Source organism: Lutra lutra, chromosome 5, assembly GCF_902655055.1.
Source record: "Lutra lutra chromosome 5, mLutLut1.2, whole genome shotgun sequence".
Classification (NCBI taxonomy): Eukaryota; Metazoa; Chordata; class Mammalia; order Carnivora; family Mustelidae; genus Lutra; species Lutra lutra.
In genome coordinates, this window is record NC_062282.1 from 152,244,881 (window position 1) to 152,807,920 (window position 563,040).

General features: G+C 39.6%; 7 protein-coding genes, 1 long non-coding RNA gene and 4 pseudogenes across 26 annotated transcripts; 7 read left to right on the forward strand and 5 right to left on the reverse strand.

Moving 5' to 3' along the window:
* Positions 1-30,164: 30,164 nt before the first annotated feature.
* On the forward strand, positions 30,165-297,686 carry LOC125100150 (T-cell-specific guanine nucleotide triphosphate-binding protein 2-like). Of its 5 annotated transcripts, none has more exons than XM_047730088.1 (3): positions 30,165-30,389; positions 38,171-38,264; positions 40,797-42,098. In XM_047730088.1, the coding sequence occupies exons 2-3, from the start codon at positions 38,240-38,242 to the stop codon at positions 42,074-42,076; spliced, it is 1,305 nt and encodes a 434-aa protein (XP_047586044.1). In that variant the 5' UTR covers positions 30,165-30,389; positions 38,171-38,239; the 3' UTR covers positions 42,077-42,098. The 5 variants fall into 5 exon arrangements, with proteins under 5 accessions (XP_047586044.1, XP_047586046.1, XP_047586045.1 ...); XM_047730089.1 differs by lacking the exons at positions 38,171-38,264; positions 40,797-42,098 and adding exons at positions 293,767-293,856; positions 296,385-297,686 and having other exon boundaries at positions 30,167-30,389; XM_047730087.1 differs by lacking the exons at positions 30,165-30,389; positions 38,171-38,264; positions 40,797-42,098 and adding exons at positions 287,987-288,250; positions 293,767-293,856; positions 296,385-297,686.
* LOC125100148 (T-cell-specific guanine nucleotide triphosphate-binding protein 2-like) lies at positions 70,480-78,535 on the reverse strand. Of its 2 annotated transcripts, XM_047730083.1 has the most exons (3): positions 78,255-78,535; positions 74,601-74,655; positions 70,480-72,261 (listed from the first exon to the last, which is right to left on the reverse strand). In XM_047730083.1, the coding sequence occupies exon 3, from the start codon at positions 72,239-72,241 to the stop codon at positions 70,925-70,927; it is 1,317 nt and encodes a 438-aa protein (XP_047586039.1). In that variant the 5' UTR covers positions 72,242-72,261; positions 74,601-74,655; positions 78,255-78,535; the 3' UTR covers positions 70,480-70,924. The 2 variants fall into 2 exon arrangements, with proteins under 2 accessions (XP_047586039.1, XP_047586040.1); XM_047730084.1 differs by lacking the exon at positions 74,601-74,655.
* On the forward strand, positions 134,646-142,678 carry LOC125100143 (immunity-related GTPase family M protein 1-like; annotated as a pseudogene).
* On the forward strand, positions 160,401-464,276 carry LOC125100147 (T-cell-specific guanine nucleotide triphosphate-binding protein 2-like). Of its 10 annotated transcripts, none has more exons than XM_047730079.1 (6): positions 160,403-160,582; positions 181,122-181,309; positions 183,768-183,912; positions 184,720-184,788; positions 406,108-406,362; positions 416,473-418,177. In XM_047730079.1, the coding sequence occupies exons 5-6, from the start codon at positions 406,336-406,338 to the stop codon at positions 417,682-417,684; spliced, it is 1,239 nt and encodes a 412-aa protein (XP_047586035.1). In that variant the 5' UTR covers positions 160,403-160,582; positions 181,122-181,309; positions 183,768-183,912; positions 184,720-184,788; positions 406,108-406,335; the 3' UTR covers positions 417,685-418,177. The 10 variants fall into 10 exon arrangements, with proteins under 10 accessions (XP_047586033.1, XP_047586029.1, XP_047586035.1 ...); XM_047730080.1 differs by having other exon boundaries at positions 406,134-406,362; XM_047730082.1 differs by having other exon boundaries at positions 183,827-183,912.
* Positions 167,394-171,155, forward strand: LOC125100149 (T-cell-specific guanine nucleotide triphosphate-binding protein 2-like). Its single transcript, XM_047730085.1, has 2 exons — positions 167,394-167,455; positions 169,451-171,155. The coding sequence occupies exon 2, from the start codon at positions 169,471-169,473 to the stop codon at positions 170,785-170,787; it is 1,317 nt and encodes a 438-aa protein (XP_047586041.1). The 5' UTR covers positions 167,394-167,455; positions 169,451-169,470; the 3' UTR covers positions 170,788-171,155.
* Positions 187,962-195,989, forward strand: LOC125100154 (immunity-related GTPase family M protein 1-like; annotated as a pseudogene).
* Positions 223,631-238,732, forward strand: LOC125100152 (immunity-related GTPase family M protein 1-like). Its single transcript, XM_047730093.1, is given in 3 exon segments — positions 223,631-223,881; positions 237,419-237,755; positions 237,758-238,732. Coding segments are annotated over 2 exon segments (1,191 nt in total). The 5' UTR covers positions 223,631-223,881; positions 237,419-237,439; the 3' UTR covers positions 238,633-238,732.
* Positions 249,542-265,832, reverse strand: LOC125100146 (T-cell-specific guanine nucleotide triphosphate-binding protein 2-like). 4 transcript variants are annotated; one of them, XM_047730071.1, is made up of 3 exons: positions 265,597-265,832; positions 253,465-253,488; positions 249,542-251,461 (listed from the first exon to the last, which is right to left on the reverse strand). In XM_047730071.1, the coding sequence occupies exon 3, from the start codon at positions 251,439-251,441 to the stop codon at positions 250,116-250,118; it is 1,326 nt and encodes a 441-aa protein (XP_047586027.1). In that variant the 5' UTR covers positions 251,442-251,461; positions 253,465-253,488; positions 265,597-265,832; the 3' UTR covers positions 249,542-250,115. The 4 variants fall into 4 exon arrangements, with proteins under 4 accessions (XP_047586027.1, XP_047586024.1, XP_047586025.1 ...); XM_047730068.1 differs by lacking the exon at positions 253,465-253,488 and having other exon boundaries at positions 249,542-251,462; positions 265,650-265,832; XM_047730069.1 differs by lacking the exon at positions 253,465-253,488.
* On the reverse strand, positions 346,054-360,918 carry LOC125100144 (T-cell-specific guanine nucleotide triphosphate-binding protein 2-like). 2 transcript variants are annotated; one of them, XM_047730062.1, is made up of 3 exons: positions 360,704-360,917; positions 350,091-350,145; positions 346,054-347,760 (listed from the first exon to the last, which is right to left on the reverse strand). In XM_047730062.1, exon 3 carries the CDS (start codon positions 347,738-347,740, stop codon positions 346,424-346,426), a length of 1,317 nt encoding a protein of 438 aa, XP_047586018.1. In that variant the 5' UTR covers positions 347,741-347,760; positions 350,091-350,145; positions 360,704-360,917; the 3' UTR covers positions 346,054-346,423. The 2 variants fall into 2 exon arrangements, with proteins under 2 accessions (XP_047586018.1, XP_047586017.1); XM_047730061.1 differs by lacking the exon at positions 350,091-350,145 and having other exon boundaries at positions 360,704-360,918.
* Positions 464,277-493,076: 28,800 nt separating the features above from the next.
* Positions 493,077-499,707, forward strand: LOC125100155 (uncharacterized). The gene is made up of 3 exons (XR_007127464.1): positions 493,077-493,106; positions 498,430-498,432; positions 499,546-499,707. It is a non-coding gene; the product is annotated as an uncharacterized LOC125100155 (long non-coding RNA).
* A 14,660-nt stretch (positions 499,708-514,367) lies between these two features.
* Positions 514,368-516,394, reverse strand: LOC125101229 (T-cell-specific guanine nucleotide triphosphate-binding protein 2-like; annotated as a pseudogene).
* A 19,015-nt stretch (positions 516,395-535,409) lies between these two features.
* On the reverse strand, positions 535,410-539,225 carry LOC125101230 (interferon-inducible GTPase 1-like; annotated as a pseudogene).
* Between the last annotated feature and the right edge of the window lie 23,815 nt (positions 539,226-563,040).

Below are 563,040 nucleotides of genomic sequence, written 5' to 3' on the forward strand. Positions count from 1 at the left end.
TGGGAATCCTATGCACCTTCTGCTCAATTTTGCTGTGACACTAAAGCTGCTTTAAAATAGAGTCTAGTAGGGGCGCCTGGGTGGCTCAGTGGGTTAAGCCGCTGCCTTCGGCTCAGGTCATGGTCTCGGAGTCCTGGGATCGAGCCCCGCTTTGGGCTCTCTGCTCTCTCGGGGAGCCTGCTTCCTCCTCTCTCTCTGCCTGCTTGTGATCTCTCTGTCAAAAAAAAAAAAAAAAAGTAAAATAGAGTCTAGTGAAAAAGATAATGGCTGCTGACATCATTCTTCCCCTTTGGCACTGTTCCTTATGTGTTCTAAGCGCAATAATGTTCAGCAGCTAGCTACAGTAGGATATATATGATACTATACAGATATATACACAGAATGAAGTGAGATATAAAGATGAAGACCTGTTAACTCAACTCCCAAATTAAGAACTGCAGTGTTACTTAAATCATTGGATAGTCCCACAAGCATCACCCCATATCGTGTCTCTCTGCATCTATTCTCAGATGTACAGATCCTTTGAATTTGGAGTTTAATGTTTGTGTGTGTGTGTGTGTGTGTTTACTTTCTTTAGTTATTTCCACAGATGTGTGTTTCCTCAGACATTATATCATTTAGTTTTGCTTGTTTGGATGCTTTAGAAAAATTGAATTAGTTTGTGTTCCAGCCTCTGTAAGCGGCTTCTCACTTACATTGTTTCTCTGGCATGTGTTCTCCATTTTGCCAAGATAGCACATAATCTATTCACTGTCAGTGGAAATTTGAGTTTGGGGTTCTTTACAGTTGTTTCTATCTCTTCAACACCGTTCTTCTAAAAACATCCTACACATGTTTCTGGTACACCTGTGGCAAACTTTCTCTAGAACTAGCTGTGGGATTGCTGGGTCATAATATACAGATACACATTGCGTGAAAGGAATACTATGCATTGCTTACAAAACACCCTCAAATCTCCCATCTCTCAGATATTTTCTGTATTTCTAACTCTACTGGCCAGTTGAGAAGGCTCCTAACCTTAGAACTCAGATGTAGACTATACCTGTAACTTGGTGCCTGTGACCACCCCCTTGTCTCTAGGAGATTAATGGTGTCTAACCACATTTGCATCTGAAGCAGTTTTCCTGAATCATGTCCTTTAAGCTCTGCATGATTTGCTGGCTCACTCTCATGGGTCCTCCTCTGATGGACTTCCCCAGGGATGCTGGGGTTCTCAGATATGCACACAACATTCTATAATCCAACTGTAACACTACACAAAGACTACTGTTACTAAACATATTTTTAGACTTAGGGCTCATTTTTGAGTGAAGTGTATACCCACAAGTTCCTGTGTTGAAGCTGTAAAACCCTTTGTAACTATATTGTAGGAGGCTCATTAAGGAGACAATGAAGGTTAACTGAGCTCAGCTGGGTGGGGCTGTGACTCATGGGGCTGATTTTAGAAGGAGGAGAAGAGACACCAAGGATGCACACACAGAGAAAAGCCATATAAGGACACAGAGAATGGGGCCATCTGCAAGCCAAGGACAGAAGCTTCAGAAGAAGCAAAACGAAAGGCACCTTGATCTAAGACATACAGCCTTCAGAATAGTGAGAGAATAAATTTCTGTTATTTAAGCCTCCCAGCCCATGGTATTTTGTTATGGCAACTCTAGCAAACCAACTTCCTGAAACTAGAAGCAATTTCCAGAATACAGTCTGATCCCCAATGGATTTTTATTCTAATTCATGCCTCGGTTGCTCTCTATTGGATTGGAAGTATGTTTTTAGTTAGGGTTGATGAAGACTCCAGCGATTTAACTCCCCATTTTTTTTGGTCACTGAAGCCTTGAAAACTAGCCTTCTCTTCCAGCTAGCACCATGATAAGCTCTGGGGAGCTGCTCACCTAGATGCATGAGCCCAAGAGGCACCTGGTTGGCCTCCACCCAGCCTCCCACAGAGGCTCTACCATCATTCCTTCACCATCACTATGCAACACTGCTTAGGTTCCAGTGTGTGACAGCCAGAGTGGCCCACTGAGATCCTGAGTATGCTCTGAGCACTGAGGTCACAGGGCTGGGTTCAGGTCCCAGACCTTTCTCTGGGAGTATAGTGAATGAAGACAATCCTGACAATGGTTCCTCTCACTGGATGTGACCAGAGATATTTTGTGGTTCAAGAACTATGAAAGATGCTTTCTGACTTTTACTTTCTACCAACTTGAGAAATCAAAAAGGAAATTAACAAAAAAACATGACATCACTTCATATTGAGTGCCATTTTTAAATTTAAACATATAGTGGATTGTCCCATGAACTCAGTGACAGGAAAATGAGTGTGCTGAGAAGGAACATAAATGACTCAGAAAGTGCACAAAAGCAAATATTGGTGTTGTGCTTCTTCTATCAATATTGGAGACCAAGAAACTCAGGTTGTCTGGTTATAAGATGGGTGTTCCTGGCTGATGAAATAGAAATGTTTCCTATTCTCTAAGGTCTGGGTAGAACTTCCTTTGAGGTCACCACATTCACCTTCATTTCATAAACCAGCATGTGACTGTGACTCTCAGCACCCCCATATTAGGGAAGGTGGTAGCTGTGGAAAGCTTTCCTGCCTTCAGTATTTTCAGAGGCTCGTGGGAAGAAGCAGATAATGGAATGTAGGAAAAACTTTTAGAAAGAGACCACTCTTGTTGCTCAGGTAAAGACTGTCCTGGGGCAAATAGGAGGTGCAGTGTAGGGAATATGGCCAATGAGATTGTAGTAGTAGTGTATGGTGACAGCTGGTAGCTACAATTGTGATGAGCACAGCAGAGCCTACAGAATTGTGGATTTATTTGTTGTATACCTGAAACTAATGCAACATTCTGTTTCAACAATACTTCAAGGAAAGAAATAAGGAGTTTCCCAGGAGTTCTAATTAAAGAAATCCTTCATTAAGATAATGGGGGTTAGGCTGGCTGTGGAGGAGAGATGGGAGTTCAGAAGTAACTTATCTCCTTTCATGTTGAGATGTTGTCCCAAAGAGCAATCTACCAATCAATGCAGGACCTAGAGAACACATGGAAATCCCACAGCAGCTGCCTCTTACTCTCTTCCCTCTAGCCTCAGACTCTGGGTCACCTCCTCCATGGACCATGCCAGTCACAACATCACCCCAGACCTCATTCCTCATGCATAAAATACGGAATTGGAGGATAGTAGTATTCAAGGACTCCTTCTGCATCAGTGTGCTTTGGTTCTGTGACTCCCGGAAGCAAAGAGGACAGTTTCCCTGCCACCTAGCTATAGACTTGCACACCTGCTGACAGCAAGTTGGACTCAGTCAAGGGCTTTAGCTGCCCTTAGGGGCCTGAGACTTCATGGTTGCTCCATACAGATCCCCAAGAACTGATGTGGGATCAGGCACAGGCAGAGCAGCCTCCTTCTTGAGGTCAGGTCTAAGGGGGAAGGGAGTGATGACAACTGCCCTCCTTCTGTTATAAGCCACACCAACTCTCGCAGTTCCTTTCCTCCTTCCTCAGTTGGCTTCAGAAATGCTCGTATGCCTGTATAGATGGGGTGCTAGGTAGTTTCACACTTGCAAAAGGGTTCACCTTGGCCTGATCACCAGCCAGCAGCACTAGTGTTTTAGTCAGAATTATTTCTGCTGCAAGAGCTTTGTCTGCTCAGGCTGCCATAGCAATGTCCCACAGTCTGGGTGGCTTAAACAACAGAAGTTGGTTTTCTCATAGCTCTGGGGCTAGAAATCCTAGATCAAGGTGTTTTAGGGTTGGTTTCTTCTGAGGCATCTCTCCTTGGTTTGCAGAGTGCCAGCTTCTCCTTCTCCCTGTGTCCACATGGTCTTTCCTATGTGCCTGCTTGACTGCATCCAACTTTCCTCTGCTTACAAGAAGTCATATTGGATTCAGGACCATCCTGAATATCTCATTTTAACTTCACTGCCTCTTTGAAGACCTTGTCTCCACATACATTTACTTCAAAGGTATTGGGGGTTTGGACTTCATCACAGAATGGGGTGGAAGTGGGGGGACACAATTCAGCCCAGTACTGGCTTCAAGCACCTCCACCAGCCTGGGGCACAGAGGAACAAATGTGGCTGCTTTGTTGTCACATCAGGGTTTTGTTTTCTCAGGTCACCTAAATCCCTTTCCACTCACTCACCTGTTTCCTGGCTTCCCTCATTTGTCTTTTTGTTGTCTTGTCCCCTGGAATGTGTGTGTGTGTGTGTTGTGTCATGTGTGTGTGTGTGTGTTTGTGTGTGTGTGACTATTTACATGGGATAGGTTTCTATGTATATATAGGAAAGGACAGTCAAGGATCACAGCCTCTGGCATGAGCCCCTAAAAGTGATGGCAGCACTTAGATGGGAAGGCTATGGCAACTCAAAGGTATCAGAGGCAAATGAGGGAGCAGGAGGAAAATCAACCTTTCATTAGTGTCAGAGAGATAAGAAACTACTACACTATACCTACACCTAAATGATTTTCTGGCACATAGTAGCCAGTAAATGCTAGCTGGTTGAAAACTGAATGCACAAAGATCAGAGGCCATACATAAGGAACACTCAGAGAACAACAACAACAAAATCTGTTGGAAATAAGAAGTTTGAGAACTAGGTAGAAATGAAGTATACAAGGCTTAGAAAATCAGGGAATCTTCCAGAAGTAAAAAATAAATTTTTTAAATGACAGCATTTGAGCCTTGAAAGATGGCAGAAGTGTAGGAAGACCCTGGGCTTGTCTGTTCCCAGGAATACAAGTAGATAACTATCAACTCTTCCTAAATACTCCAGAAATCAGTCAGAAGACTGACAGAATAAACTTCATAACATAGAGAGGAGACTACCTCAAACATGCAGGGGAGGAGAGTCTACAGACAACTGGCCTGAAGGATTATACAGCCACAGCACAACAGCAGAGTGCACTTAATGCAAACCAGTCATTCTTGGGAGCACAAAGCCCCAGACATTACATAACCTGTTCTTCATAAAGCCATTACTTTCAGGAACAAGAAACATAACTGGCTTTTCTAACACAAAAAAAGAAGGTAGAGGGTTAGAAAAGATGTCAAGAGAGAGGAATTTATCCTAAATGAAAGAACAAGATAAGACCATAGCAGACATCTAAGCAAAACAGATAGAAATAACATGATGGTTAGAGAATTTAAACTGATAAGCAGGGGGTGCCTGTGTGTCTCAGTGGGTTAAAGCCTCTGCCTTTGGCTCAGGTCATGATCTTGGGGTCCTGGGATCGAGCCCCACATCAGGTTATTTGCTCAGCGGGGAGCCTGTTTCCCCCTCACCCTCTACCTGCCTGTCTACTTGTGATCTCTCTGTCAAATAAACGAATAAAATCTTAGAAAAAAAACCCTGATACCATTAGCATACTTACTGGGCTTGAGAAGATAATTGAAGACATCATCCTTATCACAGATATAAAATATTTTTAAAAGATCCAATCAGAATTGAAGAATGCTATAAATGAGATTGTAAACAGGCATTAATGCAATGAAGAAAAGGCTGGAAGAAACAGAGGAATGAATAAGTAATACAGAAAACAAAATAGTAAAAAATAATAAAGCTGAACAAGGGAAAAAGAAGAATTATGAAACACAAGAATAGACTTAGGGAACTCTGTGACTCCTTCAATTATAATAACATTCATAATATAGGAGTCCCAGAAGTAGAAGAGAGAAAAGGGGACAGAAAATTTATATGAGGAAATAATGGCTGAAAATGTCCCTAATCTGGGGAAGGAAACGGACATCTAGATCCAGGAGGCACAGAGAACTCCCATCAAAATCAACAGAAGCAGGCCAATGCCAAGATAGAGTAAAATAACATTTGTAAAATATAGAGATAAAGAAAAAAAAATCCTAAAAGCAGCAAGACAAAAAAAAGAAGTCCTTACTTACAATGGAAGATAGACAAGGCCAGTTGCAGATCTCTCAAGAGAAACTCATCAAGCCAGATGGGAGTGGCAGGCTATATTGAATGTGCTGAGTGGGAAAAATTTGCCGCCAAGAATATTCCATCCAGCAAGGCTATCATTCAGGATAGAAGGAGAAATAAAGCATTTCCCAGAGAAACGAAACTTAAAGGAGTTTGTGACCAGTGAACCAGCCCTGCAAGAAATATTAAAGGGTATCCTTTGAATGGGAAAGAAGGACCAAAAGTGACAAAGACCATAAAGGATCAGAGGAAATCTCCAGAAGCAATGACAAAATAAGTAATAATAGAGCATAAAATACGTATAAATATAATTACTTTGAATGTAAATGGACTACATGTTCCAATTTAAAGCAACAGGGTTTCAGAATGGATTAACATAAAACTATATGATGCCTACAAGAGACTCATTTTAGACCTGCACACCTCCATATTGAAAATGGAAGGGATGGACAAGGGACATACAAATCAAAACTACAATGAGTTATCACCTCAGTCCTGTCAGAATGGCTAGAATCAAGAACAGAAGAAACGACAGGTGTTGGTGGGGCCGTGGAAAAAAGGGAACCCTCTTACACCTTGATGAGAATGCAAACTGGTGCAGCTACTCTGGACAGTAGTATGGAGTTTCCTCAAAAAATTAGAAATAGAACTACCCTACAACCTAGTAATTGCACTACTAGGTATTTACCCAAAGGATACAAAAATACTGATTAAAAGGGGCACATGCACCCCAATGTTTATAGCAACATTATCAACAATAGCCACATTATGGCAAAAGCCCACATGTCCACATGAATGGATAAAGAAGAGGTAGTATATATATTCAATGGAATATTACTCAACCATGGAAAGAATGAAATCCTTCCATTTGCAATAATGTGGATGGAGCTAGAGAGTATTATGCTAATGAACTAAATCAGTCAAAGGAAGACAAATACCATATGATTTCACTCATATATGGAACTTAAGAAATAAAACAAATGATCATAGGGGGAAAAAAGAGAAGCAGAAGGAGAAAAAGACTCTTAACTATGGAGAACAAATGGGTGGTCACTGGAGGGGAAGAGGTGAGGACAGTGGGTGAAAAAGATGGGGATTAAAGAGTACTTATTCATTCACTTATTGTGGTGAGCATAGAGAAATGGTCAGAAGTATTGAATCACCATTGTATACCAAAACTAATATAACACTGTATGTAAATTACAGTGGAGTTTTAAAAATAGTAAATAACTAAATAAATAAAATCTTGAAATAAATTTTTTTTATTTATATAAGCAAATAAAGGAAGAACCTTGTCAAAAAGAACCCCAAGTGTAAGATTTATATACTATCAGGACAAACACAAAAACACAGAAACACTGGTGGAAGAAAAAGATGGGAGAGTGGTTATAAATTCTCAGTGTGGGCGAGGAAGTTTGTTTTGATTCTTCCTGGATGTATCTTGATATCTTTGTTAAAGGACTCAACTTTCCTAAGATAAAGGGGGATTAAAATTTGGTTTACTTATAGGGGTAGTATTGATTGGGAAAAGAGGATTACTTTGAAGTTTAACTCTACATGAATATTAGAAAATAAAAATAAAAAAGGAATAAACTAGACTAAACTAAACTAAAATTTAAAAAAATTTAAAAAATAGAAATGAAAAAGGAAAACACAGGTGTATGTATCAAAAACTTCAGGTTAGAAGGTTATTATGGAATTTTATGTACTGGACAGCTCACTGTGATGGTAAATAGGTTAAAAAATTATCTATATAAAAAAAATGAGCCAAAATAGTGGGAACAAATTAAAAATAAAAGTTGTCCTATGAAGTAGTGGTGGTTGTTCTCTTGTAGTCTTTTTTTTTTTCTTTCCTGGTTGGTTTTCTGGGGGAGGGGCCTGCCACTGGGGTTTTCAGTCAATGATGTTCCCTGAGTTAAGTCCTCCTGCCCCCTTCAAGGGGGTGGGCTCTGAGGAAACTGTTTTTTTCAGGCTTTTGTTCTCTGGAGGTTTTTATGTTTGTTCACTTTTTTTTTTTTCCTCTCACCTTGACCGCTTTTGATGGTTTTTGTAGGTTTAGAGGAAAGCAAACTGCACTCTGACCTCCCTCTCAAAGAGAAGCCTCAGTCTGGCTGCAGAGCCCTTATAAATTCCCCCTTGGCCACTGACAGAGCAGGTTCTGAGTCGTGGTCCCTGGGGATGAAGGATCTTCTGCTTGTACCCAAAACCATGGCAGCAGCGGCCATCTGGGCAGCTCCAGACTGCCAGAAAGGTTCCAAGCAGCGATTGCACACTGAGATTTTCCCACTGGCCCGGGCTGGGAGTGCCTGGTCTTTCTGGGTCTAAGAGCGCTGGACTTGCGCGCACCTCTCTCAGGGGAGGCCGTGGGTCCCGCGCGCGAGTCTCAGGCTCTGAGAGCGGGGCGCAGGTCCGAAAACACCAGGCTGGGTCTTCGCACACCTCTCTCAGGGGAGAGTTTGGGACGCATGTCTCAGGCTCTGAAACAATGGCGCGGGTCTAAGAGTGCGGGGTGGGGGGCACCTTTGTACACCTCTCTCAGGCGAGGGTGAGGGGCGTGCGTGTCTCAGGCTCTGTAGCAGGGCTCGGCGTTCTGCTGTCTGGCGTGGCTCCCAGCCCCTCACAGGAGCCAGACCCCACACAATTTCGGGCGCACAGGTGGCTCAGGGACCAAGACTTGGTTTCTCTGCCGCACACTCTCTGGCTCAGCACCAGGGGAGGCTGTCCTGGGTCCGGGGACTTAAGCTTCTGTCCCTAGCCACCCCAATTCCCACAATTCCCACCCCCCCATGATCCTTTGCTCTTTTAGAGTGCTTACAACCAGTCTCCAAGTTAATGCTGGTCCCCAGATGCAGGGCACTCTGGTATTAGCGGTATTACTTTCCAATTGGTTGCCTCTGGTGGCTTCCTCCCCCCTTTGTTTATCTTCCGATATCAGTCCACCTTTCCCACTCCGCTTTACCTGCCCACTGGCATCTTCTGCCCCTGTTGAGATCCAGACGTGTATAATTCTGATCTCAGGCTGATTTCATGGGTGATCAGAGTTCTTTGGTAGGTAATCAGCTCACTTTAGGGTACAGGTTGAAAAGGTGCCCCTTCCTACTTCCCCACCATCTTGTCTGAAATAAATTGTTTTAAGGAAGGGAAAAATGAAGCGGGGAGAATCAGAAGGGGAGACAAATCATGAGAGATGGTGAATTCTGAGAAACAAACTGAGGGTTTTAGAGGGTAGGGGGTGGGGGATGTGTTGGCCTGGTGATGGGTATTAAGGAGGGCACATATTCACGGAGCACTGGGTGTTATATGTAAACAATGAATCTTGGAACACTACATCAAAAACCAATGATGTACTGTATGGTGACTAATATAACATAATAAATGGAGGAGGAGGAGAAGGAGGGGGAGGGGGAAGGAGAGGGAGAAGGGGAGGAGAGAAGAAGAAGAAGGGGAGGGGGAGAAGAGATAAATTGTTTTCTTATACCAACAAAGTTTAGATTTGCTTTGTATTTTATTAAATGTTAGATCATCTTGTTTAATTACACAGTTACCAAGCTTTGTAAAACATTTCCATGCATTTCCAATGTAAAATAAGTTGCATTAAGGAAAATCTAGCCTTTACACTGCCTCTCCACCCATCACTTCCCCAATACACAATTGAATTTTATTACTGAAGTTGTTTCATATTTAATTGAAGAATATGTGCAAATATATAATTCATATTTTACACTGTCTTAGATTGTCACTAACATACTGTACATATAATTCTCCATCTTACTTTTTGCATCGAGCAATATATCTTGGAGATGAGAACACAGCAATATAGAGGATATTACTTACTCCTTTGTATAATTGTCAAATCATCTGTCTATTTTGTAGCTATAATGTCTCCTATTGAAGAACATTTAAATTTTGCATTTTGCCATTTCAAATAGTGCTGTAACTAATAATTTTTAACATATGTCTTTTTGTAATTTTTCCAGATTTATTATTCCTTTCCCCCTCATCTTCATTTAGGTAAATTGGCAAGCAAAATCATATATATTTTAAGTGTACAATGTGATGATTTGATATATATGTACATGTAGTGAAATGATTACATAATCAAGTTAATTAATATAATTAATACATCCATCACCTCACATATATACTGTGTGTGTGTGTGGAAAAAGGCTTAGGATCTATTTTCTTAGCAAATTTCAAGTATTATTATTATTGTTGTAGAATATAAAAGACTGTTACAAACCATAGTCACCATGCTATACATTCAACTTATAACTAGAGTATCAAAAGCAGTACACATTTCTCCCCCACTTTCCATCCCCTGTTAACCACCAATCTACTCCCAGTTTTTATGGCCCAGATTCTTCAAAGTGGGATCACTGGGGCAAGTGTAAAGGTGTGTTTTCCTACGGATGGCCTAATCTGTACACACTGTGTACGAATGAACATTGTATGACAGACTATTTTTTTAGTTTCATCCACATAATGTCAAACTTGCAATCCACCCAATCTAATAGTGGATAAATGATATCTTATTGTAGGTGCCATTTATAATTTGTAGTTCCCTCCTTAGACAAGAGATTGGATATGTTTAAGGACCTTTTGTATTTTTTTTTAATTTCCACTTAGATTAATGACAATCCTCTTGTCTCTTATTCCCTAACCTCCATTCTCAGGCACAAAATATACTGCCAGGCACCAAGAGATGTCTATACCTACAGTTTGCAAACAATTGGAATATTTTTTTAATTTTTAAATTTTTTTCAGCATAACAGTATTCCTTGTTTTTGCACCACACCCAGTGCTCCATGCAATCCATGCCCTCTCTAATACCCACCACCTGGTTCCCCCAACCTCCCACCCCCTGCCCCTTCAAAACTCTCAGATTGTTTTTTAGGGTCCATAGTCTCTCATGGTTCACCTCCCCTTCCAATTTCCCCCAACTCCCTTCTCCTCTCTAACTCCCCTTGTCCTCCATGCTATTTGTTATGCTCCACAAATAAGTGAAACCACTTATTGTCTCTGGTCCACTTACAAGGGGAAGTGAACTACTCCCAGGAAAGACACCTAAGAATCAGGGCAGCAGCCCCCACCCCCAGAAAGCCAACTGGAAGAACAGGTAAACAGCAAGCTTGCGGCCCACATGGGTTTGTAAAACTCTAGCTCTAGGGGAAAATAATGTATACAACTTGGTTTTTGTTTTTTTGTTTTGTTTTGTTTTGTTTTTCTCATGATTCACTTACCTTTCAGTGTAAAATTTTCTATTTTTTTCTTTTTTCCTCTTTCAACTAGTTTCTTATTTTATGAACTCCTTGTTTTTTGTTGTTTTGTTGTTGTTGTTGTAGTTGTTGTTTGACAGAGAGAGATCACAAGTAGGCAGAGAGGCAGGCAGAGAGTGAGAGGGAGAAGCAGGCTCCCAATGGAGTGAAGAGCCCGATGCTGGGCTCAATCCCAGGACCCTGAGATCATGACCTGAGCCAAAGGCAGAGGCTTAACCCACTGAGCCACCCAGGAGCCCCTCAACTCTTTGTTTTTTAGTCTTTTTTAACTTTCATTTTTTACATTTTCACACACACACACACACACACACACACACACACTCACACACACACACACATATATAATATATATACATACACTTCATTTTGGCTTCCTTTCTCTATTCAATTTTATTGTGTGTGTGTGTGTGTGTGTGTGTGTGTGTGTGTGTATGTGTATTTTTTTGTTGCTGTTGTTTGGTTTTGCTTTCCTTACAATTTGGGATTTAGCATTTTCTAACAGACCACAATACACTCAAGACCAAGTGGCTCACCCCGTTCTGTCCACTCTATAACATTATATACCATTTTCCACCATCTTTTTTTTTCTTTCCCTTTTTTTTTCTTTTACTTTCTCATTTTTTTCTAGTTTCTGACCTCCCCAGACTTACCTAGTGTGTATTTTGCTTGGCTGAGTGTTCATATTTTCCATAGTGCTCACTTATTTATCCATTCTTCTCTGTTAAAATGACTAGAAGGAGGGGTTCACAGCAAAAGAAAGAACCAGAGGTAATACTCTCTGCCACAAATTGAATTGATATGGATATAAGTAAAATGTTGGAGATGGAAATCAGCATAACAGCTATAAAGTTACTTGCTGGGCTGAGTAACATCTTTGTGCAAAAATGAGATTTAGTCAGGTCAAAAATAAAAAAAGCCCTAACTGACATGCAGTCTAAATCGGATACTCTAAAAGGTAGGGTAAATGAGGCAGAAGAGAGAGTCAGTGACAGAGAAGACAAGTTGATGGAAAGAAGGAAGCTGAGGAAAAGAGAGATAGATAAACAACTAATGGACCATAAGGGAAGGCATTGAGAAATCAGTGACATCATAATGCAAATCAATACTAGTATTACTGGGGTCTCTGAAGAAGAAGAAGAAAGAGAGAGAGGACCAGAAAATATATTTGAGCAAATCAAAGCTGAGAAATTCTCTAATCTGGGGAAGGAAACAGGCATTCAAGTCCAATAGCTAAAGAGAACGCCTCTCAAAATAAATAAAAATAGATCAACACCCCAACATATAATAATGAAGCTTGCATATTTTGAGGTAAAGAGAAAAAATCCTGAAAGCAGCTTGAGATAAAAGGTTCTTAAGCTACACTGGTAGAAACATTAGGCTGTCATTAGACTTATCCACAGAGACCTGGCAGGCCAGAAAGGGCTGGCATGATATATTCAGAGTACTAAGTGAGAAAAACACACAACCAGGAATATTTTATCCAGCAAAGCTGTCATTCAGAATGAAAGGAGAGAGAAAGAGCTTCCAGGACAAACAGAAACTGAAAGAATTTATGACCACTAGTCCAGCCCTGTAAGAAATACTAAAGGGGATCCTGTAAGTGAAGAGAGAGAATATTCTTGGGAGTAACATAGACCAGAAGAAACAGAGACAATCTGCAGAAACATGAACTCTAAAGATAATACAATGGTATTAAATTCATATCTTTCAATAATTACTCTGAATCTAAATGGGCTAAATGCTCCAATCAAAAGACACAGGTGATCAGATTGGATGAAAAAGTGAGACCCATCCATATGCTGTGTACTAGAGACTCATTTTGGACACCAAGTCACCTCCAGATTGAAAGTAGGGGGGCAGACAACCATTTATCATGCTAATGGACCTCAAAAGATAGCTAGGGTAGCAATCCTCATATCAGATAAATTAGATTTTAAACCAAAGTCTGTAGTAAGGCGTGAAGAGGGATACTATATAATACAACAAGAAGATCTAACAATTATAAATGTTTACATCACTAACTTGGGACCAGCCAAATATATCAACCAATTAATAATCAAATTAAAGAAACATATTGATAATAATACAAAAATAGTAGGGGACTTCAACACCCCACTCACAGTGGTATACAGATCATCTAAGCAGAAATTCAACAAGAAAACAAGGGCTTTGAGTGACAGACTAGACCAGATGCACTTCACAGATATACACAGAGCATGCTATCCTAAAGCAACAGAATACACATTCTCCTCTAGTGCACATGGAACATTCTCTAGAATAGATCACACACACTGGGTCACAAATCAAGTCTCAACCAAAGGATAAGATTGGGATTATTCCTTTCATGTTTTCAGACCACAATGCTTTGAAACTTGAACTCCATCAGAAAAGGAAGTTTGGAAGGAACTTAAACACTTGGAGGATAAAGGAATCCTACTAAAGAATGAATGGGTCACTGCAATTGCACTACTGGGTATTTACCCCAAAGATACAGATGTAGTGAAAAGAAGGGCCATCTGTACCCCAATGTTTATAGTAGCAATGGCCACGGTTGCCAAACTGTGGAAAGAACCAAGATGCCCTTCAATGGACGAATGGATAAGGAAGATGTGGTCCATACACACTATGGAGTATTATGTCTCCATCAGAAAGGATGAATACCCAACTTTTGTAGCAACATGGATGTGACTGGAAGAGATTATGCAGAGAGAATTAAGTCAAGCAGAGAGAGTCAATTATCATATGGTTTCACTTATTTGTGGAGCATAACAAATAGCATGGAGGACAAGGGGAGATGGAGAGAAGGGAGTTGAGGGAAATTGGAAGGGGAGGTGAACCATGAGAGACTATGGACTCTGAAAAACAATCTGAGGGTTTTGAAGGGGCAAGGGGTGGGAGGTTGAGGGAACCAGGTGGTGGGTATTGGAAAGGCACGGATTGCATGGAGCACTGGGTGTGGTGCAAAAACAATGAATACTGTTACACTGAAAAAAAATTTAAAAAAATATCTGCCAAAAAAAAAAAAATCAGGTAATCTTAATTTTCAATTAAAAAAAAAACTTTTCTGTTTTGGAAAAATAAGAATGAATGGGTCAAACAGGAAATTAAATGAGAACTTAAAAAATTATGGAAACTAATGAAAATGAAAGCACAGCTGTTCAAAATCTTTTGGCTATGGCAAAGGAGGTCCTAAGAGGGGTGAATATAGCAATGCAAGCCTTTCTCAAAAAATTAGAAAATTCAGATACACAAGCTAAACTTGCACCTCAAGGAGCAAATACTGCCTAAACCAAGCAGGAGAAGAGAAACAATAAAGATCAAAGCAGAAATCAGTGAACTAGAAACTAGAAGAACAGTAAAACAAATTAACAATACTAGAAACTGCTTCTTTGAAAGAATTAATAAGATTGATAAATCCCTCAGCAAACTTATCAAAAAGAAAAGAGCAAGGACCCAAATTAATAAAATCATGAATGAAAGAAGAGAGATCATGACCAAGAGCAAGGAAATACAATAATTTTAAGAACACATTATGAGCAACTATATGCCAACAAGTTAGGCAATCTGGAAGAAATGGACGCATTCCTGGCAATTTATAATCTACCAAAACTGAAAACAGGAAGAAAGAGAAAACATGAACAGACCCATAACTGGCAAGGAAATTGAAGCAGTAATAAAACTCCCCCAAAACACTGGAGTCCAGGGCCAGATGACTTCCCAGGGGAATTCTATCAAACATTTAAAGAGGAACTAATACCTATTCTTCTGAAGTTATTTCAAAAATAGAAATCAAAAGAAAACATTCTATGAGGCTAGCATTACCTTCATCCCAAAACCGTACAAAGAACCCACCAAAAAGGAGAATTACAGAAAAATATCCATTAAAAACATGGATGCCAAAATTCTCACTAAGAAACTAGCCAAAGGATCCAGCAGTAATTAGAAGGATTATTCACCAGGATCAAGTCGGTTTTATTTCTGGGCTGTAAGGGTGGTCCAATGTTCACAAAACAATCAAGATGATACATCACATTAATAAAAAAAAAAAGTCAAGAAACATGATACTCTCAATTGATGAAGAAAAAGCATTTGACAAAGTACAATATCCTTTCTTGATGAAAACTCTTCAAAGTGTAGGAATAGAGGGAACATGCCTTAATATCATAAAAGCCATCTACAAAAAGCCCACAGAGAATATCATTCTCAATGGAGAAAAACTGAGAGCTTTTCCTTTAAGATGAGGATCATTTCAGGGATATCACCATCACTACTGTTGTTCAACATAGTGCTAGAAGTACTAGACTCAGTAGTCAGACCACAAAAGGAAATAAAAGGTATCCAAATTAGTAAAGAAGTTAAACTCTCACTCTTCACAGATCACATGATACTTTAGGTCAAAAACCCAAAAGAGTCCACCCCAAAATTGCTAGCACTCATACAGTAATTCAGGAAAGTGGCCAGATATAAAATCAATGCACAGAAATCAGTTGCATTTCTTTTTTTTTTAATAATTACTGGATGAACGGAATACACTCTTCTTTTTTAAAAAATTTTTAAAAGATTTTATTTATTTATTTGACAGGCAGAGATCACAAGTAGGCAGAGAGGCAGGCAGATAGAGAGAGAGGTGGAAGCAGGCTTGCTGCTGAGCAGAGAGCCCATTGTGGGACTTGATCCCAGGACCCTGAGATCATGACCTGAGCCCAAGGCAGAGGCTTTAACCCACTGAGCCATCCAGGTGCCCCATCAGTTGCATTTCTATACACTACCAATGTAACTGAAGAAAAAGAAATTAAGAAATTGATCCCATTTACAATTGTACCAAAAACCATAAGATACCTAGGAAGAAACCTAAGCAAAGAGGTGAAGGATCTGTACTCTAGAAACTGTAGAACACTTATAAGAGAAATTAAAGAAGACACAAAGAGATGAAAAAACATTCCAAGTTCATGGATTGGAAGAATAAACATTGCAAAAATGTCAATGCTGTCCAGAGCAATCTACATATTCAATGCAATCCCTATCAAAAAACCATCAACATTTTTCACAGAGCTGGAATAAATAATTCTAAAATTTGTGTGAAAGCAGAAAAGACCCTGAGTAGCTGAAATAGTGTTGAAAAAGAAAACAAAGATTGGTGGTATAACAATGCCAGACTTCTACTTCAAGACAGTATGGTACTAGCTCAAGAACAGACACATGCACTGATGGAACAGAATAGAGAGCCCAGAAATGGACCTTCAACTCTATGGTTAACTAACCTCCAACAAAGCAGAAAAGAATATCCAATGGAAAAAGGACAGTCTCTTCAGTAAATGATGCTGGGAAAATTAGAGAGCCACATGCAAAAGAATGAAATTGGACCATTCTCTTACATAATATGCAAAGATAAACTCAAATGGATGAAAAACCTCAATGTGAGACAAGAATCCATCACAATCCTAGAGGAGAACACAGGCAGCAACCTCTTCTACCTTGGCTACAGCACCTTCTTGTTAGACACCTCTCCAAAGGCGAGGGAAACAGTGAAAATAAACCATTGGAACTTCATCAAGATAAAAAGCTTCTGTTTGTTCAGCAAAAGAAACATCAACAAAACTAAAAGGCAACTTACAGAATGGGAGAAGATATTTGCAAGTGACATATGAGATAAAGAAATAGTATCCAAGATCTATAAAGAACTTCTCAAACTCAACACCCAAAAAACAAATAATCCACTCAGGAAATGGGCAGAAGACATGAACAGACATTTCTAAAAAAGATATACAAATGGCCAACAGATACATGAAAAAGTGCTCAAGATCACTTGGCATCAGGAAAATACAAATCAAAACCACAATGAGTACAGCAGTCAGAATGGTTAAATTAACAAGACAGGAAACAACAAAGAAACTGAGTAATTATAGAGAACAATAGAGAACAATGCCCATACTCTTGTCCATACTCTCTGATGGCTACCAGAGAGGATATAGAAAGGGGAATGGTAGAATAGGTGATGGAGATTAAGGAGTGTACTTGTGATGTGCACCCAGCATTATATGTAAATGTTATTGAACACCTGAAGCTAATATAACACTGTACATTAACTATCCTGGAATTAAACTAAAAAATATATAAAATTAACAAAATAAAAATAGCTCAGGAGAGTAAATGATATTGATGTCTCATGATGTCTGAGTACTCATTTTATGGGTAACCTAAGGCTTGTTGTTAAGAATAACTATATTGAATAGATGTTTACTATATTTTTCATCATTTTATATAAATTTTAAATAGTTTCATATATTTTTGAGTAACTAAAATCTTAGAGTTTTGCTGAATTAGATTAAGTAATGATTTAAGTTAAATTCATTAAATATCTATCTACATCATTTCAAGGTAAGATAAAATAATGAAACATTAATTACTAAACATTGGTTTCTCCAATTTTGGCTTCTTTATTACAGGAAGACTAAAGAAAAATGTTGATCTATCACATGAAAAAATGTTCATCACCATTAGCCATCAGGGAAATTCAAATCAAAACCACATTGAGATACCACACCTTACACCAGTTAGAATGGTCAAAATTAAAAGGACAAGAAACAACAAGCATTGGACAGGATGTGGAGAAAGGGAGCCCTTTTACACTGTTGGTGAAAATGCAGGTTGGTACAGCCACTTTGGAAAACAGTGTGGAGACTCCTTAAGAAATTAAAAATAGAGCTATCCTATGACCCTGCAATTGCATTACTGGGTATTTACCCCAAAGACACAGGTGTAGTGAAAAGAAGGGCCATATGGACCCCAATGTTCATAGCAGCAATGGCCACAATAGCCAAAATGTGGAAAGAGCCAAGATGCCCTTCAACAGATGAATGGGTAAAGAAGATATGGTCCATATATACAATGGAATATTATGCCTCCCTCAGAAAGGATGAATACCCAACTTTTGTATCTCATAAACTCCCCGCTGATACCTTGTTGTCTCATGCTAGTATGACTAACTACAGCAAAATATTTAATGTTTCGCCATTAAGCCTATCGTCAACGGGTTAAGGATGTCTTCCCAGATACCAGTTCAAAGGATCCTGCTGGTCATAGTCTAGAGTCTGGTGATTGGGTAGTCTGTAATTGTCATCAGAAGAATACATTATACATTTTGAACCCCACTGAAAGGAATCTTACCAAGTGCTCCCAAGTACTGACATTATTACAAAACTAGAAGGTGTTGAGTCTTGGGTATACATATCACAGCTAAAGAAGGCTTTACTTGACATCTGGTCCTGCACAGACACTAGAGACAACAAAATCAATTGAATAGGAAACTAAGTAACTGACATCGAAGTACATTGCCTTCATCCAAGACAATAGATCAAGTCTTCATACTTTAGCTAAAGGTGAAACTCTTTGTCCTTCTTTTCCTTTCCTTTATTCTGGCATAATATTGGAAAAATAAGGACCTCAGGTGTATGTTTGAGCCCATGCTCAGAAGGGGGAGTAAACTCCAGAATATAAAACAACCTTTTATTTCAGGCTAAGAGAAAAATCTAATCATGTCCCTAAATTTTCTCAAGCGAAATATGACATCACATTGGTTGGCTCCCTTGGATTTACATCACTGAGTTAAAAAAGACTAACAAGGACACATTCGTGACCCAGGATTTGCTTCCTTTGACAGGGAAATGATTCTCTGGTTAACAGCTAGATTTACAGGACAATTTGATTAGGAACCTGTCCTTAACTCCTAAATATAATGCAGAATCCATTGGTAAGAGCATAGCTACCCAACAAAGATCCTTAGACTCTGTAGCCAAAGATTTTCTTGACAATAAGACAGAATCTGATTATATTTTAGCTGAGCAAGAGCTGTCTATACTGTGACCAATACCACCAGCTGCATCCAGATTAACACTTTTGGGGAAATTGAAACACAACTACATATGAACACTGAACAAGCCACTTAACTTAAAAAGATGATTCCTCAGTGAGGTCTTTTTTTGACTTATTCAGTTTTGAGTGTTTGGGTCCTGGATACCATGGCTTCAAAGTGTACTCCAACTTTTGAAAACTATCTGTTTATAAAAATCCGAATAATTTGCCAGGTACCTTGTGTGTTCTTAAAAATTTTTAAATGCATGTTCACACATGCTAACCACTAAGCAAGTAATCTCTCTGAGACTGGAGCTTCAGAAAAAATGTAGAGGATGGCTGATACCAAAACTGTGAACCTGAAGTCAGCACTGGTGAATATTGCAGAGATTAAGCAAAAACATCATGATATGTGAATACAATGGATAGGATCAACCACAGGATCACAGGGCCATAGAAGCCACTGACATTAAGGCCTGTACTCATTAAGCCAAGACCAAATACCTAACCTAACTACAGTTTCACTCCCCTTAGCATGTATAATTGAACCAGTCAATGTAGGAATTTCCTGATCAACCATGGGAAATTTACTGATAGACCCTTTCTCTTCCCCATAGGAGAGCAATCCTGACTAAAGTAATGGAATCTTGAGATCCTGGGTTGGCTCAGTTGGTGGAACATCCTACTCTTATTCTCAGCTCTTGTCTTGATCCCAGGGTTGTGAGTTCAAGTCCCACAAAGAGCTCCATGCTTGTTGTAAAGCGTACTTAAAAAAAATGCAACAGATTCTTTGTAATATTTTTTTTCTTTTTACCTTTCATTCTTCTTTTAAAAACATTTGTTTTCCAACAGTTCAATTTTATTCATGACTCACTTAATAAAACTAATCATTCTTTCCTTTCTATTCAGTTGAATTGTCTTTTAACAGATAATATGCATTGTCTCCCCAGGTGAAGGTATCTAGGCCTGACATGGGGAGTGTCTGATCCAGAAGCTCTTGGGGAAAAGCCCCTATCAACTAAAACCCCTGACATTCACTTGTTCCTTCTGCATTTCACAGGAATAAAGTTTGTTCTCCAACCGCCCTTTGAAAATGTCCCAAATAGGTAAATGCTCTAACTGGCTTAAAGCATCCACCAGACATCTTGCCCCTCAACCCTCCACATCCACAGCACCCAAAATGGAACATCCAGACATTCACCCTTAGATGTGCAAACCTGTAATTCTATTTTTAGACCTGTACTCAATCCAACGTGATTCCTTGCTTACAAGTTCCTGAAGGAAAAGAGACTTCTGGTGTCCCAGCTGAGTTCTGAATGTGTCCCCTGGCAGTGAAGGAAATTCTGAGCCTGGTTGAAGTGCTCCCTGAAGCCCACAGCAGGAACACTCCTCTGCACAGACTGGCCTTGCACTGCAGAGTTTAAAGAGCTGACTGTCAACCAAATGTCTGCACTGCCTGTGAGAAGCTGGCAGGACTTAAATAATCTTTGGTTTCTGCTCCACACTCACAGGAATCTGGCCAAAAGTAAAAAAAGAAGCCATCACATTGCCGAGCTCTGCATTTCCAAGAACACAGAGTAATACCAAAGTTCAGTTCCAAGAATCACAGCCATTGCCAGGAAAAGAAAGTGAAAGCCACCATGGCACTGATTCTGTGTGGTTTTGGCATCATGAGTAAGTCTTCTAGTCTCATCTGAGAGGCCACACTAACCAGGGTATAGGCTCTAGGCCTGGCAGAATCTGAATTCAGAATAAGAGACCACAGACCTGAATCCTGGAAAAATGACACTCATGGTCCCTGTGTTAACCCTGGACAACCCAAACTCTATGGAGAGTGATGTCTAATATAGAATCTATCTATTCCTTGTCACTGGTGTCTGGCACAGAGCTTCAAAAACCCTGATTTCCCTAAGTGTTAGAAGTTGGCTTCGTTATGCTAATGAAGTGATTCCAGGTAGGATCCTAGATCGCTTCATGTCAGTGGCTGGTCACTAGAAAGACCAAACATGTGAATGGAGGTTGGGACTCTCAGCCAGCTGGACCTCTGGGGAAGAAAAGGGGGACTTGGAGATTGAGTACTATCAAATGGCCAATGATTTGATCAATCATGTCCACATAATGAAACCTTAATCAAAACCCTGGACACCAATACTCAAATGGGCTTCTTAGTTGGCATTTGCATTGATATTCTGGGAGGATGATATAGGCACGGAAGCTGTGTACTCTCTCCCAGACCTCACCATATGTGTATTCTTTTAAATAAAACTGTACAGGTAAAGCTTTCCTTACTTCTGTGTATCATTCTAATTTGCAAGCCTGAGGGGGTTATAGGACCCCTCTAATCTGTGGACAGTTAGAGGTCCAGGTGACCTAAGGAAACTTCTCAAATGCAGCTGGTATCTGAAGTGAGGGTAGTTTTCTGAGGTACTGAGCCCTGATATCTGGGAACTATTTGCTAACTTTGGGTGGTTAATGTTGGAATTAAAAGGCAATATGCCAGTTTGGGGTGGAAACTGAGTAGAGAGTAACCCTGTGTCCTTAGCAACCATATTCTGGCTTTAATTTTTTTAAATTTATTTGTTGAAAAGAAATCTGCTATGTAATTTATATTTAAGAGTTATAAGACCTATACATCAATATGTCCCTCAACAAACAATGGCCATTCACTAAGTTTCCATACCAGAGGGACTGTGCATTCCTTAAATGTCCCTTTTATGAATGTATGAACAAATATGCAAAATGTGTATTCTACTTTTCACAAAAATGGCAGCATTCCCTACACAATGTCCTGTACCCTGGCTTCTTCATTTGCTTTCATATTTGTTCTGGATGAAAACACTCAAAGCTCCTCCTGTTAAAAAGATTCTGAGAAACAAACTGATGGTTTTGGAGGGGAGGAAGGTGGGAGGATGGGTAAGCCTGGTGCTGGGTATTATGGAGGGCATGTATTGCATGGAGTACTGGGTGTAGTGCATAAACAATGAATCCTGGAACACTGAAAAAAATTAAATTAAAAAAATAAAATTAAAGATTAAAGAAATGCAAAAAAATAAAAAATTAAAGTGATTATTGATAGATTAAAAATTTATTAATGTCTTCTCAAACAAACATCTCTTTTACTGACAAGTAGGTCAAGAAATAAAACCTACATGAACTATAGCTCAATAAAGGTGTCACTTTAAAAATGAAGAAAAAGAAATCAGACCTGCCCAGCCCAATAAACTCTGGTGATCCCCTGCAAATAGTAACTACCTCTTCCAATTTGGAGGTTACTCCTTCACACATACACCACATTTTGATTAAAGAATAATTAACATAAAATATTATCTTAGTTTTAGATGCACAATATACTGATAAAACAACTCTATACATTACTCAAAGATCTCCATAATAAATGCAGTCACCATATGACATTGTTACAATATCAGTGACTGCATTCCTTATGTTCTACTATTCATCCCTGTGACTTAAACCCTTTATAACTGGAAGTTTATGACTCTAATCTCCTTTATTTATTTTACCTTTGCTGCACCCACCTCCCCTCTGGCAACTACCAGTTTGTTTTCTGTATTTAACAGTCAGTTCTGTTGTTTGTTTGTTCAGATGTCATATATAGGTAAAATTATATAATATTTGTCTTTCTCTTTCTCACTTATCTCAGTGTAATACCTTCTAAGCTATCCATGTTGTGGCAAATGGCAAGCTCTCATTATTTTATGGCTGAGTAATATTCCATTGTGTGTGTATATGTGTGTCTATTCATCTATCAATGCACACTTGGCTAAGTTTATTCCTATGTAATTTGACCTATGTAATTTGGACCAGATGAATTTAAGTGATATATCCAGAACATTCCATCCTAGAACAGCAGAATGCACATTGTTTTCAAGTTCATGTGGAACATTCTCCAGATTAGACTGCATATTAGACCACAAAACATGTTTCAACAAGTTTCAAAAGATCAAAGTCATGCCATGCACCTTTTCAGAACATAATGCTATGAAACTAGAAATCAACCACAAGAAAAAATATGGAAAGAGCACAAGTACATGGAGGTTAAATTACATGCTACTACACAGTGAATGGATCAACCAAGAAATGAAAGAGGAAAACAAAAAATTCATGGAACCAAGTAAAAATAAATATATAACATTCCAAATTCTTTGGAATACAGCAACGCAATTCTAAGCCTTAAGTTTATGCCAATACAGGTCTACCTCAAGATAAGAAAAATCTCAAATAAACAATCTAATCTTATACCTGGAGGAGCCAGAAAAGGAAGAACAAACAAAACCCAAATATAGTGGAAGGAAGGAAATAATACCAGCTATAGCAGGAGTAAATGAAATGAACCTATAAAACCAATAGAAGAGATCAATGAAATGAGGAGCAGGTACTTTGAAAACGTAAACAAAATGGATAAACCTGTAGCCAGATTCTTTAAAAGAGAGAAAGAAGGAAAGAGCAAGAGCTCACAAAAAATCAGAAATTAAAGAGGAGAAATACAAAGTGCACAATAGAAATACAAAGAATTGTAAGAGACTATGAGACTGACTCACGAATTGTAAGAGAATATTAAGAAAAATCTTATAGCAAGAAGTTGAATGACATAAAAGAATTGGATAATTTTTTTGAAACATGTAAATTTCCAAAACTGAATCAGGAAGAAATAGACAATCTGAACAGACTGATTACCACCAATGAAATTGAATCAGTAATAAAAATACTGCAACAACAAATGTCAGGACCAGACAACCTCACAAGTGAATTCTAGAAAACATGTAAAGAAGAGTAAATACCTGTTCATCTCAAACAACTAACAAAGCATTAAAAAATCTCTCACCTGTGCATGTGCCCCTTCGTAGAAAGAGTCTGGAAGTTTTCCGTCTGCTTCAATTTTTTGAAACAGCTTCAGGAGAATAGGTGTTATTTCTTCTTTGAAAGTTTGGTAGAATTCTCCAGGGAATCCGTCAGGTCCTGGGCTCTTGTTTTTTGGGAGGTTTTTGATCACTGCTTCAATCTCGTTACTAGATATCAGTCTATTTAGGTTGTCGATTTCTTCCTGGTTCAATTTTGGGAGTTTATAGTTTTCCAGGAATGCATCCATTTCATCTAGGTTGAATAGCTTATTGGCATATAACTGTTGATAATAACTTCTGATGATTGTTTCTACTTCCTTGATGTTAGTTGTGATCTCTCCCTTTTCATTCACAATTTTATCAATTTCGGCTTTTTCTCTTTTCGTTTGGATTAGTGTGGCCAATGGTTTATCGATCTTATTGATTCTTTCAAAAAAAAACCAGTTTCTTGTTTCATTGATACGTTCTACTATATCTCTGGTTTCTACCTCATTGATCTCAGCTCTAATCTTGATTATTTCCCTTCTTATGTGTGGAGTTGGTTTGAATTGTTGTTGACTCTCCAGTTCTTTAAGGTGTAGAGACAGCTGGTGCATTCTGGATTTTTCAATTTCTTTGAGGGAGGCTTGGATGGCTATGTATTTCCCCCTTAGGACCGCCTTTGCTGTATCTCATAGGTTTTGGACCAAAGTGTCTTCGTTCTCATTGGTTTCCATGAATTGTTTCAGTTCTTGTTTGATCTCCTGGTTGATCCAAGCATTCTTAAGCAAGGTGGTCTTTAGCTTCCAGGTGTTTGAGTTCCTTCCAAACTTTTCCTTGTGATTGAGCTCAAGTTTCAAAGCATTGTGATCTGAGAATGTGCAGGGAATGATCTCAGTCTTTTGGTATCGCTTGAGTCCTGATTTATGACCCAATATGTGGTCTATTCTGGAGAAGGTTCCATGTGCACTTGAGAAGAATGAATATTCTGTTGTTTTAGGGTGGAATGTTCTGATATATCTATGAGGTCCATCTGGTCCAATGTGTCATTCAATGCTCTTGTTTCTTTATTGATTTTCTGCTTTGATGATCTATTTCTGAGAGAGGCGTGTTAAGATCTCCTACTATTAATGTATTCATATCAATATGACTCTTTTTCTTGATTAAAATTTTTCTTATATAATTGGCTGCTCCCATATTGGGGGCATAGATATTTACAATTGTTAGATCATCTTGGTGGATAGTCCTTTTAAGAATGATGTAGTGTCCTTCTGTATCTCTGACTACAGTCTTTAGTTTAAAATCTAATTTGTCTGATATGAGAATTGCTACTCTGGCCTTCTTTTCAGGCCCATTGGCATGAAAGATGCTTCTCCATCCCTTCACTTTCAGTCTGGGTGTATCTTTACATTTAAAATGGGTCTCTTATAGACAACATATGGATGGGTCTTGTCATTTTATCCAATCTGCAACCCTTTGCCATTTTATGGGTGCATTTAGGCCATTCATATTGAGAGTGATTATTGATAGATATGTTTTTATTGACATCATGTTACCTTTGAAGTCTTTCTTTCTGTAGATTGTCTCTATATTTCTGTTCAATGCTATTCTTAGGAATTTTCCTCTTTTAGAACCCCCCTTTATATTTCCTGCAGTGTCGGCTTGGTGGTTGCATAGTTTTTTAAGCCTTTCCGGTCCTGGAAACTCTTTATCTCTCCATCCATTTTGAATGTCAGTCATGCTGGATAAAGTATTCTTGGTTGCATGTTCTTCTCATTTATTGCCCTGAATAGATCTTGCCAGCCTTTTCTGGCTTGCCAGGTCTCTGTGGACAGGTCTGACATTATTCTGATGGGCTTTCCTCTGTAAGTAAGGAGCCTCTTTGTTCTAGCGGCTTCAAGAGATTATATCTACAATTATGATTCCTCAATTTGACTTTCAGGTGCCTGGATGTTTTTCTGGAATCTATAATCTTGGGGGGAGACCGTTCGGCCTCTAGTACATGAACGCTGGTTCCATTCACGAGATTGGGAAAATTTTCATGAAGAACTTGTTCCACTCTATCTTCTAGACTTCTTTCTTTCTCCTCCCCTTCAGGGATTCCAATAATTCTGACGTTGGAACATTTCATGGCATCCTTTATTTCCCTGATTCTGTTTTTGTGGCTTCAAGCTGTTTGTTCCAGGCTTCCTCTTGATCCTTTCTCTCTATCTGTTTGTCCTCCAGATCACTAATTCTATCTTCTGTCTCAGTTACCCTGGCTTTGAGAGAATTTAGATTAGATTGGAACTCATTGAGAGCATTGTGAACATCATCCCTGGTAGCTTTCAGCTCAGCCCTAACATTGTGAACATCAATTCTGGTCTCTTTCAGTTCAGCCCTAATCAATTCCATTTGGTCATCCATGGCTTTCTCCAACTTAGCTATTGCCTGGATAATTGTTAGCCTGAATTCTCTTTCCAACATATTGTCTATGTTGATAGTCATTAGCTCTGTTGCAGAAGGCCCATCCTCTGTATTTTTCTTCTGTTGGGCATTCCTCCTTCTAGTCTTTTTGGTGAGAGATGGCTGAACGGATGTAGCTGGATGTATTGACCATGATGCAGTCAAGGTGCACCTGGAACGCTTCTGAGCAATCAGGATTCCCCACCCAAATGAGAGAAAAATGAACAGAAGAAGAACAAAAGAGAGAGAGACAGGAAAGAAAGGGAAGATAAAAGAGAAGGTTCAGGCCAAATCGGTCCCAAGGTAAGGTTTATGAAGTATACAAACAAAATCAGACAAACAAAAAGACTGATAAAAGTATATGACAAGAGAAAATATATATATATATATATATATGTATATATATATATATATATATGCAAATAAAGAAGAACCTCGTCAAAAAGAACCCCAAGTGTAAGATTTATATACTTTCAGGACAAACACAAAAACACAGAAACACTGGCAGAAGAAAAAGATGGGAGAGTGGTTATAAATTATCAGTGTGGGCGAGCAAGGTTGTTTTGATTCTTCCTGGATGTATCTTGATATCTTTTTTTTTTTTTAAGATTTTATTTATTCATTTAACAGAGAGAGATCACAAGCAGGCAGAGAGGCAGGCAGAGAGAGAGGAGGAAGCAGGCTCCCCGCTGAGCAGAGAGCCCAATGCGGGGCTCGATCCCAGGACCCTGAGATCACGACCTGAGCCGAAGGCAGCAGCTTAACCCACTGAGCCACCCAGGCGCCCCTATCTTGATATCTTTGTTAAAGGACTCAACTTTCCTAAGATAAAGGGGGATTAAAAATTGGTTTACCTATAGGGGTAGCATTGATTGGGGAAAGGGAATTACCTTGAAGTTTAACTCTATATGAATATTAGAAAACAAAAGTAAAAAAGGAATAAACTAGATTAAACGAAACTAAATTAAAAAAAAAAGAAATTAAAAAAAATAGAAATGCAAAAGAAAAACAAAGGTGTATGTATCAAAAAGTTCAGGTTAGAAGGTTATTATGGAATTTGATATACTGGACATCTCACTGTGATGGTAAATAGGTTAAAAAATTAACTATATTAAAAAAATGAGTCAGAAAAAAAAAATGAGTCAGAATAGTGGGAACGAATTAAAAATAAAAGTTGTCCTACGAAGTAGTGGTGGTTGTTCTCTTGTAGTCTCTCTCTCTTTTTTTTTTTTTTCTTTCCTGGTTGGTTTTCTGGGAGAGGGGCCTGCCACGTGGGTTTTCAGTCAATGATGTTCCCTTAGTTAAGTCTTCCCACCCCCCTTAAGGGGGTGGGCTCTGAGGAAACTGTTTTTTTCAGGCTTTTGTTCTCTGGAGGTTTTTATGTTTGTTCACTTTTTTTTTCCTCTCTTTCTCGCCTTGACTGCTTTTGATGGTTTTTGTAGGTTTAGAGGAAAGCAAACTGCACCCTGACCTCTGTCTCAGAGAGAAGACTGGCTGCAGAGCCCAAATAAATTCCCCCTTGGCCGCTGGCAGAGAAGGTTCTGATTCGCGGTCCCTGAGGATGCAGGATTTTTTGCTTGTACCCAAAACCAGGGCAGCGGCGGCTGTCTGGGCAGCTCCAGACTGCCAGAGAGGTTCCAAGCAGCGATCGCATGCACACTGAGATTTTCCCGCTGGCCGGGGCTGGGAGTGCCTGGTCTTTCTGGGTCTAAGAGCTCTGGACTTGTGTGTACCTCTCTCAGGGTAGGGCCCTGGCTGCGACTCAGACTCTGATAGCAGGGCACGGCACTCGAGTGGGGACTGCGAAAGGGCTCTGCTTCTGCCTGCTGGTGAGGCTCCCAGCCCTTCACGGGAGCCAGACCCCACGCGCTCTCAGGGAGAGCGGACCCCACGCGCTGATGGCTCAGGGACCAAGACCTGGTTTCTCTGCCGCACTCTTTCTGGCTCTGCGCCAGGGGTGGCTGTCCTGGTTCTGGGGACTTAAGCCCCTGTCCCTAGCTGCCCCGATTCCCACAATCCGCCCCCACCCCTGCGATCCTTTGCTCTTTTTTTTTAAAATTTTTTTAAATTTATTTTCAGCATAACAGTATTCATTGTTTTTGTACCATACCCAGTGCTCCATGCGGTCCGTGCCCTCTCTAATACCCACCACCTGGTTCCCCCAACCTCCCACCTGGTTGGTTCCCCCAACCTCCCACCTCTTCAAACCCTTCAGATTGTTTTTCTGATTGCTTTCTACCAGACTTCAAGTTAATTCTGGTCCCCAGATGCAGGGCACTCTCGTATTGGGATATTAATTTCCAATGGGTCGTTTCTGGTGGCTCCCTCCCCCTTTTGTTTATCTTCCAATATCAGTCCGATGTTCCCACTCTGCTTTACCTGCCCACTGGCATCTTTTGCTCCTGTAGAGATCCAGATGTGTATAATTCTGATCTCAGGCTGATTTCCTGGGTGATCAGAGTTCTTTGGAAGGTAATCAGCTCACTTTAGGGTACAGGTTGAAAAGGCACCCCCTCCTACTTCCTCGCCATCTTGTCCCCCCCTTAGCAATCTGTTTCATTTTTTAAACTATTTACCATCACAGTGAGATGTCCAGTACATCAAATTCCATAATAACCTTTTAATCTGAACTTTTTTTTCCAGCATAACAGTATTCCTTGTTTTTGCACCACACCCAGTGCTCCATGCAATCTGTGCCCTCTCCAATACCCACCACCTGGTTCCCCCAACCTCCCCCCCCCCGCTGCCGCTTCAAACCCCTCAGATTGTTTTTCAGAGTCCATAGTCTCTCATGGTTCACCTCCCCTTCCAATTTCCCCCAACTCCCTTCTCCTCTCTAACTCCCCTTGTCCTCCAAGCTATTTGCTATGCTCCACAAATAAGTGAAACCATATGATAATTGACTCTCTCTGCTTGACTTATTTCACTCAGCATAATCTCTTCCAGTTCCGTCCATGTTGCTATAAAAGTTGGGTATTCATCCAATCTGAACTTTTTGATACAGAAGTGTATAATCCTACATCTCAGGCTGATTTCATGTATGTTCAGAGTGATCTGGTAGATAATCAGCTCACTTTAGGGGACCAGTTGAAACAGGGTCTCATACTTCTCCACCATCTTGTCCCCCTCCTGGATGTAGCTTTAGGTTCAAAATGATTCTCTTGTAAACAGCTTATGGGTAGATCCTGTCTTTTTATCCCATCTGCAACCTTGTGCCATTTCATTGGAGCATTTAGGCCATTCTCATTGAGGGTGATTATTGAAAGATATGATTTTATTGCCATCATGTTGCTTGTGAAGTCCTTCTTTCTATAGACTGTCGCTGTAAATTTCTGGTCTATATTACTCCTGGAGTTTTTCTTTTTTTATAGAACCCCCTTAAGTATTTTTTGCAGGGCTGACTTGGTGGTCACATATTCTTTTAGTTTCTGCCAGTCTTGGAAGTTCCTTATCTCTCTAGCCATTTTGAATGACAACCTTGCTAGATAAAGTATCCTTGACTGCATGTTCTTCTCATTTAGTATCCTGAATGTGTCTTTCCAGCTGTTTCTGGCTTGCCAGGTCTCTGTGGACAGGTGTGACATTATTCTTATATTCCTCCCTCTGTGTATAAGCCAGGGATCTTTTGCCCTCTTCTCACGCACAATGCCAAAAATACACAATAACAATGACCATGGTGGCTTTCACTTTCCCGTCTTAGAAATGGCTCTGTTTCTTGGAAAAGGAGCCCTCAGAACTTAAGTTTCATTTTCTGTTCTTGGAAATGCAGAGCTCTACACTGATAGCTGCTTCTCAACTACTGGCCAGATTCCGTTAAAGGTGGAGCAGTGGACAGAGATGATTTAAATCCTTCCTGTTCCTCACAGGCATTGCACATATTTAATCACTGCAGTGACCACAGCAGCACACAGGACCTGTTCCAGTGCAGGGAGTGTTTCTGTTGTGGGCTACAGGGAGCACTTCAACCAGGCTCAGCATTTCCTGTGCTGTCAGGGGACATATTCGGAGCTCAACTCTGACACCAGAAGTCTCCTCCAGGACCTGGTAAGCAAGAAACCACTGTGGATTGAGTACAGATTAAAAAATAGAATTACAGATCTATAGGTCTGAGGTTGGGAGAGTCTGCATACTTGATTTAGGGTTCTGTGGACGTGGAAGCCTGAGGGGCAGGATGTTTGGTAGATGGCTGTAAGTCAGAGTTTTTAACTATTTGGGATATTTTCAGAGGGTGATTGGAGAACAAATCTTATTCCTGTGAACTGCAGAAGGAGCATGTGAATGTCTGGGGTGTCAATGGAAAGGGCTTTTCCCTCAAGAACTCCTGGATCAGACATCCCCCATCTCATCCCTAAATGCTTTCCCTGGAGAGACAATGCATGCATTATCAGTTAAAACAAAATTCAAGTGAATAAATTTTAAAGAGCTTTTGGATTTATTAAATGATGCATGAATCTAACAAATAAGAAGGCGTTTCACTGAGCTGTAGGAATGGAAATGTTTTTAAAGGAAAAGAAGAAGGGAAAAAGAAAGAAATTATTAACTAAGAATCACTTTTTTTTAGTCAAGATTGCTCTCCTAAGGGGAAGGGAAAGGGCCTATCAGCAAATTTCCCATGGTTAATCAGGAAATTCGTACACTGACTGGTTAAATTATACATGCCCAGGGGAGTGAAACTGTAGTTAGGTTAGGTATTTGGCCTTGGTTTAATGAGTCCAGGCCTTAAGTGGCTTCAATGGCCCTGTGACTATGTGGCCCCTCTGGAACTTCTTTTTCACAATTTCCCTACTGTGATCAGATGCTCAGCTTAACTTAGAGATTGGTGCCAACTTGAGCTACTGTTCATTTGTTCTCACAGCTGTTGATTCTCTCCATGGTATTCACATGTCATGATGTTTTCCCTTAATCTCCACAATATTCACTGGTGATGACTTTCAGGTTCAGTTTTGGTGTCAGCCATCCCCTACATTTATTTTCTGAAGTTCCAGTCTCAGGGAGATTATTTGCTTGGTGGTTAGCATGTCTGAACATGCATTTTAAAATTTTGAAGAACACAAAGGATACCTGGCAGATTATTATTATTTTTATAAACAGATAGTTTTCAAAGGTTGGAGTGCAATTTGAAGCCATGGTACCCAGGACCCAAACACTCAAAACTGAATAAGTCAAAGAAAAACCCCACTGAAGAATCATCTTTTTAGGCTAAGTGGCTTGTTCAGTGCTCATATGTAGTTGTGTTTCAATTTCCCCAAAAGTGTTAATCTGGATGTAGCTGGTGGTGTTGGTCACAGTATAGACAACTCTTGCTCAGCTAAAAGATAATCAGAGTCTGTCTTATTGTCAAGAAAATCTTTGGCTAGAGAGTCTAAGGATCTTTGTTGGGTAGCTATGCTCTTAGTAATGGCTTCTGTATTATATTTAGGAGTTAAGGACAGGTTCCTAACCAAATTGTCCTGTAAATTTAATTGTTAACCAGGAAGCTTAACTCTGTCAAGGGAAACAATTCCTGGATCATGAATGTGTCCTGGTTAGTCTTTTTTAACTCAGTGATGTAAATCCAAGGGAGCCAACCAATGTGATGTCATATTTCACTTGAGAAAATTTAGGGACATGATTAGATTTTCTCTTAGCCTGAAATAAAAGGCTGTTTTACATTCTTGAGTTTATTCCCCCTTCTGAGCAACTGGCTCAGACATATAGCTGAGGGAATTATTTTTCCAAGACTATGCCAGAATAAAGGAAAGGAGAAAAAGGAGAAAGGGCTACACATTTAGTTAAAATATGAGGACTTGATCTGTTGTCTCAGATGAAGGCAGTCTACTTCAATATTGGCTACTATCTTCCTCATCAGTTTGATTTAGAGGTCCCTAGCATCTGTGAAGGACTAGATGTCAGGTAAGGCCTTCTTTAGCTGTGAAATGCATACCCATGATTCAACACCTTCTAGTTTTGTAGTAATTTCAGTGGTTGGGAGCACTTGGTAAGATCCCTTTTGATCAAGTTCAAAAGCTGTATTTTTCTGATGACAATTCCAGAATACCCAGTCACCAGGCTCTAGACAATGACCAACAGTATCCTTTGAATTGAGATCTTGGAAGACATCTTTAACCTATTGATGACAGGCTAGATGGTAAAACACTAAGTATTTTGCCATAGTTGGTCATACTAGCACGAGACAACAAGGGATCTCCAGAAAATTGTGTACCAGTAGACATTGGTCTGCCAGTGACTATGTTGTGTGAGGTGAGTTTACATTGTCCAAAGAGGGTACTTCAAACAGTCAGCAAGTCCAAAGGCAATACCTTAGGGCAGGGATGTCTGGTATCTTTTGCTAGTTTAAGTTTGAGGATCCCATTAGCTCTCTCACAACCTTGCCTGATGATTGAGGGTGATAGGGCCAGTGATGATTCCAAGAAGTGTGCAAGGTTTTTGTTAAAGGTGGTAAAATTTGTCCAATGAAATGGCTGCCTCAATCACTAGAGATTATTGAAGATATACCCATCTGGGAAATACGTTCTCTATCAGTTTCTGTGCCACTGTGCCATCAGCTTTGTAGCACGGGAAATTTTCAACCTAACTGAAAAATACACATGTGATAACAAGAACGTATTGATAACCTGAACTAGGTGACAATTGGATAAAGAAGAGCTTCAGGTGTTCAAAAATACCAAGAGAGGAGGTATGAGCCTTCTGGGTTTTCAGTGAAACTGATAGGCAGCAATAAATACTGATGGAAATGTGTTTACTTTACACCCAATAAAACACAATTCCTGACTTGGGATTATATTATAAAGCTGCAATGATCAAGATAACTCAATATTTATGGCACTCTCCTTAGATAAATTGTTCAAGCCATATTGTACTGCACAGTACAATGTGTGTAGTGAAGGATGTAGATAATGGGGGCTGAAGGGACAGGGCCGGCTTTGTTATGTTGTCGAGTGATTGACTGACCTTATAAGAGCAAGGGAGTTAGAAGGACTGGGGAACAGGGTGTCAGGGGCATTATCAGATTTGTTAACTCAAACCTGGATGTCAGATCCACACCCAACTCCCTGCAAAGGCATTTAGATGACAAACAGCAAGCCTCTGCAAAAATGTTTGATACTTTGTCAAAAATTTAAATAGGAAATGAGGAAATCCTACCATCTATAACATGGGTGTACCATGAAAGCATTATGCTAAGTAAAATAAATCAGACAGACAAATACTGCATGATCTAACTGATGTGTGGAATCTAAAAATAATAAAATAAAATAAGTTCATAGAAAAAAAGACCAGACTTGTGGAGAGGTGGAAGCACAAGGTAAGAAGGAGGAAATTGGAAGAAGTGATCAAAGATACAAGATTTCAGTTATAAGAGAAGTACTAGGGAGGTAATATATAACCTGATGACTATTGATAATGTCTCCATATGATTTATCAGAACATTTTTAAGGCAATATATCTTAAGAGCTCTCATCACAAGACGAACTGTTCTCTTTTTTCTTCTTCTTTTCCTCTTATTGAGATGATGGGTGTTAGCTGAACCTATTGTTGTAATTGCACAGTATACTTCACAGTATATGTAAATCAAATCATCATGCTATATGCCTTAAACTCATACAGTGATGTATACCCATTGTTCTTCAATAAAACTAATAAAACAATTTAAACAGAGTTACCCAATGAGCCAGCAATTCCATTGCTAGTTATATACCTAAGAGTGGTGAAAACATACATCTAGGTAAAACCTGCATGCAAATGTTCATAACAGCATTATTACAATAACCCCTCAGATGGAACTAACGCAGTTGTCCACCCACTGTTCAATAGATAAAGAAAAGTGTTCTATCCATACAAGAGATCATTATTGGGCAAGGTAAAAAGATAAAGTACTGATACCTGCCACAACATGGATGAACCCCAAAACATTATGCTCAGTGAAAGTAGACAGCCCATTGGACTCTGCATTCTGTGATTCCATTCATATGAAATGTCCAGAAAAGGCAAATCCTTGGGCACGGAAAATATATTGCGGGTTTCCTAGATCTGAGGAGCAAATGGTATGAGGGAAAGAGAGATGGAAGTCAAGAGGTACAACATATCTTTTGAAGCACTCGGTGTTATACACAAACAATGAGTCATGGAACACCATATCAAAAACTAATGATGTACTGTATGGTGACTAACATAACACAGTTTTTAAAAGGATATCTTTTGCATAAGGAAAATATTCTAAATTTGATTATGATGGGTGTACAACTTTGTGAATATATTCAAAGCTACTGAAAACTTTAAAGGCATGAATCATAGGATGTGTAAATTATATTTCAATAGTCATTGAAAAGAAAACCAGTAGAGGTGCTCATTTAGGAGATGTGCACATGCTAGGGGCTCAGAGGAGACCACTGAGGAATGCTCTGCAGCTGTTTTGCCAGTAGTCAGCTCCTAAGAAGGTTATAGACAGAGGGGACTTGAACTAAAGAACATCATGAGGGTCATTCAGTCAGGAGCCAGGGAGGTATAGATACTCCTCCGCCCAGACTGCGTGAGCAGGATGTCGCATTGGGGAACTCTGTAGGGTAAAAGTAAGCATTTGCCAACTTTCCATACCCCTCAATCCTGAGGACCCACATATCCTCACTGCATATGTCTTCAAACACAAGAATAATTTAGTTATTTTTAACAACAGTGAAAATTGCATGTTCTAATGCATGAAGGCTTCCTTCCAGATCTATCAGTGGGGTCTCCTGATGCTGCTGGAGATGGTCCTCACATCCAACTCCTCAGATTTCTGCCTCAGAAGGACCACAGTCCAGTGGTGCAGCTTCTTGATCATCTCCACCTACCCCTGCCTGCTTGTCTTTCCACACAGCTGGGTCCTGATTGTGTCACTGTCTCCCAGACTCTGATGCTTTCATCCAACATGAGCCCTGAATTCACACACAATGAGGAAACTGCCAAGACTCCCAACTGAGTTTGCAGACAACTCAGCCCCAGGGCACTGTGAACATTTTCACATTGGAAATTGAGTCCCAGTGTTTTATCCTGTGAAGCAGGGAAGCTATGCTACCACTTCACAGGACTCTACTGAAAGGTTTATGGTATGATCCAGGGGAAGCTCTGGGCAGGCCCACCAGCAAACTCTTGGTGAATTCTCTCTGGTCTTCTTAGGACCTCTGAGGAAGACTTTCCTCTGGTTCTTCTTACTCCCTCCAACTCTTACCACAGTGTATGAAGATTCTGATCTGTGAGTCTGTCTGGGCTGGATCTTCTGCATGCCTTTTCTTGATTAATCTTCCCCAAGCTCTATTAGTTAAACATTATTATTTCTGGTTACAAATGAGGAAATAGTCTCACAGACAAGAAACAAGCTTTGAATTACAAAGCAATGATGGGGGATCCAAGACTTAAACCCACAGTTTGATTCTCTGTTTCTATCTAGACCGGAGGGGACAAGGATCCTAGTTAATGCTGAATCTCCAGCCCCAGTGATGACTGGATGCTGATGCTTCTTCTGGGGACCTGTGTCTACTTATTGTTATCAATTACCATTTACCCCTCCCTATATGCACCCCAAATTAGTAAATTTTAGCAAAGAATGGAAGTCACAGTACTGTCTCTGTTCCCACCCTTACTCCACATTAAAGAAAATGCACTGATAGGCAAGTGTGAAGGAAAATCCCACAATGTGTCCCCACTTCTCAGGACTTTTTCAGGGAACTTGACTACCCCCTTGGGAGATAGAAAGGCCTAAAGAAATGATCACAGGATGCAGGGATTTCAGAGGGAAAGAAGCTTGTGAAATATGATGTAATCACCATCTCATCTGCTTTGAGACCAGAATCCACTGAGGCCTTTACCCACAAAGACTGCAATGGTCTCCACCAGGAGCCCCTGTGACAAACTTGAAGTGCAATAGGTCAGCAAGGATGGTGTCTCCTCCTGCATGGAGTGGAGGTGCCCTGAGCCCAGTGAGGGAGTGAATGACATGGTGGTGAGGAAGAACATGCATGGATAATGCTGAATAAAAGATAAAAAGATGGAGCCCTAGCCTTGGTTAGGCTGGAGGAACATTCTGAAATAAGAATACTTAAGAGTAGCCCTCCCTTACCCTTGTGCTCAAAGCTTTCTTTAAGAACTCTCTTGACCATTCTTAGCAATAGCCTGGGTTCTTGTTTATGGGGTACATAGAGTTTCTAGGAGAACTGAACTGCCATCATGACTCTAGGGAGACAATCTCCTGGATGAGTTCCAGGCTCACTGATTTGGTTGTATGAAGGGGTTTCTTCTGTCCCTGAGCATACTGTGTATTCTGCTTGCCTATAAGTTTGCCCCTAGTATGGGATGGGGAAGGCTGGATGACCTTATTCATGGTCCTGTGGGGCCCAGGCCAGCCAGAACATAACACCTGGCCTAGAGCCCTTGAATTATTTTCCTGGTTTGTATAAATCCCATCACAACATCTCACCTTGATTTCTCATGTGCTAGATCAATTGAAAACAACCCTGTCTCTTCAAAAAATTAAAGTCCAAGACAGTAATGTTTCATCCCGTATTAGAGACTTGATATCATGAAAATACAGAGGCAGATCTTGCACTTACAATAAATAATTCCCTAGACTCTACCTGGTGCCCTCAGTGCCCAGCAGGTATAGGACTCATTTCTGCTAGACGAATGGAGCATGATATACCATTGTACACCTTTCACTTGGTTGTTGATAGGTAAATTAATCTTCCTTCCTAAATCTGTCACCTGAAATGCTGAATCCAGCTCATTCACACCCCTTTGGCAAGCAAGTAGAGGCTGGGGCAGGGTACAACCCCTTCTATCCAGAATGGGAATGGCAGCTTAGCAAGTACCTACACTTTTTCAGACCATTTCTGTGACTATGTCTGACCCAAACATGGATTTGGCACATGTCCACTCACCTGAACCCAGGCTGGAACCTGATCCTCTCCCCTGATACCTGTTCATTTTGTCCCTCCCCTGCACCTAGTACTAGACAACCCTACTCATGAGACTTTTTAAGGCAGTACTGTGCCCATGTGACATTGCCAGGTCAGGGTGGGAGATAGGTAACTCTGGGAGAGTTTGCAGAGTCTTCCAGGAGTGGTCCATGTGTAGATATTGTTGTGTGTGAGCCTCCAAGACACGGACCCAGAGGTTGAGGAGAGGCCGTCAAAGATCAGCCCAGGGAGCAAGTGGCCCCCAAGCTCCCAACTTGCAGATCCTTCTCATGTTTTACCTATGATCTCCTCTATCTGAACAGGCTTTGAGAGTCCCTGAGTAAAGAAACATAGGCCTTTAGAGAGGGAGTTCAGAGAGCAGATTCAACTCGGGAGGGAAGTTTTGCTTGCAAGAGAACCAGACCCTGTGAGCAGAGCTTTCAAAGTCTTCGAAGGAGACCAGTCATAAAAGATGCATTTCACATAGGAATTAAGTACACACTCAACACACAGGCATGCATACACATGCATACACCTGAGTAATGATTGACCAACAGTTTGCCTACCCTTCATTTTGATCTACTGCATCTATTCCAATGGGTAACTTTTTAAAACTCTTGTTATAATGCACCAAATAGATTTCATGACCTAAGGAGCTCAAGTCAGAGGTGGTCATCTCCCCTGTTGTTTTCACACTTTACGCAGGCAGAACAGAATCACTCCAGCCCCTTGCTCAGGGTGGTAACCTCAGGAGGCCTGTGTCTGCATTTCCCAGGGAGTATAGGTCTCTGGATTTTCCTGTGCCAGGGGCTCCAGGGACACTACACCAGACTCAGCACTTTTTGTTGTTTTAGTAGAAACATAATCTCTGACATCAGAAATCTCCTTTCTCTCCAGGCCTGGTGAGTGAGCAAATTGCGTACTTGCAATGATGAGATAGATACTGACTTAAAGCTTGGAGGATTGATGTGCAAGTCTGACTCATTGAAGGGCAAGACTTCATCCAGCTGTCCATGCCCTCGTCTTTGGAGAAAAGAGCACCATAGTCTGAAGATGCTTCTTTTTCTTCTTTTTTTATCAGAAAGTTTTAAGAAAATTTGGAATAAGCAGGATGTTTAATGGGTGTCTCCATTGGAAACTATCCCATCTTTAAAGGCAATCTAGTCTTTCATACCATAGAGCTATTTCAAAACTCAATAAGTTTTAATAATCAGTAGCAATGTAGAATAATTCTTTTGTTGGGAATTTCTTCCCATCCATTCAGGCTATAACAAAACACCAAGACTGGGTTGCTTATGAACAGAAATATACTTCTCATACTTCTAGAGGATAGGAATACCCAGATCAAGGCATCTTTGTTTCAGCATTTGGTAAGAGCTAACTTCCAAGGTGGACATGGCAGAGTGGGCAGCTAGGTCACCGAAGTCTCTAAATCTTGAATCTCTGAAGCACTAATCCAGTCACAATCATTCTGCCCTCATGTCTGAGGTACCATCCACAAATCTGCCGATTAATACAGAGCTTTGAGCTTATGAAATTAAGTGGAGGACATAAACATTCAGCTCACAGCAGTCATATAGATAAAAATCTGTCTGAGGAGATTCAGAGTCAAGAATGCTAATCATTACAGTATGGAGCTGCCATTGTCTGTGGAGGTTTAATTGACTTCCCACTCTCACCTGAGAATATAGCACCTTTGTCCTGTTTCAGTATTTTTGAAATATAATTTTCTCTTTGGGGGATTTCTCATTTAACAAGTAATATCATCGGGGCACCTGGGTGGCTCAGTGGGTTGAGGCCTCTACCTTCGGCTCAGGTCATGATCCCGGGGTCTTGAGATTTAGCCCCATATCAGGCTCTCTGCTCAGCAGGGAGCCTCCTCCCCTGCCCTGCCTGCCTCTCTGCCTGCTTGTGATCTCTCTCTGTCAAATAAATAAAAATTAAAAAAAAGTAATATCATCTTCATAAGTAAGCTGATAAATAAAGTCTTTAACACACATTTATTTTATATATTTTTGGGCAATCATGATTCTCCCTCTTCTGAAAATTTTCCTTGCAGGACTTGCAAGATGAGGATGAGCATTGAACACATCCTTCCTCTTAAAAGCATACTGGTAGTCCCATAAGACACAACTGTGTAGGTATAAATATTTTTAAAATCACAGTTTCCTCTCTCATAACGAATGATAAAAGTCCCCATTACTAGTAACCTAGTAATGATTTCCTTGAATTGCCATGATTTAATCAGATATCTAGATTTAAAGTCTGTGCAGAATTGAATAGGGAAAATTAGAGCTCTTATCTATTTCCTCTGCCACTTCCTGTTACATGATCTAAATCCCACCCAAATTCTCTCATGAGGTGAGGCAAATGGACATTAGCTGCCATGAGGCAATTTTTACCACAAGGACTAAGTGCTTGGCTATCCCCCTTATGTAACATACGTCCTGATGGGCTTTTCTCTGGACCCTGCCTCTCCCAAAAGATAAGTCCTGACCCTATTTGTTGCAAGAGATGGAAGGTGAATTATGTCTACAACTCTTCTGTGCTCCCCAATGTGTTGGCCTGACTGATTCTTTCTGCAGAATGCAAGTGTGTTAAGCTCTATATTGAAATTTTAGGAAAAGCAGAATGTCTGTAATAGTTTCTCATTGTTGTGTAATAAATTAACACAAATTTAACAGCTTAAGACAAAACCCCAGATTTATTGGCTTATAGTTCCAGAGAGAGTTATCCAAAATGAAATCTTAAAGGAGCTAAAATCAAGATGTCACTAGGTGATGGGTATTAAGGAGAGTACTTGTTGTGATGAGAATGGAGTATTATATGTAATGATGAATCACTAAATTCTGCTCCTGAAACTAATATTACACTATATGTTCACTAACTCTAATTTAAATAAAAAACTTGAAAGTAAAGATAAAATAATAAAATAAATCAAATCAGCTGTCAGCAAGGTTGCTTCCTTCTGTAGGCTCCAAGAGACAATCTATTTCTTTGTCTTCTCCAGCTTTTGGAACCTGCCTGAATTCCCTATCTTGTGACCCTTCTTACATCTTTCTGGATCTTCATTTCTATCTCTGCCTCCATCATACCATCTCCTTTTCTTCATTTGGCCTTGCTTCCTTCTTAAAAGGTTCCCTGTGATTATATTGAGCCCATTTGGATTATCCAAGAAAATCTTTTCATCTGAAGATCCTGAACTTCTTCATACCAGCAAAGTGCCTTTTGCTATGCAAGGTCACACATTCACAGGCTCCGAGGTTCAGGATGTGAAAACTTTGAGTACTGTTACTCTCTATTCCACAGGTCCTGACTCTTGTGAAATAGGAAACATAAGAGTAGACAAGTAGTTTCTACTGAAGCATGAAAACAAAACTCATCAGGAAAAGTAAATCAGAGTAACATTAATAAATGTGAGAGAATGGGAATGGGCAGTTGAGACCTGTGTGTTTGCTCACCTGATATTGCATCTGTTCTGCTGTTCCATTTGTCTTCCTAATTCACTTTCCTTTTCCCACAGACATTCCACAATCAGCCAGCATGGATCAGTTCCTACATGACTTCCTGGTAGGAAAGAATTTTCAGCAGTTGGCCACCAACTTTGTCCCTCACTATACCACATTAATCAGTAAGGTAGGGGGAATCCTCTCTCAAGAAAATCTTGGTAGAATTCAAGCAACCCTTAAAGAGGGCAAGCTAAAAGATATGGCTGACATAATTGAGGAATCACTTGTGGCAGCAGAGAATGCTCCACTGGATGTGGCTGTGATTGGGGAATCTGGCACTGGGAAGTCCAGTTTCATCAATGCCCTGCGAGGACTTAGTTATGAAGAGGAGGGTTCTGCAAGTGTTGGCGTTGTGGAGACTACCAAGAAGAGAACACCCTATCAACATCCCAAATATCCTAACGTGACCTTCTGGGACCTGCCTGGAACGGGAACCCCCAATTTCCAACCACATGAATATCTAGAAAGGGTGGAATTTGCTACCTATGACTTCTTTATCATTATTTCCTCCTCTCGGTTTAGCCTCAATGATGCTTCGCTGGTCAAAAGTATCAAAGAGATAGGCAAGAAGTTCTACTTTGTTAGAACCAAGGTGGACAATGATTTATATAATGAAGAGAAACGCAAACCCACTTCTTACAAAAGGGAGAGAGTGCTTCAGCAGATACGAGACAACTGCCTGGCTAACCTCAGCCACATTGGAGTGCCTGAGCCATGCGTCTTCTTGGTCTCCAACTTTGATCTGGATGACTTTGATTTCCCAACACTGGAAGAGACCCTGCTGATGGAGCTCCCTGTTCATAAGCGCTACACCTTTGCACTTCTGTTGCCCAATTTGTCTGAAGCTTCCATTGAGATGAAGAGAGCTTTGCTCAAGGAGAAGATCTGGCTGGATGCCCTGAAATCTTCTGCTTTGAGCTTCATCCCCTTCATGGCCTGCTTTAACTGCTTTGATTTTCCCCAGCAGGAAAAGTGCTTGAAACATTACCAGAGCCATTTTGGTTTGGATAAGAAGTCACTCAAAGGGATTGCAGAGAAGCTCAACATGTCTTTGGAGGATATCAAGAGTTTCACCAAATCCTTGAATTTCCAGTTCCTTGTGCAGGATGACAACATACCAAATAAGGCCATGAAATGTGCCGAATGTTATTGCTCAGTAAATGGAGGCCTGCCATCCACCATCTTCCAGTTTTTTAAAATCTACTTTCTACATTTGAAATTCATCAATACAGTGGCTGATGATGCTAAAATTCTCTTGAATAAGACTTTAGAGAGCTTAAGCCTCAGAAGATGACACAGATGGCTCAGAATGCCAATCAGCCAGCATGGATCAGTTCCTACATGACTTCCTGGTAGGAAACAAACAAAAAAAATGGGCCTCAGGCTTTGCGTTCTGTAGGTGGGGTCCTCTTCCACCCACCAACAAGGCCAGATCTTTCCTAAAGTGAAGAGAATGTCTCTCCATTGGACAAAAACATTGCTCCATATTGATACTCTGCTGCCATGAAAAGGGAATTTAACCATGGCCTCTTTCTTCTTTCTTTTGGCTATTTTGCTGAAATTGTGATATAAGGTACATTGCATGGTTTTCATTAATTTCCATGTGTTATGAAGTAGTTTACATTTGCTCCATTTACTCAGATAATAAACATGTGGTAACAATCAAGATAACTGTTGTTCACTGGCTTTTCATGAATGATTTTCTCCAGTCATCAGATCAATACTCTCCTCACCAGAGTAAGGGCAATCCACAACTATGGGCACATATCTAAGTGAATAATTTAGTGTGTACTGAAACACTACAGCAGGAAGGAAGGAAGTTGAAAGAGGACTGGGAAATGTTCCAGGATGTCATATTTTCAGATACTACAGGGGAACAGAGGGAAGGGAACAACGTCAGGATTTATCTTTCTAAGACTTTACAAACATTTGATGGGATGAGAGACCTGTGAACAGGAAACAGTGAGGGACAGGAGGTATGAGAGAGTGAAGCTGAGTTAGGAATGAGACTGGAAAGCAAATATGAATTCAATTAGACAAGCTGGAGGTATAACATGCTTCGCTTTCACCCAAATTTCCACATCAGACTTGTGAAATGGGGCCAGAAAAATCAAAATACCTGCTTCAAGGCTCAAAGATAAGAATCCTGCTCTTATTATAAATGAGATTTTCCCACTTCTTCCCCATCACTGGTGTAGGATAGATATTTTATGGTGTAACAGGTATACATGGAAGAGGTTGCCCTCAGATTCCTTATTACTCTGAAGGCTCACTCTAGAGAGCTGAGAGCACAGATGTAAAGAGGAGAGCACTACTAGCCCACAATTTCCCAACTACTGCTTGCTACCCCACTGCTCAGCAGAGGTGTGCAGGAGGGCAGAAATGAGTCAGAAAGGGAGAAAGTGAATGATTGTGTTACTTCATGCATAATACATATGTGAAATATTTAAAGGGAAGGCACTCTTGACCCTCTTGTATGGCCACATTGCATTTAACAATTTTTGTTCCTTAGATTTTCATACATGTTCCCAGTGCAGAATTAACACTAGCAAGATCTAGGCTGCTTACTTTCTTGCCACCAAATCCCATGTATTCTTATAAAGAGCATGGGCAGTAAGCAAATACTTCATCTTTCTCATCTCATCAACGAGATGTGACTGATACTGGTCTTACACAACTTTCCCTTCCTCAAGAAGTCATGACCTTTTCAGGATACCTGGGCCTTTTACTTCCAATTTAGTAGTCTTTTTTTTAAAGATTTTATTTATTTATTTGATAGACAGAGATCACAAGTAGGCAGAGAGACAGGCAGAGAGTGGAAGGGAGGCAGACTCCCTGCTTTGCAGAAAGCCCGACACAGGGTTCAATCCCAGGACCCTGGGACCACAACCTGAGTCAAAGGCAGAAGCTTTAACCCACTGAGCCACCCAGGCACCCCCAATTTAGTTGTGTTGAATTAAGACAGAAAAAGACAAATCCAAAGGGTCCATATGGGTCCTTTGGGGAAGACAGTTGTGATGAGATGAGAGTTACCAAATACATACATCTGTGGGATTTATTATAAAGTTCATTTTTTTTTTCAGATGAGACAAGAAAATGAATCACTGTAGGAAAGAACTCAGAACAAGTTGGAAGTCAGAGAATGAGTTTTAGTGCTTTGGTTTTATCAGACTCATCCTTAGGTTAATAAGAGTGTTCATGTGCCTGGCTGGCATATATAAAAGGCCTAAAGATTTCCCTAGCAGTACAAAGTGTGAAAGAGGGAACTATTGAGAGGGTAGAGGGGTGTTAGGGTCTGGGAGGAAGAGGAGATAGAGCTGTGAGGTGTCTGCAATCCAACACGTATGAGCCTAGACAATCAATGGTAGCATTCAATTTTGGGTCTTTCTCATGTCACCCTGAAACACTCAGTCAGTCTCTGTCTGAGGGCACTTCTGAAGCTTCTCTAGAAGGCACCATGATGACTGGCCATTCCTTTAGCATCTGGGTTGAGCCCTGTCATTCAGAATCCCTTAATAAGCTCTCACTGTGACAACTTTTTTGTTCCCCCATGACTTCCCCTTGAAGACAAAACTTGCTCTCCTGACCTAAACTTGGAGGTAGTAATTCAGATCACTAGAGAGTTGGTGTTCTTAAGGGGAAACCCCTCACTTTAATCTTCCATTCTTCTGTCTGAAGACATCTTGTAGTCTTCTTACCAGCTGGGTTAGTGGTAATACAGTCTGTGTCCTAACTTCTGTCTAGCTCAAAGTCTGTGAGACGACATACTGTTTCTCTGAAGTAGGACATTTTTGGAGCAGGTGATGTGAAATTCCAGCTCCCAGGTCAGCTGCACTTCTCTCTCCTATTGCAGCAGCCCTAAGTCAACACAGCAAGGGACAAATGAAATCACATTCTGGGGAACATCATCAAGAAAAAGGGAGGTAAACTTTAATGATATTTGTTGAGATGCCTTTTCTTCTGCAAAATTGTAATCACAGAACTTTTATTGAAAGCTAATTGTGGACCAAGTTACTTCTATCATGATTGACACCCATAGCAAGATGAGATTTGAAACGTTCATCACTCACTTTTTTCAAATGCAGCCCAGATTTTTTAGTCATTTGCCAAAAGTCACAAAGGTGGGTAATGAAGAAAGTTGGATTGGTCAGGACTCTCTTTTTATCACTTGCTCTTTGTGTCTTTTTCTTTTGGTGTCCAAACCAAAGCCTCAGTTGCACCTCTATCCACATTTGAAGCTTCCCATCTGGATCACAATGTACCTGATACATTCACTTCAGCTCAGATGCTGCACAGGTTAGATGCTTCCCCCAGAACAGTAAGACTTTATAAATGAAAACAATGACAACAAAACCAACTGTGTGTTAATCTGAGAAACTGTAAGAAGAAAGGTTGCTACTCTACACAATGAATACTAGAAAGCTTAAATAAAAAAAAAGAAAAAAGAAAAAACAAACAAACAAACAAAAAAGAATAGAAAGCTTACCAACAGGCAGTAAGGTGAGATGTTATGGTCAAGGGCTTTGGCACACAATCCAGTTGCCTTCATTCATTACTTTCTCAATTGTTTATTCAGCATTAATTAAACAGTCACAGCATGTGAAGATCTAGAGCTCCTTGAGCAGCCCTCAGCTCATTTCCAAATGAGTACTACAGATATTGCAGGGATTAAAAAGGACCAAGTCCCTGTTGAGGGGACTTCATAGGGGAGCATTGAGCTTTATTTCATAGAGGAGAAATAGAAGAAACAGTGGAGAAAGTGAAAGGTGACATAGAGTCAGGTTGTGCTGGTGCTAAGAAGAATAAAGAAGTATATGTCGAAAAGGAGGATATTTCAAATTGGTCCTTAGAGAAGGCCTCTCTGAAGACCTGGAATTTGAGCAGAGACACAAAATATGCATATATGTAGGAAGAGCGTCCCAGATGGAGGGAAAAATATGTGCTAAGGTCATGAAAATGCAAGGAGCTTGCCATGTCCATTGACTACCTGTTGGGCCCTTGGGGTGCAGTAGTGTGAACAATGGATGAGTGGTAGGAAAGGAAGTCTTTCAAGTAATCAGGGACCAAGTGATGTAGGACACTGGAGTGCATGGTATTTGCTTCAGAATGTATTCTAACTATGATAGAAACCACCACAGGAAGGGCATGCTAATTTAATCTTTGGAAGGAGTTTGGCAAGAAGATTAGTGTGGTGGTCAATGGGCCAGATCTAATGCACCTAAAGGTGCTTATTTAGTTGTTCATGTGAGACATGGTGGTGGATTGGTCAAGAATGAGAAAAGTTGTGAGAAGAGACTGCATTCCTGATGTATTTTGAAGACAGACTTTGTGGTTTTGTTGACTTGCTGGAAGAAGATATCTGAGGAAGGATAAAGAATCACTTGCTGGGTTTGTCCTGAGGAAGAGCATGAAGAAAAGTGCCATGCAAGGAGATGCGGAAGCCTCTAGTAGAATAGCCCTGGGAGTAAGGATTAAGCAGAACAGTCAAGAATCAAGAGCTCAGAAGTAGAATTGTGAGACTTGAGGGGTCTGATTAAACTCAGAGTGGAGTGTGGGTACAGCTGGATATTTGTCTGAGGGTGAGCAAAGAGTGTGGTTGTGCAGCTTTCTAGCTTTCTGACCTATGGCAAATCATTCCAAAACATTTCCCTTTACCATCAGAATGGGGATTGACTCACTCACTCAAGGAACTTGTGAGGTTACAAGTCCTAAATGAAGGCAATTAACATTTACACAAAAGAAGTATGGTACACTGAAAGTGCTCCATGGAGGCACTGGAATTATTAGGAGTTTCAATGTAGATAAATTAACTTGGGAGAGAGAGAGTGTCATTACAAACCTTCTCTCCAGGGAACATATGAGTTAATTTGTTCATCTCCACCACCCCCCACACACACCATATTGGTATACACTTTTTTCAGCAACATTCTTGAAAGAAATTTCTTTCTCCATTGAATTGCCTTAGCAAGTTGTCAAAAATTGTTTAATCATATTCAGGTGAATTTCTGTCCTCTCTATTCTGTTCCGTTGTTGTGCATATCTATCCTTTCTTCAATACCACATTGTCCAAATTATGGCAATTTTCTGGTAAGTCTTAGAATAGGGTGAGAATAGAGTGTGAGCCTTAAAACTGTATCCTTTTTTTTTCATAATTGATTTGTCTCTTTTTTCCATTGTCTTTCCTACGTAAGTTTAGATTTAGCCTGTCTATATCTATGAACAAATGTTGGTGGGATTTTTATTTAGATTGTTTTGAATCTATAGGCTAATTAGAAGAAATTGGCATCATCACATTATTGAGTTCTCAATCTATGAACACACTTTGTATTTCCATGTATTTGAATCTTCTCTTACATCTTTCATCAGTGTTTTGTAGTTTTCAGCATATAACTCCTGCTCATATTTTGTTGTTTATACCTAAGTATTTTATTTATTTAGTGTCATTTATAATTTTGAGTTCCAATTTTTCATTGCTGGAACACAGGAGTACTTTTGTAATGTGGCCTTGTATTTTGTGACTTTTCCACTCACTTATTAGTTTAGGAGGTTTTATGGAATTTGGGGGATTTTTTTGATGCAAAATAAAAGTATCCTGTGAACAGCGGCAGTTCTATTTCTTCCTTTCTAGTAAGTATACGTTAAAAAAATTATTGTCTTATTGCACAAGCTAGGACTTTGAGTAGCAAATATTATAGATTGGTGAGAGAGGACACATTTTTTAATAAGATTTTATTTATTTACTTATTTGAGAGAGAGCACAAGGAAGGGGAGCAGCAGGCAGAGGAGAGGGAGAAGTAAGTTCACTGAGCAGAGAGCCCAACCTGGGGCTTGATTCCAGGGCTGTGGGACCATGACCTGAGCCAACTGCAGATGCCCAACCAACTGAGCCACCCAAGTGCCCTGAAAGAGGATATTTTTGTCTTGTTCTTGATGATAGGAGAAAGCATTTTGTCTTTTATGATTAAGAATGATATTGATTTTTATTTTTTGTTTTGTTTTGTTTGTTAATATGAATAGTGTCCATTAGGTTAAAGGAGTTCTATTATTTGTTTGATGAAATATTATTTAGTAGAAAATGGATGGTAAATAATACTGAAATGTTTTTCTGCATCTATTGAAATTCATAGTATTTTTCTTACTATATCTGCTAATGCCAGGAATTAGAGTGACTGATTATTTCCAGTATTTGAAGAACTTTGCATTCCTGGAGGGAATCTCACTTGGTGGTGAGGTATAATTCTTTTCATATATTGCTGTAATTGCATTGTTAACATTATTGACTATTATTGTACTTATATCCATAGGGATTGCTTCTTTAGTCTTCTGTTGTAATTGTGTTTTGTTTTCTTTTGTGTGGTATGAGAGTGTAATGGCCTCAAGGAATGATCTAAAGATTTTTAATTAGTAGACATAGGACTATTTACTTTGTCTCTTTTGTTTGTGAGGTTTGGCAGCTCATGTCTTTTAAGTAATTCATCCATTTTTTCTCACTTGTTGAATTTGTGAGCATAAAGTTCTTAGTATTCCTTGTTATCCTTTTAATGTCCATGAGAACAGTATTGATGTTCCTTGTTTTATTTTTTATATTGATAATTTTTGTCTTCTTTGTTTTGTTCAGTCTGATTAAAAGTTTATCATATTTATTGATCATTTCAAGCTGCTGACTTTTTGTTTCATTGCTTTTCTCCAATTGTTTTACTTCATTAACATCTGATATAATCTTTACTGTTTCCTTCCTTCTTGTTTTCAGTTTCACTTACTCTTTTCTCTTTAGATGTGAAGTGGAAATATAGATTTCTGATTTTATGTCTTTATTCTTTTCTAATATTGACATTTAGTGCTATAAATTTCCTTCTAAAGACTGCTCAAGCTTCATGATAAACTTTGATATGTGACATTTATTTTCAATTAGTCAATATATGTTTTAATTTCCTGTGACTTTCCCTTTGATCCTTGCATACTTAGAACTCTTTGATTTCCAAATATTTGGGGACATCTTTGTTTCATGTTTTTATTTTATTTTATTTTATTTTATTTTTTTAAAGATTTTATTTATTTATTTGACAGAGATCACAAGTAGGCAGAGAGGCAGGCAGAGAGAGAGAGAGAGGAGGAAGCAGGCTCCCCGCGGAGCAGAGAGCCCGATGTGGGGCTCGATCCCAGGACCCTGGGATCATGACCTGAGCCGAAGGCAGAGGCTTTAACCCACTGAGCCACCCAGGCGCCCCTGTTTCATGTTTTTAATTGAGATATAATTGACATACAAATTTATATTAGTTCCAGGTGTACCACAAAATGATGCAATATTTATATATATTGCAAAATGATGACAAGTATACTTGTCATCCCTTCCCTTACATAATTATAAATTTTTTCTTCTAATGAAGTATTTAAAATCTATTCTGTTAGCAACTTTCAAATATTCAATACACTGTAAACTATACTGTATTCACTGTACTGCAATTACATCCTCACAACTTACTTATTTTATGATGTTTTTTGTACCATTTAACTCCCTAACCAATTTTACCTCCCACTCAGCAGCAGCCACCGATCTGTTTTCTATAACAAGGAACTTCAATTTATTAATATTTTGGTTTTTTAGATTCCATATATAGTGAGATCATATGGTATTTGTTTTTCTCTGTCATGAAGCTAATACCAAGTTTCCCATGACAAAGAACTGTAAACACCAGCACTAGGGGAAAATAGCTTATTGAATTAATGTTTTTTCTCATGATTCATTAGTATTTCAATTTTAATTTTTTTCTCTTTCCTTTACAACTATTTTCTTATTTTATCAATTCTTTTTTAAAAGTCTTTTTTAAATTTTCATGTTTACAGTTACATGCTATCATTGTATTTAATTTGTTTATATGTATATATTATATATTTTATATATATAATTATAAATTATAAAGAAAGAAAACCTTTATATATATAATTATATATAATTATAAATTATAGAGAAAGAAAACCTATATATATTATATATATTATATAAATAAATTTATATTTATATAAATTTTATTTATATTATATAAATATATATATATATAATTATATAATATATATAATATATATAGATTTTCTTTCTCTATAATTTATAATTATAATTATAGTATAATTATAAATTTATATAATTATATAATATATAATATAATTTTACTATAATTATAATATATAATATAATTTATGTAATTATATAATATATATTACACAATTTTATATATATAAAGGTTTTTTTTTCTTTATAATTTTAGGATGTAGTTTCTTCTAACAATATACCAAAATACACCCAGGATCTAGTGTATTGCTCTGTTCCATACACCTATCTAATTATATTCTCTCTCTCTCTTTCCTTTTTAGTTTTGGACCTTTTCTAATTTGTTTAGTGTATATTGCTTTGGGGTCGTTGTTGACATTTTAGTGTTTCTTCTCTCATTCATCTATTCTTCTCTGGACAGAATGACAAAATGGTAAAATTTCAAAAAAGAGAACAAGAGGCAGTACTGACTGCCATGCTAGGGATCCAATCAGTATGAATATAAGTAAGATGTCAGAACTAGAGTTCAGAATAACAGTTATAGGGAATAACAGTTATAAAGATTCTAGCTGGGTGTGGAAAAAGCACAGAAGATACTAGAGAATCCCTTTCTGGAGAAATAAAAGAAATTACAGTCTAATCAGTTGAAATTTTAATAAAATTTAATTTTAATAAAATTTAATAAAAAGGTATTAATAAGATGCAATAAAAATGGAGGTTCTTACTGCTAATATAAATGAGGTAAAAGAGAATATGTGTGATATAGAAGAAAAATGATGGAAAATAAAGAAGCTGAGAAAAGGAGATAAACAACTACTGGATTATGAGGAGATAATTTGATACATATGTGATAAAATAAAGCAAAACAATATTAGAATAATAGGAATCCCAGAAGGAGAGGAAAGAAAGAGGGGGAAGAAGGTGTCTTTGAGCAAATTATAGCTGAGAATTTCCCTAATTTGGGAAGGAAACAGACGTTCATCTCCAGGAGGCACAGAAAACCCCTTCTCAAAATCAATAAAAGTAGGTCCACACCTCAACATATAATAATCACTTGCAAAGATCAGAGACAAAGAGAAAATCATGAAAACACTTGGGACAAGAGGTCCTTAACCTAAAAGGGTAGAAACATTAGAGTGGCAGAAGACCTATCTCCAGAGATCTGGCAGGCTAGAAAGGACTGACATGATATATTCAATGTGCTAAATGAGAAAAATATGCAGCTAAGAATAGTTTATCCATCAAAGCTATCATTCAAAATAGAAGGAGAAACAAAGAGCTTTTGGAAAAAGAAAAGGAAAAAAAATGATCATTAAACCCACCCTGCAGAAAATATAGGGGTGCCTGGGTGGCTCATTGGGTTAAAGCCTCTGCCTTTGGCTCAGGTCATGATCACAGGGTCCCAGGATTGAGCCCCGTATTGAGCTCTCTGCTCGGCAGGGAGTCTGCTTCCTCCTCTTTCTCTCTCTCTCTGCTTGTCTCTCTGCCTACTTGTGATCTCTGTCTGTCAAATAAATAAAGAAAATCTTAAAAAAAAAACAGCCTTACAGGAAATATTAAGGGGATCCTTATAGTGAAGAGAGAGCCCCAAAGTAACAAAGACCAGAAAGGAACAGAGGCAATATGCAGAAAAAAGTGACTTTGTTGGTAATAAAATGGCACTAAATTCTTTTCTTTCAATAGTTACTCTGACTATAAATGGGCTAAATGTCCCAATCAAAAGGCACAGTGTATCATATTGGATAAAAAATATGACCCATAAGTATGCTGTCCATGAGAGAATCATTTTAGACCCAAGTCCCCTCAATATTGAAAATGAGGGGTAGAGAACCATTTATCATGCTAATGGACACCAAAAGAAAGCTGGGGTAGCAATCATTATATCAGTCAAGCCAGATCTTATTTTTATTTTATTTTTATTATATTCAGCTAACCAGCATATAGTACATCATTAGTTTTTGATGTAGTTGTGTATAACACCAGTGCTCATCACCACATATGCCTTCCTTAATACTCATCACCTGGTTAACCAACCTCCCCACCCCCAGCCCTCTGTAACCCTCAGTTTGCTTCCAGGAGTCCAGAAAAACTATATTTTAAATGAAAGACCATAATAATAGATGATGAAGGACACAATATCATAATTAAAGGGTCTATCCAATAAGAAGATCTAACAACTGTAAATATTCATGCCCCTATCACAGGAACTGCCAATTATATAAACTAATTAATAACAAAATTAAAGAAATACATTAATGATAATACAATCACAATAAGGGGCTTTAAGACCCCACTGACATCAATGGGTAGATCATCCAAAAAGACAATCAACAAGGAAACTGTGGCTTTGAATGACACACTGGACCAGATGGACTTAACAGATATATTCAGAAGACTGCATCCAAAAACGAGAATGCACATTATTTTCAAATTTACATGGAACACTCTCCAAGCATAGATCACATTTTAGGCCACAAACAAGTCTCACCAAATTCAAAAAGGTAGAAGTCATGCTATGCATCTGTTCTGACAACACTATGAAACACTACAAGACAACAATCCAGAAAGAATACAAATACACGGAGGCTAAATAACAAGCTGCTAAACAATGGCTGGGAGAACCAAAAAATCAAAGATGAAATTAAAAAATGCATGAAGGAAAATGAAAAAAAAAAAAAAACCACACAACAGTCCAAAATCTTTTGGATAAAACAAAACCTAGTCAAAGAGGGAAGATTATAGCAATACAGGCCTAGGTAAAGAACCAAAAAAAATCTCAAATAAACAACCCAATGTTACACTTAAACGAGCTAGAAAAAGAAAAGCAAACAAACCCAACACTAATACAAAGAAGGAAATAACAAAGATCAGAGTAGAGATAAACAATAGAAACTACAAAACCAACAGAACAGAACTATGAAACCAGGAGCTGTTGCTTTGAAAAGATTAATAAAATTGATAAACGTTTAGCCAGACTCATAAAAAAAAAATACAGAGAGAGATAGAGAGAAAGAGAAGATAAAGAGAAGAGAGGACTCAAATAGACAAAATCAGAAATTAAAGAGGAGAAATAACAACTGACACCATCAAAATACAAAGGAATATAAGATGAAAAAGCATATGTCAATAAATTGGACAACTTAGAAGAAACAGATAAATTTCTAGAAACATATAACCTTGCAAAATTGATTCAGAAAGAAAAAAAATTGAACAAACCAATTCCTGGTAATGAAATTGAATTAGTAATAAAAAATTCCCAACAAAGTGCAGGACCAGATGGCTTCACAGGTGAATTCTGTTAAACATTTAATGAGGAGTTAATACCTATTTTTCTGAAAGGATTCCAAAAAAACAGAAGTGGAAAGAAAACTTCCAAATTCATTCCAAGAAGCCAGCATTACCTTGACCAAAACCAAAGAAAGAGAGAAAGAAAGAAAGAGGAAAGAAAGGGAAAAAATACAGGCCAATATCTCTGATGAATATAGATGCAAATAACCTAAAAAAAATAGCAAACTGAATCTAAACAGGCATTGAAAAATCATTTACCACAATCAAGGGAGATCTATTCTGGGGATGCAGACATGGTTCAATATTTGCAAATCAATCAATGTGATATATCACATACACAGGAGAAAGGATAAAAACTATAGGGTCATTTCAATAGGTGCAGAAAAAGCACTTCACAAAATACATCTATTCATGATAAAAACCTTCAACAAAGTAGATTTATAGGGAACATACTTCAACATAATGAAGGCCATCTATGAAAAACCATACCTAAAATCATACTCATTGTTGACAAATGGAGAGTTTCCCCCTAAGAACAGAAACAAAACAAGGATGCCCACTCCCATCACTTTTATCCAACTTAGTACTGGAGTCCTACCATAGCAATCAGATCAGGAAGAGGAATAAAAGGTATCCAAACTCACAAAGAAGAAGTAAAACTTGGGGCGTCTGGGTGGCTCAGTGGGTTAAGCTGCTGCCTTCGACTCAGGTCATGATCTCGGAGTCCTGGGATCGAGTCCCGCATCGGGCTCTCTGCTCAGCAGGGAGCCTGCTTCCTCCTGTCTCTCTGCCTGCCTCTCTGCCTGCTTGTGATCTCTCTCTGTCAAATAAATAAATAAAATCTTTAAAAAAAAAAAGAAGTAAAACTTTTGCTGTGTGTGGATGATGTGATACTATATACAGAAAACCCAAAATGAGTCCACAAAAAAAGTAGTAGAACTGGTCATGAATTCAATAAAGGCACAAGATACAAAATTAATATACAGAAATCTGTCACATTTCTGTATACTGATAATGAAACAGCAGAAAGAGAAATTAAGAAAATGATCCTATTTACAATTGCACCAAACAGAATAAAATAACTAGAAATAAACCTAACCAAAGATGTAAAAGTCTGTACTCTGAAAACTATAAAAAACTGATGAAAGATATTGAAGATGGCACCAAAAAGTGGAAAGGTATACCCCACTCATTGGTAGGAAAATTTAATATCAGTAAAACCCACAGAGCAATTTACAGATCCAGTGCAAACCCTATCAAAATCCCAATGAACCGTCCTAAAATTAAAATCCTAAAATAATCTTAAAATCCTGAAATTGGAACCACAAAAAACCTTGAATACCAAAGCAATTGAGAGAAGAGCAAAGCTAAAGCTATCACAATTCCAGACTTCAAGAAATACTAGAAAGTGCAGCAATCAAAACACTATGGTACTGGAACAAAAATAGACACATAGATAAACAGAACAGAATGGAAATCCCAGAAGTAAACCCAGGATTATATAGCCAATCTTTGAGAAAACAGTAAGAATATACAACGGGAAAAAGACAATCCTTTCAACAAATAGTCCTGGGAAAACTTGACAGCTACAAGCAAAAGAAAGAAACTGGACCCCTCACATCAAAATAACCTCAAAATGGATTACAGACCTAAATGTGAAACCTGAAACCCATAAAAAACCTAGAAGAGAGCACAGGCAGTAAAGTTTCTGATATTAGCTGTAGCAACGTTTTTCTAGATATGTCTCCTGAGGGAGGGGAAACAAAAGCAAAAATAAACAACTGGGACCACATCAAAGTAGAAATTTTGCAGTGAAAGAAACCATCAACAAAACAGAAAGACGACTGACAAAATAAAAGATATTTGCTAATGATAGATCTGATGAGGGTTTAGTATCCAAATATATAATGAACTCATCTCAACTCAACTTCCAAAAACAAACCCAAATAATTCAATTTAAAAATGAGCAGAAGAGATGAACAGACATTTCTTCAGAGACATATAGATGTCCAAAAGCACATAAAAAATGCTCAATATCATTAATCATCAGAGAATAAAAATCCAAGCTAGAATGAGATATCACCTTACAACATTCAGAACAAAACGGACTAATGGATAAGGAAGATGTGGTCCATATACACTATGGAGTATTATGCCTCCATCAGAAAGGATGAATACCCAACTTTTGTAGCAACATGGATGGGACTGGAAGAGATTATGCTGAGTGAAATAAGTCAAGCAGAGAGAGTCAATTATCATATAGTTTCACGTATTTGTGGAGCATAACAAATAGCATGGAGGACAAGGGGAATTAGGAGAAGGCATTTGGGGGAAATTGGAAGGGGAGGGGAACAATGAGAGAATATGGACTCTGAAAAACAATCTGAAGGGTTTGAAGAGGTGGGGGTGGGTGGGAGGTTGGGGGAACCAGGTGGTGGGTATTAGAGAGGGCACGGACTGCATGGAGCACTGGGTGTGGTACAAAAACAATGAATACTGTTATGCTGAAAATAAATTAAAAAAATGATCAAAAAAACAAACAAACAAACAAAAGAAAGTTAAGTAACTTCTGTGCATTGATTTGTAGTCCTGCAACTTTGCTGAATTCCTATATCAGTTCTAGCAAATGTTTGATGGAATCTTTTGGGTTTTCTGCATGATGTTGTCTGCAAAGAGTGAATGTTTGACTTCCTCTTTGCCAATTTAGGTGTCTTTTATTTTTTGTTGTCTAATTGCTGAGGGCAGGACTTCCAGATCTAATTTGAACAACAGTGGTAATAGTTTACATCCTTGTCATGTTCCTGACTTTAGGGGAAAAGCTGAATTTTTCCCCAATTAGGACAATATTCACTGTGAACCTTTCATATATGGCCTTTATGATGTTGAGATTTGTTCACTCTATCACCACATAGAGGAAGGTTTTTAGCAAGAAAGGATGGTCTGTTTTGTGAAATGCTTTTACTGCATCTACTGAGAGGATCACATCATTATTGTTCTTTCTGTTATTAATGTGGGGTAGCACATTGATTTAATCGGAATGTTGAAATACTTTGTTGCCCATGAATAAATCCTGCTTGGTCATCATGAATAATCCTTTTAATGTACACTTGGATCCTATGGGCCAGTATCTTGGTGATAATTTATACATTATTGTTCCTCAGGGATATTGGTCTGGAATTCTCCTTTGTGTTGGGGTCTTTGTCTGATTTTGGGATCAAAGTAATGCTGGCATCGTAGAATGGGTTTGGAAATTTTCCTTCCATTTCTATTTTTTGAAACATCTTCTGTAAATTATGTATTAGTTCTTCTTTAAATGTTTGGTAAAATTCTCCTGGCAGTCATCTAGCCCCAGACTCTCATTTGTTAGAAGATTTTTTTAAAAGATTTTTATTTATTTATTTGTTAGAGAGAGAGAAAAAGAGAGAGAGAGAGAGAGCACACAAGCAGAGGAAGCAGCTAGCAGAGGGAGAATCAGGCTCCCCACTGAACAAGGAGCCCTATGTGGGACTCAATCCCAAGACCCTGGGATCATGAACTGAGCCAAAGGCAAACTCTTAAACGACTGAGCCACCCAGTGTTCCTTGTTGGGAGATTTTAGATTACTGCTTCAATTTTTTGCTGGTTATGTGTCTCTTCAATTTTCCTATTTATTCCTGTTTCAGTTTTAGCAATTTATGTGTTTCTAGGAATGTGTCCATTTCCTCCATCTTGCCTAATTTGTTGGCATATAATTGCTCATAATCTTTTCAACATTCTTTGTATTTCTTCAGTCTTGGTTGTGATCTCTCGTCTTTCATTCATGATTTTATTTATTTGGGTCTTTTGTCTTTTCTTTTAAAGATTAAGTCTGGCCAGGAGCTTATCAATCTATTAATTCTTGCAAAGAACCAACTCCTAGTACTGTTGATCTGTTCTACTGTTCTTTTGGTTTCTATTTCATTGATTTCTGCTCTAATCTTTATTAATTTTGTTCTCCTGCTGGGTTTAGGCTTTATTTGCTATTCTTTCTCTCACTCCTTTAGGTCTACGTTTAGCTTATAAGTATTAGAGACCTTTCTTGTATCTTGAGAAAGGCTTGTATTGCTGTATTTCTTCTTAAGACCACTTTTGCTGCATTATAAAGGTACTGAATAGTTGTCTTTTCATTTTCATTCATTTACATGAATTTTTAAAAATTCATCTTTAATATCCTGGTTGACTCATTCATTCTTTGGTAGGATCCTCTTTAGCCTCCATATATTTGAGTTCTTTCCAAATTTCCTCTTGTGATTGAGTTCCATTTTCAAAGCACTGTGGTCTGAAAATGTGTAGGGAATGATCCCAATCTTTGGTATGGATTGAGACCAGATTTGTGAACCAGTATGTGATCTATTCTGGAAACTGTTCCATGTGCACTCAAGAAGAATGTGTAATCTGTTGCTTTAGGATGGAATGCTCTGAATGTATCTGTGAAGTCCATTGGGTGCCCTTCTTATTCAAAGCCCTTGTTAACTTGTTGATCTTCTGCCTGGATCATCTGTCTATTGCTGTCAGTGGGGTGTTAATGTCCCCTACTATTATTGTATTATTATCAATGAATGACTTAATTTAGTAGTAATTAAGTTGGTTTACATATTGGCCACTTTCTTGTTAGGGTCACAAATATTTACCTTTCTTAGATCTTCTTCTTGAATAGAGCACTTTATTATGATATTGTGTCACTCTTCATCCCTCGCTACAGTCTTTGGTTTAAAATCTAGTTTGTCTGGGGGAGGAGTCAAGATGGCAGAGGAGTAGCAGGCTGAGATGACATCAGGTAGCAGGAGAACATCTACATAGTTTATCAAACCATTCTGAACACCTACAAATCCAACAGGAGATTGAAGAGAAGAAGAGCAACAATTCTAGAAACAGAAAATCAGCCACTTTCTGAAAGGTAGGGCCTGTGGAGAAATGAATCCAAAACAACAGGATGATAGACTGTGGCGGGGGAGGGGGTGGCTAGCTCCTGGCAAGCAGTGGAGCAATGGAGCACAAAATATGAACTTTTAAAAGTCTGCTCAACTAAGCGACATTACTCCAGAGGCTAAGCTGGGGTGAAGCCCACATGGGGACAGTGTGGTCTCAGGTCCTGTGGGGTCACAGCAGGATCAGGGGTGTCTGAGTGTCACAGAGCTCACAGGCATTAGAGCAGGGGAGCTGGCTATGGAGATGTAGCCATGGAGGGAGCTCCCAACTCAGGATTACCTTAAACTATGATCCGGGGCACAGTCAGGCCACTGCTCTTTGAGCAAGGACCCCACAACATCCAGGGAGACCACCCTGGAAGAGCGCAGGGATCTGCTGGGTTTGGAGACTCCAGGCAGGGCTGTGTGCCAGAGACAGAGATGCTTGTCACAGGCTGGGTGAGCTTGGAGTGCAGCCAGAGACCAGGAAGATGGGAGTGACTGAGAGCTTTACTCCAAGGGCACACTGAGGAGTGGGGTCCCAAGCCCTCAGCTCCTCCGGCCAGAAATTGGGAGGCTGCCATTTTCATTCCCGTCCTCCAGAACTCTATGGAAAGCATTCAGGGAAGAAAGACTCCCGAAAGTGAACGTGAGCAGATTACCTAGCCTGGCCCCTGGTAAGGGCAGTGCAATTCTGCCTTTGGGCAAAGACACTTGAGGATTACTACAACAGGCCCCTCCCCCAGAAGAACAGCAAGAAATCCAGCTAAGGTCAAGTTCACTTATCAAGGAGAATAGCAGAATTCCAGAGAATTCCAAGCATAGAATTCATGGCTATCTCCCGTGATTCTTTAGTCTTGCAAAGTTAATTAATTGTTTTTAATTTTATTTTTTTTTTCTTTTTTTTTAAAGATTTTATTTATTTATTTGACAGAGAGAAATCACAAGTAGGCAGAGAGGCAGGCAGAGAGAGAGGAGGAAGCAGGCTCCCTGCTGAGCAGAAAGTCCGATGCGGGGCTCGAACCCAGGACCTGGGATCATGACCCGAGCCGAAGGCAGCAGCTTAACCCACTGAGCCACTCAGGCGCCCCTAATTTTATTTTTTTCTTATGCTAAATTTTTTTTAACTTTTACTCTTTCCTCTTTTAACGTTTTTTAACTAGTTTATCTTAACAATACCTTTCATTAAAAAGTTTAAAAAGTTCATTTATCAACTCCTTCTTTAGAAATTAAAAAAAAATTCATCTTATAGTCATATTCCATCCCTTCATCGTGTTTACCCTTATAGTGTATGTGTGTGTGTGTGTGTGTGTGTGTGTGTGTGTGTGTGTGTGTGTGTATTTTAATTCTCTAAAATGTTGGGAGGTAGTTTCTCTTAAGGGACTAAATACTCCCAAAATTAAGTGGGTGACTCTGATCTATTCACCAGTCTAATATATATAATTTCTTTTTCATATTTTTCTTTATTTTTATATATTTTCTTTTCTGAACCTCTTTTTACCCCCTTTCTTCCCCCCACAATTTGGGGTCTCTTCTGATTTGGTTAAAGTACATTTTCCTGGGGTCTTTGCCACCTTTTTCGTATTTTATTCTTTCCTTCATATATTCCTATCTGGATAAAATGACAAGGCAGAAAAACTCACCACACACACACACACACACACACACAAAAGAACAAGTGGCAGTACTGAAGGGACCTAATCAATATGGACATCTCTAACATGTCAGATCTAGAGTTCAGAATGACAATGCTCAATGTGCTAGCTGGGCTCAAAAAGGTCATGGAAGATATTGGAGAGACCCTGTCTATAGAAATAAAAGCCCTTTCTGAAGAAATAAAATAACTAAAATCTAACCAAGTTGATGTAAAAAAAGCTATTAATGAGGTACAATAAAAAAATGGAAGCTTTTACTGCTAGGATAAATGAGGCAGAAGAGAGAATTAGTGATACAGAAGACCAAATAATGGAGAATAGAGAAGCTGAGCAAAAGAGGGACAAACAACTACTTGACCATTAGGGAAGAATTTGAGAGATAAATGATACCATAAGATGAAACAACATTAGAATAGTTGGGATTCCAGAAGAAGAAGAAAAAGAGAGGGGAGCAGAAGGTATGTTGGAGAGCATTATTGAAGAGCATTATTTCCAGAATATGGCAAAGGGAACAAGCATAAAAATCCAGGAGGTGCAGAGAACCCCCCTCTAAATCAATGAGAATAGGTCCACACCCCATCATCTAATAGTAAAACTTATGAGTCTTAGCGACAAAGAGAAAATCCTGAAAGCAGCCCGGGAAAAGAAGTCTGTAACATACAATGGTAAAAATATTAGATTGGCAGCAGACTTATCCACAGAGACCTGGCAGGCCAGAAAGAGCTGGCATGATATATTCAGAGCACTAAACAAGAAAAACATGCAGCCAAGAATACTATAGCCAGCTAGGCACTCAATGAAAATAGAAGGAGAGATAAAAAGTTTCCAGGACAAACAAAAACTGAAAGAATTTGCAAACACCAATCCAGCTCTACAGGAAATATTGAAAGGGGTCCTCTAAGCAAAAGAGACCCTAAAAGTAGTAGATCAGAAAGGAACAGAGACAATATACAATAACAGTCACCTTACAGGCAATACAATGGCACTAATTTCATATCTCTCAATAGTTACCCTGAATGTAAATGGGCTAAATGGCCCAATCAAAAGACACAGGGTATCAGATGATTAAAAAAAAAAAACAAAACCCATCAATATGCTGCCTACAAGAAACTCATTTGAGACCCAAAGACACTTCCAGATTTAAAGTGAGGGGGTGGAAAACAATTACGATGCTAATGGACATCAAAAGAAAGTTGGGGAGGCAATCCTTATATCAGATCAATTACATTATAAGCCAAAGACTATAATAAGAGATGATAAATGACACTATATCATACTCAAAGGGTCTGTCCAACAAGAAGATCTTACAATTTTAAATATCTATGCCCCTAATATGGGAGCAGCCAACTATATAAACCAATTAATACAAAATTGAAGAAACACATCCACAATAATACAATAATAGTAGGGGGCTTAAACACTCTCCTCACTGAAATGGACAAACCATCCAAGTAAAATATCAACAAGGAAATAAAGGCCTTCAATGACACACTGGACCAGATGGACATCACAGATATATTCAGAACATTCCATCCCAAAACAACAGAATACACATTCTTCTCTAGTGCACATGGAACATTCTCCAGAATAGATCACATCCTGGGTCTCAAGTCAGATCCCAAGTGGTACCAAAAGATTGGGATCATTCCCTGCATATTTTCAGTCCACAATGCTCTGAAGCTAGACCTCAATCACAAGAGGAAATTGGGAAAGAACCCAAATACATGGAGACTAAACAGCATCCTTCTAAAGAATGAATGGGTCAACCAGGAAATTAAAGAAGAATTGAAAAAATTCATGGAAACAAGTGATAATGAAAACACAAAGTTCAAAATCTGTGGGACACAGCAAAGGCAGTCCTGAGAGGAAAATGTATAGCAATACAAGCCTTTCTCAAGAAACAAGAAAGTTCTCAAATACACAACCTAACCCTACACCTAAAGGAGCTAGAGAAAGAACAAAAAAGAAAGCCGAAACCCAGCAGAAGAAGAGAAATAATAGATCAGAGCAGAAACCAATGTAATAGAAACAAAACAAAAACAAAAACAAAACAATAGAACAAATCAATGAAACTAGGAGCTGGTTCTTTGAAAGAATTAATAAGACTGATAAAGCCCTGGCCAGACTCATCAAAAAGAGAAGAGAAAGGACCCAAATAAATAAAATCACAAATGAAAGAGGAGAGATCACAACCAACACCAAAGAAATACAAACAATTATAAGAACATATCTTGAGCAACTCTACTCCAACAAATTTGACAATCTGGAAGAAATGGCTGCATTCCTAGAGACGTATAAACTACCACAACTGAACCAGGAAGAAATAGAAAACCTGACAGACCCATAACCAGTATGGAGATTGAAGCAGTCATCAAAAATCTCCCAACAAACCAGAGCCCAGGGCCAGGCAGCTTCCCAGGGGAATTGTACCAAACTTTTAAAGAATTAATTCCTATTCTCCTGAAACTGTTCCAAAAAATAGAAATGGAAGGAAAATTTCCAAACTCATTTTATGAGGCCAGCATCACCTGATCCCAAAACCAGACAAGGTTCCCATCAAAAAAGAGAATTACAGACCAATATCTTTGATGAACACAGATGCAAAAGTCCTCAACAAAATACTAGCCAATAGGATCCAGCATTACATTAAAAGAATTATTCACCACTACCAAGTAAGATTTATTCCAAGGCTTCAAGGTTGTTTCAACATCCACAAATCAATCAATGTGATACAATACATTAATAAAAGAAAGAACAAGAACCATATGATACTCTCAATAGATGCAGAAAAAGCATTTGACAAAGTACAGCATCCTTTCCCGATCAAAACTCTGCAAAGTGTAGGGATAGAGGATACATACCTCAATATCATCAAAGCCATCTATGAAAAAACCACCACGAATATCATTCTCAGTGGAGAAAAATGAAGAGCTTTTCCAGTAAGATCAGGAACACAGGCAAGGATGTCCATTATCACCACTGCTATTCAACATAGTACTAGAAGTCCTAGCCTCACCCATCAGACAACAAAAAGAAACTAAAGGCATCCAAATCTGCCAAGAAGAAGTCAAACTATCACTCTTTGCAGATGATATGATACTATATGTGGAAAACCCAAAAGACTCCACTCTAAATCTGCTAGAACGTGTACAGGAATTCAGTAAAGTGTCAGGATTTAAAGTCAATGCACAGAAATCAGTTGCATTTCTTTACACCAACAACAAGACAGAAGAAAGAGAAATTAAGGAGCCAATCTCACGTACAATTGCAACCAAAACCATAAGATACCTAGGAATAAACCTAACCAAAGAGGCAAAGAATGTATATTCATAGAACTATAAAGTACACATGAAGAAATTGAAGAAGACACAAAGAAATGGAAAAATGTTCCATGCTCAGGGATTGGAAGAACAAATATTGTGAACATGTCTATGCTACCCAAAGCAATCTACACGTTTAATGCAATCCCTATCAAAATCCCATCCATTTTTTTTTCACAGAAATGGAACAAATAATCCTAAAATTTATATGGAACCAGAAAAGACCTTGAACAGCCACAGGAATATTGAAAAAGAAAGCCAGAGTTGGTGGCATCACAATTCCAGACATCAAGCTCTATTACAAAGCTGTCATCATCAAGACAGTATGGTACTGGCACAAAAACAGACACATAGATCAATGGAACAGAGTAGAGAGCCCAGAAATGGACCCTCAACTCTATGGTCAACTAATCTTCAACAAAGCAGGAAAGAATGTCCAATGTAGAAAGGACAGTCTCTTGAACAAATGGTTTTGGGAAAATTGTGTAGCCACATGCAGAAGAATGAAACTGAACCATTTCCTTACACGACACTTGAGAATAGACTCAAAATGGATGAAGGACCTCAATGTGAGAAAGGAATCCATCAAAATCCTTAAGAACACAGGCAGCAACCTCTTTGACCTCAGCCACAGCAACTTCTTCCTAGGAACATCACCAAAGGCAAGGGAAGCAAGAGCAAAAATGAGCTATTGGGACTTCATCAAGATCAGAAGCTTTTGCACAGCAATGGAAACAGTCAACAAAACCAAAGACAACCAACAGAATGGGAGAAGATCTTTGCAAATGACATATCAGATAAAGGGCTAGTATCCCAAATCTATAAAGAACTTATCAAACTCAACACTGAAAGAACAAATAATCCAATCAAGAAATGGGCAGAGGACATGATCAGACATTTCTGCAAAGAAGACATCCAGAGGGCCAACAGACACATGAAAAAGTGCTCCATATCACTTGGCATCAGGGAAATACAAATCAAAACCACAGTGAGATACCACCTCACACCAGTCAGAATGGCTAAAATTAACAAGTCAGGAAATGACAGATGCTGGTGAGGAAAGCACAGAAAGGGGAACACTCCTACACGGTTGGTGGGAATGCAAGCCGGTGCAACCATTCTTGAAAACAGCATGGAGCTTCCTCGAAAAGTGGAAATTAGAGCTACCCTATGCCCCAGCAATTGCACTACTGGGTATTTACCCTAAAGATACAAATGTAGTGATCCAAAGGGGCACATGCACCCGATTGTTTATAGCAGCAATGTCCACAATAGCCAAACTATGGAAAGAACCTAGATGTCCATCAACAGATGAATGGATAAAGAAGAAGTGGTATATATATACAATGGAATACTATGCAGCCATCTAAGGAAATGAAATCTTGCCATTTGGGATGACTTGGATAGAACTAGAGGGTATTATGCTTAGCAAAATAAGTCAATCAGAGAAAGACAACTATCATATGATTTCCCTGATATGAGGAAGTGGAGATGCAACGTGGGGGGTCTGGGGGGTAGGAAAAGAATAAATAAAGCAAGATGGGATCGGGAGGGAGACAAACCATAAGAGACTCTTAATCTCAAAAACAAACTGAGAGTTGCCTGGGGGAGGGGGAGAAGGAGATGGTAGTTGGGTTATGGACATTGGGGAAGGTGTGTGCTGTGGTGAGTGCTGTGCAGTGTGGAAACCTGGCTAGTCACTGACCTGTACCCCTTGGGGCTAATAATACATTATATGTTAAAAAAATTATTTTAAAAAATCTAGTTTGTCTGACAGAAGTTGGCTACTCCCGCTTTATTTTGATGTCTATTAGCATGATAAATAGTTCTCCACCTCCTCACTTTCATTCTGGAGGTGTCTTTGGATCTAAAATGAGTATCCTGTAAGCAACATATTGATGGGTTTTCTTTTTTTTTAATCCATTGTTATACCCTGAGTGTTTTGATTGGAGCATTGAGTCCATTTTCATTCAGAGTAATTATTGAAGGACTTGTATTTACTGCCATCATATTACCTGTAATGTCATTATTACTGTTGATCATCTCTTTTCCTTTATGGTCTTTGTTACTTTGGGGATCTCTCTCCACTCCAGTGATTCCCTTTAATATTGTCTGCAGGGCTGGTTTAGTCATCACAAATTCCTTTAGCTTTTGTTTGTCCTGGAAATTCTTTCTTTATTTTTAATATTTTATTTTATTTATTTATTTGGCAGCAGAGATCATAAGTTGGTTGGGGGGCGGGGCTGGCTCCCTGCTGAGCAGAGAACTTGATGCAGGGCTCCATCCCAGAACCCTGGGATCATGACCTAAGCTGAAGGCAGAGGCTTTAATGCACTGAGCCACCCAGGTGCCCAATGTCCTGGAAATTCTTTCTCTCTCCTTTTATTCAGAATGACAGCTTTGATGGATAAAGTAATCTTAGTGCATATTTTTTCTCATTTTGTGCATTGACTATATCATGCCAGTCCTGTCTGGCTTTCCAGGTGTCAATGGACAGGTCATCTGCCAGACATGTGTTTCTATCATTGTCATCTATGAATTGCTTTCAGGATTTTCTCTTTATCTTTGAAATTTGCAAGCTTTGCTATTATATGTCAAGGTTTGTCCTAATTTTATTGATTTTGAGGGGGCTTATAGTGCCTCCTAGACTTTGAATGTCTGTTTCCTTCCTCAGTTTAGGGAAGTGCTGAGCTATAATTTGTTCAAATAAAACTTTGGCTCCTTTCTCCCACTTTTCATCTTCTGGAACCCCTGTGATGTGGATATTATTTCACTTATGGGATCACTGATTTCTCTAAGTCTGACTCTGTGATCTAATAGTTCTCTTTCTCTTTTCTTTTCAGCTTCCTTATTTTCCATTATCTTATTTTCTATATCACTGATTCACTCTTCTACTGCATTCATCCTTGTTTTTTTATGACTCTACTTGGGATTGAATATAGGCAACAGCATTTTTAAATTTGGCCTGAATTAATTGTAGGTTTTTTTTTATTTCTACACTAAACATTTCTCCATGGTCTTCTATGCTTTTTTCAAACCCAGCTAGTATCTTTATAATCACCCTTTTAAATTGTAGTTCTGACATCTTTACTTATATCCATATTGATTAAATATCTTGCGAAGAGTACTACGTCTTGTTCTTTATTTTGGGATGAATTTCTCTATATGCTCATTTTGTCCACAAATGAAATTCAGAAAAAAAAAAAGGAAAAAAAAAAAAAACAAGAATAACAACAATGACAACAGAAAACAAAACAAAACAAAAAAGAACAAAACCAAGTAAACACTAGATCCTGAGTGTGTTTTGGTCTCCTTCTTCAAAGAAACTAGATCCCAAAATAAGAAAGAAAGAAAAACATTACAGATAGATGATAGATAGATAGATAAACATATAGATAGATTGATATTTTAAAAATAAAATACAATGAAAGGAAACAAATTTTAAAAATATATAATGTATATATATAAATAAAATTAAGAAAGATTAAAAGAAGAGTTGAAAAAATAAGACAATAACTGAAAAAAAATTACTAAAAGACTAAAGAATAAAAAAAACAAAAATACTATATACTGTTTTCCCCAAGAGCTGAAGCTTTGCAGCTGTCTATGATTGGTAAACTTGGTGGGAGCCAATTAAGACTCCCCATTCCTCTGCCATCTTAACTCTAATTATACTGAAACTTTAAAAATTATGAATAAATAAAGAAATTTTTAAAAAATCTTCTGCTTTGTTAGACCACCGATTAGGTTAGACAATTTGTTTTGACTTGCTTTTGTTTCTACAAGCATTCGGTCTTTTATTAACTATACAGTTGTATGCCTATGTAAATACCTATGCATATTTCTAGTGTAAATAATTTGCACTAAGTGAAATCTAGTTGTTACCATTGCCTCTCCACACAGTATCATCACTTCCCCTGTAGGTAATTAAATTTTATTCCTAAAGTTTTCTCATGTTTAATTGAAGAATATATGGAAATATACATTTATATTTTGAACTGCCTTAGATCATCAGTAACATACTACACACATAATTCCCCATCTTACTTTTTGCACTGAACAATAATATATCCTAGAGATGAGTGCATAACAATATATAGGGAATTACTCACTCTTTTGTATAGTTGTCAAATCATCTATTTTGTAACTAACATCTCTATTGAAGAATATTTCAACTTAGTGTTTTCCCATTTCAAATACTGCTCCAAATATGTGTTTTTTGTAATTTTTCCAGTTTTTGTCCTCCCCCAGTTGATTTAGATAAAAATGACAGATAAAATCATATATATTTAAAGTACACAAGGTGATGATGTGATATAATTGTACATTTTGTGAAATGATTACTACAATCAAGTTAATTAATACATTAATCACCTCACATATTTACCTTTTGTGCTTGTGTGGTAGAAACACTTAAGACCTACACTGTTAACAAATTTCAAATGTACACAACAGTATTATTAACTATAGTAACATTCACCTTATAACTGAAAGCTTGTCCTCTTTCAGTAGCATTACACATTTTCCCCACTTTCCAACCCCTGCCAACCACTAATCTACTTTCAATTTTTATGGCCCAGATTCTTCAAAGAGGGATCACTGTGGCAAAGTGTAAATGTGTGTGTAATTCCCCTAGAGATGGTGTAATTCACATTATAGGCTATATCATATGTGCAACCACCAGCATTGTATGACAACCATTATTTGACAGTTTCATCAAACTTTGCAATTTCCCCTAATCTAATAGGGGATAAATGATATCTTAGTGTAGATGCCACTTCTAATTTGCATTTCCCTTATTAGATGAGGGACTGGATATGTTTAAGGAACTTTTGATTTTTTTTTTTTATTTCCAAGTAGTAATCATAAGCCTCTTGTCTCTTATTCCCTAACCTCTGAAGCTTGGGCACAAAATATACTGTTACCAAGCAAGGAGTGTCTAGACCCACAATATGCAAACCCTTTGACTATTTTCCCATCTTATGCACTTGTCTGCCTCATAAATACACCAGATAAAGACTTTTTCTTAGCTAATGTTTCTCTTTCATCTCCTGTGACACATGTTCAACTATCTTTTATGTTTATTAAATACAATGGTAACCCTAAAAAGGAGAAGAAGGTTATCAGTGAACATTAACTGGTGATCTATCAAAAATCAGAACGTTATTGCATTCATGAAGGAAGGCAAATGTTTTAGAGAGGAAAATGGTGGCAAAGTAGGAGGACCCTAGGTTCACCTTGTCCCACAAACACAACTAGAGAACTATCAAATCATCTTAAATACCCCAGAAATAGACCATAAGAACTACAGAACAAACTCCATGACTGAAGGAGTGAAGGGGCCACATCGAAGAAGGTAGGAACTGCAGAGCCATGGTGTAGGGAAGAAAAGAAACATGCAAGCTGTGGAGGGGAGAGAGGCATGGTCACAGAAAAGGACAAGAGAAAATGGAGCACATAAGTAACACAAAAGGAAAACATTTCCCAAAGCAATTGGCATGGGAAACAAGAGGGTCTAAATGTCAATGAGTTCTTGAAAGTGGTAGGTCTTAAAGCCTGGAATTGTAAAGGTCAGTGAGCTCATCTGGGTAAGAGCCCAGAGGGCCCGGCACCGCTCCTGGTGAAAACACAGGCAAACAACCCCAGGACAGACAGCCTGGAAACAGTGACCCAAATAGTGCCTGTGGCACATAGTGGGGAGTTGTTTCGATCTTCTCAGACTAGTCCCTCAGAGGCAGCATCATGGAGGAACAAAGGAACAAAGGAAGTGGCCAGTACCATTTCCTCCCCACCCCTCGGCATAAACACAGAGCTACCTGCAGGAAACAGCAGGGTGCCAACACTGGCTGCATAATTTGCATACACCAAAATCCACCCTTCTGGAAATGCCAGAAGGCAGTGGAAATGCCCTTCTTAGGCTTCCATCAGTCCCAGGGTGACAGACTCCTCCCCCAGAAGACCAGCCCGAACCCCTGTCCACACCACATCTCCCACCAACCACAGGGTTCTTCAGGTCTTCATAGGTTCTCATAAGGGCAGTGTCAGGTCTTGTTTCACAAGAAAGCATGATCCCACTTGGTTAAAACTCAGGATTCAGGAAAAGGACCAAACACTGCCTACTGCAGACAAATAGAGCCTTTACAGACAACTGGCCTGAAGGATAGAGCAGCCAAAACACAACAGCAGGGTACATGCAGCATACACCAAAGACACTCTCTAAAACTGCACCACTTCCTTACACCATATACAAAAATAAAGTGAAAAATGGATTGAAGAATTCAATGTGAGACCTGAAACCATAAAAATCCTAGAAGAGAACACAGGCAGTAACTTCTTTGATAATGGCTTTAGCAACTTCTTTCTAGAAGAATCTCCTGAGACAAGGGAAACAAAAGCAAAAATAAACTATTGGGACTACATCAAAAGAAAAAGCTTCTGCAGAGTGAAGGAAACAGGCAACAAACTAAAAGGCAACCTCTGGAATGGGACAAGATATTTGCAAATGACATACCTGGTAAAGCATTAGTATCCAAAATATATAAAGAACTTAAACAATTCAACATACAAATAATAAATAACATTAAAACTGGGCAGAATACATGAATAGACATTTTTCTAAAGAAGACATCTAGCTGGCCAAAAGACACATAAAAAGATGCTCCACATCGGTCATTATCAAGGAAATGCAAATCAGAACTACAATGATATATCAACTTGCTCTCGTCAGAATGGCTAAAATCAACAATACAAGAAACAGCAGGCATTGGTGAGGATGTGGAGAAAGGGAACCCTCTTGCGCCATTGGTAGAAATGTAAAATGGTACAGCCACTCTGGAAAACAGTATGGACATTCCTCAAAAAGTTAAAAATAGAGGTACCCAATGATACAGCACTACTAGTTATGTGCACAAAGATTAGAAAAATACTTATTAAAAGGGATACATGCTTCGCAGTGCTTACCTGCAATAGTCAAATAATAGAAACAACCCACATGTCCATTGACTGATCAATGGATTAAGATGATGTGATATATAGGTACAGATAAAGATATAGATATAGATAAAATGATGAAATCATTGATGAAATGATGAAATGATGAATGATGAAAATAGATGAAAAGGATGAAATCTTGCCATTTGCAATGACATAGATGAGGATAGAGTTATGTTAAGTGAAACTGGGTATTACTTGGAGGTGTTGAATCACTATACTGTACATTTGAAACTAATATTACTCGTATGTTCCATAATTGGAATTTAAATAAAAATTTTAGAAGAGAATTTATGGATTCATAACAGAATGTCAGGAACACCAAAAATGCACTATGCATGCGTTTATTTCAAAATTCATTTTCAGAACCCACTCTGTGCATAGCCATTTTTTTTTAAAGATTTTATTTATTTATCTGTCAGAGAGAGAGAGGGAGAGAAAGCAAGCACAGGCAGACAGAATGGCAGGCAGAGGCAGAGGGAGAAGCAGGCTCCCCGATGAGCAAGGAGCCCGATGTGGGACTCGATCCCAGGACGCTGGGATCATGACCTGAGCCGAAGGCAGCCGCTCAACCAACTGAGCCACCCAGGCGTCCCAGCATAGCCATTTTTTACTAGTATGTCAGTAGAAAGACCGGTGCTGTGTATGAAGTAACCATCATATAAAGAATTATTCTCTCCACTAATCAGAAAATTCCAGATCACTGTCTTTCACTTTTCCCAAAATAATCATACAAAGGAAGGATTCTTCAGAGGTTATTGCTCTCACTGTCAAATAATAGTCATTATGTTAATGGTTTGTTCAAGAGTGTATTATGGAAATGTCTGTGATACCCTTGAGGGCAGTGGGTCAGAATGCTTAAAGGAAGCCCTAAGTCATCTTTCCAGGCACCACTGCCATAGCAGCACTGAGAATAATTCAGGAGCTGGCTCTCTTACTTTTCCCATTTTCATTCCCAACATCCTGAGGTAAACAGGCTTGCCCAGAGTCCTCAAAGTCCTTAGAAATCTGTTTTTTAAGAAGAACTTTTGCATCATCCGCTACAGTCTCAAGCACAATATTTTGAAGGTAGAAAATCTTGTTAAAGCAAATACCAGAGGAAATGGGTCCTCCACTAACAGAGCAGAATTTTTTGATGTATCTCTGCAGTTTTTCTCCTAAGGATTCCTCATGCTTCTCAACTGATAGCAAATGGGGAAACTTAAGGTTTTCCTTGAGTTTCTCCACCGATACATCCAAGTCCTTGGCCATGATTTTCAGGGATGAGTCATCCAGCCCAAAGTAAACCCTGTAAAGGGTTAAAGTGTCCTTTAAAGTCTCCATATCGTTACCACTGATGTAACCCATCATAGGGACAAAGGCCGATGCCCCAGCCTTCATGGCCTCCAGCCAGACCTTCTGTCTCAGGGAATCCTTCTTTCGGTCAATGGTGGCCTCAGTAATATTTGGCAGGTGTTGCATAAAGATGTGGCGCTTATGCTCTGGGAGGTCCCTCAGAAGGGTACTCTCCAGCCTTGGGAAATCATAGTCAGCCAAGTCAAAGCTGGAGATTAAGAAGACCTGAGGATCACTCACATTGGCCTTTTTAAGGTGATTCACACAGTCATTGCGGATCTGTTCCAGGGTTTCTTGTTCATTAAATTTTTTGGGTTGACTCCTTTTTACGTTACTTAAATCACTGTCTATTTTAGTTCGAACAAAATAGAAATTCTTCTTCATTTTTTCAATTGCTGAAGACAGTTGTGCATCAGTGATTTTAAAGCGGGTAGCAGAGACGATGATAAAGAAATCATACTCCCTAAATTTCATTTTCTCCAGATACTCATGAGGCTGAAATGTAGTGGTCCCTATGCCAGGCAGGTCCCATAATGTCACACTGGGAAGCTTTGGGTGTTTATATTTCATTCTCTCCATGGTTGTCTCTACTGGCCCAATAGCGGCAGCCCCTTCTTCCTCAGCCCCCAAACCCCGTATGGCATTGATGAAGCTGGACTTCCCTGTCCCAGACTCCCCAGTCACAGCAATGCTCAGTGGGGCATTATTGATATCTCTCAATGCATTATTGATGACACAACCTGCACTCTGAAGGTCCCCCGCTTTCAGGCTTGATTGAATTGAATTGATGGCTTCCTGAGAGATGATTTTGCTTTCCATCTTGAAGTCCTTAAAAAACTTCTCAAAGCTGGAGGCCAAATCACCACCATGAGAGGGTTGGGAAGAGGAGGACTGACCCATGGCTAGAAGAGGAGAAGGCACTATGGGGAGAAGAGAAGAGGGAAGGAAAAATAGTTATTATAACAAGGGGTGGCTTGCGCTGTGCTCTTAGGGACAGTATAACATCAGTCCTGGCCACAATATTATATCCAGCAGTCCTTCTCTTTCTATCCAGACATTGTGTAGACTTCTGACCTGGATGTAAAATTTGCCCTTGCTCAGTCTCTTTCCTTATCTTGGAAAGTCCTTCTTCTTTAAGATACTCTTCATTCTTACAACTAATTTCAAAGCCTGATTCTTTTATCCAAACTTTCCTGTCCACATTATTCTTTGTTTATCTTGCTTTAGTTTTCTCTATTTGTAATGTTATGAAAATAATACTTCTTCATGGTGGCAAATCTAAGAAGACAGCACCAGCACATACCCTCACACCCCTTCCCACCTGTTCTGTGGGACCCTCCAGAAAATCCACTTCTGATAACCTTAAACATCACCATGAGACCTTCGTTCTCACATGAGGTAGCTAAATAAGGATGAGTGGGTCCTTCCCTTCTCAGAAAAGATACCGTATATTTTTCATTAGGAGATAGAAATTTTTAATGATTGGAAATGTGTTAAAGGACTCCTTTTTGTTTTTCTGGGAGTAGATACAGCAGGGGGCATGGATCCCCATGCTCTAAAAAGTCATGCTGGACTATCCACCTGGGACTTGCTACGAACCACCGCAACTGTCCTGAGACCCCATCCATCCACTGCTCCATGCTTGGATGTAAAAGGGGACAGAAACCCTATGGGAGAGATAAGTCACCCGGAAGACTGACTAGTCTTTAAAGTGGCATTGATGGGAAAGGTGGCATGAGCAAAAACTGAAGCAGGAGTTGAGTGGAATGTTGTAAGAAGTCAGCCATGATGAGGAGGTCCCTCTGTCAGCTTGCCTGCTGGCAATCAAACTGAGCTGGATCTGCAGTCCTGGACCTATCTGATCATGAAGGATTAGAATACCTTGAGCTGTGGGAACCAAGGAAATCATATACACAGGACTAAACAGAATGTGAAATATCTGTATACTCTCTCCTATGAAGACTGGCAACTATAGGAATTCATATTTTCTGGCTGAGAAGACAATAAACACATGCCTCCCTGGATGAGACTGGTTGAAAAATGAAGAAGGGGTGTCCAGAAAAAGGGGCCCTTTTAAGGTTTCTGGGCTGAAAACAGCCAGATTCTCATTGTGGTTCAATGCACTCATTGAGGGAGTAAATGCTTGATTTAGTAGAAATATTTATCTTTGGATGTCACGCATTCCATACACTCCCTGTCTGCATGCCCATTACAAGCACACTTTGTTCTAGTCACATGATATTCCTATGCCACTGTCTCGATTATTACAGTGTCACATTCCTTTTTGTTTTTCTTATTCCCTTGTTGTATTGATAACATTCACAATGAAGGTGGAGGCAGAGTCAGGCTTGGGAATGCATTAGAGTGTCTGGTCCCCAGGCCCTCTCCTTTTTCCTACTAAGGCGTCTGAAGTAGTCTTTTCATCTGTTGCCTCAGGGTTTGCCTCAGTTTTTAGACCAGGAAGCAAGTCGCTTCAAGTCACCACTGATGTCATGCCAGCATGCAGGCTGGAGAGGTGAGCTTGGGCTAAAACTGAGGGATCAGACACATCTTCCAGGGGCTTCCTGGAAGACATTAGCTTCAGCCTAGGATGGAGGATGGCAAAAACAAATTAGGGATGACATTTTTTAGAGCAAGTGTACAAGGTCTGGACTGACACACATATGACTAGGGCATGGAAACATTCTCCTTAGAAGAAAAAAACTGGGAATCTAGCTTGCAAGGGGTAGCTATTAAGCAACTTAAGGAATCACTTGTGACTTCTCAGCAGGAATATTCTTCACATGCAGAAGAGTAGAAATCTTGAGCAAGTGGCATGTGCAGGGTCAAGCCCTTGCTGTGTGAAGAACAAACACTATCACCCCTTTGGACAGCAGGCAGGACACAAAGCAGAATGGGAAACAGTGAGTGTGAAAGAAGTGTATACAATTAGGGCCTCAGGGAGGAGCCAACGAGATGAGACTTCAGCCCTATCAGGTGTGGTCTCATGCCTGTGCATTCTCAGGGGATGTAGGAGAAAATACACAGGAGAGTGAGGAAATCTCTGACTGAGACAAGTCCTCAGGAATAGAACAAATACAGCAAAAGGAAATCAAACGACGGGGTAGGAAATGCAAACAGATGTGGACAGCAAGATCCTATGTGCTGAGCAAATTTCAGCCTCACAAAAGCCATGCCCTCAGCTGATGTTGTATGTGATGTCCTGTTATTTATTATTTTCTGCTGCGACAACAATGCAGGGAGAGCAGGGTCAGAGTACCTTATGGTATCCCTGAGAGCTTGTATTCTGACCGCTGGCAGTGGGTCCTCTGTGGCTGTGGTAGAAATGGGAGGGAATTTGAGAAATCCATGCCAGTAAACCTTAGGTGAACGTCTAGACATACATTTCTTATCTCATCCTCTCAACAACATGACTCACAGACTTTATAGTTCTACGGAGCCATGTGTTAAGAAGAAAGTCACAGGGTCATAATGGAGCCACTTGAGTTAGTGCCCCAAGTCAGTTAACCAAGGCTTAATACATAAAGCCGTTTCAACCTCCAGGGATGTAATCTTTCAGTAGTCAACAAGGCTATTTCTTGGTCAGCACTAAAAACTGTACTGACAGATCCCCATCTCTCCCTTAGGAGGGCAAACTTGGCTAAAACAATGGATTTTTTCCTGCTTTCTCTCTGTGCTTAAAAACTTTTCCCTTTCTGTAGCTTAATGGAGCTCCTTTCTATTAGCTAGGTGGGATACTGGCTGGTTTAAAAGTCTTTTTTTGTTTGTTTGTTTGTTTGTTTTTTTAAAGATTTTTATTTATTTATTTGACAGACAGAGATCACAAGTAGGCAGAGGGAGAGAGGAGGAAGCAGGCTCCCTGCGGAGCAGAGAGCCTGATGGGTGGCTCCATCCCAAGACCCTGGGATCATGACCTGAGCCGAAGGCAGAGGTTTTAACCCACTGAGCCACCCAGGTGCCCCGATTTATAAGTCTTTTAATAAATCCAATTAGGTTGGGAGCCTGGGTGGTGCCCTCAGTGGGTTAAGCCTCTGTCTTAGGCTGAGGTCATTATCTCAGGGTCCTGGGATCCAGTTCCGCATTGGGATCTCTGCTTGGCAAGGAGCCTGCTCCTTCCTTTCTCTCTCTCTCTGCCTGCCTCTCTGCCTACTTGTGATCCCTCTCTGTCAAATAAATAAATAACATCTTAAATAAATAAATAAGTAAATCCAATTAGGTCTTTAGAATATACTTGGTTGAATTTTGTTTTTTAACAGATTTGGCGGCAGTGTCTAGATCCAAAGTGAACTTTTGACTCTATCTGGGGACAAAAAGAAACACAAGGGTGGCACCCCATGAATCCTTTTGAGTTGAGAGTCTTTCTCAATATTTCCAGGGGCCACCAGTAAGTCCATCTTGGTTTGAGCTCTTTTATGCATTGCCATTCCTGATTGGATTGCCTTTCAAGTCCAGGTTAATGGATCACTCTGTCACAGACACAGAAGGCAGTGACAGAGCACCAGCCCTTAGCCCTTGGCTCAGACAGAAGTCCACCCTGGAATCCCTTCCCCAGTTCCAGGCCACAGTCTGTATTTACTGCTCTTTCCTGGTTTAGTTTCTTCCCCACTTCCTGTCTGCAGTCTTTATTAATGGAACCTGCTGGTTTAGTCTATGATGGACTTTGGTGGTAATGTATAGGGGGCACTCTATTGAACAGTTACTCATAACTTCTAAACCTAACCCCTGGATCTGAACTCAGATTCCAAGTTGGGAACTGTTGGTGGCAGTGACAGTTCTCCATGTGCGTGGAATCAGGCTGCAGTCCCCATTCTTGGAGATGTGCTGGTTCAATCCTTGTCCCAGTCCCTAGCTATTTGGGTACTGATGGTGTGCATAGTTCCATTACCTCAGTATCCTTGGTTTATGTTAATGTGTACATGAGATTAAGCCTTGGCTTAAAGAAAAATAATAAATAAGTAAAATGAGTACATAAATAAATAAACATATGGGATCTTAAAATCCAGTGTTAAGCGCTCTACCCTCCAGCACATTATTTTATATCTAAGAACTATGATTCTACAAGCTATAAGCATCTACAAGCCTGTTTTGTGTCCTAACAACTTGGCTTGATAACGTTCAGGTTGGTACCCACAGAGTAAGGCCAGACACTAGTGTGAACCGCTCCCTATTTCTCAGGGTCATGAGATCAAGTCCTGCACTGGGTTCCATCACAGCACAGAGTCAACTTGAGAATCTCTCCTCCCTCTGTCCCTCCCCCTGCTCCCACACATGCTCTCTCTCTTTATCTCTAAAAAATTTAAAAAAATAATCTTTTTATAAAATCCTTTTAAAAAAGGAATTAGTATACAAAATATATGAGGAACTGATAGAACTCAACACCCAAAAAATAAATAACCCAATTTAAAAATGGGCAAAAGACGTGAGCAGACATTTTGCCAAAAAAGACATCCAGATGGAAAACACACATATGAAAAGATAAACATCATCACTCATCATTAGGGAAATGCAAGTCAAAATTTAAATGAGATACCACACACATGTCAGAATGGCTAAAATGAACAACCAGGAAACAAGGAGTGTTGCTGAGGATGTGCAGATAAAGGAATGCTGGTACATAGGTGGTAGGAATGACTGGAGCGGCCACTGTAGATAAGAGTATGGAGGGCCCTCAAAAAGTTCAAAATAGAACTACCCTACCATCCAATGATTGGACTACAGGGTATTTACCCCCAAAATAGAAAAACACTACTTCAAAGGGCTGCAAGCACCCCTCTGTTTACTGCAGCATTATTTACAATAGTCAGATTAAGGAAGCTGCCCAAGTGTCCACTGATAGATGAGTGGATAAAGAAGATGTGATATATATAATTTAGTCATAGAAGGAATGAAATCTGTCCATTCGTAATGACATGGATGGAGTTTGAGAATATCATTCTAAGTGAAATAAGTCAGTCAGACAGACAAATACCATAGGATTTCACTCATATGTGGAATGTAAGAAAAAAAGCTAATGAGCAAAAGGGAAAAAAGTGACTGAGAGAGACAAACCAAGAAATAGATTGTTAACTATAGAAACAAACTGTTGGTTACCAGAGGGGAAGTGAGTGGGGATGGATGAAACAGGTGATGGATATTAAAGGGTACACTTACTATGGTGAGCATTGAGTCATGTACAGAACTGTCAAATCACTAAATTGTGCACTTGAGCTAATGTAAGACTGTATGTTAACTATACTGGCATTAAAATTAAAAACAATAAATGGGGGAATAATTGACTCTGATGTCTCATGATGTGTGATTACTCCTTTTATGGGTAATCTAAGCATAATTATTAAGAACAAGCATCGGGGCCCCTGGGTGGCTCAGTGGCTTAAAGCCTCTGCCTTCAGCTCAGGTCATGTTCCCAGGGTCTTGGGATCGAGCCCCGCATCGGGCTTTTGGCTCAGTGAGGAGCCTGCTTCCTCCTCTCTCTTTGCCTGCCTCTCTGCCTACTTGTGATCTCTGTCAAATACATAAATAAATACATACATACATACATACATACATAAATAAAATCTTTTAAAAATTTATTTATTTGAATTGTGTCATTAATAGATAATACATGCATTGTCTCCCCCACAGAAAGGTAGTTGGGCATGAGAGGGGGAGTAGGGGGTGTCTGATCAGGAAGCTATAGGGGAAAAGCCCCATCCACTGACACCCCAGACATTCACATGATCCTTCTGCAGTTCACAGGAATAAAGTTTGTCCTCCAACCTCCCTCTGAATATGTCCCAAATAGTTAAATGCTCTAACTGGCTCACAGCCATCCACCAGACATCCTGCCCCTCAGCCTTTCAAGCCCACAGCACCCGAGATCAAGCATCTAGGTTCTCCCAAGCTTAGACATACAAATCTGTGATTTCTTGCTTACCAGCTCCTGGAGGGAAAGAGACTCCTGGTGTCAGCGTTGAGCTCTGAACGTGTCCCCGAGCCGCTCAGGAGATGCTGAGCCTGGTGGACGTGCTCCCTGCAGCCCACAGCATGAGCGCTACTCTGCTCCAGACTGGCCTTGCACAGGAACAGGTACTGTGTGCTGCTGGTGTGGTCACTGCAGAGAGAAAGAGCTGACGGTCACCCCAAATGTCTATACTGCCTGTGAGGAGCAGGCAGGACTTAAATCATCTCTGGCCTCTGCTCCACCCTCAGAGGAATCTGACCAATACTAAAAAGAAGCAGCCATCACATTGCAGAGCCCTGCATTTCCCGGAATAGAAAGTGAAATTGAAGTTCTGAGGGCTCCTTTTCCGAGAAACACGGCCATTGCCAGGAAGGGAAACTGAAAGGCATCAGGACCATTGATATGGTGTGTTTTTGGCTTCATGAGTGAGAGGAGGACACAGGATCCCAGGCAGCAGGCTTCTCAGTGACCCCAAAGGACACCTAACTGAGCCCCAGACTCCAGGCCAGGCCGAATCTGAATGAACATTCAAAGAACACAGTCTTGGGAAAATGACAGTCATGCCTCACCTGTTAACCTTGGACAGCCCATACTCTATGGGAAGTGAAGTCTAGTAAAGAGGGTACCTAGTCCTAGTCCCTGGTTCCTGGCAAGAGCTTCAGAATCCCTGGGGATTTCCTGACTGTTGGAAGCTGACTTTGTTTTGCTAATGAAGTGATTCCAGGCAGGATCCTAAATTGCTTCAGGTCAGTGGCTGGCCACCAGGAAACCAACCCTGTCAATATAGGGTGGAGGCTCTGGGCCTGCTGAACCTCTGGGAGGAGAAGAGGGTAGACACTGAGCTCAATTAAGTAGTCACTGATTTAAGCAATCTTGTCTTTGTAATGAAACATCAACCAAAACCCTAGACACCAAGGCTCAGTGGGCTTCTTAGCTGTGTTTGCATTGATGTTCTGGAAGGTTGCATACTCTGGCTCCAAGGACAGAGGCATGGAAGCTGTGTACGCCCCACCAGAACCCACCCTATGTGTACCCTTTTAAATAAAACTGGACTTGTAAGTATAACACTTGCCTGACTCAGGTGAATCATTCTGATCAATTAGCAAGCCTGAGGGTGTTATAGGACCTCTCTAATTTGTAGACAGTTGGAGATCCAGGTGTCCTGGGGAACCCCCCACCCCCCAGTGCAGCTGGTGTCTGAGTGAGAGTAGTCTTCTGAAGGATTGAGCCCTGAAACCTGGGGACTCTTTGCTAACTCTGCATGGTTAGTGCATGAATTAAAAGACAGTATACCCAATTGCCATGGAAACTGAATAGGGAGTAACACTGTGTCCTGGGGGACCATATCCTGGCTTTAATTTTTCTTTTCATATTTTTAAAATATAAATCTTCTATATAGTTTACAATTCAAGGGGTAAAAAATGTATGCAATAATATGTCCCTCCACTTGACAATGGGCTTTGTCAAGTGTCTGTGCTAGAGAGACCATGTCATCCTTATTTTATGAATGTCCATTCATTTATGTCCTTCATTTATGAAGGTCCATTTTATGAATGTATGAGCAAATATGCAAAATCCATTTTCTCCTATTTATAAAAATGGCAGCCTTCTTTACACAATGTCCCGCACCTTGAATTTTTCATTTGATATTTGGTAATAGTTGCGGACATGCACACTCAACCCTCCTCCTGTTAAATAGTGTACACCTGAAATTAATGGAAAAGTGTATGTTAACTAACCAGAATTAAAAACCAAAAGTAAAAAAAAAATTATGTAAAATAACAAAAGAATAAAAAAAATTTTCTTAATGTGTTTTCAAATAAACATCTGTTTTACTGACGAGTAGGTTAAGAAATAAGACCTAGGTGAACTATGGCTCAATAAAACTGTTGTTTTAAAAAAGGAAGAAAAGAAATGGGACTTGCCATCAACCCAGTAAAGTCTGGTGATGCCCTGCAAATAGCAAGTCCCTCCTCCAATCTAGAGTTTCTTCCCCTCTTTTTTTTTTAATTGAAGCACAATTAACATAAAATGTTATATTAGCTTTAAGTGCACATAATATGAGTACAACAGCTCTAGACATTACTCAAAGCTTCCCTTGGTAAATGTGTCACCCTCTGTCACCACAGAACATTGTTACAATATTATTTATATTCCCTATGTTGTACCACTCGTCTCTGTGATTTATATTCTTCATAGATGGAAGTTTGTACCTCTTAATATCGTTCACTTATTTTACCTTCCCCCCCTCCCCTTACCTTACCTCCCCTGAGGCAGCTACTAATTTGTTCTCTGTATTTCATAGTGTTTTTTTTGTTGTCTGTTTAGACGCCACATATAAGTAAAATTATATCGTATTTATCTTTATTTTTCTGAATTATTTCAATTAGTATAAGACCTTGTAAGACCATCCATGTCATTGCAAATGGCAAGCTCTCATTCTTTGTGGCTGAGTAATATTCTATTGTATATAGTGTATGGTCTATTTCTATTGGTCTATCAGTGCACACTTGCATTGCTTCCATATCTTGAGTATTGTAACTAACGCTGCAATGAACATAGAGGTACAGATACCTTTTTGAGTTAGTGCTATTGTTTGCTTTAGGTAAATTCCCAGGAATGAAATTACTGGGTTAGGTGATACTTTAATTTTCAATTTTTTTTTTGAGGCTTAGTCTTTTTATTTATTTATTTATTTTAAAGGAAAGTTATTAGTATGTATTTCTTGAGGCAGATTTGCAACACTACAGGTCATGATTAAGAAGGAAAGAAAGGAAAAAAACACAAAACCAATAACAACATTTAAAAAAAAAGATCATAGTCTTAGGAGTTAATTTAACTTAGAGGAACTTTTCAATTACCTCTTGTTTGCTGTACCAGTAGTGATAATATGTCTGATTCAAATTCAATTATTTTTCCAAAAATCTCTTGGTTCAGACAAATTCTCATATTTGCAGGTTCATTTGCTTTCATTTCTTTACTACATATTTTGCCAGAGATAATTATTATTACTTTAAAGTGATCCCATTTACATGAATATAGTATCAGTTAGTGTAAACCTTAGTTTAATTTACCATAAATTGAGAAAAGAAGTACATTGATGCTTGTAGATATCACCCATTGATTAAAATACCACTTCGGCCACTTTTACTACAATTTCATAATAGATTAGAAGGTACAACACACATTCTTTCAAGAATTCTATCATGCTTTTTTTTGAATTTGAAGAGAGCTTCATGTTTTTTAAAGCACGCAATAATGCAAGTAACTGACTTACTTTATAACATTTAATCATATATCTATTTGAAAGTATGAAATATATAACATATTTATCTTTAAATCAACTTTGACAAATAAGATTTTCCTTTGAATTTCCATAGTTAATTAAATGCTTGAATGTAACAATGGTTAATTCTAATACTTTAAAAAATTTTTTTTAATTTTTTATTTTTTTTCACTGTAACAGTATTCATTGTTTTTGCACCACACCCAGTGCTCCATGCAATCCGTGCCCTCTCCAATACCCACCACCTGGTTCCCCCAAGCTCCCACCCCCCGCCCCTTCAAAACCCTCAGATTGTTTTTCAGAGTCCATAGTCTCTCATGGTTCACCTCCCCTTCCAATTCCCCTCAACTCCCTTCTCCTCTCCATTTCCCCTTGTCCTCCATGCTAGTTGTTATGCTCCACAAATAAATGAAACCATATGATAATTGACTCTCTCTGCTTGACTTATTTCACTCAGCATAATCAAATTCCATAATAACCTTCTAACCTGAACTTTTTGATACCTGCACCTGTTTTTCTTTTGCATTTCTATTTTTTAAATTTTTAAAAAATTTTAGTTTAGTTTAGTCTAGTTTATTCCTTTTTTATTTTTATTTTCTAATATTCATATAGAGTTAAACTTCAAGGTAATCCCCTTTCCCCAGTCAATGCTACACCTATAGGTAAACCAATTTTTAATACCCCTTTATCTTAGGAAAGTTGAGTCCTTTAACAAAGATATCAAGATACATCCAGGAAGAATAAAAAAACCTTCCTCACCCACACTGAGAATTTATAACCACTCTCCCATCTTTTTCTTCCACCAGTGTTTCTGTATTTTTGTGTTTGTCCTGATAGTATATAAGTCTTACACTTGGGGTTCTTTTTGACGAGGTTCTTCCTTTATTTGCTTATATATATATATTTTTTTCTCTTGTCATATACTTTTTTTTTTCTCTTGTCATATACTTTTATCAGTCTTTTTGTTGGTCTGTTTTTGCTTGTATACTTCATCAATCTTACCTTGGGGCCCATTTGGGCTGAACCTTCTCTTTTATCTTCCCTTTTTTTTCCTGTCTTTCTCTTTCTCTCTCTTTTTTTCTTTTTCTTTTCCTTTTTCTCTCATTTGGGTGGGGAATCCTGATTGCTCAGAAGCATTCCAGGGTGCACCTTGACTGCACCACGGTCGATACATCCAGCTACATCCATTCAGTCATCTCTCACCAAAATGACTAGGAGGAGGAATGCCCAACAGAAGAAAAATACAGAGGATGGACCTTCTGCAACAGAGCTAACGGCTATCAACATAGACAATATGTCGGAAAGAGAATTCAGGCTAACAATTATCCAGGCAATAGCTAAGTTGGAGAAAGCCATGGATGACCAAACGGAATTGATTAGGGCAGAGTTGAAAACAACCAGGGATGATGTTCACAATGCTCTCAATGAGTTCCAATATAAACTAAATTCTCTAAAAGCTACGGTAACTGACACAGAAGATAGAATTAGTGATTTGGAGGACAACCAGGTAGAGAGAAAGGATCAGGAGTAAGCCTGGAACAAACAGCTTAGACGCCACGAAAACAATCAGGGAAATAAATGATGCCATGAAATGTTCCAATGTCAGAATTATTGGAATCTCTGAAGGGGAGGAGAAAGAAAGAAGTCTAGAAGATAGATTGGAACAAGTTCTTCATGAAAATTCTCCCAATCTTGTGAATGGAACCAGCGTTCATGTACTAGAGGCTGAACGGTCCCCCCCGCCAAGATTATAGATTCCAAAAAAACATCAAGGCACCTGATAGTCAAATTGAGGAATCATAATTGTAGATACAATCTCTTGAAAGCTGCTAGGACAAAGAGCCTCCTTACTTACAGAGGAAAGCCCATAAGAATAACATCAGAATTGTCCACAGAAACCTGGCAAGCCAGAAAGGGCTGGCAAGATCTATTCGGGGCACTAAATGAGAAGAACACGCAGCCAGGAATACTTTATCCAGCAAGACTGACATTCAAAATGGATGGAGAGATAAAGAGCTTCCAAGACCGGCAAGGCTTAAAAGACTATGCGACCACCAAGCCGACACTGCAGGAAATATTAAGGGGGGGGGGGTTCTATAAAAGAGGAAAAATCCTAAGAATAGCATTGAACAGAAATATAGAGACAATCTACAGAAAGAAAGACTTCAAAGGTAACATGATGTCAATAAAAATGTATCTATAAATAATCACTCTCAATATTTTTAATTTTTTGAGGAAATTGCATTCAGCTTTCCACAGTGGTTGCACCAATTTATATTCCTGCAACAATACATGATATTTCCTTTTTTTTCCCACATCCTCACCAATTCTTCTTACTTTTTATCTTTTTAATACTAGCCATTCTGACTGGTTGAGATGATGTCTCATTGTTGATATGATTTGTATTCCCTTGATGATTATTGATGTTGAACATCTTTTCATATCTATTGGCATATGTTTTTGGTTTTGTTATATCTACTCGGGTCCTCTGCCTATTTTTAAATTGGATATCTTTTTCCGTGTTGAGTTGTAGAAGTTCTTTATACATTATCTATATTAATACCTTATCAGATGTATCATTTGCAAATATCTTCTTCATTTGCTAGGCTGCCTTTTGTTTTGTTTATTGTTTCCTTCACTTTAAAAAAAGCTTTTGTTTTGTCATGGTCATAATGGCTTATTATTGTTTTGTTTATCCTGCCTAGAGACATATCCATAAATATGTTCCTGAGAGAGATGTCCAAGTGATTACTGCATATATTTTTTTAAATTTTTATTCATTTTTAAATTTCTTTTCTGTGTTCCAGAATTCATTGTTTTGTGGACCACACCCAGTGCTCCATGCAGTACGTGCCCTCCAAAATATCCACCACCAGGCTCACCCAACCTCCCACCCTCTCCCCTCCCAAACCCTCAGTTTGTTTTTCACAGTCCACAGTCTCTCAGGGTTCATCTTCCCCTCCAATTTCCCCCAACTCTCTTCTCTTTTCCATCTCCCAGTGTCCCCTGTGTTATTCCTTATGCTCCACAAGTAAGTGAAACCATGTGATAGTTGACTTTCTCTGCTTGGCTTATTTCACTCAGCATAATCTCTCCCAGTCCCGTCCATGTTGCTACAAAAGTTGGGTATTCATCCTTTCTGATGGAGGCATAATACTCCATAGTACATATGGACCACATCATCCTTATCCATTTGTCTGTTGAATGGCATTTTGGTTCTTTCCACAGTTTGGCGGCTGTGGCCATTTCTGCTAAGAACATTGGGGTACATATGGCCCTTCTTTTCACTACTTCTGTGTCTTTGGGGTAAATACCCCAGCAGTGCAGTTATATTTTTTAGGAGTATTATGGTCTCGTGTCTCACATTTAGGTATTTAATCCATTTTGAGTTTATTTTGCCATATGGTATAAAAAGTAGTCCAGTTTCATTCTTTTGCATGTAGCTGTCCAGTTTTCCCAAAAGCCATTTGTGGAAAAAATTGTCTCTTCCCTTTGTGTGTTCTTCCCTATTTTGTTGTACATTAATTGACCATATATGTACTGTTTTATTTCTAGATGAAAATTCTGTCCCATTGATCTCGTGTTGATTGTGTACCAACACCATACTGTTTTGATCTCTACAGCTTTGTAATATAACCTGAAGTCTGGAATTGGGATGTTTCCAGCTTTGTTTTTATTTTTCCAGATTACTTTGGCTGTTTGGGGTCTTGTGTAGTTCCATATGAATTTTAGCATTGCTTGCTCTAGTTCTGTGAAAATTGCTGTTGGTATTTGGACGAATTGCATTAAATCTCTACACTATTATGCATTACATGGACATTTTAACCATATTTGTTTTTCAAATCCATGAGCATGGGGTGTCTTTCCATGTGTTTCTGTTGTCTTCAGTTTCTCTCATCACTGTTTTATAGTTTTCAGGGTGCAGGTCTTTCACCTCTTCAGTTATTTATGCCCAGATATTTCATTACTTTTGGTGCAATTGTAAATGGGATTGTTTTCATAATTTCTCTCTGCTGCTTCATTATTACTTTATATAAATGCAGTGGATTTCTGTATACTGATTCTGTATCTTGTGACCTTACCTAATTCACTGATGAGTTCTAGTAGGCTTTTGGTGGAGTATTTAGGGTTTCTTTTTTTTTTTTTAATGTATCATGAATCATGTCATCTGTAATAGTGTAAATTTTACTTTTTCCTTACCAAATGTTTTAAATATTTTGTTTATTTAATTAAGAGAGAGAGAGAATAAGAGGGAACATGAGTGGATGGAGGGAAGGGCAAAAGGAGAGGAGGAAGCAGGTTTCCCACTGAGCAGGGAGCCCAATGGGAGGCTCAGTCCCAGAACCCTAAGATCATGACCTGAGCTGAAGGCAGACACTTAGCCAACTGAACCATCCAGGTGCCCCAAGACCCAAGGATCTTGAAAAGGTCATGGCTTTGGGGGGAGAGTAAGGTTGTGTAAGTCCCAGGGCTGGCCACTTCGGGTGCTGAGATGAAAAAGGACTTCCTCCATGTTTATGCTCTTTATAACAGATGGGGTGTAGTGGCAAGATGGCAAGCAGCATAGACTTTGAGGGTGTAAATTCAGCACTTGGGATGCATATCAAAACCTAAGGAACAGAATATTTAAGATCAATGTCCCTTATAAGAGGGAATATCTTATAAGATATTATAAGAGAGAATATCCCTTTGAATACTTTAAACATCTATTATACATGAGGCAACACAAGCAGTCATCCACTGTCTCCCTTACTGACAACCTTCTGCCCTACAGGAGACCTCTTTTGAGCAGTGGATGAGCAAAGAATGCTCAGAGTGTTGTGGGCCAGTGGTGTCTTCCTCTACACCTCTGTGCCATCCACTCTCTGGGGAGAGCTTTCAGAGTAGTGGAGCATCTAAGGGACAGCCTCCCCCATATATACCTGTTACACCATAAAGCACCCACCCTATACCATTGATGGAGAAAGTAGTGGGAAAATCTTAATTACAGTAACAGCAAGTACAACTATTCTGGAGCTTGGAGGCAGATATTGTTCACGGCACTCAGGTCCCTTTTTGTAAAGTTGACATAGAAATTTCTGTGGAAGGAAAAACACTATTCTTCCAATTTGCCCAATGAATTCATCTTTGTTTCCCAGTCCCATTCTTAATTCACCTTCACTCTCTCCTATCTCCTGTTCCTCATTGCGCCCTGTTCACAAGTCCCTGGGCCCATCTAGTGTTGGTAAAGTCTTAGAAATACAAACCCTGACTTTGTTCCCTTCACTCTGTTCCCCTGAAGTATCAGGAAATATGACATTGTAGAATATTTCCCTTTTCCCTTTTCAACTTCCTCCTCCCTGCTATAGTGCCCTCCTACATGATAAATTATTTATTTGGACATGTTCCCATATTAGTGGATTTCACATGTGATGAAGGTATTGATATGATGACTGGGGGAAATCCTTCATAAAAAGCCAATGGACAATTATTACCTTGATTGTTACTGAATGTTTATTACCTGACTAAATCAAACACATGTAAACTACCTCATAACATGTGAGAAGAATGAAAAACATGGGGTGCATTTCTGTCATGATTTAAGCAATACAGACCAGAGTACAGGGAGAGACCATAGTCAAATTCCCTTTGCATAACAGTGGAGTATCAGTGTAGAACAGGACCCCGCCACTGACAGAACATAACACCATTTGTTGTTCTATTAGGCAATTTGACCCATCTCTGTGGCATCTTCATCTCCCCCCACCCCCTACGTGGCATCTTCTTAAACCTAAGCTCTCTGAAATCTTATGCAAGAAAATTTTAACATCACTGGCCTGTGTACTGATAAATTTCAAATGTGGAAAAGTAGATTTTCAAAAATTGAAAGAAAATGCTCAACAGGGGCGCCTGGGTGGCTCAGTGGGTTAAAGCCTCTGCCTTCGGCTCAGGTCATAATCCCAGGGTCCTGGGATCGAGCCCCACATCGGGCTCTCTGCTCAGCAGGGAGCCTTCCTCCCCTGCTCTCTGCCTGTCTGTCTACTTGTGATCTCTGTGTGTCAAATAAATAAATAAAATCTTTAAAAAAATAAAAGAAAATGCTCAACAAAGCAATTACTTTGCATTGCTACCAATTATGAAAACTCACCATATTTTTAAATAGCTCTATGGCAATGAGGTCTAGATTGCATTAATACACGGCATAGTTTCCAACTGGAGACACCCAGTAAACATTCACTAAATTACAAATTTTCTTCCATTTTAGAAAAAGCTTCACACACAATGCTTCTCTCTTCTTCAAAGAGGATGGCATGAGCAGTGGGATGAAATATTACCTCTCCACCAGCTGCCACTGTCATTCAAACCTCCAAAGCACAAGCCAGTATCTCATCAGTGCAAGAACACCACTGGCTCACTCAACAGCTCCAGAGAAATAAGAGATTTCTGATATCAAAGGTCATCAATGTTTCCACTCACACAGCAGAAAATGCTAATGCAAATTAGCTCTCTGGTTTCTTAAATGGCACTAATCCATTCATGAGGGCTGAAAATGCCAAGATTAACAAAGAGCTCCCTGGAGTCCCAGGCACAGGAGCACCCCTACATAACTGACCTCCCTGGGAAATGCAGGCACTGGGGCCTCCTGTGATCACTGCCCTGAGCAAGGGGCTGGAGAGTCTCTGTCATGTCTGGGTAAAGTGTGAAAACAACAGGAAGGATGATAGCCTCTGACTTGAGCCCCTCCTTCAGGAAGACTTAGGTGAACTTTGCAGCCCACATTTACAGAAAGTGAAACCACCATTTCTCCACAGAACAAGCAATTCCAGGAAGAAACATAAAAGTGTTTTGACTTCGGCTGGCTCAGGGAGTGAGGGGAGGGCAGAGAGTCACCAGGGGCAATGGGAGGCAACTCTTCAATGACCTCTGATATCACCTAGCCAAGACTCCCATGGGAGTCCTGGAGGCAATGAGGAAGGCTGTGAGCAAGTTTCTAAAGCTTCTAGAGAATGAGAGAATTATTTCCCTTCAGAAAGGAGACAGACTATATCATTTCTCTGTGTTTTTTTCTCTTTCATTTTTAGTTTCCCTGTTGCTGACTGTGATGTTTTCACTCTTGGGAATGTATGACAAGGGCAGGTCATAGGGTCACATCTCATGAACAACTTAAATTTTGAAGAGGAACACTGGGGAAATATGGCAAGACAACAGGGTGGGAGTTCAGAGAAGGAGGAAGGAGCATGGAGTCTTGGATTATGTGGAAGATCAGGAGGAAATTACCAAAGTTTCTTTAGAAGAAGCAGAACATAGGAGGATCTGCTATTTCAGATAATGTTTCTTTATTTTTAAAGATTTTATTTTTTACTTGGAGAGGGAGGGAGCAAGCACAAGCAGGGAGAGCAGCAGAGGAAGGAGCATGTTCCCCACTGAGCAGAGAGCTCAACAAGTGGCCTGATCCCAGTATCCTGGGATGATGATCTGAACTGAAGGCAGATGTTTAACCAACTGAGCCATCCAGGCACCCCTATATAATATTTATTTCTATGTATAGTATCTAAGGCAGTTGGATGCTGCCACAGGGACAGACCAACTGATCCACAGAAAGGGACACAGAGACATGTATAAGATTCAGGCATATTTGGAGTTCTATGACATGGGAGAAGTGCATGGGATGTCATGAGGTACAGAAGGCACCACCTAGTAAATGGAACTGACAAACTGGCTCTCCATATGGACATAAGTTACTGAATCTCTCCTTACATTACTTATGGTAATTTCAAAGGGATTTAAGACCTAAATCTCAAATGAAAATGGCAGAAAATAATATAACTGTTCTTAGAGAAGGATTTCTTTATTTTTTTGGTAAGTTTCAGAGGTAGAGTTTAGTGATTCATCAGCTGCGTGTAACACCCAGACTCATTTCAAGGGCCCTCCTTAATATCCACCACTCAGTTACACCATCGTCCCACCAACCTCCCCTCCAGCAACCCTCAGTTTGTTTCTTTGGTTATGAGTCTCTTATGTCCTCCTTAAGGACCACTGGATGGTATATGCAAACAATGAATCTTGGACCAATACATCAAAAACTAATGATGTATTGTATGGTGACTAATATTACACAATAAAATTTAAAAGCAAAACCAAAAACAAAGAGTCTCTTATGGATTGTCTCCCTCTCTGATCTCATCCTATTTTATTTTTCCCTACCTTGCCCTATGATTCTCTATTTTGTTTCTTAAATTGAACATGAGTTAAATTATGTGATGATTATCTTTCACTGATTGTCATATATTGCATAGCATAATACTCTCTAGTTCCCTCCATGTTGATGCAAATGGTAAGATTTCATTTTTTGTTAGCTGAGTAATATACCTCCTCTTCCTTTTTTAAAAAAAAATTTCTTTTCAGCATAACAGAATTCATTGTTTTTGCACCACCCCCAGTGCTCCATGCAATCCATGCTCTCCTTAATACCCACCACCACCAGGCTTGCCAAACCTCCCACCCCCGGCCCCTTCAAAACCCTCAGATTGTTTATCAGAGTCCATAATCTCTCAAAGTTCACCTCCCCTTCCAATTTCCCTCAACTCCCTTCTCCTTTCCATCGCCCTATGTGCTCCATGTTATTTGTTATGCTCGACAAATAAGTGAAACCATGGGATACTTAACTCGCTGCTTGACTTATTTCACTCAGGATAATCTCTTCCAGTCCAGTCCATGTTGCTACAAAAGTTGGGTATTCATCCTTTCTGATGGAGGCATAATACTCCATCGTGCATATGGACCACATCTTCCTTATCCATTCGTCCGTTGAAGGGCATCTTGGTTCTTTCCACAGTTTGGCGACCGTGGCCATTGCTACTATAAACATTGGGGTACAGATGGCCCTTCTTTCCACTACATCTGTATCTTTGGGGTAAATACCCAGTAGTGCAATGGCAGGGCCATAGGGAAGCTCTATTTTTACTTTCTTGAGGAATCTCCACACTGTTCTCCAAAGTGGCTGCACCAACTTGCATTCCCACCAACAGTGTAAGAGGGTTCCCCTTTCTCCACATCCTCTCCAATACATGTTGTTTCATGTCTTGCTAATTTTGGCCATTCTAACTGGTGTAAGGTTGTATCTCAATGTGTTTTTTTTTTTTAAATTTTTAAATTTATTTTCAGTGTAACAGTATTCATTGTTTTTTGCACCATACCCAGTGCTCCATGCAATCCATGCCCTCTCCAATACCCACCACCTGGTTCCCTCAACCTCCCACCCCTTCAAACCCTTCAGATTGCAGCTTCAAACCCCTCAGATTGTTTTTCAGAGTCCATAGTCTCTCATGGTTCACCTCCCCTTCCAATTTCCCCCAACTCCCTTCTCCTCTCTAACTCCCCTTGTCCTCCATGCTATTTGTTATGCTCCACAAATAAGTGAAACCATATGATAATTGACTCTCTCTGCTTGACTTACTTCACTCAGCATAATCTCTTCCAGTCCCGTCCATGTTGCTACAAAAGTTGGGTATTCATCCTTTCTGATGGAGGCATAATACTCCATAGTGTATATGGACCACATCTTCCTTATCCATTTGTCCGTTGAAGGACGAATATAGTATAGTATAGTATAGTATAGTATAGTATAGTATAGTATACTATAGTATACTATAGTATACTATAGTATAGTATATACGAAGGACGAATATAGTATAGTATAGTAAATGGAATCGATTCTCTAATTTCCCTTTCTGTATTTTCATTGTTAGTGTATAAGAAAGCCACTGATTTTTGTACATTGACCTTGACCTTGTACATTTTGTACAATGACCTTGTACATTGACTACCATTCTAAGTGGTGTAAGGTGGTATCTCAATGTAGTTTTAATTTGAATCTCCCTCATGGCTAGTGATGGTGAACATTTTTTCATGTGTCTGATAGCCATTTCTATGTCTTCATTGGAGAAATATCTGTTCATATCTTCTGCCCATTTTTTTATATGATTGTCTGTTTTGTGTGTGTTGAGTTTGAGGAGTTCTTTATAGATCCTGGATATCAACCTTTTGTCTGTACTGTCATTTGCAAATATCTTCTTCCATTCCGAAGGTTGCCTCTTTGTTTTGTTGACTGTTTCCTTTGCTGTGCAGAAGATTTTGATCTTGATGAGGGCCCAATAGTTCATCTTCGCTTTTGTTTCCTTTCCCTTTGGAGACATATCTTGAAAGAAGGTGCTGTGGCTGGTATCAAAGAGGTTACTGCCTATGTTCTCCTCTAGGATTCTGATGGATTCCTGTCTCACATAGAGGTCTTTATTCATTTTGAGTTTATCTTTGTGTATGGTGTAAGAGAATGGTCGAGTTTCATTCTTCTACATATAGCTGTCCAGCTTTCCCAGCACCATTTATTGAAGAGACTGTCTTTTTTCCACTGTATATTTTTTCCTGTTTTGTTGAAGATTTTGACCATAGAGTTGAGGGTCCATATCTGGGCTCTCTACTCTGTTCCACTGGTCTAATATGTGTCTGTTTTTATGCCAGTACCATACTGTCTTGGTGATCACAGCTTTGTAATAAAGCTTGAAATCAGGTATCGTGATGCCCCCAGTTTGATTTTTGTTTTCAACATTTCCTTAGCGATTCGGGGTCTCTTCTGATTCCATAAAAATTTTTGGATTATTTGATCCAGCTCTTTGAAACATACCAGTGGAATTTTGATCAGAATGGCATTAAAAGTATAGATTGCTCTAGGCAGTAGAGACATTTTAACAATGTTTATTCTTCAGATCCAAGTGCATGGAATGGTCTTCCATCTTTTTGTGTCTTCTTCAATTTCTTTCATGAGTGTTCTGTAGTTCCTTGAGTACAGAACCTTTACCTCTTTGGTTAGGTTTATTACCAGGTATCTTATAGTTCTTGGTGCTATAGTAAATGGAATCGATTCTCTAATTTCCCTTTCTGTATTTTCATTGTTAGTGTATAAGAAAGCCACTAATTTTTGTACATTGACCTTGTATCCTGCCACGTTGCTGAGTTGTTGTATGAGTTCTAGTAGTTTGGGGGTGGAGTCTTTTGGGTTTTCCATAAAAAGTATCATGTCATCTGCAAAGAGAGAGTTTTTTACTTATTCATTGCCAATTTGGATATGTTTTATTTCTCTTTGTTGTCTGATTGCTAGGACTTCAAATACTATGTTGAACAAGAGTGGTGAGAGTAGGCATCCTTGTGTTCCTGACCTCAACGGGAAGGCTGCAAGCTTTGTCCCATTGAGGATGATATTTGCTGTGGGTCTTTCATAGATAGATTTTATGAAGTTCAAGAATGTTCCCTCTATCCCTTTACTTTGAAGCATTTAAATCAGGAACGGATGCTGGATTTTGTCATATGCTTTTTCTACATCTATTGAGAGGACCACGTGGTTCTTCTCTCTTCTCTTATTGATTTGTTCTGTCACATTGATTGATTTGTGAGTGTTGAAGCATCCTTGTAGCCCAGGGATGAATCCCACCTGGGCATGGTGGATAATCTTTTTAATGTGCTGTTGGATCCTGTTTGCTAGGACCTTGATGAGAATCTTAGCATCCATATTCATCAGTGATATTGGTCTGAAATTCTCCTTTTTGGTAGGGTCTTTGCCTGATTTGGGGATCAGTGTAGTGCTGGCTTCATAGAAAGAGTCTGGAAGTTTTCCTTCTGTTTCAATTTTTTGAAACAGTTTCAGGAGAATAGGTGTTATTTCTTCTGTGAAAGTTTGTTAGAATTCCCCAGGGAATTCGTTGGGTCCTGGGCTGTTGATTTTTGGGAGGTTTTTGATCATTGCTTCAATCTCATTACTAGATATCAGTCTATTCGGATTGTCAATTTCTTCCTGGTTCAACTGGGGGAATTTATGGTTTCCAGGAATGCATCCATTTCATCTAGGTTGCTTAGCTTATTGGCATATAACTGTTGATAATAACTTATGATGATTGTTTCTATTTCCTTGGTGTTAGTTGTGATCTCTCCCTTTTCATTCATAATTTTATGAATTTGGGTTTTCTATCTTTTCTTTTGGATTAGTGTGGCCAATGGTTTATCGATCTTATTGATTCTTTCATAAAAACAGCTTGTAGTTTCATTGATACATACTACTGTATCTCTAGTTTCTACCTCATTGATCTCTGCTCTGATCTTGATTTTTTCCCTTCTTATGTGTGTAGTTCGTTTCATTTGTTGTTGATTCTCCAGTTCTTTCAGGTGTAAGACAGCTGGTGTATTCTGGATTTTTCAATTTTTTTGAGGGATGCTTGGATGGCTATGTATTTCCCCCTTAGGACCAACTTTGCTCTATCCCATAGGTTTTGGACCGAAGTGTCTTCATTCTCGTTGGTTTCCATGAATTGTTTCAGTTCTTGTTTGATCTCCTGGTTGATCCAAGCATTCTTAAGCAAGGTGCTCTTTAGCTACCTGGTGTTTGAGGTCCTTCCGAACTTTTCCTTGTGATTGAGCTCCAGTTTCAAAGCACTGTGATCTGAGAATATGCAGGGAATAATCTCAAGTCTTTTGGTATCGGTTGAGTCCTGATTTGTGACCCAGTATGTGGTCTATTCTGGAGAAGGTTCCATACGCAGTTGAGAAGAATAAGTATTCTGTTGTTTTATGGTGGAATGTTCTGTATATATCTTTGAGGTCCATATGGTCCAAGGTGTCATTCAATGCTCTTGTTTCTTTATTGATTTTCTGCTTCGATGATCTGTCTATTTCTGAGAGAAGTGTGTTAAGATCTCCTACTCTTAATGTATTCATATCAATATGACTCTTTATCTTGATTAACAGTTTTCTTATGTAATTGGCTGCTCCCATATTGGGGGCATAGATATTTACAATTGTTAGATCATCTTGGTGGATAGTCCTTTTAAGAATGATGTAGTGTCCTTCTGTATCTCTGACTACAGTCTTTAGTTTAAAATCTAACTCATCTGATACGAGAATTGCTACCCCGGCCTTCTTTTGAGGCCCATTGGCATGAAAGATTCTTCTCCATCCCTTCAGTTTCAGTCTGGGTGTATCTTTAGATTCAAAATGGGTCTCTTGTAGACAACATATGGATGGGTCCTGTCGTTTTATCCAATCTGCAACCCTGTGTCGTTTGATGGTCACATTTAGGCCATTCACATTGAGAGTGATTTTTGATAGATATGTTTTTATTGACATCATGTTACCTTTGAAGTCTTTCTTTCTGTAGATTGTCTCTATATTTCTGTTCAATGCTATTCTTAGGATTTTTCCTCTTTTATAGAATCCCCCTTAATATTTCCTGCAGTGTCGGCTTGGTGGTGCATAGTCTTTTAAGCCTTGCTGGTCTTGGAATCTCTTTATCTCTCCATCCATTTTGAATGTCAGTCTTGCTGGATAAAGTATTCTTGGCTGCATGTTCTTCTCATTTAGTGCCCTGAATAGATCTTGCCAGTCCTTTCTGGCTTGCCAGGTTTCTGTGGACAGGTCTACCATTATTCTGATGGGCTTTCCTCTGTAAGTAAGGAGCCTCTTTGTCCTAGCAGCTTTCAAGAGATTGTATCTACATTTATGATTCCTCAATTTGACTATCAGGTGCCTTGATATTTTTATGGAATCTATAATCTTGGGTGACACCTTTCAGCCTCTAGTACATTAATGCTGGTTCCATATGCAAGATTGGGAAAATTTTCATGAAGAACTTGTTCCACTATATCTTCTAGACTTCTTTCTTTCTCCTCCCCTTCAGGGATTCCAATAATTCTGACATTGGAACGTTTCATGGCATCATTTATTTCCCTGATTCTGTTTTCGTGGCTTCTAAGCTGTTTGTTCCAGGCTTCCTCCTGTTCCTTTCTCTCTCTGTTTGTCCTCCAGATCACTAAATCTATCGTCTGTCTCACTTACCCTAGCTTTGAGAGAATTTAGATTAGATTGGAACTCATTGAGAGCATTGTGAACCTCATCCCTGGTCACTTTCAGTTCTGCCCTAACCAATTCTATTTGGTCATCCATGGCTTTCTCCAACCTAGCTATGCCTGGATAATTGTTAGACTGAATTCTCTTTCTGACATATTGTCTATGTTGATAGCCGTTAGCTCTGTTGCAGAAGGCCCATCCTCTGTATTTGTCTTCCTTTAGGCCTTCCTCCTCCTAGTCATGTTGGTCAGCGATGGCTGAACCGATGTAGCTGGATGTATCGACTGTGGTGCCTTCAAGGTGCACCCTGGAAATCTTCTGAGCAATCAGAAGTCCCGACCCAAATGAAAGAAAAAAAGAAACAGAGAAAAAAGAAAAGAAAAAGAAAGGGAGAGAGACAGACAGGAAAATAAAAGAAAGATAAAAAAGAAGGTTCAGCCCAAATGGGCCCCAAGTTAAGATTTATGATGTATACAAACAAAAACAGACAAACAAAAAGACTGATAAAAGCATATGACAAGAGAAAAAAATATATATATAAGCAAATAAAGGAAGAACCTCGTCAAAGAGAACCCCAAGTATAAGATTTGTATACTATCAGGAGAAACACAAATACACAGAAACACTGGTGGAAGAAAAAGTTCGGAGAGTGGTTATAAATTCTCAGTGTGGGCGAAGAAGGTTATTTTGATTCTTCCTGGATGTATCTTGATATCTTTGTTAAAGGACTCAACTTTCCTAGATAAAGGGGGATTAATTGGTTTACCCTTAAGGGGTAGTATTGATTGGGGAAAGTTTAACTCTATATGAATATTAAAAAATAAAAATAAAAAAAGAATAATCTAAACTAAACTAAAATTTAAAAAAAATTTAAAAATAGAAAAGCAAAAGAAAAACATGGGTATATGTATCAAAAAGTTTTTGTTAAAAGGTTATTATGGAATTTGATGTGCTGGACATCTCACTGTGATGGTAAATAGATTTAAAAATTATCTATATATAGAAAAAATGAACCAGAATAGTGGTAATGAATTAAAGATAAAATTTGTATCTATGAAGTAGTGGTGGTTGTTCTCTTGTCGTCTTTTTTTTTTTTTTTTTCCTGGTTGGCTTTCTGGGGAAGTGGACTGCACATGGGTTTTTAGGCACTGTTCCCTGAGTTAAGTCCTCCCACCTCCTTCAAGGGGTGGTCTCTGAGGAAACCGGTTTTTCAGGATTTTGTTCTCTGGAGGTTTTTATGTTTGTTTGTTCGGTTTTTTTTTTTCCCTTTCGCCTTGACAGCTTTTGATGGTTTTTGGAGGTTTAGAGGAAAGCAAACCACACCCAGACCTCCCTCTCAGAGAGAAGCCTCAATCTGTTGCCCTCTGGGTGCTGCAGAGCATATAAGTTCCCCCGGGGACGCTGGCAGAGCGTGGTCTGAGTCACAGTCCCTGGGGACACAGGAACTCCTGCTTGTACCCAAAACCACCACCGCAGTGGTTCTCTGGGCATCTCTGGACACCAGAGAGGTTCCAAGCAGTGATGGCACACTGAGGTTTTCCCACTGGCCCAGGCTGGGAGTGCCTGGTCTTTCCGGGTGTTGGAGCCCTGGGCTGGCGCCTCCACGCACTTCTCTAAGGGAAGGGTGTGGGGCACGAATCAGGCTCTGATAGCACGGCACAGCACTTGTGTGGAGAGTGCAAAAAGGCTGTGCTTCTGCGGGCTGGCGAGTCTCCCAGCCCCTCACAGAGCCGCACAACATGCACTCTCTGGGGCGCTAGCGGCTCAGGGACCAAGACCTGGTTTCTCCGCTGCACTCTCTCAGCCCAAAAGGGCCAGGGGTGGCTGTCCTGGGTCCGGGGACTTAAGCCCCTGTCCCTAACCACCCTGATTCCTAAAATTTCCCCCCACAATCCTTTGCTCTTTTTGAGTGCTTTCAACCAGACTCCAAGTTAATGCTCGTCCCCAGATGCAGGGCACTCTCATATTGGGTTATTACTTTCCAACTGGTCGCCTCTGGTGGTTCCCTCCCCCTTTTGTTTATATTTCAATATCAGTCTGACAATCCCACTCCACTTTACCTGCTCACTGGCGTCTTCTGCCCCTGTAGAGATCCAGACATGTATAATTCTGATCTCAGACTGATTTCAGGGGTGATCAGAGTTCTTTGGTAGGTAATCAGCTCACTTTAGGGTACAGATTAAAACAGTGTCTCCTCCTACTTCCCTGTCATCTTGTTTCAGTCTCTCCTTGACTGATTTTTATAGATAAAATTGATTTTACTGTTTTTGTACTTTAATATCCAGATTGGTTTTATAGGCAGTCAGTCTGCTACATTTATTATCTTTGTATTTACCTGTGAAATTTTTTCCAATCCTAATATTCTTAACCCTGATTAAGGCCTTTTTTTTCCACTCTAAGATTGCCTTCTAACATTTCTTGTAAGGCTGTTAGAGGTGAGGAACTCCTTTAATTTTATTTTGTTAGGAAAATGTTTCTCTCTCCTATTTTGACTGGCAGCCTTGCTGGAGAGTATTGTTGGCTGCAGACTTTTTTCTTTCAGCACTTTGAATAGCTCATTCACATTTTTTCTGGTTTACAAAGTTTCTGCTGAAAAATCTACTTATGTCCTTATGGGGATTCCCTTGTACGCAATTGTTTTCTTTTCTCCTGCTTATTTTAAAATTCACTCTTTATCACTACATTTTGTCATTTTAATGATTAGGGGTCTTGGTATACCTCCTTGGGTTGATTTTATTGGGTGCTCTCTCTGCCTCTTGGGTCTAGATGCCTGTTTTCTCCCCCAGGGTTAGGAAATTTTCAGTGATTCTTTCTTAAAATATTTTTTTCTGTCCAATTTTGTCTCTCTTCTCCCTCTGGGATCCCAAGATGTGACTATAAATCTTGATGATGTCATCATGCTTCCTTACCTTATTCTTATTTCTTATTTATTTTTTGCTTGTTTATTATTTATTTATATTTATTTTTTCTGTTCAGTTTTATGTTTTTCATTATTCTGGTTTCTGAATCACTGATCTCTTCTTCCAATCCTTCTAGTCTACAATTTTCCCTCTCGTGAATTTTAATTTAAATTATTGTGTTCTTCATGTCTGATTCTTTTCTTTTTGTTGAAGTTGTCACAGATCCTCCACTCTTTTATCAAGTTTGGCAAGAATGTTTATGATCACTATTTTGAATTCTCTATGAAGCATATTGCTTATCTGCATTTCATTAACTCCTTAGTCTGATTGTGTCCTTCTTTCTGGTGGTACATATTTCTCCTTTTCCTTATTTTGTCTACCCTTCTGTGTATGTTTCTATGCATTAGGAAATTCATCTAGGTTTCCTGACATTGAAAGCAGCAGCCTTCTGAAGAAGAGATCCAATAGTGCCCTATAGTGTAGTGTCTCCTGCTTACCAGGACCAGTGCATCAGTGGTGTCTCTTCTGTGTCCTACTTGTGACTGAGATGCATTTGCCTTGTTTCCCATTGACTACAATGACACATTTGCCTTCTGTATGGTCCTGTGCTATTAAGGGGCTAATCTGGGGGTGCCTTGGGCTTGTATCTGGGTCAGAGCAGCTACTTGCTCTCAGGTCATTTTCCAGGCCTGCTGTTCATCAAAATACATACTACTCTCCCTATGTTGTCCCCTGAGACTTTAGTTATTGTGTATGGCCTGCAGTAAAACCAGATATTTACCCCCAGTTTGTCTTAAATTTGCAGTGTCCCCCCCCCACAAAAAAAAAACACAGTGTTTTCTCCTTTTGTTGCTACCAGGGAGGTTTTGTTAGAGGACTGGACTCATGGTCATCTCAGATGTCTGTCCTCAACCCACTATTGAGGCTGTATTTGTACTGGTATGTGTGGTTATTTTCCCCTGTCCACAGTATAAGTCACTCTGGAGTGGAGTTGGGTACTGTTGGGGCTGCTTGTTAGAATGAAATTCATCAAGAACTGCTCTAGGTAGTTCTTGTTGGATGGGTTGGATAGGTTGAGGCAAGTTCACTAGAGTACATGTGGGTGGGGTGCATGGTGTTAGTAATGTAGGTGATGGTCCTGGGTTCCTACTGGGGCTACATGAAGGATGAGATCAGTCTGGAGATGCTTTGCAGGGACTCCTGCATGTTTGGTGTGTGTAGAATAGGGTGAATCCACAGGAGAACATGGGGGTGGGGCATGCAGTGTTAGCAAGCTGTATGGCAAGTGTTCATGCTGTTTCCCTCAGGTATCCCACTATCTAGTGTAGGGGTGGGGAGAGAAGTGACACCCATCAGCTCTTGTGTTCTTGGAAAGTCTAAAGATGCCTACCCCTACCAGCACACATTCTGAGATTTGTAGATAAATCTCCTTTTATACCCCAGGCACTTTAGAAACTGTTGCTTTTATGCTGTATCTCAACAGAGTTGTCTGTTATGTTGTCTCAGCAAGTTCTGAGATTCAGTTTCCTATTGCCCTCCTACTCTCCCAGAGCTGAGCCAATTGATTTCTAAAGTACCTGGTGTTAAGCAAAAGCACCACTGATTGTAAATACTCATGACTTTAATCCCCATTGGTTTTCAAAGTAGAATGTTCTGGGGACTCATCCTCCTAGTGCAGTGTGGGATCTATTCCTCTTCCTTCTCTGCTTGTGGTGTCCCTCCAGGATGTGATTAGTCTCACTGGGATTTTGTTCTTTACTTCCACTCTGCCCTTCTCACCATTTTGAGGGGGCCTCCCCTCCACAATTAACTGTGGAGAGTCTGTTCTGCCTGTCTTTGGGTCATTTTCTGAGTTACCTGCAATGAGGTGATTGGGATCTAGCAATATCCACGGGATGAAGTGCACTTAGGATTTTCCACTATGTCATGTTCTCAGCCTCCTTAAGATGTTTTAAAATAATAACAACAGCAGCAAAAAGCAAATAGTGTAGAAATATGAAACTATGTAGGGAATGAAGGAAGAAAAATATAGAGGAGAGGAACAAAAATTGATGGATGCTAAAGGACAAAACAAGACATGGCCAGCTATTCATGTAAGGCATTTGGCCTATGGAATCACACTGATCGGGAGACCTGGAGCTCACAGTTAATATTCCAGAACCTTCACTATTTGTCTTATCTCAGGCAGTGCCTTATCTCTTATGTCTCAGTTCAGTTTTATCTGTAAGCTTGGTCATATTAATGAGCATAGACTAGAATTAGATTATAGGGAAATCTCAGTAAAAGTAAGATATTATTTTGTTTCCTTTTGGAGTTAGATTCAATAAGGAAGATGAAGGGAGAAATATGAAAAAATCAGATGGGTTACATTAGGCCATCCTCATATGTCAGGAACTTGTGAATTCTGATGGCTAGTGTTGCCAATGGCGGCGATGAAGGTATGAGGAAGGGGGAAAGAAAGTAAATAGTGGTGGAAGCAGTGGGGAATGTGTGGTCATCAGTCAGGGCTCCCTCCAATGTCCATTCAGTAGATGCCTTCCTATGGTTTTCTGGAAAGTGAGGGAAAAGAGGCCATTGTCATTTGTAGAGCTGCAATTGTTTATTGTTGTGATGCTGAGATGTTTTCCATGGGACAGAGGCAATAAATTACTGTCCTTGGAAATAATCCCTCATGATTATACCTTCAGTGAGAAGAAGAAAATCCTCTCTGCTCATTATGTGAATTCACCAAGGCATTTGGGTTCAAGTTACATCTCATGAATGAAATAAAAAATGTGAAAGTACAAGTCGTCCCCTTGCATGTGTGGCCTTGACCTCGACTTCAGTTTAACTTTATTTAATCCCTTAACAAATATTTAGTGAGTGCCTATGTGGCAGATGCTAAATGTGTGGATGACAGTTTAACAAGAGAATGTGTTTGTCCTCAGGAGGCTTCCATTCTGGTGAGAGGGGTTAACAGGAAATAAGTAACAAAAAGTGAATACTTACAGGGTATCTGGGTGGCTCAGTTGGTTAAGCAACTGTCTTCCACTCAGGTCATGATCCTGGAGTCCCAGAATTGAGTTCCATAGCAGACCCCTTGCGAAGCAGGGAGTCTGCTTCTCCCTATGACCCTACCCCTTAATGTTCTCTGTCTCTCATTCCCTCTCTCTCAAATACAGAAATAACGTTTGAATACACAGGAAGAAAGAAAACTTGAACAGACGAAGAACTAGCAAATAAACTGAATCTGTAGTAAAAAATTTCCCAAGAAAGAGAAGTACAGGGCCAGAGGGATTCACAGGTGAATTCTACCACTTATTTTAAAAGAGTTAATACTAATTCTTCTCAAACCATTTCAAAAAATATAAAGGGAAGGGGAACTCCCAAACTCATTCTATGAGGCCAACATTATCCTGATACCAAAACTAGATAAAGACTCCACTAACAAAAGAGAAGTACAGGCCAGTACTTGTATTCAAACGTGTATTCAAACACGTTTTTTTCCTGTCTTTCTCTTTCTCTCTCTTTTTTTCTTTTTCTTTTCTATTTTCTCTCATTTGGGTGGGGAATCTTGATTGCTCAGAAGCGTTCCAGGGTGCACCTTGACTGCTCCACGGTCGATACATCCAGCTACATCTGTTCAGCCATCTCTCACCAAAATGACTAGGAGGAGGAATACCCAACAGAAGACAAATACAGAGGATGGGCCTTCTGCAACAGAGCTAACGGCTATCAACATAGACAATATGTCAGAAAGAGAATTCAGTCTAACAATTATCCAGGCATAGCTAGGTTGGAGAGAGCCATGGATGACCAAATAGAATTGATTAGGGCAGAACTGAAAGCGACCAGGGATGAGGTTCACAATGCTCTCAATGAGTTCCAATCTAATCTAAATTCTCTCAAAGCTAGGGTAAGTGAGACAGACGATAGATTTAGTGATCTGGGTGACAAACAGAGAGAGAAAGGAACAGGAGGAAGCCTGGAACAAACAGCTTAGAAGCCACGAAAACAGAATCAAGATAAAGAGTCATATTGATATGAATACATTAAGAGTAGGAGATCTTAACACACTTCTCTCAGAAATAGATCATCGAAGCAGAAAATCAATAAAGAAACAAGAGCATTGAATGACACCTTGGACCATATGGACCTCAAAGATATATACAGAACATTCCACCATAAAACAACAGAATACTTATTCTTCTCAACTGCGTATGGAACCTTCTCCAGAATAGACCACATACTGGGTCACAAATCAGGACTCAACCGATACCAAAAGACTTGAGATTATTCCCTGCATATTCTCAGATCACAGTGCTTTGAAACTGGAGCTCAATCACAAGGAAAAGTTCGGAAGGACCTCAAACACCAGGTAGCTAAAGAGCACCTTGCTTAAGAATGCTTGGATCAACCAGGAGATCAAACAAGAACTGAAACAATTCATGGAAACCAACGAGAATGAAGACACTTCGGTCCAAAACCTATGGGATAGAGCAAAGTTGGTCCTAAGGGGGAAATACATAGCCATCCAAGCATCCCTCAAAAAAATTGAAAAATCCAGAATACACCAGCTGTCTTACACCTGAAAGAACTGGAGAATCAACAACAAATGAAACGAACTACACACATAAGAAGGGAAAAAATCAAGATCAGAGCAGAGATCAATGAGGTAGAAACTAGAGATACAGTAGTATGTATCAATGAAACTACAAGCTGTTTTTATGAAAGAATCAATAAGATCGATAAACCATTGGCCACACTAATCCAAAAGAAAAGATAGAAAACCCAAATTCATAAAATTATGAATGAAAAGGGAGAGATCACAACTAACACCAAGGAAATAGAAACAATCATCATAAGTTATTATCAACAGTTATATGCCAATAAGCTAAGCAACCTAGATGAAATGGATGCATTCCTGGAAACCATAAATTCCCCCAGTTGAACCAGGAAGAAATTGACAATCCGAATAGACTGATATCTAGTAATGAGATTGAAGCAATGATCAAAAACCTCCCAAAAATCAACAGCCCAGGACCCAACGAATTCCCTGGGGAATTCTAACAAACTTTCACAGAAGAAATAACACCTATTCTCCTGAAACTGTTTCAAAAAATTGAAGCAGAAGTGAAACTTTCAGACTCTTTCTATGAAGCCAGCATTACCCTGATCCCCAAACCAGGCAAAGACCCTACCAAAAAGGAGAATTTCAGACCAATATCACACTGATGAATATGGATGCTAAGATTCTCAACAAGATCCAAGCAAACAAGATCCAACAGCACATTAAAAAGATGATCCACCATGACCAGGTGGGATTCATTCCTGGGCTATAAGGATGGTTCAACATTCGCAAATCAATCAATATGATAGAACAAATCAGTAAGAGAAGAGAGAAGAACCACATGGTCCTCTCAATTGATGCAGAAAAAGCATTTGACAAAATCCAGCATCCGTTCCTGATTAAAACACTTCAGAGTATAGGGATAGAGGGAACATTCCTGAACTTCGTAAAATCTATCTATGAAAGACCCACAGCAAATATCATCCTCAATGGGAAAAAGTTTGCCGCCTTCCCGTTGAGTTCAGGAACACGACAAGGATGTCCACGCTCACCACTCTTGTTCAACATAGTATTAGAAGTCCTAGCAACAGCAAGCAGACAACAAAGAGAAATAAAAAGTATCCAAATTGGCAATGAAGATGTCAAACTCTCTCTCTTCACAGATGACATGATTCTTTATATGAAAAACCCAAAAGACTCCATCCCCAAACTACTAGAACTCATACAACTCAGCACCGTGGCAGGATACAAGGTCAATGTATCAAAATTAGTGGCTTTCTTATACACTAACAATGAAAATACAGAAAGGGAAATTAGAGAATCGATTCCATTTACTATAGCACCAAGAACCATAAGGTACCTGGGAATAAACCTAACCAAAGAGGTAAAGGAACTGTACTCAAGGAACTACAGAACACTCATGAAAGAAATTGAAGACACAAAAAATGGAAGACCATTCCATGCTCTTGGATCTGAAGAATAAACATTGTTAAAATGTCTATACTGCCTAGAGCAATCTATACTTTTAATGCCATTCCGATCAAAATTCCACCGGTATTTTTCAAAGACCTGGAGCAAATAATCCAAAAATTTTTATGGAATCAGAAGAGACCCCAAATCGCTAAGTGCCACGGCCAGCGTGACAAATCGGCCAGGAAAATGTGAGGGTTAAGAGGATGGTGAAAAGAAATTAAGAGACAAAGAGATGGGGGCAGGAGGGACACTGAGGAGGATGTCCAACAGTGCCGAATTTATTCCACATCTTACAATCATTTATAAGGCAGACCAGAATAGGAGGAGTAATACATCAGTATCTAGTCAGATGACCGCAAGTTTCTATAACAAGTTTACGTTAACTACAAGCAAACCTCATGATGCCAGGTAGTCTTGGCTAAAGCCATTAGCAAGACAATCAACCAGGGAGTGGGTTATGGGAGGTACAGGAACAACAAGGACCAACTAAGAATTCATGACCCTGACCACATTGTTCCCTTCTGTAGGGAGAGTGTGTGGGAAGTCACGTAGGCGAGCGCACGACACACAGCACAGACCCTTTTCTCAGTGTTACTCAACTTTCCCGTCCTTAACCTTGTCAAGGTGTGTGGACTTTGAAGGAGACACAAGTCAGGGCCTGGTTTGATCCTTGACTCCAACCATGCCGTAGCCTCCAACATCTCCCCCTTCTTTTTTAAATAAATCAAGCATATGAATTTGTGCCTGAGCATGCAGTTTTTGTTGTCCTCTATGAAACAAGGAAACTCCCCATCCTATAATCAATATAGCCAAGACAATGAATATAATGATAAAAATCCAAAAGGAATATTTCATCGTATTTCCAGGATTAAGCCTGTGCAACCCATCCAAAATGTGAGATACTATAGTAGCAGGATTTTGTACATCTAGTTGTCAATGTCCTATATTAGCAATTTCCTTTTGCAACTCTGCAAGATCTAGACTTACATTACTATGAAACCATATTCCTTGCAAATGATGTTTTAACAGCATTCCAAGAATAGTTCAAGGCTTTCAAGGGAGTGACACAAATATGTTGAAATCCTCCATGACATACTAAAGACATTTGAGTTCTTAACACCGATAATTGCCCCCCCCCAAAAAAAAAAATTCTACTGCTTCTTCCAATCCTTCCGACTGGCTTAAAATTTTTTGGTCTATATGCTCCTGAGTGGCCAAGGTGTGAGAGATATTTTGGGCTAGAGAATTCACATGTGTGGCAGGTTGTACAGATTGAGAAAGCGCTATAATAGAAACAGTGGTTGTAGCAATTAGAGAGATTAATACAATTATCCCAACGATAAGTAACCCTATGAAGCACTTAAATCTTTTCATCTGTGCTTGCAGTTCTAATGCTAATTGATACCCATAATTGGCATACCAGGGATCCTCCACTTCCACTGGGAGGAGCACATATGGAGGTTGCATAGTTACAAACACTATCATGGGACCTGTGCCTGACAAAGGCAGGGACACAGATAGACAATTTGTTAACACATAATGGTCACAATGGATATTATACAATAGATGTCCCCCTTGGAAAGAGGTGAGAACTTTTGATCCCGAGCCCACTATCAGTAAAAAAGGTCTAGGGATACAGGCCCGCAAAGTCAGATTGAAGTCTTTTGTGGCAGCATAACCACTCCTGGCTATTTGCACTCCGATTGGTCCCAGGGCTGGAACCAGTTTCCAGAGTTCTGCATGAAACATCCCTCGGGCTGTAAGGGGGAAGACATCTTCTTCTCCATCTGTTCTGGCCGTTCAACATGAGGTGAACCATCCTTTGTTGGAGATGTGAGGATTCGGCACCACCTCTCTGGCATCCAGCATGGGGTGTCCTCATCCTGTGGAAAAACACAAACAAAACCTCCCTCTGTGGAGGACAGGATCAGGACCCTTCCAAGTGTCTTTCAGGGGGGTCTTTACACCTAGTGTAAGGAAGAGGAAAAAAGTCTGGATGCCAAAAGCGTTCAGCTGCTGTACGACCTATATTGTCGACATTCAAAAAATTTTAAAATATTAAGGGTTAAAATTAAATGCATATGAGGAGAGTATATCACTGTTCCCTGTAGTATCTCCCCCTCTTTTAATTTTTTAAGATAGGATTTAAGAGTACTATTTGTGCCTTCAACAATGGCTTGACCCTGAGAATTATATGGGATGACTGTAGAGTGTGCTATGTCGAAAATGGCACAAAAGGTTTGAAAAGCTTGAGATGTATAGGCAGTCCCATTATCCGTCTTTATTGCTTTTGGGGTGCCCAAAGTGGCAAATGCTGAAAGCAAATGATTTTGAACATCAGTAAAGGATTCCCCAGAGTGTGCTGTAGCGTGTAAAAATCCAGAAAATGTATCAATAGAAACATGGAGATACTTAAGTCTTCCAAAAGGGGGAAAAATAGTTACATCCATTTGCCACAAATGATTAGGCATTAAGCCTCAAGGATTCACAGCATAAGTTGGCTGGGGATGATGAATAGGAGAACTGGAGCAGCTCTGAACTATTTGTCCAGCTTCTTCTCTAGTTACCCGAAATTGTTTATGTAAAGCCGCTGCGTTTTGATGAAAACGAGCATGACCTTGAGCGGCTCGCTCAAACTTAGTGATTAACACCAACTGTATGTGAGTTAATGCATCTGCAATAGCATTGCCCTCAGTTAAAGGTCCAGGCAAGTTAGTGTGTGCTCGAATATGAGCGATATAAATAGGGTTAGCTCTTTTTTGCAGTAAACATTGAATACTCGTAAAGAGATTTTTGGAAAAGTTCCTCATCATTAGTAAGAATATAAGCAGTTGGTAACAACGGAACAGCATGTGCTACGTAATGGCTATCACTGTATAAGTTACATGGTTCAGGAAATTTCTCCAGGGCTAAATGTACTGCTTTTAATTTAGCTCTCTGTACAGACTTAGTGGCATAAAATGCTCAAAAAGACTCATGACCCGAATGAGAAGATTTATAAATGCCAATATGTCCTCCTTTATCAGCATCTATAAAAACATTAATAGCAGAAGCAAGAGGATTTCTCTGAATAGGATCATTTATTACAATAGAAACAGTAGAAAAGAAATGTAATAACTTATCCGCCGGTAAATGATATCGAAGTTGTCCAGGGTAATTAGAAAGAGCTATCTGCCAATCAAGGTTAAATTTGAATAATGTCTGTACACGATCAATAGTTAACATTAGTAAAATTAAAAAATCAGGTTCTTTACCTGTGATACGAACAATTCACTGGTGACCCCTAGTAATCAGTTGCGTTAACAATTCTATCTGCCCGGTAATAATATGCAATTGATGGAGTGCTAAGTGGACCCATTCCAGGGGTCCCTGAATTTGCCGTATCACTGCCAAGGGTAATTTTGACGGCATTAACAATATTAGGTATATCGGTGTGGTAGGATCATATTGACAAAGTTGCGCTTGTGACAATTTATCGTTGACTAATTGCAATGCTGCCTTAGCACTTTCAGTTAAGGTTCGAGGGGAGGAAGGAGAACCGTCTCCCTTTATGATATCGAATAAAGGTTTCATATCATCAGCTGTTAAATGTAGAAAGGGCCTAATCCAGTTAATATCTCCCAATAATTTTTGAAAATCATTTAACGTAGGTAAAGATTGCGTTCTTAAAGAAATTTTTTGAGGGCGAATTCTTTTATTCTCAATGATATAACCCAAATATTCAAACAGTTCCATTTTTTGTACCTTTTCAGGAGCTATAATTAAATTATATTGTTGTAGTTGATTAATTAAAAAGACAAAAGCACTTTGTAAAATATCTTCTCTTTCAGCTGCCAATAAAATATCATCCACATAATGTATGCAATAAACCATTGGTTCGAGTAGTACTCGAAACGGGGCAATTGCATGAGACACAAACTCTTGACACAAGGTGGGGCTATTAGCCATACCTTGGGGCAAGACTTGCCACTGATACCACGTAGCAGGCTCCTTATGATTAGTACTAGGAATAGTAAAAGCGAACCGTTCACAATCCTGAGGGGCTAAAGGAACAGTAAAAAAGCAGTCTTTTAGATCTAATATTATCAATTTATATTGAAGAGGAATAGCTGATGGTATAGGCAAACCAGGCTGAAGGGCCCCCATAGGTTTCATGGTAGCATTTACAGCTCTCAGATCCTGTAATAATCTCTAGTTTCCTGATTTTTTCTTTATCACAAATATAGGAGTATTCCAAGGGCTACAGGACTCCTTTAAATGACCCAAAAGCAGCTGCTCTTCTGTCAGAGTAGCCGCTGCTGCCAGCTTTTCTGAAGATAAGGGCCACTGATCCACCCATATAGGGTTGCATTCTCATTTCCATCAGGGTTACAGTTAGCAGAATTTTGTACTCTCAGAAACATCTTAATCTCTAGTGAAGACAAAATTGTGAACTGTTACAACAGAATTCTTTAGATGCCAATTTATGAATCAGCTAAGCACAAACCATGCTTACCAACATATTTAAATATTCTTATTTTCTTTGCTGTAAGAAGTCAAAAGCACAAACCTTGATCCAGTTCCTCTTATTTCTTCCTAAGACAGTGAGTTTTCTGGGTTTCCCTCCCATTGTAAATGATGTTGCAGACAAAGGGAGGGGGATCTTTCAGATGCTGTCCTGCTTGCGTCCCTCGCAGGAACTTGGGAGCATCTTAGCTAAAGTCTGTCTGTATAAACCCTGGACCAGGCTACTCCATGGAGTAGATGACCATTATGCCATATGAAGCCCCTCAAGACTCAGGGTGCAGCCCACTCAGACTCCCTAGCCAAAGCGGTGGACATATTCACATATTCACACAGTCAGGCACTCTTCAGATTCAAACAGGTTGGACACCCTCCCCTTTGGGTATCCCTGGCTAATGGGAGGTGATCAGTCTCCCCTTCCATTCTTTACAAATGGGTCTAGCTCAGATAGTGGCCACGGGGCTGTTACAACAAAATTCAGTTAAGCACAAAAGATGTTTACCAACAGATTTCAAAAGCACAAACTTAGTTCCAGCAACTAGTGCTCAGGCATTTTATCCCATTTGATTTAAAGTTTCAAGTTAGCAAAGACTCTGAAAGCTACTTTAACAATTACCCATTAAAACTTTGAGACAGACAATTAACCATCAGTTTAGTCATCTCTTTGTTAACAGATTTTAACCCAACAGTTTTTAACAGATTTTAACAGATTTAACAAATAACACAAGCTTATTTGAGTTTAAGTAAAAACTCTAAAGTTTCACATTTACTACTGTTAACTCAAAAGACATGTTTACCTTAATTAACCCACCAAACTTAGTTCAAATACTGATTTACGTTCCACCTGTTTCCACTCCCTTTCGAATGTTTACCTGAGACACGGTGGGAAGATCCGGAGTTGGGGGTGTTAGGTCCAGAGGGCACTCTTCTTGTTTCCCCGACAGAGAAGAACAGAACAAAGTGCCACCAGAAGGCAGAGAAAGGGTTCCCAGTTCTAGAACTCATCAGCTCCAAGAGAGGAGCAGACGCTATGCTTTCCCACCAGCAAGGGGGAGGGGTTAAGCAGTCCAAGTAGGGCCAGAGAAGACAGGGAAACTTCCCCGAAACAAAGAGAGTTTAGGCAGCTGCTTGGGAATATTCCATATGGTCTCTGTCTTGAGTTAGACTAACCCCAGTTGACTCTGGTTATAGCCATTGACACGGGAAATGAGTAAAGGAGAAGACCCCACATCTATTAGGAGAAACAAACAGAAATAAAGTCAGAGTACCCTTTGTTAAGGATGGCCTAGCAACTAACTCAGGAGAAATACCTGCACCGAGATGTTCATACTCATTCTCTAATTCATCTATGACCAAATTACAAAGAGAATCATGAGAAGCTATAGAGGTTAATTCTATAGAATGTTGTGGATCTAAAGCCTCTCGGATATCTTTCCAAACTTTCATGATTCCTTCAGGGCAAGTACATGGTCCTCTAATTCTCAACTGATTTTTAATCTCTTGCCCTACTTTCTGCCAAATTTGTAAATTTACTGTTCCCTCTTTAGGGAACCAAGGACAAAGATCAGACACCACACCAAAAAAATTGCTGTAAAGCCTTCTTTGAGTGCTTAGACCCCTTCTGCTTTAAAAGGGCCTGCAATGCCGAAACAAAAAGATCCTGTTGCACAGAATGAGACTGCCCCATATTATTTTACTCCTGCCGTCGCCTGCTGACCTGGGCTCCTCTTACCTGAATCTTGATCACTTACCTGTACCTGCGAGCTCCCTTGAAATGTGCTCACGGTCCCTGGTCGGGCGCCACTTGGCGGCCAGCATGACAAATCGACCAGAAAAACGTGAGGGTTAAGAGGATGGTGAAAAGAAATTAAGAGACAAAGAGATGGGGGCAGGAGGGACACTGAGGAGGATGTCCAACAGTGCCGAATTTATTCCACATCTTACAATCATTTATAAGGCAGACCAGAATAGGAGGAGTAATACATCAGTATCTAGTCAGATGACCGCAAGTTTCTATAACAAGTTTACGTTAACTACAAGCAAACCTCATGATGCCAGGTAGTCTTGGCTAAAGCCATTAGCAAGACAATCAACCAGGGAGTGGGTTATGGGAGGTACAGGAACAACAAGGACCAACTAAGAATTCATGACCCTGACCACATTGTTCCCTTCTGTAGGGAGAGTGTGTGGGAAGTCACGTAGGCGAGCGCACGACACACAGCACAGACCCTTTTCTCAGTGTTACTCAACTTTCCCGTCCTTAACCTTGTCAAGGTGTGTGGACTTTGAAGGAGACACAAGTCAGGGCCTGGTTTGATCCTTGACTCCAACCATGCCGTAGCCTCCAACAGCTAAGGAAATGTTGAAAGACAAAAATAAAACTGGGGGCATCACGTTACCTGATTTCAAGCTTTATTACAAAGATGTGATCACCAAGACAGCATGGTACTGGCATAAAAACAGACACATAGACCAGTGGAACAGAGTAGAGAGCCCAGATATGGACCCTCAACTCTATGGTCAAATAATCTTTGACAAAACAGGAAAAAATACACAGTGGAAAAAAAGACAGTCTCTTCAATAAATGGTGCTGGGATAGCTGGACAGCTATATGTAGGAGAATGAAACTCGATCATTCTCTTACACCATACACAAAGATAAACTCAAAATGGATAAAAGACTTCAATGTGAGAAAGGAATCCATCATAATCCTAGAGGAGAACATAGGCAGTGACCTCTTTGATACCAGCCACAGCAACTTCTTTCAAGATATGTCTCCAAAGGCAAAGGAAACAAAAGTGAAGATGAACTTTTGGGACTTCATCAAGATCAAAATCTTCTGCACAGCAAAGGAAACAGTCAACAAAACAAAGAGGCAACCCACAGAATGGGAGAAGATATTTGCAAATGACAGTACAGACAAAAGGTTGATATCCAGGATCTATAAAGAACTCCTGAAATTCAACACACACAAAACAGACAATCATATAAAAAAATGGGCAGAAGATATGAACAGATATTTCTCCAATGAAGACATAGAAATGGCTATCAGACACATGAAAAAATGTTCATCATCACTAGCCATCAGGGAGATTCAAATTAAAACCACATTGAGATACCACCTTACACCACTTAGAATGGACAAAATTAGCAAGACAGGAAACAACATGTGTTGGAGAGGATGCGAAGAAAGGGGAACCCTCTTCCACTGTTGGTGGGAATGCAAGTTGGTGCAGCCACTTTGGAGAACAGTGTGGAGATTCCTCAAGAAATTTAAAATAGGGGCACCTGGGTGGCTCAGTGGGTTAAAGCCTCTGCCTTCGGCTCAGGTCGTGATCTCAGGGTCCTGGGATAGAGCCCCGCATCGGGCTCTCTGCTCGGTGGAGAGCCTGCTTCCTCCTCTCTCTCTCTCTCTCTCTCTGCTGGCCTCTGCCTACATGTGATCTCTGTCTGTCAAATAAATAAAAAAAAAAAAAGAAATTAAAAATAGAGCTTCCCTATGGCCCTGCAATTGCACTACTAGGTATTTACCCCAAAGATACAGATGTAGTGAAAAGACGGGCCATCTGTATCCCAATGTTTATAGTAGCAATGGCCACAGTCGCCAAACTGTGGAAAGAACCAAGATGCCCTTCAACGGACGAATGAATGGATAATGAAGATGTGGTCCATATACACCATGGAGTATTATGCCTCCATCAGAAAGGATGAATACCCAACTTTTGTAGCAACATGGACGGGACTGGAAGAGATTATGCTGAGTGAAGTAAGTCAAGCAGAGAGAGTCAATTATCATATGGTTTCACTAATTTGTGGAGCATAACAAATAGCATGGAGGACAAGGGGAGTTAGAGAGGAGAAGGGAGTTGGGGAAAATTGGAAGGAGAGGTGAACCATGAGAGACTATGGACTCTGAAAAACAATCTGAGGGGTTTGAAGCTGCAGGCAGTGGGAGGTTGCGGGAACCAGGTGGTGGGTATTGGAGAGGGCACGGATTGCATGGAGCACTGGGTGTGGTGCAAAAACAAGGAATACTGTTATGCTGAAAAAAATAATAATTAAAAAAAACAGAAACGAAAAACACCACCCCACTGATATCTTAGATATTTCACTTTTAGTGTCATCCTTGCATCCAAGATACAAAAATACCATAAAAAAAAAAAACCCTCATCAAAGTAGGGTTAGACAGAATATACCTCAATATAATAAAGTCCATATACAAAACCGCCACAGCTAATGTCATTCTCAATGGGGGAAAACCTGAGAACTTTTCCTGTATGGTCAAGAACAAGACACAGATGTCCATTCTCAACACTATTATTTGACATAGTCCTGGAAGTCCTAGCCACAGCAATCAGACAACACAAAGAAATCAAAGGCATCCAAATGGGCACGGAAGAAGTCAAACTTTCCTTTTCAGACTTGTTTGCATAAAATATTGTACTCTATGTAGAAAACCCAAAAGACTCCACCAAAAACTTGCTAGAAATGATATACAATACAGTAAAGTCACAGGATATAAAATCAACATACAGAAATCTGTTGCATTTCTATACATCAATAATGAAGCAGGAGAAAGAGAAGTCAAGGAATCAATCCCATCTATAATTACATCAAAACGCATAATATACCTACAAACAAACTTGACCAAAGGGGTAGACTACATGTACTCTGAAAAGCATAAAACACTGAGGAAAGAAATTGAAGTTGTCACAAAGAAAAGGAAAGACATTCCATGCTCATGAATTAAAAGAACAAATATTGTTAAAATGTCTATACTACTGGAAGCAATCTACACATTTAATGGAATCTTTATCAAAATACCACTAACATTTTTTACAGAGTCAGAACAAACAATCCTAAAATTTCTGTGGAAACATGGAGAATACTGAATAGTCAAAGGAAGCTTGAAAAAAAAAAAAAATCAAAGCTGGAGGCATTGGAATTCCGGGATCCAAGTTATATTAAAAAGCCAAATTGGAAGGGGAGGTGAACAATGAGAGACTATGGGCTCTGAAAAACAATTTGAAGGGTTTGAAGAGGTGGGGGGGAGGGAGGTTGGGGGAACCAGGTGGTGGGTATTAGAGAGGGCACGGACTGCATGGAGCACTGGGTGTGGTACAAAAACAATGAATACTGTTATGCTGCAAATAAATTTAAAAAAATGATTAAAAAACAATAAAAAATAAATAGAAAAAAAAGCTCTACTGATCAAGACAGTATGGTACTGTCATGGAAACAGACACATTGATTGATGGCACAGAATAAAAAACCCAGAGATGATCCCACAATTAAATGGTCAATAAATCTTGACAAAGCAGGGAAGAATATCCAATTGATATTGACGATGGTCTCTTCAACAAATGGTATTGGGAGAACAAGACAGCAACATGCAAAAGAATGAAACTGGACCACTTTCTTGCACCATACACAAAATTAAAAATGGATGAAATATCTAAATGTGAGACCTCAAACTATTAAAAACCTGGAGGAGAATACAGGCAGTAACCTCTTTGATATTGACCATAGCTACTTCTTACTAGATAGGTCTCCTGAGGCAAGGGAAACAAAAAAACAAAACAAAACCAAAAAAAATATTGGGATTTCATCAAAGTAAGAGGCTTTTGCACAGTGATGGAAATGGTCAACAAAACTAAAAGGCAACCTTCAGAATAGGAGAAGATATCTGCAAATGACATAGCTGATGACAGATTAGTATCCAAAAGGTATAAAGAAGTTATAAGTCAACATCAAAAAAACAAATAATCCAGTAAATAAATGGATAGAAGACCTGAACAGATGTTTTTCTAAAGAAGACATATGGATGGTCAACAGATACATGAAAAGATTCTTAACATGACTCATCATTGGGGAAATACAAATCAAAACTACAATGAGCTATTACCTCACACCAGTTAGAATGGCTAAAATTAACAACACAAGAAAGAAAAGGAGTTGGTAAGGATTTAGAGAGAGGGGAACCCTCTTACTCTTTTGGTGGGAATGCAAACTGATGCAGCCATTCTGGAAAACAGTATGGAGGGTCCTCAAAAACTTAAAAATAGAATTGTACTATTAAGGTATGTATGCACCCAAAGAATTCAAAAATACTAATTCAAAGGGTCATATGTACCCGGATGTTTATAGCAGTATTATCGACATAGCCCAATTATGGAAGAAGCCCCAATGTCTATCAACTGATGAATGGACAAAGAAATTGTGTATGTGTGTATACATATATATGTATATATACACATATATATAATATTCATATCATTTATATAATGTATTAAAATATTATATTTGTATTATTAATGGAATTAATATTGTATAATAAAATAAGTTAATAATATAAAAATATAAAAATAAATATTATATAATATATAATATAATAATAGAAAATATATTATCTCATAAAATATTATATAAAATGTATTAAAATATAAAATAATACTTCATATATAATATTAGTCAATTACACTATATACGAGTATTACTCAGGTAATAAAGTATGATATCTTTTCATTTGTAATGTCATGGATGAAGCTGAAAATTATTTTGCTAAGTGAAGTAAGTCAGAGAAAGACAATTATAATTTTATTCATATGCAGATTTTTTTAAGATTTTATTTATTTATTTGACAGTTCAAGCAGGCAGAGAGGCAGGCAGAGAGAGGGGAAGGGAAGCAGTCTCCCCTCTGAGCAGAGAGCCCGATGCGGGACTCGATCCCAGAACCCTGAGATCATGACCTGAGCCAAAGGCAGTGGCTTAACCCACTGAGCCACCCAGGTGCCCCTCATATGCAGATTTTAAGAAACAAAGCACAGGAACATAAGGGGGAAAGAAAAGAAACGCAAACTAAGAAACAAATTCTTTTTTTTTAAAAAAGATTTTATTTATTTATTTGACAGAGATCACAAGTAGGCAGAGAAGCAGGCAGAGAGAGAGAGAGGAGGAAGCAGGCTCTCCACTGAGCAGAGAGCCTGACGTGGGGCTCGATCCTAGGACTCTAGGATCATGACCTGAGCCGAAAGCAGAGGCTTAACCCACCAAGCCACCCAGGTGCCCCCTAAGAAACAGATTCTTAACTGTAGAGAACAAAATGGTAGTTACCAGTAGAGGGATGTGTTAAATATGTGATTTAGATTAAGGAGTGCCCTTGTGATGAGCACCAGGTCTTGTATATAAGTCTTGCATCACTAAATCCCACATCTGAAAGTAATATTACACTCTTATGTTTACTAATTGGATGTAAGTAACACTTGGAAGAAAGAAAAAGAAACACATGGATATCGCCACATGCTTAACTCATTGAAACTGTAATATATATAAATGGTCTTTATTTTAAGATTTTATCTATTCACCTGACAAACAGAGAGAGATTACAAATAGGCAGAGAACCAGCCAGAGAGAGAGGAGGAAGCAGGCTCCCTGCTGAGCAGAGAATCCCATGTGGGGCTTGATCCTGGAACCCCGGGATCATGACCCTTGCTGAAGGCAGAGGCTTTAACCGCTGAGCCACCCAGGCGCCCCATAAATGGTCTTCAAATAATATCTTCTTTCATTAAAAAAAAAAAAGTGTCTGGAGTGTAATCCCACTTTCCTCATGACCCAGCTCTGTGACCTTCCACAAATGACTCAACAATCTCAGCTGCATTTGAAAGAAGTGAGTGATAAAAGTGCCACACCTCTTACTCTTTAAGAGTGTCAACTATGATAGCAGTAACTTGACCACAGTTAGTTTTCAGTTAGAGTTCTCAGTCATCCCACCTCACAATTATGCAGGAGAAAAGGCATCCCAACAAAGATCACTAAAGTTTACCTCTTTCTTTTTTGACGCTGACTTCCAGGAATTGATTTCATTTGTCCCTTGCTGTGTTGATTTAGGGCTGCTACTGTAGGAGAGAGGCCCAGCTAACCTGGGAGTTGGACTTTTCACATCACCTGTTCCAACAGTGTCCGAATTCTCATAGCCCCTGAGCTGGACGGAAGTTAGGAGAGGGGCTGTTTTACCACTGACCCAGCTGGTGAGAAGATTGTAAGATGCCTTCAGCAGGAGCACCAAGGGATCAGGGCTGGGAGGTTTCCCTCTCACCAACACCAACCCTCTGGTAGTCCAAGTCACTATACCCAAAGTCAGGCCATGAGAGGAGTTTTGTCCTCATGGGGAAAAAACGATTAAGGCACTTAGAGATGGTCAGGCTGCTGAATGACAGGGCTCACCCCAGATGCCCATGATGGCCAACCATCATGGTACCTCCTGGAGAAATTTAAGTCCCCTCAGACAGATTCTAGCTGAGTCTTCAATGCTGAGCTGATAAAGACCCAAAATCTCTCACAATTGTTGACTGGCTGGGCCCACAGGTCTTGGTTTACAGACACCTCACGGCTCCATCTCCTGCTCCCAGACACCTCTCTATTCTCTTAACTGCTACCTCCTTTCACACTTTTCACTGCCAGGGAAATCATGAATACCAGCTAGGTACATGAATGCTCTTATTCACCCTGGGAGAAGGCTGATAAAACCAAAGCACAAAATCTTATTCCCTTATTCCCTTACTCTCAACTTCTTCTGAGTTCTTTCTTCCCACAGTGAAAGACACACATAGGTGGGACAGTTGCAATTCTGCTGATGACTTGGGATGCTGAATGTCCCTCAGGTAGGTGGGGCCATCTGGGGCTCCTTCACACTGTTGGCCACATACCTCCTCAGTGTCAGACAAAGAATGGGAGTCCAGCTTCCCCTGGAGATCATCTGAGGTAGGAAGACCATCCCAGACCTTATTTTTTTTTCCCCAGAGGGAAAACACATCCTCTTGCAACAGGCTTGCCTTCTCATCCTCAACTTGATGGCTGTGCTTCCCCCCTCACCACCTTTTTTTTTCTTAAAGATTTTATCTATTATTTGAGAGAGAGAGAGAGAGAACAGAGGGAGAAAGGGAGAAGCAGACTATCTGCTGAGCAGAGAGCTTGGCTTGGGGTTTGATTCCAGGACTCTGACATCAAGACCTGAGCCAAAGGCGGACACTTAACTAACTGATCTGCCCAGGCATCCCTAGCTGTGCTTTTCTAACACAGAAGAAGGATCAAGAGTTGTGATGCCATGTTGAGAATCTCTTGGCTGTCTAAGAGTTGTATACCTTGTTGTGGATATTTGCAATCTTGGCAGACACTTTGCAAAGCAAACCATTTCTATCACCCTGTCCCCTTAGACTTTCCTTGTGATGATCAGATAAAGAACACATCTGGGGCTTGACCCACATTGAGTTTTGAGCTGACAAAAGTCCTTGATGTTTCAGGCTACTCATCTGGTATAAGGTGGGTTCCACTTCTCCATGAATCTCCCTTGTTGGTGCTCAGGATAAACAGGCATGGTGCAACCTGTATGGGAAATTCCCTAACAAGTGTCCTCATTGTATGTCTTAGGTGGTGAAATCTGTTTTATGAATATGACTAACGTTATATTTTATTTTATTTTTCACTTTCATGTATTCATTTACTAAAACTTGCATAAGCCTGACCTTATTCACCAACACAAAACATACGAGCAGGACAATGCACATGCACAAGGCCTTGGAGGAAGCTGAATATGACCAGCATTTTAAAAAAGGTTAACTGATTAGAATAGATGTGAGTAGAACACCAATTGTGTGGTGAAACATAGTTTTGGATGAATGAGTGTGTGTGTGTGTGTGTATGTGTGCATAAGTGTTGAATGTGTGCTTAGTTCCTATGTGACATGCATCTCTTACTGCTGGTCTCATTCAGAAGACTTTGGAAGACCTGCTCACAGGTCTGGTTCTCCTTCTAAGCACCACTGCCCTCTCCTGTTGAACCTGCCTCATGGGCTCCCACCATAAAGGCCTATGTCCCTTTTTAAAGGGGACATTCAGTTCCTCTTCAGAGAGAGAGAGAGAGACCAGAGGTACGACATGAATAGGGTCTGCAAGGAAGGGAGAATGGAGGGCCACTTGCATCCCAGGTTGATCCTTGATGGGCATTTCTTGACTTCTGGGTCAGTGCTCTGGGCCTCAATGTCCTGAAGGCTCACACACACCAACAATGACCACTCTTGGAGGACCCTCAATTCTCATAAAGTTATGTGTTCTGACCCTGGCCTGGTGGGGTCACAAGGATACAGTACTTCACTGGAAGGGCAATTGGGCTACGGCTTGGGCAGCTCTGTATACAAGGTTGATCAGCATCAGGGTGCAGGGTATGGACAGATGAGCAGGCAATGGGGGCAGGGAGCTGGGACTTTAAGGTCTCAGCACGCTCTTCAGCAGGACCCAACAGAGGTACTCAGGTGAGCAGACAGGTGTAAGTCTGTGAATAGGTCAGATGTGGTCACAGAAATGGTCTATCCTAGTTCCTACTCACTTTCCTCAGGGGTGTGAATGAGCTGGCTTCAACACTTCAGGTCACAGATTTAGGAAGAAAAGTTAATTTATTTGTCACCAATAATTTCAGGATATGAAAAAGGTATATTATGTTTCTTTCATCTAATAGAAATGCCAAGTAGCAGCTGGGAGCTAGGATCACAGGAAAAGGAATCTATTGGACTTATATGATTAAGAGTGCCAAGATCTGAATGTGTATTTTCCTACCAAGTATTTCACATGAGATGTGGCAATATTTTCTGGGACATTAACCCATTCTTTTATGTCAGTTTCAGCCTATTGACATTGGCTATAGTGTCTGGAAGAGACTGGGGCATTAACCTGGGTCCCTTACTTGAGGCTAGCCAGCATAGATATTGCTACGGCCAGAGCCAATTCTGCAGCTGGACTGGCCCTTGTACTTCTTATTATGATTAGAAGATACACCTCAGCAAAACCCATCAGGGAACTTTGAAAAACAAGATGTAATACTCATAGGTGTTGGAGGACACACGGTATGCAAGGGACCACACGGTGAAGTTAAGGGGAGAGAGAGAGAGAGAGGTGGACTTGAGGTCCTGTCTTTGTTGGGGCTAAATGTGGGATGCCTAGGGCTTGGGGGCTCACTCTTTATTAATGAATTTAATACATGAGAGTGGTAATTAAAACTTGGTAGGGGAAAAGCAGAGTGACATGGGTGGTCCGTTATCTAAGACATCCAGAGATTTCTAAAGAGAGCTTCATGGGTAGAGTGACCAGGTTCTTTATCCAGTTGTGTAGTTGGTAACATGTTTATCTGAATGGATATCTTGGAATGGATGCTTTGGCATCAATGTAGGTTATGCACTTTATAAGCTAATAAGCTAATTGTCAAGCACTTACTGAGGAGACAGGGTATTTTCAGTGATCTGATAGAGAAGTCAGGGTGATATGGGTACATGCGGAGGTAATGATGGGATTGAGACAAACGAGAGCAAGGTTTCAAGGACTCCTGCCCAATTCTTGTCCTTTCTGGCTGGCCTGGCCCGGGCACTGCTGACAAGAGCACTGAGCCTTTCCCAGTCCATATTAGGAATAAGCTTAGAAGCAAGCAGAATCCATAGCAAGCTCAGGGTTAGAAGAAAGCTATTCACACGACCTTGTCAGTGAGCCTGAAACTCACCTAGGAGATTGTCTTGCTGGGGCCAGGATGACAGGTGAGGGCTCCTGGAATCTTCATGTCCCCCATAAGCAAGGGACGAAAGAGGTCTTAAAGAAGGTTTTGGTGAAAAGGTAGGGAAAGTGTGCTCTTTGAAAATTGAGATAAAAGAGACTTTATATCCACTACCACGGCTGACCATTCCTTCCTCATCCTCCACTACTGCCTTTGTGAGCAAACCATACTGTGTCCACTTATGTGGCAAACACATTTTCAACTTGGTGGATAAGAGGTTGAGGGGAGGAGAATTGGAATAGGGCCTGAGAATAAGATGGTTATCTTGACACCACAGAGTTTTCGTCCCCTGTCACTTCTCCCAGTCTAGGAGGTTCCCCTATCACCCAACCCAACCCAGAGCTCCATTTTTCTGGCTTCTAGCCAGATTTGCCCATGCATGCTCTGCCTGACCACCATGTTGCTCACCTCTCACCAAGCTCAGGGCAGCTCGGCTACCTGCAGAAGGAGAAACCATCCTTGCTTACCTATTGCATCTCAAGCTTGTCACAGGAGCCCCTGGTGGAGAACACTGAAGACATTGTTGTTACCAGAAGCCGGGGATTCTGGTCTCCAAGAAGATGGAATGGTGATCACATGATATTTTCATCATTTTTTTTTCCTGTGTGTACTCCCATAAACTTCTGATCATTTTTAAAGGAATTTCTATCTCCCCTTGGGTGTGTAAGTCCCAAGAAGAGTTTCTGAGAAGTGGGGACACTTTTTTTGGATTTTCTCTCATACTTGCAAATGTGGGGAGTGCCAAATTTCAGTGAGTTTTCTTTAAGGTGGAATAAGGATGGGAACTTATAGAGAACTATGATTTCCATTCTCTTCCCATATTAGGAAGGGCACATCCAGGAAGGGGGGTAAAAGACAATTGATAGCAGTAAGTGGACCCACATCCCCAAGGGAAGCATCTCAGCATCCAACCACCCTTCAGTTCATAGGGCTACAGAGTCAGCATTAACTAGGATTATCCTCCCTTCCTGTCTAGAAAGAAACAGAATCACACTATGGGTTCAAATCTGGGATTTGAGATTTGTTTCTTTTCTGTAAGACATCATTTCTTCATCTATAACCAGAAATAATAATATCACTTATCTAATAGAACTTGTGAAAGATTAACTAGGAAAAGGCTTTCAAAAGACCTAGCCTCAACAGACTTACAGAGATAGTACCATCATACACTGTAAGAGTTAGAGTGTGTTAGAACCAGAGAAAAGTCTTCGTCAAAGATCCTAATAAGATGAGAGAGGATTTACTGAGAGGTGCTAGGAGCCCTGCTAAAAGAGCTTCACCTGGATGATACCACGTAACCTTCACTGGAGTCCTGAGAGGTAGGTGACATGATGGCCCTGCTGCACAGGGAAGAATATTGGGCAGATTTCACATTGTCTTGGGCAGAGCTTGTCCCTTGGCCCTTTCCTTCAATAGGCAGGGTGAGTCCATGTTTTGGAGCTGGTTGCAGCCAGAGAAGTCTGGGGAGCAATGAAGCAAATAGGTCCCACCCCAGGAGAAGTGAACTTGGCTGACCAGAGGATAAAAGCAAGAAGCTATACCATGCGGCCTCCCAGTGGGTGTGGAACTTGTACCACAGTGGGGACAGTGGGCTCTCTGGGACAGAAACATTGCAGGTGGGTGTGAGCATGGGTTTCTAGCAGCTTCACAGGGCCCCATATATTGGTCTGGTAGGCAGCACTTCATGGACTAGAATTTTCAGGGCTTCTCTACCAAAAAGGCAGACTTGAATTAAAAAAAAAAAAAAAAGTGTTCATGCATACAGAAGTAGTAGATTTTTTTTTAGAAGTAGTAGATTTTTAAAAATATTTTTATTGTGTTATTTAGTCACCATACTATACATGATTAGTTTTTGATGTAGTGCTCCATGATTCATTGTTTACCAATGAATACCCAGTGCTCCATGAATATGTGCCCTTTTTAATACCCACCACCTGGCAATTGCACTACTGGGTATTTCCCCCAAAGATACAGGGTAGTAAAAAGAAGGGCCACCTGTACCCCAATATTCACAGCAGCAATGTCCACAATAGCCAATCTGTGGAAAGAGCTGAGATGCCCTTCAATAGATGAATGGATAAAGAAGATGGGGTCCATATAGACAATGGAATATTAGTCAGCCATCAGAAAGGACAAATACCCAACTTTTACTTCAACTTGGATGGGACTGGAGGAGATTATGCAGAGAAGTAAGAGATTTTTAAGAGAATAGCAAGTAGGCACTCATTACTTGTGGGATTGTGAAAGCACACCAGCCAAAAGCACTATGTGTGCAGGATGTAGGTAATTCCAGTCAATTCCTTTTCCTAATCCTGTTTTACAAAAGGCTTGTAATCTCACTGTAGGTTTCGTCCTACAAGAGAAATCTACACTCATGGAAGAGCTTAAATACTTATGATAACAACCAGACAATGATATACAATCATGTGCAAACATAAGTGCTGACTTAAAATCAGTAAGAAATTATTTGGAAAGTTTGTGATGACTTAGATGTTCAAGTGGCAAAGACACAGGCGTCCCTTAGGCATGCCCTTGGTGTTAAAAGATAACCATTTTTTTGTTTGTTTTTTAATTTAAATTCAATTATCCAAGGTATCATACATCATTAATTTTTTAGACAGTGTTCAGTGATTCTTTGGTTGAGTGTAACAGAAATTTTTTCTGCATAGGTGCAAAAAGGAAACTGCTATATTTAACAGTACTCAGAAAAAATAGATTTTAAAACAAAGATTGTAATAAGAGACAAAGTAGAATATTATATAGTCATAGACAAAAGAATTCAACAACAATATATAACAATTATAAATATTTATTCAACAAACATGACAGCACCCAAACACATAAGGAAACTGAAAAAAAGCATAAAGGAAATAATCAATAACAATACAATAATAATAATAGACTTTTAAAAAAATTAACATATAATGGATTATTTGTTTCAGGGGTACAGGTCTGTGATTCATGAGTCCTACACAGATCCCAGCACTCACCATAGCACACACCCTCCCCAATATCCATCACCCAGCCACCCCATACCTCCCACCCACCTCCACTCCAGCAACCCTCAGTCTGTTTCCTGAGACCAAGAGTATCTTAAGTTTTATCTCCCTCTCTGGTTTCATCTTATTTCATTTTCCCTTCCTTCCCCATGATCCTCTGTCTTTTTTCTCAAATTCCTCAAATCAGTGAGATCATATGATAACTGTCCCTCTCTGATTGAATGATTTCACTCAGCATAATACCTTCTAGCTCCATCCATGTCATTGCAAATGTTAAGATTTTGTTTCTCTTGATGGCTGCATAGTATTCCATTGTGTATATATACCACATCTTTATCCATTCATCTATTGATGGACATCTATGTTCTTTCCATAGTTTGGCTATTGTGGACATTGCTGCTGTAAACATTGTGGTGCATGTGCCAATAAGGGATCCCATTTACATCAACAGACAGATTATCAAAACAGAGTATCAGTAAGGAAACCATAGCTTTGAATGACAAACAGGACCAGGTGGGTGTAAGTGATATATCCAGAACATTCTATCTTAAAACAGCAGAATACACATTCTTTCTCAGTGCATATGGAACATTCTCAGAAAACAAGTCTCAACAATTTTCAAAAGATCTAAGCCATATCATGCATCTTTTCTGATTGCAGTGCTGTGAAACTAGAAATCAACCACAAGATAAAATCTGGAAAGATCACAAGTACATGGGAGCTAAATAACTTGGTTCTACACAATGAGTGGGTTAGCCAAGAAATGAGAGAGAAAATAAAAAAATACAGGGAGGCACTTGAAAATAATACACAGTGGTTCAAAATCTTTGGGATGCAGAAAAAGCAATTTTTTATATTTTTTAAAAGATTTTATTTATTTGTCAGAGAGATAGAGAGAGTACAGGCATGCAGAGTGGCAGGTAGAGACAGAGGGAGAAGCAGGCTCTCTGAGGAGCAAGGAGCCAGATGTGGGACTCGATCCCAGGACCCTGGGATCATGACCTGAGCTGAAGGCATCTGCTTAACCAACTGAGCCACCCAGGCATCCCCAGAAAAAAGCAATTCTAAGACTTAAGTTTGCACCAGTACAGGTCTACCTCAAGAAGCAAGAAAAATCTCAAATAAACTATCTCACCTTACACCTAAAAGAGATAGAAAAAGGAGAACAAACAAAGCTCTAAAACAGTAGAAGAAAGGAAATAATATAAATTACAACTGGAATAAATGAAATGAAAGAACAAAACCAATAGAAAAGAGCAACAAAACCAGGAGCTGATTCTTTGGAAAGATCAAGAGAAGTGATAAACCTCTACCAGACTCATCAAAAAAGAAGGAGAGAGAGAGAGAGAGAGAAATGAGCTCACATAAACAAAATAAGAAATGAAAGAGGATACATAGAAAGTGACACAACAGAAACACAAAAGGTTATCAGAGGATATTATGAAAAATTATTTGCCAAGTTATTGGATATTATAGAAGAAATGGATAAATTCTTAGAAACATGTAACCTCCCAAAACTCAATCAGGAAGAAATAGAAAATCCGAATGACTGATTATCAGCAATGAAATTGAATCAGTAATCAAAATACTCCCAACAAACAAATGTCAGGGTCAGATGGCTTCCCAGGTAAATTTTTGCAAATAATTACAGAAGAGTTAAGCTCCTGTTTTTATCAGACCGTTCCAAAAACTAGAAGAGGAAGGAAAACTTCCAAAATCATTCTATAAAGCTAGCATTACCCTAATATGAAAATCAGATAAAGACCTTAAGAAAGAGAGGGAGAGAGAGAACTGCAGGCCATAATCTCTGATGAACATAGATGCAAAACTCCTCATTAAATATTAGCAAGTCAAATCCAACAACACATTAAAATATCACCCACGACCATCAAGTGGGATTTGTTTCCAAATGCAAATGTGGTTCAATAGATGCAAATCATTAAAAAAAATCAATCAATGTGGTACAACACATGAAAAAGAGAAAGAAGAAAAACTATATGATCCTTTCAATTGATGCAGAAAAAAACAATGGCAAAGTATAACATCCATTCATTAAAAAACCCTCTATAGGTTTAGAGGGAACAAATCTCAACGTAATAGATCCCATGTATGAAAAACCTACAGTGAACATCATACTGAGTGGTGAAAAACTGAGAGCCTTTCCCCTAAGATCAGGAACAACACAAGGATGTTCACTCCCACTACGTTTATTCAAGATAAGTCCTATAAGTCCTAGCCACAGCAATCAGACAAAAAAAAAAAAAAAAGACTAAAATGCATCCAAATTAAATGGAGATGTAAAAGTTTCACTATTTGCAAATGACATGAAACTAGACAGAGAAAAAACCAAAGATTCCAACAAAAACCTCCTAGAACTGATCAATGAAATCAGTAACATCTCAGGATACACAGTAAACTGTGCAGAAATCCATTGCATTTTTATAAACTAATAATAAAGTAGCAGAAAGAGAAATCATTAAAAATACCATTTAACATTACACCAAAAACATGACAGGTCTGGGAATAAATTTAACCAATGCAGTGAAAGATCGGCACCCTGAAAACTGTAAAGCCTTAGCGGAAGACTGAAGATGATGCAAACAAATGGAAAGATATTCCATGTCATGCATTGGAAAAACATATACTGTTAAAATGTCCACGCAAAGCATAGCACTATACAGATTTAATGCAATCCCTCTCAAAATACCAACAGCATTTACCAAGGCTTTGACTGGGATGTCATATTTGAAAAGACTCAGATATGACCAGACAGTTTAAAGGAACTAAGGTTGACTTTATGAAACCTGGAGCCGTAAAGCCCTTTGGAACTGTTGGCCTGATACCTTGCTTACAGAGTTCCCATCAGCCTCACCAGGTGAGTAAAGAATGTCACTCCTTGGTAGGTGCAGAGCCTCAGAAAGAAGAATTCGCCCAAGTCAACAGGTATTACAGGCATGTCTGATGACAAGTATGTGGCTTGGCTTCTGGCCTGGAGAGGCTACTAAAAGTTCAACCTAGAGATTCCTTATAAGAAGTTCCAGCAAAGCAGATTCTAAAAGGTCTATATGATCACACTCACTGTTCTTGCTGAGCTTATGTAAATAATTAGGCCAACTTTGTTAAAACTGGACTTGTTTTTCAAGTAAATTAGTCCTAATTTGGCTATCTCTGGAAATGTGGGTTATTTTAGAGAGAAAAATTATGTTTTAATGACACACCTTTATGGATGTTAAATTCTAGATTTGGTTGTCTTTAAATGTTTGTTTACCTAAGCTAGACAACTTGAGGCAAACTTCAGAGGAAGATTTAAAATATTTATAAAAATGGGTTAAACTAGACTATAAAGGGGACTGGCTAAGACTAGGAAGAAATTAGTAAGCCAAATACATCAGGGCACTCATTTGGGGACACGCAAGCTTAAGGAGCTTATGGGCAAGCAGTTTCAGGTTTCTAAATTATGGCGTATGATTCAGGATATGGTTGATAGATGTGCTCAATGTCAGGCGGTAAATGCGAAAAGAACTAAAATAAAAAGAGGGAAAAGAGATAGAGGTTTGGGTTACCTCTTGCGATCAGGTCAGACGATGACCCTGCATTTATGAGTTCAGTCTCACAGGTATTGGCCAAAGCTATAGGCACTAATTGGAAACTACATTGTGCCTATTGGCCCCAGAGTTCCAGGCAAGTAGAGAGAATGAACTGGACTCTTAAAGAAACCTTGACAAAGCTAATTCTGGAGGCTGGTGGTGGATAGGTGGCTCTCCTTCCTTTCACCCTCCTCACGGCATGATGTATACCCTATTTAAACAAGGTGACCCCATTTGAAATAATGTTTGGGAAACACCCCCACCCGCTCTGCCCTCAGCTACAAGAGGTTGCCCTAGCAAAAATAATTGGTCAGTCTGTACTTCAGTCACTGCAGGCGTTACAGTCTGTCTAGCCCACGCAGGGATCCAAACCGCCCACACTGAGACAGAGACGGAGCTGGAACCACATCCTTACCAACCCAGGGACTTGGTTTGAATATGTCACCACCAAGTGGGAAACTTGGAGCCTCGCTGGAAGGGACCTTTACTGTCATTCTGACCACCCTCCCACAGCAATGAAAGTAGAAAGCATCCGGGCCTGGATTCATGCGGGTCACCTCAAACGAGCCAAGGATGAAGATGCCCCCCAGAGATGGAAGCTGCTGCCAATGGACCCTGCGGATCATGGACTAAAGCTAAGACTCAAAAGACTATGAGTTCATTGTTGTTCCTATTGTTACCTGTTTTTGTAAGAGCTTCCAAGTCACCTCATAAGACAGAAAAGTATAGGTGGGAAATTAAACAAACAGAATTAGGAGAAATAGAAAAGGTTATACAAAGCTGTGAATGGCTAACTCATCAGTTGACTGTGCAATTTAATGTAACCTTATGCCAATTGGCACCCATTAACCCCTGTTTAGATGACTTATAACCCCTTACAACAGAAAAACATAGAACCGGCTAAAAAGTCAAGGATTTGACTAATCTCCAAAGAAAAGGGGGGAATGTAAGGGCCTACTTAGCCAGAGTGAGCCATTTTGTTGTTTATGCAGTAAACTTAGATTGAACCTGCCCCTCCCCCCAAGAGGAAAGCGCTTAGAAACAGAATTGGTGAAATACGGACAAATAGCCCCCGATAATGGAGTCCAGATCCAAGGACGTGTCCGGCCAGATGGAAATGTCCAATCAAGGGAAAGTGTATGTATTACCTCCCTACCTGCCAAGGACATGTTCGGCCAGGTGGAGACATCCAATTAGGAAAGCACCTCCCTAACCACCCAAGAATGTGGGCCCTGCCTTTTGGGCGCCAATTCTGACCAGGGTGATAGGCTAGTTCAAATAACTACTATGGGGTAGAATGTAATTCAATTGGCCACCTGTGTGTAGCCAGGCTCAACCACATGGCCTTTACTCTATAAAAGTTAGTCTGTGAGGCTAGGGGGGTCACCTCTTTGCAAGAGATGGCCCTGGCCTGTCAGTTTGATTCTCGATGCTTGGCATGAAATAAAGCTTTGCTTGACCTTCGCTTTGTATCAGTCTCGTCCTTTTGTCTACAGACCCTTTCAGAGACAAGATGGCAGGGAAGTAGGAGGAGGCGCCTTTTCAACCTGTACCCTAAAGTGAGCTGATTACCTACCAAAGAACTCCGATCACCCATGAAATCAGCCTGAGATCAGAATTATACACGTCTGGATCTCACAGGGGCAGAAGACGCCAGTGGGCAGGTAAAGCGGAGTGGGAATGTCACGTCAGACTGATATCAGAAGATAAACAAAAGGGGGAGGGAGCCACCAGAGGCGACCATTGGAAAGTAATACCCCAATCCGAGAGTGCCCTGCGTCTGGGGACCAGCATTAACTTGGAGACTGGTTGAAAGCACTCAGAAAGAACAAAGGATCATGGGGGGAAATTGTGGGAATCGGGGCAGTTAGGGACGGGGCTTAAGTCCTTGGACCCAGGACAGCCTCCCCTAGCGCTGAGCCAGAGAGAGTGCGACAGAGAAACCAGGTCTTGATCCCTGAGCCACCTGTGCGCCCAAGATTGCTTGGGGTCTGGCTCCTGTGAGGGGCTGGGAGCCACACCAGACAGCAGAACGAAGAGCCCTGCTACAGAGCCTGAGATACGCACGCCCCTCACCCTCCCCTGAGAGAGGTGTACAAAGGTTCCCCCCCCCCCCCCCCCCCCCCCGCGCGCTCTTAGACCCGCGCCATTGTTTCAGAGCCTGAGACACGCGTCCCAAACTCTCCCCTGAGAGAGGTGCGCAAAGGCCCAGCCTGGTGCTTTCGGACCTGTGCCCCGCTCTCAGAGCCTGAGACGCGTGCAAGACCCACAGCCTCCCCTGAGAGAGGTGTGTGCAAGCCCAGTGCTCTTAGACCCAGAAAGACCAGGCACTCCCAGCCCGGGCCAGCGGGAAAATCTCCGTGTGCAATCCCTGCTTGGAACCTCTCTGGCGGTCTGGAGCTGCCCAGACAGCCACCGCTGCCGTGGTTTTGGGTACAAGCAGAAGATCCTGCATCCCCAGGGACCACGACTCAGAACCTGCTCTGCCAGTGGCCAAGGGGGAATTTATATGGGCTCTGCAGCCAGACTGAGGCTTCTCTCTGAGAGGGAGGTCAGGGTGCAGTTTGCTTTCCTCTAAACCTACAAAAACCATCAAAAGCAGTCAAGGCGAGAGAAAAAGAAAAAAGAAAAAAGTGAACAAACATAAAAACCTCCAGAGAACAAAAGCCTGAAAAAACCAGTTTCCTCAGAGCCCACCCCCTTGAGGGGGGCGGGAGGACTTAATTCAGGGAACATCATTGACTGAAAACCCACATGGCAGGCCCCTCCCCCAGAAAACCAACCAGGAAAGGAAAAAAAAAATACTACAAGAGAACAACCACCACTACTTCATAGGACAACTTTTATTTTATTTTGTTCCCACTATTCTGGCTCATTTTTTTTAAATAGATAATTTTTAAAAAAACTTTTTTTATTTTCAGCATAACAGTATTCCTTGTTTTTGCACCACACCCAGTGCTCCATGCAATCCGTGCCCTCTCTAATACCCACCACCTGGTTCCCCCAACCTCCCACCCCCCGCCACTTCAAACCTCTCAGATTGTTTTTCAGAGTCCATAGTCTCTCATGGTTTTTTTTCTTTGTTTCTTTTGTTTCTTAAATTCCATGTATTGTTGCTTCCTGATGGCACACGGGAGAAGGATGAGGCACAAACCAGTCAGCTGTAAGAGAAAGGGAGCAGGGGACAACAGTAGAAAAGACCATTGCCCCGAACAACTTTTCAGTTCCGTTTTTATTAGATATATACAGTAATTAACAGAAGAGCCAAAGAAGGCTAAACATTAGTCATATGTCTTGTAGATAAACAAGAAGGAAGGCAAAATATGTTTGGTCAGGCAGTATAAAGTTTATAGTTGAGCAAACACATGCAAAGGACTTACCAAATTAGCTACAGGTGCTCTTGTTGGGGGAAAAGGGGAGATAAGGGAAAAATGAAGCAGGCGGCGTCCTGCTCGGCTTCAAGGCCATAGTATATCATCCTCTCCCCCAGAGGCCTGTTGCCAGTATGTGTTTTTCTTGAGGCTATATCTAAACATGCTTGGTAACTAGTAGAATTTCCCATGGGTTGTATTTTAAGTAATACATTGTTCTGAGGGACAGTTACAATGTATGAGTCAAGTCATATGGTATAGGTCTTACTCTGACTTATTTCACTTAGCATTTTATTCTCTAGGTCTATTCATGTTGTTGTTGCAAATGGCAAGATCTTACTCTTTTTTAAAATTTTAATTTAATTTAATTTAATTTATTTGTCAGAGAGAGAAAGAGCACAAATGGGGGGGGGGAGGAGAGGGAGAAGCAACTCCTGGCTGATCAAGGAGCCTGATGTAGGATTCGATCCCGGGACCCTGGGATAATGACCTCAGTTGAAGGCAGATGCTTAACCAAGTAAGCTACACAGGTGTCCCCAGCAATATCTCATTCTTTTTTAATGGCTGAGTAGTATTTACTTTATATATACATATTTTATGTTTTCCATATACATATAAACTGTATGTTTTGTATATACATATATATAATCACATCTTCTGTATCCATTCCCCTATGGATGGTATTTTATTTTATTTTTTGATGCTGTTGTAATTCTTTTTTTTCTTTAAGATTTTATTTATTTATTTGCCAGAGAGAGAGTGAGACAAGCAGGGGGAATGGCAGGCAGTGGGAGAAGCAGGCTCCCTGCTGAGCAGAAGCCCAGTGCAGAACTCAATCCCAGGACCCTGTGATCATGGCCTGAGCTGCAGGCAAATGCTTAACTGACTCAACCACTCAGGCATCCCTCATTCTGTGTAATTCTAATTGTTTTCTTAATTGGTCTTTCATCTAGTTGATTTTTAGTATAGAGAAATTAACAGATATTTGTATATTCATTTTGTATCAAGCATATGCCCCACCCGACACTATGTGGCCAGACGAAAATGTTTTTAAAATTTTTTTCCTAAAAAAATTCATTTTATTTTGAAAGAGAGACAGTGTGTGCACTTGCAAGTGGTGCGGAGGAGCAGGGGTGGTGGGGAGAGAAGAAATCTCAAGCAGGCTCAATGTTTAGTGCAGAGACCAGCCAGGGCTCAATCATGACCCTAAGATAATGATCTGAGCTGAAATCAAGAGTGGGACACTTAACCAACTGAGTCACTCAGGTGTCCCCAGACCAAAGAGTTTTGAGTGCAAAGGAGAGACCAAAACTGACAAAAGCAAGAAAGGACAGAAAATCACCAGAATTAATGACAAAACAGGTATAAAATGGTACGAAATACATATCTATCAATAATTACTTTGAATGTCAATGGACTAAACACTCCAATCAAAAGACATTGGGTAACCCCCAAACTACTAAACCTCACACAGCTATTCAATAACGTGGCAGGATACAAAGTCAATGTACAAAAATCAGTGCCTTTCTTATACACTAACAATGAAAATACAGAAAGGGAAATTAGGGAATCGATTCCATTTACTATAGCACCAAGAACCATAAGATACCTGGGAATAAACCTAACCAAAGAGGTAAAGGATCTGTACTCGGAGAACTACAGAACACTCATGAAAGAAATAGAAGAAGACACAAAAAGATGGAAGACCATTCCATGCTCTTGGATCTGAAGAATAAACATTGTTAAAATGTCTATACTGCCTAGAGCTATCTATACTTTTAATGCCATTCCCATCAAAATTCCACCAGTATTTTTCAAAGAGCTGGAGCAAATAATCCAAAAATTTGTATGGAATCAGAAGAGACCCCGAATTGCTAAGGAAATGTTGAAAAACAAACAAACAAAAACTGGCAGTATCACGTTACCGGATTTCAAACTTTACTACAAAACTGTGATAACCAAGACAGCATGGTACTGGCATAAAAACAGACACATAGACCAGTGGAACAGAGTAGAGAGCCCAGATATGGACCCTCAACTCTATGGTCAAATAATCTTCGACAAAGCAGGAAAAAATATACAGTGGAAAAAAGACAGTCTCTTCAATAAATAGTGCTGGGAAAATTGGACAACTATATGTAGAAGAATGAAACTCGAACATTCTCTTACACTGTACACAAAGGTAAACTCGTAATGGATGAAAGACCTCAACATGAGACAGGAATCCATCAGAATCCTAGAGGAGAACATATACAGTAACCTCTTTGATATCAGCCACAGCAACTTCTTTCAAGATATGTCTCCAAATACAAAGGAAATAAAAGCAAAAATGAACTTTTGGGGCTACATCAAAATCAAAAGCTTCTGCACAGCAAAGAGACAAAAAGTTGATATCCAGGATCTATAAAGAACCCCTAAACTCAACACACAAAAAACAGACAATCATATTAAAAAATGGGCAGAAGATATGAACAGACACTACTCCAAAGAAGACATACAAATGGCTATCAGACACATGAAAAAATGTTCATCATCACTAGTCATCAGGGAGATTCAAATTAAAACCACATTGAGATACCACCTTATACCAGTTAGAATAGCCAAAATTAGCAAGACAGGAAACAACATGTGTTGGAGGGGATGTGGAGAAAGGGGAACCCTCTTACACTGTTGATGGGAATGCAAGTTGGTGCAGCCACTTTGGAGAACAGTGTGGAGATTCCTTAATTGAAAATAGAGCTTCCCTATGACCTTGGAATTGCACTACTGGGTATTTACCCGAAAGATACAGATGTAGTGAAAAGAAGGGCCATCTGTACCCCAATGTTCCTAGCAGCAATGGCCACAGTTGCCAAACTGTGGAAAGAACCAAGATGCCCTTCAACAGATGAATGGATAAGGAAGATGTGGTCCATATACACTATGGAGTATTATGCCTCCATCAGAAAGGATGAATACCCAACTTTTGTAGCAACATGGACGAGACTGGAAGAGATTATGCTGAGTGAAATAAGTCAAGCAGAGAGAGTCAATTATCATATGGTTTCACTTATTTGTGGAGCATAACAAATAGCATGGAGGACATAGGGAGATGGAGAGGAGATGGGAGTTGGAGGCAATTGGAAAGGGAGGAGAACCATGAGAGACTATGGACTCTGAAAAACAACCCGAGGGTTTTGAAGGGGCGGGGGTTGGGTGGGTGGTTGGGGGAGTCTGGTGGTGGGTATTATGGAGGGCACGTATTGCATGGAGCACTGGGTGTGGTGGAAAAACAATGAATTCTGTTATGCTGAAAAGAAATTTAAAAAAGACATTGGGTATCAGAATGGATTAAAAAATGTATTTGATACCTATAAGAGTCTCATTTAATTCTATTATTTTTATAAAGATTTTCTTTCTTTCTTTCTTTCTTTCTTTCTTTCTTTCTTTCTTTCTTTCTTTCTTTCTTTCTTTCTTTGAGAGAGAAAGGGAGCACAAGTGAGAGAGCACAAGCAGGGGGAGCAGCAGTGAGAGAGAGAAGCAGAGTCCCCACTGAGCAGAGAGCCCAAATGTGGGGCTCAATCTCAGGAACCTGAGATCATGACCTGAGCCAAAGGCAGCTGGTTAACTGACTGAGCCACTTAGGCACCCCAAGAGACTCATTTTAGACTTAAAGGCACTTGTTGATCTAAAGTGAAGGGATGGAAGGGGAAATCCAAATCAAAACTACAATGAGGTATTACCATCTGTCAGAATGGCTAAAATCTTTTTGTGTCTTCTTTAATTCACACAAAAAGATGGAAAAACATTCCATGCTCATGAATTGGAAGAATAAACATGGTTAAAATGTCGATCCTGCCCAGAGCAATCTACACTTTCAATGCCATCCCTATACCATATAAAAAATGCCATCATTTTTCAAGGAGCTGGATTAATCCTAAAATTTGTATGGAACCAGAAAAGACCCCGAATCACTAAGGAAATGTTAAAAGCTGGGCACATCATGTTGCCTGACTTCAAGCTATATTACAAAGCTGTGATCAAGACAGCTTGGTATTGGCCTCGAAACAGTCACATAGATGAGTGGCACAGAATAGAGAACCCAGAAATGGACCCTTAACTCTATGGTCAACTAATCTTTGATAAATCAGGAAAAAAATATCCAATGGAAAAAAGACAGTCTCTTCAATAAGTGGTGCTGGGAAAATTGAACAGCTTCAAGTAGAAGAATGAAACGTGACCATTCTCTTATACCATACACAAAGATAAATTCAAAATGGATGAAAGACCTCAATGTGAGACAGGAATCCATCAAAATCCTAGAGGAGAACATAGACAGTGTCCTCGTGGGGCTGGTCACAGAGCACCCCTACCCTTCCTTGGGTTTCTCTGCTGAAGGTGCTCAAATAATCCTGACATGCCTCGGGTTAATGCTGTAGGAGTCCTACACTCCAGAATGGAGAAAGTGAAACTGGTTCTCCCCCTTTTTGAGAACTGGTGTGATTTCCAGGAATAGAAACTGAAAGCAGCCATCCCTGATTTCCCTGCACTTGGGCTGGGGTCCTGCCACGACCATTATCCAGAAATTACACAGCTCTGAGCAGGTTAGGCACCAGAACAGAAAACCCTGCAGTTTCACCTTCCTAACTCCTTTTCTTTCCTTTACTGGCTCTTCCTAGGACACCCCAACCCAACACAGTTCTCTTCTTTCCTTACAGAGCATCCTGGGCATTGAACATGTTTTGGATGGTCTCAGAGGGAATGGTCTCTGCTTCAGGGCTGGAGTCTTCCCCCAGGAGGGGTAACTTCCAGGAAGACCACCGATACCTTCTTGATAGTAGTCACACAATGCTTCCTGGAGCAGGTGAGTGAGAGGGCTCCTACAACCGAACTTGGCTAGTAACCCTCCTACTGTGACGTGAAGATAGAGTCTGACACCAGAGAGAAGGGCTTGGGGACTGGATTACCCATTTCAGTGAGTAGTCACCATTGAGACCCTCTCTGATATTCCTCAGGGACAAAACAGCACCCAAACGCTTTGGCTGCTGCAAACCTATCCAGTCCTCCAGTGTGGAGGTAATGGGGTTATCAACTCCATGTTCACAGCACTGGGGTTGGAAAAGGACAGGAAGATTTGTCATTCATTTTCTCTTAGGGTCTAAGTAGTATGTAAGACAATGACAATTTCAGGGGGTAGCCTGGAGTTGGGAGAGTCTATCTGGAACACTGCCTTGACCTCTTGTGGATGAGGGCGTGGGGGTGGGGTTTCAGGGACAAGGTCTAACAGACCTTAGACAATGTATAACAGTGCACATGTGTATCTGCATTGGAGAAACTATCCCCCTTGGTGGACACCAACTCCATCCTTCACCTCAGTGAGGTGGACTCTTGAAATACTCTTCCCAGACCAGGTCTTTTGTGCTTCCTGCCCACTGATGATGTAGATGTTTATTATACTTTCCTAGAATAAATCAATATGTTGATTTTTTCCATCACTCTTTCCCTATGATGATAAAATGGGGGAAATCTGGGCTTGTCCCACGTTGGGTTCAAACTACAAAAGGCCTTGATGCCGTACATTTCTAGTTTGGTGATCATCGGGCATGGTACGAACTATATAGGACCCTGTGTTGGAAGTTCACTAATGAGTGTTTTCCTTTCTGCTTCTAAGGTCATGAAATCTATCTGGTGCATTATAACAAGAGTTCAAAATGAAATTTACCCAGTGCAATAGAATCCAGTAGGTTAAAATAAAGGGTAGACAGACTGTTGGTAAACTCTTTCTTCAGGTCTATGCATATGTGTGCATGAATGTGTGTTGAGTGTGTACTTAGTTCTTACGTGAAATGCATCTCTCACTGCTGACCTCATTCAGAAGGCTGAAAGATCTGTTCCCAGGTCTGGTTCCTTTGCAAGCACAGCTGCCCTCTCTAGTTGAATCTGCTACCTGGGCTCCTTCCAGAAAGGCCTATGTCTCTTTACTCAGAGACCGAGACCCTCAAACTCTCTTTAGAGAGGGAAGATCAGAGGTTTAGCATGAGTAGGATCTACAAGAAGGAAGCGGGGGAGGCACTTGCACCTGGACTTGTCTATGATGGCTTCTGGGTCAGTAATCTGAGCCTCAGTGTTCTGCAGACACATATGCATTGACCACTCCTGGAATAACTTACAGCTTGTCATGGATTTACCCTTGTCCCATCCTGCAATGGTAGTGACACATGGGCACAGTACTGCCTAAAAGGATCCCGAGAGGGTCCTATGTGCGAGGTTGTCTAGCAACAGGTGCAGGGCAGAGACCAGATGAGAAGGTAGTGGGGAACAGGAGAGCTGTGGCTGTGCTTCATAACCTCAATCACCCCCCTTCAATCGGGTCCAGCACAGGGGCTCAGCTGAGAAGACATGTGAAATGTCCATGGTCAGACATAGTCATAGAGATGGTCTGGAAAAATATAGGTTTGTGCTCACCTCCCACACCCACCTTGTGGTGGGGGATGGTCATACTCTGCCCCAGCCCCTACTTGCTTTCCGAAGGGCTGTGGCAGAACTGGCTTCAACATTTCAGATGACAGATTTAGGAGGCAAAGTTAAATTATCCATCAACCAATAAGTAGAAGATATACAATGGTATATTGTGTTTCATTCATCTAACAGAAGTATGTCCCATACCTGCTGGGGACTAAGGGCACTAGAATCTAGGGAATTATTTACTGTAAGTGCAAAGACTTGCATGTGTATTTTTATGATACTAATCATCTAACAGGGGATGAAAGAATGCTTTTTGGGACTTTAAACTTTTGAGGACACAGGATTTTTTTCGATTGATCTACCAGTTGGGAAGTCAAGGTGAGGTGGGTACATGTGGAAGCTGTGATGGGATTTAGACAAACCAGGAAAAGAAATCAAGGGCTGTATCCCAGGTCCTATGTTCTGGCCTGCTTGGGCACCACAGGAACACTGGTAAGGACATCCAGTCTTTTCCATCCCATACTAGGGCAAATTTACAGGCAAGCAGAATATATAGCATGCTGAGGGGCAGCAGAAAGCCCTTCACACAACCAAGTCAGTGAGCCTGGAACTCACCCACGAGATTGTCTCCTGGAACCATGATGACAGTTGAGGCCTCCAGGGACTTCTGTGTACCTCACAAACAAGAATGGAGGCTATTCTGGGTAATAGTCAAGAGAGGTCTTAAAGAAGGCTTTGAGTACAAGGGCAAGGACTACTCTTCTTCTTATTCCAGAATGTTCTTTCAGCCTGAGCCAGCCCAGAGCTCCATCTTTCTGACTTCTAGCCAGCTTTAGCCATGCGTGCCTGCCCACCACCATGTCATTCACCCCCTCACCGAGCTCAGGGCACCTCCACTCCCTGCAGGAAGAGGCACCATTTTTGCTGACCTATTGCAACTCTCCTGATGGAGGACCCTGAAAACTTTTTGGGCACAGACCTCAGGAGATGCTAGTCCCCAAGCAGATGGGATCATGATCACATCATAATCCATCAGCTTCCCTCTCTCTGTACTCCCAGCATCTCCTGATCATTTCACTGGGCATCTCTAACTCCCGATGGGGGTTAGGTTCCCTGCAACATTTTCTGAGAAGTGGGGACACATTTTGGGATTTCTCTTCACACTTGGAAATCAGTGAGTTTAATGTGGAGTGAGGATGGGAGTTGAGAGAGAACTGTGATTTCCATTCTCTCCCCCAAATTAGTAAGGGTGCATCCAGGGAGAGGTAGATGGTAATTGACAGCAATTATTGGACCCACATCCCCGGGGGAAGCATCTCAGAATCCAGCCACCCTTCCACCCCTGGGGCTGGAGATTCAGCATTTACTAGGATGGTCCTCCTCTCCTGTCCAGACAGAAACAGAAAGACACTGTGAATTTATATCTTGGATCCTCGGTCATTGCTATGCAATTTGAGGCTTGTTTCTCATCTGTGAGACACTGTTTCCTGATCTGTGACCTGGAATAATACTAGCACTTGTTTAATAGAGCTCGGAGAAGATTAATCAAGAAGAGGCATGCAGAACATCCTGCCCCCACAGACTCACAGATCAAAATCTTCATACACTGCAGTAAGAGGTGGAGGGAATAGGAAAAACCAGAGAAAAGCCTTCGTCAGAGGTCCTAAGACGAGAGAGAATTCACCAATCAGTTGCTGGCAGGCCTCCCCAGGCCTTCACATGGATCTTAGCATGAAGCCCTCCCTGAAGTCTTGTGAGGTGGGTAGCTTCCCTGCTGCACAAGAAAGAACATTGGGGCTCAGTTTTCAATGTGAAAACATTCACATTACCAGGCCAAGCCTGTCTGAAAATTCAGTCAGGGCTCTTGGCAATTTTTTCATTGCAAGAAAGTACCTAGAAAATTCTGGAGGCAATCATGCAAGGAGGACACACCATTGAGAGGAAAGCCAGTGCGGTGGGTAACAAGCTGCACCATAGCTCCTACAGCTCTACTTGAAATTTGTTCTACAGACAGGACTGCAGTCCTTTTCAGCAGAATCTTGAGTTTTGGATGTGAGGTCTCATCTCCAGGAGCATCATGAGAGCCTTGATGTACAATGATGTACAATGAGGCTGTACAAGAAAACTCCTCAGAAAAGAGTCAGTCTTGAATTAGAAAGTGTTTTAAAATTTGCATTTGTGCACACAGAGAAAGTAGATGTCTTAAGGGAAATTACCACAGCAAGCAGCCATAACTTGTGGGATTGTGGAAGCCCACCAGTGAGCACTGTGTGTGTAGCCCCCAGGAGGATAGTCCAGTGGGTAATCCCAACCAGTTCTCTTTCCCAATTTTGCCATATGAAATGCTTGCAATCATTTTTTTAAGATTTTATTTATTTGACAGACAGAGATCACAAGTATGCAGAGAGGCAGGCAGAGAGAGAGAGGAGGAAGCAGGATCCCTGCTGAGCAGAGAGCCCGATGCGGGGCTTGATCCCAGGACCTTGGGATCATGACCTGAGCCAAAGGCAGAGGCTTTAACCCATTGAGTCACCCAGGCACCCCAAATGCTTGCAATCTTACTGCAGGGTTCAGCTTAAAAGAGAAAGCTCATGGGAGAGCTTAAATACTTATAGCAATTATCACAGCAAACATAAACAATCAAGTACAAACATAAGTACTGACTTAAAAATCAGTAGGATATTATTTGGAAAGCTTGCGTAACTTAAATGTTGCAGTGGATGAGGGACAGGGACTTTTTAGGTATGCAGTTAGTGGTGAAAGATATGGAAAATGGGGTAAAATGCACTTTTCACTGCTATTAAGACAATTAAATTGCTCTTGACTTTGAAGACATATGTATTGAGGATGTGTCGGTCCTCAGGATTGAACAGTATGGAGAGTTAGCACAAGTTTGCTTCTGCCTGGGGACATCCCCGGTGGGACATCCTGCTCACGCAATCTGGGTGGGGGAGTACACATATTTGCCTGGTCCTGACTGAGCAACCCTCATAATATCCTTCTGCTCAAACCCCTCCATCCATAACCTGCCGAGAAGCTGACTACTAGTAGCACAGCTACAGAGCATTCATCAGTGGTCTCCTCTGAGCCTCTAACATGTGCACATCTCCTCAATGAGCACCTTTCCTGCTTTTCTTTTCAACAACTTCATTGGGATATAATTTACACATTCTATGATTCATCCCTTTAAAGTTTTCAGTAGCTTTGAATATATTCACAAAGTTGTACCCCATCATAATCAGATTTAGAACGTGTTCATTATCCAAAAGATATCCTGTACCACTTGACTCTCTTTTCCCTCCTACCATTTGCCCTTCCAATCTAGGAAAGCCTCAATATATTTTCCATGCCTAAGGATTTGCCTTTTCCGGACATTTCATATGAACAGAATCACAGAATACATGGTCTGCTGGGCTGTCAGCATCCACAGAGCATAATGTTTTGGGGTTCATCCATGTTGCGGGTGGTATCGGTACTTCATTTTTTTCTTGCCCAATAGCGATCTATTGTATGGATAGACCACTTTTCTTTATCCATTGAACAGTGGGTGTACAACTGTGTGAATTCCACCTGAGGGGTTATTGTAATAATGTCGCTGTGAATATTTGCATGCAGGTTTTACATAGATGTACGTTTTCATCCCTCTTAGGTATCCACCTAGGAATGGAACTGCTGGGTCATTTGGTGACTCTGTTTAAATTATTTTATTAGTTTTATTGGAAAAGAATTGGCATACATCATTGTATGAATTTATGGCATATAGCACGATTTATATATGTTGTGAAGTAATTACCTCAGTAGCTTCAGCTAACATCCATCACCTCAATAAAAGGAAAAGAAAGAAGAAAAAAGAGAAAAATTTCTCCATGTGATGAGAACTCAGGATACAGTCCCTTGACAACTTTCCTATAAATCATACAGTCGTGTTACCTGTAGTCATCCGGTTGTACACTACATCCTAGTACTTACATATCTTATAACTGAAATCTTGTACCATTTGAACACTTCCTCCAATTCCACCTTCTCACCCTGTGATAAGTAGAATCCACAAGTGTGTTCTCTTTTTCTACTAATTTATTTTATTTGAATTTTAGATTTCACACATCGGTTAGAACATGCAGTATTTGTCTGTCTGATTTATGTTACTTAGCATAATGCTTTCAGTGTCCATACATGTTACAAATGGTAGGATTTGCTCCTTTTCTATGGTTGAATATGTTTAAATTTTTGACTAACAAACATTTTTCCAGAGGCTATTGCTGTTTGTCACCTAAGTACCTTTGCAGGGAGTTGGGTGTGGATCTGATGCCCTCAGTTTGGGTTACCAAATCTGATGATTCCTCTGCCACCCTTGTGCCGGGTTCTCTTAACTCCCCTGTTTTTCCTATTTCTGCAGGTCACTCCATTGCTCAGTGATGTGACACAGCCCACCCACTCTCTTCACACCCCATTACTTGCATCCTCCACCTCTGATATGCCCTACAATATGGCCTGGAGTGTCCTACCTAATGAGGTTGCCATAAACATGGAAAAGGCCTTGGGGGGAGGGAAGTTGCTGGAGGTAGGCTCTAGGGTAAAGGAGACCCCGAAGACAGCATCCAGTGCCCTAGTGAATACTGCATTGACTGGGGACTCTGGCAATGGCATGTCCTCCTTCATCAAAGCACTGTGGGGAATTGGGCAGGAGGAGGAGGACTCAGTTCCCACTGGGGTGGTGAGGACCACCCAGATTCCCACTTGCTACTTTTCCTCCCACTTTCCCAATGTGGTGTTGTGGGACCTACCCGGAATAGGGGCAGATACCCAAAGCCTGGGGAACTATCTGCAGGAGATGCAGTTCAGTCTGTATGACCTCTTCATCATCATTGCATCAGAACGGTTCAGCATGAATCTCGTGAAGCTTGCCAAAATCATCCAGGGCCTGGGAAAGAAGTTCTATATTTCTGGACCAAGCTGGACAGGGACATCAGCACAAGTGCCCACTTGAAGGAATGACTCATGAAGAATATTCAGGAGAATATCCAGGAAAATCTCCAAAAAGAGGGAGTGTGTAACCCAACATATTCCTGGTCTCTAGCTTTGACCCCTAATTGCATGACTTCCCCAAGCTTAGGAGCACCTTGCACAGGGACATTTCTGACACCAGGTACCATGGTCCCCTAGAGAATCTGTCACACACTTATAACGGTCATTAATAACAAAGTGATCACTTGCAGGAAGAAAATAGCTACAATGTCTTTTGAAACGCTTGGCATCTGGAATGCAGATGATCTGGGGCAAAGTCTGATGTCCTACCGCTTGCTCTTAGTATAGATGATGAATCTCTCCAGCAGTTGGCTCAGAGTATGGAGAAACCCATAGAGGAGTACAGGGCCCTTATGAAGTCTCAAGACCTAAAAACTGTCTGCAGAGGGGACTGGCTATTTTCTTGCATGAATTGTAATGTAGTCTCTTGCTTATGTTTAATTCTGAGTTGTATCCCACTGTTAGGTGGCTTTGTTTTCAACTCCCTTAGAAAGTGGAAACACAGACGCCTCCTTGAAATAGTTGCCAGGGACACCAAGGACATCCTGAAGAAAATCCTGACAGACTCCATCATCTGAAGAAGTGATGTATCAGCAGCCTCCTTCTGAAGGGAAGTCAGGACATCTGGGGTCCTGTCTTTACATCCTTTTTGAATTCTCAATCAAGCTCAATAACTTTCCACTTTCATTGGTTGTAAGTTCCTTGAGGTATATGAGATGACTTGCTCATTTTGAACTCATTTCAGGAAATTCCCAAATATGCTGTATTTTGTCATTTATTAAATGAGCCTATATCCAAAGGTGGAAGAAAATATCTGCTCAATGTGACATACAGTCTCATTCTGACATCCATTTCTCACCTAACTTTAACATCATTTCTCTGATGTCCATGTTCTTTCACTTCTCATCTCACACTCTGTGGACTCACACAATGTTGACCTCCCTGTATGTCAGTGGTAGACTTTAAGATGACCTCTAATATTTCCTCCTATTTTCATGGCTGTGTTTAAACCCTTTCCCTGGAGTGATTAATAGAATATGGCAGCAATAAATGAATGTCCAAAAATTCCAGAACTTTGTTATGAAAAGTGCATCTCTGTCTTATAAACACTCTGTTCACTGGCTCAGTCTTGCTCCTGCTCCAGCTCTGTTTTCCTCTCTCTCTCTCTCCATCTCCCTCTCCTCTTTCCTCTCCTGGCCTAGTTACCATAAAAATTTTGGAGAGGTCCTGAGGAATCAGAGGCCATGTGGAGGATAGCAGAGGCAGCCTACATTAACTGCTGGTCATGTAAATGTGTCATCTTGAGAGTGAGTCCTTCAACCCCAGCAAGACTTCAGGAGATGCAGCCCAGCTGATAGCTTGACTGCCATCTCAGGAGAGACCCTTATCCAGAACCACACAATTAAAACTGTTCCTGAATTTCTGGCCCTCAGAAACTATAAGCAAATAAACACTTGTTTTAAGCCACTAAGTTTCAGGATAATTTGATCCACAACAACAGATACCAGATAATACCATCAAGAAGCTCCTTACAAAATGGCCAGGTGTGAGTGACCTCCTCTCTCTGTGAGAGTCACTCCTGCATGTACCCAGCATGAAGGAGCTGTACCCTCTCCAATCACAGCTCTTTCCTCCTTGGCCCCTGGACATGTCCTTCCTTGCTACCTACTGAAGGACCAGCCTCTGCCAACATTTTCAGGTCATTTCATCCAGCCTCAGGCCACACAGAGTTATCCAGTTTGGGGATCTATATTTAACAAGAAAAAAGCAGAAAAAAAAAGAAGAAAAGAAAGAGCTAGATAGCTACATACAGCCTTGCTCAGTAGTTGGAGGGAGAGTTAATGACAGTAGAATGTGAGCACTCTCCTGAGGAAGAGCAGGCTAGGGTTCTCCCTGAAGGTGTTCTGTGAAACACCTCTAATTCCTGCTCTCACTTGGACTACTTGCTCTCCCAACATGGAGCACAGGCCTTGCTCATATCGATCCATTCACTTAGTGGCACTGGTGCTTCTGGATTCCCTGTTACCTGTTCATTTACATTGCATCCATTCTCAAAGTGAGAAAAAATTCTCTGTGCAGTAAACTTTCTAGTCTTTGCATTTGAAATTAATGCCATTGTTTTGTGATCGCTTTCAATAGTTTAACTGAGTAGAGGATTCCGGACACAACATCATATTCTCTTAGAACTATGAAGATCTATCTCCTTCTAGCATGCCACATTGCCAGTAAAAAGGCCAATGCCAATTCCATTCACATTCCTTGGATGACCACCTGGTTGTCTCCAAGGAAAATTGTAGGAACTCTTCATCCCTGGCTTTCAGAAATGTCAGCAGGGACTAGTGACCTGGAGCACTTCCATCAACTGTCAGCATTCAGAAGGTTACATAAATTAATCTGTAATGTCAACATTATACCAAAAGATTAATTACGCTCCATATATCTGTGGTTCAGTCCTTTCCACACTGTGTAGGTAAACTTAATTATCTGTTCTCTGTCAATGCCTATCCTCTCTTTTCCACAATTATGAAGACTGCTGCTAGGAGCACATGTCCATGCCTTCTGTACATATTTGCAGACTGACTCTTAAATATAGTGTTAGGAGTGGAAATGCTGAATCCTGAGGCACATGAATGTGCAATTTTATGATTGAGCCATACTGGAAAAGATTGTATTTATTTACAGTCCCAGCAGCCATGTTTCAGAGAGTCTATCAATGTACATTCTCACCAATACCTGACTTTGTCCAACTTTTCAAATTTTGCAGCATACTAATTAATGATGTCATATCACAGTGCACAGTGATGAATTTGTCTCACTACTTGTGGTAATTTCTCTATTTTTCTCTATACATGTTTATTTTCCTATGAACATTCTGTAGATGTCTTCTGCCCACCTCCATGCTGGATTATTTCAGTTTTTCTTAGTGACTTCTGGAATTTTTAAAATACTTTCCTTCCATTGATCATTAGTTGACTACATTTATACAAAAATCTCCAGATTTGTGGAGATTTTAAACTTTCTTTTTGCATTTGTTTTCATGAAGAGAAGCTTTTCACTTTAATGTAGTCAAAGTATCACATTGGTCAGTCTGTGTTATACAGCTGCCATCTTGATATCTTTACACCAGTATCATCCTATTTAAGAAAACTTTCTCTAGGAGAAAAAGGAGGAGTTAAGATGGGAGAGGAATAGGGGAGTCTAATTTCATCTTGTCCCTGGAATTCAGCTTGATAGTTACCAAATCATTCTGAACACTTGCAAAAGTTCTGGAGATCTTAGAAAAGAATTGCTGAAATTCTACAAATAGGAAACCAACCATTTGCAAGGTAGGAAGTGCAGAGACATGAATCCAGAGATATATATCAGAAGATAAATTGCTGGGGAAGAGTTTGGCTTAAGGAGGCTACTAGAAAGTATTTAAGCAGTGGAAAAACAAGATGAGAACTTTTGAAGTCTGTGTGGGTGGGAGACATCCTCCCTGGAAATCTCAGGTAGTTAAGCAGGGCAGAATATCAGATGGGACGGCATTGTCTCAGGATCCCCAAGGCCTCAAAAAGAATGGGGGGGGGGGCCTGAGTGTGACAGAGTTCCCAAACATCAGAGTAGGGAAGTCTGCTGCAAACAGTTGAGTTTAGAAGCTGGCTTTCTACACAATGTTGCCATAAACCACAACCTGCTGCTTTGTTGGGTGACCACTCTCCAAGCACGGGCCAAGCAAAGGGCAGAAGCACAGAGAGACGCCCCTTCCTCCCCTGAGGAGGGGTGGGCGACGGCACCACAGGATCTGATAAAGTTTGGAGACTTGAAACAAGGTTGCATGCCTGAGATAAACAGTGTTCTGTCACAGGATGGGTGAGCATAGAGTTCAGATGGAAACCAGGGAGACAAGAGTGATTGCTTTTCTGTGAGTGGGGTGTGAACCTTTCAGTTCTGGGCTAGGGATTGGGGTGCTACCATTTTTATCCTCCCCATTGGTGCTGAAAGCCTTCAGGTAGCAATATAGCACCACCTAGTGCAATCCACAGCTGCTTGCATTGAACCCAGCACAATGGCAAGGATGTGTGGTACATTTCACCCAGGAAAAACCCCTGAGAATCAGTGCAACAGGCCCCTGCCCCAGAAGACCAGCAGGAACACGAGGCTAATACCTAGTTTACTGATTATACAGAACTGCAAAACCTAAACTCTAGGTTAAAACAATATATAACATTCATCTTTTTTTTTCTTATTTGATAGTCTTTCACTTTTATATTTTTTTCCATTTTAGCTATTTTTATTTTATCAATTTCCTTTTTAAGTCTTTTAAAATTTGTATATATATATATGTGTGTGTATATATATAAATTTTTGGGTTCCTTTCATTGTATTCAATTTTACTTTTTATATATATAAAAGTTTTTCTTTCTTTCTTGTTTTGGGACATAATTTCCTCAAAAAAAACAGCACAAAATATACCCAGGATCTAGTTCATTTTGTGTTCTGTTCTCCGTTTTTGATTATTTCTTTCTCTCTGCCTCTCTGTCTTTCTCTCTCTATATCTCTCTCTCTTTCTCTCTCTCTCTTTTATAGTTTGTGTTCTCTTCTGATTTCCTTAGTGCATGTATTTCTTGTGTTATTACTAGTTTTACATTTTTCTCTCTCTTTCATCTATTGTTTTCTTGACATAATTATGAGATGGAAAAACTCTTCCCAAAAAAGAACAAGAGGCAGTTCTCACTGACAGAGATTTAATTTGTATGGATATAAGTAAGAGTCAGAAATAGAATTCAAAACAATTATAAAGACGGTAGCTGGGCTTGAAAAAAGTATAGAAGACACTAAAGAATCCCTTACTAGAGAAATAAAAGAACTAAAATCTAATCAGGCCAAAATCAAAATAGCTATTACTGAAATGCAATAAAAAGTGGAGCCTCCAAGTGCTAAGATAAATGAGGCAGAAGAAAGAGTTAGTGATATAGAAGACAAAATGACGGAGAATAAGGAAACTGAGAAAAAGGGAGATAAAAAACTACTAGTCACAAAGGGAAGATTTGAGAGATCAGTGATAACATAAAGCAAAAACCATACAAGAAAGGTCTCAGAGGAAGAGGAAAGAGGGGTGCTGAAGGTTTATTTGAATAGATTATAGCTGAGAACTTCCCTAATCTGGAGAAGGAAACTGGCCTTCAAGTCCTGGAGGTACAGAGAATTCCCTTTAAATCAATAAAAATATGTAAACAACTAGACATGATAATGAAGCTTGCAAATTTCAGAGATAAATTGAAAACCCTGAAAGCAGATCAGGATGAGAGGTCTTTAACTTACAAAGGTAGGAACATAAGGCTGGCAGCAGACATGTCCACAGAGACCTGGCAGACCAAAGGACTGGCATGATATATTCAAGGTGATGAATGAGAAAAATGTGCAACCAAGAATACCTTATCCAGGAGGAGTCAAGATGGCGTAGAAGTAGCAGGCTGACTTAACATCAGGGAGCAGGAGATCAGCTAGATAACTTATCAAACCATTCCAAACACCTATAAATCCAACAGGAGATCAAAGAGAAGAAGAGCAACAATTCTAGAAACAGAAAATTGACTGCTTTCTGAAAGGTAGGACTGGTGAAGAAGTGAATCCAAAGTGATGGGAAGATAGACCTCAGGGAGATGGGCCAGCTCACAGCTCCTGGAAGAGCAACAGAGCACTAAATAAGGACTTTTAAAAGTCTGCTCCACTAAGGGACATCACTCCAGAGGCTAAACTGGTGTGAAGCCCACGTGGGGACAGCGTAATCTCAGGTCCCACAGGGCCAGAGAAGGATCCGGGTTGCCTTAGTGTCACAGAGCTCGCAGGTATTAGAGGGGGGAAGCTGGCTACAGAGACAGAGCTGAGGAGTGAGCACTCAACTTGGGGTTACCTTGAACCATAAACCGTGCCAGAGGCCACTGCTCTGTGAGTGGGGTCCCAACAAGATCTGGAGAGACCCCTCTGAAAAAGCTCAGGGATCTGTGGGGTTCGGAGACCCCAGGCAGAGCTGTGTGCCAGAGACTGAGATGCTTAGTCACAGGCTGGGTGAGCGCAGAGGGCAGCCGGAGGCCAGGGACATGGGAGTGATTGAGTGCTTTTCTCTGAGGGCGCACTGAGAAGTGTGGCCCTGAGCTCTCGGCTCCTCTGAGCCAGAGATCGGGAGGCCGCCATTTTCATTCCTGTCCTCTGGAACAAAAGCTCCCCAAAATGAACCCAAGTGGATTACTTAGCCCGGCCCCTGGTAAGGGCGGTGCAATTCTGCCTCCAGCAAAGACACTTGAGAATCACTACAACAGGCCCCTCCCCCATAAGATCAACAAGAAATCCAGCCAAGACCAAGTTCACTTACCAAGGAGAACTGTGGAATTCCAGAGGAGGAGAAAGCAAAGCATGGAATTCATGGCTTTCTCCCCATGATTCTTTAGTCTTGCAAAGTTAATCAAATTGCTTTTAATTTTATTTTTTTCTTATGCTAAACTTTTTAAAAAAATGTTACTCTTTCCTCTTTTAACGTTTTTAAGTAGTTTATCTTAATAATACCTTTCATTTTAAAAAATCTTTTTGAAACCTCATTATTCTAGTCATATTTTATCCTTCATTGTATCTAACTTTATTTTTGTATACATAGGGTTTTTTCTTCTAAAAAATTTGTGGTACAACTTCTTCTAATAGATCAAAATACACTGTAAATCTAACACTGGGCTTGTTCTAGTCTCCACCCTGAGCAAATTCTCTTCACCTTTTATTTCTTTATTTTCCCAACCAACTTATCTTATCAACTCCTTTTTTAGAATTAAAAAAAATTTTTTTTCATCTTTATAGTCATATTCCATCCCTTCATTGTGTTTATCCTTATAAGTTTTTTATTCTTTAAAATTTTGGGAGGTAGTTTCTTCTAAGAGACAAGAATACTCTCAAAATTAACTGGGTGACTCTGTTCTAGTCACCAGTCTAATATATATATATATATATATATATATATATATATATATATATATATTCTTTTTTCAATTTTTTCATTTTTTGTTTTCTTTAAAAAATTTTTTTTTTCTGAGCTTCCATGGGGTCTCCTCTGCTTTGCTTAAATCACATTTTCCTGGGGTCTTTGCCACCCTTTTACTATTTTATTTGCTCCTACATATATTCTTATCTGGACAAAATGATGAGGCAGAAAAAGTCACCACAAAATAAAGAACAAGAGGCATTACTGAAGGCTAGAGACCTAATCAATACAGACATTGGTAATATGTCAGACCTAGAGTTCAGAATGATGATTCTCAAAGTTCTAGCTGGGCTCAAAAAAGGCATGAAGATATTAGAGAAACCCTGTCTGGAGAAATAAAAGCCCTTTCTAGAGAAATAAAAGAACTAAAATCTAACCAAGTTGAAGTGAAAAAAGCTATTATTGAGGTGCAATAAAAAAGTGGAGGCTCTTAAAATTAGCAAGACAGGAAACAACATGTGTTGGAGAGGATGTGGAGAAAGGGGAATGCTCTTGCACTGTTGGTGGGAATGCAAGCTGGTGCAGCCACTTTGAAAAACAGTGTGGAGATTCCTCAAGAAATTAAAAATAGAACTTCTCTATGAGCCTGCAATTGCACTACTGCGTATTTACCCCAAAGATAGAGATGTAGTGAAAAGAAGGGCCATCTGTACCACAATGTTCATAGCAGCAATGCCCATGGTCACCAAACTGTAGAAAGAACCAAGATGCCCTTCAACAGATGAATGGATAAGTGAGATGTGGTGCATATCACCATGGAGTATTATGCCTCCATCAGAAAGGATGAATACCCAACATGGACGGGACTGGAAGAGATTATGCTGAGTGAAATAAGTCAAGCAGAGAGAGTCAATTATCATATGGTTTCACTTATTTGTGGAGCATAACAAATAACATGGAGGACATAGGTAGATGGAGAGGGGAAGGGAGTTGAGGGAAATTGGAAGGGGAGATGAATCATGAGAGACTATGGACTCTGAAAATCAATCTGATGTTTTTGAAGAGGCAGGGGGTGGGAGGTTGGGGGAACCAGGTGATGGGTAGTATGGAGGGTACATATTGCATGGAGAACTGGGTCTGGTGCACAAACAATGAATTCTGTTATGCTGAAAAGAAATTTTTTAAAAATCGAGGCTCTTACTGCTAGGATAAATGAGGCAGAAGAAAGAATTACTGATAAAGAAGACCTAAATACAGAGAATAAAGAAGTTGAGCCAAAGAGAGACAAACAACTACTGGACCACGATGGGAGAATTTGAGAAATAAGTGATACCATAAGACAAAACAACATTAGAATAATTGAGATTCCAGAAGAAGAAAAAGAGAGGGGAGCAGAAGGTATATTGGAGAGAATTATTGCAAGGAATTTCCCAAATATGACAAAGGGAATGAGCATCAAAATCCAGGAGGTGCAAAGAATCCCCCTCAAAATCAATAAGAATAGGTCCACACCCCATCATCAAATAGCAAAATTTACAAGTCTTAGCCACAAAGAGAAAATCCTGAAAGCAGCCCAGGACAAGAAGTCTGTAACATACAATATTAAAAATATTAGATTGGCAGCAGACTTACCCACAGAGACCTAGCAGGTCGGAAAGAACTGGCATGATATATTCAGAGCACTAAACAAGAAAAGCATGCAGCCAAGAATACTATAATCAGCTAGGCACTCATTGAATATAGAAGGAGAGATAAAAAGCTTCCAGAACAAACAAAAACTGAAAGACTTTGCAAACACCAAACCATATCTACAGGAAATACTGAAAGGGGGCCTCTAAGCAAAGAGAGAGCCTAGAAGTAATAGATTAGAAAGGAACAGAGACAATATATAGTAACAGTCACCTTACAGGCAAGACAATGGCACTAAATTCATATCTCTCAATAGTTACCTTGAATGTAAATGGACTGAATGCCCCAATCAAAAGACACAGGGTATCAGAATGGATAAAAAAAACAAAACCCATCGGGGCGCCTGGGTGGCTCAGTGGGTTAAGCCGCTGCCTTTGGCTCAGGTCATGATCTCAGGGTCCTGGGATCGAGTCCCGCGTCAGGCTCTCTGCTAGGCGGGGAGCCTGCTTCCCCCCCTCTCTCTCTGCCTGCCTCTCCGTCTACTTGTGAGCTCTCTCTGTCAAATAAATAAATAAAATCTTAAAAATAAAAACAAAAACAAAAACCATTAATATGCTGCCTACAAGAAACTCATTTTAAACCCGAAGACATCTCCAGATTTAAAGTGAGGGGGTGGAAAAGAATTTACCATGCTAATGGACATCAGAAGAAAGCAGGAGTGGCAATCCTTATATCAGATCAATTAGATTCTAAGCCAAAGACTATAAGAGATGAGGAAGGACACTATATCATACTCAAAGGATCTGTCCAACAAGAAGATCTAACAATTTTAAATATCTATGCCCCTAACGTGGGAGCAGCCAACTATATAAACCAATTAATAACAAAATCAAAGAAACACATCAACAATAATACAATAATAGTAGGGGACTTTAACACTCCCCTCACTGAAATGGACAGATCATCCAAGCAAAAGATCAACAAGGAAAAAAGGCTTTAAATGACACACTGGACCAGATGGACATCACAGATATATTCAGAACATTTCATCCCAAAGCAACAGAATACACATTCTTCTCTAGTGCACATGGAACATTCTCCAGAATAGATCACATTCTTGGTCCTAAATCAAGTCTCAATCGGTATCAAAAGATTGGGATCATTCCCTGCATATTTTCAGACCACAATGCTCTGAAGCTAGAACTCAATAACAAGAGGAAATTTGGAAAGAACCCAAATACATGGAGACTAAACCCCATCCTTCTAAGGAATGGATGGGTCAACCAGGAAATTAAAGAAGAATTGAAAAAATTCATGGAAACAAATGATAATGAAAACACAACGGTTCAAAATCTGTGGGACACAACAAGGCAGTCCTGAGAGGAAAATATATAGCGGTACAAGCCTTTCTCAAGAAACAAGAAAGGTCTCAGGTACACAACCTAACCCTACACCTAAAGGAGCTGGAGAAAGAACAAGAAAGAACCCTAAACCCAGCAGGAGAAGAGAAATCATAAAGATCAGAGCAGAAATCAATGAAATAGAAACCAAAAAAACAATAGAACAAATCAATGAAACTAGGAGCTGGTTCTTTGAAAGAATTAATAAGATTGATAAACCCCTGGCCAGACCTATCAAAAAGAAAAGAGAAAGGACCCAAAAAAATAAAATCATGAATGAAAGAGGAGAGATCACAACAAACACCAAAGAAATACAGACAATTATAAGAACATACTATGAGCAACTCTACGCCAACAAATTTGACAACCTGGAAGAAATGGATGCATTTCTAGAGACATATAAACTACCACAACTGAACCAGGAAGAAATAGAAAGCCTGAACAGACCCATAACCAGTAAAGAGATTGAAACAGTCATCAAAAATCTCCAAACAAACAAAAGCCCAGGGCCAGACGGCTTCCCGGGGGAATTCTACCAAACATTTAAAGAAGAACTAATTCCTATTCTCCTGAAACTGTTCCAAAAAATAGCAATGGAAGGAAAACTTCCAAACTCATTTTATGAGGCCAGCATCACCTTGATCCCAAAACCAGACAAGGATCCCATCAAAAAAGAGAACTACAGAACAATATCCTTGATGAACACAGATGCGAAATTTCTCACCAAAATACTAGCCAATAGGATTCAACAGTACACTAAAAGGATTATTCACCACGACCAAGTGGGATTTATTCCAGGGCTGCAAGGCTGGTTCAACATCTGCAAATCAATCAATGTGATACAACACATTAATAAAAGAAAGAACAAGAACCATATGATACTCTCCATAGATGCTGAAAAAGCATTTGACAAAGTACAGCATCCCTTCCTATTCAAACTCTTCAAAGTGTAGGGATAGAGGGCACATGCCTCAATATTATCAAAGCCATCTATGACAAACCCACCGCAAATATCATTCTCAATGGAGAAAAACTGAAAGCTTTTCCGCTAAGGTCAGGAACACGGCAGGGATGTCCATTATCACCACTGCTATTCAACATAGTACTAGAAGTCCTAGCCTCAGCAATCAGACAACAAAAGGAAATTAAAGGCATCCAAATCAGCAAAGAAGTCAAACTATCACTCTTTGCAAATGATATGATACTATATGTGGAAAACCCAAAAGACTACATTCCAAAACTGCTAGAAATTGTACAGGAATTCAGCAATGTGTCAGGATATAAAATCAATGCACAGAAATCAGTTGCATTTCTCTACACCAACAACAAGACAGAAGAAAGAGAAATTAAGGAGTCCATCCCATTTACAATTGCACCCAAAACTATAAGATACCTAGGAATAAACCTAACCAAAGAGACTAAGAATCTATACACAGAAAACTATAAAGTACTCATGAAAGAAATTGAGGAAGACACAAATAAATGGAAAAATGTTCCATGCTCCTGGATTGGAAAAATAAATATTATGAAAATGTCTATGCTACCTAAAGCATTCTACACATTTAATGCCATTCCTATCAAAGTACCATCCATTTTTTTTCAAAGAAATGGAACAAATAATCCTTAAATTCATATGGAACCAGAAAAGACCTCGAATAGCCAAAGGAATATTGAAAAAGAAAGCCAAAGTTGGTGGCATCAGAATCCCGGACTTCAAGCTCTATTACAAAGCTGTCATCATCAAGACAGCATGGTACTGGCACAAAAACAGACACATAGATCAATGGAACAGAATAGAGAGCCCAGAAATAGACCCTCAACTCTATGGTCAACTAATCATTGACAAAACAGGAAAGAATATCCAATGGAAAAAAGACAGCCTCTTCAATAAATGGTGTTGGGAAAATTGGACAGCCACATGCAGAAAAATGAAATTGGACCATTTCCTTACACCACACACGAAAATAGATTCAAAATGGATGAAGGACCTCAATGTGAGAAAGGAATCCATCAAAATCCTTGAGGAGAACACAGGCAGCAACCTCTTCGACCTCAGCTGCAGCAAGATCTTCCTAGGAACATCACCAAAGGCAAGGGAAGCAAGGGCAAAAATGAACTATTGGGATTTTATCAAGATCAAAAGCTTTTGCACAGCAAAGGAAACAGTTAACAAAACCAAAAGACAACTGACAGAATGGGAGAAGATATTTGCAAATGACATATCAGATAAATGGCTAGTGTCCAAAATCTATAAAGAACTTAGCAAACTCAACACCCAAAGAACAAATAATCCAATCAAGAAATGGGCAGAAGACATGAACAGACATTTCTGCAAAGAAGATATCCAGATGGCCAACAGACACACAAAAAAAGTGCTCCATATCACTCAGCATCAGGGAAATACAAATCAAAACCACAATGAGATATCACCTCACACCAGTCAGAATGGCTAAAATGAACAAGTCAGGAAATGACAGATGCTGGCGAGGATGCGGAGAAAGGGGAACCCTCCTACACTGTTGGTGGGAATGCAAGCTGGTGCAACCACTCTGAAAAACAGCATGGAAGTTCCTCAAAATGTTGAAAATAGAACTACCCTATGACCCAGCAATTGCACTACTGGGTATTTACCCTAAAGATACAAACGTAGTGACCCAAAGGGGCACATGCACCCGAATGTTTATAGCAGCAATGTCTACAATAGCCAATATATGGAAAGAACCTAGACGTCCATCAACAGATGAATGGATAAAGAAGATGTGGTATATATATACAATGGAATACTATGCAGCCATCAAAAGAAATGAAATCTTGCCATTTGCGACGACATGGATGGAGCTAGAAGGTATCATGCTTAGCGAAATAAGTCAATCGGAGAAAGACAACATATGATCTCCCTGATATGAGGGAGAGGAGATGCAACATGGGGGGTTAAGGGGTAGGAGAAGAGTAAATGAAACAAGATGGGATTGGGAGGGAGACAAACCATAAGTGACTCTTAATCTCACAAAACAAACTGAGGGTTGATGGGGGGAGGAGGTTTGGGGGGGCTGGGGATATGGACATTGGGGAGGGTAAGTGCTATGGTGAGTGCTGTGAAGTGTGTAAACCTGGTGATTCACAGACCTATACCCCTGGGGATAAAAATATATTATATGCTTATAAAAAAATAAAATAAAACAAAATTTAAAAATAAAGAATGAGACTGGAAAACAAAGATGAATTCACTGGGCAAATTGGAAGAATAGTGTTTTTCCTTCCACAGAAATTTCTACGTCAAATTTACAAAAAGGGACCTGAGTGCCATGAACAATATCCACCTCCAAGCTCCAGAATAGTTATACTTGCTGTTACTGTAAGATTTTCCCACTACTTTCTCCATCAATGGTACAGGGTGGGTGCTTTATGGTGTAACAGGTATACATGGGGGAGGCTGACCCTCAAATGCTCCATTATTCTGAAAGCTCCCCGCAGAGTGTGGACGGCACAGATGTATAGAGGAAGACACTACTGTCCCACAATCCCCTGAGCATTCTTTGCTCATCCACTGCTCAGAAGAGGTCTCCTGTAGGGCAGAAGGTTATCAGTAAGGGAGACAGTGGATGGTTGTTTGTGTTGCCTCATGTATAACAGATGTTTAAAATATTCAAAGGGAAGGAGTTATTGACCCTCTTATAAGGGACATTGAACTTAAATATTCTGTTCCTTAGGTTTTGATTTGCATCTCAAGTGCTGAATTTACACTCTCAAAGTCCACGCAGCTTGCCATCTTGTCACTATACCCCATCTGTTCTTAGAAAGAGCATGAACATGGAGGAAGTCCTTTTTTATCTCGTCAACCTGATGTGGCCAGCTGTGGGACTTACACAACCTTACTCTCCTCACAGAGCCATGACCTTTTCAAAGTCCCGGGTCTTGGGGCACCTTGATGGTTCAGTCAGCTAAGTGTCTGCCTTCAGCTCAGGTCATGATCTTAGGGTTTTGGGATTGAGCCTCCCATTGGGCTCCCTGCTCAGTGGGAAACCTGTTTCCTCCTCTCCTTTTGCCCTTCCCTCCATCCACTCATGTTCCCTCTTACTCTCTCTTTCTCTCAAATAAATAAACAGAATATTTAAAACATTTGGTAAGGAAAAAGTAAAACACTATTACAGATGACATGATTCATGATACACTAAAAAAGAAACCCTAAATACTCCACCAAAAGCCTACTAGAACTCATCAGTGAATTAGGTAAGGTCACAAGATACAGAATCAGTATACAGAAATCCACTGCATTTGTATAAAGTAATAATGAAGCAGCAGAGAGAAATTATTAAAACAATCCCATTTACAATTGCACCAAAAGTAATCAAATATCTGGGCATAAATAACTGAAGAGGTGAAAGACCTGCACCCTGAAAACTATAAAACAGTGATGAGAGAAACTGAAGACAACAGAAACACATGGAAAGACACCCCATGCTCATGGATTTGAAGAACAAATATGGTTAAAACATCCATGTAATGCATAATAGTGTAGAGATTTAATGCAATTGGTCCAAATACCAACAGCAATTTTCACAGAACTAGAGCAAGCAATACTAAAATTAGTGTGGAACCACACAAGACCCCAAAGGGCCAAAGTAATCTTGAAAAATAAAAACAAAGCTGGAAACATCCCAATTCCTGACTTCAGGTTATATTACAAAGCTGTAGAGATCAAAACAGTATGGTGTTGGTACACAATCAACACGAGATCAATGGGACAGAATTTTCTTCTAGAAATAAAGCTGTACATATATGGTCAATTAATGTACAACAAAATAGGGATGAACACACAAAGGGAAGAGACAATTTTTTCCACAAATGGTTTTTGGGAAAACTGGACAGCTACATGCAAAAGAATGAAACTGGACTACTTTTTATACCATATGGCAAAATAAACTCAAAATGGATTAAATACCTAAATGTGAGACACGAGACCATAATACTCCTAAAAAATATAACTGCACTGCTGGGTATTTACCCCAAAGACACAAAAGTAGTGAAAAGAAGGGCCATATGTACCCTAATGTTCATAGAACAATGGCCACAGTCACCAAACTGTGGAAAGAATGAAAATGCACTTCAACAGACAAATGGATAAGGAAGACATGGTCCATATGTAGTATGGAGCATTATGCCTCCATCAGAAAGGATGAATACCCAGCTTTGGTATCAACATGGATGGGACTGGAAGAGATTATGCTGAGTGAAATAAGCCAAGCAGAGAAAGTCAACTATCATATGGTTTCACTTACTTGTGGAGCATAAGGAATAACATGGGGGACATAGGGAGATGGAGAAGAGAAGTGAGTTGGGGGAAATCAGAGGGGAAGATGAACCCTGAGAGACTGTGGACTGCGGGAAACAAACTGAGGGTTTTGGAGGGGAGAGGGTGGGAGATTGGGTGAGCCTGGTGCTGGATATTATGGAGGGCATGTACTGCATGGGGCACTGAGTGTGGTGCACAAAACAATGAATTCTGGAACACTGAAAAGAAATTTAAAAAATAAATAAAAATTTTAAAAAATATACGCAGTAATCACTTGGACATCTCTCTCAGGAACATATTATGGATATCCTCCAGGCAGGATAAACAAAACAATAATAAGCCATTATGACCATGACAAAACCAAAGGCTTTTTTAAAGTGAAGGAAACAATAAACAAAACAAAAGGCAGTCTAGCATATGAAGAAGATATTTGCAAATGATACATCTGATAAGGTGTTTATATAGATAATATATAAAGAACTTCTACAACTCAACAGGGAAAAAGATATCCAATTTAAAAATAGGCAGAGGACCTGAGTAGATATAACAAAACCAAAAACTTATGCCAATAGATATGAATAGATGTTCAACATCAATAATCATCAAGGGAATACAAATCATATCAATAATGAGACATCATCTCAACATTTCAACCAGTCAGAATGGCTAGTGATAAAAAGATAAAAAGTAACAAGTATTGGCGAGGATGTAGGAAAAGAGGAAATATCATGTATTGTTGCAGGAATATAAATCGGTGCAACCACTGTGGAAAGCTGAATGCAATATCCTCAAAAAATTAAAAATAAAAGTATCACCTAGCCCAGTAATTTCATTCCTGGGAATTTACCTAAAACAATAGCACTAACACAAAATGGTATCTGCACCTCTATGTTTATTGCAGCATTAGTTACAATAGTGAAGATATGGAAGCAATGCAAGTGTGCACTGATAGACCAATAGAAAAGACCATGCACTATATACAATGGAATATTACTCAGCCATAAAGAACGAGAGCTTGCCATTTGCAATGACATGGATGGGCTTACAAGGTCTTATACTAATTGAAATAATTCAGAAAAATAAAGATAAATACGATATAATTTTATTCATATATGGCGTCTAAGCAGACAACAAAAAAACACTATGAAATACAGAGAACAAATTAGTAGCTGCCTCAGGGGAGGTAAGGCAAGGAGAGGGGGGAAAGGTAAAATAAATGAAGGAGATTAAGAGGTACAAACTTCCATGTATAAAGAATATAAATACAGAGATGAGTGGTACAACATAAGGAATGTAAATAATATTGTAACAATGTTCTATGGTGACAGAGGGTGACACATTTACCAAGGAGAGCTTTGAGTAATGTCTAGAGCTCTTGTATTCATATTATGTGCACTTAGAGCTAATATAATATTTTATGTTAATTGTGCTTCAATTAAAAAAAAAGAAGAGGGGAAGAAACTCCACATAGGAGGAGGGACTTGCTATTTGCAGGGCATCACCAGACTTTACTGGGTTGATGGCAAGTCTCATTTCTTTTTCTCCTTTTTTAAAACGACAGTTTTATTGAGCCATAGTTCACCTAGGTCTTATTTCTTAATCTACTTGTCAGTAAAACAGATGTTTATTTGAAAACACATTAATAAAAATATTTTTATTCTTTTGTTATTTTATTTTACATAATTTTTTTTTACTTTTGTTTTTTAATTCTGGTTAGTTAACATACACTTTTCCATTAATTTCAGGTGTACACTATTTTAACAGGAGGAGGGTTGAGTGTGCATGTCCGCAACTATTACCAAATATCAAATGAAAAATTCAAGGTGCGGGACATTGTGTAAGGACGGCTGCCATTTTTATAAATAGGAGAAAATGGATTTTGCATATTTGCTCATACATTCATAAAATGGACGACATGGTCTCTCTAGCACAGACACTTGACAAGGCCCATTGTCAAGTGGAGGGCCATATTATTGCATACATTTTATACCCCTTGAATTGTAAACTATATAAGGATTTACATTTTAAAAATATGAAAAGAAAAATTAAAGCCAGGATATGGCTCCCCAGGACACAGGGTTACTCCCTATTCAGTTTCCACCCCAATTGGGTATACTGTCTTTTAATTCCTGCACTAACCATGCAGAGTTAGCAAAGACTCACCAGGATTCAGGGCTCAGTCCTTCAGAAGACTACTCTCACTTCAGACACCAGCTGCACTGGGGGGTGGGGGTGGGATCCCCAGGTCACCTGGATCTCCAACTGTCTACAAATTAGAGGGGTCCTGTAACCCCCTCAGGCTTGCTAATTGATCAGAATGATTCACATGAGTCAGGCAAGTATTATACTTACAAGTCCAGTTTTATTTAAAAGGGTACACATAGGGTGGGTTCTGGTGGGGAGTACACAGTTTCCATGCCTCTGTCCATGGAGCCAGAGTATGCAACCTTCCAGAACGTCAATACAAACATCAACTAAGAAGCCCACTGAGTCTTGGTGTCTAGGGTTTTGGTTGATGTTTCATTACAAAGACAAGATTGCTTAAATCACTGGCTACTTAATTGAGCTCAGTGTCTACCCTCTTCTCCCAGAGGTTCAGCAGGCCCAGAGCCTCCACCCTGTATTGACAGGGTTGGTTTCCTGGTGGCCAGCCACTGACCTGAAGCAATTTAGGATCCTGCCTGGAATCACTTCATTAGCAAAACAAAGTCAGCTTCCAACAGTCAGGAAATCCCCAGGGATTCTGAAGCTCTTGCCAGGAACCAGGGACTAGGACTAGGTACCCTCTTTACTAGACTTCACTTCCCATAGAGTATGGGCTGTCCAAGGTTAACAGGTGAGGCATGACTGTCAATTTCCCAAGACTGTGTTCTTTGAATGTGCATGCAGATTCGGCCTGGCCTGGAGTCTGGGGCTCAGTTAGGTGTCCTTTGGGGTCACTGAGAAGCCTGCTGCCTGGGATCCTGTGTCCTCCTCTCACTCATGAAGCCAAAAACACACCATATCAATGGTCCTGATGCCTTTCAGTTTCCCTTCCTGGCAATGGCCGTGTTTCTCAGAAAAGTAGCCCTCAGAACTTCAATTTCACTTTCTATTCCGGGAAATGCAGGGCTCTGCAATGTGATGGCTGCTTCTTTTTAGTATTAGTCAGTTTCCTCTGAGGGTGGAGCAGAGGCCAGAGATGATTTAAGTCCTGTCTGCTCCTCACAGGCAGTATAGACATTTGGGGTGACCGTCAGCTCTTTCTCTCTGCAGTGACCACACCAGCAGCACACAGTACCTGTTCCTGTGCAAGGCCAGTCTGGAGCAGAGTAGCGCTCATGCTATGGGCTGCAGGGAGCACGTCCACCAGGCTCAGCATCTCCTGAGCGGCTCGGGGACACGTTCAGAGCTCAACGCTGACACCAGGAGTCTCTTTCCCTCCAGGAGCTGGTAAGCAAGAAATCACAGATTTGTATGTCTAAGCTTGGGAGAACCTGGATGCTTGATCTCGGGTGCTGTGGACTTGAAAGGCTGTGGGGCAGGATGTCTGGTGCATGGCTGTGAGCCAGTTAGAGCATTTAACTATTTGGGACATATTCAGAGGGAGGTTGGAGGACAAACTTTATTCCTGTGAACTGCAGAAGGATCATGTGAATGTCTGGGGTGTCAGTGGATGTGGCTTTTCCCCTATAGCTTCCTGATCAGATACCCGCTACTCCCCATCTCATGCCCAACTACCTTTCTGTGGGGGAGACAATGCATGTATTATCTATTAATGACACAATTCAAATAAATAATTTTTTTAGAGATTTATTTATTTATTTATTTATTTATTTATTTATTTATTTGACAGAGATCACAAGTAGGCAGAGAAGTAAGCAGAGAGAGGGGGGTATGCAGGCTTCCTGCTGAGCAGAAAACCTGATGTGGGGCTGGATCCCAGGACCCTGAGACCATGACCTGAGCTGAAGGCAGAGGCTTTAACCGACTGAGCCACCCAGATACCCCTTAAATAAATAAATTTTAAAGGATGATTAGCTTTATTATATGATTCATGAATTAGGCAGCATCTTATCTAGCAAACAGAAAGGGGCTCCACTGAGCTGTAGGAAGGGAAATATTTTTAAAGGAAGAGAGGAAGAGAAAAAGAAAGAAATCATTGACAGTTCCTTTGCCACTGTGAGGGCATCTGCTTTGCAGCAGGGCAAACTTCTATCGAAAACACACATACAGTAAGAAGAACACATTGATGACTCCGGCTAGGTGACAGCTGAATAAAGACCAGCTGTGGGTGTTCAAATGTCTCTCAAAAGAGGTGATGTGAGTCCTCTGAAGGCAAAAATAATTTTTCCAGGATAATGTGTCTGACAAGTCAGAAATTGATGGCAAACTGTTCCCATGACTTTACAGAAGTCTTCCCTCCACTGTGTAGTCATAGTTTGAATCATCTTAAATACACGGTGATGGGTGAAGGAATGAAAAAAGCAAATAAACAAATAAAAACCACCGTGGAGTTTGCCAGTGAGCCAAGGAAAACCTAGCAGCTGCCTTGGGTTTCCCAAGGCTTTAAGTGTTCGTTCAACTTAAAGCCATGGTTTATATATCTCATTTTCTCTGATTCAGAAGCAGAGGGATGCCATGTTACCCTGGCATCAGAATTTCAGAAATCTCACAATGAGGGGACATTTTTGCAGAGGCAGAATGGATGTTACCCACATGTGCCGCATTTTTTATAGATACTTTTGCCGGCTGCCTTTGTGTGAGAGTCAGCTGGGGCATTTTCCTGGCACTCTGGTTCAAGTCCTTTCAGTGTGAGCCTCAGTTTTGATGACAGCAAATTCAGAAGATAAGAGAGTAATTATACAGGATAACATTATACTAAGACTAATCAAATTTCCACGAATTTCACATAATTTCTAGAATGCTTATATACCTACACAAATAGAATATAAAACATAGGATCTTTGTTTTCTAGGAAGAGCACTTAAATGGTAAGGTAACTTTCTTTTCTTTTTTTTTATATTATGATATTTATTTATATTTTATTTATTTATTTATTTATTTAATTTTCAGCTTAACAGTATTCCTTGTTTTTGCATCACACCCAGTGCTCCATGCAATCCATGCCCTCTCTAATACCCACCACCTGGTTCCCCCAACCTCCCACCCCCCACCGCTTCAAATCCCTCAGATTGTTTTTCAGAGTCCATAGTCTCTCATGGTTCACCCCCCCTTCCAATTTCCCTCAACTCCCTTCTCCTCTCCATCTCCCCTTGTCCTCCATGCTATTTGTTATGCTCCACAAATAAGTGAAACCATATGATAATTGACTCTCTCTGCTTGACTTATTTCACTCAGCATAATCTCTTCCAGTCCCGTCCATGTTGCTACAAAAGTTGGGTATTCATTATTTCTGATGGAGGCAAATACTCCATAGTGTATATGGACCGCATCTTCCTTATCCATTTGTCCGTTGAAGGGCATCTTGGTTCTTTCTACAGTTTGGCGACCATGGCCATTGCTGCTATAAACATTGGGGTACAGATGGCCCTTCTTTTCACTACATCTGTATATCTGGGGTAAATACCCAGTAGTGCAATTCCAGGGTCATAGGGAAGCTCTATTTTTAATTTCTTGAGGAATATCCACACTGTTCTCCAAAGAGGCTGCACCAACTTGCATTCCCACCAACAGTGTAAGAGGGTTCCCCTTTCTCCACATCCCCTCCAACACCTGTTGTTTCCTGTCTTGCTAATTTTGGCCATTCTAACTGGTGTAAGGTGATATCTCAATGTGGTTTTAATTTGAATCTCCCTGATGGCTAGTGATGATGAACATTTTTTTCATGTGTCTGATAGCCATTTGTATGTCTTCATTGGAGAAGTGTCTGTTCGTATCTTCTGCCAATTTTTTGATATGATTATCTGTTTTGTGTGTGTCGAGTTTGAGAAGTTCTGTATAGATCCTGGATATCAATCTTTTGTCTGTACTGTCATTTGCAAATATCTTCTCCTATTCCGTGGGTTGCCTCTTTGTTTTCTTGACTGTTTCCTTTGCTGTGCAGAAGCTTTTGATCTTGATGAAGTCCCAAAAGTTCATTTTCGCTTTTGTTTCCTTTGCCTTTGGAGACATATCTTGAAAGAAGTTGCTGTGGCTGATATCGAAGAGGTTACTGCCTATGTTCTCCTCTAGGATTCTGATGGATTCTTATCTCACGTTGAGGTCTTTTAACCATTTTGAGTTTATCTTTGTGTATGGTGTAAGAGAATGGTCGAGTTTCACTCTTCTACATATAGCTGTCCAGGTTTCTCAGCATCATTTATTGAAGAGACTGTCTTTTTTCCACTGTATATTTTTCCTGTTTTGTCAACGATTATTTTACCATAGAGTTGAGGGTCGATATCTGGGCTCTCTACTCTGTTCCACTGGCCTATGTGTCTGTTTTTATGCCAGGACCATGCTGTCTTGGTGATCACAGCTTTGTAGTAAAGCTTGAAATCTGGTAATGTGATGCCCCCAGTTTTATTTTTGTTTTTCAAACATTTCCTTAGCGATTCGCGGTCTCTTCTGGTTCCATACATATTTTAGGATTATTTGCTCCAGCTCTTTGAAAAATACTGGTGGAATTTTGATCAGAATGGCATTAAAAGTATAGATTGCTCTAGGCAGTATAGACATTTCAACAATGTTTATCCTTCCGATCCAAGAGCATGGAATGGTCTTCCTTCTTTTTTGTCTTCTTCAATTTCTTTCATGAGTGTTCTGTAGTTCCTTGAGTAGAGATCCTTTATCTCTTTGGTTAGGTTTATTCCCAGGTATCTTCTGGTTCTTGGTGCTATAGTAAATGGGATCGATTCTCTAATTTCCCTTTCTGTATTTTCATTGTTAGTGTATAAGAAAGCCACTGATTTCTGTACATTAACTTTGTATCCTGCCATGTTGCTGAGTTGTTGTATGAGTTCTAGTAGTTTGGGGGTGGAGTCTTTTGGGTTTTTCATATAAAGAATCATGTCATCTGCGAAGAGAGAGAGCTTAACTTCTTCATTGCCAATTTGGATACCATTTTTTTCTCTTTGTTGTCTGATTGCTGTTGCTAGGACTTCTAATACTATGCTGAACAAGAGTGGTGAGAGTGGGCATCCTTTTCGTGTTCCTGATCTCAACGGGAAGGTGGCAAGCTTTTTCCCATTGAGGATGATATTTGCTGTGGGTCTTTCATAGATAGATTTTATGAAGTTCAGGAATGTTCCCTCTATCCCTATACTTTGAAGCATTATAATCAGGAACGGATGCTGGATTTTGTCAAATGCTTTTTCTGCATCAATTGAGAGGACCATGTGGTTCTTCTCTCTTCTCTTATTAATTTGTTCCAGCACATTGATTGATTTGCGAATGTTGAACCATCCTTGAAGCCCAGGGATGAATCCCACCTGGTCATGGTGGATCATTTTTGTAATGTGCTGTTGGATCTTGTTTGCTAGGACCTTGTTGAGAATCTTAGCACCCATATTCATCAGTGAAATTGGTCTGAAATTCTCCGTTTTGGTAGGGTATTTGCCTGGTTTGGGGATCAGTGTAATGCTGGCTTCATAGAAAGAGTCTGGAAGTTTTTCTTCTGCTTCAATTTTTTGAAACAGTTTCAGGAGAATAGGTGTTATTTCTTCTTTGAGCATTTCGTAGAATTCCCCAGGGAATCCATCAGGTCCTGGGCTCCTGTGTTTTGGGAGGTTTTTGATCACTGCTTCAATCTCATTACTAGATATCGGTCTATTCAGGTTGTCCATTTCTTCCTGGTTCAATTTTTGGAGTTTATAGTTTTCCAGGAATGCATCCATTTCATCTAGGTTGCTTAGCTTATTGGCATATAACTGTTGATAGTAACTTCTGATGATGGCTTCTACTTACTTGGTGTTAGTTGTGATCTCTCCCTTTACATTCATAATTTTATGAATTTGGGTTTTCTCTCTTTTCTTTTGGATTAGTGTGGCCAATGGTTTATCAATCTTATTGATTCTTTCCAAAAACCAGCTTCTAGTTTCATTGATACGTTCTACTTTATCTCTGGTTTCTACCTCATTGATCTCAGCTCTAATCTTGATTATTTCCCTTCTTATGTGTGGAGTTGGTTTGATTTGTTGTTGATTCTCCAGTTCTTTAAGGTGTAGAGACAGCTGGTGTGTTCTGGATTTTTCAATTTTTTTTTGAGGGATGCTTGGAGAGCTATGTATTTCCCCCTTAGGACCACCTTTGCTGTATCCCATAGGTTTTGGACTGAAGTGTCTTCATTCTCATTGGTTTCCCTGAATTGTTTAAGTTCTTCTTTGATCTCTTGGTTGATCCAAGCATTCTTAAGCAAGGTGGTTTTTAGCTTCTAGGTGTTTGAGTTCCTTCCGAACTTTTCCTTGTGATTGAGCTCCAGTTTCAAAGCATTGTGATCTGGGAATATGCATGGAATGATCTCAGTCTTTTGGTATCGGTTGAGTCCTGATTTGTGACCCAGTATGTGGTCTATTCTGGAGAAGGTTCCATGTGCACTTGAGAAGAATGAGTAATCTGTTGTGTCAGTGTGGAATGTTCTGTATATATCTTTGAGGTCCATATGGTCCAAGGTGTCATTCAATGCTCTTGATTCTTTATTGATTTTGTGCTTCGATGATCTATTTCTGAGAGAGGTGTGTTAAGATCTCCTACTATTAATGTATTCATATCAATATGACTCTTTATCTTGATTAACAGTTTTCTTATGCAATTGGCTGCTCCCATATTGGGGGCATAGATATTTACAATTGTTAGATCATCTTGGTGGACAGTCCCTTTGAGAATTATGTAGTGTCCTTCTGTATCTCTGACTACAGTCTTTATTTTAAAATCTAATTTGTCTGATATGAGAATCGCTACCCCGGCCTTCTTTTGAGGCCCATTGGCATGAAAGATGCTTCTCCAACCCTTCACTTTCAGTTTGGGTGTATCTTTAGGTTCAAAATGGGTCTCTTGTAGACAACATATGGATGGGTCCTGTCGTTGTGTCCAATCTACAACACTGTGCTGTTTGATGGGTGCATTTAGGCCATTCACATTGACAGTGATTATTGATAGATACGTTTTTATTGACATCGTGTTACCTTTGAAGTCTTCCTTTCTGTAGATTGTCTCTATATTTCTGTTCAATGCTATTCTTAGGATTTTTCCTCTTTTATAGAACCCTCCCTTAATATTTCCTGCAGTGTTGGCTTGATGGTTGCATAGTCTTTTAAGCCTTGCTGTTCTTGGAAACTCTTTATCTCTCCATCCATTTTGAATGTCAGTCTTGCTGGATAAAGTATTCTTGGCTGCATGTTCTTCTCATTTAGTGCCCTAAATAGATCTTGCCAGCCCTTTCTGGCTTGCCAGGTCTCTTTGGACAGGCCTGCCGTTATTCTGATGGGCTTTCCTCTGTAAGTAAGGAGCCTCTTTGTCCTAGTGGCTTTCAAGACATTATATCTACATATATGATTCCTCAATTTGACTATCAGGTGCCTTGATGTTTTTTTGGAATCTATAATCTTCGGTGGAGACCGTTCGGCCTCTAGTACATGAACGCTGGCTCCATCCGCGAGATTGGGAAAATTTTCATGAGGAACTTGTTCCACTATATCTTCTAGATTTCTTTCTTTCTCCTCCCCTTCAGGGATTCCAATAATTCTGATGTTGGAACGTTTCATGGCATCATTTATTTCCGTGATTCTGTTTTCATGGTTTCTAAGCTGTTTGTTCCAGGATTCCTACTGATCCTTTCTCTCTGTTTGTCCTCCAGATCACTAATTCTATCTTCTGGTCAGTTACCCTAGCTTTGAGAGAATTTAGATTAGATTGGAACCCATTGAGAGCATTATGAACCTCATCTCTGGTAGCTTTTAGCTCTGCCCTAACATTGTGAACACCCTTTCTGGTCGCTTTCAGTTCAGCCCTAATCAATTCCATTTGGTCATCCATGGCTTTCTCCAACCTAGCTATTGCCTGGATAATTGTTAGCCTGAATTCTCTTTCCAACATGTTGTCTATGTTGATAGCTGTTTGCTCTGTTGCAGGAGGTCCATCCTCTGTATTTTTCTTCTTTTGGGCATTCTTCCTCTTAGTCATTTTGGTGAGAGATGACTGAACAGATGTAGCTGGATGTATCGACTGTGGTGCTGTCAAGGTGCACCCTGGAATGCTTCTGAGCAATCAGGATTCCCCACCCAAACAAGAGAAAAAGAAAAGAAACAGAAAAAAAAAAGAGAGAGAGAGAGAGACAGGAAAGAAAGGGAAGATAAAAGAGAAGGTTCAGCCCAAATGGGCCCCAAGGTAAGATTTATGAAGTATACAAACAAAAACAGACAAAAACACTGAAAAAAATATACGACAAGAGAAAAAAATATATATATGCAAATAAAGGAAGAAGCTCGTCAAAAAGAACCCCAAGTGTAAGATTTATATACTATCAGGACAAACACAAAAACACAGAAACACTGGTGGAAGAAAAAGATGGGAGAGTGGTTATAAATTCTCAGTGTGGGCGAGGAAGGTTGTTTTGATTCTCCCTGGATGTATCTTGATATCTTTGTTAAAGGACTCAACTTTCCTAAGATAAAGGGGGATTAAAAATTGGTTTACCTATAGGGGTAGTACTGATTGGGGAAAGGGGATTACTTTGAAGTTTAACTCTATGTGAATATTAGAAAATAAAAATAAAAAAGGAATAAACTAGACTAAACTAAACTAAAAAAAAAAGAAATTTAAAAAATGGAAATGCAAAAGAAAAACACAGGTGTCTGTATCAAAAAGTTCAGGTTAGAAGGTTATTACGGAATTTGATGTACTGGACAGCTCACTGTGATGGTAAATAGGTTAAAAAATTATCTATATAAAAAAATGAGCCAAAATAGTGGGAACAAATTAAAAATAAAAGTTGTCCTATGTAGTAGTAGTGGTTGTTCTCTTGTAGTCTTTTTTTCTTTCTTTCTTTCCTGGTTGGTTTTCTGGGGGAGAGTCCTGCCACTGGAAATTTCAGTCAATGATATTCCCTGAGTTAAGTCCTCCTGCCCCCCTCAAGGGGGTGGGCTCTGAGGAAACTGGTTTTTTCAGGCTTTTGTTCTTTTGAGGTTTTTATGTTTGTTCACTTTTTTTTTCCTCTCACCTTGACAGCTTTTGATGGTTTCTGTAGGTTTAGAGGAAAGCAAACTGCACCCTGACCTCCCTCTCAGAGAGAAGCCTCAGTCTGGCTGCAGAGCCCATATAAATTTCCCCTTGGCCACTGGCAGAGAAGGTTCTGAGTCGCGGTCCCTGGGGATGCAGGATCTTCTGCTTGTACCTAAAACCACAGCAGTGGCGGCTGTCTGGGCAGCTCCAGTTCGCCAGAGAGGTTTCAAGCAGTGATCACACACTGAGATTTTCCCACTGGCCCAGGCTGGGAATGCCTGGTCTTTCTGGGTCTAAGAGCACCTGACTTGTGTGCACCTCTCTCAGGCTGTGGGTTGAGTGCACACGTCTCAGGCTCTGAGAGTGGGGCGCAGGTCCAAAAGCACCAGGCTGGGCTCCCATAGGGTTTCTGTCCCCTTTTACACCCAAGCATGAAGCAGGGGATGGTTGGGGTCTCAGGACATTTGGGGTGGTTCATAGCAAGTTCCAGGTGGATAGTCCAGCATGACTTTTTAGAGCATGGGGATCCATGCCCCCTCCTGTATCTACTCCTAGAAAAACAAAAAGGAGTTTAACACATTTTACACATTTAACACATTTCAATCATTAAAAATTTCTATCTCCTAATGAAAAATATACGGTATCTTTTCTGAGAAGGGAAGGACCCACTCATCCTTATTTAGCTACCTCATGTGAGTACCGAGGTCTCATGGGATGCTTAAGTTTATCAGAAGTGGATTTTCTGTAGGGTCCCACAGAACAGGTTGGAAGGAGTGTGAGGATGAGCGCTGGTGCTGTCTTCTTAGATTTGCCACCATGAAGAAGTATTATTTTCATAACATTACAAATAGAGAAAACTAAAGCAAGTTAAACAAGGAATAATATGGACAGGAAAGTTTGGATAAAAGAATCAGGCTTTGAAATTAGTCTGTAAGAATGAAAAGTATCTTAAAGAAGGACTTTCCAAGATAAGGGAAGAGACTGAGCAAGGGCAAATTTTACATCCAGGTCAGAAGTCTACACAATGTCTGGACAGAAGGAGAAGGGCTGTTGGATACAATGTTATGGCCAGGACTGATGTTATACTGTTCCTAAGAGCACAGCCCAAGCCAACCCTTCTGATACTAACTATTTTTCCTTTCCTCTTTTCTTCTCCCATAGTGCCTTCTCCTGCTCCAGCCATGGGTCAGTCTTCCTCCTCCCAACCCTCTCATGGTGGTGATTTGGCCTCCAGCTTTGAGAAGTTTTTTAAGGACTTCAAGATGGAAAGCAAAATCATCTCTCAAGAAACCGTCAATTCAATTCAATCAAGCCTGAAAGCAGGGGACCTTCAGAGTGTGGTTTCTGTCATCAGTAGTGCATTGAGAGATATCAATAATGCCCCACTGAGCATTGCTGTGACTGGGGAATCTGGGGCAGGAAAGTCCAGCTTCATCAATGCCATACGGGGTTTGCGGGATGAGGAGGAAGGGGCTGCCACTACTGGGCCGGTAGAGACAACCATGGAGAGAACGAAATATGAACACCCAAAGCTTCCCAATGTGACGTTATGGGACCTTCCTGGCATAGGGACCACTAAATTTCCGCCTCATGAGTATCTGGAGAAAATGAAATTTAGGGAGTATGACTTCTTTATCATCATCTCTGCTACCCGCTTCAAAAGCAATGATGCACAACTGTCTTCAGCAATTGAAAAAATGAAGAAGAATTTCTACTTTGTTCGAACTAAAGTAGACAAGGATTTATATTATGAGAAAAAGATTCGACCCAACAAATTTAACAAACAAGAAATCCTGGAACAGATACGCAATGACTGTGTGAATCACCTTAAAAAGGCCAATGTGAGTGATCCTCAGGTCTTCTTAATCTCCAACTTTGAGTTGGCTGACTATGATTTCCCAAGGCTGGAGAGTATCCTTCTGAGGGACCTCCCAGAGCTTAAGCGCCACATCTTTATGCAATGCCTGTGGAATATTACTGAGGCCACCATTGATGGAAAGAGGGATTCCCCGAGACAGAAGGTCTGGCTGGAGGCCATGAAGGCTGGAGCATCGGCCTTTGTACCTCTGATGGGTTATATCAGTGATAAAGATATGGAGACTTTAAAGGACTCTTTAACCCTTTACAGGGTTTACTTTGGGCTGGATGACTCATCCCTGAAAACAATAGCCAAGAACTTGGATGTATCAGTGGAGAAACTCAAGGAAAACCTTAAGTTTCCCCATTTGCTATCAATTGAGAAGGATGAGAAATCCTTAGGAGAAAAACTGCAGAGATATGTGGAAAATTTCTGCTCTGTTAGTGGAGGACCCATTGCCTCTGGTATTTACTTTAACAAGATTTTCTACCTTCAAAATTTTGTCCTTGAGATTGTGGCGAGTGATGCAACAGTTCTTCTTAAAAAACAGATTTCTAAGGACTTTGAGGACTCTGGGCAAGCCTGTTTACCTCAGGATGTTGGGAATGAAAAAGGGAAAAGTAAGACAGCCAGCTCCTGAATTATTCTCAGTGCTGCTATGGCACTGGTGCCTGGAAAGATGACTTAGGGCTTCCTTTAAGCATTCTGACCCACTGCCCTCAAGGGTATCACAGACATTTCCATAATACACTCTTGAATAAACCATTAACATAATGACTATTATTTGACAGTGAGAGCAATGACCTCTGAAGAATCCTTCCTTTGTATGATTATTTTGGGAAAAGTGAAGGACAGTGATCTGGAATTTTCTGATTAGTGGAGAGAATAATTCTTTATGTGATGGTTACTTCATACACAGCACCGGTCTTTCTACTGACATACTAGTAAAAAATGGCTATGTACAGAGTGGGTTCTGAAAATGAATTTTGAAATAAACACATGCATAGTACATTTTTGGTGTTCCTGACATTCTGTTATGAATCCGTAAATTCTCTTCTAAAATTTTTATTTAAATTCCAGTTATGGAACATACGAGTAATATTGGTTTCAAATGTACAGTATAGTGATTCAACACCTCCAAGTAATACCCAGTACTCATCACAAAAAGTACACTCCTTAATTCCCATCTCCTATTTAGCCCATCACCTCCCTTCTGGTAACCATTAGTTTGTTCTCTATAGTTAAGTGTCTGTTTCTTGGTTTGCCTTTCTTTTTTTCCCCATTTCTTATTTTTTTTCTTAAGTTTAACATGTGAGTGAATTCATACAATATTTATCTTCTTTGAGCATCTTATTTCACTTAACATAACTCTCTCCTCATCTATGTCATTTCAAATGGCAAGATTTCATTCTGTTTAATGACTGAGAAATATTTCATTTTATCTATATCTATATCTTTATCTGTACCTATATATCATATCTTCTTAATCCATTGATCAGTCAGTGGACATGTGGGTTGTTTCTATTATTTGACTATTGCAGATAAGCACTGAGATGCATGTATACCTTTTAATTAGCATTTATCTAATATTTGTGCACATAACTAGTAGTGCTGTATCATTGGGTACTTCTATTTTTAACTTTTTGAGGAACCTCCATACTGTTTTCCAGAATGACTGTACCATTTTACATTTCTACCAATGGCGCAAGAGGGTTCCCTTTCTCCACATCCTCACCAATGCCTGCTGTTTCTTGTATTGTTGATTTTAGCCATTCTGACGAGAGCAAGTTGATATATCATTGTAGTTCTGATTTGCATTTCCTTGATAATGACCGATGTGGAGCATCTTTTTATGTGTCTTTTGGCCAGCTAGATGTCTTCTTTAGAAAAATGTCTATTCATGTATTCTGCCCAGTTTTAATGTTATTTATTATTTGTATGTTGAATTGTTTAAGTTCTTTATATGTTTTGGATACTAACCCTTTACCAGGTATGTCATTTGCAAATATCTTGTCCCATTCCAGAGGTTGCCTTTTAGTTGTTGGCTGTTTCCTTCACTCTGCAGAAGCCTTTTCTTTTGATGTAGTTCCAGTAGTTTATTTTGCTTTTGTTTCCCTTGTCTCAGGAGATTCTTCTAGAAAGAAGATGCTAAAGCCAATATCAGAGAAGTTACTGCCTGTGTTCTCTTCCAGGATTTTTATGGTTTCAGGTCTCACATTGAATTCTTCAATCCGTTTTTCACTTTATTTTTGTATATGGTGTAAAGAAGGGGTGCAGATTTAGAGAGTGTCTTTGGTGTATGCTGCATGTACCCTGCTGTTGTGTTTTGGCAGCTCTATCCTTCAGGCCAGTTGTCTGTAAAGGCTCTATTTGTCTGCAGTAGGCAGTGTTTGGTCCTTTTCCTGAATCCTGAGTTTTAACCAAGTGGGATCATGCTTTCTTGTGAAACAAGACCTGACACTACCCTTATGAGAACCTATGAAGACCTGAAGAACCCTGTGGTTGGTGGGAGATGTGGTGTGGACAGGGATTTGGGCTGGTCTTCTGGGGGAGGAGTCTGTCACCCTGGGACTGATGGAAGCCTAAGAAGGGCATTTCCACTGCCTTCTGGCATTTCCAGAAGGGTGGATTTTGGTGTATGCAAATTAAGCAGCCAGTGTTGGCACCCTGCTGTTTCCTGCAGGTAGCTCTGTGTTTATGCTGAGGGGTGGGGAGGAAATGGCACTGGCCACTTCCTTTGTTCCTAGGGAGGTATCTCCATGATGCTGCCTCTGAGGGACTACAACTCCCCACTATGTGCCCCAGGCACTATTTAGATCACTGTTTCCAGGCTGTCTGTCCTGGGGTTGTTTGCCTGTGTTTTCACCAGGAGCAGTGCCGTGCCCTCTGGGCTCTTACCCAGCTGAGCCCACTGACCTTTACAATTCCAGGCTTTAAGACCTGCCACTTTCAAGAACTTACTGACATTTAGACCCTCTTGATTCCCATGCCAATTGCTTTGGGAAATGTTTTCCTTTTGTGTTACTTATGTGCTCCATTTTCTCTTGTCCTTTTCTGTGACCATGCCTCTCTCCCCTCCACAGCTTGCATGTTTCTTTTCTTCCCTACACCATGGCTCTGCAGTTCCTACCTTCTTCAATGTGGCTCCTTCACTCCTTCAGTCATGGAGTTTGTTCTATAGTCCTTATGGTCTATTTCTGGGGTATTTAAGACAATTTGATAGTTATCTAGTTCTGTTTGTTGGACAAGGCGAACCTAGGGTCCTCCTACTTTGCCACCATTTTCCTCTCCAAAACATTTGCCTTCCTTCATGAATGCAATAACGTTCTGATTTTTGATAGATCACCAATTAATGTTCACTGATAACCTTCTTCTCCTTTTTAGGGTTACCATTGTATTTAATAAACATAAAAGATAGTGAGATGAACATGTGTCACAGGAGGTGAAAAAGAAACATTAGCTAAGAAAAAGTCTTTATCTGAGGTATTTATGAGAGAGAAAAGTACATAAGATGGGAAAATAGTCAAAGGGTTTGCATATTGTGGGTCTACCTTGCTTGGTAACAGCATATTTTGTGACCAAGTTTCAGAGATTAGGGAATAAGAGAAAAGAGGATTATGATTACTACTTAAAAAAATAAAAATAAATAAAATAAATAAATAAAATAAAAATAAATAAAATAAATTTAAAAATCAAATAAAAAATAAATAAAAATACAAATAAAAAATTAAATAAATAAAAATTAAAATTAAAAAATAATCAAAAGGTCCTTAAACATATCGAATCCCTCATCTAATAAGGGGAATGCAAATTAGAAATGGCATCTACACTAAGTTATCATTTATCCCCTATTAGATTGGGGGAAATTGCAAAGTTTGGTGAAACTGTAGAAAAATGGTTGTCATACAATGCTGGTGGTTGCACATATGATATAGCCTATAATATGGTGAATTACACCATCTCTAGGGCAATTACACACACATTTACACTTTGCCACAATGATCCTACTTTGAAGAATTTGGGCCATAAAAATTGAGAGTAGATTAGTGGTTGGCAGGGGTTGGAAAGTGGGGGGAAATGTTTAATGCTACTGAAAGAGGACAAGCTTTCAGTTATAAGGTAAATGTTACTATGGTTAATAATACTGTTGTGTACATTTGAAATTTGTTAACAGTGTAGGTCCTAAGTGTTTCTCCCACAGAAGCACAAAAGGTAAATATGTGAGGTGATTAATGTATTAATTTACTTGATTGTACTAATCATTTCACAAAATGTACAATTATATCACATCATCACCTTGTGTACTTTAAATATATATGATTTTATCTGTCATTTTTATCTAAATCAGCTGGGGGAGGACAAAAACTGGAAAAATTACAAAAAACACATATTTGGAGTAGTATTTGAAATGGGAAAACACTAAGTTGAAATATTCTTCAATAGAGATGTTAGTTACAAAATAGATGACTTGACAACTATAAAAAAGAGTGAGTAATTCCATTTATATTTTTATGCACTCATCTCCAGGATATATTATTGTTCAGTGCAAAAAGTAAGATGGGGAATTACGTGTGTAGTATGTTACTGATGCTCTAAGGCAGTTCAAAATATAAATGTATATTTCCATATATTCTTCAAATAAACATGAGAAAACTTTAGGAATAAAATATAATTACCTACAGGGGAAGTGATGATACTGTGTGGAGAGGCAATGGTAAGAACTAGATTTCACTTAATGCAAATTATTTGCACTAGAAATATGTATAGGTATTTACATAGGAATATAACTGTATAGTTAAAAAAAGACCCAATGCTTGTAGAAACAAAAAGCAAGTCAAAACAAATTAATCTAAGCAAATGGGTGGTCTAACAAAGCAGAAGATTTTTTTTAAAATTTCTTTATTTATTCATATTTTTAAAAGTTCCAGCATAGTTAGAGTTAAGATTGCGGAGGAATAGAGGGTCTTAAGTTGTCTCATCCCTTGAATAAGCAGATAGTTATCAAATCATTCTGAACACCTGAGAAATCAATCAAAGATCTGAGAAATAAATGCTGTGAGTTTATTTGTAGAAAAGTGACCAGCTTTTGAAAGTTAGGAGGTGTGGAGACTTGAACCTGGAGTGACATAACTAAGGATATGGCAGAGAGGATGGACTCTGCCTAAGGAGGCTTCTGCAAAGTATTAGAAGCAAAAGAGAGCAAAATCAGAATGTTTAAAGTCTGCTACATTGGAGGATGTCCCTGGCTTAAAGGTGCTCAGATGGTAAATCAAGGCAGAATCACAGGTGTGGCAGTATGGTCTCAGGATCTCTGGGGTCACAAGAAGAAGGTGGGGGAATGCCTGAATGGGGCAGAGTTTCTAGGCATAGGGTTGGGAAACTTACTGAAAACAGTGAGTCTAGGGTCTAGCTTTCTGCTCTATGTTGCCACAAACTGCAAACAACTCCATGGTCATGCCACCACTTTCCTACAAGGGGCCCAATGAAAAGCAGAAGTGTGATGAGATCCACTCCCTCCCCTGGGAGGAGCAGCATGGGTCCCAGCCACAGGAGTCCCTAAAATTTAGAGTTTTGAAACTCCGTCATATGCCTGAGATTAAAAACAAAACAAAAACAAAGAATCTTGGTCACAGGCAGGGTGAACACAGAGTTCTGATGGAAACTCAGGAGACAAGAGTTATTGCTTTTCTGTGAGGGCTCACTGAACAATGGGGAGTGTGAACTTTCAGCTTTGGAGCTAGAGAGTGGGGTGTCACCATATTCATCCCATAGATCAATGTTGAAAGACTTTAGGGAGCAAAACAGCCACACATGTTGGAATCCAGAACCACTTACACTGAGCACTGATTCTGCACAAAGGAGACACATTTGCAATAGGACAGGCCCACCTAAGAATCAGAATGACAGGCCCAATCCAAGAAGGCCAGCACAAACAATTGGCTCCCACCAAGTTTACTGATCATAGAGGGCTGCAAAGCTTCAGCTCTTGGGGAAAACAGGCTACAGCATTTTTGTATTTTTTATTCTTTAGTCATTTAGTGTTATGTTTTTTTTTTTGGTTATTGTCTTATTTTTTCAATTCTTATCTTAGTCTTTCTTAATTTTTATTTATATATATATACATTATATATTTTTAAAATTTCTTGTTTCCTTTCATTGTATTTTATTTTATAAATATCAATCTATCTATATGTTTATATCTATCTATCTATCTATCTATCTATCATCTATCTGTAATGTTTTTCTTTCTTTCTTATTTTGGGATCTAGTTTCTTTGAACAAGGAGACCAAAACACACTCAGGACCTAGTGTTTATTTGGTTTTGTTCTTTGTTTTGTTTTGTTTTCTGTTGTCATTGTTGTTATTCTTGTTTTTTAGTTTATTTTTTTCCTTTTCTTTCTGAATTTCTTTTCTGGACAAAATGAGGATATAGAGAAATTCATCCCAAAAGAAAGAACAAGACGTAGTACTCATTGCAAGATATTTAATCAATATGGATATAAGTAAAGATGTTAGAACTAGAATTTAAAACGATGATTATAAAGATACTAGCTGAGTTTAAAAAAAGCATAGAAGACCATGGAGAAACTTTTAGTGTAGAAATAAAAAAAATCCCTACAATTTATTCAGGCCAAATTTAAAAATGCTGTTGCCTATATTCAATTCCAAGTAGAGTTATAAAAAACAAGGATGAATGCAGTGAAGAGTAAATCAGTGATATAGAACATAAGATGATGGAAAATAAGTAACCTGAAAAGAAAAGAGAAAGAGAACTATTAGATCACAAAGACAGAGAAATCAGTGATTCCATAAGTGAAATAATAGCCACATCACAGGGGTTCCAGAAGATGAAAAGTGGGAGAAATGAGCCACAGTTTTATTTGAACAAATTATAGCTCAGCACTTCCCTAAACTGAGGAAGGAAACAGACATTCAAAGTCCAGGAGGCACAATAAGCCCCCTCAAAATCAATAAAATTAGGTCAAACCTTGACATATAATAGTGAATCTTGCAAATTTCAAAGATAAAGAGAAAATCCTGAAAGGAATTCGGGAAAAGAGGTCCTTAGATGACAATGATAGCCACACAAGTCTCGCAGATGACCTGTCCATTGACACCTGGCAAGCCAGACAGGACTGGCATGATATATTCAATGTACAAAAGAGAAAATATATGCACTAATATTACTTTATCCATCAAAGCTGTCATTCTGAATAGAAGGAGAGAGAAAGAATTTCCAGGACATGGGGCACCTGGGTGGCTCAGTGGGTTAAAGCCTCTGCCTTCATTGAGCCCTGAATCGGTTTCTCTGTTCAGGAGGGAGCCAGCTTCCCCCACCCTCCCTCACCAACTTGTGATCTCTGCTGTCAGATAAATAAATAAATAAAATCTTAAAAAAAAAAAAAAAGAATTTCCAGGACAAACAAAAGCTAAAGGAATTTGTGTTGACTAAGCCACCCCTGCAGACAATATTAAAGGGAATCACTGGAGTGGAGCGTGATCCCTAAAGTAACAAAGACAAGAAAGGAAAAGAGATGATCAACAGTAATAATGACTTTACAGGTAATATGATGGCAGTAAATAGAAGTCCTTCAGTAATTACTCTGAATGTAAATGGACTCAATGCTCCAATCAAAAGTCTTAGGGTATAACAATGGATAAAAAAAAGAAGACCCATCAATATGTTGCTTACAGGATACTCATTTTAGATCCAAAGACACCTCCAGAATGAAAGTGAGGAGGTGGAGAACTATTTATCATGCTAATAGACATCAAAATAAAGCGGGAGTAGCCAACTTCTGTCAGACAAACTAGATTTTTTAAAATAATTTTTTTATTTTTTTAACATATAATGTATTATTAGCCCCAAGGGGTACAGGTCAGTGACTAGCCAGGTTTCCACACTGCACAGCACTCACCACAGCTCACACCTTCCCTAATGTCCATAACCCAACTACCATCTCCTTCACCCCCTCCCCCAGGCAACTCTCAGTTTGTTTTTGAGATTAAGAGTCTCTTATGGTTTGTCTCCCTCCCGATCCCATCTTGCTTTATTTATTCTTTTCCTACCCCCCAACCCCCCCATATTGCATCTCCACTTCCTCATATCAGGGAGATCATATGATAATTGTCTTTCTCTGATTGACTTATTTTGCTAAGCATAATACCCTCTAGTTCTATCCAAGTCATCCCAAATGGCAAGATTTCATTTCCTTAGATGGCTGCATAGTATTCCATTGTATATATATACCACTTCTTTATCCATTCATCTGTTGATGGACATCTAGGTTCTTTCCATAGTTTGGCTATTGTGGACATTGCTGCTATAAACATTCAGGTGCACTTGCCCATTCAGATCATGACATTTGTATCTTTAGGGTAAATAAAGTAATGCAATTGCTGGGTCATAGGGTATCTCTATTTTCAACTTTTTGAGGAAACTCCATGCTGTTTTCCAGCATGGTTGCACCGGCTTGCATTCCCACCAACCATGTAGGAGGGTTCCCATTTCTCTGCTTTCCTCGCCAGCATCTGTCATTTCCTGTCTTGTTAATTTTAGCCATTCTGACTGGTGTGAGGTGGTATCTCATTGTGGTTTTGATTTGTATTTCCCTGATGCCGAGTGATGTGGAACACTTTTTCATGTGTCTGTTGGCCATCTGGATGTCTTCTTTGCAGAAATGTCTGATCATGTCCTCTGCCCATTTCTTGATCAGATCATTTGTTCTTTCAGTGTTGACTTTCATAAGTTATTTATAGATTTGGGATACTAGCCCTTTATCTGATATGTCATTTGCAAATATCTTCTCCCATTCTGTTGGTTGCCTTTGGTTTTGTTGACTGTTTCCTTTGCTGTGCAAAAGCTTTTGATCTTGATGAAGCCCCAATAGCTCATTTTTGCACTTGCTTCCCTTGGAGACACACACATACCATGATTAAACCACAAGTTATATATAGATAGATATATTATAGATAGATATATTATATAGATAGATATATTAAACCACAAGTTTATAGATAGATAGATAGATAGATAGACAGATAGATATAGATCAGATATCTGGGATATCTCCTTCCCTCTGGGAACCACCAGTTTGTGTTCTGTGTTTCAGGGTCTCTCCTTCTCTCTCTCTTTTTCTACTTTTCCCTTTGTTTCTTTTGTTTCTTAAATTCCATGTATTGTTGCTTCCCGATGGCACACAGGAGAAGGATGAGGCACAAACCAGTCACCTGTAAGAGAAAGGGAGCAGGGGACAACAGTAGGAAAGACCATTGCCCCAAACAACTTTTTAGTTCCATTTTTATTAGATATAGACAGTAATTAACAGAAGAGCCGAAGAAGGCTAAACATTAGTCATATGTCTTGTAGATAAACAGGAAGGAAGGCAAAATATGTTCGGTCAAGCAGTATAAATTTTATAGTTGAGCAAGCACATTCAAAGGACTTACCTAATTAGCCACAGGTGCTCTCGGTGGGGGGAAAGAGGAGATAAGGGGAAAATGAAGCAGGCGGCATTCTGCTCGGCTTCAAAGCCATATATCTTCCTCTCCCCCAGAGGCCTGTTGCCAGTATGTGTTTTTCTTGAGGCTATATCTAAACATGCTTGGTAACTAGTAGAATTTCCCATGGGTTATATTTTAAGTAATACATTATTCTGAGGGACAGTTACAATGTATGAGTCAAGTCATGTGGTATATGTCTTACTCTGACTTATTTCACTTAGCATTTTATTCTCTAGGTCTATTCATGTTGTTGTTGCAAATGGCATGATCTTATTCTTTTTTAAAATTTAAATTAAATTAAATTTATTTATTTGTCATAGAGAGAGAGAGAGCAAGCACAGGGGAGGGGGTGGGGTGGGAGAGGGAGAAGCAGGCTTCCAGCTGATCAAGGAGCCCGATGCAGAACTCGATCCCAGGACCCTGGGATAATGACCTCAGCTGAAGGCAGATGCTAACCAACTAAGCCACCCAGGTGTCCCCAGCAATATCTCGTTCTTTTTTAATGGCTGAGTAGTATTTACTTTATATATATATATTTTATATTTTCCATATACATATAAACTGTATGTTTTGTATATACATATATATAATCATATCTTCTGTATCCATTCCCCTATGGATGGTATTTTATTTTATTTTTTGATGCTGTTGTAATTCTTTTTTTTCTTTAAGATTTTATTTATTTATTTGCCAGAGAGAGAGTGAGTGCAAGCAGGGGGAATGGCAGGCAGTGGGAGAAGCAGGTTCCCTGCTGAGCAAGAAGCCCAGTGCAGGACTCGATCCCAGGACCATGTGATCATGGCCTGAGCTGCAGGCAAATGCTTAACCGACTCAACCACTCAGAAATCCCTCATTCTGCATAATTGTAATTGTTTTCTTAATTGGTCTTTCAGCTAGTTGATTTTTAGTGTACAGAAATGCAACAGATTTTTATATACTCATTTTATATCTTGAAATATTGTTAACTTTGCTCATTACTTTGAACAAGTGAAATCTTTGGGTTTACCTCTTCCTTTGTGGTGTGGATGACTTTTATATCTTTTTTTTCCTGATTGTCATGACCAGAACTTCCAGGACTATTTTGCATAGAATGGTGTGGCAAGGAATCCTTGTCTTTTTCCTGATCTTAGAGGAAAAGATTTCTACCTTTCATTTTTGAGTATGAAGTTAGCTGGGGGCCTGCCTATATGGCTCTTATTATGCACAATTTGCTGAACATTTATTTATGAAAAGACATTTAATTTTGTCTTTTTTTCCCATGAACTGAGTTGACATCTAATTTTTATCCTTTATCCCATTTATGTGGTATATTATATACATTGATTTGCTCATGTGAAATTAAGCTTCCATCCCCTGGGACACAAATAAAATAAATCCCACTGACCCTGATGTATGTTGATGTATGATGTATGATGTTGGATTTTGTTTGCTAATATTTTGTTGAAAAAATTTGCATCTATTCTTATTAAGGATACTGGCTTGGGGAGAGGAAGCATGCAGTGAGCATGAGGACCCTAGGCGCCCCTAGTCCCATGAACCCAATGAGATAACTGTCAAGCCATCCTGAATATCCCAGGAATTGATCTGAAGACGGACAGAACAAACTCCACAACTAAAGGGAGAGAAGAGAAGTGGGTACCTTCTACCCACTGGAGAAGGTAGGAAGTGTGGAGTCATGGTTTAGGGGAGAAAGGGATGTTGGGTGCTGCAGACAGGAGGGGAGGGCATGGATGTAGAGAACGTGTGAGAGAGAGAGAGAGAAGTAGAGGAGCACATGGGGGAACACAGCAGGAGAATATTATCCCACAGCCATTGACTTGGAAAACAAGAGGGGCTATATATTATGAATTCTTGCAATTCTTGGCTTAAAGCCTGCAGTTTTAAACAGCACAGTAGGCTTGGCTTTAGCACAGCAGGCTTGGCTGTGCAGCTTCTGGGAAGAAGGCAGGCAAACAACCCAGGTCAGACAGCTTGGAAACAGGGATCTGAAGCATGCTTGGGGCACACAGGGAGAGATTGTTTACTTTTCTTGGAGCATGACCTTGAAGTGTTCACACAGATGCCTCTCCTGAAACAATTCACAATTCCCCCTTCCTTGCACCATTTCCTTCCAACCCACCTCAGCTCCAACTGCTGGAAGCACCACAAGGCCAATATTGTCAGCCTAACTTGTTTACACCAAGCCCTACCCCACTGCACTCTGGTGAGACTGACCTTCTCAATCAGCTAGCCTCAGTCCCAGTACAGAGGCCCTACCCCATGAAGACAAGTACACCCTCCTGCCCCGACACTGTCTGGCCAGACCGAAGTGTTTTTAAAATTTTGTTTTGTTTTGTTTTTTAGGTTTTAAAAAATTTATTTTTTAAAAGTTAACATGTGCCTAACTTTTTTTATTTAAAAAAATTCATTTTATTTCAAAAGAGAGATAGTGTGTGCACATGCAAGTGGTGGTGAGAGAAGAAATCTCAAGCAGGCTCAATGTTTAGTGCAGAGCCCAGCCAGGGCTCAATCATGACCCTAAGATAATGATCTGAGCTGAAATCAAGAGTTAGACACTTAACCAACTGAGTCATTCAGGTGTCCCAAGACCAAAGAGTTTTGAGTGCAAAAGGAGAGATCAAGACTGACAAAAGCAAGAAAGGACAGAAAATCACCAGAACTATTGACAAAACAGTTATAAAATGGTACTAAATACATATCTATCAATAATTACTTTGAATGTTAATGGACTAAACACTCCAAACAAAAGACATTGAGTGGCAGAATGGATTAAAAAATGTATTTGATACCTATAAGAGTCTCATTTAATTCTATTATTTTTATAAAGATTTTCTTTCTTTCTTTCTTTCTTTCTTTCTTTCTTTCTTTCTTTCTTTGAGAGAGAAAGGGAGCACAAGTGAGAGAGCACCAGCAGGGGGAGCAGCAGTGAGAGAGAGAAGCAGAGTCCCCACTGAGCAGAGAGCCCAAATGTGGGGCTCAATCTCAGGAACCTGAGATCATGACCTGAGCCAAAGGCAGCTGGTTAACTGACTGAGCCACTTAGGCACCCCAAGAGACTCATTTTAGACTTAAAGGCACTTGTTGATCTAAAGTGAAGGGATGGAAGGGGAAATCCAAATCAAAACTACAATGAGGTATTACCATCTGTCAGAATGGCTAAAATCTTTTTGTGTCTTCTTTAATTCACACAAAAAGATGGAAAAACATTCCATGCTCATGAATTGGAAGAATAAACATGGTTAAAATGTCGATCCTGCCCAGAGCAATCTACACTTTCAATGCCATCCCTATACCATATAAAAAATGCCATCATTTTTCAAGGAGCTGGATTAATCCTAAAATTTGTATGGAACCAGAAAAGACCCCGAATCACTAAGGAAATGTTAAAAGCTGGGCACATCATGTTGCCTGACTTCAAGCTATATTACAAAGCTGTGATCAAGACAGCTTGGTATTGGCCTCGAAACAGTCACATAGATGAGTGGCACAGAATAGAGAACCCAGAAATGGACCCTTAACTCTATGGTCAACTAATCTTTGATAAATCAGGAAAAAAATATCCAATGGAAAAAAGACAGTCTCTTCAATAAGTGGTGCTGGGAAAATTGAACAGCTTCAAGTAGAAGAATGAAACGTGACCATTCTCTTATACCATACACAAAGATAAATTCAAAATGGATGAAAGACCTCAATGTGAGACAGGAATCCATCAAAATCCTAGAGGAGAACATAGACAGTGTCCTCGTGGGGCTGGTCACAGAGCACCCCTACCCTTCCTTGGGTTTCTCTGCTGAAGGTGCTCAAATAATCCTGACATGCCTCGGGTTAATGCTGTAGGAGTCCTACACTCCAGAATGGAGAAAGTGAAACTGGTTCTCCCCCTTTTTGAGAACTGGTGTGATTTCCAGGAATAGAAACTGAAAGCAGCCATCCCTGATTTCCCTGCACTTGGGCTGGGGTCCTGCCACGACCATTATCCAGAAATTACACAGCTCTGAGCAGGTTAGGCACCAGAACAGAAAACCCTGCAGTTTCACCTTCCTAACTCCTTTTCTTTCCTTTACTGGCTCTTCCTAGGACACCCCAACCCAACACAGTTCTCTTCTTTCCTTACAGAGCATCCTGGGCATTGAACATGTTTTGGATGGTCTCAGAGGGAATGGTCTCTGCTTCAGGGCTGGAGTCTTCCCCAGGAGGGGTAACTTCCAGGAAGACCACCGATACCTTCTTGATAGTAGTCACACAATGCTTCCTGGAGCAGGTGAGTGAGAGGGCTCCTACAACCGAACTTGGCTAGTAACCCTCCTACTGTGACGTGAAGATAGAGTCTGACACCAGAGAGAAGGGCTTGGGGACTGGATTACCCATTTCAGTGAGTAGTCACCATTGAGACCCTCTCTGATATTCCTCAGGGACAAAACAGCACCCAAACGCTTTGGCTGCTGCAAACCTATCCAGTCCTCCAGTGTGGAGGTAATGGGGTTATCAACTCCATGTTCACAGCACTGGGGTTGGAAAAGGACAGGAAGATTTGTCATTCATTTTCTCTTAGGGTCTAAGTAGTATGTAAGACAATGACAATTTCAGGGGGTAGCCTGGAGTTGGGAGAGTCTATCTGGAACACTGCCTTGACCTCTTGTGGATGAGGGCGTGGGGGTGGGGTTTCAGGGACAAGGTCTAACAGACCTTAGACAATGTATAACAGTGCACATGTGTATCTGCATTGGAGAAACTATCCCCCTTGGTGGACACCAACTCCATCCTTCACCTCAGTGAGGTGGACTCTTGAAATACTCTTCCCAGACCAGGTCTTTTGTGCTTCCTGCCCACTGATGATGTAGATGTTTATTATACTTTCCTAGAATAAATCAATATGTTGATTTTTTCCATCACTCTTTCCCTATGATGATAAAATGGGGGAAATCTGGGCTTGTCCCACATTGGGTTCAAACTACAAAAGGCCTTGATGCCGTACATTTCTAGTTTGGTGATCATCGGGCATGGTACGAACTATATAGGACCCTGTGTTGGAAGTTCACTAATGAGTGTTTTCCTTTCTGCTTCTAAGGTCATGAAATCTATCTGGTGCATTATAACAAGAGTTCAAAATGAAATTTACCCAGTGCAATAGAATCCAGTAGGTTAAAATAAAGGGTAGACAGACTGTTGGTAAACTCTTTCTTCAGGTCTATGCATATGTGTGCATGAATGTGTGTTGAGTGTGTACTTAGTTCTTACGTGAAATGCATCTCTCACTGCTGACCTCATTCAGAAGGCTGAAAGATCTGTTCCCAGGTCTGGTTCCTTTGCAAGCACAGCTGCCCTCTCTAGTTGAATCTGCTACCTGGGCTCCTTCCAGAAAGGCCTATGTCTCTTTACTCAGAGACCGAGACCCTCAAACTCTCTTTAGAGAGGGAAGATCAGAGGTTTAGCATGAGTAGGATCTACAAGAAGGAAGCGGGGGAGGCACTTGCACCTGGACTTGTCTATGATGGCTTCTGGGTCAGTAATCTGAGCCTCAGTGTTCTGCAGACACATATGCATTGACCACTCCTGGAATAACTTACAGCTTGTCATGGATTTACCCTTGTCCCATCCTGCAATGGTAGTGACACATGGGCACAGTACTGCCTAAAAGGATCCCGAGAGGGTCCTATGTGCGAGGTTGTCTAGCAACAGGTGCAGGGCAGAGACCAGATGAGATGGTAGTGGGGAACAGGAGAGCTGTGGCTGTGCTTCATAACCTCAATCACCCCCCTTCAATCGGGTCCAGCACAGGGGCTCAGCTGAGAAGACATGTGAAATGTCCATGGTCAGACATAGTCATAGAGATGGTCTGGAAAAATATAGGTTTGTGCTCACCTCCCACACCCACCTTGTGGTGGGGGATGGTCATACTCTGCCCCAGCCCCTACTTGCTTTCCGAAGGGCTGTGGCAGAACTGGCTTCAACATTTCAGATGACAGATTTAGGAGGCAAAGTTAAATTATCCATCAACCAATAAGTAGAAGATATACAATGGTATATTGTGTTTCATTCATCTAACAGAAGTATGTCCCATACCTGCTGGGGACTAAGGGCACTAGAATCTAGGGAATTATTTACTGTAAGTGCAAAGACTTGCATGTGTATTTTTATGATACTAATCATCTAACAGGGGATGAAAGAATGCTTTTTGGGACTTTAAACTTTTGAGGACACAGGATTTTTTTCGATTGATCTACCAGTTGGGAAGTCAAGGTGAGGTGGGTACATGTGGAAGCTGTGATGGGATTTAGACAAACCAGGAAAAGAAATCAAGGGCTGTATCCCAGGTCCTATGTTCTGGCCTGCTTGGGCACCACAGGAACACTGGTAAGGACATCCAGTCTTTTCCATCCCATACTAGGGCAAATTTACAGGCAAGCAGAATATATAGCATGCTGAGGGGCAGCAGAAAGCCCTTCACACAACCAAGTCAGTGAGCCTGGAACTCACCCACGAGATTGTCTCCTGGAACCATGATGACAGTTGAGGCCTCCAGGGACTTCTGTGTACCTCACAAACAAGAATGGAGGCTATTCTGGGTAATAGTCAAGAGAGGTCTTAAGGAAGGCTTTGAGTACAAGGGCAAGGACTACTCTTCTTCTTATTCCAGAATGTTCTTTCAGCCTGAGCCAACCCAGAGCTCCATCTTTCTGACTTCTAGCCAGCTTTAGCCATGCGTGCCTGCCCACCACCATGTCATCCACCCCCTCACAGAGCTCAGGGCACCTCCACAAGTTTGCTTCTGCCTGGGGACATCCCCGGTGGGACATCCTGCTCACACAATCTGGGTGGAGGAGTACCCATATTTGCCTGGTCCTGACTGAGCAACCTTCATAATATCCTTCTGCTCAAACCCCTCCATCCATAACCTGCTGAGAAGCTGACTACTAGTAGCACAGCTACAGAGCATTCATCAGTGGTCTCCTCTAAGCCTCTAACATGTGCACATCTTCCCAATGAGCACCTTTACTGCTTTTCTTTTCAACAACTTCATTGGGATATAATTTACACATTCTATGATTCATCCCTTTAAAGTTTTCAGTAGCTTTGAATATATTCACAAAGTTGTACACCCATCATAATCAGATTTAGAACGTGTTCATTATCCAAAAGATATCCTGTACCTCTTGACTAACTCTCTTTTCCCTCCTACCATTTGCCCTTCCAATCTAGGAAAGCCTCAATATATTTTCCATGCCTAAGGATTTGCCTTTTCCGGACATTTCATATGAATAGAATCACAGAATACATGGTCTGTTGGGCTGTCAGCATCCACAGAGCATAATGTTTTGGGGTTCATCCATGTTGTGGGTGGTATCAGTACTTCATTTTTTTCTTGCCCAATAGCGATCTATTGTATGGATAGACCACTTTTCTTTATCCATTGAACAGTGGGTGGACAACTGTGAATTCCACCTGAGGGGTTATTGTAATAATGTCGCTGTGAACATTTGCATGCAGATTTTACCTAGATGTACGTTTTCATCCCTCTTAGGTATCCACCTAGGAATCGAACTGCTGGCTCATTTGGTGACTCTGTTTAGATTATTTTATTAGTTTTATTGGAAAAGAATTGGCATACATCATTGTATGAATTTATGGCATATAGCACGATTTATATATGTTTTGAAGTAATTACCTCAGTAGCTTCAGCTAACATCCATCATCTCAATAAAAGGAAAAGAAAGAAGAAAAAAGAGAAAAAGTTCTCCATATGATGAGAACTCAGGATACAGTCCCTTGACAACTTTCCTATAAATCATACAGTCGTGTTACCTGTAGTCATCCGGTTGTACACTACATCCTAGTACTTACATATCTTATAACTGAAATCTTGTACCATTTGAACACTTCCTCCAATTCCACCTTCTCACCCTGTGATAAGTAGAATCCACAAGTGTGTTCTCTTTTTCTACGAATTTATTTTATTTGAATTTTAGATTTCACACATCAGTTAGAATATGCAGTATTTGTCTGTCTGATTTATGTTACTTAGCATAATGCTTTCAGTGTCCATACATGTTACAAATGGTAGGATTTGCTCCTTTTCTATGGTTGAATATGCTTAAATTTTTGACAAACTAACAAACATTTTTCCAGAGGCTATTGCTGTTTGTCACCTAAGTACCTTTGCAGGGAGTTGGGTGTGGATCTGATGCCCTCAGTTTGGGTTACCAAATCTGATGATTCCTCTGCCACCCTTGTGCTGGGTTCTCTTAACTCCCCTGTTTTTCCTATTTCTGCAGGTCACTCCATTGCTCAGTGATGTGACACAGCCCACCCACTCTCTTCACACCCAATTACTTGCATCCTCCACCTCTGATATGCCCTACAATATGGCCTGGAGTGTCCTACCTAATGAGGTTGCCATAAACATGGAAAAGGCCTTGGGGGGAGGGAAGTTGCTGGAGGTAGGCTCTAGGGTAAAGGAGACCCCGAAGACAGCATCCAGTGCCCTAGTGAATACTGCATTGACTGGGGACTCTGGCAATGGCATGTCCTCCTTCATCAATGCACTGCGGGGAATTGGGCAGGAGGAGGAGGACTCAGCTCCCACTGGGGTGGTGAGGACCACCCAGATTCCCACTCACTACTTTTCCTCCCACTTTCCCACGTGGTGTTGTGGGACCTACCCGGAATAGGGGCAGATACCCAAAGCCTGGGGAACTATCTGCAGGAGATGCAGTTCAGTCTGTATGACCTCTTCATCATCATTGCATCAGAACGGTTAAGCATGAATCTCGTGAAGCTTGCCAAAATCATCCAGGGCCTAGGAAAGAAGTTCTATATCGTCAGGACCAAGCTGGACAGGGACATCAGCACAAGTGCCCACTTGAAGGAACGACTCATGAAGAATATTCAGGAGAATATCCAGGAAAATCTCCAAAAAGAGGGAGTGTGTAAATCCAACATATTCCTGGTCTCTAGCTTTGACCCCTAATTGCATGACTTCCCCAAGCTTAGGAGCACCTTGCACAGGGACATTTCTGACACCAGGTACCATGGTCCCCTAGAGAATCTGTCCCACACTTATAACAAGGCCATTAATGACAAAATGATCACTTGCAGGAAGAAAATAGCTACAACGTCTTTTGAAATGCTTGGTATCTGGAATATAGATGGCCTACCTCTGCTCTTTGGTATAATGATGAATCTCTCCAGCAGTTGGCTCAGAGTATGGAGAAACCCATAGAGGAGTACAGCGCCCTTATGAAGTCTCAAGATCTAAAAACTGTCTGCAGAGGGCACTGGCTATTTTCTTGCATGAATTGTAATGTAGTCTCTTGCTTATGTTTAATTCTGAGTTGTATCCCACTGTTAGGTGGCTTTGTTTTCAACTCCCTTAGAAAGTGGAAACACAGAAGGAGGAGTCAAGATGGCGGAGAAGTAGCAGGCTGAGACTACTTCAGGTAGCGGGAGATCAGCTAAATAGCTTATCTAAAGATTGCAAACACCTATAAATCCAACGGGAGATTGAAGAGAAGAAGAACAGCAATTCCAGAAACAGAAAATCAACCACTTTCTGCAAGGTAGGACTGGCGGAGAAGTGAATCCAAAGCGACGGGAAGATAGACCGCAGGGGGAGGGGCCGGCTCCCGACAAGCGGCGGAGCAACAGATCACAAAATCGGGACTTTTAAAAGTCTGTTCCGCTGAGGGACATCGCTCCAGAGGCTTAACTGGGGTGAAGCCCAGGCGGGGTCAGCGCGGCCTCAGGTCCCACAGGGTCACAGAAGGATCGGGGGTGTCTGAGTTTCGCAGAGCTTACCGGTATTAGAACGGGGAAGCCGGCTATAGAGACAAAGCCGAGGAGTAAGCTCTAAACTTGGGGTTACCTTGAACCGGTCGCAGGCTCGGTCAGCTCGGAGCGCGGCCGGAGGCCAGGGTGGCGGGAGTCATTCGGCGCTGTTCTCTGAAGGCGCACTGAGGAGTGGGGCCCCAGGCTCTCGGCTGCTCCGGGCCGGAGACCGGGAGGCCGCCATCTTCATTCCCATCATACAGAACTCTACGGAAAGTGCTAAGGGAACAAAAGCTCCCGAAAGCAAACCCAGCAAACCCGAGTGGATTACTCAGCCGGGCCCCGGGTAAGGGCGGTGCAACTCCGCCTGGGGCAAAGACGCTTGAGAATCACTACAACAGGCCCCTCCTCCAGAAGATCAACGAGAAACCCAGCCAGGACCAAGTTCACCTACCAAGGAGTGCAGTTTCAATACCAAGGAGAGTGGCGGAATTCCAGAGGAGAAGAAAGCAAAGCATGGAACTCATGGCTTTCTCCCCATAATTTTTTAGCCTTGCAGTTAATTTATTTTTTTCTCTTTTTCAATTTTTTTTCTCTTCTTTGCTAAATTTTTTTAACTTTTACTGTTTTCTTTTTTTAACGTTTTTTAAATAGTTTATCTAATATATATATATATATATATATATATATATATATATATTTTTTCCTTTTTATATTTTTTATCGGCTTTCTTTTTTTAATAGTTTCTTTTTTTTCTTTTTTTTTTCTGAACCCCTATTTATCCCCTTTCTCCCCCCTCACAATTTGGGATCTCTTCTGATTTGGCTAAAGCATATTTTCCTGGGGTTGTTGCCACCCTTTTAGTATTTTACTTGCTCCTTCATATACTCTTATGTGGACAAAATGACAAGGCGGAAAAATTCACAACAAAAAAAAAGAACAAGAAGCAGTACCAAAGGCTAGGGACCTAATCAATACAGACATTGGTAATATGTCAGATATAGAGTTCAGAATGATGATTCTCAAGGTTCTAGCCGGGCTTGAAAAAGGCATGGAAGATATTAAAGCAACCCTCTCGGGAGATATAAAAGCCCTTTCTGGAGAAATAAAAGAACTAAAATCTAACCAAGTTGAAATAAAAAAAGCTATTAATGAGGTGCAATCAAAAATGGAGGCTCTCACTGCTAGGATAAATGAGGCAGAAGAAAGAATTAGCGATATAGAAGACAAATGACAGAGAATAAAGAAGCTGAGCAAAAGAGGGACAAACAGCTACTGGACCACGAGGGGAGAATTCGAGAGATAAGTGACACCATAAGATGAAACAACATTAGAATAATTGGGATTCCAGAAGAAGAGGAAATGGAGAGGTGAGCAGAAGGTATATTGGAGAGAATTATTGGAGAGAATTTCCCCAATATGGCAAAGGGAACAAGCATCAAAATCCAGGAGGTTCAGAGAACCCCCCTCAAAATCAATAAGAATAGGTCCACACCCCGTCACCTAATAGTAAAATTTACAAGTCTTAGTGACAAAGAGAAGATCCTGAAAGCAGCCCGGGAAAAGAAGTCTGTAACGTACAATGGTAAAAATATTAGATTGGCAGCAGACTTATCCACAGAGACCTGGCAGGCCAGAAAGAGCTGGCATGATATATTCAGAGTACTAAATGAGAAAAACATGCAGCCAAGAATACTATATCCAGCTAGGCTATCATTGAAAATAGACAGAGAGATTAAAAGCTTCCAGGACAAACAAAAACTGAAAGAATTTGCAAACACCAAACCAGCTCTACAGGAAATGTTGAAAGGGGTCCTCTAAGCAAAGAGAGACCCTAAAAGTAGTAGATCAGGAAGAAACAGAGACAATATACAATAACATTCACCTTACAGGCAATACAATGGCACTAAATTCATATTTCTCAATACTTACCCTGAATGTTAATGGGCTAAATGCCCCAATCAAGAGACACAGGGTATCAGAATGGATAAAAAAACAAAAACCATCTATATGTTGCCTACAAGAAACTCACTTTAAACCCGAAGACACCTCCAGGTTTAAAGTGAGGGGGTGGAAAAGAATTTACCATGCTAATGGACATCAGAAGAAAGCAGGAGTGGCAATCCTTATATCAGATCAATTAGATTTTAAGCCAAAGACTATAATAAGAGATGAGGAAGGAAACTATATCATACTCAAAGGAACATTCCAACAAGAAGATCTAACAATTTTAAATATCTATGCCCCTAACGTGGGAGCAGCCAACTATATAAACCAATTAATAACAAAATCAAAGAAACACATTGACAATAATACAATAATAGTAGGGGATTTTAACACTCCCCTCACTGAAATGGACAGATCATCCAAGCAAAAGATCAACAAGGAAATCAAGGCCTTAAATGACACACTGGACCAGATGGACATCACAGATATATTCAGAACATTTCATCCCAAAGCAACAGAATACACATTCTTCTCTAGTGCACATGGAACATTCTCCAGAATAGATCACATTCTTGGTCCTAAATCAAGTCTCAATCGGTATCAAAAGATTGGGATCATTCCCTGCATATTTTCAGACCACAATGCTCTAAAGCTAGAACTCAATCACAAGAGGAAATTTGGAAAGAACCCAAATAAATGGAGACTAAACAGCATCCTTCTAATTAATGAATGGGTCAATCAGGAAATTAAAGAGAATTGAAAAAATTTATGGAAACAAATGATAACGAAAACAAACGGTTCAGAATCTGTGGGACACAACAAAGGCAGTCCTGAGAAGAAAATATATAGCGGTACAAGCCTTTCTCAAGAAACAAGAAAGGTCTCAGGTACACAACCTAACCCTACACCTAAAGGAGCTGGAAAAAGAACAAGAAAGAAACCCTAAACCCAGCAGGAGAAGAGAAATCATAAAGATCAGAGCAGAAATCAATGAAATAGAAACCAAAAAAAACAATAGAACAAATCAACGAAACTAGGAGCTGGTTCTTTGAAAGAATTAATACGATCGATAAACCCCTGGCCAGACTTATCAAAAAGAAAAGAGAAAGGACGCAAATAAATAAAATCATGAATGAAAGAGGAGAGATCACAATGAACACCAAAGAAATACAGACAATTATAAGAACATACTATGAGCAACTCTACGCCAACAAATTTGACAATCTGGAAGAAATGGATGCATTCCTAGAGACATATAAACTACCACAACTGAACCAGGAAGAAATAGAAAGCCTGAACAGACCCAGAAGCAGTAAGGAGATTGAAACAGTCATCAAAAATCTCCAAACAAACAAAAGACCAGGGCCAGACGGCTTCCCGGGGGAATTCTACCAAACATTTAAAGAAGAACTAATTCCTATTCTCCTGAAACTGTTCCAAAAAATAGAAACGGAAGGAAAACTTCCAAACTCATTTTATGCGGCCAGCATCACCTTGATCCCAAAACCAGACAAAGATCCCATCAAAAAAGAGAACTACAGACCAATATCCTTGATGAACACAGATGCAAAAATTCTCGCCAAAATACTAGCCAATAGGATTCAACAGTACATTAAAAGGATTATTCACCACGACCAAGTGGGATTTATTCCAGGGCTGCAAGGTTGGTTCAACATCCGCAAATCAATCAATGTGATACAACACATTAATAAAGAAAGAACAAGAATTATATGATACTCTCCATAGATGCTGAAAAAGCATTTGACAAAGTATAGCATCCCTTCCTGATCAAAACTCTTCAAAGTGTAGGGATAGACGGCACATACCTCAATATTATCAAAGCCATCTATGAAAAACCCACCACAAATATCATTCTCAATGGAGAAAAACTGAAAGCTTTTCCGCTAAGGTCAGGAACATGGCAGGGATGTCCATTATCACCACTGCTATTCAACATAGTACTAGAAGTCCTAGCCTCAGCAATCAGACAACAAAAGGAAATTAAAGGCATCCAAATCAGCAAAGAAGTCAAACTATCACTCTTTGCAGATGATATGATACTATATGTGGAAAACCCAAAAGACTACATTCCAAAACTGCTAGAACTTGTACAGGAATTCAGCAAAGTGTCAGGATATAAAATCAATGCACAGAAATCAGTTGCATTTCTCTACACCAACAACAAGACAGAAGAAAGAGAAATTAAGGAGTCCATCCCATTTACAATTGCACCCAAAACTATAAGATACCTAGGAATAAACCTAACCAAAGAGACTAAGAATCTATACACAGAAAACTATAAAGTAGTCATGAAAGAAATTGTGGAAGACACAAAGAAATGGAAAAATGTTCCATGCTCCTGGATTGGAAGAATAAATATTATGAAAATGTCTATGCTACCTAAAGCATTCTACACATTTAATGCCATTCCTATCAATGTACCATCCATTTTTTTCAAAGAAATGAAACAAATAATCCTTAAATTTATATGGAACCAGAAACGACCTCGAATAGCCAAAGGAATATTGAAAAAGAAAGCCAAAGTTGGTGGCATCAGAATCCCGGACTTCAAGCTCTATTACAAAGCTGTCATCATCAAGACAGCATGGTACTGGCACAAAAACAGACACATAGATCAATGGAACAGAATGGAGAGCCCAGAAATAGACCTTCAACTCTATGGTCAACTCATCTTCGACAAAGCAGGAAAGAATGTCCAATGGAAATAGACAGCCTCTTCAATAAATGGTGTTGGGAAAATTGGACAGCCACATGCAGAAAAATGAAATTGGATCATTTCCTTACACCACACACGAAAGTAGACTCAAAATGGATGAAGGTTCTCAATGTGAGAAAGGAATCCATCAAAATCCTCGAGGAGAACACAGGCAGCAACCTCTTCGACCTCAGCCGCAGCAACATCTTCCTAGGAACATCACCAAAGGCAAGGGAAGCAAGGGCAAAAATGAACTATTGGGATTTTATCAAGATCAAAAGCTTTTGCACAGCAAAGGAAACAGTGAACAAAACCAAAAGACAACTGACAGAATGAGAGAAGATATTTGCAAATGACATATCAGATAAATGGCTAGTGTCCAAAATCTATAAAGAACTTAGCAAACTCAACACCCAAAGAACAAATAATCCAATCAAGAAATGGGCAGAGGACATGAACAGACATTTCTGCAAAGAAGACATCCAGATGGCCAACAGACACCTGAAAAAGTGCTCCATATCACTCGGCATTAGGGAAATACAAATCAAAACCACAATGAGATATCACCTCACACCAGTCAGAATGGCTAAAATGAACAAGTCAGGAAATGACAGATGCTGGAGAGGATACGGAGAAAGGGGAACCCTCCTACACTGTTGGTGGGAATGCAAGCCTGTGCAACCACTCTGGAAAACAGCATGGAGGTTCCTCAAAATGTTGAAAATAGAACTACCCTATCACCCTGAAATTGCACTGCTGGGTATTTACCCTAAAGATACAAACGTAGTGATCCGAAGGGGCACGTGCACCCGAATGTTTATAGCAGCAATGTCTACAATAGCCAAACTATGGAAAGAACCTAGATGTCCATCAACAGACGAAAGGATAAAGAAGAAGTGGTATATATACACAATGGAATACTATGCAGCCATCAAAAGAAATGAAATCTTGCCATTTGCGACGACGTGGATGAAACTAGAGGGTATCATGCTTAGCGAAATAAGTCAATCGGAGAAAGACAACTATCATATGATCTCCCTGATATGAGGGAGAGGAGATGCAACATGGGGGGTTAAGGGGGTAGGAGAAGAATAAATGTAACAAGATGCGATTGGGAGGGATACAAACCATAAGTGACCCTTAATCTCACAAAACAAACTGAGGGTTGATGGGGGGAGGGGGGTTGGGAGGGGGGTGGGGTTATGGATATTGGGGAGGGTATGTGCTATGGTGAGTGCTGTGAAGTGTGTAAACCTGGCGATTCACAGACCTGTACCCCTGGGATAAAAATATATGTTTATAAAAAATAAAATTAAAAAAAAAAAAAAGAAAGTGGAAACACAGACGCCTCCTTGAAATAGTTGCCAAGGACACCAAGGACATCCTGAAGAAAATCCTGACAGACTCCGTCATCTGAAGAAGTGATGTATCAGCAGCCTCCTTCTGAAGGGAAGTCAGGACATCTGGTGTCCTGTCTTTACATCCTTTCTGAATTCTCAATCAAGCTCAATAACTTTCCACTTTCATTGGTTGTGAGTTCCTCAAGGTATATGAGATGCCTTGCTCATTTTGAACTCATTTCAGGAAATTCCCAAATATGCTGTATTTTGTCATTTATTAAATGAGCCTACATCCAAAGGTGGAAGAAAATATCTGCTCAATGTGACATACAGTCTCATTCTGACATCCATTTCTCACCTAACTTTAACATCATTTCTCTGATGTCCATGTTCTTTCACTTCTCATCTCACACTCTGTGGACTCACACAATGCTGACCTCCCTGTATGTCAGTGGTAGACACTTTAAGATGACCTCTAACATTTCCTCCTATTTTCATGGCTGTGTTTAAACCCTTTCCCTGGAGTGATTAATAGAATATGGCAGCAATAAATGAATGTCCAAAAATTCCAGAACTTTGTTATGAAAAGTGCATCTCTGTCTTATAAACACTCTGTTCACTGGCTCAGTCTTGCTCCTGCTCCAGCTCTGTTTTCCTCTCTCTCTCTCTCCATCTCCCTCTCCTCTTTCCTCTCCTGGCCTAGTTACCATAAAAATTTTGGAGAGGTCCCGAGGAATCAGAGGCCATGAGGAGGATAGCAGAGGCAGCCTACATTAACTGCTGGTCATGTAAATGTGTCATCTGGAGAGTAAATCCTTCAACCCCAGCAAGACTTCAGGAGATGCAGCCCAGCTGATAGCTTGACTGCCATCTCAGGAGAGACCCTTATCCAGAACCACACAATTAAAACTGTTCCTGAATTTCTGGCCCTCAGAAACTATAAGCAAATAAACACTTGTTTTAAGCCACTAAGTTTCAGCATAATTTGATCCACAACAACAGATACCAGATAATACCATCAAGAAGCTCCTTACAAAATGGCCAGGTGTGAGTGACCTCCTCTCTCTGTGAGAGTCACTCCTGCATGTACCCAGCATGAAGGAGCTGTACCCTCTCCAATCACAGCTCTTTCCTCCTTGGCCCCTGGACATGTCCTTCCTTGCTACCTACTGAAGGACCAGCCTCTGCCAACATTTTCAGGTCATTTCATCCAGCCTCAGGCCATGCAGAGTTATCCAGTTTGGGGAATCTATATTTAACAAGAAAAAGGCAGGAAAAAAAAAGAAGAAGAAAAGAAAGAGCTAGATAGCTACATACAGCCATGCTCAGTAGTTGGAGGGAGAGTAAATGACAGTAGAATGTGAGCACTCCCCTGAGGAAGAGCAGGCTAGGGTTCTCCCTGAAGGTGTTCTGTGAAACACCTCTAATTCCTGCTCTCACTTGGACTACTTGCTCTCCCAACCTGGAGCACAGGCCTTGCTCATATCAGTCCATTCACTAAGTGGCATTGGTGCTTCTGGATTTCCTGTTCCCTGTTCATTTACATTGCATCCATTTTCAGAGTGAGAAAAAAGTTCTCTGTGTGGTAAACTTTCTAGTCTTTGTATTTTCAAATTAATGCCATTGTTTTGTGATCGCTTTCAATAGTTTAACTGAGTAGAGGATTCCGGACACAACATCATATTCTCTTAGAACTATGAAGATCTATCTCCTTCTAGCATGCCACATTGCCAGTAAAAAGGCCAATGCCAATTCCATTCACATTCCTTGGATGACCACCTGGTTGTCTCCAAGGAAAATTGTAGGAACTCTTCATCCCTGGCTTTCAGAAATGTCAGCAGGGACTAGTGACCTGGAGCACTTCCATCAACTGTCAGCATTCAGAAGGTTACATAAATTAATCTGTAATGTCAACATTATACCAAAAGATTAATTACGCTCCATATATCTGTGGTTCAGTCCTTTCCACACTGTGTAGGTAAACTTAATTATCTGTTCTCTGTCAATGCCTATCCTCTCTTTTCCACAATTATGAAGACTGCTGCTAGGAGCACATGTCCATTCCTTCTGCACATATTTGCAGAGTGACTCTTAAGTATAGTGTTAGGAATAGAAATGCTGAATCCTGAGGCACATGAATATGCAATTTTATGATTTAGCCATACTGTTTTTTTTTTTCAAAAAGAATGTATTGATTTACAATCTCAGCAGCCATGTTTCAGAGAGTCTATCAATATACATTCTCACTAATACCTGAATTTGTCCAACTTTTCAAATTTTGCAGCAAACTAATTAACGATGTCAGATCATAGTGCACAGAGATGAATTTGTCTCACTACTTGTGGTAATTTCTCTATTTTCCTCTGTACATTTTTCTTTTTCTTTGAACATTCTTTACATGTCTTTTGCCCACCTCCATGCTGGATTGTTTCAGTTTTTCTTAGTGAGTTCTGGAATTTTTTAAAAATACTTTCCTTCCATTGATCATTAGTTGACTACATTTATACAAAAATCTCCAGTTTTGTGGAGATTTCTAAACTTTCTTTTTGCATTTGTTTTCATGAAGAGAAACTTTTCACTTTAATGTAGTCAAAGTATCACATTGGTCAGTCTGTGTTATACAGCTGCCATCTTGGTATCTTTATACCAGTATCATCTCATTTAAGAAAACTTTCTCTAGGAGAAAAAGGAGGAGTTAAGATGGCAGAGGAATAGGGGAGTCTAATTTCATCTTGTCCCTGGGATTCAGCGTGGTAGTTATCAAATCATTCTGAACACTTGCAAAATTAACTGGAGATCTTAGAAAAGAATTGCTGAAATTCGACAAATAGGAAACCAACCATTTGCAAGGTAGGAGGTGCAGAGATATGAATCTGGAGATATATATGAGAAGATAAAGTACCGGGGAAGAGTCTGGCTTAAGGAGACTACCAGAAAGTAATTAAGCAGTGGAAACACAAGATGAGAACTTTTGAAGTCTGTGTGGGTGGGAGACATCCTTCCTGGAAAGCTCAGTTAGTGAAGCAGGGCAGAATATCAGGTGGGACAGCATTGTCTCAGGATCCCCATGGCCACAAAAAGAATGGGGGGGCCTGAGTGTGACAAAGTTCCCAAACATCAGAGTAGGGAAGTCTGCTGCACACAGTGAGTTTAGAAGCTGGCTTTGTACACAGTGTTGCCATAAACCACAACCTGCTGCTTTGTTGGGTGACCACTCTTCAAGCAGGGGCCAAGCAAAGGGCAGAAGCCCAGCAAACACCCCTTTATTCCCTGAGGAGGGGTGGGGGCCTATGCCACAGGATCTGATAAAGTTTGGAGACTTGAAACAGGGTTGCATGCCTGATATAAACAGTGTTCTGTCACAGGATGGGTGAGCATAGAGTTCAGATGGAAACCAGGGAGACAAGAGTGATTGACTACTTTCTGTGAGTGTGGTGTGACCTTTCAGCTCTGGGGTGAGGGATTGGGGTGCTACCATTTTTATCCTCCCCATTGGTACCGAAAGCCTTCAGGTAGCAATACAGCACCACCTAGTGCAATCCACAGCTGCTTGCATTGAATCCAGCACACTGGCAAGGGTGGCTGGTACATTTAACCCAGGAAAGACCCCTGAGAATCAGTGCAACAGGCCCCTGCCCCAGAAGACCAGTAGGAACATGAGGCTAATACCTAGTTTACTGATTATACAGAATTGCAAAACTTAAACTCTAGGGTAACACAGTATATAATATTCATCTTTTTTTTCTTATTCGATAGTCTTTCAATTTTATATTTTTTCCTTTTCAGCTATTTTTTATTTTATCAATTCCCTTTTTAAGTCTTTTTTAATTTTTATATTTATTATATATATATTAATATATATATGTGTGTGTATATATATAAATTTTTGGTTTCTTTTCATTGTATTCAATTTTATTTTTTATATATATATAAAAGTTTTTCTTTCTTTCTTGTTTTGGGACATAATTTCCTCAAACAAACAGCTCAAAATACACCCAGGATCTAGTTTATTTTGTGTTCTGTTCTCATTCTTGTTTGATTATTTCTTTCTCTGTGCCTCTCTGTCTCTCTCTCTCTCTCTTTTTTTTTTTAGTTTGTGTTCTCTTCTGATTTCCTTAGTGCATATATTTCTTGTGTTATTACTAGTTTTACATTTTTCTCTCTCTTTCATCTATTGTTTTCTTGACATAATTTTGAGATGGAAAAACTCTTCCCAAAAAAGAACAAGAGGCAGTTCTCACTGACAGAGATTTAATTTATATGGATATAAGTAAGATGTCAGAAATAGAATTCAAAACAATTATAAAGACGGTAGCTGGGCTTGAAAAAAGCATAGAAGACACTAAAGAATCCCTTACCAGAGAAATAAAAGAACTAAAATCTAATCAGGCCAAAATCAAAATAGCTATTACTGAAATGCAATAAAAAGTGGAGCCTCCAAGTGCTAAGATAAATGAGGCAGAAGAAAGAGTTAGTGATATAGAAGACAAAATGACAGAGAATAAGGAAACTGAGAAAAAGGGAGATAAAAAACTACTAGTCACAAAGGGAAGATTTGAGAGATCAGTGATAACATAAAGCAAAAACCATACTAGAAAGGTCTCAGAGGAAGAGGAAAGAGGGGTGCTGAAGGCTTATTTGAATAGATTATAGCTGAGAACTTCCCTAATCTGGAGAAGGAAACTGGCCTTCAAGTCCTGGAGGCACAGAGAATTCCCTTTAAATCAATAAAAATATGTAAACAACTAGACATGATAATGAAGCTTGCAAATTTCAGAGATAAATTGAAAACCCTGAAAGCAGATCAGGATGAGAGGTCTTTAACTTACAAAGGTAGGAACATAAGGCTGGCAGCAGACATGTCCACAGAGACCTGGCAGACCAAAGGACTGGCATGATATATTCAAGGTGATGAATGAGAAAAATATGCAGCCAAGAATACTTTATCCAGGAGGAGTCAAGATGGCAGAGAAGTAGCAGGCTGAGATGACATCAGGGAGCAGGAGATCAGCTAGATAACTTATCAAACCATTCCAAACACCTATAAATCCAACAGGAGATCAAAGAGAAGAAGAGCAACAATTCTAGAAACAGAAAATTGACCGCTTTCTGAAAGGTAGGACTGGTGAAGAAGTGAATCCAAAATGATGGGAAGATAGACCTCAGGGAGATGGGCCAGCTCACAGCTCCTGGCAGAGCAACAGAGCACTAAATAAGGACTTTTAAAAGTCTGCTCCACTAAGGGACATCTCTCCAGAGGCTAAACCGTGGTGAAGCCCACGCAGGGACAGTGTAATCTCAGGTCCCGTGGGGTCACAAAAGGATCGGGGGTGTCTTAGTGTCGCAGAGCTCACAGGTATTAGTGTGGGGAAGTTGGCTACAGAGACAGAGCTGAGGAGTAAGCTCTCAACTCGGGGTTACCTTGAACTGTAATCCATGCCACAGGTCACTGCTCTGTGAGTGGGGTCCCCACAGATCCGGGGAGACACCCTTGGAAGAGCTCAGGGATCTGCGGGGTTTGGAGACTCCAGGCAGAGCTGTGTGCCAGAGACAGAGACACTTGTTCACAGGCTGGGTGAGCTTGGATCGCAGCCTGAGGCCAGGGAGATGGGAGTGATTGAGCACTTTTCTCTGAGGGCACACTGATAAGTGGGGCTCCGAGCTCTGGGCTCCTCTGGGCCAGAGATTGTGAGGCCACCATTTTCATTCCCATCCTCCAGTACTCTACGGAAAGCGTTCAGGGCACAAAAGCTCCTGAAAGCGAACCCAAGCGGATTACTTAGCCCGGGTGCAATTCTGCCTCCAGAAAAGACATTTGAGAATCACTGCAACAGGCCCCTCCCCCAGAAGATCAACAAGAAATCCAGCCAAGACCAAGTTCACTTACCAAGGAGAACTGTGGAATTCCAGAGGAGGAGAAAGCAAAGCATGGAATTCATGGCTTTCTCCACGTGATTCCTTAGTCTTGGAAAGTTAATTAAATTTTTCATTTTATGTTTTTTTCTTCTGCTAAATTTTTTTAAACTTTTACCCTTTCTTCTTTTAATATTTTTTAACTAGTTTATCTTAACAATAGCTTTCATAAAAAAAATAATCTTCTCTGTCTCTTCATTATTATAGCCATATTTTATCCTTCATTGTATTTAACTTTATTTTTTCTATACACATAGGGTATTTTCTTCTAAAAAATTTGGGGTAAAAGTTCTTCTATGTTCTAGTCTCCAACCTGAGCAAATTCTCTCCAATTTCTTTTTCTTTATTCTCCCGCCAACTTATCAACTCCTATTTTAGAAATTTAAAAAAATTGTTTTTCATCTTTATAGTCATATTCCATCCCTTCATTGTGTTTACCCACACATATTTTTTTCATTCATTAAAATTTTGGGAGGTAGTTTCTTCTAAGAGACCAAAATACTCCAAAAAATAAGTGGGTGACATGTTCTAGTCACCAGTATAATATATATACATATTTTTTTTTCTTTTTATATTTTTTCTTTATTATTTTTTAATTTTTTTAATTTATTTTCAGCATAACAGTATTCATTGTTTTTGCACCACACCCACTACTCCATGCAGTCCGTGCCCTCTCCAATACTCACCACCTGGTTCCCCCAACCTCCAACCCCTTGCCCCTTCAAAACCCTCAGATTGTTTTTCAGAGTCCATAGTCTCTCATGGTTCACCCCCCCTTCCAATTTCCCTCAACTCCCTTCTCCTCTCTAACTCCCCTTGTCCTCCATGCTATTTGTTATGCTCCACAAATAAGTGAAACCATATGATAATTGACTCTCTCTGCTTGACTTATTTCACTCAGCATAATCTCTTCCAGTCCCTCCATGTTGCTACAAAAGTTGGGTATTCATTATTTCTGATGGAGGCATAATACTCCATAGTGTATATGGACCACATCTTCCTTATCCATTCGTCCGTTGAAGGGCATCTTGGTTCTTTCCACAGTTTGGCGACCGTGGCCATTGCTGCTAGGAACATTGTGGTACAGATGGCCCTTCTTTTCACTACATCTGTATCTTTGGGGTAAATACCCAGTAATGCAATTGCAAGGTCATAGGGAAGCTCTATTTTTAATTTCTTAAGGAATCTCCACACTGTTCTCCAAAGTGGCTGCACCAACTTGCATTCCTACCAACAGTGTAAGAGGGTTTCCCTTTCTCCACATCCCCTCCAACACGTTTTTTCCTGTCTTGCTAATTTTGGCCATTCTAAGTGGTGTAAGGTGATATCTCAATGTGGTTTTTTAATTTGAATCTCCCTGATGGTTATTGATGATGAACATTTTTTCTGTGTCTGATAGCCATTTGTATGTCTTCATTGGAGAAGTGTCTGTTCATATCTTCTGCCCATTTTTTTATATGATTGTCTGTTTTGTCTGTGTTGAGTTTGAGGAGTTATTTATAGGTCCTGGATATCAACCTTTTGTCCGTACTGTCATTTGCAAATATCTTCTCCCATTCCATGGGGTGCCTCTTTGTTTTGTTGACTGTTTCCTTTGCTGTGCAGAAGCTTTTGATTTTGATGATGTTCCAAAAGTTCATTTTAGCTTCTGTTTCCTTTGCCTTTGGAGACGATCTTGAAAGAAGTTGCTCTGGCTGATATCGAAGAGGTTACTGCCTATATTCTTCTCTAGGATTCTGATGGATTCGTGTCTCACATTGAGGTCTTTTAACCATTTTGAGTTTATCTTTGTGTATGGTGTAAGAGAATGGCCGAGTTTCATTCTTCTACATATAGCTGTCCAGTTTTCCCAGCATCATTTATTGAGGGGACTGTCTTTTTTCCACTGTATATTTTTTCCTGTTTTGTCGAAGATTATTTGCCCATAAAGTTGAGGGTCCATATCTGGGCTCTCTACTCTGTTCCACTGGTCTATGTGTCTGTTTTTATGCCAGTACCATGCTGTCTTGGTGATCACCGCTTTGTAGTAAAGCTTGAAATCAGGTAACATGATGCCCTCAGTTTTATTTTTGTTTTTCAACATTTCCTTAGCAATTCGGGGTCTCTTCTGATTCCATACAAATTTTTGGATTATTTGCTCCACCTCTTTGAAATATACCAGTGGAAGTTTGATGGGAATGGCATTAAAAGTATAGATTCCTCTAGGTAGTATAGAAATTTTTACAATGTTTATCCTTCCGATCCAAGAGCATGGAATGGTCTTCCATCTTTTTGTGTCTTCTTCAATTTCTTTCATGAGTGTTCTGTAGTTCCTTGAGTAAAGATCCTTTACTCTTTGGTTAGGTTTATTCCCAGGTATCTTATGGTTCTTGGTGCTATAGTAAATGGAATCGATTCTCTAATTTCCCTTTCTGTATTTTCATTGTTAGTGTATAAGAAAGCCACTGATTTTTCTACATTGACTTTGTATCCTGCCATGTTGCGGAATTGTTGTATGAGTTCTAGTAGTTTGGGAGTGGAGTCTTTTGGGTTTTCCATATAAAGAATCATGTTATCTACGAAAAGAGAGCTTGACTTCTTCATTGCCAATTTGGATACCTTTTAATTCTCTTTGTTGTCTGATTGCTGTTGCCAGGACTTCTAATACTATACACAAAATAGACTCAAAATGGATGAAGGACCTCAATGTGAGAAAGGAATCCATCAAAATCCTTGAGGAGAACACAGGCAGCAACCTCTTCAACCTCAGCAGCAGCAACTTCTTCCTAGGAACATTGCCAAAGGCAAGGGAAGCAAGGGCAAAAATGAACTACTGGAACTTCATCAAGATCAAAAGCTTTTGAACAGCAAAGGAAACAGTTAACAAAACCAGAAGACAACTGATAGAATGGGAGAAGATATTTGCAAATGACATATCAGATAAAGGGCTAGTATCCAAAATCTATAAAGAGCTTATCAAATTCAATACCCAAAGAACAAATAATCTGATCAAGAAATGGGCAGAGGGGCGCCTGGGTGGCTCAGTGGGTTGAGCATCTACCTTCAGCTCAGGTCGTGATCTCAGGGTCCTGGGATCGAGCCCCACATCAGGCTCTCTGCACAGCGGGGAGCCTGCTTCCCCCTCTCTCTCTGCCTGCTTCTCTACCTACTTGTGATCTCTCTCTTTCTAAAAAAAAAAAAAAAAAAAAAAAAAAAAAAAAAAAAAAAAAAAAAAGAAAGAAAGAAAGAAAGAAATGGGCAGGGGACATGAATAGACATTTCTGTAAAGAAGACATCCAGAGGGCCAACAGACACATTAAAAAGTGCTCCACATCACTCAGCATCAGGGACATACAAATCAAAACCACAATGAGATACCACCTCACACCAGTCAGAATGGCTAAAATTAACAGGTCAGGAAATGACAGATGCTGGCGAGGATGTGGAGGAAGGGGAACCTTCCTACAGTCTTGGTGGGAAAGCAAGCTGGTGCAACCATGCTGGAAAACAGCATGGAGGTTCCTCAAAAAGTTGAAAATAAACCTACCCTAGACCGAGCAATTGCTCTACTGGGTATTTACCCTAAAGATACAAACGTAGTGATCCAAAGGGGTACATTCACCTGAATATTTATAGCAGCAATGTCTACAATAGCCAAACTATGGAAAGAACCTAGATGTCCATCAACAGATGAATGGATAAAGAAGAAGTGGTATATATATATATATATATATATATATATATATATATATATACATATATATACATGTATACATATATATATATATAATGGAATACTATTCAACCATCAAAATAAATGGAATCTTGCCATTTGTGATGATGTAGTTGGAGCTAGAGAATATTATGCTTAGAGAAATAAGTCAATTGGAGAAAGACAACTATCATATGATCTCCCTGATATGAGGAAGTAGAGATGCAACTTGGGGGGCTTGGGGGTTTGGAAAAGAATAAATGAAACAAGACAGTGTCAGGAGGGATACAAACCATAAGAGCCTCTTAATCTCACAAAACAAACTGAGGGTGGCCGGGGGAGGGGGTAGGGAGAGGGTGGTGGGGTTATGGACATTGGGTTGGTATGTGCTATGGTGAGTGCTGTGAAGCGTATGAACCTGGAAATTCACAGAACCTTACCCCTGGGGCTAATAATATATTATATGTTTATAAAAAATTATTTAAAAAAGTAAAAAAAATAAAAAAATAAAAAATAAAAAAATAAAAATGGGAGTACTCTGGGTGGTTTGGTCAGTTAAATATCTGACTCTCTGTTTTGACTCAGGTCATGATTTCAATTGGGCTCCCTCCTCCCAAGAACTCTGCTTCTCCCTCTCCTTCCACTCCTCCTTGGCCCCACTCATGCTCTCGCTCCCAAATAATAAAATCTTAAAAAGAAAAAAAAAAAGAGGGGGGAGACAAGATGGTGGGGAAGTAGGAAGAGGTGAGGTTTCAACCTGTACCCTAAAGTGAGCTGATTATCTACCAAAGGACTCTGATCACCCATGAAATCAGCCTGAGATCAGAATTATACACTTCTGGATTTCTACAGGGGCAGAAGATGCCAGTGTGCAGGTAAAGCGGAGTGGGAACGTCGGACTGATATTGGAAGATAAACAAAAGGGGGAGTGAGCCACCACAGGTGACCGATTGGAAAGTAATACCCCTAATACAAGAGTGCCCTGCATCTGGGGACCAGCATTAACTTGGAGACTGGTTGAAAGCACTCAAAGAGAGCAAAGGATTGCAGTGGCAGGGGGTGGGGGATTGTGGGAATTGGGGCAGCTAGGGGCAGGGGCTTAAGTCCCCAGACCCAGGACAGCCTCCCCTGGCACTGAGCCAGAGAGAGTGTGGTGGAGAAACCAGGTCTTGGTCCATGAACCACCAGCGCGCCCAAGAATGCGTGGGGCCCAGCTCCTGTGAGGGGCTGGGAGACTCGCCAGCCAGCAGAATGCTGAGAGCCATGCTACAGAGCCTGAGACGCACGTGCCCCTCACCCTTCCCTGAGAGAGGTGCACGAAGGCCCAGCCTGGTGCTCCCAGACCCGCGCCCTGCTCTAAGAGCCTGAGATGTGTGCATGACCCACAACCTCCCCTGAGAGAGGTGCGTGCAAGCCTGGCGCTCTTAGACCCAGAAAGACCAGGCACTCCCAGCCCGGGCCTGAATCTCAGTGTGTGATTGCTGCTTGGAACCTCTCTCATGGCCTGGAGCTGCCGAGACAGCCACCACTGCCATGGTTTTGGGTATAAGCAGAAGATACTGCGTCTCCACAGACCGCGACTCAGAACCTGCTCTGCCAGTGGCCAAGGGGGAATTTATATGGACTCTGCAATACCTACAGGGGACCAGACTGAGGCTTCTCTCTGAGAGGGGGGTCAGGGTGCAGTTTGCTTTCCTCTAAACCTACAAAAACCATCAAAAGCGGTCAAGGCGAGAGAAAAAAAAAATTGAACAAACATAAAAACCTCCAGAGAACAAAAGTCTGAAAAAAACCGGTTTCCTCAGAGCCCACCCCCTTGAGGGGGGTGGGAGGACTTAACTCAGGGAACATCATTGACTCAAAATCCACGTGGCAGTCCCCTCCCCCAGGAAACCAACAAGGAAATAAAAAGGAAAAGAAAAAGACTACAAGAGAACAGCCACCACTACTTCATAGGACATCTTCTATTTTTTTAACTCGTTCCCAATATTCTGGTTCACTTTTTTTATATAGATAATTTTTTAACCTATTTACCATCACAGTGAGATGTCCAGTACATCAAATTCCATAATAACTTTCTAACCTGAACTTTTTGATACATACACCTGTGTTTTTCTTTTGCATTTCTATTTAAAATTTTTTTTTCCTAAATTTTAGTTTAGTCTAGTTTATTCCTTTTTATTTTTATTTTCTAATATTCATATAGAGTTAAACTTCAAGGTAATCCCCTTTCCCCAATCAATGCTACCCCTATAGGTAAACCAATTTTTAATCCCCCTTTACCTTAGGAAAGTTGAGTTCTTTAACAAAGATATCAAGATACATCCAGGAAGAATCAAAACAACCTTCCTCGCCCACACTGAGATTTTATAACCACTCTCCCATCTTTTCCGTCCGCCAGGGTTTCTGTGTTTTTGTGTTTGTCCTGATAGTATATAAATCTTATAATTGAGGTTCTTTTTGACGAGGTTCTTCCTTTATTTGCATATATATATGTTTTTTTCTCTTGTCATATACTTTTTTTTTAAAAGATTTTATTTATTTACTCGACAGAGAGAAATCACAAGTAAGCAGAGAGGCAGGCAGAGAGAGAGGAGGAAGCAGGCTCCCTGCTGAGCAGAAAGCCTGATGTGGGGCTCGAACCCAGGACCTGGGATCATGACCTGAGCCGAAGGCAGCGGCTCAACCCACTGAGCCACCCAGGCGCCCCTCTTGTCATATACTTTTATCAGTCTTTTTGTTTGTCTGTTTTTGTTTGTATACTTCATCAATCTTACCTTGGGCCCATTTGGGCTGAACCTTCTCTTTTATCTTTCTTTTTTTTTTCCTGTCTGTCTCTTTCTCTCTTTTTTTTTTATTTTTTCTGTTTCTTTTCTTTTTCTCTTTTTTTCTTTCATTTGTGTGGGGACTCCTGATTGCTCAGTAGCATTCCAGGGTGCACCTTTACTGCACCACGGTCTATACATCCAGCTACATACGTTCAGCCATCTCTCACCAAAATGACTAGGAGGAGGAATGCCCAACAGAAGAAAAATACAGAAGATGGACCTTCTGCAACAGAGCTAATGGCTATCGACATAGACAATATGTCGGAAAGGGAATTCAGGCTAACAATTATCCAGGCAATAGCTAAGTTGGAGAAAGCCATGGATGACCAAATGGAAATGATTAGGGCAGAACTGAAAGCCACCAGGGATGATGTACACAATGTTAGGGCAGATCTGAAAGCCAACAAAGATGATGTTCACAATGCTCTCAATGAGTTCCAATCTAATCTAAATTCTCTAAAAGCTAGGGTAACTGAGACAGAAGATAGAATTAGTGATCTGGAGGGCAAACAGATAGAGAGAAAGGAATAGGAGGAAGCCTGGAACAAATAGCTTAGAAGCCACGAAAAAAGAATCAGGGAAATAAATGATGCCATGAAATGTTCCAATGTCAGAATTATTGGAATCCCTGAGGGGAGGAGAAAGAAAGAAGTCTAGAAGACATAGTGGAACAAGTTCTCCATGAAAATTTCCCAATCTTGCAAATGGAACCAGCGTTCATGTACTAGAGGCAAAACTGTCTACCCCCAAGATTATAGATTCTTGAAAGACCTCGAGACACCTAATAGGAAGAATGAAGAATTATAATTGTAGGCAGGCTCTCTTGAAGGCAGCTAGGACAAAGAAGCTCCTTACTTACAGAGGAAAGCCCATCAGAAAAACGACAGACTTGTCCACAGAAACCTGGCAGGCCAGAAAGGACTGGCAAGATATATTCAGGGCACTAAATGAGGAGAACATGCAGCCAAGAAACTTTATCCAGCAAGACTGACATTCAAAATGGATGGAGAGATAAAGAGTTTGCAAGACTGGCAAGGCTTAAAAGAGTATGTGACCACCAAGCTGACACTGCAGGAAATATTAAGTGGGTGTCTGTAAAAGAGGAAAAATCCTCAGAATAGCATTGAACAGAAATATAGAGACAATCTACAGAAAGAAAGTCTTCAAAGGTAACACGATGTCAATAAAAACGTATCTATCAATAATCACTCCCAATGTGAATGGCTTAAATACGCCCATCAAATGACACAGTGTTGCAGATTGGACACAACGACAGGACCCATCCATATGTTGTCTACAAGAGACCCATTTTGAACCCAAAGATACACCCAGACTGAAAGTGAAGGGATGGAGAAGCATCTTTCATGCCAATGGGCCTCAAAAGAAGGCCGGGGTAGTGGTTCTCATATCAGACAAATTAGATTTTAAACTAAAGACTGTAGTCAGAGATACAGAAGTACATTACATAATTCTTAAAGGGACTATCCACCAAGATGATCTAACAATTGTAAATATCTATGCCCCCAATATGGGAGCAGCCAATTTCATAAGAAAACTGTTAATCAAGATTAAGAGTCATATTGATATGAATACATTAATAGTAGGAGATCTTAACATGCCTCTCTCAGAAATAGACAGGTCATCAAAGCAGAAAATCAGTAAAGAAACAAGAGCATTGAATGACATATTGGACTCATGGACCTCATAGATATATACAGAACATTTCACCCTAACACAACAGAATACTCATTCTTCTCAAGTGCACATGGAACCTTCTCCAGAATAGACTACATAATGGGTCACAAATTAGGTCTCAGCTGATACCAAAAGACTGAGATTATTCCATGCATATTCTCAGATCACAATGCTTTGAAACTGGAGCTCAATCACAATGAAAAGTTCGGAAGGAACTCAAACAGCTGGAAGCTAAAGACCACCTTGCTTAAGAATGCTTGGATCAACCAGGAGATCAAAGAAGAACTTAAACAATTCAGGGAAACCAATGAGAATGAAAACCCTTCAATCTAAAACCTATGGGATACAGCAAAGGCGGTCCTAAGGGGGAAATACATAGTCATCCAAGCCTCCCTCAAAAAAATCGAAAAATCCAGAATACACCAGCTGTCTCTACACCTTAATGAACTGGAGAATTAACAACAAATCAAACCAACCTCAAATAATACTATCATGTGGAATACAAAATTAAATTAAAAGAATCATTCACCATGATCAACTGGGATCTATTCCTGGGTTCCAAGTGTGGTTCAGTATTTGCAAATCAATCAATGTGATACACCACATTAATAAGACAAATGATGATAATCCTTTTAATAGTTGAAGAAAAAGTGCTTAAGAAAGTATAACATCCATACATAATAAAAACTCTCAACAAACTAAGGTAGAGGAAACATATCTCTGCAACGTAATGGCCAAATATAAAAAACCCACTGCTAATATCAATCTCAATGGAGAAGAGCTGAGGGCTTCACTTCTACAGTCAGGAACAAAACAGGGATGTCCACTCTAACCAGTTAATTAACATAGTATTGGCAGTCCTAGCCACAACAATCAGACAGCATAAAAGACAAACAAAAGGCACCCATATCAACAAGGAAGAAGTAAAACTTTCACTGTTTGCAGAAGACATAATGCTCTATATAGAAAACCCAAAAGACTCCATCAAAAAGTCATTAGAATTGATACACAAATTCAGTAAAGCTGCAGGATACAAAATCAATGTACAGAAATCTGTTATATTTCTGTCCACCAATAATGAAGCAGTAGAAAGAAAAATCAAAGAATCGATCCCATTCATAATTGCACCCAAAACCACAAGATACCTAGGAATAACCTAATCAAAGTAGTAAGATCTGTGCTCTAAAATCTATAAACAATGATGAAAGAAATTGAAGATGACACAAAGAAATGGAAAGACATTCCATACTAAGGGACCAGAAGAACAAATATTTTTAAAATGTCTATACTACCCAAAGCAATTGACACATTTTATGCAATCCCTATCCAATACCATGAGCATTTTTCACAAAGAGACAACAAACAATTCTAAAATTTGTATGGAACTAGAAGAAATCCCAAATATCCAAAGTAATCTTGAGAAAGAAAAGCAAAGCTGGAAGAGGCATCACAATTCTGGACTTCAAGTTATATTACAAAGCTGTAATGCCCCAAACTGTATGGTACTGGCACAAAAATAGATGTGGAGATCAATGACACAGAATAGAAAACACAAAAGTGAACCCACAACTGTGTAGTCAATTAATCTTTGACAAAGCAGGAGAGAACTGCTAATGGGAAAGATAGTCTCTTCAAAAAATGTGGTTGGGAAAACTGGAATAGCAATATATAGAAGAAAGAAACTGGACCATTTTCAAATATGAACTCAAAATAGATGAAAGACCTAATTGTAAGAGCCATAGAAATTCTATATGATAACACAGGCAATAACCACTTTAACATTGGCCATAACAGCTTCTTACTAAATATGTCTCCTGAAGCAAAGGAAACAAAAGAAAAATCAACATTTGGGATTTCAACAAAATAAAATGAAAAGCAACCTACAGAATGGGAGAAGATATTTGCTAATAGCTTATTTCATTAAGGGTTAATACCCAAAATCTATAAAGAACTTATCAAACTGAACACTCAAAAAACAATAATCTAATTAAAAATGGGCAGAAGTCATGAATAGAAATTTTTTCAAAGAAGAAATACAGATTGCCAATTGACATGTGAAAAGATACTCAATATCATTCATCATCAGGGAAATACAAATCAATTGGAAGTCCTAGCCAAAATGAAGTATCACCTCACTCCTGTCAGAATGGCTAAAATCAACAACACAAGAAACAGTGGGTGTTGGTGAGGATGTCAGGAAAGGGGAACCCTCCTGCACTATTGGTTGGAATTGAAACTGGTACAACCACTGTGGAAAACAGTATGGAGGTTCCTCAAAAAGTTAAAAATAAAGCCACAGTTGTACTTCTAGGCATTTACCCACAGAATACAAAAATACTAAATCAAAGGGTTACATAATCACCTATATTTAAAGCAGTAATATCTACAATAGCCAAACTATGAAATTAACTCACAATGGATATTATCCAGCCATAAAAAGAATGAAATCTTGCCATTTGTAATGACATGGATGGAGCTAGAGAGTATCATGCTAAGAAAAATATGTCAGAGGAAGACAAATACTATGTGATTTCACTCATATGTGGAATTTAATCAACAAAACAAAGCGAAAAAATGAGAGCTAGAGAATTAGACTTCATTAAACCTTTTATGCCTCACAAAGCAGGAACCAACAATCTGTTCCATAATGTTCTCATGAGCTTTTTAAAAAAAATTGTTTTGTTTTGTTGTTTAGATCACTTGAGATCACATGGTTTTGTTTTGTTTTTTCCTCTGTCTGACCTATTTCACTTAGTTGAAGCAACCAAGGTCCAACCATGGTGTTGCAAATAATGACAGTTACTATTTTTTATTGCTGAATAGTATTCTACTATATAGATACATATATGTGTGTATATATGTACACATATTTACATACACACATATAGATATGTATGTACACATATACACATATAAATATATACTGCATTTATATATACCACAAATTATATCTTTATATATCTATATATGTCTACATAGATATATGTCTATATATATATATATATATATATATATATATATATATAGATCTACATAGATCTACATATGTCTATATAGATATATACACAGTTTCTTTATCCATTGAGCCATTGATGAACACTTAGATTGTTTTAATATCTTGGCTATTGTAAAAATGGAGCAATGAACATGGAGGTGTGTAAGTGCCTTTTCAAGTTAATGTTTTTCATTATCTTTGGTTGAATATCCAGAACAGGAGTTCCTCTATCATATGTTAGTTCTATTTTTACTATTTTTGAGGAAATCTCATATGTTTTCCATAGTGGCTGCATCAATTCACATTCCTGCCAACACTGCACAAGAATTCCCTTTTCTCCACATCCTTGCCGATGCTTATTATTTCTAGTCCTTTGGATAGTAGTCATTCTAAAATGTGTGAGACAGTATTTCATCGTGGTTTTGATTTGCATTTTCCTGAACAATGGTGATGTTGGGGATCTTTTTATGGTACCTGTAGACCATCTGTACAAATCTCCTTTGGAAAAATATCTCTTCAGATCCTCTAGGAAGCTTTTAATCAGATTCTTTTTTTTTTTTTTTTTGCTATTGAAATACACAGGTTTTGGGGCCATACTGGGGGCTTAATAAACTGTTTTCCCCCATGTTGGGGTTTTACAGTTTTATGGGGACAATGTGGTGGTTGTCCTCTTGTTCTTTTGGTTTGTCTTCTGAGGGAGGGGCCTACCACATTATTTTTCAGACAATCTCCCTTAGGCTGAGTTGCCCTGCCCCCTATCAAGAGTCTGGGCTCTGTGGAAACCAGTTTTTCAGGCTTTTGTTCTCTGGAGTTTTTGTTCTTTAGTGGCTTTATGTGGTTTTTCAGAGAGTTAGTGCAAAGTAAACTGTCTGCACCTAGTCCTTGGCCTCAGGAAGAAGCCTCAGTCTCCTCCCGTCTGAATGGTCTAGAACACAGAGACTCCCCCTCTGCAAACTCTGCTGAACACCACAGCCTCCCACAGGTGGTGTTCACTCCCAGCCACTGTGTCAGTGGTCACCTGCGACCTCTGCTTGTCTCTGCACCCCTGTGCCACTAAACCTGCAAGCAATATTGGTCTGGGTGAACCCAATGCTGGCAGCTGCCATTGCCAGGACTGCTGTCTGGGGTCCATGCCCACGACCCAGCACTGGTGCAGGTCACAGAAGGTTCCCGGTTCAGGGACCTCTGGCAGGAGCCTGAGCCAGGCTCTCTCAAGTGTAGGCAGGGGTGCATGTAGTCTGAACGATGGTGCAAGCAGTGGAAAGCCATGGACTCAGGGGCTACCAACTGGAGCCCCTGCCAGGCTTTCTCAGATATGGGTGGGCATTGGCTGTGGCCACCCTAGGACTGTGGTTTATATCCATGTCTGTGGCCGCCCGATTCCACCAATTGCCCCTTAAGGCCCATTTGCTCTTTTTGGGTGCTTTTAATTAGACTCCAAGTTAATGCTGGTCCCCAAGCAGAGGGCACTTTCGTATTGGGGTATTACTTTTCAGTGGGTCGCTTCTGGTGTCTCCCTCCCCCTTCTGTTTATCCTCCGATATCAGTCCAAGTGCTCCCACTCCATTGACATCTCCACTGATGATCCTCTGCTCCAGTAGAGATCCAGAAGTATATACTTTTACATCTCAGGCTGATTTGATGGGTGTTCAGAGTGTTCTGGTAGATATTTAGCTCAATTCAGGGAACTGGTTGAAACAGGGTCTCCTACTTCTCCTCCATCTTGCCCTTCCTTCTGATGGCTATCCATCCATGGTATATACATATACCACATCTTCTGCATCCATTTTTCTATGAATGGTATTTTATTCATTTTTCAATGCAGTTGTAACTGGGATTGTTTTCTAAATTTGTATTTCAGCTAGTTGATTTTTAGTGTACAGAAATGCAAAGGGTTTTTGTATAATCATTTTATCTCTTCAAACTTTACTAAATTTATTTATTATTTCTAAAAGTTTTTGGTGGGATCTTTAGGGTTTACTTCTTTCTTTCTGTTTTGGATGCCTTTCCTATCTTTTTGCTTGTAGGTTTATTTCATTGCTATGGCTAGAACTTCCAGTACTATTTTGAGTATAATTGGTATGAGTAGTTATCCTTGTCTCATTCCTAAACTTAGAGGAAAAGATTTCTAATTTTTGCTGTTGCATATTATGCTAACTGTGGGTTTGTCCTATGTGGCTTTTATTATGTTGGGTTACCTTCTTTCTATGCACAACTTGTTGAGAACTTTTATCATGAAAAAGCATTTAATTTTCTTCAATTTTTATTTTTTTTTGCCTCCACAGAGGTACCCATATGATTTGTAACCCTTATTTGACTTATGTGGTGTCTTATATATATTGATTTGTTCATGTGAAATTATGCTTGCATCCCAGGGTTAGGCCCCATTTGTTATTATTATATGATCCTTTTGATTTGCTGTTGAATTAGATTTGTTAGCATTTTGTTTAAAAAATTGATTATCTATGCTCGTTAAGGATTTTGGCTTGTACTTTTTCTTTCTTCTACTGTCTTTGTCTGGCTTTAGTCCCAGGGTAATAATGCTGGTCCTTTAAAATAAGTTTGTATATGTTTCCTGGTATTCAATTCTCTGGAAGAGATTGAAAAGAAATGGTATTAATTTTGGGGCACCTGGGTGGCTCAGTGGGTTAAGCCTCTGCCTTTAGCTCAGGTCGTAATCTCGGGGTCCTGGGATTGAGCCCCACATCGGGCTCTCTGTACAGCAGGGAGCCTGCCTCCCCCTCTCTCTCTACCTGCTTCTCAGCCTACTTGTGATCTCTCTCTTTCTCTGTTGAATAAAAAAATAATATCTTACAAAAGGAAAAAAAAAGAAATGGTATTATTTCTTCTTTCAAAGTTTGGTAGAATTACCAGTGAAGCAATCTATTCCTGGGTTCTTTTTTATTGAGAGACTTGATTACTGACTCAATCTCCATCATTATCTATCTATTTAGACTTTAAAAAAATTTGTCCCTGAAAAAAAAAAAATTGTCCCTGAGTCAGTCTTAGTAGTTCTGTTTCTAGGAATTTATGCATTTCTTCTAGGTAATCCAATCTGTTGACATATAAGATCCTTTGAATTTTCATTTATCAGTTTTTTCCAATTTGATTTTTGTGTGTCTTCTCTTTTTTCTTCTGGCTAGCTAAAGATTTGTGCATTTTGTTTATCACTTTAAAAAACTATCTCTTGGTTTCATCAATATTTTCTATTACCTTTTTGTTTTTCATTCCTTTATTTCTGTTTTGATATTGATCTTTTTCCTTCTGCTTGTTCTTGGCTTAGTTTTCTCTTCTTGTTCTATTTCTTGAGGTGTAAAGTTAGGTTATTTATTTGAGATATTACCTTTTTTTTTTTCTAGGTATAGGGATTTATTACTCTAAACTTCTCTCTCTGAACTGCTTTTGCTGTAACCTATACATTTTGGTATGTTGTGTGCCCTATTTTGTCGAGATACTTTTTTATTTACCTTTTGATTCCTCTTGGCCCATTAGGAGAATGTTGTTTAATTCTTTCAGTTCTTTAAGAGAATGTTGTTTAATCTGCACATATTGTGAATTTTGTGCCTAAAGAACTTGCTTCTGGTTTCATTAACTACTTTGAATATAAATTGACTAAATGCTCCAATCAGTAGACACAAAGGGGGGCAGATGGATAGAGAAACAAAACTCATCTGTATGCTGTCTATGGAAACTCATTTCCTACCTAAAGACACATGCATGATGAAAGTGAAACGATGGAGAAGCACTTATCATAGAAATGGATGTGAAAAGAAAGGTGGGTAACAATACTTATATTATACAAAATAGACTTTAAGATTAAAAAAATGTAATAAGAGAAAAAGAAGGTTGCTATTTTTTTAAAGACTTTATTTATTTGGAAGAGAGAAAGTGAGAGAGAAATATGGGCAGAGGAAGAGGGAGAAGCAAACTCCCTGCTGAGCAGGGAACCCAATGTGGGGCTCAATCCCATGACCCTGGGAACATGACCTGAGCTGAAGGCACATGCTTAACGGACTGAGCCTCCCAAATTTCCCAACAAGGATGCTACATTATCATAAACAAAATAATCCAACGAGAAGTTATAAGAACTGTAAATATTTATGCACCTAACATCTATTTTGGAAAACCTAAATATATAAAGCAGCTAATAACAAACATACAGGAATTAATTGATAGCAATACAATAATAGTAGGTGAATTTAACACCCCATTTACAACAATGGACAGATCATCAAAAATCAAAATCAACAAGAAAATAGTAGCTTTTAAAGACACAGGGAACCAGACAAATCTAACAGATATATTCTCTCATAAAACAGCAGCATACACATTCTTTTCATGTTCTTGGCATGAAAAATTCTCCAGGATAATCACATATTAGGCCACAAGACAAACCTCAACAAGTTGTAATATAAATTTTGTTACACTGAAAAGAAACTAAAAAAATTAAAAATTAAAAAAAAAATAATTGAAGACATACCATGCATCTGTTCTGACCACAATGCAATGAAACTAAAAATCACCTACAAGAAAAAACTCTGGAAAGAGCACAAGTACATGGAGGTTAATTAATATTACTATACAATGAAAGGTTCAACCAAAAGACAAAGAGGAAATTAAAAAAAAAAAAAACAAAACATGGAGACAAATGAAAGTAAATACACAATGATCCGAAATATTTGGTAGGCCACAAAAGCAGTTCCGAGAATTATATCTCAAGAAGCAGGAAAATTCTCAAGTAAACCTAAATTTACACATAAAGGAGCTAGAAATGGAACAACTAATGAAGTCTAAAGCCAACAGGAGGGGAAAAATAGGAAATATTAGAGCAGAAATAAATGAAATAGAAATTGGAAAACCAATAGTACAAATCATTGAAACCAGGAGCTGGTGCCATAAAGCCGCATAAAATTGATGACCCCCTAGCTAGACTCATCAAAAAACAAACAAAACCAAAATAAGGTACCACCTTACAGGGCACCTGGGTGGCTCAGTGGGTTAAAACCTCTGCCTTTGGCTCAGGTCATGATCTCAGGGTCCTGGGATCAAGCCCCACGTCGGGCTCTCTGCTCAGCGGGGAGCCTGCTTCCCTTCCTCTCTCTCACTCTCTCTCTCTCTCTCTGCCTGCCTCTCTGCCTACTTGTGATCTCTGTCAAATAAATGAAATCTTTAAAAAAAAAAAGATACCACCTTACACCAGTTAGAATGACAAAAATGAACAAAACAGGGAACAACACGTGTTGGCGAGGATGTGGAGAAAGCAGAACCCTCTTGCACTTTTGGTGGGAATGCAAGTTGGGACAGCCACTTTGGAAGACAGAAAGGAGGTTCCTCAAGATGTTAAGAATAGAGCTACCCTACAACCCAACAATTGCACTACTGAGTATTTACCCAAAGGATACAGATGTGACGAAGAGAAGTGACACATGTTCGTAGCAGGAATGTCCACAATACCCAAACAGTGGAAGGAGCCAAGATGCCTTTCAACAGATGAATGGATAAAGGTGTGGTACTTATACACAGTGGAATATTACTCAGCCACCAGAAACAATGAATACCCACCATTTACACTGACATGGTTGGAACTGGAGGGGATTATGTTAAGTGAAGTAAGTCAAACAGAGAAAGACAATTATCATATGGTTTCACTCATATATGGAACATAAGCAATAGCATGGAGGACCATAGGGAAAGGGAGGGAAATCCAAAGGGGGAGAAATCAGAGAGGGAGAAGAACCATAAGAAACTATGGACCCCAAGAAAAAAAATCTTGGGGTTTCAGAGGGGAGGAGGGGGGAGCAGGGGGTAACAGGGTGATGGGTATTGAGGAGGGCACACGCTGTGATGAGCACTGGGTATTATACATACCTAATGAATCATTGAACACTACATCAAGAACTAATTATGTACTATACAGCAGCTAACTGAACATAATTTAAAAATTAATTAATTATTTGATTAAGAAATAAAAACAAATACAAACAAACAAAAGGCAGGAGGGGATTCACACAAACAGTATCAAAAATGAAAGAGGAGGAACAACAAGTGACACCACAGGAATACTGAGGATTGTAAGACAGTATTATGAAAAATTATATGCCAAAAAATTGGATAACCTAAAAGAAATGGATGAAGTCCTAGAAACATGTAACCTTCCAAACTGAATCAGGAAAAAATAGAAAATCTGAAGAGAGAGAGATTACCAGCATGGAAATAAAATGAGTAATCAAAATTCCCAAAAAACCAGAAATCCAGGAACAGACAGCTCCATAGGTGAATTCTAGCAAACATTTAAAGCAGAGTTAATACCTGTTTTTTTTTAAATGATTCCACAAAAAATAAGAAAAAAAAGGAAAATTTCCAAATTCATTCTATGAATCCAGAATTACCCTGATGTCAAACTAGACAAAGGTGCTACAGAACAAAAGATCTATAGGCTAATAATTCTGAATAACATAGAATCAAAAATTTTCAACAAAATATTAGCAAGCTGAAACCAACAATACATTACAAAAATCACTCACCATAATCAAGTGGGGTTTATTCTCTCATGCCGAATAAATATGTGCAAATCAATATTTGCAAATATTTAAATTTGCAAATATTGATTTGCAAATATATTTGCTAAACACTCAAAGAAAATCAATGTAATACATCTCATCCATAAGAGAAAGGATAATATGAACATGTCAGTAGATACAGAAAAATCATTTTACAAAGCATGAGAGTTATTCATGATAAAAAAAACGTCAACAGTGTAGGTTGGGGGAAACAAATCTCAATATAATAAAGGCCATTGATGAAGAATCTGCAATGAACATCCTATTCAGTTCCAAAAACCTGAGAGCATTTCCCTTAAGGTCAGGAATACGCTAAGACTGTCTATTCTCACCACTTTTATTCAACATAGTACTGGAAGTCCTAGCTACAACAAACAGAAAAGAAAATGGAATAAAAGACATCCAAATTGGTAAGGAAGAAGTAAAGATTTCCTTATGTGCAGATGACATGATACTATATATAGAAAACCCTAGAGACTCTACCAAAAAACTGTTAGGAAGGATCCATGAATTCAGTAAATTTACAGGATACAAAAACAATGTACAGATACCATTGAAATTACAAAAACAATCCCATTTACAATTGCATGAACTATTGTAAAATATCTGGGAATACACTTAACTAAGGAGGTGAAATCTATTTTCTAAAAACTGTAAAATACTGATGACAGAAATTCAAGATGAAACAACCCATGGAATGATATTCCATGCTCATGAATTGGAAAAACAATTACTGTTAAAATGTCCACAAGATGCATGACAATGTACAGCTTGAATGCAATCCTATCAGAATACAACAGTAAATTTCACAGAAGTGAAATAAGCAAGTCTAAAACTTGTAGAGAACCACAAAAGATCCCCAATAGCAAAACTGTCCCGAAAAAGAAAAACAAAGCTAAAGGTATCGCAAGGTTTCAAGTTGCACTACAAAGCGACAGTAATCAGCACAGTATGGTACTGGAACAAAAATGGACACTAGATCAACAGAACAGATTTGAAAGCTCAGAATAAACCCACACATACACGTTCAATTAATGCACAACAAATGAGCCAAGAATAGCAAAAGGAAAAGAGTCTTTTCAACAAATGATTTTGGGGAAATGGCACAGCTATGTATAAAAGAATGAAACTGGACAACTTTTTATACCATGCCCCAAAATAAACTCAAAGTGGACTAAAGACCTAAATATGAGAAATGAAACCATAAAACATCTAAAAATATATGCAGTAATTTCTTGGACATTTCCCTCAGCAGCATATTTATGAATATGTCTCTCTAGCCAAGGGAAACTAAAGCAAAAAAAGAAAACAAAAAACTATTGGTTCTACACCAAAATAAAAATGTTTTGCACAGTGAAGAAAACCATAAGCTAAACAACAAAGCAGCCCAGTAAATGAGAGAACACATTTGCAAATGTTATATTTAAAAGAGATTAATACAGGAAATATATAAAGAACTTATACACCTCAACACCAATAAACAAAACAAAATTGAAAAATGGGCAGAGGACCTCAATAGACATAACTCAAAAACATAGAGACTAACAAAACATGCAGAAGATGAACAGATATGAATATACCTTCAACATTACTACTCATGGGAGAAATGTATATAAGAAAACACAATGAGATTATCATCTCACATTGGTCAGAAAAGCTAGTATCAAAAAGATAAAAAACAAGTGTTGGTGAGGATGTGGAATGAAGGGAATTATCAGGAAGAAGTAAAGATTTCATTATGTGCAGATGACATGATACTATATATAGACAACCCTAAAGACTCTACAAAAAAACTGGAATTACATTCCTGTTGCAGGAATGAAAATTAGTGCAACCACTGTGGAAAATTTTATGGAGTTTCCTCAAAAGATTAAAAATAGAAATACTTTAAAATCTAGTAATTCCACTATTGGACATTGACCTAAAGAAAACAAAAATACAAATTCAAAAGGTATCTTCACCTCTATGTTTATTGCAGCATTATTTACAATGGTGAAAATTCAAGTGTGCATTACTAGATGAATAGATATATAGGATGAATATATGTGCATGGATATATACACACACACACGTGAAATATTACATATATATATGTGTGTATATATATATATATACACACACACACAAATTCCATATAGATATAGAGGATGTACATATATGTATGGATATATATATACACACACACACACATAGAATATGACTTACCCATAAAAAGATAGCTTTCCCTTTGTGACAAAATGGATAGAAATAGAAGATATTATACAAAGTCAAAAAAGAAAAAGACAAATATATAATTTTACTTATATGTGGAATCTAAACAAACAAATAACAAAACAGATTGTTAAATACAGAGAAGAAACTGGCAGTTGCCAGAGGAGAGGTGGGGGGGGAAGGTAAAATAAGTAGATTAAGAGGTACAAACTTCCAATTATAATAATAAGTCAAAGAGATGAATAGTATAACATGGGGAATGTAGTCAATAATATTGTAACAATGTTGGAAGGTGACAAATGGCGACTGCACTTACTTGTGGAAAGATTTGAGTAATGTACAGAGTTGTTGAATCAATGTTGTGCACCTAAAACTAATATAATGTCTTACGTTAATCATTCTTCAATCAAAAACTTGTGTTTGTGAGGGTGTAACCTCCATATTGGAGGAGGGGTTGCTATTCACAGGGTACCACCAGAGTTTACTGGGTTGATGGCACGTCCAATTTCTTTTTCCACTTTTTAAAAATGACAGCTGTTTTTTTTTAAAATAATTTATTTATTTGAGAGAGAGAGAGAGAGAGACAGCACTAGAGAGCACAAACACAAGTGGGGGGCCAAGGGAGAGGGAGAAGCAGACTCCCCGCCGAGCAGGAAGCCCTACTCGGGGCTCAATCCCAGAACCCTGAGATCATGATCTGAGTTGAAGGCAGATGCTTAACTGACTGAGCCACCTAGGCGCCCCAAAATGACAGCTTTTTTGAGCTATAGTACACATAGGTCTTATTCCTTCAGCTACTTGTCAGTAAAACAGACACTCGTTTCAAAAGACATTAATAAAAATATTTTTAACAGGAGGAGCTTTGAGTGTGCTCATCTAGAACAATTACCAAATAGTAAATGAAGAACTCATGGTGCAGGACGTTGTGTACGGAATGCTGCCATTTTTGTAAAAAGGAGGAAATAGGGGTGCATATTGGTTCATAGGTTCAAAAATGGACCTGTAAGGATGGCATGGTCCCTCTAGTACAGACACTTGATGATTGCCCATTTTGTGTGGAGGGACATATTATTGTATGTATACATTGTATACATTGTATACATCTTACACCTCTTGAATTGTAAACTTATATAGAGGATTTCTACTTGAAAAATAAATAAAACCAAATAAAGGCAGAATATGGCTACTGATGACACAGGGCTGCTCCATTCTGTTTCCACTCCAATGAGGTATAAAGTCTATAAATTCCTATACTAGCCATCAAGAGTTAACAAAGACTCTGGGTTTAAGAGTTTAGTCCTTGGAAAGACTATCATCACTTCAGACACCAGTTGTACTTGGGGAGGTTCCCTAGGTCACCCGGACCTCCCGCTGAATGTCTACAAATGTGAGGGTTCCTATAACCCCCTCAGGCTTGATAGTTGATTAGAATGATTCACAGAAGTCAGGAAAGCTTTTATGTATAAATATAGTTTCATTGTATTTGGGATATAAGGATAAACATAGGGTGAGGTCTGGGAGGGAGGACACAGCTTCCATGCCTTTCCCCATGGAATCAGGGTGCACCATCCTCCCAGAACAACAATGTAAATATCAACTAAAAAGCCCACTTGGGCATTGGTGTCTAGGTTTTTATGGGGATTTTATTACATAGACATGATGGATCAAATCTTTGGCTACTTGATTAAACACAATCTCCAAACTCCTCCACCCACTCTCCCCCCAGGGATCCAACTGAACCAAAGACCCCACCCTCTATTCACATGGTTGGTCTTTCTAGTGACCAGCCACTGACATGAAGCTATCTAGGATCCTGCCTGGAATCACTTCGTTGGCACAACAAAGTCAGCTCCTGTCACTCAAGAAATTCCCAGGATTCTGAAGCTCCGTGCCAGGAACCAGGGACAAGGACTAGATACCCTCTTTACTAGACTCACTCCCCGCAAAGTATGGTCTGTCCAAGGTTAACAGGGGGGGCCCCGAGTGTCATTTTTCCAGGGCTCAGGCCTGTGTTCTTTGATTCTAGATTCAGATTCTGACTGGCCTGGAGCCTGACGCTTGTTTAGTGTGATCTCTCAGATGTCACTGAGAAGCCTCCAACCTGGGATCTTACGTCCTCCTCTCACTCTTATGCCAAAAAAGACACCACATCAATGACCATGGTGGCTTTCACTTTCCCTTCCTGACAATGGCTGTGTTTCTCAGAAAGGAGCTCTCAGAACTTTGTTTCACTCTTTGTTCTTGTGAATGCAGAGCTCTGCAATGTGATGGCTGCTGCTTTACTACTGGCCAGATTCCCATGAGGGTGGAGTAGAGGCCAGAGATGATTTAAGTCCTGCCAGCTCCTCACAGGCAGTGTAGACATTTGGGGTGACCATCAGCTCATTCTCTCTGCAGTGACCACACCAGCACGCGGGACCTATTCCAGTGCAAGGCCAGTCTGAGCAGGGGAGTGTTCCTGTTGTAGGCTGCAGGGAAAACTTCAACCAGGCTCAGCATTTTCTGAGCTGGCTGGGAACACATTTAGACTCAATTCTGACACCAGAAGTTTCTTTTCCTTCAGGAGCTGGTAAGCAAGAAACCACCATGGATTGAGTTGAGATCTAAAAATAGAATTACAGCTTTGTAGGCCTGAGGTTCGGAGAGCCTGGATGCTTGATTTTGGGTGCTGTGGACTTGAAAGGCTGAGGGGAAGGATCTCTGCTGGATGACTGTAAGCCAGTTAGAGAATTTAACTCTTTGGGGCATTTTTCAGAGGGCAGTTGGAGAACAGACTTTATGCCTGTGAACTGCAGAAGGATCATGTGAATGTCATGGCTGTCAGTGGATAGGGTCTTTCCCCAAGAACTTCCTGATCAGACACCCCTGGCCCTTCCATACCTCATGTCTAACTACCTTTCCCTGGGGAGACAATGCATATATTATCTATTAAAAAACAAAATTCAACTGAAAATTTTAGAGCTGATTCTTTTTTTGTTTAATGATTCATGAGTTAGGCAACATCTTATCTAGCAAATAGAAAAGAGCTCCATTGTCCTGTACGGAAAACACACACACACACACACAACCCCCCCCCCCCAAAAAAAAACTTTTTTTAAAGGAAGAGAAGAAGAAAAAAAGAAAAATCATTAGCAAAGAATGCACTGTTTTAGTCAAGATCACTTTCCTAAAGAGAAGGAAAAGGGTCTATTAGAAAATTTCCTAGTGCTGACCTGAAAATTCCTAGGCTGACTCGTTAAATTATACATGCCCAGGGGAGTAAAACTGCAGTTAGGTTAGGTATTTAGTCTTGGTTTAATCAGGTCAGGCCTTAACTTAAGTGGCTTCTAGGGCCCTGTGACCCTGTGGAACTTCTTTTTCACAATTCTGCTACTTTGATCAGACTCTTAGCTTCATGTAGAGATGTGATCAAAACGGAAGGCATTGGTGCCAACTCGAGCTACTCTTCAGTGGTTTTCTCAGCTTTTGCTGTTCCTTTTCCTGGTATTCACATGTCATGATGTTTTTGCTTAATCTCTATGATAGTCACAGGTGATGACTTCAGATGGACAATTTTGGTACATTTTTCTGATGTTCCAGTCTCAGAGAGATTACTTGCTTGATAGTTAGCATCTGTGAACATGCATTTAAAATTTTTGAAAGCATACAATGTACCTGGCAGATTATCAGGATAATTTCAATGGCTGGAGTGCACATTGAAGCCATGGTACCCCAAACCCAAACCCTCCAAATCAAATAAGTCAAAGAAAGACCCCGCTGAAGGAATCATCTTTTTAAGCCACGTGGTTTGCTCAGTGATTTTATGTAGCTGTGTTTCTACTTCCCCAGAAGTGTCCATCTGGATGCACCAGGTGGTGTTGATCACAGTATAGACAGCTCCTGCTAGGCTGAAAGAGAATCAAAGTTTGTCTTATGGTCAAGAGAATCTTTGGCCAGAAACTAAGCACATTTGTTGGGCACCTATTGTTTTAGGAATGGATTCTGAAAGATCTTTCAGAAGTTAAGGAAGTTTCTGGATTAAATTGTCATGTAAATTTACTCTCTCTTTTTTTTAAAGAATTTATTTACTTGACAGAGATCACAAGTAGGCAGAGAAGCAGGCAGAGAGAGAGGAGGAAGGGAGGAAGCAGGCTTCCCGCTGAGCAGAGAGCAAGATGCTGCTTGATCCCAGGACCCTGGGATCATGACCTGAGCTGAAGGCAGAGGCTTTAACCCACTGAGCCACCCAGGTGCCCCTGTAAATTTACTCTTAACTAGGGAAGCTTGGTCCTGAAAAGGAATAAAATCCCAAGTCATGAATGGACCATAATTGGTCCATTTTAATTCATTTATGTAAATCCAAGGGATTCAACAAATGAGATCTCTTATTTTGGTTAGGAAATGTTAGGGACAAGATTAGACTTTTCTCTTAGCCTGAATTCTGGAGTTTATGCCCCCTTTGGGCATTCAGCTGAGGGCATTCAATTTCCAGAATTACCCCAGAGCAAAGGAAAGAAAAAGGAGAAAGGGTTTCACATGTAGTTAATGTGTGAAGACTTGATCTGTTGTCTTGTGTGAAAGCAGTCTGCCTTGATGTCAGTTACTTATCTTCCACATCAATTTCATTTAGAGGTCTCTAGCATCTGCATAGGGCCAGTGTCAGGTAAAGCTTTCTTTAGCTCTGAAATGTGCACCTTCTAGTTTTATAATAATGTCAGTGGTTGGCAGCATTTAGTAAGATTCCTTTCAATGGGGTTCAAAAGCTGTATTCTTCTGATGACGATTACAGAATATCTGGTCACTAGGTTCTAGACTATAAACAACAGGCTCCTTTGAACTGCAATCTGGGAAGATATCTTTAACCTGTTGATGACAGGCTTGATGGTAAAACATTAGATATTTTCCCATAGTTGGTCATACTAGCATGAGACAACAAGAGATCAGCAGAAACTTTATACCAATAGACATTGGTCTGCCATTGACGGTGTTGCATGGGGTGAGTTTACATTACCCAAAGACAATACAGCAAACAGTCAGCAAGTCCAAAGGCAATATCTCAGGGCAGGGAAGTCTGCTATTTTTGGCTAACTTAAAAATTTTAAGTTCGAGGATTCCATTAGATCTTTCAACCTTGCCTGAAGATTGAGGGTGATAGGGCCAGAGATAATTCCAAGAAGTTTGCAAGTTTGTTGTTAAAGCTGGTATGATTTCTCCAATGAAATGGCTGTCAGTTTACCAAAGATCGTGGAAATATACCCTTCATGGGAAACGCATTTCTCCAATGAAATGGCTGTCAGTTTACCAAAGATCGTGGAAATATACCCCTCATGGGAAACGCAAACAAGTCCTTTGCCACCCCGAGGACATCAGCCTTTCAGCACAGGAAAGCTCCAACCTAACTGGAAAACACACATACGTAAATAGAACATATTGATAACACGTACCTTGTGGCAATTGAATAAAGACAAGCTGTGGGTGTTCAAAAGTCTTTTCAAAGGAGGAGTCGTGAGGCCTCTGGGGGCAAAAGTAATTTTTGCGGGATAATGGGTCTGACAAGTCAGACATGGATGGCAGAGCTTTTTCACATTTATATAAATCTCCCCTCAAATGTTTAGTCAAAGCCTGAGTTATCTTAAATGCACTATGATGGGTGAAGGAATGGGGGGGGGGCAGGGGATGGGGTTTGACAGGGAGCCAGGAAGAATCCAGCAGCTGTCTTGTGTTTTGTAAATCCCCGACTGTTCAACTTACAGCCATTCTTTATCCATCTTATTTTCTCTGGTTCAGAATGTTGCCATGTTACCCTGATGTCAGAATGGCAGAAATCTCACAACGAGGGGACATTTTGCAGAGGCAGAATGGATTTTAACCACATGTGCCACATTCTTTATAGATTCTTTTGCCGGCTGCCTTTGCATGAGAGTCATTGGGGGCATTTTCCTGTTACTCAGTTTCAGTCCTTTTAGTGTGAGCCTCAGTTTTGACGACAGCAGTTTCAGAAGGTAAGAGAGTAATTACAAGCAATAACATACTAGGATGTATCAAATTTCCAGGAATTTCACACAATTTCTAGAATACTTACGTACCTATACAAATAGAACATAAACCACAGGATCTTTGTTTTCTAGGAAGATCACTTAAATGGTAAGGGAAGTTTCACAACCTATTACCAAAAGTAGATCAATGTTAGAAAAACAAACAAACAGCACTTTGTCCTTTTAACAGATCGGAAACCAAATTCTATTCTAGAAACCTATTCTATCTAGGAAACCAGTTTATATTTCTATTAAAACATATTCATTCCAAAGTGAGTTGTCCTGACCATGCATAAAGTTCCTTTCCAGAGTTTCCCTTTTCACAATTTTTATACAATTTTCTTTTGCCTGAAGAAATAAAGTGCATCGCTAGTCATATATATATATATATATTTGTTTTTTTAAGTAGGTTCCATATTGAACATGGGGTCTGATCTCACCACCCTGAGACCAAGACACTTACGCTATTTGGACTGAGCTAACCAGGCACCCATATATATATATATATATATTTTACCAAAAATGCATGTCCTATTTTACTTTCATTTAGAGATGCTCCTTTTTTCTATTTTTAGTTCCTTTGACCACATACATTAGAGTTCTTAACCCATGGAAACATTAATTTCAAGCAAACATTAAGTAGTAAGCATGAGTTAACTGTTTGCTAGAGTAGTGTTCTTTAGATTGGCAAATTTACAAATTTATAAATATACAAATATACGTTGTATCTTTATATACGATCTTTCAATATAATATGCCAAAAAATGTTTGCCAACAGCCTACATTTATCTTTAGTTTCTCAGTAATAAAGAAGCCAAAATTAGAGAAACGTGATTAGTAGTTAATGTTTCATTATTTCATCTTATTTGGAAATAATCTAGACACTTAATGAATTTAACTTAAATCACTACTGAATCTATCTCGGTGAAATTTTAAGGTTTTAGTTTATCAAAAGGATTTTGGAAATGATTTAAAAGTTTACCTCAATTTTTTAAAGTTAAATTATTATCTATTTAATTTCCTTGTTCTTAACAATTGTGGCTAGATTACATGACACATCAAAGTCAATTATTCTCCCAAGCTATTTTTATTTTTATTTTATTTTTAATTTATTATGTTTTATCATATTTTTAACTCCAGTACAGTTAACATACAGTGTTATATTAGTTCAGGTGTGCAACATGGTGATCCAACAATTGTATACATTACTCAGGGCTCATCATGATGAATGTACCCTTAATCCCCTTCACGTACTACACCTATCCCTCTACTCACCTCCCCTCGGTATATTCAGCAGTTCATTCTCTCTAGATAAGAGTCTGTTCCTTGTTTTGTGTTTTTTCTCTTTTTCATTCCCTTTGTTTACTTATTTTGTTTCTAAAATTCCACATATGCGTGAAATCATATGGTATTTGTCTATCACTTACTGACTTGTTTCCCATAACATTACAGTCTTCAGCTATATCTGAAGCTATAGAATTATAGTCTTCAGGTCCATCCATCTCATTGAAAATGGCAAGATTTCTTTCTTTTTTCAGGCTGAATACTATTCTAATGTGTATATATGTGTATATATATATACATACACACACATTTTATATATATATATGTATATACATATATATAAATATTAACTAGAATATATATTTATATTCTATATAATAATATATTCTATAAATATATATATATTTCATATATATATATATTGGAAATTGCTCCTAGATTCTGGAGGTTGGTTTGCTATGGTTGCCATAAAAAATATCATGGGCTGGGACGCTTAAACAACAGAGGCTGGACATCTTAGGTCAAGGTGCCTGTAGGTTTTGCTTCTTCTGAAACCTCTTTCCTTGGCTTGCAGATGTCTCCTTTCTCCTGTGTCCTCTCGTGGCCTTTCTCTCTGTGTGCATCCTTGGTGTCTCTTCCCCATCTTCTAAGGAGATCAGTCCTATTAGACAGGGTCCCACAGATCTGAGCTCAGTTAAATTCATTATCTCCTTGAAAAATCTCCTAGAAATGCAATCATAATGAGGATTAGGGCTCAACACAGGAACTTGTGGGTGTAGAGTTTATTCCAGAATGAAGCCTAGGTATAAAAAAGTGTTTATTAGCAGTACTCCTTGTGTAATGTTACAGTTGAATGAGAGAATAGTGTGGGGGAGTCTGAGAACCCCAGTACCCCTGGTGAATTCCATTCAGAGGAAGACCCAAGAGGATGAGCCAGTAGATTCATAAAGCTTAAAGGACATGACTCAGGAAGCTGCTTCAGATGCAGATGTGGTCTGATACCATGTAATCTTCTCGAGAGAGAAATGGGTCATCACAGGCACCAAATTACAACTATAGTCTACATTTGAGATATAAGTGTAAGAGAGACTTCTCGACTGACCAATAGTAATAGAAATACAGAATATATATGAGAGATGGGAGATCTCAGACTTTTTAAGGGGGCAATGCCTTGTCTTCCTTTCATTAATGTGTAAGAATCTGTGTGTTATGACCCAGCAATTCCACACCTATTTCTGGAGAAGGTTCTACATAGGTGTACCAGAAACATGTGTAAGATATTTTTAGCAGAATAGGCAGTAACCTTTTTGATATTGGCCACAGAAACTTCTTTCAAGACACATCTCCAAAGGCAAGGGAAACAAAAGCAAAAATGAACTTTTGGGACTTCATCAAGATAGAAAGCTTTTGTACAGCAAAGGAAAGAGTCAATAAAACTAAGAGGCAACCCATAGAATGGGAGAAGATATTTGCAAATGACACTATAGATAAAGAGCTGGTATCCAAGATCTATAAAGATCTTACCAAACTCAACTCCTAAAAAAAAATATTGTAGTCAATAAATGGGCAAAAGGCATGAACAGACATGTCTCCAAAGAAGACATACAAATAGCTAACAGACACATGAAAAAATGTTCAACATCACTAGCCATCAGGGAAATACAAATCAAAACCACGATACAATCTAACCTTATACCAGTTAAGATGGCAAGGAGATAGATCTTCAGAATTCTAAGATGGAATGATGTAAAAAGCAGGATTCTGTAGTCACACTATTTATTAAAAGTGACCAGAAAATGAAGGCATTAATTGGAACTGCAGAGACTCAGAAAGTTTATCTCCCTACTCCCCTCACTATTACCTCCCGTGGAATGAATTTATTTATTATCTACCTACATTTACTCTTCCTCTCACTACTGAGCATGCCTCTCTTTCTTTCTTTCTTTCTTTCATTCATTCTTTCTTTCTTTCTTTCTTTCATTCTCTTTCTTTCTTTCTTTCTTTCTTTCTTTCCTTCTTTCTTTCCTTTCATTCTTTCTTTCTGCCCCTCCCTATTTTTTCTTCTTAAACATAGAGCCTCCAACTGGGTAAGTCTATGTGGACTGAAGCTGGATGAAATGACCTGAGAATGTTAGCAGAGGCTGATCCTTCACTAGACAGCAGGGAAGGACATGCCGAGGGGCCAGGGAGGGAAAGGCTGTGATTGAAGAGGGTGCAGCTCCTACATGCTGGGTCCATGCAGGAGTGAATGTTATATTGAGGGAAGAGGTCATTCACAATTGCCAGTACTGTGTGGAGCTTCTTGATGGTATTATCTGTTATCTGTTGCTGTGGATCAAATTACCCTGAAACTTAGTGGCTTAAAACAAGCACTTATTTGAAAAAATAAAACAAATAAAATAAAATAAAATAAAATGAAATGAAAAACAAGCATTTATTTGCTTATAGTTTCCAAGGGTCAGAAATATAGGAGCAGTTTTAGTTGTGTGATTCTGAATAAGGGTCTCTCCTGAGGTGGCAGTCAAGTTATCAACTTGGCTCCATCTTTTGATGCCGTGCCTGAGGCTGGAGGGTTTGCTCCCAAGATGACACACTTACACGCCTGGCAGTTAATGATGGCTGCCTCTGTTCTCCTCCACAGGGCCTGTAATTCTTCAGGGCCTCTCCAACAGGTTAGCTTAAATATTCTATTTTTATTAGGCTGAGAGACAGAGAGAGAGAGACAGAGAGAGAGAGAGAGGTGGAAGAGACAGAGAGAAAGAGAGAGAGAGAGCATGAAAGAGAACAAGAATGAGCCAGTGAACAGAGGATTTGTAAGTCAGAAGCTGAGACTTTTCATGACAAAATTTTGGAATCTTGGGCCTTTCTTTCTTTCTTTTTATTTCCTTTTCCTTTCTTTTCTTTTCTTTTCTTTCTTTTTTTTTTTTTTTTTTTTTTTTTTTTTTTTTTTTTTTTTTTTTTAGAGAGAGAGCTAGAGAGAGAGAGTACAAGCAGGGGGAGCAGCAGGCAGAGGGAGAAGCAGCCTTCCCGCTGAGCAAGAAGCCTGATGGGGGACTTGATTCCAGGACCCTGAGACCACAACCCAAGCTGAAGGTGAACACTTAACTGACTGAGCCCCCCAGGTGCTTGGACATTCCATTCTTGATGCCATATTTCATTAGTCATTGCACAGTACAGGAATAAATGAAGCCATGAATATAGGAAATATTGTTAGAAGCCATATTAAATCTACCTTCCACTGAACATTCACCACTGACCTGCAGCTGGTCAAGATTGTATTTTCCATTCCTCTTTGGCTTCACCCCTGCTGGGATTCCCTGTGGCACTGAGGAGGAAGCTTTAATCAGAGGTTCTGATCACCTTGTCTTCTGGTTTGTCTCATTTGTTGATCTGTCTTCTTTTGTCTGAGTGTATTTCTAGCTGACTTCCTGTGTGGTAAACTTGGTGGCCTCAACCCCTCCAGTAGACCCCTGCAGTGGTCAGGCTTCCTGGTGTTCAGTGGGACTTGGTTTTCTCCTTGCCTGTGCTATGGGAGGTTCCAGTGGGTGTGGCCTCTTATTTACCCTCCCTCATCACGATCACCCAGGATAGGCTGTCTAGGGTTGGGTTTACTCCAAGAACTCTGCACCTATAGCCATTCTGACCTTTAAAGCCCTTTAACCACTCATCTCAGTTTTCTCTCTCTTCCCTCATTCTCTGGGGATCTCACAATGCAGAACAGTGCTCTACATGGGACTGTCTTTTGCTTCCTGAACTCTCCAAGAAGGAAACTTAACAAGCTCAGTTGGGAATAAGATAAGATGTAACTATTCTTTGAAGGCTTCCATGTGATTGCAGGACTCTCCAGCAGACTCTTCTCACTCCACTGGATGGAGAATCTGAGTAGGACACTCACCTTTTGGTGAAACTGTCTTTTAATGTGATCTTATGTTGTCCCTTCTTGGCCATGAAGAGAAGGTATGATAATGATAATACCAAACATTTACTGAAGTCCATACGTGACCCTATTCTAAGTGCTTTATGTGCTTTAACTCATTAAATCCTCACATTACCTGGACTTGGATGGACCCCCTAGGATGTAATATTATTTTACCATCACCATTTTAACTATTGGAAAACTAAGATAGTGGAATATGTCCAAGGTCCCATGGCAGGGGCATACTGGAGCCAGGATTTAACCATAGGATTCTTTATCACTTTATTATGCCTCTTTCATTTCACTTTCATTCAATATTAACTTCACTTTCCATCTCAGTTAGTCTTTATGATAACCTCTGAAAAACCCTCCTCTTTGAGCAGAAGCCTGAAGATGGGTCAAAATTATACACATTGGTCCAGTTTAGGTACATCCACCAAATTCAGATTGGATTCCATATTGGAGAATATCTTCCCAGGTAAGTAGATTAAGGTGATGAGGTTGATGGAGAATGATGCAGAGAAGGAGGGATGCTCTTGGTAGGACTGAATGATTCCCACAGTGGTGAGAACCAAGTTAGGATACTTCTGGTGGTGGAGAGTGAGTTTTCAAATTTCATCTGAAAAAAACTCTTAAAAATTTTTTTCATTACATATACACCCACCCAGGAGAAAAATGTAGATTTAGGGTGTGAAATGGTTCAAATTAGGAGAGTTTTCATAGCCACAGCAGACCAGAACCAAACAAACAGGGCACAAGCCCCAGATAGATACTCACACACTGCTGGGGAGCAGCCCATCCCTCAAGAAATACTGAGTGGGAGCTTTCTATCATCCATTACAAACAGCCCCATCACTGCAAGGGTACCTGAGTTTCAGAGGTAGTTCTTACCATACTACCAAGGGCTATTATTGGCTGTCTGTTTGTGTTCATTGGCATCCACAGCTAGTTTTCAAGTTCGTTTGTAAGCTTGCATTTTTTTACTTGCAGTTATTTCTACCCAGAATGCTAATATTTAACTGCATTGAAGAAACTGCTCCTATTGCTGGACACCAAATCCATCCTTTATAGATATATTGGTGAGGTGGGCTTTTCAAACACTATTTCCCCAGACCATGTCCTTTAGAGCTTCATGCCCATTGATGATGCAGATGTTTATTATACTTCCCTAGAATAAATCAATATGTTGATTTTTTATACTCACCTTTTTCTTGTGGTGATAAAATGGGGAGAAATGTAGGGTTTGGTCTACACTGAGTTCATGCTCACAAAAATTCCTGATGCCTCAGAACTCTAGTCTGGTCCAAGGCTGATCCCTGCTACATGACTCAAGATAATTAATTGGGCATGACATGAACTATACAGGATCCTGCATGGGAAATGTACCAATGAGTGTTTTTCATTCTGCTTCTTAGATCATGAAATCTATCTGGTACATTATAACAAGAGTTCAGAAAAGCTACCCATTGGAATAGATGCAGAAATCAAAATGGAGGGTAGGGAAATTATTGGTAAATCTTTCCTCAAGTGTATGCATGTGTGTGAATGCATGTGTGCATTTTACTGCTGCTGTCCATCAGAAGATGAAAGATCTACTCACAGTTTCTTGTTCTCTTGTAAGCTCAACTGCCCTCTCTAGTTGAATCTGCTCCCTGGACTCTTTCCATAAAGGCCTAGGTTTCCTTATTCAAAGACCTCAAAGTCTGTTGGGGAAGAGGGGAGACCAGAAGTAAGATCAGTAAGTTGGGAGCTGATGGGTCACCTGCTTTCTGGGCTGAGGTCCTCTACTCAACTTCTGAGCCAGTAATCTGAGTCACAAGGTCCTACAGGTTCACACATGCCAAAAATTGCACACTGAAGATTCCTGGAAGACCCTGCAACCTCTCATGTAATTACCCTTGTTCCAGCCTGGCCTGGCAGTGTCACATGAGGCGAGTACGGTTTTAAAGGATCCCGAGAGGGTCCCATGTGCAGGGTTGTCTAGCATGAGGCTCAGGGCAGGGACCAGATGAGAAGGTAGTGGAGGATATGGAGCTGTGGCTGGTGCTGCAGGGCCCCAGTTACCCCCTCCAGTAGGGCCCAACATAGATGATCTGATGAGCAGACTTTGCAAAGTCCATGGCTAGGTCAGACATGGTCACAGAAATGTTCTGGAAAGCATAGGTTTGTGCTCACCTCCCACACCCACATTGAGGGGGAGGTGTCATACTCTGTCCTAGCCCCTACTTGCCTTTCAGTGGACTCTGGAGTAACTTCCACATTTCCACATTTCAGATGACAGATTTAGGAAGAAAAGTTAATTAATTTGTCAACCAAGGAGTGAAAGATATGCAATGATGCTTTGTGCTTCATTCCTCTAACAGAAATATGTCCCATATCTGCTGAGCACTAAGGCCAGCACAGAGAGAGTCTAGGGAATTATTTACTCTAGGTACCAAGGCCTGTATATGTGTTTTTATGATACTTTCTGGGACCTTTTCACCTTTTGAAAAGACAGGATTTTTTTTTTCAATTGATCTAGCACATGGGAAGTCAAGGTGAGTTGGTACGCATGGAGGTTGTGATGGGATTTACATAAACCTGGAAAAGGATTCAAGATCCTATGTTCTGACTGGCCTGGGCCCCACAGGACATCCAGCCTTCCCCATCCCATACCAGGGGCAAACGTAAAGGCAACCAGAATACATAACATGCTCAAGGGCAGAAGAAACCCCTTCATACAACCAAGTCAGTAAGCCTGGAACTCACCCAGGAGATTGTCTCCCTGTAGCCAGGGTGGCTGGTAAGACCTTCAGAAACCTCCATGTTCCCCCCTAAACAAGAACTTGGGCTATTGTTGGGAAAGGTCAAGAAAGGTATTAAAGAAGGTTTTGAGTACAAAGGAAAGGGAGGTAGTCTCAATCCAAAAGTAATCTTCATTTTTCAAAATTTTCCCTCCGCCTGAGCCAGCCCAGAGCTCCATCTTTCTGGCTTGTAGCCAGGTTTGCCCTTTTATGCTCTGAGGTTCACTGCACTGGTACTGAGGCAAACTTGGTCAAGAACAGCAATACCAACTTTTGTAGCAGCTGGACGGGACTGGAAGAGATTATGCTGAGTGAAATAAGTCAATTATCATATGGTTTCACTTATTTGTGGAGCATAACAAATAGCATGGAGGACAAGGGGAGTTAGAAAGGAGAAGGGAGTTGGGAGAAATTGGAAGGGGAAGTGAACCATGAGAGACTATGGACTCTGAAAAACAATCTGAGGGTTTTGAAGGGGCGGGGGGGGGGGTGGGAGGTTGGGGGAACCAGGTGGTGGGTATTGGAGAAGGCACGGATTGCATGGAGCACTGGGTGTGGTGCAAAAACAAGGAATACTGTTATGCTGGAAAAAAAAATAATAAAAAAAAGAACAGCAATACCAGCAGAGTACATTAGTGTGAGGCTTGGAGTAAGCAGTTTAGGCAAGCAGTGTTGGTGTGGTGCTGTTTACCCAAGGTTGTTATTGTTGAGGGGTGGGGGAGGGAATGGCCTCAGCCCCCACTTTGTCCACAGGGAGGAGTCTTTTTGCTTGCTGCTTGCAGGGAAACACTGCCAGAAGAGCTAATAATCTCCCTTCTGTGTGTCTCAGGAGTTTTTCAGATTGCTGTTTTCATGATCTCTGTCTCTGGGTTGTTTGCCTTCTCTCCAGGAACTGCACTGTGTACTCTGGACTCTAGCCCAGCCAAGGCTGCTGACCTTTAAAACTCCAAACTTTAGGGACATTTTGCAGCTGGGAGCCTGTGCTGGTCCTCTAGTGGAGGGTTTTGTCTCACTGGGACTGATGCAGGCAGGTTTGACTGAGATGGGCAGTCATACCAGAGTGCAGGGGCTTGGGACTTGGAGCAAGGTGACTAGGCAGCCAGGGTCAGGGGGAATTCCCCCTGAGCAGGTGGCTCTGTGCCTGTCTTGAGGGGTGAGAGAGGGAAATGGGGCCCATTCACACTTTTATTCCCTGAGAGGCATCTCTGTGAACTCACCTCTCACAGAGGATGCACTCCAAGAAGAGTGAACTATCTCTCCCCGTGTGCTTTTCTCCATGACCAGGGCTCCCTCCTCTCTCTGGCACCCATGATCCATTTCCCCTCCAAACCACATCTCCATGCTTCCTATCTTCCTCAATGTGGTCTCTTCTCTCCTTCTAGTTGTGGACTCTGTTCTGTCAGTTTCAGGTCAATTTCTTGGGTGTTCAGAATGATTTGACAGTTATCCAGCTGTGTTTGAGGAGGGGACCAACTTAGGGTCCTTCTACTATACTGCCATCTTAGCTCCTCCTCCTATAGTACTTACCTAACTGATAGCTGAAATCTTGTACTTTTTTGACCACTTCCTCCAATTCACCCTCTTCTCATCATCTGTGTCTGCCTCTCCACAAGCCTGATCTGGTTTTCAGTGAATTATTTCATTTTAGTTTTAGATCCACACATCAGTTAGATCATACAGTATTTGTCTCGCTCTGCCTGATTTATTTTACTGAGCATAATGCTTTCAAGGTACATTCATGTTGTCACAAATGATAGGTTTTCCTCGTTTTCTATGGTTGAATAATATGTTCAAAGTTTTGACAAACTATTGAACAGTTTTTCAGAGGCTTGCTGTTTCTTTTCTTTTTTTTTTTTTTGTAAGATTTTATTATTAAGTAATCTCCACACCCAACATGGGGCTCAAACTCACAACCCCAAGATTAAGAGTCCCACTCTCTGCTAACTGAGCCAGCCAGTTGCCCCAAGGCTTGCTGTTTCTAATCTAAATACCTTTGCAGTGAGTTGGGACTGGATCTGATACCCTCAGTTTGATATAACAAATCTGATGATCCTCAGCCACCTTGTGCACTTGGCCCTCCTAACTCTCCTGCTTTTCTTATTTCGACAGGTCACTCCACTGATCAGAGACATGACACAGCCCAATCAGTCCCTTCACACTCCATTGTCTACATCCTTCACCCCTGCTCTGCAGTACAATACAGGATGGACAGTCTTACCTAAGGCAACTGCCCCAAACATTGAGAAGGCGCTGGTAGAAGCGAAGTTGCTGGGGGTGGTCTCTCTGGCCAGGGAAACCCTGGAGATAGCATCTAGTGCCCTAGTGAGAATTGCTGTCACTGGGGACTCTGGCAATGGCATGTCTTCCTTCATCAATGCACTGAGGGGAATTGGGCATGAACAGGAGGACTCAGCTCCCACTGAGGTTGTGGGGACCACCCAGATTCCCCCTGTTACTTTTCCTCCCACTTTCCCAATGTGGAGTTGTGGGACCTACCTGGAAGAGGGGCAGGTACCCAAACCCTGGGGAACTATCTCACGGAGATGCAGTTTAGTCTGTATGACCTCTTCATCATCTTTGCATCGGAACAGTTCAGCATGAATCTCGTGAAGCTTGCCAAAGCCATCCAGGGACAGGGAAAGAAGTCCTACATTGTCTGGACCAAGCTGGACAGGGACATCAGCACACGTACCCTCTCAGAGGAATGACTCCTGCAGAATATCCAAGAGAATATTTGGAAAACACTCCAAAAGGAGGAAATGCACAAACCCATCATATTCTTGGTCTCCAGCTTTGACCCTTTATTGAATGACTTCCCAGAGCTTAGGGATACCTTGCACAGGGACATCTTTGATATCAGATCTCATTGTCCTCTAGAGAAACTGTCTGACACCTGTGAGAAGGTCATTAATGACAAAGTGACCTCTTTGCGGGGGCAAATAGCTTCAAATTCTTTCCAGGACGTCCTTGGCATCCAGAATGCAGATGATCTGGCAGAGTGTCTGATGGCCTACCACTTGTTTTTTGGTGTGGATGATGAGTCTCTCCAGCTGATGGCCCAGAGTATGGGGAAACCTATGGAGGAGTACAAGGCTATTATGAAGTCTCAGGATCTGCACACTGTCCTCACTGGGGACAGGATATTATCTTTCATGAATTGTAACATGGCTTCTTACTTATATTCAATTCTGAGACACATCCCGTTCTTAGGTGATACAGTTCTCAACTATCTGAGAGTGTGGAAACACAGACACTTCCTTGAAATAGTTGCCAAGGACACCAGGACGATCATGAAGAAAATCCTCACAGACTCCATCATCTGAAGAGCTGTGGTTTCTTCTGGAGGGAAGTCAGGACATCTGGGGTCCTCTTTTCACACTGTACCCTTCCTGAATTCTCAATCAAGCTCAATATTTCCACTTTCATTGGCTCTAAGTTCTTCAAGACAAATGAGCTGAAATTTTCTCATTTTGAATCCCTGTTGGGAAACTCTAAAATTTGTTCTACTTCTGATCACTTATTAAATGAGCCTGGATCCAAAGGTGAATGAAAAGATTTGCTCTGTGACATACGGTCTCATTCTGACATCCCCTTATCACTTAACATTAACATCCATTCTCCAGACCCTCTTGGTTTCTCATGTTCCTTCACTTCTCACCTCTGGACTTACAGAGTCATTCAGATGCAGAGGGGAGAACATCCTTTGGGATGTTCCCTTTGGGGAAATATGATGGAGAATGTATGTTGGCTATTCTTTGGAAGTTTACAAGACCATTCTGGTATTCTGCAAAGTTCTGCCCTTATACCTCCCCTCACTGATTGCACAAAAACATTTATATAGGGGAAAAAAAGGGATACAGGAAATGGACACAAGGGCCATTGTTACCGGGAATAGAAAACTGTTGAATGTATAAGCAAATCTGACTATTGTAAGTAGTAACACTGACTGCCACCCCTCCACGAGTTCATGCTCTTCACATGCACAGCTCATGGTGGGCCTGTCATAGGAAATAGTACCTGTTAGATTGTTTCCTTTAGAGAAGTGTTTGTTTACTTAAAGTTACCTTCTATGTTGTGTTCTTTGCCAAAGTTATCTCCTATGTTGGTCAAAGGAATTTAATCTGATTGTCAACATTGAGGAAACTAAACCACTGCCTATGACCTCACTGTCTATACAGTTAACCCAACATATATAGACTCTATGGAAATTCTCCTAATTGGAAACCATTTTAGACCCTGGTTCTAGATTTTTCCCTTTACCGTGTGTGTGTGTGTGTGTGTGTGTGTGTGTGTGTGTGTGTATAACAAAAATTGTTTTTTATAACAGCTTTTTTTCAATGATGTTTGAAACCTCACTCTCCATACCAGAAGTAACATAATCTGGGTCTCACCACTGTGGGAATAATTCATTCCTCACAAGAGCAACCATCCTTCCTAGCAACATTCTCCATCAACCACATGACCTTACACTATTTACCTGGGAAGATCACATCCAGTATGGAACCCAATCTAAATTTGTTGGACATATCTGAATTGGACCAATGTGTAAAATTTGGGCCACCAAATCTTTGTAACCGAAGGTATAAGATAATTAAACAAATCTGGGGACAAAGTAAGAAGGGGATGAGGAAGTGGCACAGTATAGTTTTATCATAATAATACTATTCCATTCCCTTAACCTCAGATGACTCTGCATAGTAATGATGACATTACTCCAGAAAATCCTTTCTCCCTGAAAGGGTCCCATGCAACTCTTCTATTTCTTACTCTCAGTTGGACTAGTTGCTCTCCCAGCCTGGAGCACAGGCCTTGCTCACATCCATCCATTACCTTGGTGGTGCTGGTGCTTCTTGGATTCCCTGTTCATTCACATTAGGTCCATTCTCTTACAAAATGAGAAAAAAAAGTTCCCTGGTAAGTACTTTCTGAGTCTTTGCTATTCCATTTAAGGACTTTGTTTTGTGGTCACTTTTAATAAATAGTTTGAGCATAGGAAACAACATCATTTTCTCTTAGGACTCTGAAGATCTATCTCCTCCTAGCATGTCATGTTGCCAGTATAAAGCCCAATGCCAATTCCATTCCATTCCTTAAATGGTCACCCTGTTGTCGTCATCCCTGGGGACTATGTCAGAACTGTCACCAGGGGACTAGTGACCTGAAGGACTTCCATCAACACTCAGCATTCAGAAGCCTCCTTAAGTGACAGCTGATGTGAAAAGACATGGATGAAATGGAAACACATATTACCAAGTGAGAGAAATCAATTTGGAAAGGCTAAATACTGTGGAATTCCAAGTATGTAACATTCCAACTAAGGCAAAACTGTAGAAATGAGAAAAAGATCAGTGGTTCTTAAGGGTTCAGGGCAGGGAGGGACAAGCTGGTGGAGCACAGAAGCCATTTAGAGCAGTGAAACCACTCTGTGTGATATGATAATGGTGGATAAATTATATTTTTGTCTAATCTCATAGAATATGCAACACCAAGAGGGAACCCAATGTAAACTATGGACATGGAGGGAGAAAAATGGGTCAGTCTGGTTTCATGAATTGTAGGATGGTGTGAGTTGTTGACCCTGGACAGGCTGTACTTGTGTGAGGGCAGGGGGTTCATGGGAATCCTATGTACCATCTGCTCAATTTTGCTGTGACACTAAAGCTGCTTTAAAATAGAGTCTAGTGAAAAAGATAATGGCTGCTGACATCATTCTTCCCCTTTGGCACTGTTCCTTATTATGTGTTCTAAGCGCAATAATGTTCAGCAGCTAGCTACAGTAGGATATATATGATACTATACAGATATATACACAGAATGAAGTGAGATATAAAGATGAAGACCTGTTAACTCAACTCCCAAATTAAGAACTGCAGTGTTACTTAAATCATTGGATAGTCCCACAAGCATCACCCCATATCGTGTCTCTCTGCATCTATTCTCAGATGTACAGATCCTTTGAATTTGGAGTTTAATGTGTGTGTGTGTGTGTGTGTGTGTGTGTGTGTTTGTTTTTACTTTCTTTGGTTATTTCCATAGATGTGTGTTTCCTCAGACATTATATCATTTAGTTTTGCTTGTTTGAATGCTTTGGAAAAATTGAATTAGTTTGTGTTCCAGCCTCTGTAAGTGGCTTCTCATTTACATTGTTTCTCTGGCATGTGTTCTCCATTTTGCCAAGATAGCACATAATCTATTCACTGTCAGTGGAAATTTGAGTTTGGGGTTCTTTACAGTTGTTTCTATCTCTTCAACACCATTCTTCTAAAATCATCCTACACATGTTTCTGGTACACCTGTGGCAAACTTTCTCTAGAACTAGCTGTGGAATTTCTGGGTCATAATATACAGATACACATTGCATGAAAGGAATATGATGCATTGCTTACAAAACACCCTCAAATCTCCCATCTCTCAGATATTTTCTGTATTTCTAACTCTACTGGCCAGTTGAGAAGGCTCCTAACCTTACAACTCAGATGTAGACTATACCTGTAACTTGGTGCCTGTGACCACCCCCCTTGTCTCTAGGAGATTAATGGTGTCTAACCACATTTGCATCTTAAGCAGATTTCCTGAGTCATGTCCTTTAAGCTCTGCAGGATCTGCTGGCTCACTCTCATGGGTCCTCCTCTGATGGACTTCCCCAGGGATGCCGGGGTTCTCAGACATGTAAACAACATTCTGTAATCCAACTGTAACACTACACATAGACTACTGTTACTAAACATATTTTTAGACTTTGGGCTCATTCTGGAGTGAAGTGTATACCCACAAGTTCCTGTGTTGAAGCTGTAAAGCTGTAGGAGGCTCATTAAGGAGACAGTGAAGGTTAACTGAGCTCAGATGGGTGGGGTTGTGACTCATGGGGCTGATTTTAGAAGGAGAAGAGACATCAAGAATGCACACACAGAGAAAGGTCATAAAGGACACAGAGAATGGGGCCATCTGCAAGCCAAGGACAGAATCTTTAGAAGAAGCAAAACCAAAGTCACCTTGGTCTAAGACATACAGACTTCAGAATAGTGAAAGAATAAATTTCTGTTATTTAAGCCTCCCAGCCCATGGTATTTTGTTATGGCAACTGTAGCAAACCAACTTCCTGAAACTAGGAGCAATTTCCAGAATACGGTCTGAACACCAATGGATTTTTATTCTAATTCATGCCTAAGTTGCTCTCCATTGGATTGGAAGTATGTTTTTAGTTAGGCTTGAGGAAGACTCCAGAGATTTAACTCCCCATTTTTTTTTTGTCACTGAAGCCTTGAAAACTCTCCTTCTCTTCCAGCTAGCACCATGATCAACTCTGGGGTGCTGCTCACGTAGATGCATGAACCCAAGAGGCACCTGGGTGGCTTCCACCCAGCCTTGCACAGAGGCTCCACCATCCTTCCTTGACCATCACTATGCAACACTGGTTAGGTTTCAGTGTGTGACAGCCAGAGTGGCCCACTGAGACCCTGAGTGTGCTCTGAGCACTGAGGTCACATGCCTGAGTTCAGGTCCCAGACATTTCTCTGGGAGAATAGTGAATGAAGACAATCCTGACAATGGTTCCTCTCATTGGATGTGACCAGAGGTATTTTGTGGTTCAAGAACTATGAAAGACGCTTTCTGCCTTTTACTTTATACCAACTTGAGAAATCAAAAAAGAAATTAACCAAAAAACATGACATCACTTCATATTGAGTGCCATTTTTTAATTTAAACATACAGTGAACTCCTATGAAGTCAGTGACAGGAAAATGAGTATGTTGAGAAGGAACATAAATGACTCAAAAAGCCCACAAAAGCAAATATTGGTGTTGTGCTTCTTCTATCAATATTGAGGTCCAAGAAATGCAGGTTGTCTGGTTGTAAGATGGGTGTTCCTGGCTGATGAAATAGAAATGTTTCCTATTCTCACTAAGATCTGGGTGGAACGTCCTTTGAGATCACCACATTCACCTTCATTTCATAAGCTAGCATGTGACTGTGACTCTCAGTAACCCCATATTAGGGAAGGTGGTGGCTGTGGAAAGCTTTCCTGCCCTCAGTATTTTCAGAGGCTTGTGGGAAGAAGCAGATAATGGAATGTAGGAAAAACATTTAGAAAGAGACCACCCAAAGCAAATTCTACTGTGTAGGGGAGGATCTTGTCACTCAGGTAAAGACTGTCCTGGGACAAATAGGAGGTGCAGTGTAGGGAATATGGCCAATGAGATTGTAGTAGTAGTGTATGGTGACAGCTGGTAGCTACACTTGTGATGAGCACAGCAGAGCCTACAGAGTTGTGGATTTATTTGTTGTATACCTGAAACTAATGCAACATTCTCTTTCAACAATACTTCAAGGAAAGAAATAAGGAGTTTCCCAGGAGTTCTAATTAAAGAAATCCCTCATTAAGATAATGGGGGTTAGGCTGGCTGTGGAGGAGAGATGGGAGTTCAGATGTAACTTATCTCCTTCTGTGTTGTCCCAAAGAGCAATCTACCAATCAATGCAGGACCTAGAGATCACTTGGAAATCCCACAGCAGTTGCCTCTTACTCTCTTCCCTCTAGCCTCAGACTCTGGTTCACCTCCTCCATGGACCATGCCAGTCACGATATCACCCTGGACCTCATTCCTCATGCATAAAATATGGAATTGGAGGATAGTAGTATTCAAGGACTCCTCCTGCATCAGTGTGCTTTGGCTCTGTGACTCCTGGAAGCAAAAGAGGACAGTTTCCCTGCCCACCTAGCTATAGACTTGCACACCTGCTGACAGCAAGTTGGACTCAGTCAAGGGCTTCAGCTGCCCTAGGGCCTGAGACTTCATGGTTGTTCCATACAGATCCCCGAGAACTGATGTGAGATCAGTCACAGGCAGAGCAACCTCCTTCTTGAGGTCAGGTCTAAGGGGGAAGGGAGTGATGACAACTGCCCTCCTTCTATTATAAGCCACACCAACACTCGCAGTTCCTTTCCTCCTTCCTCAGTTGGCTTCAGAAATGCTCGTATGCCTGTATAGATGGGGTGCTAGGTAGTTTCACACTTGCAAAAGGGTTCACCTTGGACTGATCACCAGCCAGCAGCACTAGTGTTTTAGTCAGAATTATTTCTGCTGCAACAGCTTTGTTTGCTCAGGCTGCCATAGCAAAGTCCCACAGTCTGGGTGGCTTAAACAACAGAAGTTGGTTTTCTCATAGCTCTGGGGCTAGAAGTCCTAGATGAAGGTGTTTTCAGGGTTGGTTTCTTCTGAGGCATCTCTCCTTGGTTTGCAGAGTGCCAGCTTCTCCTTCTCCCTGTGTCCACATGGTCTTTCCTATGTGCCTGCTTGACTGCATCCAATTTTCCTCTGCTTACAAGAAATCATATTGGATTCGGGACAATCCTGAATATCTCATTTTAACTTCACTGCCTCTTTGAAGACCTTGTCTCCACATACATTTACTTCAAAGGTATTGTTGTTTTGGACTTCATCACAGAATGGGGGGACACAATTCAGCCCAGTACTGGCTTCAAGCACCTCCACCAGCCTGGGGCACAGAGGAAAAAATGCAGCTGCCTTGTTGTCACATCAGGGTTTTGTTTTCTCAGGTCAACTAAATCCCTTTCCACTCACTCACCTGTTTCCTGGCTTCCCTCATTTGTCTTTTTGTTGTCTTGTCCCCTGGAATGTGTATGTGTGTGTTGTGTCGTGTGTGTGTGTGTGTGTGTGTGTTTGTGTGTGTGTGACTATTTACATGGGATAGGTTTCTATGTATATATAGGAAAGGACAGTCAAGGATCACAGCCTCTGGCATGAGCCCCTAAAAGTGATGGCAGCACTTAGATGGGAAGGCTATGGCAACTCAAAGGTATCAGAGGCAAATGAGGGAGCAGGAGGAAAATCAACCTTTCATTAGTGTCAGAGAGATAAGAAACTACTACACTATACCTACACCTAAATGATTTTCTGGCACATAGTAACCTGTCAGTAAATGCTAGCTGGTTGAAAACTGAATGCACAAAAATCAGAGGCCATATACAGGGAACATTCAGAGGACAACAACAAAATCTGTTGGAAATAAGAAGTTTGAGAAATAGGTGGAAATGAAGTTTACAAGACTTGGAAAATCAGGGAATCTTCCAGAAGTAAAAAAATAAATTTTTTAAATGATGGCATTTGAGCCTTGAAAGATGTCAGAAGTGTAGGAACACCTGAAAATTGTCTGTTCCCAGGAACACAAGTAGATAACTATCAACTCTTCCTAAATACTCCAGAAATCAGTCTGAAGACTGACAGGACAAACTTCACAACATAGAGAGGAGACTACCTCAAACATGCAGGGGAGGAGAGTCTGCAGACAACTAGCCTGAAGGATTGTACCGCCACAGCACAACAGCAGAGCGCACTTAATGCAAACCAGTCATTCTTGGGAGCACAAAGCCCCAGTCATTACATAAACCTGTTCTTTACAAAGCCATTACTTTCAGGAACAGGAAACATAACTGGCTTTTCTAACACAAAAAAAAAAGGTAGAGGGTTAGAAAAGATGTCAAGATGGAGGAATTTATCCTAAATGAAAGAACAAGATAAGACCATAGCAGACATCTAAGCAAAACAGATAGAAATAACATGATGGTTAGAGAATTTAAACTGATAAGCAGGGGTGCCTGTGTGTCTCAGTGGGTTAAAGCCTCTGCCTTTGGCTCAGGTCATGATCTTGGGGTCCTGGGATCGAGCCCCACATCAGGTTATTTGCTCAGCGGGGAGCCTGTTTCCCCCTCACCCTCTACCTGCCTGTCTACTTGTGATCTCTCTGTCAAATAAACGAATAAAATCTTTAAAAAAAAACCTGATACCATTAGCATACTTACTGGGCTTGAGAAGATAATTGAAGACATCATCCTTATCACAGATATAAAATATTTTTAAAAGATCCAATCAGAATTGAAGAATGCTATAAATGAGATTGTAAACAGGCATTAATGCAATGAAGAAAAGGCTGGAAGAAACAGAGGAATGAATAAGTAATACAGAAAACAAAATAGTAAAAAATAATGAAGCTGAACAAGGGAAAAAGAAGAATTATGAAACACAAGAATAAACTTAGGGAACTCTGTGACTCCTTCAATTATAATAACATTCATAATATAGGAGTCCCAGAAGTAGAAGAGAGAAAAGGGGACAGAAAATTTATATGAGGAAATAATGGCTGAAAATGTCCCTAATCTGGGGAAGGAAATGGACATCTAGATCCAGGAGGCACAGAGAACTCCCATCAAAATCAACAGAAGCAGGCCAATGCCAAGATAGAGTAAAATAACATTTGTAAAATATAGAGATAAAGAAAAAAAAATCCTAAAAGCAGCAAGACAAAAAAAAAAAAGAAGTCCTTACTTACAATGGAAGATAGACAAGGCCAGTTGCAGATCTCTCAAGAGAAACTCATCAAGCCAGATGGGAGTGGCAGGCTATATTGAATGTGCTGAGTGGGAAAAATTTGCCGCCAAGAATATTCCATCCAGCAAGGCTATCATTCAGGATAGAAGGAGAAATAAAGCATTTCCCAGAGAAACGAAACTTAAAGGAGTTTGTGACCAGTGAACCAGCCCTGCAAGAAATATTAAAGGGTATTCTTTGAATGGGAAAGAAGGACAAAAGTGACAAAGACCATAAAAGATCAGAGGAAATCTCCAGAAGCAATGACAAAACAAGAAATAATAGAACATAAAATATGTATAAAAATAATTACTTTGAATGTAAATGGACTACATGTTCCAATCAAAATCAACAGGGTTTCAGAATGGATTTTTTTTAAAAAAAATATATGATGCATACAAGAGACTCATTTTAGACTTGGACACCTCCATATTGAAAATGGAAGGGATGGACAAGGGACATACAAATCAAAATTACAATGAGTTATCACGTCACTCCTGTCAGAATGGCTAAAATCAAGAACAGAAGAATCAACAGGTGTTGGTGGGGCTGTGGAATAAAGGGAACCCTCTTACACTGTTGATGAGAATGGAAACTGGACACTTGGACATTAGTATGGAGTTTCCTCAAAAAATTAGAAATAGAACTACCCTACAACCTAGTAATTGCACTACTAGGTATTTACCCAAAGGATACAAACATACTGATTCAAAGGGGCACATGCACCCCAATGTTTATAGCAACATTATCAACAATAGCCACATTATAGCTAGAGCCCACATGTCCACATGAATGGATAAAGAAGAGTAGTATATATATACAATGGAATATTACTCAACCATGAAAAGAATGAAATCCTTCCATTCGCAATAATGTGGATGGAGCTAGAGAGTATTATGCTAAAGAACTAAATCAGTCAAAAAAAAGACTCTTAACTATGGAGAACAAATGGGTGGTCACTGGAGGGGAGGAGGAGAGGAGGGGAGGAAAGTGGGTGAAAAAGTTGATGGGGATTAAAGAGTACTTATTTATTCACTTATTGTGGTGAGCATAGAGAAATGGTCAGAAGTGTTGAATCACCATTGTATACCAAAACTAATATAATACTGTATGTTAATTACAGTGGAGTTTTAAAAATAGTAAATAAATAAGTAAATAAATAAATAAATAAAATATTGAAATAAATTGTTTTAAGGAGGGGAAAAATGAAGGGGGGAGAATCAGAAGGGGAGACAAATCATGAGAGACGGTGGATTCTGAGAAACAAACTGAGGGTTTTAGAGGGTAGGGGGTGGGAGATGTGTTGGCCTGGTGATGGGTGTTAAGGAGGGCACATATCTATGGACCACTGGGTGTTATATGTAAACAATGAATCTTGGAACACTACATCAAAAACCAATGATGTACTGTATGGTGACTAATATAACATAATAAATGGAGGAGGAGGAGAAGGAGGGGGAGGGGGAAGGAGAGGGGCAAGAGAGAAGAAGAAGAAGGGGAGGGGAAGAGGATGGGGAGGGGGAGAAGAAGAAGAGATAAATTGTTTTCTTATACCAACAAAGTTTAGATTTGCTTTGTATTTTATTAAATGTTAGATCATCTTGTTTAATTACACAGTTACCAAGCTTTGTAAAACATTTGCATTCATTTCCAATGTAAAATAAGTTGCATTAACGAAAATCTAGCCTTTACACTGCCTCTCCACCCATCACTTCCCCAATACACAATTGAATTTTATTACTGAAGTTGTTTCATATTTAATTGAAGAATATGTGCAAATATATAATTCATATTTTACACTGTCTTAGATTGTCACTAATATACTGTACATATAATTCTCCATCTTACTTTTTGCATCGAACAATATATTTTGGAGATGAGAACACAGAAATATAGAGGATATTACTTACTCCTTTGTATGGTTGTCAAATCATCTATCTATTTTGTAGCTATAATGTTTCCTATTGAAGAACATTTAAATTTTGTGTTTTATGATTTCAAATAGTGCTGTAACTAATAACTTTTAACATATGTCTTTTTGTAATTTTTCCAGATATATTATTCCTTTCCCCCTCATCCTTATTTAGGTAAATTGGCAAACAAAATCATATATATTTTAAGTGTACAATGTGATGATTTGATATATATGTACATGTAATGAAATGATTACCATAATCAAGTTAATTAATATAATTAATACATCCATCACCTCACATATATACTGTGTGTGTGTGTGTGTGTGTGTGTGTGTGTGTGTGTGTAAAAATGCTTAGGATCTATTTTCTTAGCAAATTTCAAGTATTATTATTATTGTTGTAGAATATAAAAGACTGTTACAAACCCTAGTCACCATGCTATACATTCAACTTATAACTAGAGTATCAAAAGCAGTACGCATTTCTCGCCCACTTTCCATCCCCTGTTAACCACCAATCTACTCCCAGTTTTTATGGCCCAGATTCTTCAAAGCGGGATCACTGGGGCAAAGTGTAAAGGCGTGTTTTCCTAGGGATGGCCTAATCTGTACACACTGTGTATGAATGAACATTGTATGACAGACTCTATTTTTCTAGTTTCATCCACACAATGTCAAACTTGCAATCTGCCCAATCTAATAGCGGATAAATGATATCTTATTGTAGGTGCCATTTATAATTTGTAGTTCCCTCCTTAGACAAGAGATTGGATATGTTTAAGGACCTTTTGTATTTTTTTTTAATTCCCACTTAGATTCATGACAATTCTCTTGTCTCTTATTCCCTAATCTCTATTCTCAGGTACAAAATATACTGCCAGCCACCAAGAGGTGTCTAGACCTACAGTTTGCAACCCTTGGACTATTTTCCCATCTTACACATTTCTTCCTCTCACAGTGTACCTTAGATAGATTTTTTTCCTTAAGCTAATGTTTCTCTTTCATTTCCTGTGACACATGTTCAGTTCATTATATTTAATAAACATTAAATCCTAGAAAGGACAAGTAGGATATCAGTCAACATTAACTGATCAGAATTTCTGCATTCACAACAGAATAACAGGAATGCCAAAAATAGACTATGTATGCAATCATTTAAAAAAATAATTTCTGAAGATCTGTGTGAACAGCCTTTTCTCACTACTATGTCAGTAGAAAGACCAGTGCTGGGTATGTAGTAACAATCACACAAAGAGATATTCTCTCAGCTAAGCAGAAAATTCCAGACTCCTGTCCTTCATTTTCCCAGGAAAGATCATGTGAAAAGAATCTTTAGAGCTGATTGTTCTCACTGTCAAATAACAGTCATTAAGTTCATGGTTTGCTCCAGAGTGAATTATGGAAATGTCGGTGAAACACCTTGAAGGGAGTGGGTCAGGATTGCTTCAGGGAAGTCCTAAGTCATCCTTCCAGGTCCCTGTGCCATGCCAATACTGAGAATAATTCAGGATCTGGCTGCCTCATTTTCCCCATTTTCATTCCTGACATCCTGAGGTAGATAGGATTGCCCAGATTCAATAGGGTCCTTAAAAATATCTTGTTTTTTAAGAAGAACTTTCGCATCATTCACCACAGACTCAAGGAGATAATTTTGCAAGTAGAATATCTTCCTAAAGTAAATACCACTGGCAATGGGTCCTCCAGTAACAGCACAGAAGTTTTTCATATATCTCAACAGTTTTTCTCCTAATGAGTCATCACCCTTCTCAGCTGATAGCAAATGGGGAGAGGTGAGGTTTTCCTTGACTTTCTCCACTGACACATGCAAGTCCTTGGCTATAGTTTCCAGGGATGCGTCATCCAGCCCAAAGTAAGACCTGTAGAGGGTTAAAGTCTCCTCCAGCTTCTCCACATCATTATCACTGATAAAACCCAGGAAAGGGATGGTGGCTAATGCTCCAGCCTTCAGGGCCTCCAGCCAGATCTTCTGTTTCAGGGAATCCCTCTTCCGGTCAATGGCAGCCTCGGTAACATTTGGCAGGTATTGCATGAAGATGTGGCGCTTGTGGGCTGGGAGCTCCCTCAGAAAGGTGGTCTCCAGGTGTGGGAAGTCATAATCAGACAATTCAAAGCTGGAGATTAAGAAGACCTGAGTGTCACCCATATTAGCATTCTCCAACTGAGTCACACAGTCACTGCGGATCCTTTGCAGGATTTCATCCTTATTGAATGTGCTGGGTTTACTTATTTTTGCACTATGTAAATCACTGTCCACTTTAGTTCGAACAAAGTAGAAATTCTTCTTCATTTTTCTAATTGCTTCAGCCAGATGAGCATCACTAATTTTGAAGCGTGTAGAAGAGATGATAATAAAGAAGTCATACTCACCAAATTTCATCTTCTTCAGATACTTCTGTGGCTGAAAGGTAGTGGTCATCATACCAGGCAGATCCCAAAATGTCACACTGGGAAGTTTTGGGTGTTTGTATGCTATTCTCTCCAAGGTTGTCTCCACCGCCCCGGTGGGGGCAGCCCCTTCTTCATCGTGCCTCACCCCCCGCAGGGCATTTATGAAACTGGACTTCCCTGTTCCAGGCTCCCCGGTCACAGCAATGTTTAGGGGGGCATTGTCAATGTCTCTCAATGCATCACTAATTACAGAAGTCACTCTGGGAATGTCCCCCGCCTTGAGGTGTGTTTCAATCAATGCGATGGTTTCCTGAGAGAGGATTTTGCTTTCTGGCTTGAAGTTCTTAAAAAACTTGTCAAAGCCGGAGGCCAAATCACTACTCTTTGTATAAGAGGATGTGGAAGAGAGGGACTGACCCATGGCTGGAGCAGTAGAAGGCACTATGGGGAGGAGAAAAAAAGGGAAGGAAAAAGTTAGTACAGCAAGGAATGATGTGGGCTGTGCTGTTAGGGACAGGTATAATGTCAGTCCTGGCCACAACATTGCACCCAGGAGCGGTTCTCTTTCTGTCCAGCCATTGCTTTTGTTCAGGCTCTTCCCTTATCTTGGAAAGCCCTTCTTCTATAAGACATTCTTCATTCTTTCAGACTAATTTTACAGCCTGATTCTTCAATCCAAACTTTTCTAGAAGCCCACATCATTCTTATTTTTCTTGCTTTAGTTTACTTTGTTTGTAATGTTATGAAAATATTACTTTTTCATCACAGCAAATCTAAGACAACACCAGCAGTTATCTCAACACCCCTTCCCACTGTGATGTAAGACCCTCCAGAAAACCCACTTCTGATAACCTCCAACACCATGTCATAGAACTTCTTTCTCACATGAGACACCTAAGTAAGGATGAGTGGCTCCTTTCTTTCTCAGAAAAGATACTGTATATCTTCATTAGGAGAAACTTTCAATGATTGCAAATGTGTTTTTTATCTAGTTTTCTTTTGTGTGTGTGTTTTTTTCTAGTTTTTATCTAGTTTTTTCTTTTATCTAGAAAGTGTGCTGGCTCATGAAAGTTTTGAAAGGACTCTTTGTATTTCATGGAAAAGCAACAGCAGGTGGCATGGGTTCCCATGTTACAAAAAGTATGTTGGACTATCCACTTGCTATGACCCATCCCAACTGTTCTAGGACCCCACCCATCACCTCCTTCATACCTGTGCATAAAAGTGGATAGAAATCATGCAGGGAAGATAATCCTCCTGGAGGACTGACTGATATATAGAGTGCCAATGATGTAAAAGATCATGTGAACAAAGACTGAAGCAGGGGCTTCTGTCACTTTCTCTGATATCAATGAAACTGAGCTTGTTCTTGAATCCTGGAACCTATCTGATCACTGGAAGCTTATATCTTGAGAGGGGGCACCAGAAGAATCATATATCCAGCACTAAAGGTAATGTGAAATATTTGTATACTGTCCCCTACAGAGATTAAGAGCAGAGTTTTTAGACCAGGAAGCAAGTCACTTCAAGTCACCATTGATGTCTGAGCAGCATGCAAGCTGGAGAGGTGTGCTTTGGCTAAAATGAGGGATCAGACATCCTCTGGGGGCTTTCTGCTAGCCATTACTGCAGCCCAGGAGATGATGGCAAAAGATATTTTGGGAAGAAATTATTCAGACCAAGTGTACATTGTCTGGACTTGCACACATATGAATGCAGCCTTCAGACATTCTCCTTAGAAGAGAAAACTGGGGGGAGGGTGTCTAGCTTGTCAAGGGTGAAAGAGGCAACTATTAAACAACCAGGAATCATGGTGCCAGCACATCCGACTACCCAGCAGGAATATTCTTCACATACAGAAGAAAGGAATCCTGAGCATCTGGCATGTGCAGGGACAACCTCTTGCTGTGTGGAGAGAAAACCATCCCAGCACCCCTCTGGGGAGCAAGCCTCACACAAAGCATATTGAAGGAGCCTGAGTGTGGAAGTGGCATATATAAGCTTGGCCTCAAGGGCAAGCCAACAAGGTGAGACTATAACTCCTTCTGGTATAGTGTCCTGCCTGTGCATTCTCAGAGGATGGGGGAGGAAAAAAAAAAGACTCCTTGAAACAACTTGTTTCATGAGCCAGCTCACTTTCTAGATAAAAGAATGCATTGGAGGGTGAGGAAATACGCCTGAGACAGGTCCTAAGGAATGGAACAAATAAAGGGAAATAAAGGGAACCAAATGACAGAGTTAGAGAGAAAGCAGACATGGAAAGCGAAATTCTGTGTGCTGAGCAAATTTCAACTCCACAAAAGCCATGCCCTATTCTTCTTTAGGTTCTATACCTCACCTGCTGTTGTATGTGAAGCTCTGTTATTTAATATTTTCTGCTGCAACAGCAGTGCAGGGGGGTAGGGGCAGAGTACCTTATGATATCCCTGGGAGCTTGTACTCACCTTCTGGCACTGTGTTCTCTGTAGCTAGAATAGAAATGTCAGAGAATGTAAGAAATCCATGCCAGTAAACCTTAGATGTGCATCTCTACATACATTCCTCATCTCATCCTCTTAACAATCCTATATGGACATATAATAATTTCCAACTTCAGATTAAAAAATCAAATAAATGATGAGGTTAAGAGACAGGCAATGAGGGTCTTACTGTTAGCAATGTTCAGACCTAGAATTCAAGGTGAGGGCTCTCTTCCAAGGGCAGAGCTCTGTCTCAGAAAGCAAAAGCAAGAGCACACAATGAGGTGGTGAGAGATAAAAGTAGGACTCAAAATGAAGTCAGTGTGAGACACACAGGATTTATAGTTCTATGGAGAGATGTGTTAAAAAGAAAGCCACAGAGTCATAATGGGTCCATTTAAGTTAAAGCCCAAAGTCAGTAAACCAAGACTTAGTATCTAACAGCAGTTTCAAACCCCAGGGATGTAATCTTATAGCAGCCAACTTGGCAGTTTCCTGGTCAGCACTAAAAACTATACTGACAGATCTTCTTCTCTCTCCTTAGGATGGCAACTGAGCCTAAAACAAGGATTCTTTCCTAATAATTGTTTTCCTAATAATTGATTTTCTGCTTTCTCTCCTCATTTAAAAACCTTTTCTTTTCTATAGCAAAATGGAGCTCCTTTCTACTTCCTAGATGGGATAATACCCAATTCAAAAATCACTTAATAAAGTCAATTAGGTTGTTAGAATTACTTGGTTCAATTCTTTTGTTTAACATATTTAGTGACAGTGTCTAGAGCCTAAGCAAACTTCTGACTCTATTTGGGGACAACAAGAAACAGGTGTGGTGCCCAATGAATCCTTTTGAGTTCACTCTTTCTCAACATTTACAAGGGTCATTGGTAAGTCCATCTTCCTTTGGGCTCTGCTCTGTTTTGCATGAGAACTTGTGAAAGAATTGCCTTTCCAACCCAGGGTTAGTGGATCACTCTGTCACTGACACACAGGCTCTGACAGAGTAACATTCTTGGGCTTTGGTTCAATCCACAAGTCCACACTGGAATCCCTTCCTCAGTTCCAGGCCACAGTCTGTATTTACTGGTCTTTGCTGGCTTAGTCTGTTCCCTATTTCCTCTCTGCAGTCTTTAATAATGGAACCTGCTGGTTTAGTCCATGATGGAAATTTGTGGTTGTGTGTACAGGGCACACTATTGAATAGTTCATAGTAAGTTAAACCTAGCCTTTGGTTCTGAATTCACATTCTGATTTGGGAACTGTTGGTGGCAGTTACAGTTCTCCATGTGTGTGGAATCAGGCTGCAGTCCCCATTCTTGGAGGTCTAATGGTTCAATCCCTGTCCTAATCCCTAGTTATTTGGGTACTGCTGGTGTCCATAGTTCAATTACATCAGTACTGTTGTGTTCTTTTAATATGTCCATGAGGTAAAGGACTAGATTACAAAAAACACTAAATAAACAAATGAATGAATAAACTAACAAAAAATAAATGGGATCTTTAAAACTCCAAATAGTTAAGTGCTCTACCTACTAGCACATTGTGTATGTTGTATCTAAGATCCATGGTACTCCTTCTTACCTTGTTTGTAGGAAAGCAAATTGGGACTCTACTTGAAAACAGTATGGAGGTGACTCAAAAAGTTAAAAATAGAACTACCATATGATCCAATAATTGTAATACTAGATATTTACCCAAAGAATAAAAAAAAATATTGATTCCAAAGGATACATGCACCTTAATATTTATAGCAGCGTTATCTACAATAGCCAAATTATGGAATGAGCCCTAATGTCCATCAACTGATGAATGGATTAAAAAAATGTGGTACATATGTAGAGGATGGGTTATTATTTATCCATAAAAAATAAAGTCTTCCCATTTACAGAGAAGTGGATGGACAATCATATCATTGTGAACACCTATGAATTCAACCTGAGATGTAAGAAAAGAATTGCTGGATCTCTGCAAGTAAAAAAGTAGGTGCAGGGAAGTGAAACTGAGGGAGAGATATTGGAAGATAAAAGGCAGGGAAGGGATCCTCCATAAGTCAGCTATGGGAAAGTGAAATAGCCCCAGAACACAAAATTGGAACCTGTAGAAATGTGTTCCAGTGAAAGACATCCCTGCGTTAGAGGTGCTCACCAGGTGAAGTAGGGCAGAATTCTAGGTGGGACAGTGTGGTCCCAGGATCCCCTGAACCATGGAAAGAATGGGGGTGCCTGAGCTGGTAGAGTTCCCATACATTGGAGCAGAGAAACTAGTTGTCAGCAAGCTCTGGAGGAGGCTCTGAGCTGTTTACCATAAATCACAAGCTGTGTCCTGATGGGGTGACTGCTCTCTGCATGGAGACCCTGCAAAGGACAAGAATATGGGGACCCTCTGCCTTCTCCTGGGAGGGGCAGAGCAGATGTGTGTGGGATCAGGCAACAACTCTCTGTGTGGGAACCTTTTAAAGGATGTTAATGACAACCATCCACCTTCCCCTGGGAGGATCAGTGTGGGCACACACTGCAGGAGTCTGAAGAGTTTGGCACATACAAAGTGAAGACTGCTTATCCCTGAGAGAGGGGACCACCATCTTTCAGCTCTGGGGCTGGAGATCGGGATGGCCATTTTTTTTTTCAAAGATTGTATTTATTTATTTGACAGACAGAGATCACAAGTAGGCAGAGAGGCAGACAGAGAGAGGGGAGAAGCAGGGTCCCCGCTGGGCAGAGAGCCCAATGCGGGGCTCAATCCCAGGACCCTGGGATCATGACCTGAGCTAAAGGCAGAGGCTTAACCCACCTAGCCACCCAGGCGCCCCAGGCATGGCTATTTTTACTTTGATCCTCTAAAGGGGCATGAAAAGCCTTCAGAGATCAAACGCCACTCAGAGCAACTAAAACTGCTTACACTGAGTCTGGTCCACTTACAAGGGGAGGTGAACTACTCCCAGGAAAGACACCTAAGAGTCAGGGCAGCAGCCCCCACCCCCAGAAAGCCAACTGTAAAAACAGGTAAACAGTAAGTTTGCGGTCCACATGGGTTTGTAAAACTCTAGCTCTAGGGGAAAATAATGTATACAACTTGTTTTTTTTTTCTCATGATTCACTTACATTTCAGTGTAAATTTTTCTATTTTTTTCCCTCTTGCAACTAGTTTCTTATTTTTCAACTCCTTGTTTTTTGTTGTTTTGTTGTTGTTGTTGTTGTTGTTGTTGTTTGACAGAGAGAGATCACAAGTAGGCAGAGAGGTAGGCAGAGAGTGCGAGGGAGAAGCAGGCTCCCCATGGAGTGGAGAGCCCGAGGCTGGGCTCAATCCCAGGACCCTGAGATCATGACCTGAGCCAAAGGCAGAGGCTTAACCCACTGAGCCACCCAGGAGCCACTCAACTCTTTGTTTTTTAGTCTTTTTTAACTTTCATTTTTTACATTTTCAAACAAACACACACACACACACTCACACACACACACACATACACATAATATATATACATACACTTCATTTTGGCTTCCTTTCTCTATTCAATATATTGTGTATGTGTGTGTGTGTGTGTGTGTATTTTGTTGTTGTTGTTGTTGTTTGGTTTTGCTTTCCTTACAATTTGGGGATTTAGTGTCTTCTAACAGACCATAATACACTCAGGACCAAGGGGCTCACCCCGTTCTGTCCACTCTATAACATTATATACCATCTTCCACCATCTTTTTTTTCTTTCCCTTTTTTTCTTTTTCTTTCTCATTTTTTTTCTAGCTTCCGACCTCCCCAGACTTGTCTAGTGTGTATTTTGCTTGGCTGAATGTTCATATTTTCCATAGTGCTCACTCATTCATCCATTCTTCTCTGGGCAAAATGATTAGGAGGAGGGGTTCACAACAAAAGAAAGAACGAGAGGTAATACTCTCTGCCACAGATTGAATTGATATGGATATAAGTAAAATGTTGGAGATGGAAATCAGCATAACAGCTATAAAGTTACTTGCTGGGCTGAGTAACATCTTCATGCAAAAATGAGATTTAGTCAGGTCAAAAATAAAAATGCCCTAACTGAGATGCAGTCTAAATTGGATACCCTAAAAGGTAGGGTAAATGAGGCAGAAGAGAGAGTCAGTGACAGAGAAGACAAGTTGATGGAAAGAAAGAAGCTGAGGAAAAGAGAGATAAACAACTAATGGACCATGAGGGAAGGCATTGAGAAATCAGTGATATAATAAAGCAAAGCAATACTAGTATTACTGGGGTCTCTGAAGAAGAAGAAAGAGAGAGAGGACCAGAAAATATATTTGAGCAAATCAAAGCTGAGAAATTCTCTAATCTGGGGAAGGAAACAGGCATTCAAGTCCAATAGCTAAAGAGAACGCCTCTCAAAATAAATAAAAATAGATCAACACCCCAACATATAATAATGAAGCTTGCATATTTTGAGGTAAAGAGAAAAAATCCTAAAAGCAGCTTGAGATAAGAGGTTCTTAAGCTACACTGGTAGAAACATTAGGGTGCCATCAGACTTATCCACAGAGACCTGGCCGGCCAGAAAGGGATGGCATGATATATTCAGAGTACTAAGTGAGAAAAACACACAGCCAGGAATATTTTATCCAGCAAAGCTGTCATTCAGAATGAAAGGAGAGAGAAAGAGCTTTCCGGACAAACAGAAACTGAAAGAATTTATGACCACTAGTCCAGCCCTGTAAGAAATACTAAAGGGGATCCTGTAAGTGAAGAGAGAGAATTTCTTGGGAGTAACATAGACCAGAAGAAACAGAGACAATCTGCAGAAGCATGAACTCTAAAGATAATATAATGGTATTAAATTCATATCTTTTAATAATTACTCTGAATCTAAATGAGCTAAATGCTCCAATCAAAAGACACAGGTGATCAGATTGGATGAAAAAGTGAGACCCATCCATATGCTGTGTACTAGAGACTCATTTTGGACACAAAGTCACCTCCAGATTGAAAGTAGGGGGGCAGACAACCATTTATCATGCTAATGGACCTCAAAAGATAGCTAGGGTAGCAATCCTCATATCAGATAAATTAGATTTTAAACCAAAGACTGTAGTAAGGGGTAAAGAGGGATATTATATAATACAACAAGAAGATCTAATAATTATAAATGTTTACATCACTAACTTGGGACCAGCCAAATATATCAACCAATTAATAACCAAATTAAAGAAACATATTGATAATAATACAAAAATAGTAGGGGACTTCAACACCCCACTCACAGTGGTATACAGACCATCTAAGCAGAAGTTCAACAAGAAAACAAGGGCTTTGAGTGACAGACTAGACCAGATGCACTTCACAGATATACACAGAGCATGCTATCCTAAAGCAACAGAATACACATTCTCCTCTAGTGCACATGGAACATTCTCTAGAATAGATCACACACACTGGGTCACAAATCAAGTCTCAACAAAAGGATAAGATTAGGATTATTCCTTTAATGTTTTCAGACCACAATGCTTTGAAACTTGAACTCCATCAGAAAAGGAAGTTTGGAAGGAACTTAAACACTTGGAAGATAAGGGAATCCTACTAAAGAATGAATGGGTCACTGCAATTGCACTACTGGGTATTTACCCCAAAGATACAGATGTAGTGAAAAGAAGGGCTATCTGTACCCCAATGTTTATAGTAGCAATGGCCACCGTCGCCAAACTGTGGAAAGAACCAAGATGCCCTTCAATGGACGAATGGATAAGGAAGATGCGGTCCATACACACTATGGAGTATTATGCCTCCATCAGAAAGGATGAATACCCAACTTTTGTAGCAACATGGACGGGACTGGAAGAGATTATGCTGAGTGAAATAAGTCAAGCAGAGAGAGTCAATTATCATATGGTTTCACTTATTTGTGGAGCATAACCAATAGCATGGAGGACAAGGGGAGATGGAGAGAAGGGAGTTGAGGGAAATTGGAAGGGGAGGTGAACCATGAGAGACTATGGACTCTGAAAAACAATCTGAGGGTTTTGAAGGGGCAAGGGGTGGGAGGTTGGGGGAACCAGGTGGTGGGTATTGGAGAAGGCACGGATTGCATGGAGCACTGGGTGTGGTGCAAAAACAATGAATACTGTTACACTGAAAAAAAAATTAAAAAAAATATCTGCCAAAAAAAATCAGGTAATATTAATTTTCAATTAAAAAAAAACTTTTCTGTTTTGGAAAAAAAAATGAATGGGTCAAACAGGAAATTAAATGAGAATTTAAAAAATTATGGAAACTAATGAAAATGAAAGCACAGCTGTTCAAAATCTTTTGGCTATGGCAAAGGAGGTTCTAAGAGGGGTGAATATAGCAATGCAAGCCTTTCTCAAAAAATTAGAAAAGTCAGATATGCAAGCTAAACTTGCACCTCAAGGAGCAAATACTGCCTAAACCAAGCAGGAGAAGAGAAACAATAAAGATCAAAGCAGAAATCAGTGAACTAGAAACTAGAAGAACAGTAAAACAAATTAACAATACTAGAAACTGCTTCTTTGAAAGAATTAATAAGATTGATAAATCCCTCAGCAAACTTATCAAAAAGAAAAGAGCAAGGACCCAAATTAATAAAATCATGAATGAAAGAAGAGAGATCATGACCAAGAGCAAGGAAATACAATAATTTTAAGAACACATTATGAGCAACTATATGCCAACAAGTTAGGCAATCTGGAAGAAATGGACGCATTCCTGGCAATTTATAATCTACCAAAACTGAAAACAGAAGAAAGAGAAAACATGAACAGACCCATAACTGGCAAGGAAATTGAAGCAGTAATAAAACTCCCCCAAAACACTGGAGTCCAGGGCCAGATGACTTACCAGGGGAATTCTATCAAACATTTAAAGAGGAACTAATACCTATTCTTCTGAAGTTATTTCAAAAATGGAAATTGAAGGAAAACATTCTATGAGGCTAGCATTACCTTCATCCCAAAACCACACAAAGAACCCACCAAAAAGGAGAATTACAGAAAAATATCCTTTAAAAACATGGATGCCAAAATTCTCACTAAGGAACTAGCCAAAGGATCCAGCAGTCATTAGAAGGATTATTCACCAGGATCAAGTGGGTTTTATTTCTGGGCTGTAAGGGTGGTCCAATGTTCACAAAACAATCAAGATGATACATCACATTAATAAAAAAAAGTCAAGAAACATATGCTATTCTCAATTGATGAAGAAAAAGCATTTGACAAAGTACAATATCCTTTCTTGATGAAAACTCTTCAAAGTGTAGGAATAGAGGGAACATGCCTTAATATCATAAAAGCCATCTACAAAAAGCCCACAGAGAATATTATTCTCAATGGAGAAAAACTGAGAGCTTTTCCGTTAAGATGAGGATCATGGCAGGGATATCACCATTACTACTGTTGTTCAACATAGTGCTAGAAGTACTAGACTCAGTAGTCAGACAACAAAAGGAAATAAAAGGTATCCAAATTAGTAAAGAAGTTAAACTCTCACTCTTCGCAGATCACATGATACTTTAGGTCGAAAACCCAAAAGACTCCACCCCAAAATTGCTAGCACTTGTACAGTAATTCAGGAAAGTGGCTGGATATAAAATCAATGCACAGAAATCAGTTGCATTTCTACACACTACCAATGTGACTGAAGAAAAATAAATTAAGAAATTGATCCCATTTACAATTGTACCAAAACCCACAAGATACCTAGCAAAAACCTAAGCAAAGAGGTGAAGGATCTGAACTCCAGAAACTGTAGAACACTTACAAAAGAAATTGAGGAAGACACAAAGAGATGAAAAAACATTCCTAGTTCATGGATTGGAAGAATAAACATTGCAAAAATGTCAATGTTGTCCAGAGCAATCTACACATTCAATGCAATCCCTATCAAAAAACCATCAACATTTTTCACAGAGCTGGAATAAATAATTCTAAAATTTGTGTGGAACCAGAAAAGACCCTGAGTAGCTGAAAGAGTGTTGAAAAAGAATACTAAGGCTGGTGGTATCACAATGCCAGACTTCTACTTCAAGACAGTATGGTACTAGCTCAAGAACAGACATATGCACCAATGGAACAGAATAGAGAGCCCAGAAATGGATCTTCAACTCTATGGTCAACTAACCTTTAACAAAGCAGAAAAGAATATACAATGGAAAATGGACAGTCTCTTCAGTAAATGGTGCTGAGAAAATTAGAGAGCCATATGCAAAAGAATGAAATTGGACCATTTTCTTACATAATACACAAAGATAAACTCAAAATGGATGAAGACCTCAATGCGAGACAAGAATCCATCACAATCCTAGAGGAGAACATAGGCAGCAACCTCTTCCACCTTGGCTGCAGCACCTTCTTGTTAGACACCTCTCCAAAGGTGAGGGAACCAGTGAAAATAAACCATTGGAACTTCATCAAGATAAAAAGCTTCTGTTTGTTCAGCAAAAGAAACGTCAACAAAACTAAAAGGCAACTTACAGAATGGGAGAAGATATTTGCAAGTGACATATGAGATAAAGAAATAGTATCCAAGATCTATAAAGAACTTCTCAAACTCAACACCCAGAAAACAAATAATCCACTCAGAAAATGGGAAGAAGACATGAACAGACATTTCTTAAAAAGATATACCAATGGCCAACAAATACATGAAAAAGTGAGGAAGTTGGGGGAAATTGGAAGGGGAGGTGAACCATGAGAGACTATGGACTCTGAAAAACAATCTGAGGGGTCTGAAGCAGCGGGGGGTGGGAGGTTGGGGGATCCAGGTGGTGGGTATTGGAGAGGGCACAGATTGCATGGAGCACTGGGTGTGGTGCAAAAACAAGGAATACTGTTATGCTGAAAAAAAAATTAAATTAAAAAAAAGTGCTCAAGATCACTTGGCATCAGGAAAATACAAATCAAAACCACAATGAGTACAGCAGTCAGAATGGCTAAATTAACAAGACAGGAAACAACAAAGAAACTGACTAACTATAGAGAACAATAGAGAACAATGCCCATACTCTGTCCATACACTCTGATGGCTACCAGAGAGGATATAGTAAGGGGAATGGTAGAATAGATGATGAAGATTAAGGAGTGTACTTGTGATGTGCACCCAGCATTATATGTAAATGTTATTGAACACATGAAGCTAATATAACACTGTACATTAACTATCCTGGAATTAAACTAAAAAATATATAAAATTAACAAAATAAAAATAGCTCAGGAGAATAAATGGCATTGATGTCTCAGGATGTCTGAGTACTCATTTTATGGGTAACCTAAGGCTTGTTGTTAAGAATAACTATATTGAATAAATGTTTACATATACTTTTCATCATTTTATGTAAATTTTTAAATAGTTTCATATATTTTTGAGTAACTAAAATCTTAGAGTTTTGCTGAATTAGATTAAGTAATGATTTAAATTAAATTCATTAAATATCTATCTACATCATTTCCAGGTAAGATAAAATAATGAAACATTAATTACTAAACATTGGTTTCTCCAATTTTGGCTTCTTTATTACAGGAAGACTAAAGAAAAATGTTGATCTATCACATGAAAAAATGTTCATCACCATTAGTCATCAGGGAAATTCAAATCAAAACCACATTGAGATACCACACCTTACACCAGTTAGAATGGTCAAAATTAAAAGGATAAGAAACAACAAACATTGGACAGGATGTGGAGAAAGGGAGCCCTCTTACACTGTTGGTGAAAATGCAGGTTGGTACAGCCACTTTGGAAAACAGTGTGGAGACTCCTTAAGAAATTAAAAATAGAGCTACCCTATGACCCTGCAATTGCACTACTGGGTATTTACCCCAAAGATACAGGTGTAGTAAAAAGAAGGGCCATATGGACCCCAATGTTCATAGCAGCAATGGCCACAATAGCCAAAATGTGGAAAGAGCCAAGATGCCCTTCAACAGATGAATGGGTAAAGAAGATATGGTCCATATATACAATAGAATATTACGCCTCCATCAGAAAGGATGAATACCCAACTTTTGTATCTCATGAACTACTCGCTGATACCTTGTTGTCTCATGCTAGTATGACTAACTACAGCAAAATATTTAATGTTTTGCCATTAAGCCTATCGTCAACGGGTTAAGGATGTCTTCCCAGATACCAGTTCAAAGGATCCTGCTGATGGTCATAGTCTAGAGTCTGGTGATTGGGTAGTCTGTAATTGTCATCAGAAGAATACATTATACATTTTGAACCCCACTGAAAGGAATCTTACCAAGTGCTCCCAAGTACTGACATTATTACAAAGCTAGAAGGTGTTGAGTCTTAGGTATACATATCATGGCTAAAGAAGGCTTTACTTGACATCTGGTCCTGCACAGATACTAGAGACAACAAAATCAATTGAATAGGAAGCTAAGTAACTGACATCGAAGTACATTGCCTTCATCCAAGACAATAGATCAAGTCTTCATACTTTAACTAAATGTGAAACCCTTTGTCCTTCTTTTCCTTTCCTTTATTCTGGCATAATATTGGAAAAATAAGGACCTCAGGTGTATGTTTGAGCCCATGCTCAGAAGGGGGAGTAAACTCCAGAATGCAAAACAACATTTTATTTCAGACTAAGAGAAATATCTAATCAAGTCCCTAAATTTTCTCAAGCAAAATATGACATCACATTGGTTGGCTCCCTTGGATTTACATCACTGAGTTAAAAAAGACTAACCAGGACACATTCATGACCCAGGATTTGCTTCCTTTGACAGGGAAATGATTCCCTGGTTAACAGCTAAATTTACAGGACAATTTGATTAGGAACCTATCCTTAACTCCTAAATATAATGCAGAATCCATTGTTAAGAGCATAGCTACCCAACAAAGATCCTTATACTCTCTAGCCAAAGATTTTCTTGACAATAAGACAGACTGACTATCTTTTAGCTGAGCAAGAGCTGTCTATACTGTGACCAACACCACCAGCTGCATCCAGATTAACACTTTTGGGGAAATTGAAACACAACTACATATGAACACTGAACAAACTACTTAGCTTAAAAAGATGATTCCTCAGTGGGGTCTTTTTTTGACTTATTCAATTTCGAGTGTTTGGTTCCTGGGTACCATGGCTTCAAAGTGTACTCCAACCTTTGAAAACTATCTGTTTATAAAAATCCTAATAATTTGCCATGTACCCTGTGTGTTCTTAAAAATTTTTAAATGCATGTTCACACAGGCTAACCACTAAGCAAGTAATCTCTCTGAGACTGGAGCTTCGCAAAAAACATGTAGAGGATGGCTGATACCAAAACTGTGAACCTGAAGTCAGCACTGATGAATATTGCAGAGATTAAGCAAAAACATCATGACATGTGAATACAATGGAAAGGATCAACCACAGGGTCACAGGGCCATAGAAGCCACTTACATTAAGGCCTGTACTCATTAAACCAAGACCAAATACCTAAACTAACTACAGTTTCACTCCCCTTAGCATGTATAATTGAACCAGTCAGTGTAAGAATTTCCTGACCAACCATGGGAAATTTACTGATAGACCCTTTCTCTTCCCCATAGGAGAGCAATCCTGACTAAAGTAATGGAATCTTGAGGTCCTGGGTTGGCTCAGTTGGTGGAATATCCTACTCTTATTCTCAGCTCTTGTCTTGATCCCAGGGTTGTGAGTTCAAGTCCCACATAGAGCTCCATGCTTGGTTAAAAGCATATTTAAAAAAACACAATGCAACAGATTCTTTGTTAATATATTTTTTTCTTTTCTCCTTCCTCTCTTCCTTTAAAAACATTTGTTTTCCTACAGTTCAATTTAATTCATGACTCATTTAATAAAACTAATCATTCTTTCCTATTTATTCAGTTGAATTGTCTTTTAAGAGATAACATGCATTGTCTCCCTATGGGAACGTATCTGGGCCTGAGATGGGGAGTGTCTGATCCAGGAGCTCTTGGGAAAAAGCCCCTGTCAACTAAAACCCCTGACATTCACATGTTCCTTCTGCAGTTCACAGGAATAAAGTTTGTTCTCCATCTGCCCTCTGAAAATGTCCCAAATAGGTGAATGCTCTAACTGGCTTAAGGCATCCACCAGACATCTTGCCCCTCAGCCCTCCACATCCACAGCACCCAAAATGGAGCAACCAGACACTCACCCTTAGATGTACAAACCTGTAATTCTATTTTTAGACCTGTACTCAATCCAAAGTGATTCCTTGCTTATTAGCTCCTGAAGGAAGAGACTTTGTCCCAGCTGAGCTCTGAATGTGTCCCCTGGCTGTGCAGAAAATTCTGAGCCTGGTTGAAGTGCTCCCTGAAGCCCACAGCAGGAACACTCCTCTGCACAGACTGGCCTTGCACTGCAGAGTTTAAAGAGCTGACTGTCACCCAAATGTCTGCTCTGCCTGTGAGAAGCTGGCAGGACTTAAATAATCTTTGGTCTCTGCTCCACCCTCACAGGAATCTGGCCAAAAGTAAAAAAAAAAAAAAAAAAAAAAGCTATCACATTGCAGAACTCTGCATTTCCAAGAACAGAAAGTAATACCAAAGTTTAGTTCCGAGAAACATAGCCATTGCCAGGAAAAGAAAGTGAAAGCCACCATGGCCACTGATTCTGTGTGGTTTTGGCATCATGAGTAAGTCTTCTAGTGACATCTGAGAGGCCATACTAACCAGGGTATAGGCTCCAGCCCTGGCAGAATCTGAATTCAGAATAAGAGACCACAGACCTGAATCCTGGAAAAATGACACTCATGGTCCCTGTGTTAACCCTGGACAGCCCAAACTCTATGGAGAGTGACGTCTAATATAGAGTCTATCTATTCCTTGTCACTGGTGTCTGGCACAAGCTTCAAAAACCCTGATTTCCCTAAATGTTAGAAGTTGGCTTTTTTATGCTAATGAAGTGATTCCAGGTAGGATCCTAGATCGCTTCATGTCAGTGGCTGGTCACTAGAAAGACCAAACATGTGAATGGAGGTTGGGACTCTCAGCCAGCTGGACCTCTGGGGAAGAAAAGGGGGAGTTGGAGATTGAGTACTATCAAATGGCCAATGATTTGATCAATCATGTCCACATAATGAAACCTTAATCAAAATCCTGGACACCAATACTCAAATGGGCTTCTTAGTTGGCGTTTGCATTGTTATTCTGGGAGGATGATATAGGCATGGAAGCCGTGTACTCTCTCCCAGACCTCACCCTATGTGTATTTTTTAAATAAAACTGTAAGGTAAAGCTTTCCTTACTTCTGTGTATCATTCTAATTATCAAGCCTGAGGGGGTTATAGACCTCTTCTAATCTGTGGACAGTTAAAGGTCCAGGTGACCTAAGGAAACTTCTCAAATGCAGCTGGTATCTGAGGTGAGGGTAGTTTTCTGAGGTACTGAGCCTTGATATCTGGGAAATCTTTGCTAACTCTGGGTGGTTAATGTTGGAATTAAGAAAAAAGAAAGGATGAATACCCAAGTTTTGTAGCAACATGGACGGGACTGGAAGAGATTATGCTGAGTGAAATAAGTCAAGCAGAGAGAGTCAATTATCATATGGTTTCACTTATTTGTGGAGCATACCAAATAGCATGGAGGACAAGGGGAGATGGAGAGGAGAAGGGAGTTGAGGGAAATTGGAAGGGGAGGTGAACCATGAGAGACTATGGACTCTGAAAAACGATCTGAGAATTTTGAAGGGGTTGGGGGTGGGAGGTTGGGGGCACCAGGTTGTGGGTATTGTAGAGGGCACGGATTGCATGGAGCACTGGGTGTGGTGCAAAAATAATGAATACTGTTATGCTGAAAAAATAAAAAAATTAAAAAAAAAAAGGCAATATGCCAGTTTGGGGTGGAAACTGAGTAGAGAGTAACCCTGTGTCCTTAGCAACCATATTCTGGCTTTAATTTTTTTTTTTTAATTTATTTGTTGAAAAGAAATCTGCTATGTAATTTATATTTAAGAGTTATAAGACCTATACATCAATATGTCCCTCAACAAACAATGGCCATTCACTAAGTTTCCATACCAGAGGGACTGTGCATTCCTTAAATGTCCCTTTTATGAATGTATGAACAAATAAGCAAAATGTGTATTCTACTTTTCACAAAAATGGCAGCATTCCCTACACAATGTCCTGTACCCTGGCTTCTTCATTTGCTTTCATATTTGTTCTGGATGAAAACACTCAAAGCTCCTCCTGTTAAAAAGATTCTGAGAAACAAACTGAGGGTTTTGGAGGGGAGGAGGGTGGGAGGATGGGTAAGCCTGGTGCTGGGTATTACGGAGGGCATGTATTGCATGGAGTACTGGGTGTGGTGCATAAACAATGAATCCTGGAACACTGAAAAAAATTAAATTAAAAAAATAAAATTAAAGATTAAAGAAATGCAAAAAAATAAAAAAATTAAAGTGATTATTGATAGATAAAAAAATTTATTAATGTCTTCTCAAACAAACATCTCTTTTACTGACAAGTAGGTCAAGAAATAAAACCTACATGAACTATAGCTCAATAAAGGTGTCACTTTAAAAATGTAGAAAAAGAAATCAGACCTGCCCAGCCCAGTAAACTCTGGTGATCCCCTGCAAAGAGTAACTACCTCATCCAACTTGGAGGTTACTCCTTCACACATACACCACATTTTGATTAAAAAATAATTAACATAAAATATTATCTTAGTTTTAGATGCACAATATACTGATAAAACAACTCTATACATTACTCAAAGATCTCCATAATAAATGCAGTCACCATATGACATTGTTACAATATCAGTGACTACATTCCTCATGTTCTACTATTCATCCCTGTGACTTAAACGCTTTATAACTGGAAGTTTATGACTCTTAATCTCCTTTATTTATTTTACCTTTGCTGCACCCACCTCCCCTCTGGCAACTACCAGTTTGTTCTCTGTATTTAACAGTCAGTTCTGTTGTTGTTTGTTCAGATGTCACATATAAGTAAAATTATATAATATTTGTCTTTCTCTTTCTCACTTATCTCGGTGTAATACCTTCTAAGCTATCCATGTTGTGGCAAATGGCAAGCTCTCATTATTTTATGACCGAGTAATATTCCATCGTGTGTGTATATGTGTATCTATTCATCTATCAATGCACACTTGGCTAAGTTTATTCCTATGTGATTTGACATTGGGCCAGATGGATTTAAATGATATATCCAGAACATTCCATCCTAGAACAGCAGAATGTACATTGTTTTCAAGAGCATGTGGAACATTCTCCAGATTAGACTGCATATTAGACCACAAAACATGTTTCAACAAGTTTCAAAAGATCAAAGTCATACCATGCACCTTTTTCAGACCATAATGCTATGAAACTAGAAATCAACCACAAGAAAAAATATGGAAAGAGCACAAGTACATGGAGGTTAAATTACATGCTACTACACAGTGAATGGATCAACCAAGAAATGAAAGAGGAAAATAAAAAATTCATGGAACCAAGTAAAAATAAATATATAGCATTCCAAATTCTTTGGAATACAGCAAAGCAGTTCTAAGCCTTAAGTTTATACCAATATAGGTCTATCTCAAGATAAGAAAAATCTCAAATAAACAACCTAACCTTATACCTGGAGGAGCTAGAAAAGGAAGAACAATCAAAACCCAAATATAGTGGAAGGAAGGAAATAATACCAGCTATAGCAGGAGTAAATGAAATAAACCTATAAAACCAATAGAAGAGTTCAATGAAATGAGGAGCAGGTACTTTGAAAACATAAACAAAATTGATAAACCTGTAGCCAGATTCTTTAAAAGAGAGAAAGAAGGAAAGAGCAAGAGCTCACATAAAATCAGAATTAAAGAGGCAAAATACAAAGTGACACAATAGAAATACAAAGAATTGTAAGAGAATATGAGACTGACTCACGATGAATTGTAAGAGAATATTATGAAAAATTGTATAGCAAGAAGCTGAATAACATAAAGAATTGGATAAATTCATCAGTGATATTGGTCTGAAAATCTCCTTTTTGGTAGGGTCTTTGCCTGGTTTAGGGATCAGGGTAATGCTGGCTTCATAGAAAGAGTCTGGAAGTTTTCCTTCTGCTTCAATTTTTTGAAACAGCTTCAGGAGAATAGGTGTTATTTCTTCTTTGAAAGTTTGGTAGAATTCCCCAGGGAATCCGTCAGGTCCTGGGCTCTTGTTTTTTGGGAGGTTTTTGATCACTGCTTCAATCTTATGACTAGATATCGGTCTATTCAGGTTGTCCATTTCTTCCTGGTTCAATTTTGGGAGTTTACAGTTTTCCAGGAATGCATCATTTCATCTAGGTTGCTTAGCTTATTGGCATATAACTGTTGATAATAACTTCTGATGATTGTTTCTACTTCCTTGGTGTTAGTTGTGATCTCTCCCTTTTCATTCATAATTTTATGAATTTGGGCTTTCTCTCTTTTCTTTTGGATTACTGTGGCCAATGGTTTACTGATCTTATTGATTCTTTCAAAAAACCAGCTTCTAGTTTCATTGATACGTTCTACTTTATCTCTGGTTTCTACCTCATTGATCTCAGCTCTAATCTTGATTATTTCCCTTCTTATGTGTGGAGTTGGTTTGATTTGTTGTTGATTCTCCAGTTCTTTAAGGTGTAGAGACAGCTGGTGTGTTCTGGATTTTTCAATTTTTTTTGAGGGATGCTTGGAGGGCTATGTATGTCCCCCTTAGGACCGCCTTTGCTGTATCCCATAGGTTTTGGACTGAAGTGTCTTCATTCTCATTGGTTTCCCTGAATTGTTTAAGTTCTTCTTTGATCTCCTGGTTGATCCAAGCATTCTTAAGCAAGGTGGTCTTTAGCTTCCAGGTGTTTGAGTTCCTTCTGAACTTTTCCTTGTGATTGAGCTCCAGTTTCAAAGCATTGTGAACTGAGAATATGCAGGGAATAATCTCAGTCTCTTGGTATCGGTTGAGTCCTGATTTGTGACCCATTATGTGGTCTGTTCTTGAGACGGTTCCATGTGCACTTGAGAAGAATGAGTATTCTGTGTTAGGGTGGAATGTTCTGTATATATCTATGAGATCCATCTGGTCCAATGTGTCATTCAAAGATCTTGTTTCTTTATTGATTTTCTGCTTCGATGATCTGTCTATTTCTAAGAGAGGCATGTTAAGATCTCCTACTATTAATGTATTCATATCAATATGACTCTTTATCTTGATTAACAGTTTTCTTATGTAATTGGCTGCTCCCATATTGGGGGCATAGATATTTACAATTGTTAGATCATCTTGGTGGATAGTCCCTTTAAGAATGATGTAGTGTCCTTCTGTATCTCTGACTACAGTCTTTAGATTAAAATCTAATTTATCTGATATGAGAATCGCTATCCCAGCCTTCTTTTGAGGCCCATTGACATGAAAGATGCTTCTCCATCCCTTCACTTTCAGTCTGGGTGTATCTTTAGGTTCAAAATGGGTCTCCTGTAGACAACATATGGATGAGTTCTGTCATTTTATCCAATCTGCAACCCTGTGCCATTTTATGGGCGCATTTAGGCCATTCACATTGAGAGTGATTATTGATAGATACGTTTTATTTGGCATCGTGTTACCTTTGAAGTCTTTCTTTCTGTAGATTGTCTCTATATTTCTGTTCAATGCTATTCTTAGAATTTTTCCTCTTTTATAGAACCCCCCTTAATATTTCCTGCAGTGTTGGCTTGGTGGTTGCATAGTCTTTTAAGCCTTGCCGGTCTTGGAAACTCTTTATCTCTCCATCCATTTTGAATGTCAGTCTTGCTGGATAAAGTATTCTTGGCTGCATGTTCTTCTCATTTAATGCCCTGAATAGATCTTGCCGTCCCTTTCTGGCTTGCCAGGTCTCTGTGGACAGGTCTGACGTTATTCTGATGTGCTTTCCTCTGTAAGTAAGGAGCCTCTTTGTCCTCGTGGCTTTCAAGAGATTATACCTACAATTATGATTCCTCAATTTGACTCTCAGGTGCCTTGATTGTGGAAAGAACCAAGATGCCCTTCAATGGACAAATGGATAAGGAAGATGTGTTCCATATACACCATGCAGTATTATGCCTCCATCAGAAAGGATGAATACCCAACTTTTGTAGCAACATGGACAGGACTGGAAGAGATTATGCTGAGTGAAATAAGTCAAGCAGAGAGAATCAATTATCATGTGGTTTCACTTATTTGTGGAGCATAACAAATAGCATGGAGGACATGGGGAGTTAGGAGAAGGCATTTGGGGGAAATTGGAAGGGGAAGTGAACAATGAGAGACTATGGAATCTAAAAAACAATCTGAAGGGTTTGAAGAGGTGCGGGGGTGGGAGGTTGGGGTAACCAGGTGGTGGGTATTAAATAGGGCACGGACAGCATGGAGCACTGGGTGTGGTACAAAAACAATGAATACTGTTATGCTGAAAATAAATAAAAGAAAAAAATATATATATAAAAGAATTGGATAAATTTTTTGAAACATGTAACCTTCCAAAACTTGAATCAGGAAGACATAGACAATCTGAACAGGCTGATTACCACCAATGAAATTGAATCAGTAATAAAAATACTGCAACAGCAAATGTCAGGACCAGGCAACCTCCCAAGTGAATTCTAGAAAACATGTAAAGAAGAGTAAATACCTGTTCATCTCAAACAACTCCTAAAAATAGAAAAGAAAGAAAAACTTCCAAATGCATTCTATAAAGCCAAAATTACCCTGATACCAACATTGGATAAAGTCATTTAAAAAAAGAAGAACTCCAGGATGATGTCTCTAATAAACATAGATGCAAAAATGCTCACAAAATATTAGCAAGCCAAATCTAACAAAGCTTTAGAAATCACTCACCTGGATCAAGTTGAAGGTATTCCAAATGCAAATTGTGGTTCAATAGATACAAATCACTCAAAACAAACCAATCAACATGATATATTAAATTAATAAGAGAAAGAATAAAAACCATATGATGATTTCAATAGATGTAGAAATAAACACTGACAATGTACAACATTTATTTACATTAAGAAGAAGATTTAGAGGGAACAAACCTCAACATAATAAAGCCAATGTATGTAAAACCCACAGTGAACATCATACTTGATGGTAAAAATCTCAAAGCAGCTTTCCTAAGCTCAGGAACAAGACAAGGGTGTCCACTTGCCTTTATTCAACATTGTACTATAAGTCCTTAGGCACAGCATCAGACAAGAAAAAGGAATAAAAGGTATACAAATTTGTAACGAAGTAAAATGTTCTCTATTTGCGGATGACATGATACCATACAGAGAAAAATCTGAAGGCCCCCAAAAAAACAACTAGAACTGATCAATGAATTCAGTAATGGCACAGGATATAAACTCAAGATACAGAAATCCATTGTATTCCCCAAAACTAATAATAGAGCAGCAGAAAGAGAAATTACAAAAACAGCCCCATACAATTGCACCAAAAATATAAAATACCTAGAAATAAACTTTAAAAAAAATAGTGAAAGACCCATGCCCTGAAAACTAAAAAACATCGGTGAAAGACAAGATGATACACAAAAAAATGAAAAGATAATTCTTGTTCATAGATTGGAAGAACAATTACTATAAAATATACATAAAATGCATAACACTATGCAAATTTAAGGCAACCCTATGGAAATACCAAAAGCATTTTTCACAGAACTGGAACAAGTAATATTAATTTTTTTATTTTTTTAATTGTTTTATGTTAGTCACCATACAAGACAGCATTAGTTTTTCATGTATTCCAAAATTCATTGTTTATATATAATACCCAGAGTTGCATGCAATACATGCCCTTCTTAATACCCACAACCAGGCTCACCTACTGGAGGAAAAATAGATACCAGATCAATGGAACAGAACTGAAAGTCCAGATAAACCCACAAGTATATGGTTAATTAATGTACAACAAAGGAAGCAAGAAGATGCAAAAAGAAAAAGCATTTTTTAAAACAAATTATTTTAGGAAAACTGGACAGCTATATGCAAAAGAATGAAACTGGACCACTTTTTAGACCATATCCAAAAATAAACTCAAAATGCATCAAAGACCTAAATGTGAGATGTGAAGCCATAAAACTTCTAAAAAATATGTACAGTGGGGCACTTGGGTGGCTCAGTGGGTTAAGCCTCTGCCTTCAGCTCAGGTCATGATCTCAGGGTTCTGGAATCGAGCCCCGCATTAGGCTCTCTGCTTAGCAAGGGGCCTGCTTCTCCTCCTGCCCTGCCTCTGCCTGCCTCTCTGTCTACTTGTGATCTCTTTCTTTCTGTCAATTAAATAAATAAAATCTTTAAAAAATGTGTACAGTAATTTTTTGGATGTCTCCCTCAGCAACGTATTTATGAATATGTCTCTCCAGGCAAGGCAAACAAAAGCAAAAATAAATTGTTGTGACTACAAGAAAATAAAAAGCTTCTGCATGGGGAAGCAAACTATACACAAAGCAGAAGGTAACTCAGTAAATGGGAGAAGATATTTGCAAAGTAATATATTTGTGGAGCGTAAACACAGAGGACACAGGGAGATGGAGAGAAGTGAGTTGGGGGAAATTGAAGGTGGAGACAAACCATGAGAGACTGTGGACTCTGAGAAACAAACTGAAGGTTTTGGAGGGGAGAGGAGTGGGAGGTTGGGTGAGCCTGGTGGTGGATATTATGGAGGGTATGTATTGCATGGAACACTGGGTGAGGTGCATAAATGATGAATTCTAGAACACTGAAAAGAAAAAAATAAATATATAAGATAAATATATATATAAATAAATAAACATCTGATATATATAATAAATATATATCTGATAAGGGATGAATATAAAAAACATAGAAAGAACTTACAGAACACCCCCCAAAAAATCCAAGTTAAATTGGGCAGACAACCTGAATAGATATTACCCCCCCTAAAAAAAAACCCAAACAAAAGCATGCAGCTGACCAATACATATGAGAAAATGACCATCACTAATCATCAGGGAAAAGCAAATCAAAACCAGAGTGAAATATCTCACACCAGTGAAAATGGCCAGTGATAACAAGGTAAAAAACAGCAGTTGTTGTTGAGGATATGGAATGAAGGGAACTACCATGCCTGTTGTGAGAATATGAATTGGAACCAGTGCAGAAAACATTATGGAGTTTCCTCAAAAGACTACAAATAGAAATACCATATAATCTACTCATTCTACTATTCTACATATACCCAAAGAAAATAGCACTAATTCAAAAAGATATATGTACCTCCACATTTATTGCAGCATTACAATTACAATTACAATTACAATTATAGCATTACAATTACAACTACAAGTTACAGTAGTCAAGATATGGTAGCAATGCAAGTGTGCATTGGTAGATGAATAGATACACATATACATACACACACAATGAAATATTACTCAGCCATAAAATAATGAGAGCTTGCCACAACATGGATAGCTTAGAAGATATTACACTAAGTGAGATAGGTGAGAAAGAGAAAGACAGATATTATATAATTTTACTTATATGTGACATCTGAACAAACAAACAAACAAACGGAAAACTGTTAAATACAGAGAACAAACTGGTAGTTGCCAGAGGGGAGGTGGGTGCAGCAAAGGTAATATAAATAAAAGAGATTAAGAGTCATAAACTTCCAGTTAGAAGGCATGTAAGTCATTGGGATGAATAGTACAACATACGGAATATACTCAATAATATTATAACAATGTCATGTGGTGACTGCACTCACTGTGGTGAACGCTGAGTAATGTGTAAAATTCCCGAATCAATATGTTGTGCACCTAAACCTAATATAATGTTTTATGTTAATTATATCAACCAAAAAACATAGCATATACTCCATGTTGGAGGAAGAAGTTTCCTTTTGCAGGGAATTACCAGAGTTTATTGGGCTGACAGCCAGTCCTACCTCTTTTTCTTCTTTTTGAAATGATAGTTTTTAAGAGCTGCAGTTCACATAGCTCTTATTTCTTGACCTACTTGTAAGTGAAATGAATATTTTCTTTAAAAGACATTAATAAAAATATTTTTAACAGGAAGAGCTTTGAGTGTGCTCATCTAGGACAATTACCAAGTAGCAAAAGAAGAATCCAGGGTGCAGGATATGATGTAAGGAATGCTGCCATTTGTAAAAGGAGAAAATAGATGTGCATCTTTGCCCATATGTTCATAAAATGGACCTGTAAGGATGAAACGGTTCCTGTGGTACAGAAACTTGATAAATGGCCATTGTGTGTGAAGGGAATTATTATTATTATTATTATTATTATTATTAGTAGTAGTAGTAGTAGTAGTAGTAGTAGTAGTAGTAGTAGTATATAATAATGCTCAAATTATAAATGGTATACTGGATTTCCATTCAAAAAAACAAATGAAAACATAAAAATTAAAGCCAGAATATAAGTGCCAAGGGCACAGAGTTACTCTCTATTCAGTTTCCACCTCAATTTGGTATACTGCCATTTATTTATTTGGTTGTTTGTTTGTTTGGTCACCATACAGCACTTCATTAATTTTTGATATACTGTTCCATAGTTCATTGTTTGCATATATAATACCCAGTGTTTCTTGCAATACATGCCCTCCTTAATACCCATCACCAGGCTAACCCATTCCCCCACATCCCTCCCCTCTGAAACCCTGTTTATTTCCCAGGGTCCATAGTCCCTCATGGTTAATCTCCGCCTCCGATTCTGCCCCCTTCAGTTTTCCCTTCCTTCTTCTAATGTCTTCCATGCTATTCTTTATGTTCCACATATAAGTGAGACCACATGATAATTGTCTTTCTCCACTTGACTTATTTCACTTAGCATAATCTCCACCAGTTCCATCCATGTTGATGCAGATGGTAGGTATTCATCCTTTCTGATGGCTAAATAATATTCCAATGTATGTATGGACCACATCTTCTTTATCCATTCATCTGTTGAAGGGCATCTTGGCTCCTTCCACAGTTCTGCTAGTGTGGACACTGCTGCTATGAATATTGGGGTGCAGGTTTCCCTTCCTTTCACTACATCTGTATCATTAGGGTAAATACCTAGTAGTACAATTGCTGAGTCTTAGAGTAGCTCTATTTTCAACATCTTGAGGAACCTCCATCTTGTTTTCCAAAGTGACTGTATCATCTTGCATTCCCAGTAAGAGTGTAACAGAGTTCCCCTTTCTCCACACCCTTGTCAACATTTGTTGTTTACTGACTTGTTAATTTTTGCCATTCTAACAGGTGTAAGGTGGTTCTGATTTGAATCTGTAAGGTGGTTCTGATTTGAATTTCCATGATGGCTAACGATGTTGAACATTTTTTCATGTGTCTGTTAGCCATTTATACGTCTTCATTGGAGATGTGTCTGTTCATGTCTTCTGGCCATTTTTCTGACTTATTTGTTTTTGGGTGTTGAGTTTCAGAAAATCTTTATAGATCATGGATACTAGCCCTTTATCGCTAGTGTCATTAGCAAATATCTTCCCCCAGTTCCGTGGGTAGCATTTTTGTTTCGTTGACTGTTTCCTTTGATGTGCAGAAGCTTTCTATCTGGATGAAGTCCTAAAAGTTCATTTTCATTTTTGTTTCCCTTGCCTTTGGAGACGTGTCTTGAAAGAACTTGCTGTGGCTGATGTTGAAGAGGTTACTGCCTATGTTCTCCTCTAGGATTTTGATGGATTTCTGTCTCACATTGAGGTCTTTCATCCATTTTGAGTTTCTCTTTGTACATGGTGTAAGAGAGTGGTCGAGTTTCATTTTTCTGTATATAGCTGTCCAATTTCCTCAGCACCACTTGTTGTAGAGACTGGCTTTTTCCCATTGGACATTTGATCCCGCTGTTGAAGATTAGTTGACCATAGAGTTGAAGGTCCATATCTGGGCTCTCTATGCTGTTGCATTAATGTGTTTCTTTTTGTGCCAGTACCATGTTGTCTTGGTGATCACAGTTTTGTATTATAGCTTAAAGTCAGGCAATCTCATGCTCCCAGCTTTGTTTTTCTTTTTCAACATTTCCTGGCAATTCAGGGTCTTTTCTGATTCCATACAAATTTTATTTTTTTTAAGATTTTATTTATTTATTTGACAGAGAGAGATCACAAGTAGACAGAGAGGCAGGCAGAGAGAGAGAGAGAGAGGGAAGCAGGCTCCCTGCCGAGCAGAGAGCCCGATGCGGGACTCGATCCCAGGACCCTGAGATCATGACCTGAGCCGAAGGCAGTGGCTTAACCCACTGAGCCACCCAGGCACCCCTCCATACAAATTTTAGAACTGTTTGTTCTAGCACTTTGAAAAATGCCATTGGTATTTTTATCTGGATGTTGTTGAAAGTATAGATTGGCAGCATAGACATATTATACATTAATGTCTATGAAAAATACATTTTAACAATGTATCTTCTTCCAATCCATGAGCATGGAATGTTTTTTCCATCTTTTTATGTCTTCCTCAATTTCTGTCGGAAATGCTCTGTAGTTTCTAGAGTATAGCTCCTTTACCTCTTTGGTTAGGTTTATTCCAAAGTATTTTACAATTTTTAGTGCTATTGTAAATGGAATTGGTTCTCTAATTTCTCTTTTTACAGTTACATTGTTAGTATATAGAAAAGCAAATGATTTATGTGCATTAATTTTATATCCTGCCACATTACTGAATAGCTGTATGAGTTCTAGTAATTCAGGGGTGGAGTCTTTTTCACATAAAGTTTCATGTCATCTCTGAAGAGAAAGAGTTTGACTTCTTCTTTGCCATTTGAGTGCGTGTTATTTCTTTTTGTTGTCTGATTGCTGATGCTAGGACTTCAAGTACTATGTTGAAAAATAGTGGCAAGAGTGGGCATTCTTGTCATGTTCCTAATCTTCAGGGAAAAACTCTCAGCTTTTCCCCATCGAGAATGATATTCGCTGTGGGCTTTTCATAGATGGTTTTTATGAATTTGAGGAATGTTCCCTCTATTCCTACACTCTGAAGAGTTTTGGTCAGGAAAGGATACTGTGTTTTGTCAAATTCCTTTTCTGCATCAATTGAGAGGACTGTATGGTTCTTATCTCTTCTCTTATTAATGTGTTCTATCACATTGATTGATTTGTGAATGTTGAAACACTTTTGGATCACAGGAATTAATACCAATTGGTTGTGATGGATAATCCTTTTAATGTACTGATGGAACCTATTGACTAGGAACTTGTTGAGAATTTTTGCATCCATATTCATCATGGATATTGGTCTGTAATTATCCTTTTTGATGGTTTTTTTTCCCCCGGTTTGGGAGTCAAGGTAATGCTGACCTCATAGAATGAGTTATGAAGTTCTCCTTCTGTGTCTATTTTTTGAAACAGCTTCAGGTGAATAAGTATTATTTCTTCTCTGAATGTTTGGTAGAATTCCCAAGGGAATCCATCAGGCCCTGGACTCTCGTTTCTTGGGAGGTTTTTGATCACTGCTTCAATTTCATTTCTGGTTATTGATCTATTCAGGTTTCCAATTTCTTCCTGTTTCAATCTTGGTAGATTATAGGTTTCCAGGAAGGCATCCATTTCTTCCAGGTTGTTTTATTGGCATATAGTTGTTGATAATAATTTCTAATAATTGTCTCTATTTCTTTGGTGTTATTCGTGATCTCTCCCCTTCATTCATAATTTTATTAATTTGGTCCTTTCTCTTTTCTTTGGATAAGATCAGCCAGTGGTTTATCTGTCTTATTAATTCTTTCAAAGAAGCAGCTTCTAGTTTCACTGAGGAGCTCTACTGTGTTTCTTGTTTCTAATTCATTGATCTCTATTCTAATCTTTATTATTTTTCTTCTACTGCTTGGCTTAGCCTATATTAGTTGTTCTTTCTCCAGTTCTTGAAGGTGTAAAGTTTGCTTGTGTATTTAGGATTTTTCTGTTTTTCTGAGCAAGTTTTGACTGGTTATGTATTTCCCCCATAGGATGGCCTTTGCAGTATCCCATAGGTTTTGGACTGATGTGTTTTGTTCTCATTGGTTTCCATGAATTGTTTAAGTTCTCTGATTTCCTGGTTGACCTAAACATTCTTAAACAGGATGGTCTTTAGCTTCCTGTTTGAATTTCTTCCAAATTTTTTCTTGTGATTGAGTTCCAGCTTTAAAGCATTATGGTCTGAGAATGTTCAGGGAATACTCTCAATCTTTTGGTAGGTTGAGATCTGATTTGTGACTCAGTATGGCCTATTCAGGAGAAATTTCCATGTGTGTTTGAGAAGAATGATTGTTCTGTTGTTTTAGGGTGGAATGTTTTGTATATATCTATGAAGTCTATCTAATCTAGTGTGTCATTCAAAGCTCTTGTTTCTTTGTTTATCTTCTGCTTAGATGATCTGTGTATTTCTGAGAGTGGATTTTAAGGTCTCCTACTATTAAAGCATTATTATGAATACATTTCTTTATTTTGGTTAACAGTAGGCCTATGTAGTTGGCTGTTCCCATGTTGGGGGCATAGATGTTTAAAATTTTTACATCTTCTTGTTGGATAGACCCTTTTAGAATGATATAGTGCCTTTTGTATCTCTTAATACAGTCCTTAGCTTAAAATTTAATTTGTCTGATATGAGAATTGCTACCCCAAGTTTCATTGGAAGTCCGTTGGCATGAAAAACCGTTCTTCATCCCCTCATTTTCAGTCTGGATCTAAGTTTTTTTTTTTAATTTTATTTATTTTTTTAATTTCTTTTCAATGTCCAGGATTCATTGTGTATGCACCATACCTAGTGCTCAATGCAATATGTGCCCTCCACAATACCCACCATCAAGCTCACCCTACATCCCACCCACTTCCCATCCAAAACCTTCAGTTAGTTCCTCAAAGTCCACAGTCTCTCATGGTTCATCTCCCCCTCCATTTTCTCCCAAATCCCTTCTCCTCTCTATCTCCCCGTGTCTCCCTGTTATTCCTTATGCTCCACAAATAAGCAAAACCATATGATAATTGACTCTCTCTGCTTGACTTACTTCACTCAGCAAAATCTCTTCCAGTCCTCTCCTTGTTGATACAAAAGCTGAGTATTCATCCTTTCTGATGGAGGCATAATACGCCAAAGTATATATGGACCACATCTTTATCCATTCGTCTATTGAAAGGCATCTTTGTTCTTTCCACAGTTTGGTGACTGTGGCCATTGCTGCTATGAACATTGTGGTACATATGGCCCTTCTTTTCACTACATCTGTATTTTTGGTGTAAATACCCAGTAGTGCAATTGTAGGGTCATAGGGCAGCTCTATTTTTAATTTCTTAAGGAATCTCCACATTGTTTTTCAAAGTAGCTGCACCAACTTGCATTCTCACCAACAGTGTAAGAGGGCTCCCCTTTCTCCACATCCTCTCCAACACATGTTTTTAACTCTCTTGTTAATTTTGGCCATTCTAACTGGTGTAAGGTGATATCTCAATGTGGTTTTGATTTGAATCTCCCTGATGGCTTGTGTTGATGAACATTTTTTCTGTTAGCTATTTGTATGTCTTCATTGGAGAAGTGTCTGTTCATGTCTTCTGCCCATTTTTTGACATGATTATCTGTTTTGTGTGTGTTGAATTTGAGGAGTTCTTCATAGATCTTGGATATCAGCCCTTTGTCTCTAGTGTCATTTGCAAATATCTTCTCCCATTCTGTGGGCTGCCTCTTTGTTTTGTTGACTGTTTCCTTTGATGTGCACAAGGTTTTGATCTTGATGAAGTCCCAAAAGTTCATTTTCGCTTTTGTTTCTTTTGCCTTTGGAGACATATCTTGAAAGAAGTTGTTGTGGCCAATGTCAAAGAGGTTACTGCCTATGTTCTCCTCTAGGATTCTGATGGATTCCTGCCTCACATTGAGGTGTTTCATCCATTTCGAGTTTATCTTTGTGTGTGGTGTAAGAGAATGGTCAATTTTCATTCTTCTACCCACAGCTGTCCAATTTTCCCAGCACGATTTATTGAAGAGACTCTCTTTTATCCACTGTATATTTTTTTCCTGCTTTGTCAAAGATTATTTGACCATAGAGATGCGGGTCCATATCTGGGCTCTCTAGTCTGTTCCATTGGTCTAGGTGTCTATATTTGTGTCAGTGCCATGCTGTCTTGGTGATCACAGCTTTGTAGTAAAGCTTGAAATCAGGCAACGTGATGCCCCCAGTTTTGTTTTTCTTTTTCAACATTTCCTTAGCGATTCGGGGTCTCTTCTGATTCCATACAAATTTTAGGATTGTTTGCTCCTGCTCTTGGAAAAATGCCAGTGGAATTTTGATCAGAATGGCATTGAAAGTATAGATTGCTCTATGCAGTATAGACATTTTAACAATGTTTATTCTTCCAATCCATGAGCATGGAATGGTCTTCCATCTTTATGTTGTTTTCTTCAATTTCTTTCATGAGTGTTCTGTAGTTCCTTGAGTACAGACGCTTTACCTCTTTGGTTAAGTTTATTCCCAGGTATCTTATGGTTCCTGGTGCTATATTAAATAGAATCAATTCTCTAATTTCCCTTTCTGTATTTTCATTATTAGTGTATGAGAAAGCAATTGATTTCTGTGCATTGATTTTGTATCCTGCCATGTTACTGAATTGCTGTGTGAGTTCTAGAAGTTTGGGGGTGGAAACTTTTGGGTTGTCCATATAAAGTATCATGTCATCTGTGAAGAGAGAGAGTTTGACTTCTTCATTGTCAATTTGAATACCTTTTATTTCTCTTTGGTGTCTGATTGCTGTTGCTAGGACTTCTAATACTATGTTGAACAAGAGTGGCAAGAGTGGGCATCTTTGTAGTGTTCCTGATCTGAAAGGGAAGGCTGCCAGCTTTTCCCCATTGAGGATGACATTCACTGTGGGTTTTTCATAGATAGATTTTATGAAGTTGAGGAATGTTCCCTCTATCCCTATACTTTGAATTGTTTTAATCAGGAACGGATGCTGTATCTTGTCAAATGCTTTTTTCTGCATCAGTTAAGAGGACCATATGGTTCTTCTCTCTTCTCTTATTGATTTGTTCTAGCACATTGATTGATTTATGAATGTTGAACCACCCTGGCAACCCAGGGTTAAATCCTGCCTCGTCATGGTGGATAATCTTTTTAATGTATTGTTAGATCCTATTAACTGGGGTCTTGTTGCCAATCTTGGCATCCATATTCATCAGGGATATTGGTCAGAAATTCCCCTCTTTGGTGGGGTCTTTACCTGGTTTGGGGATCAGAGTAATGCTGGCTTCATAGAAAGAGTCTGGAAGTTTTGCTTCTGCTTCAATTTTTTGAAACAGCTTCAGGAGAATGGGTATTATTTCTTCTTTGAAAGTTTGGTAGAATTCTCCAGGGAATTTTTCGGGTCCCAGGCTCTTGTTTTTTGGGAGGTTTTTGATCAATGCTTCAATCTCGTTACTAGATATCGGTCTATTCAGGTTGTCAATTTCTTCCGGTTCAATTTTGGGAGTTTATAGTTTTCCCAGAATGCATCCATTTCATCTAGGTTGCTTAACTTATTGGCATATAACTGTTGATAATAACTTCTGATGATTGTTTCTACTTCCTTGATGTTAGTTGTGATCTCTCCCTTTTCATTCATAATTTTATGAATTTGGGCTTTCTCTCTTTTCTTTTGGATTAGTGTGGCCAATGGTTTATCGATCTTATTGATTCTTTCAAAAAAACCAGCTTCCAGTTTCATTGATGCATTCTACTGTATCTCTAGTTTCCATCTCATCGATCTCTGCTCTAATCTTGATTATTTCTCTTCTTGTGTATGGGGTTAGCTTAATTTCTTGTTGATTCTCTAGTTGTTTAAGGTGTAGAGACAGCTGGTGTGTCCTGGATTTTTCAATTTTTTTGAGGGATGCTTGGACGGCTATGTATTTCCTCCCTAGGACCGCCTTTGCTGTATCCCATAGGTTTTGGACTGAAGTGTCTTCATTCTCATTGGTTTCCCTGAATTGTTTAAGTTCTTCTTTGATTTCCTGGTTGATCCAAGCATTCTTAAGCATGGTGATCTTTGGCTTCCAGAAGTTCGAATTCCTTCCAAACTTCACTTGTGGTTGAGTTCCAGTTTCAAAGCAGTGTGATCTGAGAATATGCATGGAATAATCTCAGTCTTTTGGTATCAGTTGAGTCCTGATTTGTCACCCATTATGTGGTCTATTCTGGAGAAGTTTCCATGTGCACTCGAGAAGAATGCGTATTCTCTTGTTTTAGGGTAAAATGTTCTATATATATCTACGAGGTCCATCTGGTCCAATGTGTCATTCAATGCTCTTGTTTCTTTATTGATTTTCTGCTTGGATGATCTATCTATTACTGAGTGGCATATTATGATCCCCTACTATTAATGTATTCATATCAATATGACTCTTAATGTTGATTAACAGTTGTCTTCTGTAGTTGGCTACTCCCATATTGGGGGCATAAATATTTAGAATGTTATATCTTCTTGATGGATAGACCCTTTAAAATGATGTAGTGTCCTTCTGTATCTCTGACTATAGTCTTTAGCTTAAAATCTAATTTATCTGATATGAGAATCACTACCCCAGCTTTTTTTGAGGCTAACTGGCATGAAAGATGCTTTTCCGTCCCTTCACTGTCAGTCTAGATGAATCTTTAGGTTCCCATGGGTCTCTTGTAGACAGCATATGGATGGGTCATGTCATTACACCCACTCTGCAACCCTGTGTCATTTTATGGGAGTGTTTAGACCATTCACATTGAAAGTCATTATTGAAAGATACGTTTTTATAGACATCATGTTGCCTGTTAAGTTGTTTCTATAGATTGTCTCTGTAAATTTCTATTCTATGTCACTTTTGGGTTCTTTCTTCTTTTATAGAACCCCCCTTATTATTTCTTCTAGTGCTGGCTTGGTGGTTACATAATCTTTTAAACCTTGCCAGTCTTGGAAGCTCTCTATCTCACCATCCATTTTGAAATTCAACCTTCCTGGATAAAATATTCTTGGCTGCATGTTCTTCTCATTTAGTGTCCTGAATATGCCTTGCCAGCCCTTTCTGGCTTGCCAGGTTTCTGTGGACAGGTATGACCTTTTTCTGATGGACCTTACTCTGTATGTAATGAATCTCTTCCCCCTACCTGCCCTCAGGAGCTCTTGTCTAAAATTATGATTCATCATTCTCACAATCAAGTGTCTCAAGGTCTTTCTAGATTCATTGATTTGGGGGGGGGGTGATCTTTCTACCTCTAGGACATGAACACTGGTTCCATTCCCCAGGTTGGGAAATTTTTCATTGAGAATATGTTCAATGATATCTTCTAGTCTTCTTTCTTTCTCCTCCCCCTCAGAGATCCCAATAATTCTGACATTGGAATGTTTCATGGTGTCATTTATTTCCCTAATTCTGTTTTCATGGTTTCTAAGCTGATTGTTCCAGGACTCCTCCTGATCCTTTTTCTCTATCAGTTTGTCCTCTAGATCACTAATTCTATCTTCTGTGTCAGTTTCCCTAGATGCTAGAGAATTTAGATTAGATAACACATTGTTAACATCTTCCCTGGTGGCTTTCACTTCTGCCCTAATCAATTCCATTTTGTCATTTATGGTTTTCTCCAACCTAGCCATTGCCTGGATAATTGTTAGCCTGAATTCCCTTTCTGACATACTGTTTATGTCCATATCCAATAGCTCTGATGGAGAGGGCACAGTCTTTGAATTTTTCCCCTATTGGGCTTTCCTCCTCCTAGTCATTTTGGTGAAAGATGGCTGAGGAGATGTGTAGCTGAATGTATCAACCGTGGTCCAGGCAAGGTGCACCCTGGAATGCTTCTGAGCAATCAAGAGTCCCCACCAAAAAGAGAAAAAAAGAAAAAGAGAGAGAGAGACAGAGACAGGAAAAGAAAAAATAAAAAAAAGAAGAGAAGACGCAGCCCAAATGGGTCCCAAAGATAAGATTTATAAAGTATACAAAGAAAAACAGACAAACAAAAAGACTAACAAAAGTAAATGACAAGAAAAAAAAGAACCCAGCCAAAATGAACCCCAAGTATAAGATTTATATACTACCAGAACAGGGGCATCTGAGTGGCTCAGTGGGTTAAATCATCTGCCTTTGGCTCAGGTCATGATCCCAGGGTCCTGGGATCGAGCCCTGCATTGGGCTCTCTGTTCAGCAGGGAGACTGCTTCTTCCCCTCTATCTCTCTCTCTCTGCCTAACTCTCTGCTTACTTGTGATCTCTGCCTGTCAAATAAATAAATAAAATCTTAAAAAAAAAGATTTATGTACTACCAGAACAAAAACAAACACACAGAAACACTGACAGAAGAAAAAGATGGGAGGGTGGTTATAAATTCTCAGTGTGGGCAGGGAAGATTATTTTGATTCTTCCTGGGTGTATTTTGATATCTTTGTTAAAGGACTCAACTTTCCTAAGATAAAGGGGGATTAAAACTGGTTTATATATAGGGGTAGTATATATAGGTAGACTGGGGAAAGAGGATTACCTTGAAGCTTATCTCAATATGAATATTAAAAAAAAATAGAAAAAAAAACTCGTATATGTATCCAAAAAGTTCAAGTTAAAATATTTTTTATGGAATTTGTTGTACTGAACCTCTCATTGTGATGGTAAATAGGCTAAAAATTATAAAAAATATAAAAAGATCAAGATTACTGGGAATGAATTAAAAATAAAAGTTGTCAATGAAGTATACAGGTTCTAGGGCAATACCAGGAGCTTAATATCTTCTTTTCCCCTGATTTTGGGGTTTTACAGTTTTATGGGGATTCTGTGGTGGTTGTCCTCTTTTTTGTTGTTGTTGTTTTTTGTTTTTGTTTTTTGGTCTGGCTTTCTAGGGGAGGGGTGTGCTGCGTGGTTTTTCAGGTAGTCTTGCTAGAGTTGAGTCCTCCTGCCCCCTATCAAGGGGCTGGGCTCTGAGGAAACCGGTTATTTAGGTTTTTGTTTTCTGGAGTTTTTTTTTTTTCTCCCCTTGCCAGCTTTTAGTTGTTCTTCCAAGGTTTAGAGTAAAGAAAACTGCATCCAGACCTCCGTCTCAGAGAGAAGCCTCAGTTCCCCTCTGGGTGCTCCAGAGCACATAAACTTCCCCTTGGCCTCCAGTTGAGCACATCCCCAGTCACAGTCTCAGGGGTTGCAGGAGCCCCTGCTAGTAACTCCATGTTACCAAAACCATGAGAAGTATTAGTCCAGAGAGCTGCTTCCAGCAGCTGCCTCCCTTGAGGCTGTCTGGGCAGGTCCAGACCCCCAGACAGATCCCAACCAGAGATAGTGCACTGAGATTTTCCTGTCAGCAGGGGCTGAGGTGCTCAGACTCTCCCTGGTCCTAGAGAGCACCAGCTAGCACCTGCATGGACCTCTCTCAGGAGAGGGTGTGGAGCATGACTCAGACCTAGGTTGTGCAGTGTGTGTGCACAGTGGAAAAGCCTGTGGTTCTAGAGAGTGCTGGCTGGCATCCACAGCAGGACTCTCTCACATGCGCTGCCTTCCAGACTCTCACACATGCTGGTGGCTCAGGGAGCAAGGCCTCAATGCTTCACTACACTCTCCATGGCAGGGCGCTGGCAGTGGTGGTCCTGGGTCTATGGACCCAGCTTAAGCTCGTGCCCATAACTGCCTGATTCCACCAATTCCCCTTAAGATCTTTTGCTCTTTTTGAGTGCTTTTAACCAGACTCCAAGTTAATGCTGGTTCCCAATCACAGGGCATTCTTGTATTGGGGTATTACTTTACAATGGGCTGCTTCTGGTGGCTCTCTCCCCCTTTTGTTTACCTTCTGATATCAGTACAACATTCCCACTCCACTTTACTTGTCCACTGGTGTCTTCTGCCCCCATAGAGATCCAGAAGTGTATAATCCTACATCTTAGACTGATTTTATGTATGTTCAGAGTGATCTGGTAGGTAATCAGCTCACTTTAGGGGACCAGTTGAAACAGGGTCTCCTACTTCTCCACCATCTTGTCCCCCTCTTGGATGTAACATTAGGTTCAAAATGATTCTCTTATAAACAGCCTATGGGTAAATCCTGTCTTTTTATTCCATCTGGAACCCTGTGACATTTCATTGGAGCATTTAGGCCATTGTCATTGAGAGTGATTATTGAAACATGAGATTTTATTGCCATCATGTTGCCTGTGAAGTCCTTCTTTCTATGGATTGTCGCTATAAATTTCTGGTCTATATTATTCTTGGAGTTTTTCTTTTTTTGTAGAACCCCCTTAATACTTTTTGCAGGGCTGGCTTGGTGTAATTGCTTCTTTCCTTATTTCTTGGTGTAATTGCTAATTCCTTATTTCTCTAGCCATTTTGAATGACAGCCTTGCTAGATAAAGTATCCTTGACTGCATGTTCTTCTCATTTAGTATCCTGAATGTGTCTTTCCAGCTGTTTCTGGTTTGCCAGGTCTCTGTAGACAGGTGTGACATTATTCTTATATTCCTCCCTCTGTGTATAAGCCGGGGATCCTGTGCACTCTACTCACTCACAATGCCAAAAATACACAGTAACAACGACCATGGTGGCTTTCACTTTCCCTTCTTAAAAATGGCTCTGTTTCTCAGAAAAGGAGCCCTCAGAACTTAAGTTTCATTTTCTGTTCTTGGAAATGCAGAGCTCTACACTGATAGCTGCTTCTCAACTACTGGCCAGATTCCTATGAGGGTGGAGCAGTGGGCAGAGATTATTTAAATCCTTCCTGTTCCTCACAGGCATTGTATGTATTTAATCTCTGAAGTGACCACAGCAGCACACAGGACCTGTTCCAGTGCAAGGCCAGTCTGTGCAGGGGAGTGTTTCTGTTGTGGGCTACAGGGAGCACTTCAACCAGGCTCAGCATTTCCTGTGTTATCAGGGAACACATTCAGAGCTCAATTTTGACACCAGAAGTTTCCTCCCGGAGCTGGTAAGCAAGAAACCACTGTGGATTGAGTACAGGTCAAAAAATAGAATTATAGATCTCTAGGTTTGAGGTTGGGAGAGTCTGCATACTTGATTTGGGGTGCTGTGGACGTGGAAGTCTGAGGGCCAGGATGTTTGGTAGATGGCTGTAAGTCAGAGTTTTTCACTATTTGGGATATTTTCAGAGGGTTGTTGGAGAACAAACCTTATTCCTGTGAACTGCAGAAGGAACATGTGAATGTCTGGGGTGTCAATGGGAAGGGCTTTTCCCCCCCAAGAACTTCTGGATCAGACACCCCCCATCTCAGGCCTAAATACTTTCTCTGGGGAGACAATAAAAAAGATAAAGATGAGCTTCAGGTGTTCAAAAATACCAAAAGAGGAGGTATGAGGCCTCTGGGTTTTCAGTGAAACTGATAGACAGCTATAAACACTGATGGAAATGCATTTACTTTACACCCAATAAAACACAATTCCTGACTTGGGATTATATTATAAAGCTGCAGTGATCAAGATAATTCAATATTTATGGCACTCTCCTTAGATAAATTGTTCAAGCCATATTGTACTGCACAGTAACAGTGAGGGATGTAGATAATGGGGGTGAAGGGACAGGGCCAGCTTTGTCATGTTGTCGAGTGATTGACTGACCTTATAAGAGCAAGGGAGTTAGAAGGACTAGGGAACAGGGTGTCAGGGGCATTATCAGATTTGGTAACCCAAACCTGGATGTCAGATGCACACCCAACTCCCTGCAAAGGCATTTAGATGACAAACAACAAGCCTCTGCAGAAATGTTTCATGCTTTGTCAAAAATTTAAATAGAAAATGAGGAAATCCTACCATCTATAACATGGGTGTACCATGAAAGCATTATGCTAAGTAAAATAAATCAGACAGACAAATACTGCATGATCTAACTGATGTGTGGAATCTAAAAATAATAAAATAAAATAAGTTCATAGAAAAAAAGACCAGACTTGTGGAGAGGTGGAAGCACAAGGTAAGAAGGAGGAAATTGGAGGAAGTGATCAAAGATACAAGATTTCAGTTATAAGAGAAGTACTAGGGAGGTAATATATAACCTGATGACTATAGATAATGTCCCCATATGACTTATCAGAACATTGTTAAGGCAATATATCTTAAGAGTTCTCATCACAAGAAGAACTGTTCTCTTTTTTCTTCTTCTTTTCCTCTTATTGAGATGATGGGTGTTAGCTGGACCTATTGTTGTAATTGCACAGTATACTTCACAGTATATGTAAATCAAATCATCATGCTATATGCCTTAAACTCATACAGTGATGTATACCCATTGTTCTTCAATAAAACTAATAAAACAATTTAAACAGAGTTACCCAATGAGCCAGTAATTCCATTGCTAGTTATATACCTAAGAGTGGTGAAAACATACATCTAGGTAAAACCAGCATGCAAATGTTCACAGCAGCATTATTACAATAAACCCTGAGATGGAATTAGTGCAGTTGTCCACCCACTGTTCAATAAAGAAAAGTGGTCTATCCATACAAGAGATCATTATTGGGCAAGATAAAAAAAATGAAGTACTGATACCTGCCACAACATGGATGCACCCCAAAACATTATGCTCAGTGAAAGCAGACAGCCCATTGGACTATGCATTCCGTGATTCCATTCATATGAAATGTCCAGAAAAGGCAAATCCTTGGGCACGAAAAATATAGTGCGGGTTTCCTAGATCTGAAGAGCAAATGGTATGAGGGAAAGAGAGATGGCAGTCGAGAGGTACAACATATCTTTTGAATCACTGGGTGTTATAAACAAACAATGAGTCATGGAACACCATATCAAAAACTAATGATGTACTGTATGGTGACTAACATAACACAATTTTTAAAAGGACATCTTTTGCATAAGGAAAATATTCTAAATTTGATTATGATGGGTGTACAACTTTGTGAATATATTCAAAGCTACTGAAAACTTTAAAGGCATGAATCATAGAATGTGTAAATTATATTTCAATAGTCACTGAAAAGAAAACCAGTAGAGGTGCTCATTTAGGAAATGTGCACATGCTAAGGGCTCAGAGGAGACCACTGAGAAATGCTCTGCCGCTGTTTTGCCAGTAGTCAGCTCCTAAGCAGGTTATAGACAGAGGGGACTTAAACAAAAGAGCATCATGAGGGTCATTCAGTCAGGAGCCAGGCAGGTATAGATACTCCTCCGCCCAGACTGCGTGAGCAGGATGTCCCACTGGGGAAGTCTGTAGGGTAGAAGTAAGCTTTTGTAGACATTCCATACCCTTCAATCCTGAGGACAAACATATCCTCACTGCATATGTCTTCAAACACAAGAGTAATTTAGTTATTTTTAACAACAGTGAAAACTGAATTTTCTACTGCATGAGGGCTTACTTCCAGATCTATCAGTGGGGTCTCCATGCTGCTGGAGATGGTCCTCACATCCAACTCCTCAGATTTCTGCCGCAGAAGGACCACAGTCCAGTGGTGCAGCTTCTTGATCATCTCCACCTACCCCTGCCTGCTTGTCTTTCCACACAGCTGGGTCCTGATTGTGTCACTGTCTCCCAGACTCTGATGCTTTCATCCAACATGAGCCCTGAATTCACACACAATGAGGAAACTGCCAAGACTCCCAACTGAGTTTGCAGACAACTCAGCCCCAGGGCACTGTGAACATTTTCACATTGGAAATTGAGTCCCAGTGTTTTATCCTGTGAAGCAGGGAAGCTATGCTACCACTTCACAGGACTCTACTGAAAGGTTTATGGTATGATCCAGGGGAAGCTCTGGGCAGGCCCACCAGCAAACTCTTGGTGAATTCTCTCTGGTCTTCTTAGGACCTCTGAGGAAGACTTTCTTCTGGTTCTTCTTACTCCCTCCAACTCTTACCACAGTGTATGAAGATTCTGATCTGTGAGTCTGTCTGGGCTGGATCTTCTGCATGCCTTTTCTTGATTAATCTTCCCCAAGCTCTATTAGTTAAACATTATTATTTCTGGTTACAAATGAGGAAATAGTCTCACAGACAAGAAACAAGCTTTGAATTACAAAGCAATGATGGGGGATCCAAGACTTAAACCCACAGTTTGATTCTCTGTTTCTATCTAGACCGGAGGGGACAAGGATCCTAGTTAATGCTGAATCTCCAGCCCCAGTGATGACTGGATGCTGATGCTTCTTCTGGGGACCTGTGTCTACTTATTGTTATCAATTACCATTTACCCCTCCCTATATGCACCCCAAATTAGTAAATTTTAGCAAAGAATGGAAGTCACAGTACTGTCTCTGTTCCCACCCTTACTCCACATTAAAGAAAATGCACTGATAGGCAAGTGTGAAGGAAAATCCCACAATGTGTCCCCACTTCTCAGGACTTTTTCAGGGAACTTGACTACCCCCTTGGGAGATAGAAAGGCCTAAAGAAATGATCACAGGATGCAGGGATTTCAGAGGGAAAGAAGCTTGTGAAATATGATGTAATCACCATCTCATCTGCTTTGAGACCAGAATCCACTGAGGCCTTTACCCACAAAGACTGCAATGGTCTCCACCAGGAGCCCCTGTGACAAACTTGAAGTGCAATAGGTCAGCAAGGATGGTGTCTCCTCCTGCATGGAGTGGAGGTGCCCTGAGCCCAGTGAGGGAGTGAATGACATGGTGGTGAGGAAGAACATGCATGGATAATGCTGAATAAAAGATAAAAAGATGGAGCCCTAGCCTTGGTTAGGCTGGAGGAACATTCTGAAATAAGAATACTTAAGAGTAGCCCTCCCTTACCCTTGTGCTCAAAGCTTTCTTTAAGAACTCTCTTGACCATTCTTAGCAATAGCCTGGGTTCTTGTTTATGGGGTACATAGAGTTTCTAGGAGAACTGAACTGCCATCATGACTCTAGGGAGACAATCTCCTGGATGAGTTCCAGGCTCACTGATTTGGTTGTATGAAGGGGTTTCTTCTGTCCCTGAGCATACTGTGTATTCTGCTTGCCTATAAGTTTGCCCCTAGTATGGGATGGGGAAGGCTGGATGACCTTATTCATGGTCCTGTGGGGCCCAGGCCAGCCAGAACATAACACCTGGCCTAGAGCCCTTGAATTATTTTCCTGGTTTGTATAAATCCCATCACAACATCTCACCTTGATTTCTCATGTGCTAGATCAATTGAAAACAACCCTGTCTCTTCAAAAAATTAAAGTCCAAGACAGTAATGTTTCATCCCATATTAGAGACTTGATATCATGAAAATACAGAGGCAGATCTTGCACTTACAATAAATAATTCCCTAGACTCTACCTGGTGCCCTCAGTGCCCAGCAGGTATAGGACTCATTTCTGCTAGACGAATGGAGCATGATATACCATTGTACACCTTTCACTTGGTTGTTGATAGGTAAATTAATCTTCCTTCCTAAATCTGTCACCTGAAATGCTGAATCCAGCTCATTCACACCCCTTTGGCAAGCAAGTAGAGGCTGGGGCAGGGTACAACCCCTTCTATCCAGAATGGGAATGGCAGCTTAGCAAGTACCTACACTTTTTCAGACCATTTCTGTGACTATGTCTGACCCAAACATGGATTTGGCACATGTCCACTCACCTGAACCCAGGCTGGAACCTGATCCTCTCCCCTGATACCTGTTCATTTTGTCCCTCCCCTGCACCTAGTACTAGACAACCCTACTCATGAGACTTTTTAAGGCAGTACTGTGCCCATGTGACATTGCCAGGTCAGGGTGGGAGATAGGTAACTCTGGGAGAGTTTGCAGAGTCTTCCAGGAGTGGTCCATGTGTAGATATTGTTGTGTGTGAGCCTCCAAGACACGGACCCAGAGGTTGAGGAGAGGCCGTCAAAGATCAGCCCAGGGAGCAAGTGGCCCCCAAGCTCCCAACTTGCAGATCCTTCTCATGTTTTACCTATGATCTCCTCTATCTGAACAGGCTTTGAGGGTCCCTGAGTAAAGAAACATAGGCCTTTAGAGAGGGAGTTCAGAGAGCAGATTCAACTCGGGAGGGAAGTTTTGCTTGCAAGAGAACCAGACCCTGTGAGCAGAGCTTTCAAAGTCTTCGAAGGAGACCAGTCATAAAAGATGCATTTCACATAGGAATTAAGTACACACTCAACACACAGGCATGCATACACATGCATACACCTGAATAATGATTGACCAACAGTTTGCCTACCCTTCATTTTGATCTACTGCATCTATTCCAATGGGTAACTTTTTAAAACTCTTGTTATAATGCACCAAATAAATATCATGAGCTAAGGAGCTCAAGTCAGAGGCTGTCATCTGTCCTGTTGTTTTCACACTTTACCCAGGCAGAACAGAATCACTCCAGCTCCTTGCTCAGGGTGGTAACCTCAGGAGGACTGTGTTTGCATTTCCCAGGGAGTATAGGTCTCTGGATTTTCCTGTGCCAGGGGCTCCAGGGACACTACACCAGACTCAGCACTTTTTGTTGTTTTAGTAGAAACATAATCTCTGACATCAGAAATCTCCTTTCTCTCCAGGCCTGGTGAGTGAGCAAATTGCGTACTTGCAATGATGAGATACTGACTTAAAGCTTGGAGGATTGATGTGCAAGTCTGACTCGTTGAAGAGTAAGACTTCATCCAGCTGTCCATGCCCTCGTCTTTGGAGAAAAGAGCACCATAGTCTGAAGATGCTTCTTTTTCTTCTTTTTTTATCAGAAAGTTTTAAGAAAATTTGGAATAAGCAGGATGTTTAATGGGTGTCTCCATTGGAAACTATCCCATCTTTAAAGGCAATCTAGTCTTTCATACCATAGAGCTATTTCAAAACTCAATAAGTTTTAATAATCAGTAGCAATGTAGAATAATTCTTTTGTTGGGAATTTCTTCCCATCCATTCAGGCTATAACAAAACACCAAGACTGGGTTGCTTATGAACAGAAATATACTTCTCATACTTCTAGAGGATAGGAATACCCAGATCAAGGCATCTTTGTTTCAGCATTTGGTAAGAGCTAACTTCCAAGGTGGACATGGCAGAGTGGGCAGCTAGGTCACCGAAGTCTCTAAATCTTGAATCTCTGAAGCACTAATCCAGTCACAATCATTCTGCCCTCATGTCTGAGGTACCATCCACAAATCTGCCGATTAATACAGAGCTTTGAGCTTATGAAATTAAGTGGAGGACATAAACATTCAGCTCACAGCAGTCATATAGATAAAAATCTGTCTGAGGAGATTCAGAGTCAAGAATGCTAATCATTACAGTATGGAGCTGCCATTGTCTGTGGAGGTTTAATTGACTTCCCACTCTCACCTGAGAATATAGCACCTTTGTCCTGTTTCAGTATTTTTGAAATATAATTTTCTCTTTGGGGGATTTCTCATTTAACAAGTAATATCATCGGGGCACCTGGGTGGCTCAGTGGGTTGAGGCCTCTACCTTCGGCTCAGGTCATGATCCCGGGGTCTTGAGATTTAGCCCCATATCAGGCTCTCTGCTCAGCAGGGAGCCTCCTCCCCTGCCCTGCCTGCCTCTCTGCCTGCTTGTGATCTCTCTCTGTCAAATAAATAAAAATTAAAAAAAGTAATATCATCTTCATAAGTAAGCTGATAAATAAAGTCTTTAACACACATTTATTTTATATATTTTTGGGCAATCATGATTCTCCCTCTTCTGAAAATTTTCCTTGCAGGACTTGCAAGATGGGGATGAGCATTGAACACATCCTTCCTCTTAAAAGCATACTGGTAGTCCCATAAGACACAACTGTGTAGGTATAAATATTTTTAAAATCACAGTTTCCTCTCTCATAGCGAATGATAAAAGTCCCCATTACTAGTAACCTAGTAATGATTTCCTTGAATTGCCATGATTTAATCAGATATCTAGATTTAAAGTCTGTGCAGAATTGAATAGGGAAAATTAGAGCTCTTATCTATTTCCTCTGCCACTTCCTGTTACATGATCTAAATCCCACCCAAATTCTCTCATGAGGTGAGGCAAATGGACATTAGCTGCCATGAGGCAATTTTTACCACAAGGACTAAGTGCTTGGCTATCCCCCTTATGTAACATACGTCCTGATGGGCTTTTCTCTGGACCCTGCCTCTCCCAAAAGATAAGTCCTGACCCTATTTGTTGCAAGAGATGGAAGGTGAATTAGGTCTACAACTCTTCTGTGCTCCCCAATGTGTTGGCCTGACTGATTCTTTCTGCAGAATGCAAGTGTGTTAAGCTCTATATTGAAATTTTAGGAAAAGCAGAATGTCTGTAATAGTTTCTCATTGTTGTGTAATAAATTAACACAAATTTAACAGCTTAAGATAAAACCCCAGATTTATTGGCTTATAGTTCCAGAGAGAGTTATTCAAAATGAAATCTTAAAGGAGCTAAAATCAAGATGTCACTAGGTGATGGGTATTAAGGAGAGTACTTGTTGTGATGAGAATGGAGTATTATATGTAATGATGAATCACTAAATTCTGCTCCTGAAACTAATATTACACTATATGTTCACTAACTCTAATTTAAATAAAAAACTTGAAAGTAAAGATAAAATAATAAAAATCAAATCAGCTGTCAGCAAGGTTGCTTCCTTCTGTAGGCTCCAAGAGACAATCTATTTCTTTGTCTTCTCCAGCTTTTGGAACCTGCCTGAATTCCCTATCTTGTGACCCTTCTTACATCTTTCTGGATCTTCATTTCTATCTCTGCCTCCATCATACCATCTCCTTTTCTTCATTTGGCCTTGCTTCCTTCTTAAAAGGTTCCCTGTGATTATATTGAGCCCATTTGGATTATCCAAGAAAATCTTTTCATCTGAAGATCCTGAACTTCTTCATACCAGCAAAGTGCCTTTTGCTATGCAAGGTCACACATTCACAGGCTCCGAGGTTCAGGATGTGAAAACTTTGAGTACTGTTACTCTCTATTCCACAGGTCCTGACTCTTGTGAAATAGGAAACATAAGAGTAGACAAGTAGTTTCTACTGAAGCATGAAAACAAAACTCATCAGGAAAAGTAAATCAGAGTAACATTAATAAATGTGAGAGAATGGGAATGGGCAGTTGAGACCTGTGTGTTTGCTCACCTGATATTGCATCTGTTCTGCTGTTCCATTTGTCTTCCTAATTCACTTTCCTTTTCCCACAGACATTCCACAATCAGCCAGCATGGATCAGTTCCTACATGACTTCCTGGTAGGAAAGAATTTTCAGCAGTTGGCCACCAACTTTGTCCCTCACTATACCACATTAATCAGTAAGGTAGGGGGAATCCTCTCTCAAGAAAATCTTGGTAGAATTCAAGCAACCCTTAAAGAGGCCAAGCTAAAAGATATGGCTGACATAATTGAGGAATCACTTGTGGCAGCAGAGAATGCTCCACTGGATGTGGCTGTGATTGGGGAATCTGGCACTGGGAAGTCCAGTTTCATCAATGCCCTGCGAGGACTTAGTTATGAAGAGGAGGGTTCTGCAAGTGTTGGCGTTGTGGAGACTACCAAGAAGAGAACACCCTATCAACATCCCAAATATCCTAACGTGACCTTCTGGGACCTGCCTGGAACGGGAACCCCCAATTTCCAACCACATGAATATCTAGAAAGGGTGGAATTTGCTACCTATGACTTCTTTATCATTATTTCCTCCTCTCGGTTTAGCCTCAATGATGCTTCGCTGGTCAAAAGTATCAAAGAGATAGGCAAGAAGTTCTACTTTGTTAGAACCAAGGTGGACAATGATTTATATAATGAAGAGAAACGCAAACCCACTTCTTACAAAAGGGAGAGAGTGCTTCAGCAGATACGAGACAACTGCCTGGCTAACCTCAGCCACATTGGAGTGCCTGAGCCATGCGTCTTCTTGGTCTCCAACTTTGATCTGGATGACTTTGATTTCCCAACACTGGAAGAGACCCTGCTGATGGAGCTCCCTGTTCATAAGCGCTACACCTTTGCACTTCTGTTGCCCAATTTGTCTGAAGCTTCCATTGAGATGAAGAGAGCTTTGCTCAAGGAGAAGATCTGGCTGGATGCCCTGAAATCTTCTGCTTTGAGCTTCATCCCCTTCATGGCCTGCTTTAACTGCTTTGATTTTCCCCAGCAGGAAAAGTGCTTGAAACATTACCAGAGCCATTTTGGTTTGGATAAGAAGTCACTCAAAGGGATTGCAGAGAAGCTCAACATGTCTTTGGAGGATATCAAGAGTTTCACCAAATCCTTGAATTTCCAGTTCCTTGTGCAGGATGACAACATACCAAATAAGGCCATGAAATGTGCCGAATGTTATTGCTCAGTAAATGGAGGCCTGCCATCCACCATCTTCCAGTTTTTTAAAATCTACTTTCTACATTTGAAATTCATCAATACAGTGGCTGATGATGCTAAAATTCTCTTGAATAAGACTTTAGAGAGCTTAAGCCTCAGAAGATGACACAGATGGCTCAGAATGCCAATCAGCCAGCATGGATCAGTTCCTACATGACTTCCTGGTAGGAAACAAACAAAAAAAATGGGCCTCAGGCTTTGCGTTCTGTAGGTGGGGTCCTCTTCCACCCACCAACAAGGCCAGATCTTTCCTAAAGTGAAGAGAATGTCTCTCCATTGGACAAAAACATTGCTCCATATTGATACTCTGCTGCCATGAAAAGGGAATTTAACCATGGCCTCTTTCTTCTTTCTTTTGGCTATTTTGCTGAAATTGTGATATAAGGTACATTGCATGGTTTTCATTAATTTCCATGTGTTATGAAGTAGTTTACATTTGCTCCATTTACTCAGATAATAAACATGTGGTAACAATCAAGATAACTGTTGTTCACTGGCTTTTCATGAATGATTTTCTCCAGTCATCAGATCAATACTCTCCTCACCAGAGTAAGGGCAATCCACAACTATGGGCACATATCTAAGTGAATAATTTAGTGTGTACTGAAACACTACAGCAGGAAGGAAGGAAGTTGAAAGAGGACTGGGAAATGTTCCAGGATGTCATATTTTCAGATACTACAGGGGAACAGAGGGAAGGGAACAACGTCAGGATTTATCTTTCTAAGACTTTACAAACATTTGATGGGATGAGAGACCTGTGAACAGGAAACAGTGAGGGACAGGAGGTATGAGAGAGTGAAGCTGAGTTAGGAATGAGACTGGAAAGCAAATATGAATTCAATTAGACAAGCTGGAGGTATAACATGCTTCGCTTTCACCCAAATTTCCACATCAGACTTGTGAAATGGGGCCAGAAAAATCAAAATACCTGCTTCAAGGCTCAAAGATAAGAATCCTGCTCTTATTATAAATGAGATTTCCCACTTCTTCCCCATCACTGGTGTAGGATAGATATTTTATGGTGTAACAGGTATACATGGAAGAGGTTGCCCTCAGATTCCTTATTACTCTGAAGGCTCACTCTAGAGAGCTGAGAGCACAGATGTAAAGAGGAGAGCACTACTAGCCCACAATTTCCCAACTACTGCTTGCTACCCCACTGCTCAGCAGAGGTGTGCAGGAGGGCAGAAATGAGTCAGAAAGGGAGAAAGTGAATGATTGTGTTACTTCATGCATAATACATATGTGAAATATTTAAAGGGAAGGCACTCTTGACCCTCTTGTATGGCCACATTGCATTTAACAATTTTTGTTCCTTAGATTTTCATACATGCTCCCAGTGCAGAATTAACACTAGCAAGATCTAGGCTGCTTACTTTCTTGCCACCAAATCCCATGTATTCTTATAAAGAGCATGGGCAGTAAGCAAATACTTCATCTTTCTCATCTCATCAACGAGATGTGACTGATACTGGTCTTACACAACTTTCCCTTCCTCAAGAAGTCATGACTTTTTCAGGATACCTGGGCCTTTTACTTCCAATTTAGTAGTCTTTTTTTTAAAAGATTTTATTTATTTATTTGATAGACAGAGATCACAAGTAGGCAGAGAGACAGGCAGAGAGTGGAAGGGAGGCAGACTCCCTGCTTTGCAGAAAGCCCGACACAGGGTTCAATCCCAGGACCCTGGGACCACAACCTGAGTCAAAGGCAGAAGCTTTAACCCACTGAGCCACCCAGGCACCCCCAATTTAGTTGTGTTGAATTAAGACAGAAAAAGACAAATCCAAAGGGTCCATATGGGTCCTTTGGGGAAGACAGTTGTGATGAGATGAGAGTTACCAAATACATACATCTGTGGGATTTATTATAAAGTTCATTTTTTTTCAGATGAGACAAGAAAATGAATCACTGTAGGAAAGAACTCAGAACAAGTTGGAAGTCAGAGAATGAGTTTTAGTGCTTTGGTTTTATCAGACTCATCCTTAGGTTAATAAGAGTGTTCATGTGCCTGGCTGGCATATATAAAAGGCCTAAAGATTTCCCTAGCAGTACAAAGTGTGAAAGAGGGAACTATTGAGAGGGTAGAGGGGTGTTAGGGTCTGGGAGGAAGAGGAGATAGAGCTGTGAGGTGTCTGCAATCCAACACGTATGAGCCTAGACAATCAATGGTAGCATTCAATTTTGGGTCTTTCTCATGTCACCCTGAAACACTCAGTCAGTCTCTGTCTGAGGGCACTTCTGAAGCTTCTCTAGAAGGCACCATGATGACTGGCCATTCCTTTGGCATCTGGGTTGAGCCCTGTCATTCAGAATCCCTTAATAAGCTCTCACTGTGACAACTTTTTTGTTCCCCCATGACTTCCCCTTGAAGACAAAACTTGCTCTCCTGACCTAAACTTGGAGGTAGTAATTCAGATCACTAGAGAGTTGGTGTTCTTAAGGGGAAACCCCTCACTTTAATCTTCCATTCTTCTGTCTGAAGACATCTTGTAGTCTTCTTACCAGCTGGGTTAGTGGTAATACAGTCTGTGTCCTAACTTCTGTCTAGCTCAAAGTCTGTGAGACGACATACTGTTTCTCTGAAGTAGGACATTTTTGGAGCAGGTGATGTGAAATTCCAGCTCCCAGGTCAGCTGCACTTCTCTCTCCTATTGCAGCAGCCCTAAGTCAACACAGCAAGGGACAAATGAAATCACATTCTGGGGAACATCATCAAGAAAAAGGGAGGTAAACTTTAATGATATTTGTTGAGATGCCTTTTCTTCTGCAAAATTGTAATCACAGAACTTTTATTGAAAGCTAATTGTGGACCAAGTTACTTCTATCATGATTGACACCCATAGCAAGATGAGGTTTGAAACGTTCATCACTCACTTTTTTCAAATGCAGCCCAGATTTTTTAGTCATTTGCCAAAAGTCACAAAGGTGGGTAATGAAGAAAGTTGGATTGGTCAGGACTCTCTTTTTATCACTTGCTCTTTGTGTCTTTTTCTTTTGGTGTCCAAACCAAAGCCTCAGTTGCACCTCTATCCACATTTGAAGCTTCCCATCTGGATCACAATGTACCTGATACATTCACTTCAGCTCAGATGCTACACAGGTTAGATGCTTCCCCCAGAACAGTAAGACTTTATAAATGAAAACAATGACAACAAAACCAACTGTGTGTTAATCTGAGAAACTAAGAAGAAAGGTTGCTACTCTACACAATGAATACTAGAAAGCTTAAATAAAAAAAAAGAAAAAAGAAAAAACAAACAAACAAACAAAAAAGAATAGAAAGCTTACCAACAGGCAGTAAGGTGAGATGTTATGGTCAAGGGCTTTGGCACACAATCCAGTTGCCTTCATTCATTACTTTCTCAATTGTTTATTCAGCATTAATTAAACAGTCACAGCATGTGAAGATCTAGAGCTCCTTGAGCAGCCCCCAGCTCATTTCCAAATGAGTACTACAGATATTGCAGGGAATAAAAAGGACCAAGTCCCTGTTGAGGGGACTTCATAGGGGAGCATTGAGCTTTATTTCATAGAGGAGAAATAGAAGAAACAGTGGAGAAAGTGAAAGGTGACATAGAGTCAGGTTGTGCTGGTGCTAAGAAGAATAAAGAAGTATATGTCGAAAAGGAGGATATTTCAAATTGGTCCTTAGAGAAGGCCTCTCTGAAGACCTGGAATTTGAGCAGAGACACAAAATATGCATATATGTAGGAAGAGCGTCCCAGATGGAGGGAAAAATAAGTGCTAAGGTCATGAAAATGCAAGGAGCTTGCCATGTCCATTGACTACCTGTTGGGCCCTTGGGGTGCAGTAGTGTGAACAATGGATGAGTGGTAGGAAAGGAAGTCTTTCAAGTAATCAGGGACCAAGTGATGTAGGACACTGGAGTGCATGGTATTTGCTTCAGAATGTATTCTAACTATGATAGAAACCACCACAGGAAGGGCATGCTAATTTAATCTTTGGAAGGAATTTGGCAAGAAGATTAGTGTGGTGGTCAATGGGCCAGATCTAATGCATCTAAAGGTGCTTATTTAGTTGTTCATGTGAGACATGGTGGTGGATTGGTCAAGAATGAGAAAAGTTGTGAGAAGAGACTGCATTCCTGATGTATTTTGAAGACAGACTTTGTGGTTTTGTTGACTTGCTGGAAGAAGATATCCGAGGAAGGATAAAGAATCACTTGCTGGGTTTGTCCTGAGGAAGAGCATGAAGAGAAGTGCCATGCAAGGAGATGCGGAAGCCTCTAGTAGAATAGCCCTGGGAGTAAGGATTAAGCAGAACAGTCAAGAATCAAGAGCTCAGAAATAGAATTGTGAGACTTGAGGGGTCTGATTAAACTCAGAGTGGAGTGTGGGTACAGCTGGATATTTGTCTGAGGGTGAGCAAAGAGTGTGGTTGTGTAGCTTCCTAGCTTTCTGACCTATGGCAAATCATTCCAAAACATTTCCCTTTACCATCAGAATGGGGATTGACTCACTCACTCAAGGAACTTGTGAGGTTACAAGTCCTAAATGAAGGCAATTAACATTTACACAAAAGAAGTATGGTACACTGAAAGTGCTCCATGGAGGCACTGGAATTATTAGGAGTTTCAATGTAGATAAATTAACTTGGGAGAGAGAGTGTGTCATTACAAACCTTCTCTCCAGGGAACATATGAGTTAATTTGTTCATCTCCACCACCCCCCACACACACCATATTGGTATACACTTTTTTCAGCAACATTCTTGAAAGAAATTTCTTTCTCCATTGAATTGCCTTAGCAAGTTGTCAAAAATTGTTTAATCATATTCAGGTGAATTTCTGTCCTCTCTATTCTGTTCCGTTGTTGTGCATATCTATCCTTTCTTCAATACCACATTGTCCAAATTATGGCAATTTTCTGGTAAGTCTTAGAATAGGGTGAGAATAGAGTGTGAGCCTTAAAACTGTATCCTTTTTTTTCATAATTGATTTGTCTCTTTTTTCCATTGTCTTTCCTACGTAAGTTTAGATTTAGCCTGTCTATATCTATGAACAAATGTTGGTGGGATTTTTATTTAGATTGTTTTGAATCTATAGGCTAATTAGAAGAAATTGGCATCATCACATTATTGAGTTCTCAATCTATGAACACACTTTGTATTTCCATGTATTTGAATCTTCTCTTACATCTTTCATCAGAGTTTTGTAGTTTTCAGCATATAACTCCTGCTCATATTTTGTTGTTTATACCTAAGTATTTTATTTATTTAGTGTCATTTATAATTTTGAGTTCCAATTTTTCATTGCTGGAACACAGGAGTACTTTTGTAATGTGGCCTTGTATTTTGTGACTTTTCCACTCACTTATTAGTTTAGGAGGTTTTATGGAATTTGGGGGATTTTTTTTGATGCAAAATAAAAGTATCCTGTGAACAGCGGCAGTTCTATTTCTTCCTTTCTAGTAAGTATACGTTAAAAAAATTATTGTCTTATTGCACAAGCTAGGACTTTGAGTAGCATATATTATAGATTGGTGAGAGAGGACACATTCTTTAATAAGATTTTATTTATTTACTTATTTGAGAGAGAGCACAAGGAAGGGGAGCAGCAGGCAGAGGAGAGGGAGAAGTAAGTTCACTGAGCAGAGAGCCCAACCTGGGGCTTGATTCCAGGGCTGTGGGACCATGACCTGAGCCAACTGCAGATGCCCAACCAACTGAGCCACCCAAGTGCCCTGAAAGAGGATATTTTTGTCTTGTTCTTGATGATAGGAGAAAGCATTTTGTCTTTTATGATTAAGAATGATTTTGATTTTTATTTTTTGTTTTGTTTTGTTTGTTAATATGAATAGTGTCCATTAGGTTAAAGGAGTTCTATTATTTGTTTGATGAAATATTATTTAGTAGAAAATGGATGGTAAATAATACTGAAATGTTTTTCTGCATCTATTGAAATTCATAGTATTTTTCTTACTATATCTGCTAATGCCAGGAATTAGAGTGACTGATTATTTCCAGTATTTGAAGAACTTTGCATTCCTGGAGGGAATCTCACTTGGTGGTGAGGTATAATTCTTTTCATATATTGCTGTAATTGCATTGTTAACATTATTGACTATTATTGTACTTATATCCATAGGGATTGCTTCTTTAGTCTTCTGTTGTAATTGTGTTTTGTTTTCTTTTGTGTGGTATGAGAGTGTAATGGCCTCAAGGAATGATCTAAAGATTTTTAATTAGTAGACATAGGACTATTTACTTTGTCTCTTTTGTTTGTGAGGTTTGGCAGCTCATGTCTTTTAAGTAATTCATCCATTTTTTCTCACTTGTTGAATTTGTGAGCATAAAGTTCTTAGTATTCCTTGTTATCCTTTTAATGTCCATGAGAACAGTATTGATGTTCCTTGTTTTATTTTTTATATTGATAATTTTTGTCTTCTTTGTTTTGTTCAGTCTGATTAAAAGTTTATCATATTTATTGATCATTTCAAGCTGCTGACTTTTTGTTTCATTGCTTTTCTCCAATTGTTTTACTTCATTAACATCTGATATAATCTTTACTGTTTCCTTCCTTCTTGTTTTCAGTTTCACTTACTCTTTTCTCTTTAGATGTGAAGTGGAAATATAGATTTCTGATTTTATGTCTTTATTCTTTTCTAATATTGACATTTAGTGCTATAAATTTCCTTCTAAAGACTGCTCAAGCTTCATGATAAACTTTGATATGTGACATTTATTTTCAATTAGTCAATATATGTTTTAATTTCCTGTGACTTTCCCTTTGATCCTTGCATACTTAGAACTCTTTGATTTCCAAATATTTGGGGACATCTTTGTTTCATGTTTTTATTTTATTTTATTTTATTTTATTTTATTTTTTTAAAGATTTTATTTATTTATTTGACAGAGATCACAAGTAGGCAGAGAGGCAGGCAGAGAGAGAGAGAGAGGAGGAAGCAGGCTCCCCGCGGAGCAGAGAGCCCGATGTGGGGCTCGATCCCAGGACCCTGGGATCATGACCTGAGCCGAAGGCAGAGGCTTTAACCCACTGAGCCACCCAGGCGCCCCTGTTTCATGTTTTTAATTGAGATATAATTGACATACAAATTTATATTAGTTCCAGGTGTACCACAAAATGATGCAATATTTATATATATTGCAAAATGATGACAAGTATACTTGTCATCCCTTCCCTTACATAATTATAAATTTTTTCTTCTAATGAAGTATTTAAAATCTATTCTGTTAGCAACTTTCAAATATTCAATACACTGTAAACTATACTGTATTCACTGTACTGCAATTACATCCTCACAACTTACTTATTTTATGATGTTTTTTGTACCATTTAACTCCCTAACCAATTTTACCTCCCACTCAGCAGCAGCCACCGATCTGTTTTCTATAACAAGGAACTTCAATTTATTAATATTTTGGTTTTTTAGATTCCATATATAGTGAGATCATATGGTATTTGTTTTTCTCTGTCATGAAGCTAATACCAAGTTTCCCATGACAAAGAACTGTAAACACCAGCACTAGGGGAAAATAGCTTATTGAATTAATGTTTTTTCTCATGATTCATTAGTATTTCAATTTTAATTTTTTTCTCTTTCCTTTACAACTATTTTCTTATTTTATCAATTCTTTTTTAAAAGTCTTTTGTAAATTTTCATGTTTACAGTTACATGCTATCATTGTATTTAATTTGTTTATATGTATATATTATATATTTTATATATATAATTATAAATTATAAAGAAAGAAAACCTTTATATATATAATTATATATAATTATAAATTATAGAGAAAGAAAACCTATATATATTATATATATTATATAAATAAATTTATATTTATATAAATTTTATTTATATTATATAAATATATATATATATAATTATATAATATATAATATATATAGATTTTCTTTCTCTATAATTTATAATTATAATTATAGTATAATTATAAATTTATATAATTATATAATATATAATATAATTTTACTATAATTATAATATATAATATAATTTATGTAATTATATAATATATATTACACAATTTTATATATATAAAGGTTTTTTTTTCTTTATAATTTTAGGATGTAGTTTCTTCTAACAATATACCAAAATACACCCAGGATCTAGTGTATTGCTCTGTTCCATACACCTATCTAATTATATTCTCTCTCTCTCTTTCCTTTTTAGTTTTGGACCTTTTCTAATTTGTTTAGTGTATATTGCTTTGGGGTCGTTGTTGACATTTTAGTGTTTCTTCTCTCATTCATCTATTCTTCTCTGGACAGAATGACAAAATGGTAAAATTTCAAAAAAGAGAACAAGAGGCAGTACTGACTGCCATGCTAGGGATCCAATCAGTATGAATATAAGTAAGATGTCAGAACTAGAGTTCAGAATAACAGTTATAGGGAATAACAGTTATAAAGATTCTAGCTGGGTGTGGAAAAAGCACAGAAGATACTAGAGAATCCCTTTCTGGAGAAATAAAAGAAATTACAGTCTAATCAGTTGAAATTTTAATAAAATTTAATTTTAATAAAATTTAATAAAAAGGTATTAATAAGATGCAATAAAAATGGAGGTTCTTACTGCTAATATAAATGAGGTAAAAGAGAATATGTGTGATATAGAAGAAAAATGATGGAAAATAAAGAAGCTGAGAAAAGGAGATAAACAACTACTGGATTATGAGGAGATAATTTGATACATATGTGATAAAATAAAGCAAAACAATATTAGAATAATAGGAATCCCAGAAGGAGAGGAAAGAAAGAGGGGGAAGAAGGTGTCTTTGAGCAAATTATAGCTGAGAATTTCCCTAATTTGGGAAGGAAACAGACGTTCATCTCCAGGAGGCACAGAAAACCCCTTCTCAAAATCAATAAAAGTAGGTCCACACCTCAACATATAATAATCACTTGCAAAGATCAGAGACAAAGAGAAAATCATGAAAACACTTGGGACAAGAGGTCCTTAACCTAAAAGGGTAGAAACATTAGAGTGGCAGAAGACCTATCTCCAGAGATCTGGCAGGCTAGAAAGGACTGACATGATATATTCAATGTGCTAAATGAGAAAAATATGCAGCTAAGAATAGTTTATCCATCAAAGCTATCATTCAAAATAGAAGGAGAAACAAAGAGCTTTTGGAAAAAGAAAAGGAAAAAAAATGATCATTAAACCCACCCTGCAGAAAATATAGGGGTGCCTGGGTGGCTCATTGGGTTAAAGCCTCTGCCTTTGGCTCAGGTCATGATCACAGGGTCCCAGGATTGAGCCCCGTATTGAGCTCTCTGCTCGGCAGGGAGTCTGCTTCCTCCTCTTTCTCTCTCTCTCTGCTTGTCTCTCTGCCTACTTGTGATCTCTGTCTGTCAAATAAATAAAGAAAATCTTAAAAAAAAAACAGCCTTACAGGAAATATTAAGGGGATCCTTATAGTGAAGAGAGAGCCCCAAAGTAACAAAGACCAGAAAGGAACAGAGGCAATATGCAGAAAAAAGTGACTTTGTTGGTAATAAAATGGCACTAAATTCTTTTCTTTCAATAGTTACTCTGACTATAAATGGGCTAAATGTCCCAATCAAAAGGCACAGTGTATCATATTGGATAAAAAATATGACCCATAAGTATGCTGTCCATGAGAGAATCATTTTAGACCCAAGTCCCCTCAATATTGAAAATGAGGGGTAGAGAACCATTTATCATGCTAATGGACACCAAAAGAAAGCTGGGGTAGCAATCATTATATCAGTCAAGCCAGATCTTATTTTTATTTTATTTTTATTATATTCAGCTAACCAGCATATAGTACATCATTAGTTTTTGATGTAGTTGTGTATAACACCAGTGCTCATCACCACATATGCCTTCCTTAATACTCATCACCTGGTTAACCAACCTCCCCACCCCCAGCCCTCTGTAACCCTCAGTTTGCTTCCAGGAGTCCAGAAAAACTATATTTTAAATGAAAGACCATAATAATAGATGATGAAGGACACAATATCATAATTAAAGGGTCTATCCAATAAGAAGATCTAACAACTGTAAATATTCATGCCCCTATCACGGGAACTGCCAATTATATAAACTAATTAATAACAAAATTAAAGAAATACATTAATGATAATACAATCACAATAAGGGGCTTTAAGACCCCACTGACATCAATGGGTAGATCATCCAAAAAGACAATCAACAAGGAAACTGTGGCTTTGAATGACACACTGGACCAGATGGACTTAACAGATATATTCAGAAGACTGCATCCAAAAACGAGAATGCACATTATTTTCAAATTTACATGGAACACTCTCCAAGCATAGATCACATTTTAGGCCACAAACAAGTCTCACCAAATTCAAAAAGGTAGAAGTCATGCTATGCATCTGTTCTGACAACACTATGAAACACTACAAGACAACAATCCAGAAAGAATACAAATACACGGAGGCTAAATAACAAGCTGCTAAACAATGGCTGGGAGAACCAAAAAATCAAAGATGAAATTAAAAAATGCATGAAGGAAAATGAAAAAAAAAAACAAAACAAAACACACAACAGTCCAAAATCTTTTGGATAAAACAAAACCTAGTCAAAGAGGGAAGATTATAGCAATACAGGCCTAGGTAAAGAACCAAAAAAAATCTCAAATAAACAACCCAATGTTACACTTAAACAAGCTAGAAAAAGAAAAACAAACAAACCCAACACTAATACAAAGAAGGAAATAACAAAGATCAGAGTAGAGATAAACAATAGAAACTACAAAACCAACAGAACAGAACTATGAAACCAGGAGCTGTTGCTTTGAAAAGATTAATAAAATTGATAAACGTTTAGCCAGACTCATAAAAAAAAAATACAGAGAGAGATAGAGAGAAAGAGAAGATAAAGAGAAGAGAGGACTCAAATGGACAAAATCAGAAATTAAAGAGGAGAAATAACAACTGACACCATCAAAATACAAAGGAATATAAGATGAAAAAGCATATGTCAATAAATTGGACAACTTAGAAGAAACAGATAAATTTCTAGAAACATATAACCTTGCAAAATTGATTCAGAAAGAAAAAAAATTGAACAAACCAATTCCTGGTAATGAAATTGAATTAGTAATAAAAAATTCCCAACAAAGTGCAGGACCAGATGGCTTCACAGGTGAATTCTGTTAAACATTTAATGAGGAGTTAATACCTATTTTTCTGAAAGGATTCCAAAAAAACAGAAGTGGAAAGAAAACTTCCAAATTCATTCCAAGAAGCCAGCATTACCTTGACCAAAACCAAAGAAAGAGAGAAAGAAAGAAAGAGGAAAGAAAGGGAAAAAATACAGGCCAATATCTCTGATGAATATAGATGCAAATAACCTAAAAAAAATAGCAAACTGAATCTAAACAGGCATTGAAAAATCATTTACCACAATCAAGGGAGATCTATTCTGGGGATGCAGACATGGTTCAATATTTGCAAATCAATCAATGTGATATATCACATACACAGGAGAAAGGATAAAAACTATAGGGTCATTTCAATAGGTGCAGAAAAAGCACTTCACAAAATACATCTATTCATGATAAAAACCTTCAACAAAGTAGATTTATAGGGAACATACTTCAACATAATGAAGGCCATCTATGAAAAACCATACCTAAAATCATACTCATTGTTGACAAATGGAGAGTTTCCCCCTAAGAACAGAAACAAAACAAGGATGCCCACTCCCATCACTTTTATCCAACTTAGTACTGGAGTCCTACCATAGCAATCAGATCAGGAAGAGGAATAAAAGGTATCCAAACTCATAAAGAAGAAGTAAAACTTGGGGCGCCTGGGTGGCTCAGTGGGTTAAGCCGCTGCCTTCGACTCAGGTCATGATCTCGGAGTCCTGGGATCGAGTCCCGCATCGGGCTCTCTGCTCAGCAGGGAGCCTGCTTCCTCCTGTCTCTCTGCCTGCCTCTCTGCCTGCTTGTGATCTCTCTCTGTCAAATAAATAAATAAAATCTTTAAAAAAAAAAAAGAAGTAAAACTTTTGCTGTGTGTGGATGATGTGATACTATATACAGAAAACCCAAAATGAGTCCACAAAAAAAGTAGTAGAACTGGTCACGAATTCAATAAAGGCACAAGATACAAAATTAATATACAGAAATCTGTCACATTTCTGTATACTGATAATGAAACAGCAGAAAGAGAAATTAAGAAAATGATCCTATTTACAATTGCACCAAACAGAATAAAATAACTAGAAATAAACCTAACCAAAGATGTAAAAGGTCTGTACTCTGAAAACTATAAAAAACTGATGAAAGATATTGAAGATTGCACCAAAAAGTGGAAAGTATACCCCACTCATTGGTAGGAAAATTTAATATCAGTAAAACCCACAAAGCAATTTACAGATCCAGTGCAAACCCTATCAAAATCCCAATGAACCATCCTAAAATTAAAATCCTAAAATAATCTTAAAATCCTGAAATTGGAACCACAAAAAACCTTGAATACCAAAGCAATTGAGAGAAGAGCAAAGCTAAAGCTATCACAATTCCAGACTTCAAGAAATACTAGAAAGTGCAGCAATCAAAACACTATGGTACTGGAACAAAAATAGACACATAGATAAACAGAACAGAATGGAAATCCCAGAAGTAAACCCAGGATTATATAGCCAATCTTTGGCAAAACAGTAAGAATATACAACGGGAAAAAGACAATCCTTTCAACAAATAGTCCTGGGAAAACTTGACAGCTACAAGCAAAAGAAAGAAACTGGACCCCTCACATCAAAATAACCTCAAAATGGATTACAGACCTAAATGTGAAACCTGAAACCCATAAAAAACCTAGAAGAGAGCACAGGCAGTAAAGTTTCTGATATTAGCTGTAGCAACGTTTTTCTAGATATGTCTCCTGAGGGAGGGGAAACAAAAGCAAAAATAAACAACTGGGACCACATCAAAGTAGAAATTTTGCAGTGAAAGAAACCATCAACAAAACAGAAAGACGACTGACAAAATAAAAGATATTTGCTAATGATAGATCTGATGAGGGTTTAGTATCCAAATATATAATGAACTCATCTCAACTCAACTTCCAAAAACAAACCCAAATAATTCAATTTAAAAATGAGCAGAAGAGATGAACAGACATTTCTTCAGAGACATATAGATGTCCAAAAGCACATAAAAAATGCTCAATATCATTAATCATCAGAGAATAAAAATCCAAGCTAGAATGAGATATCACCTTACAACATTCAGAACAAAACGGACTAATGGATAAGGAAGATGTGGTCCATATACACTATGGAGTATTATGCCTCCATCAGAAAGGATGAATACCCAACTTTTGTAGCAACATGGATGGGACTGGAAGAGATTATGCTGAGTGAAATAAGTCAAGCAGAGAGAGTCAATTATCATATAGTTTCACGTATTTGTGGAGCATAACAAATAGCATGGAGGACATGGGGAGTTAGGAGAAGGCATTTGGGGGAAATTGGAAGGGGAGGGGAACAATGAGAGACTATGGACTCTGAAAAACAATCTGAAGGGTTTGAAGAGGTGGGGGGGTGGGAGGTTGGGGGAACCAGGTGGTGAGAGGGCGCGGACTGCATGGAGCACTGGGTGTGGTACAAAAACAATGAATCCTGTTATGCTGAAAATAAATAAAAAATGATTAAAAAACAAACAAACAAAAAAAAACAGTAAGCAACAAGTATTGCTGAGGATATGGAGAAAAGAAACCGACATGCATTGCTGGTGCGAATGCAAACTGGAGTAGGCACTGTCAAAAACAGTATGGCATTTCCTCAAAAAATTAGACATAGAACTACCACATGATCAAATAATTCCACTGATGGGTATTTACACAAAGAAAATGAAACACTAATTCAAAACACCTTAATATTTTTTGCATCATTATTTACATTAGCTAACAATCCAGGTATCCACACAGAGAAGATTTGGTATACATGGGAGAAAAAAAACTGGCAGAGGAATAGGGGACCCTATTTTAACCAGTCCCCCAAATTAAGCTGGATATCGACCGAACCAGAACATTCTGAACACCCACAAAACGATCCTGAGATGTAAGAAGATATATCTGGACCTCTACAAACAAAATATCTCTGGTGGATGGTCTTGAGGTATGAAGCAGGGAACCATGATTATGCGGGCAGATATCAGAAGATAAAGAGAAGGGGGAGGGAGCCTGCATAAACATGCCTTAGATAACACTGAAGCACAAAAGCCTCCCATGCTGGGGTCAAGTTATAGACTCACAGACTGGTAGTGGAAGGGGGAAGGACTTTAGGGCAGCCACCCAAACAGGAAACTGGAACTATAAGTGAACAGGTATAAACAGGGGGCAGCTTATAGTTTTAGGGGCCCAAAGGGTAGAGACATGCCCAAACCTCAGAACAACAGCTAGGGGTGTTGCTGTAGGGCACACAACCCAGGAGACTGAGGGTTTTAGCAACACTGATAGAAATGAATATAGTTTGGCCTGGAGAGGTCATTGAAGAGCAGACTGTGACCTCTCTGTTCTGAGACATGTTTGGATGCAGTCACTTCTGCTCTGACTCTCAGAAAATACACAAAAACTCTCCAGGGAAAGCCGCCAGAGGACCACCCCCCCCAAAACCAGATTTCCCTGAACCCATTTCACCCCTCCTCCACAGGGGGCAGAGCAACTCTGCCCAAACAGGGCTGCCTGAGTAACAGCACAGCGGGTCCCTTCCCCAGAAGACAGGATGAAAGAACAAGAGGACAACAACCCTAAGGTCCCTATAAAAGAGGTGCATCTTGTTTGGATCATGGTTAATACTTTGGACTATGTACATTCCTTCAAACACCCCCCAACAGAATGACTAAGAGGAGGAACTCCAAACAAAGAAAAGAATCATAGACTGTGGCTTCTACCAGACTTAATGGATATGTATATAAGCAAGATGTCAGAAGTAGACTTCAGAGTAACAGTTATGAACTTGATATCTAGGCTTTAGAAAGATATAGCAACAATATGGAATCTCTAGGGGCAGAAATGCGATCTAATCAGGCCAAACATAAAAATGCTATGAATTAAATGCAGTCTTAACTGAATACTCTGACTGCCAGGGTAAATGAGGCAGAAGGATGAATCAGTAGACTAGAAGATGGCAGAAAAGGAGGAAACCAAGGAGGCCTGGGAAAAACACCTAAAAACCCAGGAGATCAGAATGAGAGACATTAATGATGCCAGGAAACATTCCAATCACAGGATTATTCGGATGCCTGAGGGGATGGAGAGAGAGAGAGATAGAGAGAGAGAGAGCTAGAGGGTATATTTGAGAAAATCATAGCTGAGAACATCCCTAATCTGGGGAAAGAAACAAGCATTCATGTCCAAGAGGCAGAGAGGACCCCTTCCAAAATCAATGAAAACAGACAAATGCCACAGTATAAAATAGCACAATTTGCAAATCTTATATCCAAGGAAACAATCTTGAGAGCTGTGAGGGGGGAAGATATTTCTAATGTACAGAGGGGGTAACATCAGAATAATGTCAGACCTGTCCACAGAGACATGGCAAGACAGAAAGGACTGGCTGGACATATTCAGGATACTAAATGAGAAGAACATGCGGCCAAGGATACTTTATCTGGCATGACTGTCATTCAGAACAGATGAAGAGAAAAGGAGTTTCCATGACTGGCAGAAGGTAAAAGAATATGTGACAACAATCCAGCCCTGCAAAAAATATTAAGGGGGGGGGGTTCTATGAAAGAAGAAAGACCCCAAGAGTAATAGACTAGAAATTAATAGAGACAATTTATAGAAAGAAGGACTTCACAGGCAACACTTTGGCAATAAAATCATATCTTTCAAAAATCACTCTCAATGTGAACAGTCTAAATGTTCCCATGAAATGCACAGGGTTGCAGATGGGATCAAAAGATAGGATCCACCCATATGCTGTCTACAAGAGACTCATTTTAAACTTAAAGTTACATCCAGAGTGAAAGTGAGGGGACGGAGAAACATTTTTCATGCCAACAGACCTCCAAAGAAACTTGGAGTAGCAATTCTCATATCAGGAAAAATTCAATTTTAAGCTAAAGACTGTAGTAAGAGATAAAGAAGGACACTATATTATGCTAAAAGGGTCTATCTAACAAGAAGATCTAAAAATTTTAAATAGCTATGCCCCCCAACAGAGGAGCAGTCAACTACATAAGCAACTGTTAACTCAAACAAACATATTGATAATATCTTAAAAGTAGGAGGCCTCAACACTCCACTCTCAGTAATAGATCATCTAAGCAGTTCAACAAAGAAACAAAAGCTTTGAATGACATACCAGACCAGAGGGACTTCATGGATTTATACAGAACATTCCACCCTAAAACAACAGAACAATCATTCTTCTCAAACACACATGGAACTTTATCCAGAATAGACTGCATACTGGGTCACAAATCAGGTCTCAACCAGTACCAAAAGATTGAGATTATCCCTTGCATATTCTCAGACCACAGTTCTTTGAAACTGGAACTCAATCACAAGAAAAAATTGGGAAGAAATTCAAACACTTAGAAGCTAAAGACCATTCTGCTTAAGAATGGTTGGGTCAACCAGGAAATTAAAGAACTTAATTCATGGAAACCAATGAGAAAGAAGATGCATCAGTCCAAAACCTATGGGATATTGCAAAGGTGGTCCTAAGAGGGAAATAAATAGCCACCCGAGACTCACTCAAAAAAGAAAGAAGAAAGAAAAAAAGAAAGAAAGAAAGAAAGAAAGAAAGAAAGAAAGAAAGAAAGAAAGAAAGAAAAAGAAAGGAAGGAAGGAAGAAAAAGAAAGAAAGAAAGAAATCCTGAATACACAAGCTAACTTTACACCTTCAAGAACTGGAGAAAAAATAACAAATATAGTCTAAGCCAAGCAGGAGAAGAGAAATAATGAAGTTTAGAACAGGACTCAATGAATTAGAAACAAGAAATATGGTAGAGCTACTGAATGAATCTAGAAGCTGGTTCTTTGAAAGAATAACACCAATAAGCTACTGGCCAGAGTTATCCAAAAGAAATAAGAAGGGACCCAAATTAATAATATTATGAATTAAGGGGAGAAAACATGACTAACACCAAAGACATAGAAATAATTATTAGAAATTATTATCCACAACTATATGCCAATAAATTAAACAACCTGGAAGAAATGGATGCCTTCCTGGAAACCTATAATATATCAAGACTGAAATAGGAAAAAATTGGAAATCTGAATAGACCAATAACCAGTAATGAAATCGAAGCAGTGATCAAAAAGCACCCAAAAAACAAGAGTCCATGGCCTGATGGATTCCCTTGGGAATTCTACCAAACATTCAAAGAAGAAACCATACCTATTCTCCTAAAGCTGTTTCAAAAATTAGAAAGAGAAGAACTTCAAACTCATTCTATGAGGCCAGCAATATCTTGACCCCAAACCAGGCAAAGACCCCATCTAAAAGAATAATTACAAACCAATATCCATGAAGAATATGGTTGCAAAAATTCTCAACAAGTTCCTAGCCAATAGGATCCATTATTACATTAAAAGCGTTATCCATCGAGGAGAGACAAGATGGCGGGGACGTAGGAGGAGGCGCCGTATCAACCTGTACCCTAAAGTGAGCTGATTACCTTCCAAAGAACTCCGATCACCCATGAAACCAGTATGAGATCAGAATTATACACGTCTGGATCTCTACAGGGGCAGAAGATGCCAGCGGGCAGGTAAAGCAGAGTGGGAACGTTGGACTGATATCTTAAGATAAATAAAAGGGGGAGGGAGACACCAGTGGAGACTGATTGGAAAGTAATACCCCAATACGAGAGTGCCCTGCATCTGGGGACCAGCATTAACTTGGAGACAGGTTGAAAGCACTCAAAGAGAGCAAAGGATGGGGGGGAAATTGTGGGAATCTGGGCAGCTAGGGACAGGGGCTTAAGTCCCGGGACCCAGGTCAGCTCCCCTGGTGCTAAGCCAGAGAGAGTGCGGTGGAGAAACCAGGTCTTGGTCCCTGAGCCGCCAGCGCGCCCGAGAACGCCTGGGGTCTGGCTTCTGTGAGGGGCTGGGAGCCTCGCCAGACGGCAGAATGCAGAGCCCTGGTAACAAGCCTGAGAAGCGCGCGCCCCTCACCCTCCAGAGAGAGGTGCGCAAAGGCCCAGCCAGGCGCTTTTAGACCAGCGCCATTGTTTCAGAGCCTGAGACTCTCTCACGCCCCAAACTGTCCCCTGAGAGAGGTGCATGAAGGCCCAGCTTGGCGCTCTTATACCCGCGCCATTCCACCAGAGCCTGAGACAGGTGCATGCCCCTCACCTTCCCCTGAGAGAGGTGAATGAAGGCTGAGCCTGGCGCTCTTAGACCCTCACCATTCCACCAGAGCCTGAGACGCGTCCGCGACCCTCACCCTCCCCTGAGAGAGGTGTGCACAAGCCTGGCGCTCTTAGACCCTCACCATTCCACCAGAGACTGAGATGCGTGCGTGACTCTCACCCTCCCCTGAGAGAGGTTCGCACAAGCCTGGCACTCTTAGACCCAGAAAGACCAGGCACTCCCAGCCCAGGCCAGTGGGGACAATCTCAGTGTGTGATTGTTGCTTGGAACCTCTCTGGCAGTCAGGAGCTGCCCAGACAGCCGCCACTGCCGTGGTTTTGGGTACAAGCAAAAGATCCTTACTGGTGTGAGGTGATATCTCATGGTGGTTTTGATTTGTATTTCCCTGATGCCGAGTGATATGGAGCACTTTTTCATGTGTCTGTTGGCCATCTGGATGTCTTCTTTGCAGAAATGTCTCAAAATGTTGAAAATAGAACTACCCTATGACCCTGCAATTGCACTGCTGGGTATTTACCCTAAAGATACAAACATAGTGATCCGAAGGGGCACATGCACCCGAATGTTTATAGCAGCAATGTCTACAATAGCCAAACTATGGAAAGAACCTAGATGTCCATCTACAGACGAATGGATGAAGAAGATGTGGTATATATACACAATGGAATACTATGCAGCCATCAAAAGAAATGAAATCTTGCCATTTGCGACGACGTGGATGGAACTAGAGGGTATCATGCTTAGCGAAATAAGTCAATCGGAGAAAGACAACTATCATATGATCTCCCTGATATGAGGGAGAGGAGATGCAACATGGGGGGTCGAGGGGGTAGGAGAAGAGTAAATGAAACAAGATGGGATTGGGAGGGAGACAAACCATAAGTGACTCTTAATCTCACAAAACAAACTGAGGGTTGATGGGGGGAGGGGGTTGAGAGAGGGGGTGGGGTTATGAATATCGGGGAGGGTATGTGCTATGGTGAGTGTTGTGAAGTGTGTAAACCTGGCGATTCGCAGACCTGTACCCCTGGGGATAAAAATATATGTTTATAAAGCTGTAAAAAAAAAAAAAAAAGAAAGAAAGGATGAATCCCCAAGTTTTGTAGCAACATGGACGGGACTGGAAGAGATTATGCTGAGTGAAATAAGTCAAGCAGAGAGAGTCAATTATCATATGGTTTCACTTATTTGTGGAGCATAACAAATAGCATGGAGGACAAGGGGAGATGGAGAGGAGAAGGGAGTTGAGGGAAATTGGAAGGGGAGGTGAACCATGAGAGACTATGGACTCTGAAAAACGATCTGAGAATTTTGAAGGGGTGGGGGGTGGGAGGTTGGGGGCACCAGGTGGTGGGTTTTGTAGAGGGCACGGATTGCATGGAGCACTGGGTGTGGTGCAAAAATAATGAATACTGTTATGCTGAAAAAAATAAAAAAATTAAAAAAAAATATTTTATTCCCCCCCCCCAAAAAAAAAAAAAAAAAAAGATCCTGTGTCCCCAGGGACCTCGACTCAGAACCTGCTCTGCCAGTGGCCAAGGGGAAATTTATTTGGGCTCTGCAGCCAGACTGAGGCTTTTCTTTGAGAGGGAGGTCAGGGTGCAGTTTGCTTTCCTCTAAACCTGCAAAACCATCAAAAGCGGTCAAGGCGAGAGAGAAAAACAAAAGTGAACAAACATAAAATCCTCCAGAGAACAAAAGCCTGAAAAAACCAGTTTCCTCAGAGCCCACCCCCTTGAGGGGGGCGGGAGGACTTAACTCAGGGAACATCATTAACTGAAAACCCATGTGGCAGGCCCCTCCCCCAGAAAACCAACCAGGAAAGAAAAAAAAAAAAGACTACAAGAGAACAACCACCACTACTTCATAGGACAACTTTTATTTTTAATTTGTTCCCACTATTCTGGCTCATTTTTTATATAGATAAATTTTTAACCTATTTACAATCACAGTGAGATGTCCAGTACATCAAATTCCATAATAACCTTCTAACCTGAACTTTTAGATACATACATCTGTGTTTTTCATTTGCATTTCTATTTTTTAAACTTCTTTTTTTTTTAATTTTAGTTTAGTCTAATTTATTCCTTTTTTATTTTTATTTTCTAATATTCATATAGAGTTAAAATTCAAAGTAATTCCCTTCCCCAATCAATGCTACACCTATAGGTAAACCAAATTTTAATCCCCCTTTATCTTAGGAAAGTTGAGTCCTTTAACAAAGATATCAAGATACATCCAGGAAGAATCAAAACAAACGTCCTTGCCCACACTGAGAATTTATAACCACTCTCCCATCTTTTCCTTCCACCAGTGTTTCTGTGTTTTTGTGTTTGTCCTGATAGTATATAAATCATACACTTGTGGTTCTTTTTGACGAGGTTCTACCTTTATTTGCTTATATATATATTTTTTTCTCTTGTCATATATATTTTTTGACTTTTTGTTTGTTTTTGTTTGTATAATTCATAAATCTTACCTTGGGGCCCATTTGGGCTGAACTTTCTCTTTTATCTTCCCTTTCTTTCCTGTCTCTTGCTCTCTCTCTCTCTCTCTCTCTTTTTTCTTTTTCTTTTCTTTTTTCTCTCATTTGGGTGGGGAACCCTAATTGCTCAGAAGCGTTCCAGGGTGCACCTTGACTGCTCCATGGTCGATACATCTAGCTACATCCATTCAGTCATCTCTCACCAAATTGACTAGGAGGAGGAATGCCCAACAGAAGAAAAAAACAGAGGATGGACCTTCTGCAACAGAGCTAACAGCTATCAACATAGACAATATATCGAAAAGAGAATTCAGGCTAACAATTATCCAGGCAATATCTAGGTTGGAGAAAGCCATGGATGACCAAATGGAAATGATAAGGGTTGAACTGAAAGCGACAAGAGATGATGTTCACAATGTTAAGGCATAGCTGAAAGCTACCAGGGATGAGGGTCACAATGCTCTCAATGAGTTGCAATTTATCAAAATTATCTAAAAGCTAGGGTAACTGAGACAGAAGATAAAATTAGTGATCTGGAGGACAAACAGAGAGAAAGGATCAGGAGGAAGTCTAGAACAAACAGCTTAGAACCCACGAAAACAGACTCAGGGAAGTAAATGATGCCATGAAACATTCCAACGTCAGACTTATTGGAATCCCTGAAGGGGAGGAGAAAGAATGAAGTCTAGAAGATATAGTAGAAAAAGTTCTTCATGAAAATATTCCCAATCTCGCAAATGGAACCAGCGTTCATGTACTAGAGGCTGAACAGTCTCCACCCAAGATTATAGATTCCAGAAAAACATCAAGGCCCTGATAGTCAAATAGAGGAATCATAATTGTAGATATAATGTCTTGAAAGCCACTAGGACAAAGAGGCTCCTTATTTACAGAGGAAAGCCCATCAGAATAATGTCAGACCTGTCCACAGAGACCTGGCAAGGCAGAAAGGGCTGGCAAGATATATTCAGGTCACAAATGAGAAGAACATGCAGCCATGAATACTTTATCCAGCAAGAATGACATTCAAAATGGATGGAGAGATAAAGAGTTTCCAAAACCGGCAAGGCTTAAAAGACTATGCAATCACCAAGTCAACACAGCAGGAAATATTAAGGTGGGTTCTATAAAAGAGGAAAAATCCTAAGAATAGAATTGAACAGAAATATAGAGACAATCTACAGAAAGAAAGACTTCAATGGTAACACGATGTCAATAAAAACGTATCTCTCAATAATCACTCTCAATGTGAATGGCCTAAATGTGCCCATAAAACAGCACAGAGTTGCAGATTGGATACAAGGACAGGACCCATCCATACGTTGTCTACAAGAGACCCATTTTGAACCTAAAGATACACCCAGACTGAAAGTGAAGGGATGGAGAAGCATCTTTCATGCCAATGGGCCTCAAAATAAGGCCGGGGTAGCGATTCTCATATCAGACAAATTAGATTTTAAACTAAAGACTGTAGTCAGAGGTACAGAAGGACACTACATCATTCTTAAAGGGACTATCCACCAAGATGATCTAACAATTGTAAATATCTATGCCCCCAATATGGGAGCAGCCAATTGCATAAGAAAACTGTTAATCAAGATAAAGAGTCATATTATATGAATACATTAATAGTAGGAGATCTTAACACACCTCTCTCAGAAATAGATCATCGAAGCACAAAATCAATAAAGAATCAAGAGCATTGAATGATACCTTGGACCATATGGACCTCATAGATATATACAGAACATTCCACACTGACACAACAGATTACTCATTCTTCTCAAGTGCACATGGAACCTTCTCCAGAATAGACCACATACTGGGTCACAAATCAGGACTCAACCGATACCAAAAGACTGAGATCATTCCATGCATATTCTCAGATCACAATGCTTTGAAACTGGAGCTCAATCACAAGGAAAAGTTCAGAAGGAACTCAAACACCTAGAAGCTAAAAACCACCTTGCTTAAGAATGCTTGGATCAACCAGGAGATCAAAGAAGAACTTAAACAATTCAGGGAAACCAATGAGAATGAAGACACTTCAGTCCAAAACCTATGGGATACAGCAAAGGCGGTCCTAAGGGGGACATACATAGCCCTCCAAGCATCCCTCAAAAAAAATTGAAAAATCCAGAACACACCAGCTGTCTCTACACCTTAAAGAACTGGAGAATCAACAACGAATCAAACCAACTCCACACATAAGAAGGGAAATAATCAAGATTAGAGCTGAGATCAATGAGGTAGAAACCAGAGATAAAGTAGAACGTATCAATGAAACTAGAAGCTGGTTTGTTGAAAGAATCAATAAGATCGATAAACCATTGACCACAGTAATCCAAAAGAAAAGAGAGAAAACCCAAATTCATAAAATTATGAATGAAAAGGGAGAGATCACAACTAACACCAAGGAAGTAGAAACAATCATCAGAAGTTATTATCAACAGTTATATGCCAATAAGCTAAGCAACCTAGATGAAATGATGCATTCCTGGAAAACTGTAAACTCCCAAAATTGAACCAGGAAGAAATGGACAACCTGAATAGACCAATATCTAGTCACAAGATTGAAGCAGTGATCAAAAACCTCCCAAAAAACAAGAGCCCAGGACCTGATGGATTCCCTGGGGAATTCTACCAAACGTTCAAAGAAGAAATAACACCTCTTCTCCTGAAGCTGTTTCAAAAAATTGAAGCAGAAGGAAAACTTCCAGACTCTTTCTATGAAGCCAGCATTACCCAGATCCCCAAACCAGGCAAATACCCTACCAAAAAGGAGAATTCCAGACCAATACCACTGATGAATATGGATGCTGAGTCTCAACAAGATCCTATCAAACAAGATCCAACAGCACATTACAAAGATGATCCACCATGACCAGGTGGGATTCATTCCTGGGCTACAAGGATGGTTCAACATTCGCAAATCAATCAATGTGATAGAACAAATTAATAAGAGAAGAGAGAAGAACCACATGGTCCTCTCAATTGATGCAGAAAAAGCATCTGACAAAATCCAGCATCCGTTCCTGATTAAAACGCTTCAAAGTATAGGGATAGAGGGAACATTCCTGAACTTCATAAAATCTATCTATGAAAGACCCACAGCAAATATCATCCTCAATGGGAAAAAGCTTGCAGCCTTCCCGTTGAGATCAGGAGCACGACAAGGATGCCCACTCTCACCACTCTTGTTCAACATAGTATTAGAAGTCCTAGCAACAGCAATCAGACAACAAAGAGAAATAAAAGGTATCCAAATTGGCAATGAAGAAGTCAAACTCTCTCTCTTCACAGATGACATGATTCTTTATATGCAAAACCCAAAAGACTCCACACCCAAACTACTAGAACTCGTACAGCTATTCATCAACGTGGCAGGATAAAAGTCAATGCACAGAAATCAGTGGCTTTCTTATACACTAACAATGAAAATACAGAAAGGGAAATTAGAGAATCAATTCTATTTACAATAGCACCAAGAACCATAAGATACCTGGGAATAAACCTAACCAAAGAGGTAAAGGACCGGTACTCGAGGAACTACAGAACACTCATGAAAGAAATTGAAGAAGACACAGAAAGATGGAAGACCATTCCATGCTCTTGGATCGGAAGAATAAACATTGTTAAAATATCTATACTGCCTAGAGCAATCTATACTTTTAATGCCATTCTGATCTAAATTCCACCGGTATGTTTCCAAGAGCTGGAGCAAATAAATCTAAAATTTGTATGCAATCAGAAGAGATCCCGAATCGCTAAGGAAATGTTGAAAAACAATAACAAAACTAGGGGCATCACGTTACCTGATTTCAAGCTTTACTACAAACCTGTGATCACCAAGACACATGGTACTGGCATAAAAACAAACACACCGACCTGTGGAACAGAGTAGAGAGCCCAAATATGGACCCTCAACTCTACGGTCAAATAATCTTCGACAAAACAGGAAAAAATATACAGTGAAAAAAAGACAGTCTCTTCAATAAATGGTGCTGGGAAAACTGGGTAGCTATATGTAGAAGAATGAAACTCGCCCATTCTCTTACACCGTACACAATGATAAACTCAAAATGGATAAAAGACCTCAACGTGAGACAGGAATCCATCAGAATCCTAGAGGAGAACATAGGCAGTAACCTCTTCAATATCAGCCACAGCAACTTCTTTCAAGATCTGTCTCCAAAGGCAAATGAAACAAAAGTGAAAATGAATTATTGGGACTTTATCAAGATCAAAAGCTTCTGCACAGCAAAGGAAACAGTCAACAAAACAAAGAGGCAAAGCACAGAATGGGATAAGATATTTGCAAATGACAGTACAGACAAAAGGTTGATATCCAGGATCTATAATGAAATCCTCAAACTCAACACACACAAAACAGACAATCATATAAAAAATGGGCAGAAGATATAAACAGACACTTCTCCAATGAAGACATACAAATGGCTATCAGACACATGAAAAAATGTTCATCATCACTAGCCATCAGGGAGATTCAAATTAAAACCACATTGAGGTACTACCTTACACCAGTTAGAATGGCCAAAATTAGCAAGAAAGGAAACAACATGTGTTGGAGGGGATGTGGAGAAATGGGAACCCTCTTATACTGTTGGTGGGAATGCAAGTTGGGGCAGCCACTTTGGAGAACAGTGTGGAGATTCCTCAAGAAATTAAAAATAGAGCTTCCCTATGACCCTGCTATTGCACTACTGGGTATTTACCCCAAAGATACAGATGTAGTGAAAAGAAGGGCCATTTATACCCCAATGTTTATAGCAGCAATGGCCACAGTCGCCAAACTGTGGAAAGAACCAAGATGCCCTTCAACGGACGAATGGATAAGGAAGATGTGGTCCATATACACTATGGAGTATGATGCCTCCATCAGAAAGGATGAATACCCAAGTTTTGTAGCAACATGGACGGGACTGGAAGAGATTCTGCTGAGTGAAATAAGTCAAGCAGAGAGAGTCAATTATCATATGGTTTCACTTATTTGTGGAGCATAACAAATAGCATGGAGGACAAGGGGAGATGGAGAGGAGAAGGGAGTTGATGGAAATTGGAAGGGGAGGTGAACCATGGGAGACTAAGGACTCTGAAAAACAATCTGAGGGTTTTGAAGGTGAGGGGGGTGGGAGGTTGGGGGAACCAGGTCGTTGGTATTAGAGAGGGCACGCATTTCATGGAGCACTGCATGTGGTGCATAAACAATGAATACTGTTACGCTCAAAAGAAATAAAAAATTTAAAAAAATAAAAATAAAATAAAGAAATAAATAAATAAAAGCATTCACATAATATCAGAAAAAAATTATTTTTCCTATTCCAAGTTATAAGATTTTCTCCTACATCTTTTATATTAGGTAATAGAATATGTAATTAAAAAAAAGGGTTATCCATCACAACCATGAGGGATTTATTCCTGGAATCCAAAGGTGTTTCAACATTCACAACTCAATGTGATAGTACACATTAATACGAGGAGATAAGAACCATACTATCCTCTCAATTGATGCAGAAAAAAAGCATTTGACAAAACACAGTATCTTTTCCTGACTAAAACTCTTCAGAGTGTAGGGATAGAGGGAACATTCCTCATATTCATTAAAAACATCTATGAAAAGCTCACGGTGAATATCATTCTCAATGGGAAAAAACTGAGGGCTTTTCCCTTAAGATCAGGGAAACAAGGATGCCCACTCTTGCCACTATTTTTCAACACAGTACTTGATTTCCTAGCATCAGCAATCAGACAACAAAAAGAAATAAAAGGCATTCAAATTGGCAAAGAAAAAGTCAAACCCTCTCTCTTCACAGATGGCAGGATACTTTATGTGGAAAACCTAAAAGACTCCACCCCCAAATGACTAGAACTCATACAGCAATTCAGTAATGTGACAGGATACAAAATCAATGCACAGAAATCATTTGCTTTTCTATACATTAACAATGTAAACATAGATAGTGAAATTAGGGAATGGATTCCATTTACAGTAGCACCAAAAACCACAAGCTACCTTGGAATAAACCTAACTAAAGAGGTAAAAGCTATACTCTAGAAACTACAGAACCCTTTGAAGGAAATTGAAGACACAAAAAGATGGGAAAACATTCCACGCTCATGAACTGGAAGAACAAATACTGTGAAAATGTCTATGCTACCTAAAACAATCTATACATTTAATGCAATCCCTATCAAAACCCCATCAATTTTTTTCAAAGAAATGGAACAAATAATCCTAAATTTATAAGGAACCAGAAAAGACCCCAAATAACCAGAAGAATGTTGAAAAAGAAAACCAAAGTTGGTGGCATCACAATTCCAGAATGCAAGCTCTATTACAGAGCTGTAATCATCAAGACAGTATGGTACTGGCACAAAAACAGACACATAGATCAGTGGAACAGAGTAGAGAGCCCAGAAATGGACCCTCAACTCTATTGTCAACTAATCTTCTACAAAGCAGGAAAGAATGTCCAATGGAACAAAGTCTCTTCAGCAAATGGTGTTGAGAAAATTGGGCAGCCAGATGCAGAATAATGAAACTGGACCATTTCCTTACACCCCACACAGAAATAGACTCAAAATGGATAAAGGACCTCAATGTAAGACAGGAATCCATCAAAATCCTTGAGGAGAACACAGGCAGCAACCTCTTCAACCTCAGCCACAGCAACTTCTTCCTAGAAACATCACCAAAAGCAAGCAATGGAAGGGTAAAAATAAACTTGGTATTTCATCAAGATCAAAAGCTTTTGCACAGCAAAGGAAACCATCAACAAAAACAAAAGACAACCTACAGAATGGGAGAAGATATTCACAAAAGACATATCAGATAAAAGGCTAGTATCCAAAATCGATAAAGAACTTATCAAACTCAACACCCAAAGAACAAATAATCTGATCAAGAAATGGGTTTAGGACATGAACAGACATTTCAGCAAAGAAGACATCCAAATGGCCAACAGACACATGAAATAGTATTCGACATCAATTGGCATCAGGGAAATAGAAATCAAAACCACAATGAGATACCACCTTACACCAGCAAGAATGGCAAAAATTAATAAAACAGGAAACAACAAATGTTGGTGAGGATGTGGGGAAAGCAGAACCCTGTTACACTGCTGGTGGGAATGCAAGCTGGTACAGCCACTTGGGAAAACAGTATGGAGGTTCCTCAAGATGTTAAAAATAGAGCTACAATATGACTCAGCAATTGTACTGCTAGGTATTTGCCCCAAGGATAAAGATGTAGTGAAATGAATGCACACCAATGTTCATAGCAACAATGTCCACAATAGCCACACTGTGGAAGGAGCAAAGATGCCCATCAAGAGATGAATGGATAAAGACGTCATCCATATATACAATGGAGTATTATTCAGCCATCAGCAAGGATGAATACCCATCATTTGCACTGACATGTGGAACTGGAGGGGATTATGCTAAGTGAAATAAGCCAAGCAAGGAAAATCAATATCATATGGTTTCATTCATATGTGGAACATAAACAATAGCATAGAGGACCATAGGGGAAGGGAGGGAGATCTGAAGGTGAAGAAATCTGAGAGGGAGATGAACTGTGAGAGACTATGGACCCCAGGAAACATACTGAGGGTTTTGAAGGGGAGGAGAATGAGGGAGGGTCAACAGGGTGATGGGTATTAAGCAGGGCACATGTCGTAATGAGAACTTGGTGTTATACTTAACTAATGAATCATTAAACACTACATCAAAATTAATGATGTACTATACAGCGGCTAACTGAACATAAAAAATAAATAAAATCTATGAAATAATATTAAAATAAAAAAATAAATAAAATGAGTCTCTTTTATACAGCTTGTGGATGGGTCTTGCTTTTTTATCCAATCTGATATGTGTCTATTGATCAGAGCATTTAGCCCATTTTCATTCATAGTTACTATTGAAAGATATGAATTTAGTTTCGTTGTGTTGCTTGCAGTGTCCCTATTTCTGTAGATCGTCTCTGTTTTTTTCTAGTATATATTATTCTTGGGGTCTCTCTTCACTTACAGTATTCCCTTAATATTTTTTGCAGAGTTGCCTTGGTGGTCACATAATCTTTCAGTTTCTGTCTGCCCTTGAAGCTCTTTATCTTTCCTTCCATTCTGAATGACAGCTTTGCTTGATAAAGTATTCTTAGCTGCATGTTCTTCTCATTTAATACCCAGAATATATCATGCCTGCCCTTCTGGCCTGCCAGATTTCTGTGAATATGTCTGATCTTATTCTGATGTTCCTCCCTCTGTACATAAGGAAACCTCTCTGAGCTGCTCTCAGGATAGTTTCTTTTTCTCTAAAGTTTGCAAGCTTCACTATTATATGTTGGGGTATTGATCTGTTTTTATTGATTTTGGCAGGGGTCCTCTCTACCTCTCTACCTCTTGGACATGAATGCCTGTTTCCTTCCCCAGATTAGGGAACTTCTCAGCTACGATTTGCTCAAATGTACCTTCTAGCCACACCCCTCTCTCTGCCCCCTCAGACACCCCAGTAATTCTGAAATGTTTTTTTCAGGCCATCATTAAATTCTCAAAGGCTTTCTTCATGGGCTCTGAGTTTTTTTCCCTCTTTTCCTTAGCTTCCTTCCTTTCTATCATCCTGTCCTCTAGATCACTTATTCTCTCTGCTGTCTCATCCTCTCTAGCTTTTAGAGCATCCAATTTAGACTGCATCTCTATTAGAGTATTTTTACAATTGGCCTGATTATGTCTCATTTCCACCCTTAGATATTCTCTTCTGTCATTCTGCTTTTTTGAAGCCCAGCTATTAACTTTATAATTGCTACCTGAATTCCATCTCTGACATCTTATTTATATCCATATTGATTTGCACTATGGCAGAACCCCACCCTTGCCAGGGGCTGGTGTCACTGAAAGCTGGTCCTCCATGGAGGACCTCCATTCCCTGGAGGCTTTCTGTGCCTCTTTAAAGGATCAGAGTAAAAATGGCCATATCTGGATCTCTGGCCCAGAACAAAAAGATCAAGGTACCCCTCTTCAATAAGCCCTCTGGGACAAACAGCTTTCACTTTTGTGTGTGCCATATTTTAAAGTCTCTTACAGTGCATGCCCATTGTAATCTTCCTAAGGGAAGTCCAAGGGACCCAGGAGTGTCACTGCCCTTTGTCGTGCTTTGGGACTGTGAGCAGTTGTAGGCTCATGCATATACCCTGCTCCTCTGCTCTGGGGCCATGGTTAGGTGTAGCCCTTCTGTCCTTTCCAGGGCCACTTCTGTCCTGAGAGCTGTTGCCTGGTCATGGGCGCAGCTATTTTGCCCCTCCCAAGGGATAGTAAAGGGCTTATGTGTTCTATTCCTTTAGGGTGCTCAGGCAGAAAACAGTCAACTCATTGGCCCAGCTTGCAGTTTATGACCACCTGAGCTGAGAGTCCCCTCCTGGGCTTGTTGATTGTAATCAGTTTCCCCACTGCAGTGTTTTGGCATTCTACCTTTTTAAGCAACCTGTTCATTCTGTGTCTCCTGGGATCCTGAGACCACAATGACCCACCTAGAATTTTTCTCTTTTCATGTCCTGAACCCCTTTCAGAAAGGGATGTCTCTCCCTGAAGCAAAATTCCAAGGGTTCTGATCTTGCTCTCCAGTGGAATATCACTTTCCAGTAGCCAGCTTACTGAGGATCCCTCTGCCCTCTGTTTATCTTCTGATATCTCCCTGAAGATTCACATCTCTGCACCTCCTACCTTGCAAAAAAAATCACTTTTCTACTTGTAGAGTTCCAGATGTATTTTCTTACATCTCAGGCTGAGTGTTCAGAATAGTTTGATAGATACCCAGTTAAATTCAATGGACCAGATGAAATGAAGTCCCCTACTCTTCTGCAGTCCTGCCTGAGATCTTACCATTTTTAGCATCTGGATGGACATGGGGGTATTATAATAAGTGAATTGAGTCAGTCAGATAAAACTAAATACCATGTGATTTCATTCATGTGAAATTTAAGAATTAAGACAAAACAAAACAAAAGCAAACAAGAGGCAAAACAAAACAAAAAAAACCCTCAAATATAAAGAGCAAGTGCTGGCTAGCTAAGGCAAGGGGGAATGAGTGAAATAGGTGATGGGGATTAAAAAGTATATCTACTGGGATGAGCTCTGAGTTGATTGGAAGTGTTGAATCACTATAATTGTATACCTGAAAATAATATAACATTGTATGTCAAGTATACTGGAATTTTTTTCTCCTTTAATTTTTAATTTAAATTCTTAAACATCTCTTGTTTCCTCAGTTTTTAATTTTAGGCATTCTGACTGGTGTGAGGTGGTATTTCATTGAGGTTTTAGTTTGTATTTCCCTGACACTGGGTGATTTTGAGCACTTTTTCATGTGTCTGTTGGAGAAATGTCTGTTCATATCTTCTGCCCATTTCTTGACTGGATTATTTTGTTTCATTGGGTGTTGAGTTTGATAAGTTCTTTATAGCTTTAGGATACTATCCTTTATCTGGTAAGTCATTAGCAAACATCTTCTCCCATTCTATAGGTTGCCTTATAGATTTGTTGACTGTTTCCTTTGCTGAGCAAAAGCTTTTTATCCTGATGAGGTCCCAATAGTTCATTTTTTTTTAAGATTTTATTTATTTATTTGACAGAGAGATCACAAGCAAGCAGAGAGGCAGGCAGAGAGAGAGGAGGAAGCAGGCTCCCCGCTGAGCAGAGAGCCCGATGCGGTGCTCGATCCCAGGACCCTGAGATCATGACCTGAGCGGCCCAACCCACTGAGCCACCCAGGCACCCCCAATAGTTCATTTTTGCTTCTGTTTTCCTTGTCTTTGGAGAGTGGTCTAGCAACAAGTTGTAGCAACTGAGGTCAAGGAGGTTTCTACCTGTGTTCTGATTCTGATGGATTCTGATGGATTCCTGTCTTTATATATAGGTTTTTCACTCATTTTGAGTTTATTTTTGTGTATGGTATCAGAAAGTCGTCCAGTTTCATTCTTCTGCATGTGGCTATCCAATTTTCTCAACACCCTTTGTTGAAGAAATTGACTTTTTCCCATTGGATATTTGTTCCTGCTTTGTTGAAGATCAGTTGACCATAGAGTTGAGGGCCCTTTTCTGGGTTCTCTGTTCTGTTTCACTGATCTGTGTGTCTCTTTTTGTGCCAGTACTATGCTATCTTGATGATTATAGCTTTGTAATATAGTTTGAAGTCTAGAATTTTGATGCCACCCCTTTGCTTTCTTTCTCAACATTCCTTTGGCTATTCAGAGTCTTTTCTGGTTCCATAAAAATTATCATATTATTTGTTCCAGCTCCTTGAAAAATGCTGATGGTATTTTAATAGGGATTTTATTGAATGTAGATTGCTTTCGGCAGCATAGACATTTTAACAATATTTGTACTTCAATTTCCATGAACATGGAATATTTTTCCATTTCTTCATGTCTTTCTCAATTTTTTTCATGAGTCTTGTATAGTTTTCAGAGTACAGATCCTTTACCTCTTTGGTTAGGTTTATTCCTGTGTATCTTATGGTTTTTAGTGCACTTGTAAAAGGGATTCCTTGATTTCTCTTTCTTCTGTCTCATTGTTAGTGTATAGAAATTTAAGTAACTTCTGTGCATTGATTTGTAATCCTGCAACTTTGCTGAATTCCTGTATCAGTTCTAGCAAGTTTTTGATGGAGTCTTTTGGGTTTTCTGCATGATGTTGTCTGCAAGGAGTGAATATTTGACTTCCTCTTTGCCAATTTATGTGTCTTTTATTTTTTGTTGTCTAATTGCTGAGGGCAGGACTTCCAGTACTAATTTCAACAACAGTGGTAATAGTTTACATCCTTGTCATGTTACTGACTTTAGGGGAAAAGCTGAATTTTTCCCCCTTTAGGACAATATTCACTGTGAGCCTTTCATATATGGCTTTTATGATGCTGAGATATGTTCCTTCTATCACCACATAGAGGAAGGTTTTTAGCAAGAAAGGATGGTCTGTTTTGTCAAATGCTTTTACTGCATCTGTTGAGAGGATCACATCATTATTGTTCTTTCTGTTATTAATGTGGGGTATCACATTGATTTAATCAGAATGTTGAAATACTTTGTTGCCCAGGAATAAATCCTGCTTGGTCATCGTGAATAATTCTTTTAATGTACACTTGGATCCTATGGGCCAGTATTTTGGTATAATTTTTACATTATTGTTCCTCAGGGATATTGGTCTGTAATTCTCCTTTTTGTTGGGGTCTTTGTCTTCTTTTGAGATCAAAGTAATGCTGGCCTCATAGAATGGGTTTGGAAATTTTCCTTCCATTTCTATTTATTGAAACATCTTCTGGAAATTATTTATTAGTTCTTCTTTAAATGTTTGGTAGAATTCTCCTGGCAGTCATCTAGCCCCAGACTCTCATTTGTTAGAAGATTTTTTTTAAAGATTTTTATTTATTTATTTGTCAGAGAGAGAGAGAACACACAAGCAGAGGAAGCAGCTAGCAGAGGGAGAATCAGGCTCCCCACTGAGGAAGGAGCCCTATGTGGGACTCAATCCTAATACCCTGGGATCATGAACTGAGCCAAAGGCAAACTCTTAACCAACTGAGCCACCCAGTGTCCCTTGTTGGAAGATTTAGATTACTGCTTCAATTTCTTTGCTGGTTATGTGTCTCTTCAATTTTCCTATTTATTCCTGTTTCAGTTTTAGCAATTTATATGTTTCTAGGAATGCGTCCATTTCTTCCATCTTGCCTAATTTGTTGTCATATAATTGCTCATAATCTTTTCAACATTCTTTGTATTTCTTCAGTCTTGGTTGTGATCTCTCGTCTTTCATTCATGATTTTATTTATTTGGTTCTTTTATCTTTTCTTTTAAAGATTAAGTCTGGCCAGGAGCTTATCAATCTATTAATTCTTGCAAAGAACCAACTCCTAGTACTGTTGATCTGTTCTACTGTTCTTTTGGTTTCTATTTCATTGATTTCTGCTCTAATCTTTATTAATTTTGTTCTCCTGATGGGTTTAGGCTTTATTTGCTATTCTTTCTCCCACTCCTTTAAGTCTACGTTTAACTTATAAGTATTAGAGACCTTTCTTATATCTTGAGAAAGGCTTGTATTGCTATATACTTTCTTCTTAAGACCACCTTTGCTGCATCCTAAAGGTACTGAATAGTTGTCTTTTCATTTTCATTCATTTACATGAATTTTAAAAAATTCTTCTTTAATATCCTGGTTGACTCATTCATTCTTTAGTAGGATCCTCTTTAGCCTCCATATATTTGAGTTCTTTCCAAATTTCCTCTTGTGATTGAGTTCCATTTTCAAAGCACTGTGGTCTGAAAATGTGTAGGGAATGATCCCAATCTTTGGTATGGATTGAGACCAGATTTGTGAACCAGTATGTGATCTATTCTGGAAACTGTTCCATGTGCACTCAAGAAGAATGTGTAATCTGTTGCTTTAGGATGGAATGCTCTGAATGTATCTGTGAAGTCCATTGGGTGCCCTTCTTATTCAAAGCCCTTGTTAACTTGTTGATCTTCTGCCTGGATCATCTGTCTATTGCTGTCAGTGGGGTGTTAATGTCCCCTACTATTATTGTATTATTATCAATGAATGACTTAATTTAGTAGTAATTAAGTTGGTTTACATATTTGGCCACTTTCTTGTTAGGGTCATAAATATTTACCTTTCTTAGATCTTCTTCTTTTTTTATCAATTTTTTTTAAGATTTTACTTATTTATTTGACAGAGAGAAATCACAAGCAGGCAGAGAGGCAGGCAGAGAGAGAGGAGGAAGCAGGCTCCCCGCTGAGCAGAAAGCCCGACGCGGGGCTTGAACCCAGGACCTGGGATCATGACCTGAGCCGAAGGCAGCGGCTTAACCCACTGAGCCACCCAGGCGCCCCTTAGATCTTCTTCTTGAATAGAACACTTTTTATGACATTGTGTCACTCTTCATTCCTTGCTACAGTCTTTGGTTTAAAATCTAGTTTGTCTGGGGGAGGAGTCAAGATGGCAGAGGAGTAGCAGGTTGAGATGACATAAGGTAGCAGGAGAACATCTACATAGTTTATAAAACCATTCTGAACACCTACAAATCCAACAGGAGATTGAAGAAGAGCAACAATACTAGAAACAGAAAATCAACCACTTTCTGAAAGTTAGGGCCTGTGGAGAAGTGAATCCAAAAAGACAGGAAGATAGACCATGGGGGGAGGGGCTAGCTCCTGGCAAGCAGTGGAGCAACAGGGCACAAAATCTGAACTTTTAAAAGTCTGCTCAACTGAGTGACATCGCTCCAAAGGCTAAGCCAGGGTGAAGCCCACATGGGGACAGTGTGGTCTCAGGTCCTGTGGGGTCACAGAAGGATCAGGGTTGTCTGACTGTCACAGAGCTCACATATTAGAGCAGGGAAACCAGCTACAGAGACGGAGCCATGGAGGGAGCTCCCAACTCAGGATTACCTTAAACTGTGATCCAGGGCACAGTCAGGCTACTGCTCTTTGAGCAAGGACCCCACAAGATCCAGGGAGACCCCTCTGGAAAAGGGCAGGGATCTGCTGGGTTTGGAGACTCCAGGCGGGCTGTGTGCCAGAGACAGAGACGCTTGTCACAGTCTGGGTGAGCTTGGAGTGCAGCCAGAGGCCAGAGAGACGGGAGTGACTGAGAGCTTTTCTCCAAGGGCACACTGAGGAGTGGGGCCCCGAGTCCTCAGCTCCTCCGGCCAGAGATTGGAAGGCTGCCATTTTCATTCCTGTCCTCCAGAACTCTACTGAAAGCGGTCAGGGAACAAAGACTCCCGAAAGTGAACCTGAGCAGATTACTTAGCCTGGCCCCTGGTAAGAGCAGTGCAATTCTGCCTTGGGAAAAGACACTTGAGGATCACTACAATAGGCCCTCCCCCAGAAAAACAGCAAGAAATCCAGCTAAGATAAAGTTCACTTACCAAGGAGAACAGCAGAATTCCAGAGGAGGAGAAACCAAGTATAGAAAACATGGCTTTCTCCCCGTGATTCTTTAGTCTTGCAAAGTTAATTGTTTTTCATTTTATTTTTTTCTTATGCTAAAATTTTTTTTAACTTTTACTCTTTCCTCTTTTAACGTTTTTTAACTAGTTTATCTTAACAATACCTTTCATTAAAAAGTTTAAAAAGTTCATTTATCAACTCCATTTTTAGAAATAAAAAAAATTTATCTTTATAGTCATAATCAATCCCTTCATTGTGTTTACCCTTATTGTGTGTGTGTGTTTGTGTGTGTGTGTGTGTATGTGTGTGTATATATATATATATATATTTTTTTTTTCTCTAAAATGTTGGGAGGTAGTTTCTCCTAAGAGACACAAATACTCCCAAAATTAAGAGGGTGACTCTGATCTATTCACCAGTCTAATATATATATTTTTTCTTTTTTATATTTTTTCTTTATTTTCTCATTTTTTCTTTTCTGAACTTCTTTTTACCCCCTTTCTTCCCCCCATGATTTGGGGTCTCTTCTGATTTGGTTAAAGCACATTTTCCTGGGGTCTTTGCCACCTTTTTAGTATTTTATTCTCTCTTTCATATATTCTTATCTGGATAAAATGACAAGGCAGAAAAACTCACCACAAAAAAAAAAAAAAAGAACAAGAGGCCGTACTGAAGGCTAGGGACCTAATCAATATGGACATCTATAATATATCAGATCTAGAGTTCAGAATGACAATGCTCAATGTACTAGCTGGGCTCAAAAAGGTCATGGAAGATATTAGAGAGACATTGTCTATAGAAATAAAAGCCCTTTCTGGAGAAATAAAAGAACTAAAATCTAACCAAGTTGAAGTAAAAAAAAAGCTATTAATGAGGTGCAATAAAAAATGGAAGGTTTTACTGCTAGGATAAGTGAGGCAGAAGAGAGAATTAGTGATACAGAAGACCAAATGATGGAGAATAGTGAAGCTGAGCCAAAGAGAGACAAACAACTACTCGACAATGAGGGAAGAATTCGAGAGATAAATGATACCATAAGATGAAACAACATTAGAATAATTGGGATTCCAGAAGAAGAAAAAGAGGGGAGCAGAAGGTATATTGGAGAGAATTATTGAAGACAATTTCCCGAATATGGCAAAGGGAATAAGCATAAAAATCCAGGATGTGCAGAGAAGCCCCCTCTAAATCATATTCTTCTATAATGCACATGGAACATTCTCCAGAATAGATCACATCCTGGGTCACAAGTCAGGTCCCAAGTGGTACCTTTTTTTTTTTTAAGATTTTATTTATTTATTTGACAGACAGAGATCACAGGTAGGCAAAGAGGCAGGCAGAGAGAGAGAGGGGGAAGCAGGCTCCCTGCTGAGCAGAGAGCCAATGCGGGGCTCGATCCCAGGACCCTGGGACCACGACCAGAGCCGAAGGCAGAGGCTTTAACCCACTGAGCCACCCAGGCGCCCCCCAAGTGGTACCTAAGATTGGGATCATTCCCTGCATATTTTCCAACCACAATGCTCTGAAGCTAGAACTCGATCACAAGAGGAAATTGGGAAAGAACCCAAATACATGGAGACTAAACAGCATCCTTCTAAAGAATGAATCGGTCAACCAGGAAATTAAAGAAGAATTGAAAAAATTCATGGAAACAAGTGATAATGAAAACACAACTGTTCAAAATCTGTGGGACACAGCAAAGGCAGTCCTGCGAGGAAAATGTATAGTGATACAAGCCTTTCTCAAGAAACAAGAAAAGTCTCAAATACACAACCTAACCCTACACCTAAAGGAGCTGGAGAAAGAACAACAAAGAAAGCCTAAACCCAGCAGAAGAAGAAAAATAATAAAGATCAGAGCAGAATCCAATGCAATAGAAACAAAACAAAACCAAAAACAAAACAATAGAACAAATCAATGAAACTAGGAGCTGGTTCTTTGAAAGAATTAATAAGATTGATGAACCTCTGGCCAGACATATCAAAAAGAAAAGAGAAAGGACCCAAATAAATAAAATCACGAATGAAAGAGGAGAGATCACAACCAACACCAAAGAAATACAAACAATTATAAGAACATATTATGAGCAACTCTACGCCAACATATTTGACAATCTGGAAGAAATGGATGCATTCCTAGAGACTTATAAACTACCACAACTGAACCAGGAAGAAATAGAAAACCTGAACAGACCCATAACCAGTAAGGAGATTGAAGCAATCATCAAAAATCACCCAACAAACCAGAGCCCAGGGCCAGGCAGCTTCCCAGGGGAATTCTTCCAAACTTTTAAAGAAGAACTAATTCCTATTCTCCTGAAACTGTTCCAAAAAATAGAAATGGAAGGAAAATTTCTAAACTCGTTTTATGAGGCCAGCATCACTTGATCCCAAAACCAGACAAGGATCCCATCAAAAAAGAGAATTACAGACCAATATCCTTGATGAACACAGATGCAAAAATCCTCACCAAAATACTAGCCAATGGGATCCAGCAGTACATTAAAAGGATTATTCACCACGAGCAAGTGGGATTTATTCCAAGTCTTCAAGGTTGGTTCAACATCCACAAATCAATCAATGTGATACAATACACTGGAAGAGATTATGCTGAGTGAAATAAATCAAGCAGAGAGAGTCAATTATCATATGGTTTCACTTATTTGTGGAGCAAACAAATAGCATGGAGACAAGGGGAGTTAAAGAGGAGAAGAAGGGAGTTGAGGGAAATTGGAAGGGGAGGTGAACCATGAGAGACTATGGACTCTGAAAAACAATCTGAGGGGCTTGAAGGGGCGGGGGTGGGAGGTTGGGGGAACCAGGTGGTGGGTATTGGAGAGGGCACAGATTGCATGGAGCACTGGGTGTGGTGCAAAAACAATGAATACTGTTACACTGAAAATTAATTAAAATTTTTTTTAAAAAGAAAAGAAAAAAAAGCAAGAACCATATGATACTCTCAGTAGATGCAGAAAAAGCATTTGACAAAGTACAGCATCCTTTCCTGATCAAAACTCTGCGAAGTGTATGGATAGAGGGTACCTACCTCAATATCATCAAAGCCATCTATGAGAAAAACCACTACAAATATCATTCTCAGTGAAGAATAACAAAGAGCTTTTCCACTAAGATCAGGAACACAGGCAAGGATGTCCATTATCACTACTGCTATTCAAGATAGTACTAGAAGTCCTAACCTCAGCCATCAGACAACAAAAAGCAATTAAAGGCATCCAAATCAGCCAAGAAGAAGTCAAACTATCACTCTTTGCAGATGATATGATACTATATGTGGAAAACCCAAAAGACTCCTCTCCAAATCTGCTAGAACTTGTACAGGAATTCAGTATAGTGTCAGGATTTAAAGTCAATGCACAGAAATCAGTTGCATTTCTTTACACCAACAACAAGACAGAAGAAAGAGAAACTAAGGTGTCAATCCCACATACAATTGTAACCAAAACCATAATATACCTAGGAATAAACCTAACCAAAGAGGCAAAGTATCTATATTCAGAAAACTATAAAGTACACATGAAGAAATTGAGGAAGACACAAAGAAATTGATAAATGTTCATGCTCTAGGATAGGAAGAACACATATTGTGAAAATGTCTATGCTACCTAAAGCAATCTACACGTTTAATGCAATCCCTATCAAAATCTCATCCATTTTTTTCAAAGAAATGGAACAAATAATCCTAAAATTTATATGGAACCAGAAAAGACCTTGAACAGCCACAGGAATATTGAAAAAGAAAGCCAGAGTTGGTGGCATCACAATTCCAGACTTCAAGCTCTATTACAAAGCTGTCATCATCAAGACAGTATGGTACTGGCACAAAAACAGACACATAGATCAGTGGAACAGAGTAGAGAGCCCAGAAATGGACCCTCAACTCTATGGTCAACTAATCTTCAACAAAGCAGGAAAGAATGTCCAATGAAAAAAAGACAGTCTCTTGAACAATTGGTTTTGGGAAAATTGGGCAGCCGCATGCAGAAGAATAAAACTGAATCATTTCCTTACACCACACTTGAGAATAGACTCAAAATGGATGAAGGACCTCAATGTGACAAAGGAATCCATCAAAATCCTTGAGAAGAACACAGGCAGCAACCTCTTTGACCTCAGCCACAGCAACTTTTGCCTAGGAACATCACCAAAAGCAAGAGAACAAGGACAAAAATGAGCTATTGGGACTTCATCAAGATCAGAAGCTTTTGCACAGCAATAGAAACAGTCAACAAAACCAAAGACAACCAACAGAATGGGAGAAGATCTTTGCAAATGACATATCAGATAAAGGGCTAGTATCCCAAATCTATAAAGAACTTATCAAACTCAACACTGAAAGAACAAATAATCCAATCAAGAAATGGGCAGAGGACATGATCAGACATTTCTGCAAAGAAGACATCCAGAGGGCCAACAGACACATGAAAAAGTGCTCCGCATCACTTGGCATCAGGGACATACAAATCAAAACCACCATGAGATACCACCTCACACCAGTCAGAATGGCTAACAAGTCAGAAAATGACAGATGCTGGTGAGGAAAGCAGAGAAAGGGGAACACTCCTACACGGTTAGTGGGAATGCAAGCCGGTGCAACCACTCTGGAAAACAGCATGGAGCTTCCTCAAAAAGTTGAAAGTAGAGCTACTCTATGCCCCAGAAATTGCACTACTGGGTATTTACCCTAAAGATACAAATGTAGTGATCCAAAAGGGCACATACACCCGACTGTTTATACTAGCAATGTCCACAATAGCCAAACTATGGAAAAAAACTACATGTCCATCAACAGATGAATGGATAAAGAAGAGTGGTATATATATACAATGGAATGCTATGCAGCCATCAAAAGAAATGAAATCTTGCCATTTGGGATGACTTGGATTGGACTAGAGAGTATTACGCTTAGCAAAATAAGTCAATCAGAGAAAGAAAACTATCATATGATCTTCCTGATATGAGGAAGTGAAGATGCAACGTGGCGGATTTGGGGGGTAGCAAAAGAATAAATGAAGCAAGATGGGATCGGGAGGGAGACAAACTATAAAAGACTCTTAATCTCACAAAACAAACAGAGTTGCCTGGGGGAGGGGGATAGGGAGAGGGTGGTTGGGTTATGGACATTGGGGAAGGTATGTGCTATGGTGAGTGCTGTGCAGTGTGTAAACCTGGCGAGTCACACACCTGTACCCCTGGGGCTAATAATACATTACATGTTAAAAAAAAATAAAAATTATTTTAAAAAATCTAGTTTGTCTGACAGAAGTTGGCTACTCCAGCTTTATTTTGATGTCTATTAGCACGATAAATAGTTCTCCGCCTCCTCACTTTCATTCTGGAGGTGTCTTTGGATCTAAAATGAGTATTCTGTAAGCAACATATTGATGGGTCTTCTTTTTTTTTTAATCCATCGTTATACCCTAAGTGTTTTGATTGGGGCATTGAGTCCATTTACATTCAGAGTAATTATTGAAGGACTTGTGTTTACTGCCATCATATTACCTATAATGTCATTATTACTGTTGATCATCTCTTTTCCTTTCTGGTCTTTGTTACTTTGGGGATCTCTCTCCACTCCAGTGATTCCCTTTAATATTGTCTGCAAGGCTGGCTTAGTCATTACAAATTCCTTTAGCTTTTGTTTGTCCTGGAAATTCCTTCTTTTTTTTTTAAGATTTTATTTACTTATTTATTTGACAGCAGATATCATAAGTTGGTGGGGGGAACGGGGGGAGCTGGCTCCCTGCTGAGCAGAGAACCCGATGCAGGGCTCCATCCCAGCACCCTGGGATCATGACCTGAGCTGAAGGCAGAGGCTTTAACCCACTGAGCCACCCAGGTGCCCCATGTGCTTGAAATTCTTTCTCTCTTCTTCTATTCAGAATGACAGCTTTGATGGATAAAGTAATCTTAGTGCATATTTTTTCTCATTTTGTGCATTGAATATATCATGCCAGTCCTGTCTGGCTTGCCAGGTGTCAATGGACAGGTCATCTGCCAGACATGTGTTTCTATCATTGTCATCTATGAATTGCTTTCAGGATTTTCTCTTTATCTTTGAAATTTGCAAGCTTCGCTATTATATGTCAAGGTTTGACCTAATTTTATTGATTTTGAGGGGGCTTATTGTGCCTCCTGGACTTTGAACGTCTGTTTCCTTCCTCAGTTTAGGGAAGTGCTGAGCTATAATTTGTTCAAATAAAACTTTGGCTCATTTCTCCCACTTTTCATCTTCTGGAACCCCTGTGATGTGGCTATTATTTCACTTATGGAATCACTGATTTCTCTAAGTCTGTCTTTGTGATCTAATGGTTTTCTTTCTCTTTTCTTTTCAGCTTCCTTATTTTCCATTATCTTATTTTCTATATCACTGATTCACTCTTCTACTGCATTCATCCTTGTTTTTTATGACTCTACTTGGGATTGAATATAGGCAACAGTATTTTTAAATTTGGCCTGAATTAATTGTAGGGTTTTTTTTTTTTATTTCTACACTAAATGTTTCTCCATGGTCTTCTATGCTTTTTTCAAACTCAGCTAGTATCTTTATAATCATCCTTTTAAATTCTAGTTCTGACATCTTTACTTATATCCATATTGATTAAATATCTTGCAATGAGTACTACATCCTGTTCTTTCTTTTGGGATGAATTTCTCTATATGCTCATTTTGTCCAGAAAAGAAATTCAGAAGAAAAGGAAAAAAAAAAAAAAAAACAAGAATAACAACAATGACAACAGAAAACAAAACAAAACAAAAAAAGAACAAAACTAAACAAACACTAGATCCTGAGTGGGTTTTGGTCTCCTTGTTCAAAGAAACTAGATCCCAAAATAAGAAAGAAAGAAAAACATTACAGATAGATGATAGATAGATAGATATAAACATATAGATAGACTGGTATTTATAAAATAAAATACAATGAAAGGAAACAAAAATTTTTAAAAATATATAATGTATATATATAAATAAAAATTAAGAAAGACTAAAAGAAGAGTTGAAAAAATAAGACAATAACTGAAAAAATAATACTAAAAGACTAAAGAATAAAAAAAAACAAAAATGCTATATACTGTTTTCCCCAAGAGCTGAAGCTTTGCAGCCATCTATGATCAGTAAACTTGGTGGGAGCCAATTGTTTGTGCTGGCCTTCTTGGGATTGGGCCTGTCATGTTGATTCAGGTGGACCTGGGCTATTGTAAACGTGTCTCCTTTGTGCAGAAGCAGTGCTCAGTGTAAGTGGTTCTGGATTCCAACATGTGTGGTTATTTTGCTCCCTAAAGTCTTTCAACATTGATCTATGGGATGAATATGGTGACACCCCACTCTCTAGCTCCAAAGCTGAAAGTTCACACTCCCCACTGTTCAGTGAGCCCTCACAGAAAAGCAATCACTCTTGTCTCCCGAGTTTCCATCAAAACTCTGTGTTCACCCTGCCTATGACCAAGATTCTTTGTTTTTGTTTCTGTTTTTTCTTTTGTTTTTAATCTCAGGCATATGACTGACTTTCAAAACTCTAAATTTTAGGGACTCCTGTGGCTGGGACCCATGCTGCTCCTCCCAAAGGAGGGAGTGGGTCTCATCACACTTCTGCTTTTCATTGGGCCCTTTGTAGGTGGTGGTGGCATGGTGGTGGCATGACCATGGAGTCGTTTGCAGTTTGTGGCAACATAGAGCAGAAAGCTAGACCCTAGACTCACTGTTTTCAGTCAGTTTCCCAACCCTATGCCTAGAAACTCTGCCCCATTCAGGCATTCCCCCACCTTCTTCTTGTGATCCCAGAGATCCTGAGACCATACTGCCACACCTGTGATTCTGCCTTGATTTACCACCTGAGCGCCTTTAAGCCAGGGACATCCTTCATTGTAGCAGACTTTTAACATTCTGATTTTGCTCTCTTTTGCTTCTAATACTTTGTAGCAGCCTCCTTAGGCAGAGTCCGTCCTCTCTGCCATATCCTCAGTTATGTCACTCCAGGTTCAAGTCTCCACACCTCCTAACTTTCAAAAGCTGGTCACTTTTCTACAAATAAACTCACAGCATTTCTTTTCTCAGATCTTTGATTGATTTCTCAGGTGTTCAGAATGATTTGATAACTATCTGGCTATATTCAAGGGATGAGACAACTTAAGACCCCCCATTCCTCTGCCATCTTCACTCTAATTATACTGGAACTTTTAAAATTATGAATAAATAAAGAAATTTTAAAAAAATCTTCTGCTTTGTTAGATCACCCATTTGCTTAGATTAATTTGTTTTGACTTGCTTTTTGTTTCTACAAGCGATGGGTCATTTTTTAACTATACGGTTATATACCTATGTAAATACCTATGCATATTTCTAGTGTATATAATTTGCATTAAGAGAAGTCTAGTTCTTACCATTGCCTCTCCACACAGTATCATCACTTCCCCTGTAGGTAATTAAATTTTATTCCTAAAGTTTTCTCATGTTTAATTGAAGAATATATGGAAATATACATTTATATTTTGAACTGCCTTAGATCATCAGTAACATACTACACACATAATTCCCCATCTTACTTTTTGCACTGAACAATAATATATCCGGGAGATGAGTGCATAACAAAATATATGGAATTACTCACTCTTTTGTATAGTTGTCAAGTCATCTATTTTGTAACTAACATTGTGGAGGCCGAGAAAATTAAGGCCATCCCACCTCAAGTTTAGCTGATGTGGGAAACAGAGGGAGAAGAAAATCATTAAAATTCCTCACCTATTGACAAGCCCTTGAAACAGACAGAGTGGCTCGCCCCTGGGGACTTAACTGCCTTCACCTTGAGATTTTGCTAAGGACAGTCCTAGCCTGACCGACCCCCTACCCCGACAGGTCCGACCAGAATCCTGTAAGTCTACTTTAACAATTCCTTCAGGAAACTTTATCTCTAAACCTCCAAGATAGTGCCGAGAATCATTCCCAGTATATGACCCACTGATATACATCTAAAGGGTCTCACAAGAAGATTTTCATTATTGGTAATGAATAACCTTTTCCTCAGACAACAGCTAGCACCTCAAGGTCCTGGAGACCTCGCTTCCTGAATTCCTTAGAGACTTACATCATCCATAACCCCCTTTGTCCTCACCCACCGCCGAGTCCACCCCTACTCTGCCTTTAAAAACTCTGACTGTAATTTGGCTCGGGGTCCAAGTCCCTACTCCGCTGTGTCGGGTATACTTGGGCCCAAGCTTAAGCTTGTCAAATAAACCCTCGTGTGACTGCATCGGTGCTTGGCTCCTTGGAGGTCTCTCGGACACGAAAACTCGGGCATAACAACATTTCTATTGAAGAATATTTCAACTTAGTGTTTTCCCATTTCAAATACTGCTACAAATAAAAAATATGTGTTTTTTGTAATTTTTCCAGTTTTTTGTCCTCCCCCCAGCTGATTTAGGTAAAAATGACAGATAAAATCATATATATTTAAAGTACACAAGGTGATGATGTGATATAATTATACATTTTGTGAAATGATTACTACAATCAAGTTAATTAATACATTAATCACCTCACATATTTACCTTTTGTGCTTGTGTGATAGAAACACTTAGGACCTACACTGTTAACAAATTTCAAATGTACACAACGGTATTATTAACTATGGTAACATTCACCTTATAACTGAAAGCTTGTCCTCTTTCAGTAACATTACACATTTTCCCCACTTTCCAACCCCTGCCAACCACTAATCTACTCTCAATTTTTATGGCCCAGATTCTTCAAAGAGGGATCACTGTGGCAAAGTGTAAATGTGTGTGCAATTCCCCTAGAGATGGTGTAATTCACCATATTATAGGCTATATCATATGTGCAACCACCAGCATTGTATGACAACCATTTTTCTACAGTTTCATCAAACTTTGCAATTTACCCTAATCTAATAGGGGATAAATGATATCTTAGTGTAGATGCCATTTCTAATTTGCATTTCCCTTATTAGATGAGGGATTGGATATGTTTAAGGACCTTTTGATTTTTTTTTATTTCCAAGTAGTAATCATAATCCTCTTGTCTCTTATTACCTAACCTCTGAAGCTTGGGCACAAAATATACTGTTACCAAGCAAGGAGTGTCTAGACCCACAATATGCAAACCCTTTGACTCTTGTCCCATCTTATGCACTTGTCTCACTCATAAATACACCAGATAAAGACTTTTTCTTACTAATATTTCTCTTTCATCTCCTGTGACACATGTTCATCTCACTATCTTTTATGTTTATTAAATACAATGGTAACCCTAAAAAGGAGAAGAAGGTTATCAGTGAACATTAATTGGTGATCTATCAAAAATCAGAACATTATTGCATTCATGAAGGAAGGCAAATGTTTTGGAGAGGAAATTGGTGGCAAAGTAGGAGGACCCTAGGTTCACCTTGTCCTACAAACACAACTAGAGAACTATCAAATCATCTTAAATACCCCAGAAATAGACCATAAGGACTACAGAACAAACTCCATGACTGAAGGAGTGAAGGGGCCACATTGAAAAATGTAAGAACTACAGAGCCATGGTATAGGGAAGAAAAGAAACATGCAAGCTGTGGAGGGGAGAGAGGCATGGTCATAGAAAAGGACAAGAGAAAATGGAGCACATAAGTAACACAAAAGGAAAACATTTCTCAAAGGAATTGGCATGGGAAACAAGAGGGTCTAAATGTCATGAGTTCTTGAAGCTGGCAGGTCTTAATCCCTGGAATTGTAAAGGTCAGTGGGCTCAGCTGGGTAAGAGCCCAGAGGGCACGGCACTGCTCCTGGTGAAAACACAGGCAAACAACCCCAGACAGACAGCCTGGAAACAGTGATCTAAATAGTGCCTGGGGCACATAGTGGGGAGATGTTTCGATCTTCTCAGACTAGTCCCTCAGAGGCAGCATCATGGAGACACCTTCCTAGGAACAAAGGTAGTGGCCAGTGCCATTTCCTCCCCACCCCTCAGCATAAACACAGAGCCACCTGCAGGAAACAGCAGGGTGCCAACACTGGCTGCTTAATTTGCATACACCAAAATCCACCCTTCTGGAAATGCCAGAAGGCAGTGGAAATGCCCTTCTTAGGCTTCCATCAGTCCCAGGGTGACAGAGTCCTCCCCCAGAAGACCAGCCCGAACGCCTGTCCACACCACATCTCCCACCAACCACAGGGTTCTTCAGGCCTTCATAGCTTCTCATAAGGGTGGTGTCAGGTCTTGTTTCACAAAAAAGCATGATCCCACTTGGTTAAAACTCAGGATTCAGGAAAAGGAACAAACACTGCCTACTGCAGACAAATAGAGCCTTTACAGACAACTGGCCTGAAGGATAGAGCAGCCAAAACACAACAGCAGGGTACATGCAGCATACACCAAAGACACTCTCTAAATCTGCACCCCTTCTTTACACCATATACAAAAATAAAGTGAAAAACGGATTGAAGAATTCAATGTGAGACCTGAAACCATAAAAATCCTAGAAGAGAACACAGGCAGTAACTTCTATGACATTGGCTTTAGCAAATTCTTTCTAGAAGAATCTCCTGAGACAAGGGAAACAAAAGCAAAAACAAATTATTGGGACTACATCAAAAGAAAAAGCTTCTGCAGAGTGAAGGAAACAGCCAACGAACTAAAAGGCAACCTCTGGAATGGGACAAGATATTTGCAAATGACATACCTGGTAAAGGGTTAATATCCACAATATATAAAGAACTTAAACAGTTCAACATACAAATAATAAATAACATTAAAACTGGGCAGAATACATGAATAGACATTTTTCTAAAGAAGACATCTAGCTGGCCAAAAGACACATGAAAAGATGCTCCACATTGGTCATTATCTAGGAAATGCAAATCAGAACTACAATGATATATAAACTTGCTCTCGTCAGAATGGCTAAAATCAACAATACAAGAAACAGCAGGCATTGGTGAGGATGTGGAGAAAGGGAACCCTCTTGCACCATTGGTAGAAATGTAAAATGGTATAGCCACTCTGGAAAACAGTATGGACGTTCCTCAAGAAGTTAAAAGTAGAAGTACCCAATGATACAGCACTACTAGTTATGTACACAAATATTAGAAAAATACTAATTAAAAGGGATACATGCAACTCAGTGCTTATCTACAATGGTCAAATAATAGGAACAACCCACGTGCCCATTGACTGATCAATGGATTAAGAAGATGTGATTTATAGGTACAGATAAAGATATAGATACAGATAAAATGAAATATTGCTCAGTCATAAAACAGAATGAAATCTTTCCATTTGCAATGACATAAATGAGGATAGAGTTATGTTAAGTGAAATAAGTTACTCAAAGAAGATAAATATCATACAAATTCACTCACATGTAGAACTTAAGAAAAAAAACAAATAAGCAAAGGGGAAAAAAAGAGACAGAGAAAGACAAACCAAGAAACAGACACTTAACTATAGAGAAAAAACTAATGGTTACCAGAAGGCAGGTGACTGGGGGGATGGTTTAAATAGGAGATGGGAATTAAGGAGTGTACTTTTTGTGATGAGCACTGGGTGTTACTTGGAGGCATTGAATCACTATACTGTACCTCTGAAACTAATATTACATTGTATGTTTCCTAATTGGAATTTAAATAAAAATTTTAAGAAGAGAATTTACGGATTCATAACAGAATGTCAGGAACACCAAAAATGCACTATGCATGCGTTTATTTCAAAATTCATTTTCAGAGCCCACTCTGTGCATAGCCATTTTTTACTAGTATGTCAATAGAAAGACCGGTGCTGTGTATGAAGTAACCATCACACAAAGAGTTATTCTCTCCACTAATCAGAAAATTCCAGATTACTGTCCTTCACTTTTCCCAAAACAATCATACAAAGGAAGGATTCTTTAGAGCTCATTGCTCTCACTGTCAAATAATAGTCATTACGTTAGTGGTTTATTAAGAGTGTATTATAGAAATGTCTGTGATACCCTTGAGGGCAGTGGGTCAGAATGCTTAAAGGAAGCCCTAAGTCATCTTTCCAGGCACCAGTGCCATAGCAGCACTGAGAATAATTCAGGAGCTGGCTGTCTTACTTTTCCCATTTTCATTCCCAACATCCTGAGGTAAACAGGCTTGCCCAGAGTCCTCAAAGTCCTTAGAAATCTGTTTTTTAAGAAGAACTTTTGCATCACTCGCCACAGTCTCAAGGACAAAATTTTGAAGGTAGAAAATCTTATTAAAGTAAATACCAGAGGCAATGGGTCCTCCACTAACAGCGCAGAATTTTTCCACATATCTCCGCAGTTTTTCTCCTAAGGATTCCTCATCCTTCTCAACTGATAGCAAATGGGGAAACTTAAGGTTTTCCTTGAGTTTCTCCACCGATACATCCAAGTCCTTGGCCATGATTTTCAGGGATGAGTCATCCAGCCCAAAGAAAACCCTGTAGAGGGTTAAAGAGTCCTTTAAAGTCTCCATATCGTTACCACTGATGTAACCCATCATAGGGACAAAGGCCGATGCTCCAGCCTTCATGGCCTCCAGCCAGACCTTCTGTCTCAGGGAATCCTTCTTACGGTCAATGGTGGCCTCAGTAATATTCGGCAGGTGTTGCATAAAGATGTGGCGCTTATGCTCTGGGAGGTCCCTCAGAAGGATACTCTCCAGCCTTGGGAAATCATAGTCAGCCAACTCAAAGCTGGAGATTAAGAAGACCTGAGGATCACTCACATTGGCCTCTTTAAGTTTATCCACACAGTCATTGCGGATCTGTTCCAGGATTTCTTGTTCATTAAATTTGTTGGGTTGACACCTTTTTACGTTCCTCAAATCACTGTCTATTTTAGTTCGAACAAAGTAGAAATTCTTCTTCATTTTTTCAATTGCTGAAGACAGTTGTGCATCATTGCTTTTGAAGCGGGTAGCAGAGATGATGATAAAGAAGTCATACTCCCTAAAATTCATTTTCTCCAGATACTCATGAGGCGGAAATTTAGTGGTCCCTATGCCAGGAAGGTCCCATAATGTCACATTGGGAAGCTTTGGGTGTTCATATTTTGTTCTCTCCATGGTTGTCTCTACCGGCCCAGTAGTGGCAGCCCCTTCCTCCTCATCCTGCAAACCCCGTATGGCATTGATGAAGCTGGACTTCCCTGTCCCAGACTCCCCAGTCACAGCAATGCTCAGTGGGGCATTATTGATATCTCTCAATGCATTATTGATGACAGAACATGCACTCTGAAGGTCCCCCACTTTCAGGCTTGATTGAATTGACTTGATGGCTTCCTGAGAGATGATTTTGCTTTCCATCTTGAAGTCCTTAAAAAACCTCTCAAAGCTGGAGGCCAAATCACCACCATGAGAGGGTTGGGAAGAGGGGGACTGACCCATGGCTGGAGCAGGAGAAGGCACTATGGGGAGAAGAGAAGAGGGAAGGAAAAATAGTTAGTATAACAAGGGATGGCTTCTACTCTTAGGGACAGTATAACATCAGTCTTGGCCACAGCATTGTATCCAGCAGCCCTTCTCTTTCTGTCCAGACATTGTGTAGACTTCTGACCTGGATGTAAAATTTGCCCTTGCTCAGTCTCTTCCCTTATCTTGGAAAGTCCTTCTTCTTTAAGATACTCTTCATTCTTACAACTAATTTCAAAGCCTGATTCTTTTATCCAAACTTTCCTGTCCACATTATTCTTTGTTTATCTTGCTTTAGTTTTCTCTATTTGTAATGTTATGAAAATAATACTTCTTCATGGTGGCAAATCTAGGAAGACAGCACCAGCACATACCCTCACACCCCTTTCCACCTGTTCTGTGGAACCCTCCAGAAAATCCACTTCTGATAACCTTAAACATCACCATGAGACCTTGGTTCTCACATGAGGTAGCTAAACAAGGATGAGAGGCTCCTTCCCTTCTCAGAAAAGATACCGTATATTTTTCATTAGGAGATAGAAATTTTTAATGATTGGAAATGTGTTAAAGGATTTCTTTTTGTTTTTATGGGAGTAGATACAGCAGGGGGCATGGATCCCTATGCTCTAAAAAGTCATGCTGGACTATCCACCTGGGACTTTCTATGAACCACCCCAACTGTCCTGATACCCCACCCATCCCCTGTTTCATGCTTGGGTGTAAAAGGGGACAGAAACCCTATGGGAGAGATAAGTCACCTGGAGGACTGAGTAGTCTATAAAGTGGCATTGATGGGAAAGGTGGCATGAGCAAAAACTGAAGCAGGAGTTGAGTGGAATGTTGTAAGAAGTCAGCCATGATGAGGAGGTCCCTCTGTCAGCTTGCCTGCTGGCAATCAAACTGAGCTGGATCTGCAGTCCTGGACCTATCTGATCATGAAGGATTAGAATACCTTGAGCTGTGGGAACCAAGGAAATCATATACACAGGACTAAATGGAATGTGAAATATCTGTATACTCTCTCCTATGAAGACTGGCAACTGTAGGAATTAATATTGTCTGGCTAGAGAAGACAATAAACACATGCCTCCCTGGATGAGACTGGATGAAAAATGAAGAAGGGGTGTCCAGAAAACGGGGCCCTTTTAAGGTTTCTGGGCTAAAAACAGCCAGATTCTCATTGTGGTTCAATGCACTCATCGAGGGAGTAAATGCTTGATTTAGTAGAAATATTTATTTTCAGTTGTCACGCATTCCATACACTCCCTGTCTGCATGCCCATTACAAGCATACTTCGTTCTAGTCACATGATATTCCTATGCCACTGTATCGATTATTACAGCGTCACATTCCTTCTTGTTTTTCTTATTCCCTTGTTGTATTGATAACATTCACAATGAAGGTGGAGGCAGAGTCAGGCTTGGGAATGCATTAGAGTGTCTGGTCCCCAAGCCCTCTCCTTTTTCTGACTAAGGTGTCTGAAGTAGTCTTTTCATCTGTTGCCTCAGGGTTTCCCTCAGTTTTTAGACCAGCAAGCAAGTCGCTTCAAGTCACCACTGATGTCCAGCCAGCATGCAGGCCGGAGAGGTGAGCTTGGGCTAAAACTGAGGGATCAGACACATCTTCCAGGGGCTTCCTGGCAGCCATTGGCTGCAGCCTAGGATGGAGGATGGCAAAAACAAATTTGGGAAGAAATTATTTAGAGCAAGTGTACAAGGTCTGGACTGACACACATATGACTAGGGCATGGAAACATTCTCCTTAGAAGAAAATACTGGGAATCTAGCTTGCAAGGGGTAGCTATTAAGCAACTTAAGAAAGCACTTGTGACTTCTCAGCAGGAATATTCTTCACATGCAGAAGAGTAGAAATCTTGAGCAAGTGGCATGTGCAGGGTCAAGCCCTTGCTGTGTGAAGAGCAAACACTATCACCCCTTTGGACAGCAGGCAGGACACAAAGCAGAATGGGAAACAGTGAGTGTGAAAGAAGTGTATACAATTAGGGCCTCAGGGAGGAGCCAACAAGATGAGACTTCAGCCCTATCAGGTGTGGTCTCATGCCTGTGCATTCTCAGGGGATGTAGGAGAAAATACACAGGAGAGTGAGGAAATCTCTGAGACAAGTCCTGAGGAATAGAACAAATACAGCAAAAGGCAATCAAACGACGGGGTAGGAAATGCAAACAGATGTGGACAGCAAGATCCTATATGCTGAGCAAATTTCAGCCTCACAAAAGCCATGCCCTCAGCTGATGTTGTATGTGATGTCCTGTTATTTGTTATTTTCTGCTGCGACAGCAATGCAGGGAGAGCAGGGGCAGAGTACCTTATGGTATCCCTGAGAGCTTGTATTCTGACCGCTGGCAGCGTGTCCTCTGTGGCTGCGGTAGAAATGGGAGGGAATGTGAGAAATCCATGCCAGTAAACCTTAGGTGAACATCTAGACATACATTTCTTATCTCATCCTCTCAACAACATGACTCACAGACTTTATAGTTCTACAGAGCCATGTGTTAAGAAGAAAGGCACAGGGTCATAATGGAGGCACTTGAGTTAGTGCCCCAATTGAGTTAACCAAGGCTTAATACCTAAAAGCGGTTTCAACCTCCAGGGATGTAATCTTTCAGTAGTCAACAAGGCTATTTCCCGGTCAGCGCTAAAAACTGTACTGACAGATCCCAACTCACCCTTAGGAGAAAAAACTTGGCTAAAACAATGGATTCTTTTCTGGTTTCTCTCTGTGCTTAAAAACTTTTCCCTTTCTGTAGCTTAATGGAGCTCCTTTCTATTTGCTAGGTGGGATACTGGCTGATTCATAAGTCTTTTTGTTGTTGTTGTTGTTGTTTTAAGGCATTCTTTTTTTTTTAAAGATATTTATTTCTTTGACAGACAGAGATCACAAGTAGGCAGAGAGAGAGGAGGAAGCAGACTCCCTGCGGAGCAGAAAGCCCGATGTGTGGCTGGATCCCAAGACCCTGGGATCATGACCTGAGCCAAAGGCAGAGGCTTTAACCCACTGAGCCACCCAAGTGCCCCGATTCATAAGTCTTTTAATAAAGCCAATTAGGTTGGTTGCCTGGGTGGCTCAGTGGTTTAAGCCTCTGTCTTAGGCTGAGGTGATGATCTCAGGGTCCTGGGATCGAGTCCCGCATCGAGCTCTCTGCTTGGCAGGGAGCCTGCTTCCTCTTCCCTCTCTCTCTGCCTGCCTCTTTTCCTACTTGTGATCTCTCTCTGTCAAATAAATAAATAACATCTTAAATAAATAAATAAATAAATCCAATTAGGTCTTAGAATATACTTGGTTGAATTTTGTTTTTTAACCGATTTGGTGGCAGTGTCTAGATCCAAAGCACACTTTTGACTCTATCTGGGGAAAGAAAGAAACACAGGAGTGGCACCCCATGAATCCTTTTGAGTTCAGTCTCTCTCAATATTTCCAAGGGCAACCAGTAAGTTCATCTTGGTTTGAGCTCTTTTTTGCATTACAATGCCTGACTGAATTGACTTTCAAGTCCAGATTAATGGATCACTCTGTCACAGACACAGAAGGCAGGGGCAGCGCAACAGCCCTTAGCCCTTGGCTCAGACAGAAGTCCACCCTGGAATCCCTTCCCCAGTTCCCGGCCACAGTCTGTATTTACTGCTCTTTCCTGGTTTAGTCTCCTCCCCACTTCCTGTCTGCAGTCTTTATTAATGGAACCTGCTGGTTTAGTCCATGATGGACATTGGTGCTGATGTATAGGGGGCACTATATTGAATAGTTCCTCGTAACTTCTAAACCTAACCCCTGGATCTGAACTCAGATTCCAAGTTGGGAACTGTTGGTGGCAGTGACAGTTCTCCATGTGCGTGGAATCAGGCTGCAGTCCCCATTCTTGGAGATGTGCTGGTTCAATCCTTGTCCCAGTCCCTAGCTATTTGGGTACTGATGGTGTACATAGTTCCATTACCTCAGTACTCTTGGTTTCTGTTAATGTGTACATGAGATTAAGCCTTGGCTTAAAGAAAAATAATAAATAAGTAAAATGAGTACATAAATAAATAAATATAGGGGATCTTTAAAATCCAGAGTTAAGTGCTCTACCTTCCAGCACATTATTTTATATCTAAGAACTATGATTCTACAAGCTATAATCATCTACAAGCCTGTTTTGTGTCCTAACAACTTGGCTTGATAATGTTCAGGTTGGTAGCCACAGAGTAAGGCCAGACAACAGTGTGAACCACTCCCTATTTCTCAGGGTCATGAGATCAAGTCCTGCATTGGGTTCCATCACAGCACAGAGTCAACTTGAGAATATCTCCTTCCTATGTCCCTCCCCCTGCTTCCACACATGCTCTCTCTTTCTCTCTAAAAAGCTAAAAAGAAAATCTTTTTATAAAATCCTTTTAAAAAAAGAATTAGTATATAAAATATATGCAGAACTGATACAACTCAACACCCAAAAATCAAATAACCCAATTTAAAAATGGGCAAAAGACGTGCACAGACATTTTGCCAAAAAAGATATCCAAATGGACAACATACATATGAAAAGATAAACATCATCACTCATCATCAGGAAAATGCCAGTCAAAATTAAAATGAGATACCTTACACATGTCAGAATGGCTAAAATGAACAACCAGGAAACAAGAAGTGTTGCTGAGGGTGTGCAGATAAAGAAATGCTGGTACATGGGTGGTGGGAATGACTGGTGCAGCCACTGTGAATAAGAGTATGGAGGGTCCTCAAAAAGTTAAAAATAGGAGAGGAGTCAAGATGGCGGTGAAGTAGCAGGCTGAGACTACTTCAGGTAGCGGGAGATCAGCTAAATAGCTTATCTAAAGATTGCAAACACCTACAAATCCAATGAGAGATTGAAGAGAAGAAAATCAGCAATTCTAGAAACAGAAAATCAACCACTATCTGAAAGGTAGGACTGGCGGAGAAGTGAATCCAAAGCGACTGGAAGATAGATCGCGGGGGGAGGGGCCGGCTCCCGGTGAGCGGCAGAGCAACGGAACACAACATCAGGACTTTTAAAAGTCTGTTCCGCTGAGGGACATCGCTCCAGAGGCTTAACTGGGGTGTAGCCCAGAGGGGGTCAGCGCGGCCTCAGGTCCCACAGGGTCACAGAAGGATCAGGGGTGTCTGAGTGTTGCAGAGCTTACCGGTATTAGAACAGGGAAGCCGGCTACAGAGACAGAGTCGAGGAGTAAGCTCTAAACTCAGGGTTACCTTGAACTGGTCGCAGGCTCGGTCAGCTCGGAGCGCGGCCGGAGGCCAGGGTGACGGGAGTAATTGGGCACTGTTCTCTGAGGGCGCACTGAGGAGTGGGGCCCCGGGCTCTTGGCTCCTCCGGGCCGGAGACCGGGAGGCCGCCATCTTCATTCCCATAATACAGAACTCTACGGAAAGTGCTCAGGGAACAAAAGCTCCCGAAAGCAAACCCAGCAAACCCGAGCGGATTACTCAGCCAGGCCCCTGGTAAGGGCGTTGCAAATCCGCCTGGGGCAAAGATGCTTGAGAATCACTACAAAAGGCCCCTCCCCCAGAAGATCAACGAGAAACCCAGCCAGGACCAAGTTCACCTACCAAGGAGTGCAGTTTCAATAACAAGGAGAGCGGCGGAATTCCAGAGGAGAAGAAAGCAAAGCATGGAACTCATGGCTTTCTCCCCATGATTCTTTAGCCTTGCAGTTAATTTAATTTTTTTTCTTTTTCAATTTTTTTTCTCTTCTTCTGCTAAATTTTTTTTAACTTTTACCGTTTTCTTTTTTAACGTTTTTAAATAGTTTATCTAATATATATATATATTTTTTCCTTTTTATATTTTTTATCGGCTTTCTTTTTTTAATAGTTTCTTTTATTTTTTTCTTTCTGAACCCCTTTTTATCCCCTTTCTCCCCCCTCACGATTTGGGATCTCTTCTGATTTGGCTAAAGCATATTTTCCTGGGGTTGTTGCCACCCTTTTAGCAAGTAGCTCCTTCATATACCCTTATCTGGACAAAATGACAAGGCGGAAAAATTCACAACAAAAAAAAAAGAACAAGAAGCAGTACCAAAGGCTAGGGACCTAATCAATACAGACATTGGTAATATGTCAGATATAGAGTTCAGAATGATGATTCTCAAGGTTCTAGCCGGGCTTGAAAAAGGCATGGAAGATATTAAAGCAACCCTCTCGGGAGATATAAAAGCCCTTTCTGGAGAAATAAAAGAACTAAAATCTAACCAAGTTGAAATCAAAAAAGCTGTTAATGAGCTGCAATCAAAAATGGAGGCTCTCACTGCTAGGATAAATGAGGCAGAAGAAAGAATTAGCGATATAGAAACCAAATGACAGAGAATAAAGAAGCTGAGCAAAAGAGGGACAAACAGCTACTGGACTATGAGGGGAGAATTCGAGAGATAAGTGACACCATAAGACGAAACAACATTAGATTAATTGGGATTCCAGAAGAAGAGGAAACAGAGAGGAGAGCAGAAGGTATGTTGGAGAGAATTATTGGAGAGAATTTCCCCAATATGGCAAAGGGAACAAGCATCAAAATCCAGGAGGTTCAGAGAACCCCCTTAAAATCAATAAGAATAGGTCCACACCCCATCACCTAATAGTAAAATTCACAAGTCTTAGTGACAAAGAAAAGATCCTGAAAGCAGCCCGGGAAAAGAAGTCTGTAACGTACAATGGTAAAAATATTAGATTGGCAGCAGACTTATCCACAGAGACCTGGCAGGCCAGAAAGAGTTGGCATGATATATTCAGAGCACTAAACGAGAAAAACATGCAGCCAAGAATACTATATCCAGCTAGGCTATCATTGAAAATAGAAGGAGAGATTAAAAGCTTCCAGGACAAACAAAAACTGAAAGAATTTGCAAATACCAAACCAGCTCTACAGGAAATATTGAAAGGGGTCCTCTAAGCAAAGAGAGACCCTCAAAGAAGTAGATCAGAAAGAAACAGAGACAATATACAATAACAGTCACCTTATAGGCAATACAATGGCACTAAATTCATATCTCTCAATACTTACCCTGAATGTTAATGGGCTAAATGCCCCAATCAAAAGACACAGGGTATCAGAATGGATAAAAAAACAAAACCCATCTATATGTTTCCTACAAGAAACTCATCTTAAACCCGAAGACACCTCCAGGTTTAAAGTGAGGGGGTGGAAAAGAATTTACCATGCTAATGGACATCAGAAGAAAGCAGGAGTGGCAATCCTTATATCAGATCAATTAGATTTTAAGCCAAAGACTATAATAAGAGATGAGGAAGGACACTATATCATACTCAAAGGATCTGTCCAACAAGAAGATCTAACATTTTAAATATCTATGCCCCTAATGTGGGAGCAGCCAACTATATAAACCAATTAATAACAAAATCAAAGAAACACATCAACAAGAATACAATAATAGTAGGGGATTTTAACACTCCCCTCACTGAAATGGACAGATCATCCAAGAAAAGATTAACAAGGAAATAAAGGCCTTAAATGACACACTGGACCAGATGGACATCACAGATATATTCAGAACATTTCATCCCAAAGCAACAGAATACACATTCTTCTCTAGTGCACATGGAATATTCTCCAGAATAGATCACATTCTTGGTCCTAAATCAAGTCTCAACCGTTATCAAAAGATTGGAATCATTCCCTGCAAATTTCAGACCACAATGCTCTAAAGCTAGAACTCAATCACAAGAGGAAATTTGGAAAGAACCCAAATACATGGAGACTAAACAGCATCCTTCTAAAGAATGAATGGGTCAACCAGGAAAATAAAGAAGAATTGAAAAAATTTATGGAAACAAATGATAATGAAAACACAACGGTTCAGAATCTGTGGGACACAACAAAGGCAGTCCTGAGAGGAAAATATATAGCGGTACAAGCCTTTCTCAAAAAACAAGAAAGGTCTCAGGTACACAACCTAACCCTACACCTAAAGGACCTGGAGAAAGAACAAGAAAGAAACCCTAAACCCAGCAGGAGAAGAGAAATCATAAAGATTAGAGCAGAAATCAATGAAATAGAAACCAAAAAAACAATAGAACAAATCAACGAAACTAGGAGCTGGTTCTTTGAAAGAATTAATAATATTGATAAACCCCTGGCCAGACTTATCAAAAAGAAAAGAGAAAGGACCCAAATAAATAAAATCATGAATGAAAGAGGAGAGATCACAACGAACACCAAAGAAATACAGACAATTATAAGAACATACTATGAGCAACTCTACGCCAACAAATTTGATAATCTGGAAGAAATGGATGCATTCCTAGAAACATATAAACTAACACAACTGAACCAGGAAGAAATGGAAAGCCTGAACAGACCCATAACCAGTAATGAGATTGAAACAGTCATCAAAAATCTCCAAACAAACAAAAGCCCAGGGCCAGACGGCTTCCCGGGGGAATTCTACCAAACATTTAAAGAAGAACTAATTCCTATTCTCCTGAAACTGTTCCAAAAAATAGAAATAGAAGGAAAACTTCCAAACTCATTTTATGAGGCAAGCATCACCTTGATCCCAAAACCAGACAAGGATCCCCTCAAAAAAGAGAACTACAGACCAATATCCTTGATGAACACAGATGCAAAATTCTCGCCAAAATACTAGCCAATAGGATTCAACAGTACATTAAAAGGATTATTCACCACGACCAAGTGGGATTTATTCCAGGGCTGCAAGGTTGGTTCAACATCCACAAATCAATCAATGTGATATAACACATTAATAAAAGAAAGAACAAGAATCATATGATACTCTCCATAGATGCTGAAAAAGCATTTGACAAAGTCCAGCATCCCTTCCTGATCAAAACTCTTCAAAGTGTAGGGATAGATGGCACATACCTCAATATTATCAAAGCCATCTATGAAAAACCCAAGGCAAATATCATTCTCAATGGAGAAAAACTGAAAGCTTTTCCGCTAAGGTCAGAAACATGGCAGTGATGTCTGTTATCACCACTGCTATTCAACATAGTAATAGAAGTCCTAGCCTCAGCAATCAGACAACAAAAGGAAATTAAAGGCATCCAAATCGGCAAAGAAGAAATCAAACTATCACTCTTTGCAGATGATATGATACTATATGTGGAAAACCCAAAAGACTCCACTCCAAAACTTCTAGAACTTGTACAGGAATTTAGTTAAGTGTCAGGATATAAAATCAATGCACAGAAATCAGTTGCATTTCTATACACCAACAACAAGACAGAAGAAAGAGAAATTAAGGAGTCCATCCCATTTACAATTGCACCCAAAACTATAAGATACCTAGGAATAAACTTAACCAAAGAGACTAAGAATCTATACACAGAAAACTATAAAGTACTCATGAAAGAAATTGAGGAAGACACAAAGAAATGGAAAAATGTTCCATGCTCCTGGATTGGAAGAATAAATATTATGAAAATGTCTATGCTACCTAAAGCAATCTACACATTTAATGCAATTCCAATCAAAGTACCATCCATTTTTATCAAAGAAATGGAACAAATAACCCTAAAATTTATATGGAACCAGAAAAGACCTCGAATAGCCAAAGGAATATTGAAAAAGAAAGCCAAAGTTGGTGGCATCACAATTCCGGACTTCAAGCTCTATTACAAAGCTGTCATCATCAAGACAGCATGGTACTGGCACAAAAACCGACACATAGATCAATGGAACAGAATGGAGAGCCCAGAAATAGACCTTCAACTCTATGGTCAACTCATCTTCGACAAAGGAGGAGAGAATGTCCAATGGAAAAAAGACAGCCTCTTTAATAAATGGTGTTGGGAAAATTGGGCAGCCACATGCAGAAAAATGAAATTGGATCACACCACACACGAAAATAGACTCAAAATGGATGAAGGATCTCAATGTGAGAAAGGAATCCATCAAAATCCTTGAGGAGAACACAGGCAGCAACCTCTTCGACCTCAGCCACAGCAACATCTTCCTAGGAACATCGCCAAAGGCAAGGGAAGCAAGGGCAAAAATGAACTATTGGGATTTCATCAAGATCAAAAGCTTTTACACAGCAAAGGAAACAGTTAACAAAACCAAAAGACAACTGACAGAATGAGAGAAGATATTGCAAGTGACATATCAGATAAAGGGTTAGTGTCCAAAATCTATAAAGAACTTAGCAAACTCAACACCCAAAGAACAAATAATCCAATCAAGAAATGGGCAGAGGACATGAACAGACATTTCTGCAAAGAAGACATCCAGATGGCCAACAGACACATGAAAAAGTGCTCCATATCACTCGGCATCAGGGAAATACAAATCAAAACCACCATGAGATATCACCTCACACCAGTCAGAATGGCTAAAATGAACAAGTCAGGAAATGACAGATGCTGGCGAGGATGCGGAGAAAGGGGAACCCTCCTACACTGTTGGTGGGAATGCAAGCTGGTGCAACCACTCTGGAAAACAGCATGGAGGTTCCTCAAAATGTTGAAAATAGAAATACCCTATGACCCAGCAATTGCACTGCTGGGTATTTACCCTAAAGATACAAACGTAGTGATCCAAAGGGGCACGTGCACCCAAATGTTTATAGCAGCAATGTCTACAATAGCCAAACTATGGAAAGAACCTAGATGTCCATCATCAGACGAATGGATAAAGAAGATGTGGTATATATACACAATGGAATACTATGCAGCCATCAAAAGAAATGAAATCTTGCCATTTGCGACGATGTGGATGGAACTAGAGGGTATCATGCTTAGTGAAATAAGTCAATCATGAAAGACAACTATCATATGATCTCCCTGATATGAGGGAGAGGAGATGCAACATGGGGGGTTAAGGGGGTAGGAGAAGAATTAATGTAACAAGATGGGATTGGGAGGGAGGCAAACCATAAGTGACTCTTAATCTCACAAAACAAACTGAGGGTTGATGAGGGGAGGGGGGTTGAGAGAGGGGTGGGGTTATGGATATTGGGGAGGGTATGTGCTATGGTGAGTGCTGTGAAGTGTGTAAACCTGGCGATTCGCAGACCTGTACCCCTGGGGATAAAAATATATGTTTATAAAAAATAAAATTAAAAAAAAAGTTAAAAATAGAACTACACAACCACACAGTGATTGGACTACGGGGTATTTACCCCCCAAATAGAAAAACACTACTTCAAAGGGCTGCAAGCACCCCTCTGTTTACTGCAGCATTATTTACAATAGTCAGATTAAGGAAGCTGTCCAAGCGTCCACTGATAGATGAGTGGATAAAGAAGATGTGATATATATTATTTAGTCATAGAAGGAATGAAATCTCACCATTTGTAATGACATGGATGGAGTTTGAGAGTATCATGCTAAGTGAAATAAGTCAGTCAGAAAGACAAATACCATATGATTTCACTCATATGTGGAATGTAAGAAAAAAAGCTAATGAGCAAAAGGAAAAAAAAAGTGACTGAGAGAGACAAACCAAGAAATAGATTGTTAACTATAGAGACAAACTGTTGGTTACCAGAGGGGAATTGAGTGGGGATGGATGAAACAGTTCTGTACATGAACTGTTGAATCACTAAATTGTGCACTTGAGCTAATGTAAGACTGTATTTTAACTATATTGGCATGAAAATTAAAAACAATAAAAGGAAACAACATGTGTTGGAGGGGATGTGGAGAAAGGGGAACCCTCTGACACTGTTGGTGGGAATGCAAGTTGGTGCAACCACTTTGGAGAGCAGTGTGGAGATTCCTCAAAAAATTAAAAATAGAGCTTCCCTATGACCCTGCAACTGCACTACTGGGTTTTTACCCCTAAGATACAGATGTAGTGAAAAGAAGCGCAATCTGTACCCCAATGTATATAGCAGCAATGGCCACGGTCGCCAAACTGTGGAAAGAACCAAGATGCCCTTCGGTGGATGAATGGATAATGAAGATGTGCTCCATATACACTATGGAGTATTATGCCTCCATCATAAAAGATGAATATCCAACTTTTGTACCAGCATGGATGGGACTGGAAGGGATTATGCTGAGTGAAATAAGTCAAGCAGAGAGAGTCAAGTATCATATGGTTTTACTTATTTGTGGAGCATAAATAATAGCATGGAGGACAAGGGGAGTTAGAGAGGAGAAGGGAGTTGAGGGAAATTGGAAGGGGAGGTGAACCATGAGAGACTATGGACTCTGAAAAACAATCTGAGGGGTTTGAAGGGGCAGGGGTGGGAGGTTGGGGGAACCAGGTGGTGGGTATTGGAGAGGGCACGCATTGCATGGAGCACTGGGTGTAGTGCAAAAACAATGAGTACTGTTACGCTGAAAATAAATTAAAAAAAAAAACAATAAATTGGGGAATAATTCACTCTGATGTCTCATGATGTGTGATTACTCCTTTTATGGGTAATCTAAGCATATTTATTAAGAACAAGCATAGGGGCGCCTGGGTGGCTCAGTGGGTTAAAATTCTGCCTTAGGCTCAGGTCATGTTCCCAGGGTCTTGGGATCGAGCCACACATTGGGCTCTCTGCTGTGCAGGGAGCCTGCTTCCTCCTCTCTCTCTGCCTGCCTCTCTGCCTACTTGTGATCTCTGTCAAATAAATAAATAAATCTCTAAAAAAATTATTTATTTGAATTGTGTCATTAATAGATAATACATGCATTGTCTCCCCCACAGAAAGGTAGTTGGACATGAGATGGGGAGTAGCGGGTGTCTGATCAGGAAGCTATAGGGGAAAAGCCACATCCACTGACACCCCAGACATTCACATGATCCTTCTGCAGTTCACAGGAATAAAGTTTGTCCTCCAACCTCCCTCTGAAAATGTCACAAATAGTTAAATGCTCTAACTGGCTCACAGCCATGCACCAGACATCCTGCCCCTCAGCCTTTCAAGTCCACAGCACAGGAGATCAAGCATCCAGGTTCTCCCAAGCTTAGACATACAAATCTGTGATTTCTTGCTTACCAGCTCCTGGAGGGAAAGAGACTCCTGGTGTCAGCATTGAGCTCTGAATGTGTCCCTGGGCAGCTCAGGAAATGCTGAGCCCACAGCATGAGCGCTGCTGCTCAGACTGGCCTTGCACTGGAACAGGTACTGTGTGTTGGTTTAGTCACTGAAGAGAGAAAGAGCTGACAGTCACCCCTAATGTCTATACTGCCTGTGAGGAGCAGACAGGACTTAAATCATCTCTGGCCTCTGCTTCACTCTCAGAGGATTCTGACCAATAGTAAAAAGAAGCAGCCATCACATTGCAGAGCCCTGCATTTCCCGGAATAGAAAGTGACATTGAAGTTCTGAGGGCTCCTTTTCTGAGAAACACGGCCATTGCCAGGAAGGGAAACTGAAAGGCATCAGGACCATTGATATGGTATGTTTTTGGCTTCATGAGTGAGAGGAGGACACAGAATACCAGGCAGCAGGCTTCTCAGTGACCCCAAAGGACACCTAACTGAGCCCCAGACTCCAGGCCAGGCCGAATCTGCATGCACATTCAAAGAACACAGTCTTGGAAAAATGACAGTCATGCCTCACCTGTTAACCTTGGACAGCCCATACTCTATGGGAAGTGAAGTCTAGTAAAGAGGGTACCTAGTCCTAGTCCCTGGTTCCTGGCAAGAGCTTCAGAATCCCTGGGGATTTCCTGACTATTCGAACCTGACCTTGTTTTGCTAATGAAATGATTCCAGGCAAGATCCTAAATTGCTTCAGGTCAGTGACTGGTCACCAGGAAACCAACCCTGTCAACACAGGGTGGAGGCTCTGGGCCAGCTGAACCTCTGGGAGGAGAAGAGTGTAAACACTGAGCTCAATTAAGTAGCTAGTGATTTAAGCAATCATGTTTTTGTAATGAAACATCAATCTAAACCCTAGACACCAAGGCTCAGTGGGCTTCTTATGTTTGCATTGATGTTCTGGAAGGTTGCATACTCTGGCTCCATGGACAGAGGCATGGAAGCTGTGTACTCCCCACCAGAACCCCCTATGTGTACCCTTTTAAATAAAACTGGACTTGTAAGTATAATACTTGCCTGACTCATGTGAATCATTCTGATCAATTAGCAAGCCTGAGGGGGTTACAGGACCCCTCTAATTTGTAGACAGTTGGAGATCCAGGTGACCTGGGGACCCCCCCATCCCCCAGTGCATCTGGTGTCTGAAGTGAGAGTAGTCTTCTGAAGGACTGAGCCCTGAAACCTGGTGAGTCTTTGCTAACTCTGCATGGTTAGTGCAGGAATTAAAAGACAGTATACCCAATTGGGGTGGAAACTGAATAGGGAGTAACCCTGTGTCCTGGGGAGCCATATCCTGGCTTTAATTTTTCTTTTCATATTTTTAAAATATAAATCTTCTATATAGTTTACAATTCAAGGGGTATAAAATGTATGCAATAATATGTCCCTCCACTTGACAATGGGCCTTTGTCAAGTGTCTGTGCTAGAGAGACCATGTCATCCTTATAGTTCCATTTTATGAATGTATGAGCAAATATGCAAAATCCATTTTCTCCTATTTATAAAAATGGCAGCCTTACTTACACAATGTCCCGCACCTTGGATTTTTCATTTGATATTTGGTAATAGTTGTGGACATGTACACTCAACCCTCTTCCTGTTAAAATAGTGTACACCTGAAATTAATGGAAGAGTGTATGTTAACTAACCAGAATTAAAAACCAAAAGTAAAAAAAAATGTAAAATAACAAAAGATTAAAAATATTTTTATTAATGTGTTTTCAAATAAACATCTGTTTTACTGACAAGTAGGTTAAGAAATAAGACCTAGGTGAACTATGGCTCAATAAAACTGTCGTTTTAAAAAAGGAGAAAAAGAAATGGGACTTGCCATCAACCCAGTAACATCTGGTGATGCCCTGCAAATAGCAAGTCCCTCTTCCAATGTGGAGTATCTTCCCCCCCTTTTTTTTTAATTGAAGTGCAATTAACATAAAATGTTATATTAGCTTTAAGTGCACATAATATGAATACAACAGCTCTAGACATTACTCAAAGCTCCCCTTGGTAAATGTGTCACCCTCTGTCACCACAGAACATTGTTACAATATTATTTATATTCCCTATGTTGTACCACTCGTCTCTGTGATTTATATTCTTCATAGATGGAAGTTGTACCTCTTAATCTCGTTCACTTATTTTACCTTTCCCTCCTCCCCTTACCTTACCTCCCCTGAGGCAGCTACTAATTTGTTCTCTGTATTTCATAGTGTTTTTCTGTTGTCTGTTTAGATGCCACATATAAGTAAAATTATATCATATTTGTCTTTATTTTTCTGAATTATTTCAATTAGTATAAGACCTTGTAAGCCCATCCATATCATTGCAAATGGCAAGCTCTCATTCTTTATGGCTGAGTAATATTCCATTGTATATAGTGCATGGTCTATTTCTATTGGTCTATCAGTGCACACTTGCATTGCTTCCATATCTTGAGTATTGTAACTAACGCTGCAATGAACATAGAGGTGCAGATAACTTTTTGAGTTAGTGCTATTGTTTGCTTTAGGTAAATTCCCAGGAATGAAATTACTGAATTAGGTGATAGTTTAATTTTTAATTTTTTTTTTGTAGGCTTAGTCTTTTTATTTTTTTTAAAGGAAAGTTATTAGGATGAATTTTGTGAGGCAGATTTACAACACTATAGGTCATGATTAAGAAGGAAAGAAAGGAAAAAAACACAAAAACCAATAACCATATTTAAAAAAAAAAAAAGATCAGGGCGCCTGGGTGGCTCAGTGGGTTAAGCCGCTGCCTTCGGCTCAGGTCATGATCCCAGGTCCTGGGTTCGAGCCCCACATCGGGCTTTCTGCTCGGCAGGAAGCCTGCTTCCTCCTCTCTCTCTCTGCCTGCCTCTCTGCCTACTTGTGATTTCTCTCTGTCAAATAAATAAATAAAATCTTAAAAAAAAAAATAAAAATAAAAAAAAATAAAAAAAAAAAAGATCATAGTCTTGGGAGTTAATTTAACTTAGAGGAACTTTTCAATTACCTCCTGTTAGCTGTACCAGTAGTGATAATATGTCTGATTCAAATTCAATTATTTTTCCAAAAATCTCTTGGTTCAGACAAATTCTCATATTTGCAGGTTCATTTGCTTTCATTTCTTTACTACATATTTTGCCAGAGATAATTATTATTACTTTAAAGTGATCACATTTACATGATTATAGTATAGTGTAAACCTTAGTTTAATTTACCATAAATTGAGAAAAGAAGTACATTGATGCTTGTAGATATCACCCATTGATTAAAATATCACTTCGGCCACATTTACTACAATTTCATAATAGATTAGAAGGTACAACATGGATTCTTTCAAGAATTCTATCATGCTGGGGCACCTGGGTGGCTCAGTGGGTTAAGCCTCTGCCTTCAGCTCAGGTCATGATCTCAGCGTCCTGGGATTGAGCCCCACATTGGGCTCTCTGCTCAGCAGGGAGCCTGCTTCCCCCCTTCTCTCTGCCTGCCTCTCTGCCTACTTGTGATCTCTCTCTCTCTCTCTGTCAAATAAATAAAATAAAATAAAAAGAATTCTATCATGCTTTTTTTTAATTTGAAGAGAGCTTCATGTTTTTTAAAGCATGCAATAATGTAAGTAACTGACTTACTTTATAACATTTAATCATATATCTATTTGAAAGTATGAAATATATAACATATTTATCTTTAAATCTATTTGACAAATAAGATTTTCCTTTGAATTTCCATAGTTAATTAAATGCTTGAATGTACCAATGGTTAATTCTAATACTTTAGTAAAATTTTTTTTTATTTTTATTTTTTAATTTTTTATTTCTTTTCACCATTAACAGTATTATTGTTTTTGCACCAAACCCAGGGCTCTATGCAAACCATGCCCTCTCCAATACCCACCACCTGGTTCCCCCAACCTACCACCACCCTCCCCTTCAAAGCACTCAGATTGTTTTTCAGAGTCCATAGTCTCTCACGGTTCACCTCTCCTTCCAATTTCCCTCAACTCCATTCTCCTTTCTAACTCCCCTTGTCTTCCATGCTATTTGTTTGTTCCACAAATAAGTGAAACCATATGATAATTGACTCTCTCTGCTTGACTTATTTCACTCAGCATAATCTCTCCCAGGCCCGTCCACGTTGCTACAAAAGTTGGGTATTTATCCTTTCTGATGGAGGCGTAATACTCCATAGTACATATGGACCACATCATCCTTATCCATTCTTCTGTTGAAGGGCATTTTGGTTCTTTCCACAGTTTGGCAACTGTGGCCATTGCTGCTATGAACAATGGGGTACACATGGCCCTTCTTTTCTCTACATCTGTGTCTTTGGGGTAAATACCCAGCAGTGCAATTATATTTTTTGGGAGTATTATGGTCTCGTGTCTCACATTTAGGTATTTAATCCATTTTGAGTTTATTTTGCAGTATGGTATAAAAAGTAGTCCAGTTTCATTCTTTTGCATGTAGCTGTCCAGTTTTCCCAAAAAACATTTGTGGAAAAAATTGTCTCTTCCCTTTGTGTGTTCATCCCTATTTTATTGTACTTTAATTGACCATATATGTACAGTTTTATTTCTAGATGAAAATTCTGACCAAATGATTGTGTGTCTATTTGTGTACCAGCACCATACTGTTTTGATCTCTACAGCTTTGTAATATAACCTGAAGTCTGGAATTGGGATGTTTGCAGCTTTGTTTTTATTTTTCAAGATTACTTTGGCTGTTTGTGGTCTTGTGTGGTTCCACACAAATTTTAGGATTGCTTGCTCTAGTTTTGTGAAAATTGCTGTTGATATTTAGACAAATTGCATTAAATCTCTACACTATTATGCATTACATGGACATTTTAACCATATTTGTTTTTCAAATCCATGAACATAGGGTGTCTTTCCATGCATATGTGTTGTCTTCAGTTTCTCTCATCACTGTTTTATAGTTTTCGGGGTGCAGGTCTTTCACCTCTTCAGTTATTTATGCCCAGATATTTCATTACTTTTGGTGCAATTGTAAATGGGATTGTTTTCATAATATCTCTCTGCTGCTTCATTATTACTTTGTATAAATGCAGTGGATTTCTGTATACTGATTCTGTATCTTATGACCTTACTTAATTGACTGATGAGTTCTAGTAGGCTTTTGATGGAGTATTTAGGGTCTCTTTTTGTGTTTTTTTTTTTATTTATCATGAATCATGTCATCTGTAATAGTGCAAGTTTTACTTTTTCCTTACCAAATGTTTTAAATATTTTGTTTATTTATTTGAGAGAGAGAGAGAGTAAGAGGGAACATGAGTGGATGGAGGGGAGGGCAAAAGTAGAAGAGAAAGCAGGTTTCCCAGTGAGCAGGGAGCCCAATGGGAGACTCAATCCCAGAACCCTAAGATCATGACCTGAGCTGAAGGCAGACACTTAGCCGACTGAACCTCCAGGTGCCCCAAGACCCAAGGATCTTGAAAAGGTCATGGCTTTGGGGCGAGAGTTGGGTTGTGTAAGTCACATGGCTGGCCACTTCAGGTTGATGAGATGAAAAAGGACTTCCTCTGTGTTCATGCTCTTTATAAGAACAGATGGGGTATAGTGGCAAGATGGCAAGCAGTGTAGACTTTAAAGGTGTAAATTCAGCACTTGGGATGCATATCAAAACCTAAGGAACAGATATTTAAGTTCAATGTCCCTTATAAGAGGAAATATCTTATAAGATATTATAAGAGGGAATATCCCTTTGAATATTTTAAACATCTGTTATACATGAGGCAACACAAACAGTCATTCACTATCTCCCTTACTGACAACCTTCTGCCCTACAGGAGACCTCTTCTGAGCAGTGGATGAGCAAAGAATGCTCAGGGGGTAGTGGGCCAGTAGTGTCTTACTCTAAACCTCTGTGCCGTCCACTCTCTGGGGAGAGCTTTCAGAGTAGTGGAGCATCTAAGGGACAGCCTCCCCCATATATACCTGTTACACCATAAAGCACCCACCCTATACCATTGATGGAGAAAGTAGTGGGAAAATCTTAATTACAGTAATAGCAAGTATAACTATTCTGGAGCTTGGAGGTGGATATTGTTCACGGCACTCAGGTCCCTTTTTGTAAATTTGACGTAGAAATTTCTGTGGAAGGGAAAACACTATTCTTCCAATTTGCCCAATGAATTCATCTTTGTTTCCCAGTCCCATTCTTAATTCACCTTCACTCTCTCCTATCTCCTGTTCCTCTTTGTGCCCTGTTAACAAGTCCCTGGGCCCAACTAGTATTGGTAAAATCTCAGATATACAAACCCTGACTTTGTTCCCTTCATGCTGTTCCCCCATAGTATCTGGAAATATGACATCATAGAACATTTCCCTTTTCCTCTTTCAACTTCCTCCTCCCTGCTATAGTGCCCTCCTACATGATAAATTATTTACTTGGACATGTTCCCATATTAGTGGATTTCACATACTTTGGTGATGAAGGTATTGATATGATGACTGGGGGAAATCCTTCATAAAAAGCCAATGGACAATTGTTACCTTGATTGTTACTGAATGTTTATTACCTGACTAAATCAAACACATGTAAACCACCTCATAACATGTGAGAATAATGAAAAACATGGGGTGCATTTCTGTCATGATTTAAGCAATACAGACCGGAGTCCAGGGAGAGACCATAGTCAAATCCCCTTTGCATAAGAGTGGAGTATCAGTGTAGAACAGGACCCCACCACTGACAGAACATAACACCATTTGTTGTTCTGTTAGGCAATTTGACCCATCTCTCTGGCATCTTTTTCGTTTTTTGCCCCCTCCCTGTGGCATCTTCTTAAACCTAAGCTCTCCGAAATCTTATGCAAGAAAATTTTAACATCACTGGCCTGTGTACTGATAAATTTCAAATGTGGAAAAGTAGATTTTCAAAAATTGAAAGAAAATGCTCAACAGGGGTGCCTGGGTGGCTCAGTGGGTTAAAGCCTCTGCCTTCGGCTCAGGTCATGATCCCAGGGTCATGGGATTGAGCCGCACATCGGGATCTCTGCTTAGCAGGGAGCCTTTGCCACCCCCCTCGCCCCCGCCGCCTGTCTCTGTCTACTTGTGATCTCTGTGTGTCAAATAAATAAATAAATAAATAAAATCTTAAAAAAAAAAAAAGAAAATGCTCAACAAAACAATTACTTTGCATTGCTACCAATTATGAAAACTCACCATATTTTTAAATAGCTCTATGGCAATGAGGTCTAGATTGCATTAATACACGGCATAGTTTCCAACTGGAGACACCCAGTAAACATTCACTAAATTACAAATTTTCTTCCATTTTAGAAACAGCTTCACACACAATGCTTCTCTCTTCTTCAAAGAGGATGGCATGAGCAGCGGGATGAAATATTACCTCTCCACCAGCTGCCACTGTCATTCAAACCTCCAAAGCACAAGCCAGTATCTCATCAGTGCAAGAACACCACTGGCTCATCAACAGCTCCAGAGAAATACGAGATTTCTGATATCAGAGGTCATCAATGTTTCCACTTACAAAGCTGAAAATGCTAATGCAAATTAGCTCTCTGGTTTCTTAAATGGCACTAATCCATTCATGAGGGCTGAAAATGCCAAGATTAACAAAGAGCTCCCTGGAGTCCCAGGCACAGGAGCACCCCTACATAACTGACCTCCCTGGGAAATGCAGGCACTGGGGCGTCCTGTGATCACTGCCCTGAGCAAGGGGCTGGAGAGTCTCTGTCATGCCTGGGTAAAGTGTGAAAACAACAGGAAGGATGACAGCCTCTGAGTTGAGCCCCTCCTTCAGGAAGACTTGGCTGAACTTTGCAGCCCACATTTACAGAACATGAAAGTGAAACCACCATTTCCCCACAGTACAAGCAATTCTGGGAAGAAACATAAAAGTGTTTTGAGTTCGGGTGGCTCAAGGGAGTGAGGGGAGGGCTGAGAGTCACCAGGGGCAATGGGAGGCAGGTCTTCATTGACCTCTGAGATCACCTAGCCAAGTCCTGGAGGGAGTGAGGAAGGCTGTGAGCAAGTTTCTAAAGCTTCTAGAGAATGAGAGAAGCATTTCCCTTCAGAAAGGAGAGGGACTATATCATTTCTCTGTGTTGTTTTTTTTTTTCTTTCATTTTTAGGTTCCCTGTTGTTCACTGTGATGTTTTCACTCTTGGCAGGTCATAGGGTCACATCTCATGAACAACTTAAACTACCAAGAGGGACTCTGGGGAAATCTGGCAAGACAGCAGGGTGGGAGTTCAGAGAAGGACGAAGGAACCTGGAGTCTAGGATTATGTGGAAGATCAGGAGGAAATTACCAAAGTTTCTTTAGAAGAAGCAGAACATAGGGGGATCTGCTATTTCAGATAATATTTCTTTTTTTTTTTAAGATTTTATTTATTTACTTGGAGAGGGAGGGAGCAAGCACAAGCAGGGAGAGCAGCAGAGGAAGGAGCATGTTCCCCACTGAGCAGAGAGCTCAACAAGTGGCCTCATCCCAGTACCCTGGAATGATGATCTGAACTGAAGGCAGATGTTTAACCAACTGAGCCATCCAGGCACCCCTATATAATATTTATTTCTATGTATAGTATCTAAGGCAGTTTGATGCTGCCACAGGGACAGACGAACTGATCCACAGAAAGGGACACAGAGACCTGTATAAGATTCAGGCATATTTGGAGTTCTGTGACATGGGAGAAGTGCATGGGATGTCATGGGGTAGAGAAAGCACCACCTAGTAAATGAGCTGACAAACTGGTTCTCCATATGGACATAAGTTACTGAATCTCTCTTTACATTACTTATGATAATCAATTCCAAAGGGATTTAAGACCTAAATCTCAAATGAAAACAGCAGAAAATCATATAACTGTTCTAAGAGAGGGATTTCTTTATTTTTTTGTAAGTTTCAAAGGTCGAGTTTAGTGATTTGTCAGCTGCATATAACACCTAGACTCATTTCAAGTGCCTTCCTTAATGTCCACCACCCAGTTACACCATCCTCCCACCAACCTCCCCTCCAGCAACCCTCAGTTTGTTTCTTTGGTTATGAGTCTCTTATGTCCTCCTTAAGGAGCACTGGATGGTATATGTAAACAATGAATCTTGGACCAATACATCAAAAACTAATGATGTATTGTATGGTGACTAATATTACACAATAAAATTTAAAAACAAAACCGAAAACAAAGAGTCCCTTATGGATTGTCTCCCTCTCTGATCTCATCCTATATTATTTTTCCCTACCTTGCCCTATGATTCTCTATTTTGTTTCTTAAATTGAACATTAGTTAAATCATGTGATGATTATCTTTCACTGATTGTCATATATTGCATTAGCATAATACCCTCTAGATCCCTCATGTTGATGCAAAGGTAGGATTTCATTTTTTGTTAGCTGAGTAATATGCCTCCTCTTCCTTTTTTTTAAAATTTCTATTACGCATAACAGAATTCATTGTGTTTGCACCACACCCAGTGCTCCATGCAATACGTGCCTAATACCGACCACCAGGCTCGCCTAACCTCCCACCCCCAGGCCCTTCAAAACCCTCAGATTGTTTGTCAGAGTCCATAATCTCTCATGATCCACCTCCTTTCTAATTTCCCTCAACTCCCTTCTCCTCTCCATCTCCCTATGTGCTCCATGATATTTGTTATGCTCCACAATTAAGTGAAACCATGTGATACTTGACTCTCTGATTGACTTATTTCACTCAGGATAATCTCTTCCAGTCCAGTCCACATTGCTACAAAAGTTGGGTATTCATCCTTTCTGATGGAGGTATAATACTCCATAGTGTATATTGACCACATCTTCCTTATCCATTCGTCCATTGAAGGGCATCTTGGTTCTTTCCAGAGATTGGCGACGGTGGCCATTGCTACTATAAACATTGGGGTACAGATGGTCCTTCTTTTCACTACATCTGTATCTTGGGGTAAATACCAAATAGTGCAATTGCAGGGTCATAGGGAAGCTCTATTTTTAATTTCTTGAGGAATCTCCACACTGTTCTCCAAAGAGGCTGCACCAACTTGCATTCCCACCAACAGTGGAAGAGGGTTCCCCTTTCTCCACATCCCCTCCAACACATGTTGTTTCCTGTCTTGCTAATTTTGGCCATTGTAACTGGTGTAAGGTGGTATCTCAATGTGGTTTTCATTTGAATCTCCCTGATGGCTAGTGATGATGAACATTTTTTCATGTGTCTGATAGCCATTTGTATGTCTTCATTGGAGAAGTGCCTGTTCATGTCTTCTGCCCACGTTTTTTTTATATGATTGTCTGTTTTGTGTGTTTGAGAAGTTCTTTATAGATCCTGGATATCAACCTCTTGTCTGTACTGTCATTTGCAAATATCTTCTCCCATTCCGTGGGTTGCCTCTTTCTTTTGTTGACTGTTTCCTTTGCTGTGCAGAAGCTTTTGATCTTGATGAAGTCCCAAAAGTTCATGTTCGCTTTTGTTTCCTTTGCCTTTGGAGACATATCTTGAAAGAAGTTGCTGTGGCTGATATCAAAGAGATTACTGCCTATGTTCTCCTCTAGGATTCTGATGATTTCCTGTCTCACGTTGAGGTCTTTCATACATTTTGAATTTATCTTTGTGTACGGTGTAAGAGAATGGTCGAGTTTCATTCTTCTACATATAGCTGCCCAGTTTTCCCAGCACCATTTATTGAAGAGACTGTCTTTTTGCCACTGTGTATTTTTTCCTGTTTTGTCTAAGATTAACTGACCATAGAGTTGAGGGTCCATATCTGGGCTTTCTACTCTATTCCACTGGTCTATGTGTCTGTTTTTATGCCAGTACCATGCTGTCTCGGTGATCACAGCTTTGTAGTAAAGCTTGAAATCACATAACGTGATGCCCCCAGTTTTATTTTTGGTTTTCAACATTTCCTTAGTGATTTGTGGTCTCTTCTGGTTCCAACAAATTTTTGGATTACTTGCTCCAGCTCTTTGAAGAATCTCGGTGGAATTTTGATTGGAATGGCATTAAAAGTTTGCACTACTGGGTATTTACCCCAAAGATACAGATGTAGTGAAATGAAGGGCCATCTGTACCCCCAATGTTTATAGCAACAATGGCCAAGGTTGCCAAACTGTGGAAAGAACCAAGATGCCCTTCAACTGATGAATGGATAAGGAAGATGTGGTCCATAAACACTATGGAGTATTATGCCTCCATCAGAAAGGATGAATACCCAACTTTTGTAGCAACATGGACAGGACTGGAAGAGATTATGCTGAGTGAAATAAGTCAAGCAGAGAGAGTCAATTATCATATGGTTTCACTTATTTGTGGAACATAACAAATAACATGGAGGACATGGGTAATTAGTAGAAGGTAGTTGGGGGATATTGGAAAGGAGGTGAACAATGAGAGAATGTGGACTCTGAAAAACATTCTGAAGGGTTTGAAGAGGTGGGGGGTGGGAGGTTGGGGGAACCAGGCGGTGGGAATTAGAGAGAGCATGGATTGCATGGAGCAGTGGGTGTGGTACAAAAACAATTAATACTGTTATGTTGAAAATAAATTAAAAAAATATTATAAAAAAAGAACCACATTAATATACCACTTTACACCAGTTAGAATGGCCAAAATTAGCAAGACAGGAAACAACACGTGTTGGAGGGGATGTGAAGAAAGGGGAACCCTCTTACACTGTTGGTGGGAATGCAAGTTGGTGCAGCCTCTTTGGAGAACAGTGTGGATATTCCTCAAGAAATTAAAAATAGAGCTTCCCTATGACCTTGCAATTGCACTACTGGGTATTTACCCCAAAGATACAGATGTAGTGAAAAGAAGGGCCATCTGTACCCCAATGTTTATAGCAGCAATGGCCACGATCGCCAAACTGTGGAAAGAACCAAGATGCCCTTCAAAGGACGAATGAATAAGGAAGATGTGGTCCATATACACTATAGAGTATTATGCCTCCATCAGAAAGGATGAATACCCAACATTTGTAGCAACATGGACGGGACTGGAAGAGATTCTGCTGAGTGAAATAAGTCAAGCAGAGAGAGTCAATTATCATATGGTTTCACTTATTTGTGGAGCATAACAAATAGCATGGAGGACAAGGGAGAAGTGATTTGAGGGAAATTGGAGGGGGAGTTGAACGATGAGAGACTATGGACTCTGAAAAACAATCTGAGTGTTTTGAAGGGGCCGGGGATGGGAGGTTGGAGGGACCAGGTGGTGGGTATTAGAGAGGTCATGGATTGCATGGAACACTGGGTGTGGTGCAAAAAAACAGTGAATACTGTTACGCTGAAAAGAATAAAATAAATAAACAAATAAATACAAAAAAAAAACCTAGCAAATCAAATTCAACTGTACTATTAAAGAATCATTCACCACAATCAAATGAAATTTATTCATGGGCTGCAGGTGTGGCTTAACATTCTCAAATTAATCAATGTGACATACTGTATTAACAAAAGTAAGGAGAAGACCCATAAAATTCTTTCAATAGATACAGAAAAAACATTTTACAAAGTACAGCATCCATTCATGATAAAAAAAAACCCTCATCAAAGTAGGGTTAGACAGAATATACCTCAATATAATAAAGTCCATATACGAAACCCACACAACTAATGTCATTCTCAATTTTGGAAAACCTGAGGATTTTCCTGTATGGTCAAGGACAAGACACAGATGTCCATTCTCAATGCTATTATTTGACATAGTCCTGGAAGTCCTAGCCACAGCTACCAGACAACACAAAGAAATCAAAGGCATCCAAATGGGCACGGAAGAAGTCAAACTTTCCTTTTCAGACTTGTTTGCATAAAATATTGTACTCTATGTAGAAAACCCAAAAGACTCCACCAAAAACTTGCTAGAACTGATACACAATACAGTAAAGTCACAGGATATAAAATCAAGACACAAATCTGTTGCATTTCTATACATCAATAATGAAGCAGGAGAAAGAGAAGTCAAGGAATCAATCCCATCTATAATTACACCAAAACTCATAATATACCTAGAAACAAACTTGACCAAAGTGGTAAACTACATGTATTCCGAAAAGCATAAAACACTGAGGAAAGAAATTGAAGTTGTCACAAAGAAAAGGAAAGACATTCCATGCTCATGAATTAATAGAACAAATATTGTTAAAATGTCTATACTACTGGAAGCAATCTACACATTTAATGGAATCTTTATCAAAATACCACTAACATTTTTTACAGAGTCAGAACAAACAATCCTAAAATTTCTGTGGAAACATGGAGGATACTGAATAGTCAAAGGAAGCTTGAAAAAAAAAATCAAAGCTGGAGGCATTGGAATTCCGGGATCCAGGTTATATTAAAAAGCTCTACTGATTAAGACAGTATGGTACTGTCATGGAAACAGACACATTGATTGATGGCACAGAATAAAAAACCCAGAGATGATCCCACAATTAAATGGTCAATAAATCTTGACAAAGCAGGGAAGAATATCCAATAGATATTGGATTGAAGACGGTCTCTTCAACAAATGGTGTTGGGAGAACAGGACAGCAACATGCAAAAGAATGAAACTGGACCACTTTCTTGCACCATACACAAAATTAAAAATGGATGAAATATCTAAATGTGAGACCTCAAACTATTAAAAACCTGGAGGAGAACACAGGCAGTAACCTCTTTGATATTGAACGTAGCAACTCCTTACTAGATAGGTCTCCTGAGGGAAGAGAAACAAAAAAATAAATAAATAAACTATTGGGATTTCATCAAAGTAAGAAGCTTTTGCACAGTGAAGGAAATGGTCAACAAAACTAAAAGGCAACCTTCAGAATGGGAGAAGATATCTGCAAATGACATAGCTGATGATGGATTAGTATCCAAAAGGTATAAAGAAGTTATAAGTCAACATCGAAAAAACAAATAACCCAGTAAATAAATGGATAGAAGACCTGAACAGACGTTTTTCTAAAGAAGACATATGGATGGTCAACAGATACATGAAAAGATTCTTAACATGACTCATCATTGGGGAAATACAAATCAAAACTACAATGAGCTATTACCTCACACCAGTTAGAACGGCTAAAATTAACAACACAAGAAAGAAAGGGAGTTGGTAAGGATTTAGAGAGAGGGGAACCCTCTTAATCTTTTGGTGGGAATGCAGACAGGTGCAGCCATTCTGGAAAACAGTATGGAGGGTCCTCAAAAACTTAAAAATAGAATTGTACTATTAAGGTATCTATGCACCCAAAGAATTCAAAAATACTAATTCAAAGGGTCATATGTACCTGGATGTTTATAGCAGTATTATCAACCATAGCCCAATTATGGATGAAGCCCCAATGTCCATCAACTGATGAATGGACAAGAAATTGTGTATGGTGTATACATATATATGTATATATATTAGCCCACAGGGGCTAAATGTGGACTTCTTAGTGGCCTGGGCCCAGTATGGAGTTCGTGCAGCCTCTGAATTGTCCCTGCCTTCTGGAACAGAAGTGGACTTAGGGCATTTCTATTTTTGGGAACTGGAGTCCTTTCCAGGAATAGAAACTGGAACTGACCTTTCCTGACTTCCTTCTTGCTGGATCTGGAGTCCTGCCAACTGCTTTATCTAGAAATGATAGAGCTCTGAGCATGAGCGGTGCTAGAGCAGAAAAATGTACAAAATTGCACTGTCCTTCCCAGCTCCTCTTCCCTCCTTCTCTCTAGGCTCTTCCTAGGAAAATCTGAGCCCAACATAATTCCCTTCCTTCCTTCTGGAGCAAATGGGGCCTGGAGGTAGTTTGGATAGTCCCAGAGGGGTTGGCCTCTGCCTGAGGGCTGGACCCTTCCTCAAGGAGAGGTAACTTTATAGGAGGACCACTGACATCTTCCTGATCATGGTTGCCCCCTCTTCCTGGAGCAGGTAACTGAGAGAGCTGGTGCAACCCAACTTGGTTACTAAGCCTGCTAGTATGAAGACATGGAAGGTAGACTCTGACACCAGGGCAGGAGAGCTTGGGGACTGGCCTATCCATTTCAGTGAGTATTCACAACAGTCCCCCCCGCCGCCCCCGATATTCTTCAATGATAAAGCTCAGCACCCAAACTCTGGATCCCCCAGATCCACCCAGCCCTCCTGTATGGAGGGAATGTAACTCTCATCATCTTTCCAAGTTAGTTCTGGTCTGTTCAAGAGCATGCCCACTGAGCATGTGGAGTTGTTCCACTTTCCTGGAACAAACTGGGATATTGGTTTCCCCTTAGACTTTCCTTGTGATGATCAGATAAAGAACACATCTAGGGTTTGACCCACATTGAGTTTTGAGCTGACAAAAGTCCTTGATGTTTCAGGCTACTCATCTGGTATAAGGTGGGTTCCACTTCTCCATGAATCTCCCTTGTTGGTGCTCAGGATAAACAGGCATGGTGCAACCATATGGGAAATCCCCTAACAAGTGTCCTCATTGTATGTCTTAGGTGGTGAAATCTGTTTTATGAATATGACTAGCATTATATTTTATTTTATTTTTCACTTTCATGTATTCATTTACTAAAACTTGCATAAGCCTGACATTATTCACCAACACAAAACATACGAGCAGGACAATGCACATGCACAAAGCCTTGGAGGAGGCTGAATATGACCAGCATTTTTAAAAAGGTTAACTGATTAGAATAGATGTGAGTAGAACACCAATTGTGTGGTGAAACATAGTTTTGGATGAGTGAGTGTGTGTGTGTGTGTGTGTGTGTGTGTGTGTGTGTGTGCATAAGTGTTGAATGTTTGCTTAGTTCCTATGTGACTCTCATCTTTACTGCTGGTCTCATTCAGAAGACTTTGGAAGACCTGCTCACAGGTCTGGTTCTCTTTCTAAGCACCACTGCCCTCTCCTGTTGAACCTGCCTCATGGGCTCCCACCATAAAGGCCTATGTCCCTTTTTAAAGGGGACATTCAGTTCCTCTTCAGAGAGAGAGAGAGAGACCAGAGATACGACATGAATAGGGTCTGCAAGGAAGGGAGAATGGAGGGCCACTTGCATCACAGGTTGATCCTTGATGGGCATTTCTTGACTTCTGGGTCAGTGCTCTGGGCCTCAATGTCCTGAAGGCTCACATACACCAACAATGACCACTCTTGGAGGACCCTGCAATTCTCATAAAGTTATGTGTTCTGACCCTGGCCTGGTGGGGTCACATGGATACAGTACTTCACTGGAAGGGCAATTGGGCTACAGCTTGGGCAGCTCTGTATACAAGGTTGATCAGCATCAGGGTGCAGGGTATGGACAGATGAGCAGGCAATGGGGGCAGGGAGCTGGGACTTTGAGGTCTCAGCACCCTCTTTATCAGGACCCAACAGAGGTACTCGGGTGAGCAGACAGATGCAAAGTCCATGAATAGGTCAGAAGTGGTCACAGAAATGGTCTATCCTAGTTCCTACTCACTTTCCTCAGGGGTGTAAATGAGCTGGCTTCAACACTTCAGGTCACAGATTTAGGAAGAAAAGATAATTTATTTGTCACCAATAACTTCAGGATATGAAAAAAGTATATTATGTTTCTTTCATCTAATAGAAATGCCAAGTAGCAGCTGGGAGCTAGGATCACAGGAAAAGGAATCTATTGGATTTATTTGATTAAGAGTGCCAAGATCTGAATGTGTATTTTCCTACCAAGTATTTCACATGAGATGTGGCAATATTTTCTGGGACATTAACCCATTCTTTTATGTCAGTTTCAGCCTATTGACATTGGCTATAGTGTCTGGAAGAGACTGGGGCATTAACCTGGGTCCCTTACTTGAGGCTAGCCAGCATAGATATTGCTACGGCCAGAGCCAATTCTGCAGCTGGACTGGCCCTTGTACTTCTTATTATGATTAGAAGATACACCTCAGCAAAACCCATCAGGGAACCTTGAAAAACAAGATGTATTACTCATAGGTGTTGGAGGACACATGGTATGCAAGGGACCACACGGTGAAGTTAAGGGGAGAGAGAGAGAGAGAGCTGGACTTGAGGTTCTGTCTTTGTTGGGGCTAAATGTGGGATGCCTAGGGCTTGGGGGCTCACTCTTTATTAATGAATTTAAAACATGATAGTGGTAATTAATCTTGGTAGGGGAAAAGCAGAGTGACATGGGTGGTCCGTTATCTAAGACATCCAGAAGTTTCTAAAGAGAGCTTCATGGGTAGAGTGACCAGGTTCTTTATCCAGTTGTGTAGTTGGTAACATGTTTATCTGAATGGATATCTTGGAATGGATGCTTTGGCATCAATGTAGGTTATGCACTTTATAAGCTAATAAGCTAATTGTCAAGCACTTACTGAGGAGACAGGGTATTTTCAGTGATCTGATAGAGAAGTCAGGGTGATATGGGTACATGCGGAGGTAATGATGGGATTGAGACAAACGAGAGCAAGGATTCAAGGACTCCTGCCCAATTCTTGTCTTTTCTGGCTGGCCTGGCCCGGGCACTGCTGACAAGAGCACTGAGCCTTTCCCAGTCCATATTAGGAATAAGCTTAGAAGCAAGCAGAATCCATAGCAGGCTCAGGGTTAGAAGAAAGCTGTTCACACGACCTTGTCAGTGAGCCTGAAACTCACCCAGGGGATTGTCTTGCTGGGGCCAGGATGACAGGTGAGGCCTCCTGGAATCTTCATGTCCCCCATAAGCAAGGGACTAAAGAGGTCTTAAAGAAGGTTTGGTGAAAAGGTAGGGAAAGGGTGCTCTTTGAAAATTGAGATAAAAGAGACTTTATATCCACTACCACGGCTAACCATTCCTTCCTCATCCTCCACTACTGCCCTTGTGAGCAAACCATACTGTGTCCACTTATGTGGAAAACACATTTTCAACTTGGTGGATAAGAGGTTGAGGGGAGGAGAATTGGAATAGGGCCTGAGAATAAGATGGTTATCTTGACACCACAGAGTTTTCTTCCCCCATCACTTCTCCCAGTCTAGGAGGTTCCCCTATCCCCCAACCCAACCCAGAGCTCCATCTTTCTGGCTTCTAGCCAGATTTGCCCATGCATGCTCTGCCTGACCACCATGTTGCTCACCTCTCACCAAGCTCAGGGCAGCTCGGCTACCTGCAGAAGGAGAAACCATCCTTGTTTACCTATTGCATCTCAAGCGTGTCACAGGAGCCCCTGGTAGAGAACACTGAAGACATTGTTGTTACCAGAAGCCGGGGATTCTGGTCTCCAAGAAGATGGAATGGTGATCATCATTTTTTTCATGATATTTTCATCATTTTTTTTTCCTGTGTGTACTCCCATAAACTTCTGATCATTTTTTAAGGAATTTCTATCTCCCCTTGGGTGTGTAAGTCCCAAGAAGAGTTTCTGAGAAGTGGGACACTTTTTTGGGATTTTCGCTCATACTTGCAAAAGTGGGGAGTGCCAAATTTCAGTGAGTTTTCTTTAAGATGGAATAAGGATGGGAACTTATAGAGAACTATGATTTCCATTCTCTTCCCATATTAGGAAGGGCACATCCAGGAAGGGGGGGTAAAAGACAGTTGATAGCAGTAAGTGGACCCACATCCCCAAGGGAAGCATCTCAGCATCCAACCACCCTTCAGTTCATAGGGCTACAGAGTCAGCATTAACTAGGATTATCCTCCCTTCCTGTCTAGAAAGAAACAGAATCACACTATGAGTTCAAATCTTGGATTTGAGATTTGTTTCTTTTCTGTAAGACATCATTTCTTCATCTATAACCAGAAATAATAATATCACTTATCTAATAGAACTTGTGAAAGATTAACTAGGAAAAGGCTTTCAAAAGACCTAGCCTCAACAGACTTACAGAGATAGTACCATCATACACTGTAAGAGTTAGAGTGTGTTAGAACCAGAGAAAAGTCTTCATCAAAGATCCTAATAAGATGAGAGAGGATTTACTGAGAGGTGCTGGGAGCCCTGCTGAAAGAGCTTCACCTGGATGATACCACGTAACCTTCACTGGAGTCCTGAGAGGTAGGTGACATGATGGCCCTGCTGCACAGGGAAGAATATTGGACAGATTTCACATTGTCTTGGGCAGAGCTCATCCCTTGGCCTTTTCCTTCAATAGGCAGGGTGAGTCCATGTTTTGGAGCTGGTTGCAGCCAGAGAAGTCTGGGGAGCAATGAAGCAAACAGGTCCCACCCCAGGAGAAGTGAACTTGGCTGACCAGAGGATAAAAACAAGAAGCTGTACCATGCGGCCTACCAATGGGTGTGGAACTTGTACCGCAGTGGGGACAGTGGGCTCTCTGGGACAGAAACATTGCAGGCGGGTGTGAGCATGGGTTTCTAGCAGCTTCACAGGGCCCCATAGGTTGGTCTGATAGGCAGCACTTCATGGACTAGAATTTTCAGGGCTTCTCTACCAAAAAGGCAGACTTGAATTTTAAAAAAATGTGTTCATGCATACAGAAGTAGTAGATTTTTTAAAATATTTTTATTGTGTTAGGTTAGTCACTATACTATACATGATCAGTTTTTGATGTAGTGCTCCATGATTCATTGTTTACCAATGAATACCCAGTGCTCCATGAATATGTGCCCTCTTTAATACCCACCACCTGGCAATTGCACTACTGGGTGTTTACCCCAAAGATACAGGTGTAGTGAAAAGAAGGGCCACCTGTACCCCAATATTCACAGCAGCAATGTCCACAATAGCCAAACTGTGGAAAGAGCTGTGATGCCCTTCAATAGATGAATGGATAAAGAAGATGGGGTCCATATAGACAATGAAATATTAGTCAGCCATCAGAAAGGACAAATACCCAACTTTTACATCAACTTGGATGGGACTGGAGGAGATTATGCTGAGAAGTAAGAGATTTTTAAAAGAACAGCAAGTAGGCACTCATTATTTGTGGGATTGTGAAAGCACACCAGCCAAAAGCACTATGTGTGCAGGATGTAAGACGAAAGTCCACTAGGTAATCCCAGTCAATTCCTTTTCTTAATCCTCTTTTACAAAATGCTTGTAATCTCACTGTAGGTTTCATCCTACAAGAGAAATAAACACCTCATGGAAGAGCTTAAATACTTATGATAACAACCAGACAATGATAAACAATCGTGTGCAAACATAAGTGCTGACTTAAAATCAGTAAGAAATTATTTGGAAAGTTTGTGATGACTTAGATGTTCAAGTTGCAAAGACACAAGCGTTCCTTAGGCATGCCCTTGGTGTTAAAAGATAACCATTTTTTTTGTTTATTTTTTAATTTAAATTCAATTATCCAAGGTATCATACATCATTAGTTTTTAGACAGTGTTCAGTGATTCTTTGGTTGAGTGTAACAGAAATTTTTTTTGCATAGGTGCAAAAAGGAAACTGTTATATTTAACAGTACTCAGAAAAGAATAGACTTTAAAACAAAGATTGTAATAAGAGACAAAGTAGAATATTATATAGTCATAGACAAAAGAATTCAAGAGCATATAAGAATTATAAAAATTTATATAATAAACATGACAGCACCCAAACACATAAAGCAGCTGAAAACAAACATAAAGGAAATAATCAATAGCAATACAATAATAATAGACTTTTTAAAAATTAACATATAATGGATTATTTGTTTCAGGGGTACAGGTCTGTGATTCATGAGTCCTACACAAATGCCAGCACTCACCAGAGCACATATCCTCCCCAATGTCCATCACCCAGCCATCCCATACCTCCCACTCACCTCCACTCCAGCAAGCGTCAGTCTGTTTCCTGAGACCAAGAATCTCTTAAGTTTCATCTCCCTCTCTGGCTTCATCATATTTCATTTTCCACTCCCTTCCCCATGATCCTCTGTCTTTTTCCTCAAATTCCTCAAATCCGTGAGATCATATGATAACTGTCCCTCTCTGATTGAATGATTTCACTCAGCATAATACCCTCTAGATCCATCCATGTCATTACAAATGTTAAGATTTTGTTTCTCTTGATGGCTGCATAGTATTCCACTGTATTTATGTATGTATATATATATATATATATATATATACATATCACATCTTCTTTATCCATTCATCTGTTGATGGACATCTACGTTCTTTCTATAGTTTAGCTATTGTGGACATTGCTGCAGTAAACATTGTGGTGCCTGTGCCAATAAGGGACCCCATTTACCTCAACAGACAGATTATCAAAACAGAATATCAATAAGGAAACCATAGCTTTGAATGACAAACAGGACCAGGTGGATGTAAGTGATATACCCAGAACATTTTATCTTAAAACAGCAGAATACACACTCTTTCCCAGTGCACATGGAACATTCTCCAGATTAGATCACATATTGGGCCACAAAATAAGTCTCAACAAGTTTCAAAAGATCTAAGCCAGGGGCACCTGGGTGGCTCAGTGGGTTAAGCCTCTGCCTTCAGCTCAGGTCATGATCCCACATTCGGCTCTCTGCTCTGCAGGGAGGCCACTTCCTCCTCTTGCTCTCTCTCTCTCTCTGCTTGCCTCTCTGCACACTTTGATCTCTCTCTGTCAAATAAATAAAATCTTAAAAAAAAAAAGATCTACACACACACACACAAAAAGTGCTCCATATCACTCGGCATCAGGGAAATACAAATCAAAACCACAATGAGATATCACCTCACACCAGTCAGAATGGCTAAAATGAACAAGTCAGGAAATGACAGATGCTGGCGAGGATGCGGAGAAAGGGGAACCCTCCTACACTGTTGGTGGGAATGCAAGCTGGTACAACCACTCTGGAAAACAGCATGGAGCTTCCTCAAAATGTTGAAAATAGAACTACCCTATGACCCTGCAATTGCACTGCTGGGTATTTACCCTAAAGATACAAATGTAGTGATCCGAAGGGGCACATGCACCCGAATGTTTATAGCAGCAATGTCTACAATAGCCAAACTATGGAAAGAACCTAGATGTCCATCTACAGACGAATGGATAAAGAAGATGTGGTATATATACACAATGGACTACTATGCAGCCATCAAAAGAAATGAAATCTTGCCATTTGCGACGACGTGGATGGAACTAGAGGGTATCATGCTTAGCGAAATAAGTCAATCGGAGAAAGACAACTATCATATGATCTCCCTGATATGAGGGAGAGGAGATGCAACATGGGGGGTTGAGGGGATAGGAGAAGAGTAAATGAAACAAGATGGGATTGGGAGGGAGACAAACCATAAGTGACTCTTAATCTCACAAAACAAACTGAGGGTTGATGGGGGGAGGGGGTTGGGAGAGGGGGGTAGGGTTATGGATATTGGGGAGGATATGTGCTATGGTGAGTGCTGTGAAGTGTGAAAACCTGGCGATTCGCAGACCTATACCCCTGGGGATAAAAATATATGTTTATAAAGCTTGAAAAAAAAAAAGGAAAAGAAAAAAGAAAGGATGAATACCCAAGTTTTGTAGCAACATGGACGGGCCTGGAAGAGATTATGCTGAGTGAAATAAGTCAAGCAGAGAGAGTCAATTATCATATGGTTTCACTTATTTGTGGAGCATAACAAATAGCATGGAGGACAAGGGGAGATGGAGAGGAGAAGGGAGTTGAGGGAAATTGGAAGGGGAGGTGAACCATGAGAGACTATGGACTCTGAAAAACGATCTGAGAATTTTGAAGGGGTGGGGGGTGGGAGGTTGGGGGCACCAGGTGGTGGGTATTGTAGAGGGCATGGATTGCATGGAGCACTGGGTGTGGTGCAAAAATAATGAATACTGTTATGCTGAAAAAAATAAAAAATTAATAAAAAAAAAAAGATCTAAGCCATATCATGCACCTTTTCTGTGCTGTGAAACTAGAAATCAACCACAAGATAAAATCTGGAAAGAGCACAGGTACATGGGGGGTAAATAACTTGGTTCTACACAATAAGTGGGTTAGCCAAGAAATGAGAGAGAAAATTTAAAAAATACAGGGAAACACTTGAAAATAATACTCACTGCTTCAAAATCTTTGGGATGCAGAAAAAGCACTTTTTTTTTACGTTTTAAAAGATTTTATTTATTTATTTGTCAGAGAGATAAAGAGAGTACAGGCATGCAGTGTGGCAGGTAGAGGCAGAGGGAGAAGCAGGCTCACTGCAGAGCAAGGAGCCTGATGTGGGACTCGATCCCAGGACCCTGGGATCATGACCTGAGCTGAAGGCAGCCGCTTAACCGATTAAGCCACCCAGGGATCCCCAGAAAAAGCAATTCTAAGACTTAAGTTTGCACCAGTACAGGTCTGCCTCAAGAAGCAAGAAAAATCTCAAATAAACTACTTCACCTTACACCTAAAAGAGATAGAAAAAGGAAAACAAACAAAGCTCTAAAACAGTAGAAGAAAGGAAATAATATAAATTACAACTGGAATAAATGAAATGAAAGAACAAAACCAATAAAAAAGAGCAACAAAACCAGGAGCAGGTGCTTTGGAAAGATCAACAAAAGTAATAAACCTCTACCAGACTCATCAAAACAGAAGGAGAGAGAGAGAGAGAGAGAAATGAGCTCACAAAAACAAAATGAGAAATGAAAGAGGATACATAGAATGTGACACAACAGAAATACAAAAGATTATCAGAGGATATTACAAAAAGTTATTTGTCAAGAAATTGGATAATATAGAAGAAATGGATAAATTCCTAGAAACACGTAACCTCCCAAAACTCAATCAGAAAGAAATAGAAAATCCAAATGACTGATTATCAGCAATGAAATTGAATCAGTATCAAAATACTCCCAACAAACAAATATCAGGACCAGATGGCTTTCTGGGTTAATTTTTTACAAATATTTATGGAAGAGTAAGCTCTTGTTTTTATCAGACATTTCCAAAAAATAGAAGAGGAAGGAAAAGTTCCAAAATCGTTCTATAAAGCCAGCATTACCCTAATATGAAAATCAGATAAAGACACTAAGAACGAGAGAGAGAGGGAGAACTGCAGGCCATAATCTCTGATGAACATAGATGCAAAACTCCTCATTAAATATTAGCAAGCGAGGGGGAGGAGTCAAGATGGTGGAGAAGTAGCAGGCTGAGACTACATCAGGTAGCAGGAGATCAGCTAGATAGCTTATCTAAACATTGCAAACACCTACAAACCCAATGGGAGATCAAAGAGAAGAAGAACAGTAATTCTAGAAACAGAAAATCAACCACTTTCTGAAAGGTAGGACTGGCGGAGAAGTGAATCCAAAGCGATGGGAAGATAGACCATGGGGGGAGGGGCCAGCTCCCGACAAGCTGCCGAGCAACAGAGCACTAAATCAGGACTTTTAAAAGTCTGTTCTGCTGAGGGACATCGCTCCAGAGGCTAAACCAGGGTGAAGCCCATGCGGGGTCAGTGTGGCCCCAGGTCCCGCAGGGTCACAGAAGGATCGGGGGTATCTGAGTGTCGCAGAGCTTGCAGATATTAGAACGGGGAAGCCGGCTACAGAGACACAGCCGAGGAGCGAGCTCTCAGCCTGGGGTTACCTTGAACCGGTCGCAGGCTGCCTGAGCTTGGAGCGCAGCTGGAGGCCAGGGAGATGGGAGTGATTGGGCTCTATTCTCTGAGGGCGCACTGAGGAGTGGGGCCCTGAGCTCTCGGCTCCTCTGGGCCAGAGACTGGGAGGCCAACATTTTCATTCCTGTCTTCCTGAACTCTAAGGAAAGCGTTGAGGGATCAAAAGCTCCTGAAAGCAAACCCGAGCGGATTACTCAGCCTGGTCACTGGTAAGGGCGGTGCAATTCTGCCTGGGGCAAAGACACTTGAGAATCACTACAACAGGTGCCTCCCCCAGAAGATCAACAAGAAATCCAGCCAGGACCAAGTTCACCTACCAAGGAGTGCAGGTTCAATACCAAGGAGAGCAGCAGAATTCCACAGGAGGAGAGAGCAAAGCACGGAACTTATGGCTTTCTCCCCATGATTCTTTAGTCTTGCAGTTAATTTAATTTTTTTTTCAATTTTTTTCTTCTTCTGTTAATTTTTTTTAACTTTTACCCTTTTATTTTTAACGTTTTTTAACTAGTTTACCATATATATATATATATATATATATATATATATATATATATATTTATATTTTTTCTTTATTTGTATTCTTTTGTTAATTATTTCTTTTTTTTCTGAACCTTTTTTTATCCCTTCTCCCCACCACAATTTGGGGGCTCTTCTGATTTGGTTAAAGCGTATTTTCCTGGGGTCTTTGCCACCCTTTTAATATTTTACTTGCTCCTTCATATACTCTTATCTGGACAAAATGACAAGGCAAAAAGTTCACGACAAAAAAAAGAACAAGGGGCAGTACTAAAGGCTAGGGACCTAATCAATACAGACATTGGTAATATGTCAGATATAGAGTTCAGAATGACGATTCTCAAAGTTCTAGCCAGGCTCGAAGAAAGGCATGGAAGGTATTAGAGAAACCCTCTCGGGAGATATAAAAGCCCTTTCTGGAGAAATAAAAGAACTAAAATCTAATCAAGTTGAAATTAAAAAAGCTATTAATGAGGTGCAATAAAAAATGGAGGCTCTCACTGCTAGGATAAATGAGGCAGAAGAAAGAATTAGTGATATAGAAGACCAAATGACAGAGAATAAAGAATGAGCAAAAGAGGGACAAAGAGCTACTGGACCACGAGGGGAGAATTCGAGAGATAAGTGACACCATAAGATGAAACAACATTAGAATAATTGGGATTCCAGAAGAAGAAGAGAGAGAGGAGCAGAAGGTATATTGGAGGGAATTATTAAAGAGAATTTCCTGAATATGGCAAAGGGAACAAGCATCAAAATCTAGGAGGTGCAGAGAACCCCCCTCAAAATCAACAAGAATAGGTCCACACCCCATCACCTCATAGTAAAATTTACAAGTCTTAGCAACAAAGAGAAAATCCTGAAAGCAGCCAGGGAAAAGAAGTCTGTAACATACAATGCTAAAAATATTAGATTGACAGCAGACTTATCCACAGAGACTTGGCAGGCCAGAAAGAACTGGCATGATATATTCAGAGCACTAAATGAGGAAAATATGCAGCCAAGAATACTATATCCAGCTAGGCTATCATTGAAAATAGGAGAGATAAAAAGCTTCCAGGACAAACAAATACTGAAAGAATTTGCAAACACCAAACCAGCTCTACAGGAAATATTGAAAGGGGTCCTCTAAGCAAAGAGAGAGCCTAAAAGCAGTAGGTCAGAAAGGAGCAGAGACAATATACAGTAACAGTCACCTTACAGGCAATACAATGGCACTAAATTCATATCTCTCAATAGTTACCCTGAATGTTAATGGGCTAAATGCCCCAATCAAAAGACACAGGGTATCAGAATGTATAAAAAAACAAAACCCATCTATATGTTGCCTACAAGAAACTCATTTCAGACTCAAAGACACCTCCAGATTTAAAGTGAGGGGGTGGAAAACAATTTACCATACTAATGGACATCAGAAGAAAGCAGGGGTGGCAACCCTTATATCAGATCAATTAGATTTTAAGCCAAAGACTATAATAAGAGATGAGGAAGGGCACTATATCATACACAAAGGGTCTGTCCAACAAGAAGATCTAACAATTTTAAATATCTATGCCCCTAACATGGGAGCAGCCAACTATATAAACCAATTAATAACAAAATCAAAGAAACACATGGACAGTAATACAATAATAATAGGGAGCTTAAACACTCTCCTCACTGAAATGGACAAACCACCCAAGCAAAAGATCAACAAGGAAATAAAGGCTTTAAATGACACACTGGACCAGATGGACATCACAGATATATTCAGAACATTTTATCCCAAAGCAACAGAATACACATTCTTCTCTAGTGCACATGGAACATTCACCAGAATCGATCACATCCTGGGTCCTAAATCAGGTCTCAACTGGAATCAAAAGTCTGGGATCATTCCCTGTATATTTTCAGACCACAATGCTCTGAAGCTAGAACTCAATCACAAGAGGAAATTTGGAAAGAACCCAAATACATGGAGACCAAAGAGCATCCTTCTAAAGAATGAATGGGTCAACCAGGAAGTTAAAGAAGAATTGAAAAATTCATGGAAACAAATGATAATGAAAACACAATGGTTCAAAATCTGTGAGACCCAGGAAAGGCAGTCCTGAGAGGAAAATATATAGCGGTACAAGCCTTTCTCAAGAAAAAAGAAAGGTCTCAAATACACAACCTAACCCTACACCTAAAGGAGCTGGAGAAAGAACAAGAAAGAAACCCTAAACCCGGGGCACCTGGGTGGCTCAGTGGGTTAAACCTCTGCCTTCGGCTCGGGTCATGATCTCAGGGTCCTGGGATTGAGTCCCGCATTGGGCTCTCTGCTCAGTGGAGAACCTGCTTCCTCCTCTATCTCTCTCTCTGCCTGCCTCTCTGCCTACTTGTGATCTCTCTCTGTGAAATAAATAAATAAAATCTTAAAAAAAAAAGAAACCCTAAACCCAGCAGGAGAAGAGAAATCATAAAGATCAGAGCAGAAATCAATGAAATAGAAACAAACAAACAAAAAAAAAAACAATAGAACAGATCAACGAAACTAGGAGCTGGTTCTTTGAAAGAATTAATAAGATTGATAAACCCCTGGCCAGACTTATCAAAAAGAAAAGAGAAAGGACCCAAATAAATAAAATCATGAATGAAAGAGGAGAGATCACCACTAACACCAAAGAAATACAATTATAAGAACATACTATGAGCAACTCTACACCAACAATTTGACAATCTGGAAGAAATGGATGAATTCCTAGAGACATATAAACTACCACAACTGAACCAGGAAGAAATAGAAAACCTAAACAGACCCATAACCAGTAAGGAGAGTGAAACAGTCATCAAAAATCTCCAAACAAACAAAAGCCCAGGACCAGACGGCTTCCCAGGGGAATTCTACCAAACATTTAAAGAAGAACTAATTCCTATTCTCCTGAAACTGTTCCAAAAAATAGAAATAGAAGGAAAACTTCCAAACTCATTTTATGAGGCCAGCATCACCTTGATCCCAAAACCAGACAAGGATCCCCTCAAAAAAGAGAACTACAGACCAATATCCTTGATGAACACAGATGCAAAAATTCTTGCCAAAATACTAGCCAATAGGATTCAACAGTACATTAAAAGGATTATTCACCACGACCAAGTGGGATTTATTCCAGGACTGCAAGTTTGGTTCAACATCCGCAAATCAATCAATGTGATACAACACATTAATAAAAGAATATTAGCAAGCTAAATCCAACAATACATTAAAATATCACCCACCACCATCAAGTGGGACTTGTTTCCAAATGCAAATGTGGTTCAATAGATGCAAATTGTTTAAAAAAAATCAATCAATGTGATATAACCCATGAAAAAGAGAAAGAAGAAAAACCATATGATCCTTTCAATTGATGCAGAAAAAAACAATGGCAAAGTACAACATCCATTCATTAAAAAACCCTCTATAGGTTTAGAGGGAACATATTTCAACATAATAAAGCCCACGTATGAAAAACCTACAGTGAATATCATACTTAATGGTGAAAAACTGAGAGCCTTTCCCCTAAGGTCAGGAACAACCCAAGGATGTCACTCCCACTACATTTATTCAAGGTAGTACTACAGGTCCTAGCCACAGCAATCAGACAAAAAAATAAAAAAGAATAAAATGCACCCAAATTAAATGAAGATGTGAAAGTTTCACTATTTGCAAATGACATGAAACTAGACAGAGAAAAACCTGAAGACTCCAACAAAAACCTCCTAGAACTGATCAATGAAATCAGTAACATCTCAGGATACACAATAAACTGTGCAGAAATATTGCATTTTTATAAACTAATAATAAAGCAGCAGAAAGAGAAATCATAAAAAAAATCCCATTTACCATTGCACTAAAAACATGACATATCTGAGAATAAATTTAACCAATGCAGTGTAACATCTGTACCCTGAAAACTATAAAGCCTTGGTGAAAGACTGAAGATGATGCAAACAAATGGAAAGATATTCCATGTCATGCATTGGAAGAACATATACTGTTAAAATGTCCACGCACAGCATAGCACTATACAGATTTAACGCAATCCCTCTCAAAATACCAACAGCATTTTTCACGGAACTAGAACAAGCAATCCTAAAATTAGTATGGAACTTCAAAGACCCCAAATAGTCAAAGCAATCTTGAGAAAGAAAAATAAATGTAGTGGTATCACAATTCCAGATTTCAAGTGATACTTCAAACTGGTAGTAAGTAAAACAGTATTGTATTGGGATGAAAATATACACAAGATCAATGGAATAAAACTGAAAGCCCAGAAATAAATCTAAGCGCATAGGGTCCATTAATGCATAACAAAGAAGATAAGAATAGGCAAAGGGAAAAAAGCAGTTTTTTCAACAAATGGTTTTAGGAAAACTGGACAGCCAGATGTAAAAGACTGTAGCTGGACCACTTTTTACACTGTACCCCAAAATAAACTCAAAATGGATTAATGACTTAAATGTGAGACCTGAAACCATGAAACTATTTTGTTGTTGTTATTTTTTAGAGTTCTCTACCTTACTTGCTAATCCCTCGTTAATCCAACCCCCGATCATAGTAAAATGTACAAATCATTGGCAAGCTCTATTTTTAATTTCTTTTTTAAAAGATTTTATTTATTTATTTGACAGAGAGAGAGAGAGAGAGATCACAAGCAGGCAGAGAGGCAGGCAGAGAGAGGAAGGGAAGCAGGCTCCCCAGCAAGCACAGAGCCCAACGTGGGGCTCGATCCCACAACCCCAAGATCATGACCTGAGCTGAAGGCAGAGGCTTTAACCCACTGAGCCACCCAGGTGTCCCTATTTTTAATTTCTTAAGGAATCTCCACACTGTTTTCCAAAGTGGCTGCACCAACTACTGGATATTTACCCATAGATACAGTTGTAGTGAAAAGAAGGGCCATCTGTACCCCAATGTCCATAGCAGCAATGGCCATGGTCGCCAAACTGTGGAAAGAACCAAGATGCCCTTCATCGAATGAATGGATAAGGAAGATGTGGTCCATATACACTATGGAGTATTACACCTCCATCAGAACTGATGAATACCCAACTTTTATATCAACATAGACAGGACTGGAGGAGATTATGCTGAGTGAAATAAGTCAAGCAGAGAGAGTCAGTTGGTCTCACTTACTTGTGGAGCATAAGGAATAACATGGAGGACATGGGGAGATGGAGAGGAGAAGGGAGTTGGGGGAAATTGGAGGGAGAGACAAACCATGCGAGACTGTGGACTCTGAAAAACAATCTGAGAGTTTTGAAGGGGCAGGGCGTGGGAGGTTGGGCGAGCCTGGTGGTGGGTATTATGGAGGGCACGTATTGCATGGAACACTGAGTGTGGTGCATAAACAATGAATTCTGGTGCACTGAAAAGAAATAAAAATAAATAAATAAAGATGTACAATTCATTGGTTTTTGTTTTTGTTTTAATTTAACTTCATTTTATTTAAATTCAACTAATTAACATATAGTGTATTATTATTTTCAGTGGTAGAGTTCAGTTATTCATCAGTTGCATATAATACCCAGTGCTCATTTCATAATGTGCCCCCCCTTAATGCCCATCACCCAGTTACTCCATCCCCCCATTGATCTCCCCTCCAGCCACCTTTGGTTTGTTTCCTAGTTGAGTGTCTTATAGTTGGGGCACCTGGGTGGCTCAGTCAGTTGAATGTCTGCCTTTGATTGGATCATGATCTCAGGGTCCTGGATCAAGCCCAGTGTCTGGTCCCTTGCTTAGTCGGGTATCTGCTTCTCCCTCTCCCTCTATCCCCACTGCTGTGCTCTCTCTCTCAAAAATAAATAAATAAATAAATAAAATCTTGTAAAAATTTTTTAAAAAGGGTGTCTTGGTGGCTCAATCCCTTAAGTATTTGTCTTCAACTCAGGTCATGATCCTGAGGTCCAGGGATGGAGGCTGGTGTGGGGCTCCCTGCTCCTCAGGGAGCCTGATTCTCTCTTTCTCTCTCTGCTGGCCACTGCCCTGCTTGTGCACTCTCTCTCTCTGTCAAATAAATAAATAAAATCTTTTTTAAAAATTTAAAAATTAAAAAAATAATAAAATTTATCTTTAAAAAAAGAGTCTCTATGGTTTGTTTCCCTCTCTAATTTCATCTTATTTTATTTTTCCTTCCCCTCCCCTATGATCCTCTGTTTTGTGAAACCACAAATCTCTTAAAAAATATATGCAGTAATCTCTTGCATGTCTCCCTCAGCAACATATTTACAAAAATGTCTCTCCAGGCAGGGCAAACAAAAGCAAAGATAAATTATTGTGATTACAAGAAAATAAAAAGCTTTTCCATAGGGAAGGAAACTAAACACAAAACAGAAGGCAAGCCATAAATGGGACGATATTTGCAAATAATGTATCTGATAAGGGATTATTATAGGAAAGGTATAAAGAACTTATACAACTCAACACCACACACACACACACACACACACACATGCACACAGGAAAGTGATTTAAAAATGGGCAGATGACCTGAGTAGACATTACTTCCGCCCAAGAAATTCCCAAGCAAAAGCATGCAGATGACCAATACTGATACCAATCATTGAAAAGATGATCAACATTGCTAATTATCAGGGAATGCAAATCAAAGCCTCAGTGAGATATCACACATCATTCAGAATGGCTGCTATTAAAAAGAAAGAACACGGGGCGCCTGGGTGGCTCAGTGGGTTAAGCCGCTGCCTTCGGCTCTGGTCATGATCTCAGGGTCCTGGGATCGAGTCCCACATCGGGCTCTCTGCTCAGCAAGAAGCCTACTTCCCTCTCTCTCTCTCTCTCTCTCTCCGTCTACTTGTGATCTCTCTCTGTCAAATAAATAAATAAAATCTTTAAAAAAAAAAAAAAGAAAGAAAGAACACCAAGTGTTAGAGAGGATGTGGAACGAAGGGAACTATCCGGCACTGTTGTGAGAATATAAATTGGTGCAACCACCGTTGGCAACTGTATGACCTTTCATCAAAAGATTAAAAATATATAACAGATGAAATCTAGTAAAAGATAAAATTCAGTAACACCACTATTGTGCATTTAGGCAAAGAAAACAAAACCACTAATTCAAAAAAAGTATCCGCACCTATGTTTATTGCAACATTATTTACTATGGTCGAGATATGGAAGCAATGCAGGTGTGCACTGATAGATGAATAGATACAGAAGATGAAGTGTGTATATGTAAATATACGTGTGTATACACACACACATACAGACAGACACACAATGGATTACTCAGCCATAAAAAATGAGAGCTTGCCATTTGCAACAACATGGATCACTTCGAAGGTATTATACTAAGTGAAATAAGTCAGAAAGAGAAAGACAAATAAATACCATATAATTTTACTTATAAGTGGAATCTGAACAAGCAAACAAGTATAAATACAGAGAATAAACTGGTAGTTGCCAGAGGGGAGGTGGGTGAGGGGAAGGTAAAAATAGATAAAGGAGATTAGGAAGTACCCATTTCCGGTTATAAAGTAAGTCACAGAGATGAATAATGAGATGAAGTGGATCTCACTGAGATGAATAGTACAGAGATGAATAGTCACAGAGATGAATAGTACAACACGGGGAATGTAGTCAATAATATTGTAACAATGTTGGATGGCGACAGATGGCGACTGCACTTACCGTGGAGAGATTTAAGTAATGTATAGAGTTGTTGAATCAATGTTGTGCACCTAAAACTAATGTAATGTTTTATGTTAATTATTCTTTAATCAAAAGCTGGTCTGTGTGTGAGGGATATAAACTCCAGGTTAGAGGAGAGAACTGCTGTTTGCAGGGATCACAACAGTTTACTGGGCGGATGGTTCATTCCATTTCTTCTCCTTCTTTTTTAGAATGACAGCTTCATTGAGCTATAGTTCACATAAGTCTTATTTCTTCAGCTATTTTTCTTATGAGATTTTTTTTGAAAAGACATTAATAAAAATATTTTTAATGGGTGGAGCCTTGAGTGTGCTCATCTAGAACAATTACCAAATAGTAAATGGAGAACCTGGGGTACAGGACATTGTGTAGGGAGTGCTGCCATTTTTGTAAAGAGGAGAAAACAGATGTGTGTATTTCTTCCTATATTCCTTAAACGGACCTGAAAAGATGACAGGGTCCCCTCTGATACAGAAACTTGAAGAATGGTCATTGTGTGCATTGTATACATCTTACAACTCTTGGTTTATAAACTACATAGTTGATGTCTTTTCGACAAATAAATGAAAAACAAAACCAACTGACCAACCAACCAAACAAACAAACAAACAAAAGCCAGACTATGGCTCCCCAGGAAACAGGGTTACTCCCTATTCAGTTTCCATGCCAATTGGGTATACTGTCTTTTAGTTCCTGCACTAACCATGCAGAGTTAGCAAAGAGTCCCCAGGTTTCAGAGCTCAGTCCTTCAGAAGACTACTCTCACTTCAGACACCAGCTGCACTGGGGGGCAGGGGGGTCCTAGTGTTATGCCCGAGTTTTCACATCTGAGAGACCACCAAGGAGCCAACACCAATGTAATCACACGAGGGTTTATTTGACAAGCTTAAGCTTGGGCCCAAGTATACCTGACACAGCAGAGTAGGGACTTGGACCCCAAGGTGACATGCTTAAGCTTGGGCCCAAGTATACCCGATGCAGCGGAGTAGGGACTTGGACCCTGAACCAGACTATAGTCAGAGTTTTTAAAGGTAGGGTAGGGGTGGACTCAGAGGTGGGTGAGGACAAAGGGGGTGTTCAGAAGGGCTATCAGGGTAAAGAAGACTGTCAGGATATCGGAGGCCTGGTTATTATCAAGCCAAGGTCGTTTTTCCTTCAAATGAGGCACTAACATGATGATAGTTGGGAGTTTCCTGGTGGAATGTCACATTCCTCCTATCAAGCGTCCTTGTTAGTGAGATTTAGCACTGGGACATTTGTAAACCGAGGGAGACTCCTGTCTTGCAGGATTGCGATTTCTGCAAGCTAACTATTTGTTCACACATACTACTGAGGGAAGGGGAGCGGGTGGAGAGGGGGTGCAAGGTGCCAGCTTTTGCTTTGTCAAGATGGCTATACTTATGTCAGGACTAGACTCAAGGTGGGTACAGCCTTGTTTTTCTTGGCCTCCACACATAGGTCACCTGGATCTCCAACTATCTACAAATTAGAGGGGTCCTGTAACCCTATCAAGCCTGCTAATTGATCAGAATGATTCACATGAGTCAGGCAAGTGTTATACTTACAAGTCCGGTTTTATTTAAAAGGATACACATAGGGTGGGTTCTGGTGGGGAGTACACAGCTTCCATGCCTCTGTCCATGGAGCCAGAGTATGCAACCTTCCAGAACATCAATGCAAACATCAACTAAGAAGCCCACTGAGCCTTGGTGTCTAGGGTTTTGGTTGATGTTTCATTACAAAGACATGATTGCTTAAATCACTGGCTACTTAATTGAGCTCAGTGTCTACCCACTTCTCCTCCCAGAGGTTCAGCTGGCCCAGAGCCTCCACCCTGTGTTGACAGGGTTGGTTTCCTGGTGACCAGCCACTGACCTGAAGTAATTTAAGATCCTGCCTGGAATCACTTCATTAGCAAAACAAAGTCAGATTCCAACAATCAGGAAATCCCCAGCGATTTTTTTTATATAAATTAAAAAGAGTGTTAATTGGGAAGAGATACAAGAGAGCATTTTACACAATTAAAGAGAGGATACATAATATTTTCAAATACAAAAAAATTTTTTTCTCAAATGGCAAGGTTTTAGGTCTATCTGTTGTAACTAACTTCATCAAAGTAGAAATCCAACAGGCTGTCTAGTATTGACACTGTAAAATAAAAGTAGAAACTGCCAGTTGTTCCCAGGGATTCTGAAGCTCTGTGCCAGGAGCCAGGGACAAAGCTAGATAGACTCTTCGTTAGATTCACTCCCTGTACAGGTTGGGCTGTCCAAGGTTAACAGGTGAGGCATGAGTGTCATTCTCCCAGGACGCAGTCCTGTGTTCTCTGAATGTGGATTCAGAATCTGCCTGGCTTAGAACCTGGGGCTGGTTAGGGTGTCCTTTGGGGTCACTGAGAAGCCTGCTGACCGGGATCTCATGTCTTTCTCTCACTCACAATGCCAAAATACATCATATCAATGGCCACGGTGCCTTTCAGTTTCTCTTCCTGACAATGGCTGTGTTTCTTGGAAAAGGAGCCCTCAACTTTGATTTCACTTTCTATTCCGGGAAATGCAGGGCTCTGCCATGTGATGGCTGCTTCTTACTATTGGGCAGGTTCCTGTGGGGGTGGAGCTGAGGCCACAGATGATTTAGTCCTGCCAGCTCCTCCACAAAGTGGAGACATTTCAGATGACAGTCAGCTGTTAATTTCTGCAGTGGCCACACCAGCACACAGGACCTGTTCCAGTGCAAGGCCAGTCTGAGCAGAGCAGTGCTCCTGCTCTGGGCTGCAGGGAGCATGTCCACCAGGCTCAGCATCTACTGAGCTGCTCGGGGACATGTTCAGAGCTCAACGCTGACACCAGAAGTCTCTTTCCCTCCAGGAACTGGTAAGCAAGAAATCACAGATTTGTATGTTTAAGCTTGGGAGAGCCTGGATGCTTGATCTCGGGTGCTGTGGACTTGAAAGGCTGAGAGGCAGGATGTCTGGTGGATGGCTGTGTGCCAGTTAGAGCATTTAACTATTTGGGACATTTTCAGAGGGAGGTTGGAGGACAAACTTTATTCCTGTGAACTGCAGAAGGATCATGTGAATGTCTGGGGTGTCAGTGGATGGGGCTTTTCCCCAAGAGGTTCCTGATCAGACACTTCCTACTCCCCATCTCCCCATCTCATACCTAACTACCTTTCTGTGGGGGAGACAATGCATGTATTATCTATTAATGACACAATTCAAATAAATAATTTTTTTTAGAGATTTCATTTATTTATTTGACAGGCAGAGATCACAAGAAGGCAGAGAGGCAAGCAGGGGTCGGGGGGGGGAGCAGACTTCCTGCCAAGCAGAGAGCCTGATACGGGGCTCAATTCCAGGATCCTGGGATCATGACCTGAGTCGAAGGCAGAGGGTTCAGCCCACTGAGCCACCCAGGCACCCCTCAAATAAATAAATTTTAAAGGATGATTAGCTTTATTATATAATTCATGAATTAGGCAGCATCTTATCTAGCAAACAGAAACGGGGTCCATTGAGCTGTAGGAAGGGAAATGTTTTTAAAGGAAGAGAGGAAGAGTAAAAGAAAGAAATCATTGACAGTTCCTTTCCCACTGTGAGGGCATCTGCTTTGCAGCAGGGCAAACTTCAACCGAACTGGAAAACACATACAGTAAGAAGAACACATTGATGACTCAGAACAGGTGACAGCTGAATAAAGACCAGCTGTGGGTGTTCAAATGTCTCTCAAAGGAGGTGATGTGAGTCCTCTGAGGGCAAAAATAATTTTTCCAGGATAATGGGCCTGATAAGTCAAACATTGCTGGTAAACTTCCACAATTTTTTAGAAGTCTTCCCTCCAATATGTATCCGTAGTTTGAGTCATCTTAAATATATATAATGGGTGAAGAAATAAAAAAACAACAAAAAATGTGTTTGCTAGTGAGTCAGGAAGAATCAGCTGCTGTCTTGTGTTCCATAAATCCCTGATTGTTCATTCAACTTACAACCATTGGTTACCCGTGTTATATTTCTCTGGTTTGGAAGCAGAGGGTTGCCATGTTACCCTGGCATTAGAATGGCAAAAATCTCACAACGAGGAGACATTTTTGCAGAGAGGCAGAATGGACGTTGTCCACATGTGTCACGTTCTTTATAGATTCTTTTGTTGCCTGCCTTTGCATATGAGAGTCAGCTGGGGGCAGTTTCCTGGTACTCTGTTTCAGTCCTTTTAGTGCAAGCCTTAGTTTTGATGACCGCAATTTCAGAAGGTAAGAGAATAATTACAAACAATAACATTATACTAAGATGTATCAAATTCCCAGGAATTTTACATAATTTCTAGAATACATATGCCCATGGAAATGCAACATAAAACACGGGATCTTTGTTTTCTAGGAAGATCACTTAAAACGGAAGGGTAACATTCTCAAACTACACCCAAAAATAGATCAGATGTTTAAAATAACCATCAAATCTTTGTCCTTTTAACAGATAGGAATCCAAATTCTAATTTTGCACCTGTTTACTTTTCTATGAGAACATATTCATTACAATGTTTATCAGTCCCAACCATGAATAAATTCCTTTCTAAAGGTTCATTTTTATAGTATTTCTACAACTTTCTTTTGCCTCAAAAAAAGTGTTTCTCCAGTCCATATACACTTTTTTTTAACCAAAAGCACATAACCTAGTTTTCTTTCTTTCAGAGATGTTTCCTTTTTTTAATTTTTAGTAGATTTACCACACACATTAGTGGTCTGAACACTTAGAAGCTTTAATTTCTAGTGAAAATAAACTAGTAAGCACTTATCTGTGTGTTAGACGAGTCTTCTGTTCTTGAGATGGAAAGTTTATAAATACCCATTTTTTTCTAGAAATCTATGCTTTTTTAATACTACGATCTTCCCATACAATACACCAAAAAGGTTTACCAACAGTACTTACATTTATCTTTAGTTTCTCAATAATAAAGGAGCCAAAATTAGAGACATGTCTGTTTAGTAATTAATGTTTCATGATTTTAATTTATTTGGATGTGATCTAGGAATACAATTAATTTAACATAAATCATTCAGAGAAGACCCAGGAGCTTGAGCCTGCAGACCCTGCAGAGCTTAAAGGACCTGATTCAGGAAGCTGCTTCAGAGGCAGATGTGGTCTGACACCATGTAACCTCCTGAAGACAGGAATGGTGGTTACAGGCACCAACTTTTAAGTGTACTCTGCATTTGAGTATAAGGGCACGCAGGTCCTTCTCAACTCTCCAGCAGTGACAGACATACAGAAAATACCTACGTACAGAAAATACCTGAATGATGGGAAATTTAATGCTGCTTTGTTAAGCAATGCATTCTCTTCCTTTTGTGCAATGTGTAAGCATTCGAATGTTATGACCCACCAATTCCTCTCCTATTTCTGGAGAAGGCTCTACACAGGTGTCCAAGAAACATGTGTAACATGTTTGTATCAGAACTGTGTTGAATAAAAAGAAACAACTGTAAAGAACCCCAATCCAAAGTGCCCACTGACAGAAAATAGATACTATGTTCTATCTTTGCAAAATGGAACACATGTGATAAAAACAATTTTAAATGAAAAGCAGCTTGCAGAAGAGGACACACAAAATAATTATATTTTTCTAAGACACCCACGAAGGACAACTAATTTTCTGAGGAACTACAGATAGTGGTAAAAACGGAAGGAAGCAAAAAATGATAAACTTAACATTTGAAGGTGCTGTATGTCTGAGAAGAGATATGAAGAGACAGGATATGGATTAATTGTGTAGGAATATTCACTTATATAAGAAATATTCCTGTTCTTAATTTGGGAAGTTGAGTTCACAGGTATTTAAATTTAGATCTTTTTTTTTATGTTGAATGATATTTTTTTGAAAGAGTTATTTACTTATTTTAGACCGAGAAAGAGTGCCTGCAATCAGGGGAGGGGTAAGGAAGAGGGAAAGGATCCTTAAGCAGACTCCCTGCCAAGCAGGGAGCCCAATGTTGGGTTCCATCTCAGGACTCTGAGATCTTGTCTTAAGCCGAAACCAATAGTCTGACTCCTGACTGAGCCACCCTGGCATTCCTTTATATCTTGCTTTATTCTGTGTATATGTACATACGAGATATCATATATATCCTACTGTAGCTAACTGCTGAACACATATTACGCTTAGAAAAAGTAACAAAGGACAATGTCAAAGCTGAAGAACAATGTCAACAGCCATCATCTTTTTCATTAAACTGTATTTTAGAGCAGTTTTGGGTAAATAGCAAAATTGAGCAGAAGGTACAGAGGGTTCCCATGTACCCCTACCCTCACATAAGTACAGCCTCCCCACTGTCAACAACAACACCATCCTACAGTTCATGAACCCAAACTGACCCAACTTTCTCCCTCCACATCCATAGTCCATATTTTACATTGGGTTCCCTCTTGGTGCTGTGTATTCTATGGGATTTGATGAAAGTATAATTTATCTGCCATTAACCCACCATTACCACATCACACAGAGTGGTTTCACTGCTCTAAATGGCCTCTGTGCTCCACTGGCTTGTCCCTCCCTCTCCTGAAACCCTTGGAAACCACCGATCTTTTTACTGAATCTGTAGTTTTGCCTTTTCCAGAATGTTACACAGTTGGAATCGTGCAGTATGTAGCCTTTCCAGATTGGTTTCTCCCACTTGGTAATGTGCATCTCCATGCCTTTTCACATCAGCTGTCATTTAAGGAGCCTTCTGAATGCTGAGTGTTGATGGAGGTGCTCTAGGTCATCAGGCCATGGTGACATTTCTGACATAGTCCCAGGGATGAAGAGTTCCTATGATTTCCATGGAGTCAACCAGGTGACCATCCAAGGAATGCGAATGGAATTGGCACTGGGCTTTTTACTGGCAACATGGCATGCTAGAAGGACATAGATCTTCAGAGTTCTAAGATGAAATGATGTTGTATCCAGAATCCTATACTCAGTTAAGCTATTTATTGAAAGTGAGCTCTAAATAAAATCATTAATTGGAAATCCAAAGACTCAGAAAGTTTACCCTCCCAGAGAACATTTTCTGTTCTTTTAGCCAGGATCTCATTGTTTTAGGGTTTTTTGCTTTGTTTTGCTTTTTAGATTCCACAAATAGTGAGATCATATGGTATCATATGGTGTTTGTCAGTCTCTGAATTATTTCATTTAGCTAAAGTCTGCAAGGTACACCTATGTTGTTGCAAGTAGAAAGATTTTTTTCATAACTGAATAATATTACATTATATATATATAGGTATATATATCACTATTAAATATATATGTGTATGCACACACACACATACCACGATTAAACCACAAGTTATATATAGATAGATAGATAGATAGATAGATATATTATAGATAGATATATAGATAGATTAAACCACAAGTTATAGATACAGATATAGATATAGATAGATATAGATATAGATAGATATAGATCAGATATCTGGGATATCTCCTTCCCTCTGGGAACCACCAGTTTGTGTTCTGTGTTTCAGGGTATCTCCCTCTATCTCTCTTTTTCTACTTTTTTCTTTGTTTCTTTTGTTTCTTAAATTCCATGTATTGTTGCTTCCCAATGGCACACAGGAGAAGGATGAGGTACAAACAAGTCAGCTGTAAGAGAAAGGGAGCAGGGGACAACAGTAGAAAAGACTGTTGCCCTGAACAACTTTTCAGTTCTGTTTTTATTAGATATGGACAGTAATTAGCAGAAGAGCGGAGGAAGGCTAAACATTAGTCATATGTCTTGTAGATAAACAAGAAGGAAGGCAAAATATGTTTGGTCAAGCAGTATAAAGTTTATAGTTGAGCAAGCACATTCAAAGGACTTACCTAATTAGCCACAGGTGCTCTCGGGGGGGGGGGGGAAAGGGGAGATAAGGAGAAAATGAAGCAGGCGGCATTCTGCTCGGCTTCAAGGCCGCAGTATATCCTCCTCTCCCCAGAGGCCTGTTGGCAGTATGTGTTTTTCTTGAGGCTATACTAAACATGCTTGGTAACTAGTAGAATTTCCCACGGTTATATTTAAGTAATACATGTTCTGAGGGACAGTTACAATGTATGAGTCAAGTCATATGGTATAGGTCTTACTCTGACTTATTTCACTTAGCATTTTATTCTCTAGGTATTCATGTTGTTGTTGCAAATGGCAAGATCTTACTCTTTTTTTAAATTTAAATTTAATTAATTTAATTATTTGTCAGAGAAAGAAAGAGAACACAAATGAGGCGGGGCAGTGGGAGAGGGAGAAGCAACTCCCAGCTGATCAAGGAGCCCGATGCAGGACTCGATCCCAGGACCCTGGGATAATGACCTCAGCTGAAGGCAGATGCTTAACCAACTAAAGCCACCCAGGTGTCCCCAGCAATATCTCATTCTTTTTTAATGGCTGAGTAGTATTTACTTTATATATACATATTTTATGTTTTCCATATACATATAAACTCTATGTTTTGTATATACATATATAAAATCACATCTTCTGTATCCATTCCCCTAAAGATGGAATTTTATTTTATTTTTTGATGCTGTTGTAATTCTTTTTTTTTTTAAGATTTTATAATTTATTTGCCAGAGAGAGAGTGAGTACAAGCAGCGGGAATGGCAGGCAGTGGGAGAAGCAGGCTCCCTGCTGAGCAAGAAAGCCAGTGCAGAACTCAATCCCAGGACCCTGTGATCATGGCCTGAGCTGCAGGCAAATGCTTAACCGACTCAACCACTCAGACATCCCTCATTCTGTGTAATTCTAATTGTTTTCTTAATTGGTCTTTCAGCTTGTTGATTTTTAGTGTACAGAAATGCAACAGATTTTTGTATACTCATTTTGTATCTTGAATGTTGTTAACTTGCTCATTACTTTGAATAAGATTTTGGTGAAATCTTTGGGTTTTCCTCTTCCTTTGTGGTGTGGATGACTTTTATATCTTTTTTTTTTCCTGATTGTTATGACCAGAACTTCCAGGACTATTTTGCATAGAATGGTGTGGCAAGGCATCCTTGTCTTTTTCCTGATCTTAGAGGAAAAGATTTCTTCCTTTCACTTTTGAGTATGATGTTAGCTGGGGGCCTGCCTATATGGCTTTTTATTATGCACAATTGCTGAACATTATTTATGAAAAGACATTTAATTTTGTTGTTTTTTTTTTGTTGTTGTTGTTTGAACTGAGTTGACCATCTAATTTTTATCCTTTATTCCATTTATGTGGTATATTATATACATGATTTGCTCATGTGAAATTAAGCTTGTATCCCCTGGGACACAAATAAAATAATGCCACTGACCCTGATGTATAATTCTTTTCAGATGATGTTGAATTTTGTTTGCTAATATTTGTTGAAAAAATTTTGCATCTATACTTATTAAGGATACTGGCTTGGGGAAAGGAAGCATGCAGTGAGCAGGAGGACCCTAGGCTCCCCTCGTCCCATGAACCCAATGATATAACTGTCAAGCCTTCCTGATATCCCAGGAATTGACCTGAAGACAGACAGAACAAACTCCACAACTAAAGGGAGAGAAGAGGCCCCATTGGAGAAGGTAGGAAGTGTGGAGTCATGGTTTAAGGGAGAAAGGGATGTTGGGTGCTGCAGAAGGGAGGGGAGGGCATGGATGTAGAGAACGTGTGTGTGAGAGAGAGAGAGAAGTAGAGAAGCACATGGGGGAACACAGCAGGAGAATATTATCCCACAGCCATTGACTTGGAAAACAAAAGGGGCTATATATTATGAATTCTTGCAATTCTTGGGCTTAAAGCCTGCAGTTTTTAAACAGCACAGCAGGCTTGGCTTTAGCACAGCAGGCTGGCTGTGCTGCTTCTGGAAAGAAGGCAGGCAAACAACCAGGTTCAGACAGCTTGGAAACAGGGATCTGGGAATGCTTGGGCACACAAGGGAGAGATTGTTTACTTTTCTTGGAGCTGACCTTGAAGTGTTCACACAGATGCCTTCCTGAAACAATTCACAATTCCCCCTTCCTTGCACCATTTCCCTCCCACCCACCTTCAGCTCCAACTGCTGGAAGCACCACAAGGCCGATATTGTCAGCCCAACTTGCTTACACCAAGCCTTACCCCTCTGCACTCTGGTGAGACTGACCTTCTCAATCAGCCTAGCCTCATTCCCAGGACAGAGGCCCTACCCCCCAGATGACAAGCACACACACCCCGCCCCGACACTATGTGGACAGACCCAAAGTGTTTTTATAATTTTTTTCTTAAAAAAATTCATTTATTTTGAAAGAGAGACAGTGTGTGCACATGCAAGTGGTGGGGAGGAGCAGGGGTGGTGGGGAGAGAAGAAATCTCAAGCAGGCTCAATGTTTAGTGCAGAGTCCAGCCAGGGCTCAATCTCATGACCCCTAAGATCATGATCAGAGCTGAAATCAGAGAGTGGGACTTAACTGCCTAAGTCACTCAGGTGGTCTCCAGACCAAAGAGTTTTCAGTGCAACAGAGAGACAAAAAAGCAAGAAAGGACAAGACAAAACACCAGAACTAATGACAAAACAGTTATAAAATGGTACTAAATACATATCTATCAATAATTACTTTGAATGTTAATGGACTACACACTCCAATCAAAAGAACTTTTACAGCTACTCAGTAACGTGGCAGGATACCAAGTCAATGTACAGAAATCAGTGGCTTTCTTATACACTAACAATGAAAATACAGAAAGGAAAATGAGAGAATCAATTCCATTTACTATAGCACCAAGAACCATAAGGTACCTGGGAATAAACCTAACAGAAGAGGTAAAGGATCTGTACTCGAGGAACTACAGAACACCCATGAAAGAAATTGAAGAAGATACAAAAGATGGAAGACCATTCCATGCACTTGGATCAGAAGAATAAACATTGTTCAATGTCCTAAACTGCCTAGAGCAATCTATACTTTTAATGCCATTACGATCAAATTCCACCAGTATTTTTCAAAGAGCTGGAGCAAATAATCCAAAATTTGTAGGAATCAGAAGAGACCCCGAATTGCTAAGGAAATGCTGAAAAACAAACAAACAAAAACTGGCAGTATCCGTTACCGGATCCCGAGAGGGTCCCATGTGCGAGGTTGTCTAGTACCAGGTACAGGGCAGAGACAGATGAGCAGGTAGTGGGAATAGGAGAGCTGTGGCTGGTGCTTCGTAACCTCAATCACCCCCTTCAATCAGGTCCAGAACAGGGGCTCAGCTGAGAAGACATGTGAAAAGTCCATGGTCAGACATAGTCATAGAAATGGTCTAGAAAAATATAGGTTTGTGCTCACCTCCCACACTCACCTTGTGGTGGGGGGATGGTCATACTCTGCCCCAGCCCCTACTTGCTTTCTGAAGGCCTGTGGCAGAAATGGCTTCAACATTTCAGATGACAGATTTAGGAAGCAAAGTTAAATTATCCATCAACCAATAACTAGAAGACATACAATGGTATATTGTGTTTCATTCATCTAACAGAAGTATGTCCCCTACCTGCTGGGGACTAAGGGCACTAGAATCTAGGGAATTATTTACTGTAAGTGCAAAGACTTGCATGTGTATTTTTATGATACTAATCATCTAACTGGGGATGAAAGAATGCTTTCTGGGACTTTGAACTTTTGAAGACACAAGGGTGTTTTTGATTGATCTAACAGTTGGGAAGTCAAGATGAGGTGGGTACATGTGGAAGTTGTGATGGGATTTAGACAAACCAGGAAAAGAAATCAAGGGCTGTAGCCCAGGTCCTATGTTCTGGCCTGCTTGGGCACCACAGGAACACTGATAAGGACTCCAGTCTTTTCCATCCCATACTAGGGCAAATTTACAGGCAAGCAGAATACATAGCATGCTGAGGGGCAGCAGAAAGCCCTTCACACAACCAAGTCAGTGAGCCTGGAACTCACCCAAGAGATCGTCTCCCTGATGGCAGTTGAGGCCTCCAGGGACTTCTATGTACCCCACAAACAAGAATGGAGGCTATTCAGGATAATAGTCAAGAGAGGTCTTAAACAAGGCTTTGAGTACAAGGGCAAGAGCTACTCTTCTTCTTATTCCAGAATGTTCTTTCAGCCTGAGCCAGCCGAGAGCTCCATCTTTCTGACTTCTAGCCAGCTTTAGCCATGCGTACCTGCCCACCACCATGTCATCCACCCCCTCACCGAGCTCAGAGCACTTCCACTCCCTGCAGGAAGAGGCACCATTTTTGCTGACCTATTGCAACTCTCCTGATGGAGGACCCTGAAAACTTTGTGGGCACAGGCCTCAGGAGATTCTAGTCCCTAAGCAGATGGGATCATGATCACATCATAATCCATCAGCTTCCCTCTCTCTGAACTCCCAGCATCTCCTGATCATTTCACTGGGCATCTCTAACTCCCAGTGGGGGTTAGGTTCCCTGCAACATTTTCTGAGAAGTGGGGACACATTTTGGGATTTCTCTTCACACTTGGAAATCAGTGAGTTTAATGTGGAGTGAGGATGGAAATTGAGAGAGAACTGTGATTTCCATTCTCTCCCCCAAATTAGTAAGGGTGCATCCAGGGAGAGGTAGATGGTAATTGACAGCAATTATTGGGCCCACATCCCCAGGGGAAGCATCTCAGAATCCAGCCACCCCTCAGCCCCTGGGGCTGGAGATTCAGCATTTACTAGAATGGTCCTCCTCTCCTGTCCAGAGAGAAACAGAAAGACACTGTAAATTTATATCTTGGATCCTGGGTCATTGCTATGCAATTTGAGCCTTGTTTCTCATCTGTGAGACACTGTTTCTTGATCTGTGACCAGGAATAATACTATCGCTTGTTTAATAGAGCTCAGAGAAGATTAATGAAGCAAAGGCATGCAGAACATCCTGCCCCCACAGACTCACAGATCAAAATCTTCATACACTGCAATAAGAGGTGGAGGGAATAAGAAGAACCAGAGAAAGCCTTCGTCAGAGGTCCTAAGACGAGAGAGAATTCACCAAGCGGTTGCTGGCAGGCCTCTCCAGGCCTTCACTTGGATCTTAGCATGAAGCCCTTCCTGAAATCCTGTGAGGTGGGTAGCTTCCCTGCTACACAAGACAGAACATTGGAGCTCAGTTTTCTTTTTTTTTTCTTTTCTTTTATTTTATTATTATTTTTTAATCATTTTTTATTTATTTTCAGCTTAACAGTATTCATTGTTTTTGTACCACACTCAGTGCTCCATGCAATCCGTGCCCTCTCTAATACACATCACCTGGTTTCCCCAACATCCCACCCCCCCACCTCTTCAAACCCTTCAGATTGTTTTTCAGAATCCATAGTCTCTCATTATTCACCTCTCCTTCCAATTTCCCCCAACTCCCTTCTCCTAACTCCCCATGTCGTCCATGCTATTTGTTATGCTCCACAAATAAGTGAAACCATATGATAATTGACTCACTCTGCTTGACTTATTTCACTCAGCATAATTTCTTCCAGTCCCATCCATGCTGCTACAAATGATGGGTATTCATCCTTTCTGATGGAGGCATAATACTCCATAGTGCATATGGACCACATCTTCCATATCCATTCTTCCGTTGAAGGGCATCTTGGTATCTGGGTTCTTTCCACAGTTTGGCAACCGTGGCCATTGCTGCTATAAACATTTGGGTACAGATGGCCCTTCTTTTCACTACATCTGCATCTTTGGGGTAAATACCCAGTAGTGCAATTGCAGGGTCATAGGGAAGCTCTATTTTTAATTTCTTGAGGAATCTCCACACTGTTCTCCAAAGAGGTTGTGCCAACTTGCATTCCCACCAACAGTGTAAGAGGGTTCCCATTTCTCTACATCCTCTCCAACACATGTTGTTTCCTGTCTTGCTAATTTTGGCCATTCTAACTGGTGTAAGGTAATATCTCAATGTGGTTTTAATTTGAATCTCCCTGATGGCTAGTGATGATGAACATTTTTTCATGTGTCTGATAGCCATTTGTATGTCTTCATTGGAGAAGTGTCTGTTCATATCTTCTGCCCATTTTTTGATATGATTATCTGTTTTGTGTGTGTTGAGTTTGAGGAGTTCTTTATAGATCCTGGATATCAATCTTTTGTCTCTACTGTCATTTGCAAATATCTTCTCCCATTCTGTGGGTTGCCTGTTTGTTTTCTTGACTGTTTCCTTTGCTGTGCAGAAGCTTTTGATCTTGATGAAGTCCCAAAAGTTCATGTTTGCTTGTGTTTCCTTTGCCTTTGGAGACAGATCTTGAAATAAGATGCTGTGGCTGTTGCTGTGGCTGATATCGAAGAGGTTACTGCCTATGTTCTCCTCTAGGACTCTGATAGATTCTTGTCTCACGTTGAGGTCTTTTATCCATTTTGAGTTTATCTTTGTGTATGGTGTAAGAGATTGGTTGAGTTTCATTCTTCTACATATAACTGCCCAGTTTTCCCAGCACCATTTATTGAAGAGACTGTCTTTTTGCCACTGCATATGTTTTCCTGTTTTGTCGAAGTTTAACTGACCATAGTGTTGAGGGTCCATATCTGGGCTCTCTATTCTGTTCCACTGGTCTATGTGTCTGTTTTTATGTCAGTACCATGCTGTCTTGGTGATCACAGCTTTGTAGTAAAGCTTGAAATCAGGTAATGTGATGCCACCAGTTTTGTTTTTGTTTTTTCAAACATTTCCTTAGCGATTCGGGGTCTCTTCTGGTTCCATACAAATTTTTGGATTATTTGCTCCAGCTCTTTGAAAAATACTGGTGGAATTTGATCGGAATGGCATTAAAAGTATAGATTGCTCTAGGCAGTATAGACATTTTAACAATGTTTATTCTTCCGATCCAAGTGCATGGAATGGTCTTCCATCTTTCTGTGTCTTCTTCAATTTATTTCATGAGTGTTCTGTAGTTCCTTGAGTACAGCTCCTTTACCTCTTTGGTTAGGTTTATTCCCAGGTATCTTATGGTTCTTGGTGCTATAGTAAATGGAATCGATTCTCTAATTTCCATTTCTGTATTTTCATTGTTAGTGTATAAGAAAGCCACTGATTTCTGTACATTGACTTTGTATCCTGCCATGTTGCTGAAATGCTGTATGAGTTCTAGTGCTTTGGGGGTGGAGTCTTTTGGGTTTTCCATATAAAGAATCATGTCATCTGTGAAAAGAGAGAGGTTGACTTCATCATTGCCGATTTGGATACCTTTTATTTCTCTTTGTTGTCTGATTGCTGTTGCTAGGACTTCTAATACTATGTTGAACAAGAGTGGTGAGAATGGGCATCCTTGTCGTGTTCCTGATCTCAACGGGAAGGCTGCAAGCTTTTTCTCATTGAGGATGATATTTGCTGTGGGTTTTTCATAGATAGATTTGAAGAAGTTCAGGAATGTTCCCTCCATCCCTATGCTTTGAAGCGTTTTAATCAGGAACAGATGCTAGATTTTGTCAAATGCTTTTTCTGCATCAATTGAGAGGACCATGTGGTTCTTCTCTCTTCTTTTATTGATTTGTTCTATCACCTTGATTGATTTGCGAATATTGAACCATCCTTGTAGCCCAGGGATGAATCCCACCAGGTCATGGTGGATAATCTTTTTAATGTGCTGTTGGATCCTGTTTGCTAGGATCTTGTTGAGAATCTTAGCATCCATATTCATCGGTGATATTGGTCTGAAATTCTCCTTTTTGGTAGGGTCTTTGCCTGGTTTGGGGATCAGGGTAATGCTGGCTTTATAGAAAGAGTCTGGAAGTTTTGCTTCTGCTTCAATTTTTTTTTTAAGATTTTATTTGTTTATTTGACAGACAGAGATCGCAAGTAGGCAGAGAGGCAGGCAGAGAGAGAAGAGGAAGCAGGCTCCCTGCTGAGCAGACAGTCCGATGCAGGACTCGATCCCAGGACCCTGGGATCATGACCTGAGCCGAAGGCAGAGGCTTTAACCCACTGAGCCACCCAGGTGCCCCTACTTCAATTTTTTGAAACAGCTTCAGGAGAAATGGTGTTATTTCTTCTTTGAAAATTTGGTAGAATTCCCCAGGGATTCCATCAGGTCCTGGGCTCTTGTTTTTTGGGAGGTTTTTGATCACTGCTTCAATCTCGTTACTAGATATCAGTCTATTTAGGTTGTCGATTTCTTCCTGGTTCAATTTTGGGAGTTTATAGTTTTCCAGGAATGCATCCATTTCATCTAGCTTGCTTAGTTTATTGGCATATAACTGTTGATAATAACTTCTGATTATTGTTTCTACTTCCTTGGTGTTAGTTGTGATCTCTCCCTTTTCATTCATAATTTTTGAATTTGGGCTTTCTCTCTTTTCTTTTGGATTACTGTGGCCAATGGTTTATCGATCTTATTGATACTTTCAAAAAACCACTTCTAGTTTCATTGATACGTTCTACTGTATCTCTGGTTTCTACCTCATTGATCTCAGCTCTAATCTTGATTATTTCCCATCTTATGTGGGGGAGTTGGTTTGATTTGTTGTTGATTCTCCAGTTCTTTAAGGTATAGAGACAGGTGGTGTGTTCTGGATTTTTAAATTTTTTTGAGGAAGGCTTGGATGACTATGTATTTCCCCCTTAGGACCGCCTTTGCTGTATCCCATAGGTTTGGGACCGAAGGGTCTTCATTCACATTGGTTTCCATGAATTGTTTCAGTTCTTCTTTGATCTCCTGGTTGATCCAAACATTCTTAAGCAAGGTGGTCTTTAGCTTCCAGGTGTTTGAGTTCCTTCTGAACTTTTCCTTGTGATTGAGCTCCAGTTTCAAAGCATTGTGATCTGAGAATATGCAGGGAATAATCTCAGTCTTTTGGTATCGGTTGAGTCCTGATTTGTGACCCAGTATATGGTCTGTTCTGGAGAAGGTTCCATGTGTACTTGAGAAGAATGAGTATTCTTTTGTTTTAGGGTGGAATGTTCTGTATATATCTATGAGGTCCATCTGGTCCAATGTGTCATTCAATGCTCTCATTTCTTATTGATTTTCTGCTTCAATGATCTATTTCTGAGAGAGGCATGTTAAGATCTCCTACTATTAATATCAATATGACTCTTTATCTTGATTAACAATTTTCTTATGGAATTGGCTGCTCCCATATTGGGGGCATAGATATTTACAATTGTTAGATCATCTTGGTGGATAGTCCCTTTAAGAATGATGTAGTGTCCTTCTGTATCTCTGACTACAGTCTTCAGTTTAAAATCTAGTTTATCTGATATGAGAATCGCTTTCTTTTGAGGCCCATTGGCATGAAGATGCTTCTCCATCCCTTCACTTTCAGTCTGGGTGTATCTTTGGGTTCAAAATGGGTCTCTTGTAGACAACATATGGATGGGTCCTGTCATTTTATCCAATCTGCAACCCTGTGTCATTTTATGGGCGCATTTAGGCCATTCACATTGAGAGTGATTATTGATAGATACGTTTTTATTGACATTGTGTTACCCTTGAAGTCTTTCTTTCTGTAGATTGTCTCTATATTTCTGTTCAATTCTATTCTTAGGATTTTTCCTCTTTTATAGAACCCCATCTTAATATTTCCTGCAGTGTCGGCTTGGTGGTTTCATAGTCTTTTAAGCCTTGCCGGTCTTGGAAACTCTTTATCTCTCCATCCATTTTGAATGTCAGTCTTGATGGATAAAGTATTCTTGGCTGCATGTTCTTCCCATTTAGTGCCCTGAATAGATCTTACCAGCCCTTTCTGGCTTGCCAGGTCTCTGTGGACAGGTCTGCCATTATTCTGATGGGCTTTCCTCTGTAAATAAGGAGCCTCTTTGTCCTAGTGGCTTTCAAGAGACTATACCTACAATTATGATTCCTCAATTTGACTATCAGGTGCCTTGATGTTTTTCTGGAATCTATAATCTTGGGTGGAGACCGTTCGGCCTCTAGTACATGAACGCTGGTTCCATTCGCCAGATTGGGAAAATTTTCATGAAGAACTTGTTCCACTCTATCTTCTAGACTTCCTTCTTTCTCCTTCCCTTCTGGGATTCCAATAATTCTGATGTTGGAACGTTTCATGGCGTCATTTATTTCCCTGATTCTGTTTTCATGGTTTGTGAGCTGTTTGTTCCAGGCTTCCTCCTTATCCTTTCTCTCTATCTGTTTGTCCTCCAGATCACTAATTCTATCTTCTGTCTCAGTTACCCTAGCTTTGAGAGAATTTAGATTAGTTTGGAACTCATTGAAAGCATTGTGAACCTCAGCCCTGGTAGCTTTTAGCTCTGCCCTAACATTGTGAACATCCTCTCTGGTCGCTTTCAGTTCAGCCCTAATCAATTCTGTTTGGTCATCCATGGCTTTCTCCAACCTAGCTATTGCCTGGATAATTGTTAGCCTGAATTCTCTTTCCGACATATTGTCTATGTTGATAGCCATTAGCTCTGTTGCAGAAGGTCCATCTTCTGTATTTTTCTTCTGTTGGGCATTCCTCCTCCTAGTCATTTTGGTGAGAGATGACTGAACAGATGTAGCTGGTTGTATTGACCGTGGTGCAGTCTGGGTGCACCCTGGAACACTTCTGAGCAATCAGGATTCCCCACCCAAATGAGAGAAAAAAGAAAAGAAAAAGAAAAAAGAGAGAGAGAGAGACAGGAAAGAAAGGGAAGATGAAAGAGAAGGTTCAGCCCAAATGGGCCCCGAGGTAAGATTTATGAGGTATACAAAAAAAACAGCCAAACAAAAAGACGGATAAAAGTATATAACAAGAGAAAAAAAAATATATATGCAAATAAAGGAAGAACCTTGTTGAAAAGAACCCCAAGTGTAAGATTTATATACTCTCAGGACAAACACAAAAACACAGAAACACTGGTGGAAGAAAAAAATGGGGAGAGTGGTTATAATTCTCAGTGTGGGCAAGGAAGGTTGTTTTGATTCTTCCTGGATGTATCTTGATATATTTGTTAAAGGACTCAACTTTCCTAGGCTAAAGGGGGATTAAAAATTGGTTTATCTATAGGGGTAGTATTGATTGGGGAAAGGGATTACTTTGAAGTTTAACTCTATATGAATATTAGAAAATAAAAATAAAAAAGGAATAAACTAGACTAAACTAAACTAAAATTTAGAAAAAAATTAAAAAAATAAAAATCAAAAGAAAAACACAGGTGTATGTATCAAAAATTTCAGGTTAGAAGGTTATTATTTAATTTGATGTACTGGACAGCTCGCTGTGATGGTAAATAGGTTTAAAAATTATCTATATAAAAAAATGAGCCAGAATAGTGGGAACAAATTAAAAATAAAAGTTGTCCTATGAAGTATTGGTGGTGGTTCTCTTGTAGTCTTTTTTTTTTTTTCTTTCCTGGTTGGTGTTCTGGGGGAGGGGCCTGACACGTGGGTTTTCAGTCAATGATGTTCCCTGAGTTAAGTCGTCCAGTCCCCATCAAGGGGATGGGCTCTGAGGAAACCAGTTTTTTCAGGCTTTTGTTCTCTGGAGGGTTTTATGTTTGCTCACCTTTTTTTTCCCCCTCTCGCCTTGACCGCTTTTGATGGTTTTTGTAGGTTTAGAGGAAAACAAACTGCACCCTGACCTCCCTCTCAGAGAGAAGCCTCAGTCTGTTCTTCTGTGGGTGTTGCAGAGCCCATATAAATCCCCCCTTGGCCGCTGGCAGAGCAGGTTCTGAGTCGCAGTCCCTGGGGACGCAGGATCTTCTGCTTGTACCCAAAACCAAAGCAGCGGCATCTGTTTGGGCAGCTCCAGACCACCAGATAGGTTCCAAGCCATGATCGCACACTGAGATTTTCCCGCTGGCCTGGGCTGGGAGTGCCTGGTCTTTCTGGGTCTAAGAGCGCCAGGCTTGCACGCACCTCTTTCAGGGAGGCTGTGGGTCGCACGCGTGTCTCAGGCTCTGAGAACGGGGCGCAGGTCAGAAAGCACCAGCCTGGGCCTTCGTGCACCTCTCTCAGGGCAGAGTTTGGGGTGCACGTCTTGGGCTCTGAAACAATGGCGCGTGTCAAAGAGCATGGGCTGGGCCTTTGTACCTCTCTCAGGGGAGGATGAGGGGCGCGCGCATCTCAGGCGCTGTAGCAGGGCTCGCGCGTGGCTCCCATCTCCTCACAGGGGCCAGAACCCAGGCAATCTCGGGCGCGCTGGTGGCTCAGGGACCAAGACCTCGTTTCTCCACCGCACTCTCTCTGGCTCAGCGCCAGGGGAGGCTGTTCTGGGACCGGGGACTTAAGCCCCTGTCCCTAGCCACCTGGATTCCCACAATTTCCCCCACCACAATCTTTTGCTCTTTTAGAGTGCTTTCAACCAGTCTCCAAGTTAATGCTGGTCCCCAGACGCAGGGCATTCTCGCTCATATTAGGGGTATTACTTTCCAACCTGTCACCTCTGGTGGCTCCCTCCCCTTTTGTTTATCTTCCGATATCAGTCCACCTTTCCCACTCCGCTTTACTTGCCCACTGGCGTCTTCTGCCCCTGTAGAGATCCAGATGTGTGTAATTCTGACCTCAGACTGATTTCATGGGTGATCGGAGTTCTTTGGTAGGTTGTCAGCTCACTTTAGGATACAGGTTGAAAAGGCACCTCCTCCTACTTCCCCGCCATCTTTTCCCCCCTCTGGAGCTCAGTTTTCAATGTGAAAACATTCACATTACCATGGGCCAAGCCTGTCTGAAAACTCAGGGCTCTTGGCAATTTCCTCATTGGAAGAAAGCACTCAGAACTCTGGGGGGCAATCATGCAAGGAGGACACACCATTGGAGAGGAATGCCAGTGTGGTGGGTAACAAGCTGCACCATAGCTCCTACAGCTCAACATGAAATTTGTCCTACAGACAGGACTGGAGTCCTTTTCAGCAGAAACCTGAGTGTTTGGATGTGAGGTCTCATCTCCAAGATCATCAGGAGAGTCCCTTAATGAGGCTGTACAAGAAAACTCCTCAGCAAAGAGTCAGTCTTGAATTAGAAAGTGTTTTAAAATTTGCATTTGTGCACACAGAGATAGTAGATGTCTTAAGGGAAATTACCACAGCAAGCAGCCATAACTTGTGGGATTGTCAAAGCCCACCAGCCAACACTGTGTGTGTAGCCCCCAGAAGGAGAGTCCAGTGGGTAATCCCAACCAGTTCTCCTTCCCAATTCTGCCATATGAAATGCTTGCAATCTTTTTTTTTATGATTTTATTTATTTATTTGACAGAGAGATCACAAGTAGGCAGAGAGGAAGGCAGAGAGAGAGAGGAGGAAGCAGGCCCCCCACTGAACAGAGAGCCCGATGGGGGCTCCATCCCAGGATGCTGGGATCATGACCTGAGCCGAAGGCAGAGGCCTTAACCCACTGAGCCACCAAGGCACCCCAAATGCTTTGCAATCTTATTGCAGGGTTCAGCTTACAAGAGAAAGCTCATGGGAGAGCTTAAATACTTATAGCAATAATCACAGCAAAGATAATCAAGTACAAACATAAGTACTGACTTAAAAATCAGTAGGATATTATTTGGAAAGCTTGTGTAACTTAAATGTTGCAGTGGATGAGGGACAGGGATTTTTTAGGTATGCAGTTAGTGGTGAAAGATATGGAAAATGGGGGAAAACGCACTTTTCACTGCTGTTAAGACAATTAAATTGCTCTTGACCTTGAAGACATATGTATTGAGGATGTGTCGGTCCTCAGGATTGAACAGTATGGAGAGTTGGCACAAGTTTGCTTCTGCCTGGGGACATCCCCGGTGGGACATCATGCTCACCCAATCTGGGTGGAGGAGTATCCATATTTGCCAGGTCCTGACTGAGCAACCCTCATAATATCCTTCTGCTCAAACCCCTCCATCCATAACCTGCCGAGAAGCTGACTACTAGTAGCACAGCTACAGAGCATTCATCAGTGGTCTCCTCTGAGCCTCTAACATGTGCACATCTCCTCAATGAGCACCTTTCCTGCTTTTCTTTTCAACAACTTCATTGGGATATAATTTACACATTCTATGATTCATCCCTTTAAAGTTTTCAGTAGCTTTGAATATATTCACCAAGTTGTACACCCATTATAATCAGATTTAGAACGTGTTCATTATCCAAAAGATATCCTGTACCTCTTGACTACCTCTCTTTTCCCTCCTACCATTTGCCCTTCCAATCTAGGAAACTCTCAATATATTTTCCGTGCCTAAGGATTTGCCTTTTCCGGACATTTCATATGAATAGAATCACAGAATTCATGGTCCGATGGGCTGTCGGCATCCACAGAGCATAATGTTTTGGGGTTCATCCATGTTGTGGGTGGTATTAGTACTTCATTTTTTTCTTGCCCAATAGCAATCTATTGTATGGATAGACCACTTTTCTTTATCCATTGAACAGTGGGTGGACAACTGTGTGAATTCCACCTGAGGGGTTATTGTAATAAAGTCGTTGTGAACATTTGCATGCAGGTTTTACCTAGATGTACATTTTCATCCCTCTTAGGTATCCACCTAGGAATGGAACTGCTGGGTCATTTGGTGACTCTGTTTAGATTATTTTATTAGTTTTATTGGGAAAGAATTGGCATACATCACTGTGTGAATTTAAGACATACAGCATGATTTATATATGTTGTGAAGTAATTACCACTGTAGGTTCAGCTAACATCCATCATCTCAATAAAAGGAAAAGAAAGAATAAAAAAGAGAAAAAGTTCTCCATGTGATGAGAACTCAAGTTATAGTCCCTTGACAACTTTCCTATAAATCATACAGTCATATCTGTATATTAGGTAGTCATTAGACAGACTGTTATCTGTAGTGATCAGGTGGTACACTATATCCCTAGTACTTACTTATCTTATAACTGAAATCTTGTACCATTTGAAAACTTCCTCCAATTCCGCCTTCTCTCCCTGTGATAAATTGAATCCACAAGTGTGTTCTCTTTTTCTATGAACTTATTTTATTTTAATTTTAGATTCCACACACCGGTTAGAACATGCAGTATTTGTCTGTCTGATTTATGTTACTTAGCATAATGCTTTCAGTGTCCATACATGTTACAAATGGTAGGATTTCCTCATTTTCTATGGTTGAATATGTTTAAATTTTTGACAAACTAGCAAACATTTTTCCAGAGGCTTGCTGTTTGTCACCTAAGTACCTTTGCAGGGAGTTGGGTGTGGATCTGATGCCCTCAGTTTGGGTTACCAAATCTGATGATTCCTCTGCCACCCTATGTGCTGGGCTCTCTTAACTCCCCTGTTTTTCCTATTTCTGCAGGTCACTCCATTGCTCAGTGATGTGACACAGCCCACCCACTCTCTTCACACCCCACTACTTGCATCCTCTGCCTCTGATACGCCATACAATATAGGCTGGAGTGTCCTACCTAAGGAGGTTGCCATAAACACGGAAAATGCCTTGGGAGGAGGGAAGTTGCTGGAGGTAGTCTCTGTGGTCAAGGAGACCCTGAAGACAGCATCCAGTGCCCCAGTGAACATTGCTGTGACTGGGGACTCTGGCAATGGCATGTCCTCCTTCATCAATGCACTGCGGGGAATTGGGCAGGAGGAGGAGGACTCAGCTCCCACTGGGGTTGTGAGGACGACCCAGATTCCCACTCGCTACTTTTCCTCCCACTTTCCCAACGTGGTGTTGTGGGACCTTCCCGGAATAGGGGCAGATACCCAAAGCCTGGGGAACTATCTCCTGGAGATGCAGTTTAGTCTGTATGACCTCATCATCATCATTGCATCAGAACAGTTCAGCATGAATCTCGTGAAGCTTGCCAAAATCATCCAGGGCCTGGGAAAGAAGTTCTATATCGTCTGGACCAAGCTGGACAGGGACATCAGCACAAGTGCCCACTTGAAGGAACGACTCATGAAGAATATTCAGGAGAATATTCTGGAAAATCTCCAAAAAGAGGGAGTGTGTGAACCCAACATATTCCTGGTCTCTAGCTTTGACCCCTTATTGCATGACTTCCCCAAGCTTAGGAGCACCTTGCAAAGGGACATTTCTGACACCAGGTACCATGGTCCCCTAGAGAATCTGTCCCACACTTATAAGAAGGCCATTAATGACAAAGTGATTACTTGCAGGAAGAAAATAGCCTCAAAGTCTTTTGACACCCTTGGTATCTGGAATGCAGATGATCTGGAGCAAAGTCTGATGGCCTACCACTTGCTCTTTGGTATAGATGATGAATCTCTCTGGCAGATGGCTCAGAGTATGGAGAAACCCATAGAGGAGTACAGGGCCCTTATGAAGTCTCGAGATCTAAACACTGTCTGCAGAGGGGACTGGCCATTTTCTTGCATGAATTGTAATGTAGTCTCTTGCTTATGTTTAATTCTGAGGTGTATCCCACTGTTAGGTGGTTTTGTTTTCAACTCCCTTAGAAAGTGGAAACACAGACGCCTCCTTGAAATAGTTGCCAAGGACACCAAGGACATCCTGAAGAAAATCCTGGCAGACTCCATCATCTGAAGAAGTGATGTCTCAGAAGCCTCCTTCTGAAGGGAAGTCAGGACATCTGGGGTCCTTTCCACACATCCTTTCTCAATTCTCAGTCAAGCTCAATTACTTTCACTTTCATTGATTGTCAGTCCCTTGAGGCATATGAGATGACTTGCTCATTTTGAACTCATGTCAGGAAATACCCAAATATGTTGTGTTTTGTCATTTATTAAATGAGCCTGCATCCAAAGGTGGAAGAAAATATCTGCTCAATGTGACATACAGTCTCATTCTGACATCCATTTCTCACTTAACTTTAACACCATTTCTCTGATGTCCATGTTCTTTCACTTCTCATCTCACAGTCTGTGGACTCACACAATCTTGACCTCCTGGTAGGTCAGTGGTAGACACTTTAAGATGACCTCTAACATTTCCTCCTATTTTCATGGCTGTGTTTAAACCCTTTCCCTGGAGTGGTTAATGGAATATGGCAGCAATAAATGAATGTCCAAAAATTCCAGAACTTTGTTATGAAAAGTGCATCTCTGTCTTATAAACACTCTGTTCACTGGCTCTGCCTTGCTCCTGCTCCAGCTCTGTTTTCCTCTCTCTCTCTCCATCTCCCTCTCCTCTTTCCTCTCCAGGCCTAGTTACCATAAAAATTTTGGAGAGGTCCTGAGGAATCAGAGGCCATGTGGAGGATAGCAGAGGCAGCCTACATTAACTGCTGGTCATGTAAATGTGTCATCTGGAGAGTAAATCCTTCAACCCCAGCAAGACCAGGAGATGCAGCCCAGCTGATAGCTTGACTGCCATCTCAGGAGAGACCCTTATCCAGAACCACACAATTAAAACTGTTCCTGAATTTCTGGCCCTCAGAAACTATAAGCAAATAAACACTTGTTTTAAGCCACTAAGTTTCAGCATAATTTGATCCACAACAACAGATACCAGATAATACCATCAAGAAGCTCCTTACAAAATGGCCAGGTGTGAGTGACCTCCTCTCTCTGTGAGAGTCACTCCTGCATGTACCCAGCATGAAGGAGCTGTACCCTCTCCAATCACAGCTCTTTCCTCCTTGGCCCCTGGACATGTCCTTCCTTGCTACCTACTGAAGGACCAGCCTCTGCCAACATTTTCAGGTCATTTCATCCAGCCTCAGGCCATGCAGAGTTATCCAGTTTGGGGAATCTATATTTAACAAGAAAAAGGCAGGAAAAAAAAAAGAAGAAGACAAGAAAGAGCTAGATAGCTACATACAGCCATGCTCAGTAGTTGGAGGGAGAGTAAATGACAGTAGAATGTGAGCACTCCCCTGAGGAAGAGCAGGCTAGGGTTCTCCCTGAAGGTGTTCTGTGAAACACCTCTAATTCCTGCTCTCACTTGGACTACTTGCTCTCCCAACCTGGAGCACAGGCCTTGCTCATATCAGTCCATTCACTAAGTGGCATTGGTGCTTCTGGATTTCCTGTTCCCTGTTCATTTACATTGCATCCATTTTCAGAGTGAGAAAAAAGTTCTCTGTGTGGTAAACTTTCTAGTCTTTGTATTTTCAAATTAATGCCATTGTTTTGTGATCGCTTTCAATAGTTTAACTGAGTAGAGGATTCCGGACACAACATCATATTCTCTTAGAACTATGAAGATCTATCTCCTTCTAGCATGCCACATTGCCAGTAAAAAGGCCAATGCCAATTCCATTCACATTCCTTGGATGACCACCTGGTTGTCTCCAAGGAAAATTGTAGGAACTCTTCATCCCTGGCTTTCAGAAATGTCAGCAGGGACTAGTGACCTGGAGCACTTCCATTAACACTGATCATTCAGAAGGTTACATAAATTAATCTGTAATGTCAACATTATACCAAAAGATTAATTACTCGCCATATATCTGTGTTTCAGTCCTTTCCACACTGTGTAGGTAAACTTAATTATCTGTTTTCTGCCAATACCTGTCCTCTCTTTTTCCACAATTATGAAGACTGCTGCTAGGAGCACATGTCCATGCCTTCTGCACATATTTGCAGAGTGTCTCTTAAGTGTAGTCTTAGAAGTAGAAATGCTGAATCCTGAGGCACATGAATGTCCAATTTTATGATTGAGCCATATTGTTTTTTTCAAAAAGAATGTATTGATTTACAATCCCAGCAGCCATGTTTCAGAGAGTCTATCAATGTACATTCTCACCAATACCTGAATTTGTCCAACTTTTCAAATTTTGCCACAAACTAATTAACAATATCATATCATAGTGCACAGAGATGAATTTGTCTCACTACTTGTGGTAATTTCTCTATTTTTCTCTGTACGTGTTTATTTTTCTATGAACATTCTGTACATGTCTTTTGCCCACCTCCATGCTGGATAGTTTCAGGGTTTTTTTTTAGTGACTTCTGGAATTTTTAACATACTTTCCTTCCATTGATCATTAGTTGATTACATTTATACAAAAATCTCCAGATTTGTGGAGATTTCTAAACTTTCTTTTTGCATTTGTTTTCATGAAGAGAAGCTTTTCACTTTAATGTAGTCAAAGGTATTACATTGGTCAGTCTGTGTTATACAGCTGCCATCTTGGTATCTTTATACCACTATCATCTCATTTAAGAAAACTTTCTCTAGGAGAAAAAGGAGGAGTTAAGATGGCAGAGGAATAGGGGAGTCTAATTTCATCTTGTCCCTGGGATTCAGCGTGGTAGTTATCAAATCATTCTGAACACTTGCAAAATTAACTGGAGATCTTAGAAAAGAATTGCTGAGATTCTACAAATAAGAAAGCAACCATTTGCAAGGTAGGAGGTGCAGAGACATGAATCCGGAGATATATATCAGAATATAAACTTCTGGGAAAGAGCCTGACTTAAGGAGGTTACCAGAAAGTATTTAAGCAGTAGAAACACAAAATCAGAACTTTTGAAGTCTGTGTGGGTGGGAGACATCCTCCCTGGGAAGCTCAGGTAGTGAAGCAGGGCAGAATATCAGGTGGGACAGCATTGTCTCAGGATCCCCATGGCCACAAAAAGAATGGGGGTGCCTGAGTGTGACAGAGTTCCCAAACATCAGAGTAGGGAAGTCTGCTGCAAACAGTTGAGTTTAGAAGCTGGCTTTCTAGACAGTGTTGCCTTAAACCACAAACTGCTGCTTGGTTGGGGGTCCACTCCCCAAACAGGGGCCAAGCAAAGGGCAGAAGCCCAGTGAGACACCCCTTCCTCCCCTGAGGAGGGGTGGGGGCCTGTGCTACAGGATCTGATAAAGTTTGGAGACTTGAAACAAGGTTGCATGCCTGAGATAAAAAATGTTCTGTCACAGGATAGGTGAGCATAGAGTTCAGATGGAAACCAGGGAGACAAGAGTGATTGACTGCTTTTCTGTGAGTGGGGTGTGACCTTTCAGCTCTGGGGCTAGGGATTGGGGTGGTACCATTTTTATCCTCCCCATTGGTGCAGAAAGCCTTCAGGTAGCACCACCTAGTATAATCCACAGCTGCTTGCACTGAACCCAGCACACTGGCAAGGGTGGGTGGTATATTTCACCCAGGAAAGACACCTGAGAATCAGTGCAACAGGCCCCTGCCACAGAAGACCAGCAGGAACATGAAGCTATAACTATAAACTATACTATAAACTAAACTATACTATAAACTAAACTATACTATAAAACTAAACTATAAACATAGTTTACTGATTATACAGAATTGCAAAACTTAAACTCTTGGGTAAAACAGTATATAACATTCATCTTTTTTTTTCTTATTCTATAGTCTTTCAATTTTATATTTTTTTTCCTTCTTAGCTATTTTTTATTTTAGCAATTCCCTTTTTAAGTCTTTTTTAATTTTTATATTTAGATTTTATATATATATATATATATTATATATATACATACATATATATGTACATACATACATATATATGTATGTATATATATATATTTTTTTGTTTCCTTTCAGTGTATTCAATTTTATTTTTTATATATATAAAAGTTTTTGTTTCTTTCTTATTTTGGGACATAATTTCCTCAAACAAACAGCTCAAAATACACCCAGGATCTAGTTTACTTTGTGTTCTGTTCTCCTTCTTGTTTGATTATTTCTTTCTCTCTGCCTCTCTGTCTTTCTCTCTCTCTCTCTCTCTCTCTTTTTTAATTTGTGTTCTCTTTTGATTTCCTTAGTGCATATATTTCTTGTGTTATTACTAGTTTTACATTTTTCTCTCTCTCTCATCTATTGTTTTCTGGACACAATTATGAGATGGAAAAACTCATCCCAAAAAAGAACAAGAGGCAGTTCTCACTGAGAGAGATTTAATTTGTATGGATATAAGTAAGATATCAGAAATAGAATTCAAAACAATTATAAAGATGGTAGCTGGGCTTGAAAAAAAGCATAGAAGACACTAAAGAATCCCTTACCAGAGAAATAAAAGAACTAAAATCTAATCAGGCCAAAATCAAAATCGCTATTACCAAAAGGCAATAAAAATGGAGCCTCCAAGTGCTAAGATAAATGAAGCAGAAGAAAGAGTTAGTGATATAGAAGACAAAATGACGGAGAATAAGGAAACAGAATAAGAGAGATAAAAAACTACTAGATCACAAAGGGAATATTTGAGAGATCAGTGATAACATAAAGCTAAAACTATACTAGAAGGGTCTCAGAGGAAGAGGAAAGAGGGGTGCTGAAAGTTTATTTCAACAGATTATATTTGAGAACTTCCCTAATCTGGAGAAGGAAACTGGCCTTCAAGTCCTGGAGGTACAGAGAATTCCCTTTAAATCAATAAAAATATGTAAACAACTAGACATAATAATGAAGCTTGCAAATTTCAGAGATAAATAGAAAACCCTGAAAGCAGATCAGGATGAGAGGTCTTTAACTTACAAAGATAGGAACATAAGGCTGGCAGCAGACATGTCCACAGAGACCTGGCAGACCAAAGGACTGCCATGATATATTCAAGGTGATGAAAGAGAAAAATATGCAGCCAAGAATACTTTATCCAGGAGGAGTCAAGATGGCGGAGTAGTAGGAGGCTGAAGAACATCAGGGAGCAGGAGATCAGCTAGATAACTTATCAAACCATTCCAAACACCTACAAATCCAACAGGAGATCGAAGAGAAAAAGAGCAACAATTCTAGAAACAGAAAATCTACCACTTTCTGAAAGGTAGGACCAGTAAAGAAGTGAATCCAAAGCGATGGGAAGATAGACCTCCGGGAGAGGGGCCAGCTCCCAGCTCCTGGTGGAGCAACAGAGCACTGAATCAGAACTTTTAAAAGTCTGCTCCACTAAGGGCATCGCTCCAGAGGCTAAACGTTGGGTGAAGCCCACGTGGGGACAGCATAGTCTCAGGTCCCACAGGGCCAAAGAAGGATCAGGGGTGTCTTAGTATCGCAGACCTCACAGGTATTAGAGCAGGGAAGCTGGCTACAGAGACAGAGCCGAGAAGTGAGCGCTCAACTTGGGGTTACCTTGAACCATAAACCATGGCACAGGCCACTGCTTTGTGAGTGGTGTCCCAACAAGATCCAGGGAGACCCCCCCCCCGGAAAAGCTCAGGGATCTGTGAGGTTCAGAGACTCCAGGTGGAGCTGTGTGCCAGAAACTGAGATGCTTGGTCACAGGCTGGGTGAGCTCAGAGCGGAGCCGGAAGCCAGGTAGACGGGAGTGATTGAGCACTTTTCTCTGAGGGCGCACTGATGAGTGGGGCCCTGAGCTCTCTGCTGCTCCGGCAGGAGATTGGGAGGCTGCATTTTCATTCCCGTCCTCCAGAACTCTACAGAAAGCATTCAGGGAAAAAAAGCTCCCCAAAATGAACCTGAGCGGATTACTTAGCCTGACCCCTGGTAAGGACGGTGCAATTCCACCTCCAGCAAAAACACTTGAGAATCACTACAACAGGCCCCTCCCCCAGAAGATCAACAAGAAACCCAGCCAAGACCAAGTTCGCTTACCAAGGAGAACAGTGGAATTCCAGAGGAGGAGAAACAAAGCATGGAATTCATGGCTTTCTCCCCATGATTCTTTAGTCTTGCAAAGTTAATTAATTGCTTTTAACTTTATTTTTTTCTTATGCTAAACTTTTTTCAAATTTTATACTTGCTGGCGAGGATGCAGAGAAAGGGGAACCCTCCTACACTGTTGGTGGGAATGCAAGCTGGTGCAACCACTCTGGAAAACAGCATGGAGGTTCCTCAAAATATTGAAAATAGAACTACCCTATGACCCAGCAATTGCACTGCTGGGTATTTACCCTAAAGATACAAACGTAGTGATCCGAAGGGGCACGTGCACCCGAATGTTTATAGCAGCAATGTCTACAAAGCCAAACTATGGAAAGAACCTAGATGTCCATCAACAGACGAATGGATAAAGAAGATGTGGTATATATACACAATGGAATACTATTCAGCCATCAAAAGAAATGAAATCTTGCCATTTGTGATGACGTGGATGGAACTAGAGGGTATCATGCTTAGCGAAATAAGTCAATCGGAGAAAGACAGCTATCATATGATCTCCCTGATATGAGGGAGAGGAGATGCAACATGGGGGGTTAAGGGGGTAGGAGAAGAATAAATGTAACAAGATGGGATTGGGAGGGAGAGAAACCATAAGTGACTCTTAATCTCACAAAACAAACTGAGGGTTAATGGGGGGAGGGGGGTTGGGGAGGGTGGGGTTATGGATATTGGGGAGGGTATGTGCTATGGTGAGTGCTGTGAAGTGTGTAAACCTGGCGATTCGCAGACCTGTACCCCTGGGGATAAAAATATATGTTTAAAAAAAATAAAATTAAAAAATAAATAAAATAAATAAAAGAGAAAATTAAAAAAAATTTTTATTCTTTCCTCTTTTAATGTTTTTTAAGTAGTTTATCTTAATAATACCTTTCATTTAAAAAAAATTTTGAAACTTCATTATTTTAGTCATATTTTATCCTTCATTGTATCTAACATTATTTTTGTATACACATAGGGTTTTTTCTTCTAAAATATTTGGGGTACAACTACTTCTAATAGATTAAAATAAACTGTAAATCTAGAACCGGGCTTGTTCTAGTCTCAACCTGAGCAAATTCTCTCCACCCTTCTATTTCTTTATTCTCCCAACCAACTTATCTTATAAATTCCTTTTTTAGAAATTAAAAAAAATTTTCATCTTTATAGTCATATTCCATCCCTTCATTGTGTTTACCCTTATATATGTTTTTCATTCTTTAAAATTTTGGGAAGTATTTTCTTCTAAGAGACCAAAATACTCTCAAAATTAAGTGGGTGACCCTGTTCTAGCCACCAGTCACATATAAAAAAGAATAAATATATATATATAATATATAAAATATAAAAAGAATATATATATGTTCTTTTTTATATTTTTTCATTATTTGTTTTCTTTAAATTTTTTTTTTCTGAACTTCTTTTTACCTTTTCTTCCCCCCATGATTTGGGGTCTCTTCTGATTTGGTTAAATCACATTTTCCTGGGGTCTTTGCCACCCTTTTAGTATTTTATTTGCTCCTACAAATATTCTTATCTGGACAAAATGATGAGGCGGAAAAACTCACCACAAGAAAAGAACAAGAGGCAGTACCAAAGACTAGAGACCTAATCAATACGGACATTGGTAATATGTCAGATCTAGAGTTCAGGATGATGATTCTCAAGGTTCTAGCCAAGCTCGAAAAAGGCATGGAAGATATTAGAGAAACCCTGTCTGGAGAAATAAAAGCCTTTTTTGGAGAAATAAAAAAAACTAAAATCTAACCACGTTGAAATCAAAAAAGCTATTAATGAGGTGCAATAAAAAATGGAGGCTCTTAAAATTAGCAAGACAGGAAATAACGTGTGTTGGAGAGGATGTGGAGAAAGGGGACCCCTCTTACACTGTTGTTGAGAATGCAAGTTGGTACAGCCACTTTGGAGAACAGTGTGGAGATTCCTTAAGAAATTAAAAATAGTGCTTCCCTATGACTCTGCAATTGCACTACTGGTTATTTACCCCAAAGATACAGATGTAGTGAAAAGAAGGGCCATCTGTACCCCAATGTTCATAGCAGCAATGGCCACGGTCGCCAAACTGTGGAAAGAACCAAGATGCCCTTCAACAGACAAATGGATAAGGAAGATGTGGTCCATATACACTATGGAGTATTATGCCTCCATCAGAAAGGATGAATACCCAACCTTTTTAGCAACATGGACAGGACTGGAAGAGATTATGCTGAGTGAAATAAGTTAAGCAGAAAGAGTCAATTATCATATAGTTTCACTTATTTGTGGAGCTTAACAAATAACATGGAGCACATAGGGAGATGGAGAGGGGAAGGGAGTTGAGGGAAATTGGAAGGGGAGATGAACCACGAGAGACCATGGACTCTGAAAAACAACCTGAGGGTTTTGAAGGGGTGAGAGGTGAGAGGTTGGGGGAGCCAGGTGGTGGGTAGTATGGAGGGCATGGATTGCATGGAGCACTGGGTGTGGTGCATAAACAATGAATTCTGTTATGCTGAAAAGAAATTTTTAAAAAATGGAAGCTCTTACTGCTAGTATAAATGAGGCAGAAGAATGAATTAGTGATATAGAAGACAAAAAGCCAGAGAATAAAGAAGCTGAGCCAAAGAGAGACAAACAACTACTGGACCATGAGGGGAGAATTTGAGAAATAAGTGATACCATAAGACAAAACAACATTAGAATAATTGGGATTCCAGAAGAAGAAAAAAGAGAGAGGGGAGCAGAAGGTATATTGGAGAGAATTATTGCAGAGAATTTCCCAACTATGGCAAAGGGAACAAGCCATAATCAAAATCCAGGAGGTGCAGAGAACCCCCCTCAAAATCAGTAAGAAGAGGTCCACACCCCATCATCTAATAATAAAATTTACAAGTCTTAGCGACAAAGAGAAAATCCTGAAAGCAGCCCGGGAAAAGAAGTCTGTAACATAAAATGGTAAAAATATTAGATTGGCAGCAGACTTATCCACAGAAGCCTAGCAGGCCAGAAAGAACTAGCATGATATATTCAGAGCACTAAACGAGAAAAACATGAAGCCAAGAATACTATACTCCAGCTAGGCGCTCATTGAAAAAGAAGGAGAGATAAAAAGCTTCCAGGACAAACAAATACCAAAGGAATTGCAAACACCAAACCACCTCTACAGGAAATATTGAAAGGGGTCCTCTAAGCAAAGGACAGACCAGAAAGGAACAGAGGACAATATATAGTAACAGTCACCTAAAAGTAACAGACCAGAAAGGAACAGAGACAATATATAGTAACAGCACCTTACAGGCACTAAATACAATGGCACTAAATTCATATCTCTCAATAGTTACCCTGAATGTAAATGGGCTAAATGGCCCAATCAAAAGACACAGGGTATCAGAATGGATAAAAAAACAAAACCCATTGATATGCTTCCTTACAAGAATTCATTTGAGACCCAAAGACACCTCCATATTTAAAAGTGAGGGGGTGAAAACAATTTATCATGCTAATGGACATCAAAAGAAAGCTGGGGGTGGCAATCCTTATAGCAGATCGTTACATTTAAGTCAGAGACTATAATAAGAGATGAGGAAGGACACTATATCATTCTAAAAGGGTCTGTCGAACAAGAATCTAACAATTTTAAATATCTATGCCCCTAACATGGGAGCAGCTAATTATATAAATCAATTAATAACAAAATCAAAGAAACACATACGACAATAATAAAATAATAGTATGGGGCTTAAACACTTTCCTCAATGAAATGGACAGATCCTCCAAACAAAAGATCAACAAGGAATAAAGGCCTTAAATGACACACTGGACTAGATGGTCATCACAGATATATTCAGAACATTCCATCCCAAAGCAACAGAATACACGTTCATCTCTACTGCACATGGAACATTCTCCAGAATAGATCACATCCTGGGTCATAAATCAGGTCTCAACCAGTATCAAAAGATTGGGATCATTCCCTGCATATTTTCAGACCACAATGCTGTGAAGCTAGAACTCAATCACAAGAGGAAATTGGGAAAGAACCCAAATACATGGAGACTAAAGAGCATCCTTCTAAAGAAGGAATGGGTCTATGGACATTGGAGAGGGTATGTGCTATGGTGAGTGCTGTGAAGTGTGTAAACCTGGAGATTCACAGACCTGTACCCCTGGGGATAGAAATACATTATATGTTTATAAAGAATGAATGGGTCAACCAGGAAATGAAAGAAGAATTGAAAAAAATTCATGGAAGCAAGTGATAATGAAGACACAACAGTTCAAATCTGTGGGACACAGCAAAGGCAGTCCTGAGAGGAAAATATATAGGGGTACAAGCCTTTCTCAAGAAACAAGAACGGTCTCAAATACACAACCTAACCCTACACCTAAAGGAGCTGGAGAAAGACCAACAAAGAAAGCCTAACCCAGCAGAAGAAGAGAAATAATAAAGATCAGAGCAGAAATCAATGAAATAGAAACAAACAACAAAAACAAAAACAAAAACAAACCACCAATAGAACAAATCAATGAAACTAGGAGCTGGTTCTTTCAAATAATTAATAAGATTGATAAACCCTGGCCAGACGCATCAAAAGAAAAGAGAAGGACCCAAATAAATAAATCATGAATGAAAGAAGAGAGATCACAACCAACACCAAAGAAATACAAACAATTATAAGAACATATTATTAGCAACCCTACGCCAACAAATGTTGACAATCTGGAAGAATGGATGCATTCCTAGAGACATATAAACTACCACAACTGAACCAGGAAGAAATAGAAAACCTGAACAGGCCCATAACCAGTAAGGAGATTGAAGCAGTCATCAAAAATCTCCCAACAAACCAGAGCCCAGGGCCAGGCAGCTTCCCAGGGGAATCCTACCAAACATTAAAAGAATTAATTCCTAGTCTCCTGAAGCTGTTCCAAAAAATAGAAATGGAAAGAAAACTCCCAAACTCATTTTATGAGGCCAGCATCAAGTTGATCCCAAAACCAGACAAGGATCCCATCAAAAAAGAGAATTACAGACCAATATCCTTGATGAACACAGATGCAAAAATTCTCACCAAAATAGTAGCCAATAGGATCCAGCAGGACATTAAAAGGATTATTCACCACAACCAAGTGGGATTTATTCCAGGGCTGCAAGGTTAGTTCAACATCTGCAATCAATCAATGTGATACATCACATTATAAAAGAAAGAACAAAACCATATGATACTCTCAATAGATGCTGAAAAGCATTTGACAAAGTACAGCATCCTTTCCTGAACAATACTTTTGCAAAGTGTAGGGATTAGAGAGTACATACCTCAATATCATCAAAGCCATCTATGAAAAAACCACCACGAATATCATTCTCAATGGAAAAAAAACGAAGAGCTTTTCCACTAAGATCAGGAACACAGCAAGGATGTCCATTATCACCACTGCTATTCAACATAGTACTAGAAGTCCTAGCCTCAGCAAACAGACAACAGAAAGAAATTAAAGGCATCCAAATTGGCCAAGAAGAAGTCAAACTATCACTCTTTGCAGATGATATGATACTATATGTTAAAAACCCAAAAGACTCACTCCAAATCTTGCTAGAATTTGTATAGGAATTCAGTAAAGTGTCAGGATATAAAATCAATGCACAGAAATCAGTTGCATTTCTTTACACCAACAACAAGACAGAAGAAAGAGAAATTAAGGAGTCCATCCCATTTACAATTGCACCCAAAACCATAAGATACCTAGGAATAAACCTAACCAAAGAAGCAAAGAATCTATACTCTGAAAACTATAAAGTACTCATGAAGAAATTGAGGAAGACACAAAGAAATGGAAAAATGTTCCACGCACTTAGATTAGAAGAACAAATATTGTGAACATGTCTATGCTACTTAAAGCAATCTACACATTTAATGCAATCCCTATAAAAATCCCATCCATTTTTTTCAAAGAAATGGAACAAATAATCCTAAATTTATATGGAACCAGAAAAGACCTCGAATAGCCAAAGGAATATTGAAAAAGAAAGCCAAAGTTGGTGGCATCACAATTCCAGACATCAAGCTCTATTACAAAGCTGTCATCATCAAGACAGTATGGTACTGGCACAAAAGCAGACACATAGATCAATGGAACAGAATAGAGAGCCCAGAAATGGACCCTCAACTCTATGGTCAACTAATCTTTGACAAAGCAGGAAAGAATGTCCAATGGAAAAAAGACAGCCTCTTCAACAAATGCTGTTGGGAAAATTGGACAGCCACATGCAGAAAAATGAAATTGGACCATTTCCTTACAGCACACTTGACAATAGACTCAAAATGGATGAAGGACCTCAATGTGAGAAAGGAATCCATCAAAATCCTTAAGGAGAACACAGGCAGCAACCTCTGCAACCTCAGCTCAGCATCTTCTTCCTAGGAACATCACCAAAGGCAAGGGAAGCAAGGGCAAAAATGAACTATTGGGACTTCATCAAGATCAAAAGCTTTTGCACAGCAATGGAAACAGTTAACAAAACCAAAAGCAACGGACAGACTAAGAGAAGGTATTTGTAAACAACATATCAGATAAAGGGCTAGTATCCAAAATCTATAAAGAGCTTATCAAACTCAACAGCCAAAGAACAAATAATCCAATCCAGAAATGGGCAGAAGACATGAACAGACATTTCTGTGAAGAAGACATCCAGATGGCCAACAGACACATTAAAAAGTGCTCCACACCATTCGGCATCAGGGAAATACAAATCAAAACCACAATGAGATACCACCTCACACCAGTTAGAATGGCTAAAATTAACAAGTCAGGAAATGACAGATGCTGGCGAGGATGTGGAGAAAGGGGAACCCTCCTACACGGTGGTGGGAATGCAGCTGGTGCAACCACTCTGGAAAACAGCATGGAGGTTCCTCAGAAAGTTGAAAATAGAGCTACCCTACGACCCAGGAATTGCACTACTGGGTATTTACCCTAAAGATACAAATGTAGTGATCCAAAGGGGCACGTGCACTGGAATGTCTATAGCAGCAATGTCCACAATAGCCAAACTATGGAAAGAATCTAGAGGTCCATCAACAGATGGATGGATAAAGAGGATGTGGTATATACAATGGAATACTATGCAGGCATCAAAAGAAATGAAATCTTGCCATTTGCGACGACTTGGATGGAACTAGAGGGTATTATGCTTAGCAAAATAAGTCAATTGGAGAAAGACAACTATCATATGATCTCCCTTATATGAGAAAGTGGAGATGCAACGTGGGGTGTTTGGGGGGTAGGAAAAGAATAGGTGAAACAATACGGGATCAGGAGGGGGCAAACCATAAGAGACCCTTAAACTCACAAAACAAACTGAGGGTGGCCGGGGGGAGGAGGGTAGGGAGAGGGTGGTGGGATTATGGACATTGGGGAGGGTATGTGCTATGGTGAGTGCTGTGAAGTGTGTAAACCTGGCAAGTCACAGACCTGTACCCCTGGGGCTAATAATATGTTATATGTTTATAAAAATTTTTTAAAAGTATAATAAATAGTAAAAAAAAAAAATTAAAAAATTAAAATGGGAGTCTCCTGGGTGGCTTGGTCAGTTAAGTATCTGAATCTCTGTTTCAGCTCAGGTCATGATCTCAATTGGGCTCCCTGCTCGCAAGAAGCCTGCTTCTCCCTTTCCCTCCACTCCTCCCGTGCCCCACTCATGCTCTCACTCCCAAATAATAAAATCTTAAAAAAAAAAAAAAAGCGACCCCTGAGTTGCTTAAGCAACTGCCTTAGGCTCAGGTCACGATCCCAGGGTCCTGCTATCGAGTCCCGCAACCAGCTCCTTGCTCAGAGCGGAGCCTGCCTCATCCCTCTCCCTCTGCCTAGGGCTCCCCTGCTTGTGTGCATGCTCTCTCTCTCTTGGGTAAATGAATAAAAAACTTTAAAAAAAAAAGAATACTTTATCAGCAAGGCTATCATTGAGAATAGGAGAGATTAAGTGCTCCCAGGACAAGAGGAACTAAAAGAATTTGTGATCATTAAAACATCCCCGCAAGAATATTAAGGGGCTCCTATAAGCAAAGAAAGAGTCCCAAATAATATCAACCAGAACCAAAGAAAGGAACAATATACAGAAACACTGACTTTACAGAAATACAATGCACAAAATTAATATATTTCAATAATTACTCTAAATATAAATGTACTAAATACACCTATCAGGAGATCAGGGTGTCATATGGACAAAAAAGCAAAACCCATTGATATGTTATCTACAAGAGACTCATTTCAGACCCAAGTTACCTCCAGATTGACAAATGAAGGGGTGGAGAATCATTTATCATGGTAATGGACATCAAAAGGAAGCTGGGGTAGCAATCTTTATATCAGACAAACTAGATTTTAAACCAAAGACTGTAATAAAAGATGTAGAAAGGCACCATATAAGAATAAAGGGGTCTATCTAAAAAGATCTCACAATTGTAAACATTTACATCCCTAACATAGGAACAGTCAATTATATAAGCCAATTAACAACAAAATTAAAGAAACACTGATAATAATACTATATTAGTAGAGGAATTTAACACCCCACTCACAGCAATGCATAATCTAAACAGAAGATCAACAAGAAAACAAGGGCTTTGAGTGAAACACTGGACCAGATGGACTTCACAGATACACAGGCCATGCCATTCTAAAGCAAGAGAATACATTCTTCTCAAGTGCACATGGAACATTCCCCAGAAGAGACCACATGATGGGTCACAAAACAGGTTTCAAACAATACCAAAAGACAGATTATTCCCTGCATATTTTCAGACCACACTACTTTCAGTCTTGAACTAAATCACAGGAGAAAATGTGGAAGGAACACAAATACATAGAAGTTAAAGTGCATCCTACTAAAGAATGAATGGTTCAACCAAGAAATTAAAGAAGAATTAAAAATTCTTGGAAACAAATGAAAATGGGAAGAAACTCTTCAAAACCTTTGGAATGTAGTAAAGATGGTCCTAAGAGGGAAGTCCATAGCAATACAAACTGCTCTCAAGGAACAACTAAGATTATAGGATCTGGAAAAAGAATAGCAAATAAAGCCAAATAATAATAAATATTAAAGAAATAATAAATAATAAAGAAATAATAAAGATTAGAGCATAAAATGATAAAATAGAAATCAAAAGAATAGTACAACAGATTAAGAAAACTAGGAGCTGGTTCTTTGAAAAATTAAGAAGACCAATAAACCCCTAGCCAGACTTATCAAAAATGAAAGAGAAAGACTCAGATTAATAAAATGATAAATGAGAGAATGAGATTACAACCAATACCAAAGGATTATAAGAGCATATTATGAGAACATACATGCCAAGAAATGAGGCAATCTGGAAGAAATGGATGCGTTCCTGGAAACATATAGACTAACAGAACTGAAATAGGAAGGAATAGAAAACCTGAACAGACCTATAACCAGCAAAGAAATTGAAGCAGTAATCAAAAATCTCCCAAAAATCAAGAGTCTAGGACTAGATGGCTTCCCAGTGGAAATTTACCAAACATTTAAAGAAGAACTAAAGAAGAACATTTAAAGAAGAACCTATTTTTCAGAAGCTCTCTCAAAAAATAGAAAAAGAAGGAAAACTTCCAAACTCATTCTTTGAGGCCAGCATTACCTTGATCCCCAAACCAGACAAAGACCCCACCAAAAAGGAGAATTACAGACCAATATCTCTGATGAACATGGATGCAAATATTCTCACCAAGATACTAGCCAACAGGATCCATCGTTACTCTATTTATTTTTTTGAATTTTTTAAAAGATTTTTTATTTATTTATTTGACAGAGAGAGATCACAAGTAGACAGAGAAGCAGGCAGAGAGAGAGAGGGAAGCAGGCTCCCTGCTGAGCAGAGAGCCCGATGCGGGACTGAGATCATGACCTGAGCCAAAGGCAGCGGCTTAACCCACTGAGCCACCCAGGTGCCCTTAATTTTTTGAATTTTAAAATTTTTGTTAAAAGTGATTTTTTAGGCTACCTCAATAAAATTATTATAGTGTTCAGTTACAGTATATGTACATCCACATTGCATAGTACTAGGTTTATTTTAAACTACTTTTTAATTTAATTTAATTTAATTTAATTTTTTATTATGTTATATTAGTTACCATGTAGTACTTCATTAGTTTTTGATATAGTGTCCCACAATTCATTATTCATGTATAACACCCAGTGCTCATTGCAATATATGCCCTCCTTAATACCCATCGTATTTAGCTGGCTAAACCATCTCTCACCCCCTACCCCTGTAAACCCTCTGAGGACATTACGAGAATGAAGGGAAAAATGAAGGGGGGGGTAATCAGAGGGGAAGATGAGCCAACATTACTTTAAAGGATTATTCACCCATGACCAAGTGGGATTTATTCCTCGGCTGCAAGGTGGTTCAATATCTGCAAATCAATGAATGTGATACACCACATTAATAAAAGAGAAGACAAACCATAAGATACTCTCAAGATGTAGGGGAAAAAATTTTGACAAAGTAGAGCATCTTTCTGATGAAAACTCTACACAGTGAAGGCATAGAAAGAACATACCTCAATATCATAAAAGTCATCTATGAAAAGTCCACAGAAAATATCATTCTCAATTGGGAAAAACTGAGAACTTTCCCCCTAAAGTCAGGAGCATAACAGGGATGCCCACTCTCACCACTGTTGTTTAACATAGTACTAGAAGTCCTAACCTCAGGAATCATGTAAATTGGCAAATAAGGAGCCAAACTCTCACTCTTTGCAGAAGACATGATACTCTAGGCAGAAAACCCAGACACCACCAAAAAACCACTAAAGCCAAAACAGGAATTCAGCAAAGTTTCAGGATAAAGAATCAATGCACAGAAATCAGTTGCATTTCTATACACTAACAATGAGATAGAAGAAAGAGAAATCAAGGAATTGATCCCATTTACAATTGCACTAACAACCATAAACTACCTAGGAAGAAACCCAACCAAAGAGGTAAAGGATCCGTACTCTGAAAACTATATAAGACTCATGAAAGAAATTGAGAAAGACATGAAGAATGGAAAAAACATACCATGCTCATGGATTGGAAGAAAATATATTGTTAAAATGACTATGCTACCCAAAGCAATCTACACATTCAATCCAATCCCTATCAAAATACTATCAGCATTTTCAAAGAGCTGGAACAAAGAATCCTATAATTTGTATGGAACCAGAAAAGACTTTGAATGGTCAAAGGAATTCTGAAATAGAAACCAAAGGGATGGCATCAAAATTCTGGACTTCAAGCTATATTACAAAGTTATAACCATCAAGATAGTATGGTACTGGCACAAAAACAGACACATAGATCAATGGAACAGAATAGAGAACCCAGAAATGGACCCTCAACTCTATGGTCAACTAACATTCAGCAAAGCAGAAATGAATATCCAATGGAAAAAGGACAGTCTCTTCAATAAATGGTGCTGAGAAAATTGGACAGCCACATGCAGAAGAATGAAACTGGACCATTTTCTTACACCATACACAAAAAGAGACGCAAAGTGAATGAAAGACCAAAAAGTGAGAGAGGAATCCATCAAAATCCTAGAGGAGAACCAGGCAGCAATCTCTTCAATCTCAGCTGCAACAACTTCTGGCCAGACATGTCTCCAAATGCAAGGGAAACAAAAACAAAAATGAACTATTGGGACTTCATCCAGATAAAAAGCTTCTTCACAGCGCCAGAAAAGTCAACAAAAGAGGCAAACTACAGAATGGGAGAAGGTATTTGCAAATGAAATATTAAAGGACAAGTATCCAAGATCTATAAAGAACTTATCAAACTCAACTCCCCAAAAAACAAATAATCCAGACAAGAAACGGGCTGAAGATATGAACAGACATTTCTCCAAAGAAGACATACACATGGCCAGCAGACATATATTAAAAAAAAAAAAAAATGCTCCGTATAACTTGGCATCAGGGAAATACAAATCAAAACCACAATGAGATACCACCTCACACCAGTCAGAATGGCTAAAATTAACAAGACAGGAAACAACAAATGTTGGTGAGGGTGTGGAGAAAAGGGATCTCTTATACATATAGCATTGAGGGAATACAAGGTGGTACTGCTTTTCTGGAAAATAGTATGGAGTTTCTTCAAGAAGTTAAAAATAAAGGTATCCTATGACCCAGGGATTGCACTACTAGGTATTTACCCTGAAGATAAAAACGTAGTGATCTGAAGGGGTACCTGCACTCATGTTCATAGCAGGAATGCCACAATACCCAAACAGTGGAAAGGGCTGAGATGTCCATTGACAGATGAATGGATAAAGAAAGTGTGGTGTATATATATATATATATATATATATATATATATATATATATATATATAAAATAGAATATCACTCAGACATCAGAAAGGATGAATCCTTACAATTTACATCAATGTGAATGGAACTGGAAGATAGTATGCTGAGCAAAATATATCAAACAGAGAAAGACAATTATCACATGGCTTCACTCATGTGCGAACTATAAGAAACAGCACAGAGGATCATAGGGGAAGGAAGGGAAACCTGAATGGGAAGACATCAGAGAGAGAGAAAAACCATGAAAAATTCTTAACTATAGGAAACAAACTGAGGGTTGTTGGAGGGGAGGTTAGTGGGGGGATGGGGTTATTGGATTATGGGCATTAAGGAGGGCATGTGATCTGGTGAGCACTGGATGTTATGTACAACTTATAAATTATTGAACACTACATCTTAAACTAATGATATGCTATATGTTGGCTAATTGAGTTAAATTTAAAAATTAAAAACAAATTTTAAAAAGACCTTATCAAATGCAACACCCACAAAATAAATAATCCAGTCAAGAAATGGGCAGACAAAATGAACAGCCATTTCTCCCAAGAAGACATATAAATGGCCAACAGACACATGAAAAAATGCTCAACATCACTTGGCATCAGGGAAATACAAATCAAAACCACAATGAGATACCACCTCTTACCAGTCAGAATGGCTAAAATTAGCAAGTCAGGAAACAACAAATATTGCTTAGGATGTGGAGAAAGGGGAACCCTCTTACACTGCTGGTGGGAATGCAAGCTGGTACAGCTACTCTGGAAAACAGTATGGAGAGTCCTCAAAAAGTTAAAAAATAGAGCTAACCTACAACCCAGCAATGCACTACTAGGTATTTACCCAAAGGATATAATCATAGTGATTTGCACCCCAATGTTTATAGCAACAATGTCCATAGCAACAATGGAATGACCCCAGATGTCCCTTGATAGACGAATGGATAAGGAAGATGAGGTGTATGTGTGTGTGTGTGTGTGTGTGTGTGTGTGTGTGTGTGTGTATAACTCAGCTATCAAAAAATGAAACCTTACCATTTGCATCAGCATGGAGGGAACGAGAAGGTATTATGCTATGCAAAATATGTCAATCAGTGAAAGATAATCATCACATGATTTAACTCATGTTCAATTTAAGAAACAAAATAGAGAAACATAGGGCAAGGCAGGGAAAAATAAAATAGGACGAAATCAGAGAGGGAGACAATCCATAAGAGACTCTTTGTTTGTTTTCGTATTTGTTTTTAAATTTTATTGTGTAATATTAGTCACCATACAATACATCATTAGTTCTTGATGTATTGGTCCAAGATTCATTGTTTACATATACCATCAGGGCTCCCTAAGGAGGGCATAAGAGACTCATAATCAAAGAAGCAAACTGAGGGTTGCTGGAGGGGAGGTTGGTGGGAGGATGGGGTAACTGGGTGGTGGACATTAAGGAGGGCACTTGAAATGAGTCTGGGTGTTATACGCAGCTGACGAATCACTAAACTCGACTTCTGAAACTTAAAAAAAAATAAAGAAATCCTTCTCTAAGAACAGTTATATGATTTTCTGCCATTTTCATTTGAGTTTAGGTCTTTATCCCTTTGGAATTGATTATCATAAGTAATGTAAGGAGAGATTCAGTAACTTATGTTACCAGTTTGTTGACCAGTTTGTCAGCTCCATTTACTAGGTGGTGCCTTCTGTACCCCATGACATCCCATGTACTTCTCCCATGTCACAGAACTCCAAATATGCCTAAATCTTGTACAGGTCTCTGTGTCCCCTTCTGGGGATCAGTTGGTCAGTCAGCATCCAACTGTCTTAGATACTATACAAAGAAATAAATATTATATAAGGGTGCCTGTATGGCTCAGTTGGTTAAACATCTGCCTTCAGTTCAGATCATCATCCCAGGGTACTGGGATGAGGCCACTTGTTGTGCTCTCTGCTCAGTGGGGAACATGCTCCTTCCTCTGCTACTCCCCCTGCTTGTGCTTGCTCCCACTCTCTGACAAGTAAATAAATAAAATCATTTAAAAGAAAAAGAAATGTTATCTGAAATAGCAGATCCTCCTATGTTCTGCTTCTTCTAAAGAAACTTTGGTAATTTCCTCCTGATCTTCCACATAATCCTAGACTCCAGGCGCCTTCGTCCTTCTCTGAACTCCCACCCTGCTGTCTTGCCAGATTTCCCCAGAGTCCCTCTGGGTAGTTTAAGTTGTTCATGAGATGTGACCCTATGACCTGCCAGTGTCATATATGCCCAAGAGTGAAAACATCACAGTGAGCAACAGAGAACCTAAAAATGAAAGAAAAAAAAAAAACACAGAGAAATGATATAGTCCCTCTCCTTTCTGAAGGGAAATGCTTCTCTCATTCTCTAGAAGCTTTAGAAACTTGCTCACAGCCTTCCTCACTGCTTCCAGGACTCCCCTGGGAGTCTTGGCTAGGTGACCTCAGAGGTCAATGAAGACCTGCCTCCCATTGCCCCTGGTGACTCTCAGCCCTCCCCTCACTCCCTTGAGCCACCCGAACTCAAAACACTTTTATGTTTCTTCCCAGAATTGCTTGTACTGTGGGGAAATGGTGGTTTCACTTTCATGTTCTGTAAATGTGGGCTGCAAAGTTCAGCCAAGTCTTCCTGAAGGAGGGGCTCAACTCAGAGGCTGTCATCCTTCCTGTTGTTTTCACACTTTACCCAGGCATGACAGAGACTCTCCAGCCCCTTGCTCAGGGCAGTGATCACAGGAGGCCCCAGTGCCTGCATTTCCCAGGGAGGTCAGTTATGTAGGGGTGCTCCTGTGCCTGGGACTCCAGGGAGCTCTTTGTTAATCTTGGCATTTTCAGCCCTCATGAATGGATTAGTGCCATTTAAGAAACCAGAGAGCTAATTTGCATTAGCATTTTCAGCTTTGTAAGTGGAAACATTGATGACCTCTGATATCAGAAATCTCGTATTTCTCTGGAGCTGTTGATGAGCCAGTGGTGTTCTTGCACTGATGAGATACTGGCTTGTGCTTTGGAGGTTTGAATGACAGTGGCAGCTGGTGGAGAGGTAATATTTCATCCCACTGCTCATGCCATCCTCTTTGAAGAAGAGAGAAGCATTGTGTGTGAAGCTGTTTCTAAAATGGAAGAAAATTTGTAATTTAGTGAATGTTTACTGGGTGTCTCCAGTTGGAAACTATGCCGTGTATTAATGCAATCTAGACCTCATTGCCATAGAGCTATTTAAAAATATGGTGAGTTTTCATAATTGGTAGCAATGCAAAGTAATTGTTTTGTTGAGCATTTTCTTTTTTTTTTTTAAGATTTTATTTATTTATTTATTTATTTGACACACAGAGATCACAAGTAGACAGAGACAGGCGGCGGGGGCGAGGGGGGTGGCAAAGGCTCCCTGCTAAGCAGAGATCCCGATGTGCGGCTCAATCCCATGACCCTGGGATCATGACCTGAGCCGAAGGCAGAGGCTTTAACCCACTGAGCCACCCAGGCACCCCTGTTGAGCATTTTCTTTCAATTTTTGAAAATCTACTTTTCCACATTTGAAATTTATCAGTACACAGGCCAGTGATGTTAAAATTTTCTTGCATAAGATTTCGGAGAGCTTAGGTTTAAGAAGATGCCACAGGGAGGGGGCAAAAAACGAAAAAGATGCCAGAGAGATGGGTCAAATTGCCTAACAGAACAACAAATGGTGTTATGTTCTGTCAGTGGTGGGGTCCTGTTCTACACTGATACTCCACTCTTATGCAAAGGGGATTTGACTATGGTCTCTCCCTGCACTCTGATCTGTATTGCTTAAATCATGACAGAAATGCACCCCATGTTTTTCATTATTCTCACATGTTATGAGGTGGTTTACATGTGTTTGATTTAGTCAGGTAATAAACATTCATTAACAATTAGGGTAACAATTGTCCATTGGCTTTTTATGAAGGATTTCCCCCAGTCATCATATCAATACCTTCATCACCAAAGTATGTGAAATCCACTAATATGGGAACATGTCCAAGTAAATAATTTATCACGTAGGAGGGCACTATATCAGGGAGGAGGAAATTGAAAGAGGAAAAGGGAAATGTTCTACAATGTCATATTTCCAGATACTATGGGGGAACAGAGTGAAGGGAACAAAGTCAGGGTTTGTATTTCTAAGACTTTACCAACACTAGATGGGCCAAGGGACTTGTGAACAGGGCACAATGAGGAACAGGGGATAGAAGAGAGTGAAGATAAATTAAGAACGAGACTGGAAAACAAAGATGAATTCACTGGGCAAATTGGAAGAATAGTGTTTTTCCTTCCACAGAAATTTCTATGGCAAATTTACAAGAAGGGACCTGAGTGCCGTGAACAATATCCGCCTCCAAGCTCCAGAATAGTTATACTTGCTGTTACTGTAATTAAGACTTTCCCACTACTTTCTCCATCAATGGTATAGGGTGGGTGCTTTATGGTGTAACAGGTATACATGGGGGAGGCTGACCCTCAAATGCTCCATTACTCTGAAAGCTCTCCCCAGAGAGTGGACGGTACAGAGGTGTAGAGGAAGACACTACTGTCCCACAATCCTCTGAGCATTCTTTGCTCATCCACTGCTCAGAAGAGGTCTCCTGTAGGGCAGAAGGTTGTCAGTAAGGGAGACAGTGGATGGTTGTTTGTGTTGCCTCATGTATAACAGATGTTTAAAATATTCAAAGGGAAGGAGTTATTGACCCTCTTATAAGGGACATTGAACTTAAATATTCTGTTCCTTAGGTTTTGATATGCATCTCAAGTGCTGAATTGACACTCTCAAAGTCCACGCTGCTTGCCATCTTGCCACTATACCCCATCTGTTCTTATAAAGAGCATGAACATGGAGGAAGTCCTTTTTTATCTCGTCAACCTGATGTGGCCAGCCGTGGGACTTACACAACCTTACTCTCCCCGCAGAGCCATGACCTTTTCAAAGTCCCGGGTCTTGGGACACCTTGATGGTTCAGTCAGCTAAGTGTCTGCCTTCAGCTCAGGTCATGATCTTAGGGTTCTGGGATTGAGCCTCCCATTGGGCTCCCTGCTCGGTGGGAAACCTGTTTCCTCCTCTCCTTTTGCCCTTCCCTCCATCCACTCATGTTCCCTCTTACTCTCTCTCTTTCTCAAATAAATAAACAAAATATTTAAAACATTTGGTAAGGAAAAAGTAAAACACTATTACTGATGACATGATTCATGATACACTAAAAAAGAAACCCTAAATACTCCACCAAAAGCCTACTAGAACTCATCAGTGAATTAGGTAAGGTCACAAGATACAGAATCAGTATACAGAAATCCACTGCATTTGTATAAAGTAATAATGAAGCAGCAGAGAGAAATTATTAAAACAATCCCATTTACAATTGCACCAAAAGTAATGAAATATCTGGGCATAAATAACTGAAGAGGTGAAAGACCTGCACCCCGAAAACTATAAAACAGTGATGAGAGAAACTGAAGACAACAGAAACACATGGAAAGACACCCCATGCTCATGGATTTGAAGAACAAATACGGTAAAAATGTCCATGTAATGCATAATAGTGTAGCGATTTAATGCAATTGGTCCAAATACCAACAGCAATTTTCACAGAACTAGAGCAAGCAATACTAAAATTAGTGTGGAACCACACAAGACCCAAACAGCCAAAGTAATCTTGAAAAATAAAAACAAAGCTAGAAACATCCCAATTCCAGACTTCAGGTTATATTACAAAGCTGTAGAGATCAAAACAGTATGGTGTTGGTACACAATCAACACGAGATCAATGGGACAGAATTTTCATCTAGAAATAAAGCTGTACATATATGGTCAATTAATGTACAACAAAATAGGGACAAACACACAAGGGAAGAGACAATTTTTTCCACAAATGGTTTTTGGGAAAACTGGACAGCTACATGCAAAAGAATGAAACTGGACTACTTTTTATACCATACGGCAAAATAAACTCAAAATGGATTAAATACCTAAATGTGAGACACGAGACCATAATACTCCTAAAAAATATAACTGCACTGCTGGGTATTTACCTCAAAGACACAGAAGTAGTGAAAAGAAGGGCCGTATGTACCCTAATGTTCATAGCAGCAATGGCCACAGTCACCAAACTGTGGAAAGAATGAAAATGCCCTTCAACAGAGGAATGGATAAGGAAGATGTGGTCCATATGTAGCATGGAGTATTATGCCTCCATCAGAAAGGATGAATACCCAGCTTTTGTATCAACATGGATGGGACTGGAAGAGATTATGCTGAGTGAAATAAGCCAAGCAGAGAAAGTCAACTACCATATGGTTTCACTTACTTGTGGAGCATAAGGAATAACACGGGGGACATAGGGAGATGGAGAAGAGAAGTGAGTTGGGAGAAATCAGAGGGGAAGACAAACCCTGAGAGACTGTGGACTGTGAGAAACAAACTGAGGGTTTTGGAGGGGAGAGGGTGGGAGGTTGGGTGAGCCTGGTGCTGGATATTATGGAGGGCATGTACTGCATGGGGCACTGAGTGTGGTGCACAAAACAATGAATTCTGGAACACTGAAAAGAAATTTAAAAAATAAATAAAAATTTTAAAAAATATATGCAGTAATCACTTGGACATCTCTCTCAGGAACATATTATGGATATCCTCCAGGCAGGATAAACAAAACAATAATAAGCCATTATGACCATGACAAAACCAAAGGCTTTTTTAAAGTGAAGGAAACAATAAACAAAACAAAAGGCAGTCTAGCATATGAAGAAGATATTTGCAAATGATACATCTGATAAGGTGTTTATATAGATAATATATAAAGAACTTCTACAACTCAACAGGGAAAAAGATATCCAATTTAAAAATAGGCAGAGGACCTGAGTAGATATAACAAAACCAAAAACTTATGCCAATAGATATGAATAGATGTTCAACATCAATAATCATCAAGGGAATACAAATCATATCAATAATGAGACATCATCTCAACATTTCAACCAGTCAGAATGGCTAGTGATAAAAAGATAAAAAGTAACAAGTGTTGGCGAGGATGTAGGAAAAGAGGAAATATCATGTATTGTTGCAGGAATATAAATCGGTGCAACCACTGTGGAAAGCTGAATGCAATATCTTCAAAAAATTAAAAATAAAAGTATCACCTAGCCCAGTAATTTCATTCCTGGGAATTTACCTAAAACAATAGCACTAACACAAAATGGTATCTGCACCTCTATGTTTATTGCAGCATTAGTTACAATAGTGAAGATATGGAAGCAATGCAAGTGTGCACTGATAGACCAATAGAAAAGACCATGCACTATATACAATGGAATATTACTCAGCCATAAAGAACGAGAGCTTGCCATTTGCAATGACATGGATGGGCTTACAAGGTCTTATACTAATTGAAATAATTCAGAAAAATAAAGATAAATACGATATAATTTTATTTATATATGGCGTCTAAGCAGACAACAAAAAAACACTACTATGAAATACAGAGAACAATTTAGTAGCTGCCTCAGGGGAGGTAAGGCAAGGGGAGGGGGGAAAGGTAAAATAAATGAAGGAGATTAAGAGGTACAAACTTCCATGTATAAAGAATATAAATACAGAGATGAGTGGTACAGCATAGGGAATGTAAATAATATTGTAACAATGTTCTATGGTGACAGAGGGTGACACATTTACCAAGGAGAGCTTTGAGTAATGTCTAGAGCTCTTGTATTCATATTATGTGCACTTAAAGCTAATATAATATTTTATGTTAACTGTGCTTCAATTAAAAAAAAAGAAGAGGGGAAGAAACTCCACATAGGAGGAGGGACTTGCTATTTGCAGGGCATCACCAGACTTTACTGGGTTGATGGCAAGTCTCATTTCTTTTTCTCCTTTTTTAAAACGACAGTTTTATTGAGCCATAGTTCACCTAGGTCTTATTTCTTAACCTACTTGTCAGTAAAACAGATGTTTATTTGAAAACACATTAATAAAAATATTTTTATTCTTTTGTTATTTTATTTTACATTTTTTTTTACTTTTGTTTTTTAATTCTGGTTAGTTAACATACACTTTTCCATTAATTTCAGGTGTACACTATTTTAACAGGAGGAGGGTTGAGTGTGCATGTCCGCAACTATTACCAAATATCAAATGAAAAATTCAAGGTGCGGGACATTGTGTAAGGAAGGCTGCCATTTTTATAAATAGGAGAAAATGGATTTTGCATATTTGCTCATACATTCATAAAATGGACGACATGGTCTCTCTAGCACAGACACTTGACAAGGCCCATTGTCAAGTGGAGGGCCATATTATTGCATACATTTTATACCCCTTGAATTGTAAACTATATAAGGATTTACATTTTAAAAATATGAAAAGAAAAATTAAAGCCAGGATATGGCTCCCCAGGACACAGGGTTACTCCCTATTCAGTTTCCACCCCAATTGGGTATACTGTCTTTTAATTCCTGCACTAACCATGCAGAGTTAGCAAAGACTCACCAGGTTTCAGGGCTCAGTCCTTCAGAAGACTACTCTCACTTCAGACACCAGATGCACTGGGGGGTGGGGGGGTCCCCAGGTCACCTGGATCTCCAACTGTCTACAAATTAGAGGGGTCCTGTAACCCCCTCAGGCTTGCTAATTGATCAGAATGATTCACATGAGTCAGGCAAGTATTATACTTACAAGTCCAGTTTTATTTAAAAGGGTACACATAGGGGGTTCTGGTGGGGAGTACACAGCTTCCATGCCTCTGTCCATGGAGCCAGAGTATGCAACCTTCCAGAACATCAATGCAAACATAAGAAGCCCACTGAGCCTTGGTGTCTAGGGTTTAGATTGATGTTTCATTACAAAAACATGATTGCTTAAATCACTAGCTACTTAATTGAGCTCACTCTTCTCCTCCCAGAGGTTCAGCTGGCCCAGAGCCTCCACCCTGTGTTGACAGGGTTGGTTTCCTGGTGACCAGTCACTGACCTGAAGCAATTTAGGATCTTGCCTGGAATCATTTCATTAGCAAAACAAGGTCAGGTTCGAATAGTCAGGAAATCCCCAGGGATTCTGAAGCTCTTGCCAGGAGCCAGGGACTAGGACTAGGTACCCTCTTTACTAGACTTCACTTCCCATAGAGTATGGGCTTACCAAGGTTAACAGGTGAGGCATGACTGTCATTTTTCCAAGACTGTGTTCTTTGAATGTGCATGCAGATTCGGCCTGGCCTGGAGTCTGGGGCTCAGTTAGGTGTCCTTTGGGGTCACTGAGAAGCCTGCTGCCTGGGATTCTGTGTCCTCCTCTCACTCATGAAGCCAAAAACACACCATATCAATGGTCCTGATGCCTTTCAGTTTCCCTTCCTGGCAATGGCTGTGTTTCTCAGAAAAGGAGCCCTCAGAACTTCAATTTCACTTTCTATTCCGGGAAATGCAGGGCTCTGCAATGTGATGGCTGCTTCTTTTTACTATTGGTCAGAATCCTCTGAGAGTGAAGCAGAGGCCAGAGATGATTTAAGTCCTGCCTGCTCCTCACAGGCAGTATAAACATTAGGGGTGACTGTCAGCTCTTTCTCTCTTCAGTGACTAAACCAGCACACAGTACCTGTTCCAGTGCAAGGCCAGTCTGAGCGGAGCAGCGCTCATGCTGTGGGCTGCAGGGAGCACGTCCACCAGGATCAGCATCTCCTGAGCTACTCGGGGACACATTCAGAGCTCAGTGCTGACACCAGGAGTCTCTTTCCCCCCAGGAGCTGGTAAGCAAGAAATCACAGATTTGTATGTCTAAGCTTGGGAGAACCTGGATGCTGATCTCCTGTGCTGTGGACTTGAAAGGCTGAGGGGCTGGATGTCTGGTGCATGGCTGTGAGCCAGTTAGAGCATTTAACTATTTGGGACATTTTCAGAGGGAGGTTGGAGGACAAACTTTATTCCTGCAAACTGCAGAAGGATCATGTGAATGTCTGGGGTGTCAGCGGATGGGGTTTTTCCCCTATAGCTTCCTGATCAGACACCCCCTACTCCCTATCTCATGCCCAACTACCTTTCTGTGGGGGAGACAATGCATGTATTGTCTATTAATGACACAATTCAAATAAATAATTTTTTTAGAGATTTTATTTATTTGACAGAGATCACAAGTAGGCAGAGAAGTAAGCAGAGAGAGGGGGGTATGCAGGCTTCCTGCCGAGCAGAAAACCTGATGTGGGGCTGGATCCCAGGACCCTGAGACCATGACCTGAGCTGAAGGCAGAGGCTTTAACCCACTGAGCCACCCAGGTACCCCTTAAATAAATAAATTTTAAAGGATGATTAGCTTTATTATATGATTCATGAATTAGGCAGCATCTTATCTAGCAAACAGAAAGGGGCTCCACTGAGCTGTAGGAAGGGAAATATTTTTAAAGGAAGAGAGGAAGAGAAAAAGAAAGAAATCATTGACAGTTCCTTTGCCACTGTGAGGGCATCTGCTTTGCAGCAGGGCAAACTTCTATCGAAAACACACATACAGTAAGAAGAACACATTGATGACTCCGGCTAGGTGACAGCTGAATAAAGACCAGCTGTGGGTGTTCAAATGTCTCTCAAAAGAGGTGATGTGAGTCCTCTGAGGGCAAAAATAATTTTTCCAGGATAATGTGTCTGACAAGTCAGAAATTGCTGGCAAACTGTTCCCACGACTTTACAGAAGTCTTCTCTCCACTGTGTAGTCATAGTTTGAATCATCTTAAATACACGGTGATGGGTGAAGGAATGAAAAAAGCAAATAAACAAACAAAAACCACCATGGAGTTTGCCAGTGAGCCAAGGAAAACCTAGCAGCTACTTTGGGTTTCCCAAAGCCTTAACTGTTCGTTCAACTTAAAGCCATGGTTTATATATCTCATTTTCTCTGATTCAGAAGCAAAGGGATGCCATGTTACACTGGCATCAGAATTTCAGAAATCTCACAATGAGGGGACATTTTGCAGAGGCAGAATGGATGTTACCCACATGTGCCACATTCTTTATAGATACTTTTGCCGGCTGCCTTTGCGTGAGAGTCAGCTGGGGCATTTTCCTGGCACTCTGGTTCAAGTCCTTTCAGTGTGAGCCTCAGTTTTGATGACAGCAAATTCAGAAGATAAGAGAGTAATTATACAGTATAACATTATACTAAGACATATCAAATTTCCACGAATTTCACATAATTTCTAGAATGCTTATATACCTACACAAATAGAACATAAAACAGAGGATATTTTTTTTCTAGGAAGATCACTTAATAGGTAAGGGAACTTTCTTTTCTTTTCTTTTTTTTATTATGATTATTCTTTTTTTTTACTATTTATTTATTTATTTATTTATTATATTTTCAGCATAACAATATTCCTTGTTTTTGCACCACACCCAGTGCTCCATGCAGTCCGTGCCCTCTCTAATACCCACCACCTGGTTCCCCCAACCTCCCACCCCCCACCGCTTCAAACCCCTCAGATTGTTTTTCAGAGTCCATAGTCTCTCATGGTTCACCTCCCCTTCCAATTTCCCTCAACTCCTTCTCCTAACTCCCCTTATCCTCCATGCTATTTGTTATGCTCCACAAATAAGTGAAACCATATGATAATTGACTCTCTATGCTTGACTTATTTCACTCAGCATAATCTCTTCCAGTCCCATCCATGTTGCGACAAAAGTTGGGTATTCATCCTTTCTGATGGAGGCATAATACTCCATAGTGTATATGGACCACATCTTCCTTATCCATGCATCCGTTGAAGGGCATCTTGGTTCTTTCCACAGTTTGGCGACTGTGGCCATTGCTGCTATAAACATTGGGGTACAGGTGGCCCTTCTTTTCACTACATCTGTATCTTTGGGGTAAATACCCAGTAGTGCAATTGCAGGATCATAGGGAAGCTCTATTTTTAATTTTTTGAGGAATATACACACTGTTTTCCAAAGTGGCTACACCAACTTGCATTCCCACCAACAGTGTAAGAGGGTTCCCCTTTCTCCACATCCTCTCCAACACATATTGTTTCCTGTCTTGCTAATTTTGGCCATTCTAACTGGTGTAAGGTGATATCTCAATGTGTTTTTTTTATCATTTTTAAATTTATTTTCAACATAACAGTATTCATTGTTTTTGTACCACACCCAGTGCTCCATGCAATCCGTGCCCGCTCTAATACCCACCACCTGGTTCCCCCAACTTCCCATTCCCCCACCTCTTCAAACCCCTCAGATTGTTTTTCAGAGTCCATAGTCTCTCATGGTTCAACTCCCCTTCCAATTTCCCCCAAGTCCCTTCTCCTAACTCCCCATGTCCTCCATGCTATTTGTTATGCTCCACAAATAAGTGAAACCATATGATAATTGACTCTCTCTGCTTGACTTATTTCACTCAGCAGAATCTCTTCCAGTCCGATCCATTTTGCTACAAAAGTTGGGTATTCATCCTTTCTGATGGAGGCATAATACTCCATAGTGTATATGGACCACATCTTCCTTATCCATTTGTCCATTGAAGGGCATCTTGGTTCTTTCCACAGTTTGGCAACAATGGCCATTGCTGCTATAAACATTGGGGTACAGATGGCCCTTCTTTTCACTACATCTGTATCTCTGGGGTAAATACCCAGTAGTGCAATTGCAGGATCATAGGGAAATTCTATTTTTAATTTCTTGAGGAATCTCCACACTGTTCTCCAAAGAGGCTGCACCAACTTGCATTCCCACCAACAGTGTAAGAGGGCTCCCCTCTCTCCACATCCCCTCCAACACATGTTGTTTCCTGTCTTGCTAAATTTGGCCATTCTAACTGGTGTAAGGTGATATCTCAATGTGGTTTTAATTTGAATCTCCCTGATGGCTAGTGATGATGAACATTTTTTTCATGTGTCTGATAGCCATTTGTATGTCTTCATTGGAGAAGTGTCTGTTTATATCTTCTGCCCATTTTTTGATGTGATTATCTGTTTTGTGTGTGTCGAGTTTGAGGAGTTCTGTATAGATCCTGGATATCAACATTTTGTCTCTACTGTCATTTGCAAATGTCTTCTCCCATTCCGTGGGTTGCGTCTTTGTTTTGTTGACTGTTTCCTTTGCTGTGCAGAAGCTTTTGATCTTGATGAAGTCCCAAAAGTTCATTTTAGCTTTTGTTTCCTTTGCCTTTGGAGACATATCTTGAAAGAAGTTGCTGTGGCTGATATCGAAGAGGTTACTGCCTATGTTCTCCTCTAGGACTCTGATGGATTCTTGTCTCACGTTGAGGTCTTTTAACCATTTTGATTTTATCTTTGTGTATGGTGTAAGAGAATGGTCGAGTTTCATTCTTCTACATATAGCTGCCCAGTTTTCCCAGCACCATTTATTGAAGAGACTGTCTTTTTTCCACTGTATATGTTTTCCTGTTTTGACAACGATTATTTTACCATAGAGTTGAGGGTCAATATCTGGGCTCTCTACTCTGTTCCACTGGTCTATGTGTCTGTTTTTATGCCAGTACCATGCTGTTGGTGATCACAGCTTTGTAGTAAAGCTTGAAATCTGGTAACGTGATGCCCCCAGTTTTATTTTTGTTTTTCAAACATTTCCTTAGCGATTCGGGGTCTCTTCTGGTTCCATACAAATTTTAGGATTATTTGCTCCAGCTCTTTGAAGAATACCGGTGAAATTTTGATAAGAATGGCATTAACAGTATAGATTGCTCTAGGCAGTATAGACATTTCAACAATGTTTATTCTTCCGATCCAAGAGCATGGAATGGTCTTCCTTCTTTTTTGTCTTCTTTAATTTCTTTCAGTGTTCTGTAGTTCCCTGAGTACAGATCCTTTAACTCTTTGGTTAGGTTTATTCCCAGGTATCTTATGGTTCTTGGTGCTATAGTAAATGGAATCGATTCTCTAATTTCCCTTTCTGTATTTTCATTGTTCATGTATAAGAAAGCCACTGATTTTTGTACGTTGACTTTGTATCCTGCCATGTTGCTGAGTTGTTGTATGAGTTTTAGTAGTTTGGGGGTGGAGTCCTTTGGGTTTTCCATGTAAAGAATCATGTCATCTGCGAAGAGAGAGAGTTTGACTTCCTCATTGCCAATTTGGATACCTTTTATTTCTCTTTGTTGTCTGATTGCTGTTGCTAGGACTTCTGATACTGAACAAGAGTGCTGAGAGTGGGCATCCTTGTCGTGTTCCTGATCTCAATATGGGGGAAGGCTGTAAGCTTTTTCCCATTGAGGATGATATTTGCTGTGGGTCTTTCATAGATAGATTTTATGAAGTTCAGGAATGTTCCCTCTATCCCTATACTTTGAAGCATTATAATAAGGAACGGATGCTGGATTTTGCCAAATGCTTTTTCTGCAACAATTGAGAGGACCATGTGGTTCTTCTCTCTTCTCTTATTAATTTGTTCCAGCACATTGATTGATTTGCGAATGTTGAACCATCCTTGTAGCCCAGGGATGAATCCCACCTGGTCATGGTGGATCATCTTTGTGATGTACTGTTGGATCTTGTTTGCTAGGATCTTGTTGAGACTCTTAGCATCCATATTCATCAGGATATTGGTCTGAAATTCTCCTTTTTGGTAGGGTCTTTGCCTGGTTTGGGGATCAGGGCAATGCTGGCTTCATAGAAAGAGTCTGGAAGTTTTCCTTCTGCTTCAATTTTTTGAAACAGCTTCAGGAGAATAGGTGTTATTTCTTCTTTGAACGTTTGGTAGAATTCCCCAGGGATTCCATCAGGTCCTGGGCTCTTGTTTTTTGGGAGGTTTTTGATCACTGCTTCAATCTCATTACTAGATATCGGTCTATTCAGGTTGTCCATTTCTTCCTGGTTCAATTTTGGGAGTACATAGTTTTCCAGGAATGCATCCATTTCATCTAGGTTGCTTAGTTTATTGGCATATAACTGTTGATAATAACTTCTGATGATTGTTTCTACTTACTTGGTGTTAGTTGTGATCTCTCCCTTTTCATTCATAATTTTATGAATTTGGGTTTTCTCTCTTTTCTTTTGGATTACTGTGGCCAATGGTTTATCGATCTTATTGATTCTTTCAAAAAACCAGCTTCTAGTTTCATTGATACATTCTACTGTATCTCTGGTTTCTACCTCATTGATCTGAGCTCTAATCTTGATAATTTCCCTTCTTATGTGGGGAGTTGGTTTCGTTTTGTTGTTGATTCTCCAGTTCTTTAAGGTGTAGAGACAGCTGGCGTGTTCTGGATTTTTCAATTTTTTTGAGGAAGGCTTGGATGGCTATGTATTTCCCCCTTAGGACCACCTTTGCTGTATCCCATAGGTTTGGGACCGAAGTGTCTTCATTCTCATTGGTTCCCATGATTTGTTTAAGTTCTTCTTTGATCTCCTGGTTGATCCAAGCATTCTTAAGCAAGGTGGTCTTTAGCTTCCAGGTGTTTGAGTTCCTTCTGAACTTTTCCTTGTGATTGAGCTCCAGTTTCAAAGCATTGTGATCTGAGAATATGCAGGGAATAATCTCAGTCTTTTGGTATCGGTTGAGTCCTGATTTGTGACCCAGTATGTGGTCTATTCTGGTGAAGGTTCCATGTGCACTTGAGAAGAATGAGTATTCTGTTGTTTCAGGGTGGAATGTTCTGTATATATCTATGAGGTCCATCTGGTCCAATGTGTCATTCAATGCTCTTGATTCTTTATTGATTTTCTGCTTCGATGATCTATTTCTGAGAGAGGTGTGTTAAGGTCTCCTACTATTAATGTATTCATATCAATATGACTCTTTATCTTGATTAACAGTTTTCTTATGCAATTGGCTGTTCCCATATTGGGGGCATAGATATTTACAATTGTTAGAGCATCTTGGTGGGTAGTCCCTTTGAGAATTATGTAGTGTCCTTCTGTATCTCTAACTACAGTCTTTAGTTTAAAATCTAATTTGTCTGATATGAGAATCGCTACACTGGCCTTATTTTGAGGCCCATTGGCATGAAAGATGCTTCTCCAACCCTTCACTTTCAGTTTGAGTGTATCTTTAGGTTCAAAATGGGTCTCTTGTAGACAACATATGGATGGGTCCTGTCGTTGTGTCCAATCTGCAACACTGTGCCATTTGATGGGCGCATTTAGGCCATTCACATTGAGAGTGATTATTGATAGATACGTTTTTATTGACATCGTGTTACCTTTGAAGTCTTTCTTTCTGTAGATTGTCTCTATATTTCTGTTCAATGCTATTCTTAGGATTTTTCCTCTTTTATAGAACCCTCCTTAATATTTCCTGCAGTGTTGGCTTGGTGGTTGCATAGTCTTTTAAGCCTTGCCGGTCTTGGAAACTCTTTATCTCTCCATCCATTTTGAATGTCAGTCTTGATGGATAAAGTATTCTTGGCTGCATGTTCTTCTCATTTAGTGCTCTAAATAGATCTTGCCAGCCCTTTCTGGCTTGCCAGATCTCTTTGGACAGGTCTGACGTTATTCTGATGGGCTTTCCTCTGTAAGTAAGGAGCCTCTTTGTCCTAGTGGCTTTCAAGAGACTATACCTACAATTATGATACCTCAATTTGACTATCAGGTGCCTTGATATTTTTTTGGAATCTATAATCTTCAGTGGAGACCATTCAGCCTCTAGTACATGAACGCTGGTTCCATCCGTGAGATTGGGAAAATTTTCATGAAGAATTTGTTCCACTATATCTTCTAGACTTCTTTCTTTCTCCTCCCCTCCAGGGATTCCAATAATTCTGATGTTGGAACGTTTCATGGCATCATTTATTTCCCTGATTCTGTTTTTGTGGCTTCTAAACTGTTCGTTCCAGGCTTCCTCCTTATCCTTTCTCTCTATCTGTTTGTCCTCCAGATCACTAATTCTATCTTCTGGTCAGTTACCCTAGCTTTGAGAGAATTTAGATTAGTTTGGAACTCATTGAGAACATTGTGAACCTCAGCCCTGGTAGCTTTTAGCTCTGCCCTAACATTGTGAACATCCTCTCTGGTCGCTTTCAGTTCAGCCCTAATCAATTCCGTTTGGTCATCCATGGCTTTCTCCAACCTAGCTATTGCCTGGATAATTGTTAGCCTGAATTCTCTTTCCGACATATTGTCTATGTTGATAGCTGTTAGCTCTGTTGCAGGAGGTCCATCCTCTGTTTTTTTCTTCTGTGGGGCATTCCTCCTCCTAGTCATTTTGGTGAGAGATGACTGAACAGATGAAGCTGGATGTATCAACTGTGGTGCTGTCAAGGTGCACCCTGGAACACTTCTGAGCAATAAGGATTCCCCACACAAATGAGAAAAAAAGAAAAGAAAAAGAAAAAGAGAGAGAGAGACAGGAAAGAAAGGGAAGATAAAAGAGAAGGTTCAGCCCAAATGGGCCCCAAGGTAAGATTTATGAAGTATACAAACAAAAAGAGACAAACAAAAAGACTGAAAAAAATATACAAGAGAAAAAAAAAATATATATATAGGCAAATAAAGGAAGAAGCTCGTCAAAAAGAACCCCAAGTGTAACATTTATATACTATCAGGACAAACACAAAAACACAGAAACACGGTGGAAGGAAAAGATGGGAGAGTGGTTATAAATTCTCAGTGTGGGTGAGGAAGGTTGTTTTGATTCTTCCTGGATGTATCTTGATATCTTTGTTAAAGGACTCAACTTTCCTAAGATAAAGGGGGATTAAAAATTGGTTTACCTCTAGGGGTAGTATTGATTGGGGAAAGGGGATTACTTTGAAGTTTAACTCTATGTGAATATTAGAAAATAAAAATAAAAAAGGAATAAACTAGACTAAACTAAACTAAAATTTTAAAAAAAGAAATTTAAAAAATAGAAATGCAAAAGAAAAACACAGGTGTATGTATCAAAAAGCTCAGGTTAGAAGGTTATTACGGAATTTGATATACTGGACAGCTCACTGTGATGGTAAATAGGTTAAAAAATTATCTATATAAAAAAATGAGCCAAAATAGTGGGAACAAATTAAAAATAAAAGTTGTCCTATGTAGTAGTGGTGGTTGTTCTCTTGTAGGCTTTTTTTTTTTCTTTCTTTCCGGGTTGTTTTTCTGGGGGAGAGGCCTGCCACTGGGGTTTTCAGTCAATGATGTTCCCTGGGTTAAGTCCTCCCGCCCCCCTCAAGGGGGTGGGCTCTGAGGAAACTGGTTTTTTCAGGCTTTTGTTTTCTGAGGTTTTTAATGTTTGTTCACTTTTTTTTTTTCTCTCGCCTTGACAGCTTTTGATGGTTTTTTAGGTTTAGAGGAAAGCAAACTGCACCCTGACCTCCCTCTCAGAGAGAAGCCTCAGTTGGCTGCAGAGCCTATATAAATTCCCCCTTGGCCACTGGCAGAGCAGGTTCTGAGTTGCGGTCCCTGGGGATGCAGGATCTTCTGCTTGTATCCAAAACCATGGCAGCAGCAGCTGTCTGGGCAGCTCCAGACCGCCAGAGAGGTTCCAAGCAGTGATCGCACACTGAGATTTTCCCGCTGGCCCGGTCTGGGAATGCCTGGTCTTTCTGGGTCTAAGAGCACCCGACTTGTGCGCACCTCTCTCAGGGTAGGCTGTGGGTTGAGCGCGCACATCAGGCTCTGAGAGTGGGGTGCAGGTCCGAAAGCACCAGGCTGGGCCTTTGCGCACATGTCTCAGGGGAGAGTTTGGGGTGCGAGTCTCAGGCCCGGGTCTAAGAGTGCCGGGTGGGCCTTTATACACCTCTCTCAGGGGAAGGTGAGGGGTACGCGTGTCTTAGGCTCTGTAGCAGGGCTTGGCATTCTGCTCTCTGGCATGGCTCCCAGCCCCTCACAGGAGCCAGACCCCATGCAATCTCGGGCGCGCTGGCAGCTCAGGGACCAAGACCTGGTTTCTCCGCCACACTATCTCTGACTCAGCGTCAGGGGAGGCTGTCCTGGTTCCGGGGACTTAAGCCCCTGTCCCTAGCTGCCCCGATTCCCACAATTTCCTCCCCGCGATCCTTTGCTCTTTTGGAGTGCTTTCAACCAGTCTCCAAGTTAATGTTGGTCCCCAGATGCAGGGCACTCTCATATTAGGGGTATTACTTTCCAATCAGTCACCTCTGGTGGCTCCCTCCCCCTTTTGTTTATCTTCCCATATTAGTCTGATGTTCCCACTCCGCTTTACCTGCCCACTGGCATCATCTGCCCCTGTAGAGATCCAGACGTGTATAATTCTGATCTCAGGCTGATTTCATGGGTGATCGGAGTTCTTTGGTATAATCAGCTCACTTTAGGGTACAGGTTGAAAAGGCGTCTCCTCCTACTTCCCCGCCATCTTGTCTCTGACTCAGTAAGGGAACTTTCAAAACCTACTACCAAAAGTAGATCAAATCCTGGAAGAACAAAGAAATCTTTGTCTTTTTACAGGCAAGAAACCAAATTTAATTTTGCACGAGCTTACTTTTTTAATAAAATTTTATTTATTTATCTAAATTTCTTTTCAATGTTCCAGAATTCATTGTTTACGCACCACAACCAGTGCTCTGTGCTATATGTGCCCTCCTTAATACCCACCACCAGGCTCACCCATCCCCCACCCCCTCCCCTCCAAAACCCTCAGTTTGTTTCTGAGTCCACAGTCTCTCATGGTTCCTCCCCCCCTCCAATTTCTTTTGTATTAAAATTCTTTCATTCCAATGTGAATCAGTCCTGACCATGCATAAAATTCCTTTCCAAAGACTCCTTTTTCACAATCTTTTTACAACTTTCTTCTGCCTCAAAAAAAAAGTGCATCACCAATCCATATACATGTTTTTTTACTTTTCGTTTATTAAGAGATATTTCCTTTTTTATTTTTTTTAAAGATTTTCTTTATTTATTTGACAGACAGAGATCACAAGTAGGCGGAGAGGCAGGCAGAGAGAGAGAGGAGGAAGCAGGCTCCTTTCTGAGCAGAGAGCCCTATGCAGGGCTTGATCGCAGGATTCTGGGATCATGACCTGAGCCTAAGGCAGAGGCTTTAACCCACTGAGATACCCAGGCGCCCCTCCCTTTTTTATTTTTACTAGCTCTAGCCACATAAGTTAGAGTTCTTAGTCCTTAGAAACTTTAATTTCTAGTGAAAATGAAATAGTAAGCATGAGTGAACTGTGTTCACCAGCATTCTTTATATTGGCAAATTTAGAAATACATTTTGTAATTTCTACCAATGTGGTTTTTTTTTTAATTTTTTTATTTTTTCAGCATAACAGTATTCATTATTTTTGCACCACACCCAGTGCTCCATGCAATCCGTGCCCTCTACAAGACCCACCACCTGGTGCCCCCAACCTCCCACCCCCCACCCCTTCAAAATTCTCAGATCGTTTTTCAGAGTCCATAGTCTCTCATGGTTCACCTCCCCTTCCAATTTCCCTCAACTCCCTTCTCCTCTCCATCTCCCCTTGTCCTCCATGCTATTTGGTATGCTCCACAAATAAGTGAAACCATATGATAATTGACTCTCTCTGGTTGACTTATTTCACTCAGCATAATCTCTTCCAGTCCTGTCCATGTTGCTACAAAACTTGGGTATTCATCCTTTCTTTCTTTCTTTTTTTTTTTTTTTATAGTACACCTTTCAGTAAAGGACTCCAAAAATGTTTACCAACAAACCAATATTTATGTTTAATAAAAAACAAAATTAGGGAAACCTAATTTTAGTAATTAATATTTCATTATCTTATGTTATTTGGAAATGATCTAAATATTTAATGAATTTAACATAAATCATTACTTAAATCTAGCTCAGCAGAACTATAAGGTTTCAGTTTAACAGAAAGATTTTGGAAACTATTTAAAAGCTTACATAATTTTTTTTTTAAGCTCTACACCTAACATGGGGCTTGAACTTACAACCCCAAGATCAAGAGTCACATGGCATAAGAACTGAACCATAGAGGGACCCCTACAGGTTCACCTAAATTTTTAAAAATTTTTATTTATACATTTATTCAATATGCTTGTTCTTTTTTAAAATATTTTATTTATTTATTTGACAGACAGAGATCACAAGTAGGCAGAGAGGCAGGCAGAGAGAGAGGAGGAAGCAGACTCCCTGCTGAGCCAAGAGCCGGATGTCGGGCTTGATCCAAGGACCCTGGGACCATGACCTGAGCGGAAGGCAGAGGCTTTAACCACTGAGCCACCCAGGTGACTCTATGCTTGTTCTTAATAATTATGCTTAGGGGCACCTGGATGGCTCAGTGGGTTAAACCTCTGCCTTCGGCTCAGGTTATGACCTCAGGGTCCTGGGATCGAGCCCCGAATCGGGCTCTCTGCTCAGTAGGGAGCCTGCTTCCTCCTCTCTTTCTCTCTCTCTCTCTCTCTCTCTCTCTCTCTGCCTGCCTCTCCACCTACTTGAGATTGAAATAAATAATATCTTAAAAAAATAATAATTATGCTTAGATTACCCATAAAAGGAGTAATCACACATCATTAGACATCAGAGTCAATTATTCCCCCATTCTTGTTTTTAATTTTAATGCCAGTATAGTTAACATACAGTGTTACATTACCTTCAGGTGCACAATTTAGTGATTCGACAGTTCTGTACATGACTCAGTGCTCACCATAGTAAGTGTACGCTTTAATACCCATCACCTGTTTCATCCATCCCCACTCACTTCCCCTCTGGTAACCAACAGTTTGTTCTCTATAGTTAACAATCTATTTTGTGGTTTGTTTCTCTCAGTCACTTTTTTTCCTTTTGCTCATTAGCTTTTTTTCTTACATTCCACATATGAGTGAAATCATATGGTATTTGTCTTTCTGACTGACTTGTTTCACTTAGCATGATACTCTCAAACTCCATCCATGTCATTATGAATGGTGAGATTTCATTCCTTCTATGACTAAATTATATATATCACATCTTCTTTATCCACTCATCTATCAGTGGACACTTGGGCAGCTTCCTTAATCTGACTATTGTAAATAATGCTGCAGTAAACAGAGGGGTGCTTGCATCCCTTTGAAGTAGTGTTTTTCTATTTTGGGGGTAAATACCCCATAGTCCAACCACTGGGTGGTAGGATAGTTCTATTTTTAACTTTTTGAGGGCCCTCCACACTCTTATCCACAGTGGCTGCACCAGTCATTCCCACCACCTATGTACCAGCATTCCTTTATCTGCACATCCTCAGCAACACTTCTTGTTTCCTGGTTGTTCGTTTTAGCCATTCTGACATGTGTGTGGTATCTCATTTTAATTCTGACTGGCATTTTCCTGATGATGAGTGATGATGTTTATCTTTTCATATGTGTGTTGTCCATCTGGATGTCTTTTTTGGCAAAATGTCTGCGCACGTCTTTTGCCCATTTTTAAATTGGTTATTTGTTTTTTGGGTGTTGAGTTCTATCAGTTCCTCATATATTTTGTATATTAATTCTTCTTTAAAAGGATTTTATAAAAAGATTTTTTAAAAAATTTATTTGGAGAGAAAGAGAGAGAGCATGTGTGGAAGCAGGGGGAGGGACAGAGGGAGAAGAGATTCTCAAGTTGACTCTGTGCTGTGATGGAACCCAATGCAGGACTTGATCTCATGACCCTGAGAAATAGGGAGCGGTTCACACTGTTGTCTGGCCTTACTCTTTGGCTACCAACCTGAACGTTATCAAGCCAAGTTGTTAGGACACAAAACAGGCTTGTAGATGCTTATAGCTTGTAGAATCATAGTTCTTAGATATAAAATAATGTGCTGGAAGGTAGAGCACTTAACTCTGGATTTTAAAGATCCCCTATATTTATTTATTTATGTACTCATTTTACTTATTTATTATTTTTCTTTAAGCCAAGGCTTAATCTCATGTACACATTAACAGAAACCAAGAGTACTGAGGTAATGGAACTATGCACATCATCAGTACCCAAATAGCTAGGGACTGGGACAAGGATTGAACCAGCACATCTCCAAGAATGGGGACTGCAGCCTGATTCCACGCACATGGAGAACTGTCACTGCCACCAACAGTTCCCAAATTGAAATCTGAGTTCAGATCCAGGGGTTAGGTTTAGAAGTTACGAGGAAATGTTCAATAGAGTGCCCTCTATACATCACCACTAATGTCCATCATGGACTAAACCAACAGGTTCCATTAATAAAGACTGCAGACAGGAAGTGCGGAAAAGTCTAAACCAGGAAAGAGCAGTAAATACAGACTGTGGCCTGGAACTGGGGAAGGGATTCCAGGGTAAACTTCTGTCTGAGCCGAGGGCTAAGGGCTGGTGCTCTGTCACTGCCTTCTGTGTTTGTGACAGAGTGATCCATTAACCTGGACTTGAAAGGCAATTCAGTCAGGAATGGTAATGCAAAAAAGAGCTCAAACCAAGATGGACTTACTGGTGGCGCTTGGAAATATTGAGAAAGACTCTCAACTCAAAAAGATTCATGGGGTGCCACCCCTGTGTTTCTTTTTGTCCCCAGATAGAGTCAAAAGTTCACTTTGGATACAGACACTGCCACCAAATCTCTTAAAAAACAAAATTCAACCAAGTATATTCTAAAGACCTAATTCGATTTATTTATTTTTATTTATTTATTTATTTATTTATTTATTTATTAAAGATGTTATTTATTTATTTGACAGAGAGAGATTAAAGTAGGCAGAGAGGCAGGCAGAGAGACAGAGAGAAAGGAGGGAGCAGGCTCCCTGCCAAGCAGAGAGCCCGATTCAGGACTGGATCCCAGGACCCTGAGATCATGACCTCAGCCTAAGACAGAGGCTTAACCCACTGAGCCACCAAGGCGCCCAACCTAATTGGATTTATTAAAAGACTTATGAATCTGCCAGTATCCCATCTAGCAAATAGAAAGGAGCTCCATCAAGCTACAGAAAGGGAAAAGTTTTTAAGCACATAGAGAAACCAGAAAAGAATCTATTGTTTTAGCCAAGTTTTTTCTCCTAAGGGAGAGATGGGGATCTGTCAGTACAGTTTTTAGTGCTGACCGGGAAATAGCCTTGCTGACTACTGAAAGATTACATCCCTGGAGGTTGAAACCGCTTTTAGGTATTAAGCCTTGGTTAACTCAATTGGGGCACTAACTCAAGTGCCTCCATTATGACCCTGTGCCTTTCTTCTTAACACATGGCTCTGTAGAACTATAAAGTCTGTGAGTCATGTTGTTGAGAGGATGAGATAAGAAATGTATGTCTAGATGTTCACCTAAGGTTTACTGGCATGGATTTCTCACATTCCCTCCCATTTCTACCGCAGCCACAGAGGACACGCTGCCAGCGGTCAGAATACAAGCTCTCAGGGATACCATAAGGTACTCTGCCCCTGCTCTCCCTGCATTGCTGTCGCAGCAGAAAATAACAAATAACAGGACATCACATACAACATCAGCTGAGGGCATGGCTTTTGTGAGGCTGAAATTTGCTCAGCATATAGGATCTTGCTGTCCACATCTGTTTGCATTTCCTACCCCGTCGTTTGATTGCCTTTTGCTGTATTTGTTCTATTCCTCAGGACTTGTCTCAGAGATTTCCTCACTCTCCTGTGTATTTTCTCCTACATCCCCTGAGAATGCACAGGCATGAGACCACACCTGATAGGGCTGAAGTCTCATCTTGTTGGCTCCTCCCTGAGGCCCTAATTGTATACACTTCTTTCACACTCACTGTTTCCCATTCTGCTTTGTGTCCTGCCTGCTGTCCAAAGGGGTGATAGTGTTTGCTCTTCACACAGCAAGGGCTTGACCCTGCACATGCCACTTGCTCAAGATTTCTACTCTTCTGCATGTGAAGAATATTCCTGCTGAGAAGTCACAAGTGCTTTCTTAAGTTGCTTAATAGCTACCCCTTGCAAGCTAGATTCCCAGTATTTTCTTCTAAGGAGAATGTTTCCATGCCCTAGTCATATGTGTGTCAGTCCAGACCTTGTACACTTGCTCTAAATAATTTCTTCCCAAATTTGTTTTTGCCATCCTCCATCCTAGGCTGCAGCCAATGGCTGCCAGGAAGCCCCTGGAAGATGTGTCTGATCCCTCAGTTTTAGCCCAAGCTCACCTCTCCGGCCTGCATGCTGGCTGGACATCAGTGGTGACTTGAAGCGACTTGCTTGCTGGTCTAAAAACTGAGGGAAACCCTGAGGCAACAGATGAAAAGACTACTTCAGACACCTTAGTCAGAAAAAGGAGAGGGCTTGGGGACCAGACACTCTAATGCATTCCCAAGCCTGACTCTGCCTCCACCTTCATTGTGAATGTTATCAATACAACAAGGGAATAAGAAAAACAAGAAGGAATGTGACGCTGTAATAATCGATACAGTGGCATAGGAATATCATGTGACTAGAACGAAGTATGCTTGTAATGGGCATGCAGACAGGGAGTGTATGGAATGCGTGACAACTGAAAATAAATATTTCTACTAAATCAAGCATTTACTCCCTCGATGAGTGCATTGAACCACAATGAGAATCTGGCTGTTTTTAGCCCAGAAACCTTAAAAGGGCCCCGTTTTCTGGACACCCCTTCTTCATTTTTCATCCAGTCTCATCCAGGGAGGCATGTGTTTATTGTCTTCTCTAGCCAGACAATATTAATTCCTACAGTTGCCAGTCTTCATAGGAGAGAGTATACAGATATTTCACATTCCATTTAGTCCTGTGTATATGATTTCCTTGGTTCCCACAGCTCAAGGTATTCTAATCCTTCATGATCAGATAGGTCCAGGACTGCAGATCCAGCTCAGTTTGATTGCCAGCAGGCAAGCTGACAGAGGGACCTCCTCATCATGGCTGACTTCTTACAACATTCCACTCAACTCCTGCTTCAGTTTTTGCTCATGCCACCTTTCCCATCAATGCCACTTTATAGACTACTCAGTCCTCCAGGTGACTTATCTCTCCCATAGGGTTTCTGTCCCCTTTTACACCCAAGCATGAAACAGGGGATGGGTGGGGTATCAGGACAGTTGGGGTGGTTCATAGAAAGTCCCAGGTGGATAGTCCAGCATGACTTTTTAGAGCATAGGGATCCATGCCCCCTGCTGTATCTACTCCCATAAAAACAAAAAGAAATCCTTTAACACATTTCCAATCATTAAAAATTTCTATCTCCTAATGAAAAATATACGGTATCTTTTCTGAGAAGGGAAGGAGCCTCTCATCCTTGTTTAGCTACCTCATGTGAGAACCAAGGTCTCATGGTGATGTTTAAGGTTATCAGAAGTGGATTTTCTGGAGGGTTCCACAGAACAGGTGGAAAGGGGTGTGAGGGTATGTGCTGGTGCTGTCTTCCTAGATTTGCCACCATGAAGAAGTATTATTTTCATAACATTACAAATAGAGAAAACTAAAGCAAGATAAACAAAGAATAATGTGGACAGGAAAGTTTGGATAAAAGAATCAGGCTTTGAAATTAGTTGTAAGAATGAAGAGTATCTTAAAGAAGAAGGACTTTCCAAGATAAGGGAAGAGACTGAGCAAGGGCAAATTTTACATCCAGGTCAGAAGTCTACACAATGTCTGGACAGAAAGAGAAGGGCTGCTGGATACAATGCTGTGGCCAAGACTGATGTTATACTGTCCCTAAGAGTAGAAGCCATCCCTTGTTATACTAACTATTTTTCCTTCCCTCTTCTCTTCTCCCCATAGTGCCTTCTCCTGCTCCAGCCATGGGTCAGTCCCCCTCTTCCCAACCCTCTCATGGTGGTGATTTGGCCTCCAGCTTTGAGAGGTTTTTTAAGGACTTCAAGATGGAAAGCAAAATCATCTCTCAGGAAGCCATCAAGTCAATTCAATCAAGCCTGAAAGTGGGGGACCTTCAGAGTGCATGTTCTGTCATCAATAATGCATTGAGAGATATCAATAATGCCCCACTGAGCATTGCTGTGACTGGGGAGTCTGGGACAGGGAAGTCCAGCTTCATCAATGCCATACGGGGTTTGCAGGATGAGGAGGAAGGGGCTGCCACTACTGGGCCGGTAGAGACAACCATGGAGAGAACAAAATATGAACACCCAAAGCTTCCCAATGTGACATTATGGGACCTTCCTGGCATAGGGACCACTAAATTTCCGCCTCATGAGTATCTGGAGAAAATGAATTTTAGGGAGTATGACTTCTTTATCATCATCTCTGCTACCCGCTTCAAAAGCAATGATGCACAACTGTCTTCAGCAATTGAAAAAATGAAGAAGAATTTCTACTTTGTTCGAACTAAAATAGACAGTGATTTGAGGAACGTAAAAAGGTGTCAACCCAACAAATTTAATGAACAAGAAATCCTGGAACAGATCCGCAATGACTGTGTGGATAAACTTAAAGAGGCCAATGTGAGTGATCCTCAGGTCTTCTTAATCTCCAGCTTTGAGTTGGCTGACTATGATTTCCCAAGGCTGGAGAGTATCCTTCTGAGGGACCTCCCAGAGCATAAGCGCCACATCTTTATGCAACACCTGCCGAATATTACTGAGGCCACCATTGACCGTAAGAAGGATTCCCTGAGACAGAAGGTCTGGCTGGAGGCCATGAAGGCTGGAGCATCGGCCTTTGTCCCTATGATGGGTTACATCAGTGGTAACGATATGGAGACTTTAAAGGACTCTTTAACCCTCTACAGGGTTTTCTTTGGGCTGGATGACTCATCCCTGAAAATCATGGCCAAGGACTTGGATGTATCGGTGGAGAAACTCAAGGAAAACCTTAAGTTTCCCCATTTGCTATCAGTTGAGAAGGATGAGGAATCCTTAGGAGAAAAACTGCGGAGATATGTGGAAAAATTCTGCGCTGTTAGTGGAGGACCCATTGCCTCTGGTATTTACTTTAATAAGATTTTCTACCTTCAAAATTTTGTCCTTGAGACTGTGGCGAGTGATGCAAAAGTTCTTCTTAAAAAACAGATTTCTAAGGACTTTGAGGACTCTGGGCAAGCCTGTTTACCTCAGGATGTTGGGAATGAAAATGGGAAAAGTAAGACAGCCAGCTCCTGAATTATTCTCAGTGCTGCTATGGCACTGGTGCCTGGAAAGATGACTTAGGGCTTCCTTTAAGCATTCTGACCCACTGCCCTCAAGGGTATCACAGACATTTCTATAATACACTCTTAATAAACCACTAACGTAATGACTATTATTTGACAGTGAGAGCAATGAGCTCTAAAGAATCCTTCCTTTGTATGATTGTTTTGGGAAAAGTGAAGGACAGTAATCTGGAATTTTCTGATTAGTGGAGAGAATAACTCTTTGTGTGATGGTTACTTCATACACAGCACCGGTCTTTCTATTGACATACTAGTAAAAAATGGCTATGCACAGAGTGGGCTCTGAAAATGAATTTTGAAATAAACGCATGCATAGTGCATTTTTGGTGTTCCTGACATTCTGTTATGAATCCGTAAATTCTCTTCTTAAAATTTTTATTTAAATTCCAATTAGGAAACATACAATGTAATATTAGTTTCAGAGGTACAGTATAGTGATTCAATGCCTCCAAGTAACACCCAGTGCTCATCACAAAAAGTACACTCCTTAATTCCCATCTCCTATTTAAACCATCCCCCCAGTCACCTGCCTTCTGGTAACCATTAGTTTTTTCTCTATAGTTAAGTGTCTGTTTCTTGGTTTGTCTTTCTCTGTCTCTTTTTTTCCCCTTTGCTTATTTGTTTTTTTTCTTAAGTTCTACATGTGAGTGAATTTGTATGATATTTATCTTCTTTGAGTAACTTATTTCACTTAACATAACTCTATCCTCATTTATGTCATTGCAAATGGAAAGATTTCATTCTGTTTTATGACTGAGCAATATTTCATTTTATCTGTATCTATATCTTTATCTGTACCTATAAATCACATCTTCTTAATCCATTGATCAGTCAATGGGCACGTGGGTTGTTCCTATTATTTGACCATTGTAGATAAGCACTGAGTTGCATGTATCCCTTTTAATTAGTATTTTTCTAATATTTGTGTACATAACTAGTAGTGCTGTATCATTGGGTACTTCTACTTTTAACTTCTTGAGGAACGTCCATACTGTTTTCCAGAGTGGCTATACCATTTTACATTTCTACCAATGGTGCAAGAGGGTTCCCTTTCTCCACATCCTCACCAATGCCTGCTGTTTCTTGTATTGTTGATTTTAGCCATTCTGACGAGAGCAAGTTTATATATCATTGTAGTTCTGATTTGCATTTCCTAGATAATGACCAATGTGGAGCATCTTTTCATGTGTCTTTTGGCCAGCTAGATGTCTTCTTTAGAAAAATGTCTATTCATGTATTCTGCCCAGTTTTAATGTTATTTATTATTTGTATGTTGAACTGTTTAAGTTCTTTATATATTGTGGATATTAACCCTTTACCAGGTATGTCATTTGCAAATATCTTGTCCCATTCCAGAGGTTGCCTTTTAGTTCGTTGGCTGTTTCCTTCACTCTGCAGAAGCTTTTTCTTTTGATGTAGTCCCAATAATTTGTTTTTGCTTTTGTTTCCCTTGTCTCAGGAGATTCTTCTAGAAAGAATTTGCTAAAGCCAATGTCATAGAAGTTACTGCCTGTGTTCTCTTCTAGGATTTTTATGGTTTCAGGTCTCACATTGAATTCTTCAATCCGTTTTTCACTTTATTTTTGTATATGGTGTAAAGAAGGGGTGCAGATTTAGAGAGTGTCTTTGGTGTATGCTGCATGTACCCTGCTGTTGTGTTTTGGCTGCTCTATCCTTCAGGCCAGTTGTCTGTAAAGGCTCTATTTGTCTGCAGTAGGCAGTGTTTGTTCCTTTTCCTGAATCCTGAGTTTTAACCAAGTGGGATCATGCTTTTTTGTGAAACAAGACCTGACACCACCCTTATGAGAAGCTATGAAGGCCTGAAGAACCCTGTGGTTGGTGGGAGATGTGGTGTGGACAGGCGTTCGGGCTGGTCTTCTGGGGGAGGAGTCTGTCACCCTGGGACTGATGGAAGCCTAAGAAGGGCATTTCCACTGCCTTCTGGCATTTCCAGAAGGGTGGATTTTGGTGTATGCAAATTAAGCAGCCAGTGTTGGCACCCTGCTGTTTCCTGCAGGTGGCTCTGTGTTTATGCTGAGGGGTGGGGAGGAAATGGCACTGGCCACTACCTTTGTTCCTAGGAAGGTGTCTCCATGATGCTGCCTCTGAGGGACTAGTCTGAGAAGATCGAAACATCTCCCCACTATGTGCCCCAGGCACTATTTAGATCACTGTTTCCAGGCTGTCTGTCTGGGGTTGTTTGCCTGTGTTTTCACCAGGAGCAGTGCCGTGCCCTCTGGGCTCTTACCCAGCTGAGCCCACTGACCTTTACAATTCCAGGGTTTAAGACCTGCCAGCTTCAAGAACTCATGACATTTAGACCCTCTTGTTTCCCATGCCAATTCCTTTGAGAAATGTTTTCCTTTTGTGTTACTTATGTGCTCCATTTTCTCTTGTCCTTTTCTATGACCATGCCTCTCTCCCCTCCACAGCTTGCATGTTTCTTTTCTTCCCTATACCATGGCTCTGTAGTTCCTACATTTTTCAATGTGGCCCCTTCACTCCTTCAGTCATGGAGTTTGTTCTGTAGTCCTTATGGTCTATTTCTGGGGTATTTAAGATGATTTGATAGTTCTCTAGTTGTGTTTGTAGGACAAGGTGAACCTAGGGTCCTCCTACTTTGCCACCAATTTCCTCTCCAAAACATTTGCCTTCCTTCATGAATGCAATAATGTTCTGATTTTTGATAGATCACCAATTAATGTTCACTGATAACCTTCTTTTCCTTTTTAGGGTTACCTGGGGGGAGAGTGGGTAGAGGGGTTTGGAGATTGTGTTTAATCAAGTAGCCAAAGATTTGATCCATCATGTCTATGTAATAAAATCCCCATAAAAACCTAGACACCAATGCCCAAGTGGGCTTTTTAGTTGATATTTACATTGTTGTTCTGGGAGGATGGTGTACCCTGATTCCATGGGGAGAGGCATGGAAGCTGTGTCCTCCCTCCCAGACCTCACCCTATGTATCGTTATATCCCAAATACAATGAAACTATATTTATACATAAAAAGCTTTCCTGACTTCTGTGAATCATTCTAATCAATTATCAAGCCTGAGGGAGTTATAGAAACTCTCACATTTGTAGACATTCAGCGGGAGGTCCAGGTGACCTAGGGAACCTCCCCAAGTTCAACTGGTGTCTGAAGTGATGGTAGTCTTCCCAAGGACTAAACTCTTAAACCCAGAGTCTTTGTTAACTCTGGATGGCTAGTATAGGAATTAATAGACATTATACCTCGTTGGGGTGGAAACAGAATGGAGCAGCCCTGTGTCATTGGTAGCCATATTCTGCCTGTATTTGGTTTTATTTATTTTTCGAGTAGAAATCCTCTATATAGTTTACAATTCAAGAGGTGTAAGATGTATACAATAATATGTCCCTCCACACAAAATGGGCAATCATCAAGTGTCTGTACTAGAGGGACCATGCCATCCTTACAGGTCCATTTTTGAACCTATGAACCAATATGCACCCCTATTTCCTCCTTTTTACAAAAACGGCAGCATTCTGTACACAATGTCCTGCACCATGAGTTCTTCATTTGCTATTTGGTAATTGTTCTAGATGAGCACACTCAAAGCTCCTCCTGTTAAAAATAATTTTATTAATGTCTTTTGAAACAAGTGTCTGTTTTACTGACAAGTAGCTGGAGGAATAAGACCTATGTGTACTATAGCTCAAAAAAGCTGTCATTTTGGGGCATCTAGGTGGCTCAGTCAGTTAAGCCTCTGCCCTCGACTCAGATCATGATCTCAGGGCCCTGGGATTGAGCTCCAAGTAGGGCTTCCTGCTTGGCGGGGAGTCTGCTTCTCCCTCTCCCTTGGCCCACCACTTGTGTTTGTGCTCTCTAGTGCTCTCTGTCTCTCTCTCTCCCTCAAATAAATAAATTATTTTTAAAAAAACAGCTATCATTTTTAAAAAGTAGAAAAAGAAATTGGACCTGCCATCAACCCAGTAAACTCTGGTGATACCCTGTGAATAGCAACCCCCTCCTCCAACATGGAGGTTACAAACTCACAAACACAAGTTTTTGATTGAAGAATAATTAGCATAAGACATTATATTAGTTTTAGGTGCACAACATTGATTCAACAACTCTGTACATTACTTAAATCTCTCCACAAGTAAGTGCAGTCGCCATTTGTCACCTTCCAACATTGTTACAATATTATTGACTACATTCCCTGTGTTGTACTATTCATCTCTGTGACTTATTATTATAATTGGAAATTTGTACCTCTTAATCTACTTATTTTACCTTCCCCCCCCCACCTCCCCTCTGGCAACTGCCAGTTTCTTCTCTGTATTTAACAATCTGTTTTGTTATTTGTTTGTTTAGATTCCACATATAAGTAAAATTATATATTTGTCTTTCTCTTTCTTTTTTTACTTTGTATAATATCTTCTATTTCTATCCATTTTGTCACAAATGGCAAGCTATCTTTTTATGGGTAAGTAATATTGTATGTGTGTGTGTGTGTGTGTGTGTGTATCCCTACATATATGTACATCCTCTATATCTATATGGAATATGTGTATGTATGTATATATATATATATATATATATATATATATATGTAATATTCCACATGTGCGTGTGTATATATATCCATGCACATATATACATCCTCTATATCTATTCATCTAGTAATGCACACTTGAATTTTCACCATTGTAAATAATGCTGCAGTAAACATAGAGGTGAAGATACTTTTTGAATTCCTGTTTTTGTTTTCTTTAGGTCAATGTCCACTAGTGGAATTACTAGATTATATAGTATTTCTATTTTTTTACTCTTTTGAGGAAACTCCATAAAATTTTCCACAGTGGTTGCACAAATTTACATTCCTGCAACACTGTCTGATAATTCCCTTCATTCCACATCCTCACCAACACTTGTTTTTTATCTTCTTGATAATAGCCTTTGTGACCAATGTGAGATGATAATCTCATTGTGTTTTCTTATATACATTTCTCCCATGAGTACTAATGTTGAACGTATATTAATATCTGTTCATCTTCTGCATGTTTTGTTAGTCTCTTTGTTTTTGAGTTATGTCTATTGAGGTCCTCTGCCCATTTTTCAATTTTGTTTTGTTTATTGGTGTTGAGGTGTATAAGTTCTTTATATATCTTCTATATTAACCTCTTTTTAAATATATCATTTGCAAATTGTGTTCTCCCATTTACCGGGTTGCTTTGTTGTTTAGCTTATGGTTTTCTTCACTGTGCAAAACATTTTTATTTTGGTGTAGAACCAATAGTTGTTTTTTTTTTTTTTTTTGCTTTAGTTTCCCATGGCTAGAGAGACATATTCATAAATATGCTGCTGAGAGAAATGTCCAAGAAATTACTGCATATATTTTTAGATATTTTATGGTTTCATTTCTCATATTTATGTCTTTAGTCCACTTTGAGTTTATTATGGGGTATGGTATTAAAAAGTTGTCCAGTTTCATTCTTTTATACATAGCTGTGCCATTTCCCCAAAACCATTTGTTGAAAAGACTCTTTTCCCTTTGCTTATTCTTGCCTCATTTGTTGTGCCTTAATTGAACGTATATGTGTGGGTTTATTCTGAGCTTTCAATTCTGTTCTGTTGATCTAGTGTCCATTTTTGTTCCAGTACCATACTGTGCTGATTACTGTCGCTTTGTAGTGCAACTTGAAACCTTGCGATACCTTTAGCTTTTTCTTTTTCGGGACAGTTTTGCTATTGGGGATCTTTTGTGGTTCTCTACAAGTTTTAGACTTGCTTATTTCACTTCTGTGAAATTTACTGTTGTATTCTGATAGGATTGCATTCAAGCTGTACATTGTCATGCATCTTGTGGACATTTTAACAGTAATTGTTTTTCCAATTCATGAGCATGGAATATCATTCCATGGGTTGTTTCATCTTGAATTTCTGTCATCAGTATTTTACAGTTTTTAGAAAATAGGTTTTCACCTCCTTAGTTAAGTGTATTCCCAGATATTATACAAATAGTTCATGCAATTGTAAATGGGACTGTTTTTGTAATTTCAATGGTATCTGTACATTGTTTTTGTATCCTGTAAATTTACTGAACTCATGGATCCTTCCTGGCAGTATTTTGGTAGAGTCTTTAGGGTTGTCTATATATAGTATCATGTCATCTGCACATAACGAAATCTTTACTTCTTCCTTACCAATTTGGATGTCTTTTATTCCATTTTCTTTTCTGTTTGTTGTAGCTAGGACTTCCAGTACTATGTTGAATAAAAGTGGTGAGAATAGACAGTCTTAGCTTATTCCTGACCTTAAGGGAAATGGTCTAAGGTTTTTGGAACTGAATAGGATGTTCATTGCAGATTCTTCATCAATGGACTTTATTATATTGAGATTTGTATCCCCCAACCTACACTGTTGAAGTTTTTTTATCATGAATAACTCTTGTACTTTGTAAAATGATTTTTCTGTATCTACTGACATGATCATATTATCCTTTCTCTTATGGATGAGATGTATTACATTGATTTTCTTTGAATGATTAGCAAATATATTTGCAAATCAATATTTGCAAATATTTAAATATTGATTTGCAAATATTTATTCTGCATGAGAGAATAAACCCCACTTGATTATGGTGAGTGATTTTTGTAATGTATTGTTGGGTTCAGCTTGCTAATATTTTGTTGAAAATTTTTGCTTCTATGTTATTCAGAGTTATTAGCCTGTAGTTCTTTTGTTTTGTAGCACCTTTGTCTAGTTTTGACATCAGGGTAATTCTGGATTCATAGAATGAATTTGGAAATTTTCCTTTTTTTCTTATTTTTTGTGGAATCATTTCAAAAAAACAGGTATTAACTCTGCTTTAAATGTTTGCTAGAATTCACCTATAGAGCTGTCTGTTCCTGGATTTCTGTTTTTTGGGAGTTTTGATTACTCATTTTATTTCCATGCTGGTAATCTCTCTCTCTTCAGATTTTCTATTTTTTCCTGATTCAGTTTGGAAGGTTACATGTTTCTAGGACTTCATCCATTTCTTTTAGGTTATCCAATTTTTTGGCATATAATTTTTCATAATACTGTCTTACAATCCTCAGTATTCCTGTGGTGTCACTTGCTGTTCCTCCTCTTTCATTTTTGATACTGTTTGTGTGAATCCCCTCTTGCCTTTTGTTTGTTTGTATTTGTTTTTATTTCTTAATCAAATAATTAATTTTTAAATTACGTTCAGTTAGCTGCTGTGTAGTACATAATTAGTTTTTGATGTAGTGTTCAATGATTCATTAGGTATGTATAATACGCAGTACTCATCACAGCATGTGCCCTCCTCAATACCCATCACCCTGTTATCCCCTGCCCCACCCGCCTCCCCTCTGAAACCCCAAGATTTTTTTTCTTGGGGTCCATAGTTTCTTATGGTTCTTCTCCCTCTCTGATTTCTCCCCCTTTGGATTTCCCTCCCTTTCCCTATGGTCCTCCATGCTATTGCTTATGTTCCATATATGAGTGAAACCATATGATAATTGTCTTTTCTCTGTTTGACTTACTTCACTTGACATAATCCCCTCCAGTTCCAACCATGTCAGTGCAAATGGTGGGTATTCATTGTTTCTGGTAGCTGAGTAATATTCCACTGTGTATAAGTACCACACCTTTATCCATTCTTCTGTTGAAAGGCATCTTGGCTCCTTCCACTGTTTAGGTATTGTGGATATTCCTGCTATGTGTGCCCTTCTTTTTGCCACATCTGTATCCTTCGGGTAAATATTCAGTAGTGCAATTGTTGGGTTGTAGGGTAGCTCTATTCTTAACATCTTGAGGAACCTCCTTTCTGTCTTCCAAAGTGTCTGTCCCAACTTGCATTCCCCCCAACAGTGCAAGAGGGTTCCCCTTTCTCTACATCCTCGCCAACACTTGTTGTTTCATGTTTTGTTCATTTTTGTCATTCTAACTGGTGTAAAGTTGTACCTTTTTTTTTTTAAAGATTTCATTTATTTGACAGAGATCACAAATAGGCAGAGAGGCAGGCAGAGAGAGAGAGAGAGAGGAAGGGAAGCAGGCTCCCCACTGAGCAGAGAGCCCAACGCGGGGCTTGATCCCAGGACCTGGAGATCATGATCTGAGCCGAAGGCAGAAGCTTTAACCCACTGAGCCACCCGGAAGCCCCTGTAAGGTGGTATCTTATTGGGGTTTTATTTGTTTTTTGATGAGTCTAGCTAGGGGGTCATCAATTTTGTTGGCCTTTATGGCACCAGCTCCTGGTTTCAGTGATTTGTGCTATTGGTTTTCCAATTTCTATTTCATTTATTTCTGCTCTAATCCTTCCTATTTTTTTCCTTCTGTTGGTTTTAGACTTCATTTATTGTTGCATTTCTAACTCCTTTATGTGTAAATTTAGGTTTACTTGAGAATTTTCCTGCTTCTTGAGATAGACCTGTATAGCTCTAAACTTAACTCTCAGAACTGCTTTTGTGGCCTACCATATATTTCGGATCATTGTGTATTTACTTTCATTTGTCTCCATGTATTTTTTTATTTCCTCTTTGTCTTTTGGTTGAACCTTTCATTGTATAGTAATATTAATTAACCTCCATGTACTTGTGCTCTTTCCGGAGTTTTTTCTTGTAGGTGATTTTTAGTTTCATTGCATTGTGGTCAGAACAAATGTATGGTATGTCTTCAATTATTTTTTTTAATTTTTAATTTTTTTAATTTCTTTTCAAAAGAAAACAAAATTTATATTACAACTTGTTGAGGTTTGTCTTGTGGCCTAATATGTGATTATCCTGGAGAATTTTTCATGCCAAAAACATGAAAAGAATGTGTATGCTGCTATTTTATGAGAGAATATATCTGTTAGATTTGTCTGGTTCCCTGTGTCTTTCAAAGCTACTATTCTCTTGTTGATTTTGAGTTCTGATGATCTGTCCATTGCTGTAAATGGGGTATTAAATTCACCTACTATTATTCTATTGCTATCAATTAATTCCTGTATGTTTATTAGCTGCTTTATATATTTGGATTCTTCAATGTAGATGTTAGGTGCATAAATATTTACAGTTCTTATAACTTCTTGTTGGATTATTTTGTTTATGATAATGTAGCATCCTTGTTGGGACACTTGGGAGGCTCAGTCAGTTAAGCATGTGCCTTCAGCTCAGGTCATGTTCCCAGGGTCCTGGGATTGAGCCCCGCATTGGGCTCCCTGCTCAGCAGGGAGTTTGCTTCTCCCTCTTCCTCTGCCCATCTTTCTCTCTCACTTTCTCTCTTTCAAATAAATAAAGTCTTTAAAAAATAACATCCATCTTTGTCTCTTATTACATTTTTTTATTTTAAAGTCTATTTTATATGATATAAGTATTGTTACCCACCATTCTTTTTGCATCCATTTCTATGATAAATGCTTCTCTATCCTTTCACTTTCATCATGCATGTGTCTTTAGGTACATAATGCATTTCCCATAGACAGCATACAGATGAGTTTTGCTTCTCTATCCATCTGCCCCCTTTATGTCTACTGATTGGAGCATTTAGTCAATTTATATTCAAAGTAGTTAATGAAACCAGAAGCAAGTTCTTTGGGCACAAAATTTACAACATGTGCAGATTAAACAACATTCTCCTAATGGGCCAAGAGGAATCAAAAGGTAAATAAAAAAGTATCTTGACACAAGCAAAATAGGGCACACAACATACCAAAATGTATAGGTTACAGCAAAAACAGTTCAAAGAAAGAAGTTTAGAGTAATAAATCCCTACACCTAGAAAAAAAAAGTAATATCTCAAATAAGTAACCTCAAGAAATAGAACAAGAAGAGAAAACTAAGCCAAGAGCAGGCAGAAGGAAAAAGATCAACATCAAAACAGAAATAAAGGAATAAAAGACAAAAAAGTAATAGAAAATATTGATGAAACCAAGAGATAGTTTTTTAAAATGATAAACAAAATGGGCAAATCTTTAGCTAGCCAGAAGAAAAAAGAGAAGACATACAAAAAACAAATTGGAAAAAACTGATAAATGAAAATACAAAGGATCTTATATGTCAACAGATTGGATTACCTAGAAGAAATGCATAAATTCCTAGAAACATAGAACTACTAAGACTGACTCAGGGACAATTTTTTTCCAGGGACAAATTTTTTAAAAGTCTAAATAGATAGATAATGATGGAGCTTGAGTGAATAATCAAGTCTCTCAATAAAAAATAACCCAGGACTAGATTGCTTCACTGGTAATTCTACCAAACTTTGAAAGAAGAATTAATACCATTTTTTTTTCCTTTTGTAAGATTTTATTTATTTATTCAACAGAGAAAGAGAGAGATCACAAGTAGGCAGAGAAACTGGCAGGGGGGGGGGGGAAGCAGGCTCCCTGCTGTGCAGAGAGCCCAATGTGGGTTTTGATCCCAGGACCCCGAGATCACCTGAGCTGAAGGCAGAGGTTTAACCCACTGAGCCACCCAGGTTCCCCAGAATTAACACCATTTCTTTTCAATCTCTTCCAAAGAACTGAATACTAGGAAACATACACAAACTTATTTTAAAAGACCAGCATTATTACGCTGGGACTAAAGCCAGACAAAGACAGTAGAAGAAAGAAAAAGAACAAGCCAAAATCCTTAACAAGCATAGAAAATCAATTTTTAAACAAAATGCTAACAAATCTAATTCAACAGCAAATCAAAAGGATCATACAATAATAACAAATGGGACCTAACCCTGGGATGCAGGCATAATTTCACATAACAAATCAATATATATAAGACACCACATAAGCCAAATAAGTGGTACAAATCATATGGGTACCTCTGTGGAGACAAAAAAAAATTTTTTTTGAAGAAAATTAAATGCCTTTTCATGATAAAAGTGCTTAAAAAGTTGTGCATAGATAGAAGGTAATGCAACATAATAAAAGCCACATAGGACAAACCCACAGTTAACATAATATGCAACAGCAAAAATTAGAATTCTTTTCCTCTAAGTTTAGGAATGAGACAAGGATAACTATTCACACCAATTATACTCAAAATAGTACTGGAAGTTCTAGCCATAAAAATGAAATAAACCTACAAGCAAAAAGATAGGAAAGGCATCCAAAACGTAAAGAAAGAAGTAAATCCTAAAGAACCCACCAAAAACTTTTAGAAATAATAAATAAATTTAGTAAAGTTTGAAGAGATAAAATGATTATAAAAAAACCCTTTGCATTTCTGTACACTAAAAATCAACTAGCTGAAATACAAATTTAGAAAACAATCCCAGTTACAACTGCATTGAAAAAAGAATAAAATACCATTCATAGAAAAATGGAAGCAGAAGATGTGCATATGTATATACCATGGATGGATAGCCATCTGGAGGAAAGGCAAGATGGAAGAGAAGTAGGAGACCCTGTTTCAACCAGTTCCCTGAATTGAGCTAAATATCTACCAGAACACTCTAAACACCCATGAAATCAGCCTGAAATGTAAGAGTATATACTTCTGGATCTTTACTGGAGCAGAGGATCATCAGTGGAGAGGTCAATGGAGTGGGAGCACTTGGACTGATATTGGAGGATAAACAGAAGGGGGAGGCAGCCCCCAGAAGTGACCCACTGAAAAGTAATACCCCAATACGAAAGTGTCCTGTGCTTGGGGACCAGCATTAACTTGGAGTCTAATTAAAAGCACCCAAAAAGAGCAAATGGGCCTTACGTGGCAATTGGTGGAATCGGGCAGCCACAGACATGGACATAAACCCACAGTCCCAGGGTGGCCACAGCCAATGCCCACTCATATCTGAGAAAGCCTGGCAGGGGTTCCAGTTGGTAGGGCTGAGTCCATGGCTTTCCACTGCTTGCACCACCGTTCAGACTACATGCACCCCTGCCCATGCCTGAGAGAGCCTGGCTCAGGCTCCTGCCAGAGGTCCCTGAACCGGAAGCCTTCTGTGACCTGCACTAGTGCTGGGTCGTGGGCATGGACCCCAGACAGCAGTCCTGGCAATGGCAGCTGCCAGCATTGGGTTCATTCAGACCAATATTAGTTGCAGTTTTAGTGGCACTGGGATGCAGAGACAAACAGGGGTCGCGGGTGACCACTGACACAGTGGCTGGGAGTGCACACCACCTGTGGGAGGCTGTGGTGTTCAGCAGAGTTTGCAGAGGGGGAGTCTGTGTGTTCTAGACCATTCAGAGGGGAGGAGACCAAGGCTTCTCTCTGAGGCCAAGGACTGGGTGCAGTTTACTTTGCACTAACTCTCTTAAAAGCCACATAAAGCCACTAAAGAACAAAAACTCCAGAGAACAAAAGCCTGAAAAACCGGTTTCCACAGAGCCCAGACTCTTGATAGGGGGCAGAGCAACTCAGCCCAAGCGAGATTGTCTGAAAAACAACGTGGTAGGCCCCTCCCTCAGAAGACAAACCAAAGGAACAAGAGGACAACCACCACATTGTCCCCATAAAACTGTAAAACCCCAACATCAGGGGAAAACAGTTAATTAAGCCCCCAGTATGGCCCCAAAACCTGTGTATTTCAATAGCAAAAAAAAAGAAAAGAAAAAAGAATCTGATTAAAAGATTCCCAGAGGATCTGAAGAGATATTTTTCCAAAGAAGATTTGTACAGATGGTCTACAGGTACATAAAAAGATCCTCATTTTCCTCATTGTTCAGGAAAATGCGAATCAAAACCACAATGAAATACTGTCTCACACATTTTAGAATGACTACTATCACAAAGACTAGAAATAATAAGCTTCAGCAAGGATGTGGAGAAAAGGGAATTCTTGTGCAGTGTTGGCACAAATGTGAATTGATGCAGTCACTATGGAAAACATATGAGATTACCTCAAAAATAGTAAAAATAGAACTAACATATGATACAGGAACTCCTGTTCTGGGTATTCAACCAAAGATAATGAAAAACATTAACTTGAAAAGGCACTTACACACCTCTACGTTCATTGCTCCATTTTTACAATAGACAAGATATTAAAACAATCTAAGTGTTCATCAATGCACCAATGGATAAAGAAACTGTGTATATATCTATATAGACATATATAGATATATAAAGATATATATAATTTGTGGTATATATAAATGCAGTATATATTTATGTGTGTATATGTGTACATACAGATCTATATGTGTGTATGTAAATATGTGTACATATATACACACATATCTGTATGTATATAGTAGAATACTATTCAGCTATAAAAAATAGTAACTGTCATTATTTGCAACACCATGGTTGGACCTTGGTTGCTTTAGCTAAGTGAAATAGGTCAGACAGAGGAAAAAAAAAAATAAAACGATGTGATCTCAAGTGATCTAAACAACAAAACAAAACAATTTTTTTTTTAAAAAGCTCATGAGAACATTAGAGAACAGATTGGTGGTTGCAGTTGGGTGAGGCGTAAAAGATGTAAAAGGTATAATTAAGACTAATTCACACTTTGACTCTCTAGCTCTCATTTTTTCCCTTTGTTTTGTTTCTTAAATTCTACATATGAGTGAAATCATATAGTATTTGTCTTCCTCTGACATATTTTTCTTTGCATGATACTCACTAGCTCCATCCATATCATTACAAATGGCAAGATTTCATTCTTTTTATGGCTGGATAATATCCATTGTAAGTTAATTTCATAGTTTGGCTATTATAGATACTACTGCTTTAAATATAGGAGATTATGTATCCCTTTGATTTAGTATTTTTGTATTCTTTGGGTAAATGCCTCATAGGACAACTGCTGGGTTTATTTTTAAATTTCGAGGAAACTCCATACTGTTTTCCACAGTGGTTGTACTAGTTTCCATTCCAACCAATAGTGCAGGAGTGTTCCCCTTTCCTGACACCTTCACCAACACCGTTTCTTGTGTTGTTGATTTTAGCCATTCTCACAGGAGTGAGGTGATACCTCATTGTGGCTAGGACTTCCAACGGATTTGTATTTCCCTGATGATGAATGATATTGAGCATCTTTTCATATATCAATTGGCAATCTGTACTTCTTCTTTGGAAAAACTTCTATTCATGACTTCTGCCCATTTATAATTAGATTATTGTTTTTTGAGTGTTCAGTTTGATAAGTTCTTTATAGATTTTGGGTATTAACCCTTAATGAAATAAGCTATTTGCAAATCTCTTCTCTCATTCTGTAGGTTGCTTTTCATTTTATTTTGTTGAAATCCCAAATGTTGATTTTTCTTTTGTTTCCTTTGCTTCAGGAGACATATTTAGTAAGAAGTTGTTATGGCCAATGTTAAAGTGGTTATTGCCTGTGTTCCCATATAGAATTTCTATGGTTTCTTGTCTCACAGTTAGGTCTTTCATCTATTTTGAGTTTACTTTGTTTATGGTATAAGAAAATGGTCCAGTTTCTTTCTTCTGTATATTGCTAGTCCAGTTTTCCCAACCACATTTTTTGAAGAGACTGTCTTTCCCATTAGCAGTTCTCTCCTGCTTTGTCAAAGATTAATTGACTACACAGTTGTGGATTCACTTTTGTGTTTTCTATTCTGTGTCATTGATCTCCACATCTCTTTTTGTGCCAGTACCATACAGTTTGGGGCATTACAGCTTTGTAATATAACTTGAAGTCCAGAATTGTGATGCCTCTTCCAGCTTTGCTTTTCCTTCTCAAGATTACTTTGGATATTTGGGATTTCTTCTAGTTCCATACAAATTTTAGAATTGTTTGTTGCCTCTTTGTGAAAAATGCTCATGGTATTGGATAGGGATTGCATAAAATGTGTCAATTGCTTTAGGTAGTATAGACATTTTAACAATATTTGTTCTTCTGGTCCCTTAGTATGGAATGTCTTTCCATTTCTTTGTGTCATCTTCAATTTCTTTCATCATTGTTTTATAGATTTTAGAGCACAGATCTTACTACATTGGTTAGGTTATTCCTAGGTATCTTGTGGTTTTGGGTGCAATTATAAATGGGATCAATTCCTTGATTTTTCTTTCTACTGCTTCATTATTGGTGGACAGAAATATAACAGATTTCTGTACATTGATTTTGTATCCTGCAGCTTTACTGAATTTGTGTATCAATTCTAATGATTTTTTGATGGAGTCTTTTGGGTTTTCTATATAGAGTATCATGTCTTCTGCAAACAGTGAAAATTTTACTTCTTCCTTGTTGATATGGATACATTTTGTTTTTCTTTTATGCTGTCTGATTGTTGTGGCTAGGACCTCCAATACTATGTTAATTAACTGGTTAGAGTGGACATCCCTGTTTTGTTCCTGATTGTAGAGGAGAAGCCCTCAGCTCTTCCCCATGCAAATGATATTAGCAGTGGGTTTTTTATATTTGGCCTTTATTTTGTAGAGATATGTTTCCTCTACCTCAGTTTGTTGAGAGTTTTTATCATGTATGGATGTTACACTTTGTTAAGCACTTTTTCTTCAACTATTAAAAGGATTATTATCATTTGTCTTATTATTGTGGTGTATCACTTTATTGATTTGCAAATATTGAACCACACTTGGAACCCAGGAATAGATCCCAGTTGATCATGGTGAATGAGTCTTTTAATTTACTTTTGGATTCCCTAAGTTAGTATTCTTCGGAGTTGGTTTGATTTGTTGTTGATTCTCCAGTTCTTTAAGGTGTAGAGACAGCTGGTGTGTTCTGGATTTTTCAATTTTTTTTGAGGGAGGCTTGGATGGCTATGTATTTCCCCCTTAGGACCGCCTTTGCTGTATCCCATAGGTTTGGGACCAAAGGGTCTTCACTCTCATTGGTTTCCATGAATTGTTTAAGTTCTTCTTTGATCTCCTGGTTGATCCAAGCATTCTTAAGCAAGGTGGTCTTTAGCTTCCAGGTGTTTGAGTTCCTTCCAAACTTCTCCTTCTGATTGAGCTCCAGAGTCAAAGCATTGTGATCTGAGAATATGCAGGGAATAATCTGTTTTTTGGTATCAGTTGAGTCCTGATTTGTGACCCAGTATGTGGTCTATTCTGGTGAAGGTTCACTTGAGAAGAATGAGTATTCTGTTGTTTCGGGGTGGAATGTTCTGTATGTATCTATGAGGTCCATCTGGTCCAATGTGTCATTCAATGCTCTTGTTTCTTTATTGATTTTCTGCTTGGATGATCTGTCTATTACTGAGAGAGGCATGTTAAGATCTCCTTCTATTAATGTATTCACATCAATATGACTCTTTTCTTGATTAACAGTTTTCTCATGGAATTGGCTGCTCCCATATTAGGGGCATAGATATTTACAATTGTTAGATCATCTTGGTGGATAGTCCCTCTAAGAATTATTTAGTGTCCTTCTGTATCTCTGACTACAGTCTTTAGTTTAAAATCTAATTTAACTGATATGAGAATCACTATTCCGACCTTCTTTTGAGGTCCATTGGCATGAAAGATGCTTCTCCATCCCTTCACTTTCAGTCTGGGTGTATCCTTAGGTTCAAAATGGGTCTCTTGTAGACAACATATGGATGGGTCCTGTCGTTGTATCCAATCCGCAACCCTGTGTCATTTTATGGGTGCATTTAGGCCATTCACACTGAGAGTGATTATTGATAGATATGTTTTTATTGACATCGTGTTACCTTTGAAGTCTTTCTTTCTGTAGATTGTCTCTATATTTCTGTTCAATGCTATTCTTAGGATTTTTCTTCATTTATAGAACCACCCTTAATATTTCCTGCAGTGTCGGCTTGGTGGTCACATAGTCTTTTAAGCCTTGCCTGTCTTGAAAACTCTTTATCTCTCCATCCATTTTATTTTTTTTTAATTTATTTGACAGACAGAGATCACAAGTAGGCAGAGAGGCAGGCAGAGAAAGAGGCAGAGAGAGAGGGGAGGAAGCAGGCTCCCTGCTGAGCAGAGAGCCCGATGCGGGGCTCGATCCCAGGACTCTGGGTTCATGACCTGAGCCGAAGGCAGAGGCTTTAACCCACTGAGCCACCCAGGTGCCCCTCATCCATTTTAAATGTCAGTCTTGCTGGATCAAGTATTCTTGGCTGCATGTTCTTCTCATTTAGTGCCCTGAATAGATCTTGCCAGCCCTTTCTGGCTTGCCAGGTCTCTGTGGACAGGTCTGACGTTATTCTGATGGGCTTTCCTCTGTACATAAGGAGCTTCTTTGTCCTAGCTGCCTTCAAGAGGGCGTGCCTACAATTATAATTCTTCATTCTTACTATTAGGTGTCTCGAGGACTTTCAAGAATCTATAATCTTGGGTGGAGATCGTTTGGCCTCTAGTACGTTAACGCTGGTTCCATTTGTGAGATTGGGAAAATTTTCATGGAGAGCTTGTTCCATTATATCTTCTAGACTTCTTTCTTTCTCATCCCCTTCAGGGATTCCAATAATTCTGATGTTGGAATGTTTCATGGCATCATTTACTTCCCTGATTCTGTTTTTGTGGCTTCTAAGCTGTTTGTTCCAGGCTTCCTCCTGATCCTTTCTCTCTATCTGTATGTCCTCCAGATAACTAATTCTATCTTCTGTCTCAGTTACCCTAGCTCTTAGAGAATTTAGATTAGATTGGAACTCATTGAGAGCATTGTGAACATCATCCCTGGTGGCTTTCAGTTCTGCCCTAATCAATTCTGTTTGGTCATCCATGGCTTTCTCCAACCTAGCTATTGCCTGGATAATTGTTAGCCTGAATTCCCTTTCCAACATATTGTCTATGTCGATAGCCATTAGCTCTGTTGCAGAAGGCCCATCCTCTGTATTTTTCTTCTGTTGGTCATTCCTCCTCCTAGTCATTTTGGTGAGAGATGACTAAATGGATGTAGCTGGATATATTGACCGTGGTACAGGCAAGGTGCACCCTGGAACGCTTCTGAGCAATCAGGAGTCCCCACCCAAATGAGAGAAAAAAGAAAGAAAAAGAGAGAGAGAGACAGGAAAGAAAGGGAAGATAAAAGAGAAGACTCAGCCCAAATTGGCGCCATGGTAAGATTTATGAAGTATACAAACAAAAACAGACAAACAAAAAGACTGATAAAAGTATATGACAAGAGAATATATATATATATATATATATATATATATATATATATATATATGAAAACAAACAAACAAACAAAAAGAACCTTGTCAAAAAGAACCCCAAGTATAAGATTTATATAGTATAAGGACAAACACAAATACACAGAAACACTGGTGGAAGTAAAAGATGGGAGAGTGGTTATAAATTCTCAGTGTGGGTGAAGAAGATTATTTTGATTCTTCCTGGATGTATCTTGATATCTTTGTTAAAAGACTCAACTTTCCTAACATAAAGGAGGATTAAAAATTGGTTTACCTATAGGGGTAGCATTGATTGGGGAAAGGGGATTACCTTGAAGTTTAACTCTATATGAATACTAAAAAATAAAAACAAAAATCAAGAATAAACTGAACTAAGCTAAAATTTAAAAAAAATTTAAAAATATAAAAGCAAAAGAAAAACATGGGTATATGTACCAAAAAGTTCAGGTTAAAAGGTTATTATGGAATTTGATGTACTAGACATCTCACTGTGATGGTAAATAGGTTAAAAAATTATCTATATTAAAAAAATGAATGAGAATAGTGGGAACGAATTAAAAATAAAAGTTGTATCTTTGAGGTAGTGGTGGTTGTTTTCTTGTCCTCTTTTTTTTTTTAATTTTTTCTCCTGGTTGGTTTACTGGGGGAGGGGCCTGCCACGTGAGTTTTCAGGCAAAGTTCCCTGAGTTAAGTCTTCCCACCCCCTTCAAGGGAATGGGCTCTGAGGAAACCAGTTTTTCAGGCTTTTGTTCTCTGGAGGTTTTTATGTTTGTTCGTTTGTTTTCTCTCACTTTGACAGCTTTTGATGGTTTTTGGAGGTTTAGAGAAAAGGAAACTATACCCCAACCTCCCTCTCAGAGAGAAGCCTCCGTTTGTTCCCCTCTGGGTGCTCCAAGCACATAAGTTCCCCCTTGGCCTCTGGCAGAGCAGGTTCTGAGTTGCAGTCCCTGGGGACACAGGAACTCCTGTTTGTACCCAAAACCACGACAGCAGCGGCTGTCTGGGCAGCTCCAGACTGCCAGAGAGGTTCCAAGCAGTGATCACACACTGAGATTCTCCCACTGGCCTGGGCTGGGAGTGCCTGGTCTTTCCGGATCTGAGAGCACTGAGCTAGCACCTTTGCACACCTCTCTCATGGGAGGGTGTGGGGTATGTGTGTCTCAGGCTCTGATAGCACGGCACAGCGCTCATGTGGAGAGTGTGAAAAGGCTGTGCTTCTGCTGGCTGGCGAGGATCCCAGGCCCTCAAAGGAGCTGGTCCCCATGCATTCTCAGGTGCGCTGGCCGCTCAGGGACCCAGCCCTGGTTTCTCTGCCACACTCTCTCTGGCTCAGTGCCAGGGGTGGCTGTCCTCAGTCCGGGGAATTAAGCTCCTGACCCTAACCGCCCTGACTCCCACAATTTCCCCCCGGGATCCTTTGCTCTTTTTGAGTGCTTTCAACCAGACTCCAAGCTAATGCTGGTCCCCAGTTGCAGGGCACTCTTGTATTGGGATATTACTTTCCAATGGGTTGCTTCTGGTGGCTCCCTCCCCCTTTTGTTTATCTTCCGATATCAGTCCAACGTTCCCACTCTGCTTTACCTGCCCACTGGCGTCTTCTGCCCCTGTAGAGATGCAGACATGTATAATTCTGATCTCAGGCTGATTTCACGGGTGATCGGAGTTCTTTGGTAGGTAATCAGCTCACTTTAGGGTACAGGTTGAAACGGAACCTCCTCCTACTTCCCTGCCATCTTATCTCCTCCTCATATTTTAGTACTCTACTGAAAATTTTTGCATCCATGTTCATCAAGGATATTGTCCTATAGTTTCTCTTTTCTAGTAGAGTTTTTATCTAGTTTTGGTATCAAAGTAATGATGGCCTCATGAAATGAATTTGGGAGTTTTCTGTCCTTTTCTATTTTTTGGAATAGTTTGAGAAGAATAGGTATTAACTCTTCTTTAAATGTTTGGTAGAATTCGCTTGTAAGCCCTCTGGCCCTGGACATTTGTTTGCTGGGAAATTTTTTTATTACTGGTTCAATTTTTTTTGCAGGTTATTGGTCTTCTCAAGTTGTCTATTTCTTTCGGTAAGCCTGATGATTCACAGACATGTACCCTTGGAGCAAATAATACATTATATGTTAATAAAAAATTTTTCTATTTCTTTCTGTTTCAATTTTAGTAGTTTACACATTTCTAGGACTTTATCCATTTCTTCCAGTCTGTCTACTATTTAGTGTACAGTTTTTCATAATCTTCCTGTAATTATATTTGTGTGCTCCCAGGTGTTATTTCTCCTCTCTCATTTGTTATTTTACTTATGTGGGTCCTTTTACTTTTCTTTCTGATTAGTCTGGCTAGTGGTTTACCAATTTTACTAATTTTTTTTCAAAGAACAAGCTCCTGGTTTCATCTATTGTAGGGTTTTTTGGTTTGTTTTTGTTTTTGCTTTCTTTGTTTGTTTTTAGTTTCTATGTGATTTATTTCTGTTCAAAATGTTTATTATTAAAACAAACATCCTCGCCCACACTGAGAATTTAAAACCACTCTCCCATCTTTTTCTTTTGCCAGTGTTTCTGTGTTTGTGTTTGTCCTTATAGTATATAAATCTTATATTTGGGGTTCTTTTTGTCGAGGTTCTTCTTTACTTGCATATATATATACATATATGTATATGTATATACATATATATATAAATTTTTTCTCTCATATGCTTTTATCAGTCTTATTGTTTCTTTTTGTTTGTATACTGCATAAATCTTACCTTGGGGCCCATTTGGGCAGAACCTCTTTTATCTTCCTTCCTTTCTTTCCTCTCTCTCTCTCTCTCTCTTTCTTTTTCTTTTCTTTTCTTTTCTTTTTTCTCTCGTTTGGGTGGGGAACCCTGATTGCTCAGAAGGGTTCCAGGCAGCACCTTGCCTGCACCATGGTCAATACATCCAGCTACATCCGATCAGTCATCTCTCAACAAAATGACTAGGAGGAAGAATGACCAACAGAAGAAAAATACAGAGGATGGGCCTTCTGCAACAGAGCTAATGGCTATCGACATAGACAATATGTCGGAAAGAGAATTCAGGCTAACAATTATCCAGGCAATAGCTAGGTTGGAGAAAGCCATGGATGACCAAACAGAATTGATTAGGGCAGAGCTGAAAGCGACCAGAGAGGAAGTTCACAATGTTAGGGCAGAGCTAAAAGCTACCAGAGATGAGGTTCATAATGCTCTCAATGAGTTCCAATCTAAATTAAATTCTCTCAAAGCTAGGGTAACTGAGACAGAAGATAGAATTAGTGATCTGGAGGACAAACAGAGAGAAAGGATCAGGAGGAAGCCTGGAACAAACAGCTTAGAAGCCACGAAAACAGAATCAGGGAAGTAAATGATGCCATGGAATATTCCAAAATCAAAATTATTGGAATCCCAAAGGGGAGGAGAAAGAAATAAGTCTAGAAGATATAGTGGAACAAGTTCTTCATGAAAATTTTCCCAATCTCACGAATGAAACCAGCATTCATGTACTAGAGGCCAAACGATCTCCACCCAAGATTATAGATTCCAAAAAACATCAAGGCACCTGATAGTCAAATTGAGGAATCATAATTGTAGATATAATGTCTTGAAAGCCACTAGGACAAAGAGGCTCCTTACTTAAAAAGGAAAGCCCATCAGAATAATGTCAGACCTGTCCACAGAGACCTGGCAAGCCAGAAAGGGACGGCAAGATCTATTCAGGGCACTAAATGAGAAGAACATGCAGCCAAGAATACTTTATCCAGCAAGACTCATATTCAAAATGGATGGAGAGATAAAGAGTTTCCAAGACAGGCAAGGCTTAAAAGACTATGAAACCATCAAGCTGACACTGCAGGAAATATTAAGGAGGGTTCTATAAAAGAGGAAAAATCCTAAGAATAGCATTGAACAGAAATATAGAGACAATCTACAGAAAGAAAGACTTCAAAGATAACACGATGTCAATAAAAACGTATCTATCAATTATCACTCTCAATGTGAATGGCCTAAATTCGCCCATCAAACAGCACAGTGTTGCAGATTGGATACAACGACAGGACCCATCCATATGTTGTCTACAAGAGACCCATTTTGAACCTAAGGATACACCCAGACTGAAAGTGAAGGGATGGAGAAGAATCTTTCATGCCAATGGGCCTCAAAAGAAGTCTGGGGTAGCGATTCTCATGTCAGTTAAATTAGATTTTAATCTAAAGACTGTAGTCAGAGATACAGAAGGACACTATATAATTCTTAAAGGGACTATCCACCAAGATGATCTAACAATTGTAAATATCTATGCCCCCATTATGGGAGCAGCCAATTCCATAAGAAAACTGTTAATCAAGAAAAGAGTCATATTGATATGAATACATTAATAGAAGGAGATCTTAACATGCCTCTCTCAGAAATAGACAGATCATCCAAGCAGAAAATCAATAAAGAAACAAGAGCATTGAAGGACACATTGGACCAGATGGACCTCATAGATATATACAGAACATTCCACCCTGAAACAATAGAATACTCATTCTTCTCAAGTGCACATGGAACCTTCACCAGAATAGACCACATACTGGGTCACAAATCAGGACTCAACCGATACAAAAAAAACAGATTATTCCCTGCATATTCTCAGATCACAATGCTTTGAAACTGGAGCTCAATCACAAGGAAAAGTTCAGAAGGAACTCAAACACCTGGAAGCTAAAGACCACCTTGTTTAAGAATGCTTGGATCAACCAGGAGATCAAAGAAGAACTTAAACAATTCATGGGAACCAATGAGAATGAAGACACTTTGGTCCCAAACCTATGGGATACAGCAAAGGCAGTCCTAAGGGGGAAATACATAGCCATCCAAGCCTCCCTCAAAAAAATTGAAAAATCCAGAACACACCAGCTGTCTCTACACCTTAAAGAACTGGAGAATCAACAACAAATCAAACCAACTCCACACATAAGAAGGGAAATAATCAAGATTAGAGCTCAGATCAATGAGGTAGAAACCAGAGATACAGTAGAACATATCAATGAAACTAGAAGCTGGTTTTTTGAAAGAATCAATAAGATCAATAAACCATTGGCCACAGTAATCCAAAAGAAAAGAGAGAAAGCCCAAATTCATAAAATTATGAATGAAAAGGGAGAGATCACAACTAACACCAAGGACGTAGAAACAATCATCAGAAGTTATTATCAACAGTTATATGCCGATAAGCTAAGCAACCTAGATGAAATGGATGCATTCCTGGAAAACTAAACTCCCAAAATTGAACCAGGAAGAAATCGACAACCTAAATAGACTGATATCTAGTTACGAGATTGAAGCAGTGATCAAAAAACCCCAAAAAACAAGAGCCCAGGACCTGACGGATTCCCTGGGGAATTCTACCAAACTTTCAAAGAAGAAATAACACCTATTTTCCTGAACCTGTTTCAAAAAATTGAGGCAGAAGAAAAACTTCCACACTCTTTCTATGAAGCCAGCATTACCCTGATCCCCAATCCAGGCAAAGACCCTACTAAAAAGGAGAATTTCAGACCAATATCACTGATGAATATGATGCTAAGATTCTCAACAAGATCCTAGCAAACAGGATCCAACTGCATATTAAAAAGATTATCCACCATGACCAGGTGGGATTCATTCCTGGGCTACAAAGATGGTTCAACATTCGCAAATCAATCAATGTGATAGAACAAATTAATAAGGAAAGAGAGAGGAACCACATGGTCCTCTCAATTGAAGCAGAAAAACCATTTGACAAAATCCAGCATCTGTTCCTGATTAAAACGCTTCAAAGTATAGGGATAGAGGGAACATTCCTGAACTTCATAAAATCTATCTATTAAAGACCCACAGCAAATATCATCCTCAATGGGAAAAAGTTTGCAGCTTTCCCGTTGACATCAGGAACACAACAAGGATGCCCACTCTCACCACTCTTGTTCAACATAGTATTAGAAGTCCTAGCAACAGCAATCAGACAACAAAGAGAAATAAAAGGTATCCAAATTGGCAATGAAGAAGTCAAACTCTCTCTCTTCGCAGATGACATGATTCTTTATATGGAAAACCCAAAAGACTCCACCCCCAAACTACTAAAACTCATACAACAACTCAGCAACATGGCAGGATACAATGTACAGAAATCGGTGGCTTTCTTATACACTAACAATGAAAATACAAGAAGGGAAGTTAGAGAATAGATTCCATTTACTATAGCACCAAGAACCATAAGATACCTGAGAATAAACCTAACCAAAGAGGTAAAGGATCTGTACTCAAGCACTACAGAACACTCATGAAAGAAATTGAAGAAGACACAAAAGGATTGGAAGACCATTCCATGCTGTTGGATCAGAAGAATAAACATTGTTGAAATGTCTATACTGCCTAGAGCAATCTATACTTTTAATGCCATTCTGATCAAAATTCCACCAGTATTTTTCAAAGAGCTGGAGCAAATTATCTTAAAATTTGTATGGAACCAGAAGAGACCCCAAATCGTTAAGGAAATGTTTGAAAAACAAAAATAAAACTGGGGGCATCACGTTACCAGATTTCAAGCTTTACTACAAAGCTGTGATCACCAAGACAGCATGGTACTGGCATAAAAACAGACACATAGACCAGTGGAGCAGAGTAGAGAGCCCAGATATCGACCCTCAACTCTATGGTCAAATAATTGTTTACAAAACAGGAAAAAATATACAGTTGAAAAAAGACAGTCTCTTCATTAAATGGTGCTGGGAAAACTGGGCAGCTATATGTAGAAGAATGAAACTCGACCATTCTCTTACACCGTACACAAAGATAAACTCAAAATGGATAAAAGACCTCAATGTGAGACAGGAATCCATCAGAATCCTAGAGGAGAACATAGGCAGAAATCTCTTCGATATCAGCCACAGCAACTTCTTTCAAAATATGTCTCCAAAGACAAAGGAAACAAAAGCCAAAATAAACTTTTGGGACTTCATCAAGATCAAAAGCTTCTGCACAGCAAAGGAAACAGTCAACAAAACAAAGAGGCAACCCACGGAATGGGAGAAGATATTTGCAAATGAAAATACAGACAAAAGATTGATATCCAGGATCTATAAAGAACACCTCAAACTCAACACACACAAAACAGACAATCATATCAAAAAATGGGCAGAAGATATGAACAGACACTTCTCCAATGAAGACATACAAATGGCTATCAGACACATGAAAAAAATGTTCATCATCACTAGCCATCAGGGAGATTCAAATTAAAACCACATTGAGATACCACCTTACACCAGTTAGAATGGCCAAAATTAGCAAGACAGGAAACAACATGTGTTGGAGAGGATGTGGAGAAAGGAGAACCCTCTTCCACTGTTGGTGGGAATGCAAGATGGTGCAGCCTCTTTGGAGAGCAGTGTGGAGATTCCTCAAGAAATTAAAAATAGAACTTCCCTATGACCCTGCAATTGCACTACTGGGTATTTACCCCAAAGATACAGATGTAGTGAAAAGAAGGGCCATCTGTACCCCAATGTTTATAGCAGCAATGGCCACGGTTGCCAAACTGTGGAAAGAACCAAGATGCCCTTCAACGGACGAATGGATAAGGAAGATGTACTCCATATACACTACGGAATATTATGCCTCTATCAGAAAAGATGAATACCCAACTTTTGTAGCAACATGGACGGGACTGGAAGAGATTATGCTGAGTGAAATAAGTCAAGTAGAGAGAGTCAATTATCATATGGTTTCACTTATTTGTGGAGCATAACAAATAGCATGGAGGACATGGGGAGTTAGGAGAAGGGAATTGGGGGAAATTGGAAGGGGAGGTGAACCATGAGAGACTATGGACTCTGAAAAACAATCTGAGGGGTTTGAAGAGGTGGGGGGGTGGGAGGTTGAGGGAACCAGGTAGTGGGTATTAGAGAGGGCACCGATTGCATGGAGCACTGGGTGTGGTACAAAAACAATGAATACTGTTATGCTGAAAATAAATTTTAAAAAATGATTAAAAATGATGTCCTCATCTCAAGAAAAGAAATTTGTAACTTTATATGGAGAGCTATGACAACAAGATTTGTTTTAGTGATCGTTTTGCCCTATATACAAATATCAAATCATTATTGTTCACCTGGAACTAAAATAAACATATATTAATTACACCTCAATTTAAAATACAAAATGAAGATATCCCCAAATATATGGAAAATAAAAGACTTCTAAAGATGCAAGAATCGAAGGAAGAAGTCACAAAGGAAATCAAAATATATATGGCAAAAAAAGAAAAAAATTTAAAAACCATATTGATTAATTAAAAATAAATATGCCACATATCAAAATTTATTATGAAACTAAATTAGTGCTTAGTGGAACTTTATAACATATGTGCCAAAATTGCAAATGTAGAAAAACATAAAATCAGAAACTTCCATTTCCACACAGTCTAGAGAGAAAGGAGTAAGTGAAAATGAAAAAAAAGAATAAAGAAAGAAATAATAATGATGAAAGCAGAAATTAATGGAGTAAAAAATAAAAACAATGCAGAAAAACAATGAAATGAAAAGTCAGCTGCTTGAAATGATCAATAAATTTAATAAACTTCTAGTCAGACTGAAAAAAATACCGAGAGAAGGCCAAAATTATCAATACAATAATTGAAATATGGAATATCAATTCTGTTTTCATGGATATTAAAAGGATAATAAGGATGTAAACCCAAGTTTTTTTTTTTATATTCTTCCCCGATGCTTCAAAAGATGTATTTAAAAAGAAGTTGCTTTCTATGTTCTTTTCTAGTATTTTCATGGTTTCCTCTCTCACATTTAGGTCTTTCATCCATTTTGAATTTATTTTTGTGTATGGTGTAAGCAAGCAGTCCAGTTTCATTCTCTTGCATGTTGCTGTCCAGTTTTCCCAGCACCATTTGTTAAGACTTTTTCCTGTTGAATATTCTTTCCTGCTTTGTCAAAGATTGACCAAATAGTTGTGGGTTCATTTCTGGGTTTTCCATTCTGTTCCATTGATCTAAGTGTCTATTTGTGTTCCAGTACCACACTGTTTAATTACTACACCTTTGTAATATAGCCCAAAGTCTGGAATTGTGATGCCTTCAGTTTTTCTTTTCTTTTTCAAGATTGCTTTGGCTATTTGCAGTCTTTTGTGTTTCTATTTTTTTTTGTTTTGTTTTTATTTATTTATTTATTTATTTGAAATTTTAAATTTTTTATTTTTTATAAACATATATTTTTATCCCCAGGGGTACAGGTCTGCGAATCGCCAGGTTTACACACTTCACAGCACTCACCATAGCACATACCCTCCCCAATATCCATAACCCCACTCCCCCCCAACCCCCCTCCCCCCATCAACCCTCAGTTTGTTTTGTGAGATTAAGAGTCACTTATGGTTTCTCTCCCTCCAAATCCCATCTTGTTTCATTTACTCTTCTCCTACCCCCTTAACCCCCCATGTTGCATCTCCTCTCCCTCATATCAGGGAGATCATATGATAGTTGTCTATCTCCGATTGACTTATTTCGCTAAGCATGATACCCTCTAGTTCCATCCGCATCGTCGCAAATGGCAAGATTTCATTTCTTTTGATGGCTGCATAGTATTCCATTGTGTATATATACCACATCTTCTTTATCCATTCGTCTGTTGATGGACATCTAGGTTCTTTCCATAGTTTGGCTATTGTAGACATTGCTGCTATAAACATTCGGGTGCACGTGCACCTTCGGATCACTACGTTTGTATCTTGAGGATAAATACCCAGGAGTGCAATTGCTGGGTCATAGGGTAGTTCTATTTTCAACATTTTGAGGAACCTCCATGCTGTTTTCCAGAGTGGTTGCACCAGCTTGCATTCCACCAACCGTGTAGGAGGGTTCCCCTTTCTCCGCATCCTTGCCAGCATCTGTCATTTCCTGACTTGTTAATTTTAGCCATTCTGACTGGTGTGAGGTGATATCTCATTGTGGTTTTGACTTGTATTTCCCTGATGCCGAGTGATGTGGACCACTTTTTCATGTGTCTGTTGGACATATGGATGTCTTCTTTGCAGAAATGTCTCTTCATGTCCTCTGCCCATTTCTTGATTGGATTATTTGTTCTTTGGGTGTTGAGTTTGCTAAGTTCTTTATAGATTTTGGACACTAGCCCTTTATCTGATATGTCATTTGCAAATATCTTCTCCCATTCAGTCAGTTGTCTTTTGGTTTTGTTAACTGTTTCCATTGCTGTGCAAAAGCTTTTGATCTTGATGAAATCCCAATAGTTCATTTTTGCCCTTGCTTCCCTTGCCTTTGGTGATGTTCCTAGGAAGATGTTGCTGTGGCTGAGGTCGAAGAGGTTGCTGCCTGTGTTCTCCTCAAGGATTTTGATGGATTCCTTTCTCACATTGAGATCCTTCATCCATTTTGAGTCTATTTTCGTGTGTGGTGTAAGGAAATGATCCAATTTCATTTTTCTGCATGTGGCTGTCCAATTTTCCCAACACCATTTATTGAAGAGGCTGTCTTTTTTCCATTGGACATTCTTTCTTGCTTTATCGAAGATGAGTTGACCATAAGCGTTGAGGGTCTATTTCTGGGCTCTCTATTCTGTTCCATTGATCTATGTGTCTGTTTTTGTGCCAGTACCATGCTGTCTTGATGATGACAGCTTTGTAATAGAGCTTGAAGTCCGGGATTGTGATGCCACCAACTTTAGCTTTCTTTTTCAATATTCCTTTGGCTATTCGAGGTCTTTTCTGGTTCCATATAAATTTTAGGATTATTTGTTCCATTTCTTTGAAAAAAATGGATGGTACTTTGATAGGAATTGCATTAAATGTGTAGATTGCTTTAGGTAGCATAGACATTTTCACAATATTTGTTCTTCCAATCCAGGAGCATGGAACATTTTTCCATTTCTTTGTGTCTTCCTCAATTTCTTTCATGAGTACTTTATAGTTTTCTGTGTATAGATTCTTAGTCTCTTTGGTTAAGTTTATTCCTAGGTATCTTATAGTTTTGGGTGCAATTGTAAATGGGATGGACTCCTTAATTTCTCTTTCTTCTGTCTTGTTGTTGGTGTAAAGAAATGCAACTGATTTCTGTGCATTTATTTTATATCCTGACAATTTACTGAATTCCTGTACAAGTTCTAGCAGTATTGGAGTGGAGTTTTTTGTGTTTTCCACATATAGTATCATATCATCTCGAAGAGTGGTAGTTTGACTTCTTCTTTGCTGATTTGGATGCCTTTAATTTCCTTTTGTTGTCTGATTGCTGAGGCTAGGACTTCTAGTACTATGTTGAATAGCAGTGGTGATAATGGACATCCCTGTCGTGTTCCTGACCTTAGCGGAAAAGCTTCCAGTTTTTCTCCATTGAGAATGATATTTGCCGTGGGTTTTTCATAGATGGCTTTGATAATATTGAGGTATGTGCCGTCTATCCCTACATTTGAAGAGTTTTGATCAGGAAGGGATGCTGTACTTTGTCAAATGCTTTTTCAGCATCTATGGAGAGTATCATATGGTTCTTGTTCTTTCTTTATTAATGTGTTGTATCACCTTGATTGATTTGCCGATGTTGAACCAACCTTGCAGCCCTGGAATAAATCCCACTTGGTCGTGGTGGATAATCCTTTTAATGTACTGTTGAATCCTATTGGCTAGTATTTTGGCGAGAATTTTTGCATCTGTGTTCATCAAGGATATTGGTCTGTAGTTCTCTTTTTTGGTGGGATCCTTGTTGGTTTTGGGATCAAGGTGATGCTGGCCTCATAAAATGAGGTTTGGACGTTTTCCTTCTATTTCTATTTTTTGGAACAGTTTCAGGAGAATAGGAATTAGTTCTTCTTTAAATGTTTGGTAGAATTCCCCCGGGAAGCCATCTGGCCCTGGGCTTTTGTTTGTTGTGAGATTTTTGATGACTGTTTCAATCTCCTTACTGGTTATGGGTCTGTTCAGGCTTTCTATTTCTTCCTGGTTCAGTTGTGGTAGTTTATATGTCTCTAGGAATGCATCCATTTCTTCCAGATTGTCAAATTTGTTGGTGTAGAGTTGCTCATAATATGTTCTTATAATTGTCTGTAGTTCTTTGGTGTTCATTGTGATCTCTCCTCTTTCATTCATGATTTTATTTATTTGGGTCCTTTCTCTTTTCTTTTGGATAAGTCTGGCCAGGGGTTTATCAATCTTATTAATTCTTTCAAAGAACCAGCTCCTAGTTTCGTTGATTTGTTCTATTGTTTTTTTGGTTTCTATTTCATTGATTTCTGCTCTGATCTTTATGATTTCTCTTCTCCTGCTGGGTTTAGGGTTTCTTTCTTGTTCTTTCTCCAGCTCCTTTAGGTGTAGGGTTAGGTTGTGTACCTGAGACCTTTCTTGTTTCTTGAGAAAGGCTTGTACCACTATATATTTTCCTCTCAGGACTGCCTTTGTTGTGTCCCACAGATTCTGAACCGTTGTGTTTTCATTATCATTTGTTTCCATAAATTTTTTCAATTCTTCTTTATTTTCCTGGTTGACCCATTCATTCTTTAGAAGGATGCTGTTTAGTCTCCATGTATTTGGGTTCTTTCCAAATTTCGTTTTGTGATTGAGTTCTAGCTTCAGAGCATTGTGGTCTGAAAATATGCAGGGAATGATTCCAATCTTTTGATAACGGTTGAGACCTGATTTAGGACCGAGGATGTGATCTATTCTGGAGAATGTTCCATGTGCACTAGAGAAGAATGTGCATTCTGTTGCTTTGGGATGAAATGTTCTGAATATATCTGTGATGTCCATCTGGTCCAGTGTGTCATTGAAGGCCTTTATTTCCTTGTTGATCTTTTGCTTGGATGATCTGTCCATTTTAGTGAGGGGAGTGTTAAAATCCCCTACTATTATTGTATTATTGTCGATGTGTTTCTTTGATTTTGTTATTAATTGGTTTATATAGTTGGCTGCTCCCACGTTAGGGGCATAGATATCTAAAATTGTTAGATCTTGTTGGACAGTTCCTTTGAGTATGATATAGTGTCCTTCCTCATCTCTTATTATAGTCTTTGGCTTAAAATCTAATTGATCTGATATAAGGATTGCCACTCCTGCTTTCTTCTGATGTCCATTAGCATGGTAAATTCTTTTCCACCACCTCACTTTAAACCTGGAGGTGACTTCGCGTTTAAGATGAGTTTCTTGTAGGAAACATATAGATGGGTTTTGTTTTTTTTTTATCCATTCTGATACCCTGTGTCTTTTGATTGGGGCATTTAGCCCATTAACATTCAAGGTAAGAATTGAGAGATATGAATTTAGTGCCATTGTATTGCCTGTAAGGTGACTGTTATTGTATATTGTCTCTGTTTCTTTCTGATCTACTACTTTGAGGGTCTCTCTTTGCTTAGAGGACCCCTGTCAATATTTTCTGTAGAGCCGTTTTGGTATTTGCAAATTCTTTCAGTTTTTGTTTGTCCTGGAAACTTTTAATCTCTCCTTCTATTTTCAATGATAGCATAGCTGGTTATAGTGTTCTTGGCTGCATGTTTTTCTCATTTAGTGCTCTGAATATATCATGCCAGCTCTTTCTGGCCTGCCAGGTCTCTGTGGATAAGTCTGCTGCCAATCTAATATTTTTACCATTGTACGTTACAGACTTCTTTTCCCGGGCTGCTTTCAGGATCTTTTCTTTGTCACTAAGACTTGTAAATTTTACTATTAGGTGATGGGGTGTGGACCTATTCTTATTGATTTTGAGGGGGGTTCTCTGAACCTCCTGGATTTTGATGCTTGTTCCCTTTGCCATATTGGGGAAATTCTCTCCAATAATTCTCTCCAACATACCTTCTGCTCCCCTCTCTGTTTCCTCTTCTTCTGGAATCCCAATTATTCTAATGTTGTTTCGTCTTATGGTGTCACTTATCTCTCAAATTCTCCCCTCATGGTCCAGTAGCTCTTTGTCCCTCTTTTGCTCAGCTTCTTTATTCTGTGTCATTTGGTCTTCTATATCACTAATTCTTTCTTCTGCCTCATTTATCCTAGCTGTGAGAGCCTCCATTTTTTATTGCACCTCATTAATAGCTTTTTTGATTTCAACTTGGTTAGATTTTAGTTCTTTTATTTCTCCAGAAAGGGCTTTTATATCTCCCGAGATGGTTGCTTTAATATCTTCCATGCCTTTTTCAAGCCCGGCTAGAACCTTGAGAATTGTCATTCTGAACTCTATATCTGACATATTACCAATGTCTGTATTGATTAGGTCCCTAGCCTTTGGTACTGCTTCTTGTTCTTTTTCTTGTTGTGAATTTTTCCGCCTTGTCATTTTGTCCAGATAAGAGTATATGAAGGAGCAAGTAAAATACTAAAAGGGTGGCAACAACCCCCGGAAAATATACTTTAGCCAAATCAGAAGAGATCCCAAATTGTGAGGGGGAGAAAGGGGATAAAAAGGTTCAGAAAGAAAAAAAAGAAAGAAAAAAGAAACAATTAGAAAAAGAAAACCAATAAAGAAAAAATATGAAAAGGAAAAATATATATATATTAGATAAACCAGTTAGAAAAGGGTAAAAGTTAAAAAAATTTAGCAGAAGAAGAGAAAAAAATTGAAAAAGAAAAAAAAATTAAATAACTGCACGGCAAAGAATCATGGGGAGAAAGCCACGAGTTCCGCGCCTTGCTTTCTCCTCCTCTGGAATTCCGCCGCTCTCCTTGGTATTGAAACTGCACTCCTTGGTAGGTGAACTTGGTCCTGGCTGGGTTTCTCATTGATCTTCTGGGGGAGGGGCCTGTTGTGGTGATTCTCAAGTGTCTTTGCCCCAGGCGGAGTTGCACTGCCCTTACCCGGGGCCCGGCTGAGTAATCCGCTCAGGTTTGCTGGGTTTGCTTTCGGGAGCTTTTGTTCCCTGAGCGCTTTCTGTAGAGTTCTGGAAGACGGGAATGAAGATGGCGGCCTCCCGGTCTCCGGCCCAGAGGAGCCGAGAGCCCGGGGTCCCACTCCTCAGTGCGCCCTCAGAGAACAGCGCCCAATTACTCCCGTCACCCTGGCCTCCGGCCGCGCTCTGAGCTGACCGAGCCTGCGACCGGTTCAAGGTAATCCCGAGCTGAGAGCTCACTCCTCGGCTCTGTCTCTGTAGCCGGCTTCCCTGTTCTAATACCGGTAAGCTCTGCGACACTCAGACACCCTCGATCCTTCTGTGACCCTGTGGGACCTGAGGCCGCGCTGACCCCGCGTGGGCTTCACCCCGGTTAAGCCTCTGGAGCAATGTCCCTCAGCGGAACAGACTTTTAAAAGTCCTGATTTTGTGCTCCGTTGCTCCGCCGCTCGCCGGGAGCCGGCCCCTCCCCCCGCGGTCTATCTTCCAGTCGCTTTGGATTCACTTCTCCGCCAGTCCTACCTTTCAGAAAGTGGTTGATTTTCTGTTTCTAGAATTGCTGTTCTTCTTCTTTTCAATCTCCCGTTGGATTTGTAGGTGTTTGCAATCTTTAGATAAGCTATTTAGCTGATCTCCCGCTACCTGAAGTAGTCTCAGCCTGCTACTTCTCCGCCATCTTGACTCCTCATCTTTTGTGTTTCTATACAAATTTTAGGATTGTTTGCATATTTCTGTGAAAAATGTTGTTGGTATTTTGATAGGAATTGCATTAAATGTGGATTGTTATGGGCTGTATGGACATTTTAACAATATTTGTTTTTCAGTATGGAATGTCTTTTCTTTGTGTCATCTTCAATTTCTTTCATCATTGTTTTATAGATTTCAGAGTACAGATTTTTCACCTCTTTGGTTAGGTTTATTCCTAAGTATTTTACTATTTTTGGTGTAATTGTCAATGGGATTGTTTTCTTAATTTCTCCTTCTACTACTTCATTATTAGGGTATCTAAATGCAACAGATTTCTGTACACTTGATTTTATACCCTGTGGCTTCACTGAATTTGTTGATCAGTTCTAGTATTTTTTTTGGTGGAGGCTTTTGGTTTTCTCTATATAATATCATGTCATCTGCAAATCCTGATAGTTTTACATCTTCCCTACTAATTCAGAATGGCTAAATTAAATAATATAAGAATGAATAGGTGTTGGCAAAGATATGGGGAAAGGTGAACCCTCTTTCACTGTTGGTGGGAATGCAAACTGCTCCAGTCACTCTGGAAAACAGTATGGAGGTAACTCAAAAAGTGAAAAATAGATGTACCTTATCATCCAGCAATTGCATTACTGGGTCTTTATCCAAAAAATACAAAAATACTAATCCAAATCTTAGATCCAAGGAAACAATCTTAAAAGCAGTGAGGGGGGAGAGATTTCTTATGTACAGAGGGAGGAATATCAGAATAACATCATATATCAGAATATCATCCACATAGATCTAGAAAACCAGAAAGGGCTGAGAAGAACATGCAGCCATGGATACTTTATCCCGCAAGACTGTCATTCAGAATGGCTAGAGAGATAGGAGCTTCCAAGACTGGCAGAAACTGAAAGAATACGTGACCACCAAGCCAGCCCTGCAAAAAATGTTAAGGGGGTCCTATAAAAAGAAGAAAGACCCCAAGAGTAATATAGACCAGAAATTTACAGAGACTATCTATAGAAACAAGGACTTCCCAGGCAACATGATGGCCATAAAATCATATCTTTCAATAATCACTCTCAACATGAATGGCCCAAATGATCCCATGAAAAGGCACAAGGTTGCATATGGTTTAAAAAGACATGACCTATCCATATGCTGTCTACAAGAGACTCGTTTTGAACTTAAAGATACATCCAGACTGAAAGTGAGGGAATGGAAAACAATTTTTCATGCCAACAGACCTCAAAAGAAAGTTGGGATAGCAATTCTCATATCAGACAAATTAGATTTTAAACCAAAGAGTGTAGTAAGAGATACAGAAGGACACTATATCCTACTTAAAGAGTCTATTCAACAAGAAGATCTAACAATTGTAAATATCTATACCCCCAACATTGGAGCAGCCAACTACATAAGCCAAATGTTAACCAAAATACAGAAACATATTGATAAGAATACTTTAATATAGGAGACCTCAATTCTCCACTCTCAGCAATAGACATATTATCTAAGCAAAAGATTAATGAAGAAAGAAGACCTTTGAATGATACACGGGACCAGAAGGACTTCATAGATATATACAAAACATTCCACCCTAAAACAGACCACTCATTCTTCTCGAGTGCTCATGGAAATTTCTCCAGAATAGACCACATACTAGGTCACAAATCAGGGCTCAGTTGATACCAAAAGACTGAGATTATCCCCTGGATATTCTCAGACAACAATGATTTGAAACTGAAACTCAATCACAAGAAAAAAATTGGAAAGAATTAAAAAACTTGGAAGCTAAAGACCATACTGCTTAAGAATGTTTGGGTCAACCAGGAAATCAAAGAACAACTTAAACAATTAAAGGAATCCAAATAAGAATAAAAACACCTTGGTCCAAAACCTATGGGATACGGCAAAGGTAGTCCTAAGGGGGAAATACATAGCCATCCCAAGCCTCACTCAACAAAAACAGAAAAATCCCAAATACACAAACTAACTTTACACCTTAAAGAACTGGGGAAAGAACAACAAATAAAGCCTAAGCCAAGGAGGAGAAAAGAAATAATAAAGATTAGAGCAGAGACCAATGAATTAGAAACTAGAAATACAGTACAGCAGATCAAAGAAACTAAAAGATGGTTTTTTGAAAGAATTAATTAGATTGATAAAACACTGGCCAGACTTATCCAAAAGAAAAGAAACAGGACCCAAATTAATAAATTATGAATGAAAGGGGAGAGATCAGGAAAAATACTAATGCAAAGGGATAGTGCACTATGATGTTTGTAGCAGCATTATCTACATTAGCCAAATTATAGAAGCAGCCTAAGTTTCACTGACTGATGAATAGCTAAAAAGATGAATGGATAATGTATAGACTACTACTAAGCCATAAAAAAGGATGAAATTTCACCATTTCTAATGATATTGATGGTGATACAGAGTATTTTGGTTAGTGAAATGAGCCAGTCAGAAAAAGACAAATACCATACAATTTCACATTTGTGGAATTGAAGAAATAAAACAAAAGAGCAAAGGGAACAGAGAAAGAGATAAAAATAGAAGCAAACCAAGAACACACTCTTAGCTATAGAGAACAAACTGATAGCTGCCAGAAGGCGGGTGAGTGGGAGGATTGGTAAAGTAAGTGATGGGGATTCTAGAGTGCACTTGTTTTGATGAGCACAAGGTGTTGTATGAAAGTGTTGAACTGCTGTGTTGTACATCTGAAACTAAAGTTATACTGTATATTCACTAACTGGAATTTAAATAAAAACTTGAAAAGAATACTAAGGCATAGTAAGAACTCTATGTTCACAAATTCAACAACTTAGACAAAATTAACTCATTCCTTGAAAGACACAAAGCACCAAAACTCACAGAAAAAGAGACAATATAAGAAGTTCTATGCCTATTAATTAAAATTCTTCCAAGAAAGAGAGAAAGAAGGAAGGAAGGAAGGAAAAAAGGAAGGAAGGAAGGAAGGAAGGAAGGAAGGAAGGAAGGAAGGAAGGAAAGAAAGAAAGAAAGAAAGAAAGAAAGAAAGAAAGAAAGAAAGAAAGAAAGAAAATTGCAAGCCCATATTTTTCACTAGTAAATTCTACCGAACATTTAAGGAAGAAATAATATTAAATTTACACAAGCTCTTCCAAAAGAGGAAGGTACTCCTTTCATCTCATTTCATGAGGTCAGTACACTCCAATATTAAACCAAAGAAAATAAAACACAATTACAATAGTAGACTAAAGAAGCAACCCCATGGATATAAACATAATACTCAACTGTTAGAAATGCAATTACACCAACATGTGAAAAGGATGTTACATCACAACCAAGTGATATTCACTCCAGGAATGCAAAGATCTTTGAATACTGGAAAAAGACCAATCACTGTAATTCATGGGATTAGCAGATGCAGTAAGAAATACCCTGTGACAATCTCAATAGATGCAGGAAAATATTTCAATAATACTATCCATTTACTGCAAAAAAATTTTCAGCCAACTAAGAATTAAACTTCCTTAACCTGATGAATACCATTCTTATTAACAAACAAACAAAAACAAACAAACCAAACAAAATATATATCATATCATATCATATCATATCATATATCATTCCTTTTTTTAAAAGATTTTGTTTATTTATTTGACAGACAGAGATCACAAGTAGGCAGAGAGAGAGGAGGAAGCAGGCTCCCCACCAAGCACAGAGCCCAATGCAGGGCTCGATCCCAGGACCCTGGGATCATGACTTGAGCTGAAGGCAGAGGATTTAACCCACTGAGCCACCCAGGTGTGCCAATAATATTATTCTTAATCATGAAAGACTAAATGTTTTCTCCTAACACCAAGAAAGAGACAAGGATATCCTTTCTCACCATTGTATAATATATGCTACTTGAAATCTTAGTTTGTACAGTATGCTTTAAAAAAAAAGTATACTTACTGGAAAGGAAGAGATAGAACTGCCTCTGTTCACAGGAGACATAATTGTTTGCATTAAAAAAAAAATCCCCAAAAGTCAAAAAAAGCTCCTAACCTAATAAGCGAGTGGAAGTGTTACAAAACACAAATCATTTTACCAAAGTATTCCTGTGTTCTAGCAATGGAGAATTGGAATTTGAAGTTTGAAAAAATAAAATTATAGTAGCACTAAATAAATAAAATTCCTCAGTATAAAGAACAAAATATGAGCAAAAGCCATACACTGAAAACTACAAAACATGATGTAAGACATAAAAGAAAATTGAAATACATGGAAATACAAAGTGTGTCCATAGATTGAAAGCATCACTAATGTGATGATGTCCATTATTTCCAATTAGATTTGTAGATTCAAAACAATCCCAGTGAGGGGTTCTAACTCTCAATTTCAGCAAGGTCACGATCTTGGAGTCATGGGATCAAGCCCTGCAATGAGTGCCACATCAAGCCTGGTGATGAGCTGTACATAGAGTCCATGGTCAGCACAGAGTCTCCTTATCCCTCTCCCTACTCTCACTTGTGCTCTCTTTCTCTCTCAAATAGATATATAAAATCTTTTTAAAAAACTCAAAATCCCAGCAAGCTTTGTTCACAGATATGGACAAGCTAATGCTAAACTATAGAGGGGAGACAAGGGAAACTGATAATTTTGAAGGCTCACACCCTATTCTTAGACTAGTCTAAGACTTACCAGAAATTTGTTATAATTGGGACATTGTGGTATTGAAGAAAGAAATAGATGTACACAGCAATGGAACAAAATAGGACAGAAATTGACCTACATATGATCACACAATTTTTGACAACTTGTTAAAACAATTAAGTAGAAAAAGAAAGTTCTTTTATAAAAAATATTATGGGGGGGTGGTGCCTGGGTGGATCAGTCTGTTAAGCATCTGCCTTTGGATCACGTCATTATATCAGGGTCCTGGGATTGAGCCTTGTGTCAGGCTCCCTGCTCAACAGGGAGTCTGCTTCTTCATCTCCCTCTGCTCCTCTCCCCTGTTTGTGCATGCTCTCTCTCTCTCTCTCTCTCTCAAATAAATAATAAATTAAAACAATCTTTAAAAACTGTTACCAGAACAAGTGAATACCCATAAGATGGGAGGTGGAGATAAAGAACAAATTAATCAATATGTTCCATGGAGTGAGGGTTTGTGATGACAAATTTCTCTCTCCCTAGTAAATTTACCTGTGGCATGCATCTTAAAAATTTTGGTCTCCCATGGAACACTTTCACTGTCCTATACTTTTGTTATGTAAATGTTAAATTGGTTCCCGACAAGGTCCTTGAGTTAGTGAGTCATTCTTTATTTTGAGAGTAAAGGGAAATATTTTTGAGTGATTTGCCAAGAGTCAGACTCCTAGAAAGCAGCACAACTACACTCTGTGCTCACACTCAGACAAATATCACTCTGTCCGCATGGCATCACCATTCTGAGTTCAGACAGACACCTCAAGTCTTAGGAAAAATGAGGAAGAGCAAGTGATAAAAATAAGGTCTCAAGTCCAATCCCTCTTTTTTTTTTTTTTGAAGATTTTACCCATTTATTTGACAGAGAGTGAGCACAGGCAGATAGAGTAGCAGGCAGAGGCAGAGGGAGAAGCAGGCTTCCCGCTGAGCAAGGAGCCCGATACGGGACTCGATCCCAGGAGGCCGGGATCATGACCTGAGCCAAAGGCAGCTGCCCAACTAACTGAGCCACCCAGGCATCCCAAGTCCAATCCCTCTTTTCCCATTTCCCAGCTCTGTGACTTTGAGCAAATGACTCAACAATTTGGGTTGAATTTGAAAAAAGTGGGTGACAAAAGTGCCACACCTCAGGTTGTTATGAGAGTCAAATATGATAGGTATAGCCTGGCTCACAATTAGCTTCCAAGAAAACTTGTCTCATTACAATTATATGAGAGAAAATGCATCCCTAAAGATCACCAAATTTTCTCTCTTCCTTTCTTGATCATGACTTCCAGGAAGTGATTTCATTTTTCCCTTGCTATGTTGACTTAGAGCTGCTATTATAAGAGAAAGGCCCAGCTGACTTTGGAGCTGTGTTTTTCACATCACTGTTCCTATAATGTCCTACTTCAGAGAACCAATATATCATCTCACAGCCCCTGAACTGGACAGGATTTAGGACAGGGGTTGTTTTATCATGGATCCAGATTGTACAAAGATTGAAGGATGCCTTCAGACAGAAGTGCTGATTATCATGGGTGATACCTACTCTTTAGTGGAACAAGTCACCACCTTTCTCACTAATACCAACTCTTTAGTGGACCAAGTCACCACCTCTAAATTCAGGTCATGAAAATGAGTTTTGTATTCAGGGAGAGTTCTCATGGGGACAAAAAGTTAAGGCCCAATGAGATGGTAGTGAGGGCTGCTGAATGACAAGAGCTTACCATATATGACAACCATTACAGCACCTCCTGGAGGAGCTTCAAAAGCCCCCTCATACAGACTGGCTGAATCTTGGATGCTGACCTGATAAGGAACCCAAATCTCTCATAGTCATTGACTGGCTGGCTCACAGGTCTTGATTTACAGAAACCTCACAACTCTGTCTCTTCCTCCCAGGCCCTAACACCTCTCTTCCTTCTAACAGGCCCCTCTTTCACACTTTGCATTGCCAGGGAAATCATGAATGTCTAGCCAGGCACATGAACATTTTTCTCCACCCTGTGATGAGGCTGATAAAGCTAAATCACTAAAGGCAATGTACAGAATTGGAGAATATATTTACAGATAATATCAGATAAAGGACTAATACTTTAAATTTACAAAGACCTTATCAGACTCAATACCTCAAAATTTAAAAAAAAAATTCCAGTTAAGAAAGAGGCAGAAGACATGAACAGACATTTCTCCAAAGAAGACACATGAAAAATTCTCAACATTGCTCATCATCGGGGAAATAGAATATGTGGCACATATATTTTTTTTTCAGGCCATCAAAAAGAATGAAATCTTACCATTTGCAATGATGTGGATGGAACTAGAGGGTATTATGCTAAGCAAAATAAGTCAATCAGAGAAAGACAAATAACATGATTTCACTCATGTGGAATTTAAGAAACAAAACAGATGAACATTGGGGAAGAGAAGGAAAAATAAAATAAAATAAAAACAGAAGGAGGTAAACTATAAGAGACTCTTAACTATAGGAAACAAACTGAGGGCTGCTGGAGGGGTAGTGGATGGCGTGGGGGGGGAAAGGAGTAAATGGATGATGGGCATTAAGAAGGCTACTTGTTATGAGCACTGGATGTTACATGCAACCAATGAAACACTAAAATCTACCCATGAAACTTCTAATAAATACTACATTAAATGTTAACTAACTTGAATTTAAATAAAATCTTAAAAGAAAAAAAAAACCCAAAGCACTAAACTTATTCCCCTACTTCCACTTTCTGAGTCCTTCCTTCTCACAGGGGAAGATTCATTTCCCTGTCTCATCTGGAAACAAGGAAACTTTAAAACAAAACCCACAGCTCTGTGTGTGATAACTTTTGTCTTATCACAAGTGTCTCACAAAGAGACTCATAGAAGACCCATTGGATTTGTCTTTTTGTGTCTTCTTCTTTTTTTTCCCCAAGATTTTATTTATTGTGGGTCTGAGAATATTCAGGGAATAATCTCAATCTTTTGGTATGTGTTGAGCCCTGATTTGTGACCCAGTATGTGGCCTATTTTGGAGAAAGTTCCATGTGCATTGAAAATGAACTTTTGGGACTTTATCAAGATAAAATGTTCTGTACAGAAAAGGAAACAGTCAACAAGACTAAGAGGCAACCCACGGAAAGGGAGAAGATATTCACAAATGACACTACTGACAAAGGGCTGATATCCAAGATATATAAAGGACTCCTCAAACTCAATATCCAAAAAACAGATAATCATGTCAAAAAATGGGCAGAAGACATGAACAGACACTTCTCCAAAGAAGACATACAAATATGGCTAGCAGACAAATGAAAAAATGTTTATCATCATTAGCCATAAGGGAAATTCAAATCAAAACCACATTGAGATACCACCTTACACCAGTTAGAATAGCTAAAATTAACAGTACAGGAATCAACAAGTGTTGGAGAGGATGTGGAGAAAGGGTAACCCTCTTACACTGTTGGCGGGAATGCAGGTTGGTACAACCACTTTGGAAAACAGTGTGGAGATTCCTCAAAAAATTAAAAACAGAGCTACACTATGACCTGGCAATTGCACTAATGGGTATTTACCCCAAAGATACAGATGTAGTGAAAAGAAGAGCCATATGGCCCCAATGTTCATAGCAGCAACAGCCACAATTGTCAAGCTGTGGAAAGCGCCAAGATGCCCTTCAAAAGATGAATGGATAAAGAAAATATGGTACATATATACAATGGAATATTACACAGCCATTAGAAAGAATGACTACCCAACATTTGTACCAACATAGATGGGACTAGAGGAGATTATGCTGAGTGAAATCAGTCAAGCAGAGAAAGTCAATTATCATATGGTTTCACTTACTTGTAGAACATAAGGAATAACATGGAGGACATTAGGAGAAGGAAAGGAAAAGTGAATTGGGGGAAATCAGAGGGGGAGACGAACCATGAGACACTGTGGACTCTGAGAAACAAACTGAAGGTTTTAGAGGGGAAGGGGTGATGGATGGGTGAGCGTGGTGGTGGATATTATGGAGGGCATGTATTGCATGGAGCACTGGATGTGGTGCATAAGCAATGAAACTTGGAACACTAAAAATGAAAAAATAGAGGGGGGAGGAGTCAAGATGGCGGAGAAGTAGCAGGCTGAGGCTACATCAGGTAGCAGGAGATCAGCTAGGTATCTAAACATTGCAAACACCTACAAATCCAATGGGAGATTGAAGGAAAGAAGAACAGCAATTCTAGAAACAGAAAATCAACCACTTTCTGAAAGATAGGACCGACAGAGAAGTGAATCCAAAGCGACGGGAAGATAGACCGTGGTGGGAGGGGTCGGCTCCCGGCAAGTGGCAGAGCAACAGAGCACAAAAAAGGGACTTTTAAAAGCCTGTTACGCTGAGGGACATCGCTCCAGAGGGTAAACTGGGGTGAAGTCCACGCGGGGTCAGCGTGGCCCCAGGTCCCACAGGGTCACAGAAGGATCAGGGGTGTCTGAGTGTCGCAGAGCTTGCAGGTGTTAGAATGGGGAAGCCAGCTACAGAGACAGACCCGAGTAGTGAGCTCTCAGCTCGGGGTTACCTTGAACTGTTCACAGCCTGGGTGAGCTCGGAGTGCGGCTGGAGGCCAGGGAGACGGGAGTGATTGGGCGCTATTCTCTGAGGGCGCACTGAGGAGTGGGGCCCCGAGCTCTCGGCTCCTCTGGGCCAGAGACTAGGAGGCCGCCATTTTCATTCCCATCCTCCGGAACTCTAAGGAAAGCATTCAGGGAACAAAAGTCCCGAAAGCGAAACCAAGTGGATTACTCAGCCCAGCCCCTGGTAAGTAAGGGTGGTGCAATTCCGCCTGGGGCAAAGACACTTGAGAAACACCACAACAGGTGCCTCCCCCAGAAGATCAACAAGAAATCCAGCCAGGACCAAGTTCACTTACCAAGGAGTAGAGGTTCAATACCAAGGAGAGCAACGGAATTCCAGAGGAGGAAAAAGCAAAGCACTGAACTCATGGCTTTCTCCCCATGATTCATTAGTCTTGCAGTTAATTTAATTTGGGGGTTTTTTTCAATTTTTTCTCTTTTTCTGCTAAATTTTTTTTAACTTTTATCCTTTTCTTTTTTAACGTTTTTTAACTAGTTTATCTAACATATATATATTTTTTTCTTTTTTATATTTTTTCTTTATTCGTTTTCTTTTTTTAATTGTTTCTTTTTTTTTTCTGAACCTATTTTTATGCCCTTTTCCCCACCACCATTTGGGGTCTCTTTTGAATTGGTTAAAGCGTATTTTCCTGGGGCCTTTGCCACCCTTTTAGGATTTTACTTGCTCCTTCATATACTCTTATCGGGACAAAATGACAAGGCAGAAAAATTCACCACAAAAAAAAGAACAAGAGGCAGTACCAAAGGCTAGGGACCTAATCAATTCAGACATTGGTAATATGTCAGATCTAGAGTTCAGAATGACAATTCTCAAGGTTCTAGCCAGGCTCAAAAAAGGCATGGAAGATATTAGAGAAACCCTCTTGGGAGTTATAAAAGCCCTTTCTGGAGAAATAAAAGAATTAAAATCTAACCAAGTTGAAATCAAAAAAAGCTATTAATGAGGTGCAATCAAAAATGGAGGCTCTCACTGCTAGGATAAATGAGGCAGAAGAAAGAATTAGTAATATAGAAGGCCAAATGACAGAGAATAAAGAAGCTGAGCAAAAGAGGGACAAACAGCTACTGGACCATGAGGGGATAATTCGAGAGATAAGTGACACCATAAGATGAAACAACATTAGAGTAATTGGGATTCCAGAAGAAGAAGAAAGAGAGAGGGGAGCAGAAGGTATGTTGGAGAGAATTATTAGAGAGAATTTCCCTAATATGGCAAAGGGAACAAGCATCAAAATCCAGGAGGCGCACAGAAACCCCCTCAAAATGAACAAGAATAGGTCCACACCCCATCACCTCATAGTAAAATTTACAAGTCTTAGTGACAAAGAGAAAATCCTGAAAGCAGCCCGGGAAAAGAAGTCTGTAACATACAATGGTAAAAATATTAGAATGGCAGCAGACTTATCCACAGAGACCTGGCAGGCCAGAAAGAGTTGGCATGATATATTCAGAGCACTAAATGAGAAAAACATGCAGCCAAGAATACTATATCCAGCTAGGCTATCATTGAAAATAGAAGGAGAGATAAAAAGCTTCCAGGACAAACAAAAACTGAAAGAATTTGCAAAGACCAAGCCAGCTCTACAGGAAATATTGAAAGGAGTCCTCTAAGCAAAGAGAGAGCCTAAAAGTAGTAGATCAGAAAGGAACGGAGACAATATACAGTAACAGTCATCTTACAGGCAATACAATGGCACTAAATTCATATCTCTCAATAGTTACCCTGAATGTTAATGGGCTAAATGCCCCAATCAAAAGACATAGGGTATCAGAATGGATAAAAAAACAAAACCCATCTATATGTTGCCTACAAGAAACTCATTTCAGACCTGAAGACACCTCCAGATTTAAAGTGAGGGGGTGGAAAACAATTTACCATGCTAATGGACATCAGAAGAAAGCAGGGGTGGCAATCCCTATATCAGATCAATTAGATTTTAAGCCAAAGACTATAAAAAGAGATGAGGAAGGACACTATATCATACTCAAAGTATCTGTCCAACAAGAAGATCTAACAATTTTAAATATCTATGTCCCTAAGGTGGGAGCAGACAACTATATAAACCAATTAATAACAAAATCAAAGAAACACATCAACAATAATACAATAATATTTAGGGGACTTTAACACTCCCCTCACTGAAATGGACAGATCATCCAAGCAAAAGATCAACAAGGAAATAAAGGCCTTCAATGACACACTGGACCAGATGGACATCACAAATATATTCAGAACATTTCATCCCAAAGCAACAGAATGCACATTCTTCTCTGGTGCACATGGAACATTCTCCAGAATAGATCACATCCTCGGTCCTAAATCAGGTCTCAATCGGTATCAAAAGATCATTCCCAGCATATTTTCAGACCACAATGCTCTGAAGCTAGAACTCAATCACAAGAGGAAATTTGGAAAGAACCCAAATACATGGAGACTAAACAGCATCCTTCTAAAGAATGAATGGGTCAACCAGGAAATTAAAGAAGAATTCAAAAAATTTATGGAAATAAATGATAATGAAAACACAACGGTTCAGAATCTGTGGGATACAACAAAGGCAGTCCTGAGAGGAAAATATATAGCGGTACAAGCCTTTCTCAAGAAAGGTCTCAGGTACACAACCTAACCCTACACCTAAAGGACCTGGAGAAAGAACAAGAAAGAAACCCTAAACCCAGCAGGAGAAGAGAAATCATAAAGATCAGAGCAGAAATCAATGAAATAGAAACAAAAAAAAAAAAAAAAAACAATAGAACAAATCAATGAAACTAGGAGCAGGTTCTTTGAAAGAATTAATAAGATTGATAAACCCCTGGCCAGACTTATCCAAAAGAAAAGAGAAAGGACCCAAATAAATAAAATCATGAATGAAAGAGGAGAGATCACAACGAACAAGATCACAACGAACACCAAAGAAATACAGACAATTTTAAGAACATACTATGAGCAACTCTACGCCAACAAATTTGACAATCTGGAAGAAATGGATGCATTCCTAGAGACATATAAACTACCACAACTGAACCAGGAAGAAATAGAAAGCCTGAACAGACCCATAACCAGTAAGGAGATTGAAACAGTCATCAAAAATCTCCCAACAGGGGCGCCTGGGTGGCTCAGTGGGTTAAAGCCTCTGCCTTCGGCTCAGGTCATGATCCCAGGGTCCTGGGATCGAGCCCCACATCGGGCTCTCTGCTCAGCGGGGAGCCTGCTTCCTCCTCTCTCTCTGCCTGCCTCTCTGCCTACTTGTGATCTCTGTCTGTCAAATGAATAAATAAAAAATCTAAAAAAAAAAAAAAATCTCCCAACAAACAAAATCCCAGGGCCAGATGGCTCCCGGGGGATTTCTACCAAACGTTTAAAGAAGAACTAATTCCTATTCTCCTGAAACTGTTCCAAAAAATAGAAATGGAAGGAAAACTTCCAAACTCATTTTATGAGGCCAGCATCACCTTGATCCCAAAACCAGACAAGGATCCCAACAAAAAAGAGAACTACAGACAAATATCCTTGATGAACACAGATGCAAAAATTCTCGCCAAAATACTAGCCAATAGGATTCAACAGTACATTAAAAGGATTATTCACCACGACCAAGTGGGATTTATTCCAGGTCTGCAAGGTTGGTTCAACATCCTCAAATCAATCAATGTGATACAATACATTAATAAAAGAAAGAACAAGAACCATATGATAATCTCAATAGATGCTGAAAAAGCATTTGACAAAGTACAGCATCCCTTCCTGATCAAAACTCTTCAGAGTGTAGGGATAGAGGGCACATACCTCAATATTATCAAATTCATCTATGAAAAACCCACTGCAAATATCATTCTCAATGGAAAAAAGCTGAAAGCTTTTCATCTAAGGTCAGGAACATGGCAGGGATGTCCATTATCACCACTGCTATTCAACACAGTACTAAAAGTCCTAGCCTCAGAAATCAGACAACAAAAGGAAATTAAAGGCATCCAAATTGGCAAAGAGAAGTCAAACTATCACTCTTCGCAGATGATATGATACTATATGTGGAAAACACAAAAGACTCCACTCCAAAACTGCTAGAACTTGTACAGGAATTCAGTAAATTGTCAGGATATAAAATAAATGCACAGAAATCAGTTGCATTTCTTTACACCAACAACAAGACAGAAGAAAGAGAAATTAAGGAGTCAATCCCATTTACAACTGCACCCAAAACTATAAGATACCTAGGAATAAACCTAGCCAAAGAGACTAAGAATCTATACTCAGAAAACTATAAAGTACTCATGAAAGAAATTGAGGAAGACACAAAGAAATGGAAAAATGTTCCATGCTCCTGGATTGGAAGAACAAATATTGTGAAAATGTCTATGCTACCTAAAGCAATCTATATATTTAATGCAATTCCTATCAAAATACCATCCATTTTTTTTTTCAAAGAAATGGAACAAATAATCCTAAAATTTATATGGAACCATAAAGACCTTGAATAGCCAAAGGAATATTGAAAAAGAAAGCTAAAGTTGGTGGCATCACAATTCCAGACTTCAAGCTCTATTACAAAGCTGTCATCATCAAGACAGCATGGTACTGGCACAAAAACAGACACATAGATCAATGGAACAGAATAGAGAGCCCAGAAATGGACCCTCAACTCTATGGTCAACTCATCTTCGACAAAGCAGGAAAGAATGTCCAATGGAACAAAGACAGCCTCTTCAATAAATGGTGTTGGGAAAATTGGACAGCCACATGCAGAAAAATGAAATCGGACCATTTCCTTACACCACACACAAAAATAGATTCAAAATGGATGAAGGACCTCAATGTGAGAAAGGAATCTATCAAAATCCTTGAGGAGAACACAGGCAGCAACCTCTTCGACCTCAGCCTCAGCAACATCTTCCTAGGAACATCGCCAAAGGCAAGGGAAGCAAGGACAAAAATGAACTATTGGGATTTCATCAAGATCAAAAGCTTTTGCACAGCAATGGAAACAGTTAACAAACCAAAAGACAACTGACATAATGGGAGAAGGTATTTGCAAACGACATATCAGATAAAGGGCTAGTGTCCAAAATCTATAAAGAACTTAGCAAACTCAACACCCAAAGAACAAATAATCCAATCAAGAAATGGGCAGAGGACATGAACAGACATTTCTGCAAAGAAGACATCCAGATGGCCAACAGACACGTGAAAAAGTGCTCCACATCACTCAGCATCAGGGAAATACAAATCAAAACCACAATGAGATATCACCTCACACCAGTCAGAATGGCTAAAATTAACAAGTCAGGAAATGACAGATGCTGGCGAGGATGTGCAGAAAGGGGAACCCTCCTACACTGTTGGTAGGAATGCAAGCTGGTGCAACCACTCTGGAAAACAGCTTGCAGGTTCCTCAAAATGTTGAAAATAGAACTACCCTATGACCCAGCAATTGCACTGCTGGGTATATACCCTAAAGATACAAAGGTAGTGATCCCAAGGGGCACATACACCCGAATGTTTATAGCAGCAATGTCTACAATAGCCAAACTATGGAAAGAACCTAGATGTCCATCAACAGATGAATGGATAAAGATGTGGTATATATATACAATGGAATACTATGCAGACATCAAAAGAAATGAAATCTTGCCATTTGAGATGACGTGGATGGAACTAGAGGGTATCATGCTTAGCAAAATAAGTCAATTGGAGAAAGAAAACTATCATATGATCTCCCTGATATGAGGAAGTGGAGATGCAACATGGGGGGTTAAGGGGGTAGGAGAAGAATGAATGAAACAAGATGGGATTGGGAGGGAGACAAACCATAAGTGACTCTTAATCTCACAAAACAAACTGAGGGTTGCTGGAGGGAGGGGGTTTGGGAGAGGGGGGTGGGGTTATGGACATTGGGGAGGGTATGTGCTATGGTGAGTGCTGTGAAGTTTGTAAACCTGGCGATTCACAGACCTGTACCCCGGGGATAAAAATACATTAAATGTTTATTTAAAAATAAATAAATAAATAAATAAATAAATAAATTTTTAAAAAAGAAAAAAAGGTACAGGAATCCAGACTGGCAAAGGATAGATAAAGAGCTAGATCAGTGAGCCCAGAAATAGGCCAACTCAAATATATTCAACTGATATTCCATAAAAGTGAAGAACAATTCAGTGGAGATAAGATGGTCTTTTCAAAGAATCATGTGTAATAATTGGATGTCTGTATGAAAAAAAAAAAATTCAACGCATTCCTCATACCAGTTGCAAAATTAATCTGATCAAAATCGAACGTAGACAAATGCAAAATACATAAGTATTCAACTTAAACAGGAGAAAATCTGTCATTCTGATTTAGTGATTAGTTTTCATTTATTTATTTTTATTTTTAGTGATGAGTTTTTAGTTAATAGCAAAAGCACAATCCATGGAAATAAATTGAATTTTGTGGTCAACTAATGTCATGCATTGTATTATTTTTCTTATGTGGAACTACCCTTGCAATCCAGGGATAAACCTCGTGTTGGTCATGGCGTATAATTCTTTTTGTGTGTTTGTGTATTCTTTTTGCTAGAATTTTTTGAGGAATTTTGCATGTATAATAATAAAGGAAATTAGTCTGTTGTTTAAAAATAATAATAATAATAATAATAGGGGCACCTGGGTGGCTCAGTGGGTTAAATCCTCTGCCTTTGGCTCAGGTCATGATCCCAGGGTCCTGGGATCCAGCCCTGCATTGGGCTCTCTGCTCAACAGGGAGCCTGCTTCCCTTCCTTTCTCTCTCTGCCTACTTGTGATCTCTGTCTGTCAAATAAGTAAATAAAATCTTTTAAAAAATAAAAAATAGGGGCGCCTGGGTGGCTCAGTGTGTTAAGCCGCTGCCTTCGGCTCAGGTCATGATCTCGGAGTCCTGGGATCGAGCCCCGCATCGGGCTCTCTGCTCTCTCGGGGAGCCTGCTTCCTCCTCTCTCTCTGCCTGCCTCTCTGCCTGCTTGTGATCTCTCTGTCAAATAAAAAAAAAAAATTAAAAAAATATAAAAAATAAAGTAAAATAAAATTAAGATGTTAAAAAAAGATTTTATTTATTTATTTCAGAGAGAAAGAACATGAGCTGGGAAAGGGACAGAGAGAGAGGTTAAAGCAGACTACTCACTGAGCAGGGAACCCAACATGGGGATCTATCCCAGGACCCCAGGATCATGACCTGAGCCAAAGGCAGATGCTTAACCTACTGAGCCACACAGGCAACCCTGTCTTTTGCTGTCTTAATGGAAGACCACTGAACTGGAAGAAAAAGACTCAGGGATTTTGAAAAGGTCATGACTTGTAGGGCATGTGAAGATTGTGCAGCTGATGAGATGAAAAGGAAAGAGGGTTTCCTCAGTGTCCATGCTTTTTATAAGGATAGAAGGGATCTGGTGGAAATATTGCAAATATTGCAAAAAAGCCTGTATCCTGAGAGTATAAATTCTGCACTGGGAATGTATATCAAAATCTAAGGAACAAACATTTTCAAATGCAATGTAACCATACAAGAGGTCAAGAAATCCTTCCTTTTGAATATTTCATACATCAGTTATGCATGAGGCAGCACAAACAATCCTTCACTTTATCGCTTACTGACTCCCTTGTGTCCAACAGGGGACCTCTCCTAAGGAGTCAGGGGATGGTAGGCCACCAGGGCTCTCCTCCATACCTCTGTGCCCTCCATCCTCTGGGGATAACCTTCAGAGTAATGAGAGATCTGAGGGACATCCTCTCCCATGTACATACCATGTACCCCCCTTACACCATAAAGCAGGTGAAATGGGATGGCAAGGAATGATGGAAGGAGAAATGGGAAAAGTCTCAATTATAGTAACAGCAGGGATAACAATTCTTGAACCCTGAGGCAGATATTGTTGATTTTTGCCAGGTCCCATTTCACAAGTTTCATGCAGAAGTTTGTGTGAAAGCGAAAACTCAATTCTTCTAACTTGCCTAATTCATGCCATCTTTGCTTTCCAGTCCCCTTCCTAATTCACTTCCCTTCTATCATATCTTTTGCCCCTCATTGTGCCCTGTTAACTGGTCTCGTGGCCTATCTAATGCTGATAAAATCTTAGAAATATTTTGTCCCTTTCCCTCTGTTCCCCCATAGTGTCTGAAAATATGACATCCTAAAACATTTTCCTTATCATCTTTCAATTTCTTCCTCTCTGCTATAGTGTCCCATTACACACTAAATTATTCATTTAGACATGTTCCCATATCATTAGATTTCCTCTAGTTTGAGGAGGAGGGTATTGATATGACTGGGGAAAACCATTCATTAAGAACCAATGGACAATAACTATCTTGGTTGTACCAAAAGTTTATCATCTGAGTAAATAAAGCAGATATGAACTACCTCATAACACATGGAGATTAATGAAATGTATAGGGTGTATTCCTTCATGTCATCTCAGCAAAATAGCCCAGGGAATACATAGTGAGGCCATGGTCAAATCCTCTTTGCATAACAATGGAGTATCATTATGAAGCAATGATTTCTGTCCAAAAGAGAGATATTCTCTACACTTTGGGGAAGATTTGGCCTTGTTGGTGGGTGAAAGAAGTCCCCACCTCCACCTACAGAATATAAGACCTGAGGCCCATTTGTTATTCAGTTAGGCAATTTGACCCATCTCTATGACATCTTCTTAGCAAGCTCTCTAATGGCCTATTCAAGATAATCTAGCATCATTGGCCACTGTATTAATGAATTGCAAATATAGAAAGTAGATTTTTCAAAAACTTGAGAGAGTGGATGAGAATCCTCCATTCCAGGAGCAATGTCATTCACCACACTTCATAGCCTTGGTTGCCATGCTGTCATCCTTCACAAGTAACAAGAAATTCAAGGACTTGGTGAAACTCTTGATCTCCTCCACAGACATGCCAAGCTTCTTGGCAATAACTTCAGATAACTTCTAATTGAAACCAAAATGGCTCTAGTAAAAGTTCAAGCACTTTTCCTGCTGAGAAAAATCAAAGCCATTAAAGCAGGCCATGAAGGCAGTAAATGTCAAAGTAGATCATTTCAGGGCATCAAGCATGATCTTTTCCTTAATGAAATCTCTCTTCATCTCAATGGAAATACCAGACAAATTGGGCAACAGGAGCACAAAGGTGTAGTGCTTATGAATAACGGGCTCCTTCAGCAGGGTCTCCTCCAGCATTGGGAAATCAAAGTCATCCGGATAAAAGTTGGGAGACCAAGAAGATGCATGGCTCAGGCACTCTAATATTGCTAAGATTAGCCAGGAAGTTTTCTCTTATCTGCTGAAGCACTCTCTCCTTTTTGAAGGACGTGGATTTTCATTTCTCTTCATTATATAAATCACTCTCCACATTGGTTCTAACAAAGTAGAACTTATTGCCAATCTTCTTGATTTGGGGGGGTGGGCAGCAAAGCAACAGTGAGGTAAAATGGTGAAGAAGAAAAGATGATGAAGAAGTCATAGGTAGGAAATTCCACCATTTCTAGATAGGCATGTTGAAGGAAATTGGACATTCCAGTTCCGGGCAGGTCCCAGAAGGTAACTTTGGGATATTTTGGATGTTGATAGGGGGTTTCTTCATGGTATTCCACAACTCCTGCCCATTGAGTCATAGGAATCATCAGCATAGAAAACAAGTAGTTTCTTCTGTAACAGTGGACATAAGCCATCAGGAAAAATTAATCAGAGTAAGATGAATAAGTGAGAGAAACGGAATGGGCTGTTGAGACACTGTCATTTCCCTATAAATATGGCTTTTATGGAGAGGGTCCATTGGAAATCTCACCTGAGGAGAGCTAACTGTGCTGAGGCCTCTCAAATGGGACTTCAGCCTGGCTGTTTCCATGGGCTTCCCCAGTTGATGAGGTTGGATGTTGTAAGTACCCAATTTGATGTAACCTTGCCTCATTCTTATTTATTGCCAACTGTTACCTTCATCTATGTGTAGATTCCTTTCCTCTTCTATTTCTATTAGGCTTCCATAATAATAGTGAAGTTTTGTTCAAAATAAATATAAAAAAGGCAACTCGGGAAATTCCTAAGGTTTCTGAAGCTCTGTGCCAGGAACCAGGGAGAAAAACTAAATATGCTCTTGATTAGACTTCACTCCCCATACAGTTTGGGCAGTCGAAGGTTAACAGGGGGAACATGAGTGTCATTTCCAGGACTCAGTTCTGTGTTCATACTCAGGTCTGAATTCATACTCTGTCTGGCCTGGAGGCTATAGCCTGGTTAGGATGGCCGCTCAGATGTCACTGAGAAGCCTCCTGTCTGGGGTCCTGTGCCCTCCTCTCATTCATGATGCCAAAAACACACCATATCAATGGCCATGGTGGCTTTCAGTTTCCCTTCCTGGTAATGACTGTGTTTCTCGGAAAAGGAGTCCTCAGAACTTTGATTTCACTTTCTGTTCTTGGAAATGCAGAGCTCTGCAATATGATGGCTGCTTTTTCACTACTGGCCAGATTCCTGTGAGGATGGAGTAGAGGCCAAGGATGATTTAATTCCAGCCAGCTCCTCACAGGCAGTGTAGACATTTGGGGTAAAAGTCAGTTCTTTATTCTCTGCAATGACTCCACCAGCACACGGGACCTGTTCCATTGCAAGGTCAGTCCATGCAGAGGAGTGCTCCTGCTGTGGGCTGCAGGGAGCACTTCAACCAGGCTCAGCATTTCCTGTGCTGCCTGGAGACACATTCAGAGCTCAACTCTGACACCAGAAGTATCCTTTCATTCAGGAGCTGGTAAGCAAGAAATCACTTTGGATTGAGTGCAGGTCTAAAAACAGAATTATAGATCTGTAGGCCTGAGGTTGGGAGAGTCTGCATGGTTGAGTTTGGGTCCTGTGTGCTTGAAAGTCTGAGGGGCAGGATGTCTGGTGAATGGCTTAAGCCAGTTAGAGAATTTAACTATTCGGGCCATTTTCAGAGGCCAGTTGGAGAACAGACTTTATTCCTGTGAGCTGCAGTAGGATCATGTGAATGTCAGGACTGTCAGCGTCTAGAGCTTTCCACAAGAACTTCTAGGTCAGACAGCCCTCTTTTCATGCCTAAATACTTTCCTTGGGGACAAAGCATACATATCTGTTAAAAAACAAAATTCAAATCAATAAATTTTAAACTATGATTGGCTTTATTAAATAAGTCATGAATTAGGCAGCATGTTATCTAGCAAATATAGAGGATCTCCACTGATCTGTAGGAAAGGAAACATTTTTAAAGGAAGAAAGGGAAGGGAAAAAAAAAGAAATTATTAGCAAATAATCCATTGTTTTAGTTAAGACTGCTCTCCTAAGGGGAAGGGAAAAGGCCTATCAGCAAATTTCTGCGTGCTGATCTGGAAATACCTATGTTGACTGGTAAAAGTGTACTTTCCTGGCGGAGTGAAGCTGTAGTTAGTTTAGGTATTAGGTCTTGGTTTACTAAGTCAAAGCCTTAACTTAAGTGGCTCCTATAGTCCTGTGACCTGTGGCCCTCTTTCACAGTTCCCCCCTTTTGTTCAGTTCCCTCTTTCACTATTCCCCCTTTTGATCAACTCTCAGCTTATGTGATCAAAGTGTAAAGCACTGGTGCCACTTTCAGCTACCATTCAGTGGTTCTCTCAACTTTTGCTGCTCCTTTGCGTGGTATTCATGTGTCATAATGTTTTTGTTTAATCTCTGTGATATTCAGAAGTGATGACTTCAGGTGCACAATTTTGGTATCAGCTATCCCTCTACATTCTTCTACTGATGTTCCAGTCTCAGGGAGATTATTTGCTTAGCATACATTTAAATTTTTTAAGAGTATATAGTGTACCTGGGAGATGATTGTGGTTTTTATAAACAGATAATTTTCCATGGTTAGAGTGCACATTGAAACCTGGTCTCAAGATCCAAATGCTCAAAATTAAATTAAGTCAAAGAAAGACCCCATTGAAATAGTCATCTTCTTAAGCCAACTGTCTTGCTCAGTGATCTTACATAGTTGTTTGTCAACTTCCCCAAAAGTGTTAATCTGGATGCACCAGATGGTGTTTGTAACAGTACAGACAGCTCTTGCTCACCTAAAATATAATCAGGGGATATCTTTTTTTTTTTAAGATTTTATATATTTATTTGACAGACAGAGATCGCAAGTAGGCAGAGAGAGAGAGGAAGAAGCAGGCTCCCTGCTGAGCAGAGAACCTGACGTGGGGCTCTATCCCAGAACTCTGGGATCATGACCTGAGCCGAAGGCAGAGGCTTTAACCCACTGAGCCACCCAGGCACCCCAATCAGGAGGTATCTTATTGTCAAGAGAATCTTTGGCCAGAGAGTCTAAGAATCTTTGTTGGGTGGCTCCTGCCTTAGCAATATCTTTTGGATTCTGCAATATCTTTAGGAATTAAGGAAAGTTTCTGGATCAAATTATTATGTAAATTTACTCATAACCAAGGAAACCTGGCCCCACCAAAGAAATCAAATCCTGAGTCATGAATGACTCCTGATTGGTCTTATTTATTTAACTCAGTGGTATGAATCCAGGAGAGTCAACCAATGAGAAGTTCTAATTTGCTTCAGAAAGGTTATGAACATAATGTGATTTTCTCTTAACTTAAAATAAAGGGTTGTTTTAAATTCTAGAGTTTATGCCCCTTCTTAGCAATGGGCTGCATCATATAGCTGAGGGTATTATTTTTCTAGGACTATGCCAGAGTAGAGGAGAGAAAAAAAGATGAAGAAAAAGTTTCACTTTAGTTAAAGTATGAAGATTTGATCTATTGTTTTGGATGAAAGCATTCTACCTCAAGTCAGCTACTTATCTTCCTATTCAGTTGATATAGAGATTTCTAGCATATGTACAGGACCAGGTGTCAGGTAAAGCCTTCTTTAGCTATGAAATGTGTATCCAAGATTCAACACCTTCTAGTTTTATAACAGTGTTAGTGGTGGGAGCACTTGGTAAGATTCCTTTCAGTGGAGTTCAAAAGCTATATTCTTCTGATGACAATTCCACAATACCTAGTCACTAAGCTCTAGACTATAATCAATAGGATCCTTTGCATTGGGATCTGAGAAGACATCTTTACCTGTTGATGATAGGCTTAATGATAAAACATTAGAGACTTTGCCATAGTTGGTCATGCTAACATGAGAAAACAAGGTAGCAGCAGAAAGTTGTATACCAGTAGACATTGGTCTGCCAGTGACTATGTTGTGTGAGGTGAGTTTACATAGCTGAGGAAGGTACTGCAAACAGCCAGCAAGTCCAAAGGCAACACTTCAGGACAGGGAGTCTGATAGATTTGGTTAGTTTAAAAATTTTAAGTTTGAGGGGCGCCTGGGTGGCTCAGTGGGTTAAAGCCTCTGCCTTCGGCTCAGGTCATGATCCCAGGGTTCTGGGATCGAGCCCCACATCGGACTCTCTGCTCAGCAGGGAGCCTGCTTCCTCCTCTCTCTCTGCCTGCCTCTCTGCCTACTTGTGATCTCTGTCTGTCAAATAAATAAATAAAATATTAAAAAAAAAATTTTAAGTTTGAGGATCCCATTAGTTTTTTCAACCTTGTCCAATGATTGAGGGTGATAGGGCCCATGATGATTCCAAGAAGTTTGCAAGGTTTTTGTTAAAGGTGGTATAATATGTCCAAAGAAATAGAGGCCTGGATCACTGAAGATTGTAGAAGGTATATGCCATGTGGGAAGCACATTTTTTCACAGATTCTGTGCCACTGTGAGGGCATCAACCTTGCAGAAGGGGAAATCTTCAATATATGTGAAAAACATACATAGAACATCAAGAATATATTGATAATCTGTCTGAGGTATTAGATGAATAAAAACCATCCTCAAGTGTTCAAAGTCCAGAGGAAATAGGTGTGAGGCCTCTAGGGGCAAAACTAATTTTTCCGGATAATGAACTGAACAAGTAAGACATTACTGGTAGACTGTTTCCATAATTTTGTAGAAGTCTTCCCACTAATGTCTAGTCATTGTTTGGGTCATATTAAATGTGCTATGATGGATGAAGGAATTAAAAATTTTAAAAATGGAATTTACCAGGGAGTCAGGAAGAATCAAGTGGCTGCCTTACATTTCCCAAAGCCATAACTGTTCAACCTACAGCCATGGTTTATCTATCTCCTTTTCTCTGATTCAGAAGCAGAGGGTTGCATTGTTACCCTGGCATCAGAATGGCAGAAATCTCACAATGAGGGGACATTTTTGCAGCAGCAGAATGGATGTCACCCACATGTGCCACAATCTGTATAGATTCCTTTGTTGGCTGCCTTTGCATGAGAGTCAGCTGGGGCATTTTCCTGGTACACTGGTGTAGTTCTTTTACTGTGAGCCTCAGTTTTGATGACAGCAGTTTCAGAAGGTAAGAGAGTAATTACAAGCAAAAACATTATACTAGGATGTGTCAAATTTCCAGTAATTTCACATGTATTTTGTTTTCTAAGAGGATAACCTAAGTGGTAAGGAAACTTTCACAACCTATTACCAGAACTAGATCAAATTTAAAAACAAATAAACAAAAACTTTGTCCCTTTAACAGATAGTAAGCCAAATTCTAATTTTGCACCAGCTTACTTTTTTTTTTTTCAGCATAACAGTATTCATTATTTTTGCACCACACCCAGTGCTCCATGCAATCCGTGCCCTCTACAATACCCACCACCTGGTGCCCCCAACCTCCCACCCCCCACCCCTTCAAAATTCTCAGATCGCTTTTCAGAGTCCATAGTCTCTCATGGTTCACCTCCCCTTCCAATTTCCCTCAACTCCCTTCTCCTCTCCATCTCCCCTTGTCCTCCATGCTATTTGTTATGCTCCACAAATAAGTGAAACCATATGATAATTGACTCTCTCTGCTTGACTTATTTCACTCAGCATAATCTCTTCCAGTCCCGTCCATGTTGCTACAAAACTTGGGTATTCATCCTTTTTTTTTTTTTTTACAGCTTTATAAACATATTTTTATCCCCAGGGATACAGGTCTGCGAATCGCCAGGTTTACACACTTCACAACACTCACCATAGCACATACCCTCCCCAATATCTTTTTTATTAGAACATATTCTTTCCAGTGTGAGTCAGTCCTTATCATGAATAAATTCCTTTCCAAAAGAACATTTTTTACAATCTTTCTACAACTTTCATTTGCCTTTAAAAAAGTGCTTCTCTAGAACACATACATTTTCTTTAATTAAAAGCCCATGTCCTATTTTTCCTTCATTCAGAGATGTTTCCTTTTTTTATTTTTAGTAACTTTAACCACACACATTAATTAGACTTCTTAACTCTTACAAACTTTAATTTCTAGGACAAGTAAGTAGAAAGCACTGGCTAACTGTGTGTTATACCAGTATTATTTAGATGGCAACTTTATAAATATATTTCATAATTTCTGGTAACATGAGCTTTCTGATAGTATAATCTTTCAATAAACACACCAAAAAAGGTTTACCAACAGACCTATATTTACCTTTAGTTCCCCTGTAATAAGGAACCCAAAATTAGAGAAATCAATGCTTAGTAATTAATGTTTCATAATTTTATCATATCTGTAAATGACCTGGATATTTAATGAATTTAAACTGTTACTTAATCTAACTCATTGAAACTTTAAGGGTTTTGTTAGTCAAAAAGATTTGGAAAAGGGCAAAAAAAAGGGGGGGGGGAGAGGAAAGCAAACCATAAGAGACTCTTAGCTATAGAGAACAAACTGAGGGTTGATGGAGGGAAGTGGGTAGGGGTGGGCTAAATGGGTGATGGAAATTAAGGAAAGCACTTTTTTTTTTTTTAATTAAGCTTCATGCCCACTGCAGGACCCAACATGGGGCTTGATCTCATGACTCTGTGATCAAAACCTGAGATGATACCAGGAGTCAGATGCTTAAGTGACTGATGCACTGTTGGACTGATGCACTGTTGGTCCCCAAGGAGAGCACTTCTTATAATGAGTAATGGGTATTATATGTAAGAGATAAATCACTAAATTCTACTCCTGAAATCAATATTACACTGTATGTTAACTAATTAGAATTCATTTTTTCTTTACTTAAATTCAATTAGCCAAGGTATAGTACATCATTAGTTTTTTATAATAATGTTCAGTAATACTGGGTATTTACCCCTAAGATACAGATGTAGTGAAAATAAGGGCCATCTGTACCCCAATGTTTATAGCAGCAATGGCCACGGTCGCCAAACTGTGGAAAGAACCAAGATGCCCTTCAACGGACAAATGGATAAGGAAGATGTGGTCCATATACACTATGGAGTATTATGCCTCCATCAGAAAGGATGAATACCCAAGTTTTGTAGCAACATGGACGGGACTGGAAGAGATTATGCTGAGTGAAATAAGTCAACCAGAGAGAGTCAATTATCATATGGTTTCACTTATTTGTGGAGCATACCAAATAGCATGGAGGACAAGGGGAGATGGAGAGGAGAAGGGAGTTGGGGGAAATTGGAAGGGGAGGTGAACCATGAGAGACTATGGACTCTGAAAAACAATCTGAGTGTTTTGAAGGGGCGGGGGGTGGGAGGTTGGGGGAACCAGGTGGTGGGTATTAGGGACGGCATGGATTGCATGGAGCACTGGGTGTGGTGCAAAAACAACGAATACTGTTACACTGAAAAGAAATAAAAAATTAAAAAAAATGTTCAGTAATTCATCAGTTCAGTATAACACCCAGTGCTCATCACATCATGTGCCCTCCTTAGTGCCCATCACTCAGTTACCCCATCCACCAACCCACCTCCCTTTCTGCAACTCTCAGTTTGTTTCCTGGAGTCAAGAGTCTCATATGGTTTGTCTCCCTCTCTGATTTCTTCCCATTCATTTCTCCTCCACCCCATTGTCCTCTGCACTATTCCTTATATTCTACAAAAACAACAAAAAATTTTGGAAATTATTTAAAATTTTACTTGAAATCTTTTTTTTTTAATTTTTTTATTTTTTCAGCATAACAGTATTCATTATTTTTGCACCACACCCAGTGCTCCATGCAATCCGTGCCCTCTACAATACCCACCACCTGGTGCCCCCAACCTCCCACCCCCCACCCCTTCAAAATTCTCAGATCGTTTTTCAGAGTCCATAGTCTCTCATGGTTCACCTCCCCTTCCAATTTCCCTCAACTCCCTTCTCCTCTCCATCTCCCCTTGTCCTCCATGCTATTTGTTATGCTCCACAAATAAGTGAAACCATATAATAATTGACTCTCTCTGCTTGACTTATTTCACTCAGCATTTTCTCTTCCAGTCCCGTCCATGTTGCTACAAAACTTGGGTATTCATCCTTTCTTTTTTCTTTTTTTTTACTTGAAATCTTTAAAAATTTTATTGAAACTAGTCGATCAATATACTTGTTCTTAACAACCATGAAATGAGTAATCAGACAGCATGAGATATCAAAGTCAATTATTCTCCAAAGCTTTTTTAAACTTAATTTTTGTGTTTATTATTTTATTTTTTATTTAAGTATTTTATTTTACTTTTATTATTTTTTAAAGTTTTATTTTTTTTTAATTTTTTTAATTTATTTTCAGCGTAACAGTATTCATTGTTTTTGCACCACACCCAGTGCTCCATGCAATCCGTGCCCTCTCCAATACCAACCACCTGGTTCCCCCAACCTCCCACCTGTTATGTTAATCTCAGGTTTACAATATAGTGATTCCACAATTCTATACATTACTCAGTGATCAACAGGATAAGTGCATTCTTAATCCCCATCACTTGTTTCACCCATCCCCTGCCATACTTCCCTCTGGTAACCCTGTTTGTTCTCTACAGTTAAGAGTGTGTTTTTTTAGTTTATGTCACTCTCTCCTTTTTTTTCTTCTTTTCTCCCATTGCTAACTTATTTTGCTTCTTATATTCCACATAAGAGTAAAATCATATTGAATTTGTCTTTCTCTGACTGGTTTATATGACTTAGCACCATACTGTCTTGTCCCATTTACATCTTTGCAAAAGGCAATATTTCATTATTTTATGGTTTAATAATATTCCATTGTGTATAGATAGATGATAGAGATGGAGATATATAGATATAGATATAGATATAGATACATTCTTTATCCATCTATTGATGGACACTTGGGCAGCTTCCATAATTTGGCTTTTGTAAGTAATCCTGCAATAAACACAGAGGTGCATGTATCCTTTTGAATTTGTATTTTTGTATTTGTTGGGTAAATACTCACTAATGCAATAATTGGATGATAGTGTAGTTTTATTTTTAATTTTTGAGAATCTTTCATACTGTTTTCCACAGTGGCTACACCAGTTTGCATTCTTACCAACAGTGCACCAGCGGTCCTTTTCCTACACATCTTCCCCAACACTTTTGTTCCTGTGTTTTTAATTTTAGCCATTTTGACATGCATGAGGTGATATCTCATTGTGGTTTTAATCTTCATTTCCTGATGATAAGTGCTGATGAACATCTTTTCATGTGTCTGTTGGCCATCTGGATGTCATAGCTGTTCACATCTTCTGCTTATGTTTTAATTGGATTATTTGTGGGGTTTTTATTGATTTATTTATTCTGGCAGGGAGGAGCAGACAGAATCTTTCAAGCAGACTTCCCACTGACCATAGAGCCCAATATGGGGTTTACTCTCACAATCCATGAAATCATGACCTCAGCCAAAACCAAGAGTTTGGTGCTCACCTGGCTGAGTCACACAGCCACCCCTGTTTTTTGTGTCTTAAGCTGTATAAGTTACTTTTATATTTAGGATACTAACTCTTTATTGTATATGTCATTTGTATCTGATCCCATTCAGTAGTTTGTCTTTTGATTTCCGTGATAGTTTACCTTGCTGTGTAAAAGTTTTTCATTTTGATGTCATCCCAATTGTTTATTTTTGCTTTTGCTTCCTTTGTTGCAGGAGACCTATCTAGAAAAATGTTCCTATGATCGATGTCAGAGATATTATTGCCTGTGCTCTCTTCTAGAATTTTTATGGTTTCAGGTCTGACATTTAGGTCTTTCAACCATTTTGAGTATATTTTTTGTATGGTGTAAGATAGTGGTCCAGTCTCATTTCTCAGCATGTAGCTGTTCAATTTTCCCAACATCATTTGTTGAAGATACTGTTTTTTTCCCTTTGCATAGATTAATTGAGCATATAATTGTGAGTCTGTTTCTGGGCTCTCATTCTGATCCATTGATCTTGCATCCATTTTTGTGCCAGAACTAAATTGTTTTGATTACTCTGCTTTCTTGGATACCTTGAAATCTGGAATTGTGATTTCTCCAGCTTTTTTCTTTGTTTTCAAGTTTGCTTTTGCTAATCAGGTTCTTTTGTGGATCAAATTTTAGGATTACTTTAGAACTTGCAGGGGGTCTATTTTTGGTATTTTGAAAGGGCTTGCACTGAATCTGTAGATTGCTTTGGGTGGTATGGGTGTATTTTTTTGTTTTGTTTTGTTTTTAAGGTTTTATTTATTTATTTGACAGACAAAGATCACAAGTAGGCAGAGAGGCAGGCGGAGAGAGAGGAGGAAGCAGGCTCCCAGATGAGCAGAGAGCCCAACGCCGGGCTCGATCCCAGGACTCTGGGATCGTGACCTGAGCCAAGGGCAGAGGCTTTAATCCACTGAGCCATCCAGGTGCCCCGGTATGGGTGTTTTAATTACACTAAATTTTCTAGTCCATGAGTGGGGTATTTCTTTCCATTTGTTTCTGTCATCTTCAGTTTCCCTCATCAGTGTTTTTATAGCGTTCAGAATATAGGTCTTTTGCCTCCTTGGTTAAGTTTATTTCTAGTTATTTTTTTCTGTGTGGTATACTTGTATATAGGATTGTTTTGTTGATTTCACTTCTTGATACTTCATTATTAGTGTATAGAAATGGGACAGACTTCTGTATATTCATTTTGCATCTTGTGACTTTACTGAACTCGTGATCAATTTTAGAAGTTTTTTGGTGGACTCTGCATGTTTTTTTATATATAGTATCATGTCATCTGCACATAGTGAAAGTTTTACATATTCCTTATCACTTTGGATGCTTTTTCTTTCTTTATCTTATCTGATTGCTGTGGCTAGGACTTCCAGTACTATGTTGCATAAAAGTAATAAGAATGGGCATCTTTGTTTTGTTTCTGATCTCAGAGGGAAAGCTCTCCAGTTTTCAGCATTGAGTATGATGTTTGCTGTGGATCTTTTACAGATGACCTTGTTATGTTGAGGTATGTTCCTCTAAGCCTACTATGCTGAGAGTTTTTATCCTGAATGGACATTTTACTTTGTCAAATGCATTTTCTTCATCTATTGAAATGATCCTATGGTTTTTATCCTTTCTCTTGTACACATGATGTATCAGTGGCGATTGATTTGCAAATGTTGAACCACCTTTGCCCCATGAAAATAAATCCCACTTTATTTTGGTAAATGATTTTTCAGTGCATTTTTGGATTGGGTTTTCTCATATCCTTGAGGGTTTTGCATCTATATTCACCAGAGATCTTGGCCTGTAGTTTTCTTTTTTTTATAGTGTCTTCATCTGCTTTTCGCCTCAGGGTAATGCTGGCCCTTAGAATGAATTTAGAAGTTTTCCTTCCTCTTCTATTTTTTTAAATTGTTTCAGAAGAATAGTTTACTAACTCCTCTTTAAATGTTTAATAGAATTCACCTGTGAAACCATATGGTCTGGGACTTGGTTGGGAGTCTTTTGATTACTGATTCCATTTCATTGCTAGGTATCAGTCTGTTCAAATTTTCTATTTTTCCTTGAATCAGTCTTAGAAGTTTATAGGTGTCCAGGTGTTTATCCATTTCTTTTAGGTTGTCCAATTTGTTGGCCTATATTAAGGTCAATTACAATTAAGGCCAATAACAATTATTCATAATACTCTTTTACAATCTTTTAAATTTCTCTGATGTCAGTTGTTATTTCTCTTCTTTCCTTTGATTTTGATTTGTTGAGTCCTCTTCTCTCTCTCTCTCTCTCTCTCTGATGAGTCTGGCTAAACATTTATCAATTTTGTTGAGCTTTACAAAGAACTTGCTCCTTGTTTCATTGACCTTTTCTATTATTTATCCATCTGGTTTTTTAGTTTCTCTTTTTAAAAAAGATTTTATTAATTTATTTTTTATTTGAGAGAGAGAGAGCATGAGCAGGGGGTGAGTGGTGGAAAAGGGAGAGGGAGAAGCAGACCCCCTGCTGAGCAGGGAACCTGATGTGGGGCTGGATCCCAGAACCCTGGGATCATGACCTGAGCTGAAGGCAGATGTTTAACCAACAAGCCATCCAGGCACCTTAATTTTTTAGTTTCTGTTTTGTTTATTTCCACTCTAACCTTTATTATTTCCTTCCTTGTACTGTTATTGGGTTTTGTTTATTGTTCTTTTTACAGCTTCTTTAGGTGTAAGGTTAAGTTGTTTATTTGAGGGGTTTTTTTAGTTCTTGACCTAGGTCCGTATTACTATATCTTCCCTCTTAGAACAGTTTTTGTTTCATCCCAAATATTTTTGACAATTGCATGCTCCTTTTCATTTCTCCCCATGTTTTTTTTTTTCCTCTTTGATTTCTTAGTTGACCCATCCATTGTTTGTTAGCTTTTATTTAAACTCCATGTATTTATGTTCTTTCTAGATTGTTCTCTCAGACTTGATTTCTGGTTTTTATAATGTTGTTGTCAGAGGAGATGCATGTTATGACTTTAATCTTTTTGACTATGTTGAGATTTGTTTGGGGCCTAACATGAGATCTATGCAGAATGTTCCATGTAAACTTAAAAAGAATATGTATTCTGCTGTTTTAGGAAGCGATCTTTTGAATATATCCATTACAACCATCTGGTCCAATGTGTCATTCGATGCTAGGGTTTCCTTGTTGATTGTTTGGATAATATACCCCTTGATGTCAGTGAGGTGTTCAAGTCCCCTACTATTATTGTATTCCTTTTGATTATTTCCTTCATTTCTATTAATAGCTGGTTTACATACCTGGGTGCTCCAATGTTGGGTTCATACAAATTGTGATTGTTATATCTTCTTATTGGATTGTTTTCTCTATGATTATGTGTGTCTTTCTTTGTCTTTTTCTACAGTCTTAGTTTTACAGTCATTTTGTCTGATGTAAGTATTGCTACAGTGGCATTCTTCTCACTTCCATTTGCATGATAAATGTTTCTCCTTTGCTTTTAATTTGTGTAAGTCTTGAGGTCTGAACTGACTTTCTTGTAGGCAGCTTAAACACGGGTCTTGTTTTTTATCCTTTCATTCACCTATGTCTTTTGTTTGGCACATTTGGTTGTTTTACAAAGTCATTATTGATAAGTATATTCTTTTTTTTTTCCTGAACAATATATATTTTTTTTATTTTTTTATTTCTTTTCAGCGTAACATATTCTTATTGCCATTTTCTTGACTGAGTTTTATGCTTGCTTTTATAGTTCTTCTCTATTGCTTTCTTCTTTTGCTTTCTTCCCTTATAGTTTGATGGCTTTTTTAGTGATATACTTGGATTCTTTTCTCTTTATTTTTGCATATCTATTACAGGTTTTGGATTTGTGGTTACCATTAGGCTTGCATGTAAATGTTCTGCACATAGCAGTGTTTATTAAGTGGATGGTCACTTAAGTTTGAACCCATTCTTTAAGCCTTATGTCACCATACTTTATATGGAGCCATCCTTTATACCTGTTTAGCTGTGAATCCCTTGACTGATTTTTAAAGATATAATTGATTTTACCGCTTTTCTGCTTTAACCTCAAGACTGATTTTGTAGGCAATTTGTCTACTTATTTATTATGTTGGTATTTACCTGTGAAATTTCTGCCATTCTTGGGGCACCTGGGTGGCTCAGTCGGTTAAAGCCTCGCCTTCGGCTCGGGTCATGATTCCAGGGTCCTGGGATTGAGCCCCACATCAGGCTCTCTGCTCGGCAGGGAGCCTGCTTCCTCCTCTCTCTCTCTCTCTCTCTCTCTCTGCCTGCCTCTCTGCCTACTTGTGATCTCTGTCAAATTAATAAATTCTTTAAAAAAAAATTTCTGCCATTCTTAATTTTCTTAACCTTGATTATGACCTTTTCTTTCACTCAAAGATTTCCCTCTAGCGTTTCTTATAATGCTGATTTAGTGGTGATGAACTCCTCTAAGTTTATTTTGTCTGGGAAGACCGTTATCTCTCCTATTCTGAATGACAGCCTTCCTCAATAGAATATTCTTAGCTCCAGGTATTTTTCTTTCAGTATTTTGAATATCTCATGACACTTTTCTGGTCTGCAAAGTTTCTGTTTAAAAATCAACAGATGTTCTATGGGGATTCCCTTGTATGCAACTGTTTTCTCCTGTTGTTTTAAAATTCACTTTTTTATCATTACTTTTTGCCATTTTAATTACTAGGTCTTTTGGTGTGGACCACCTTTTATTGATTTTGTTGACAACTTGCTGTACCTCCTGGATCTGGATATTTATTTCCTTCCCCAGATGTAGAAAGTTTTCAGCTATTATTTCTTAAAATAATTTTTCTGCCCTCTTTTCTCTACTCTCCCTCTAGGATCCCTAAATGTGAATGTTATTACATTTGGTGATGTCACCAAGTTTCCTTAACCTATTCTCATTTCTTATTATCCTTTTTCTCTTCTTTTTCTTTCTTCTCTCTCTCTTTCTTTCTTTCTTCTTCCTCCCTCCCCCCCCCCATCTTTCCTCTTCCCCTTCCCTTTCTCCTTTTCATCCTCCCCCTTCTCCTCCTCATCCGTCTTCTCCTTTCTCCTTCTCCTTCTCTCTGTTCATTCTGGTTCCTTTTTATTACTCTGTCTTCTGAGTCACTGATCTGTTCTTCTATTTCTTTTACTCTGTTTCTTCACTCTAGTGAACTTTTAAGATATTGAGCTCTTCATGCCCAATTGGTTCTTTTTTATATTTTCTATCTTTTTATCTTTTCACTGAGTGAGATCCTCTACTCTTTCTTTCTATCTTGTCACTGAGTGAGATCCTCTACTCTTTTCTCAACTTCAGCACGTATATTTATCTAACTTATTTATCAGGTATATTGCTTAATTTTGTTTCAGTTAGCTCTTTTGATGTGATTGTGTCCTGTCTTTTTTTTTTAAGATTTTATTTATTTATTTATTTGTCAGAGAAAGAGAGAGAGAGTGCGCACAAGCAGGGGGAATGGCAGGCAGAGGAGGCAGAGAGAGAATCAGTCTCCCTGCCAAGCAAGGAGCCCAATGGGGGACTCGATTCCAGGACCCTGAGATCATGACCTGAGCTGAGGCATGGGCTTAACCGACCGAGCCACCCAGGCGTCTCATGTCCTGTCTTTTATTTGGTACATATTTCTCCTTCCTTATCTCCTTCCCTCTTTCATCAAACTCTCCATGATTCTATGTAGTGGGAAAGTCAGCCAGGTCTCCTGACGTTGAAGGCAGTGTCCTTATGAAGAAGAGGTCCTATAGTAACCTATAGTGCAATGTCCCCTGCTCACCAAAACCAAGTGCATCTGTGGTGTCTCTTATGTGTGTTGTGTGTCCTATGCATGATCAAAATGCATTTGCCTTCATTCCAGTTGGCTGCAGTGCCCCCTTTACTTTTTGTGTGGTCCCTGTGCTGTTAAGGGGCCCTTCTGGGGCTGCCTTGGGTTTGTACGGAGTCAGAGTAGATGCCTGCTCACAGTCCACTTGCCAGAACTATTGTCACACCAAACAGCAGGGTACTTTTCCTTACATTGTCCCCTAGGGCTTTAGTTATTATGCCTGGCTGCAGTCAGACCAGATCTCTGCCCCCAATCTGTCTTAGGATTGAGGTAACCCCCCAATATAGGGCTTTCCTCTTGTGAAACCTCCAGTGAGGTTTTTCTTAGTGGGCTGGACTGGAAGGCAGATGAGACTTCTGTCCCCAGCCCACTGCTATGGCTGTATTTGAACCTGTATATGTGGTTATCTCCCCTTCTTTGTGGAGAAAAGTCACTCTGGAGTGGAGTGGTGCACTGTTGGGACTGTTTGCAGAATGAGATTCATCAGGAACTGCTTTGGAGGGACTCCTTCTGGATGGGGTAGATTGAGTAAAACAAGTCCACTGGAATACATGGAGGTGGGATGCATGGTGTTACGGTAGGTATTGTTCCTTTGTCCCTACCAGGGCTACATGAAGGATGAGTCCTGTCTGGAGACACTTTGGAGGACTCCTACATAAATGGAACATGTTGGATAGGGCAGGTACACTGGAGAATGTGGAGATGGGTCACATAGTGTTAGCAAGCTCTGTGGCAAGTGTTCATGCTGGTTCCCTCAGGTGTTTTGGTAACCAGGTTAGGGTGAGTAGAGAAGTGGCGAGTGCCTGTTTATTCTTGGAGAAGTCTCCTAAAGATGCCTATCCCTCCAGTGCACATTCTGATATTAGTGACAGATCTCCTTTCTGTATACCCCAGGGTCTTTTGAACTGTTTCTTCTATGCTGTATCTCCGAAGAGCTGTTTGTTTATGCTGTTTAAGATTTGGGGTCAGTTTCCTATTGCCACTGGCTCTTCCAGAGCTGATCCAGTTGATTTCTAAAATACCTGGTGTTAAATACCACTGATTGTGGAAAACAAAACAGTAAAGCAAAATAAAACAAACAACAACAACAAAAACTCCTGAAGTTAAGCCTCACTGGTTTCAAAACCAAATGTTATGGGGACTCTACCTTCCAGTGCAGGACCCCTGTGTCTGGGTGTCTTGGTTTGCTTGGAGTGTGAAACACGTTAGTAGTTACCTGGCCCACAATTAGCTTTCAATAAAATTTCTCTGTCATGCAATTATGCAGGAGAGAAGGCACCCCAATAAAGATCACTAAAGTTTACCTCCTCCTTTCTTAATGATGACTCCAGGAAGTGATTTCATTGTCCCTTGCCCTTAATGTAGGGCTGATGTATTAGGAGAGAGAGGCCCAGGTAGCTTGATAGCTGGAGTTTTCACATCACCTGTTCTAATGATGTCCTACTTCTACAAAACAGTATGTCATCTCACAGTTCCTAAACAAGAGAGAAGTTAGAACAGTGGTTGTTTTTCCACTGACCCAGCTTGTAAAAAGACTACAAGATGCCTTCAGACAGGAGCACCAAGGATCAGGGGTAAAGAGTTTCCCTTTCCACCTATAGCAACTCTTGGGTGGTCCAAGTCATGATTCCCAAATTCAGATCATGAAAAGGAGTTTTGTCTTCAAGATGAGGTCTCAAGGCCACCTCAGATAGAAACTGGCTGAGTTTTGGATGCTGACCTGATAACAACCCCAAATCGCTCACAACCTTTGATCGGCTGGACTCATAGGTCTTGGTCTGCAAACACCTCACAGCTCTGTCTCCTCCCCTGGGACCCTAACACTTCTCCACCCTATTTTAAAAAAAATTTTTTATAAATATATAATGTATTATTAGCCCCAGGGGTACAGGTCTGTGAATCGCCAGGTTTACACACTTTCTCCACCCTTTTAACAACTCCCTCTTTCACACTTGGCATGGCCAGAAGGATCTTTAAGGTTTTGCATAAATGCCAGCCAGGCACATGAAAACTCTTGTTCACTCTTGGACAAGAATGATAACACCAATCCACTAAAACTTACTCCACTACTTTAACCTTCTTCTGAGTTCTTCCTTCTCAAATGGAAAATTCATTTTCCTGTCTCCTCTGGAAACGAGAGAACTTTAAAGCAAACTCTACAGCTATACATATTTGATAACTTTGGTCTTGTCACAAGTGTCTTTCCAAAGGGATCCATAAAAGACTCACTGGATTTGCCTTTTGCTGTTTTAATGAAAAGCCAGTGAATTGGGAGGAAGAGGCCTAGGACTCTTGAAAAGGTCATGACTTCTCGAGGAAGGGAAGGTTTTATTAGTCCCAGTGCTGCCATATTTGGTTGATGAGGTGAAAAAGAAGGATTTCCCCAGTGTCCTTGCTCTTTATAAGGATAGATGGTATCTCATGGCAAGATGACAAGCAGCCTGGATTCTCAGAGTATAAATTCTGCATTGGGAATGCATGTCAAAATCTAAGGCATGAACATATTTGAATGCCATGTGGCCACACAAGAGGGTCAAGAGCTCCTTCCCTTTGACTATTTCACACAATTGTTATGCAAGATGCAGCACAAACATTCATTTTCTGCCTTACTGACTCCCTTCTTTCCTTCTGCAGACCTATCCTGAGCAGTGGAGCAACATAGAATGGTCAGGGAATTGTGAAATTCTAGTGCCCTCCTCTAAATCTCTGTTCCCTCCAATCTCTGGGGAGAATCTTCACAGTAATGAGAGGTCTGAGGGACAGCATCCCTATGTACACCTCTTAAGCCGTAAAACATCCACCTTATACCAGAATTGAGCAAAGAAGTGGGAAAAGTCTCAATTACAGTAATAGCAGGAATAACAGTCCTTGAGTCCTGAGGCTGATATTGCTAATGTTTATCAGCCCCGTTTCACAGGTTTTTTGCAATATTTGGGAGGAAGTAAAAAGCATTTTTCTTCCAACTTGCCTAATTCAATTTATCTTTGCTTTTGAATTCCTTCTGAATTCACCTTCACTCTCTCATATCTCTTGCTCCTCATTGTGTCCTGTTCACTGGTATCTCAGCCCATCTAATGTTGATAAATTCTTAGAAATAGGAAAGCCGTGACATAAGTCAATCAGAGAAAGACAATTATCATATGGTTTCACTCATACATGGAATATAAGAAATAGCTTAGAGGATCATAGCGGAAGGGAGGGAAAATTGAATGGGAAGAAATCAGAGAGGGGGACAAAACCATGAGAGACTCTTGACTCTGGGAAACAAACTGAGGGTTGCAGAAGGGGATGGGGTAATAGGGTGATGAGCATTAAGGAGGGCATGTGATGTGATGAGTACTAGGTGTTATATGCAACTAATTAATCAATGAACACTACATCAAAAACTATTGATGTACTATAGAGTGGCTAACTGAACATAACAAAAAAAATTTTAAAAAACCAAAAAAATAAAAATCTATTATACCACAAAAAAGAAAAAAAAAGAAAGAAAATAAATGGAGGCCTCCCATTTTAGTCCCAGAGCCAAAAGCTTGTTCCCTTCAGACTCCTCAGTGTACCCTCAGGGATGCTGGCTAATTGAAATTAAATTTAAAAAATTAAAAAAATAAATATAAACCCTGATTTTGTTCCCTTCCCTCTGTTCCTTAGTAGTATCTGAAAATATGACTTCCTGGAACTTTTCCCTAATCTTCTTTCAATGTCCTCTTTCCTTCTGCAGTGCCCTACTACACACAATAGTATTAACTCAGACATTTCCCTGACTTGTGCATTTCCCTTAGACTGGTGAAGAGTGTATTGTTATGATGCCTGGGGAAAATCATTCATTAAAAAAAAAAAAAAAAAAACAAAGGAAAACAGTTTTCTTGATTGTACCAAATGTTTATTATCTGACTAAATCAACCAAATAAAAACTACCTCATAACCAATAGAGGTTAATGAAAAATATGGGTGTATTTCTGTCATGATTTAAGCAAAATAGCCCACAGAATGCATGAAGAGCCCATTGTCAAATCCCCTTTGCATAGTAATGGATTATCCACATGGAGCAATGGTTTTTCTCCAATGTAGATATTCTCACAACTTTAGGGAAGATACCACACTGGTGGTGGGTAGAAGATGACCACAACCCTACTCACAGAACACGAGATCTGAGACACATTTGTTATTCAGTTAGGCATCCTGACCCATCTCTCTGGCATCTATTTATGCAAGAGAATTTTAGTATCATCAGCCACTTATTCATGATTTTCAAATGTAGAAAGTAGACTTTCAAAAGCTGGCAAAGAGTGGATGAGAGAACTCCATTCATGAAGCACTGGCCTTCACCATACTTCATGGCCTTGGCGCTATGCAGCTATGCAGCTATGCAGAAGTAACCAGAAATTCAATGACTTTGTAAACCTCTTAATCTCTTCCACAGACATGACCAGCTTCCTGGCAGTCCCCCTTTTTTTTCTTTTTAGTCCCCCTTTCTTTTTTCTTTCTTTTAAAAACTTTAGAAAAGTTTTTATTTAAATTCCAGTTACTTAACATATAGTGTAATATTAGTTTTAGATGTATGATTTAGTGATTCTAATATTTACTTTTTTGCATTTTTTTATTTAACTTCTTTTCAGTGTAACAGAATTCATTGTGTATGCACCACACCCAGTGCCCCATGCAATACATGCCCTCCATGATACCCACGACCAGGCTCCCCCAACCTCCCACCCCCCGCCCCTTCAAAACACTCAGATTGTTGTTCAGAGTCCATAGTCTCCCAGGGTTCATCTCCCCCTCCAATTTCCCTCAACTCCCTTCTCCTCTCCATCTCCCCATGTCCTCTGTTTTATTTCTTATGCTGCACAAATAAGTGAAACCATATGATAATTGACTCTCTCTGCCTGACATATTTCACTCAGCATAATGTCTTCCAGTCCCATCTATGTTGATACAAAAGTTGGGTATTCATCCTTTCTGATGGAGGCATAATACTCCATAGTGTATATGCACCACATCTTCCTTATCCATTCATCCGTTGAAGGACATCTTGGTTCTTTGGGGCCAAGACATCTTGGTCAACCGGGGCCATTGCTGCTATGAACATTGGGGTACAGATGGCCCTTCTTTTCCCTACATCTGTATCTTTGGGGTAAATACCCAGTAGTACAATTGCAGGGTCATAGGGAAGCTCTATTTTTTTTTAATTTATTTTCAGCATAACAGTATTCATTGCTTTTTGTACCACACCCAGTGCTCCATGCAATCCGTGCCCTCTCTAATACCCACCACCTGGTTCCCCCAACCTCCCACCCCCCCACCTCTTCAAACCCTTCAGATTGTTTTTCAGAGTCCATAGTCTCTCATTATTCACCTCCCTTCCAATTTCCCCCAACTCCCTTCTCCTAACTCCCCATGTCCTCCATGCTATTTGTTATGCTCCACAAATAAGTGAAACCATATAATTGACTCTCTCTGCTTGACTTATTTCACTCAGCATAATCTCTTCCAGTCCCGTCCATGTTGCTACAAAAGTTGGGGAAGCTCTATTTTTAATTTCTTAAGGAATCTCCACGCTGTTCTCCAAAGAGGCTGCACCAACTTGCATTCCCACCAACAGTGTAAGAGGGTTTCCCTTTCTCCACATCCTCTCCAACACATGTTGTTTCCTGTCTTGCTAATTTTGGCCATTCTAGCTGGTGTAAGGTGGTATTTCAATGTGTTTTTGATTTGAATCTCCCTGACGGCTAGTGATGATGAACATTTTTTCATGTGTCTGATAGCCATTTGTATGTCTTCATTGGAGAAGTGTCTGTTCATGTCTTCTGCCCATTTTTTGACATGATTATCTGTTTTGTGTGTGTTGAGTTTGAGAAGTTCTTTATAGATCCTGGATATCAGCCTTTTGTCTGTACTGTCATTTGCAAATATCTTCTCCCATTCCGTGGGTTGCCTCTTTGTTTTGTTGACTGTTTCCTTTGCTGTGCAGAAGTTTTTGATCTTGATGAAGTCCCAAACGTTCATTTTCACTTTTGTTCCTTTGCCTTTGGAGACAGGTCTTGAAAGAAGTTACTGTAGCTGATGTCGAAGAGGTTACTGCCTATGTTCTCCTCTATGATTCTGATGGATTCCTGTCTCACGTTGAGGTCTCTTATCCATTTTGAGTTTATCTTTGTGTATGGTGTAAGAGAATGGCAGTCCCTTTGATTGACTCCGCATCCAAACCAAAATAGTTTTCATAAAGATTTAAGCACTTCTCCTGATGAGACAAATCAAAGTCACTGAAGCAGGCACGGAAGGAGATCAAAGTGAAAACCAGTGATTTTAGGGCATCCAGCCAGATCTTTTCCTGAAAAAAGCTGTCTCCATTTCAATGGAAGAATGAGACAAATTGGGCAACAGGAGCACAAAGGTGTAGTGCTTATGAATAGGGGGCTCCTTCAGCAGGGTCTCCTCCAGTCTTGGGTAAACAAAGTCACCTAAGTCAAAATTGCCAAGAAGTTGTCTGGCTCATGCACTCTGATGTTGCTGAGACTTGCCAAGCAATTGTCTTGTATCTGCTGAAGAAATCTCTCTCCCTTTTGAAGGACCTGGCCTTGTTTTTCCACTTAATTATATGAATCATTGTCCACCTTGGTTCCAACAAAGTCAGATTTCTTGCCTAGCTCCCAAATATTTTGGTCCAACAAAATATTATTAAAGTTACACCATGAGGAAGCAACAATGGTGAAGAAATCATAGTTAGCAAATCCCACCCATTTCAAGATATGTATGTGGAAGGAAATAGGGGTTGATGTTCCAGGCAGGTCCCAAAAGGCCACATTTGGATATTTTGGATGTTGATAGGGTGTTTTCTTCATGGTGGTCTCCACAGCTCCAACACTAGCAGAACCCTCCTCTTCATGACTATGACCTCATAAGGCATTGATGAAACTAGACTTCCCAGTTCCAGATTCCTCAAACACAGCCATATCCAGAGGAGTGTTATCTGCTTCCACAAGTGATTCCTGAGTGATATCAGCCACAACTTTTAGATTGACCTCTTGACAAGCTGCTTGAATTCTAGCAAGGTTTTCTAAAGAGAGGATCCCCCTGTCTTACTGATTACTGTGCCCTGATAGGCACAGTGGAACTTAAATGAAGGAGGAAGACTGAATGCTGAAAAGGAGATGAGATGTTGGAAGCAGAGTCTGGAGTGAAAAATCCAGAAAGATGTAAGAAGGGCCACAAACTAGGGAATTCAACCAACCTCTAAAATGAAGAGAAGACAAAAAATGGATTGTCCCCTGGAGCTTCCGTGAAGGAATAAGCCATACTTACACCTCGATTTTAGCACCTGTAAGATTCATTTTAGACAACAATCTTCTGGAAGTGTAAGTGAATAAACCTGTGTTGTTGTCTTAAGCCATAAGTGTGTGTAAATTTGTTGCACAAAAATGAGAAACTGATGCAGACAGTCTTCATTTTCTTGAAACATCAATAAAGGAGCCTAAAACCTTTCCATTGTGTAGGAAAAATGAGTCAGGCTAGCACATTGGGGAGCACAGAAGAACTGCAGACAGAGCTCACTTCCTATCCCCTTCAGCAAATAGGGACAGGACTTGTCTTCTGGGAGAGGTAGGGGGCAGAAACAAGGTCACCAGGATGTGTGTTCCATAAGGGAATGGCTGAGCATGTGGTAAAAATTGTGGTAAAAATTGCCGTATCTCAGTTTAATGTCCATTTGCCTGACCTAATGGAAAAATTGGGGTGGGATTTAGAACATATGACAAAAAATGGCAGAGGAAGTAAATAAGAGCTCTAATTTTCCCTATTCAACTCTGCACTTTTTGAAACATAGGTACCTGATTATATCATGACAATTCAAGGCTGTCATTAATATGTTACTGATAGGACCTCTTACCATCAACTATGAGTGAGGAAACTGATTTTAAAAATATTTATGCACTTAAGGTTGTCTCAGAGAGTACCAGTGATCTTACCTGTAAGAGGGTACTCAAAGTTCATCCCCATCCAACATGTCCTGCAAAGACAATTTTCAAAAAGGGAAAATCATGACTTTCAAACAAATATAAAATGAATATGTGTTAAGAATTTTATTTAATTGCTAACAAAAGAACCAAGTAGATGATATTACAAGTTGAATGAAGCACCTTAAGAATAATGAAATGAAATGAATATTAAAATGGGGTGAGAGTGCTGTTTTCTAAGATAAATGTGGTAAGCCAATTGAACCTCCATAGATAAACTTTATCTATATGACTACTATGGACTGAATGCTTGATTCCTCCACAAAATTCATGGATGAAGTGCAAGCTCAAAATTATGGTATTAGTAGGTGGTCATTTGGACAGTGCCTTAGCTGGGAGAGCAGGGCCATCATGAAGGGATTAATTCCCTTTAACAGAACCTAGAGGTGCCTTCTGCCAGGTGATGTGACAGAAAGAAATATCCACGTCATATGTGAGTTCTCACCCAACACCAAATAGACAGGTGCTTGATCTGGGTCTTCCTATCATCCAGAATTTGTGTTCTTAAGCCAGCCATATGTCATATTTTGTTATAGCCTGAATAGGTGAAAAATATGCCCAACAAAAGATTTCTTTTGCCTTGCTACCAATGATCAAAACTCACAGAGTTTTGAAATGGCTCTAAGGTATTAAAGGATGGATAACATTAAAAACAAAGTATAGTTGTGTTAATGAAATAAGTGCCAGAGAAAGACCTATAAGTCAGAGAAAGACCATACGATTTCACTCAGATGTGGAATTTAAGAAACAAAACCAGTGAACATGTGGAAAGTAAAAAAAAAAAGAGGGAAGTAAACCATGAGACTCTCAGCAACAAAGAACAAACAAGGTTGGTGGAGGGAGCTGGATGGGGGGATGGTCTGTGTGTGTGGGTGGACACTTGTTATGATGAGCCATGGGTGTTATATGTAACTGAGGAATCACTAAATTCCACTTCTGAAACCAATATCACACTATGTGTTAACTAAAATTTAAATTAAAATTTCAATAAACAAAAAAAAAGGGGGGAAGCATAGTTTCCAACTGCAGACACCCAGTAAACATTCTGCTTATTCCAAATTTTCTTACAACTTTCTTGTAAAAAAGAAGAAAGAAAGAAAGAAAAAAAAATCTTCAGACTATGGTGTTCTCTTCTCCAAAGAGGATGGCATGAGAAGCTGGATGAGAGCTTAGTTCTCTACCAGCCAGAACTATGCCTCAACCCTCTAAACACAAAGCTAGTACTATCCCATCATTTAAGGTGCACTGTTTCCTCACTCACCAGCTCTGGGGAGTAAAGGGTTTCTGATGTTAGAGATCATTAATGTTTTCTCTAACACAACAGAAAATTCTGAGTCAAGTAGTATCCCTGGAACTCCTAGCAGAGGAATACACTGCAGACCCAACCTTCCTGGGAAAGGCAGGCACTGGGTGCTCCTGAGACTATTGCACAGAGCAAGAGGCCTTGCCTCTGTCCTTTCCGGTTAAAGTGTGAAAACAACAGGAAGGGTGACAGCCTCTGACCTGAGCCCCTCCCTCAGGAAGACTTGGTTGATAGTTATAGGCCCACATTTACAGAACATGAAAGTGAAACCATCGTTTCTCCACAGAACAAACAGTTCTAGGAAAAGAGATATAAAAGTGTTTGGATTTCAGGGGCCTCAGGGAGTGAGGGGATGGCAACAATAGAGGACATAAGAGGCAGGGGTCTGATAACCCCCTGCGTGGTCATCTAGCCAAGAAACCCGTGGGAGCACTGGGGACAGTGAGGAAAGCTATAGGCAAGTTTCCAATGCTTCCAGTGAATGAGAGAAGTATTTCTATAGAAAGGAGAGAGGGACCATAATATTTTTTGTCTTTCTGTTTCATTCCAGCTGCTGACTGCCACTTTGTCACCCTTGGGTATGGACAACACTGGCAGGTCATGGGGTCACATTTCATAAACAACATAAACTATTAGGAGGGGCTCTGGGAAATTTGGCAAGACAGTAGGATAGGGAGACACAGAGGAGGAGGAAGAGCCGGTATTCTAAGATTTTTATGGAAGGTCAAGAGAAAATACCAAAGATTCCTTTTTTTTTTTTTTAATACCAAAGATTCTTTAGAAGGAAAACATAGGAGGATTTTCTGTATCAAATAATATTTATTTCAATGTATAGGGTCTAAGACAGTTGGATGCTGGCTGGCACAGGAATAGACCATCTGACCCACAAAAAGGGACACAGAGCCCCATGTAGGAATCAGGCATGTGTGGAGTTCTATGGCATGGGAGAAGTGTACGGGATGTCAGTGGGTATAGAAGGCACCATCTAGTAAATAGACCTGACAAACTGGTTCTCCATATGGACAGAGGTTGCTGAATCTCTACTTACATTACCTATGATAATCAACTCCAGATGGATATAAGGACAAAAATTTAAATGGATACTCAAAAAGAAAATACAGCTGTTCTTAGGGAAAAATTTCTTAACAAGATACCAAGATGACAGCTGTATAAAGCAGACTGATCAATGAGATACCTTTGACTATATTAAAGTGAAAATCTTCATATTCAAATATTTTTACTATGTTATATATACCACTAGTAAATTTTTTGTTTCCAAGATAATCACTTGGGGAAAAGTATTTTTAGGTTACCATTTTGCCACACGCACATGATATTACCTTAGACACTGAGCAAATAACTGAAGACTCACTTGGGGCTCCAACTAAAATCTGATATCTTGGCATTGTATCCTTCATAAATAAACTCTTAATAAAACAACAACAACAACAACAAAAGTGAAAACTTCTCTTCATGAAAGCTAATACAAAAAGAACATCTAAAAATCTCCACAGATCTGGAGAAGATATATGCACAAATATAGTCAGCTAAGATCAAATATGCAGGTATTTTTAAAAATTCCAGAAATCAGAGGGGCGCCTGGGTGGCTCAGTGGGTTGAGCCTCTGCCTTCGGCTCAGGTCATGATCCTAGGGTCCTGGGATGGAGCCCTGCATCGGGCTTTCTACTCACCAGGGAGCCTGCTTCCTCGTCTCTCTCTCTCTGCCTGCCTCTCTGCCTACTTGTGATCTCTGTCTGTCATATAAATAAATAAAAAATCTTAAAAAAAAAAACAATTCCAGAAATCACTAACAAAAACTGAAACGATCCAGCATGGAAGTGGGCAAAAGACATGAAAAGAACATTCTCAGAAAAGTGAAAGTGTTTGGGGCAAAAAATAAAATAAAATAAAATGAAGTGCCACAGATTAACTATGAATGAAACAAATGTACATTGGTGCACTAAGAAATGACCTTCAGGTGGAAAATTTAAAAATTTGGATAAAAATGGGTATTGGTTGGCAGAGGGGCAAGATGGCAGAGAAGTAGGAGACCCCGTTTCAACAGGTCCCCTGAATTGAGCTAAATATCTCTCAACACTCTGAACACCCAAGAAATCAGCCTGAGATGTAAGAGTATATACTTCTGGTCTCTACCAATGCAGGAGATCATCAGCAGAGAGGTAAGCAGAGTAAGAATGCTCTGACTGATGATAAACAGGAGGAGGAGGTAGCCATCAGAAGAGACTCACTGGAAAATAATACCCCAATACTAAAGTACCCTGTGCTTGGGGACCAGCATTAACTTGGGATTCTGATTAAAAGCACTTAAAAAGAGCAAAGGGGGCAACTGGTGGAATGGGGTGGCCACAGGCACAATCTTAAGCCCACAGTCCCAGGACAGTCACAGCCAGCGACCACCCATGCCTGAAAGAATCTGGCAGGGGCTGCAATCCCCCTGGGCCCACAGCTTTCCACTGCTTGCACCACCACTTGGGTTGGGTGTACCCTTGCCCACCCGGAGAGACCCTGGTGTAGGCGCCAGTCAGCAGTCTCTGAACCCACAGCTTTCCAAGATCTGCACCACTACTGGGTCCTGGGTGAGGACCCCAGTCAACAGTCCTGACAGCCACTAGGATTGAGCTTCACTGGACCAATATGGCTTGTGGTTTTAGTGGCACGGGGGTGCAGAGAGAAGCAGGGTCCTCAGGTGACCACTGAGACGGTGGCTGGGAGTGCACACCACCTGTGGGAGGTTTCAGTGTTCAGTGGAGATTGCAGAGGGGGCATCTGTGTGTTCTGGAATGCCCAGAGGGAAGCAGACTGAAGCTTCTCTCTGAGGCCAGGACTGGGGACATACAGTTTACTTTTTGCACAAACCCTCGGAAAAGCCACAAATAGCCACCAAAGAACAAAAAAACTCCAGAGAACAAAAACCAGAAAAACAGGTTTCCACAGAGTCAAGTCCCTTGATAGGGGGCAGGGCAACTCAGCCCAAGCAAGACTGACTGAAAAACAATATGGCAGCCCCTCACCCCCAGAAGACAAGCCAAAAGAACAAGAGGACAACCACCACATTGTCCCCATAAAACTGTAAAACCCCAACATCAGGGGAAAACAGTATATTAAGCCCCCAGTATTACCCCAAAACCTGTATATTTCATAGATACAACTTTTTCCTTAATTAGTTCTCATGATTCTTCTTTTATTTTTTCAACCTACTCAACATTACAACTGATACTTAATACAACATATTACATAATAACTTTTGAACTTGAACTTTCTTCATACATATACCTGGGTTTCTTTTTCTTTTTTTTTTTTAAATATATATAATATAAGCTTCAAGGTAATTCTTTTTCCCTAATCAATACTACCCTTATATATAAGCCAGTTTTAATTTCCCTGTATCTCTGGAAAGTTGAGTCCTTTAACAAAGATAACAAGATACACCCAGGAAGTACTGAAATAACCTTCCTCACCCATATCAAGGGTGTATAACCACCTTCCCGTCTTATCCCTCTGTCAGTGTTTCTGTGTATTTGTTTTTGTTTCTGTACTATATAAATCTTATTCTTGGGGTTCATTTTGGCTGGGTTTTTCTTTTTTTCTTTTCTTTTTTTTTTTTCTTTCTTGTCTTTTAGTTTTGTCAGTCTCTTTGTTCGTTTTTGGTTTCTGTGACTTATAAATCTTACTTCTGGGACTTATTTTGGCTGGGTTTTTTTCCTTTTTTTTCCCTCCCTTTCTTTTTCTCTTTCTTTTTGGTGGTGACTTCTGATTGTCCTGAACTTTCCAAGGGGCACCTTGACTGGATCGTGGTTGTTATATTCAGCTAAACATCCCCTCAACCACCTCTCACCAAAATGACTAGGAGGAGGAACACCCACCAGAGGAAAAATTCAGAGACTGTGACCTCTGCCACTGAAATATTGGATATGGACATAAACATTATGTCAGAAATGGAATTCAGGGTAAAAATTGTCCAGGCAATGGCTAAGTTGGAGAAGACCATTAGTGGCAATGTAGAATCTCTAAGGGCAGAAGTGAGAGCTGATCAGGCAGAAGTTAAAAATACTATCAAGGAAATGCAACCTAATCTAAATACTCTAACAGCTAGGGTAACTGAGGAAGAAGATTGAATTATGGATCTAGAAGACAAGTTGATAGAAAAACAGGATCAGGAGGAGGCCTGGAACAAACAACTTGGAAACCTTGAAAATAGAATTAGGGAAATAAATGATGCCATGAAACATTCCAATGTCAGAATTATTGGGATCCCTGAGGGGGTGGAAGCAAGAGAGAAGACTAGAAGATATAGTTGAAAAAATACTGAATGAAAATTTCCCTAATCTGGGGAATGGAACAAGTGTTCATGTCCTAGAGGCAGAGAGGACAGTCCCACGATCAACGAGTCTAGAAAGACCTCCAGACACTTAATTGTAAAATTCACGAATCATAAATTCAAACAGGAGGTCTTGAGGACAGCTAGGGGGAAGAGATTCCTTACATACAGAGGAAGGACCATCAGAATAATGTCAGACCTGTCCACAGAAACCTGGCAAGCCAGAAAGGGCTGGGAAGACATATGCAGGGCACTAAATGAGAAGAATATGCAGCCAAGAATACTTTATCCAGCAAGGTGGATGTTCAGAATGGATGGAGAGATAAAAGACTTCCAAGACCAGCAAGATCTAAAAGATTATGCGACCACCAAGCCAGCACTACAAGAAATATTAAGAGGGTCTATAAAAGAAGAAAGAACCCAAAAGTGATATAGAACAGAAAGTTATAGAGACAATGTATAGACACAAGGACTTCATAGGCAACATGATGTCATTAAAAACTTATCCTTCAATAATCACTCTCAGTGTGAATGGCCTAAGTGCTCCCATAAAAAGGCAAGGGTACCAGACTGGATAAAACGACAGAACCCGTCCATATGCTGTCTACAAGGTACACATTTCGAAACTAAAGTTACATCCAGACTGAAAGTAAAGGGATGGAGAACCATCTTTCATGCCAACAGGCTTCAGGAGAAAGCTGGGGTAGCAATTCTCATATCAGATAAATTAGATTTTAAGCTAAAGACTGTAGTCAGAGATACAGAAGAACACTACATTATTCTTAAAGGGTCTATCCACCAAGAAGATCTAGCAATTGTAAATATTTATGCCCCCAACATGGGAGCAGGCAACTACATAAGCCAACTGTTAAACAGTCATATTGCAATGAATACATCAATTCTGGGTATCCTAACACACCACTCTCAACAATAGACAGATCATGTAAGCAGAAAATCAACAAAGAAACAAGAGCTTTGAATGACACATTGGACCAGATGGACTTCATAGATATATATAGAACATTCCACCCTTAAACAACAGAACAATCATTCTTCTTGAGTGCACATGGAAATTTCTCCTGAATAGATCACATACTGGGTCACAAATCAGGTCTCAACTTACCAAAAGATCGAGATTATTCCCTGCATATTCTCAGACCACAATGCTTTGAAACTGGAACTCAAACACAAGAAAAAGTTTGGAAGGAATTCAAACACTAGGAAGCAAAGAGTATCCTGCTCAAGAATGTTTCAATCAACCAGGAAATCAAAGAAGAACTTAAACAATTCATGGAAACCAATGGGATTGGTCCAAAACCTATGGGATCCAGCAAAGGTGGTCTTAAGGGGAAAATACATAGCCATCCAACCTTCACTCAAAAAAATTGAAAAAACTGGAAAATCAACAACAAATTAAGCCAACCCCATGCACAACAAAGGAAATAATTAAGATTAGAGAAAAGATCAATGAGTTAGAAACTAGAGATACAGTAGAACACATCAATGAAACTAAAAGGTGGTTCTTTGAAAGAATTAATAAGATCAATAAACCACTGGCCAAACTAATCCAAAAGAAAAGAGAGAGGACCCAAATTAATAAAATTATGAATGAAAGGGAAGAGATCACAACACCAAGGAAATAGAAACAATCATCAGAAATTATTATCAACAGTTATATGTCAATAAGTTAAGCAACCTAGAAGAAATGGATATATTCCTGGAAACCTATAAACTTCCAAGACTGAAACAAGAAGAAATTGACAACCTGAATAGACCAATATCTAGGAACGAGATTGAAGCAGTGATCAAAAACCTCCCAAAAAACAAGAGCCCAAGACCTGATGGATTCCCTGGGGAATTCTGCCAAACTTTCAAAGAAGAAATAACACCTATTCTCCTGAAGATGTTTCCAAAAAATAGAAATAGAGGGAAAACTTCCAGACTATTTCTATGAAGCCAGCATTACCTTGATCCCCAAACCAGGCAAAGACCCCATCAAAAAGGATAATTTCAGACCAATATCCCTGATTAAAATGGATGCTAAGATTCTCAACAAGATCCTACCTAATAGGATCCAACAGTGCATTAAAAAGATTATCCACCACGACTAGGTGGGATTTATTCCTGGGATACAAGTGTGGTTCAGCATTTGTAAATCAATCAATGTGGTAGAACAAGTCAATAAGAGAAGAGAGAAGAACCACATGGTCCTCTCAATTGATGCAGAAAAAGAATTTGAAAAAATACAGCATCTGTTCCCAATTAAAACTCTTCAAAGTATAGGGATAGAGGGAACATTCCTCAACCTCCTAAAATCTATCTATGAAAACCCCACAGCAAATATAATTCTCAGTGGGGAAAAGCTGACAGCCTTCCCATTGAGATCAGGAACATGAGAAGGATGCCCACTCTTGCTGCTGTTGTTCAAAATAGTACTAGAAGTCCTAGCAACACCAATCAAACAACAAAAAGAAATAAAAGGTATTCGAACTGACAAAGAAGAAGTCAAACTCTCTCTCTTTGCAGATGACATGATGCTTTATAAGGAAAACCCAAAAGACTCCACACTCAAACTACTAGAACTCATAGAGTAATTCAGTAATGTGGCAGGATTCAAAATCAATGCACAGAAATCAGTTGCTTTCTTATACATTAACAATGAATATATAGAAAGGGAAATGAGAGAATCGATTCCATTTACTATAGCACCAAGTACGATAAGATACCTGGGAATAAACCTAACCAATGAGGTAAACGGTCAGTGCTTGAGGAACTATAGAGCACTCATGAAAGAAATTGAAAAAGACACAAAAAGATGGAAAAGCACTCCATGCTCATGGATCAGAAGAATAAACATTGTTAAAATGTCTATACTGCCCAGAGCAATCTATACTTTCAATGCCATTCCGATCAAAATTCCACTGGCATTTTTCAAAGTGCTGGAACAAACAATTGTAAAATTTGTATGGAACCATAAAAGACCCTGATTTGCCAAGGAATGTTGAAAAAGAAAAACAAAGCTGTGGGCATCACACGGCCCAATTTCAAGCTTTACTACAAAGCTGTGATCACCAAGACCACATGGTACTAGCACAAAAGCAGACACATAGACCAATGGAACAGAGTAGAGAGCCCAGATAAGAACTCCTAACTCTATGGTCAAATAATCTTTGACAAAGCAGGGGAAAATATCCAGTGGAAAAAAGACAATCTCTAATAAATGGTGCTGGGAAAATTGGACATCTATGTATAGAAGAAGGAAACTCGACCATTCTCTTACACCATACACATAAACTCAAAATGGATGAAAAATCTCAAAGTGAGACAGGAATCCATCAAAATCCTAGAGGAGAATTAGGCAGTAACCTCTTTGCCATTGGCCACAGCAATTCTTTCAAGACACATCTCCAAAGGCAAGGGAAATAAAAGCAAAAACGAACTTTTGGGACTTCATCAAGATAAAAAGCTTCTGCACAGCAAAAGAAACAGTCAACAAAACAAAAAGCCTACCCACAGAATGGGGCAAGATATTCATAAATGACACTACAAATGGCTGGTATCCAAGATCTATAAAGAACTTCCCAACTCAACACTCAAGAAACAGATAATCAAGTAAAAAAAATGAGCAGAAGACATGAACAGATACTTCTCCAATGAAAACATACAAATGGTAGCAGACACATGAAAAAATGTTCAACATCATTAAGCCATCATGGAAATTCAAATCAAATCAAAACCACATTGAGACTTATTTCACTCAGCATATGCTGAGTGAAATAAGTCAAGCAGAGAAAGTCAATTATCATATGGTTTCACTTATTTGTGGAGTATAACAAATAGCGTGGAGGACATGGGGAGTTAGGAGAAGGGAGTTGGGGGAAATTGGAGGGGAAGTGAACAATGAGAGACTATGGACTCCGAAAAACAATCTGAAGGGTTTGAAGAGGCAGGGGGATGGGAGGTTGAGGGAACCAGGTGGTGGGTATTAGAGAGGGCACGGACTGCATGGAGCACTGGGTGTGGTACAAAAACAATGAATACGGGCGCCTGGGTGGCTCCGTGGGTTAAGCCGCTGCCTTCGGCTCAGGTCATGATCTCAGAGTCCTGGGATCGAGCCCCGCATCGGGCTCTCTGCTCAGCGGGGAGCCTGCTTCCTCCTCTCTCTCTGCCTGCCTCTCTGCCTGCTTGTGATCTCTCTGTCAAATAAATAAAAATAAAATCTTAAAAAAAAAACAATGAATACTGTTATGCTGAAAATAAATTAAAAAAAAAAAAACCACATTGAGATACCACCTTACACACGTTAGAATGGCCAAAATTAACAAGACAGGAAACAACATGTGTTGGAGAGGATGTGGAGAAAGGGGAACCCTCTTACACTATTGGTGGGAATATATACTGGTGCAGCCACTTTGGAAAACAGTGTGTATATTCCTCAAAAAATTAAAAATAGAGTTACCCTATGGCCCAGCAATTGCACTACTGAGTATTTACCCCAAAGATACCGATGTAGTGAAAAGAAGGGCCATATGGACCCCAACGTTACATAGCAGTAATGTCCACAATAGCCAAACTGAGGAAAAATGTGCTTCAACAGATGAACAGATAAAGAAGTAGTGGTCTGTATACACAATGGAATATTACTCAGCCATCAGAAAGAATGAATACCCAACTTTTGCATCAACATGGATGGGACTGGGGGAGATTATGCTGAGTGAAATAAGTCAAGCAGAGAAAGTCAAGTATCAAATGGTTTCACTGACTTGTGGAACATAATAATATGGAAGACATTAGGAGAAGGAAGAGAAAAGTGAAGTAGGGGAAATTGGAGGGGGAGAGGAACCATGAGAGACTGTGGACTCCGAGAAACAAACTGAAGGTTTTAGAGGGGAGAGGGGTGGGAGGATGGGTGAGCCTGGTGGTGGGTATTAAGGAGGGCATGTATTGCATGGAGAACTGGGTGTTATATATAAACAATAAATCTTGGAACACTACATCGAAAACTAATGATGGGGGCGCCTGGGTGGCTCAGTGGGTTAAAGCCTCTGCCTTCAGTTCGGGTCATGATACCAGGGTCCTGGGATCGAGCCCCACATTGGGTTCTCTGCTCAGTGGCGAGCCTGCTTCCCCTTCTCTCTCTGCCTGCCTCTCTGCCTACTTGTGATTTCTCTCTCTGTCAAATAAATAAAGAAATTTAAAAAAAAAAAAAAACTAATGATGTAGTGTATGGTGACTAACATAACACAATAAAAATAAATAAATAAATAAATAAATAAATAAATAATAAACAAACAAGAAACTGGACCATTTTCTTACACCATACTTAATGATAAACTCACAATGGATGAAAGACCAAAATGGAAGACAAGAATCCATCAAAGTCCTGGAGAAGATTACAGGCAGAAACCTCTTTGGCTTTGGCCATGGCAACCTTTTTTTAGACACGTCTCCAAAGGCAAGGGAAACAAAAATAAAAATGAACTATTAGGACTTCATCAAGATACAAACTTCTGCACAGCAAAGTAAACAGTCAACAAAACTAAAAGCAACCTATGGAATGGGAAATGATATTTGCAAATGACATATTAGGTAATGGATTAGTATCCAAGATCTATAAAGAACTTACTAACCCAACACCCAAAAAACAAATAGTCCAGTCAAGAAATGGCCAGAAGAGAATAGAGAACCCAGAAATAAATCCTCAACTCTATGGCCAACTAATCTTCAACAAAGCAGGAAAGAATGTCTAATGGAAAAAAAAAACAGTCTCTTCTACAAATGGTGTTGGGAAAATTGGACAGCCACATGCAGATGAATGAAACTGGACCATTTCCTTACACCACACACACCACTCACAATGGATGAAAGACCTCAGTATGAGATAGGAATCCATCAAAATCCTTTCATTGCTCCTCAAGAGAGGAGAACAGAGGCAGCAACCTCTTCAACCTCAACCACAGCAACATCTTCCTAGAAACATCACCAGAGGCAAGGGATGCAAGGGCAAAAATGGACTATTGGGACTTCATCAAGATCAAAAGCTTTTGCACAGCAAAGGAAACAGTCAACAAAACCAGAAGACAACTGACAGAATGGGAGAAGACATTAGCAAATGACATATCAGATAAAGGATTAGTATCCAAAATCTATAAAGAATTATCAAACTCAACACCCAAAGAATAAAAAATCCATTCAAGAAAGGGACAGAGGACATGAACAGACATTTCTACAAAGAAGACATCCAGATGGCCAACAGACACATGAAAAAGTGGTCCACATCACTCAGCATCAGGGAAATACAAATCAAAACCACAATGAGATACCACCTCACACCAGTCAGAATGGCTAAAATTAACAAGTCAGGAAATGACAGATGTTGGCAAGGATGTGGAAAAAGGGTAACCCTCCTACACTGTTGGTGGGAATGCAAGCGGGTGCAGCTGTTTTGAAAAACAGCATGGAGGTTCCTCAGAAAGTTGAAAATGGAGCTACCCTATGCCCCAGCAATTGCACTACTGGGTATTTACCCTGAAAATACAAATGTAGTGATCCAAAGGGGTGTGTGCACCTCAATGTTTATAGCAGCAATGTCCACAATAGCCAAACTATGGAAAGAACCTAGATGTCCATCAATAAATGAATGGATAAAGAGGATGTGGTATATATAAAATGGAATACAATGCAGCCATCAAAAGAAATGATATCTTGCCATTTGCAGCGATGTGGATGAAACTAGTGGGTATTATGCTGAGCAAAATAAGTCAACCAGAGAAGAACAATTATCATATGATCTCCTTGATATGAGGAATTTGAGAGGCAAGGTGAGGGGTTTAGGGGGTAGGGTAGGAAAAAATGAAACAAGATGGGATCTGGAGGGAGACAAACTATAAGACTCTTAATCTCACAAAACAAACTGAGGGTTGCTGGGGGAGGGGGGTATGGAGAGGGTAGCTGGCTTGTGGACATTGGGGAGAGAATGTGCTAAGGTGAGTGCTGTGAAATGTGTAAGCCTGACGATTCACAGACCTGTACCCCTGGTGCAAATAATACATTATGTTAATAAAAATAATTAATAAAAAATAAAATTTAAAAAAAATGGCCAGAAGACATGAACAGCCATTTCTCCAAAGAATACATACACATGGCCAACAGGCAAATGAAAAAAAAATGCTTTATATCACTTGTCTTCAGGGAAAGACAAATCAAAACCATAATAAGATACCACCTCACACCAATCACAATGGTTAAAATTAACAGGACAGGAAGCAACAAATGTTGGCAAGGGTTGGGAGAAAGGGGAATGAACCCTCTTACACTGTTGGTGGGAATGCAAGCTGGTAGAGCCACTGTGGGAAACACTATGGAGTTTCCTCAAGAAGTTAAAAATAGAGCTACCCTATGACCCAGCAATTGCACTACTCAGTACTTACCCCAAAGATACAAATGTAGTGATCCGAAGGGGCAGCTGCACCTCCATGTTTATAGCAACAATGTCCACAGTAGCCACACTGTGAAGAGAGCCCAGATGTCCATCAAGAGGTGAATGGATAAAGGAGATGTGGTATGTATATATATATACATGTATATATATATATATACATGTATGTATACATATACATAATAGGATATTAGCCATCAAAAAATGAAATCTTGCCATTTGCAATGACATGGATGAAACATAGGGTATAATGCTAAGCAACATAAGTTAATCAGAGAAAGACAGTTGTCATATAATTTCACTCACATATGGAATTTAAAAAACAAATGATTTTAAAACAAAACATATAACGAGATAAAGGGCACAATAACATAATTAAGGATTCTATCAATCAAAAAGATGTAACAATTGGAAATATTTGTGCCCTCAACTTGGGAACACCCAAATATATAAGTCATTTAATAACAAACATAAAGAAAATAATTTATAATAATAAATTATTATTTATTATAATTAATAATTAATATAAATAAATTATTAGAGTCCCTATTATTTACAATAATAGTAGGGACTTTATCACCTGCTGACATCAATGGACAGACCATCTAAGCACAAAATCAATAAGGAAACAATTACTTTGAATAACACAGATGAACTTATCTATTCAGAACATTTCATGATAAAGCATAAAGAATATACATTATTTTCTACTGCACATGGAACATTCTCCAGAATAGATTTCATACTGGGTCACATATCAGCCCTCAAGAAGTACAAAAGGATCAAGATCATACCATGCACATTTTCAGACCACAACACTATGAATCTTGAGTTCAACAAGAAGAAAAAATTGAAAAAAACACAAATACATAGAGGTTAAAGAACATCTTACTAAAGAACGATAAGTTAATCATGAAATTAAAAAGAAAATTTTAAAGGTACATGGAAGCAAATGAAAATGAAAACACAACAATCCAAAACCTCTGGGATGCAGCAAAGACAGTCCTAAGAAGGAAGTATATTGCAATACAGGCTTACTTCAAAAAGCAAGGAAAGTCTCAAATACACAAGCTAATCTTACACCTAAAGGAGTTAGAAAAGGAACAGCATATAATGCCTAAAGCCAGCAGAGGAAGGGAAATAATAAAGATTAGAGTAGAAATAAGTGATATAGAAACAAACAAAAAAGTGGAACAGATCAATGAACTAAGGGCTGGTTCTTTGAAATAATTAATAAGATTGATAAATGCATAGCTAGTCTTATCAAAAAGAAAAGACACTATTCCCAAATAAATAAAATAACAAATGATAAAGGATAGATCACAGCCAATACCACAGAAATATAAGCAATTATGAGAACAGTATGAAAAATTATACACCCACAAACTGGGTAATCTGGAAGAAAAAGACAAACTCCTAGAAACACACAAACTATGAAAACTGAAACAAGAAGAACTAGTAGATATAAACAGGCCCATAACCAACAAAGAAACTGAATCAGTGATCAAAAAATCTCCCAACAAACAAAAGTCCAGGGTCAGATGGCTTCCCAGGGGAATTCTGTCAGACATTTAAGAAGAATTAACACCTATATTCCAACTGTTATTCCAAACTTCCAAAAAACAGATTATGGAAGGAAAACTTCCAAACTCATCTACAAGCCAGCATTACCTTGATTCCAAAACCAAAGACCACATTAAAAAGAATTACAGACCAATATCACTGATGTACATGGATGCAAAAATTCTCAAGTTCTAGCAAATCAAATCCAACAGTACATTAAAAGACTTATTCACCACAACCAAGTGGGATTTATTCCTGGGCCACAGGTGTGATTTAATATTCAAATTAATCAGTGTGGTACACCACATTAATAAAAGAGAGGATAAGAACGATATGATCATCTCAGTAAATGCAGAAAACCCACTTGACAAAATACAGCATCCATTCCTGATAAAACCGTCAACAGGGGTGCCTGCATGGCTCAGTCAGTTAAGCATCTGCCTTCAGATCAGGTCATGAGCCTGGGGTCCTGAGATCAAGCCCTACAACTGACTCCCTCCTCAGAAGAGTCTGCTTCTCCCTCTACTCTTCCCCCTGCTCATGTTCTCTCTTATTCCCTCTCTCTCTCAAATAAATAAATATTTTTTCTTTTTTTATATTTAAATTCAATTAGGCAACATATAGTACATCATTAGTTCAAATAAAAATCTTGAAAAACAAAAACCCTCAACAAAGTAGGCATAGAGGGAACATACCTCAACATCATAAACACCAAATACAGAAGACCCACAGCTAATGTCATCCTCAATGGGGAAAAACTGAGAGCTTTACCTCTACAGTCAGGTGCATGAAAGGGATGTCCCTGGTCACCATTAGCATTTAACATAGTACTGGAACTCTCAGCCTCAGCAATAAGAATAACAAAAAGAAATAAAAAGCAACCAAATCAGAAAGGAAGAAGTCAAACTTTCACTCTTTGCAGAGGACATGATACTTGATGTAGAAAATCCAAAAGACTAAGCCAAAAAATTTCTGGAACTAATATATGAATTCAGCAAAGTCACAGGATACAAAAACAACATATAGAAACCTATTGCTTTTCTATACACCAATAATGAAGCAGCAGAAAAAGAAATGAATGAATTTATCCCATTTACAAGTTCACCAAAAACCATGATACCTAGAAATAAACCTAAACAAAGAGGTAAAAATCGGTACTCTAAAAACTACAAAACACTTAAGAAAGAAATTTAAGAGGACACAAAGAAATGGGAAAAAATTCCATGCTCTTGAATTAAAAGAACAAACATTGTTAAAATATCTATTCTCCCCTAGGCAATCATTTAATACAATCCTTATCAAAATACCACTAGCATTTTTCACAGAGTTAGAAAAAATAAACCTAAAATTTGTATGGAACCACAAAAGACCCAGAATAGCCAAAGTGACCCTGAAAAAGAAAAGCAATGTGGGAGGCATCACAATTCTGGACTTCAAGCTATATTACAAAGCTGTAGTCATCAAGAGAGTATGTTACTGACAGAATAACGTACACATAGATCAATGGAACAAAATAGGAAAACCAGCAATGGACCCACAGCTATATGGCCAACTAATCTTCAACAAAGCAGGGAAGAATATCCAATGAAAAAAAGAAAATCTCTTCAACAAATGGTGTTAGGAAAACTGGACAGCTACAAGCAAAAGAATGAAACTGGACCACTTTCTTACACCATACATAAAAATAAATTCAAAATGGATGAGAGGCCTAAACATGAAATACGAAACCATCAAAATCCTAGAGGAGCCCACAGGGAGTGACCTCTTTGACCTCAGCCATAGCAGCTTCTTACCAGACTCTTTTCTGGAGGCAAGGGAAACAAAAGCAAAAAATGCACTATTAAGACTTCATCAAGATAAAAATCTTCTGCATAGCCAAGGAAAAAACCAACAAAACTGAGTCAGCCTACAGGATGAGAGAAGATATTCGCAAATGACATATCTGATAAAGGGTTAATATCAAAATCTAGAGAGAATTTATTAAAATCAGCACCCCCAAAACAAATAATCCATAAATGTACAGAAGACAAGAATAGACAGTTTTCTAAAGGAGACATCAGATGACTAATAGATACATGAAAATATGTTCACATCACTCATCAGCAGGGAAAAACAAATCCAAACCATGATGAGATACAACCTTAAACCTGACAGAATGGCTAAAATTAACAACACAGGAAACAATGGATGCAGAGAAAGGAGAACCCTCTTACACTACTGGTGGGAATGCAAACTAGTAGACTTATTCTAGAAAATAGTATGGAGGTTCCTAAAAAAGAAGAAATAGAACTACCTTATGACCCAGCAGTTGTACTAGTACTTGTCCAAAGGATACAAAAATACAGATTCTTAGGGGTACATGCACCCTGATGTTTATAGCAGCATTATCAACAATAGCCAAACTATGGAGAGAGCCCAAATGTTCATCAGCTGATGAATGGATGGAGAAGTTGTGGGGGATATAGATTTATTTATAAGCATATAAATAATATATGTATGTACATATACATGTACATATATATATAATGGTTGTATACACACACAGTATACTTGGACATTAAAAAATGAAATCTTGCCATTTGTAACAATGTGGATGGAGTTAGTGCGTTTTATTTGAAGTGAAATAAGTCAGTCAGAGAAAAATAAATACCATGTGATTTCACTCATATGTGGAATTTAAGAAACAAAACAGATGAACATATGGGAAAGAATAAAAAGAGAGAGGGGAACAAACCATGAGAGACTCTTAAAGATAGAAAACAAACTGAGGGTTGATGAGGGTATGTGGGTGAGGGATTGGCCAAATGGGTGATAGGTATTAAAGAGGCACTTGTTTTGATGAGCATTGGGTATAATATGTAAGTGATGAATCACTTAATTCTACTCCTAAACCAAAATTAAACTGTATGTTAACTAACTAGAATTTAAATAAAAATTTGAAACAAAACAAAAATAGTTACCCAATATGAGAGTACATAATATATTCAATAAAGGCAAACAATTTTAAGGAGAAAATAGACAGCAATGCAACATCAGAGGTCTTCAATATCATCCTTTCAACAATGAGTCAATCATTCAGACAGAAAATCAATCAGAAAACATTGACCTCGAACTATAGATCCAGTGAAACTAACAGACATACAGAACATTCAATCCGACAGCAGCAGAATACACATTCTTCTCAACTAAATGTAACAACATTTTCCCATGTAGATCTTATATGTTAGGTTACAAAACAAGTCAACAAATTTGAGAAGGTTGAAATCATGCCAAAGATGTTTTAACAATAGGTTGGCACTAGAAATCATAACATGGAAAACTAGAAAATTCACAAATATGTGCAGAGTAAATGACATGCTCCTAAACAACAAAGATATTAAAAAAAAAACTCAAAAAAAATGGATACACAACATACCAAAATATATGGGTTGTAGCAAAATCAGTTCAAGAAGAGAAGTTTAGAGTGATAAATCCTTACATTTTTAAGAAAAAAGAAACATCTCAAATAAACAACCTAACTCCATACCTTAAAGAAATAGAAAAAGAAGATAAACTAAGCCAAAAGCAAGCAAGGAGGAGGAAGGAAATCAACATCAAGACAGAATTAAAGGAATTTGAGACAAAAACAATAGAAAATATTGATGAAAGGGCTAGTTTTTTTAAAGAATAAATAAAATGAACAAATCTTTAACTAGACTGAGAAAAAAACAGAAGACACATAAAATTGGAAACAACTGATAAAAAACAGACAAAGGATCTTATATGCCAAAAGAATGGGTTATCTAGAAGAAATGGATAAGTTCTTGCAATCATACAACCACCAAAACTGACTCTAATAATGTGAACATACAGATGATGAGGAGGATATTGAATAGGTAATCTAGTCTCTCAAAGAATAGCCCAGGACTAGATGGCTTCACTGGTGAATTCTACCAAACACTGAAAGAAGAACTGACACCAGTTCTTCTCCAAATCTTGTAAGAAATTGGATAGCAGGAAACATGTCCAATCGGATTTTACAAGGCCAGTGTTACAGGACAAAAGGCATATAAAGACACCAAAAGAAAAAAAAATCAGGCCAATATCCTTAATGAGTATAGATGTGAATATTTTCAAAAAAGTTCTAGACAACCAAATTTAACAGCATATCAAAAGATAATATATGAGGATCGAGTGGTTTTTGTCCCTGGGATGCAAGCATAATTTCACATTAGCAAATCAATGTATATAATATTGCACATAAACAGAATAAAGGATAAAAATCATGAGGTCATCTCAGTTAATGCAGAAAAAGCTTTTCAGACCTGTACCCCTGGGGCTAATAATACATTATATGTTAATAAAAAATGTTTAAAAAATTTAAAAATAAAAAAAGAAAAGAAAAAGCTTTTGAGGAGATTAAATGCCTTTTCGTGATTAAAAAAAAAAGCTCTACAAACTGTGTGCACAAGGAAGATAACTCAGGATAATAAAAGCCATATAGGACAAGTCCATAGCTAACATCATACTAAACAGTGAAGAGCAGAAATCTTTTTCTCTAAGATCAGGAACAAGACAAGGATACCTACTCACACCAATTCTCTTCAAAACAGTACTAGAAGTTCCAACCATAGCAATCAGGCAAGAAAAAGATATAAAATGCATTCAAACCACCAAGAGAAAATCAAACCCTAAAGATGCTACCCAAAACTGTTAGAACTGGTAATTTAGTGAAGTTTGAAGATACAAAATGAGAATACAAAAATCTGTTGCAATTCTATACACTAAAAATGAACTAGCTGAAAGACAAATTAAGAAAACAATCTTAATTGCAACTGCATCAAAAATAAATAAATAAATGCCATCCATAGGTGACTAAAAACAGATGTTAATATAGGCTAGATAGATATAGGTTATCTATATATCTATGATATAGATATAAAGGAATATTATTCAGCCATAAAAAATAATGAAATATTGCCATTTGCAACAACTTGAATAGACCTAGAGTGTAAAATGCTAAGAGAAATAAGTCAGGCTTCAAAAGACAAATAGCATATGATTTCACTCATATGTGGAATTTAAGAAACAAATTTTAAAAAGAGATTTTAAAAAGAGATCTTTATGCTTAGAAAACAAACTGATGGTTACCAAAGGGGAGGTGGATGGGGTGATTGGTAAAATCGATAAAGAGGGTTAGGAGTACATTTACGGCGATGAGCACTGATTAATGTATGGAATTGTTGACACATTTAATCGTATACCTTAAAGTAAAATAGCAGTCTATGTTAATTATACTTCAATAAAAAAAATAAAATAAAATAAATCATATATCTATTATAATAGCTAAAGGTATTTGGTTGTTTTTTGGGGGAAAAAAGTATACCCAGGAATATATACCAAGAGAGTCCACATGTACTGAAAACCCTAAGATATTGATGTAAGAAAATGAAGAAGACACAAATGGATGTAAGATATTCTGTACTCATAGAGTGGAAGAATTTGTATTGGTAAAATGTCCATTCAACCCAAAGAAGTCCACAGGTTCAATTCAATCCCTGCATTTTTTATAGAAATACAACAAACAATTCTAAAATTTGTTAGAAACCATGAAAGAACCTGAGTCATCAAAGCAACTTGTCAAAGAACAAACAGGAGGTGTCAGACTTCCTTATTTTGAACTATGTTACAAAGCTATAGTAATCAAAATAGTATGGTATTGGCATAACAACAGACCCACAGATCTATGGAACATAATAGAGTACCCAGAAAGAAACCCAAATATATATAGCCAGTTAATTTATGACAAAGGATACAAGACTATGCAAAGGCTAAGGACAACCTCTTTAACAAATAGTGTTGGGTATACAGGACAGCTACAGGCAAAAGTATGAAACTAGATTAATATACACAAAAACTAACTCAAAATGCATCAAAGACTTGAGTTTAAGACCTGCAACCAGAAAACTCCTAGAAGAAAATATATATGGCATCAGTCATGGTTGACCATGATTTTTTGGATCTGACTCCTAAAACAAAGCAACAAAAGCAAAAACAAACAAGTGGGATTACATCAATTAGAAAGCTTCTGCACAGCAAAAGAAGTCATCAACAAAATGAAAAGTGAACTTACTGAATGGGAGAAAATATTTTCAAATCATATCTGATAAGGGGCTAACATCCAAAATACATTTTATAAAACTGATATAAGTCAATCTGACTATAAGTCAGTAGAGGATCTGAATAGATATTTTTTCCCAAGAAAACTTACACAGATGTCCTACAAATACATGAAAAAATCCCCAACATCCTCCTCTTCATGGAAATCCTAATCAAAACCATTATGAAATATTACCTCACACTTATTAGCATGGCAATCATCAAAAAGACTAGAAATTATAAGAGATAGGATGGATGTGGAAGAAAGTGAACTCTTGTGCACTGTTGGTGGGAAGGTTACTTGATGCAACCATTATGGAAAACATGGAGTTTCAAGGGAAGGGAAAGGAAGGGATGGAAGGGAGGAGGGAGGGAGGAAGGAAGAGAGAGGAAGGAAAGAAAGAAAGAAGATGAAGGTAGGAAGGAAGGAGGGAGGGAGGGAAGAAAAGGCAAGTGAAGGCAGGAAGGAAGAAGGAAGGACGGAAGAGAGGGAAGGAGGGGGAGATGGCAAAGAAAGAGAGAGAGAGAGAGAAAGGGAGGAAAGGGAGGGAGGGAGGCAGGAAGAGAGAAAGGAAGGAAGGAAGGAGGAAGGAAGGAAGGGAGGGAGGAGGAAGGAAGATAGGAAGGGAGGAAGAAAGGAAAGAAGAAGGAAGGGAGGGAGGGAGGGTAGAAGAGAGAGTGGGGAAGGAGAGAAGGGAGGGAGGGAGAAAGAAAGAAAGACAGACAGAAAGAAAGAAAGAGGAAGGAAGAAGGAGGGAGGGAGAAAGAAGGGGAGGGAGAAGAAGGGAGGAAGGAAGAAAGGGAGGGAGGAAGAAGAAAGAAATGAAAGGAAGGAAGGAAGGAAGGAAGGAAGGAAGGAAGGAAGGAAGGAGAAAGAAGAAAAGAAAGAAAGAAGGAAAGAAAGAAAGAAAAGGGGAGGGAGGGAAAGAGGAAAAAAATTCCAGGTTCATTTTTTCACTAAAGAATTTTACCAAGCATTTTGGAAGAAATAATACTAATTCTACATAGGCTTTTCAACTACTTTCATGAGACTAGTACACCTTAGTACCAAACAAAAGAAAATATAACACATTTATGTTTAGAACAACACCCAGGGGTATAAGCACAACAATATTCAATAAATGTTGGCAATGCAATTACAGCAGTATATGAAAAGATTGATACATCTCAACCAAGTGAGGTGCTCTCCAGGAATGCAAAGCTTTTGGAGCATTGGGGAAAATCAATCAGAGTTACACATGGGATTAGCAGATGCACTAAGAAATAACCCGTGACAATCTCAATAGATGCAGGAAAAAATTTCAATAATATTTACCATCTTTTCAGTATAAAAACACTTTCAGCAAGATAATAATATAACTGCCTTAACCTAATGAACATCATCCATATTAACAAATAGGGGCACCTGGGTGGCTCAGTGGGTTAAAGCCTCTGCCTTTGGCTCGGGTCATGGTCCCAGGGTCCTGGGATCGAGCCCCGCATCTGGCTCTCTGCTTGGCGGGGAGCCTGCTTCCCTGTCACTCTGCCTACTTGTGATCTCTGCCTGTCAAATGGAATCTTAAAAAACAAACAAACAAATAAAAACCCTATACCAAATATCATTCTTAATAATGAAAGACTAAATGCTTTCACCTAACATCAAGAACAAAGCAAAAAGGCCCTCTTTCACCAATCTATGGTACATGATACTTGAAGTCCTAGTTTACGCAATAAGGCAAGAATTAAATATATATTTATATTTATATATATACTTCCTGTGCATACATGGTATTTCCACTCTGAGTTCAAATAGACAATTTAAGTCTCACAGTTCTGTTTCTGAGCTCTTTTTTTTTTTAAGATTTTTTTTTTCTTTATCTTATTTGACAGAGAGAACACAAGCAGGGAGAGCAGCAGGCAGAGAGAGAGGGAGAAGCAGACTCCCTGCTGAACAGGGAGCTCAATGTGAGGCTCAATCCCAGGACCCTGGGATCATGACCTGATCTGAAGGCAGACACTTAACTGACTGAGCCACCCAGGCACCCCTGTTTCTGAGCTTTTGATTCTTGATTCCCCTGCTTCACCCTTACCCACAGGGCTACCTTTCTAGAGCCTTCACCATTTCCTTGAATGGCACTTCACTCAGTTGCTCAGGACAAACCCAATGGGTGATTCTTATATCCTTCCTCTGATATCTTCCTGCAGCATGACACCAATCCAGAAGATGTGTCTTCAAAATACATCCTAAGCGCAGTCTCTTCTCATACCCTCTGTTGATCTTGCTCTTGCCCAGTCCACTGCCATCTCTCACATGAACCACTGAATAAGCATATTTAGGTATATTAAGCCTGCCCCATTGGCCCCATGATCATCTACCTGCCAAACCTCTTCCAAAACCTGAATTAGATCATGTCCTTCTTTCAGGGATTTCCATCTAGTTAGAATAAATTCTGAAGCAAATACTATATCCTCTAGTGTCCTACATCATCTGTTCCCTGATCACTTCCATTCTCTCCTTTCCTACCACTCTCCCATTGTGTGCACTACTGCATACTGCACCCATAGTTAATCAGTGCACATGACAAGTTCCTTGCATTTTCATGGACTTAGCATTTGCTAAGAGTGCCCAGCTATGGCACTCTGTCTACATATACACACATTCTGTGTCTCTGCTTAACTGTCAGGTCTTCAGAGAGAACTTTCCTAACTACCGATTTGAAATATCTTCCCTTTCCACTTTCACTTTTTTAGTCTTTTACATAGCACCAGCACAAACTTACATTGTCTTATTACTTATTAATAATTAATTAATATATGACATAACATAATTATATTATGTTACCTATTAATTTCTCCACTATTTCTTGTACTTCTCCCCTATGAAATAATGCTCAATGTTGGTAGGGACTTGCTTCTTTTTATTCTATGCAATATTCCTAGTCCTCTTTGGAAAGTACTCAATCAATGGGTCAGGGCTGCTGAAGGAGCCCTAGATTTTCATATGTTGTGTCTATTCAATTAATGCTAAATAA

Bases quoted from the DNA above. Each gene is read 5' to 3' on its own strand.
- LOC125100144 (XM_047730061.1), bottom strand. From the start codon at position 360,740: ATGCTGACACCAGGAGTCTCTTTCCCTCCAGGAGCTG. The intron at 347,761-360,703 runs GTAAGCAAGAAA...TTCTCCCCATAG, and splicing joins CTCTTTCCCTCCAGGAGCTG to TGCCTTCTCCTGCTCCAGCC.
- LOC125100149 (XM_047730085.1), top strand. From the start codon at position 169,471: ATGGGTCAGTCTTCCTCCTCCCAACCCTCTCATGGTGGTGATTTGGCC.
- LOC125100147 (XM_047730077.1), top strand. From the start codon at position 462,590: ATGGGTCAGTCCCCCTCTTCCCAACCCTCTCATGGTGGTGATTTGGCC.
- LOC125100148 (XM_047730084.1), bottom strand. From the start codon at position 72,241: ATGGGTCAGTCCTCCTCTTCCCAACCCTCTCATGGTGGTGATTTGGCC.
- LOC125100150 (XM_047730088.1), top strand. From the start codon at position 38,240: ATGTGCAAGTCTGACTCATTGAAGG. The intron at 38,265-40,796 runs GCAAGACTTCAT...CTTTTCCCACAG, and splicing joins CAAGTCTGACTCATTGAAGG to ACATTCCACAATCAGCCAGC.
- LOC125100146 (XM_047730068.1), bottom strand. From the start codon at position 251,441: ATGGGTCAGTCCCTCTCTTCCACATCCTCTTATACAAAGAGTAGTGAT.